Source organism: Halictus rubicundus, chromosome 15, assembly GCF_050948215.1.
Source record: "Halictus rubicundus isolate RS-2024b chromosome 15, iyHalRubi1_principal, whole genome shotgun sequence".
Lineage (NCBI taxonomy): Eukaryota > Metazoa > Arthropoda > Insecta > Hymenoptera > Halictidae > Halictus > Halictus rubicundus.
The window spans coordinates 3050299-3554605 of NC_135163.1; the positions used below are offsets into that span (position 1 = coordinate 3050299).

The 504307-nt window shown below is 38.4% G+C and overlaps 36 protein-coding genes and 3 long non-coding RNA genes across 81 annotated transcripts; 20 read left to right on the forward strand and 19 right to left on the reverse strand.

The window, feature by feature from the left end:
* Positions 1 to 21382: 21382 nt before the first annotated feature.
* On the forward strand, positions 21383 to 74179 carry So (SIX homeobox 1 protein sine oculis). Of its 2 annotated transcripts, none has more exons than XM_076800665.1 (5): positions 21383 to 21673; positions 27481 to 27763; positions 32556 to 32790; positions 73125 to 73602; positions 73707 to 74179. In XM_076800665.1, the coding sequence occupies exons 1-5, from the start codon at positions 21383 to 21385 to the stop codon at positions 73989 to 73991; spliced, it is 1572 nt and encodes a 523-aa protein (XP_076656780.1). In that variant the 3' UTR covers positions 73992 to 74179. The 2 variants fall into 2 exon arrangements, with proteins under 2 accessions (XP_076656780.1, XP_076656781.1); XM_076800666.1 differs by having other exon boundaries at positions 27502 to 27763; positions 73707 to 74177.
* A 46098-nt stretch (positions 74180 to 120277) lies between these two features.
* Positions 120278 to 136453, forward strand: LOC143361328 (putative Rho GTPase-activating protein CG5521). 16 transcript variants are annotated; one of them, XM_076800644.1, is made up of 30 exons: positions 120278 to 120464; positions 120542 to 120741; positions 122125 to 122235; positions 122461 to 122478; positions 122727 to 122898; positions 122994 to 123348; positions 123439 to 123722; positions 123808 to 124102; positions 124165 to 124556; positions 124627 to 124849; positions 125014 to 125221; positions 125424 to 125555; positions 125949 to 126185; positions 126639 to 126829; positions 127024 to 127122; positions 127196 to 127480; positions 127560 to 127685; positions 127771 to 127938; positions 128739 to 128849; positions 128921 to 129079; positions 129518 to 129697; positions 129761 to 130124; positions 130199 to 130347; positions 130447 to 130622; positions 130698 to 131157; positions 131216 to 131502; positions 131579 to 131715; positions 132007 to 132132; positions 132736 to 132756; positions 133421 to 136453. In XM_076800644.1, exons 2-30 carry the CDS (start codon positions 120636 to 120638, stop codon positions 133579 to 133581), a joined length of 5733 nt encoding a protein of 1910 aa, XP_076656759.1. In that variant the 5' UTR covers positions 120278 to 120464; positions 120542 to 120635; the 3' UTR covers positions 133582 to 136453. The 16 variants fall into 16 exon arrangements, 15 of the variants coding, with proteins under 15 accessions (XP_076656759.1, XP_076656758.1, XP_076656767.1 ...); XR_013083436.1 differs by having other exon boundaries at positions 120278 to 120741; positions 132007 to 132185; positions 133421 to 133528; XM_076800643.1 differs by having other exon boundaries at positions 120278 to 120741.
* Positions 136454 to 141564: 5111 nt separating this feature from the next.
* Positions 141565 to 149978, forward strand: Psn (presenilin). 3 transcript variants are annotated; one of them, XM_076800668.1, is made up of 8 exons: positions 141565 to 142036; positions 142695 to 142945; positions 143290 to 143499; positions 143570 to 143790; positions 143867 to 144154; positions 144208 to 144467; positions 144992 to 145153; positions 149911 to 149978. In XM_076800668.1, the coding sequence occupies exons 1-7, from the start codon at positions 141902 to 141904 to the stop codon at positions 145145 to 145147; spliced, it is 1521 nt and encodes a 506-aa protein (XP_076656783.1). In that variant the 5' UTR covers positions 141565 to 141901; the 3' UTR covers positions 145148 to 145153; positions 149911 to 149978. The 3 variants fall into 3 exon arrangements, with proteins under 3 accessions (XP_076656783.1, XP_076656782.1, XP_076656784.1); XM_076800667.1 differs by lacking the exon at positions 149911 to 149978 and having other exon boundaries at positions 144992 to 145367; XM_076800669.1 differs by lacking the exon at positions 149911 to 149978 and having other exon boundaries at positions 141566 to 142036; positions 144220 to 144467; positions 144992 to 145367.
* On the reverse strand, positions 145989 to 163777 carry Klp98a (kinesin-like protein 98A). 2 transcript variants are annotated; one of them, XM_076800659.1, is made up of 16 exons: positions 163496 to 163777; positions 162957 to 163026; positions 159778 to 159888; positions 158270 to 158386; positions 156018 to 156263; positions 155772 to 155944; positions 154491 to 154896; positions 153627 to 153911; positions 153108 to 153521; positions 152720 to 152917; positions 150369 to 150491; positions 150054 to 150155; positions 149503 to 149640; positions 148244 to 149287; positions 147477 to 147746; positions 145989 to 147398 (listed from the first exon to the last, which is right to left on the reverse strand). In XM_076800659.1, the coding sequence occupies exons 1-16, from the start codon at positions 163540 to 163542 to the stop codon at positions 147153 to 147155; spliced, it is 3990 nt and encodes a 1329-aa protein (XP_076656774.1). In that variant the 5' UTR covers positions 163543 to 163777; the 3' UTR covers positions 145989 to 147152. The 2 variants fall into 2 exon arrangements, with proteins under 2 accessions (XP_076656774.1, XP_076656776.1); XM_076800661.1 differs by lacking the exon at positions 150369 to 150491.
* Positions 163778 to 167636: 3859 nt separating this feature from the next.
* On the forward strand, positions 167637 to 225441 carry Myo81f (unconventional myosin 81F). Of its 2 annotated transcripts, XM_076800641.1 has the most exons (16): positions 167637 to 167913; positions 180990 to 181096; positions 196889 to 196951; positions 209554 to 209806; positions 213422 to 213756; positions 214358 to 214840; positions 215693 to 216593; positions 216692 to 216944; positions 217452 to 217487; positions 217727 to 218771; positions 218840 to 219429; positions 219532 to 219721; positions 219792 to 221238; positions 221326 to 221603; positions 221679 to 222128; positions 222207 to 225441. In XM_076800641.1, the coding sequence occupies exons 1-16, from the start codon at positions 167889 to 167891 to the stop codon at positions 222420 to 222422; spliced, it is 6672 nt and encodes a 2223-aa protein (XP_076656756.1). In that variant the 5' UTR covers positions 167637 to 167888; the 3' UTR covers positions 222423 to 225441. The 2 variants fall into 2 exon arrangements, with proteins under 2 accessions (XP_076656756.1, XP_076656757.1); XM_076800642.1 differs by lacking the exon at positions 217452 to 217487.
* Positions 225442 to 226505: 1064 nt separating this feature from the next.
* On the forward strand, positions 226506 to 236069 carry Beta-man (beta-mannosidase). Its single transcript, XM_076801262.1, has 16 exons — positions 226506 to 226766; positions 226853 to 227157; positions 227341 to 227456; positions 227570 to 228217; positions 228893 to 229801; positions 229898 to 230219; positions 231389 to 231418; positions 231494 to 231640; positions 231710 to 231858; positions 231923 to 232128; positions 232194 to 232455; positions 232915 to 233641; positions 233710 to 234138; positions 234713 to 234924; positions 234987 to 235208; positions 235279 to 236069. Exons 2-16 carry the CDS (start codon positions 227073 to 227075, stop codon positions 235561 to 235563), a joined length of 4749 nt encoding a protein of 1582 aa, XP_076657377.1. The 5' UTR covers positions 226506 to 226766; positions 226853 to 227072; the 3' UTR covers positions 235564 to 236069.
* Positions 236070 to 236120: 51 nt separating this feature from the next.
* Positions 236121 to 240551, reverse strand: LOC143361674 (transmembrane protein 245). 2 transcript variants are annotated; one of them, XM_076801260.1, is made up of 9 exons: positions 239829 to 240551; positions 238493 to 239464; positions 238158 to 238322; positions 237889 to 238087; positions 237483 to 237667; positions 237299 to 237399; positions 237194 to 237211; positions 236808 to 237110; positions 236121 to 236690 (listed from the first exon to the last, which is right to left on the reverse strand). In XM_076801260.1, exons 1-9 carry the CDS (start codon positions 240342 to 240344, stop codon positions 236507 to 236509), a joined length of 2643 nt encoding a protein of 880 aa, XP_076657375.1. In that variant the 5' UTR covers positions 240345 to 240551; the 3' UTR covers positions 236121 to 236506. The 2 variants fall into 2 exon arrangements, with proteins under 2 accessions (XP_076657375.1, XP_076657376.1); XM_076801261.1 differs by lacking the exon at positions 237194 to 237211 and having other exon boundaries at positions 236290 to 236690; positions 239829 to 240550.
* A 2994-nt stretch (positions 240552 to 243545) lies between these two features.
* Puf (ubiquitinyl hydrolase 1 puf) lies at positions 243546 to 260100 on the reverse strand. The gene is made up of 12 exons (XM_076801217.1): positions 259834 to 260100; positions 259220 to 259316; positions 258755 to 259106; positions 258369 to 258666; positions 257546 to 258286; positions 251339 to 257383; positions 250662 to 251146; positions 250412 to 250602; positions 250166 to 250343; positions 249702 to 249868; positions 248727 to 249397; positions 243546 to 248178 (listed from the first exon to the last, which is right to left on the reverse strand). Exons 1-12 carry the CDS (start codon positions 259874 to 259876, stop codon positions 247340 to 247342), a joined length of 10107 nt encoding a protein of 3368 aa, XP_076657332.1. The 5' UTR covers positions 259877 to 260100; the 3' UTR covers positions 243546 to 247339.
* A 1037-nt stretch (positions 260101 to 261137) lies between these two features.
* LOC143361653 (uncharacterized) lies at positions 261138 to 262784 on the forward strand. Its single transcript, XM_076801225.1, has 2 exons — positions 261138 to 261465; positions 261916 to 262784. Exons 1-2 carry the CDS (start codon positions 261322 to 261324, stop codon positions 262111 to 262113), a joined length of 342 nt encoding a protein of 113 aa, XP_076657340.1. The 5' UTR covers positions 261138 to 261321; the 3' UTR covers positions 262114 to 262784.
* Positions 262785 to 263930: 1146 nt separating this feature from the next.
* Positions 263931 to 273321, reverse strand: Htk (AT-rich interaction domain hat-trick). The gene is made up of 7 exons (XM_076801224.1): positions 272991 to 273321; positions 271752 to 272188; positions 271427 to 271672; positions 270656 to 270860; positions 266086 to 270568; positions 265860 to 266000; positions 263931 to 265760 (listed from the first exon to the last, which is right to left on the reverse strand). The coding sequence occupies exons 1-7, from the start codon at positions 272994 to 272996 to the stop codon at positions 265717 to 265719; spliced, it is 5562 nt and encodes a 1853-aa protein (XP_076657339.1). The 5' UTR covers positions 272997 to 273321; the 3' UTR covers positions 263931 to 265716.
* A 180-nt stretch (positions 273322 to 273501) lies between these two features.
* On the forward strand, positions 273502 to 277354 carry Art1 (arginine methyltransferase 1). Of its 4 annotated transcripts, none has more exons than XM_076801181.1 (3): positions 273502 to 273519; positions 274321 to 274458; positions 275268 to 277354. In XM_076801181.1, exons 2-3 carry the CDS (start codon positions 274393 to 274395, stop codon positions 276351 to 276353), a joined length of 1152 nt encoding a protein of 383 aa, XP_076657296.1. In that variant the 5' UTR covers positions 273502 to 273519; positions 274321 to 274392; the 3' UTR covers positions 276354 to 277354. The 4 variants fall into 4 exon arrangements, with proteins under 4 accessions (XP_076657296.1, XP_076657295.1, XP_076657294.1 ...); XM_076801180.1 differs by lacking the exon at positions 273502 to 273519 and adding an exon at positions 273565 to 273679; XM_076801179.1 differs by lacking the exon at positions 273502 to 273519 and adding an exon at positions 273602 to 273679 and having other exon boundaries at positions 274293 to 274458.
* Sec10 (Exocyst complex component Sec10) lies at positions 276934 to 281918 on the reverse strand. Its single transcript, XM_076801178.1, has 7 exons — positions 280999 to 281918; positions 280818 to 280906; positions 280286 to 280729; positions 279617 to 280194; positions 279064 to 279552; positions 278470 to 278977; positions 276934 to 278394 (listed from the first exon to the last, which is right to left on the reverse strand). The coding sequence occupies exons 2-7, from the start codon at positions 280848 to 280850 to the stop codon at positions 278296 to 278298; spliced, it is 2151 nt and encodes a 716-aa protein (XP_076657293.1). The 5' UTR covers positions 280851 to 280906; positions 280999 to 281918; the 3' UTR covers positions 276934 to 278295.
* Positions 281919 to 282172: 254 nt separating this feature from the next.
* Rab1 (RAS oncogene family member Rab1) lies at positions 282173 to 284719 on the reverse strand. Its single transcript, XM_076801184.1, has 4 exons — positions 284475 to 284719; positions 282987 to 283383; positions 282670 to 282900; positions 282173 to 282573 (listed from the first exon to the last, which is right to left on the reverse strand). The coding sequence occupies exons 1-3, from the start codon at positions 284495 to 284497 to the stop codon at positions 282700 to 282702; spliced, it is 621 nt and encodes a 206-aa protein (XP_076657299.1). The 5' UTR covers positions 284498 to 284719; the 3' UTR covers positions 282173 to 282573; positions 282670 to 282699.
* Positions 284720 to 286914: 2195 nt separating this feature from the next.
* On the forward strand, positions 286915 to 289839 carry LOC143361331 (uncharacterized). 3 transcript variants are annotated; one of them, XM_076800662.1, is made up of 4 exons: positions 286915 to 287029; positions 287096 to 287345; positions 287412 to 287527; positions 287643 to 289839. In XM_076800662.1, the coding sequence occupies exons 2-4, from the start codon at positions 287200 to 287202 to the stop codon at positions 289829 to 289831; spliced, it is 2451 nt and encodes an 816-aa protein (XP_076656777.1). In that variant the 5' UTR covers positions 286915 to 287029; positions 287096 to 287199; the 3' UTR covers positions 289832 to 289839. The 3 variants fall into 3 exon arrangements, with proteins under 3 accessions (XP_076656777.1, XP_076656778.1, XP_076656779.1); XM_076800663.1 differs by having other exon boundaries at positions 286934 to 287029; positions 287127 to 287345; XM_076800664.1 differs by lacking the exons at positions 286915 to 287029; positions 287096 to 287345 and having other exon boundaries at positions 287417 to 287527; positions 287626 to 289839.
* Positions 289840 to 290019: 180 nt separating this feature from the next.
* On the reverse strand, positions 290020 to 291237 carry LOC143361336 (uncharacterized). The gene is made up of 3 exons (XM_076800674.1): positions 290962 to 291237; positions 290775 to 290893; positions 290020 to 290232 (listed from the first exon to the last, which is right to left on the reverse strand). The coding sequence occupies exons 1-3, from the start codon at positions 290963 to 290965 to the stop codon at positions 290020 to 290022; spliced, it is 336 nt and encodes a 111-aa protein (XP_076656789.1). The 5' UTR covers positions 290966 to 291237.
* Positions 291238 to 294240: 3003 nt separating this feature from the next.
* LOC143361445 (adipocyte plasma membrane-associated protein Hemomucin) lies at positions 294241 to 297482 on the forward strand. The gene is made up of 4 exons (XM_076800830.1): positions 294241 to 294645; positions 294720 to 294925; positions 295012 to 295297; positions 295392 to 297482. Exons 1-4 carry the CDS (start codon positions 294536 to 294538, stop codon positions 296737 to 296739), a joined length of 1950 nt encoding a protein of 649 aa, XP_076656945.1. The 5' UTR covers positions 294241 to 294535; the 3' UTR covers positions 296740 to 297482.
* A 255-nt stretch (positions 297483 to 297737) lies between these two features.
* Positions 297738 to 299047, reverse strand: LOC143361450 (protein C3orf33 homolog). The gene is made up of 5 exons (XM_076800837.1): positions 298816 to 299047; positions 298686 to 298745; positions 298411 to 298612; positions 298239 to 298351; positions 297738 to 298172 (listed from the first exon to the last, which is right to left on the reverse strand). Exons 1-5 carry the CDS (start codon positions 298888 to 298890, stop codon positions 297912 to 297914), a joined length of 711 nt encoding a protein of 236 aa, XP_076656952.1. The 5' UTR covers positions 298891 to 299047; the 3' UTR covers positions 297738 to 297911.
* Positions 298678 to 301378, forward strand: LOC143361448 (uncharacterized). 2 transcript variants are annotated; one of them, XM_076800834.1, is made up of 4 exons: positions 298678 to 298799; positions 299591 to 299700; positions 299782 to 300005; positions 300427 to 301378. In XM_076800834.1, exons 2-4 carry the CDS (start codon positions 299665 to 299667, stop codon positions 301205 to 301207), a joined length of 1041 nt encoding a protein of 346 aa, XP_076656949.1. In that variant the 5' UTR covers positions 298678 to 298799; positions 299591 to 299664; the 3' UTR covers positions 301208 to 301378. The 2 variants fall into 2 exon arrangements, with proteins under 2 accessions (XP_076656949.1, XP_076656950.1); XM_076800835.1 differs by lacking the exon at positions 298678 to 298799 and having other exon boundaries at positions 299312 to 299700.
* Positions 301379 to 301423: 45 nt separating this feature from the next.
* Positions 301424 to 326802, reverse strand: LOC143361444 (RNA helicase aquarius). The gene is made up of 14 exons (XM_076800829.1): positions 326637 to 326802; positions 325918 to 326554; positions 325548 to 325726; positions 306060 to 306173; positions 305678 to 305781; positions 305491 to 305602; positions 304912 to 305125; positions 304785 to 304833; positions 304478 to 304713; positions 303957 to 304344; positions 303633 to 303881; positions 303193 to 303550; positions 302867 to 303123; positions 301424 to 302789 (listed from the first exon to the last, which is right to left on the reverse strand). The coding sequence occupies exons 1-14, from the start codon at positions 326718 to 326720 to the stop codon at positions 301427 to 301429; spliced, it is 4344 nt and encodes a 1447-aa protein (XP_076656944.1). The 5' UTR covers positions 326721 to 326802; the 3' UTR covers positions 301424 to 301426.
* Positions 307329 to 316928, forward strand: LOC143361447 (putative G-protein coupled receptor Mth-like 1). 2 transcript variants are annotated; one of them, XR_013083452.1, is made up of 8 exons: positions 307329 to 307964; positions 313713 to 313968; positions 314442 to 314737; positions 315169 to 315247; positions 315376 to 315536; positions 315771 to 316008; positions 316425 to 316715; positions 316809 to 316928. XR_013083452.1 is itself a non-coding variant. In XM_076800833.1 (7 exons), exons 1-7 carry the CDS (start codon positions 307913 to 307915, stop codon positions 316621 to 316623), a joined length of 1281 nt encoding a protein of 426 aa, XP_076656948.1. In that variant the 5' UTR covers positions 307329 to 307912; the 3' UTR covers positions 316624 to 316928. The 2 variants fall into 2 exon arrangements, 1 of the variants encoding a protein (XP_076656948.1); XM_076800833.1 differs by having other exon boundaries at positions 316425 to 316928.
* Positions 322482 to 325479, forward strand: Mthl5 (G-protein coupled receptor Mth-like 5). Of its 2 annotated transcripts, XM_076800832.1 has the most exons (3): positions 322482 to 323578; positions 323960 to 324621; positions 324657 to 325479. In XM_076800832.1, exons 1-2 carry the CDS (start codon positions 322774 to 322776, stop codon positions 324610 to 324612), a joined length of 1458 nt encoding a protein of 485 aa, XP_076656947.1. In that variant the 5' UTR covers positions 322482 to 322773; the 3' UTR covers positions 324613 to 324621; positions 324657 to 325479. The 2 variants fall into 2 exon arrangements, with proteins under 2 accessions (XP_076656947.1, XP_076656946.1); XM_076800831.1 differs by having other exon boundaries at positions 323960 to 325479.
* Positions 326803 to 327997: 1195 nt separating the features above from the next.
* Positions 327998 to 332097, forward strand: Rad60 (DNA repair protein Rad60). Of its 2 annotated transcripts, none has more exons than XM_076801342.1 (6): positions 327998 to 328086; positions 328403 to 328475; positions 328675 to 328771; positions 328860 to 329090; positions 329203 to 329347; positions 331448 to 332097. In XM_076801342.1, the coding sequence occupies exons 1-6, from the start codon at positions 328011 to 328013 to the stop codon at positions 331723 to 331725; spliced, it is 900 nt and encodes a 299-aa protein (XP_076657457.1). In that variant the 5' UTR covers positions 327998 to 328010; the 3' UTR covers positions 331726 to 332097. The 2 variants fall into 2 exon arrangements, with proteins under 2 accessions (XP_076657457.1, XP_076657458.1); XM_076801343.1 differs by having other exon boundaries at positions 328011 to 328086; positions 328403 to 328506.
* A 44-nt stretch (positions 332098 to 332141) lies between these two features.
* On the reverse strand, positions 332142 to 334311 carry Hinfp (Histone H4 transcription factor). Its single transcript, XM_076801332.1, has 5 exons — positions 333823 to 334311; positions 333392 to 333728; positions 332914 to 333229; positions 332525 to 332825; positions 332142 to 332440 (listed from the first exon to the last, which is right to left on the reverse strand). The coding sequence occupies exons 1-5, from the start codon at positions 334309 to 334311 to the stop codon at positions 332213 to 332215; spliced, it is 1671 nt and encodes a 556-aa protein (XP_076657447.1). The 3' UTR covers positions 332142 to 332212.
* A 174-nt stretch (positions 334312 to 334485) lies between these two features.
* On the forward strand, positions 334486 to 337232 carry LOC143361734 (5-taurinomethyluridine-[tRNA] synthase subunit GTPB3, mitochondrial). 4 transcript variants are annotated; one of them, XM_076801334.1, is made up of 5 exons: positions 334486 to 334800; positions 335377 to 335550; positions 335766 to 335986; positions 336110 to 336822; positions 336984 to 337232. In XM_076801334.1, the coding sequence occupies exons 1-5, from the start codon at positions 334662 to 334664 to the stop codon at positions 337222 to 337224; spliced, it is 1488 nt and encodes a 495-aa protein (XP_076657449.1). In that variant the 5' UTR covers positions 334486 to 334661; the 3' UTR covers positions 337225 to 337232. The 4 variants fall into 4 exon arrangements, with proteins under 4 accessions (XP_076657449.1, XP_076657448.1, XP_076657450.1 ...); XM_076801333.1 differs by having other exon boundaries at positions 334567 to 334910; XM_076801335.1 differs by having other exon boundaries at positions 334567 to 334811.
* A 58-nt stretch (positions 337233 to 337290) lies between these two features.
* LOC143361739 (TP53-regulated inhibitor of apoptosis 1-A) lies at positions 337291 to 339646 on the reverse strand. 2 transcript variants are annotated; one of them, XM_076801344.1, is made up of 3 exons: positions 339289 to 339646; positions 338751 to 338952; positions 337291 to 337476 (listed from the first exon to the last, which is right to left on the reverse strand). In XM_076801344.1, exons 2-3 carry the CDS (start codon positions 338895 to 338897, stop codon positions 337390 to 337392), a joined length of 234 nt encoding a protein of 77 aa, XP_076657459.1. In that variant the 5' UTR covers positions 338898 to 338952; positions 339289 to 339646; the 3' UTR covers positions 337291 to 337389. The 2 variants fall into 2 exon arrangements, with proteins under 2 accessions (XP_076657459.1, XP_076657460.1); XM_076801345.1 differs by lacking the exons at positions 338751 to 338952; positions 339289 to 339646 and adding an exon at positions 338103 to 338492.
* Positions 339647 to 339742: 96 nt separating this feature from the next.
* On the reverse strand, positions 339743 to 342253 carry Cn-iiib (cytosolic 5'-nucleotidase IIIB). Of its 3 annotated transcripts, none has more exons than XM_076801340.1 (6): positions 342128 to 342253; positions 341109 to 341207; positions 340958 to 341027; positions 340464 to 340816; positions 340112 to 340342; positions 339743 to 339952 (listed from the first exon to the last, which is right to left on the reverse strand). In XM_076801340.1, the coding sequence occupies exons 1-6, from the start codon at positions 342152 to 342154 to the stop codon at positions 339851 to 339853; spliced, it is 882 nt and encodes a 293-aa protein (XP_076657455.1). In that variant the 5' UTR covers positions 342155 to 342253; the 3' UTR covers positions 339743 to 339850. The 3 variants fall into 3 exon arrangements, with proteins under 3 accessions (XP_076657455.1, XP_076657453.1, XP_076657456.1); XM_076801338.1 differs by lacking the exon at positions 342128 to 342253 and adding an exon at positions 341603 to 342066; XM_076801341.1 differs by lacking the exon at positions 342128 to 342253 and adding an exon at positions 341731 to 342062.
* Positions 342254 to 343634: 1381 nt separating this feature from the next.
* On the reverse strand, positions 343635 to 349046 carry Nvd (cholesterol 7-desaturase nvd). Its single transcript, XM_076801337.1, has 6 exons — positions 348800 to 349046; positions 345939 to 346123; positions 345695 to 345861; positions 344998 to 345176; positions 344457 to 344831; positions 343635 to 343976 (listed from the first exon to the last, which is right to left on the reverse strand). Exons 1-6 carry the CDS (start codon positions 348887 to 348889, stop codon positions 343740 to 343742), a joined length of 1233 nt encoding a protein of 410 aa, XP_076657452.1. The 5' UTR covers positions 348890 to 349046; the 3' UTR covers positions 343635 to 343739.
* Positions 349047 to 356126: 7080 nt separating this feature from the next.
* Positions 356127 to 365755, reverse strand: LOC143361409 (uncharacterized). Its single transcript, XR_013083445.1, has 2 exons — positions 365525 to 365755; positions 356127 to 357973 (listed from the first exon to the last, which is right to left on the reverse strand). It is a non-coding gene; the product is annotated as an uncharacterized LOC143361409 (long non-coding RNA).
* A 4688-nt stretch (positions 365756 to 370443) lies between these two features.
* On the reverse strand, positions 370444 to 372130 carry Prosalpha3 (proteasome alpha3 subunit). Its single transcript, XM_076800581.1, has 3 exons — positions 371975 to 372130; positions 370895 to 371522; positions 370444 to 370814 (listed from the first exon to the last, which is right to left on the reverse strand). The coding sequence occupies exons 1-3, from the start codon at positions 371975 to 371977 to the stop codon at positions 370672 to 370674; spliced, it is 774 nt and encodes a 257-aa protein (XP_076656696.1). The 5' UTR covers positions 371978 to 372130; the 3' UTR covers positions 370444 to 370671.
* Positions 372131 to 374468: 2338 nt separating this feature from the next.
* Positions 374469 to 381328, forward strand: LOC143361751 (mitochondrial glutamate carrier 1). The gene is made up of 8 exons (XM_076801367.1): positions 374469 to 374736; positions 377825 to 377891; positions 378102 to 378236; positions 378360 to 378509; positions 379331 to 379467; positions 380534 to 380719; positions 380818 to 380968; positions 381122 to 381328. Exons 2-8 carry the CDS (start codon positions 377851 to 377853, stop codon positions 381258 to 381260), a joined length of 939 nt encoding a protein of 312 aa, XP_076657482.1. The 5' UTR covers positions 374469 to 374736; positions 377825 to 377850; the 3' UTR covers positions 381261 to 381328.
* Positions 381329 to 383170: 1842 nt separating this feature from the next.
* Pyd (zonula occludens-like protein polychaetoid) lies at positions 383171 to 398477 on the reverse strand. Of its 5 annotated transcripts, none has more exons than XM_076801362.1 (18): positions 398006 to 398475; positions 397385 to 397571; positions 391578 to 391747; positions 390808 to 391007; positions 390275 to 390706; positions 389870 to 389930; positions 389649 to 389799; positions 389423 to 389574; positions 389008 to 389302; positions 388755 to 388926; positions 388451 to 388676; positions 388197 to 388371; positions 386273 to 386482; positions 385702 to 386043; positions 385230 to 385465; positions 384310 to 384502; positions 383791 to 384203; positions 383171 to 383472 (listed from the first exon to the last, which is right to left on the reverse strand). In XM_076801362.1, exons 2-18 carry the CDS (start codon positions 397544 to 397546, stop codon positions 383469 to 383471), a joined length of 3594 nt encoding a protein of 1197 aa, XP_076657477.1. In that variant the 5' UTR covers positions 397547 to 397571; positions 398006 to 398475; the 3' UTR covers positions 383171 to 383468. The 5 variants fall into 5 exon arrangements, with proteins under 5 accessions (XP_076657477.1, XP_076657479.1, XP_076657478.1 ...); XM_076801364.1 differs by having other exon boundaries at positions 397385 to 397517; positions 398006 to 398474; XM_076801365.1 differs by lacking the exon at positions 383171 to 383472 and having other exon boundaries at positions 383830 to 383970; positions 384170 to 384203.
* LOC143361752 (uncharacterized) lies at positions 386457 to 389805 on the forward strand. Its single transcript, XR_013083514.1, has 3 exons — positions 386457 to 386917; positions 387270 to 387785; positions 389669 to 389805. It is a non-coding gene; the product is annotated as an uncharacterized LOC143361752 (long non-coding RNA).
* A 3617-nt stretch (positions 398478 to 402094) lies between the features above and the next one.
* Positions 402095 to 409220, reverse strand: Syngr (synaptogyrin). The gene is made up of 9 exons (XM_076801531.1): positions 409198 to 409220; positions 408780 to 408947; positions 408633 to 408720; positions 408312 to 408543; positions 406916 to 407029; positions 405254 to 405480; positions 404189 to 404336; positions 403789 to 404029; positions 402095 to 403482 (listed from the first exon to the last, which is right to left on the reverse strand). Exons 2-8 carry the CDS (start codon positions 408931 to 408933, stop codon positions 403817 to 403819), a joined length of 1176 nt encoding a protein of 391 aa, XP_076657646.1. The 5' UTR covers positions 408934 to 408947; positions 409198 to 409220; the 3' UTR covers positions 402095 to 403482; positions 403789 to 403816.
* Positions 409221 to 418328: 9108 nt separating this feature from the next.
* LOC143361743 (uncharacterized) lies at positions 418329 to 420458 on the reverse strand. Its single transcript, XM_076801348.1, has 4 exons — positions 419944 to 420458; positions 419196 to 419366; positions 418940 to 419019; positions 418329 to 418805 (listed from the first exon to the last, which is right to left on the reverse strand). Exons 1-4 carry the CDS (start codon positions 420021 to 420023, stop codon positions 418555 to 418557), a joined length of 582 nt encoding a protein of 193 aa, XP_076657463.1. The 5' UTR covers positions 420024 to 420458; the 3' UTR covers positions 418329 to 418554.
* Positions 420459 to 421299: 841 nt separating this feature from the next.
* On the forward strand, positions 421300 to 432251 carry LOC143361741 (mitogen-activated protein kinase kinase kinase 7). The gene is made up of 9 exons (XM_076801347.1): positions 421300 to 421529; positions 422182 to 422407; positions 422922 to 423039; positions 423350 to 423679; positions 426431 to 426543; positions 426748 to 427016; positions 427119 to 427191; positions 430183 to 430436; positions 430532 to 432251. Exons 1-9 carry the CDS (start codon positions 421452 to 421454, stop codon positions 430691 to 430693), a joined length of 1623 nt encoding a protein of 540 aa, XP_076657462.1. The 5' UTR covers positions 421300 to 421451; the 3' UTR covers positions 430694 to 432251.
* Positions 432252 to 433357: 1106 nt separating this feature from the next.
* Positions 433358 to 443217, forward strand: LOC143361775 (putative sodium-coupled neutral amino acid transporter 11). The gene is made up of 7 exons (XM_076801406.1): positions 433358 to 433811; positions 436320 to 436373; positions 437298 to 437385; positions 439117 to 439326; positions 440299 to 440551; positions 441188 to 441536; positions 442715 to 443217. The coding sequence occupies exons 1-7, from the start codon at positions 433752 to 433754 to the stop codon at positions 443144 to 443146; spliced, it is 1446 nt and encodes a 481-aa protein (XP_076657521.1). The 5' UTR covers positions 433358 to 433751; the 3' UTR covers positions 443147 to 443217.
* An 11128-nt stretch (positions 443218 to 454345) lies between these two features.
* On the forward strand, positions 454346 to 458125 carry LOC143361772 (uncharacterized). The gene is made up of 4 exons (XM_076801402.1): positions 454346 to 454570; positions 455196 to 456035; positions 456625 to 457158; positions 457270 to 458125. Exons 1-4 carry the CDS (start codon positions 454346 to 454348, stop codon positions 458077 to 458079), a joined length of 2409 nt encoding a protein of 802 aa, XP_076657517.1. The 3' UTR covers positions 458080 to 458125.
* A 328-nt stretch (positions 458126 to 458453) lies between these two features.
* On the reverse strand, positions 458454 to 464507 carry LOC143361773 (bestrophin-4). Of its 3 annotated transcripts, none has more exons than XM_076801404.1 (11): positions 464416 to 464507; positions 461919 to 462043; positions 461523 to 461825; positions 461315 to 461449; positions 461076 to 461242; positions 460315 to 460472; positions 459991 to 460221; positions 459831 to 459911; positions 459595 to 459746; positions 459349 to 459492; positions 458454 to 459264 (listed from the first exon to the last, which is right to left on the reverse strand). In XM_076801404.1, the coding sequence occupies exons 3-11, from the start codon at positions 461699 to 461701 to the stop codon at positions 458463 to 458465; spliced, it is 2049 nt and encodes a 682-aa protein (XP_076657519.1). In that variant the 5' UTR covers positions 461702 to 461825; positions 461919 to 462043; positions 464416 to 464507; the 3' UTR covers positions 458454 to 458462. The 3 variants fall into 3 exon arrangements, with proteins under 3 accessions (XP_076657519.1, XP_076657518.1, XP_076657520.1); XM_076801403.1 differs by lacking the exon at positions 464416 to 464507 and adding an exon at positions 463834 to 464231; XM_076801405.1 differs by lacking the exon at positions 464416 to 464507 and adding an exon at positions 463274 to 463292.
* Positions 458835 to 459519, forward strand: LOC143361777 (uncharacterized). Its single transcript, XR_013083520.1, has 3 exons — positions 458835 to 458971; positions 459215 to 459377; positions 459453 to 459519. It is a non-coding gene; the product is annotated as an uncharacterized LOC143361777 (long non-coding RNA).
* Positions 464508 to 504307: the final 39800 nt, after the last annotated feature.

Sequence of the window (504307 nt, forward strand, 5' to 3'; positions counted from 1 at the left end):
GAAACTTCATAAATAGCAATAATAAATAATTTTTTACAACATATTAAAAAGAAAGTCTCACTTAGAAAATATATCAAAGATTTACGAAACAGCGAGAAAGTGCTTTCCAAACAAAATAAATAATTAAATTACACATGGAAACGCTTTAAACAAATTTAATTTCTCATTTTAAACATGGAGAAATTTTCAAAGTGCACATAATTCAATACTACTCGTCGTAGTCCAAAACGCGCATCTTCTTGTGATGAGAACATTACGAGGGTGTTATAATGCCAACACATATCGCATAAAAAAAAATCGCACAAAGCAAATGGCACAAGAAAAAGAAATCGCATAGAAGCGGACCGCACAAAAACAGGTTTGACTGTGATTTCAATAATTGTGAAATGGAAAGCCGGTCGTTTGACCTTGGTATGTTTAGCGTAAAATAGCTAAGTGTTGAAACAATTTATAAAAATTGTCGGACCTCTCTGCTAAAAAGTTCCGTTCTGAAAATGCTTTTCGTGAAGGATCGAGTCCGCGACGAGATGCGAAGAGGTCGCCACGAGACACCAAGGTTTCCGTTTGAACTTGTAGCATGATTGGACGTAGTTAGTTCGGGACCGAGGCAACACGCATCCCAAACTTTGATTAAACGAGTCGCAGGGACCCGCGGCCCGACTCATTTGTCTGCCGTCTGCCTCTTTCCACCACCTTCTTCGCCTCTTGGTTCGCTCTCGTCCCCATCCCCCTCGCCTCCCTCTTTCTTTCCATCCCCTACGATTCTCCTCCACGCTACCAAGAATCGCAACGATTCCTTGAAACACGGCCGCGAGGGTGGTCAAAAAGTTTCGGCCGTTTAAAACAGGTGCTCGCGATGTCTATCTAGCTCGTTCCGGTATCGATCACTGGCGCCAGTTCCCAGAAAATCAGAACAGTTTTTTTTCCGATGAATCGCGCCCGTCGCGGGGCACCTCGCTGTGCGCTCCTTGTCATGATACGACAAACAGTGTTATTCCTGTAACCGTGGAATTGCATTGAAAAAGCCTAGTTTCAATTTCCCCTTGCAGTTGCCTTGAGTGACCTCGAATGACCTTCATAATAGATCGTTGTATTCGTCTCGAAAGATGATACCATTCCATTTAAAGAAAACATTACTGTTCGTAAGATCTCGGAAAATATGACCTTGAGATGACCTCTATCCAGACAGACGTCTGTCCCCCACCAAATACGATAACTTTCTCCTCAAACGTTTCTTTGTATCTGTATAAATAACAGAATTATTAGGGGTGGCAGCGTTAATTGAGGCACTATGCATTATCATTTATACAGGGTGGGACATTTTCAAAGATAGAAGACATCTGATGTTACAAATATTTTTATAGGTGGAGGCGTCAAGGGGATATGAAGGTCGACTCTGTTTCCATTTACATTCTGACAGTGTGTATCGAGACGAATACAATAACCTATGATGAAGGTCATCGGAGGTCACTGGAGATGAACCGACTACTCGAAAAAATTCCGGATTTATCTCGACGGCCCTGTGATTTCGTTGGGATCGATCCCGGAGTGGAAGATCGACGAGCAACGAACGGGACTGCCGAATCGGCGGCGCGACGCGACGGATGAAGGAAGTGGCCAGGGTGGGTTGTAACCGTGGAAAGCCGTCCGTGTGTGGTCCGGGTTCGACCGGGGTCCTTCTGTTTCGTCGCTCGAGAGTCCCTCTGTTCGGCTTGGATCGGCAACGATGACGTTAGTAACCCGATATCACCGGCATCCACGGCCCGCAGACGGCTTCCATACAGATGTTCCAAAGGGAATAGGGCCGTAGAGAGGTGGCGTGCCATTATCCGTTTACGGAATGCCGTTTCGCGATCCACCCCGCGGTCTACACCCATCGTCGTCGTGCCCATCGATAACGGTAATCGGTTTTGTTAGATGCGCGTCGAATCGTTGACGATAGAGCGAACCCCGTACAGCGGACTCTATAATGTAGGTGCTCGGGCCTCGGGCCATCGGGCTTTCGATGCTTGCCGTTCGACGTAACAGTATCACGTTATTTTTTTTTTCTCTTTCCACGGTTTTCTTTTTCATTTCTTTCCTTTCCTTTAGGTAATTTTATCGTATTATCACCGGGATAACCGGGTGGTGCTGGGAACGTACAGCAACGTATAGCCAACCTGGTCGAGCAGGCGGAAGAACGTCTTTGCACTGGAGGATATTGGTCGCACGGCGCTTGAACTTTAGAATGGTGTATTATATTCTAGACAACTTTCCTATTAGAGAGAACCCGACTCGGAATTATAGAGAAAATAGTATTCTCTTCCGCACAACATAACCCTACAGAAAATATAGTTGGTCGTTCCTATTCCGTGGAGACCCTCCGAGGAACCGCCAACACGCTTGCTATCGGTTACGATTTTGTGGCTTTTACTTAACAAATTGTGGACATAGTCATAGTCACCAGATTAAGACTCTAACTTCCCCTTCCACCGCACTATTCCCCCACGCTTCCGCTGCAGCCCGGTCACGTGACGCGTTCCGTCTCTGTCGTTTGTCGTTCCTATTTCGTGGAGACCCTCCGCGGAACCGGCAACACGCTTGCTATCGGTTACGATTTTGTGGCTTTTGCTTAACAAATTGTGGACACCAATCTAGGTTGTCTATTCATAGGCGCCAAATTAAGCCTCATGTCCCCACTCTAACTTCCCCTTCCACCGCGCTATTCCCCCACGCTTCCGCCGCGGCCCGGTCACGTGACGCGTTCCGTCTCTGTCGTGCATGTGCCATAGTATCACGTGACCAACCTGGTACTGGCAGAGAGGGGGTAACTGTATTCCCCTCAATTCGTGCTGACATATATACGTGAAAGAGACGGTACAAGCTAATGCAAATAAATCGAAATCTAAAAGCATTCTAAGTCCTATTTCACTTTGAGAATTATTGCAGCATCACGGCGGAGGGTGTTTTTGATGAAAACCCTGAGGTCCGCGTGCGACGGGGGTGAAAAAGCGCGGGAGAGTAATGGAAGGCGCCACCGGAACCGTTTCGAGAAAGAAGAAAGCGCGAGGAATCCGTCGTGCGAGAGAAAACACAGAGGAGGGATGTTGTATATACGATTCCCTACCGGCGATAAACGTCCCGACGCTGAGGAGGAGGTTTCGCGTGACGGAAACACGCGAGAACCGTGCATACATGCGTGTCTCTCGTGGAGCGACGCATCGCGTCGCATAAAGTAGGTGGATATGGCCGTCCCGGCGAGCAAGCGCCTCGTAGATAAGCAATTACGATGGAATCCGCAGATAACAGGGACAAATTCGAATTCCGAGATTCGGGGCTCCGATAGGATCGACACGAGACCTATCCTTCCTCCCTCTCTGTTTCTCTTTACTTCGTTCCCACGACGGGATTCTTTTCCTCTCTTTTTTTCGTGCCCCCTTACAACTCCTGCCGGCTCTTTCTCGGTGTCGTCCTTCCATTTTCCCCTGAAAAATATTTCGCTGCGTGCGCGCGAATAATTTACTGCAACCCGCGCTGGTTCGAGTACCCGCGGAACCCATTGCCCGCGCATAACTGTTTCACGGGGATATTCGCTTTTGCGCGAATTTTCACCAGAAAATATATTACACCGTTTGTATTCGAATTTCGCGTTTGTTGGTATTCGAAGCGCGTGCGTGAACGATTGAACAAGACTAAATTCGTCGCAGATACAACGTTCGCTCTATATACGTCCCAAATGCCGATAAAAATCCCAGAACTATCCCCACTGTAGTATACCCAGTGAGAGCTTCGCTATCCTTTTCTGCTTTCAGCGTGGATCAAGATATCCTGGCCGATATATGTCTCCGACTGGACCCAAGAGTTGGACATATATCGAGTAAACCCTGTACCTAGTAAGTCAATATTTAAACCCAAAATTCTGGTTCCGCGAATGCTTCTGTCGGCAAGGTTCAATGAAACAAACCAAAAACTGATGCGATTTGAAAACTTTCAAAATTCGTTCGTCGAAGAGAGACGAATTTCGTACGAAAAATCACGTTCCACCCTGTACATGCTGGCCACCGTATCTCGGCGAGTTTCACGGTGACACACGTGTGGGATAAGAACGATCTCCTGGAAGATAGTAAACCGTGATCGTTGGCGATCCCTCCGGGTTTTTTTCGCTCGTTAGGTGTCCAGGGTGATAGCTCGTTTACTATTCGAATATTATTTCTCGGCGTGTCGTTTGGGCGCGTAGGATTCGTGGCGGCGAGGCGAGGCGAGGCGAGGCGAGGCGCGCGCGTTTAGCCTTATCAACGCGAGACTCGTCTCGCACACGGGCAATCGTGCTTGCACACGCTCGCGCGTGGTGCAAGAGAGCACAAACGTATCGCGTTACGATGGAGCAACGCCCATCGGTTTCGGATAGCAGAGAACGCACGAAATCGCCTAGCCGGCTAGCGCAACACGCGAAACATGTCCACGTAGACGCGGCGGGCCGGGCCGGGCCACATCATGGCGGGCTTAACATCACCGCGATTGCCACTTTGATGCCACCACCGTTGTATCGTACTGTCACGGTAATAACGACAATTTTTCGCTTTACACAACGGACGCTGACTTGCTCGGCCTTTGTGCGACACCGTTGCTTTGCCATCGCGATTCGTGTCGCGTTGCAGACCTAGAGCGATCACGCTCGTTCACGCGGATCAGTTCACTGTACGTAATAGCGTTGCTACAGAGATCTTTCCGATTTTTTTAGTGGTTCCGACCGATTTCGGTTTTGCTAGCGTTTTGTGTAGTCGTTTAGTCGGGCGATATTATTTACCAAACAGGTTTTTAAATGAGACTACAGCGGCGGGAAAAAGAATTTAAATAGTACCGGAGATCGGGGCAAGCTGATACATTTTTCAGTTTCTTATTTCCACAATTTCTCGTAATTATTTACAATAGTCGAAGAATTTCCCAAAAAGGAAATGTATCAACGTGTGCCACCGGAGGTTATTATGTGTACAGTATACAGGGTGTCCCGAAAGCGTTGTTCGTCCTTGAGAGAGGCGATTCAATCAGAATAACTTTTTCATAAATGGTCCACACGACTTCAGTTTTTATGAAAAAGTTATTCTGATTTAGCGTCAAGAATTATGAGATTGGGTACAATTTAACGTGTTCGTGCGTTCATTTTCGTGAAGGTTTGGTGGTGTTCGCCGGTATTGCGATCGAGTCCCCCGGAAGAAAGCGGCCGGGCGAATCTTCTCTTTTTGGTGGCCGGGGTCGCCGCGAGACCGTGTCCCCCCGACACCTCAGGCTTAATTAATTTTAAACAAAGTTAAAGTCAGGTGACGTGCAGCCACCAACGCGAGCGAATGCACTCGAGCGAGCGTCGCGTCGTTGGTAACGTAATACGGAGTCGGACTACCTGACCGATCTGACAGTAAGCTCGAAACAAAATCGAATCGGTGCACGGGGAGCATCCGTACAGCTGAAACTCGTTTATAAACAAGTGTCCCCTTTTGGTTTCTCCTCCTCTCGAAGTCACGCTCGTAATCCAAAAAGAAATCATTTTCCCTCAATTTTTCTCTCAACTATTACTCTTGCCCCACCTTGTTTCAATTACCTTTAGCGGTAACGATTTCATTCGTGAACCAACAAGATATTTTATTTTTTAACAGAACATATGGATGACATTAATTTTTGACCAGGTTCAGAAATTAATTTTCACTCTGGTATATCGAAATAAATTTTATTAGGATTTGTGGAATATGTAAGGGTTAAAGGAGCTATGATAAATATTAACTTTCCAGTTTCGGTTTTATCAATTAGCAGTTAACTGTCAGTGGCAGCAGTTAACTATCAAAAACAAAATTAATCGTAATTTGCAATTTTTCATAAGAAAACCGGTCCGTATGTAATGGACGATGGATTTTTAAAGAAGAAGATGAACGTGGAAGCTATACGAACAAAACGTAAGAAGTGGGTTGCAATTGAATCCGAAGAGCGATTCGTTCTGCGGGTCTCATTTTGTATTTGTGTCGATCATTTTGCACACTTCCGCTATCGTCGTGGACGTATAGACACACAAGTAATACATATATAAAAACAAATGAGATACATGTACGCACCTTATGAAAGAGCATTAAGGGATGGGCCAAAAGTTTTATGATTATTCATTTGATCGCTTAACAATTTCTCTAAGAAGTTCCATAATTGCATTCTAGGAGAAATATATCGACGGTTGCTCATCGTAATAATTTTGTTACGACTCCGGGTATCGATTGACGTTCTTTCGCAATAAATCGAAACGGTGCAAACCTCCGCCGAGGTTAATAAGTTTTCTTTCTTGTGTTTCGTTCGAATCGTAAAACGCCGGAACGATGGACGGAGTACCATTGGAGCATGCTCCGTTCCGAAAACAAACGTCAACGGCGAACAGATCGATGATTCGCGTCCATGGAAACCGCGGCTGGACCAATGCGGGACGGCCGCAACCGTTCTGCGCATCCGCCTTTTTGCTCTCTCGGCCGAGAACTATGTACAACGAGCGAAAGAAAACCGAACTGAATCGTCCGCGACGCGAACCGAACAATATTTGCTCGAACGCCGACGCGACCGTGGCAAAATATTTCTTTCGATACGTGCGACCACCCGACGCTCCCATCTCGTCCCAGCCAAACAATTAAAGCTTTATTTAGACACATATCGATGGGGCTCGTTGAAGAATACGTTTTTACCGTGGCTCTTTGAAATTTGTTCGTATCCTCATACGCAGTTTTTATCGAATTTTTGGTCTACTCATGAATGAATTTAGAAGTTTAAATAAAATTCCGTTTTTCCCCCACTACAGTAATATATTATTATTAGTTTTTCCTCCTAGAGTAAGATATTTACTCTTAGAGCGGAGTCTTAGTGCGGCCGACCTGCCCTCTTCACGAGGGCAAGGTTTGGCTTGGATCTGGTATGGATTTGGCATGGATTTTGCATGGATTTGCCATGGATTTGGCATGGATTTAAAAATAATTCTAAATACCGAGCCATCTGTTTCCGCATTAGGCTCGGAATTTGTCGACAAGTTTTGGTGGCAAATTCGTAGCAAATAGGGAGCAAATTCTGCTCCAAGATTGCTCGAATGTTGCCGTGGTCTTGGCATCAAAACGACCGCATTTTGCTGGCAAAGTACGATTACAAATATTGATGAAGCTGGCTCGATGGGTTGTGTCAGGGTTGCAGGGTGCGATGAACTTGGTCGCAATCGTGAAACGAATTTTCTGAGAAGTTAGCAAGGGAGGCTGTTGTCGTGCGGGATTCAATTAAACGTGGCTGGCGAATCGATTAACGGCGAGTCAGGTACTTTTCGAATCTAGTGAAACGCGAACTCGCGCTCCGCCCTCTACCCCCCTTCCCCGTCGCACTATAAGTACTCTGACTCTCCGGTTCGAGAACTCGGCGAGTTCTAGTCATTAAGACATTATCCCCGGCCGCGTCTGATGCAGCGTTCCGCGATATGCAATCAAGGTGCACAGACGCGCACTTAAATTACTCCTCGAGGGTATCGAACGAACAGGACGAGAACTTGGATCGTTAACGCGACGCGAAATCGGCTGGGCCGAACTTTCCGAATTCTCCGGTTTTCCAGCCGACTAACAAACCTCGCGTTAAACTTCAGCGAATCTTTTGTAGTCCGTTTTAATTTGCGAAAAAAATGATATCCATTAACTTCACCAGGAAACTGCAATTTCTCTTCTTTTTCCTTTTCGTTACGTTCGAATTGAAGTTCGCGGTAGAAACTCGAATCGAGTTTCCGGTAAGTTTCATTTTGTTTCATCGATTTCGTTTTCGCCGGCATCGGTTCGTCGAAAGTCGTATTTATAAAATAATTTTTTCCGATGAGAATACAATTTCAGGCTTTAAGATCGGACGGAGTTCTCTGTGTTTCTATGAAACGGTAACTTCGCTTCGACGAATCGAATCGTTCGTCGTCTCTCGACGCTCAATTCGCAGGCCTCGCGTAAACATTTCTCGTTACTATCGGATCAAGACCATGTAATCGGGTACAAATATTCCTGTGTCGATTTCATTTCTCGCGATGTGAACAAGTTTTATTTACCTCGAGGAATCCGGAAGCTTGTCAAGAACACTGACATGAACGAAATCAGGAAGTTGACTTCTCGATCTCTGTTTCCAAAAGTCAGGAATTCCCATTTGGTACGATCCCAAATTATAACTCTGTCGCAATCCTTGACCGTTCGATTTATCTCGACGGTCCTGCATTTCATTTTGGGTGTAAGCGAATGAAAAATCTTTTGACCAGTGGGAACAGCGGAAGAAGTTCGGCTCGACCGAAACGGGAATATGGGAACCGATTCGATCGATCTACGAACACTGGACAGGGGCGAAAGGCGAGCCCGGCTGGGTGGAAGTTGTCATGCCGCGGGACCCTCACACGAGGACAATGACTCGGATGAGTCGACCGCAGGAAAACAGAAAGGTCATCTTTGGGGTGCGATGCAACAGGCCGCCGCCAAGGATCGTGCGAATAATGGCGGACGATTTCCGCCGGAGGATGATGAAAACGATTTCCAAGAGCTGAAGTTTATCTGCTCGAAAAAGAAACGAAACGGAAAGAAGAAGTCGAGGAACCGGAATCGCAGAGTCACTTTTGCCGTTTGAATTCGAATCGTTCATTGGCCGATCCGATTAACCATTCCACTAAATAAAACGGGATCAAATGCGTGAAAATATTTTTGTCCATCATTGCACCGTAATGCACAATCCTTTCGAAAAGTTATTTCAACTTTTGGCATTCGGTAGTACTAAAGGAAATTTATTTTAAATGGAAACTGTTAAGCATTAGTTAGTTATTTTGGGCGGAAAAATTCTGAAAGCTGGTTAATCCCTTTGGCTCGTGAACAGTTCAGTTATGAGATAATATACTTAAGTTTGATCGAAATTGTAGATATTAATAAGATTAACTGATAAGAATATGGCAATAAAGAACTTGTCGACGGTGTGGATTTTTTAAACTGAAAATGCTGTGAATAAATCATCCTACTCGCATTATTGAAATTGTTCGATTTAATTAATGGAAATGGTTTAAGATCTATGTTTCGAGTATCGTGCGTGTTTGCGAATGTCGAACAGCGAGTGCAAAAAGCAGCATATTTCAATCGAGGATGCCAACAATCGATTCGTCGCTGTTTCATTCGATCTTCCGTTGTTCCTAAAATTGTCTGTCATTCTCATTCAAAATGAGAGATTAGGTGTGATTCTGAAACACTCGCGTACACAACCTCTGTTTAAATTCCAATTAACCGTGTCAAAATTCCAAGTAACCGTGAAAAATTGTGTTATTACATTTTAATTCGGACAATGAACGGACTCAAGACTTTGGTGCTGCAGGATCTCACTCACGTTTTGCCAGCGAAGACTTTCCCACTACCACCGAAGGTAATTTTTCTATTATCATCGACGGTTCAATCAAATTAACCGTGTGTTTTAAAATATTATCTGTTATTTTTTCCCTTCGTTCTCGTTTATATACGCAATCATTTTCCAACATGATAAACCATTTTGACCATTCGTTACTGCAATGCAGAATTTCTAATTCACGCTTTTATAGGCTTCAAGGGCAGAAAAATTGGAGTCAAATTTAATTCAAATTAACGAATTAACGCGAATTTTATGCACCAGCATTGCATAAAGATCCTCAGTTTAACCTTTAAAGTGAACTATTGCATCGACCCCTCTGATGCTAATAATTATTTAATATGTAACTATTAATAGTATAATTATCTGTGGATTCAGATGAAATGTTTCCATCTCACTCTATTTATGGTTTCGATGGGAATGTAATTAGTAAACTTCGAAGGCCCACTTAAGGAATACATATTCGATACGGTTAAACTTTCCCTCAGGAAACCAGGAATTTTTAACTTTATTTTACGTAACCCGGTAAATTTTGGCGAGAAAATTCCGAAAATCCAAGTTTTGATCCTAGGAGATCAGTAATGATCTGTAAAAAAAACAATATAATTTCGAATTTACGCAGCTATCGTCCTGTAACCTGCACACAGCAGCTTCGGCGCGTCGATTCTGGAATTTCTTCGAGTTCTCGAACAAGGATGAGGTTCCCCGCGACTCCGAGCAATGTCAGGTGTCCAAGGACATCGTTCCGCCGGAGCAGATCGCGAGCGAGATGAGGGACATCGTGAAAGTGCCGAAGAGTGCTCCCGCGGTGTTCACCTCGATGTCGGTGAACCCGAGGATGCACCGGCACCAGCAGCTGCAAGATTCGCCGACGAATTGCTGGAACGCGTCGGAGCCTATTAAAGAGGACAGCTTGATGTCGTTGCTGGACGGCAATTCGGTTCCCAAGACGATGAAGTGGAAGCTGAAGGGGTACAAAACGCTCCGACGTCGTCAGACCGACGAATTCGCGTTCGTGCCGGGTGGCATGTACGACCTCGACGTGGACTTGGTGTCGGACGTTAAAAAGGCAGCGAAAAACGAATTCGCTGACGTGTCCCCGAGTGCGGGGAGAGGGGCACCAGCGAAGAATAGCGAAGCGCGCGAGAAAGACATAATATTGTCGACCAAAGCGATCGAAGCGAAGGATCATCCGCGGTTCGGATCGAAGAAGCATAATCTGCAAGATTCGAATAATGGGGATCAGCCGGCGCAGATCTCGGCGGAGCCAGCATCCGGCTCGAAGGTTCCAGTCGGGCAGAAGCGGGTCTCGCTTCCTAAGGCAGAGCAGATCAAGTTTCTGCCGATCTCGAAGCCAGAGGTGCCGAAGATCACGATGAAGTGTCAGTCGCAGCCGACGGCTCGGTACTCCTCGCAACCGTCCGACAACTCCCAGAAACCACCGCTGCATAGGCCGCGGTTGACGAAAACGACCGCTAATAGAAGGCCCTCGGATCGTCAGGAAACGAGTCAGCCACCGGATACGTACCCGGCCGATCCTCGACAATCTTCAGGATCCAAAGAGGCTTGGAGAACGGAGGCTGGATCCAATATTCGCGAAGACCCTGTGCAAATGGAACCAGCTAAGCCAACACGCCAGCCGGATCGACTAGAAGCGGAGACGGATGCGGTCGACGTTTATCAGGATCAACTGGCGAATAATAGGCGGGTTTTCGCTAAGGCAACCGAGGAAAGGACGCCCAAGGACAATGCTTCGAACGATTTTGCGCCGGGTCCGTGGAAGTACCAGCGCAACGACGACAGGCAGAGTCATTTCCAGGGGAGGTCCGATCAAAAGAGTCTGCACAGCGTCTACGAATCCATGGGGATCCCGCCCAGGGAAGCTCCACCGCTGAAGATCGCTAGTCCAGACCTGAAGCAGCTAGGAAAGACGTCGCCGTGCGCGGCAACTCAAGCCAAGCTGCAGCAAAGTAACGACAACGCTTCCCAGGGGCAGCAAGACTCCTTCAACTACGATGGCGGCTCTTCGATGGCGGGTAATGGCGGAGGATCGAGGAAACCACCACCTCCTTATCCTCCGTTCACCAGCCGACGATCGTCCTCGTCGAACAGCACCGCGCTGGTCAAGCCTCTTCGAGGCGCCTCGAAGACGATGATCAGCGGGTCGGCCAACTCGAAGATCGTTTCGTCGAACATTTCGACGACCAGCAGAAGACCAACGCCCAGGAAGTGCGACGACGACGACGAAGACCAGATGATCGAGGGGAAAACGATCTGCACGAAACCGCGGGTGAACAAGTGTTCGCGTCAGCGCGACGAATGCCAGAAGAAGCCGAAACCGTGCAAGCGCTACTGCTGTCCCGCGTTGCAGGTGGCTTCCGAATGCAACTGGTCCAAGTCCCAGTGTCCCAAGATGAAAAGCGAATGCGGCGGCGACAGAAAGGTCCCGACCCTGAAGACCGACCCAACATGCCTGCCGCCGGAAGATGAGGCCAAGAAGGACCGGGAAGTCTGCACTAGCCCCAGACGGTCTTGCGGGAGGAGGGAAAGGTAGTCAACATTCTTCAGATCAACGTTGATCCTTCTTAACAATTTCACTTTATTTTGACACGCCAATTCACTATTAAAAACGCAAAAGCCGTAGGAGATTTTGTACGATTTATAGAGATGTGCGAGAACCCGAAAAGTATTTCGGTCCCTAGGACTAGGTATTTAGCATCAACATAGACAACGTAAAAAATTCTCGCACACCTCTAACGATTGACAATACCGTGAATTCTCGATATATGTCACCAACACGGGTCATGTATCGTCCCGGAGACATACTCGAGCCGTGTTATGTTTACTCTCCTCGGCGTCCGAGGCCTCTCGAGCTTCGTGGCCACTCATGAAGTATACCCCGGGGTAATGGGAACAATTCCGCGACGTTTATCGTCCAGGCCTTGACGACATATATAGAGGAATCACTGTATTACTTTCGTAATAGAGCAATGTTCAGATTCGTTCTGGAGGAAAGTCAAGGCATTCGAAAACTTGCTACGTTCCAACGATGTTTTAGGAATTCCAACCAGTCCTGCAACAAACAGTCGAGCCCAAGGCAGCGTTGCAAGCGCGAGCGGCGCAGCTGCGAGCGAAGGGAAAGGTCCTGCGAGAAACAGGAGAGACGACAATGCGATCGCGACCAGGGTGGCCGGGAAATCTGCACGAAACCTCGCAGACGGGAATCCTGCGACCGCCGAAGAGACTGCTCCAATGATCGCGATTGCAACCGTAGAGCGACGAAATGCAACGGGAGGCGAAATTACACGCAATCGGCGTACACGGGGAGGCCGAATCCGCGCAGAAACATCAAACGATTCTTCTCGCTGACCACCCTTGGCTTCTCTTTGGTCGAGACGAAGCATTCCGATTCGAGGAACACTCTGTTCCGCGTACCGTCAGGAAGTAGATTCTACGGGAAGGAAAGCTCTTCGTGCGGTAAACCGACATCCTGCAAAACAGAACAGAAGAAATGCAAGAAACCTCCGGCTAAGTGTCTGGACAAGGCACCGTCTGAGAACAAATGCAAGCCCGAGCCCAAGTGCAAGATCGCCAGTCCCAAGTGCAAGATCGAGACCAAGGAGAAGGAGACCAAGTGTCCAACGAAGAAGAACTTGTGTCAGACGTCCTGCGGGAAACCACAGAAAAAGGAGAATCCTTGCAAAGTCAGTAGCGAGGGTGATCGTTGCGCCAAACGGAGACAACAGATTTGCAAAAGTAAGTTTGAATTACAATATTTTCGGCTTGACTGTTAACAGTCGACTCGAAACAATAGCCCCAAAAATATGTTTTTTTATACTTCCTCGTTAACTGCGCAAAATCAGCATCGCTTTTTACTGGATCGTTATCATAACAATTAACAGAAGAAAATTTTCTCGGCGGTTTACTGAGTTATTAAGAAAAAACACGGACCAATCGGAGCGCCGCTACAGCGGACAGATTCCGACTCGGCCAATGCCAACGCCGCGCTCATCGGAATCTGTCGCTTCGATTGGTCCGCTGTTTTCCCTTAATAACTTCTTAGAAAAACCGCGGAGAAGATTTTCAAAAGCACAACATTTTTGGGACACCCTGTAGATCCAGAACCGGATCTAGTAGCAACATCGTTTTGAATTCTATCGATTTTAGGCGCGAAAGCATCATCGGAGAAGCAGGAGCCCGAGAGCGTGAAGGATCGGGCGGAGAGAGAACGGAAGGAGATGCAGGACTGCAAGAAGATCATCAGTGGTAAGGATAAGAAAAAGGGCAAGGATGAAAAGAAAGCAGCGCCCGGTATGGAGCGTGTGATCAGCCCCTGTAAAAAGCAGAGCGGGAAAGGGTCAAGCGGTTGCGGAAAAGCCTCGTGCGTTGCAGCCCCGTTGAACAGTTTCTGCAACCCCAACGGGTCCTTGTTTCTCAACCCAGACAACGACCTCGCGGTCAACAGTGTGTCCGATCGGCTGTTCTCCACCACAAAGTTCGAACAGTACGATCACTTCGATCAGTATGACAGAGAAAGCATGTCGGATGCTCCACAGAATGATTATTCGCACTTCGACGACGAAGTTCTCGCCGATAGCGGAACTATTACGAACATCCATCAACAATCAGAGGATATGCCAAACGACAGCTCAACGGTCAACAACTGGTTCCTCTCGTGGTTCCACAGCTAAATCTTCTGAACGGAGACAAGTGATACATGGTATGTACGGTTTTGAGAAGCTTTAGGTGTGTACGTAGCAAATACAGTGAATTCTCGATATATGTCAACAACACGAGTCAGAAACGCGTCGGGTCGTGAGGGACCCCAAAATATTTCGGTCCCTAGGACTAGGTATTTAGTTTTGCATCAACATAGACAACGAAAAAAATTCTCGCACACCTCTAATGATTGACAATACCGTGAGTTCTCGATATATGTCAACAACGCGGGTCATGTATCGTCCAGGAGACATACCCGAGCCTATACGTCTACACCCCTCGGCGTCCGAGGCCTCTCTTCGTGGCCCCTCACGGTGTACACCCCGAAGTAGCGAGGATAATTCCGCGACATTTATCATCCAGACCTTGGCGACATATACAGAGAAATCACTGTGCAGTGTTTACTCGTTGTATTTCCAAAACACGGGTCTAGTCAGGAGATACTATTCTTTGATCCACGCGACCTTAAAACTCCTGGGCGTCCGAGACGATGTGTACACCGCGGTAGTGGGGATAATTCCGCGACACTTATCATCCATGTCTTGGCGACGTATACAGAGAATTCACTGTACCGGCTGCGTATATGTATGTATTATGTCCACGCTGAGTAGAACTGTATCCGCACGCTCTGTACCCCTTTCTCGCTCGTGTCATTAAAAGCGCGGTAGTGGGGGTAGCGGCTCGTGAGCAATCAGTTGTCCAGGTCTGGTTCAAGCGATAATCGCACGCTCGATGTTCGACATCTTGCTCAGGTCGTGATGAATATTATTCGAGATCGGTTAGGAAGCAAGAAGCAGCTTTAGACAATCCTAAACAAATTGGATCGGAGTTTATTGAACCGAGGGGGGGGGGCGGCCCCGGTAGCGGTAAACGGGGATGTCTTTGCACAATGAGCGAGGCAGGACAGGGGCGTGCACGTGAATGGAGGGGTAGCAGGAGGTGCAATTATGGGTTTATTCAGGTCTCGCTACGGGATACCCGGGGTGCCGTCACCATGGAATTTTTCGTGACGTGTATAGTATACCTGGCGCCTCTTCTCGGCCCCTTTTTACGTGGTTGCACACGGTGCGTGTGCGTGTGTTCGCGAGAGAGAGAGAGAGAGAGAGAGAGAGAGAGATGAACAACCGGGAAGGGAGACGCGAGCGAAAGAGAGAAAGAACAGCCCTAGGGGAAAGAACGATGGGTCGGGGGAAGGGGGACGGAAGCGTGAGGACGTCTCCGCGGGGATCCCCGCGCTCCGCCACTTATGGGAACGTGATACGGAGCTTTTCGTCGGATGCTCTCTTGCGTTTTCGCATTGTTGCGCAACCGTGTCGTCCTTCTTTCGCCGTCCCCGCGCTCTCCTTCCCGTTGTTCTTTTTTTTTCCCCCCGTTTTTTCTTTCTTTGCCTCATGTCTCCGTGCTCCTCGACAAAGGGAATCGATGTCAATGGCGACGCTTTGTGTTCCTCGCTCCTTTGCCTTCCGACTCGTCCCACGAGACATCGGAAATGCGCACGTAGAATCGTAGGGACCTCGACCGTGAACATCGATTGCGAATTGTTCTACGCTTCAACCGAGTTTCTTTCTAACTCGTCAGAATTTTCTTTGTTTTTTTTTTTTCACGGGGAGTTTCGAGTCGCATCTTGGGTTATTAGCACGCTTAGGTTGTGCAAAATAAAACATGCATCGATTGTAAGACGCAAGAGCCGGACAGAAATATTTGATATTGAATAGATATCAGTTCGACCAGAACTTTGGGGTATACCACGCGGCAGTGGGGATAGTTCTGGGACTTTTATCGGCTAGATATTTGAGACACATCTCGAGCAAAGACTGTACATATATGGTGTCCTGAAGGGAATTGATAAGATTCTTCTTCGGTCATATTTCCGGAATGTTTCGTTGGAACGCGACAGTGTTGATACAGGTAATCTTAATGAGGCGATGAGTTATGGTGTAAACACAGTCGGACGCTTTTCAGCGAGTTGTCATCGAGAAGATCGAACGGTTGATTTCACGGTTTCTCTAGGAGGGCGGGGTGTGGGTCTCTCTCTCTCTCTCTCTCTCTCTCTCTCTCTCTCTCTCTCTCTCTAAATCGAGACGTCACATTACGATGTCAACGACTTTTTCCTGGACCGCAAACCGTCTCGTTCGTGTGTTCGGGATGAATGGTGACGCCACGGGTGGCACCCCGTCGGCGAGCTCCGCACACAACCACTGGAAACGTGTCAATTTTGTCAGAATCGTTCAGACCTGAATGAAAAGTGTCACTCTCGGGGCTCCAGGCACGTTGGGAATTTCGTGTTATTCAATTCCGAACGAAATTCATTCACGGACTCGCACACATCTTCGTTGCCAGCATTCGGTTGTTCGGTTATCAACACGTCCACTGCCGCGGCGGTCACCAGATCACCGACGCTATTTACTTAAAAACAATTGTTATCGAATTGGCGGCACTGCATACAAATTTATTCGTTTCATTCGTTACAGCGTAAGATGCAAACTCTATTGTCGAGCAATTAATCATAATTAACTGATCGTTTGTACGAATGAAGCAGGTAAGAGTCCACTTGTTAGCATTTCAATCGCCATTTTGTTGAGATATACAGTGGATCCAAAAAGTATTTGAAGTCAAACTGAACTCATCATTTTCAACCGACTAACATTACATAGAAATTAAATAAATGTCTACGCAGCAACCGTAAGTTGGAACTAACTTACAATTTGTTTTTTTTTTTTTTTATAAAAATCCGCGGTCTGGTAGCGAGCGTAGTTTGTTTAGATGTTTGAGCAGCGGGTGAAACTTGAAAAGTAGAACCGGAAGGACGTGTGCAATATGGCGTCTGTCAGGGAAGTGACGTGTCCATGAATTTCATTTCCAGGAAGATCCGCCACAGTCTTTGCCGCCCGCTGTTATTATTTTTTAACTGTGAGAAGTGCCCTTGGAACCAACGAAACAAGAACAGAAGGGTTTCCCGCGTCACACGTGGACCGCCACGAGCGGATGGTCCCATGTCAATCGGAAAAGAAGAGAGGACAGTTTGTACAAAGAAAGCGGTGTCTCGGTATCGTTAAGGTCCTGGGCAAGGATGCGCCGAGCAATCTGGCGGACACTCATTATTTTAGGAGGCGGGGTCTTGTTTTTCCAAAAGTCCTTGCGGTCTGAGAAAACAAGGTGTTCCTCATCCACTGCTCCATACGATCGACTTCTCGGACCCGAGTGCTGAGAAAATACACGTGAGAAAATTCCGGTCTGAACGGGACAAACGATTCTGTCGCTTTTTTTTTTTTTGTAAATACAACTTTTTTTTCTTGTTTCGTCATTGACTTTACTTTTTGCACGTATATGATAGTGTGTATCGATAAACTTGAAACGCTAATAAAATTACACGGAACACGACGCATTCGTTGCTATAAACAATATCGTCTTGTTCATAGTAAATTACAATATAATTCTGGGTAGGTTAGACTCCCGTGTAACGCGATCAAAATTTGTTTAAAAAGAGACTTTCTCCATCTCTCGTGGTAGTAAGTGCACACAGTCTTTTTAAACAATTCTTTACACATTTACTGACACAAAGTACATATTTACAGTCTGATTAAATAATTCTTGAATCACTAACTACTGTGCCTAAATTAAGTATTCCCATTTTTAAAGCATAATGAATACTACAAAATAGATATTAAATCTTTTTCATTAAAATCAGTTAATATTATATGTTATATATCCCTGTTTTAATATTCATTATACTTTAAAAAGAAGTATAATTAATATAGGCGTAGTAATTGGTACCCCCACAGTAATTGGTTCTATTACCCTACGTTCAGAAAATAGAATAATTGCAGGTAGAAAAAATCTGTTTACCAACTGACTATAATCTGTAAGTGACGACCAAGCCGTCTGGTCTAAATTCAATTACGTTTACCTAATATTCCCTTCCATATGGCGAATGATAAAAATAACAATAAGTATTATAAACATGAATTTACAGCACTGGCCTACACGATGGCGAAACTCTTTGTTAAAGCGGATAATAGTTTTTTGGGGTTGTATAATTTCATACCGCTATGTTTTGCAGCAATGAATCGCAGTTACGGGCATTCTTAAAGAAAAATTTTAATTGATTTACGGGGTCGTTTGATTGACAGGAACGACTGCATCGTTTAGCAGTGAAAAGTCCGTAATCGTTTCTGGGATTTATTTATGGCTGCCCGGCCACACGCGCAGTAACATCGCGTTTCGATTTGCGTGTTGCGTAAATGGGAAACGGTTATTAACATCGACTTCTTCGCCGCGAACGGGTTCAGCTTAGACGCAGTGAAAAATCGATTTATGGCTGTAGCATGTTTATGAACGTCTCGGCTCGAGAAGAAAGATAGAAGGCGCTTAACAACAGAAGTGGGATAATGTTTCATGGTTGTACACTGCCACGCATAAATCCCATATGGAATCTGTGAACGCGAAACGAAGCGAGGCATTTCATTCGAAAACGAGAGAAAAAGTTTATTCACATTCACAGAGAACAACGAGCATCCGGAGCAGAAAATTGAACAAGACGATCGATAAAACCAAGCATCGCAAGTAGTCGCGATCGTTTCTCAAATCGTTTATAATATTGGACAAAATTTTTCGTAGAATAAAAAAGACGTTTCAAGTCGAATTTATTGCAACTTTTATTCTCTGCACCGGTAAAATATTTTATCGTCTAGGCACCCAATTACATTGGGGGTACCAACTACTTAATTATACTTATTTTTGAAGCATAGGTAATGAATATTATAAACGAGTACAACATATTATATTAACTGATTTTAATGAAAAAAAATTCAATATCTCTTCTTTAATATTCGTTATGTTTTGCAGAAGAGTGGTTCTTATTTTTTCTGGTTTTAGTCCCCTAAATTGTGAGACTTGGTGGGGAAATGTTAACGATTTAATGTCATTTTCGAACCTAACTATATTTCGTTATTTTGGAAATATCGACAACCGTTTTTACATATAGACAGCCTGCGGACAGTTTGCGGACAGTCTGCGGACAATCTGCGGACATTCTGCGGACAGTCTGCGCACAGCCTGCGGACAGTCTGCTGACAGTCCGGACAGGTCTTAACATATTCGTTGCTATCGAAAGGAGGAAAAAAGAGAAGAGAGGAGTACAGAAAACGCGCGGGAAATGATTGATGGAGCACAGTTAAATAGTTGGCCAATGCTGAAATTTAACGAGGAACAGGACGGATTTAACGCCCGTCTCGGGATGGATTTGTCGGATTCGGTTGCGCATCTCCGCAACTGTGCCCGCGATAGAGAAAGAAGCGAGTGCTAGTCGGGGGTGTAATGAGGCTTATTTATCGTCGCGCGTGGTTCAGCCAATGGTACGGCGGGATGGTGGTCGTGGCCATGCCCAGCGTCCAATGAGGTTGGGCGCGTAGTAGCTGTCAGGTGGGCCCCGCCCCGGCCAATCGGCGCTCAGCTGCGCATGACAGAGTGGCTCGGTCTCGAAGCACGCCGGAGCGGCAGTCCCTTCTGGTGCGTGCGTAGGAGAACGTCTCTTTTTCGCCCGGTCCCGAGAAAGACAGAGAGAGAAAGGGATTTTTAAATCTGACGTTTACGTTATCACACTCTCGGACTATTCCCGAGGCCGGCAGTACCGATACTCGATCGTCGGCTGGCATTCGACACGGTGCGTGGTCTCGGTCGGGGTCTCTCGCGCTGTCCGTCAACGGTAGTGTTTCGAGTGCGCGATCGACAACAGCAACAGTGCGCGGCACCCCTCGATTACTTGAAGAGAAGTGCGTGTGTTCGTCGCGTGCCGCTCGGCCCGAGAGTCAACGACAGTCGAAAATCATTTCCACGGAGAGAGACCTCCTCCGGGCCAGAGGAGCGGCGACGACGAATCGAGGGTGATAAAGCGGGAGAGGGACAGAGAAAATGGACTATTTAACACGCTCCTAAGAATAGCCGGTGCGCGTTCGTACGCGAGTATACTAAGCGCCTATAAATACACACCTACCACGGGCCGCGCGGAAACACGAGCTCGTAGATTTCACGGTGCAACCTGCCACGAGGAGATAGAAAAGACGCGAGTCGAAGGGAAAAGAGGGAGAATAATCTCGAAGGAGGGCGCACCTGGCGCTCCGAGAGAAACTTGCCATAATCGGATCTAGTCGGAGGCAGTAACGCAAGATAATCGCGGCACGCGGGGCGAGGGACAAAGATACAGTGCGTGCGGTGTATATTGTCTGTGCCCAGAGAGAGAGAGAGAGAGAGGGAGATCACACGCGCGCGCGCGCGTGTGTGTGTGTGTGTATGTGGCAATCGGTCCATTGCCGGTGGTACCAGTCTGAAAGCAGATTAGAGAATAACCGCACCTGAAGTGAGATTTTATTATTTCACTGGTATACCCTTTCTTTCCCTCTCGTAACACGAGAAACATCCAGGCGCGGAGTCGCTCGGCAGTCGAGCTTACGGCAACTCTCTACCAACCGCTCGCCTAAAAATATCTCCTTCCTGCATATTCCGGCGCGTTTACACCGCTGCTCGTTGTTTCTCTCTGACGTGCGTACACTTTTTACCCGCGAAGAGACTGGTTCTGCTCTTCTCTCTCTCTCTCTATCCTCCTTCGCTGGAAATCCGGATACGATAAAAAGTGTCTCTGGGGGTCACTCGCCGGTTTAACCACGAAATCGAGATTCGACTCGATCCCGACAAGAAGAACAGCAAAGGAAAATGCCTCGAAGAGAACCGTGCGCGATAGAGCACCGCGGATGACCGAGAGAGGTATGACGTAGGGATGTTCGATTCCGATTCGACCCACCGGAAGATCGATCGTTTCAATCGATTCCGCACACCTCGAACTTTCCAGAGAATCGATTCTCTGCCGAAGAATCGACCTTGTTTTCCAATAGTGGGGATGTTCGATCGTCCCGCGAAGAATCGTTTTTCGAGAACAGCTGGCTACTAGAAAAGAAAAGAAAAAAAGGGTGATTCCGGACCAATTTTCCAAGGAGTATGGAACATCCTTAGTATGAGGATCGTCGTCGCGTTACACCCTAGAAGTGGCTCGCGCGCAGCTAGGAACCCGCCGTCGGAACGATTCTCGATAGGACCAGGTCCCGTCCGTCGGCCGAGCGACCCTTGCGTGGACCCGCCGCGACCTGTCGTCGACGAGGAGGATCCGATCGCGTGGTAACGCGGGAACAGTGTGTGATACCGAGTGCGCGAAGAAGAAAAGTGGTTCACGGTGGAGGGTGTAGGGAACGGTGTGCAAGGGGTCACCGCGGTGGGCCCCGGAGATGACGCGATGATGGCCTACGGAGGAGCCACCGGGAACGGTGGCGCGATCGGACCCCCTTCCGGTCGCACGGAGGTTTTGAGATCCGCCGGTGATTATAGCCCCCAGGGGACACCCACGCCACTCACGGGTCACTCTGCCGGGCCCGTCGAGGCCAGCACCTACGGTCCCGCGACAGGACCCTCCAGCTACAGTCCGCAGGATAGCCCCGCGAGTTCCGCCGGCGGAGGCGGAAGCGGTACCAACGGCCAACTACCCAGCTTCGGCTTCACCCAGGATCAAGTTGCCTGCGTCTGCGAAGTAAGTACCCGCCGAGTGTGACGTTTTGCTTGGCCATTCTGCTTTTTGATTCCTCGGTTCCAAACGCGAACGAACGTGGTCGAAAATTCACCCTCGCCATACGCCATAGACCTACCGAAAATAGTCGAGAACGTTACATCGGAAAACTTGATTGAATGACAAACCTTTCTGTTTCTTCCTCCTTCGGATGTTCAATTCTTGCAATATTGTTCGATGAGAAACAGCATTGTTTTCTTGAACACTGTTTGTATTCGGGGAGCTGCGTAGTTCCATGCGTTTTGTTTATACGCACTGTCGAACGATCACTGGGCGACCACTAGGTACCGGGCAAGGTTAGAACTCGTTCGCACTTGGTCGCAGCAACCAACGAAATATGAGCGACGCACGAGTGAAGGTCGATTGACGCTGTCCGCAACAGATACGGAACGGAACGATCAAACATTCTTCATGCTGTGTTTATTCTATCCGATCGTATCGGCACGAACACGTAACGGGAACTACACTAAAGAAATATTATTAAGGGCCCGGTCTTCGTAGATTCGCGATAAGACAGAGTGACTACATTACCGTCAAAAAATGGTTTTACGTATTCCACGTTTTACCTGGAATCCAAGAATTCTTATGACATTAGATGAGCTCTCTAGATGAAATCGAGAGCAGCGCGCGCTAGAAAATATCTCCACCTACAAATTGAGCGAAATAAAACCAAAAACTTGAAGTACATTTCTGGCGTCAGAATTCATAACATCGATAATACAGAGCAAAAAATGTGAGAAGTTTAGTCACAGACTTAAGATCCGTCTTGGTCCGACGGGTCTGAAGGCTGTGAATGGAAATTATTATTTAAAAAGTCACGTGACCATCCCGGGCCCTTAAAGTATTATACTGAACGGCACCGTTCCGCGTGTCTGTGCGGATAGTATAAATCGAATAATTGAAATGCGTTGACTCCTGGTTTCGCGTAAAATTTATCCGATAATAATCACGCACATTAAAAAACAGAATGGGAGAACTCGATGCACTTGAACTGTCGTTGCGATCAACGAGTCACCTATACGTCGCTCGTGGCGACTAAGTGCGTACAACGCACTTAGTGTCGTATTTAGTGGTCTAACGCGGAGTGTGTAAAAACGACGTTAACACTGAGATTAGGCGTTCGATGCTTTTCGCTAGACATTTCATCACACTTAAACGGGAGCTCTGAGGCGTCACTAAAAATTGCTGTCCGATTATTCAAAATATTTACATTAATCCTTCGAATTGTTATTTCTATTGCTAACAGCTATAAACATCCAGCCACCTAAGGTGACAGTCGCACGTTAAATTAGAGGCTATAATAAGTACCTGAGAGTTGTTTCCGATTTAAAAAAATGTAATAACAATAAAAATCAAGTCCCATGTGCGGGTCGCGTTAATGAAAAGGAACACTACCTGCGGAGGGTTAAACACGAGATAAACAAGCCACAGTGGCATACCGTTCGAAAAGATACTATCTAGAGAAGCCACTAGAGTAGTGTTCCATGGCTAAGACTGCCCGACATGTTAATCATATCGTGTTGTTTTTGGAACACTTGGAATGAACATTCCGAAGGGGAAGCAAGATCAGAAAGTTTGTGATTAGAACATTGGTATCCGAAAATCTTCAATAGCAGAAGACTGTCGGCTCTCGAATGCGATCTCCGAATAAAAAATGAACGTGGAATAGTGATTCGATTTGAAATTTTCGACTACCTTCGAAGTGCGAGTCGCCGATTGGTCGACAAGAATCTCGCGCGCGGTGTTGGTTGGCACGATCCGACGGAAAGGCGTAATGCGACAGTTTTCCGAACAACTCGGGTATCTACATACGCGTGGTGTCCGTCGGTAGATACGTTGAGGCCGCCGAAAATCATTTTGCAATCCGTGCTTGTTTATAATTGCAGGCAGACGAGCCACGCTGGTAGCATTGATAAAATAACGTGCGAAGCAGCACTTAACCTGTTGGCCGCCGCGAACGACTGTTCGCGGGATACTTAACAGCACCCTTAACATAAATTTATGCACCTTGCAATGGGATGACGAAACCAGCCCTGAAATTCTGTGCGCCTCAAGGTGTATCGTGCGCAACAATGTACAGCACCGCGCCAAGATTCACTCGCGTGTCACGCGGCTAATGGAGTTCATGCGTTTTTACTGCGACCATAAATTGTTTTGTGTGCGACGTTTACGCTCCTCGGCGTCGGACATGCCCGCGCGTGCGCGCCAGTTTTGTTTCTCGCGTTCATGAATATTTCATTCCCGAATGCGGAGACTCGTTTGTCATTTTCTTCGAATTCGATCTTTCGTGGACAATTACCGAGCTGCGGAACGAGCCTGTCGTGTCAAATAGGCATCTTAGACTGTGCGTGACCTTAACTTGGGGAGAGGTACGTTTCAAAAGCAAATGCACGTGATATTTTTAATCATCAACATTCGAAATAGAAGCTATTAGTCCCTCCCTCCCCCCAGAGTCTTATGTCAATCCTGTTCAATTTAATTCTGTGAAAATTACTAAATATTTCAACGGTGTCGAAAATATCTCCAGCTAACGCTAGAACTGCATCTACATAGGATTCCATAAATGTCATATGTGCAGAGGTGTGAAATAACCCCGAAAATGTCGGGTCTGAACGAGTCGAGAATTTTGTTCAAAATGGATTCTCGAATGTATCGGGTCTTCCGAGAATTTTCGGGATTCAAATATTCAAAATATTCTCGAGAACGGGTTCTCGCGCACCTCTGCGTATATGAATCGATAAATTAAGACAAGAACCATGAAACGAAGCTATGTATAATTACCGCGCCGGTAATGGAATATCGGAAGTGGGTTTAATGTAAAAACAGAGTTAACCTAAAAACGATTCGCCGGAGGTTAAGTAGAGGTTAAGGAACGATCGGTTGAACGCAAAAATGTCTAAAATGTCTTACAAACGCCATGGTCCTGCCGCAGCTGATTGTACCGCGTTTTGAATTCATCGGTTCGCGTGTAAAAGAAGAAAAACGGACCCTCGGCTGTCCGCTATGCACAGGTTAGATGCGCGAGGAACGTTCACGTTCGCACACGTTTTCCCATAAGTGCGTTGCGCGCACGGCTAGGCGTTTAGCTCCTTGCCCACGTCACATGGATGCTTCTCTTCCTCGTAATTTACGGCAAAAGGTTTTGCGCTTTCGATAAACTACTGGGGCCCCGCCATCGGCTCGGAATGGAATCGTTTAACGCGTAATTATGTTCGGATGGCAATAAGAAAGGACGCTTACAGAGTGGTCTAAAGAGCGTTTACGATCCGCGCGCCTCTCAATAATTCAAGCGTTCGTTTAAAAGCATACCGCGCCGCTTGACGTTTACAGTTATTAAATAATCGCGCAACCACGAGATTCGTCGCGCGAGCAAAGCGAAAATTTTCGCGTGCATAGCGAAAAAAATTTACCGTCGATCCGCGAGATGTCGTTCGCCCAATTGCGTGGCGTTCGTTCGCGATTACACCGTGAGACGTGGGCGCTAGTTGTCTTGTATCATACGAAAAACAACCGCCGATTTCACGTTCGTAAAAGAAATGTTATTTATTCTCTTTCTCTCTCTCTCTTTTTCTCTTTCTATTTTTCTCTGGTTCTTCTCTTCCTCTCGTTCGCCGCCGGGTGCCGTCGCTCGTTCCTCCCCATCCCCCTTGAGCTACCTGTTTTCGAGAGTGAAGACAAATCGATTCCCCCCCGAGTAGTATTTCAAATAGCATACTGCGAACAGTCGATTTTATTTGAGCTACAGCTTCCAAAATAAAAGGCCGTGTCCAGTGCAATAAGATTTTAATCCTTGTGTAGCCGACCGGGTACTCGGGTATCTATCTACCAATTTTTTAGTCTTCCTCTAAAAATGTTACAAAACTACTGTGAATGTCCATTCTCTGTTCACTATTTCAGTCTCAGAACAAGAATTTGTGCGGAATGTTAAATACTAAAGTTTTGAAGTTATGTATTTTGGTTGGCTACTGAAATAATGCTAATGTTAAAATAGAATTCAATTAGAAGTATACTAAAAGTAGTGGGCCTGCCATTTCCAATTATTTCTGTTCGACTTTGCTGGACCGCTTAGCCCTACAATGCACGGGTGAATAGAACTTAAGATGGCTGACTACAATTACAGTAATATCACTTATTTTCCAAGATCACCTTTCTCGCTAAACATGTACAGTAGAATTTTGTTAGCTATTTCGAATACACTAGTTTTGTTTGAGCCATCATTTAACTCTCGAACGGTATGGGGTCTATCGTGACCCTAGCAGAATTTTCTACTGCTCTGTGCTGATATATTGCGAGACAATTGTGAATATGATAATTTCTGTAGCTTTTTTCAAATATTTGGATTTTGTAACCCTAGACTTGAAGTGTCTCGGTAATACTGGAATTTTTAGGGAGACTTTAGTATGGCAGATGGCAGTTGATATCATTCGAGGGTTAAAGTATTTTCGCTTGACATTCGAGCGAGTTGAACCGAGAGCGTTGGAAGGATAGGCAGGAAGGGGATCCCCATTTGTGCTCGCTCGTACCGGTTGATTTGTCGTCGGGCAATCGAAAGCTTCGTACATCGTCATTAGGGTCCGATCATGATCGGGCCGTCGTCCATTTCTCTCGGGCTTTCGACACGGCTCGTTTCTCATTATGCTCGGCATTTCTCGCGCATCGTGATTAATCGGTCGTCAGGGGGGACGGTCGAGCGCGAAAACTAGATGGCACCCGGCGACGCGAATGAAGAAGTAACCGTGGCAGGTGCTCACGAGCGTGCGCGAGCGCGAGCAAGACTCGTAACAGGCGACGCATCTTAACCGGGGACTCGTTTTCGGTAATTTCGACGATAATGAACGATCGTGTGTCGATCGTGTTGTCATTATGTTCCTCCGTCGTGTTAGGTGCTTACTTTTAATGGGAATTTAACTCGTTACCATCCATTTTTCCCCCCGGGTCCCTCGCGATCAGGTGTTACGAGTCTTGCATCGAAAGCAGCGCTGGAAAAATTCAAACGTTCGAGGCTGCTCGGACACGAGCTTATCGTTCGAGCTTCAAATTGTGCTGAATATTTTTCCACTTTTATCAAGAATTCTCGAGGAAGCATTTTTTTGTTAACCCTCCGCCGGGTAGTTAATTGAAATTTTTGTTTTACCAATGCCGGGATTTTTCTGGCGGTATTTCCGGTAATGCCGGCGAAGGGTTAAAATAGTATCGGCTCGATTTTTGAAAAATCTTCAAGGCTATAAATCAAGTCGCTTCGATACAAAAGATTAGAGCCTGATAAAGAACGACTTGCCGGCGACTGGGTCTCGCGTGACCCGTACCAGCGACCGTACAGTCAGAGTTAAAAATCCAAACGATCTGAACGCGAAAAGTGATTACCCGATAGTTCTTGGTAAATATTTGGTACGATTCGAGGTTCGATGTTCGAACGGCTCGAACATTGCAGCCCTAATTGAAGGTACTGAACTCGCGAAAAGGGCGTGCGTATCACGGGATCGATTAGATTGTTCGTCGATCAACGAGATCTCCTTTTTTTTAAATTGTTTTTTTTTCCCGTCGTGGTACACCTTCGCGAGCTCCTTTGTTTTTGTTTTTGTTTTTGTTTTTGTTTTTGTTTTTGTTTTTGTTTCTGTTTCGTTTCGAATGAGAAGCAGCCTTTTTCGCGCGGGATAGAGACACGAGACGATTTAATCTGACAAAACATATACAAGATACACTAGAATAAGAGGAGACCGGGATGAGTTCTGCCGACTAACAGTGTGCCCCCCCTGTCTATCGTCTTCAAGGCGATGGTGTCGTCTGTCCAGGTTCTCCAGCAGGCAGGATCCGTGGAGAGGCTCGGCAGGTTTCTGTGGTCCCTGCCGGCTTGCACCAGGCTGCACCGACACGAGAGCGTGCTGAAAGCGAAGGCGATCGTCGCCTTTCATCGGGGACATTTTAAGGATCTGTACAGGATCCTCGAGAGCCACACGTTCAGCCTGCACAATCATCAGAAACTGCAGAATCTCTGGCTCAAGGCTCATTATATCGAGACCGAGAGACTGAGAGGAAGGCCTCTCGGTGCAGTCGGTTAGTATTCTCTCTCAGACATTAGCGTTCATGTCAGTGGCGGGTTTAACGGTAAGCCGGCTAAGCGGCCGCGTGGGGCCCCCCCCCCGTCTTTGTTTGTTAATAACTTTATCAGAGTTTTCACGGAACTTGAGTTCGAGGGCCCCAAAGTTTTTACCGCTCGGGGCCTCCACTTGGCTTGAGCCGCCACTGGTTTTTCTACGATCGAGACACAGTATTTCCCCCGTAACGTACCGTGCGCGGACAGCGCGACGTTAAGGGGGCCGGCAGGCATTTGGCCTTGACTGTCACGCTATGTTATGCTATGCCTTTTTCTTCTAGACATTTTACGTCTTAAATAAGTAAGTAATCAATTAAAAATGCATACCACCGTGTTTGTACATGTCTTTGCTATGTCTGTATAGAGCCCTTTTTTCGATACGAACACTAAATCTCGCGAAATTAAGAGAATCTCTCAGCGGCAGCCGTCTTGTGACGTCATACTTGCTTCAGAATTCGAATTTTCTGCCGAATATTACAAATTACTCCACAATGAGGTAGAAATTCGCAATTTGGGCTCTATACAGACATAAATTGGACTTTTAGGAAACACAATTGACCACTTCTAAACTGCTCATTGAAATATTGAAGCGATAGTTTGAAAAGGTTTTGACCCATGCATACGTATATGGATTTCAAACCCTGCCGGCCCCCTTAAGAAGCAGAGGAAACGATCGGGTCTCTTCGGGCCTCGTCGCGACTCGACGAAACGGTTGCGCAACAAGATGCCGGATAGAGAAACGCGACGCTATGGAGGAAATACTGTAGCGTGTCAACCGTGCCGTGTGTACGATCCGACAGCAGTTGCGCTTACAGTGAACTTGTCAGAATATACTTGAATAACAAGGTGAAGTAATGGACACTCTTATTCGACGGTGTCAGTGTTTATTTAGTAGTCCAGTCTCTCATTTGAAACGAGAAAGCCAGTTATAGGATATAACATGAGTCATGCAACGGACTTTTACGTTCGCAAGCTGCACGTCGGATTCGCGATTTGCTCTTGCTGATAGAAAATGAAATATACAAAGTGTTCACGTTCAATTTTATCAGTCGAAATGTTCTCCTCGCGCTGAATATTTTACTATTATGCAAACAAACGCGCGGACGTTTATGTCCCTTCCATTGCCTTCTGCGAACTAACGAAAATATTTTAGGCGACAAAACGACTTGCTGACTCGTGATCGAAACATTTTACTATTCTCTTTTTAAACAAAGATGTCAGGTGGAGTAGTTAACAGTATGTTCACGGTAGGCCGGACAAATATTTTTACATCTGGTTTTTTTTATAACAACTTCGCGGAGAAGACGTGGTATTAGTAGTTAGTAGTAGCGATTCATCATTAAAAATTTCTAAGGTTGACGACCTAGTATGCAAACCATATCTTTATAAACATTGTAAAAGTCCTGCTGTCGTAGCTGAAAGTTTATTCGGATTACTCTAGAAGCAATATCAGCGGTTTTATAAATGGCTAATTAATGCTTTTAAATGAACGGTTCTACGTATAATATAAAATGCAGTAGACCCTCAATTATTTCAATTCCGATACATGTAAATAATTGTACAAATATTCGAAACTATCATCCGAACACTTTCAGTGCGGATAATCGAGGTTGTGGTGTGCCCAAAAATTTAGAATATCATACACAATGTGTGCAGAAACGGTACGTTGAAATCAATAGGTGTATAAATTCACATTTTGGGTCGCGTAATGAATAAGAAAAGCCCAGACTGTTTTGTCGTTGATTAATTAAACTGTCAATTTCGTCCATTTTCGTTCGAGCCGATATGAAATCATTTCGCACGATTTTTTCCGCCTCTCCGATCGCAGGATCTCGTTTGACGCTACTGACGCGATACGTTAAAAATACAGCAAGTCGCGTCCGCGCCGAGGTAGTAACAACGTTCCGGATCTACATAATTCACCGGCGATCATAATGGCCGCGGCAGAAACATATCGCGAAGGAATAAGCGTTGCGCGCGGCAATTCCGCGCGGACCATGCCAGTTTTATTTCCGTCCGGCGCGTTGCGAACAGGGAGGATCGCGAGTTTAACGAGCTGACATTCTAATTAGATCTTTCCATTTACTTTCGCGGACCAATTCGTGTCACCCGATCCGCCGAGAGTCCGCTAATCCCGGGAAGCGAATAGGGAAACGCTGCGTGCGACCTCTTCGGACGATTTCCGGTCGCGACGGAGTCCGAAATCTTCGGTAACGAGTCCCTTTGAAACTGAACGAAACACGTCGATCGACCGCGTATCGTTTGTTCGTAAATTATTTAACGTCCCTGGAAAAACTGCCGGCTAAAAGTAGAAAACCACTGCGAAATGGAGGTAATAGGGATTTATTTGTCACGTTAACGTAGCCATTTTAAATTTAGCATTGTATTTTGTAACGTCGAATGAATCCAGCGCAGACGAAAACGTCTCTTTGTATCAGACGACGAAATAAATGGATGTTGTTGTGTTTAATTTATTGATTTGTAGAATCGAGGATTCCGGAATTTTGTTTTAGTCTTTGCAGCTGTATTTTGTTAACAGTACTGTGAAATTATTGTTCATTCGTTTCTTTGCGAATAAAAGAAAATTCGTTTCGATAACTGTAGCGTAGAATATTAACCTCGGATCGAGGAACGCGTTAGTCATGCGACATAACTTCTGTCGAGAATTCCAAAACGTTGGCCGGCAGCGTGCATACCAAAGTTAGTTCATTGAGGAATTCACGATTATTCTGTCCGCGTCACGGCGCACTATTTCAACGTTGTTCGTCGCTCTAATCTTTATTTACGCGCCATATACCGAAAGGGAACCGATAAAATTCGGTTCTGCTCCGGAATACCGTGGAAATGTGAAACAATGCACACGGTATGTTATTTGTAGCGGGATCGAACGACAAAAATAAAATGGACTCCGTTGCGTGCACCGTTTCGAAAATACCGCGGCGTTATTTCGAACGTCTTTAACGTAAATCACGTAATCCACCCTTGACGCGGTTTTGTTTGTAATTAATGACGGCGACACGGCCGATTTCCCTGGCAAGGAAAAATACTGTCAAGCTGCGTCCACACTGTGGCAACGCCGAGCGACTTTCTGTCGCCTCTTGTTGTCTTCTTCTTCTTCTTCTTCTTCTTCTTCTATTCGGTAAAAGTTGCTCGTCGTTGCTTCAGCGTGGACATAAATTTTAATCGACCCTTTTATTGACCGCGGAACAATTTCTAAATTTTGTTTAAAGAAGCCTGGAACAGTAGATGTTTAAATTTTTAGGTTTTGATCCTTCTGCAAAATAGAAGAATTTTTATAAGAAATATAAAACGGAAAGATTTTTATCGCAGATGTATACAGTGTTTACTCGATATATGTCCATACCACGGGTCTAGCCAGGGACATATATCGGCCAGGAGATTTTTTGATTCATGCCGAACGTAGAAAAGGGGTTCTAGGACTTTTATCGGCTAGGCATTTGGGACATATATAAACACCGTGTACATAAGTACATTCTTGTTGTGTTGCAGCTCTAGACGATATGCATTAAATATTTATTTTTAACAAAGATAGTGTCGGAACAGTGTTCTTCTTGATCCTAGTTTTACATTATTACAAATTTGAAGAAAAAAGTACAAGATAAATTATCCTTTCTTTCCTAATGCTGTCAGCAAATTAAAAACAAAACTATAGTATGGTATTTTGTGTTTTGCGATAAAGATTACTTCTTGGACCAATAAACCGACTATTAACCTTTCGGGGATGACACCCAGCTGTCAGTTTCTGTTTGTATGGCCAACGTTGTGTCGTGTTGTGCAAAGGTTATTATAATTTGCTGGATATTTGGATCCCTTAATATGCTTCATAGCTACAGTAGAACCTCGATTATCCGAACCTCTGATATCTGAATTCTCTGGCACCAGAATGTGTTTTTCACAATTGAGCTGTTCGATGTTAGGTGATTTACATACTGCACAGTTCATTTATCGTAACTGTTCTCTTATCCGAACGTCCATGTTTCCCCAATATTCTGTACTTAGCCTATTTTTTGGACGGCGAAAATATACTTCATTGAAACGGAGCACCGATGACCTTGAAATCTCTCGAAAAACAAGACTGAGAGAAATATGCAATATTTCCATAAATTCAAAAATAAAGGAGATACAGTAGAACCTCGATTATCTGAACTGAACAGGAAAGCATAACTGTTCGGATACTAGGATGTTAGATTAAATTTTTATTAATTTGCACAACAAATAGTGTTGCATATGAATCTCCTTAGGTTGAACTGTTTACATCTGAATCATGTTGGGATATTAGAGGGTAGGAGGACATCAGAGGGTCGTATAATAGAGTTCCTACTGTAATAAATTCCTCAATTCAAGTATATCTCTGTTGTAATAAAAATGATCTATTTTTACAAAGCAACCAGTCACTTTCAGTGGTTTGAAAGATTTAGCATTAGACCTGGATCTCCAGTTATTTTCTCGCTCGTTTCACTATGCTACGTCATGCCTGAAGGGTTAAGAAGATCAAGCTTCAGTCTTAAAATTTCGAGTAGTAAATATGTTATTAATTTCTTCTAAATCGAAATGAAATTCAACTGTTCCGTTGCCGATATATCGGAGAGCAGATAGGACAAATACAAATTCGTTTCTTCTTCTAAGAAATCATGGACGAAATTACGAGCTGTAACTGTAAAATAAATAGCGGAAGGGTCTAACGGTTGCCATAAGGGATGTGGTAGCTGATCGAAGACGTTTGAATTACAGGGAAGTACCGCGTGCGACGTAAGTTCCCCCTGCCCAGAACGATCTGGGATGGCGAGGAGATGTCTTATTGCTTCAAGGAAAAGTCCAGGAGCGTCCTGAGGGACTGGTACGCTACCAATCCTTATCCCTCGCCCCGTGAGAAACGGGAATTGGCGGAAACTACGGGCCTCACCACCACGCAAGTCAGCAACTGGTTCAAGAACAGGAGACAACGGGATCGTGCGGCTGAGCACAGGTATTTATCCTTTCTTCATGGTCGATACAACTGTATTGGGATTTTTCTCCAGGGAGTATCTCGTCTTCGAGAAACGATCGATAGTCCTACCGGGGACGCCTATTAATTGTACCAAGAGGCAGCACCAAAATATCATTTCTCGTAATAACAAATGAAATTATTAGATTACATTACTGTGGACGACTTAGGATTTACTGAAAAATCATTGGTTATGGACCGTAAAATTCTGAAATAATCACCGGGTAAATTAATACAGCTTTATCTTCACGATTTGAAACAATAGATTAATAATTTGCTTCGCTACCCATCTTCCCCGTTAAAATGTTTTACTAAATCATAAAGATTGATTAAATTAACTCGTAAAATATTAAAACAATTCGATAAAGCCGTGGACTCTTTGAGTATCGTGTTAATGCTCTATGATTTTAATGTGTGCAAAATCAATTTGACTGGTGTTCACATAATGTACGTATGACGGGGGTAGGAAACGTGTTAAGGGAAGCAATTAAAATTAAACGGTGGGAGTACGTTGGCTATTTTCCCAAAGTCTCAGTGTTGTCTAGTCGAAGCTCCAGATTCATCAAAGAAACTCTATCCTTATCCCGGGCGAAAAAGTTTAGTTGACACAGCTGTTCGCCGGCGATGTACACCAAAATGGCGACCGGTTCTCGAATTCGCTCGAAAAGAAGCTCGCGCCGTTACGTAACGCGCTACAATAACTGAAAATCGCGACGCGCCAGACGCGTCTGTCTGCTTTTAGTAGCGCCGACAACCGGTACGTATAAGCGTCTTTGCAGTCGAATATTCTCGCGGTTCTTCGATACAATCGATCCCACGTTCATCCATTAATTGATGTACGATTGTGTCGCGGGCGGCCTTGTTCGAAGTTAATCGACACCGGCCGAGGTTGATATCCGTGGAATTCCGGCGGGCGCAGGCGTAGGAGTCTTCATGTTGTTTGGAAGGTCGTTGCTCTATATCCGATTTTAGAAACGACCGAGCAATCTCGAAGACGGCCTCATAACTGCGTAACGTAGCCGCTGCTTGTCCCTCGCGCGCTCGCGTCCCCTGTGATTCGACTTTTCCTCGGAATTTTAGCACTACGCGCTCGCACATTTATCAATTTCACGCGTTGACAAGGTTTGTCGCATTCTTTGGATATCTCTCCGACTCTATGAATCCTCCACGCGATCCCTGGTACGACCAATTATTTCACTCGCTCGTGCAAATCAACGGTACTTCTGGAAAGTACGATTTCTGCTCCGGTACTGTCCGCAGCACGTTCGCAATTCTTCCAACGGAAATTTTGCATTCGGAAGATACTTAATGCGACAGGTTGTAAGTAATATAATGCAATGTATCAACCCATTAACTGCCAAATTTTAGATTGAAAGAATGAAACTAAACGTACCAAATATATTTCTGGCGCCGAGTGGTGTACGCGAAATTCCAAAATCCCCAAATGGGGATCGTGGCAGCCAATGGGTTAATAATATACAATAGTAATATAATATATATTATTTATTTTTTTGAATAGATACACAGAAACTGATACACTCTATGCGCAATATAGAAGGGTAATTAAAGGATACTTGTCGAAAGATGTGACACAGTTCACGCGTCTTCTGACCACAAAAATTGATAGTTTATAATTTTTATGATTGATTCTTGTCAGCCGCAACTAATTGACCCTTAGCACTCGAATGTTGCCTGTAAGGCACCACTAAAATTTGCTGTATCATTATTCAAAATATTTTTTACATTATTACATTTGTTTGTATTTAATAAATTACTAAAGATTTCGGTATTGTACGAGTAAATTGCACCATTCTCGTACGTATAACATGACAAAATACATATATACAAGGGCAATATTCTAGGTGTGGGAAGAAATGTTTCGTTTAGCTTCGAGTGCAAAGGGCTAATATAGATATAGATTCAGCGATTAATATAAAATATTACGTAAAGATGGAATAGCTCGTGAATTTGTTTAGCTGAATATGTTCAAGCTACTAGAAACTGTGCTAATAACAGGCCCGTAGAAAATGATGTTAATATTTCGAAAGATCTTCATAACGTACAAATGGAAGGGACTCCGTCGAAAACGATCGGGACTTAAACGAATATTAATTTTCACTCCATTCGCGAGGCCGCAATTTTCGAGCCGAAACGAAATCGGCCGAGGCGTAACACGAGCCCGCCGATGCGCGCTTAATCGAAGCTTCATTACCCTCGGCCGGAAAGTGTTAAAATTCTCGACTGCTCCGAGTCGATTTAGGTTCCGTTATAATGTATACCCCCCTGAAATCATACCAGAAACTGCTGTTCGGGCTTTCTGCGTGCCTGCGCCTCGAGCTACTTCGCCATTTTCCTTTCCTTTTTGCGCTACACCAAGAACAAAAACCCAAAATTCTCGTTCAAAGGGTCCCTTCATCCTCTTTAACAGAGTAAAAAATCTTCGTCTTCGGCCCCGAGAAAAAACTTCAAATTAACTGCATTCCTTCCATCTTTAGCGGGGCTAAACGGTGTTTAAAACGCTATACTAAGATCTTTATCAAACACGTAATAATGCTTCCTTCGTGACTACGTTTATCATCGCGATAACAGAATCGGCGTGATGATCAAAATTTCGGTTAACTTTCGAACACATTTTTAGAAGAAATTAATTTTTATCGGCGTTGCTGTCGGGGTCCGAATGAAACAGAAATGCTTATTCAATATCTCCACGTTTTCACCTAAATTGTATTTCATGAAATCGCAGGTCCTAGAAAAATACAGGAAATCTTTAGACTAATTAATTGTCTTAAAAATCAGTGACCACGTTCTGATATTTTAATATTATATGTAGACCTCTTTTAAATTATTCTTTTTCAAGATATACTCTGTTTATCGCAAAATTGTGCATGAGTGGCCAGAGCGCATTAGAGTCATTGTTGCTATCATTATAGTGTGCGTTAATCCTTGTGTAGCCAGCCAAAATGTATAGATAATTTAGAAACTTTAGTATTCAACGTTTTCTGTACAAATTCTTAATTCTGAGACTATAAATCGATATAATACCTGGTGAACAAAAAATTCAGAGCAGTTGTGCAATATTTTTAGAGAAATGTTACAAAATTGTTGAAAGTAATGCAGTAAACCTGTTTGGCTACACAATAATATGTGCTTGAGCATAAAAAGTACACTATAAAATGAGAAAATAAGTCGAAAATACAGAATAAAATTTGTCCATTTGTTTTCGGGGAAAGTTACTTTCAAAATCCGTCAAGTTCGCGTGCCCAGCGTTTTCGAGAAGTAGAATTAGCAGGTTATGAACAGACGCATCGGACGACTCCTGTTCAATAGCGCGCGTGTTCGGCGAATTTTCAAACTCAAATTTTGCCGAAAAAGTCGTACGCTTCCGGTCAGGAGATTTTTGTTTAATGGCGTCCGACGCTCGACAACGGGGAATCGTTCGTTCCCGAAACGGTGGGTCTGCCATAAATATTCGAAAGACGAGCTGAAACGCAAAAAAAAAAAAAAAATAGGGGAAAGAAAGTGCAGTGATAAAAAGAGAAGGAAACCGGTCGATCCCTCGATTTCGGTGGTGAATCCATCGATGCGAATCGGTGGCCAGGACAGACAGACAGCGCGGCAACTCGCAGAGAATTTTGCGAGGGAGGAAGTGGGAAGCACCACCGTGGCGAGGCCCAGTCCAGTGCACAGCCGTGTCACGCCACGGGGAACGTATCGAATTTCTTATGGCTTCTGTGTATTCCCATGAACGGAGACGGAAGGTCAGAGAGAAACAAGGGAGGAGAGCGAGAGAGGGAACCGCGGTGGTGGTTCCTATAGTCCTATCCGATGGCTTTGGGGGTATCGTGGATACGCATGGCATCATTCGCGGCATATTAATTACAGGAAATCCCACAAAGCATTCATACCACCCTCTCCTGCACCCTCTCCTTCGGTGGGCAATTTGCCACGCGTGCGCGCAAGCACAACCCCTACGGCAGATATCGAACCGGCCGAAACTGTTTGATCGATCGATCGGACAACTCTTTCACGGTTTTTCGCAGCCTTCCACTTTTCATCTTTAGGCATTTCTATGCGTTTACAGTCACCCCCTCCCTTGATCCCCAGACTGTGGATTTTCAATTCAAATATTCAATTTCAGTAGACTCAGATGGGTGTACAAATAACTGCTCGGACGTCTGACCATTAGCAACCAATACTACTGACAGTGTAGATTCCATCTCTTCGTCAAATAAATTAAACTATATCTAATTGGGTCAACAGTACTGTGAGATGATTCGTTGCAACTGCGATTGCTCGTCAGATGACCAAATAACAGTTATTACAAACATGTTTTTGAAGAACATTTATCAATAAAGTTGAAAAACAGTAATTCTTAATATTTTGTTTACGGATAACTATTTCAAATGATTAATATTTTTTGTTTGACACCAACCGGTAAAAGTCATTGAAAATAAAAATTCCGCACATTTTTAACAGTAGCCGAAATAATTTTAGTCGTTCATGACAGCTATTCATTAACCAAAATTGAATGTATCAGCTCTAATACCATAACTTTTAAGTTTTCTCTTATAAGAATTACGATATCTGTTGCTGACGGATTTGACGATTGAAGAGGTTTCGAAAATGGTAGGGCGTGTTCAACAGACGTTCTTTCAGCCAGTTGGCCCGCAAGCTGATGTGAATTAAAGCTGGATCGCTCGCCAGGGGCGGAAACATGGTTGCGTACCGGGCCCCGTGGGACTGGGGCGTCTCGTGGGCGTTCGTATCGAGCAAAAAACCTCCGACACCGGGACGCATGGTGTAGGCTCCCTCGGGAGCTCTTATCGAACGATTAAACGGCCCCCGTTTAGACGCGATATACTATGCACGTAATACGCGGACGAAGAACAGACGATTTATTCAAAGGTTCGCGTGATTTGAACTTCTCCGCTTCGCGAGGCAACAACCTTCAATAATTTAACCCTCGCGCTGCGGCCTCGTGTAATCGGTTATATTTATAGCGATCCACTGGAACTGCAAGCCGCGTTTTTTTACGCAAGCTCCCTTCCGAAAAAGAAACTTTATTGCAGTTAACACTAACCGTACCGAGCACAAAATCGCACTAGTGTACGTGTACACTTTCCAATATAGATATCTTTGTTCTATGTAGACGCTTAGAGGTCATACGAAGGTCAACTTTCTGTTTTTTAATGGAAACGTATATTTTTAAATTCACTACTCGATGCTGCTCGAAATCATTAGTTTAGGAGATATTTCCATTTTGATATTGAGCACCGGAGTTAGTACCTGTACAGGTCTTAGCACTCACCTTAATTGATTTAAATGGGACAGCCTGCACTATTTAATTAGGGTGACTGCAAAAGTTCGTGCCCGATTTGAAAATAAATCCAAAGCGGTTACATTTTAAAATAACAATTATACTGGGTGGTCCACACGCAATAGTTTCAGGTTATAACGCCGTTAGCAATAGAGTTACAAAAAAAATTGTCAAAGGAGAAAGATGGTGCATTCGACAATCGCATTATATTATTTTTTTTTTTGAAGAAAATGCATATATTTTTACATAATTGGATTTCTCTCGTAATTATAAAAAAAACATTGTAGGCTATCGAGATTAGAAGCAATTCTCGCCCGCAGAGGGTTAATAAATGAAAAAGATAGCGAACGCATTATGTCAGGATCCAATATAAAGGTGCGCAGTTTATTATTCTAAGATACGGTAAGCAGAATGCAGCCTTGATCGAGGCACGATCAATTCACCGAAACGAAAATACCGCGAGAGTTAGATTCCGTTTCGTGGAATTAATGAGTCACATACGAGCCACGCCGAAACTATGAGCGAAGGGAAAAGGAACAATGGAACGGGTAGCAACAGGCGATAAAAATTGCTTACGGTTGTGTCTGAGCAGCGGCGATCTCCGCGTTTTGTTTACGTTTCGCGGTGCCTCCGAGTCTTTGAATCTTTATCTTCGTCAGATAAAGACTCGGCTATCCTCCCCGCACTCCTCGTCTTTCGTGTCGATTTTCTTAAAAACTGCATGCAATACGAAAAATATCATTGTCTTTTCTTGATCTATACACGTGGATCCAGATACTATTTGAGCACTAAACTTCCGATTCTGGGTTGGCTAAATAGGTGTTATCAAATTGATTTTCCTTGGTTTTAGGGAACATAGTTGCAGGGTGTACAGGGTGTCCCAAAATTGTTGTACTTCCTTAAACGAGACGATTCCCGGCGTCATTTGAAGTGACTTTTTCCTTTGCGAAAATCTTCTCCGTGGCTTTGTTAAAGAGTTATTAACGAAAAAGACGAACCAATCGGAGCGCGGCTTCCCGCCGAGTGTAGCGTTGGCATTGGTCGAGCTGGGGTCCGTCCGTTGTAGCCGCGCTCCGATTGGTCCGTGTTTTTCGTTAATAACTCTTCAACGAAGCCGCGGAGAACATTTTCGCAAAGGAAAAAGTTGCTCTAAATAACCTTTGGAATCGCCTTTCTTAAAAGTAACAAGAGGATATTTATCGAGACATTGCGCATCTTTTTTTACAAAATACGGCTGAATAAATAAATGTCTCCAGTGAGTGTGCACATCTTTGCAATCTCACTAAAATAATCTGAAATCCGTGGTTTCGGTGATTTTAGTGTCGCTAAAACATTTCCACAATGCGTAATATTGCATAATAATTAATATTGAAAAGTAACGGCGAGAAAGAGATGGATCTCCCTCTACACGGATACAGCAATCGTTCCTCGCCAGTCATCACCGTTTCTTTGGCATTGCTGTCGAAGGCAGAAAAACGTTTGCTTTGTTGTCTGGTAACCACCGGTGTCCGGTGACTGAACGTGCGCGCGAACCAAAAGAACGTTCAGCGAAAGATAACAGAAGAAAAGATGCTGATCCGCGAGATTTCTGGCGGCGCCGTCTGCCGGTTATCTTCGTCCCTTTTGTTCCGCGCAATTTTATTCATCCTGCAATGTCATCTGTCTCTCTGGGATATCGCGTACGAGCTCCGGAGACAAAAGTTTCTGAAACTTCGCCAACATCTAATCCTTCATACTCATTCCACACTTTGTACCACATTAAATACCAGTACAACTGGTACTGATACCGGGTGTCCCGAAAAGTATCGAGGAAGGACCGGTTCCGAGCACCATTTTCCGTTGCAATTTCGCGCTGGAGCGTTTCGTTTTCGAGTTACTAACGAAAAACACGATCCAATCGGAGCGCGGCTGACGCTCACTCGGCCACGCGGAGCGTAGTGTCAGCGTCGCGCTGTGGTTGAGTCGTGAACAAGAAACAGAAATTGATTTTAACTCTGCGATCGTTTGCAGCTCGAGAGGAATGCAATACTGCAGACCTGTATTATGTGATTTGGCTGTCAAAAAAATGTTAAATCCACAAGTTTGATTTCCTTAAATGAAAGCAGATCGAAAAATATTGTTTATTTTGATTGTGTATAATTTGTATTCGTGTTATTTAATTGTCTCTTGACTATTAACTCTTGGCACTCGAATGGTGTAAGGCACCACTAAAAATTGCTCTATCATTATTCAAAATATTTTTTACATTATTAAATTTGCTTGTATTTAATAAGTTACTAAACATTTCAGTGTTGTACGAGTGGAAGAAAGTATTGTTCAGTATTGTTCTAGGTCGGAAGAAATGTTTTGTTTTGGAGTTAAAATAGCTTCGAGTGCAAAGGGTTAAATCAAACCGAGTGCTAAACGCTTGTTCTATAATATGAAAAATTCTTTTGTACGAACAATTTTGTCTCCCAATTAATTCGTACCACTGTTTTATTGTACCATATTATGGTTCTCAAATTCTTTTAATCTCTGTACCATTTCAAATATCAGCTCGTTCTTGTCGTAAATGCAGAAAATCCGCATTAGAATCGAATTCTGCGACCTTAGGAACCTGTCAAAACCGTTTCTTCCTTAATGCGTAAATAACAATGACGATTTTGAGGTTTTCCTGCCTCGCGCTTGCCGACAAACGAAACGAATCAAGTTCGAATTAGACGGGATCCGATTTCCTGGAATAACGCGCGTGCACCCTAGAACACTCATCGCGGCTCGCCCACACGACTCTTCTCTGCTCCACTTAAATATACTTTTATTACCTTCATTAAGCCCCGTCGGGGATAGAATCGTCGAAAACTGGCTCGCTTCCGTATTCTCGCTTAGGAAAAACCTCCGTGATAAATAGCCGCGTCGCTAGCCCCGGGACACGTGCATTCATCTTTCGGAGCATAAACCCTCGGGGAAAGTGTATCGCCGTTGGCCCGTTTGGATGCATTGTCGCGCACTCGTCCGGCTCCACAGACAAAAATAAACCGTATCCACTGTCGTTCGCACGTGCCGCTGCCACGACAATGTTTTTTCTTCCCGTTGCAAACGCGACCCTTGTTATAAACGTCGGTTTGAACCGTCTTTATTGCGTACCGGGCTCTTCGGCGTCCGTCGCCTCGTCGACGAACCGACCCGGAGGATCTTCTTTGGACCACTTCTGGATCCCCGAAACAGCCGACGGGCCGCGTAAAAGGGTTCGGAACAACACCGAAAATAAACAATGCCGGAAGAGCGGACGTGTCGAACACCTACTTGCCAGACGCGGACTCGCTCCGTTCTTCCGTTTGCCGTCTTGCTCGGCTTCCGTTTGGCCCATCGATGAATAAACAATTGGGTCGTCGAGGTAAATCCGGGAATGTCATTGTTACGCTGCGGATTTGATGCGTTTGTGACAAAAGCGAGTCCTGTGCATTATCTCCTGTCTCTCGGACTCATTAACCCTCGGATTCTCACTACTCACTACAGCCCGCGGCAGTGGGGATAATTCCGCGACATTTATCTTCCAGACCTCGACGACATATATCGCGACGCATATGTGGCTCTCATCAATTGTGACTTTATCTTGAATGAAAATATTTTGCATATACTGACGATTCGTTGCACAGTTGAAAGATGGAGTAAATTTGAAAAAATGTTTGGAAAAATTGATAAATGAAGCAACGAATGATCGTAAATCGATTATACACTTGAGCATGAGGTCCGGATAAACGATCGCGAGTATTATTTCGATATTTTCAACCGAGGAGATAGGTCGCTATAATGATAGGTATTAGAGGAACAGGAAATAGAAACGCAGGGTTGGCTAATACACTCCGGCCAACCCCGTGCCAGGGTGGTTCCTCGGCTCGATGGATCGAAGCTGCATAGTTGTGGGGTCGGGAACTCCGTAATGGCTCTGTCGTTGTTCTCTAGTGTCAACAAAACATTGCTAATGTACCCACTCCAACGCAAACTCACCCTCGCCTCACCCTTCGTCACGCTACTGTCAGCGCACCCTTGTCTTCGCTCGAGGATAAATCGAGGGTCGTCGGCGGAGCAGCCAGGAAAATGGTGGACGAGCTGCTCGAGGCGGGACTTTTAATAATCTTCATCGGTATTCTCTGAAATTTCCAGAACTCCTTTTCATTTCGCCTCCCCGATGACCTCGATTTTCTTCTCGTTGTTCGATCAATAGATTATTGGAAAGTTCGTTTGCATAATCCACTTCAACGTTCCATTATCGACCAATTAACATCCGTTTTACGTGATTAACGTTTTAAACCGATCGCGAATCCCCTGATGGGTTAGTAATGTTTTCTGAGAACCGATTCCCCGTTTTATATTTAACGCCGAAGGACGATTCTGTCGCAGTGCTCGAGTCTGTTCGAGGTAGATCGAAACATATTGTAAAAATTATTGCGTTGCGACGGTGCTTTATTATTCAATATAAATTGTTGGCAGGATTGAGTTAGTCGGGCGTAGAGAAAATACAGTGTAAAACTAAAGAACCGCTAAACTTTCGTTGATAAACTGCCGACATTTACAACGTTATAAATTTTTATTTCGCACGACGATTCCGCAGTCCATAAATCACGGGCGAAGATCGTATTTAGGTCGTCAGGGCTGCGAGTGTCTTTCAGGCATCGAGCGTAATCGGTGACGGACCACGATAAAAATGCGGGGTCATCTGTTGGCCCGGGGGTCAGCCATTAATCACGGCCGGGGATCGTATTTAGATTGTGGCGGGTTAAAAGAGCCGAGAAAATTAGACGGTCCCAGTAATCGTTGCCAAAGGTGACGCTATTAAACGACAACCGTACATCAAGGGAGGCGGTGGCATTCGCCACGAAGAGAATCACTTCAAAGGGTGTTCCCTGAGATATTCGGGATTGTTTCCGCCATATACATTTCGCCGCCACCGGTGCTGCCGTCCGTTGCTCACCGCGACGCCACGGTTGTTAGGCGATAAACGTCGCACGATTTTATTATTGCTATCCATTAGATTATCTATTCGGAATTAGATTGGATGCGCTCCGTTATTCTTGGGCGAATAGGTGGACGCCGAGAGACGGTCCACCAACGATGGACGCGTTTGTTTGCGAGGAGCAACGTGTACGGTTCCATTATGTTTTCCGCGAATTGAATTTAACGATCCCGTATATCGCGACGGTGACATCGTCACGGGACAAAGGGAAGAGCCACGATCTATAGCGCGATCACGCGAACACGTTACACGTCTCGTGAAACGTGACTTTTGCGCCGACATCTTGAAATCCCGCGTTTTTACTGTTTGGTTTTTTAGTTGGGCGTCGACGACCACGACGAACGTAATTCCACCTATCTCGACGCGATCTATGATCAAGACAATTCAGATTCTTGTGTAGAGTGCGCGAAATACTGTTAACCCCTTGCCCTATAATATCGAGTTCGTTATTTATTATTACATCGAGACTGTTTTTCATCCAGAAATTCTCAATGTATGGCTGTGTTTCGACGGCGTATTGGTTCGGACATCGATGGTGTATTGGTTCGAACAGCACGTGAGAGTGCTATCGGAGAGTGCTATTCCTTTCGTGCAAAATGAAACACTGACGAATTTGACTCCGGAGAGTAACTCGCGGCAGTTTTACTGTCAAATGGACGCGCACCCTTAGTTATAATAATTTCTGAAGTCATCGGAGGAAAAGTCGGATGGTCGAGGCGCCATGGCAGCACGGGATCGAACAAAGGCCGAGGCGAAGTAGCGCCACCCTCTTTGTCACCGCGAGGCCCCCTCGGTTTTCAGGAAGAGTCAATATTGGCGCAGCCACCCCCGCGCGTCCAACCCTTACAAAAAGGCCGACAACCGTCAGTGTCCCCTCCGTAACGCCCTCTCGACACCGACTCCATTCTCTTTTCTCCCCCATCTGTCCTCCTCCACCACATCCGGGAAATGGCATCCATTCCCAAAAACCTTCTGACTCCGGGGGGAGAACACCCCACGTCCCCAATCCGCGTCCACTTCAATCTGATGTGCCTCCATCTTCCACTTACGCGGCGATACTCAACGGAACGATTTAATTAAGCCTGAACAATGGACATTTAATATTGGGGTTAGTGCTTGCCTGTTTATAGCGGTGGCTTCTACGTTTGCCCCTTCAGCCTGGGAATGCACGTCCGCAATTAACACTAACACTACGACCGGTTTCACGGTTTTTATGTAATTATTGAAACTACAAAGATGCTTCCATCGGAAATTAATACATTTTTAGACGCACACATATTGTTATCGAAATTGCGAGAAATCTGAATAAATTCGGTTCCGCAATTTTTATTAAACAACGTGTACCGGTCACGTTCTGTGACCGGTACGACTAGTGTTAATTGACTGCGGGTATTTATGCAAAATAACATCTTTCTGCATCCAGTTATAGAAGGCAGGAGTTGAGATATAGGTATTTCTCTTAACAGTTTTAATAAATTGATAGCAATAGTATTTTTAAATTCTTCTGATGCTTTCACTACTTTATTTACTATACAGGGTGTCCCCTTTGCTATGTCCCCCTACTATTTTTAAGCCCTCATTCTAGCAATTACATTTGGTAGAAGCATATGCTCGAACGTTAACGAAAAGAGGTAACGAGAAGTTCATCAATTTTAACCAAAAATCGACACAAGTTATCTTTTGTACTTAATAAAATTCGACTTGTGTCAATACCATAATTTAACAAACGGGTCAGCGAAAGAAAGTCAGAGCGAACCGAAAGACGGACCCCGAAGACGAGCGCCGATGAATCGACTCTCGCCTCTCATAATCCAGCGGTGTCGCGGCCGTCGGTAGCGTGGGTCGTCATCGTGACTCCCCGACACGTCGACGATCGCGATCGATTTCCATCAAAGTCGCTGCCGAGCCTCGATACCGATCGACTTCCATCAAAGTCGAAGACCTCGCCCTGTTCTCCGGTGCCGGCGGCGAGCAGGCGAACGGTCGAGCGAGAACGTTCGTCTCCCGCTGGGCGCGGATGAATCACTATGCTCGTACAAGCGTTTGTCATTCGACTGCGGTGTCTACCGCGATCTCTTCGAGGCTCGTAAAAGACGGCCGAAACGTGTGCCGCGCGTTGTTGATACTCGCGCCCGTGATACGAGCTCGATGACACGCCGAGCGAGAATCTAATTTCGGAAAATTAACTTCTTTCGCACGCGTGGCAACATCGATTTCGTCAACCGTTCGCATCACGGTGTATTGCACCGATTCCGAGGAAGATTTCAAAATTTACCAGACAACGAGGTCAATTGAGCGAGTTTTCTTCGCTTTGTAAATGTCAGAACCAAAGACCATAATTGTTACGACAAAAATTGTAAAAGTTGCGGCATGAGAGTTCAAATTATCGTCTAAATGATTTTGATTAAAATTACGACGGTGTCGTATGAATTATAGGATCTACATCTGTCAAGTACAAAAGTAATTTTTTAAAAATCGAATTGGCAGCCAAAAATTCAGATAAAATTCACAGTCGTGTGTGCTATTAGGTGGAATGTTCGCTAATTTTTTTGTAATTTTCCGTGAAGCAGAACAGGAGAAATAAACCATAATTGAGTAAACTGTCTCCACCCTGTAGCTACCCTTGTGATAGGGCTGCCGACTTGAAACTTGCCACAGAGGGTTTTCTGTGGGAACCCTATCGAAAGGTATGACGAGTGATCGATTTGAGTGCACGTCCCTAAAGGGATAATAAAATTACGACGGTGTCGTATGAATTATAGGATCTACATCTTTCAGGTACAAAAGTAATTTTTTAAAAATCGAATTGACAGCCAAAAATTCAGATAAAATTCACAGTCGTGTGTGCTATTAGGTGGAATGTTCGCTAATTTTTTTGTAATTTTCCGTGAAGCAGAACAGGAGAAACAAACCATAATTGAGTAAACCGTCTCCACCCTGTAGCTACCCTTGTGATAGGGCTGCCGACTTGAAACTTGCCACAGAGGGTTTTCTGTGGGAACCCTATCGAAAGGTATGACGAGTGATCGATTTGAGTGCACATCCCTAAAGGGATAATAAAATTACGACGGTGTCGTATAAATTATAGGATCTACATCTGTCAGGTAGAAAGTAATTTTTTAAAAATCGAATTTGCAGCCAAAAATTCAGATAAAATTCACAGTCGTGTATGCTATTAGGTGGAATGTTCGCTAATTTTTTTGTAATTTTCCGTGAAGCAGAACAGGAGAAACAAACCATAATTGAGTAAACCGTCTCCACCCTGTAGCTACCCTTGTGATAGGGCTGCCGACTTGAAACTTGCCACAGAGGGTTTTCTGTGGGAACCCTATCGAAAGGTATGACGAGTGATCGATTTGAGTGCACATCCCTAAAGGGATAATAAAATTACGACGGTGTCGTATAAATTATAGGATCTACATCTGTCAGGTAGAAAGTAATTTTTTAAAAATCGAATTTGCAGCCAAAAATTCAGATAAAATTCACAGTCGTGTATGCTATTAGGTGGAATGTTCGCTAATTTTTTAGTAATTTTCCGTGAAGCAGAACAGGAGAAACAAACCATAATTGAGTAAACCGTCTCCACCCTGTAGCTACCCTTGTGATAGGGCTGCCGACTTGAAACTTGCCACAGAGGGTTTTCTGTGGGAACCCTATCGAAAGGTATGACGGGAGATCGATTTGAGGGCACATCCCTAAAGGGTTAGTCAATGCTTGACGACACAATAGTATCGGCAAGGGCATTGGTACCCGATTCCGACGGAAGCCGCGAACATCGAAGACGCAAAGAGTTCATTCATCGGCGGCGCGGTGAGTCAGTTGAGTCCGGAAGAAAAACGAACGACAGAGGAGAATGGGAGATTGAGGAACGGGTGACCGGAAGCCGGCGGCGGTGAAGCTTCGCTGCACAAATAAAGATGCGTTCGGGTCAAGCGGGTAGACACTCGTTGAAATCGTTCTCGCGATGCCGACGTCCCCGAAATAGCTCTACGACTACTGCCCGCGTACCATTGCCTGGTTTACGGTTACAGCATGCACGGTGTCTGGGCAACGCGGTCTGCGTATCTGAAACCAGAGAACCCATCTCCTCGTCACCGTGGCTCCTCTTCGTACGGTCCGCCCAACATTCATGAACCGTTGCACGAAAAAGGTGACCCTATGTCCACCGTGATTCCCGTCCGGCTCCCGAATCCCCGTGCTTTCCATCCACTCTCAAAAATGTTTCATTTTGATCGCGACCCTTTCCAACCCTCACACGTCCCTCATGCTGAAACCACACCTATTCGCGGTTTCTTCATCTTCACTTAAAACGTGCAACAAATTAAACTGATATAACGGATAGAAACGTAGACGTAAAAAAGATCCGATGGGAAAATGGAAAGAATAATCCAGAATAGAAAAAGTGGGCAATTAACCCTTTGCACTGGGCGCTATTTTCTAAAACTAAATTTTTCTCTTCCGTCTTAGAATATTTTCATTTTATTCATACGAAACTGATCCGATTTCCACATATAATATTTAAATGTTTAATGATCTGTTAAATACAAATTTTGTAATGTAACAAATACATTGTAATATTTGTTGTAATTTCTTTGAAATAATGCCACAACAATTTCTAGTGGTGCTTCAAAGTCACCGCTCGAGTGCAAAGGGTCAAGTGTTTTAACGTTCCCTGGGATGCCGAAGATCTGGACAGTGAACGTGTTGATTTAAGGCAAAATAGATTTTTATTGTCGATATTGAAGACTACACACAATAAGTACAGTGTTTTCTCGATATATGCCCACAACACAGGTGTAGACAGGGACATGTATCGGCCAGGAGATACTGTGATCCACGCCGAACGTAGAAAAGGATGACGAGGCTTTAGAGATCTCGGTTCATGTCCCCTCACGGGGTATACTCCGCGGAAGTGGGGATAGTTCTGGGACCTTTATCGGATACATATTTGGGACATATATCGAGAAAATATTCGCCACATGATTTACAACCACCATGTTGAACCATCACCGTTGCGAACACACTAAGGTCTCTAATAACCTGAGAATGTGATCTAAATAATTCAATAAAAAAAAAAGGAAGAAAGATTCATTCTGATGGGTGATGATTTTGGACTTCTTTTCCCCGCTAGATTATTACATAGGGACCCCATTACTGTGGCGGTACCAATTACTGTGCCTATGTTAATTACACATATTTTAAAGCATAACGAATATTGAAAAAGAGATGTATAACATCTATATTAACTAATTTTAACCCATTTGCATCATTAGCGTATATATATACGCTCAATTTATTTTTTCTTATAATGCTGAAATATGAAGTTCTTTTACTTGTAGTCATTTTTGTACTTAAATATAATAATAAAAAAGTTTGGCGATAAAGGCCTTCTTTTCGTATTTACGATGCAAATTGGTTAACGAAAATATTTAATATATCTTTTTTAATATTCATTGTGCTTTGAAAAGAAGTGTGATTAATATACACACAGTAATTGGGTCCCTTAGCCTAGTAGATGGACCACCGTGCGGCGTGTTACCCCGGGGGTTTCTCCTCCATTCATTCGTTTCCCTGCGGCCAGCAATTTCGCGAATTCCGGCCGGCGAACGGGCGTATAATAATAGCCGGTTTTCGTCGGTTTCGCGGGCGTTCGTTCCCGGTGTTGACGAGAGTTGGTTCGCGGTTCCGCGATGCTGCTCGCCCCGACGATCACTCTCATTCAGATTTAGGATCTGGCGTGCCACGGTCGGTTGTTCCCGTTCGCCCGTTTCGCCCGTTTCGCAACGATCGGCCGCGATCGGCTCGTTTCTCATCGTTCGCGCGACTCCTCGAACGGATCCGGACGCAAAAACGACGAGACGACCTTAGCGTCAATCAGAGCCGCGCGGTATTTCTGCGTCGACGCGTTATGGGCGGACCCTTGCCGATTCCTTCGAAATCATTGAATAGAAATAGAGCGCCTTCGGTTCTGCTGCGGACGCGACGCCCGCTCCGTGACGCAACCGTTGCGTATTGGTCCGCGATGGTTATTCTTATTTTTCCTTTCTCTTTTTTCATACTGAGCATCTGGAACAACGGGTCAGATTTATTTCAGCTGTTACCTTACACCCCCCACCCACTCGAAGCTTATCATTTTTGTTATATTTTGCATCGATGGTTGCAACGGATGAAACACACGTCTATTCGAGGATCTGTTTACACGTTAACTGCACATATAATGTAGAGACACATATAGTGACATATAAGTCACTATAAGACCCACATACTGTTAGTCACATATAATTGACAGTGATTTTTGACTAGGTTTAGACATTCATTTTTATTGTGACATATCCAGATAAACCGAATTTTATTGAGATCTTTAGAATTCGGAAGGGTTAAAACAGCATCCCCTATAACACATTTGAAATGTCTAGTTTCGCTTTCATTAATTAAATTACTCTGATTTTGTAAGAATCTCTGGGAATGATATTTGGCACTTAACGTGTCAAATATTAATGACTCGCGCCAACGCAATTTAATAGAAAATTGTTGAGATCCTCTTTGACGTACTAGTTATTGAGAAGGCCACTGATAAATTCCCAGCAGGAAAAGTATTAAAAATGAGATTCCACTGATTTTTAGAAAACTTATTCAATTTTACATTCGATTAACCCTAAACCTACAAAAAATGACAGTTGTGCGCAGTCAAAATTTAGAAGACTGAACTTATTTGCACAGTTTTCATTACATAATGTGTGCTTGAATAATAAAGCCTATTCAATCATTTCCTACGAAAGCGTTAAAAAATAATTTATGAAAAATTATCAAATTTTTATTACTCCTAATTGCATGTAGAGTCTGCAACAATTTTCGCGACGATCGTGCCGCGGTAGAAACGAAAAGTCATGGTGCTGAAAGCGTGACACGAATGTATACTACGTCCTAATTGAAATGGAGCATGGAATGGGGTACGAGTAGGAGATCAAAGTGGCATACCATTGTGAAATTCAATATTTGCAAAGTGTACAATAAATCGTAAATAGTGCTCGGTGTTACAGGCAGCACAGGGTGCGACATCGTTTGAATGTTCTCTTCAAAGTTCCGTAACCGTTCCTGGAAAACTTATTGAACCGTAGAAAACTGCGCGACAAATTATTGCAATAAGACGGGATCGCCGGGGCATCTGCTTAAATTATTTATACGAACGGGCGAACATTTCTACGCCAAGATACGAGCTAGCGAACAAGGCAGCTTTAACGTTCTGTACGCCGGTGGTGAATAAAGCTCCAGCTCATATCCGTGAATTTATTGGTCGACCGAATACAAAGTAGCTTGTGCGTAACATGCGCGCACTGCGCACGATAAAGTTGCGTTTTACGAGTAGCACTGCAACGTTACCGCGGTCCAAACGATTTACGCTAGCCAATAATTTCACGAGAAACGAGAAATACTCGCGTATTGTACCCTTCTAATATTTAGCGATAAATTCCGTCATTTAGCGATCAAGTTAACCACGAAAAGAGAAAACTACGAAATTTTTAGCCGGTGGATTAAAACGTTTATGGGAATTCTTGGACTCATAAGACGAGCTCCCGCTGGTCGGATTAAAAGACAAATTCAATTTATCGCTTGAGAGGTTCGCTGAACCGAATGCAGAAGAGAAGTTTCATTAAGACTCCGTAGATTCCCGATAAGGTAGAGTGACCAGGTTACCGACAAAAATACGCGAAAAATGGTTTTACGTGTTTCAACGTTTCGTCCTTATATGAGAATATTTTTCGGTGGGAAAGGGCTCATTCGAAAGAGGAAGGTTCAATCTAGCTCGCGCTGGTCAGGAGCGGACGAGATTATGCAGACATTTGGTAATACAAGCGTTAGAAGTAGGCCAAACATTGACGATGCGTATGCCGTGGAATACAAGCATTTTTATGCCATTGGATGATCTCCAGCTACAAATTGAGGTATATTTTGTCTTGATTCTCTGCGAAATAAAGCGAAAAACTTGAAGCGCGTTTCTGGCGTCAGAATTCATAATATCGACAATACAGAGCAGAAAATGTGACAAGTATAGTCACAGACTTAGGACCCGTCGGATCAAGACCAAGACGGATTTTAAGAAAGAAGGCTGTGAATGGAAATTATACAGCAGTTGCCGATCTGCTGACTACCCTTGGTTCTTAATTTCGATGGAATTCCAAAGCAGTAATTTAACGCACCAATTCTACTTTCAAATCCCCGTTATAACTCTTTCAATACTGGACCATACGACTTGGATTCTTTTTTCGAGAAAGAAATTAGAACAATTGGTTAACCATACATGACGTGAAGAAGAAAATGTTGAGAACCATCGACTGAGGGGATTCTTCTCTCCGTTCAGCGACGGCAATTGCCGTTAAATTTCCTCGAAGAAAGGGACATCGGGGTCGAATAATGCTCGCCTAATTCGACCTACGACCCCGTGACAAAGGATTCGGAAGACGAGAAAGAGAGGAAAAGATAGAGGAGGTGACACCGGGGGTTGGATGTTCGGTGAACATTGAATCCGGGGACGGAAAAGGTTCGACCCAGAGAGAGAGAGAGAGAGAGAGAGAGAGAGAGAGAGAGAGAGAGAGAGGGAGAGAGAGAGAGAGAGAGAAAAGGAGACGCGTAGGGGCGGCCATGTTGGCCCGGTCTCAGCCATTTTCGGGTTGACGCGGACAAAAAAGGCGGGTAGGACCCTCGGTGAAAACCGCTTTTAAAGAAGACCACGTCAAATCTGACAGGACGAGGGACGGAAAGGGGGCCATATGTGGGCACGTAAGGGGCCAAAAAGGGCCCGCCTCGTCCTCGCGGCACGGCGTCGTTGCTCGTCCGGTGCTGCCGTTCGTTTCAAAAAGAACAATCCTCCCTTGCTCGCGTTCCTCGCTCCTCTTCTTACTCGTCTTCGTCTCCCTCTTCATGGTCCACGTTTCCCCTCTTCTTTCCTCCGAGCGAGCCTCCCTCGTTTTCTTCTGTTAACTGTCCACCGACAGAGGGGGCATTCATTCATGCACGCATTCCCAGAATGCACCACTCGCTCGAAGAACCGAGCCTGCCGCATGTGTACCAACGCGACCTTGAAGCTTCCGTTTCGAGGAACGGGACGATCGACTCGAAAACGGGAAACTTGCGCGACCATGTTAGGATTTGTCGTTCGCGAGATGCTTAACAGTTTGTCTATCGGTGATATCGGACATCTGCAGCAACCATGAGTTTTATTAACATCCCCGTGATTGTCGAGGCTAACTAATTACGCGTTTCGGATTCGGTAGAACCGGAAGACGCGTGTATCCTCGGATAAAAAGTTTCAGTAAGGTCCAGAAATTGGTCAGCTTCGTACTTTTGGATCGGAGTTCGAAAAACGGGAAACTCTTCAGTTAGGATTATCCGGGAACGCGCGAGTATTTGGAGCGAACTGTGGCCGCTTGCGAGACTAACTAATTACGCGTTTCGGATTCGGTAGAACCGGAAGACGCGTGTATCCTCGGATAAAAAGTTTCAGTAAGGTCCAGAAATTGGTCAGCTTCGTACTTTTGGATCGGAGTTCGAAAAACGGGAAACTCTTCAGTTAGGATTATCCGGGAACGCGCGAGTATTTGGAGCGAACTGTGGCCGCTTGCGAGAATCTTATTCGAACAATTCTCGCGTCTTCATGGTTTCGCGACGCGCGTTGCGCATGTATATCTTTATGCGAGCGAAACTTAAGCCCGAATAACACGGTCCGGACACGGGGGAGGGGGGTTGCGCGTACCACGAGGATCGAAGCTTCTTGGCGTACTTACATAAGCTTTGTGTCCGGAGCTGACGAGTAACTCGACACCGTTCAAGGGAACGTGTGCGTGTACCGTTGCATACGTAGGTACACGTCATACGAAAATGCTTCCGCTGGCGGGATGCTACCGCGAAAAAGAGGCGACGAGAAAAAGATCAAAAAGTCGCGCCGCGCCGCCCCGGTCGGATATAGACGTCGAACGCATTCGGCGTCAAAGCACAGCAGGCCATCGTCGTTTCTTCCGACCTACGCCAGCGTCCAACACAGTCGAAAAGGACAAAACCACTACTAACATGGCGTTAAAATTTAGGACAAGATGATAGACTCAGGTTCGCACGATTTCAAATCGTTGCAACTGTGATTTCTATTCACCATTTCACGTTTAACATGGATCTAGAAAATTATCTGAACACTTTTCGGATTGTCGAAAAATTGTTGAACTGTGATAATTTCGTGAAACAATAAAATGACACGATAAACGCGGACTCGTTTTTAAGCTTGGAGCATCTACTTTCACATACATACATCCATTTTTTGAAAAGACGTTTTTATTCGATATGCTTGATGCAAAACTCTTGGAACCACTGCCCAAGGTCACTTCAAAGGCTGAACTTGTTTTTCTCTGTACTGTCATAACATCAAGACAAAAATGTGTCATTCCATTCAAAAGGAACACGAAGTGACCTTGATATAACCTTGAAAAAATAAAAATTTTGTTTCCTCACAGTGACATTCTACATAGAAAATCTTTTTTACATTTTTTACCATAAAAAGGAAAATAGACGAATTCTGATCCAAAAGACGTAGGAGGGTTAACAATAACTACAACAATTTTTGGTACTCCCAATTTGTCATGGTTTATAATTGTAAAAGAACACGAAGTGACCTTGATATAACCTTGAAAAAATAGAGATAAAAATTGTGTTTCCTCACAGTGACATTTTACATAGAAATTCCTTTTATATTTTTTACTACGAAAAGGAAAATAGGCGAATTCTGATCCAAGATACGTAGGAGGGTTAACAATAAATAGTACAATTTTTGGTACTTCCAGTTTGTCATGGTTTATAATTGTAAAATATTTGATTCGAACAAATACAAAATTCACTCAAATTTAACCCTTTGCACTCGAATGTCCCCTCCGAGGGGACATTATGAGTCCTAGAATCGATGGCCCCGAGTGCAAATGGTTGCAAGTGGAGTGCAAGTTAATTTATATATGTATCATCGCATTACGATTTGCGATTCATTAGAGCACAGTTGCTACGAATACAATTAACGCCGAGCGAATTAGTTCAGACGAAAGCGCAACGGACGAATAGAGAGACCTATTGTATCCGGACCTAGCTCGGTGGACGAGATATTCTTGCCCGGTGAAGCACAAGTAAAACAATAGGAAGACGCTTTGACGAACAATAAAGTTCAAATGTTCCGTGCAGCCTCGGGGGACATCGAGAACGACTGATAGGATACTCGGTGCCAAATCCGCGTCTTCGTAAGCCGCGTTTTCGTTGTTCTTGACAGTTTATGACTCACTATCGCGGACAGTTTCCTACATCGTATTAAATCTGATGCATCAGGAGTCGCTGTGCAACCTAGCAGGTGCATCCTCGGCAAGTGTATACTCACTTCCGCATCCTTGCACGAATGCGAAATGCAGAAAAAATGGTAGGCGTGCGGGGGCAAGGTCGACACGGAAAATAATTCTATTAGGGGCCTGAAAAGAAGATTGATGCTTTTGCATACACCTAGTATATGGAAAACTAATGGTTGGGATTGTTTCAGTGTATTTGACTTTTCAGAAATATGAAACGAAATTGATTCGATATAACGATTGAATTGATTCTGACGATGGTTTTACTATTCAATTGACAATCAATACCGTATCTGTTACAATATCGATTCTGGAATCGGTTCTACAACTGTTACAATATTGGTTCGAATATTCGTTCTGATATCGCTTTCTCAATCGTTATAATATCGGCTCGGATATCGGCTCCATAATTGCTGTAACCTCGGATCTATTATAATGTTCATTATAATCAGACGGCGGATGTCTATGCAAAACAAAAATTATTCGTGTCGATTGTAAGAATAATTTTAACAAATCGAATATGTTAGAACAACATTACAGTTTTGTACATCCCTTATTCATTTTTAGGATGACTGTTTAAAATCTGCAGTTCAACGTACAATTAACTTGTACTTTTCTCAAGAATTGTTCACACCTCGTCTAAGAAACTAATCCTTCTAACTTCTCAAAAACACTCGAGTCGTTTGGTCTAATTTTAAAAAAGTTATGCTGTTTCAAATGTTGTTGATTTATGTTTGCCCTGCACTGTACATCTTTAAATTTTATATCGGATATATTTATATAATAAAAAATTGTGGAAGAGTTCAAAGACTCGTAGAATATGACACTACAGTTTTTACTCGATATATGTCCCAAACATCTAGCCGATAAAAATCCCAGAACTATCCCCACAGCCGCGGGGTATACCCTGTGACCCAAAAGCTTGAGTGGCCCGAGTGTTTTTTTTTTCTAAATAATGAAAGATACAGAAGTTTTGTTATTGTTTTGTAGGCCGTTTAACAGTTAATCGAAGTTATTCTCATAACAGTTGGAGCGGTCGGCTTATTTCGTCGGACGGATGCGCGCCGAACGCCAGCCGTGAACGTTTTCTTTTTTCCTCCCCGTCGAATTCGCTTCTCCGCGATACACGTTTCGCGCATGATCGGTTCCGAAGCTTCTTTCCTTTTGTTTCACATCGACGGAGCACACAGAGCATCATCCCTCCTTTGTGCGTTACCTTGGTACCAGTTTGACGCTGCTCCTCGCCTCTCCTGCCTTCCCGTCCTTCCGGGGGAACAATGGACGTCACGGTGGACGTAACCGAGCGAAAAAAATTCATTTTCTGGAGGAATTGTTCGTCCTGGAGCGACGTCGCATGAGACGCTCTTGATTCTTCGGCCCCGACGTGTCCAGGTTGAAAGAAGGAAAAATAATGATGCTGACGCGACCGGTTGCTCACCTGAATTTTTAAAGTCCTCTAGAAGCGTAAAGGTAATCGACACTAATCGAATATACGTATGCATATTTGGCAGATGGTGCTAAAAGATGTGCAGAATCAAGTGGGAGTCGTTATAGTGCTTCCCCCCCGAGTCTAAAATGCAGACAAAACACAAATCTCCTTTTCATTGGGAGACTTTTCGGTATACTTTTATCTATGCTTCAGAAAACAAAAAGATGATTTTTGAAAATTTCTAAGCTAAGATATCTCTCGTGAAAAGGTTAAGAAGTCGATCAGATGACTTCAAAATACAGAGAGTCTCTAAAATGCTGTACTTCCTTGAAAGAGATGATTCCTCTGATCATTTGAAATAACTTTTTCCTTTGCGAAAATATTCTCCGCAGCTTCGTTAAGTAGTTATTAGCGAAAAACGCAGACCAATCAGAGCGCGGCTACGGCGGACCGATTCCGGCCCGGCCAATGCCAACGCCACGCTCAACGAGACTCGCCGCCCAGGCGGAGTCTGTCCGGTGTATCCGCGCTCCGATTGGTCAGTATTTTTCGTGAATAACTCCTTACCAGAGCCACGGAGAACATTCTCGCAAAGGAAAAAGTTACTTGAAATCACCTGAGGAATCACCTCCTTCCAAGGAAGTACTTTTATAATAAAAAATATTAGCTTTGCACCTTCGAATAATGTACATATGTATGTATAATAAACCTGTAGACTGTCATAGTATTTCTTTCTAAGATTTGAATTCTAGAATCGGGCATTTCATAGGCAGCAATTTCTATTTTAAATTAACTGATATTCTCAAATTTGTATTAGGACCTTGAATAAGTTCTCGCTGTTTCTTAAAAAATGACAGTAGCAGTACCCCGTTCGTGGAATTTCGAATGGTAACACACATGCAAGGCAGTAGTGTATCTAACCTTAAATTTCAGTGTATGGTAGTTCACTTTAGTGTAAACAAAGTAATTTTTTCTTAGTTCTGAAAATGTCTACTTTTGTGCCAAATAAAGTGTATTTGCGGGGAATTTTATTGCACTACTTTATTCAAAAGAAATCTGCAGCTGAGGCACATAGAATTCTTGTTGAGACTTATGGGGACAATGCTTTGTCGGATACGACATGCAGAGACTGGTTTCGACGCTTCAAAAATAATGATTTTGAACTTGAGGATAAAGAACGTTCTGGCGCACCGAAAAAATTTGAAGACGAAAAGTTGGAGGAATTACTCGATCAAGACCGATGTCAGACGCTAGCAGAACTTGGAAAAACATTACAAGTAGATGAGTCAACTGTTTCAGAACGTTTAAAAGTTTTAGGAATGATCCAGAAGCAAGGACATTGGGTAAAAGCTTTTATTTTGTAAAAGAAACAGCGAGAACTTATTCAAGGTCCTAATATTTTAGGCAAATAGTCTTGACTCTGGAAAATTTGCACCGTGTAGTTTCGACCAGCTTCTAAAAATTGCTCGAAGATCCCCGGAATTCGTGGGAATTCCAAAGCTAAAGGATTACGGACACCTACGATACATCGTTGTAAATTGAAACTGGTAGAGGCGGAGAAGCCTCCAGAGATCGCTAAGTTATACAGTCGTGAAGGGAGTAAATACTGTCGCACCGGTTGCTTTTCGATCTAAACTCGGCTCTGTTTGCACCGTATTTCGTGCAGTCTATTAAACCGACCCAGGAACACTGGACCCGACCGTTCTCGCATGCCACTCGAATCATGTTTCTTGTTGCTTCTGTAAACCTCCGATCCTCGTGAAACGCCGTTAATACCGTGCAATAAAATTCGTGGTCAAGGACTGTTACGATGACTTACGCGTAAATAGAAATGGCGAAACGCGTGGCTACCAGTTTCGAGCGCGGAGTACATTTCGGCCGCCTTTTTGTCGAGACGTCTCGTTTCAAGCGATAAAGAGCACGCGTCGGTCCTTGAGAACCGTCAACAGAACTCGCATTACTAATTATGGCCAATTGATATTAAACACAATGTGTGCGCAACGAGATTTATGGGAGAAGATTCAATTCCTTGCCTTAGAACGAAACGCACAAAAGCTGGACAAAAGTCTCTGTCAATTACACATTGTCGATTACAGCGGATTTTATCCATTTATGACAAAAATGAGTGAGCTTCGTTTCAAACAGTACAAAAATTAGAAGTCTTTAATAATGCTGTTATATTATTATCAGCCTATTAAACATATTAAAATAGAAAATAACTTCCTACTTCGTTCCAGTTTGTTGCAATTCAGGTAGAACATTTTTATTTTGCATAAAGATCCGCAGTCTATTGATCACTAACAGAACGGTTTTGGGGATTTTTGAGGTCCTACAATCTAATTCTGGTACTACTTATTTGCTAGAACGAGGAGCTGACTGTAGAAAACATCGGTGGCCTTGAAATCACGAAAAGAATGACCTTGAAAAGTTGCTGGGAAATCGGGTGAGGACTCCCGTTTCTAGATTGTTATTACCCCACGGAGGGTTTAAACGAATGTGTTACGTCCGGGTTAGATTTCTTGAAGCCCTTCACCCCCTGAAGGACGAATTCAATCATTGGGAGGAAGCGGACTTTGCTATAGAAATCCTGGATTTTTCTGCGAAAATCTCAAAAACGAAGACCGAGCGGCGCCTATAGGGAAAAGTTGTTCAGAACGATGACATTGGTAACATATTTCGAGGTCATCGAAAACCGTGAGGCATCGCCGAAGTGAATAATCACCATTGGTTCGTAATTTACTAATCGCGTCTGCCGCAAATGCATAAACATTCCCTCGTGGATTACATACGGCAGATCCCCGGCATATTTCAATCGTCGTTGGATCGCCGCAGAGGTGACCGCGCACGCGCGGTCGATCCTCGCAGCATTCTTGGATCTCGCGACGGAAATTTACGATCGAACGTTTGTCGCCGTTCTTCCGCCGACGCAGCGGAGAGGTGAGCGTCTCGCCGCCCTGTTGGCCAGGATTTGGCATGAAAATCCGTACTTTCTGGCAGCGTTCGTCGCGGCAGAAGCATTCTTCCGCGCGATTATTCCCGTCGAAACAAGTCGATCCGTCGGGGATCAAGCGCCATTCATTTTCCGCGTGCGGCCGGCGCGCGGCGACCGACGACCGCCGGACTAAAAGGTCGATAACTCTTCCCCGCGAACTATCCGCTGTCCGGCTATTCGTCTTTCGTTTCGTTATCCATGTTACCCTCGTAATTATCGCGCCGTTAATCTTGCCGGTCGCGGGAGGGATTGCCGCCCGAAGCGAATTAGTTTGCTCCGTTCGGAAGACCGAGGCTGCGGGGATCCTACCGCTGCTTCCGATTAACGAATTAAAAGAAACATCGACGAACAATCGATTTCTTCTTTCATTAAACATCTGAAAACAATCGAGAACATTGCTTTCGACGCCACTGAATTTACACAAAACTGGTATCCCTAAACTTCTGCGAAAATATGCACTTTTTCCCGGAAATTTGAAGATCTTGAATTCTTTTAAACATATCAGGGGTACTCATAAGTAATCAATTATTTTGAAGTCTAAAGAAACTTTGTAGTAAATTCAAGTTTTTATTTCTTAATTTATTATATAATCTCCATCATTATCAAGGACAGTTTGTGCCGTCTTTCCTGCAAATTTTCAATCCCCCTCTTATAGAAATCCAGGGTGCGTAAAGCAAAATATGACTCGAGGTGTGCAATGATAAATATGATCCTAGGAAGGTACGGACGCCGCCATTTTATTACAGGGTTGTAAAGAAAATTATACTTTTTAGAATATTTTGAACACAGGCTGCTTTACCGAAAACTGTCAAAGAATGCGTGTTTCCTCTTCAACGATCGGTACAGAACTAAAGGCAAAACAAATTCTTTGCAAATAATTGATTACCTATGGGTACCCGTAATATTTCCCTAATCCGAAAAATCCTCCCAAAATACAAGTTAATAACCACTATACCATAATAATATAAATTTGGTGATCCGACAACTGGTTGCAGAAATCACTGTGGCTCGACTGCATGGACCACTAACGGGTTACAATATTCACCTGTTTGCGAAGGAAAAAATACACGAAACACGACTGGACGATTTCGATAATCTAGACCGAGAGATCTATCATCGATTTGCATACCGGCGTTCGCGGGAAGTGAAAGAGCGCGCGTTGGGTGGTTCCACCGCGAGAAACGATTTCGGTCCGTGTTCAAATCGGTTTCGCGCGGCGAGACCGATCAGGCGATCGTTGACATGATTATTAACGAACGTTCCCGTGTGCGGTAACGAAAGTTTCCCGGAGGCTGTGTCCCGTCGTCGGGGTGGCTGAGGAACAGGCGACAGACCGATTCCCGCTCGCTTGTGTAACACGGTCCCATGGAGACGAAGAAGACTACCGAGTGGCAGGTTCAACGTAATCCGGATTAAAGAATTCCGGAACACCGAAAGCGTTTTAACGCTGCGGTCCTGTTATTCGACGGAGGACTACTGAGTTTACCTGCTGCGATTTTATCGGTCTGTCACGTAGCTATTAGCGGGCAACTACCTAACGACCGGATCGATCGCTCCTATCAACCCCCGGAATCTGAATTCGGGCTTTATCAATCCTTCGATTTACCTTTCAAGAATTCCTCGACGGAATACCCGGCCGAGTCACAAGAGATCTGCATAATATCTCTTGGGACAGGAAGAAATGTTTCGGGAAAAAGTTGTTTGGTTTCGGGGGGCCCGTCGACTCCAGATTTGACCGAAATCTGATTTCATCGACAACTGTTTTCGCCGACGGCAGTATTAACCCTTTGCACTCGGCGCTATTTTCATTCTAAAACTAAATTTTTCTTCTGTCTTAGAATATGTTCATTTTATTCATACGAAACTGATCCGATTTCCACATATGCTATTTAAATGTTTAGCAATCTATTGAATACAAATTTTGTAATGTAACGAATGTTTTGTAATATTTTTTGTAATTTCTTTGAAATAATGCCACAACAATTTCTAGTGGTGCTTCAGAATCACCACTCGAGTGCAAAGGGTTAACATTAGCGAGTGAACAGCGGTGTTTATGGCAACAACGAGCAGGAGTAATCTGAAACAGTAAAAGACATTAGAAGAATTCTAAAATACTGTTATATTATGACAGCGGTGTTTATGGCAAAAACGAGTAGGTGTAATTTAAAACAGTAAAAGACATTAGAAGAATTTTAAAATACTGTTATATTAAGACAGCGGTGTTTATGGCAAAAACGAGTAGGTGTAATTTAAAACAGTAAAAGATATTAGAAGAATTTTAAAATACTGTTATATTATTTTCGACCCAGTAAAAATATTAATAAGTTTCCACTTCACTCCAGTTTGTTGCAGTTGAGGCAGAAAATATTTATTTAGCCTGAAGATCCGCTGTCTACATACGATACTCAGTAATACTGTATAGTATACTATCAAGTCTCGTTGATTTTACAGGTTTTCCTTGCTAGAACGTATGGTTGGGTAGATTTATGCTTTAGGATAGGTTTATCAGAAAAAACATGCAATTAAAAGCAATTGAGCAGAGATTATGTTGGCATCTTTATACATCGTTCATTGACACTGAAATGTTAGTAGGTACGAAAAGCTATGAGTTTTTAGAAGAAATGGAAACTAAAAATCGGGTAGCTTTGACTCGCGGACCGAAGTTTATAAATGAACAATATAAAGAAAGAAGATTCTTGGGACTTCTGGATCCTTCTGCCGTTTATCTAATAATTTATGCGGTAAACCGTCGAGTCACACTGGAATTGCAAAGTGTTAAAATATAACCTAAAAAACCTCCAAAAATGGAACATCAAATCCACAGTGGAATTGTCAAGAAAGTTTCATACATCGTTTTATGAAAAATGAGGGAAGAATTTTTTTGATCGATTGAAAGATTTACAAGTGATTGCACAGGTGAAATAAAAATATTCGTTTTTATGAATACACACGTTTTCTGCCTCCTCGGCGTATGCCATAAATGCATAAAGATCCGCAGTCTGCTGATTATTTTTATACGGTGGAAGCTCGAGAGAGAGAGAGGGAGAGAGAGAGAGAGAGAGAAAGAGAAAGGTACAATCAAGCAGGAAGATATTTTCCCGTGAAATTGCGCGACGGTGGGATTTAGCAGTCAGAGGGGTGGCCGGCCAAGAATACACACGCGCGGATAAAAGGAAAGAAAAGAAAAGAAAAGGCCGGGAGAGCCGGGGCTTGACCACGTGGAGAGCCACGGGAGAAAGAAGGAGAAAGAGCGGAGAGAGGGAGAGTCGAAGTTTGTAAACAGAGGCGGTGTGTACACGGTAGGCTGCATCCCCATTATTTTAGGCCGAAGAAATTCTTTCCTATCTGCTTATGGAATCAGCTGCCCCGGCAGAAGTCCCTACCTTCTGGTTCCTCGACGTGCTCACCTGCCGGCCGGGATGGATAGAAGAAGCGAGACTGTGCTCCCGAAGTGGCCGTCGAAGGGGACCACCGGGGGGTACACGTTGGGAAAATCCTTGCTCGCTCCCTTCTGCCCCCCTGACAAACTAGCCAAAACCGATTTTCAATTTGCTCTGCGTCCTTCGGCTCCTCGAGATCCGCGGCGGCGGCGGCGCAGTTTGCCTTCCTGCCTTTTCCCAGCATTCTCTCCTCCCTTCTACACCCCCTAACAAAACTGTGAGACTACTGTGCTCGAAAAGTGTCGGGACTGTCTTCAATTTTCTCAAAAATTCCTTTACATTAACCATCGAGTGGTAAATTGCTTCATCTTGAAGAATTTCAAATATTTTCTTAAAAGATTTTGTCAGAAATCTTGTTAACAATCAAAAATACCATAAACTTGAAGATCGAGACTCCCCCTTTACTACGACACCGCATAAGTTGACATCAGACACCGTGGACCGGTTCCATTAAACGTAAACTATGAGTTTATTCATGAATAATTGATTTCGTCTCTTTCAAAAAGCGACACCCCCCACTACTATACAATTGTGCCAAGGTTCTCGTCAATCCTCGAAACACCTATTCTTCTCGAGTATGACATGATGATTGTATTTGTTTGACCTTGAGAAGCTTTGCGAAGGTCACTCCTAAAATTCCCATACGCAAGTCTATGTTTTCGATTACTAGACTGCGGATCTTTATGCAAAATAAAAAATATTTGCATCGATTGCAAGACGCAGGAGTGATATAAAAATTTGTTTCGTCTTTTAATTATTTTATTCAGTTGAAACCAATTCGCTGGTATCCTTAAATCTTTTTAATATGCCCACTACTTTAAATTGTGGTTAACCATTTTTGTCGTAAACGCATAAAAGCCGCAGTCTATTGATTACGTATTCTTGCAGGTGATCAGTAGACAGTGGATTTTGTGCATTTACGACAATAATGAGTAGAAGTAATTTAAAACAGTAAAAACATTAGAAGAATTTAAAAATACTGCAATATTATTTTCAACCTACCAAGCATATTAACAAAGAAAATAAATTTCTATTTCACTCCAGTTTGTTGCAATTGAGATATTTACTTATCAGATCAGTCTAAATCTCATTGTCTAAACCATTTGTATCAATGCTCGTATCTGCAGATATCGTGATCATAAGCTTGCTCAATCAATTTCTTCAATCAATTGCTGTGGTTTTAATCAAATTGAAGGTCAGCAGAATGCAGTGCCGGACACGGTCCCTTTTCTCACAGTTACAAAACAATTTTCACCGAAATCTGAGAAACGCACTTATTTATTCCAGCCAGGTAATTATAGCTAGTAAATAGTGGGTAACTAAAAAGCAAAAGATGGCAGCCACGGAATACGAACGGACCATAGGCCAGAGCTCACTATGAACTACCCAAAGAATTTTCCGAACGTCCCGGCAGTTTTGTCGCGGTGTGTACCTTCCTGTTTTCCTCGGTCGAGTAATCCGGAGGCTTCCCTCTGTTCCAGGGAACCGGATAATACCCGATGCCCCTTTAATTCGCAGGTAATCTTACGAAAGTTCCGGCAGGAAGTCAAGTTTCGCGTGTTTCGGCCACGGCTCGCCGAGCAGATCCGCTTTGCGGTTATCTTCCCGTGCTGCCCGCCGCGACGCGCCGCGTCGGTTCCATTCCGACTCGCTTTTCGAAAGACGATCACGCGTTTGGCTAACTTTGAGCCCCGTTGATTTGTGGACGCTCGTTTCGCGGACACGCGTTCTTTGGCACTGACGGACTCCGCCTGCGGAACATGTCAGGAGGATGACACCAGAAATATTACGCAGTGTTACCCGCCTTGTTTATTGTTATTGTTTCTACAGAGTGGTAAATCACGTTCGTGACCGTTACGCGTTCAGGCCGCGCTTCAATAAAATGGCAAAGTATGAGTACCGTACCGTGCCAAACTTTTCCCAAAACAGTCCTGTAAGGTTCTACTTATTCTAGAAGGATTCGATAGATTATAATTATATTATTGGGAAATTATTGTATCTTTTTAGCTTATTCATAATGGCTAGACTTGGGTCCATTTTGACCCAGATTTAGAAGCGCTCCATTGGACTTCTAATCATTTTGAAGCAAGTTTAACCCTTTGCACTCGAAGCTATTTTAACACCAAAACGAAACATTTCTTCCGACCTAGAATATTGCCTTTCTATATATCTTTTTTCATGTTATACATACGAAAATGGTACAACTTACTCGTACAATACCGAAATGTTTAGTAATTTATTAAATACTAACAAATTTAATAATGTAAAAGATATTTTGAATAATGATACAGCAATTTCTAGTGGTGCCTTACAGTCACCATTTGAGTGCTAAGGGTTAAATCACAGTGATTTCTCTATATACGTCGCTGGATGATAAACGTCGCGGAATTATCCCCACTACCGCGGGGTCTGCCCCGTGAAGGGCAACTAGGCTCGGGAGGATCCAGAATGTCTCCTGAACAATACATGACGCCGACAAGACCCGTATTGCTGACAAATACCGAGAATTCACTGTATTTATATTGAATAATAAAATTCTAATGTATGTTCCATATTCGACCAATATGGAAGCAACTACACACGTTACTCAAATCATTCAACGTCCATGAAAAGTTGCATAAAATCTGCATAAATTCGTGAAAAAGTTACATAACTCTTCGATCTCTTTACTAATTGCAAAAGGCGATTTCCAGAAAGGGTATGTAGGCAATAGGCACATTTCACCGAGTTCTCCAATATGGCCGACATTCTTAGAGCGCACTGCGCGGCCGAAATTGTACAAGGTATGTTTACTGCCAGGTGATTCTCAGGTTAAGTTTCGTTCGGTTGGTGGGACATTCGGCAGCGATGTCTCGCGATTCGCTCGATTACGAGCCAGCCAGAAAGGAATTTGGAGGGCGTGAGAGACGCAGCATCGCGCAGAGAGAGAGCATGATCGTCAGCGTGGCGTCTCGCGCGAGACACGCGTACGACGCACACGCTCCTAGGTCCCGCTCGGTTTTCGAAGAACAGAGACGAGAGGCACGACCAACACCAACCGAAAGAGAGAGGAAGAGAGAGAGAGAGAGAAAGAGAGAAAGCGGGACAGAAAGAGGCGGAAAGCCGGCTAAAAGCCGAGCCAAGAGATCTGAGATTTCGGGCTTCTATTCTCGTCGGAGATGCGATCCGATTGCGCTCGTCGTCGCGTTAGAAACGCGAGACAATATTATTAGACTCGTTAGAAAAACGAGGAAATGGAAACTGACTGGCAGCCAGTGAGATCTTAATTGACTGGAGCTGAAAATTTGGCGAGTCCGCGGATTCCGTAAGAATTTTCGCTTAATTGCGAATTGATCGATCGGCCCGCAACCATGCGGGTCCCGTGTTGTCTCCGGGAACCCTGTTACACGGATTCTCACACTGTTTGATCCATGCTATTGATCAACGAGCAACGCGAGCAGCAGTGTTTCTAATTACCTTTCTATTCTTCTCTTGTCTTCGTCTGATACTGATTCGGATGCCATGAAGTATGAGTAACCATTGGACAGCGGATCTTAAAGCAAAATAAAAATTGTCTGAATTGCAACAGACTGGAGTAAAATAGAAAATTATTTTCTTTCTTAATATGTTCGATAGATTGAAAATAATATAACTGTATTTCCAAATTCTTCTAATGTTTTCACCGTTTTATATTACATCTACTCATTTTTAAACGTTTCAACCATTATATGTATTGCACAAAGACATCATTATAACTTATATATTGTATTATAATTAGACCGCGGATGTTTATGGAATTTTCAATTTTTGTAGGCAAGTTTTAGGAAAGCGGAAACAAATAAAATCTAATTTTCAGTGGTAGCTTTGTAGATCTGAAATAAATAAAAATCGTACTAAATTCTGTGGAATTTTATGTTATAGCATTTTCTCAAAATTTTCAGAAACGCATAAAGATCCGCAGTCTAATGATAATTAATACTATTTTGTCGGGGGATTCGTGTTATTGCGCGACACTCGCGCATCGTCTTTCACCCCAAATGGCCGGGGACCCTCGAGGTTGGTGGGTGGCGCGCAATTTGAAAGCGGCGCGCGCGCGAGGGATGCGTTACACCCTAACCTTCGTAGGAGCGCGTACAAAATATCAATTCCCCGACTGACCGTTTCTGTCAGAGGGGACACGTCGTACGAGGAGCCGCGTAGTTTCGCGGTGGAAGGGCAAGAAGGACTCGGGATTAGCATAATTCGTAATTTAATTTCCCGATAAATTTCCCGGCGCGTTATTCGCCGGGCCCGACCGACCCGAGATGAGATGCTATCGGGTCGCGCGATTCCACTAATTCGCGTCTAAGTTTATATCGGCCTGGAGAGAGCAGCACGGGGTCGAGATAGGATCTCCCTCCTGTTCCCCTTCTTTCTCCCCTTTCCCTTCTGGAATCCTTTTCTCCCGCGGGCCGCCTCGTAAAATCGGATTATATCGGCTCTGTCGCCCCTGCGTTGACGCACACTTTATTCGAGCCACCACACGATATCGCCTCCACGTTGTCCCTGTTTTATCAAACAACTGGGGTCAGGGTTCGCGATCCTAGTTCGCGCGGCGTTTTTCTGTTTCCTAGAACCGCCTCGAGTTTGAACCTCTCAGCCGCGGTAAGCCACTTTCCGGAGTCGCTTCAGAGATACGAAGGTCACCTTTGTTTTGTTTTAGACAGAATGCTATGTTTTGGTACTTTTTTCCGATAGCGGCTATCGAGACGAATCCAATGAGGTGCGACATTGAGGTTGATGTAAGTTTGTTTCGCGTTTGTTGTCATAGATGACCTTGGTTGACCTTCAAAGACCTGAATGTTGCACCTCATTGGATTCGTCTCAACAGCCGCTGTCAGAAAACAATAAATACCAAAATATAGCATTCTATCTGACAAAACTAAGGTGACCTTCGTATCTCTGAGGCGAATCCACCTAGCAACAGAAGATTAACCCCCTGTTGACCCGTGCAACATTTGTTTCGAAAACTTTTCTACTGGTATCATACTTCCGGAGTTATTCAAGGTTTATAAGTGCCTGTATAGTTGAAAGTAGACTGCGGATTTTACGCATTCACGACACAAATCAGTAGGTGTAATTCGAAACAGTAAAAAGAGTTTAACGATGTCGACATACTATTTTTGGCATATAAAAATTATTAATGAGCGAAATCAATTTTCACTTACAGTGACTCCCACTAATATTCGGACGCTCTTAAAAATCGCACACCTTTGTCAACATTGGACTACACTATTTGAATTTTTTGTCAGGGTATTTCGCCCTTATGTGATCATTTTGAAACGTCTATAGCTCATTGCAACGTTGGCCGATTTTGATGAAATTCTCAGAATATGTACAATTCATACAGATCTGCAAATCGTACTTTCTAAATTTTCAATGTAAGTCCACATAAAGTTACAAAATACAACTTTCACTATTTTCTCTGCAATTTCGACCAATTGCAATTTTTGTAAAAATTTTAGTTTCACTTTATGTAGCAAACCAATTGTGCTAACTTCTTAAAAAGAAAATCCAAGTCGTATGGTCCAATATTAACAAAGAGCAAGACTTTTAAAAGCGTCCAAATATTAGCAGGTCTCTATAGCTCCTATAGATTGCAATTGACGTACAAAAATTTTATTTTGTATAAAGATCTGCAGGCTAGTTACAAGAATGGTTCTCCGTCCAAACTTTGAAACGAATTTTCACAACCACCTAACAAACCTAAAAATCTGCAATGGGTCGGTTTGACTGGTCCTCCGATGGCTCCGGTGTTAATTGTTCGAGGTTGACGACGACACTTTCGTCATCGTTCCCGAATCCCGTTCTCGCCGAAAATGCCGATTAGCATTCATAATTCACTGTTCCGTACGTCGAAGGTTCGGCTGGTCCGGGATCCTGCGGCGAGGAAGGCGGTTTTAAAGATCGTTCGTCCGTTGTTTCTCGACTGTGGCGAGATAGAATCTGTCTCGGGCCCGGTCGGGTCCCGAGGTTGGAACCATTTTCTGGCTGTTTCTCCGTTTCGTTCCGAGGGCGAACGAATCGATCTTGCAACGCCAGCCATCGCGTCGAGCCTAGGTCGCCGACGGAATTTCGAAGCGGAGCTTATTTACGAACTGACCGATTAATAAAACGCGCCGCGCCTTCGATCATTATCTGCGCAACGCTGTGTAAAAGCGACGCCCGACGGTGATGCTATAAAATCGCGCGGAGCCTCGTTTTTCGGGTCGTTTCGGCATTACCGCCGCGGAGAACTGTCCCAACGCATCGGAAACAATTAAGAATAACGACGACTAAAATTATCCTATCAGGCATCTGGAAACATTTTTACGGCTCTTAGGTGGTCTACCTGTTTGTCCTTGATCGTCCAGAATCCCTTCATTGTCTTCAACTTGGCACCCGTGTACTCGGAATCGGGACAAACTTATCTATAAAAACTCAAAATTGATATGTCAACCCTTTGACAGTCGTCCAAGCAATATCAGTCTGTGTCCGCGAGCGATTTTTAAAGAAATTGTTACTCTCGGAACAGGTCGAAACAAATTTTTACCAAGCCAAAATAATAAATAAAGGTGTACTAATGGTATTTATTATTAAGTGGTATTAATTTTTACCACTTTTTCCTTCATATTACACGTTAACTGCTACGTCAGTCATCATTCACTCTCAAGACTGCGGATCTTCATGCAAGATAAAAATCGTTTTCATTAATTGTAGGACATAGGAACTAAATGGGAATTTATTCCCCTTCTCAGAGGAAACAATGTATTAATATTGTTATATTTTGTTAAACCGTTTGCAATTACATCCACCCATTTTTTAACGATTAACCCTTAGCACTCGAATGGCGACTGTAAGGCTTCACTAAAAATTGCTGTATCATTATTCAAAATATTGCTTACATTATTAAATGTGTTTGTATTTAATAAATTACTAAACACTTCAGTATTTTTGTACGTATAACACGAAAAGAAATATATATAGAAGGGAAATACTCTAGGTTGGGAGAAATGTTTCGGAGTTAAAATAGCAAATGGTTAATTGATGAACGACTTTACCGAAATAATCGACTAATTGTCGCGATCGAAAGAAAGCACGAAAGGGGGGTTGAAACGTCGGGTTAGACGGTGGAGGGGATGGGAGGTAGACATTGATCCCAGGTGAACGGAGTGGTAGGTGTCACGGCGAACGAGTCGGCCAAATAAATGTCTCCTACGCGCGATGAGTCACAAATCCTAATGAAAATAATAATGCCCGAAAGATTCCGTTCTTTCGTGGCCGCGCGGCGCAACGCGGATAAATTTACTGCGCGATCCTGCCTCGGATAAGGCATACCTGGGGACACCTCGTCGGGGTTATGGACCCTGGCATGCAACGGGTGGCGAGGAAAGTACCGGTGGAAACAAGCCGATCCTCTTGTCCAACGTCTCGGAAACTACGTCGTTCCACGTGTGGGATCTGTTGCATCGCGTCTCGCGGAGATAATTCTTGTTGTCCCCGGTTCTCGTTCCCGGGGACTACCCTGCCTGCCAACCGGGGGACCAGATTTTCACCTGCCGAACGGATTTATCGTCGCCTCCGCCGAGACACCGGGGTCGGATCCTGGGAAGGATCACCGGGTCGATTCCTTTTTAACACGGGATCGTTTTTTGGTGCCGGCTTCTGATCCTGGCGACGATAATTTCGCGATCGCCGCCGCCGCGCCGCTGAAAACAACTACGCTCCGACAGGATTCACTGGAAATAGGAGAACACGGCTGTTAGCATAACACTTTAAACGCGTAAACTCGCCTACATCCCCGGCGTTCCTTAGCCCTTAACACCCCCTCCCCCCCCCCCCCCCCGTTCCTATCAATTTGACACATTTTTCGCGCAAAGGATAATGTCAGTCTGGCATTTCTGGAACAATTGATCTGAAACTTTGGAACTTTTATTTTTCTCTTGAATAATGTATTTACATACATGTATAAAAATAATATTTAACCTTCTCTACTGCTATTATAACGTTAACCGTTTACAGGGGTCCACCCCATATATTATAGACGGTAAAACTAATTATTAGTTGGTCCCTCAGACCGCTCGGACAAATATCATATATATAAAAATAATATTTAACCTTCTCTACTGGTATTCTAATGTTAACTCTGTACAGGGGTCCACCTCACACATTATAGACGATAAAACTAATTATTGGGTGGTCTCTCAGAACGCTGGGACAAATTAAATAAATTTTAGTAATAACTGGATACATATGACACGTCAATAATTTCGCGAATTTAACATTGGACTTCAATTGAGAGGTATGGAGGAAGTGAAATAGGAATAAATGAAAATTGAAAGCGGTGCCGCAGACCTACTAATAACACCTGTCTAATGAAGCCATTGTTGTGTCAATTACAACGTAACATTTTCACCTAAATGTACTAGTAGAGGTTAGTTTTTGAATTTTAAACGAATCGGTCACGAAAAAACTAAGACACTGAATGCGATCCAGAACTCCCAGACAAGCGTGTTAGGAAGAGTATACAGTGTTTACTCTATATATGTCCCTAGCCGATAAAAGTCCCAGAACTATCCCGCGGGGTATACCTCGTGAGGGACCAAGAAGCTCGAGGATCAAAGAATAGTATCTCCTGTCCGATATATGTCCGTGGCTACACCCGTGTTTTGGACATATATCGAGTAAAACACTGTACTCTCCCAAGACTCGGTATAATAAATCGCTCAAAAAAGTTGAGGGTTTTTATTTTCCTTAGAACATAGCTCTCAACAGTGAAAACAAAATTTGTTAATATTTTATAGAGTGTTGGGACTCCCCTGTAACGATGATCAAACCAACGCTGTTAATTTTACGCGAATCCTAATGAAACAAACCAACCCTAATGACTAGACTGCGGAACTTTATGCATTTATGGCTTATAAAAATGTCCAAAAAATCCGAGAACAAAAAATACGATAGAATTTAGTACGATTTTTATGTATTTTGGATCTACAAAGGCTGTTCCCACTGAAAATACAATTTCATGTGACACCGCTTTCTTACGATTTGTCTACAAAAATCGAAAACTCCATAAACATCCGCATTCTACTAATGACTCTACCGTGAATTTTCACACGGGTCAGCGTGGGTATCTATCGAGAAGCCCGAGCGACCAATGGCGATAGAATGATCCCGGATAAGCTAGGAAGAGCAGTTCGGTTTGGGGTTCTGTTATCAGCTCGGTAGCCTAGCCGTGGCGGCCCCGGGGACCGGTTCTCGAAAAACAACACCCCGTAGACAAGTGTCGTGGCACTTGCGGCGGAGACAGTGCCGTATCGCGGCGGGCACGTCTAAACGACTTGTAAAACAAGCGCTTAACGATTGCTCGTACCTGAACGCAGAGAGAACGGAACGGTGGAAGACGACGCGTGATGTCCTGGTAGTGGGGGTGGAGTAGAAGGAACCGGGGGAACAAGAAGAAGAAGAAGAAGAGGAAGAAGAAGAAGAAGAAGAAGAAGAAGAGGGGGACAGTCACGGGGCCCTTCAGGTCCCACGTGTTTCGACTTCGAGGAGGTCCAGCCCGCTAAATTGAGTTTACGAGACGACCGAGATCGTCTCTTTGTCTCGCGCCGGATCTCGCTTTATATTCCTATTCTTCCATCGTTTTTACCCGTCCGCCCCCTCCCCATCCCCTTCCGCGTCCACCCTTAATTCACAAGTACCCTCTTCTCGGTAGTTTACGCATCGGCCGCGGTATTATCTTACCCGATATTATTCCGTGCCCCTATCCTCTTCCGCTTCGAGTCACTGCCGATCACCGCTCGAAACTGCTCCATCCCTTTCTCTCTCTCTCTCTCTCTTTTCCACTCTCTGTAGTCTCGGGTTCTTTCGTTCAGTAATTATATTAGACTCGTTCCGTATGCCCGGGCTAGAGGGAGACCGGTCGGGGCGAGATTATTCGATAGAGGGTATATTACGAAAGTGCGAATCGCGGCGAGGCCGATTCGCCGGGGAATATATTAATTGGGATGCGGGGATAGGCCACCATGTATTGTTAACCGTGTAACGAGGGGCTCGTGGAATCGATAAGATACGTAAAACGCGATCGCGCCGATCCAGAATCGTCGAGCGAGCCACCTCGTGCGAGATCGCCCGTTAGAGATCGGTTCACCGTTCGGAATGGCGACTTTTGAGGAAGGGATATGTGGGTTTATTACACTCCCAGTAAAATACTATGTAAAGCCATGCATATCTACGTTACAAAACGGAATTTATTTTCTGGCATTGTTACAGTTTTCTCGAGAAAACTCAACGCCACACTGTAATTCATAAGAATCACGAAGCTAGATAAGAATAGCTGATAACGCTTCCTGTTAACGACAAAACTATAAAACAACATGCAGTATTATAGACTGCGGATCTTTATGCAAAATAAAAAATGTTTGCATCGATTCCAAGACACAGGAGCCATGTAAAAAATCATTCCTTCTTTTAGTTAACTTACTAAAGCAAAACACATACACTGGTGGCCTTAAATCGTTTTAATATGGCCACCGCTTTAAATCGAGCGTGCCCATTTTTATCATAAATCCATAAAATCCGCAGTCTAATTATAAATAACAGTAAACTTATTGGAAGTTCTGTCGTATTTCTAATTTTGGCATCGGATGTCAAAGAATTGACTGTATGTCAGTTGAACTTGAATAGAGGCATCACTTTATAGCTCGTCCTCGTATCTCAGATTACAATCAATGGATAATTTCCATCGTTTCTGATCCGACCAATCGTTTTCTGTTGCAGTGGTCAAAGGGAGGACAAGACCCATGGCGGAGGACACGACTCGAGTAGCGAGAGCGGCGAAGACTCGAAGAGGCTAGCGATAGGGCCGCCGCAGTCTCAGCAGCCGTTGGCTTGCGCGTTGCAACAGCAACAGCAGCAACAACAGCAACAACAGCAACAGATAGTGGAGCACCAGCAGACGTCGAACATGTATCAGCTTCCGCCGCCCGTTTCCGTCTCGAGTCCTCACGCGTACCAAGGCCACGGCTCGACCTTGAGTCATCCTCATACGCCGACGCACCACATGCAGCACCACGACGCCAGCAGCGAGAGCGGCGACGACAAGCGGAATCTTCATCATCAGATACAGCAACATCTCCAGGTCGGTGCACAGGCTACACACGGTTTGGTGCATCCGACGGCGACCTTGCCGCCGCCACCGCCCAGCTGCGCCCAGCAGAAGAGTCAGCTGGACTATATGCAGTACTATAGCCCGCAGGTTAGCAATGGCGTTTCGGTAACCCGAGTTTATCGTCGGCCGATTTTCATCGTGTACGCTAACGTCTCTGTTATATCCGCGATATGGAATCACGCCTGTTACAGGATTACCTGATCAGCACGCCGACCTCCGCGGACCTTCAGAAGTCTCTTCCTCACACGGCGACGTCGATGCAGATGGGTGCTATAGCTCCTTCCATGGGTGGGCTGAGCCCGATGGGGCCGTCGACGATGCTGCCGAACACGATGCAGGGTGTGAACACGATGAACACGATGTCGATGAACGGCATGGGCATGGGGGCGTACCAGGGTATGGGTTCCATGGGCATGTCGACGTCCCACGGAGGTTATCACAGCGGCCTCGTGCTGGGTGATTATCATTCGTTGTGACCCTGGGCCCCGGCCAGCCAGAGCAAAGGAACAAAGAGGAAACTGAACGGAGAGCTGGTCTCATAAGGATCTGCCACGGCACGCGTCCTCCGAGAATGAATCCCGTTTGCCAACACGTCCGAGTAACCGAAAGACTCCTTCGGGATCACTCTGAATCCATCGGCCCGGGACTCTCTGTGATCCTCCCGGGGTCAGTCTACTCGGATCCCCTAAATCGGTCGGAGAACGTTTCCCTACCTCGGTGTCGAATCGAATTCGGAATTCGCGAATGTTCCCGATCGTGTCGGGGTTCTCGACGGATGATCGAACGGACCGAACACGAGATCCAGAAGCGAGATCGTATAGCTCGCGCACCGGTACGTTTTATTAACAAGAGTTCGATCGCAACCGTTTTCAAAATCGAAACAGACCACTCGCCGGACGTTTCGAGAACGAATGCCCGTGCAGTTGCTCGACACGATGCGGTCGTTTCGCCTCGCGACCTTGACTCGCAGAGCTTCGAGAAGTCGCAGATCGGTCGTAGAGACGGCTAGACCGGAGATCGAGATGGACAGTCGCTTCCTGGTGAAATAGCAAAAGACATGTTAGCATTTTTCTTTTCGCGTATCGCGTATCGCGTTACGCGCGACAAGGCAGAGCTCGTACACTTCCAGAAACGCGGTGTCGCACCGTCGCGCGCGCGCGCGCGCACCGTGTCTGTTTTTTCACGGATCCAGCAACCTGCGCACCCCCTCCCCATCTCCCATCGAAACCATCCCCTAATTCTCGTAGCGTTAACGCCCGTACCTAGCTCCTCAGAATAAGAGACAACGCATACGTTATTTACGGTTACCAGTAGTCGGGATCGGACCGTGCACGCTTCAGCTGGTATGAGCGATGAGAACACTCGTCCCGGATTAACGGACGCCATGCTACGATCTGCTCGAGCGATCCAGAGTTTGCTCGATCCAGAGCGATCGAAATTCCTTTTATGGCCTCAATTATTCGAACATCTTACGCCTGAAGTATCCTAATGAGCTTCGGACTCAAATAACTCGGTCTGAGGCGGTCCACTATTTATTCTTCGAATCGACAAACATTGATCTTAGCGTTGTAATTCAGTAACTATTCTATTTTACGAACTTTTATGTTTGACCCTTTAGTTCGGATAATCGAGGTTCTACTATACTTTGCTTCCTGCAGGGATTGCAATGCGCAGAATCAAATTTTTAGTCGAGCAATCACGCAATCATTACTATACAGATATCATGGAATTATAATCTAGAGTAATTTATATAAAGTGAACCAAATTTTCGAGTCATCGTGATCGTCGCGAGCATCTTGAGAAACGATTTTGACGAAAATCGTTTTCATCCGGGGCAGAAAGAAAATCAAAATGTTGCACAAATTCCTTTTTATCCTAGATTACCGACTAATTGATGGACCTAATCGTGGTACAATGGAATCTGTCGCGAGAAATCCATGTCGTTCGTTTGTTTCGCGACAGTATGGCTGACGGTAACCTTGAAAAGACGGCTCGGACGAAGAGTCGTGAAAAAGACAACGAAGATGCAAAGTCGAGAATGATCCCTGAGGCGTGTACGGCTCCCCAGCCAGCAGCTAATTAATTAACGTCGCTATAACGAACCACACATGCTCTTTATACACAATCTTCTTACACCGTACGCTTCTGTGTTTGTCCTGTGTACATATGTAGATAATACACATACACACACGCACACGTACACATACACGTACACGTACATACATACGAGACATGCACACATTATCACACACGTACACATTCACATTCGAGAGAAGATTAAGTTAATCTCGTTTGTATTAGGCGAGTGCCGGGTGCTCGCGATTCAATTTCACCTCGTGATACTTATAATTATTCTTGATGACGGCTCATTGCATGGAGTTTCTTTTCATTCGGTCCCTTATCGCTTTATCAAAACGCCATGTTTGTTCTCGTTGTACAGATTGTTCGTCAATTAATGGGAAACTTTGACGATTCAATCGAAGAATTGAAATATGATTGGTATAGAAATTTGTAATTTATTTTTCAATCAAATAGAAAGTAGACGTCAAATTATTATCGCGTCTCTTCGTTGGGAAAGTTCAAACTGAGAGAACCTTCCTTAAACGTACATCCATAATTTTCGTTTTTATTTGAAATCATTTCCGACGACGTTGTGTAATTTAAATTGTTTGCAACGCTCGGAATTATGAGCTGTGGCAAGCGACGTGATCCGATCGTCCTTGCAGTCTTGCCCCAAGATGTATAATTTGCCAGCAAAAATTAAACGTCGTCAAAATAAAAAGTCGCAGCTATTATGGTCGTCCATTTCAAAAAATTTATTTACAAAATGGCAGTCGTTCGGGATCGGGAACGCTTTTAATGTTTTCCACGAAGAAATAAATTGGATTCGCGGAGGGTTAATTAGCTGTTCTCGGTTGAAAAATGATTATAAACGTGCCAGTAAGTGGACAGAAACGTGTAGATTCGAATGGTATGCAAATTAGCTCGACCAAAGCGGCGCATAGTAGGCGGAGCAGCTGTTTCCTGCCAACCAATTGGCTAGTGTCAATCGTCCCTTCGCGGATTAAATCAGCAACACCTTTTATGAATGCCTCAGCCGCTACCGAGCCACGGGTTCACCTTGCTTGAAGCTGTTCGACGATTTAATCTCTGCGACAATGTCCCACAAACAAATTTTTCCACTCGGAGTATAGGAGGTGTCGTTTGCACACTCGGTATATCGCACTATTATACTCTGTGCTACTATTCAAAAGTTTCAGATTTTTTGAGATGCTCGTATAGGGCGTACAGTAAGTTTAGTGCACTCTTGATTCGTTAATATTGGGCTGTTGCACATGGAATGTCAGATTTTACAATGCAAACGTTATGGAGACCTAACCAAAATTCGTCGGTAAAGTAGAAACTGATACTAATATGTTAAAAAATTCTTTTAGGAAACGTGTTTTTAATGCAAGTTGATAAATCAGATTTGGCCGATTTTCAGAACTTCGGAAACTAAACGTAAAATGAAGACGACTACGTACAGTAAATAAATAATCCGAACGACCAAAAAATTCAATTTTTACTACAATACAATTGAGTTTCGATAAATAAATTTTATTCAGAAAAAAAGGTACGTTTGTTTAACGTTAACAATTTAAAAATCGGACATTTCGTATGCAACAATCTAATACTAGAACTACCGAGTAATAAATGCGACTGACGTATTCTTTTTTATATGTAACGCAATTTTTATTGTAACATGTGCTTCGATGAAGAAGTTTTATAATTTCAGTCATTGTGGTAAGAGAAAATTAGGAGCCGGTCATTTATCGACTGGTTCGGTAGTTCTAGTATGGACGAATATTTTTTGTGTATAGTATCTTACAGTAGAGACATTATCGACACTGCTAAGAACGAAGTATTGGGTAATAATATGTACATAAAGAAATACGTACTGTTTGATTGAAAAGATCACTTACAAAGAGTATGGCTGATGAATACGCCGATATACATTATTTATTGCAACACTAGGTCAAATCGACGGGTTCTAATATTTTCCATTTGCAATCATTGAGACGATGAAGATGCGTCCGCGAGAAACTATTCCGGAAATTTCTTTCGAAATGGCTAAAAATTCGGAGAAATTCGTGTTAAATTTTATAAAGCAATGTAAAATGGTCAGTTTTAGTGCTGCGCGAACCTAGTGTGAACACAGATACATCAACTTTTCGCTTTGAAAGGTCCAAAGTTTTCGAGAAGGTCTGCAGCAGCAGCTCAGATCGAAACTCTTCTTATTCTCGAACGTTCTGTACACAGGCAAAGAATCTCGCGATCCTATTTCATTTTGTAAATTACCGAGAGAGTATCCCCCAAACATTCGAAACTCGACGCGCACCTGGTATATGATAAACACCGTCATAGAATAAGTTAGCGCGTAAGTTATCATTTAATCGCAGTTCGCAGTCTGTACATAAAGAGGAAAAGGGGAGTGATAGAGGCGGAAAGAGAGATTGCGGGAGAAAGAGGAAGAATGCTAGTGAAAAGTGCGATCATGGGAAAGAGAGAGTGAGAGAGCAGAATATTTGAGAGAATGCGAGAGAGAGTGAGAGAGAATGAGAGAAAAAGGAGGGGGGACAAAAGTGGAGGAAAAGGCGAGACAGAGTCAGGGGATAGAGGCAAGAGTTATCAGTTCTCTATTTAAGAGACATCTCTCGCGCAGATGTCCCGGAATGTATTCCATTCGCTGCGACATTGCCTTGTAAGATTCTTATCTAGGATGTTGTGGAGGGAAAGGATTTCCCTTTAAACAGAGTCCTCGGGACGAAACAGGGTAAGAGAGGAGAGACAAAGGGGGAGAGACCGGCCGGATACTAACGAGCACAGAGACACAGCCGCTTTTCTATAGAACACGCGCCTTTGACTCTTGGCTGTACCAAACTCTCAGGCCACCTGGTACAACGCAAGGAAATCGCAACAGGTGGAGATCCAGCTTTTTGCAGATCATTTGTCCTCCCTTCATCCCACATTATGGTACACTTTTAGTTTTCTTCTGGCACAAATAACATCTTCACTCCAGTCTTCCTCATTCTAATTCAACCATACTATTTTTCCCTGCATTAACCCCACTTGCCTTGCAAGTAAATTCTAAGGTTTCAAATCAAAACTTACTTACTCACGTAAAAAATTTAAGAAATAAATATTTTTAAAAGAAGCTCGAGAGAGTCTCTATTTTTTTTTTATATAATTTAATTTTCTACTGTTTCAATTTTCTCGTAAAATTAATGTCAGCTTCAATAAACAGTTAGAAACATATCCACCTATTTTTCGTAACAAGGAAATGTGGTTAATGTTTGCAAATACAAAAGAATTTTTGTTCCATTTGAAGTCAAGGTCACTGTACTTGTCTAGTAAGATTTTTCAAATAGTTCATCAACCAGAATACTTTCAGTCAGAAGTAGTACATTCAATTATTTAATATTCCAAACAAATATTAAAATACAAGTGCTCCTAAAAAGTGTACCTAAACCGTTGTTTTTTGAAACATTTTACGCATCATGCAACACCGATGAGCCATTATGCTCGCATCTGCAAGAACCAAGATCTCGGCCCTCGTTGCGTTTCCACTTTCGAGATTTTTATCGACGAACACGAGCCAAAACATTTCGATTCACGCACAATCTATGCTTTGTACGCCACAGTATACACATACATCTCGACGACACCAGTTTGCGAAAAGTTTCTCTGCAGGAGAACCATAACAGCCACGAATTCAATCGATAGAAATCGATACAAATCTGTTTGTATCGTGTACTAAAAGAGTCATCATAATTTATAAAATTATACGTACTTCAATGACTATTCCTTTCAAAGGAAACTCACATCTCGAACTGTGCACACAGAAAAAGACATTTGTTACGCATTTTACTCGATCATGTTTTACGAAAGATCATTTTCTAGTTTTACCAAATGTTTCTCCGTGATTACAAGAACATTTGTTTGCGATTCGTATAATCGTCCACAAGCATTAATATCCAAATCGATTTGCGCGAATGATAACGATTTTTATATCCGCGAAGAATTAGACTGCGGATCTTTATGAGGAATCAAAATTTTTTGGATAAATTGTACAGAACAGTATTAAAATTTCTTTTTTCGCTGAGTGATCTTAACGAATTGAAAATAGCACATCGACGATGTTTACTCGATATGTGTCCAAAGCACGGGACATACATATATCGGCCAGGAGATACTACTCTTTGATACTACTCTTCTGAGGTCTCTCGAGATTCCTGGCCCCTCACGGGGTATACCCCGCGGCAGTGTTGATAGTTCTGGGACTTTTATCGGCTAGGTATTTGCGACATATATCGAGTAAACACTGTACTTAGTTTCTTTGAATTTCGTCATCGTCTCAAATTGCACCGGTTTTCCGCCGTAAACGCATAATGTTCCGCAGTCTGATCATTATAAAAATTTCATTCGACGTTCGGGATCAATCGACTCTAATCATTGTTAATCGACCAAAGTTTCGTTTTAATTGCGAACTACGTTTGCACAAATTGTCTAGCGACGAAAGACACAGAAGATTAAAGTGAGATCAGAGGATTAAATGGGAGGGAGAAAGTGAGAGAGAGAGAAAGAAAGAGAGAATTAGAGAAGAACCACGTAGAAACACATAGAGACACGATATCGCACGCGGGGAATACTTGACGACGCAAGGACGATTATTAATAACCGAGAGTTCTTCCCAAGTTCTTCTCGTTCGTGTATTTTAGCGGACAAGCCTAAACGTTGCACAACTAACTAAGACAAATCGCTCTAGAAGCAACCGTGAACGAAAGAACGAGTAAGAGAGAGAGACTGATATGCAAGTGTATGAATGAGCGAGAGAAAGAGAGAGAGAGAGAGAGAAAGAGAAAGAGAACGAAGAAGGCATGAAATAAATAAGTAAGGAGGTCACCGATGTACGATCGAACTGTAATCGAGTAAAGTTGATGTTATTTAAAGTAATAAAAGGAAACTATTATATACGTCGCGTAGCTCACTACATCTCTCAGTGTATCCTGCACGCAAAATCCCTGTTAATCCTCTACCCGCGATCAATGGATTCATTCCGATCGAGGAATCCGTTGGCAATGAACACACGATCTTCTTGGTAACATACAATTTCGATCTGACCCAGACGTTTCAATTAAATCAAAGTTGCAACAGTCGCCAGAAATTTGGACGAAAACCAGACCTATACCAAGTAGTGCCGTAACGAATTCTAACTAAATCAAGACACGGATCCAGACTTGAAAAAAAATTTGGATCGATCCCAATGTTGACTCAGTCCGACAAGAAATTTTGATTCGATCTAAACCCATCCTAGATTCGCGAGAAATGTTGACTGAATCAAGAACACTTGCTCCGTGCTGCAAATTTGGATTAAATCCAGATCTAAACTGATCTTTTAATAAAGAAGGTTGCTAGGAAGTTGTCAGTTCAGACCTACATAGCGTCAGAAAATTCATACAGAACGTTGACCAATGCAAATTGAAAAAATTTTACGAATTACACAAATTACACAAATTAACAAAAAAAAAAAAATTGTACAAAATATAAAAAATGAATAATCTACCACCTTGATTCACGTCAATATTATTATTCTCAGCGACAAATGTTTGGATGATTAGTTTTTCCAGTAGGTGGACGTGTCAAGGACGTATGAAGGTCAACTTTGATTTGTTTAGTGTGACCATATGCTTTTTATTCTCTACGAAAAGGTGTTAACCTATGTCTGTCGAAAAACGATTAGTTTAGAGTCATTTTAATTTAAATATCACAAAGGTGACACATATCTGGTGCCCCACCCTGTATGTAGCCAAAGTTGTGGGAAGTATTACGAAGTACAGTAATATTGCTAATGTTTTACGACAAAATATTTTGAGATTTCACATACTTCGAAAATCGGGAGATTTTCGTTTTTCCACGTGAACTGTGATTTACGTAGAAACGCCGAACAAGATGGTTCGAGGATTTAGCTGGATCAAACGCGAGAGGATCGTCCCGCCGTGAAAGTCGGCTCCGTTTAAAGGAAAACGGAGCGTTGTTTACGAAACTACCTGCAACAGCTCAGAAAGATCGTCGATACGATACGCGGTGGTAATTATTTCAAAACGAGCATCGGTCCAGTTCTATTAGCTCTATCAGCGATCGCCGATGACAGATAAGGTCAGGGGGGCCTCGGGTCTTTGTGCCGATATTTGCCGGTTCGAGCGTACGCAACGTTCCCTGCCTGGAACCATCCGCTTGTGCCACAAGGATCGATCCTGGAAAAGAGCATCTGGCCCTTCCACGTGACCCGATTTCTTTGTGCCGGCCAAACATCTTGTCTGTCCTATCGGCGATCATCGCGCTAGGCGAAAGCTCTTGAAATTATACGTACTATACAGCGTGTCCCAGAAACTCTGTCCAACTGAAATATCTCAAATATTTCAAATAAAAGCTACAAGGTTTAAAGTGATGAACAATACAGCCGTTTTTTCGCAAGTGCACGCGTAAAACAGGCGAAGGTCAAGTGAAGGTCACTTTTCCTTTTTTTAAATGAAATGTCTTACTTTTGGATTTCGAATTCTCTCACAGGCAATATGAAGGCCACTTTGAACAATTATGATTAAATACATTTTTCTACTCGAGCACGCGCTGTATAATAAAAATTGTAAAAAATCTCAATACATTTAGTCTTGTTAGTTTTATAAGGCAAGACGTATTAGGCAGTTTTAATGTTAATAATTAGTAGACTGCGGATCTTTATGGCTTATGAAAATGTTCAAAAAGTGCTATAATATAAATTTCTATAGAATTTAGTACGATTTTGATTTGTTTTGGATCTGCAGAGGCTGATCCCGTGAAAAATGGGATTTTATTTTAAATTGCATAAACATCCGCAGTATAATAATTCGACAGCGGGTCTTTACGCAAAATAGAAATTTTGTGAAAACTGAAAAATTTTTTTAATATTTTTCGGATCCACCGTGCATGCTGAAAATTTCGTCGAAATTGGTAACAAGCTACAAACGATCCGAACAATTGCCGTTGACTCGCTGTGACATCGCTCGTTTTTTATAGTTCGTTCCTAGAGCGAAGGCGGCTCTGAGGCCTCGAGGACGATCGACGACGATCCTAAAAAGTATCGAAAGATCCTTTAATCGGCTCCCTGGGCCTTCGACTCCGTCGTTCCCGATTTCGCCCCTTCCTTGTCCACGTCTTTTCCCCGATCCGTCAGCCGGGCGGAATAAGAGCAGTCGACGCATGCTCATCGGCCTGTTATAATTTCGGTTCTATTAGCCTCGTAGTGGGACCCGTAAGCCCTGAAGGGATTTCGAGAGATCGTAAAGTTAAGCCCGGACCCCACAGAGGCATCGCCGTGTGGATCCTTTCCCTTCTCTCTGTGTGTGTGTCGACAGTATGCTTCGAACGATTCATACGTTACACCAACGAGATGTATCAGTGTTCCAAAAATTCCCCCGTGACCCAAAAATTCGAATTATTCTCTCTCGAAATTTTTCAAATTCGTGGAACATCTCGACCTATCAAGCATTTCTTTTGTTTTAACCCTTGGACCATCAAAATGTACTTTAAAAATGCAATGATTCAATTGAAAAAAAACAAAGAAAAAATTGTATAGAATATTATATTTCTATTTAATAACTAGACTGCGGATTTTATGCATTTATGACAAAAATGGGTAACCACAATATGAAGCAGTGGACATATTAAAACGATTTAAGGACGTCAGCATGTTGGTTTCAACTTAATAAAACATTTAAAAGAAGAAATAAATTTTTATTTCGCTCCCGCGTCTTGCAATCGGTGCAAACATTTATTTTGAATAAAGATCCACAGTCTATTAATAACCATCTCTATGGAAATGCTAAATAGAAACGTAGTGAGTAGTAAAATTTCATCTAGATCCACAAATAGTTACGCGACAAAATCCTAGTTTAGGCTCGCTTCATGTTGAACCGTGACTGCCACCATTTTGCGCGCCCCTAATGTTACATGCTTTAACGTTAGGACTTCCGAGTAATAAATGTGACTGATGCTCGAATAAGGAAGTACATTCGAAAATTTCATCAGAAGGTTACTTGTACTATATATGTCCCAAACGCCTAGCCGATAAAAGTCCCAGAACTATCCCCCCTGAAAAGGAGTATACCCAGTGAGGGGCCAGGAAGCTCGAGACACCTCAAAAGAGTAGTATCAAAGAGTAGTATCTCCTGGCCGATATATGTCAGTGGGTGGACCCGTGTTTTGGACATATATCGAGTAAACACTGTACAAATATTCCTCGTCCACGAGAAGACGGCACAGAAGAACTTGTAGGTATCTACACCCGCTGATATCTCTACTTCGTGTTACAAGTACAGTCTTTTCTCGATATATGTCGCAAATATCTAGTCGATAAAAGTCCCAGAAGTATCCCCACTGCCACGGGGTATACCCCATGGGGAGCCAAGAACCGAGGCCTCTAGAGCTTCGCTGTCCTTATCAAAGAATAGTATCTCCTGGCCGATATATGTCCCTGGCTGGGGCAACGTTTTGGACATATATCAAGTAAACACTGTACAAATATTCCTCGTCCACGAGAAGACGGCACAGAAGAACTTGTAGGTATCTACACCCGCTGATATCTCTACTTCGTGTTACAAGTACAGTCTTTTCTCGATATGTGTCGCAAATATCTAGTCGATAAAAGTCCCAGAAGTATCCCCACTGCCACGGGGTATAACCCATGGGGGGGCCAAGAACCGAGGCCTCTAGAGCTTCGCTGTCCTTATCAAAGAATAGTATCTCCTGGCCGATATATGTCCCTGGCTGGGGCAACGTTTTGGACATATATCAAGTAAACACTATACCGACAGCTAAATCCTGACTCGTAACCACTGTAGTAGTCCGCTCGCAGTCCTAGATGGTTCGCGGGACCGCGCCCCGAAGAAGCGACATTAAGTGGTGATTGTGGGCAATTTCATAGAAAATCGAGTGTGCAACAGGGATCGAAGAGGGCGAAAAGTGTTTGATGCAGCGAGTATCACTGGCCCGCGTATCCCATTGAACGGCGCAAGCTGCATGAAAGAGCGAAACCGTCTGTGAAGAGGGTCCGGTTCGTTCAACGGGCACACCGTCAAGTAGCATCTTGACACGGGGGCTCACAATGGCTACTTGTTAGCTCGCTGCGTCAACAGAGAAAGGAAAACGACACCCCAACGGCTCCCGATTCTGGCTTTTTATCTTCTAAATACACTTGTCCCGAGCGGTCGGGCTTCTTCAACGTCCGCACGAATTTCGACTCGAACGTTTCTTCCTCCACTCTCATTCTATTTTCCATGGAAAAAGTATAAAGTAAAGTATTTACTAAGTCTAGTAAATAGACGTATTTCTATTTTGCATATTTTCACGTTCGCGAGGCTCGAAAATAATAATAAAGCTTCATCAATTTCATGAGGCAGAAGTCAGATAATAATTTCTGTCTTTCTTCAATCATTTTTACGAGTTGAAAGTAATCTATTCTTAAATTCTCTTAATTCCATTCAGTGCTAGGGGGTAGTTCTTTCAACCCTTGCGTCGATACCCAAAATTGTCGAATGTAAATTAGTTTTTAATTGTCGGAGAAAGTGGAGACAAGAATACGAGTAAAATCTCGAGAAATTAAAAGTCAAGGGTTCGCGTAAGGGTTAAACACTTCCTGCAACAATACGTTATCATGCTTGTCGAGGTTGCCTTCATGTCGGTTGGGTCCATAAAAGATTATCGTCTGCAGAAGATCGTGTTCGTAAAAATGATTCAATATAACGTGTATTTCGGAAGGATAAATTTTCAATCGGTCCGCTAACAACGATAATTTAAGGTGATCAGGTTAGACGTTTTGTGGATCAACTTTAAAGAATAATATGTCCAAAAATAAAAGCGAGTACATGTGCGTATAGTGCTTCGCATTGACCCATTTTGGTTGCATGTAGCTTTGTGTCCTCGAGCGCCGCTTGCATTAAAACCGTGGGCACGATTTCTCCATAAAAACGGTCGAATATGGGAGCAGGTGCCCGTTGAATGAACGGCATCCCCATTTCGAGGATCTTCGGATCGGAGGAAGAATTTTGGAAAATGTTTGAACGAGCGGCCCGAGGCGAGGGAGCGAGGGAGCGACGCTTTCCGTGCACGATGTAAAGCCGGTAATAAGTTTGACGGTGTTACAATGCAGTCATTACGCGCCGATAATGACGGCGCATTCAAGCGCGCACGGACCGAGTATACGGTGAATTGCGATGCACGGGCGAACGGAACGGCCCCCATCCGACGCATCTGTCCGCTAACAATAGCTTCACGTTCCACCACCCTGCGAATCGTTACGCGGAAATTAATGACGACCGTTCGTCGGGACCCGCCTCGTCGAAATTATATTCTTTCGGGGCCGGCTAAGGAGACCTCTATCCGCCCTTCCGATCGAGTACTTTGCGCAAAATCGTTCTCTTTCCGTTGTTTATTACATCGACACGCTTCACGCTTCGTCCCAGAAACATATTTTGGAAATTGTACAGTGAATCAACAATCGAACGCCTTTAGAAGCACAACTTTTTTAACACTGGACTGGGATTTTTTTGAGAAGTTGGAACAATAGTTTACTACATGACGTGGGAAAAATTGCAATTGATCGGAATTCAAAGGTGTTGTTTACAATTTTTCTATGTGGGCCTGAATTGAAAGTCTTGAAAATACGTTTTGTAGGTCAGTTATACGTGTTCTGGAAGTTTCATCGAAATCGGCCAACGTTGCAATCAGCTAAAAACATTTAACACTTTTACGGAGCTCTATTCTGCGTTACTCTATAAAAATGACGAGAATGTGTCGATCCAAATTTTCAACCGTTTTAAATAATATGTACCCAAAGAAATAAATTTATTGGATATTGAATTCCATCGATCGGTGTTTATGAATTTCTGTACTCAAGGTCACGCGAAGGCCATACTATTATGAATGGTAAGAAACATCTTGGTCTCAGCTATATCGTATCGCGATGGTGACAATATGTAGGTCCATTTAGAAAAATCCCGGTGACCTTGAAATCTCGGGAAATATGACCTTGAGACAAATTTTCATTCCACCACAGTGTTTACGCTTTCGAACAAAGAAGTTTTCCTCCGATATTTCTCCCTGACGTAAAAAGAAATCGAGATGGGTGCGACACCCTGTAGAATGGGCTGCATAAAATAATAAATTCGCTAATCGACGGAATCGGATCGTTGATCTTATTAATGTTGCATACCGCTCGCGTCTCCGATTCGTGAAATATTCGCAAAGAGCACGGACAAGACGATTTGAACGGAAGAATATTTCATGCTGGTCTCATTCGAATTGCGACGTCTAGAAAAATGTGGAGGAACCCCATTGACATGGTCCAATTTTAATACCATGAATGACTAGACTGCGGATCTTCATGCAAAAATTGTTTGCGTCAATTATAACTTATAATTAGACTGCTTAAAAATAAAATTTGTATACATCAATTGCAATCTATAGGAACTAAATAAAAATGTATTTTTATACTTAAAAATAGTATATCGACATTGTTAAATTCTTTTAATCTTTCTACTGTTTCGAATTACACCTCCTCATTTTTGTCATGAATGCATAAAATCCGCAGTCTAATCACAAGACACGGTAACCAAGTAAAAATTTATTTCCCCCATTGATAGCTTCAATGAGTTGAAAATTATAGATAAGTCGACGTTCTTAAATTCGTTTAATCCCTCCACTCCCCGAAATGTCCTCCGCTCCGAAAATTTGATTTACAACAGAATTGAGAACCATTTTAAATTTAAGTGTCGAAGCACTCGGTTCAGTCATACCTTTTTTTATTCATCGCATTTCTCCGCTTTCTGTTTTATCGAGTTAATCGATTTGGCAAGTGAGCGGCTGAAATCGCGATCGAGACGGATCGCGTGGAATCGTCCGTAATACGGGATCGATCGCAGCTCGATCGCCACCCTGCCGATCAGCAATACAGGATCGATCGACGCTGGTGGAAACGGGTATTTACAGGGCATCGACGTAAATTACGAGGCGACGCGACGCGACGCGGGGCAGCGTCGCGCTCTACACAACGCGCTTAGAGTTCGCACCGGAGGTGGGAGAATGATTTCGAAGGGGGGAATATTTATGGGCAGACCGGCTGAAATTAATTTATGCAGCCGCATAGGCTGCCACGTAATTTATTCGCGGTGCCCGCGACGATCAGTCACTCTCTTCACTGGCTTTTGTGTGTAAGGAAATCCTTGGCCATTAGAAACGGCCACGAAGAGCCTTCCTCTCCACCTATACGCGCGCGCCCGCCCCGACCGATCCCTCTTTCTCGCTTCTCTTCCTCGCCACGCTTCGATTGCGGGCCATCGTACGTAGAACACGATTCTAGATCTGCCCGTTCATTCGTGGAGCGTTGCTTTTCGGTCGTCGGATTCCAAAAGACAATAGACCGGTCGCGCTTGCACACCCAAGCTTTCGGTTCCGAAAATAACGGAGCTCGAAAACTGTTATCCGTCGACTGCGGATTTTAGGCATTTGTGACGAAAATGGGTACCCTTAATTCAAAGTAGTGGTCATATTAAACAGATTTAAGGACGTCGGTGTAGCAGCTTCAGTTAACACTAGAACTACCGAGCCCTAAACGTGACTTAGACTTATCCCTTTAGAATAACAGCAAGATTGAATTTGCTCAGGTTTCATACGATTTTTGTGGTAACATGTACTCGAAAGAAGAGATATATTAAACAATTTCTCGTGAAAACGTTTTCATAGTTTCAGTAATCGTGAAAGAAGAAATCATCCACCAGTCATTTTGACTGGTTCGGTAGTGCTAGTGTTAAATAGCATAATTCACAGAAGAAAAAATTTTTTATTTAGCTCCTGTGCGGTACCTTCAAAAAGTTCCAAAAAGTGAATTCTACTGTGTAAGAAGTTTTTATTGTTTAGTTTTCTACACGCATCCCTCCCCTAGCTGTGTAGCTAGAGATACCACTCAGTATCAACGGCAGACCCCTAATTTTGGGGCCCTGGCCTAGAACCGTTAGGGGGCTTACCTAAAACTATAACAAAGAATAATAAATAAGTAAAAATAAACCAATACAAAGATTAGAATAATTCAAGAATACATTGTTTCCAAAGTATTACAATTATTAATGAAACAAAGAAAAATTCTATTTAGCTCCTGTATCTTAATACAGTGGATTCTCGTTACGAGTCAGTTGCGCCGTTCTGGTGACTGACTCTTAGACGAAATCTGAGGTTGTCGCCGAGCGTTACATTTGAAATACACAGGGCACGATGGAAACCTAAGAGTCATATCCGTCTACAGGTCATAAAAGCCCATGACTACTAAGCGATAGTGACAAGAAGACAGAGAAAATGTCTTTCTCCGATACAACGTTCGGCCCCTCACCGCGGTGGTGTGGGTAGTTCCACCGACTCCAAATTGTGAGGTTGGCACTGACTCGTAATGAGAATTCGCTGTATTGACGCGCACAATTGTTATTTCGCATACAGTATACATCATCCACTAAATAAATTCTTCTAGCTTCGCAGCAAGAGTCGTTTGGCAGACCTGTAAAAAATTAATTCCAATCAGAATGGTGTTCGAAGAATTCGGCGAGTCAGCGTATAATTTCTTAAAGTACGAAAGGATAACCGATAACGGAGAGAAGAGTCAGTGGGCTCCTATCCATCGTAACGATCCAGTTATCCGAATCGTGTTGTCTTGGGGACGGTTTAGATTTAGATAGATGGAGGTCGCGCAGTAAAACCGCATGAAAAATCGCGAGGAAGAAACTTCATCCTGCGAACTTCGCTCGCAGTGTCCCCAGAATGCGCTCCGAGGAGTGTATCCCCGTGACTTCAGGATCGCGGAGCGAAAGTTGCCGTTTCGGGAGCACGGAGCGGCGCGGTGCGGCGACTCGAGGCAAGCGTGGAAGCGAGAAAGACGTACGAAAGGAGGAAGGAAAGGAGAAGGAGGAGGAAGATCTCTGTCCAGGATCTCCGGTGCACCCGCGTTATGATTTGTGGGGGCCCAGATCCTGATCCTGTCTGCCTGGAAGAGGCACCCACGCTTTCCAGGAACCGCGGTCCACCCCGCGCCGCTGGAGGAGGAAGCGAAGGAAAAGGCGGAGGTGGAGGTGGAAAGGCAGGGGACCGGGGGCCCCGGTCTGGTGGGGAACGTCTTCGAGATCAGCCGACCCGATTACACCGAGGGTGTAATGGACGGACTAATTTGTGAAATTTAAATTCCGTCCCCGACGTTTTACCGCGAGGCGAGGCGAGACGAGCCGAGCGGAACGGAGCCGGTGCCCGAAGCGTGGACCCCGGGCACGAGATAAATCGCGACCCCCTCCGGGAGGTTTCATAGAATCTGGGGGGACGATCCGGCGGATCTTTCTGGAAAATCGTAGGTGGGCAGGTTTCGCGATACGGATTAGGTGCGTTCTGTCGTGTAGCCGCGCGCAACAACGGCACGGTAGTATACAGGCGGTTTCATAACATTGTCGCTTACACCAATTCTTCGCAACCTTTCATCTTTCACGCGGCACCAACGTTTCTTCGACAATTCCGCGACACACCACAAGTAGAAGCTTGCAAACACAGTGATTTCTCTGTATATGACGTCAAGACATGGATGATAAATGTCGCGGAATTATCCCCACTACTGCGGCGTATACCCCGTGAAGCTGGAGAGACCGAGGAGTCCGAGGAGTCCGAGAAGTGTAAACATAACACCGCTCCCGTGTTGTTGACATATACCGAGAAATTACTGTACCTAAATTACAATAATACGTATATGTTTTTATTAGATAAAAAACACAATACCTCTATGTATGTAGGTCTGTATGGCTTACAGTACCGTCGCGATAAATCCGGAATTTTTCGTCCGACAAATAAGATGTAGGATATACGGAGTGGTCCTCTTAAGGGTAACCACCTAAATGTGTCCTTCAGTTGTCGTGGTATAGGAATCCCCGAACATTCATACGACTAACTTAGATTATCCTAAGTCTGTATGGCAATAGACTGATGATGGGGACATAAAGGGAGAAAGTTCGTTCACAAAAGAAAGAAGAGAAACCAGAGATAAAACAAAATTCTTACAAATTAAATAATAAAATTCTTGAAAATTGCACAGGGAGAGCAATTGATCGGTAGATAAGAAAAAGACGAAGGAGTTTAAGAATAGGATATTTCGCTATCTTTGCGTCATAATCTCGAGAAAATGCAGGCTTTCCCTACTCGAATGTATAACTTGCAAATTATCCTCGGCCAGATTTACACGCGATTCAGTTTCTGCGCCATATTTTGGTCGACCTGTCACAGTCCTCGAATCTGGAAGTCGCCTGTGGCGCACGCACATCTTATTAGCTCGACCGAAACGCTAGAAAACAAGACATAAAATAGCACTGTTCATAAAAGACAGTGAATGAAAGGTGTGTGTCCCCCACTGCTTGCCTATAATTCTTCCAACAAAATTACAACAAAAACCATCATCATTGTTATCCTCGGTGAGACAGACGTCCAACAAGGGGACTCTATCCAGCGGATAGGGAAATAAGAACGGTGAAACGGTACTACAAAAGGTAGCCAATAAAAGGTCCCCTCGGTAGAAAATGGAATAAGGGTAGAGAGATAACTAGGAGCAACGATGTGGGGGGAGCAGGGGGCAGTGGGCAAGGGGGACTGACGGGGGGGGGATGGAAGACCGTATAGAGAGGAGGGGGTACGAAGAAGAAGGGACACGCGTGATCGTGGCCCTCCGTACACGCAGTTATGGGCACGCTTAAAGGGCCCGACTGCGTGTGGGTCCACGGGATACGAGGACGTGTGGATGTCCAGGCGGGGCCCTGGCCCCGTTGTAACCCGACACCGGCAACCCTGCCCCCCCTCCCTCCCCCTTCGCAACCAGTACAGTCCGTCAGCCAAACCCTCCCTCCTCTCGCCCCGTTTGTTCTTCCATGGGGCCCCCCGGTTCCCGTTCGTTCATTCGTTCGCTCGGTCTCTCGCATCCTCACGACCCAAAACTAAATCATAACCGTATTATGCGGCCCGACAATAGGCCCCGCTCGCTATACAGCGAGAAGCCGCCTCTAATCCGCCACTCCGTCGACGTCTTGCTCCCGATGCGATGGTACCATCTCCCGGGGCTTTCTCTCTTTCTTCTCCTTTTTACCTTTTCTCGTCTTCTTTCTCTTTCTTTGCCCCCTTCTCTTTCTCTCTCTCTCTCTCTCTCTCTCTCTCTCTCTCTTCCTCTCTCTCTCTCTCCCTCGTCCAGCCACCCCCTTTCTCGCTGTTGCGCCACTTCCCTTCCTGGCGCGTTCCCTACCTTTGCGCAGTTCTTTCTTTTATTGTTCGCCGCGGGGACCATTGTTTTATCGGACGCGTCCCGTGCCTCGCGTCTCGATGCTCACTTCTTTTCTGACGGCCGTTCCCGGAAGCCTGGGAGACTCTGGCGGCGGTGTACAGCGAGCCGTTTCTGTAAAATAAGTGATTAAAACGTTTCCGTGGCTTAAACAAATAATAGTCAAGTTCCAGCAACGTGTCGATCAGTTTTCTTCGCGTCTCGAGTGTCAATTCAGAATGAATCTTTATAGTACAGTCACTTATTTGCCTCTACTAAAGAGATTTATATTTTCACCTACTATTAAAGTCGTAATTTGCTATCACACTGTCACGTAAAATAATAATTTGCTCATGAGCTCAAGTGATACTTTCTCGGCTCACTTTTTTGAATTTCATTGTAAAATATTTACTGCCTCAATCTGAACAATGTTCCTTGTACATACGGTACAATTATTTCATATTAAAATATATGGGATAAAAAACAGAATTATATTAACCAGTTAACTGTGTTTGACGAGTATACTCGTCATGAAGAAATAGCAATATTTTGTGTCATGACGAGTATACTCGTCAAAACAGCTATAATTCAAACAGCGGTTAATTTTTGCGACGCAACGTAGGTACACATTTTTCAAAGAGGTCGCAACAGCTAACTGGTTAAATTCAATATATGTCTCTATCTCAGAAACAATTAGCTTTCACATTAACACTAGAACTACCGAACCCTAAACGTGACTTAGACTTATCCCTTTATAATAGCAGCAAGATTGAATTAGCTCAGGTTTCATTTCTCGTGAAAACGTTTTCATAGTTTCAATAATCGGTGAAAGAAGAAATCATCCACCAGTGATTTCGACTGGTTCGGTAGTTCTAGTGTTAAATAACAATGAAATATCTCTCTTGGGCGGTGTTTTCTCGTACGGAATAAAATGTCACAAATTTTGAACAGCGATAAACACTATGAATACACCAAGTGAAACGATCTCTGCGCGCGCAAACATTGGGAAAACAGCGGATCGCATCGTTCGGAGCCGCAGCCGAGCCTGGCGAAGATAAAATCATCGCCGAAGGGTTCAACTACATTCTACGATTCGGATCAATGATTTATTTGAAACACAGTTCGCGCGGACACGTGCCATCTGTTCTGTGTCGGCGTCGGCGTCGGCGAGCAACAATCTCCTCGCGGAGACAGGCGAAAAGTGAAAGCGTTGGTGGTATTCCTGCAATTTTCTCTATTAGAGACAGATCGCGCCGACGATTGTCGGTTCCCCGCGAGCGTGTCAGCGTCAGCGGGAACAGGCGGCGCGCCAACCGCGCGATGGCTTTCCATTTTATTCCGTCTTTTTATTCGCCTCTCGGGCGAACGTAAAGAAAAAAAAAATTAAAATAAAAATAACCTTGTCACCTTTTGCCCACAATGTCCTTTCCTTGCACGACGCGGGTGCACGTTCCGCGAACTCGCGAATTATGAATATGATTATCTCGGACGGGCTCTTGACGGGAAGCCAGACCTGTCCCAGAGGTGTCACCTTACATCCTCCCTCTCCTTCGTGGTGTCGACGCTCCTAGGCCCCCCTCGTGTCCCTCGCCGTCGCTGATTCGACGCGTGACGTCGCTTCTCGTAACCGAATCTCGCAAATAATTGGACCTCGACGCTCCTCGCTTTTCCTCCGGTGGCCATTCCTAGACCCAAGAAAGTGCACACTCCCTTTCACCCCAATAACACAGGCTGTTGCAATGATATCCACCGCGCGGAGATCGCAAGTTGCCGAACACCTACCAACTGTATTAATTTAGCATTGTAAACGTCCTAGTAGACGACGATATTGTATTATCAAAAGCAAGTATCAAATCAAATAAATCAAATAAACAAGTCCAGTAGATAAAGCACCCTACAGGAGGTTAGCTGGACCCAAGAAGAGTGCAAACACCCTTTCATCCCAATAATATAGACTGTTGCAATGATGTCTACCGTGCAAAAAATCGTAAGCTGCACCTACAAATTGAATTAATGTATTATTGTAATTAACGTAGTAGTGTGATAATATTGTATATCGCAAATAGAAGCCAGGAAAGTACAAACTCCCTTTCGTCCCAAAGTGCAGGCTTTTGCAATGTCTAGCATCCCCCTTAACCGTGGCAACTACAGTAGTGCCTCGATAGTAGACATCCTTTTGTCTCGGTTCTACTAGATGTAGAATCGTCCCCGAAAAATTTGAACTCCCTTTTACCCTAAGATAGAGACTAATGCAATGATATCTAGCAACCACCACAACCTTGACAACTACAGTAGTGCCTCGATAGTACACGTCCTTTTGTCTCTATAATACTAGATGTAGAGTCACCCCGAAAAGTTTGAACTCCCTTTTACCCTAAGATGGAGACTAATGCAATGATATCTAGCAACCCCCACAACCTTGACAACTATAGTAGTGCCTCGATAGTACACGTCCTTTTGTCTCTATAATACTAGATGTAGCGTCGTCCCAAAAGTTTGAATTCCCTTTCACCCTAAGATAGAGATTGTTGCAATGATATCTAGCATCCTCTTCGACCGTACAAAACTACAGTAGTGCCTCGATAGTAGACGTCCTTTTGTCTCTATAATACTAGATGTAGAGTCATCCCCGAAAAGTTTGAACTCCCTCTTACCCTAAGATGGAGACTAATGCAATGATATCTAGCAACCCCCACAACCTTGACAACTACAGTAGTGCCTCGATAGTACACGTCCTTTTGTCTCTATAATACTAGATGTAGCGTCGTCCCAAAAGTTTGAATTCCCTTTCACCCTAAGATAGAGATTGTTGCAATGATATCTAGCATCCTCCTCGACCGTACAAAACTACAGTAGTGCCTCGATAGTAGACGTCCTTTTGTCTCTATAATACTAGATGTAGAGTCATTCCCGAAAAGTTTGAACTCCCTTTTACCCTAAGATGGAGACTAATGCAATGATATCTAGCAACCCCCACAACCTTGACAACTACAGTAGTGCCTCGATAGTACACGTCCTTTTGTCTCTATAATACTAGATGTAGCGTCGTCCCAAAAGTTTGAATTCCCTTTCACCCTAAGATAGAGATTGTTGCAATGATATCTAGCATCCTCCTCGACCGTACAAAACTACAGTAGTGCCTCGATAGTAGACGTCCTTTTGTCTCTATAATACTAGATGTAGAGTCATCCCCGAAAAGTTTGAACTCCCTCTTACCCTAAGATGGAGACTAATGCAATGATATCTAGCAACCCCCACAACCTTGACAACTACAGTAGTGCCTCGATAGTACACGTCCTTTTGTCTCTATAATACTAGATGTAGCGTCGTCCCAAAAGTTTGAATTCCCTTTCACCCTAAGATAGAGATTGTTGCAATGATATCTAGCATCCTCCTCGACCGTACAAAACTACAGTAGTGCCTCGATAGTAGACGTCCTTTTGTCTCTATAATACTAGATGTAGAGTCATTCCCGAAAAGTTTGAACTCCCTTTTACCCTAAGATGGAGACTAATGCAATGATATCTAGCAACCCCCACAACCTTGACAACTACAGTAGTGCCTCGATAGTACACGTCCTTTTGTCTCTATAATACTAGATGTAGCGTCGTCCCAAAAGTTTGAATTCCCTTTCACCCTAAGATAGAGATTGTTGCAATGATATCTAACATCCTCCTCGACCGTACAAAACTACAGTAGTGCCTCGATAGTAGACGTCCTTTTGTCTCTATAATACTAGATGTAGAGTCATTCCCGAAAAGTTTGAACTCCCTTTTACCCTAAGATGGAGACTAATGCAATGATATCTAGCAACCCCCACAACCTTGACAACTACAGTAGTGCCTCGATAGTACACGTCCTTTTGTCTCTATAATACTAGATGTAGCGTCGTCCCAAAAGTTTGAATTCCCTTTCACCCTAAGATAGAGATTGTTGCAATGATATCTAGCATCCTCCTCGACCGTACAAAACTGCAGTAGTGCCTCGATAGTAGACAGGTACAATACGAACTTGCAAACATTACACATTCCAAAACAAAACCTCAAGGTCCTTCGCATCTCGATGAAAAAGGGAATCGTTATAAATCCAGTCCTCACATTATCTGCCCGCCTCGAGCTCGAACAACTCTTCCACTGAAAACATATTTGTACACGACAAGTAGTTTACGAATAAATTTCGGTGGTACAGTTAAGTGGCACGGCCTGTATATTTCCACAATCAGCAGCGAAGTGCCCAACAATCGGCTTATACATACTTGTACACAAATGCCCTGGATAACAGCCACGCCCGACGATCTTTCTACCCGTCCATCCTCGACCAACTCGAAACTGTTGAAACAGTTTACGGGGTCCGTTGACGTATCGCGTCATCGGCTCGAACAGATCACTGTCCCGTGACGCGTCCACGAACTCGCGCGCGCCCATACTCGCGCACAAACAAGCACGCGTACCCATCGAGGGGTGCGTTACCCCGCTATCTGTCCCCCGGATCGTACCGACGAAATTCAATTCATAAGCGTCAAACACGAGCCGGCTGTTTAGCCCGTTCGGGGCCCATTGTTGTCGGTCAACTGGTATCGGTGACAGTTTTAGGTGACAGCATTAGGTGACGTCGATGGCACGAAGAAATTTCTATGATGCACCATAGGGCGCGCGACACGCACGCACACACTCGCTCGCAACAGTGTCGAGAAAGTGGAGGCTCGTAGCCGCGCGTTCTATCTTCGATACGATCGGTAGTTACTTAGCACTTCTCTGACGCTCGTTCGATCGTTATCGCCGCTCGCAAACCGGCCCTGCACCCTCTCCCTCCCCTCCCTCTCGTTGCCCCGTTTAAATTTATTGCGGACCCTTGCGGAAAAGAGGCTGACGGCCCATCTGCATCCCCTCCCCGTCCCACCGTTCCTCGCCTCTTCTTCTTATTCTTCTTATTCTTTCTGCCTTTCCCCTCTCCTCCCCCCGTCTCTCTCTCTCTCTCTCTCTCACTCTTTCGCGCATCCCTTTCGACAGATTTCAATTTAACCGTGCCCCCGTTTCCACGACGCGATTCGTAATTTCTTAATGGCGCAATTTCGCGCGATCGATGCCGGTTTTAAGGGTTGCTTGACCGGAGCTCGGTGATTGAGTTCCCCTGTTCCCGGAACATCGAGCTGCATTTTTAATTTCTTTTTTTTTTTAGGGAAGGGAGAAGGCGGTGGACAAGGTTCCGACGGCCGACCGTGATCCAGGACGATTTACATTTTTACATATTAACGCGCGGGACCGTGGATGTTCTGCGGTTAATGCGCGCCAGTGATCGCCGAGAGGACGCACTGTCCTACGCCCCGCGACAAAACCATATGCCATAAATTGATTAAAGAGTGTATTCCATTCTTCTCGCGAAGGCAATAATTTAGGCCGACCTTCTCCCATTTATTACGCAAATGTATGCGCTCTTCCGCGAACTCTCATCGAGCCTCCTTGTGACGACTTATAAATAAGCGAGTACTACAAAGTCTTATAATACTATTATAATACTATGTAGCCTTATGATATTTGTAATACTATATGGCCTTGTAGTACTATAAGCACCGGCCCTTTTTTATCTGTATAATTGGCACGGATCTACAAAACATATTTTAAAAATTTTCGACATAGGCCCGTATAGAAAAGTTGTAAATCACAACTTTTAGTATCTTCTCTGAAATTCCGACGAATTGCAATTTTTTCAAAATTATTTGTCCACGTCATGCAGTAAATTTTCCTAGCTTCTCAAAAATAAGTCCAAGTCATATAGCCTTATAATATTTGTAATACTATATGGCCTTATAATACTATAAGCACCGGCCCTTTTTTATCTGTATAATTGGCACGGATCTACAAAACATGTTTTAAAAATTGTCGACATAGGCCCGTATAGAAAAGTTGTAAATCACAACTTTTAGTATCTTCTCTGAAATCCCGACGAATTGCAATTTTTTCAAAATTATTTGTCCACGTCATGCAGTAAATTTTCCTAGCTTCTCAAAAATAAGTCCAAGTCATATAGCCTTATAATATTTGTAATACTATATGGCCTTATAATACTATAAGCACCGGCCCTTTTTTATCTGTATAATTGGCACGGATCTACAAAACATACTTTAACCCTTTGCACTCGGCGCTATTTTCATTCTAAAACTCAATTTTTCTTCCGTCTTAGAATATTTTTATTTTATTCATACGAAAGTGATCCGATTTCCACGTGTAATATTTAAATGTTTAGCAATCTATTAAACACAAATTTTGTAATGTAAGAAATATTTTGTAATATTTTTTGTAATTTCTTTGAAATAATACCACAACAATTTCTAGTGGTGCTTCAGAGTCACCACTCGAGTGCTAAGGGTTAAACATTTTCGACATAGGCCCGTATAGAAAAGTTGTAAATCACAACTTTTAGTATCTTCTCTGCAATTCCGTCGAATTTTTATTTCTTCAAAATTATTTGTCCACGTCATGCAGTAAATTGTCCTAGCTTCTCAAAAATAAGTTCAAGTCATATGGTTCCATATTGAAAAAATTGCCGAGTGTTAACAGGAGTGGTTGTACACGAGGCTCGCCATTCATTAGTTCGTAGAAACGAGGTTCCACCGTAATCGCGCAAAAACAACTACGGCTGGCGCAACCCTTCAAAGTACAATTCCCCAGCCACACCGTTGTGCCCCGTCCCTAATTCCGCCTCAACTGTCGCGAATCGTCCGCCATAGATACTTTTTCCGAGCCCGCCGAACATATGTCGAAGATCTGGTCCCCTTCGGCAACAATGACACCGTGGAATTTCGCGCAGACGATTGGCCGGTCGCTCGTCCAATGAAACACGGTGCCAGGACGTTATGGGGGTCGAGGCTCGCGGGTCATGGGGGGTTGACACGCGGCCGACGTTCCGAAGGGTGGAATTTATGGGATTACCAGGCCGGCAACCGGGAACGTAACGTCGTTATGATAACTCTCGTGTTCCCCTTCTCCCTCGAGTGATTACATTGGATTACAGGGGCGGCTTGCCACCTTTCGTGGAAGTCGCTGGACGAGTCTATTTTCAGACGCGCCGGGGTGGCGTTGCGTTTGAATGTTGGTGACGAGTGTTCGACAAGGGCTCAGCCCTGAAGCCTGTGCGTCCATCAGTGTCGGGGTCCGTGGATTCGAGTCGTCGGAAACGTCGAGAATTTCACCGAGTACGCTGTCTTTGATCCATCGAGTAGTTCTGCACGCTACAGTCAAGATAAAAAGTATTTGTACGCTGGATCGTCGATCATCTGATTGTGGGACACACTCATCCGGATAATCGGTCTGGAAGAATCTTTGTGAGCACCCGTTATAAGTAGACTGCGGATCTTGGAAAGAAAATGGAAAAGAAAATTTGTCTGCAGCGATTGCAAGAAGTAGGAACCAACTAGTATGTTAGTTCTTCACTTAATCATTTTAATAGATGGAAAATAGTACACTGACATCTTTATATTTGTTAAAGTTCTTACAATTTCAAATTTCGTCTACTCAATTTTACTGTAAATTGCATAAAGATCCGCAGATCTAGTCATAAATCAACTAGAAATTGAAAATTTTCCAAATACAGTGTTTACTCGATATATGTCCAAAACACGGGTCTAGTCACGGACACATATCGGCCAGGAGATACTATTCTCATACCCCGCGGCAGTGGGGATAGTTCTGGGACTTTTATCGGCTAGGCATTTGGGAGATACAGTGAATTCTCGTTACGAGTCAGTGGCAACCTTACGATTTAGAGTCGGTGGAACTACGCACACTACCGTCTCTCGAGCTACGTGCAACATTGTACCGGAGGAAGACATTTTCTCAGTGTTCTTGTCACTATCGGTTAGTAGTCACAGGCTTATGACTTATAGACGGATGTGACTCTTAGGTTTCCAGCGTAGCCTGTGTATTTCAAATACGACGCTCGGCGAGAACCTCAGATTTCGTCTAAGAGTCAGTCGCCAGAACCACGCAACTGACTCGTAACGAGAATTCACTGTATAGACCTTCTTGGGCAGCTTCTCTAACTATTGAAAAAACGATTTAAAGAGTGTCGAGCCGCAGGAGGTGGAAGTACTATAATTTGGTATGACATTGAATATCACGGAGTAACAGACATCTTGTTTATTGACAAAAATCATGTAAACAAATTCGAGTCTTTCTTACTGTATCCCATGAACGTTAACGAAATATGAAATCATAATTTATGTTAAAAAATACACATTTCAGAAAGGACAGAGAGGTGAATAGAGAAAAAATGCGGGTGGGAAGTGTGTTGAGAAGCTTGCCCTTGACGGAGTTAACGCGGTCACCAGTAATATTTCTCCTTGTAGGTTGTGTATAAATAAATCGTTTGATTGGCAGAACTGGAAGAACCAAACGGAGCAGCACGTAGAAAGGGAACATACAAGTCGCAGTGTCAGGTGATCGACTACAGAGTCGATCGTCGGCCGCTTGTATGTAATTCTAGACAGGAATTAAGCGGTGCAACGGTCAGCCACAGCTTCACCGTAACGAGCGGTATATCGTAGAAAGGACAACTTTGTGATATAACGACGGCGGTGATTGGGTATCAAAATTCACGAACTTAATATCCGACCAATTTATTCGTCGAAATCATTTCGTACAAATCCCCGGTACAAATTGCTGGGCGAACGCCGGAACCGGTCGGGAACGTCTTTCTTTTCTCCCGAAGAAAATGTCTTTCTGTATCAGTGTCTCGAACCACTCTAATAAACCCAGCAACGTTGTTGTGTCGTGACATGAGCATCGGGATACCGTTCAATGCAACATTATACCCGGAAGATGTAAACTGTGTCACTGCCATAAACCAGACACGTAGTACGGCGATGCTACAGTTCACACATTCTTTTGGTAATTTCTAAGACGATCACAGTGTCGCCAGATCAGGGGAGGGAACGCGAATTCAGGGGAAAAAGTTTCCCCCTCTCTGACGGGGACGAAACGCGTCACGTGACCGAACCGCGGCGGAAGCGCGGTAGAAGGGGAAGTTAGAGTGGGGGCACGAGTCTCGATCTAACGACACTGGGCAGTGGCGGACCGTTAATTTCGGGGCCCTGGGCTAACACTGTTTGGGTGCTTACCCAATCAAGTTTTTAATTTAAATTGTTTCTATTTTTTTACCGTGAAGGGGACCCTTTGACTGAACACAAAGCCCAAATTTTAGATAATTGAAATAGGTCAAAAAATAATAATCGAAAAATATTTATTTATGAATGCGCGACAGTCAATGTGTGGACCACCCCCTAAATCATTAGTTTTTGAAATATTTTGGGATGTTTGAATAGGGTAGCCACAGGAGTCCATGTCTAACTTGAAGCATGGAACGACGTTGCGTTAGTTGACCAGATGAATGTTCCCGTTCGCGCAGCATAGTCGCGTGCCATGAGCGGCAAGGATCATCTGAGAGCGTGTTGCGAAGGCAACGGCAAGCGCTAAAGTCATGAACAGCTGGATTCTCCGGTGACTGGGCAGTGGTCCATTCAGAATCCCGTCGCGACAGCTGAAGGACGTTGTTTTCCTACGACAAATTACGCGCGCGTTCGCCGCGTTTCGACGCGAGCCGAGGCAAGGCGAGGCAAGGCGAACGCGGACGCGTGTGTGCACGCGCGCACACGTGCTCGGTGCATGTACGCGGCGCTCGCACACCACGCACACCCGACCTACCCCACCGAGAATCGTGTTTCAATACGGAAACCGAAAACCATATCATTACGTTGAAGCTCCGTTTCGTCGCTCACGAAACACGTTCGTTCGCTCGCTCGCTCGCTCTCGGCCGCGAATAGAGAGCCGTTTTGTCGCTGTGTCTGTGCACGCTGTGCTGGCAGCGTTGTTCCTCGCAGGTGCGTATTAGCGCGAAAACCGACGCTGGGCGCCGGGTCGCGCGCGTGCCGCTCCCAACCACCGAGAAATGCTCTTGGATCGCTCACTGTCGCGACTTTTTGACCAACATCATCATCGCTTTCTGTCACGACTCTCCGGACCAACGCACCCCGCGGGGTGTCTTAGTCCGGACACCTAAACGCCCGGAGCACCGTGGGCCGAATGCCTAATCTCGGTGGAGAAAACTCGTGTCAGAAAATAGTTGCGAAACAGTTTGAAAAAATATTGTCTACTGACACCCATAGCAATTTATTTAGTAATACTAAGTTCTTCTCCTTATGAAGAAGAAACACACCCCGTGGGGTGTGTTGGTCCGGACTCCTACACGTCCGGTGCACCATGGATTGAATGCCTAATCTCGGTGGAGAAAACTCGTGTCAGAAAATAGTTGCGAAACAGTTTGAAAAAATATTGTCTACTGATACCCATAGCAATTTATTTAGTAATACTAAGTTCTTCTCCTTATGAAGAAGAAACACACCCCGTGGGGTGTGTTGTTCCGGACTCCTACACGTCCGGTGCACCGTGGGCCGAATGCCTAATCTCGGTGGAGAAAACTCGTGTCAGAAAATAGTTGCGAAACAGTTTGAAAGAATATTGTCTACTGATACCCATAGCAATTTATTTAGTAATACTAAGTTCTTCTCCTTATGAAGAAGAAACACACCCCGCGGGGTTTGTTGGTCCGGACTCCTACACGTCCGGTGCACCATGGATTGAATGCCTAATCTCGGTGGAGAAAACTCGTGTCAGAAAATAGTTGCGAAACAGTTTGAAAAAATATTGTCTACTGATACCCATAGCAATTTATTTAGTAATACTAAGTTCTTCTCCTTATGAAGAAGAAACACACCCCGCGGGGTGTGTTGGTCCGGACTCCTACACGTCCGGTGCACCGTGGGCCGAATGCCTAATCTCGGTGGCGAGAACTCGTGTCAGAAAATAGTTGCGAAATAGTTTGAAAAATATTGACTACTGATACCCATTACCATTTATTTAGTAATAGTAAATACTTCTCGTTATGAAGAAAATTGCGTCAGAACGATTAAGAAGATTCTTGGTAATTATTCGGAATAGGTGAGTTGATGACATGTGAATGGCGATCGATGAAAGAAAGCGGTTCCGACGTTCGAGTGTCCGAGGAACGAGAGGATCGGGACAATTGGCGAATGCGGGGCAGAATTGTCCACCACGTCGGTTACATAATGGGGCCTCCTCGGTTTGCGGTCTCGGCAAATGGTGGGCAGCGCGAGTATTTAGATGAGTTGACTCCAATTGGCGTACGTACCGTGAGAATCCAGTATCTAGCGCGTAGACCGTGTGTGAACCGGTCTCTCGGGGCAGCGATGAAAAATGGGTGAACTAATCATGCAAATTGGGCACGGTGTTACGTAATTCTGGTCTATCTTCAGCCGTACGCCTCTAGAGGCTCGACGGATAACGTGACAGCCGGATGACGAGCAGCGTTTGGCAAAATATTAATCTTTCCGCGGGAACTTCGTTAACCGGCCGGATAGCTCTTCTCGCTTGTCCTATTTCTGATCACAAATGCACTTCTTCTTCCAATAATTTTAACAACTTTATTTTCAACTACAATCTCTTGACCACCATATTGGATACTCATCGATCACTTGCAAGACGGACTAAATACACGGGCAGTGGTAGCCATTATTTTGTAGAGTAGTTTACTTGCTTGTGAATAATTAATAAGTTCGCGAAGAAAAGGCTACGAATTCATCGAGAAAGAATTAATTGAAAAAAATCAGAGATCGAGTTACACGAATCGAGTGATAATGAAACGCAAAGGATCGAATTCTAACGTTCGAGGATTAATTACGAACTCTAAGAGACCAAGTTTTTCTTCGACGCGAACTAAAAGCTTTTTAATTATAATTGATATCATTACTCGTTATTTTCTCTCGCGGAATGGAAGTTGTCTATTACAAATAATGAAAAAGTAGTAAAGGTTTGCGTAACGTGAAACTTTCTTCCTTTTCATTAAGCTTCAAACATTTCCTCATTAATTAATACAATATAAGGTTACTTACTTACTGCGTATGCCAGAAGGAAACATTCTCAGAGGGTAGTTTTTCTTAAGAGAAATATGGCATCCGATCACAGTTCCCTACACGTTTCTTCAGAGCGGATATTAATGTCGTAAAATTAAACGCGAACAACGTGGAACACTCTTCCTTCGATACGGTCTCAAAGTTAATTGTTAATTAATGAAATTACCTGTCTGAGAGTTCACTGCCGCATATAAAAAATCAATTTAAAAATCATTTTTGACTCCACCAACTTCGATTCGTGAGGGATGCGAGAGGGTTGAAGAGGGGTGAGAAACATAGTAAATCTGAACGTTTCAGTTTTCGATTCACTAAATGAACTGCTTCGATTTTGTAGAGTTTCAATGGTTCGGTAATTAAAAATTTACATTCTCTTTCATTTTTGCTAAAAATGCCTGATATTTGAATTGTTGTAATTCCGTGAAAAATAGTCGTGCAACAGTCTAATTGGGTTCGTTTTAAAGTATAATTAATATAGGCACAGTAATCGGTACCCCCACAGTAATTGGGTGCCTTGCACAAGCACTTTACTGTTCGATACGCTTCGATTTTTCTATAGACGATTTCCTGAAGATTTTTCCGAAGATCGTGAGAAAGAATTGGATCGGGCTCATCACTGATATTAGCATTCTTGGTCCTAGGGGCTTGTTGGCAAAGAGTGGAGCGGTTCACGGGCAGATTTGAGCGAGGAACGGAAGAGGTTCGGAACGATTATGCAGCACGACACGGTGTGCATCGAGGAGGAGTGCAGTGCACGCTGCGAGCAATGTGCGAGGCTTCGCGCGGCCGTCAATTACGATTAATTAGAGCGGAGACTGACAGCGGACGCAGCGACGGCTACTTAATACTTTAACTTGTCCCCAACCCTCCACCCGTTCACTTCCTCCGTCGTCGTCGACGGCGCGAATCGTGAGTGTCGCTCGTCGGTTCGACGCGTGCATCCCTTTCTCTCTTGCCCAGGGCCATCGGGACCATTTTATTCGCCCGCTAATTAGGCTCGTGCAAAAATAATTGCGGTTCATCTTCTCGAATTTTAGCTGAACGCCGAACCACTTCTACTTCTTCCGCAACCTCTCGAGACAGCTCATCATCGTCTATTGCAGAAGGATGTCCGCGATCCTCTTCGTCTCCGAAACTTTTAGCCACGGAATTTTTTAAACTTGAGTCCTATGCTTATTGTTAGTGACCAAACGCATTGTTAATATTGCGAGCAGTCCCTGCAGCTTTTGCATCCTAATCTGGACTCATTATTATCTTAATAAGATTATAATATCTTAATAAATTTTGGGTCATTCGTCCTCGTCGTTACAGTGCACAGAGGTCGTTCTGAAGGTTAATATGAAAATTATAGCAAAATTTGATCCTCTTTCGTTCGTCCCACTGTATGGAGGCTTATACCAGTGTTATTAATTACTATTTTTTTGCCCTCTATGGATTGTATATTCGCAGAATCAGAACATAAAAAAGTGGCTACAGTTACATAAAATGGCAAGAAAGAGTGAAAAGCATAAAGCGCGAGTGTAATAGAAAATTTTTCGGTATCGATGTCGAGGCAATATTGAAATTTTGATGTCCGTTGAAAGTACCGCTGTTACTGCGTTCAATCCGGACACTTTATTATTCATTGTTAATTTAATCAATGCGGAGCGATATTAGTTACATACCATTAACGTCGGGAAAAAAGTAATCGGTAGAGATATATTATTTCAGACGCGCAATTAATGGAGGAAATTAATTTAGGAAACGTCCGCATAAATCGCCTGTTTCTCCATCATCGTTTCACGGTTTCGAGCGTCCATTTTCGTCACGCATGACATCGGTTTTGTATTAATAACAGTGATTTTCTACTTGCTGCGAACACTCCGGGAGTGTAATTATACGAGTAATTACTAACGTCAGCCTGATCCCATAAACCGTTCCAGTTTCCTTGAATAATGTTCCGCTTTCGTTACAAGTATACTGATAAAACTGATGTAAATGAATATAATTCGGTGGCTCGGTGTTACTTACACGGTAATAAATCGATAAAGAATGTTGTATTTAACGAGAAAATATTGTAGGAACAATTCTCATTAGAAATGTGAGTATGATTCATTCGTTATACAACTTACGACATGAGATTTAGAGAGGAAATATTTTTTTAACATAAACATTTCACTTTATTATTACGTTAGTAGTTCATACTATCCCGAGCATTGCAGGAAAGCCAAACCTAGGCAAGGTTCTTTTCAAATAGCTATGGAAATACTCAAAATTAAAATACTTAACCTAACTAAAGCTTGTGTAGTCATTTTGAACGAATTTTGGTCATGTATTGGTTAGGTTTCGGGAGAGGGGGTTCAGGGTGAGGGGCTCTGACCTAAAGGGGACATTTAGTCATTGGAAAAAGGTACAGTCTTAATTATACTTATTTTTAAAGCATAGTAAAATTTAGAAAGAAATACGTAATCATATATATCAACTGATTTTAATAAAAAAATTTAATACCTCTTTTTTAATATCCATTATGCTTTAAAAACAAGTAATATAGGCACAGTAATTGGGTCCCTTACCCTAGTCGTCCCAACAGTTTTTCGCAAATATATCTCCTACCAAGGTCGTCCGGTGGTAACATGTATAGGAGAAAGTTGTTCAGAACCTTCATAACATATTTCAAGACCTTGAAATCAGTGAGGAATCCGCTATTATAAATAATTTCCCCTAATTCTGTTGTACGTTTTTGTTAAATTCTTATTTTCGTGGATTGGTTGAATTTTGCGGGTCAATTAGCGTGGCCTTGATCGAGCGGAAGCACCGATTAAAAGTTTTGGTGGCGCAGAGGTCGATGGAGGATAACGTGTTCGACCGATTGTGCTCGTCGTCAGTCTTCTTCGCTAATTGAGCCATTGTCTAGGTCCGGTTAGGCACGTCTAAAAGCCTAATGGCCGTTTCCTAGAGACGCGCCAGCCCGAATACAGAACGAATTAGAATAATTCGTTCCGTCTGGCTGCGTCACCGCGCCAGCAGATACGCATCGTCCTCCCATCGCGCATCGCCAAGAATCGGTGGTTTCACTTTAATTCCCGACGGTGGAGCACGTCCATTTTGCATCGCGCGGCGCACTACGATACGTTAATACCTACATCGTTATTTTTGTAAGTATCACTTTTATCCGGTGTTTTTCTGTTTTTTTTTTTTTTATTTCTTTCCTTTTTTCATTAAAACGCGATCGCGCCGACGAAAAACGTTGTTTCATCGTTCGCCGGGGCTCGCAGCTCCGAACGTAAATATTTTATATCCGGCAAAAAGTGGTTTCGTTCCGCCGGAGATTTATTCTATCAGATCGTATCGTCCGAATCTGCGTTCTGTTGTTTTTTTTTTGTTTTTTTTTCATTTTTTTATTCTACCTCGGGCAAATTTTATTCGCGAATAAATGTTCGGACAAAACCGGGAATATTCGAGCGAACACGCCCGGCGAATAAAACTTACAAACTAATCGTGAACTGCGAGTTTCATCTGTTTTTTTCTTCGGATTATCGAACGTAACGAAACAAAAACATTAAGTAATAGAGATCAACAAATTTTTTTGTTGCCGATATATAGGTTTATCGGCGAATTAATTCGTTGCAACTTTTTTAGGGCTGTAGGTTTTATTGAACAAAAAATTAGGTGTATTACATTCCGTGTAACTTTTCGTTTAAATTTCAATTCTGATTCTGATAATGACTCGTACGACGAAGAAAGAAAAGGGAATTGAATATCGTGGACGTTCCTGGAAAAGTCCAGGCCATTCCCGAAGACCTCGATGATCCTTTTAAAACGAGGTCTCCCTCTTAATTTCTAATTTCATTACGGCTACTCGAGCGGCTCCATAATGGCCCCTATAACCCATAGGCCATCTGGCACGATCTTCGAGGATCTGTATCTACATACCGATCGGATATAATCGATCAAGGATCGATCAGCGGAACGACGTCTAGCTGGCTGGTCACCGACGATCAGCCGGTTTAGCTTAAACCCCGTGTAATCATGCTTCGATCGAATTTACATGGGAAATTGCGCGAATCTTCCCTTTCCTGTGTTCGCTCGCCGAGGAACGGGACGGATTTAGGTTGCCGAACACCGAGAAACATGTTCGCGGAAACGTGGGGATATTTACGAGCCATTCGTGATCATTCGAATTTCCTCCTATCCGAATTTATTATTTTTGTTACCACTTCGAGTTTATTTAAACCTACAGGTCAAATGGAACTGAATTTTACAGAAAATCTATCCGGATTTGATTAAACATAGCCTTTTATAAAACCCTTGGATCTCTGAACAAATCTATTAAACACAAAACTTGTTCTATTATGTCGAGATCAAATTCTATTCTTTTGAAATCGATATGTAGTGTTGCGGACAAAAACACTTTTTGAAATTGGAAGTTCCATGTACAAATAATAACCTTAGCACCAGAGGGTTTTATAAATGTTGATGACATTCGCCTAAACTTTTTTTGGTTAGTCGTCTGTTTTAATGTCCTGCAGTCTTTCGAATTGTAGTGATATTAACAAATACGTGGTATATATTTTTCGATATTTGTAGTTATTGTAACCATGGAGATAAGCTAGCATTATTTTTGTGCTTTTTCACAAAACACTCTGTGCACTCTCTTAAATTTTATTTAATAGCAAAAACAATTTTTCTGTCCTACATGACGACTATACTCGACATAAATAATTAACAGGAGGAAAAATCTCAATTATTTTTACTCCAGCCTAATGCTTTTGTTTTATATGAAACAAAGAATAGTTACTGTGCTACTTATTGAAGCTTGACACAAACAGTTAACAGGAGGGAAAATCGCAATTATTTTTGCGCCAGCCTAATGCTTTTGTTTTATATGAAACAAAGAATAGTTACTGTGCTACTTATTGAAGCTTGACATAAACAGTTAACAGGAGGGAAAATCGCAATTATTTTTTCGCCAGCCTAATGCTTTTGTTTTATATGAAACAAAGAATAGTTACTGTGCTACTTATTGAAGCTTGATATAAACAATAAACAGGAGGAAGAATCGCAATTATTTTATCGCCAGCCTAATGCTTTTGTTTTATATGAAACAAAGAATAGTTACTGTGCTACTTATTGAAGCTTGACATAAACAGTTAACAGGAGGGAAAATCGCAATTATTTGTTCGCCAACCTAATGCTTTTGTCTTATATGAAAAAATAGTTACTTATTGAAGCTTATGAGAAATCGAATGTATTTTTAAGAGAAATTAGAGGACGGATGTTTTAATCGACGTTCGGTGACACGTGCAGCCTGAAGAGACAGTCGATCATCGTTTGATGAACAGACACGAACACGATCCGGAAAGCCGTGGGGGAGAAGTGTTGCGTTTCGTGGATGCGGAGCCGCTGAATAAGATTTTTTCCAGGGAGAGGCGACAGCAGGAATCTTACAGGCGTCGATAAGGCACACATTAATTGAAGAACAACATCCGGCAAAAAGAGCCGGTGGCCAGCCACGAGCGGCAACGTGACATCATTGTTTACGACAGAACGAAAATGGAGTTAAACGAAAGCCTCGGCTGGCCGAGTCACTCGGAGCAAGGGATAATTTTAGAGTGATAACGGTTGCGGGAACTCCGTCGACGTGTCTTGCAATTCGATTTCGTGGGAATCGAATCGACCCGGATCCCCGCTGACCCATCTTCGCTGATCCGATATCGGTAAACCGCGAATGTTTGCTTAAAACTCATCTTTTAACAAAGTGAAATCTAATATTTCCTTCGGCGAAGATTTTATCGGAATTCGGAACGGAAATACAGTCGGTCTCGTAATTGGACTGCAGATCTTTATGCAAAATAAAAATTTTTTACCTGAATTGCATCGAACTGAAGTGAAATAGACGTTTATTTTCTTTCTTACTGTGTTCAGCAGATTGAAAATAATACAGTAGTATGTTCTAATTTTTCTGATATTTTTGCCACTTAAAATTACGCCTACCAATTTTTGTCATAAATGCATAAAATCTGTAGTCTACTCATAATTAATGGCACACTAATGGACCAAACGATTTCAGCTTCTCTGCCAAGATAAGTGGATTAGTTTACCAGATGATATGTAACGAAAATTTTGGAAAAGTTGCGTTTAGTCTGAATCGCGCAGAAGAAATTGTAAAAGTTGCTTTTCACAATTATTTGGACTTATAACGAAAATTTGAAGAATGTGCTTTGTAGATTCACATAAATTATAATATATAATATATATCGGCGAATAATAGAATAATAGAATGTCACTAATATTTTACTTTGAGGGTAACGAACCACGTAACGGAATTTTTATTGTGTTTTTGATCACGAATTTCAATATGGCTGTCGTGGAGGTAGAATATTCGCGAGATGCAATTTTGTATCTGACAATGGCAATTGAAGAACCTCAATTGAACGGTCGTAACAATGTAATTACATTGTGAAATTGCAGTTTAGCGCAATGAGAAACTTTTCTAAGTGATAAATTTACATTTTAACAGGCTCGATCATCGCTTCGCCGATGGACGATCACGAGTTCGATCAGCTCGAAGCCTGTCCACCTGTCAGCTCCAATGGCGGAACTAATAGTTTCGCAAAGGAGTATAGCAAACGTCCATCTAGTTAATTACAAAACTGTTTTGCACGTGTACGCCTTTCCACCAAAAATCGACTCGACGTTTCTGCTTCTCGGAAAGTTGGGAGTCGTAACTTCGCTGATAGAACTCATTTATAATCAGTAGACTGCGTATTTTATGCATTTATGATCAAATTGAGTGGGTGCTATTTGAACGAGTAAAAGGATTAAAAGAATTTAAGAACATCCATAAATTATTTCCAGTTCTTTAAGACGATTAAGAGAAGAAATGAATTTCTACTTTCCTCCTGTCTCTTGCAACCGATCCGCAGTCTAATAATCAGTATAATCGCCAGTTTTATGCGTTTATGGCAAGAATAAATAGGATCAAAAAATGCAAACAGTAAAAATCTTTAAGGAATTTACAAATACTTATTTTATTCAACTCTAGTAGTTTCAACTCGATTCAAATTTTGAATTCAACTCAAATTTTGGGTAGAAAAGAAATAACTTTTATGTTTTAGGGATTTTTCACGAAACAGTAAGAAAAGTCACAAAATTTCAATTTTCAATATATACGACAATTCTGGTATATTCTGATATATTCTGGTATATTCAAGTGTATCCTGGTATATTCCGGTATATTCTGTTATATACTAGTATATTCTGTTATATTCTAGTATATTCTGGTATATTCTAGTATATTCTGGTATATTATAGTATATTCTGACATATTCTAGTATATTCTGGTATATTCTGGTATATTCTAGTATATTCTGGTATATTCTAGTATATTCTAGTATATTCTGGTATATTTTGGTATATTCTGTTATATACTAGTATATTCTGTTATATTCTAGTATATTCTGGTATATTCTAGTATATTCTGGTATATTCTGGTATATTCTGATATATTCTGGTATATTCTGATATATTTTGGTATATTCTGGTATATTCTAGTACATCCTGGTATATTCCGGTATATTCTTGTATATTCTGGTATATTCTAGTATATTATGGTATATTCTTTTATATTCTGTTATATTTTGGTATATTCTAGTATATTCTGGGTATATTCTGGTATATTCTGGTATATTCTAGCGTATTCTGGTATATTCTGGTATATTCTGGTATATTCTAGTATATTCTGGTATATTCTGGTATATTCCAGTATATTACAAATAATGGTGAGTTTACACTTGCTTAGAGTATAAAGCGTAACACGTTATGAATATTTTGGGTGTCTGAGCAGGTCCAAAATTTGATCACTTTTTGAACGTCGTTGTTCGCGATAGGTGAAGGGGGAGATAGAAACGCCGTGGAAAAGAATGGTTTTGCGAAGCCACGGCAGAACGAAGAAGGGCTCTGCATGTATGTGGAGCAACCGCGGTGGTTCAGGGTCGTCGGAGAGGGTTCCAGTTTTACGAGCTTCTTTCGACCGACAGAAGCCACACCGGCGAGAAGAGGAACACGATGGATGGGGAAAAGAGTTAGGAAGCCCGCTAGAACCGAATAGCTCTGCCAAATTAAGCATGATTTATGGGAACCGCCGGCCAATATTCCATTCTATTAACATCGCATTATCCGTCCCGTGAAATTACACGGCAACGACCCCCGGTATTCGGGAGTTGGTCCCGGGGCACAAAGTAATCTCTTTGCATTGATGCGGTCGTTCGCGTTCCTCTTTCGCTCCACGAAAGCACCGAGGAATATTACCTTTTTTCCCCTGAAATCATCATCTTAATTTGAATACGTCCCGATTCCTTTCTCCTTGTTTTTCTTTTCCACAAAACCGGACACTCATTTCCGACGTTTCGTTTACCTTCGTACACGCTAAATTATTTTCCCATCTTTTATTTCGCATTATTTCATATTTTTTATTTCTCACGATATACAGGGTGGTGCGCGCAATTGTTTCTGGCTATAACTCTGTTACCAGTGCAGTTAGAGAAAAATTTGGAGTACCACATTTGTAGCACCATGCTTTTTTCTAGAATTACAGCGGACTTAATATTTCTTTTACACAATTGGATTTCTCTCGTCATTCTACGTAAAAAAGTTTTCGAGTAAATACGTGAAAAATAGCTATCGAGATATTTGAAGCTTTAATTTAAATAAAATTTCTTATAGGAAGATAGATTTTTTTTAGTTTCTATGAAATTGTTAAAGACAAAATCAGAAACAAGTCATTCTATGCCGAGCAGTAGTGTTAACAAATAAATAAAATATATTAACTGGACGAAGATATATCAATTAACTTTTCTTTTTTAATTCTACTAAAACAGCTTCGATTACGCTAACTGTATCAAACAAGTTCAGGTAGGTATGTACATGTATACCGACTCGATGGGTTTCAAAAAAATGGCTGATTTCAATCGACATGATTTTTCAGCATTCCGTCATTGTATCGCGCAATTTGCAATGTCGATTGAAATAATAATGATTGAATTTGGTGTATTATTCCGCAAAATCCCTGCGGTATTGTTTATCAGGGAAGTGACAGGCGTATTCAATGTACAATTACCGATCACAGGATCGACACTTTATAGTCTTGAACGGCCCTGTTACAATGTGGCGTTCTATTGGTCGACTACATGTTGCAATATTATACGTTATACGCGGCCGAGCATCGAATTGCAAGCCGCAATGCGTGCTTGCGTTTAATTAATTCCCTCATATCCGGTCTGCAATCCATTCCGTTCGCCGAATTTCCCGACGAATAGTAAATATTGCTGTTATTCAAATTTTCGGGTGGTAATTGATTAAACTTGATACAGTATTATCGATTGACCGGATTACATGGCGGGCGTTGCTGAATTGTTCAAATAATCGAATTGTCATTATTGCAAAAACTACGGTTCTAACGCGTTCCCGTAACGATAACAATAATACTAATCGAACCGTGGATACATATACAGTCAATTCGCGTTCTCTAGACAACAGTCAAGTGGAAATATTCGGTGTACGAGGCGGAAGCGTAGGGTATACCCCGCGGTGGTGGGGATAATTCCGCGACGTTTATCGTCAAGGCCTTGGCGACATATACAGAGAAATCACTGTAGGAGACAGGCCTTAATCTGATGACGAAAATGTAGTGACAGCTAGTGTAGGCTACGTCGAGTAATTTCATTCTTTATACCACTGCTGTTCAGCAAGCTTTGTGACGGCAAGGGACAAAGTTACGGGCAAATGACGTCATTTGAATTAAATCGGGGTGGGGGAAAAAGTTTCACTCGATCTCGACATAGTCTGCCGTCGATCGCCGGCACCGTCTTCAGCCAATAACAATTTATACAGCGTCTTTTCCGGATTCATCTGGACGATCCTGCAGATCGAGTCCGATCGTTCTCGAAAAAGCCGGCGCACGCGTGAATACTGAAAAACCGTGGTCGTTCGAAAAGGAAAAAAGAGCAGAATAGGGGGTTTGGGTAGGGCCGGCGAGGAAAGAGGGACAGTCGAAAGGGGCGCTTGTAGTTTACATCGGATGCCCATCGATGCGGACGGTAGCCATTTTGAGCGAGAGGCCCGGTTTCGTGGCTTCTTCTCCTCTATGCGTTCTGAACAGCGCGGCTCGCCGAAAGGATGAAGGAGGAAGAGCCCGAAGAGTGCGGGAGAACGAGGATGAGGACGAGGACGAGGACGAGGATGAGGGCACCGAGGGTGGCTTCTGGCTCATTGGCTAGCCGTACAAATTCGTCGCGACGTATCCGTGGATTACGTGAGGGGGCCCGGTAACGTTGGTCCCCCCGATGTTTCGGTACCACTTCGGGGCCATGTGCCGCGGAGAAAGGGACACGTCCCCCCAGACCCCCTCCCCCTCCTCTACTCCCCCCGTCGTCGTCTTATCTTGGACATCGGGCCCGAGCTTCCTTCTTAACGGGTGATCGAACACGGGCTACACGGATACAAGAAAGTATTCGAACCGCGGTGCACACATATCTAGAATTGAAGTGCGTACGTGTACGACGAACAATAAACTCCCGTATAACGTTGGGGATACGGTCCTCCTTATGCGAGTCAATGTTGTACGAATCATACAGTTTGTATTGCAATAAACTTAGACAACTAAGCTTTTGTAAAAACAACAATTGGAACCCTCCAAATGTTCCAATTAACAATTAGGAAATTCAGTACCAAATACAGTAAGGGAGACCGGGGTCGAAACTTAATAAAACCACTGTGTCCTATTTGGTTCGTACGTTTTACAATTAATGCAAATAATTCCTGTTTTTCCACAAAGATCCAACGATGTAATTGTTACTTAACAGCTATGAAACTGGTGTTTCTCACTGACATTAATAATTGCTTAGACGTTAACGTCTAATATTTTGTGGAATACTAGGATCCATTTTTTATAGTATTAAGTTTGGCTCGTATATTTAACATTAGAATATCCTGTTCTGAATCCTGTTCAATGTTTTGCTGCCGCAGACAAATGGAGAATGCTTCGTCGCGACACATTTCTCTTATGCATGTTTCCACGAACAGAATGATACGAAATAAAAAATAATAAACAATGGTACGAACAAGAACGGAAAATTTCTGCTGTGTTGTACAAATCTGCGTCGTACAAGAGGCCTGTTAGCAATGATTCGCGTTTTCAAAAGAAATGGTAATTGTAGATGGAATATGTTTGAACGATGTTGCACATTCGGAGAAGTTTAATCTGGGCTTTTGACGAACGCACGCATTTTTCCAAGAATATTTACTGACGCCTCTTAATCTTGTTATTAGAAGATATTACTCTCTTTAATGTCTATAAATATCCACGGGAACTTCTGTCACGTATGCCACGTGCTACTTGTGCGCGAATACCAGAGTATATTCTTCAAACAAAATGAGGAGCAGAGAAAATCAATGAAATTGTATACATTCATCGTGAACAGTTGTTTGTAATTTTTGCCGTTCAATGGTATTGCGTTTAATTATTAAGGAGGTTCCGTACTAAATAGGAAAGGTCAAGCGTCGATCAAGCGTAATCGATTTAGCCTGTAAGCGGCTCATGTAGCCATCGGAGGAGCAACAGACATACCACATTTTTCTTCTTCTACGAAACCACGAACAACAAAGATCACAGTACCCGCAAAATAAATGGTGGGCCATGGATTTTCAAAAATTCTGAAATAATCACCGGTAGATGATGCGTTAACCCTTCAGGGACCTGACCGGTGTTTCAAAATTTGATTGCACCAGGCCAGACCGTGTTAGGTGCGATAGGTATTGTTCGGAGTTTGCTCCCTAAATTTCTGAAGCAATTGTGAAAAATATGAACAAGTCCAACCGCTGAACGTGTCATGATGGTAACGTCCCCACGGCATCGATTGTACAGGAAGAATCGGGCGTCGTTGCCCGACGAAGAGTTTCGAGGAAAGAGGAAGCCGTAAGATCGATCGGTGTTGAAAATCGCAGATATGATTGGTAGTGCGGTGGCTCGAAGATCAGCTCGGGTAGGGGGTACACGGTGGTCCAGTTGAAAACGAGCGGAAAGGGGGGCGGGTAGGAACGGAGAAAAAGAGTAGGGGGAGGGAGAGGGGGGCCGTCGATGGAGGGAGAGAGAAAGGAGAGCACGGAGCTCGTGTTTCCGGCCGGGTGAACAACAATGCCCGCAGACAAATGAGCATCCCGCCTCCATTGTTCGCTTCATCGGCACGGCGCAGCCTCTCCCCTGGTACCCACCCCGGTTCCGCTTACGCCCCCTTCCCTCCAGCCGTCATCATAGAGCCCGCAACTCTCTCCCGGTCCCTCTCGCTGGCTCTCTGTCACTCCCTGGTATCCTCGTCATCGTCATCGTCATCGTCGTCGTCCTCGTCCTCGTCGTCGTCGTCGTCGTCGTCGGCGGCGGCGTCGCCCTCGGAACGCCCGGCTGGGGGGCCCTCGATCAACCTGATGCGGGCCAACACCGATTAAACATCTCTGCTTCGTCGAATCTCCGTCAACGGGACCCCCCTTCCTCCGCCCGTGTCGAACGACCCCTCATCCCGGGCCGCTGTGCCGCGCTTTTGTCTCTCTTCCATCGTCTTTCTCCTCTATTTTTACCTCCCTCATTGTTTCCACACGCGCGCGCGCGCGCGCGCTTCGTGAAAATAACGCGACGCGCGTCGATAGCCGGATGGAATCCTGCCTCGGTTTTCATTTATTCTCCGCGCTCCGACTGTCTTTTGTTTGTATCCCTGCTACGCTCTTTCTTTTGTAAATTGTTGTTGGTGCCGCCGACTCTCTATCCGGTCGGCGGTTGTTTATTGATCTTCGCGCGAACGTTGCGACGATTAGCGCCTGGACACGGTCGGTTTCGTCTTTCCACGGTAGAACTTCGGTCATCTCTTTGCTTGTACAAAATGCAGTTTCTGTTCGCTAGACTGCGGATTTCATGCGTTTGTGGCGGAAATGAGTAGCTGTAATTCGAAACAGTAAAAAGATTGAAAGAGTTTAACAATGTTACTATTTTTAACGTGTAAAAATTATTAATGAGCGAAATCAATTTTTACTGAGCTCCTATAGATTGCAATTGGTGTACAACAATTTTATTTTGCGCACAGATCCGCAGTTCACCGTCAGTATAATCGAGCTTCTGCTATCCGAACTCGACGAACGATTTGGCCCCGCAATAAGTTCGCATAAACGAAGTCCTACTGTATTAAAATTAATGAGTACAGAATGAACGGGACATGCTCAGAGTAACTGTTACCGTACCGTGTTTTTATAAATATTTGTTCATAACTTTGATCAAATGATCCGGTAGATTGAAAATTTTCTATTTCGAAAAGAAGGATACGCAATATGCGTACATGACCAGAATAACCGCGAACAATCGGTATCAATAGCTTACATCAGGTTGCGTGCATAGTTCATCAGTTGCATCCTCCATTCGAGAGATATTATATTCAAATTTATCGAAATGATTATCTCTTCAGTTTTAATTGCATAGTATTACTCTGATTGCATTGAGATGGTCATTAAATGGTGTCAAAATTGATTAACGTTCCCGCATTCTGGTTCATCTCGTTTGTTAGACTTATTAAATTTTATTAGTCTTTCCAATTGGCGATTACACGGTGAAACTCGCAATTATCAATAAACTATTGGCGGGGAACAACTGATTTCGTCGACTAGGAATTATTTCATAATTTTGAGAAGCCCGTGGGTCCATGGCTGAAGACTTTTTAGGGGATTTTTCAACGACAACAGCAATTTCAATAGTGAACCAACAATTTACCTTCAGCAACAATTTATCTCAAGCTTCCTTTTTGGTACAGTACAACTACTGAAAATAGTATTAATAGTGTTAATACCCTTGAAGCCTTACTAAACTATACCGTAGATTTTTACTTTTATATATACATCACGTAATTATATCAAATTCCGAAATCTCACAATAGGACTGAGAAGTCCCGAAAGAGATTCTCACGTGTTGAAAAATCAGAATGCAACATCCTGTACGACACAGTTAACACGGGTCTCTGAAACCCAAATCCGACCATTGCAGACAATGCAATTCGAAAGACGTCGAGACTAAGGAGAGTTCAGCTTTATTACAGAGATCGGGCGGTAGAATGACGAATTACCTCCCAACACCCGCTAATTTGGCAAACATTTTTCACGATTCTGGACCCACGCCAGTGGCACAAATGTTCTCCGTTTCCTGTAAGATTTGTCAACCTAATCCGCCCTCTAAACACGAGCTTAAGTTTAAAGATGCGCGCTGAAGTGGCAGTAAAGAGGGTAACGCGAGAGACTCGAGGGGGGACCAGATGTCATGTAAGGATCCTCAGCATCCTCGGGTCCATTCATGGCTCCTGTGGCAGGGGGTACCTTGCTCGGACCGAACAACGTCGACCGCCTGCACCACAGAAATTCGATACTCCTCGGAACCACGGAACCGTGAGTTATATCCCGCTCATCTATATTCTAACTTGTTCCAATTTCCAATTCCACAGGCCAGAAGCAGCGACGGGGCCGAATACACCGTAAACGGTATCAGGAACATGATGGCGTGGACGCGAAATCCGTACAAAAACGCCGTGCATCCATCTTCCGCAAGCAAATCATATTTATTTACTGTCCGTTAACCCTCAGTCAGCGGACCATTCTCGTAACCGTACAGGGTGTTTCGCGTAAGTACGACCCCCAGAATATCTTCTTTAATTTTGACGAGGAAACCAAATTTCTTCAGAGATTGTTTCTTACAGTCGATGCAGGTAGCTTTCATTTTGCATAAAGGTCCGCCAGTCTAATAAAAGAAATTGTCTATATAATTGTTCAAATTTTCGCTATACCGATTTTCTAACGTTGTGTCAATTTATTTTAATTAAAAGAAGACAATTACCGTAATTTCAACTAAAACATTTCAATAAAATTGTACATGCCTGATCTTTGACAGAATGGTTAACAACCCTTAGGTGTACCACGTGTATCACGGGTATCACGGGTGCGTGGTTTGCGAGGCATTTTATGTTTTCTCGAAGGACTATTCTTGGTTTTGTCGTTCAGTTTGTCATCGAAGTGTTTCATATCTTGCAACAGCTGCTCGTATGGTTCTTTCTCCATGTCCGCTAATTCTGAACTGTTTAACATATATTGTACATAGAATGTGTACATGATATTTTATCCAAGATATTTGTTATTCACCTATCGGTAGTCTCAGTACTGCATAGTTTGCAAGTTTCGGTCGCTGCAAGTGCCGCTTTATCTAATCCGTGTTCCTGGAAGACTTTGAACTGATCCTGCCATACTGTTTTCGGTATTTTTGAAGATTGCTCATCACTGTTTTCTTCTCGTAACCGATCTTTACCTGTACGTTACAATAACTCTGAATTGATGTTAATCTGTTGCATTTAACCCCTTTCCGTACGATTTTCTTCGCGACTACAATGATTAGAATTTCTTTATCCTAAACACTAACCGTACCGTGCACAAAATGTCACTGGTATGTCGTTGGTTTATAAAAATTTACAAGACGCCAATTTATTTAAATGCCACACAATTTTTATAATAATATGTACTCGAATGAAGAAATTTACTTAATAATCTCTAATGGCAGCATCTAATGGCGTTACCTGATGATACCCTATATGGCTTTAATGGCGTCTCAGCATCAAAAAATGCCCAAAAGTCTTTCACTTTAAGTCGTTGACTGTAGCTAATCTTTTTATTGAAAGCCAGTTCCATGCAAATTTTATCGGTTTGTGACATAATGTACAATTATAATGCCGCCAAATCTTTTGAATGAACAATCGTCACTTCCGATTGAAATATTCCTAGATTAGAAGACACATGTGAATCGGTGTCTAGTGACTTTCAATACTACTCAGTGGATAACGTAGAATTCGAATGCAAACTATGTAGTTATCATATAAAACAACTGGTTTGGCAAATAACATTTGCAAAATGATATTCCATCTAATAAATTATAGTGTAAAGTTATTTTGCTGTCGTGTTTAATTGAGATAAAGTAAAATTAAATTTTTTATCAAGTTACCATTAGTCGGTAAAACAGTTTAAAGAATTTGTTTAGTGAACTCGAATCCGTTTTGAATTGTTACAGATTATTAGAATCTTTTTTAAGACCTATGAAGATTAAATTTTTTAAATTTGACAGCATCGTAATCCCTTTCTTTCTGTTAAAAATACCTACACGTGTGGCTGTCGGTAACATTAGATGCAGCATATACCAGAAAATCAACGATAACATGAAACTACATTACGCGATTGGTCTATTCCACATTTGGTCTGTGGCGGCAGCTTTCAAAAAAATTCAGTTTCGACATTCGCGAAGTAGCCTGAATTGCTCTTGTAAGTGGTTAATTGAGGTCGAATTGTCTCGACAAACGAGAAACGAAGTATCGTTTTGATAATCGACTCGCGTAGGTGTAATTTTCGAACAAATTTCAAATCGAAGAGGTAAAAGAAACGCATGAATTGTACGGACGATGATGTCATTGCCCCGACAGGTTATGAGCAGTGCGCGGCGAGGATGTCAAGATGGCTGCCACGTACATCTGATCGGAGGTGTGTGCACTCGCGAAATTTGACGCCAAACCGTGATAAAACGAGCTGTGCATTTCAAGTCCCTGACATGTTGACAGTGCGTAGTTAGTCGGCCCGTATCCATGAGGACCACATTGTACTCCATCGATGAAAGTTCTTGTCGTCGCGGCCGGCGGCGGCTCGCATTGAACCATGTTCAGCAAAAAACTACATGTAGACGTCAAAAAGTCAACACTGAAAATTCAGGATGTTAAAAAAGATAGCGCAACTAGGTTCAAGCATCTTAAGATCGTACTAGGTGAGTCAACTATATTCTGTCCACCTCGTCGCATCCTGTAATTAGATGTTTGAACGTTAATTCGGTTCATAGACATTAACCGCGAATAACCAGTTTCCAGCTAATGAACACGAACACGATTAAGGGGGGGCGACAATTTTGTTAGCATTTGCCGCCTACGCGTCAACGCACCGAGACGTTATTAATGTTATCGTAGAATTTCAAGAGTACGTTGAAAATTCGAGTCAACGAATTTTTCTCTTCATCGGAATATATACTCGGTCGTATTTCGTTGTCAGCTGTTATTACGAAGTTACAATACTTTTTTTTTCCTAATGTGTCGCGACACGGTTTAGCAGAATTATACACTATGTAAATTAGAAGTTAGAATCGAGTTAATGTATTTTTCAACGATAATGATCATTATTTGTTGTCTTTGCACTACCGAAGATTTTTTTGTAAAATAGTTTTTATTTTATGAAAACATTGTTAAATTTTTTTTTAAAGAATTACTACAGTCAGCTAGTATACAATTAGAATTACAATAGTCGTAATATTCATAGGTGGTTGGTATCTAATCACCAAACCGCATGACCACATTAACCAATCTACCATGGCCTCCAGTTCTGTCTAATGTTACATTATTATTACGTATAGATAGTAATGTGTGTGTAAATGTAGACACCATAGTTCAATATAATTTTTACACACTATAATATCATTTATGTAGGAATAGTTTAGGAAGGTAAATTAAAAATATTTTGTACAGGATAGCAAAAATAAATTTGAGTTTTGACCTTGAACTCAATATTTATAATATACTAAATATTTAATTAGAACTTATAGGATGATAAACATTGTTGTTATGGTTATACTTAATTACACGTAAATACAGTGTTCATAAAAATACATGAAAACATAGAAGGAAATGTGAACTTCTACCTACTGTATAATATTAGCATAAGACCAGTGATGTCATAGAGATTTCACAGCTCTTTCCATAAGCCAAACTGTTCGCAATAGTACAACTCTGACTTCTTATGTTGGATTGCTACATGTGAAACATTTATTTATAATATCTAAATTACAAATATTACAAAATAGTTGACCATATGATAAATAAATAATATATTGTTGAAATCCTGTAAAAGCAAAACAAATTACCTATCTGTTATCACTTTCTTATCAATTTACTATAAAAATATGCATTTGTATGAATATCTACAGTCTAGGAGCAACACAATAAAATAATTGCAAGAATATTCTATTGTAGATTCCCTAGTAATCAGGATGGAAATAAAAACCATTTAAAATTAACCCAACATAAGAAGAATTCCAGATTTAAATGAATCTTGTGTCTGATTTTCGTATATGTAATGAAAAATGAATGGCATTATGTTACAGAAAATGTGGACACTGATGAAGCAAAAGGATTTTTTGAAGGCAACTTCAGCCATGTCTATTTTATTCTCTACGATTGTTTTGTCTCGGCTGAAGCAAACCTGCGGCAGAGAGGTAAGACTATTTCTAGATATAAACAAATCTAGGTTTAACAATGTAAATTACAACTGCATTGCATATACATGTGGATATGATTGCGATATCTATTTCTATCAGTGCAACCAGATGCAGTTTTATTTATAGAAGTAATGAATGCGTGGAAATTAAATATCATTTTTGTATTACCCCAATATTATAATTATTTTACTATTTGCTTGTTTCTCTCTATTTTGCTGTCAGAACTTTCCTTCCACATTGGTGAGTAAAAGATGGATGAATATATACATACATGTCCCAAGCATGTTGCAGTTTCATTACTCTGATCAGTGTGTCCAGTCTTATAGATATATATCCTTTAGTATAACTAGCATGTGCTTAGGATACTTATGACCCGGTGCTATTTCTATTATTTTTAGTCTTTGTTAATAAAGAATAGGATGAAAATATCATGAAAAATATGATATGTATATATATATATTTAGTAAAAAAAAGTATTTTTCTTATAGTCCATAAAGCACATAGGGAGGAATTGGAGCAGGTGTTGCAGCTCTTAGAGAAAGTTCTGACGCTTCTCCCTGAGCTACTTAATAAGAGATGGCAGTGTCACAGTTTGGCAAGGATTTTGCAAAAACTTTTACACCCTGGTAATAGTTGGAAACTTCGTAGACAAGCTATAAGGTACACAGATAATTTTAATCAATTGTATGCGTTTGCAGAAGTTAGTAAATTTCAATTAAAGTAATGAATATCAAGTAATGGAAAATTTATTTTAGGTATTTCATTTTGTGGTACCAAGCACTCGGCGAAAATGCACCTGAACATATACATCAAATGTTTGCAAGCCTGGTACCAGGGTTTCCACCCCAACAACCATCCCCCTACAAGTCTGAACGTAAGGTGGATGGAAGGAATAAACATGCAAAAGTAATTAGTTCTGATGATAAAGATAAGAAGGAATTTTACGATACACAATTGTCGCAAAGTACTTTCCATGACAATGGTTCAAATCAGAGTCCGGTCACTCCGGTTGACAGCGGACCCATTTTACCGCCGCAAAGTGGGGAAAAGCCTCTTGACAATGAGACTGTTCGATTTTTAGAAGCGTTACTTGAATTTATGGTTACACAGGTACGGATATGTCCACAAAATTTGTTAAAGCATATGTCACATTATTTATTATTATTACACTATTAACGTTGTATTTTCTCTCTAATTGAGGTACAGGTTGTAAAAATAGAATGGCGAGATAAATCTACGCGACAGCACAAGACCTTCCAGTTTTTATTAGAACGTTTTAAAGCTACATACCTTCGTCACATTTGTCCTGAGTTCGACGATAATTTCTCTTTGTACAAACCTAATTTAGAATTGCCTACGATGCGCAAACCAACGAATCAAAGTCAGGATAATTATGTATTGTGTAAAGTTGCGTTGATTAAGTGGGTCGCTAGTTTTACGCATGTTGCTAGAAAAGATGGTCTCTTCGCACATCTTTCACATAGGTATTATAGTTCAATCTTAAAAAGCGAATACCGTACGCCTGTACAGGAGCTTCTTATCTTGTTACACGTCTTTCTTTTTTTTTAGCACAACTCCAAATGAAGAAAACGCGGAGTCGGAACTCCGTCGCGTCTCGGTTACACAAAATTCGGCCGATTCGACTCTGCTGTCTCCTGAATCAACTATATCTCAACAGGAGAATCAAAATCAAGAAGATAATACTGTCTCGGCTGTTACTCTTGTCAGAGAAGTTCTCTACGGTAACAGAGACAACGTGAATTTTGTACATGAATTATATAGACAAGCATTTCTTTTGGACTTCAATCATGCTGGTGCTATTAGAAAGGCTATAGCTGTTTACAAAGATTGGATTCAGATGAATGTAAGTAAACGAATTGAAGTGTTCGTAAAGTAGAACAGTAAAGCAGTTGAGGTTGTTAACAGATTCTTGAATTGTGTTACAAGGAGCTTCCTCCATTCATGCTAGAACCATTGGATACACATAAGGACAGGGACTTGGAAGACAATTTCAAAAAAGATGGGAACGATTTCGACAGAAGTCCATCTGAATCTTATCGTCAAACGCGATTGAGAAATGATTCGTACCTCGGTGCTATACACAGAGAAAATTTGTTTATTAGAGCGGGATTGCAAAATGTTCTACAAGTATTCATCACACAGGCTTCAAATGTATTTTTCTTAGAAAATTATGGACCGAACGCATCTCTGACGCTACTAGAAGAGCAAACAGATAGCTGTAAAAGAGTGTTAAATGTGTATCGTTATGTCGTTATGCATTCTAGACTAGAACCAGGCACTTGGGAACAACTGCTTAGGTATATACATATATATATAATATTTTTTTATACTGGCATTGCATGTTATTAATTTCATCGTTCTTTTTAGGGTATTGCTACAAATCACGTCGCTCGTTTTAAACGAGAAATCGTCTCGACGGAAGGTTCAGGACAGTATCGGTGGCAAACTTGCACCTGCCATATTTCAAACCTTAATTGTTACGTGGATTAAAGCCAACTTAAACGTTGTTATTTCTACCCAGTTGTGGGATCAGTTTCTGGAGGTGTTGACATCTTTGACCCAATGGGAAGAATTAATTCGAGAATGGGCCGTAAGTTAATTGATTATAATTTTAATATAAGTCCCGCAACGACAGTTTGTTTCAACTCATTTCTGAGAAGGAAATAAGTATTTGAAGAAAAAAATTAGTGAAATCAATAAACTTTTTTAAATCAAATGATCTTAAAGATAATCATTTTAATTTTTTTTTTATAGAAAACACTGGATACTTTGACAAGGGTACTTGCTAGGCACGTGTACAATCTGGATCTGAATGATCTACCATTGGATAGACTAAGCGAACAAAAGACTAAAAAGCGTCGCGGTGTCGGAAGTCGTGCTGCGTCTACCGGAAGTGTGCAACCACCGCGCAAAGGAAGTGTTGACCAAGAAAGTCATACAGTCTCGAAAGAAAATGTTATTGGTATAGAACAAAGATAATTTTTTCTTTGAATTGTATTAGATGTACCAATGGGACACCCACTATTTTTTTAGTTTTTTTAACAAAAAAGAAAACAGTAAAAATGAAAATATCCTTCCCGAATTTAACGGAAAATAGTGAACAAGTTGTTGGTACACCTAATAAACTATTTTTAACGACTCTAAATCTCTTTATTCCAAAATAGATCATCCAATGCGAGATTTGAGGAAGGTTCGACCTCTTCCACGTAGTGCAAGCGATAACACGATATACAATGCAAAAGCTCGTTCGAAGCTCCACAGAAACCGTACACACACTGTACACAGTGGTATTCCTGGTAAATATCATAGTTTACAACCGGTTGCTCTCATTCTATATCTCTACCCCTCTCTATTTCGGTTGAGTTCTGGTGACTTTTGCAATTCGGTAGTGCCATCTGTGTTGCTGATAGCGCGTGCAAATTTATTTATAACTGTGTCTCTTACTTTTTCGCTTGGACGCTGACACCGGTTTAAAAATAACCAGTCCAGTGTCAGCCAGACACTTATCTCGTCTCATTCTTTCTCTTCCCTTCATCCCCTTCATTCGCAATACCGTTTCCCCTGTGCTTGCTCTCCTAATTTCAGTCGACGAGCCGTCAAATGAGAACCGCCCTCTAAAGATATACATTTCTTCTCGCTCGTTTGTGGCTTATTTGTGTATTAAGTGTGAACAATTTCCACACGCGCAGTACTCCCCCTATCGATAGAGCAAGACATGGCTCGGTTGCTATCAGGCGGCTCCACATCATCGTCGGGATACACCAGGAAAATGTTGCCCAATAGACGTGCTAAATCCTTGGATAGCCTTGTCATTGTTGATAGTGAACCACCATCGCCGCGTTGCCCGTCTCCAACGCCCAGCAGCGGGGTTGACAGCAACAAAGACAGCCCCATTCAAATTGAAAACATTGATGGCAGTAGCATCGGTAAGTAGACTTGTGGAGCTCTACCCGCATACAATTATAAAAATCAGATATTTTTTTCAAGTGGTAACAGTGTGCGAGCATTTTCACAAACTCCCAACAAAATGTTCATGCTCTGATCTATAATTCATTGATGTAATACTAACAATAATATATTTAATTCGCTCGGAAAATAATTTATTTGTATCATACGCTTTGCTTATATTTCTGCGAATTAACTATGCCCGTGTGTACAGGAACCGTTTTCCCATTTACACGGACGGAATTTTGACGCATTTATTTCATTCACGTTTTACAAATGAATACATATGTGTATGAAATTATTTGTAGCTTTTTGCGTTTGAGATTTTGTTTTCTCGAATTCCTGACTGATTGCGAGCGTGTGAGATGAGAGTATCTTATATATTCATTTCGGTGGAAGAATTTGTACACCAAATGTTTATTATTACTTCACAGACACTAATGACGCATCAGAAAGGAGATCTGTTATGGCAGGTGGTGGAGTTCGGGGATGGCTGCCCGATGTGGCAGTGGTACTATGGAGACGTATGCTGTCAGCATTAGGGGATGTAAATAACATTCAAGATCCCATTCTTCATGGTCAAGTAATGGATTACCTTGTGCAGCTAACACAAACACTCGTAAAAGTTAGTATCTATTACATTATACGAGTTGACATAATTATTAATCCTCTTGGTTGACATGGACGTGATATTTCGCGTCGAAAATCGCGAAATATTATGTCCATAACATTACACGAACAACGAGATATCTTGTCCATGCCAACGAAGAGGTGAAGCTATTGTAACTTAAGTAAATGTTACTCTTTTGTGTCGAATAGATTCGTTTAAACCAAGGCGTGTCTGGAGACAATCAAGCGACCCCTCCAGCTCCAGAACTCATACCACCGTTAACAGTGATTGCCCCTTGGTGTTTCAAGGTTGTTAATAATTATGAAATATAACGTACTGAAAGAGGATGCAACGCTAATCGAGCAAATTATGTGCTTGCAGGCGATACAGCTACCTGACCAGTACGAAGTTGGCAAACTAGCAGCATACCGTTTGATCTGTCTTTTAACGATCCAGCCACAGGATATCAGTTTACCAAAACAACACTTGACTCTGTTTTATCGTGCAGTTCACAACGGTATCGTCAGCAACGATAGTAAAGTGTTGCACGTGCTTGTTAAGTATACGGGACCGAGATTATTCAGTTTGAATCTTCCCGGTTCCAGTCTATTGATTTTGGACTACATTCACGCTGCTAATGTGATACTAAGCAGTCAGGACATTGGGGTACTGTAAAAATTGCATATTTTAATTTTACGATAATATTATGCATAATTATAGAAATATAAATAATGAACGATTATAGGCGCCGAGGACAGAAGCTGTCTCAATAATTGGATCTTTATTGTCATTGCCTGCCACTACAATCAAATTACCTGTTCTGCAACCCACTGCAACAGATATTGTAACCATGACGTGTCCAGACGCAAAAGTAATTGGATATAGTGACCTGAATTTATACGCACATTGTATATATAAATATATATGTATGTATTACATGAATCGTTTTATTTTAGGAACATATAATCACGATACTCCTAAGAAGTTGTAGACGTGAACCGACCGGTATTGCAAGATGCGTAGCGCTCTCAAGTATCGCCATTTTCGTTTACAGAGAACTATGCCACAAAAATCAACACCCGAGAATTCCAGAATCCGTTACGGTCCTTCTTCTAGCGCTACGGGTGAGCCTCTTGAGTCTGTTACCGGTAGCAAAAACACATTTTGTTCGATCAGTTTTATTTTTTAATTTAGAAGAATCTGCATGTATATACATATATATTTATTTAAATTAGATAATATTAGTTTGCACTTGGGACATATCTTTTCAGTAAAATAGTGTGCGCTATGTAGTATATTAATAGAATTTTTAGTTGCAATCTCTTAGGTGGATTTACCTAACAATATTTCCGTTAAGTGTAGTAAATGTCATAGTAGTAGTGAAAAATTCAGTATCTCTTCCACTGAGTCTGATTGACAGCGGATACAAGGGGCAGAGCGTCGCAGAGCTGGTTTCTGTTTCCCCTTAATGGATCAGGTAGTTTTTCTTGGATTAACAAACTTTTGTCGAGTCCCTTATTATGTGTTGTTACAGTATTTACCTGTCGACTGATGTCTACGTGTCTTCTTTAAGGATGTTGTCAACATTGCATGGTTTTATTGCACGAACATGTGTCTGTATAATGTCCACCAATATTTTAGTGTTCGATCTTATTTATCCCCATATATTAGTGATTAACGTACTTTCTGTTTAATACTAATTAACGTAGTGCCAACAAAAACATGTTAATACTAGAAGTATCAGACAAAACAATTTAAAATGAATTTCTTTTTTTATCCTGCGGTTATTGAACATACAAAAAATTATTAAGTGTATTGTTTGTGTGTGTATTATAAAAAATGTACACGTGTCACTGGTTGGTACTTCTAGTGTTAGTTGTATATAAACGTATCGAACTCAAAAATTATGCTTTTCATTATTTAGGCCAGTCACGCCACTGTTGCCCAAGTGGCGTGTGATTCTCTTCTGCTATTATGTGATAAAGCTGATATCCTCTTGGAATTGTATCCGAATGTGCCATCGAAGATAATTCAGGTGCGTGTCGTCAGAGAATTTGATTAAAAATTAAATGTTGGTCTGTATATAATTGTGTATTTTCGTTTCAGATATTGTCAGAAACGCTTGGATATATGAGTACACGAGACAGACGCGGTCAATTGATAATATCAATGTTGTTCTGTTTGGGTGAATGGGCTATGCATCTAGGTCCAAGCGTCTTATTACGCGTGTTTCAGGGAAAACCATTGTTAATGACGTTATTCAATGTTAGTATCTTGCGTATGTGTAAGGCAATTGATAATTCTATGTTATCTTCAGGGGTGTGCAAGATCCTGAAAATATCGGGTCGAGAATTTTTTTGGGACGGGTCCTGAAGCCATTTCGGGGATTAAAAATACCGTGATTCCCGAGAATTTCGAAAAGTACGTTTCGAGACTATAATATAGTCTCTATACACATTATCTATAGTTTAGGTCGCGTATTCACCAACATTGTGATATCGGTTTTAAACTCCTTAAGCAAAATATCCGAAGCCATGGTTGCATCAAATAAAACTAGTCCGAAATGTCGTACAGGTTCTCGAAATTCTTGAAAAACTAGAGGTTTTCAATCTCCGACATACATACTTTCGGAACCCAACATTTTCAGGTTACCGCACACTCGTAATTATCTTATATAAATAATCTGGAATGCTATGCTCGCAGGTCTTGGACAATATAGTACAAGACAAAGGTGGTAAAGGTTTATCACAGTCAAGCAGAAATCACGAAGACGAAGACGATGATTTCGATCCTGACATTACTTTGGACAATCTGGCTGACGAAACGTCCATAAAATCACCTCGTAGAGGCAGTATTCAGTCTGTTCAGCTGGCAGCAAAAATGGTAAAACATTATAGACCGTTCTCTTTCCAGAGCATTAGTTTTATAGCATAATTAAAATTATAGGTAATGATGCATTTAATAAATCATTTGGGGCACTTCCCGATGGGCATTGGAGCAGCCCGATTGTCGTCACTGGTCGTCGAATTGGATGATGTGCCAGGAATCGACGGTGACGAGTTGTCATCCGCTATCTTTCACGCTCCAAACATGCAGTTATTAATGTTATCAAATTCCGTGATAATGTCGCTCGTTGAATTGGCAGCTCTGGATGCGCCCGGAGGTGGTGTCACGGCTGGGTTAACAACAGCACCATCGTTGGTCCGAGTTTTGTTAAGAGATTTGGCAGGGAAAGCTTCATGGGACAGTTCTATCTTATACAGTCAACCATCCGTTGACGATGATATTCCGATAGCATTTACAAAGCATGGTAATAGAGATATTTCGTATTAATTCGGTTGCTACAGCTTGATTTCAGTTTAATACAAATCCATTCTATTTTAGTTGAATGGAAAACAAAGCCACACAGCGAGGATTTGAGCAGCGTTATAACGTCTCAAACGTGTACTCCTCGACATACTGTGCGACATCGTGAACCTCATGTATTACCTACGTTCGCGAACGGTGCGAGTGATATGGATAACTTAGATGATGTAAGCTTTAATATTTTTAAATAACTCGTCGATCGAATTAAAATAATAATAACAATGTCTTATGATTATATACTTAATACTTAACGTTTCTATATTCAGCTCTTACAGTACATAGGACACACAAGTCCAGAAGTATTAACCAATCCAGAAATAGCACTTAATGAACCAGCAAATCCTCCCCAAGGCTACTACCTCGAAAGCGAAACTATTGCAACCATTCTCAGTCAGAGGAACGCAGAACAAGAGCATATCAACAATTGGAGTCAGCATATTAGGTATATTGTGTCTCGATAAAACTGGTCATTCTTGATTCTATTCGCTATTATCTAATATTATTATTATTATTTTAGCATGTGTGCCTCAGCAATAAGTCCGCCTTCATGTCGTCCACCTCCAGCACCGTTTCATCACTGCCGCCTTCTCTTTTCGCATTTGGGTCTATCCGGTTGGGAACAACGTAGAAAATTGCATTTACTCTCGAAAAATGAGAAGCTGTTACGAGAATTGCGGAATCTCGATAGTCAACGGTCCAGGGAAACGCATAAAATAGCAGTGATCTATGTCAGTCAAGGACAGGAGGATAAGAACTCTATATTGAGCAACGTCACTGCTAGCAAAGAATATGAGAGCTTCATCGCTAGATTGGCCTGGGAAGTCGAGCTTGAGTCCCATACGGGTTTTCTCGGTGGTCTTGTGCCTGGAAAAGCGTCTGGTGTCACAGCACCGTATTTTGCTACATCCTTTACTGAAATTCTTTTTCATGTAGCAACAAGGATGCCTTCAGACAGTCCTGAAAGTTTATTGCAGAAGGTAACTACTATTTAATGCAAATAAACCGAGGAAATACCTTACGGTGAAATTGTTTCAGACTCGTCACCTTGGTAACGATGAAATTCACATAGTCTGGTCCGAACACTGGAGAGATTATCGTAGGGATATCATACCAACTGAATTTTGTGATGTTTTAATAGTAATCTATCCGTTGCACAATAACTTGTACAGAATACAGATCTCTCGAAAACCCGAAATTCCATTTTTTGGGCCATTGTTTGACGAATGTATTGTGGAGGACAAAGTTTTGCCGGGGTTAGTGAGAACAACGGCTCTGGCAGCGAGTAGAGCAAAACGATCTACGCTCACGTTGTATCAGCATTAGTGAGTACACCATTTTTCGGTGTGACCATTATAATTAAACTACTTTTAATTACTTGGTAATATAAAAACATTACAGTTACGAGGAGAGAGCGAGGTCCATCGACACTGTCATGAGAAATCACAAAGAAGCTACAACGTTCGAGGAGTTCACAGCCAACGTGTACTCCCCGGTACAACCACCGAGTCCGTTCAGTGGGGCCTCCTCCGTATCTGGTTAGTTTATCTATTATATGTTAGTACGAAGACAATCCGTAGAACTCTTTATACATATACACATTTTATAGAAACATTCCAGTTCAATCTAGAGGCATAGCCACACGCGCAGATCGTGTTTATTTGCAGTTTAATTCAATGCACACAGTTCTCATTGTTCATAGCAGCCCCGAGACATAGATTTCTCTCTAGAATGTACGATAAATGCTCAACAGCGAACCCCCTTTTCAATAGTCTTCTGCATGATACACCGATTGTTTATTATTATTATTATCAATATCACACTGTCAGGATCTACAACAAGCGTGCAATCCACAGCATCGTCAAACCTCGCAGCAGCGCTTATAGATTCGCATCAGGGTCGATCCGGACTGCGAAGTTCATCAGCGGCAAGCAGTGATAATCGCGCGAATAGAGGTGACTAATTCAGTCCACTAACCCCCACCCACCTTGTAACACCATCCGACAAGGTAGTATTATAATTTATTTATTTTTTTTCCTTTGCTGTTTACGTTCTATCTATACGAAGTGTATCCTTTGTTTACTCTTTTTCCTATAGACTATATCTGGTAGTGGTTCTATATGTTATAATATGTTAGTACTTACTACAGACGTCTACATTGTCCTTGAGTCTAGTCAAACAGAAACTCTAAGCTATTTAATTCTATGATCATACAGTCACTCATAATGAAATTCGTGCATAATGTATCGACGGACGTTTTAGTTAAGTTTAGTAGGAGGATAACAATTTTTGTGAAAATCCTTAATCTATTACTAAATTAGTTAGCTTAAATATCCATTGATACACACTGCGATTTTCACTGTGAGTGACGGTGCCTCTATCTTTTTCCAAACATCACACGATTTACTCAAACTTTACTGAACTCTGAAATAATTACAATATGCTTAGCATACGGTCAGAAATATATCCCTTCAAAGACAAGATTGGATAAAAATATATTACAAACGCTCTTTGTTTAATATGTTTAACATGTTTCTTAATTATATTTTTGTTAACAGTCTTACACAATCTATTCAGAGGTAAAATTCCCTTTCTATGTGCATATTAGGCATAGACCTATACAGTTTCCTTCTACTCATATCTCATTACATACGCCAGTTTTGTTCATATTGCTTTATAGATAGAGAATACAATACTATGTTCATACATATAGCATTTTAGAAGTGTGTTAGTAGTTGACACTAAAAGTGTTGTTATAACTTTCACAAGTCAATGAATTTTTGAAACTGTACACAGCATTCTATGTTGTAACTAGCTTCTTGCAAAATGTGTGAATGTTTTTATTTAAAAATTCAACCATCTTATCCTCTTCACAGCCTGGAAAGTCAAATATGTAAATATTTTACACCAGATTTAATCGCAAAAATATCTACACGCTATCATGGTGTTTTGTGTCTAGAGTGCTTGTTTTATTTTTAAGAAAATGTCAAATAATTGCTACTGTTATTTAAAATTCATTTCACATAATACATTTTTTTAACGATTATACATATACATAGCATAAGAGTACTTTGTTATGATTAGATTTGGTTTAGCAAATTGCATGTTTACTTTTAGTACCATGTATCTACTTCCACGTGTTAATTGAATTGCATTTTTAGCTACACACGTAATCGTTTAGCTTGACTTAAATTTGGCAAATACAACGCCAACGAAAGTAAGTCTTCCTTGTCTTGTTTTTAGTGTCTGATGGAAGCAGAGTATGGTTCAGCAATGACACCCCAGATAGTACTGCACTTCATGGAATTTCACCTAGACCTGTAAAAAAGATGTCGTTCAAGACTGGACAGAAGCAGAGGGCAAGCACTCAACCCACGCCCCCCGATAGTCCAAGATATAAATAAGGAATTTTATATCAATACCGTAAACAAAAAGAACACTTTTTGCACAAGAGGTTGTTTCAAAAGAGTATCCCTGAAATTGTAATTTAAGAGAATTCTTTAAAATGCTAATTAACACAATGCGTTACGATACTACATTATACAGGAAGGTGACCCGCTGTTCTCTGCATTAAAGATGGTAAAGTTCGTTAGAATTGAATATGACGGGTTAAGTGTTGCCAGTCATTTTGAATGTTGTCTTTATAAGGGGTCATCGAATATATCTGATTAGTCTTAGCGTTTTCTGTTTTCCGTCCTTAGGTTTAATTTTTATATTAAATGTACAGATCGTTGTTTATTTGTTGCAACGTGAATAATTAATTTATTGGAGCATAAACATATACGAGAGGATTTAACGGACATAGGTAATACAATAGCGGAACTGTATTTGTTATATACACATTTATTAGTGTCGTCATGACAGCTACTTTTCATTGTACAGTACATTTTTAAGATCAGTTTATCCTCGTACTTGAAACTAAGTAAGCTTAAATAATTCTATCGATTAAAAAAGCTTCTATATCTTAATTTATATTACGAGCTCCTCGATGTTACACACATGCCTTCGTAAGGAATAATTTTTTAATTTCCTGTAATTGTAATGGATGATAAGAGAACATAATTATTACAATAATCACAGAATGCATCTATGAGAGTGTTGATAAGAATCAAATGTTATTTTTTAATGTCAACATGTTTTACATGTCAGCGTGTCACGTGTTTCTTAATACTATAATAAGTTGTACTTGAACGTTACGTATCACGTTGGCCGAATTTCTTTAAATTATTTTCAAACAACTACATTCCATGTCCGCCTATCTTTTCTACACTTCACATTCATTCTTTAATCATTTGCGAATAAATTTCCTTTTTCTTTTTTTTTGTTAACACATTTCGAAGAAGTCGAAGCATTCCATTGTACGTTTTCTATTTGATTTCGACGATTGGAAAGAAATCTTGTTAGAGTCTACGTGTTACCAGAACAGACAGTGTCTTAGTTACATGTACATTGTGTAGTGAAAGAGATAAAATTAGGGAACAGTTCTGTTGTCATACCAAAGTTACAGGTACTTGGTGCTTTATAATACTCGAGACATATAAGTATTTTAAATAATGTGTCAAAATGTGTTATTTCTGAGGAACAGTAAATCTAAAGAGAAAAGAATAACGAAATCAAGAGATGTTTCAAAAGCGAAAGAGAAATAAAGTTACGTGAGCATAAAACATTTTTGCTTTAGAGAAAGATTTGTCTTAATACACACAGTGATAATAATCAAAGTATTAAATATATTATTGGTCGCTGTCAATATGAACAGAGTGTTAGAGAAAATAATATACATATATTGTGGCGAATATATAAATATATATATATTCAAATTGAGATTGTAATAGATAACAAAAAAGAAAGAAAAAGATCACAAGATTCGAGTTTTTTTACCATTTTGAGGATTATCAAGAGACCGCATTAAAAAATGTAGGTGTTAGCAACGAAGATATAGGTGAATAATTACCGATGCGCAGACCATGGCCAAAGCAGCATTATTTTTTCACTAATTTATAACGAAGTAGTAATTGAGAAGAGCCGTGTATATGTATTGTACATAAATTGTTACGCTCGCGAATGACCTCGAGGTCACTGAGCGAAAAAATTATTCTCTGCGATATTATGTCGCTACACTAACTAAAACAAGAAAAAAGAAAAGATATTGGTCTATATATGTACGTATATTCGATATATACACATAAACGAAGGGAAAAAGAACTTATTACAGTCTTACATAAGGATGCTTCTACGAATCGTATCTAAACAGTGTACTTAATTAACTGTCTTCATTAGTACCATTAAAATAACTACTTGCTATTATTTATGTTATAAATATACAAATTGCTGTTAACATTATTAATATAGCTTTCAACTATTTTTCTTACTGAACTCGTGCAAACGAATGAATCCACAGTCAATAATGCCGCATAAAATTGCATTATCAATTTTGTTCCCATTTTTAAATATCAACAGCTTGAGATGATGAATAATGGCGGTGGTTCTTTATTTTCCACGACTCGAGGTAGAGAAATGTACAAATGACATGAGTTTATAATTCTCCTTCTTCTGTATAACTGAGTGTTAATGTATGAAGTGTAAAAGTTAATGGTGTTACTATCGTATATCTCTGTAATTAAGTGTAATACCAAAATTTCTTGATAGGTAACTGAGCCTCTTTTAAGGTAACTTTTAATAGTAAAACTGTTCTGTAGCATTTAATCACAGAGATTTGTAATTGTAACATATTTAATTTTGTACCATCCATGTATGTACAGCAGTCGTTTTATGCATAATATGAGAAAAACTATACATATTGATCATATCTGATCGTGCGGGTCTTATTGTATTAATCAGGCGTGTCTGATTATATATAATTTTCTGTTCGTAAATACTTAATGCGTTTCAATTGTTTCAATTATTTAGCCCAATGAGAACAGTGGAATTTAGAGTTTTGTAGTATTACAGATGGCTCTTGAACTAATCAATAGATATCCTAATATCTCTAACAAAAAATTTTTGCTGTAAAGTCTGTATCATTGAATCCGGAGTCTGTAAAGAAGTATTTGCAGAATTTACAGCATCATAGGGCAGAGTAGAAATCGGCTAGAAAATCGTATTGGACGCGTTAGTTAGTCCTCTGTAGAGAGTGATGTACGGAATTGATCCAAAAAACACGTTGCTCTTCTATAACTGGAATTCGTTGCCCAAAGATTTCTCTGATATTATATTAATTGTACACATTTCTTCGATGGAATGTACATTTTATTGCACAATAAAATTGTGATGAATTAATCGTAAGAAACTTCCATAGTTTTTCCACAGAGGAAATGAAGAGTGCTCACGTTAGGGTGTTGAGTACAGCTACCTTTTCAGATTCAACGTTTTAGAATGGAACAGAACCTACATAATTTTTTAGCGTGGAATAGAACTTTTACTAAGCCTGTGGCATAAATCGGAACCAGCTTCACTTTTGTCTCGCGTCCGCGAGAATCTAGAGCACCTATCATTTCTGTGTTACATCCTACATATCATATGCGGATACTTGTTACCAATTGCCTTCGATTCTACCACAAGGTAACGCTGACTTTAAATAACTGCACGTTATCATATGCGATAACATGGTTACCGACGCGCAATCCACATCAAATGTAAACATTTATATTTTATTTTAACACATCATTTCATGTAACTATTGACAATGAATAAATAAAGACAATGTAATAAAAAGACGTATCTGCATATTTAATTATTGAACCCTCAATTTTCCCGAACTCCCTACTTCAGTTGAGTTATACTACTGAATTTCCAAGATGTTTCGAGTTTTCGAGCCACCTCTTCCAATATCATATTCCCCTAATATAAAGTTCAATTACTCGAAAAATTTCAAACGTTTGGCTTGTCGTTGACTTGTACTACTGAAATGTCGAAAATTTTCGAGCGTTTGGCTTGACGTTGACTTGTACTACTGAAATTCGGATACCTCCTTCGATATCATGTTCTCCTAATACAAAAGTGAAATTTTCGAAAATTTTCGACATTTTTCGGAAAATTTCGTCCGTCTGACTTGTCGTTGACTCGTACTACTGAAATTCGAAAAATTTCGAGCGTCTGGCTTGACGTTGACTTGTACTACTGAAATTCGGATACCTCCTTCGATATCATGTTCTCCTAATACAAAAGTGAAATTTTCGAAAATTTTCGACATTTTTCGGAAAATTTCGTCCGTCTGACTTGTCGTTGACTCGTACTACTGAAATTCGAAAAATTTTCGAGCGTCTGGCTTGACGTTGACTTGTACTACTGAAATTCGGATACCTCCTTCGATATCATGTTCTCCTAATACAAAAGTTAAATTTTCGAAAATTTTCGGAAAAATATCGGCCGTCTGACTTGTCGTTGACTCGTACTACTGAAATTTCGAAAATTTTCGAGCGTCTGGCTTGACGTTGACTTGTACTACTGAAATTCGGATACCTCCTTCGATATCATGTTCTCCTAATACAAAAGTAAGGAGAACATGATAGCAAAGGAGGTGGCACGAAATTCAGTAGTATAAGTCAACGACAAGTCAGACAATCGGAAATTTTCAGAAAATTTTCGAAAAATTTGCACTTTTGTATTAGGAGAACATAACAGCAAAAGAAGTGGCACTAAATTTTCGCGCCAATTTCAAAAATTTTATTTTTCCCGAAGTTTTCGAAGACTCAATTTAATTGTAATATGGAATATTCATGTCCAAGGTGAAGAAAGAAGAACACATTGACCGTTGTAACTAATATTCTTTATTTTTCACTAAATAAACTACAATGTAAACGTGTACAATACAAAATAGAACAAAACCGAATTAAAATGTAGAATGGTATGGGCCGTCTCGTATGCAGGTCGAGTGGTAGCATACAGGTGATTGTGGCTGGTACCATGTGCAGTGTTGACGAGTATTTCTTCTCTTTCTGATGACTAATTTGATACTTTCTACCTGAAGATTACTGGCAGCCTTCTTTCCTGGCCTGAGAACTACTGAACGCGAAAGATGCCCGCAGGAACTTAAAGAGGCAGCCGCGCGAAGTAGCGTTGGGTAGATCTTGAATTGTAGCTCTGATAATTTTTTTGGTTACTCAACTCGTGAACTATGACACAAAAACAGTGAAAAAATCCAACTGAAGTAAATTCATGTAGAATTAAATTAAAATACACAAGTTTTGTAACTAGCAAGTCTTAAATTCTAATTTACAATGTTAATGCAAATTCTAAACGAGCAGCTATTAGCTCGATATTATTTTCTATTTGTAAGATACTAGAAGTTCTAACAAACAGAGAACAATACCGATTGCCCAGGTCTCACCACGAGGAGGTTGCTGCACAAGAGACCCGAAAGGAAGCCAGAAGGAATTCAATACGCTTCCTTCTGACTCCCTTTCTTACAACGACGATTTATAATCTTGCAAACTAAATTTCGCAGATCGCTAAATGGAAAAGATTACTTTTCCACAGAAAGAAAAGTTCACTTTTCCATTTAACGTATGTCGAGTAATTATTGCGGGAGAAAGGTGTAAATCGGAGAAGAAGTCTCCGATCCACGGGGGATCAAGAACGAATCAGGCAGAAGGCTCTGATTCTTTCAAAGCGAGAAACAAAACGGAACCAGAGCAGAAGGCTCTGGTTCAAGGGTTACGCGACGCGTACAATGCTTACAAGCTATCTGCCGACCAGTACGGTACCCGACGCTTCCTCACAGAGAACGATGGCCAGGGACGCCTCCACCTTTTGGTAGATCAACCTAACCCCAACTACCCGCCACGAGCAACGCTGACGCAACAAGGCGACGGAAAGACTTATGAGGAATGAAACCCCTGCTCCCGGCGCGAGTCACGCCAGCGTCGACATGACTTAGGCAGACAATTTTACGAAGGAAGGGTTCTACCTGGCGAGTACTGCTCCCTGACCATCAATTCTCAGTGCATCCACGTCGAATATCGCAACGTGGACCGGTTCAAAACTAGCAAGCAAGGTCCGACACAGCCTTCTGCTGTGTCAGAGTTAACAATCGGGTCGAGCAAAGTGAATTTAGGGCAATAATTACTCGACATAATTACAACGACGATCAACTATCTTAATAACTAATGTACGCACGCAAGTCGAGCAATTATTGTGGGCAAAAATCACTGGCACAGCAGAAGGCTGTGACCCAAATCAACAAGCGAATTTAACAAAATGAATCTATTACAATAATTACTCGACAACTAATACTAACTTACAAATAAAACGGCGTCTTCTTTCAATTCGGCGCCTTCGGTCGATGCGTTGTTTTCGGTGGATGATAAATAAGACCAGCTGTCCTACACCAGCTGAAGCAGACAAATCATAATTAGTCTCAATTCAATGCAGGAACAAAAATAGAAGAATACGATGAATAGGAGAAGAATGATGAGAAGAAACGATGAGAATAAAGAAACGACGAGATACAAACTCTAAACCCCGTACACGAGTACGGCCTACCTAATATGCACAAGAGTGCGAATCTACCAGCTCACGAGAGCCAACCTAATACCAGCTCACGAGAGCCAAGCTAACCCCGCACACGAGTGCGGTCTAACCGACAAGAGTTGAACAAGAGTAGTTGAAGTCAGAACTTCAAACTACTGAAATGGCGCTTCGGGTCGCCCCGGGTTCGCCAATACCCGTACTCACCCACGGCCCCATCCGTGAGTGAGTCCCTGAGGGACCTCCGTTCGGAGGAATACCAATTTTAAATCAGATATATAAATTTTAGAGTAGGAACTTTTGAAAGTTCAGAAGTAATTTTCAATTCGAAAGACGAATAATTTCAATCAAAAATAAATCGAACGAAATTGGGACCTACAAGCTAGGGTCGCCCCGGGTTCTATATAATTTCAGAATACCAATTTTATGTCAAAAGTATAATATAATATAATTTCAAGGAGAAAACTTTTGAAAAGTCTCGACACAAATTCGAATTAGAAACACAGAAATAATAATTGACGGCGTTCGTTGAATGAACGCGAATTCCAAAACAGAAAGTGTGTATTTGAATTGTTACTTACAAAGAGCTGTTGAAAGTTGACCAAGGTGAGCGGTGAAAGCTTCCAAAAACCTCGCTGTTTCTAAGAAGCCCACCCCGAGCTAGCTAAAGGTAGACCAAGGTCGGCCAGTGATGTCCAGTGCAGCTCTGGAGGATCCCTGGTCAACTGGAAGGTAAGAGTGGGCCGGGGTGGTCAGGGTGGGCCAGGGCAGCTTCAAGGTCCTTCGGCCTTCTGGTCCCGCAACACTTCCGCTCTCTTCTAAGTGCGCACCTCGACTGACTGACCGAGCGCGGCCGCCGAGTTCAGTTGCGCGGCGCGCGGTGCGCAACTCTCCCACCCCAATTAATTTCGGTAGATCTCGATCGCTGTGATAGTGATTATTGATAAATTTGTTGTTTCTGGTTGTTTAATGTTTATAACAATTTCTTTTGGTAATGTTATCAACAAGCACTCCCTTCACCATCTTGCCATCTAATTATTTAGTAAAAATAAATTATAGAACTCGAGATACAGAATAACTTTTAAGCCATGAACGTTCGCACGCTTTAATTTATTAAACACAAAACACTGATAAATTTACTATCTATGCTTGTTTAACGATTATAATAATTCGTCAATGATGCCGATGATGCTGTCAATTATCCCCTTGACTATCTTACCACCTAATGTTTTTAGTAAAAATGGCTAATGGTACTCGAGGTACGGAGTAACTTTTAAAACATGTCTTGAGCATGTCAAAGTAACCTTTATACATGATTACATGATATACATGATTGAGTATACAAAATACTCGATTCTCACTAATATTCCCGATTCATGAGTTATGTTGTGTGCTGTGATTTTGTTCACCAGTTGGTTGTTCTATTTGGGTAGAGTCGGTCATTCATATTGTGCCGACACGAAACAGGATAAGATGTCTGGACTGGTCTGCTCCTACATCTCGTCTGTGATATTAGTTCCACAATAATAGTTCCGATCGATACAGTAGGATGTGACATAGAAATGATAAGGGGCTCTAGGCTCTAGAGCCCCGCGGACATGAAACAAAAAAAAAATACATTGTGTGATTGGTCTACTCCTATACCTCGTATGTGGTGCTGCAGTAACGCAGATTCGCGGGCATAACTACCCTTACGTATATTAATTTTATTATTATGCGTAGAATTATTTTTATTATTTACAAAATTACAAAAAATTGATTTACAATAATTTCATTTTGTATGTATCTTACGCTTTAAAATGACGTTATAATTTTAATGTAATAATATCAGTGTAATATATTTATGCAGTTATTCAATGGGTACGTAATTATGTTTCTTGCATCGTTAGTTTTTTTAACAAGCTTTTACGCGTTCTTTTTAGTTTCCGTGACACAACTGTAGAGGACGGTGCAGTGAGTCATCTTCAAAATGGCCACCATTAGTTGTTGAGGGTTTTTGACAAATGTATATTATTTGGAAGTGTTATTTCACGTGAACTAGAGTTTTTCGTGTTACCTTCTTTCCAAATATATAGGCCTTTTAACACGCGAAAATCGATCAAATGTTTTTGTATCGTTTTGCTGGATGTGATCGTGACTGATCGCGTCTCTCAAGAATCGAAGCGCGGAAGTACAAAAAAACCATACAAGTAGCTGTCAAAAGGTTTTTATGTGGAGACTCGTTGAATTAATATAATTCGTTAGTATAAACTTTGATGAATGTCTGACACCGATACTTACGATTCGGCCGACGAATACACGAGTCTCATGGACGGTCACGTAGCAGAATCACGTTCAGATGACCTGGGGTTGGTCGCTGCTCGGAAAAGGCGTTCGCAACTTAGCAATGACGAGGTAAACCAACACCATCTAATAGTCTTTCATTTTTTCAGAAATCTGTAGATAATTTAATTATAGTCCCTTGACCAGTTGAACCTCGATAATTCGACAACCTCTACAAAACAACAATTTTCTTCATTATCTTGCGTCCGATATAGAAACCTATTAAAATCAAAACATAAACTTATTTTAACTCAAATAGTTTATCGAATGTTTAGCGTTCTTTTATCTTTGCAAACCCAAGTTCACTTTTACACGTTTTACTGTTATCTTGAAAAATAAAAAAAAACAATTTATGTCTTTTTCTATGCCTCCACAAGTAGAAAAATACGTATCTACGAAGTCGCACAAAACTTCTATAAGTTGAATTTTTATTTGTTGAATCACTTCTCTTCCCCTTGACATTCAAGTTATCAAGGTGTCACTATAAAACATCATAATATTTGTAAGCAAAACTAATTCGAGTTTTTACTACTTAACTGTTAAATGTCAGACAGCGCAATCGCACTTCTTCAAAAAACTTAGTTCTGAAAACTGCCGTCCTCCTATCAGTCTATAGAGTCGAATTGATTCCACATTTACATTTTTTTAATGCGTGTCCTCAAATGCTGTTAATATTTTGCTGTTTTATTTTGTATAAGTTTCATTTATTTTAAATGTGAATTATTTATAGGTTGAAAATGGTGTTCCTGATGTACATATTCAGTCACCAGGTACATCGAACAATGCAGCTTTAGGCAGGAGAAGTCAATTGGGTAGTAGTGGTCAAGATAGATCCAGGAGTTATACAGATGAAGAGGAGGAGGAATTAAAATATGGCGCAGCGCATGTCATTAAATTATTTGTGCCTGTATCACTTTGTATGTTAGTTGTAGTCGCCACCATTAGTTCTATACATTTCTACACAATCAAAGGAATGTATTTGTAAGTTCTGTTTACGTATAGCATTTCTGTATACTATACAAAGTGTCTGAGGTTTTTCTGGACAAACGTTGTCAGCACGTATTCTATGCATGGAAACAAGAGAAAAAATGTTATATGAAAGTCGACCAATAAGGCTTTATTACAAAGTTATAACAAATTGCAAAACTGCCTAATTTTCCTGCTCAAAGTATAGTAGGAACATTTAACATTTAAATAACTTTTCTATGACATTTTTTCCTTATTTTCATGAATAAAATACACTGACAACGTTTGTCCAGAAAAATCTCAGACACCCTGTACATAAACTTGTATGGAGAAAGATAACGGTATTCTTTTTATTTCAGATTATATACTCCGTTCCATGAAGATACTGCAGATGCAAGTACCAAAGCTTGGCAAGCAGTTGCCAATGCCTTAATATTGATAAGTGTCATTGCTTTCATGACTATGACACTTATAGTCTTATACAAATACAAATTTTATACAGTAATCCGTACATGGTTGATTATAAGTTCCTTATTATTGTTATTCATGTTTTCTATACTATATTGCGAGTAAGTGTGCTCATATATGCTCATACCAGCATTTACTTTTTATATTGTCTAAAACGAAAATTTATTTCAGGCAAATATTAAAAGCTTACAACATTCCCATAGATTTGTTCACGTTAGGTATAATCTCATGGAATTTTGGAATTGTTGGAATGATATGTATACATTGGCAGGGTCCTTTGCAGTTGCAGCAAGCATACCTTATTTTTATCTCTGCCCTTATGGCTCTTATTTTTATTAAGTATATGCCAGAGTGGACAGCGTGGGTGGTTTTAGGTGCTATTAGTATTTGGGGTAAGAGAATATTAACACAAGAGATATAATTAGCCCTGTAAGTACAATCAAATTTATTCGTCGTCGATGTTTATAGATTTGATAGCCGTATTGCCAACAAAAGGTCCTTTGAGGATACTGGTAGAAACTGCTCAAGAACGCAATGAATCCATATTCGCTGCTTTGCTTTATTCGTCAACTGTGATGTACACAACGTCAACGACTTATACGGGTTTTGTACAAACGGCAACAATAAACAGCAATGATCCTGTTGCTGGTGATGTCACAACAAATCCCATACATGGTCAAGTGGAAAATCAAAATAATCCTGCTTCAAGAGATGCAGAAGAAGGCGGGTTTACTCCTGAATGGATAGAAACTCACGGTATTAACTGAGTGAGTCCACTTTGCCGGTGATTAAAAATGACTAACATACAGTTTCACTTTTAGGTGATAGAAGTGCAAGAAGAGCACAAGAAGTACTTGAAAATTCCACGTCACAGCCAGAAGCTGCAAGGCAACAAGATAATCGAGTGGTACGAGAGACAATACAAGGATACATAGTTCCGCCTACAGAAGAAGAGCGGGGATTCAAGTTGGGTCTTGGAGATTTTATATTCTACAGTGTTTTGGTCGGGAAGGCTTCTAGTTATGGCGACTGGAATACTACCTTGGCTTGTTTCATTGCCATTCTAATTGTACGTATTCCTTCATTGCATCTTTATAAATTTTGTAGAGCAATGGCTGTACACAGCTTTAATTATTCGGTGAATATTACGTTTATGGGAGACAGCTCGGATGACCTTGACCTTGGTTGTCAAGGTAACGCTCCTGAATATCCTTCACTGAAAGTTGAATCCCACACACGAGCGACACTAGCAACAAAGGGGACTCGACTCTCGACAATAATAAATTTCTTTCGTTAATAGCTTTTGAATGAAAAACGAGCGACGACTAAAAACCTTTTGTTAGCTACCCAAGACTGGATAACATATGCCAATATCAAGGCCATTCGAGCATCCTATCCTGAACTTGACTTTTACTTTCTGGAGTAAACTTCTTTTAATAACTTTTTACTCAGAAGGGTGGCCTTGACAAGATATGTTAAGGTCATTCGAGTTGCCTCCTTCAAACGTAATATGTACCAATTATTCAAGTAAGAAAAGTTTTATTTGTTTTACTAATGGAAATAATATATATTTTTTAATATTTTCTATTTTAGGGATTGGGCTTGACAACTCTCTTGTTGGCTATATTCAGGAAAGCGTTGCCAGCTTTGCCGATCTCAATTACTTTTGGTTTAACCTTTTACTTCGCTACCAGGGTAATCGTTGCGCCATTTGCGGATAGCTTAGCAAGTGAGCAAGTGTTCATTTAACGATAGGTATGATGATCATAACATCTTATTTAGTATTATTTATTACAAAACGTAATGGCTATTTACATTTGATCGTGTCTAGGTCTCATATTTCGTTTAAATTTTTCGTCCGTGTTCCACGCTCTTCAAACTTGCATCTCGAACAATGCTCAAAACAAAAGACGGTTTACATTTGTAAAACAAACAAGATAAATAATAAATAACAATTGTATTTGTCTGGTATTTAGAGAACTTTTGATATCCTGGATAATGGTTTAGTTTTTACTGCGAACGTTAACCTCATAGTAACTTTTTATTTACTCTTTTAAATTTATTTCGTTTCTGATTACTTAATTTACTTTACGAGAATGTGAAAAGAAATACCTACTGTTAACTACGTCAATTTATTGTATTTCGTCGTTACATTTAGAGAACATAGATCGAGTATAAAAGAAAGAACAATTAATGACCGTCTTTTCGGAAACCGTATGAAACATGAGGTATAATGTTTGTCTAAACGATTCATTAAAATATACAGACCTCGCATTGGCGAGCTACTAGAAACACTAGCCATCCATCAGGATAATTCCTTGGGGTTTGAAGTCCGTTTATACACAGCCATGGAATAAGCAATCGTTCCCATAATCACAAGTTGGAAATTCCATTTGAATGACACACGATACGTATTGCTATGAATTTCATTCGCCTTTTAATAATAATTAAATAACAAGCGATAGTAATCGAATATACACTGGTTCCGTTAATAGGTTCGAATAATTTGAATTCAAGGCAAAATGACCATTGGCCGTGTATTGCAAAACAAGTAATTCTTCATATTGCACATTTTGATAAGCATATATAGTTTTTGTTTGTTTATAAAGTTTTGTTTTATCTTAATTCGTTTGTTGTGAAGCAATCTTTACAATATGATGGTTAAACATTTTGCCAAGAATGACTGATTAATATGAGTTTTATAGCGCATCGATTAACAAGAATTCGGTTTCATTGCCAAGCATGTTGCGTCACGTTAATACTTTAACACCGCTATTCAATTATCTTTTTTTTTTCTCTTATTGTTTACAAACTTCGCCGCGATACACGCAGTGTATGCATATACAATATATATTATATATAAATCCCCGGAACCGGAAGAACTTCAACAGCGATATGATATCCTTTGCACTTCGTAAAATTATTATAATTCAATAAGTTCACTATCAACTACGCACTAGGAGGAAGTTCATTTTTTTTCTCTCATTTTTAATAATAATATATATCCAGTCGATTCTCTCAATCACGACGACGGTGTGTAAAAGACGCGGTCCGACGGAAAAATAAACGCGATCATTTCTGGAAATCTAATTATTATCACGAGCACTGATCACGCCCGATTATAGAATATATTATGGTCACCGTGGTTGTGCGCACAACGAATTATGCGTTGCTTCGTGCATACTCTGGTATAACAATACTGGTCTAAGTGTTCACTAACGATAGAGGCGCGCGCGAATTTCAAATCAATCGAAATCAACAATTCGTGAAAATCGAAGCAGGAATTGTACACTTTAAAATGAATTTTCTCTCTCGTAACAAGAGAGGAGAACATTAGGAAAATATCCACAACCCGCCCACAATTAGTCCATACATTCGTAAAATTCTGTCGAAGTTATGTTACGATACGCTCATCAGGATCTATACCGAAAATATTCCTCGAGACTAGCCAGATCTTGCATTTCCCTTAAATATCAATTCTCTTCGTTTTCGCTAACGCTAAGTACAAACAGATATTTAAGTAAGTACGCGATATACACATCAGTCTTATAAACAATAAACTTTTGGAAACGTATTTTGGTAAATATAAAATGATAATCATCGCACAAGGTGGTAACTGTTCGCTAATATCTTTCCCACTTTAATATTTTACCTTCGCTTCGTCATTATAAAAAATACCAACGGATTCTAAATATCTTCTATATATGCACTGTTCAGGTTCGTTCATTTTTCGTATCTCGGGGAATTAAATCCTTTAGCTTGTACCGTACTTACTGCTTTCGAATGTTCCCCGTCTGAAGAATGAACTAAATTCTAACAATGATTGCTTATCTATGTTGCTCAAGTTGCCGTTATACTTATAGAGAGGTTCGCAATGTGGCAATTCTGAGCAGACCTGTATCAACCGTCGCAAATATTCTTCTAGTCGTTTCCTACGTTGTCGCGCCACTACCTCGGATCTTGGGAAAACTTGTCGAGGCGGAAAGCGTATTGCTGCTACCTGTGTGGACAATTCAAGTGTCGTTGTTACACGTTTATTCTTCAATTCTTAGACGAAGAATAGAAAAGACCGATTTACCTTGCTACCATACTTCTGTCTCATAGAAATGTACAATTCCCGGAATCTTCTGTAACGTCTCAGAAGAGTCCAGCTGTCATCCTGAGCCACAACACGTACCTCGTACTCATAGTGACTGGACGTGCCAGCTCCTCGTATTACATAGGAAGGAATGCTAACGATCATGTTGATTACATTGTCGCAGTCGGTATCATTGGCAATCAAAGACGGCAAAGACCTTGTGATTGTCAGGGAGTACGGACTACTCAATCGATCACCCCGGTTCTGACTCTAAACAAGCACACGATTAATAGAAATATTAGGGGGATCCGAAAGTAATGTCGTTTTTGCGCAAGTCAATATTTGACTGATATAAACAGCTAATTTCGTACATCTACGTTGTTCAGTACATGGCTGCGGGGTCAGGAGACTAGTTAGTACTGTTTTGTACAAAAATATTATTTTTTTAGAGATTATGCTTGAAATGACCGATTCAAATCCAGGAAAGTTACACTTTCGGCATTGTATGCTGTACGAATTTCGAAAGGGGAGCAATGTCACAATAGCTGCAAGAAACATTTGTGAGGTTTATCATTATTAAATGTCGTTTATGACATTTTGCCTCGACAGACGATTGAGGAACTCTCGGAGGAGCATTTATATATCACAGATTAAAAATAAAATGTCAATAAAGATTATTCTACTTTAATTCTACGCAAAATACGACATTATTTTCGGGACCCCTAATATGAGTAGAAATATTGTCTTCAATGCGCTATGAAAATTACCGTTAAATAAACTGTCGAGTATCCTCTTCCAGAAGATATCCTGGGTGCGACCGATTCTGATAGAACATGCTCCTCGTTCGTGTTAGGCCTGTTATACCTGAAGACCGGAGATCGCGTCGTAGACATTGTCAACAAGGTAGCCGTATTGTTCGTAGACTCTAAATCACCGCACATTTTCGATTCGACAGTTTGTACATGATCGTTCGCTTCGTCTGCTGCTAGTCTATCCTCGTTACACTGTAACTTGGTTTGCACGTGACACTTTTTTTCGTCCTCCATTAACGACACTTCGAGCTCGATCTGTTGCTTCTGAAGATCCTGTAGGATCGTTATCTGTCGGTTTAGATCTTCCTTGGATGGAGTATTGGCTTCGAGACATCTCATCACCATCATTCGTTGACGAGCAATTCTTTGGTTCAGTCGTTTCATTGCTGGATTCTGATGCACCGGCGACTCCAGCGAATCTTCGAGGACGTCCTCCTCCATCGTCGAGTTCGTTAAAGACTTCGACTCCGCTTTCTCGCCGTTCGTGCTGCCGTTACATTTCTCTGGTTCCGTGATACTTTCGCCGGAAGACTTCCTGCTTACATTCAAACTTTTACTATCTAACTCGAGCAATTTGGCTCTATCGTTTTCTAAATAAATTTCCTGAGGAGTACTCTGTTTTTTGTCTGGCTCTTTCTCCTCGTTATCCGGCAAGATCTGAGACTCCTTAGAGTCGGTGTCTTCGAAGGGAATTCGAGGTTCCGGAGAATCAGCCGCGGCCGTGTGAAAGGTATCCGCAGTCTCGACGGAACTGGGAATATTTTGTGGCAGTAGACTCAAAGCGGACGCTATTTGAAGTTTCCTATTGTACGCGTCCTGAAACGGGTCCCCGTTCGAAATGACCTCGTCACCGCACAAGGAATGATCGCCGGGGGACGCGGGTAAAGCACGTTTCAAGTTTAATGAAAGACTCTGTTTACGTCGCAGGATTTCCTGAAGCTGTTCCTGAGATCGTTTCGCAAGAAGCAACTTCTTCTCTGTGATTCCATCTCCTTCCAACTGGCAAAGGCAGGTTTATAATGAGTAATGGTACTATACAGAGAGAATAGTCGTCGGTACGGTAGAACACGAATTTGTTAACATACTAAATAATTTAAAAGATGTACACTCTAACTAAGATTTCAGCTCCTCAACCTACTAATTGAAATGTTTCATCATTTCTAACCGTCGACTGCATATATATACATACAATATCAATAAGCATTTGTATTTACTTCCAAATTAAACAGATGCTTTTGCTTCTTGGCGATCTCCATTAACTCCTCCTCCATTTTATCTACTTTGCTTTGGTGTTCGTTCAGTGACTTCACTTTGTTTTGTAGCTCGGTCTCCAAGGCTGCCAGTTCCTTTTTCTGCAAAAGTAAATGTTGCCAGTACTTTCTCTAAACGAGCCAATTCAATTGGCAACTTTAAATCATAATTCTATTCTCTTAGTCCTGGAAATAGTATGTAGGATTTTTATAATCAGTGAATTTTGTACGCAATGTTCTATTCAATTTTTGACGGTACAAGTAATTCCATGAATCTAATAAGGATCTTCTCTGTTTTACGTATAATACATGCAACGTAGACCCTTATTCAAGGTTCCGATAGAATTATATCTTAACAATAATGTTTTTCAGATTTTCAAGTTCTGTTAAAACATCAGAGCATTGTGTCACAAGAGAGATTGTATCCAGAAATGAATATTAAAATGTACAGGGGATGTCGTTGGAAAAATTTCAAGCAGAAGGACGAATGGCATCATGCTCTTAGGTTTACTTACATGATGATTAACAAGTTCTCGCACTGCGTCGACACATTTATCGTCGTTCAGACTTGACCAGGATTCTGGCAAGCTGCCGTCGCTGCCAGCACCGTCGTCCGTCTGAAATGGTACATTTTGCTCTCTGAACTAGGGAACCGTACGACGCGTTTGACACAGATAATCCCACAGAATTGAAATGAAAAGGAAAAAAAAAGTAAAAAATAAGACAAAACGGTCACAATGCAGATTCGTGTAGCGCGCGATAACATGATTCGTGCTTCCTTAAAGATTACACGTGCTGCATATATTAAATTTCCTTTCGCTAAATCTTACCTTCTCCCACCAATGATGAAATCTTTGAGCGCGTTCGTGATTGCTTATGAACTCTTGGAACTGATGATGCTTGGACTGCAATGTCGTGCGCAGAGAGGCAACTTCCCTACATAAACTTCCTACCTGGTACCACACATATACATATCGATGCATTAACAAAAAAATTAAAACGAAACAAAACATAATTAAGATGCGGTCTCATACTGTCGAGCAAACAACTAAATATATTAAGACGGACAAACTGTAAGAATCGTTAACCAAAGATCGTACTTGATCGAATGAATTAGATAATAAATTAAACATTTAGAATAATGCATTACTATAAAATACTCTCCAACTTGTATTTACAAACGTAAAACTGAATATTGTACTTATACGATAGTTATTAAAAGATAAACAGAAGGATTACTTTGTAAAAATCTTATTTTATTGAATTAGTGCTCAGGTATTCGAAAGGCTCGGGTCTAGGCATACAGAAATCAAATTCAACGGGTCTAAATAAAAATAAAAACATGCTATTTTTGTACTGTATCGATGGCACAAAGGGCTACGGTGATGTGAATCAAGATTTATTGGAGATCACTCAGCAATTCAATCTACCCGACATGATGTCTGCCAATAAAGATACGAATGAATATTGAATAATAATGAAAAAAAGAAAAAAAATAGTAATGACGCGATACGTTACCTTGAGATATCAGTTTGCTAGTTTCTCTAGTCCCCACGTTAGCACTCGAGACACAATGCACGCGCGGACACGTGCCCCAACGTATTTATCAACAAAGATACAATTGGGTTTGTTAATCGGGAGTCGTTAATTCGACAGTTTCGACATGTTACTTAACGAGTACGTGAGAAACAGAAAGTGTGCGTGCAAAACGTATCGTGGAAGATCGTAGGCCAATTTTCGTAAGAAAATTTTATTAATCAACAAGTATCAGTATAACAATAGTTTCGTTTTGTTTTGTCCTTTCTCGCATAACAAACCCATATAGACAATTTCTACAAAATGAACAAGCCCAAATATGTACATAACTTTATCTCTCTCGCTCTCTCTCCTTACGTATCACCTTAAAAACTACTTAAGGTACTTAATAGGTAATAACATTCCACGGAATGCCATTTGTCCGGCAATATCTCGTCAACACTGGCACAGTTTACATCCGGCGGTGCGTATATACGTATATATACATATATATACATATACACACAGGTTAAATTCTTTCTATCTAGAATCGCTAGATAAAATAGACGTATTAGATTCTAAGCGACTATATTGTCTCTGTAAAATTAGGCGCATTGGTGTTGAGAAAAAATCATGGACGTATCTACACGAATTTGGTCGATGCACATGAAATTACCGATCACGGATCACACAATAGTGTCTTCGCATGAAGCGAGCATATAATAAGAATTCATAACGATCGATTCATACAAACTACTGCTATAGCGATGCACGAAAATGAAAAGAAAAAAAAAACAATCTCAATCTTAGTGATCTCAATCTTATCAATCTTAGTGAGTTTTAAGTACAATCTTATCATACACGTGACAATGCTAAACCTTATTTTACGCAAATGCAGTACAAACACTGCAAGAACCAACATATAAATGATTTTATTCACTGGAATTATCTTCAACGAATTTTGATTCGTTCCAAAATTAAACGACCAAATCGGAATCTGTTCTTGAACGACTAAAAGTTTGAAAATAAACTTGAGTAACCAAGACTTTGAAAAGTGAATGCAAGTGTAAAGTTTATGTTGAACAAATAAAGCAGTTGGGGATAATGAAACAAGCTTTCATTGAAACTCCGAGCACGCGAAACGGTAATTCCATATGCACGAGCCTTATAGAAACGAAGATTGTAAATGATATACATATATATATATACATTATATATATACATATATCATAATATATACACAGTACCGGACAAATATTGTCTCATTAACGGTTATGCACGATACATATGATACGGTTCATATGTAAGTCTAATAGACGCCATGTTGAAAGCACCCTTAGTCTTTTAGTGAAATCTCTATTATCTAAGCCAGAAAGAGATTCATCGTTATTATCATTGTCAATGAGGATGAAACCGCTCGAGCGTTACCGTTCGAAGGCAGGTCATTTCGCGAACACGACACGATGTAGTTCGAGTTCGAATAGCACGAGGAACCGATCGGTTCCTGATACGACATAGGTCACATGTTCAATGGGCAAACGTGCGAGTAGATGATGATGTTGCCAGACAAGCAAATAAGGACACCGAGAGCAATAAGTACGAGGTAACATTGATACTTGATCGAGATTACGTTCAAGTCCGGGGACGGCGCGTCCGTGTCACTTACTTGCGTCATTTCGTCACGTCTCTCTTGTTCCAGGATGTGACGTCGGGTGCGTAACTCGCGTTGACGTGACTCAAGTGCCGAAATGGCGTCCGCCCACTCTTTCCATTGAGCTCCCCATTCCCGTTCCAATTCCCGCTGTGCTCCTTCCAGGGCTTCTCTTCTCGCTGTCCACCGTTCTTCCCGTTCCTCCTGTTCCCTCTGCATGCGTGAAACGAACAACCCCATTATAGAATACATCAAATTCTTTGGTATCGCGAATCGTGTCTTGACTACTTCTAACACACGACTTTTCTCGACATTGACCGACAGTTCTACTTGGGTAAGTATCCCTCTCTACCGTGTAACGCGCGGAACGAGTGTAACAATGCTGGCTCATCTGTTCACCAACCTTGAAATCCTCCTTTTCCTTGATAAGTGCAGCTTTCTGCTGCTCCAACTCTTCGAGCGCTCGAAGATCCTCGCTCGAGTTTAACAGGTTATCGCTAGAGGAGGAGGCATGCAAATCCGAGACACTCCAGCTCAAGAGCGACAATCTGGAGAGATTGACGACCGTGGACTGTAAGTTACCGTTACCCGTTCCACCTTCCTTTCTCAGCTTGGCCGCCTCCGCTGGATCATTGTACCGAAACATATTGTTCCTGCCCAGAAGAATGATACAACCCTGCGACAGCCGAGTTGGTTTATCCACTTGGGCGGTGTTGATCCAGCAGTGGGGAGAAAGGGGATGAAGGGTCGCTACGCCACTATCTAATTCCACTACACAGTGTTCTGGCTCGACGTCCGCACCGGTCAATACAATATCCTGTACACATCGAGTCGTGTGCGTTAAGTTTCCATAAACTCGAGTATTTTATACAAGGTGTCTCAAAGTTTCCTGATTATTGAAAAACTTCGGAAGAGGTATTACCTGTGCATTTGGCGCTTCCTCCGTTCCAACTAACGTTCTACCCTCTTTCAAGTGATAAAGCGTGACACCGGTGCTAAGGAGATCATCGTCGATTCCAACTAGATGTGGCATTTCAGAGTCTAGAACTACCCCTACGCCACTCTTGCGAAGACCCAACGCTTTCTGCTCCTGAAGAATTTGTTGCGTCTCTCGCCACTTTTCCGTCCACTCTTCCGTCAATACCTTCTCTTGCTCTTGCTTCTCGTGAATTTGTGCTAGCAACACTTGCGGTGGTCTTTCGATGCTCTGCAAGATTATAGATGGTCTAACAAACTTGTCATATGATTATATTGGTTTATACAGTGAAAACACGAACACATCCGTAAAGCGTCTACAATTGTGCATACAATTCATGATAATAGGTCTGCTATACGAATAAAAATTATACGACTGGGTAATCGTTAGTCGTAACACTACTAACTCCAAGAAGACATGTCTTACAAAACCTACAATGTCTTCTAATATATCATTTAAATGTGCCGTAACAATTTTTTAACTCTAGTTGAATTATTTTTTACCGAAATTGAAAGAAAGTTTTTTGAAATGTGAAAGAAACTCCAAATGTCTTCAATAAGAATTTAAAATGGGTTACGCTGACCTCACCGACACGATTTCACCGAATTTAGCCAACGGTATCTACTCGCCGACACCTTGAGATCACTGACAATGTTTTCATCGACAATGTAAATATTCACACTGGGTGGTCGACTCTTACTGCGCGTAATGAAAATATTGTGAAAAACAGTGAGTCGGTAAAATGATCGTCGTTGAGGTCAGGATAACCCATTTCGAACAATGTTTGTGTCTGTGTTCTGTTATACTTGCCATGTCTTTCCCAATAAGCGACTTCAGCTTTTGAATTTCTTCCCTGAGTTCCCTAATCAGTTTAACGTTCGGATCCTCGTTGATGGTCGGTTTGTTGATGATATTTTTCGCTCGGTTCGCGTACCTGAGCGTACTGAGCGTCTCACCATAGTTACAATCAGCCGGACTAATAGCTGCGATCATGATAGTCTTAGAGTTACCTCCAAGCGAGTCTTTTAGCAACCATGTAAGCACACTATCTCGATAAGGTATAAAGACGTTTCGCTTCGAGGTCGAAGACACATCGTTCGCGGAACTGACCTCAGCGAGCGCCGATATCACAGAACCTAAAGTCACCAGCGACTTATTAATATGGGCACCTTCTTTTAGTCGTTGACCGGTCGCTCCTGTTGCGTTTGCACGTTCGCTAAAAAAAAGAGTATAGCAAAATATATTTTAGAGATTAACTTATTAATTTCACTACTGCTCTTATTCTATACACTTAATAAGTTAACCATATCTATATCATAGCAATATTTCAAAGAAAGTATAGTACTTGTTGTCTAATGCTAACAGCCTCGCGTATTTTACAAATTCTTAAGTTTTAGAATATCGAAATATTATGACATTGGCTAGTAATCTTTGATCAGTGAAATCTTGCCTATAAACCAATGTTTATCAACACATGAACCTGCAAATATTCGTTGACTTACTTATCAATCTTTTTAAAGATATTTTTAAAAGTACGTCTCGTAGACACATTAATCTTTCTATTGTCTCTAATGTGGCAGCTGTTCATTTAATCAATTCACCAGGAACTGTTTAATTCAATGACGAGTTTCCTATTCCGGGCAAAAATAGACCCAGACTCCGCAATCGGAGAGTTAAAAAAGACTTCGAGTCTAAAATTACTCGACCTTTCCTATATTCTTTAAAATTCAATCTCGAATTTGTGTTTTTCAAGAATCTAATAATACAATAGTGTGACTTTTCGCACCAATTGAACATTGCTTGTCTAGACCCTAGTTTCCTAAGCTTTTTTTGCAGCCTATTTTTCCGAGTAAGTTATTTCGATTATAAAAGCTTCCAAGTGAAGTGGTCGTGTAAGTGTTGAATCTTAAATAGCTAGATTGAAAATAAAATGTCCAAAAATTGGCATTTTAACGCCACTAAATGTTCTTGGCATCGACCAGTCACTGATAGAGGCTTGTAAAAAAGCCTGCTCGAAGGAAAAATAGTGTTGAACTGTGTGTGCTTGGGCGTGCGTATGTGTGTACGTGTGTACGTGTGTGTGTCAACTACCTTCCGGCCAAGTCGACAAGATGCACCTTGGAAACGGTCTCTGACGGCATGTTGCCTTCAGAGAGTCCGGCTTGCACGAACGTTATTGTAAAAATTGCATGACTTCTGCTGCTCACGTCGTTCATGTTTGTGCTGGCTGTGGTTCTGTGCGTGTTACCTCTCACCATGCATTCCTGCGAAACCAAGGGAGGACTGTTACAAATGTCTCGCTGGAAACGGAAGGCGTGGGAGGGAAGGTCCGTTTACCTGAATGTCTGAATAATCGTACACGAGGTGGCTGGACAGGTCTTGGACATAAGGCCCCCTTTTAGGATGCTCCCGCACCCTGAGAGAATGAGACTGTGACTGGTCCAGTCGCAGCAAGTCTTTCACTCTCTCATTGTGTATTTCCAAGAATGACACCTCGGTTCTGTACGACGCTCCGCTCTCTTTACCCGCGGCCATTCTGGCGAAGAGTGTCTTGCAGATCCGCGGTATCAATCCCTGAGCCTCCTGCATACGTGAAACAAGAAACAATGAAATAAATACAAAATTCAACGGTTGAAAACGAACAATGCCGTTTCGTACGTGGAAAACTCATAGAAATCGCCAGAGTGAAAGTCGCGATCTAGTGTGTTTCACAATTGTACGATAAATCTATGTGGCTTGCTGTAAAGGCAGACGCGATCAATCATGAGGTGCGCGTCCAAGCATGATAATATGAAATCAGGTGTCAATGGACCTTGAATACTATCTTCGGCAAATAAGAAAGTCACGGTGAATTATAAAAATGGCAAGAATTGCCTTTCTTAACAGTATTGGTATTATGGTATTCTTAATTCACGATTATCGAAATTGTAAAGACGCACGAATGAGAAATTATTTAACAAGTTTATTTCTTTGGGTACATATTGTAAAAGAAATGGCTAAAAATTTGGATAGATGCAGTTTCGTTATTTTTATAAAGTAATGTAGAATAGGCATATTTAGTGTCCCGTAAACTTAGTGTTAATTTTCTTAGCATGGTAGACAGAAGATATACGCCAGTCAAAATAATTTCTGTTTTTACTTGTAGACAATTTGGCAAGACGAACCGTGAATTAAGTTTTACTATGCTGTATTTATACCGCTGAGAATAATTAAACCGAGTTTCTACGCAATTGTGGAAGTACACACTGAACATTCAAACATGAAAACTATATCACTTGCGCCACGTCTGGGCGATTAATTGTTCGCGAGCATCGCTCCCTAGAACCGCTATTCCTGCCGCCACGTCGAATCACTGTCGCCCTATACAGCTACCCAACGATAGTCTTACATCTTAAATAGTATGAAAATAACAAGACGGGAGCGTGGATAAACACGTACAGTACACAAATGTTTTACGAAAACTGCCTTATTCTATTGTTGTGCAAATTTTCTGAAATTCATTAATTATACCTGAATGAATTTCCAAGAATAATTAATTATGACTCGAGCTGAAAAACTATTCAGAAATTAGTAAAATGACATATTCCTCAATATGAAATGTTTACAGAGATATTTTCAAAATAACATATACAGCTAAGTCCGTTTACAATGACAATGAAGGGAGAAATTATGTCGTTGTTATAAACGAAATTAAAACATGCAGGTTTTGTAGTAATAGTCTAATTATAATTTCAAAAACAAGTATGGCACAGTTAAATAATAATAACGATTAGAAATAAACAAATGTTAAATAAATGAACACATAAACGGAGTCATTTTAAGTGAAATGAAGTCCATGATAATTTGTGTGGGAACCAAAGTTAAGAGAGCGAATTGTGAGCGATGGTTGTTATAAGCGGTATCCGCAATAACCGGACTCCACTGTATGTAGAACAATAAGATATCCGTTTAAATATTTCACGTTACAAAATTAATATTCGACCAATACAATTTGATGTATGTAAAACATTCCACAATTGCTTTCAAATAGCTTGCACTGCTTGTACGCAATGTTAAAGATACACAGGGTATTTCACAGGGTACAATAGTGATTCTACCTGCAGAAGCAAGTCGAAAAGGAGGAACATCAGTTTGTTTTTATTTGACGCTTCGTTTTTTATTGAAAATTCGTTTTCGAACTCGTTCGTTTCAGTTTGAAAATTCAGCGAATAGGCGTGCTGTTACGTAGGCATCGGCTGACGCGTCTGTTCATGACCTACCGGTTCTACTTCCTGCCGATACTAGGACGCGCGAATCCGACGGATCGTCAAACTCTGTTTTCCTCGAGAAGGAGGCGCCGAACGAAAAAATGTTATTCCTCTTTTCCGGCTTGTTTCAGCACGTAGAATCACCGGCCTACCGCTTGCGCTATGATTTCGGGGCGAGTGTTGTCTGTATAATCGGAATTGGAAGCAGTGAACTGCTGAAAACTAATTTCAGCGGATGACCTTCTAATTATTTCGAGCGCGACAATGATGAACGTTTCGGAAATGATGACCGATGAGACCGGTGTCTTGGTAAAACGAGAAACGGCTAGCCTAGAGTCTTACCGGTGTGCCCATCATGGTAAAGGTCTTTCCAGACCCTGTCTGGCCGTAGGCAAAGACGCAGGCATTGTAGCCCTCGAAGGCACTTTCTATTACGTCCGTACCGAGATCGTAGAAGACCTAAAACAAATAAAACAGACGCTGTAGCAACGTTTCTTTAGTTGGCTTAGTTCATTGACATAAAACAGTTTATTCGATCCAAGACGAAAAGGTATGTTTTATCGTTTCTATCTTCACGGATGAAACCGGACACGCCTTGTGCGTATACATACACGAAGTGCGTTCATTGGCGGAGTAATTTTAATAGCGGTACACCCCGTTCGAATGATTGTTGCCGCCTGCAACCGGTCAGCTTATCGCCAGACCGGCAACAATTATTTGTACGTTCGCGAGAGTTGCAACGGGTCGCTAAATGCTACGGTACGATTACAATACGATAGCGTGCACGGTCGACAAAAAGTGAACTATACGGCTATACGATTGATCTTTAGCATTATACTGGACCCGGTTTTTCAATTACACGCGAACAAGCGATGAAGACGAGGCCATGTTACATTTTTTCCGGCATTTAGACCGTGCTAAGGCGTTGCTTATGTTAATGCACATTGAAGAGATGTTTTGTAAATACTAGAAAATTCGTCCAATTGAAACTTGTTCTTACGACTATGGCCGCTGTACTCGGTACAAACGTGCCGGTCTTCTATTTTAATTCTGATTGTGGCTCATCGTCAAAGCGTTGCCGAATACGATCCTAGAAGTCGATCGTTTTGTCTGTCGCCATAATTAAAATTCATTTTTAGAAGATCAACGTTTTCGTATATAGGCTAAAGTATACGTTACATCTATAAAATGTTTACTCGCAGCAATTGTTTATTCCTAGAAATACTAATATATATTAACAATATGCAGTTATTTATACATCAATAAATGTAAATTATGGGTGGACCAAGAATTGGTCGTCACGATATTGGATTTCTAACAATTTATCAGAGATATGTTTCAAAGAAAAGTGTACTAGTATCGAATGAAGAATTTATGTAAAAAGATTTTTAAAATATTACTTTATTACAAGAGTAAAGATAGGAATTATTTTGTATTTTTCCTTCTGGAGAAGTTCTCAGACAAATACCTGAACTAATCAGTGTAAACATTGAATTTACATTCCTCCGTGTTTACACGGTTTTACTTGCTCGTATTATTTGTTCTTTGAACGTCTTCCAAGCTATTAGAGGAGAAACAGATTTATTCGGTTTAAAAACATCACTATACAGGAGACATGTATAGGAAAACATGTATAGCAATTTTATGAATTCTAGGAAACTTATTCGAATCTCTACCTCAATATTGTTATGAAGAGAAAATAAAAATTTTACGGGTTAAATTTTGAAAAATGTGAGTCCCCTCTCCTTTCCCGTCGAAAGGATTCAAAAGTGAAATTTTCACCTAGACACGAACCTGCCAGTGTGCTTACGGAGAGTTAATACAATTTAACAAAACGAAACATATTATACCTCTTCCTGTGACGCATAGTTGTCGTCGTTTGTGTCGTAGGACCAATAGGAATGATCGAATGTGAAGTCTTTGTACTTCTCCCTGTCGATTTCTCTGCAGCTACCCGGTGTCTGGAAAACAATTGGGTAAACTTTTATTCCAATATCTCGACGCGTTAACGTGCAATATTTCATCGGATTCAATTAATATATCGGTCGATAACGAGAATAAAGTATTCATACATTTGTTAAAGAAACAATTGCAGGCATCATACAATTGGCGATTTGAAAGGAGGATCGTGTTCTGATCATTCGCTCGCGCCGCAGACACGCTGCCGCGTCATCGACCGATAGATTTCTTTTTATCTCGTGCGCGTTTGATATAGCCGTTCTTGATGAAAGAAAAATCTTATTGTTAGTGTGGTTGACGGCGGTCTGCACGATGACAGAAGGAAGCTCGCACCGCTTGCAAGTGACCGGCGAATTACAGCCGTTATGTCACGTGCATTCGTTGGGCTGCATCCCACATAGTTAATCGCGCACTATCGAGAGCCAGACAGCGATATTACGCAACAAAGCGAACGGCCAATTAAAAAGTAAAACTCCTTATGTTTGCCCATCATGCAACCCACAATGCGCGAGAGCTAAGGTGAGGATCATTATCGTTCGAGAGCCACGCTCGGTGTGCTCAATGCAGCAAGACATTCGAGGTTCTCAATCGAACGTTGCTACGTGCTCGAGTCGCGGCCATCGTCGTCAGATCGAGACTCGTTCCCCCACTCTAATTTCCCCTTCCACCGCGCTATTCCCCCACTCCAATTTTCCCTTCTACCGCGCTATTCCCCCACTCCAATTTTTCCTTCGACCGCGCTATTCCCCCACTTTAATTTCCCCTTCTACCGCGCTATTCCCCCACTCTAATTTCCCCTTCTACCGCGCTATTCCCCCACTCTAATTTCCCCTTTGACGCGTTTCGTCTCTGCTGTACGTACTCCGAGAGAGAGAGGGTAACTTTTTCCCCTCGATTCGTGCTCCCTTCCCTCAACCGACGACTATGGTCGTGGCGCTTGATTCCGCGAAACCCTCGCGGTTCCTACGCTGCCTTCGTTTTCGCTCGCTTTCCTTAAACGTCAAACTGAACAACGCAATACCCAGTATTTGGAAACAAACAAAGTAGATTTCCATGCTGGCGTAAACTTCGAAAGTTAGCGTAAACCGATCAATGCGTCAATAAAGAAACTTTTTTCACTATCCTTCCTTGTGTGAGGCACAGGAACCAATTAGGAATTTCCTTCTTGCTTAAATAATTTTAATAGATTGAAAATAATCTATTGATACCTTTTTACCTTTTTACCTTTCTACTATTTCAAAACACATAGCGCGTTCCATAAATGCATGAAATCTAGAAGTCACAGAATGACGAATTTGACAAAAAAAAATAATGCTTGATCTTGAACTGTAAATAAAATTCGAAAGTTTGGACTTCTACGGCATTGTAACACTTTTTTACAGTATTTTCGACTATAAAAGCACACCAATTAATCTGATACGGTTCCGAATACTATAAATTAATTCACAATATACATCAATGCCACAATAAAATAAACGGTTACGGTATTAGTGAGCTGCGTATCTGTGCATACAGCTCGTACAAGTTTTCGAGTAAACAGTAAAATATGAAGATCACTTAACGCGATTGCATGTTAGTTTTTATGTGCCGACGGTATTGCTACAGAAAATAACATTCTATTTAGTTCCCTTATTCCGAGGCATGTTCATGGAGATGGGAATTAGCATAAATACACGCATCCCAGAAATTACCGCGGTAAAGGTTGTTCCACGAACGACGCAACATCTATTATCCACTCGATCGTGTATTTTCAACGACCGATTTCAAAGTGAATAATGAGAAATCGCGCGTAGAACAGTGATTTCTTATTTATATCGTTGAGTCATTCGAGAACGGGGGGAAAGGTGACTCAGTTGGTTGTAAACCAAATAGAACAGAATTTCTATCGGGGTTACGTTGCGAATAGATTGAACGGTGTTAAACAATTTTTCATCTCGGCTCCAGTGGACCATGCTTCGTGCTCCGTTGTTGTGCCCTCTGTGTTTCTATTCGAACGAAATGTGCGTCAGCGACGATACGATTGGTCAGTGCCGAGCAACGGAAAGCGACCAGTCCGGGATTGGTCCAGAAACGATTTTCGCACTTTCTCCGATCAGATGACGTGCCGTTCGCTATCTCGGTCAGAGATTTCTCGCTTGACAAGCATGGATATCAATGACGTAACGGGGAACAACAAATAAACTCAGCTGGATGAAGATACACTGTCAGTTCACGGACAACAATGTTGCTGTCCGGATAACGTTTAATCGGTCAATAGCCGACTTCGTGCCGTCCGAATTTATGACATAGTTTCGAGCGCCAAAGCGGTTCAGCATTGCAAAGCGGTAAAACATTGTTTCATGCGGTGCATAGGGTAAGGAACCCAATTACTCTAGGCGTACCAATTACTGTGCCTATATTAATTATACTTATTTCTAAAACACAATGAATATTAAAAAAGAGATATACAATATATACAGTAACTAATTTTAATTGAAAAAAAAATCAAATATCTCTTTTTTAATATTCATTATACCTTAAAAATAAGTATAATTAATATAGGCACCGTAATTGGGTCCCTTACCCTAATATACTTAAAGGCTTCTGAACATAACGGAGATTAATATTGAAATACATTTATCGTTGAAAACGACAATTATGCGAGCATAATTTCATTGTATGTCCTAAACGTACATACGTAGCCGAAGTTTACTCTCAAATATTTGAAAATATTAGCTTCTAGTGTTTTAAGAATATTTTGTGTTGGAATTTCACCCAGCTCGGAAGATAGATTGGCGGTCAACGGTAATTCGGCACAAATGAAACAATGAAAAGAGAAAAAAAAAGAAAACAAGAAAAAACCGGGGGAAAAAAATGGCAAAAAGGATAGTGCTGCGGTAGAAATCTTTTTAGAAAGTCCGTTCGTTCGTGATCGTTAAGGACGAAGCTCGGGGATTGGCAGGAGTCGCTTCGTCGCGGACAGTGCGCCAAGTATACATACACATACTACATTACAAAGGAAGCGTTTAACCTTAATAAGCAGCGGTTTCGTACAACGTCCGAGACGATCGGTTTTTGAACGGTACGGTACCTTGGTGTTGAAAATTCGTGTTTTCTTGCCGTCCATTTGCACGATCATCTTCGCGTTCATCGCCAGTTCCCTGCAATACAAATCGGAACAGGTTCACGCACGTACAGCTCGAGCACTTGGGACATTTTCGGTGACGATACGTCACGATCGCGATCCGTTAATCAAATAATATCGTAGGCTCGACAGAGAAAAGGGCGGAACAAGGAGAAACACGACAAATGCTGGGGTCGAATGACAGCAGGTGGCAGAATCTTGTCGCACGGTCGTGTCACGTCGCACCAGGGTCGATTGATAGCATACGATTGATCGTACGACCAAAATTCGAAATTGCCTCGACGATCCGGGACGATTGCCGAACAAAATCATTTTCTGTACACTGTCATAGGAATTTCGTCTTGCCTCGACGGGGCCGCCCAATCGACCAAGGATCGACCGAGTCGTTAACACGACCGGACGATTGTTGTACCGAATGAAACCGTCCGATTCGCCATACGTTGGTGGAACGTTCGAAATAATTCACTGGTTCTATTGACACGCACCTTTTGTTAAAGGGACGAACCCTCACGGCTACCTTCACCGAAGCCATGGCTATGTGGAGCGCATGGACTGCTCAGGGTACGGTACACCGTGTATCTTTTCTCACAAACTTCTCTCGGTTTTCGGCTCGCGTTACGCGAATACCAGACTCGTTGCGACGGTACGCAGACAAGTCATCGTCAACAGGCCCCGCCGTGCTACGATACGTCGTCGTCGTCGCGGTTCACACACGACGACCAACATCGTCCTTAACACGCTCTCGACAGACGGACGACTGCTGGCGAGCCGCCGTCCGAGACACAAAAAATTGCGTGTCCGCGCATGCGCGTACCCGCGCGGATCCCTAATTTCAAGTGATCAGCACATTTGCTCGTTGCTCGTGACGGCGCGCAGAGCGCCGCGGCGAGCAGAAAACGCGCGGACGCTGAGAAGAAAAAAAACGCTGATGGCGCGAGCGCGGAAAGAAGCTAGAGAAAGGGAGAGACTGAACCAAACTTGGCTAACATTTCCGCCACAAATGATCCAAATGTTATGGAAAATGTTAGACGCTATCCCCGTGGTAAATGACATTGCTGTTTTAACCCTTCTACTTGCTGTTTCAGGTCTATGCGAGCAAACTGAGTATCTAGGCTAATATAACTTTCTTGATCACCGTCTTATTGGAATCGATCTATTTACATTCCTTGTTTTCATGCACATTTTAATGTATTCAATGAGTAAAATTAATTTAAAATCTGCATAATATTTCGAATCGTTTCGGTCGACACAAACGATGAATGAGAATGTTAATCCTCGCTCAACGAATACCGGGTCATGTTGAGCCGACTGTTTTTGTGATCGCCCGACCGCAACAGATACTCCGATCTATGGAACATAATGTATGTGCATACACGTATGTTCTTATGTATTTCATACCTTCCATCATTATTCTTTACTACTATATGTATAAACTATGTGTATAATTTTGTATAAAAATAAAAAAACGTTATTGCATTGTTGTTGTAACTTTCAAAGTGTATCCGTAGAGCATCCGTAGTCCGAGGGTTAAACAAAGTAGCGAAAATGTCAGATTATTTCAGACATTGATAAATTAATAAATAATATAGAATATAATTCAGATAGATATTTCGAATAGAACGTGAATTTTAATAACCGTAAGGATTCTGATAAGAGAAAATATAAAGAGAAACGGTGCGATAAGTAGGATATTCTATTTTCAGAATTGTATACACGATTAACCTTAAAGTAGATGATTTACTGTTTGAAATATTATTCTATTCTGCTCGAGATGGAATAGACGAGATAGGATAGAAGGAATCGGACACGGAAACTGCGAAAAAAAGAAAAGGACGGTCGAACAGGTTTTATATTCCCCTTCTACGGAATGTGACGTCACCACAGGATCGGTTGGTGGTAAAGCAGTTGCGGAGAGTGAACGGAGAGATGGCGAGCCGCCCACACAGCAAACCGACGGAGCTAAATCAAACGCTTTGCGGTTTCTTTAGCGCGTAACGGCGGTTGTACGGGGAATTCGTGTCGTTTTGTTATCCAGCTGGAGATTACGCATCATCGGTGGGCACGGATCCAGGACAAGAGTGTAGAATCGTGGCCACCTGCCCTACCGTGTTTCGTAAATAGAAAATAATGTCATAGACGGCGCTAAACTCGTCACCGGCGCTGACGCGTACACACCGTGCAGGTCAATGGACCGTTTCAAAATTTTGGCATATAACCTCGTAAAGGAGCAGATTTTGCTGTATCTTGCGTACTCATTCTTGCTCGCCAGATCTCCTAAGATTTAACTATCTGCCAGGAACGGGTTCAGCAACTCTCCCGTGAGCCTGCGCGTAATTTGTCTCGAGCTGAACTGGCAAGGTCCGCGGCCAACGGCATAAACACCGTCTGGCTCCCCTTCTTGACGCAACTCTCTCGCCGTCTGTGCTAAATTCGGTGCCTGTTGCACTTCTATGCGAATTTACGTGGGTGACCATTGATACTTTTCGGTTGCTGCGCGTAAACAAACGTGACCCAATTAATATTAATGGAAAACCTCGAACATTCCTGAAAATAAATTCTGATTATAGCTACATACACGCTATTATGGGACACACGGTACAACTTGAACGTAGATCATTCATTTCAGGAAAGCACAATATGTATGTTCAGAAAGCCAGAATGATAATCGATAAATATTTGATCTAGGATTTCATTTTTAAAAATCATGATTTTGTTATGTTCATTAATTAACATAATTCATTCCTGCGTCAGCCACCTTAATTCTTCGTTCGTATGGCACCGGTCACCGACATGCGATATGCAATTTCTTATGCCTGCAGGATTATGCAATCTATTTTAATAGTAACGTACAAATGTAATAAACGTATTCCAATTCTAAAGGTTGTAAAAATGACTTTTATGAGTGGCACTCTGCAATTTGCTAGAACGTTCAAGAAACGTAAGCAGACAGTGGAAAACGTATTGAAGGAAGATTTTAATTCTTGTCAAAGAATATACAGTTAACTTCGCCAGGATGAAGAGCTGTTAATTGAATTCTATTGTAATAATTATAAAACTGGTGCTTGATATAGAGGAGGGCGGGCGGCCATAGAACGAGAGCCTTGAAAACCCGAGTTATACGATATACGATATTCTCGGTGCATAGTGATTCATAGCCGATTGGACTATGACGTAACGCAGCAGCTATAGCACAAGACTACTGTAACAGAAAAACGTGTCAAACTTTGATTCTCTTTAGGTAGGGACTTCCTGCGGGCCCAAATACGGTCGTGCAATCGTCACCTACCATATCTGTGTTCCTCTGTTAATTTTATTCAAGCGCGCGATCACGTTTACAAGAGACGGAAAACAGATGAATCGAGGATGATACGGAAATTTACGTATTTCATAATATCTGCGTAAAAACGATTATCATTGTCACAGGCTAGAGGTCATTCTAGAAATTGCGATAACTCTTAATTTGTATTACATATATTGTAATTAATTTTATGCTTAATTATAGTGAAGGTTTAATTTCTAGCTTTACTGCACGTCGCGTCATTTTATTTCTTCACCAAGTCTAATTACCATAAAACTGGTAAGAGAAAGTTTCTGTTTACATCTCTTCAAGTTACAATTAAAATACTTTAGCTGACGACAATGTTCGTAATTTTAAAGATCATGAACAAAACTAAGTGAGCATAATAATTCGTTCATCATTCGTACGTTTCTATTACATTCGTATTTTCACAATTCATCCGTCTTCAATACATATTTGTTGAAAGTGTTACGGTCATTACCAATCTGAAGGTGGTTGCCAGTATCGCTGTCAATTACAACTTCACAGTATTTCCTTAATCCACGTTCCCTACTTTATCAACCATGATCACTATGACTTTATTTTGCAAATAGAATAAAAATGATGGCACTTGTAGCTCACTTTCTCTTACCGAGAAAGTCCTTTTCATAAATAGGTAACGAATGTCAAGGTGGTGAGCGAGACGGCCAGCGAAATTTCCATAGTTCCACTAAATACTTCATGTGTTTTTCGATTAAATTTTCAGTTGTAACCGACTGGGGTAATTAGATGTACATATGTTTGTTTCCCTGATCACAATGGTCTTCCTCATTAGTATATACAATTATTGCATACAATTTTGATTATTATGATAATTACTAATATTGCATCGAAACCAGCGAAATTACCATTTCGTATAACCTATTGTATAACGTGTTCATATTTAATCTTTAGTTATATAAAATAGTATATACTTTTAAGTTATTACAATAATACCTGGTATACCTATACCTCGTCCGTGATAATACTTTAAGAAACTTATGTAACTGTAAAATGTTTTGATTAAACTCGCAAATTGTTCGAACGAAAATCATTCGAAGAAGGTGTTTAGGAAATGTTTAAAATTCGTTCATTAAATTTCCAAAATATTTAGTTAGTGCTGCCGCGTTGCGTCGGCATGAAACACTATCGCGACTGCTCGGTCGGTAAGGTAGTTCCGGTCTGGTCGATCGTTAAAACAGAACGCGGGGAGGGGAAGTAACAACATGGTGGCGCAGGTAGTCAGGGTTAGTTCATTTGAAAAGCCAAGCTGTAGTAGAGCATCAGTCGGGTGGCAACTGTCGAGCATGTGCGTCCTCCCTCGTGTTCCTTAGTCGTGTCTCGAGTCGCACATAGTACATAAATTGCATGTACACCCCGGTACGTGAACAAACGGTAGACAGTTCGCGAACATGTGATTTTAACAGCGAGTACAGTTCGTTAACGCCGAGAATCGCGTGCGTGAAAAGTGAAGGTTTCCTTGGCCGGATATATCGTTACCCTGCAGCAGCCTCGTTCGAGGGGGTGGAGAATAATGTTCTGAACCGTGAGCCACGCACATCATGGTTGCTAAGCACTTCACGCAGGGTAAGTTCCTAACCGTTCTCGAGGCTGATGCTTAAATCTCGCATGCATCGGCGTTTTGCCGTTTCTTCTTATTTTATCTGAACAAAGATAGTAACGCGTGCTGAGTTATTGTCGCTTATACCGACAGGGAAAAAACGAAAAGGGGGTACGTGCACGTAATGACCACGGTGCACCTATGGTGTACAATGGGTGGTGCGACTGGACATGTAATTGTGAGAATAACACGACTAACGGACGGGCTAGAGTCGCCTTGTGATTATTGTTATTGTACCCTTGGTTTAGGGCACGTTCTATACGCTTTCGTGCGAAAGAACAATAACTGCCATACATACTTCTTTTCGACCACTTGTTCCGTTCGCTTCGAACGAAAAGCATATAATAGAAAATTTGACCGATTTATTGCGGTAAATGTCGAACCGTTGTACGTTTCAGTCGTGGAACATATGAGAACGGCAGTATGCCCACAAAAAGTGGTTGTTCGTATTTTAGTCGTTTCGAAAGAAAGCTTGTCAGTCTGGGCGGAGTAGCATTGACCGATTGTTCCGGGATAAGAGAGCTTGCGTGAGGCCGATGTCAAGTTCGTGGTAGCTTTTAAAACGTTCGTTCGATGTTGCCGATCGATCGATTCTCGGTGTAATCTTGCTCTCGCGTGCAATATCGAACGTAAACGTTTCCCTACGCGAAGTCGACGTACAACAAAAATTTGTTGAACTTTCATGCGTGTACCTCGACTTCATTGACCATACATTTTTTTTTTTTCGTTCATTATAAATATTTGATCATTCTATCCAAGCAAATTATTTTTAAAAACACTTTCCATTGTAACCGCCCGTTTTGTCTGAAAATTAAGGGCGAAACTGTAGAATATTTTTATGTGATACAAGTCTTAATTTTTTTATGACAGCGTGCGTACATACAAATTTTTTGATAAATAAAGGAGCTGTGATAAACACAACTTGTCCGCATTTCTCGACCCCCTCCAATTTGCATTGCGACATCTGGTGGCACTTGAGCACGCGTGAACTTCGATGCGATTAGGGGTACTTTTAATGCCAGGCCAACACGCGTTAACGATGTAAATATCATTAATAATTTCTCAAAGAAGCTCGATTAACAGAGCGGGCGTCCGATGGTATGCGAGGATTCTTCCGCTCTGAATCCATCAACCCTTCCTTCTTCTATATATACCCGCAGTGCAGTGATACGTTCAGGGATTTTCATCTTCCACATCGTTTCTTTTGAATTCTTTTATCACGCCGGTCGATAAAGTGCGAACGCTCGTGTGCACGCTTCTCATTGAAGCTTCTTATCTATTTAATTGAGACCAACACTTCGATCTACACCGGCCGGCCTGTTTCCATTTGAAAGTTCCCTGCAAAAGGACTTTCTTCGGTTCTGAACCAATACAAAATAATTTCTTTTTTTTTTATAATGTAAAATACAAACTGCTTATACTGGGAACAAGACACAGAAACTATACAAACATTTGTTTCCTCTCTCAACGATTTTAATCAGTTGGTAATAATCCAATAGCATTCTTAAATTCTTTAAACAATTTTTCTATTTTGCAAATTCTATTTTTTTTTCTATTTCTTCTATTTTCCGATTTTTTTTTTATTCTTCATGTAACGTGCAAATTAGAATAAATTTAAATGAAAAAATTTCTTTTATTTCCATTTGAAAATTCAATGACAACTTTTTTATCGTGAAGAGCCTCTACTAAAAGATGTATATTTTTTAATAAAATTAAAAGTACAGTTACCGTGGAGATTTTACAGTGTCTGTGCGATTATTAATACAATGAAGAATTGCAATAATAATACTACGACGCAAAGAACTCGTAAATGCGTCCCCAGAAAAACACCCCTTTTTCGTAACACGCGATCCAGTTCTGCACCGGGTAAACAACACAGTCACTATAGCATAGTAGACGATGTGTGGTGAATACACGTGTACGTTAACGCAATGAACTTATCACATGCGTGTATGGTAAAACATAGATACGATACAAGCACACGAACGGTATGCACAAATATTTCAAACGAAGGAAAAGTGGGGGGAGTTGTAATTTTTAGAATTATGAATAATTACAATATTCAGAGACCCTGTTCTGGCGAAACGGAAATATTATGCAGAATTAATTGATTATTACAACTACAATTTGCTACATTAGAAATTTTGTTCAACCATGAACACTAGCGATTATCATAAAAAGTAGTAACAAGTTAAATATTCTTATTCCGTTTAGGTATTTTTAAATTGAAAACTTGAATTTTCTTCGCGAAATATTTATGGAAAAATTGCCAAGTATGTCGCTGGCCCGTATAGGGTCCCTATAGCATCCTAAAAATCCGTAAAAATAATAATTTCGACTTTTGGATAGCTTTTCGCATGTCCCACAGTTCGGTGTGGTTACGGTTGCCCATTTAGAGGAGAAAGCGAATTCGATCTTTTTTTGCAACTGTGCAACTGGTTGTACTACGACAAATCGGATGCCGTTTAAGAATCCTCTCCGCGAGATGAACGCGCTATGTATTTCTAGCGAATTTCTCAAGCGGTTTTCATGTTGTCCAGTAATGAGTTTGCGGACAAAGTTCCCTGAAATTCGATTTACGTTGACCTAGATCGTTGTCCCTTGAGAAACTTCTCTTCGACGTCACGCGTATGCGTACCGGTGCGATGGACATCTCAAGCGAGTGAGTCACAACAGCATTCTAGCTGGCAGGTTTCCCCGGAATTTTGAACTCGTCCGATGATTCACCGGATATAGACGTTAAAAACCCTACTTTTCTCCGTGGATCCTGAATCTATAACAGCACTCTTTCGTATCTCTTCCTGGTGGCTATGGGATTCCAACGCTATGAATCATGGACTCGCTACTGGACCAGTAGGTTTTTATACAAAATACAAGTTGCCTGTGTTGTTCTTTGATAATTTCGATAAGATGGTACCTAAATCTTTTCACCGTTTCTAATTTCACCTGGCCACTTTTGCCATGAATAGACTAGACTGCGGATCTTTACGCATTTATGGCTCCTGGAAATTTCCAAAAAATCCCACTTTCAAGTCTCTAGTAGATTCATTCGGAAAAAATGTTTTTGGTGCTTTTCGTGCACAAATGTGCCAGAAAAAAATTAATGATTGTCTGCGAAAGTAGAGTCCTCGAGTTTCCAAATGAGTCCAAATTTTTTAACGAAATTATCACAGTCGAAATATTGACAATTTCTCGAAAATCGGAAGTTTAGTGTTGAAATACTTTCTGGATCGACTGTATGTATTGGAGTTGTATGTATATTTTCGGGAGCGGTACAAAAAGAACTCAAGTATTACACGCGTAACGATTAGCCGAACAAAGGTACCGTCGTCTTTCTACTTTGTTTTGATTCGAGAGGATTATGTTTGACAATTTGAAGCGAGGGCGTCGAATTGCAAGCCATCTGCGCATGCCTTGAGAAGATAAAAGTTATCGTATCTACTGGCCATAGATGTCTTTCGGTTAGGATAATGCCGGCGGTGTTCTATGTATGATAATGCACCGAGTTAATTATTTCCTCCCGTTGTTACGTGTCGTCGACCTGCCTGAGAACTCTTCGGGGCTGCACTGTCGTTGGTTACTGGGTCGTTGCACGAAACCTAAGGCCTCGATCGACAACATGAATTCTCTCAGGAAGGCGGGGTACCCGTCAAAGATAGAAGGAAACGGAAAACAAAGGAGGAGAAAATCAAGCAAGTCCCCAGTGAGCGGGAAAAGGCATTCCAGAAAATATTCGAATGACAAATAACGTTATCAGCTTGTAATATTTTTTTCGAATGCGATATGTATTTAGATATCGTTTTTGATTTTTCTATCGAATACCTTGGCATTTTTTATTTAATCATGTTACGGAGCATGAAGTACTCTTGTATTTTATCCGATCAAATATATTAAATACTGTAAGCCTAATAAGCATTTTCTTTTTCGTATATAAAGATACTGTAAAAGAAGATTTTGCTTAGGGAACATTAAGCAACATTTCAGCTTTATTTTCATTTTTTTTTAATTACATAAAGTTAGATAATTATGGAGTTGTACAACATTATCTAACAGTATGTCCAGCAAAACCATTTCACATTCCACGACATGAATAAAAATGCCAAGCAATATTCGATAAAAGCATTCGGTATTTTACACTGTATTTCAATTACAAAAGCATTCGTAGTTGCCCGTCACTGGTATTGCCAGATCAAGACTTGTTCCCCCACTCTAACTTCCCCTTCTACCGATCTATTCCCCCACTCTTCCGCTGCGGCCTGGTCACGTGACGCGTTTCGTGTCTCTCGTGCATCCTCCGGTACAGGCAGAGAGAGGGTAACTTTTTCCCCTCGATTCGTGCTCCCTCCCCTCATCTGGCGAAGCTGCCCAGTTCTTATTATTATTCATTGTACCCCGTACCCAAAATGTTCGAATATGTAACCCGACTGTTCCTGAAGGGTCGCGTTTAATAATCTGAAGGTACCAGAGTTATTTCGTGATCAAAGGTAGAAGATGTATTCGCAGCCTCCATGTTCCGTTCGTTATTCAAGGCAGATAGGAGACGCGGATGAATAATTATACTGTGCTAATAAATATGCCACCCTGCGCCGTGTTCTTCCTCTTTACTTCGGAATATTCCACCCGCGTGTCGCTGGTCTCGCGCCATAAATTATACTTGTGTTCGGTTAACGCTATAACCTCGAAATTATACGGTATGGGAGTAAAATCTTGTAGAATGAGTGGAGGACGCGTAGGCAAAGAGAAATTGAAATTATCTCGGACTGCTTTGAAAGCTTGTCTCCGCCATATTGAATCGAAGTTCTCCTTCGAGTACTTACACGGAAACGAGTATGTTGGTGTCGTGTGTTCAAAGATAACACTTTATATTATCGAAGTAGAAATTATTTTTAATTTTTAGATCTATTTACTCGATAGATAAGCGAATTTACCGGAATAAGATAAAACACTTATGTTACAACACTTAGTTACTAACAACTAGAAAAATTGTATCATTATTCAAAATATTTTTTACATTGTTAAATTTGTATTTAATAAGTTACTAAACATTTCAGTATTCTCGTATGTATAACATGAAAAAACATATATATATATAGAAGGGAAATATTCTAGGTCGCAAGAAATGTTTTGGAGTTAAAATAGCTTCTAGTGCAAAGGGTTAAAAAATGGTTGATTACTTCGTTTCCTAAACAACTTCTGCAATATCTACTATGACACCTGACTTTCATTTGAATAAAAATTAACATTTTCTTAATGATCGTCTCCGTTATAAAGTAATTTCGGATGAAATTCCGGAGACGCTTCGCGAAAGAACAGAGTGGTTCAGAGAAATCTGCGGTAGTCGCATAATCGTGAATTCTGCATTCTTGCTAAATGCTGTCGGATCTTCGCGAGCTCGGGAAACGGATGGAGATCCGAGTCTAGCGATAAGGGGGGAAGCGGTTTTCAAAGAACGACAGAGAAAATAGGAAGCTCGAGGAGGATGCCCGCGGTCCGTTTCATGGCACCGGCGCGCGGCGAGAGACAAACATCGTGTTCGTTGGAGCTCTGTTCATGGAAATTTAATACAAGTCGCCCGTAATGATCTCCGAGTTCGCGCGACGCTCTCGTGCCACTGTGCGACGCGACGCTTCTTGTAATCGCGGCTTAATCTCGGAAACCGATTGCACTGGTGTCCCCGAGACCCCCTCGCAAATAAAGAAAGGAATTACACCCGTTGTCACAGCTCTGCTTCATGCGTTCCATCGTGGTTAAAACGATGCCCGAATTGCAATTTCATCAAATTTATTTATTATCTCCGCGCCCTGATACCTTCACACGCAGTGACTCCACTAATATTCGGACGCTTTTAAAAATCGTATATCTTTGTTAACCCTTGGCACTCAAATGGCGACTGTAAGGCGCCACTAAAAATTGCTGTATCCTTATTCAAAATATTTTTTACATTATTACATTTGTTTGTATTTAATAAATTACTAAACACTTCAGTATTGTACGAGTAAGTTGCACCATGTTAGTATGTATAATTCGAAAAAAAAATATATATAGAAGGGAAGTATTCTAGGTCGGAAGAAATGTTTCGTTTTAGTGTTAAAATAGCTTCGAGTGCAAAGGGTTAATATTGGACCATTGGATGTTTTTTTAAAAGAAGGTGGCACAATTGGTTGCTACATAAAGTGGAATAAAAACTTTTAGAAACATTGCAATTGGTCGAAATTGCAGAGAAAATACTAAAAGTTTTGCAACTTTTTTATGTGGAATTACATTGAAAATTTACGTAATACGATTTGTAGGTCTGTATGAATTATGCATATTCTGAGAATTTCATCAAAATCGGTCAACGTTCCAGTGAGCTACAGATGCTTCAAAATGATCACAAGGACGAAATTCCCTGACAAGGTCAAAATTCTGCGATTTTCACCCTTAATCGTTAAACGTTTGTAGCTCATTGCAACGTTGACCGATTTAGATGAAATATTCGGAATATGTATAATTGATACTGATGTACAAAACGTACTTTTTAAATTTTTAATATAAGCATAAAGAAGTTGCAAATTACAGCTTTTAGTACTTTCTTTCTAATTTCGACCAATTGCAATTTTAATCAAACATTTTTTTCGCGTTATGTAGCGATCCAATTGTTCCAACTTCCCAAAAAATGCAAGTAGTATAATCCAATATTGACAAAGTTATGCGATTTTTAAGAGCGTCCGAGTATTAGTGGGAGTCACCGTATACAATCAATTACAGTTTTCTTTCGATATAAGACGACGATGTTTTTCTCGCAATAAGAAAATTTCTATCCCCCCTTTTTTGAAGTTAATATTCTATCCTTTTTTAACGACAAGCTTTATGGTCTGCCGGACAATAAAATCTCTCTTTTAGAATTGCTCTTTAGTACGCGAAATAAATAAACTTTTGCATAATGAAATAATTTTTCAAAAATTATTTGGCCGTTGAAATCGACTTGATTATTTCGAATGGTATGTAGCCAAACAAGATAGTATAATTATCTTCACGATTATTTTTCAAATAAAGCATTTCGAGCCTGGCGGCAGCCCTTCATTGTGAAATTGAAATGCTACATGTACAAGGCGTATAAAAAGTAATGCTCATCCGTCCTAGGGGCGAATCTACACTTAATATAAATTACTAATATTAATGTAAAGTACACTTACAAATTTTTCTCCGTCGTATCCATACTGTTATTGACTCACGCGAATACGTCCAAATGATTGTGCCCGTCTTTCGGAGCATATTTTCGAAACACCACACTTCTACACAATCACTAAACGCTACGCAACACACACTTTACAAAATCGTGACAGCGAACGAGATGTTACTCCGACCACGATCAAAATAATACTGCGATTTTAACCGCTCCGCTCCCACGGACGTGTTAGGGTCAGATTATACGAGGCAGGTCAGACGCTGAGGGTGTGCAAACGCTATATTACAAAAACAGGGTAAACAAATTCTGTCGCCAGAATTAAAGAAAAAGGGCGGTACAGAACAATACCCACGCGGATCTGACATCTCTATCCCTTACTGGGTAAACGGACAGACGATGATTTATGACAGTTAGGGTCAGATTACAATAGGGAGGTCAGACGCTGAGGGTCTATACTTGCTAGATACAAAAACAGGGTAACCAAATGGGAGACGGGCACGCATTCTGTTCTGCCGACGGAATTTGTTTACCTTGTTTTTGTATCTCTGCGTCTGACCTGCGTAGTATGACCTGACCGTACACGTTCATGCGAGCGAAGCGATTAAAATCTCAGTATTATTTTGATCGTTGTCGGAGTAGCGTCTTTTCATTTGCTGTCACGATTTGGTTAAGTGCGTTGTGTAGTGTAGGCTGTAGTGTAGTGTATTCGCGTGTATTCGCATCAAGAATAGTATGCTGCGGATTCGACGGAGGAACAGATGACTGAAAAATTTGTAACTGTATTTTACATTAGTATTTTATAATTTAGGATTAGTTTAACAGCTTAGACAAAACATTAACAGTTTATTTCCCGAGAATTATTTGTTTGCGATAAACGAACTATTTGTTTGGTTCCTTTCAAACTTTTATCATCTTGATGAGTAGGTTTTGATGTAAAAAAAAATTTTAACAACAATTTTCTTTGTCATGAATAATTTTGCGGCAAGTTTCTTTTACAAATGTCCACCGACCCAGAGCCGCAGACTTGGAGAAAATTTCGAGAAAAAATATTTATGATACTACATATTTTAAATAGTATAATTTAATGTGGTTCAAATAAAATACTACTTCAAATAGAACGAAAAATTTCGGAAAATAAAACATTTTTATTTTGATAACCAGATGCATAACATGAAATATTTTAATGTTGTATTTCAAATATTTCCTTACAATGAAAATAAGTTGAGCAAATAGTTAACCCTTAGCACTGTAAGACGCCACCAAAAATTGCTGTATCATTATTCAAAATATTTTTTACATTTTTAAATTTACTTGTATTTAATAAATTACTAAACACTTCAGTATTGTACGAGTAAATTGCACCATTTTCGTACGTATAACATGAAAAACAAATATATAGAAGAAATATTCTAGGTCGGAAGAAATGTTTCGTTTTAGAGTTAAAATAGTTTCGAGTGCAAAGGGTTAATATTATAAATTATAACTTTTTAGAACAAGAAACTATAATAGTTAACAAAGTATTGTTTGCAGCTTAATTACGAATATTTGCATGTAACATGTTTATAGACGACAATGTCGTAATAACATTACACGCAACAAAATATCAGAAAAGTATAAGTTACTATCAACTATTTTAAATACCATTTTACACAGTCGTACAAAAGAAGTCTCACTATTTTCAAAATTTTCCAAATGAAATACTATTTTTAAATAGCATTTCAAAAACTTTTTCTTATAAATAAAATAATTTATTTGCATGATTATAGGTATGCTTTAAAAATAATATATTTACTATTTTCTATTTCGAATGCTATTTTGTTCAGCACTGGTGTAGATTCACCCCTAGGCCAGATGACCTTTTGGTACACCCTGTACAAAGTGCGAAATAATCTAGACCTCGAGAATTGAATTGGAAACGGGGCTCGAAGGAAATCCCGCCGCTTACAGATCGCGACAGTTTCATCGTAATCTGAACTTAATTAGTGGTTATGGGACCCTCGCAAACGATCCGGTGACGCGTAATGCGGGATTGTACACACTCCGTGTTCGCACCCACCCCGAACGTGCCGCGAGGTAGGCTAATTTAACACTTCCGCCACGGTTTGCCTTTTTCTACCGGTTCATTAAGCTCTCTCGCCTTTGTATCGCGCGTACCTGGCGCTCTCGCAGGTTTTTCATTGGCTTCGTGCGCATCGAAGGGAACGTGGAACAAACGACGAATTTAAAGTCAACCACCTTCCACTTTCGACGAACGCGCGCATGCCGTTCAAATTGCATTCGTCGCCGCCGTACGGTATTCCCTATTTATTACGTCTCGTTCGACGAAATTACTGGAAGAGCCCGTGTTCCTTAAATCATTCGCATTCCGTTTAAGAAATGTCTGTGACTAGTTGTACAATAATAGGTGAAAGAGGTGATCCGTGAATTTTCAGCACGAGCAAATTGTTGTTGGCGGAATTGATTTCGTAGCATTCACGAAATATCAAAGCTTCAGGAACGTTGCGAAAGAATACAGTGTTTACTCGATGTACAGTGACTCCCACTAATATTCGGACGCTTTTAAAAATCGTATAACTCTGTTAATATTGGACCATTCGCCTTGGATGTTTGCAAGAAGTTAGCACAATTGGTTTGCTACATAAAGTGAAAAAAAAAATTGTTAGGAAACATTGCAATTGGTCGAAATTGCTGAGAAAATACTAAAGGTTATATTTTACAACTTTTTTATGTGGACTTATATTGAAAATTTAGAAAGTACGATTTGTAGATCTGTATGAATTATACATATTCTGAGAATTTCATCAAAATCGATCAACGTTGCGATGAACTACAGATGTATCCAAATGATCACATAAGGGCGAAATTCCCTGACAAGGTCAAAATCCTTCAATTGTCGCCCTTACGTTTTCATCGTTAAATGTTTGTAGCTCTTTGCAACGTTGACCGATTTAGACGAAATATTCACAATATGTATAATTGTTACAGATGTACATAACGTACTTTTTAAATTTTTAATATAAGCCCGCATAAAAAAGTTGCAAAATACAACTTTCAGTACTTTCTCTGCAATTTCGACCAATTGCAATTTTAATCAAACATTTTTTTCAAGTTATGTAGCGAATCAATTGTTCTAACTTCTCAAAAAAATTCAAGTAGTATAGTCCAATATTGATAAAGTTATGCGACTTTTAAGAGCGTCCGAATATTAGTGGGAGACACTGTATGTCCAAAACACGGGTCTAGCCAGTGACATATATCGGCGCATAGTGGTATTATAGGCAATGAGAAAGTGGACATTTTAGCCAAAGAAGCTACTCTAATGGAGTGTGATAATAATTTTAAGATACCTTATACGGATTTTAAGGAAATCTTTAAAGAGGATATGTGGAAAGGAACGAATAGATTCCTAGAGAATATCTTTGTATCTAAGGGTAGAGTCTATTTCAATAACTTTTATGAACCAAGAAAGAAACCTTGGTTTTATAAGTTAAACTTACCAAGAGAAATTATAGTGAGAACAACAAGACTAAGGAGTTATCATTATAACTCTAAAGAAAATTTGACCAGAATTGGGTATATCAATGACCCAAGCTGTGAATGTTTAAACCCGATTCAGGATGCTAACCATTTATTGTGGAATTGCCCATTACACTATAAGCAGAGTGAGGAGATGATGAAGAAACTAGAGGTATTGAAGTGGGCTCCCCTTTATAATATTGATAATTTTCTTAAAAGCCTCAACATCAACGCGCTTAAAATAATCAATGACTTTTGTAAGAAATGCGATATTAATTTGTAAGGGGATATGTAAGGAGGAGATTATTGTATAAGCTGTTTATATTGTTTTGGTATCTTAACGTGTATCTATATTTGTTTATGTCAACAGGCGTCTATATTTTTGTAGCTCAATATGTATCTATGGGCCAATAATGGCCTAAGATGTTATTAATAAAAAAAAAAAAAAAAAAAAAAAAAACGTAGAATAGGACTAGGGCAGTGGGGATAGTTGTGGGACTTTTATCAGCTAGGCAATTGGGACATATATAGAATAAACACTGTATACAAAAACATTTAAAGAATTTAAACAGATTGTTATAAAGAGTCCCGATTACGGGTCACGAATGACTCCGGCACAGCATACAGAGGGTTAAGGGACGTTCGAATAATTTTCGTGTGATAATGTAGTACAACTTCGAAACAACAACAGTGAACGTGTTGAAAATATCTTGAAAAGTTCGATCGTGGCATTGAAAGACACTGGTTATTGGTTTTTTTGAGAAAGGTTTCCGCGGAAGTAGTATGGCAGTGTCCTTTGCTCGGCGGGCAACGAGATCGCCAGGAGTTATGCATCGAGCCGTCTCAAAATACGAGACCCCGAGATATATCAAATTTCGCGATAGTTTGCAAGGCGGACCATAGGGCGTGTCACGTGACACACGACCTTGGGGGAAATAGGACCACGGCAGCTGACGTATGCAGGTGCAACAAAGTGTGCTCTCGCAGGTGTTCGCGCACCGTTGCACCTGCGTGTATCGTGAGCACGTGGATCCTGGCGATGATTGGAGGAGATTCGGCGAAACCGGATGAAATCAAAATTTTTTTTCCCGGCATCTCAGCACCGTCAGCGATCGAGCTAACGACAGCAACTAATTCGTAGTTGCAAGATTGCCACAATTATATTCGAATCAAATAATCATGAATCAAAAACATTTTGAAGAGAGTGCTGCAGTTCACTGTGAACGTTAATTCGAAAGAGATGTTTCTAAATGGGATTCGGTAACGTTACGAACTCGTTTTTGTAATCGTTATGCAGCTGGAAAATTATGAATCGTTAATTAGAGTGCGGATTTTTACGAATTTGTACTATATTGTATATATATATAATTAGATTGTGGGTTTTTGTGCATTTGAAACTCGATCAAATTGTTCGTGTTTTTAAAGATTTATTAAGATTTTTATTATTTTTTTTTCGTTGAAACGACTGACTGCTGTTGAGCTACGAATCCTCGCGTTTGATCCACGCTTTTGCGTCGCGTCCTCGATTTCCTATTAAAGGTTCGATTGCATTGGAAATTGACCACTCGAGGTGACAAGGAATCGCCACGTACGGCATTGTCTGCGCGAACAACAGGTGGTCAAAGAATTTACCAGGTTTCCATATCGCGTTCCTCCAAACGTCGATCAATGCCGAATGAACATCTGAGCTCAGATGACCAACAGCGTGAGCCAATTATTAGATTGGCGCAGAAATAATTGCAGATTTTTCGTCTTGAATTTTAAATACTGTATTCTATATTTTTCAATTTTATTTTGTCGAAGAAATCTCGCGAGAGACTGGTCACAACACTATTCTACATTTTGTTTTATAAAAAAGAAAACAAAATATTCATTACACTAAAATTGGATAGAATTGAAAATTATTGACACGTTGACTGTCGCAACAGTGCCCAGAAAAATTTATTTTATAATACAAGAATAGAAAGATCAAGATTCAGTATAGCAAATGCTTTTGTAACTTTCTTGTCTCTTCAAGGTCCGAGCAAACTTTGATTTAGTTTTCGTCAAAAAATTTATTCCATTATATGAGAGTAAAAAGATCAATATTGCAGCAGAAACAAATTTTGATTCTGCTTCATAAGTTGCAACAAAAGTTGATTTTCAAGTTTGGTAAAAAATTGTCAACGTGGCAGTCAAAGTGTTAACTATGTATAGGCAATCTGTTTGAAAGTGTCTGTTAAAAAGATTTCACGCTTATTCGTGAGATCAGTCGAGACCTTTGTGAAGTTGATGCAAAGTTCTGCGACGTTAGGTGTGACGTCCGATAAAGTGTCTTGCAAGCGTCTCATTAACCATCTGTACGGTTCTTTGTTCCAGGCTCGAGCCCCGAGTTCGGTGTTCCGGACATGACGATCATCAGCGACATCGACGAGAGGGGAATCAATCGAAATCTCCAAGTCCGATATGGGAGGGACCAGATATACGTATCCTTTGATTACATTCGTGTAGACAGAATTAATATCTTTCCTGGAGAAAGAGAAAAATTCAGAACAATTCGATACTTTAATGTTACAGTAAGTCATTAATATTTAACACATGGTGTGGGGGATTGTAAAACGCTTTCGTTCTGTGATGTGCCATAGTATTTCCGAGGTAATGTCCGAGTAACTGATGAAACAATGCAGACACTGGTTTCAATCAGAACATCAAAGATTCCATACGCGTAGCGTGTCGGCCGACAAGCACACGCTCGATCACATGTGAACCGCGTTGTACTCCACGCGCGCAAGAGTTTCGCAAAAAGTGGGGAACGGATGTCCGTCCATTTCGTCATTCTTCGTCATTACGTACTAGACACAGAATTCCTCCCGTACTCTAACGAACAACTCGCTCGAGTTCAGTCTTCGCCGCGCGATGATGTAATCAAGACTAGGATTTATGCTCGCTTTTCCCGTGTGAGCGTGCAACTACGAATTACCAGGTGTACACGCGTTAATAGCACCGATAACTTTTGTGTCTCCATTAGCCTGGAATTGTTTATGCATACATACCGAATTTATCCTGAATAATGTACTGACGGAAAAATCAATTCGAGAAACTCACCGTAAAACAATTCCCACCGTTCTCACCACGTTTCTAGCAAACCTAAAAATGTGAGCAGTGGCAGTATTATTGATTACATTTAACAAATTGACAAAATCCAAAATCTCTATTCGGCGCTCTCGTATTTCTTGCTGAAGCAAAATGAAAAAAGGGACGATGCTGTGGCTGGGGGTGGGGGTATCTGGGATTTTAACCCTTTCGCGCAAGAAACTCGACGCTACCACGTTTCTAGCAAGCTTAACAACATCTAAAGAGCAGTGGCAGTATTATTGAGCACAGTTAGATTTAACAAATTGACAAAATCCCTCTATTCGACGCCCTCATATTTCTTGCTGAAGCAAAATGAAGAAGAAAGGGATGATGCCGCGGCTGGGGGCGGGGGTATCTATCTGGGATTTTAACTCTTTCGTGCAAGAAACTCGACGCTACCACGTTTCTAGCAAACCTAATAATGTCTAAAGAGCAGTGGCAGTATTATTGACCACAGTTACCTTTAACAAATTGATAAAATCCAGAATCTCTGTATTCGACGCCCTCGTATTTCTTGCTGAAGCAAAATGAAGAAGAAAGGGATGATGCTGCGGCTGGGGGCGGGGGTATCTATCTGGGATTTTAACCCTTTCGTGCAAGGGACTCGAGGTTCGACGTTAGCAAGAATGGAGGCCGGAAAGAGAATTAAAAATAGGGAATCCAAGAGGCGGAATAGAAAGCGAGAGGATGAGGAAGACGAGGCTGAATACGTTGAGAAAGAGAGAGAGAGAAAGAAAAGGAGGACAGGGGCTCGAGGGAGGGTGGGGTGGATGAGAACTATACGTATGAATTTTGTAGGGGTGGGGCGTTGCTCCCGGGTTGGTTCGTTGCCATGACGACAACCCCAGTCAGCTGGTGAACCACCCCAGGGCCAGACCCATTCATCCGACCGGGTTTGCCGACCCAACGACCGACACCAACGACCCACTGTCGTTTCTTGTCGAGCTTTAACCCTCGGACTACGAATCGTATACTGACGGCGTGGCGCACGGTAGCCGGGTCATTTTGACCCGGCACAAATGTTTCTCATTGTCACGCATTTTCCAAGTTTTGATCCTCTTGCTTACAATCGACTAATTTAAAAAATAAACGGACAGTCAAACGTACGCTCAAATCAAATTGACTTTTGGTCGTACCTTCGATAGAACTCCCAAGGAAATTTTGGCAAATCTGTGGCAAATTTCAAGTCGGGTTCCCCCACCGCAAGGGTAGTTATAGGGTGAGAACGGTTTAAAGAATTATGCTCCATTTCTTCTGTTCTGCTTGGCAAAAAATTACGGACACAATTCGTGAACATTCTATCTAATAGCGCGCACAACTGTGATTTTTTTCTTCTAAATTTTTGACGCAATATCGATTTTTAACATTAGAACTACCAAGTAATAAATACAACTGATGAATATTGCTTTGTAATAATGACAAGATTACATCTATTCAAACTTGATACCATTTTTATTCTAACATGTGCTTCAATGAAAAAGTTCATTCAAAAAATTCTGATGAAAACATTTTTATAATTTCGGTAATTGTGAAAGAAAAAATTAGGAGCCAGTCAGTTTGACTGGTTCGGTAGTTCTAGTGTTAAAAAATTCCGGAAACCTGAAATGGGCGATTTTATATTGAAGTTATGAGACGATTTATATTATTTAGACTGCGGATCTTTATGCAAAATAAAAACTATCTGCATTGATTGTAAGACACAGGAGCGAAATAAACATTTCTTCCTTTAATTATCGTATTAAGCTAAAACCAATACTCTGGTGCCTTTAAATCTTTTTAATATGTCCACTGCTTTAAATTGTGCTTACCCATTTTTGCCATAAAATCCGCAGTCTAATTATTATACAAAAATTGAAAAGAGCTGCAAGGCGATCAAACGATCATCCGCGAGCACTCTATTCACTCTATTCACTCTATTGTCACTGACTTTTAGCATCGAGGAACGGAAATATCGGATGGCCCGCGGCTGGAAATATCGAGGGGCCATCGGACGCGGCGGCTCCTTTATTTAAAAATTCAACTAAGTCCGATCGGTTCTGTAATTGGGTTTGAGAGAATAGAGCCTAATGGTTCGCGGGCCATCCGCCGGCGTCGGAAAACTGGAGACAACGATAGTGATCGATGCTGGGTTAACAACTTCTTGTGAATGGACGGGCGAATCTTTGTGTACTTATTATTAAAGGGAAGTCGCTTGGCAACGGACAACACTTGACGCTGGACGCCAGCTTTTTATGAAATAACCGAACCCTAACGAAAAGATTTAGTTGTATGAAAATCATGAGGAAACACTAATTAAAGCAGAGACTCCAATGAAACTAATTAGTCCCATAAAATAAACAGAATGGAAACAATAGAATGTAGACAGACCTTAAAAACTATTCGAAACATTTTCTATTAGATTTTCGTGTTAAAATAGTGAACTATGTTTCATGAAGTTAGAAATTATTTTTTGTGTATTTCTTTTTTAATTATTTCTTCTAATGTTTCTGGTCCAAAAGGCCCTGAGTAGAATGAACGAACGGTACAGTGGAATTGGATCTAGCGAGCCTGTTATATTAGAGGATGTCGTCCTCGTGCGAGGATGACGCTCACTAATGAGTTAAGCGTGTCTTGGCGTATAATTACGGGCCGAGTTTTTGCCGCGGTCGTTTCGTCCGCGATCAAACACCGGAATCCAAACGCGTGATGCGTTCGCCTCGGCGATTTAGGTCGTCGTCGTCGGTGCACTCGTTAGTGCGCACTTCCTCGTGCGCCACGACCTCCGTCGTCGCGTGTAGGACGTCACATAATGTCGCGCCCACAAGGAACTTCGTATCAAACGGGACTTCACTGGCCCACCGTTCTTTTTCCCGTGGTCCAGATCGGTATTTACTGCACCGTCATTCTGCTTCACAATAGTCTCCCCGTAACTGTCGCAATTTTTTCAACAATTTCTTCACGTAGTAAACTAATTGTTGACGCAAGGGTGTCATTGGGGTAAATAGTCCCCCCTGGAAGTTACAGCTCCATCACTTCAAATTAGGAAACAGTGTTTATATATGTCCCAATTGCCTAGCCGATAAAAGTCCCAGAACTAATAAAAGGACAAAAGGACTCTTTATAACAGTCTATTTAAATTCTTTAAATATTTTTGTATACAGTGTTCACTCTGTAGATGTCCCAATTGCCTAGCCGATAAAAGTCTTAAAGTATAGTTGAAGAATAGTATCTCCTGGCCGATTCATGTCCGTGACTAGACCGGTGATTTGGACATATATCGAGTAGACGCTGCAAATCAATTTTTGCCCGAAGAATAATCTTCTCCCACAATCGATCTGACGAATTTAAGAGAGAAAGTAGGGTCGCGTGTTAACAAATCCGGCCGATATAAAATTGCACAGTCCTGGTCGAGGGTATCGGGTCGATAGATCGTCGTTCGATTAAATAGCTGGCCAGTGAGTCCGTCCGCCTTTGCGGCTGCTTCCGATCGAAGATAGCCATTTCCCCGGGGCAGAAGGTGCGCGTGCAGAGTGTCCGTCCTCTGCATTAACAATTCCCCCGTTGTCTCCGGTTGGCAAACATTTATTTGCATCAACGGGCCGAGATTGCGGGTTATTACGCGAAATAATGCGACCTCTCTCGCGTCGCGGCACGCTACAGCGCTGCGGATCGTGGATCGCCTAACTGCGTTTGTTACGCGTTGAGCCTAGCATTCGTACTGAACCCGGATTTTTTAATAGTATCATCAGGTGTACAAATTAACTCGTGGCCCTCGCTATCAATCTTTTGCGCTCGAAGCTATTTTGCCTCCAGAATTTCATCTGACCTTGAACATTTTCAACCTAGTTTTTAATTAAACGTTGTTCGTACACATTGCGAAAGAAACTTTTGGGACAGCTTATCCTTTTGCACTAGGGTGCGGTTTTCATTCTAAAACTAAATTTTTCTTCCGTCTTAGAATATTTTCATTTTATTCATACGAAACTGGTCCGGTTTTCCACATATAACATTAAAATGTTCAGTGATCTATTAGATACAAATCTTGTAATGTAACAAATATTTTGTAATATTTTTTGTAATTTCGTCACCACTCGAGTGCAAAGGGCTAACCGTTATAGCCCTCGTTCATTATAACAGGGAGCCCTCGAAACTAACCGGAGCACCTAACAATTAAAACATTTCGAGAGTAATGTGTACAATCAATTTGGATAGGAGGAGAATGTTTAGCTAGCTGTTTCGTTAGGTCGGTGTCAAGTTTCAGCGCCGAGGATTTACCATGAGAAATCAGATCTGTGCGGAAGCGAGCCATAAGAAGTACGCGTACGGACTTTCACGGGGAAAGAATGAATAAAATCGTTTCTTTAATGTTACCCAATTTGTATGCTGTCGGTGCACGAGCGGCGATTGGCCGCGGACGCCGAACCACTACCACCACCACCACCACCACCACCACCGCAGCGGATCCTGTCGTCCATTCGGCTCGCCTCGTAACTTTCAATTTTCGTAACGAAATTAGCCGCGATAGAAAACCGTGGGGCCGATCGGCGAAGCTGCATTGGTTTCCAGTAATTAGTCTCGTTCGTCGCTTCTTAACGAGATTCGATCGACCGATACAAACGTTTCCATAATGTAGACGGGCAGGCTCGCCTAAATCGAATTTATTATATTCGATCGCGAAATTGCCGGATTGGATCGGGCTAATTGACGCGAATTACCGTTCGAACGGGAAGGAATCACGCTTTATTATCGTTTCTTTTTAGCTCCCCTTCGAAAATATTCATAAACGCGCGTACATAGGTACACAAATAACCGCAGTTCAACTGTTTACTGTTCATAAGATTTTTACGCAACACACTTATTATTTCATTTATTTTGTTACTTCGTCCGTCGACTTGCCGTTTCTTTATAATAAATGTGCCCTTTACAGTGAATTCTCGTTACTAGTCAGTTGCGCCGTTCTGGTGACTGACTCTTAGACGAAATCTGAGTCATTCAGTGGGGGATAAGCTCGAGCGTCCGTCGATATGTACAATTTTATTTCGATATAAGACGACGCTTTTTATTTCCAAATAAAAAAATCGCCTCTTCTTCTTTATCCGAAATACGACGAAAGCCGGTCCCAAGCCAACGCCTTATTGTAGCGGAAAATCTTCAATGCACCTTAAACTGCAGTGGAATATCGACGTGGGTCAGGAATGACCCCGGCTTCGGCCGGCTGAACTCGCAGGAGTCGGAGGGTTGGTAATTTTGTTATTTATACAGATACAAAAAATGTTTAGAGAGAAAGTTATCGCATTCAGAGGGTGGACACAAGTCTCTGGGGGCGAAGGTCATCTCAAGGTCATATTTTCCGAGATATTACGAACCAGTATTGTTCCTTAAAATGGAACGGCTTGCCTTCGGTATTGTGAATCGATAAAGTATAAGATTGTACGTAGTATTGACCTCCGTATGTCCATATGACCTCTCCATATGTGTACACTCCCGTCCATAAATCAGCGGACACTTATTTTTAACAAAGTAAGGTGAGGTAAGAAATTTCAAATCGGAGGATATTTGGCACCGGAAAATATTCGAGTTCGCTCGGATCTTATTCGTTCCTGCACGAGGCGAAAAAAACGCAAGAGTAAGCAACTCTGGACTCTCTGCTGTATACAGTATAAGTTTCGTCGCCCACCCATTATCCTCCGGTACCCGAGCTACTCAACGCTCTTTTTGCAAAGACTCGGTTCTCTTTCGGGATATCGGATTAACCCTGGCCTCGACGACATGGTCGAAACCGGAAGCTAGAGACCCGTCCCCACCTTCCTTCCACTACCCTGGTTACCCGATCAAGCAGCCGTCTTCCTTCTTGCTTCTTACGCCGTACAAATTCACCAAATACGTATTATGTCGTTCATCCGTGCGTTTTTAAACAAACTGGGCCAGATAACGTGTCGCCAATTGTTTTCTCCAAAAGAGACTGACTTTACAGACATTTTAGACAAAAGTTGTAGGGTATAGAGAACAGTTTACGATGATTTTATTTGTTTGACATTGTAGTGACCTTGAGAAGCCTCGTGAAGATTTTCAAATTTCATATGCTAATCTATATTTTCGATCATGCATTGTAAACGTGACGTCAAGATATTTTGAAAACACTACAAACACATTTTTGCATAAACTGTTATAAGCGTTCAATTCGTTTCAGTTACAAAAATATTACCTGTTACTTACTAAAAACTATGACCTGTAGATGACCTTCGCCCACGCAGACTTGTTTGGAGAGAAAATTATTGTATTTGGAGGGGGATATAATTTTTTGTATCTGTATAAATTATTATTGTATCTGCACTAATTACCAAGTAATTACGAGTGGCAGAGTTAAATGAGATACCCTGTGTATAGTGGCGGGTTTAACGGTAAGCGGATTTTCGGTAGCCCCCTTTCTGCTTTGTTAACACTAAACGTACCGAGCTATAAATGTAACAGGTACATGTTGCCTTTTAGAAATGACAAGATGCGTGCTTTTCTAAAGATATTTATTGAATCATTGCTCATGAAAGCATCTTTGTAATTTCAAAAATTGTCAAATTAAATATCTAGAACCAGTCATTTGGCCGGTGATGGTACGTTTAGTGTTAATAAGTATATGAGAGTTTTCTCGCAACTTCTATTTCTCACTTGAGTTTGAGAGTCCAAAATTTTTACCGCATGGCCCTCCACTTGACAAAATTATTTTTTCATTTTTGCCTTGGTCGAGGCACTGTTTAACACGTTGACTGCCATGTCACCCATACGCGGGTGACGGAATGATTTGTCCAGGATCTGTGAAATTCAAGAAAGTTGGAGGACTACTCAATATCACACATTTAATTTCTTTCAATTTTCATTTCATTAAAAAACCTACTTTGATTTTATGGAATTTTTTAGGTTTCTAGTTTGGCGGTCAAAGTGTTAACCCTTAGCACTCGAATGGCGACTGTAAGGCGCCACTAGAAATTACTGTATCATTATTGAAAATACTTTTTACATTATTAAATTTGTTTGTATTTAATAAATTACTGAACACTTCAGTATTGTATGAGCAAATTGCACCGCTTTCATATGTATAACACGAAAGAAAGGTATATGCAAGGAAAATATTCTAGGTTGGAAAAAATGTTTCGTTTTGCAGTTAAAATAGCTTCGAGTGCAAAGGGTTGAAGGACAGAACAGTGAAACGAAGGACTTGCCTTTCCAATAGAGGACGCGTACGGTCACTATAATTATAATCCACATAAAATTTGCAAATAGACGGGTCTCGTATTTCTCGCGTGGCCTAATTCGTCAGCGCGTCGAGCGGATTCTGCAAACAGTGGATAGGGTTCTCGAGAGCGACCGCATATCCGGCCCCTCTGGCCCTGTGTCCCTGGTCCGCTCTCGGCTCTCTCGCATCAGCCTCTCACTGCCGTGCGATCCCTCGACCCCGCGACACGCCGCTAAAAGGTGGCTCGTCCTCGACGAAAGCAATTGAAACCGGCTAAGAGCGCTTCGCCCAGCGAGAGGTTAACGAGAGCCACCCTCGCGCCGCGAAAGTATCCGTTGTATACGCGCACCGAATACCGGAAAAGAGGAGGAGAGGGTAAACGGACGGCGGAACGGACCGGCGACGTCAACACACTCGCAGCTTCGCGTATGTACGGTGTCGGCTGGCTTTGGTCTCGCGTCGGCCTCCGCGTGTGAGATTAGGGGATGCGGAATGCCGCTTCAGGAAAAAGGCCTCCTGCGGATTTCTAGACTACAAAACGGCGGGAAAGACGAACGTAGATGATCGAACTGGTTTATGCGAGGGTCGCTCCGATATCTCATTGTCTACTCGATATATGTCCAAATCACCGGTCTAATCAGGGACATACATCGGCCAGGAGATACTATTCCACGCGACCTTCCACTCCTCGGCGATCGAGGTCTCTCGAGCTTCTTGGCCCCTCGCGGGATATACCCCGCGGCAGTGGAGATAGTTCTGCGACTTTTATCTGCTAGACGTTCGCGACATATATAGAGAAAACTTTTTTTCTCTTTCTCTGAGTAAACTTTTTTCTCTAATTGTGCATTCGATAGGGGTACCCGAAATTCCAGGTCGGGCCGAGATCCCGAATATAAAAAGTTATATATGATTAGTAGTCCCGAATATATAAAGTTCGGGATACCCGGAGTCGGGTGGAGTCAAATTTGAGGATCCCGTAGATTTGCAATCGCACGATAACGCGTGACATTCCAATCTAATTCTGCATTTTCGGGATAGAATAGTAAGCTGTCGCTAAGGTGTCCAGATGGAACCGAGGCCGGCGCATCATCCGCTCGTGACCATCAGCGATTAAGCCCGAGTCGTTGCGATATTCTTTTTCTAGCCGCTCCTGTTTTGAGGTCAATCGCCTTTTAGGTCAACCGGTTGCCGGGTTGAATTTTATTGAAAATTTCATGCTCTGTTTGGGATCCGCTCGACGACTCCACCGAGAGAGCACCCTTTTTAGGTCAACTCTACCCTGATCGCCAGCTCTGCTGATCCGTGCGGACCCGTTCGCTGACCGTCATTAGTCGTCGCTAGACCAAGTTTACAGACGGAGCACCACGGAACCGGCAGAGCATGATTGATGATCGAGGAAACGGCTGGCTACGGGCATTAGAGAATGCGTGATTAGAATTCATTTGCGAAACAGCTGTTTACCGTCCGACGGAGCTTCTGTTCGATCGTTTTGTAGCCAACGTTGCTCGGTTCGGTCGGCCAGAGTTTCAAATCCGCAATAATGATCGTGTATTGTGCGCACGAGTCTGCCAGGTACGAGGTATTAAAATCCAATGATCGCAGTTTGTTATTGTAAGTGACTCGCGTTCGTTACGGACTGTTTATCTTGACCGCTTATAACGCAATAGATTCTTTGGTAAAATTCTTAACGGGTTCAGGGGAAAGGTGGGGGTAGCCCCGGACACTTAAACGAAGCACAAAGAAAATGTGTGTAATCGGTACATTTTAATTTGATCCTTTTCGGATTTAACGCAATAGATTCTTGGGTAAAATGCTTAACGGGTTCAGGGGAAAGGTGGGGTAGCCCCGGACACTTAAACGAAGCGCAAAGAAAATGTGTGTAATCGGTACATTTTAATTTGATCCTTTTCGGATTTAACGCAATAGATTCTTGGGTAAAATGCTTAACGGGTTCAGGAGAAAGGTGGGGGTAGCCCCGGACACTTAAACGAAGCACAAAGAAAATGTGTGTAATCGGTACATTTTAATTTGATCCTTTTCGGATTTAACGCAATAGATTCTTGGGTAAAATGCTTAACGGGTTCAGGAGAAAGGTGGGGGTAGCCCCGGACACTTAAACGAAGCACAAAGAAAATGTGTGTAATCGGTACATTTTAATTTGATCCTTTTCGGATTTAACGCAATAGATTCTTGGGTAAAATGCTTAACGGGTTCAGGGGAAAGGTGGGGTAGCCCCGGACACTTAAACGAAGCGCAAAGAAAATGTGTGTAATCGGTACATTTTAATTTGATCCTTTTCGGATTTAACGCAATAGATTCTTGGGTAAAATGCTTAACGGGTTCAGGGGAAAGGTGGGGGTAGCCCCGGACACTTAAACGAAGCACAAAGAAAATGTGTGTAATCGGTACATTTTAATTCGATCCTTTTCGAATTTAACGCAATAGATTCTTTGGTAAAATATTTAACGGGTTCAGGGGAAAGGTGGGGGTAGCCCCGGACACTTAAACGAAGCGCAAAGGAAATGTGTGTAATCGGTACATTTTAATTTAATCGTTTTCGGAACATAAACTTAAGAACTTCTGGTGCATAAGAATTAGAAATGAAACATGTTTTTCAAATAATTTTCCGAAAAACGTAACAAAAGCCCGTTTCACCAAAAAAGCTCAAAGCTTGTGTTTTACCTTCTCGAAAATTGGTGGTAGTCCCGGACACTTAAGCGAATTAGCTCTCCTGCGGAAGCAAGAGCCCCGTCAAAAGATCGACTGGAACATTTTCTTTCATCTGTTCTACCGTGTCGGAGTTGGTGACAATCTCAAAGTTCAAATTTAACGAAAATTCTTTTTCATCGCGGTAATCACTAAACGAACGCTTGGGGGGAAAAAGTTCTCTTTCATCGGGGACTTCGCTCGCGGCGACAGGAAACAGATCCGAGGTCGTTTCACCCCAAAAATTGTAAAATTTGTTGGTATGCACCCATTAGTACGACCGACAGGTCCTTTGAACGGAATTTCTTGGATTCTTGCATCATTCGGGAACATTTTCCGGCGGACGGAAAAGATTAATATCGCGGACGACAATGGAAGGAAATGCGGTTGCCCATAAGGAGTTTCCTCCGTGCTGCTGGCAGACGTCTACTTCCCCTTGGGAAAATGGGAAGTTGATGGGAATATGTACACTATGATCCGGGATCATTTTTTTTCCTCATAATTTCGTCTTCGTTTAATTCTATTCTGCTTTGCTCTGTCATGCGTATCCTAAATATATGAAGTTGTCATGCCGAATATTAACCCTTTGCACTCGGCACTATTTTCATTCTAAAACTAAACTTCTCTTCCGTCTTAGAATATTTTCATTTTATTCATACGAAACTGATCCGATTTCCACATATAATATTTATATGTTTAGTAATCTATTGAATACAAATTTTGTAATGTAACAAATATTTTGTAATATTTTTTGTAATTTCCTTGAAATAACGCCACAACAATTTCTAGTGGTGCTTCAGAGTCACCACTCGAGTGCTAAGGGTTAATCCTAATAACTAGACAGCCGATCTTATGCACTTACGACAAAAATTAGGACAATCTAAAAATACTGTTATATTATTTTCAACCTATTAAACATATTAGGAAAAAAATTTTTCACTCTGCTTTGACTGTTTCGCATTTTAAAAGTCTCAAGCCTATTCGAATGTGTCGCGTTGAAAATGAATTTCCAAACACAGTTAAAGATTACTGTCGTTGTTATTATTGAAAAATCATCGTCAAGTCGGATTGAACGCGTTCTCGTTCGTACGAGTTGATTTTACAACGGGAAATAGAAGTGTCGTGCAGGTAGACAGTACCGGCAGAGTTCAAATTTCCGAGCGTGCTATAATGTTCGACGTATGTGTGTAAGTTATTTGGGTGAAGCATTGTCGATAGTGGCCTCGTTGTCAACGATAGAAGAACAAGTTGCGACGGATCGTGTTCGCGAAATATCTTTGTCCTGGCGTTCCTTGTCCGACCGGTTCAATCAATGATGTTGTTTGCCGAGGGGTAACTCGAGGCCAGCTGATGACAGGTAGGAGACGGCTACCTTCACGTCCCGACAAAGGAGGAAAATTTGTTGGTGGGTGGAAAGGTCGCGGTCTGAAATAGACGCAACACGAAGGAGACCGCGAAAAGGTTAGCTGAAAAGGTTCCCTCGATCCACGAACGCGTTCAGGCGCAGGAAGAAGGAGCACAGACACCCTCCTTCAAGGTTTCTGTAGTGCTCATAAACAGGACGTTTCTTTCCTGCATCCCATTGTTACGACTAGACTGCGGGTTCTATGCATTGACGAGAAAAACGAGTGCACGAAATGCGAAACAGTGAAAACATCAGAATTTAGGGATACGGTTATTTTATACAGTGTTTACTCGATATGTCGCGAATGCCTAGCCGATAAAAGTCGCCGAACTATCCCCACTGCCGCGAGGTATACCCCGTGAGGTGCCATAATTCGTGGCCTCTAGAACTTCGCTGACCTTTTCTACGGAAAGAATAGTATCCTCCTATTCGATACATGTCCCTGGCTAGACCCGTGTTTTGGACATGGATCGAGTAGACATTGTATTTAAATAATTCCAGTTATTAAGAAGAGAAATAAATTTCTATGCGGTCCCCATAACTTGTAATTGATGGGAAATTTTTTATTTTGCACCCCCTTGCGCTGAAATGACGTGCCACGTCGAAAATTTGGAGAATTTTCAATTTTTGCATTCGTTCTGTCTTTTCTTAAAAAGAAATTTGTTTTTACCGTACACGGGTTTGGTCGTGCGTGAAACATTTGCTAGCTTGTAAAATTTACAAAGGCATTTACACGCGTTATCCGGTGGGAATGTATTAATTTCTTTGTTCGCACCCCGTATTCCGCTTTCTCCGGCTTGAAATCGGTGACTTTCCGCGTTTCACTTTCTCGCGGCAGCATCATGGCGATGCAAAACTACCAAAAGACCCGCGCGTGCGGAATTGTAGTGAAAGGAACGCAACCCTCGATGCACCAGAGGGTTGCGCACCCTTCCCTTCGAAATGTGACACAAGGTTATTGTTGCGGACGCATTCGGAACAATTCTGTCAGCAAAAAGGAGCCTTTAAAGCGTGGCCGAAATGAAGATTGTGCTCGCGAGGGGGATGAAGTTCTATTCTCTTAATCTTTAAACTCTCCTACACTATATCTTCCGTTCGAGCACATAAAACTTTCGGAGGAATTCAGACGTTTAGAGTAATTCTTCGTCCCATGGAAGCGCGTGCTACTTTCTTAAGGCAAGGGTAGTTTCCACGCAACCCCATTCTGTCTTTTCTTCATCCCTCTTCCTGTACTCTTTCGCCTGTTCGTTACTCTTATACCGACGCCGTGTCGAAACACGAAAAGACTAGTGAGGGGGTTGTTGTCTTGTTATGTGCATCTTCTGTGCTCTCAGCCCTTTGGTTCTTCTGTGTTTTCCTTAGTTTATTTCGTCTTGACGATATCACGATAATTAACCCTTAGCACTCGAATGGTGACTGTAAGGCACCACTAAAAATTGCTGTATCATTATTCAAAATATTTTTTACATTATTAAATTCGTTTGTATTTAATAAATTACTAAACATTTCGGTATTGTACAAGTAAATTGCACCATTTTCGTATGTATAACATGAAAAAATATATATACTAGGGCAATATTCTAGGTAGGAAGAAATGTTTCGTCTTGGAGTCAAAATAGCTTCGAGTGCAAAGGGTTAATCCCTGTGAAAGCCGTATGTGTATGTATACGCTCCAGAAAAATGAATTACAGTCTTTACTCGATATATGTCCCAGATATCTAGACGATAAATGTCCCGGAACTACCCCCACTGCCGCGGAGTATACCCCATGAGCGATTCAGTATACAGGGTGTCCCAAAAATGTTGTTTCATTTCTAAGGTCATTTGAAATAACTTTTTCCTTTACGAAATTGTTTTCCTTGCTAAGGAGTTATTAACTCCAGTTAATTATCCGATCGAGCTCAAATTTTGCAGAGATTGTATTTTTGATAATTGGAACTATTATTGAGTGGTTATGGGGGGGGGGCGAATAAAATTCAAAAGTCGAAAATAGGGGGCACCGTAATGCAGATTGTAGCAAAACGCGACCCCGGATGCGCGGTGGGGTTCCTTCTCCCTCCTGATCGAAATACAGCCGAAGTAAGAAGGGTACTACGGTTATAATAGGTGTATTATCCCCTTTCTCGCTGCCGGCATTCAGTTCGTGAGTCATCCCCTCGGGCTCACCCCCGAGTCTGACGTCAGTTGGCCAGTCCCCACCCGTGGCCATCGTCGAAACCATGTCATCGTTCGGTTATTATGCAAGGGGTGTGGGGAGGATGGGAGGGGGTTGGTTCGGTGTTCCACGACATTCTCCCGCCGGGGTTTCTTCAGCGTTGTCGTCGACGGAATCGGAGCTGGTCGATAATCTTCGACGAATTCAGCAGCCGGTTATCTGCCTATAACGAGAGAGGGAGTCTGCCGCATCACGTCGCGGAAAGGAAAATAGAGTCTGGAGAACACTCGGAGGTGGTTCCGTGGTCAATCGCCCGTCGGATCGTTAAAAAACCGTCTCGACTTCCGTTTCCTGTGCCGGTGTCTCTCTCCCGGCTGAATCGTTGAACGGCATCGCGCGCGCACCGGTTAGTTACCGAGCTCTCTCTCTCTCTCTCTCTCTTTTTTCTCTCTCTCTCTATCTCTATCTCTGTCTGTCACCCTCTCTGTCGACTGTCTCCTTGCGTTACATCGACAATCGACGATGGAATAGGGGATGAAGTCGAGGGAATTATTGGTGAACAGCCGTCTGAAATCGCGACCGGATAGACTCCAGTTTTCTGGGGATCGGAATTACATGAATCTCGGGTATCCTGAATGAAGCATATCTGATTGGCCACTTTTGCGCCGTCGTTCCTTTTTCCTCGGCTCTCATTCGCATCGTTAGCGTATTTATGGTGTATTTAGTAACCGAGCCGGGCTTAACTTCACTTTGATAACCCAGATATTTTTTACTTTTTTTTATATAATCCTGCAGATTTTAACGAGGAGGTACCTGAAACCCAAGTATTAGTGTTAGGAATTCACTGGTTCAAAAGTTATATGTGTATAAAGGTGAGAGAGATTTTGAGCAGGTTTCTGACGGGTAAGGGCGCCGCCATATTGGTATGTACTCGGACATCGTCCAATGAGCGGAGCCGCGAGGAGGTTGTTCAGAGTTATGATCGTGTGAGGGGATGGAGAGGGCCGACTACGTTTGAAAATCTAGCATTGTATTAAAATTTAAGGGATTAAAGTTCTGAGCACCAACGAGCGAACAACTTCAAGAGAAGAAGGGGGGGACAGCGATTTTCTTATTTCGAAATAAAAAGCGTCGTTTTATATCGGAATAAAATTGCACATATTGACGGTCGTTCGAGCTTACTCCCACCCCTACCGCGACGGGTCACGAATGCCTCGGGCATAGGATACGGGAGGGTTAATAGGTGTAGTGTTAATAATGTAGAATTCCGGGACTCCGTGCAAGGTGGAACACGTTAACAGGTGTGCCACGGCACAGAGAGCGGTTTTAAAAGTGCCGTGATGTGTTCGCGTGCGAGCTTTCGCATAATACACGCTCGTTGACGTCACACGAACGCAAGCCAGCCCCCATTGGGAATGCATGTGGTATTATCATTCAAGGCGGTTCACATGGTACCGAGGAATGAGAAATAATACCGTCGACACGGTTCTTTTCAGTCGTGGTAAACGCTCCTTCCTCTTTCTCCGTTTTTCTCCTACTTCCCCTCCACCCACCCCCCACCCCTATTGTTTATAACTTTCTTCTGTTCCGAGTAATAGGAGAACAACAACGTTCGGAACGGGCCTGCGTACTCGGTATTTCCTTAACACAGAATTATGCTCGATCCGCAGACGTACACGGGATCCATATTGGTGGCTGTGAACCCTTACAAAGAGGTGGACTTCTACACGAACGTAAGTACATTTGAGATTCTATTTAATGCTTAATTTAGTGCCAGGTTTAAAGGGCCCGCCAAAATGACTGGTTCTAATATTTTTAATTTACGATTATCGAAATATTTAACAAAATTTCTTATTTGGTTATTTTGATAAAGTAATGTAAAATGATTCGTGGGATACAGAGAGTCCTTGCCCAACCAACGTGGCGGCGGTCTTCCTTGTCAAAAATGCTTAAAATCGCTCAACTTTTGGACCCTTCTAGGTGAATTCCTAACATTGAAACTTGGATTTTAGGCATGTTCTCGACAAAATCTACAGGATTATATTTTAAAAAGTTGAAAATTTCTGGGTTGCCAAGGTGAAGTTTAACGCGAACGAGAAATTTTAAGAGTCAGATAATCCGCCACGTTGGTTCGAGTCATAGTCGATTCGAGGCATGTCAGGAACGTGTTCGATAGGTAGAAAAGTCATTTCACGGATCAGAAAAAAATAAATCGAGCATAGCTAGATTCGCGAGGTAGCACCGTGACCCAGAAAACCGTTGAAGAGTCGATCGTCGTTTCGCGATATCTCCGCGAAAGCGCGACGCGGTTTCCGTTTCCTGTTTTCAGTCGGAGGCCTAGCAACTGAAATACGATAAAGGCGTCCTGTCGCAGCACGATTCGCAACTTCGCAAAACCGGCCGTATGAAAAACTTATTATAACGCGCGGCAATATAGCGTTCAAATTCGCACAATGTGTTCGCAAAAATCGAGGACTTGCTTTTGGGACAAATCAAACCGAGCAGCGTGGAAGGGTCAATGTTCCAAATTTGGTTCGATTACCGATCGTTTCTCTTTTGATCGACGGCTCGAAATTCGTTTTGCAATCGTTTAAAGACGCAGAATTCTTTCGGTGTTCACTTCGATAACGGGACTTCGACTACACTTGGGGCGAAGTGTTTTAATTGTATACGGAAGGAGGGGCCAATTATTATTTATCTCGAGGAGGGGATCGGCACGTGCGGCCGACCTTCTCTGTTCTCCAAGCGAACGACGCAACGTCGCTTAATATTTACTATTCTTCGACGGTACTTCCAGTTTATGTTCGTCGCAGGAAGTGCGTAAGTGTTGCGCGTCGCAGCGCCGGTGGCGCGAGTCATTATTTTAATTTCGTTATGAATTACGGGTTCTGGCATACATACCAAACCCTAATCCGCCGAGGCGCATTCCAAAGGTACCCCAACCCTCCTTTTGTCTCAGCAAACTATTGTTACACGATTCGTGACATTACTAAGCAATTAAACCAATTAAATTGTTGCTAACCCTTTCCACTCGACGCTATCTTGACTCCAAAATCTGATTTCATTCATTAATTTCATTTCAATTTATTAAACGGAAAAATATTTACTATAATAATTTAGGTTTTGGATTATATCTACCGTGTAATGTTTAATGATGGTACAGAGGGGACTGTTATAAAATTCTATTTGTAATAAATATTAATGCTACAACTACAAGAAAGAGGCAGTATTTCTGTAACCGTGACAGTGTGAAAGGTAAGGTGTGATTTCTGAGGTCATTTGCAATAACTTTTTCCTTTACGAAAATCTTCCCCGCGGCTTCGTTACATAGTTATTAAGGAAAAACACGGACCAATCAGAGCGCGGCTACAGCAGACCTGCTGAGCGTGGCGTTGGCATTGGCTGAGCCGGAATCCGTCCGCAGTAGCCGCGCTCCGATTGGTCCGTGTTTTTCGTTAATAACTCGTTAACGAAGCTGCGAAGAAGATTTTCGTAAAGGAAAAAGTTACTTGAAATGACCTTAGGAATCAGTCTTTTCAAGGAAATACGGCAATTGTACACCCTGTAGACTCGATAAATGATAAAATGTGTAAAAAACGAAGTGCCTACTTGGCAATGCGTCGAACTGTGCAGCGGATCTCGATCCTGAAACACGCCCTTGAAGGAGCCGAGGGTCTCGATTCCGGAGCTTATCGCCAGAGACACGTTCCCGGGTCTCGATAATCGGGCGATGCACATTTTTCGTTTTTTTGTTCCTCCTGGTGTCTCTAATCTCTATTTTCGGGCGCGTGCTGCGGCCATCGGCCACTTAAATCCGGGCGGCGATGGTTTGACGCTTGCGGACCTCGGGGTGCTGCCTGGATCAGAGGAAGGGTGCACCGGCGACGACTTATTTCGGGATCGAGTGGCAGCCACTTCGAACGTAAATATACGGGTCGTCGACAATCTCGTCGCAAAACGGTCCTCGAAGGCTGCGTCGGACCCTTCGGCCACTCCGAGAAGTGCCTATCCGGCGAAACAAAAAGGGGCGGACGCCATGAGTCGCGTCGCGTCGCCACGATCGAATCGAATTAAAACAGGAGTCACAATAGAATCCGCACGGGTTTTCAGTTTCAACCCTTACCCGTCGCAACGAGTCATGTGGTCTCTCATTGCTTTTATCGTCATTGCCACTTATTGTAGCGAATGTGCCGTGCGCTTGAATATGCGACCGAGGACATTCACCTAATGAAATTAGTTATTTCAATAATTGAGACAGCAGTGACTCGATATATAGACAGTTACAGCAGCCATCTTAGCGTTGCTATTAATATTTATTTAATTTCAACCTTACGGCCAAGAAATGGTCTTTGCGTACCATTTGTTAAATCACAGAAATTTTCGTTGCAGACGCAGAGAAAAAAACTTAAAAATCGCGACCTCTGCTTTTTCTTCACAATCACGATCAATAGGAATTTTTAAAAAGATTTATTTATGCATTACTTAGTGAATTAGTCCTTCTAACATCTCCAAAGAATTCAAGCCGTTTGGGGCAATTATGAAAAAGTTAATGTTTTTAGACGGTGTACGAATACTTTGTACACCGACTGTATATGTGCATATGTATATACAGTGGAACGGTGAAAAGTAACGTGGAATGGCTAAGCATAGTTCGAGGTTCTTCCCCGAGTTGCGGTGACGTAATTTCGTTCCTGTTTCCACGACTTTCTTTCTGTCATTCAGATTCGATAGTCCCGTTGACATCATTACCAGCGAGCAGTTTTGTTTGTGTTTCTACTCCCGAACACTCGCGTCGACGATTTTCAGCTTGTCGTTTAGATTTTCCGAGGGCTTTATGAATATTCAACTAATAGTTCCGAACAGAGTTCCCTTTGATACTGCCTCGTGTCTTTCCGCGTACACGTTGTTCCCTTTCACTTTGCAATTTCATGCCCTCGCGCGCAGGATGTTCGGTTAAACTACAACTTCATTAAAAAAAAAAAAAAAACTTGATAGAGAGACTCGCGACGCTGATAACGGTACACAACGGTCCCTCATCCGCGAATAAATTCTGTTATCATTTTTTAACTCGCGTACCAGCCAACTGCGAGTCAACTCGTCGTACAAATTGCCTTCAATTCTTTCAAAAAAACTCTTAAACGTTTCGTTCCGGATAATCAAACATTTTATCTTAAGAAAATAAAAAAAAATAACTTGTAATAAAAACAATAATAATTAGATTGTGGATTTTATGCGTTCACGACAAAAATGACTCAATGAAATACTAAACGGTGAGAAAATTTGAAGATTTGTAAAGGTACATTACTTTCAATTTATCAAAATTGGTAAAAGTAGAAATGAATTTCTGTGTAACACTTGTTTCTTGTATTCGTGCAGACCATTTTTCTTTTGCATAAAAGTCCGGAGTTTAATGACAATTCTTTATTTCGGCCCCTTAGAAACGAATTAGCTTATAATTCCTTAATCCATACTTTCGATACCAGCGTACATTAATTAATTTTGGTATTTCTTATTGCCTCTTTTTCCATGTCACAGAAGAGAAATATAATATAACGAATCAACGAACGGTCCTGGTCCAACGAAATGTTGATAAAGAAGATATAAATATCGGAATAAAAATACTATAAAATTCCACAACATTCCCTAACATTCCTACAGTCCAGTCTTCCAACAAGAATGCACATATAATGCCGATTGGTGGCCCATCAAAATTCTTACGACTCTCCAACGCCGGCTATATCTTCTGTTTGGCCTTCTGCTTGGGCCCTAAAACTTTCGTGGGCCCTAGGCTCCACGCCTATGGTCGTCAAGATGGCCCGATGAAATGTTACTTCTGAAACCTCCGATAGGGGCGTTGGCACGACCAGTCAAGAAAAATCGCGGTTGATCGCGCGATGGGGAAGAAGGGTGGAAGAAAGTGGGTCGTTGAAACGGGGAAAAATGGAAATTCGGGGAACACTATGAATAAGAAAGATGGTGGATTTCGCTGAAGGTCAGCAGGGGTACCAAACCCGAGGAGGACCCCTGACTGGCAAGAAGGAAAAGGGTGGCTCTCGGTGTGGTGCACGCCCCGTGTTATTGATCGGGCTGGAGCGCACATCGGATTCGGAGACTCGTCGTGGTTGCCCTGGAGCCTTCGGGAGCCTCGTCCTTTTCCTCTCGGCAGCGACGGTACCCACCGGATCCCCGTCTGTTTCTATGCCCGTTCGAGTACCTGGAAAAGTCAGAAATTGGCACTCGAGCTGCGTCTCGAAAGATGAGGGGCCCAGCCTCGATGCGACCCATCGACCTCTCCCACTTTGAATTTTGAACGCCCCGGAGGACGCGCGCGTTCCTCGCCGAACCCTCGCTGACCCCTCGCTGACACCTTGCGATTCCATTTTGCGTTGTGCGGCGAGCAGCGAAATTGCCATAACAATTCTCGTCGGCCCTAACAGTTGCTCGTAACTAGCCTACGGATTTATATTTGCGAATACATATTTTTATAGAAAAAAAGATGAAGATGTTGTATCGAAATTTATAACGTCGTTTCTATATTCTGAAAATGTATTTCACGTGGCATATTTATTTGGTCAATTTGAATCGGTTTAATTGAATTGAAGTAAGTTTTGCAGAGTCTAGAATGGTACAGTGTGTTACATAAAAATAGGAGTCTCACAAGTCAAATGGCCAAATTCATTAGTGGATGTATCTTCAATCTTTTGGAATCATTTCACGGCTACCATACATTTGTTCTTGTCTTCTGCCACCTAGCCTTGACCAAATTTTAGTATCTTGAAAAATTCCAGACACACTTACACCAGCCGCCCTTTGAAACGCTTCGCCACCTATCATGGTTTCACTTTGATCTCCGCCAGCTTAGAAGTATTATAAACCTCTCTGTCGGCCGTGACACGGAAAAAAAGTAAATGACTGTGCCATCCACTCTCCCGCCTATTCAAAAACTCCATTCAATCCGAAACTGTGGCGTAAACAGTGCCGTGTAATATTCCCCGAGCTGAAAACACGTTTCAATTAACTCGATCGCAACTCTCACAACTGTAATTCCCCTAATTGTAGAAAAATCGGTTTCCCGTTTGCGCCATTGTCTCCCGATTTATCCGACTTTATCGTAAAGGTGTCATCTAAACTAATTAAAATGACAAAAATAACCTTTCTCTCTAGTGATTCTTGATTTATTGGTAAACGATATTGCTAAACGTTTCTATTTTTAATAAAAATATGGTAGTATAAATATCTAAATATTTATTACGCTTCGCGTGGTTAAGCGATATAAATAATTACGCTCGTTCTCATCACACCGTCCGAGGAGTGGGAAGTGATATATGTCGCTGGCAAGACCCGTGTTGTTGACAAACATCGAGAAGACACGGTGGACATTTTCGTGTTGCGGAAGAAACTTCTTAAAACGATCGCAGAGAAAAAGGAATGTTGCCGCCGTTTCTTGCAACTGATGGGAAAACAATTTCTGTTTCGCATCCGGTCGTGACGCACGTGCGAGACACGGGACAGCGTGACGTGTTAAAATATCGGTAGCGTCGCAGAGAAGTATCGATGGAGATCCGAAAATAATTCGGCGTTCGGTCCTCGTCGACCGGAATTAGAACGAGTCGACGAGTACCGGGGTGCTTTGTGACTAGCAACACAAGACTCCGGGACAAAAAAGTGTGGGCGTTCCCGCCGACGGAAACAAAACGAACGTAAAAGTGGAGCTACGGGCAAAAATGGAACGATCAAGCCGATCGAACAACCGATCCCGTCGATGACGACACCGGTGGCTGCTGGTCCAGTTGCTCGAACGATCCTCGACGAGGACGACTTTCGCGCGGTTCATTACTTCGAAACGCACTCACGGGATCGATCGAGAATGCCAGGAAACGAACAACGCCGTAATAAAAATGCCCCGAGTCATCGGACAAGTTTCTCCCGTCGCGGCGACGAGGAGAAGCGTCGATGACAGACAGGAGAGCCTCCCTTTTTTTTTTAACCCGAGGGGCGACGCCGCGCTGCGCTGCTCGCTCGCTTGGCATCGAGATGAAGTGGCATCTCTTGGCAGAGCTGAAATGCGCACATATTTACAGAGATTTCTCTATACATGTCGCCGAGACCTGGACGATAAACGTCGCGGAATTATCCCCACGACCGCGGGGTATTCCCCGTGAGGGGTTGCGAAACTCGAATGGCCTCGGAAGCCGAGGAGTGTAAGGTCGCGTTGCTTCCAACGGGATACAGTGATTTCTCTGTATATGGCGCCAAGGCCTGGACGATAAATGTCGCGGAATTATCCCCACTACCGCGGGGTATGCCCCGTGAGGGGCCGCGAAGCTCGAGAGGCCTCGACATACATGACGAATGTGTTTCGAATACACCACGCAACAAAGCTGTGTATCGGACATACAGGGTGTTTCATTTATCGGGAAATCTAGAATATGTCCGAAACTGTTGATGACACTAAAAAATGTTTCACAGACAAAACGGTATCGGGGGACACACTTTCCGATGTAGATACAGTGTTTACTCGATATATGTCCAAAACAGGAGTCTGGCCACGGACATATATCGGCCAGGAGTTACCATTCTTTGATCCACGCGACCTTACATTCTTCAGGTCTCTCGAACTTCGTGGCCCATCACAGGATGTATACCCCGCGGTAGTGGTGATAATTCCGCGACGTTTATCATCCAGGCGTTGGCGACATATATAGAGAAATTACTATATTCAAGTCGGGACTTCTTCCCCGGCGGATTTTTAGCCTCATTCCAGCCTACATCACATTTGTGGGTTTTCCTGAACAAAATTCCGGATTTATCTCGACGGACCTGTAGGTATATTTGCGCGCAGGCGAACATCATCGTTCGCTGCCTTTCAAGATGAAGCATTTAGTCCGGTGGGTCAAACGTGCAGTCGTAACTCCGGAAGAATTCATTTTCCCGGAGCGTATTTTCCAAGTTCCCCGAGGAAGTGTTCCACGAGGACCATTTCCTTTACGCGGAAGGAATCGCTCCGCGGTAATCCCCTTAAACCGTGGAGGTAAAGGGTTGAAGCTGGCGGAACAGCAGGAATGTGTTTTGATTCCAGAGGGTCCGTGTTCCCGTTTATTCCCCGCAGCTGCGACTGCGACTGCGAAATCAGCGCACGGCTCGGCGACTAGAGGCCACGCGGCTCGTATCAGGATACTTTTACGACCCCTCTTCCCCGGTGTCGTTGGCCGACGACGACGTGCAAAAGATGAACGGAAAAAGCTGCGGAACGAGGTTGCGCTTCGCGAAGGGTGGCAACGGGATCGTTTCACCACGGCCCGTTCCTTTAGTGGGTCGTTCGCCGTTGATTAAGGTCGCCGGTGAAGGTTCGATCGGATCGATGAAACCCTTGTCGATCATCGCGAAGGGAGACTCGTTCTTTCGCACCCCTCGATTAAACGTTCGCAAATACGTAGACCCGTCGCGTCTATACAAAGCTTCGTCCCTATAACAGAGTAAATGGATAATAATCGATGGAGATTAGTTTGGAAAGTATATTGCGTTTTAGTTGTTTGTAAATAATCATTAAATTCAAGGAGAAAGGTTACGAATTAATTTGTACACGGGGCATCCCTTTTTTGATGAAGAATTATACTAATTCTTAATATTACAAAAATCGTGCTTGTTAACACTAGGTTTACGGAGCACTAAAAGTGACTATTTTACATTGCGTTGTAAAAATAACGAAAATGTAGTTAGTTAGATTTTCAGACATTTTTATTGTAATATGTGCTCAAAGAAACGAATCTATCGAACAATTCGTGACAAGTCCGTCCTTAGACTCTTAATAATTGTAAATTTAAAAATATCGAGTCCGTCATTTTGACGGGTCCTGTAAATCCAGTGGTAGCAATGCTTTAGGGTCGTTTCGGTTCAAGACGTAAGCCGTCTCGCGCGTGCATTATTTTTTTAATTTGGTCAGAATAAAATAAAAATAATATTTTCAAGTCTGTGGGAGGAAACTAAAGAAAATTAAACATTCCTTAACGTTGCTTACCGAGCCGGCTATGGGGAAGAACCGCTTTTAACACACGCTCCGCAAATATGGCCGCATAAACACGGCAGCGAGCGACCTTATCGGCTATTTTCGAAGAGAATTATCTCGAGGCCTGTTTACGCTGCCGATAAACCTAACCGGGCCGTTGGATGCGTTGAGAAAATAAAGACACGGTTAAGAATAGCAGAGTGCAACGTATTCCAGGTGCCCGTCACAGGGAAATCCCTCCGATGTATCTTATCTACCCCGAGAGGGCTACATCCGGTCCGCTGAGGAACCGATTTCCTCTCCTCTCCTCTCCTCTCCTCTCCACGGTGATTGTTTTGCTTTTTAGGCGAGCTCCGTTTTTAACGCCATACGTTACCGTGCCGTTGTTTGAAATGCTCTTACCACGCTATCTAACTTTTATTGCGAAACACGGCGGCCATTTCGGAAGCGCGCAGCTGCCGCTGAAAACGGATTCTTTGACATATGAGCGTTATCCGTCAGTCAACGATTTCGAGAGCTATTGGAGGATTCGCGCATGCACTATGGGAAACGAGATGTATCTCGAAACGATGACGAACGTTTCGATGATGGTTCCGATTCCCCCGTGTCATTTCAAATTTCCCGCCTTTTTTCCCGGTCTCCAGCTGAGATCGTTCACAAATCTCTGGAATTACGCTGCCGTTCAAAAATTTGTAGGATAATCGCTTAGTACACGTGAAATTTTTATATTGTTATTGCCTGTCAAATATTTCACAAGTACTTTCGCATATTTTTCGACAGGTTTACTTCGTTTCTTTGGAGAAACTAGCGTAAAATTAGAGAAAGGAAGAAAGGAAGAGAAAGGAAGTGCCACTGATCAAATTGTATCTATTATTCTTCAAACGAATATATTCGATAAAACAATTACAAAATTTTCCCAGTCTTTTTCAAAATTAAAATTGCTCAATTAAAGCTGAAAAATTCAATTGTATATTCCTTTTTCCTAAAGATCATAGCAAATATTTCAGAAAAACAAAATGAAGACAAAGAAACATTATTATAACTGGACTGCGGATCTTTACACGAAATGAAAAACTTCGAATTTCCAAGTCAATTGCAGGGGAGCAGAAGCGAAATAAAAATGTTTGAATAATTCGAATAAGTCGAAGATAATGAAATAACAAAACACCTTCAATATCTTCAGAGATTTCGATCTGACCTATTAATTGACTAATGCATAATAGTTGCAGTCTGGCAGCAGATCGGACGAGTTCAAAAATCTTTCGAGATGGAAACTCGGACCTCTCGATTCGCATTTGTGTTCGCGAGTTAGCGTCTCGCGGTTGTCGCCGGAAACCGTGAACTGCACTTCCGGCGCGGCGCGCCGGGTCAAAGCGGATCGACCCGGTGACATCGAAACGGAACCGTAGAAAACATAAACGCCACGCGTTTTCGTTAAGGCTTGTGCTGGTAATGGGTTCGTGGAAATGGATCGAGTGTGTCGATGAATTTTCACGAGCCTCGACGCGACGGGGGCTCGCCGGGATTAACGTTCCCTGCGCTCCCGGTTGCGCGCAGAGAGCTGGTCCGACGCGAAACTGGGTTGCACTACTTCTACTCGGCTCCGGCCGCGGAGACCGGGCTCCCGGTGCAACCTGCATAATGTACGAGCGCATCGGGCCGGGCCGGGCCGGGCCGCGCCGCACAGTGGTCGATTTTTCGAAAAAAGTCCGACTGAAATCAGTCCGACTTGAAAATTTAATTTACACGCGTACAACGGAATCGAATACACCTGTAGACGGATGTATCACACTCTTCAAGTAATGACTTAACCCCTTGCCTCACAATATCGAGTCAGACTCGTGATGAAGATTCCGAACATAGTCTAATAAATGTGTATGTTATTAATTTCCTTTAAACCGAAATAAAATTCTATTTTGTTGTAGTCGATATATATCCTTTGGAGAAAACATGGACATACAATAAATATAAACTATCTTTTTTTCCCTATGAAATTCTGAACGATGACAAATTTCTACTCATTATAATCACAAAATAAATGGTAGTGCAAGGGGTTAACATCACCGTCGATCATGACGAGTTTTCCCTGAATAAATAAAGTTTCCGTTCGCTAAACAATTGTGTATTAAGCAAACACACTGTATGGCATAATAAACGATTTGACTGTTTTCGTAGATCTACAAAAAAGATACGGGTATTATAATTGTGACATTTGTTAAAAATTACCGACACGCCTGTTTATCGATCAGAAAAGGGTCGTTTAAGCGATCCAAGAGATTTCCTTTGCCGCACGTAATCCGATGAATATGAAAGCCGACCAGCGCTGTATCTTTTTTCTTTTTACCGGATTCTCTTTTTTATGCCGACACAGGGCGTACAAAATAAAAAAAGAAAAGTCGTCCCGCTTTTTCAGTCGGGAGAATATTCGCTCTGTAGCTGCCATTAGCTTTAATTACTGTTTCAAACGCGCAGGCCGCGACAAACAGATTCCAATGATCCAATAGAAGGTTTGAATTAAGGGCGGAGGGTGGGCACATCGACCCTGGTAACCCGATTAATTGCGAGCGTCATTCGATAGGACGTTCGTGTTTCATCGTCCCCTTTCATTTACCGATTCCCTTGGGAGATTGTATCGCGGCTCCGAAAAGGCGTGTATCTCGGATACACCTACACATCGATTTCGAATGAGACGCAGCATTTATAGCGACCATAAACTGACCTGTCGCGGACGAATCAATCTTATCGGCCCCTTCGTGTCCATCATTTCAAATCTAGCAGCAGATCGTTTCACGGGAAATGGAAATTTTCTTTCGTACCTCTAAACATTGCAATGCAATAACGCTTGTACGTTATTATTTGACAGAATTCGAAATTGTTATACACTCTGCGACGATATTATAAAACACTATACGAAACACTTTCTTTTTACGAAAAAGAATTTGTTTCTCCCATATGTACAGTGTCATTGTTTGCTCCGTGAGAAATATTCTTCGCTAAACTATAATTTATAACTATAAAACTAAAAACCCCTATTTTTAGCCGCAACAAAAATATAAGGCGTGTTTTTAGTAAAAAACTGAGCGCAAATACACGTTATTTTTGTTGTTCATTGACACCTCCATTTTTTATAACCACCAACAATATATTATAAACACTTCTAATTTTCTTCGACGCAAATTTTTCATTTGCCTACGTTAAGACTTCTTTTCGCCTAATATCTTCCGAATGTTAATTGTACTGGAAATTTCTTACCGATTTATTAACCCCTTGAAGCACAAAGACGTCTCAGATACGTCACCTGTTTCTCTTGATATTCTACACGTCGAGGTAAAATATTGTTAACTATTAACAACAAATGTTTGCCAGCAACATGTCCACTGTTATCCCAGGAAGACAAAAATGTCTAGTTTCGCAAATTCGCTGGGTGTACCTCCGAAGAGTGCGATTAATTAGCACAGACAGCACATTAACATTTCGCGCTTGGCGCTATTTTAATTCTAAAACTAAATTTTTCTTCCGTCTTAGAATATTTACATTTTATTCATACGAAACTGATCCGATTTCCACATATAATATTTAAAGGTTTAGTCATCTATTAAATACAAATGTAACAAATATTTTCTGATATTTCTTGTAATTTCTTTGAAACAATGCCACAACCATTATTAGCGGCGCACAGTGGGCAATTTGAACGAAATCGGATTCAAAATCAAAGAACTTTCGATAGAAATGAGGTAGAGCGATGAAACTTTTTTTAAATTAAAGCTGAAACTTTGTAGAATATGGGAAAAATAGGGAGATTATGGTACGAACGTTTTTTAACCTCGACAAAATTCGTTAAACTTGCACAATTTCAAGAAAATTATGGTTTTTCCAATACCACGCGCGGAAAAAATTTTTTTGTAACATGCTATACATCATTTCCCATAGATTTTTTCACGCTGATTTCAAATCTGTTCTCAAAATTTGTCTTCGATCTCAGGATTTTGTAAAAAATAGATTTTTGTGACAAAAACTAATAAAGTCATTTTTTCGTTGAAATGATTGGATGGTAATAATCTCCCTATTTTTCCCATATTCTACAAAGTTTCAGCTTTCATTTAAAAAAAATTTTATCGCTCTACCTCATTTCTATCGAAAGTTCCTTGATTTTGAATGCGATTTCGTCCAAATTGCCCACTGTGCGGCGCTTCAGAGTCACAAGTGTGACTCAGAGTGCAAAGTGTTACCATTTTGGAGTTCCGTGCGTCTCGTCGGCAGCCTGCGCGAGATTTCGTAGTTCCGCTAGACAAAAATCAACTGTTGTTTTTTTCTTCTTTGTTTGCCCAGGAGTACGTGAATCGATACCATGGACAAAAGATGGGCTCCCTGGAGCCGCACGTGTTCGCTCTGGCCGAGGCAGCGTACAGGTCGCTGCAGGACACCGAGAGCAATCAATCCTGCGTGATATCGGGCGAGAGCGGCGCTGGGAAGACCGAGACCACAAAATTTATCCTGCAGTACCTCTGCTCGGTGACCAGCAACGTGGACACGTGGGTCGAGCAGCAGATTCTCGAGGCGAACACCATTCTCGAGGCATTCGGTAATTAGCCCCGCTAATGACCAATCACCGCTTAACTGTATTTTCACCGCAGTTTGCCATCGTTTCGTGGCCCGAGATTTTCGGGCTTGTTGTTGCACGGCCGATGCGCGCACAAACTTTCCGCAGGTCCCTCTCGAGCCTCGACGCCGCACAGTGGTCTAAAACGCGAAATTTAATCTGAATTGTCTCATATTGACTTATGTTGAATGCTCATTGTTTTCTAAATATCCATCAACCTTGAAAATGAAAGTTAATAAAATTTAATAAATACTATTACTGTAATAAACGATTAAAGTTGGAAGTTCTGAAGATAGCCTTTCTCATGGATAAAATGGCTTCTCTTCTTTGAGATGCCCTGAGGATCCTTTTTAATATTTTCCTTTCAATTTTTTTTTTTAATGAAAGGTTTATCTTTAAGCTGTAAATTACCAATGTCGATTAAAAATTAGTATTCATAATGTATCAAACATGTTATGCCAAATGCAATGTAGAAAATTTTCAAAATTCTTGAGACTTCGCAAGAAATATCTTCTGTGTCATACGAGATCATAGAATTTTACAAAATGGAGTGTTTTCAGCATACTTTCTTCTACATAATCATGTAAGAATTATTTCCCATCTCGTCCAACATCACGCGTTATTATTGTTTAAAGTCGCCCGCGTCCGTGCGGCTATGCGCATAGGTTCTCGGGTTCTTCGTCGGGACTCTTTGACGACTAAAAAACACTTTAAAAACACTAAACCAAATTTCATTTAAAGAGCGATTTTTCAAAAATTTAGCGGAATAATATATTTACTAAGCAGAATGTGTTTCTAAAAGTTGTTAAAGTAAATATATTTCAAAAATAGTACAAAAAGTATGGTACATTATTAAAAAAGATTACTTGTTAATACTCTACACCCTAAATATCACTTCGATATCTTTAATAGTTTAGAAGTTGTACCAAAATGTCACTAAATGTCGCGCTTTAGACCACCGTGCGCCGGTATTCCCCGTAAATTCGCTGAGAAAACAGGCTCTCCGTTTTCCGCGTACAACGACCAAACGAATGGGGGTTGCGGCGGGTTAATAGTTTTCTCCGAGTATGTTCTCTTTTTTTTTCCTCTGCCCCGGTGCTGATCGTAATCGGGATTTCATTTGTACGGAATTTCACGTCGACGAGCGGACCACTCGCTCGCGTAGAACCGGCCGGGATTGGGAAACTGGAAGGGCGAAACGAGACGAAATTTATTTTTGGAACCGAGATTTCTTGTCTCGGGAAAGCTTCGAGTTCGGCACGAGTTCGGCTATGTATACGTTTATTGGATTTCGCAATTATTTCGCTGGAACTGCTGAAAGATTAATCGTTTGCTTATTTTAGGACGGTGTAGAATGTTCAGATTTCCCGGAAACGAGGCGTCGAATGAAAAGTTTTGTTATTTTTCTCGTGTAGAATCCGTCCTCTCCTCCATTTTGGAACAGCCCGACGTATGGAATTAAATAGTTTAGTGAACTACAAAGTCATTTTTTTAAGAGAACGGTTGACTCGAGGCCCTGTACTTCCTGTGAGACCTTTTATCCTCTCGACGAGTAGATTACGGTGCAACGATAGAACAATTTGACCTTGAAAAAACCTGTCAAGGTCAACTTTGCGCGTTATTTTTCCCAGCCGCTCTTTACATTTGGTACACCCTGTACAGAGACACTGGCAATTTTTCGTCGCTGCTTTTCGGGCCGTCCTTTAAGAGAGTTCGGTTGGCTTGGGAATACTTTTTCAGGTGTATCCGGCCTGCTCGTTTTGAAACGCAACCCTCGAAATAGGCGGACGTAAACGGGCGACTTTCATGGCACGGGTCGATGAACGCTATTCTTAATGGCATTTAAAAATAAAGGGGATTCATTACTCGGAGTCAAGAGGCCGAGAACGAGTCAGGTGTTAAACGCAGAAACGAGGGGTGAAAACTGGGTCGCCGGCAGAAGAAAGATTCGAGGGGTTATCATAAAAATTGTACCGTTTGCATTTCCCTCGCGACACGACGACGACGTGACGTGACGCGAGGCGACGCGAAACGAAACGAAACACGAGAAACGTCGTCTTCGTTCTAGAAAAATGGTTCCCGTTATTAATAATAATGTTCGTGCGCGCTGCTCGAGCGATAACGACCTTAAACGCTTTGCAATTTAAATTACCTTAGGCAAACGTTGACATCGAATTACGAATTCATTTTGGAGATTATCGAAATCTCTCGACGATCGGTTTACGGCTGCTCTCTTTGCAACAGGAAATGTTAAATACAGTGTTCACTCGATATATGTCCAAAACACGGCCTAATTCCACTTATACTTAAATTGAGGTATTTAAGGGTTTGTGTTTCAATAAAATTGAAAATATAGGAATAGGATACCAATGTGTCATATACTGCTTAAGTGTATCTAAAAGAGTTAAGTTTACAGTTCCGATTAAAATAATAGCAATTATTAAGTGAATAGTATGTGTTTTCTTACCAAAAATGGAGTTAAGCCACTTTCAAAGTTAACAACCAGATTCGTTATAAAATTTGGAAGAGCCAAGTACATTCGACATAATTTAAAATGCTTCAAATTGAAGAAACCATACTCAATTTACTTTATATATCTTTACAACACTTCAAAAACACAATTTATGCTATTCAGGACATTTTCCAACTACATAAATTACATAACAATTTACTGCTCATCATGTCCTTGTGTTTCGCTGTTGTAATTCGTTTTATATTTTTATAAAGTGGCGTCAATACAATATTTTCGATACAATACAATACTTTCTTGGTCTACCCCGACGTGGTATTAAATCCAGGACTTTAAACTTTGCATTCTCATCCGTTGATATCTTATAGAAAATTTTATACGGTTCATCTCTCAAAAAACGCATCCAGCATATTTTTAACCAATTTATTGTTTCTCCGTTAGAATTCTTCACCCTTTTCAAAATTGCGTCCTCCAAAAATTTTGCTGATATGAAATCCTCTCGTTTCATTTCATTTAGAATACAGTTATTACCTTTCCGGCACTTTTTGATAACGTCCCTCGGACAGTATCAATAATGGATTGGACTTAGACCACTTTCAAAGTGATGGGTTTAATTATTGAACTAACTGCGAAATCTTATGTGTCCAAAATTATCGTACATACTCTGAATATACTGAACTGCAAATGTTGTTTATGACAGCTAACTTGAAGTTGTACACGTAATAATTACGGACAACAAAAAATAATTGCCAAATAGACTTAGGTCACTTTCAAAATAAACGTCTCATATATCGGTCAGGAGATACTTCTATCCACGCTATTCTATCCTATTCTTTGGTCCACGCCTGCGAGGGCGTCCTTGGTGATATTATCACGGAGAATACCCCGCGGCAGTGGGGATAGTTCCAGGACTTTTACCGGCTAGGCATTTGGGACATATATCGAGTAAAGACTGTAAAATGCGAAATTCCTTTCTGTGGTGAAGTGATTGAACGATATTTCGTCGCAATTCCTACGAATAACGGAAATGTTCAAGGTGGTTATTGATTCGGTATGACTATTACGATAAAATAAAGTAAATGAAACAAAATGAAACGAAAGTAACAGGTTCGTGTTTTCGGAACCAGGTAACGCGAAGACGGTGAGAAACGACAACAGCTCCCGGTTCGGCAAGTTCATGCAAGTCTGCTTCGACAGCAAGTGGATGATCAAAGGGTGCATCATCCAGGATTACCTGCTCGAGCAGAGCCGTATAACTTTCCAGAGCGCAGGGGAGAGGAATTACCACGTGTTCTATCAGCTGGTCGAGGCAGGCACGAGGGACAAGGAATTCGCGGAACAGTACAAATTGATGCCAGCCGCCCACTACAAGTATCTCAATCAGTCCGGTTGCGTGAAGATCGATGGGATCTCCGACTCGAAGAAACTGGACGCACTTAGGCTCGCGTTCAACGTGCTCCAGGTAATTAAGCTCGCCAGACTGATACGCCCATGAATGTCGATTCCTGTTAATTACCGGCTCTCGATAGACTCGACGAGTTCTCCTCGCTGGATGAAATATCATTGATTTGTTAATTTCCCTCATTGATAATCTCGCTAGATGTTCCAGCCCGTAATTGGACAATTAAACATTCCTTTCAATAATTGAGTCCTTACAATTGTAAACGATTTTGTAAATTATATATTGTAATAATTGGGATAAGGAATTAGTAAGTTTGCGTATTACATGGGGACAATTATAGAGTGGTTAATTACCGGCTCTCGATAGACTCGACGAGTTCTCCTCGCTGGATGAAATATCATTGATTTGTTAATTTCCCTCATTGATAATCTCGCTAGATGTTCCAGCCCGTAATTGGACAATTAAACATTCCTTTCAATAATTGAGTCCTTACAATTGTAAACGATTTTGTAAATTATATATTGTAATAATTGGGATAAGGAATTAGTAAGTTTGCGTATTACACGGAGACAATTATAGAGTGGTAGAAATGAAAGTGTGTATCTTTGGATTGCAAGTCACGCGGTTGTTTTCATCCGAACAAACTCTTTGTTATGTGTAGGTCGCGCCGGAAATGTGCGAAGGAATCTTTCGAGTTCTGTCCGCCATTCTCTGGCTGGGGAATTTGAGCTTCGAGGACGTCGACGGCGAGCGGTGCGAGCTGACCAAAGAGGACGTTGAAATCGTCGGGACGGTAGCCCCGTTGCTCGGCCTCCAGGTCGAGGATCTGACGAAGGTGGTGCTGATAAGACAGATAAACGTGCGCGGGAACATCACGGAGATACCTTTGAAAGTGCAGGAAGCCCGTGAAAACAGGCACGCGATGGCGAAGGCATTGTACTCGCGAACGTTCGCCTGGTTGATCAACCACATCAACAACTGCACGAATCCTGGCCAGGACAGTTCCAGGTTTCTCGGTGTTCTCGATATATTCGGCTTCGAGAACTTCGCCGTGAACAGCTTCGAGCAACTGTGTATCAATTACACGAACGAGAAGCTCCACAAGTTTTTCAATCACTATGTATTCGCGTTGGAGCAAGAACTCGTAAGTGGTCAAACGGGTGTCCGACTCCCTTCCCATTCGATTAGTTCGTTTGCTTAGGGCGCAACTGATAATGCGGAGTGCTCGTGTTGCGTAACTCGTAGAAAACAAATCGACCGGTCAGGAGATTATCACGCTACTTAATGACTTCGCCAGCTGCCACCCCTTGTAAGCCCTTCTGATCCAACATACTGTCCCAAGAATCGTTTTTTCTTTTTTCTAAGACAAGCCTGTTCACAATCGTGCTCAACACTCCAGTGTGTACTTCACTTTTCTCCTTCCCGTACAATCTCTTAAAACCATTTTTCCCACGCGCCACTCTTACTGCTGAGGACTTAAACGGGACGGAAGTTTCTGATTTTTAGCTAATTTTGATAGTTACATGAGTCCGAATAGGGTGAGGGACCCAATTAATGTGCCTATATTAATTATACTTATTTTTAAAGCGTAATGAATATTATAAAAGAGATATTAAAATCGGTTAAGGTACCCCCACAATAATTGGCTCCCTTACCCTAGATCCTGTATACGCGCCAAGAACAAATTAAAACCAAATTACTTTCAAAAAATAATTTACATAAGAAAGAACAATCGCGTTGCACATTGATAAAAATGATTAATAGAATCTCCATATTATATTCCTGAAAAAAAACCTACGAAAACAGGAATTTGCATAAAGTTTCCCAATCTGATAATCACTGTGAACCTTCAACGAAACTAATAGATGTGTTCGAATCCATTCAGACCGAATTATGTTAACGACTGAATTACTATAAAATACCGAAAAGCCCGAAACAACGTTTGCCCTGCGGTGTCCAAGCCAATTACCCTAACTCTTGCCGTTTCAAATTTCAGTACCGACAGGAAGAGATCCAATACTCCCATATCACTTTCACGGACAACACCATGTGCCTGGAATTAATCGAGAAACCTCCACGATGTGTTCTTAAGTTACTGACCGAGCAGTGCCATATGCCGAAAGGCTCGGACCTAGCTTACCTGACCAATTTGCACGCCGAATTCGAGAGCCATCCGTGCTACGTGAAGGGCGACGATCGCCGCAAATGGGAGAAGGAGTTTGGCGTGAAGCATTACGCCGGTTGCGTGACCTACACGGTGGAGGGTTTCGTCGACAAGAACCGGGACGTGCAGCAGGACGTCTTCTTCGACCTGATGTCGCGAAGCACCAACGAGTTCGTGCAGGAGATCACGGTCTATCAAGATCTGTTAGGGTGTACCGTGGCCAGGGCGAGTGGAAGCTCGACAACGATGTCCCGTGGGACGTCCAAAGGCAAGCCAACCCTTTGCGACTCCTTCAGGCATCAGTTGCAAGCACTGGTCGACGTTCTCCAAGCCACCACCCCTTGGTACGCGAGATGCATCAAGCCCAACATGCAGAAGATAGCGAATAATTATGACGAGAAGCTGGTTCTTGATCAGCTGAAATATCTAGGCATGTTGGACATCATTAGGATTAGGAAAGAAGGTTTTCCGATACACATGGCCTTCCACGACTTTGTTGCTAGATACAGGTGCCTCGACAAGGGGCGCATGCCGCGGTCTGACAGCGAGACAGAGACTGTCAGATGTTTGATCAGTAGTCAAGGTATCCCGGAGACCGAGTGGCAGATTGGAAAGACCAAAGTGTTCTTGAGGAGCTACGTGCACGAGCCTCTGGAGGACTGTAGAAACCAAATGGTTACTAGCAATGCGATAATGATACAGAAGATTTGGAGGGGCTATGTTGTACGGAAAGGTGCTTGTCTTTTTATTTTTTTTTTTCGTCGCATAAGTTATTGTACTCTTTATTCTCTATCCGAGATCAACGAATATGTACTTGTTCGTTGTTTGCAGAGTATAAGCGTATCAGAGAGGCTGCGCTCAAAGTACAGCATGCATATCGGGGTTGGAAGCTGAGAATAATGTTCATCAGGAAGCGGAGGGCAGCGATTGTCATTCAGAGTCACTTACGCGGTGTATTCGCTAGAGAAGTGGCAGCGGCGCTGAGGGAAATGAGGCGAGTGGATGAAGAAATGAGGAAGAGGGAAAGATTGGAAGAGGAGAGAAGACTCATGGAGGACAAGAAAGCGTTGGAAGAAAGCCAGAGGTATAAAAGTTGTCCAGATCTCATGGTACATGGAATACCGGGAAAGTTTTCTCGTATACTAACATCAGAGAACAGTCTACTAGCATTGTACGTGCTAGAAAGAGGATAAATGGAATGTGTCGGTAAAATGTAGGCAGTGTCACCTAACTCTGTCAGCTTAAATACTTGCAAAATATTAATGAAACAAGAGTCTGTGCAATATAACTGATTTATTAGTTTCCAAATGTAAATGTAATGTGAAAACATTAAGATAAATTGGTCACAATTATTATATTGAAAGCCGTCCTTAGCATCATAGGACTTTATAATTTAATTTAATTTTTAGGACTTTGTAATTTAAGGTAATAGAATCAGGTGATTTAACTTTTCCAATGAGTGTTATAATGACAAAACTTTCCCAATATCCTCCACTCTGTCCAAAAATTGTAGTATGCTAAAGTATACAGTGACGTTCACGTGGGATAATGGTTCTTTGGTGGGTTAATTCTCCATTTGTGTCCCTTGTAGCGCACAGTACAATGGTATTGTTGGAATGGAGCCCGGGTAAGTTCGTCAGTAGTTCGAAGGACGAATTCGAAAGCCCTTGCCGCATGATAAGCTCTGCAATAAACAATTGCTCTTAACATAGATAGCGGAGCTTTTATAATCACTGTATTCACACCAGCACGCGTCTCTTGTTTTTCTACCTAATCTGTGCGCTTGAACACTAAAAAAAAAAAAAAAACACTCGCAGCGACGCTTAAATTCAATATGACTGGGAGAATTATTGTTTAACTTTGCAGGAAAGCACAGGAAGAGATCGCCGCGTTGTCGCAGATGGCGGAGCAAATGAACTCGAAGATGGCTGCCTCGGATTTGCAGTCGGTCGACTTGGACAATCTGTTCTCCTTCCTCTCTGACGTACAATCGACGAAAGGCAATCAGATTATCGCGGAAATCGGGGAACAAATGGACGAGCTGGTGGAAGATCTCGACGTGGAGCTGGAAACAGTGATACAGCTAGAGATGGAGATGAACTCCAAGGCGGAATCGAAGGCGAACACTCCGAACGGCCAAGAAGCTTCTTCGCCTCTTCAGTCGCAGCCTCAGCAACAGAGGATAACCAGCGGGACCACTAGCAAACTTGGTCAACCAAGTCTTCCAGAACCTACCGAACCGCCTCCGCCACCACCGCCTCCTGCTCCACCTTTGGTTCTAAACGGAGACTCCTCCACTGATAACGGGGAACCAATTTACGAATCCGTTTTGCCACGCGAGGATAATAGTCCCGATAGTCCTATCGTGGTGAATGGAAATTCTGGTCCACTGGTGAACGGCGACACTTGTGGATCTCCTCCTCCTCTACCAAATAATAAGACCATGAAGGAACAAATTGCCAGTAGTCCACCTTCTCGACCAGAATCCAGAAACTCGAATAGTCACCACTTGCATCACAATCACCATCAACCAGTGCCACAGCAACAACAAAATGGTCACGATCAACAGCAACCGCAGACGCAACCGTCCCAACAGCCGCCTGTCGAGCGAGAACAGAGACGGAAATGTCGGGTGGAGCGCAAGCTTCAAGAACTCGAAGACAAGAAAGAGCCCGACAACGAAGTCACTTATCATGATATTGTAGAGTTTGCACAGAATTACTTCAACAGCCACGAAAGGTCTCCCGAAGGGACAATTATTGCTACTCTTACCAGGAAATCGCGTGGTAAAAGCGTCGAGTACATACCGAAATATGAAATGGTCACATACTATAAGGGATCTACAATACCGAATTCCCACATTCATATGTACGACCCGGATAACGTCAACGTAGCCTGTTCAGTGTTTAGGGTAAGCGGTTGACACTCATTTAATTTGTGTTTGCGAACAACTTTTACATCTGTTTTCTTAATCTTCAGGATCTTTGCAAGTACATCAGAGGAGAAATGAAATTGGATCAAGAAATTGCAACCATTCAAAGCATAATTGGTTACGGCATAGAACGCGAAGAACTGCGGGATGAGATTTTTGTTCAGTGCATGCGTCAGGCAACGAACAATCCTAATCCAGAATGGGCGGAACGAGTCTGGTTACTACTGTGTCTAGCAATCGTTGCTTTCCAACCCAGCAAACTGCTGTACAAGTATTTTGTGTCCTTCCTGAAGAAGAATCTGGCCCTCGAAGGGAAATTGAGGCAGTACGTTCAATGGTGTGTCGATAATTGTAAGAACATGAAGGTCTCGTGTAGACAGCACCCACCGTCAACAGTCGAAATTGCTGCGATGAGACGATTAGGTACCATAGTGTGTCGGTTCTTCTTCTTGGACGGAAGAACTAAAGCGATTGACGTTCATCCAACCGATACCGCTGCAGATGCAGTGGCAAAATTAGGTGAAAAGTTAGGTCTGCGGTCTCTGGAGGGGTGGGCAATTTATCAGAGTAGACCCGATGGAGAGGAACACGTGCGAGCTCACGACTATTTGTATGATGTCATTGCTGCATGGGAAATGTATGTATAGTTGCTATACAATTATTATATCGATATGAAATTCCTTTTTACCAACTGTAGCACGTTTCTGGGTTACTAACAGTCTCTGTTCGGTGCTTTTAGGAAGCAGTGTAAATTAAATACAGCGCAATCAACATTCTCAACTCTACGGCGTAGCAATAATGCTACATTGGGCAGCGGTGATAATCGATTCGTTTTCAAACGTAGGCTGTTCCGTAACACTCGAGAAATTTCTCAAGATCCTGTTGAAGTGAACATGTTGTATGCTCAGGCGGTTTACAATGTCGTCAAGGTATGCTTTACAAAAGAATCGCATATCTAATTGTCTCTGAATCTATTCCTAACTGATTCTGAATTTTCAGTGTGACGACTTTCCTGTGTCCGAGAAAGTCGCGCTCCAGTTGGCAGGCCTGCAGGCGCAGGTTTCTCTGGGTGATCCGAAAGATAACGATCGGTTGGACTACTACAGCGAAGTCGACAGTTTTTTGCCTTATCGAATAAGTCGTGCCCGCGGCGACGACGTTTGGGTGCCGATAATAGCTCAAGCTCACAGACAGTATGGTGCTGGCCGGAAAGAACTCGCAGCCAAAGTGTTGTATCTGTCCTGCGTGATGCAGTATCCTTTGTACGGCACAACGATGTTCAATGTCACCTATCGGGGATACTGGTCCTACGGTAATCAATTGATCCTGGGCATTAATTGCGATGGTTTGATGCTGATCAAGCCGGATGACAAGTTCGTCTTATCTGAATATCGCTACCAAGACGTGGAGAGTATCATGCTGGATCCTAGCGATTCTTTCATCACTCTGTCTCTTCTTCGACACAACCCGGACAGCTCGCACAAATGTTTTGTGTTCGAGACAACGCAAAAGAACGAGATAGGTAGCCTGATTGTTAGTTATTGCCCATCGCTGGCGGGTTGGATCACGGAAAACGAGGTTCCTACTAAGAAACTCAAGTGTATTACTAACGAGGATCGCATTAGGCTCTATCATAATTTAGTGAATTGTCGGAGGACATTGGTTGATGCGGAAATATTGAGGAAACCGCAGGATTCGGGTGGCGGTTTCTTGAGGAACACTCTTAGGAGGCTGTCCAAGCACAGAATAGAGAAGCTGCGACAGGAACATGGTAGCGCCACTGATCATGGAGAGACTTACAAAGGTTTCCCCTATGCCTATTGGGCATTTAGCAGACAAGCGATACCACAGAGTCTCTCGAAGCTGCCCGACCCTGACGAGCAGATCTCTCTGAGCGTATTCCAGTTGATATTGACGTACGCGGGTCTAGGGCAGAATGGCGACACCGTTAGAAGAGTGGAAGACGAGCACGTGAATCTGATACAGACCGTTATGGAACGTTGTATAAGGAAAGAGAATTTGTTAGGCGAACTGTATTTACAATTAATTAAGCAGACCACTGATCATCCGGACCCCAATAGCCGGGTAAACCTGAGGCATTGGGCATTGCTATCCTTAGCCTGTTCCGTCATTCTGCCGCCTCAGAAAGTTATTCGAAAGTATCTAATTGCGCACTTGAAACGATGTGCCAGCGATTATGTCACCGAAGAGGGCAAGTACGCTCGATTTGCTGAAAAGTGCCTTTACAAAACGCAGGGCACGAGGAGGAGACAATGGCCGCCTAGCAGGGAAGAAATAATGTGCACCATTAATCGCAGGCCTATTTATGCGAGATTCCATTTCATGGATGGACAGTATCACGCCGTTGAATTCCATCCATCGGCAACAGCCAGGGACGTGATGGAGATCATTAAGACGAAGATTGGTCTTGAAGAATCAGCGATGGGTAATTCTCAATTAACATTATAAAATTGTTACATTCTATCTCTAACGGACCACTTTATTGTAATTCTGTTTTAATCATAATTTCTAGGTTATGCCATATACGAAGTCTTAGGAGTTACAGAAAGGGCGCTGATACCAGAAGAGAAGATCGCCGACGTAATGTCCAAATGGGAACGTTACAGAACTGCGAATGCACAGCAGAGCCAGTCGCAAAGAAAACACGCACACCACTTCTTCCTATTTAAGAAACATTTGTTCCTCGACCAGTACATGAATCTAGATGATCCGGTGGAGAAAGAGCTGCTGTATCATCAAGTGTTGCACGACTTGCGGGCCGATCGGTTCCCCATCACCGAGAAAGAAGCTGTAAGAAAATTACGTTTACAATCGTTCGCATACGTATATGAACGTAACTTTATTAAATCACTGATATATTTTCAGATGATGCTGACAGCTTTGCAAGCTCAGCTGGAACTTGGCGATTGTCAAGATCCTGTATTCGACCATGATTACCGCAATATATCGAGTCACTGCCTACCCGCAAGAGTAGTACCAAATTTATGTGTAGAAGGTGTTCTTCAACACCACCAATCTTTAAGGGGGATGACGCCCCCAGAAGCGAAGAAAGCGTTCTTAAATTTAATTCAGTCGTGGCCGCTGCATAGGGCTACGATATTTGACGTGATGCAATCCTTTACTTCGAACTGGCCGCGCGTCCTTTGGCTGGCCGTCGATCAGCTAGGTCTTCATCTTCTCGAACACCGTTCCAGAAATGCTCTTTGTACCTACGAATATAGCAGTATTCTCAGCTACAGTCCAGCTGTTAATTATTTGATGATCATCACCGGTACTGATAAGAAACAAAGCAAGGTCATTCTTACCACATCCCAGGTAAATTGAACACGATATTTTCTTATCGACTATCGTTGCGTGCATCAGATTCTCGTTCACTGTGTTATATCATTTTAGGCTCATCAGATAGCGAATCTGATTCGCGAGTATATGGACGTGCTCCAGTCGCCACCGGAAGTACCTAAGAGAGAGTCCGCAATAGTACAACAGATAGCTCAGCAACAGTTACAACCACCACCAGCGAATCTGCAAACTACTACCGGTGGCCGAAAATCTCGACCTGCTTCGGTATTACATAGAGGTGCTCCAGTGATACAATCGCAAGCTAGTTAAAGAGTAGGCGATCGATCCGTTAGGTGTAACACTTCTGCCTGGCCTGATACGTGAATCGTTACCTCATATGGAACATTTCTACCTTTGACTCGTGTATTCATTTTAGTTGTATGTATTACGTATAGATTTCATTTTACTCGTTCGTCACTAGTCCTCTGTATTACTTTAACGTAATATTTTCTCTATGATCTGTGTTTCATATGTTTTGTAGTTATACGTTTTATGAATAACTTCAGCATCAGGCTGCGGCATGTAGGTGTCTAGTTATTAATGCTTTACTGGCAAGGCCTATCAAGTGTCGGCGAGGCAGTCATCGTCGCAACGAGACGGCGTTAGCCTAGGAATACTTCTTTCTTCCAGTATTTATTCGATTAGCTTAGACTCGAGGAAACGTCGGAATGGGGAAAAAAAATAGATAGCTGCTGCCGTGGAATAGTAGATCAGCGAATCGGACCGACCGTTAAATAAATAACTGCCATTTTACAATTTTAAAACCGTTGATAAGCCGTTGAAGACTTCTAATTCGATTTTTCTCCGTCAACGTACCGTTGTCATTTTTACGAGCGATTGTCTCGATGTTTTTTATACGATTTTTGCAGCGTATACGACTACCGTGAAATGCAATAACTATTGAATTTTAATCAATGAGTATTCTCAACACCGACATAATGATGTCACAACACTTCGGCATATCATTTCGTATCGTTCGATGGGAGGGTGATTATCAAAATTTTCTTTAAACGATATATATGCAGGATTCTGCTGAAATCATTCTGTATACCAAGAACGACCAATTTATTCATTCTATTCGTTATTCGATTCCGCTTCTTTCCCTACAATCACTCTGTTCGGCGATACTACGATATATAACAATATAAAACGGGAAATTCGGTGTACTTCGAAGTCACCATTTTGAAATCGACGTTAATGTTTTACATATTAAACTCGTGCAAAATTCGCATGCGTATGATGATTGTACACGCTATCGTTATATTTAGACACAGTTATTCCAACGTATAGCAAGAGATAATGTAATCACTTATTAGTATATCGAGGAGAAAATTCTTCGATCGCATTTCAAATGAAAGTCGAATGTAATCCGGTCTTCGTTTTTCCAGACAATCCTTGACGTCGTTTTTTCTCGTAAGACTTGTCGTAGTAGAATGATCGTTTAAGGCAAAAAGTAAATGTGTCCGTGATTCAGACGCGATCGAATCGATCGAAAATGCCACGAAATTGCGTCCAAAGAAATTCCTTCTTCTACTTCTTCGTTTTCGTTATGTAATTCGAGAGCCCGAAAATCGCTCGATGTCTTGGTGTGTACATATTTAAACGAACGTTTAAACCGATAGCAAATAGATTTTCAGGAGCAGAACCCTCCAGTGTTCAATTCGATTCTACTTCCGCAGAAATTAGATGTGAACTTCACACAACTACAGGAACAAAATACTATACACACATATTTTAATCCATTTCAATGCAATCTTTCATATTTGTTGAGCGAGTCTAGTATAATAGAAGCAAGCTCACTCAGAACCTATTTACAGTTCACCAGTTAGAAATACCGTTAGTTTTTACTAATATATTAATATTACCGTTTTCGACGACGAGCAATATGGCGTCTGCTCAGAAATATATTAAGACATTCAATAGTTGAAACGCTCAGTAAATGAGAACTGTACGATACAAATTTTTGGGGCAGTATACCATTACTGGTATACATTTAATTTTAATGACTTTTCACGGGACACAGTCGAGAAAGGATTAACGTGAAGTTGAATAAGCAAGTCCCTCTAAGAATCTTTTGTCGAACACTGGAGCTCATCGAATTCTAAGTTCATTAGGACCAAAATTTCGTCTCGATAATTCTCGAACCATTGTTGAATTTTTGAGAAGATCGAAACGTACCCATTATGAGAATCACCATTGCGACATCATTGCCATTTACGCGTAATGAATAATGTACTGCGATTTCCACTTTTTTATAATGTTGTGGCTCGCGTAATTGATACTTTACGAGCTGATTTTATTTGACTGCAGGATGAACAAACCAACAAAACATTTTTTTACGAGAATTTTTATTGATATAATGTTCGGACTGACACGCAAACGATAATAGACGTAAATATTATTATTATTAATGTACACGTAATTGACTTTAAAAATGCAATGCGTCATAAGCGGTTGATGATCAGTTAGATTGGTTTATAGCCTGACCGAGCAGGGATCGGGGATTCATCGTGACGAAGTGGAGATGTTTGTGTACCCTCTGTAATTCTTATTTTGATTTCGATTGCCTTACCGGGAGTTTGGCTAAGATTCGACGAGTGCAGAGACAGACTGTGATCCGCTTTGGGTGTTCTTAGTCTTCGAGAGCTGTTTAACGAGTGAGACTTCGTGTTAACTAATTAAAGAAAAAAAAGCAGAACGTGTGTGTATGAGAGTGGAATAGAGAGAGAGAGAGAGAGAGAGAGAGAGAGAGAGAGAGAGAAAGAGAAAATGTGTAACTGTATGAGAAAATTAACTACGAATCGAGAATGCAATTTGCAATGCGTGCATAATACAGAAAATGTGGGAGGAAGGGGCACAGCGAACCCCCGTATGTGTAGCTTAAGCGAAATAAATTATTGGTTGATGATGTTATATTGAAATATTTAAAAGCGACGAATTCTGTATATACGTATATATATAAATAGATATGCATAGACAAATACGCGCACACTGTGAGTCAGACATATATTACATCTCCCACTACAGAAACACATACGTACAACAGCTGTTGTAAACTCAATAGAAGTCAACATGAGAAACACGCCTACATGCGACAAAGATATACATACTATTATATAAATATGGATATAAATATATGAATATATATATATATTATATATATATATATATACATATAGATTATTAATATACTCGGGCTATGTATAAGGATACAATAAAAGAAAGCGAAGCTTTAATATTGCAATTAATGAAAAGTTAATTTTTTAAAATAAAACGTTCATTTCCCCGATGCAATGATTTCAGTTAATTATCAACACATTTTTACTTTTATCGATCTGCTTCGGTTTTCTCCGACATTCGATTATATCGGAAGTTTACTATGGCATTCGCACAGCATGACAAATCATGAAAGAACGTATGAAAAATCAGCATGTGCTAAGATCAGTGAACAAGTCCCCAGTCAGCCAAACCTGCTCCAAGCAAATTTTGATAAATGTTTAGTGATCGTACTTTGCGAGCAACGGCGGTCATTTTGGTGCCAAGACTATGTTTGGATCAGAAGTTGGTCCCTATTTGCTACGGATTTGCCACCAAAACTTGTCGACAAATTGCGAGCCCGATGCGGAAACAGATGGGTCCGTATTTTATTGCAAAGTTTGTAGGCGCAATTTTATGCCAAACCGAGGCCCTTGCCCTAGTGAAAAGGGCTGATCGGCAGAGTTTCCAGATCAGGGAAATTGACTCGAATTGAGGGTAGAGACAGTTACCCTCTCTCTGCCAGTACCGGAGATTAGGGAAATAGAGCGGTAGAAGGGGAAGTTAGAGCGAGGACACATGTATCACAATGTCACGTGACTAATCCGGTACTGGCAGAGAGAGGGTAACTGATGTATTCCCCTCGATACGAGTCAATTCCCCTGATCTGGCGACACTACATGAGACACGGACAGCAAGTGTATATACATAGTTCACTAGCTGATCATGTTCTCTCTACCCATAAGGTGATTGGTTTACTCCTATACATCATCTGTGATTATATCTTCTAAATCGAGGATTCGCAATTTGACATCTCGCAACCAGAGTCGCCAAATTAAGTCTTGTCTCCCCACTCTACCTTCCCCTTCCACGACGCTATTCCCCATGCTTCCGCCACGGCCCGATCACGTGACTAATACTGACAGAGAGAGAGAGAGAGAGAGAGAGAGAGAGAGAGAGAGAGAGAGAGAGAGAATAAGTTTTTCCCCTCAATTCGAGCCAATTCCCCTAATCTGACGGCTCTGCTCACAAACTGCGATAACAGGTTGCTTCATATCTCTCTTGTTCATCGTTTCTTTTTATTAAAGGTCTGCGCACTGACGGATGCGCAACGGAATGGAAGGGATAGAAAACATGACGGCGGAGAGGTCGCCAAACGCGACGTCGTGAAGATAATACTGTATGTTCTTTTTATGTACGAAAACTTAGATATTAATTAAAAATGTCGCAATTAATCATTATTGGTGCACAGTAACGTATTACAGTATTTAAATACATTACTTGAAATAATGTAAATCAGTATTTAACCATAATTTGTATGGTTTTCCAATAACTTTCGTTAAACGTAAATACATATATGTATTTACATTAAGCTTTCTTTCCGGACGAAAGGACTGAAACGCAGATGCAATAATGTAGATATGTATGTATAATGCTGATTTCAGATTCAGGTCGTGATTTTGTGTGTGATACACGCCTCTCGGTAAATTTTTCTTTTGATCATTTATCAATGCGTATCTATGTCTCCTAAGACTACAATTAAGCAGTGATGTGGAAAAACTTAAATCAGCAAATATATATGAACTTTAGACTTAAAATACGCTTGATTGCGTACAAAACGATTTATTGACAGTTGCTGTTTCGAATTAAAATTGAAAAGGAAATATGTCAAACAATATGGACCGAGATAAACCTGAGTTGTTGACAACTAAAGAAAAAGAAGAGGAGGAAATGAAAAGAGAGCTTCTTGGTAATTAAATGTTATTTTAAAACAATTAACCTTGGAATGTTTTTTAATGGTACATTTAAAAAAATTTTCAAAATTACATTAGTAAGAGACCTCAGGTCTCAAAATGAATCTGAAGTGTATTTTATGTATATGATTATTTCTTCATAAAAATCTAATTATGTTAAAGAATGGTTTCTTTTATAGACATGAAAATGTATGAATCAGGGTATACATACAAGGAAATGAAAGAAATCTTGGGTTTTATTAATGAATCCAAGGATATGGCAAATGTGGGCAAAGATGAGAAAAATGCACAAAAGGTTAATAAACTTTATATTAGTTAATATACTAATAATTAACAATTAATTTATTTACATATTTAAGTAGTAAGTGTATTTTATTGTAAGTTTTAGATAACAAATATCATTTTTAGGAATTATTACATACCTCTAACGAGCGTTCTGCAGAACTGGTGTCCAAGTCAAATTTAGCACAAGAATTGGAAATCGAAGAAGACAATGAGATATCTAGGTTGATACAATCACATAAATCTAATCACACCATACCAATACCAGATCAAATATTGTCTCGTAATCATGACAGTCTTGAACTTGCACCTGCGATTGCTGATTCCCAAAATTGTCTCTGTAGGAACAAAACCTTAGACAATGATGATATATTTGACAAATTACATGATAATCTAAATATGAGAGACAATTATTCCCGCAATTTGATCAAATATATTCCTCTTAAAGAAAAGAACACTTTGCAAGATTCTCATAGTACAAATGATGTAGAAATAAAGGTAGACACACATTTGAACAATAGCCAAAAATTGGAACGATGGCAGATTAACCCACTTGATTCGTGTGTCAGTGAAAATGATGTGCCTTTACAAGAGCCTGAACGACCTTTAGTGCAGGATCGAATACTATTCAAATTGTGCAAAGATGCGGAAACATCTGAGTCATTCGAGAAACCGCTGACCGCATTAAACATGCATCTGAAACAGATAGCAGAATTCTGGTATAGTCGGCATCATACCGCTGATTCAAAGTTTCAATGGGGGTCACCCATTCAGGTGGGTACCTCCAGTTCTTACAGATCATACCATTAACAAATTTCAGGAAATATTTTATTCTTTGAATAACATGTTGACCTATTCTCAGTACAACATTGTGCCATGGAAAAATATTTGTTACGTTGTATTTACATGCATCAATCAAGATTGTGTTTAATGTGCTGAAACTAAACTTGAAATATTGGTATTCCTAACATAATTAATATGATATAGATCATTGATTATTTTCTTTCAATTAGAAATGTGCAAGCTATCGATTCTTGTATATGATTTCTTTGAGAAGAGTAGTATTTAATGTAATCTTTTACAATTACCTTTCGATCAAATTTTACTTGTTTTGGTATTATATGCACTTAAAAATAGTTTCGTCTATAATTTGAGTTTTCTTTTATGCAATAATAGTAATTGATTTATATTACTAGTTTCAGAAAAATAACAGTAATACTTTATATAAACAATAATTGAAATTTGTGATCAGTGTTTTTTATAAAATGTTGTGAAGATTGCATTTATATAAACATATGTATACATAAGTATTTATAAAAAAAAAACAGTAATTAAAACTGTAAGCTACAAACCCATTTTTGAATAAACAATATTTCTGTAAAAAAAGTGAATAGTTGTCCACTTTATTCTGTCTAATGCAATTCTAATCCTTCTTCAACGTTTCTGTAGGTGGAAGTTGCTAAAAGTAGTTTGGATAGAAAATCATTAACGAACAGTAAGACTGAAGAAAATCCAATGGAGTGTACAGACATACATAATATTGAACGACCTAATAAACGTAAATCAACTTTGGTTGTTTCTTCTTCTAACACATCACATTCTGGCAGCGACGAAGATGATATAGTAATTAAAAAAAAGAAAACAGAACCTTACGAACTATCAAACAGAGTATTACGTTCTCACAAAGAAGTGTGTATTACTGTGGGTGAAAAAGATCAATATCTTGACAATGACGATATTAGAAAAAACGCTGTTATGGAAACTAAAAATTTGGACATAGAACAAAAGAAATGTGAATATCTATCATCTGAACTACTTCCTTCCTATTCAAGAAATATTACTCCTCCAAGTACTAGGAAATCGTTTAATAAGAAGAAAAAACATAATATTAATATTCTTGCTAACACTTCGTCACTATATGATAGTGACATCCTAACAGATGAAGAACTCCTTTTAGAATTAGAAAAAGACAATGCCGCAGATGAAACGAAAATGTCATCAGAAAATACAGAAATTAAACTACTACCAATAAAAAGTCTTTCGCATAGAATAAAAAGCGAGTGTATGATTTTAGAGAAAATTCAGATGGAGAAAAAAAAGAAGATAGAAACTATGAAAGAGCAAGATCAAAGAAAGGAAGAGGAAGAGAAACGAAAAAGAGAAGAATTTTATAAAAAACAAGTAGAAGAGAGGCAACAAAGACAGAAGCAAAGAGAAGAGAGAGAGAAATCTAGAGAGGAAAAGAGTAAGAAGTGGAAAAGTATAGTGAATATGAAGTCTGAAAAACAAGTTAGTGAAGAAAATAAAAAGAAAATATATGACTTGTACAAACAAAATGAAAACGAAACGTTGTTCCAGGTAAAAATTTGTGTATATTTCTTCTTCGTAAAACATACAATATTTCCAAGTTGTGTATCTACAAAATATGTTTTATATACCATGTTTTCTTTATAGGACAACAGTGCTTCGGTAGCTAGAAAAATGGATGTTGCGGTAGATGATGTATCAAATAATGTAAATTGTCCTATTTGCAATCAGTGTTTCCCAAGTGATAAAATAGAAACACACGCTGCCGGATGCGAGCAATACGTAACTGACAATGAAGATGAGAATATGGCTAATTTTACTCGAAGTGGGATTGCGCCGATAAATACTAGCAACAAAGAAATTCTTGAATGTGGTGTTTGTCTAAAATACACGACGACTAATTGTACAAACTATGAGCAACATGTGAACAATTGTTTGCAGAAACAACGTCAAGAAGAATTGTCACCTGGTAAACATTTTTATGAAACTGTAAATTATGATTTTTTAAAATTCATTAATTCGTATGATTCTTTTCAGAATGTACAAGTACTGAAACTGATAACATCCTTAATTCGCCGATTCGTTGTTACAGACCAATTAGTGAACAAACAGATTCTGAAATAGATTATAGAAGACAATTTCCATCAAATAGCAGAACACAAATACATTCCAGTAAAAAAAGGAAACTTTAAAAAAATATTATTTCTGTCTTAAAATGACAAATAGAATGGTTGACTATATGCAATGTACTGTTACATTATTCTGTTATATTGAAAAAGTGAAAGCGTATATTCTAAGCTCTTTTATACTACATGGATGTATAGGAAAAGCAGACAACAAATGCAAATCAATACGTTATATATTTGTTTAACATTCCGTACATTATATGCTTATGTGTAGTTTTGCTAAAAGAATATTTATTACTTTAGATTAAGATTAAAATACTATTCGTCTTATTTAAAAAAATTTAGTGAAAGTAAAATAAAAATTGTTCAATATATGTATAATGAAAATTGATTATAGTACGCGCACAGTAAATTCAATTAATTTTATGAATCAGTACTTTTTATTAAGAAAATTGCAGTATATGTTTAGAAAAAGAAACGTAAAACTGTACGAAGCATTTAACTGAAATTTTTGCGAGATTAAAATTTGTATTATACGATACAATGTATTTTTATACAAATAAGCGTTCTTGTTTATGAATAAAATGCTATATTTACACGTGTTATTTCATTAACTCTAACTGCTGATATTAATCTCAAGACTCTCGAGTCGAGAGGATGAAGAAGATAATTAACAAGAGGAAATTTACACTCTGATATTAAATTTCTTAGATGAAAAACGAACTTATTCATTCTCTTATTCACTGGTGTAGTAACGCTTTATAAATTATAACGTGCGAGAACGTATAAAATCGAACTGTGATATAGAAAAAATAACTACATTATGGCGAATATGAACATTATAAAAATTTTTCATTTTTTCATAATTACATTTTTAATTGCTAGAACTGTTTTAACCATAGCGTTAGATGGTTCATGGTCAGGTATTATTAAACAATTTGAATTAAGGATTTTTATAACCTATTAACTTAAGCGTATATATAAATAATTCATACATATATTTCCTATTTAGGTAAAATTACTATGGAGAAGTATGGACATGGTAAGATTTTCTCTATACATATATAATTCTACTATGAAAAATAAATAGTTTTTTAATGAGATAATAATTTTACAGAAATTATGTTTCTTGCAACTGTACCAGGAGGAATTTATACAGATTTGTATAAAGCAAACATTATATCAGAGAATTTTATGGGAAGTAACGATATAAACAACCGATGGATTGGTAATCAATCAGTTACCTATAGTAAAAGGTTTTATGGTAATTAAGTATTATAATGTTTTGTGTGTACTATGTTTATAAGAATTGTCTAACTTAAGTATTTTGTAGTAAATAAGACTTTACAAAGTGCTCCCAAAGTGATATTAATATTTCATGGCTTGGATACATTTGCCACAATCTCGATAAATGGGCAAGAAATTGGAAAAACATCAAATATGTTTGTACAATATATATTTGACGTGACACAACATTTAAAGGTAAGAAACTTCTTTCACTGCAAGTTACAAATATAAATTAGTAATGTGTACATTTGTTTTTTAGAAAGGGGAAAACTTGCTATCAGTTTTCTTCGATTCTGCTGTCAAAAAGGCTAAAGCTTTATATGAAACACAAGCATTGAAGTACATTATTCCACCAGTATGTGTACCAACAACTTATAATGGAGAATGTCACGTTAATCATATAAGAAAAATGCAAGCAAGTTTTTCATGGGATTGGGGTCCAGCTTTTCCCTCTATGGGTATTTGGTACTATATTCTTTTTATGACATCTATCTAATAATCTAGCATACACTAATAAACGAATATTGCAGGAAAAGTGTAGAAGTCGTTCCTGTGAATGACATCTTTATCACAAACATTGCGACTGATGTACTTAAAGAAGGAAAATTTTGGAATATTATTGCAACAATATATCTTGAAGTTACACAGCAGAAAAATATTCAACTTTTACCTTGCCAAATTTCATCTATCCTCAATATTAATGAACAAACAAATATTTCTAATTCTAATACTATTATTTTAAGCACAAGTAATGCATCTACGGAAACAAATATTTCCCTCAAAATACCTTTGGTATGTTTAAGGATGTGTCATAATATAAAGTAATTAATGTACAATTTGGAACAAAATTAAGTGGACATCCTTTAAACTCTAATAACTTGAATTTTTTCGACATGTTAGACGGATTAGTTTACTAGGTAATGTATAAAAAAAATTAATTAGAAATTAGTATTGGTCGAAGTTGTAATGTAGCTTACTTAAATCTACAAAAGGCATCTTTTTAAATTTTCGTTACAGGCACAGATAAAAAAGTTAACAATCATGACCTTCTCTTTTGTCTTCGAAATTTTGAGCTATAGCAATTTCAAAAATTTTGTTTACACAATACCTATTAAACTAGTCCTTTTAACGTCTAAAAAAATTCAAGTCGTTAGGCCCAATTTTAAAAACGTTATTAGTTGTTAAAAAGTGGCCACTTAATTTTGTCCCCGACTGTATACGTTATTTATGCAAGAAAATTTTTTGTGACAGGAACTGGTAGATAAATGGTGGCCGAATGGTTATGGCAATCAAACACTCTATTCATTGACTATAATTGCAACAACAAATAATATTACGAAACGAAAATCCGTGCGTATTGGTTTTAGAACAGTGGAACTTGTACAAAAACCCCTTAAGAAAGGATTGAGTTTCTACTTTCAAATAAATGGCATTCCAATATTTGCAAAGGGCAGTAACTACATTCCAGCTAGTGTATTTCCAGAACAAAGTGCTAAACCAGATACAATTAAACATTTATTGGAATCCGTCAAAGCAGCAAATATGAACATGCTCAGGGTTTGGGGTGGTGGACTTTATGAATCTGAATTATTTTATAATTTAGCTGATGAATATGGAATCATGATTTGGCAAGATTTCATGTTTGCATGTGGAATGTATCCAACCACAGAAAAATTTCTCGAGTCTGTCAAAGAAGAAGTTGTGCAAAATGTACGAAGATTGAAGAACCATCCTAGCATTGTTCTCTGGGCTGGTAACAATGAAAATGAAGCAGCTTTGTATGGGAATTGGTATGGAACGGGTACTTCTCGAATATATAAAACTGATTATATTAAGCTTTATGTAGATTTGATAAAAAAAGAAGTAGAACAATTAGATTCTACCCGACCCTTTGTGGTATCTAGTCCTAGCAATGGATTATACACAGAACAATATAATTATACTGAAGAGGATCCATATTCAAAGTTCTATGGAGATGGTAAAGTACATTTCTCTCTACTTGAAATATTAAAAAGATGACATAATTTGATCAAATATTTTTTTCAGTTCATTACTATAACTACATTAATAACGGATGGGATATGCACCAATATCCTCTTACTAGATTTTCATCTGAATATGGATTCCAATCACTGCCATCGATTTATACCATATTACCAGTCATTGAAACAATTCAGGATTTGAATGTGGACAGTGACTTTATGATGCATCGTCAACATTTACCATTAGGAACATTATATATGAGGGGTCTTATCTCAAAAAATTTTAAAATACCTGAAGTTCAAAATAGAGTAACAGACTTCGTAAATTTCATATATTTAAGTCAAATTAATCAAGCTGTTTCTGTGAAGGTGCAAACAGAATTCTATCGGCAATCAATGTCTGAATTAAACGAAATAGGTGAAGGGATGACAATGGGGGCATTATACTGGCAATTGAACGATGTTTGGCAAGCTCCGTCGTGGTCTTCTATAGGTAATTAAACAAATGAAGACAAGTACCATAAAATTTTGATTATCCGGCAGTAGTTCTACTAGTCTCTCTATCTAGAAACTGGCCTTTTAAGATGAGGTTTGTCAAATTCAACATTGGCGAAGAACAATCCATAAAACGTCTCAAGTTAAAACTATTTGTTATTAAAAAATATAAGAAGTTCAGACCTTTTAAGAATCTTGTGTATTTGCCTGTTATCTACGAACGTCAACCGAATGCTTAGATAACTGATGTAATATTTAAAAATTGATTTCTTAGCCTAGGTATATCAAGTGTTAGAAATAATGTTGAAAAACTTAGTCTTCCGAAGGATACACAGGTCCTTCTGCCTTTGAATAATTGTAGAGTTCATGGTACTATCGTTCAATTAAATTCAGACAATATTTGTGTAACATACCTTGTTTCAATTCAAAAGGTTTCTTTACGCAATCCATTAAACAAACTTTCTAAAGAAAAAATTATCGAATGGATTGAAATCAATCAGATTATGCCAGATAATCAGAATTCTACTGTACTAAAGTTTATTTTATTATCATTCATTACATTATATTTTTAGACTTTAACGGGAAATGGAAAATGCTTCACTATTATGCTGTAGACTTTTTTGCCCCTATTATAGTCACATATTATATTCAAAAAACTGATTTTTCAATTTATATCGTTTCTGAGAAATTACATCCAATAACCAACACTACATTAGAGGTCAATCTTTATACAAGCGACAGTATGAAACCTGTTCAATCATACAGTTTTCACAATATAACTATAGTAAGTATATATATATATTACGTAAGAAAGAATGCAATATACATTTATAAATATTTTCCTAGAAAGCAAATGCAGCAACTAAAATTCACAGTAATGCATTCGAACATTCAAAGCACTTGAATTCTACAATAATTCCTGAATGTCAGACTAATATCACTGAAAAATCGAAATGTATTACCACACTTACTTTAAAAGATGAAACTGGATCTCAAATAGCACCTAGAAATTATATATATCCAAGCGATGGATTTAAAACGATTATCCTTCCAGCTGTAAATATTTCGGTAAGTATATACACGAATCTATAAATATAAGTAAACGTTAGACACTGTTAATCAATTACATTTCTGTTAGGTCAAAGTAAATGATTACCGCATACCTGGAACACATTCCAACTATCCAGATATGGTATGCGAATTAACAACAGACAATGTGGCATTTTTTGTGATGTTGGAAGCAGGCAATATTTGTGGCCGTTTCTCAGAAAACGGTTTCCACATGTTCGAAAGAAGAAAAACTGTTGTTTTCCATGCGTGTGAATCGGTTACACCCCAAGTGTTTGAACATTTTCTAAGAATTACTACACTCTCCGACATTTATAATCCGATGAGAGAAGATACATATACGATTTTTTATTAAATTCATCAACTGTTTAATATCCAACAGTGGTTAATCAAATTTTATTGGCTCAATTATAGAAAATATTGTTCTCGATGTAAATAAAGTTCAAACCCAATAAGAATTATAAGTACAATTACAATTGTGCTAATTATCAAGTACCATATATTCAAGTTAATCATGTTGTGCGTATATACAAATTTGTTTTTCAGTATTGAGAATAATTCCTTGCTTAAAAATTTTCCTTGAATAAAGTTATAACATAACATTAATAATATTGAAGTTAGTATATTACACAAAACATGAAACTGAAGATAAATTCATACACTTTTAAACTAACCGAGTCAAAAAATATATTATATGTATGTACATCTTTGTAAAGTTATATACATAGCAAAATATTTTATGTTACATATACACATTTTTTTAGCAATAAATAATAAAGTGTTCAACTGTAATCTTAAAAACGTAAAGACGTCTAATATTAATAAGCGTAAAATGAATTTCCTTATTATATCATCTTTTGAATCACATTGTTAACAAGATACAACAAAATAAACTATAAAAACGATATTATTATACAAATAATAATATCATCTAATAGTAACGTATAGATGTTACTATAATCACTATACTACACATATAAGATCATTTCTCTGACAATTTGTTTAGAGTAGTTCAAAATATAATTCTTGTCAACTTTCTTTACTTTCTTTATGGCGATCTCTTTATAGGAAGCTTATTATTTGTTCAATATACTATATAAATACTATGTAAAAAGTTGTTTAATGCTTTTCTCGCATTTGTAAACTATAAGCTTTGTTCGAAGCGTTTGTAAAGCTTTATCATTTGGCATAAACCATATTTTTAATATTTTGCTTAGCAAAGTTGAGATTCTCTTTGTTATAAAGCATTTTGGATTATTTTTCCAAAAGATTATTTATAATTACACATTTCGCCTAAGTTAACGGTTCGTTTCAGAATGTTCTGGTGTAACTTCTTCCGGAGACGAGTGAAGATAGCGACGACTCAAATTAATTGCTACCATAATGCAACATAGCAATAATGGGCCAAAAATCGCACCTTCTACTCCTAGGCAAAAGATACCACCTGCTATTGAAAGGCCTGTGAGGTATGGATGTCCGCCACTAGAATAAAGATGTATTTCATTATATTAGGTAGAAATTATAAAAAGAAATTGTATTGAAAAGTAATAATGTTTAGAAACAAAAATATGTTCATATAAACTTATAGAGTTATCATACCCTTTGATTTCTTTGTAAAATTCTGTTACCACTATATTGCAAGCAATAAAATGGAACATGAAAAATAAGATAGCAACCATGGATCCTCGAGTAAACCAGAGTTCTAGAGTAGCCGGGATGCAAGCAAAATATGCATCTAAGAATGGCACAGCTCCAAGTATTGTTGCGAAAGTAGCTGGCAGGTAAACAATTTTTACTTGAAACAAGTTATGTATAAACCACGTCCACATGCCAAAAAAGGAAGCGAGTTTAAACGTCGCAGCAAATACTCCAATTACTGCTTCTTGTAAGGCCACAGCATATCTAAAAAATATATAAGGGATCACATTCCTCTGTCATATTTATTATCATTTCATTTACTGTTGCACTGTTACAATTCAACATACCCCTCGACATGAAGAGAGCTTGTTAATGAAAAATAAATTTCACACAGTGATCATTTTAGAACGTGATTTCATAAAACACATTAATAAATGATTTATAATAGTTACCTGTGACAACTAATAGGACTAAATAATGTAGTCAATTCAATGGGTTTATAACTCTTGTTACTAGAGCTGAGGAGATAAAAAAGTGTTGTGAAGAAGACTACCTGAAAATATTGAAAATTTCACCAGTGAAAGAAAACTTCGATCAGTTAAAAAAATAAAAATGTTTTTTCGATTAATTATTTACCATGCTAAGAACAAAATTAAGAACAGCTGATCCACTCATGAGTACTATATAAAATAATTCTGTACAAATAGTCAATATCACAGACATGTTGCCCTTAACTATACTCCAAATAGAATTGAGAACTGACATGAAAATTCCAATGTTTTCTTTTATAAAATTTTTTATGCTATCCATATTAAATAGTTCTGTAAAAATGAAATATGTCAAGTGGACAAATTACAATATATTCTATTCACATTTGTAGAGGTGTGAGAAAACCCGAAAATGTCGAGTAGGGACTGGAGGAGAATTTTATTTGGAATCGGGACGGATTCTCGACGAGGCCTTTCCTTTTCAGCCCGTCCCGACCATCGGGTTTCTGCACACACCTCTACACATGTAGTATATTTTGTGTGAAAAGGCTCACGTAAAGGTGTTTTTTCAAAGCCTTCCGTAATGCTTTCCCAAACTGAATAAGGTCCTGCAACATCCACACTAGATTCAACGAAGTCTGAACTCTCATTGGACATCATCCATGCTTGGTACAGTTTATCCCAGAGTTCTAAAACCTTCTTCTCCATTTGCTCTGCCTTCATAGGGTCTAAATCTTTCATCATACCTTTTACCTAAATCATATATTGTGAATATTATAAATATTGTATAATATTAGAAAAAAGTTACAGTTGCATATCTTACTCCATCAGAAATGGCACTTCGCCCATATGTGTATGCATTGTCTAGTACACTATTAACTGAATCTTCCCATTGTTCAGGTAGCCAATCTATGTCTGGATTACTCATCAAAGATGAATTAAGAATTTCTCCAGTCATTTGAATGAGGTGTATCCCTTCCGTATAAACCTACAATAAGCAATCATATTTTATTAAAAAGTTCTGGACACCACTCGATGATTAAACCAGGGATTGAAAAAAGTTATATCGGTTTCGGTTCTCCCCTTGCCCGGTTGAAACAGTTATGTTCAGAACCTTTTCAATCCCTGCTTTAAATTTAATAATTATATTTCTTGTACCTGTATTGTGATAAAAATAGATGCACAAATAGTAAATATAAGTAGCCCAAGGATCACAGCAATTGTAGCCACTGTATCGACTGATGCTTTTAAAGCTTCTGTTAATTTTTTGTCAATTATAATTATAACTTTGTATAAACCTCTAACATTAGCTGGCAAAAGAGCCTGGTGTCTTTCCATAAACCAACCCAATGTAACTTGTAAAATAGCATTGCATTGTTTTGTTACCATTTTCCATAATCCAAAGTAATTAGCAAGTTGCTTAACAATGTAAAAAACTGTTGGAATCATAAGAATATATATCATCCACTTGTGTTTCCACAAAACCATACCAATGCAGGCATACAGAGCACCATACATGTATATATCGGTATCAACCTTGTTGTCCTCCACATCTATAGATATTTTTAATTCAGTTTTTAATCGTCTTAAAAGATAGCGCTTACGCTTTGGAACTTTTGATTTGCTGCTTAGTAAAGCTGCATTAACATCTGTATCCAATGACATTGATTTTCTGTATAATTTTGTATTAAATCCACTATCTGTTGTTACTGGGGCTGATAGTGTTCTTGCCATTTCTTGGTTATTGCCTTCTGAGTAAGTGTCTGCAGTTTTCGTTTCAGTTTCAATATTTTCTACAGCTTTGTCACTTTTTAGTGTTGTTAATATATCCTTCTGAATATTTGTAATAAAGTTATTTGTAAGTGCAAAGCGTGCTGCTTCTACGAATGTCATATGTTTGCCTTCTAACTCTTGATTTTCCATTACGAGTATTACTTCATATATAAATCCTACTAAGCACAGTACTTGTAACGATATAAACACAAATACTTGGTAAGCTCCCAGTATATTAGAAACATACAGACTGATGTAGAACCACATAACGAAAGAAGTATAACCAAATTGAAGTGAGTTATGTGGTGTCCAATAAATATACAATGTATATAAATATCCAATGAGTAAAACAGAAATCTGTAAAGACAAATATAGATATATTAAAAGCTATGAAATAACAGTAATCTTTTTACTATTATCTTTCCTGCTCTGAGAGAACAGTTATAAAATGAAGTGTAGTAACTGAAACTTTTATTCCATACGTTTTTGTGTAAATAAGAAACTTTTATTATTTTGAAAATAGAAAAAAGTTTTTATTAAACAGGAATATGTATTCTGCTCTGAAAAAGTTAAAGTTGTTGCAAGCAGGCAGGGTAGATAAATCTGAAGTTGAAACCTTGAAACGTTCAATGAGGTTTTATTTGCACACAACCATTCGTAAGTTGACAAAAAGTACACATATATTCATAGCATAAATTAAAGAATTAAATCTAAGACTCACCGTATAAATATTACACGTTGTTATGAAAAATCCAACAATGGAATTGAAGCTGATACATATTCTCCATAAAAGACAACTTAGTATATTTGGCGTATAATGATATAAACCAAGACTCAAGGTACCCAATAAAAACATAGCACTAATAAATTTAATGTGACCCCGTAGGAATGATCCCAAGTTGTCAGAGATTTTGTCCACTATTTGTAAGGGTAATAGAGTTAAGTTTATAATCATTGGTGTATTAGATCTTTCTGTTTTCTCAAACCATGACTGTACAGTAGTAGTTAATGAATATTTGAATGGAAATAGAACAGACCCACATAACAAAGCCCATATCAGGGGTTTTACGAAAGGACTCAATATAATATACAGTCCATAACCGGCCACTGAAATCAGGCACACAAGAAATAGTGCCACGGCATTGTAAATGCCTTGCTTTAAAGCGTTTTCGTGATCCGCACTGAAGCCTGACAGCATGTTAAAGAGGTTATCTATTGGCGGTCGTGGGCTGTCCATTGTGAATACGTAATCAAAGTCTCTTTCGTGCGCTTAGTATTCAATTTTGAATATTTTCACTACCACATTTTAACAAAAAAGTTGAAAAATATTAAGGCGAGCGTCTTTTTTTAAGAAAGTTGAAAAAGGAATGTAAATATGTACTGGTCAGTCGTACATGGATAACGCATTGCGGCTCTGTACAATATGTATACGATGTATACTAGTGTATGTATACCCCATGCATGTGGCCCCATGTGCATATACACATGCCAACCACAGATGAGGTATAGAAGCAGACCGATCACCCAATATATTTTTCTGTCTCACGTTCGAGGGGCTCTATCTAAAGCCCCCTTGCCATTCCGTGTCACATCCTATCGTATCGGCCAAATCTAATAACGTAGAACTAATATTCTTCAACGGCACTGTTGCTGATAGAATTTGAAATCTCATATCAGGGATACTATAAATAATGTAGCAAACAAAAGAATATTGTGTCCCTTTAATTGTTGCTATGCGCAATTGTCGACGACAATTACTGGACGTTACCATGTGCGATAACACGGTTACCGACGCGCAATCCACATCACATTTAAACATTTTTATTGTATTTTAACATAATCATTTGATGTAAAATCGACGATGAATAAATAAAGACAATGTAATGAAAAGACATAGCTGCGTATTTAATTATTGAATCCTCAATTTTTCCCGCACGTCCTACTAGTCGTAGAGTTATACTACTGAATTTTGAAATTTTTTCGATTTCCCGTGCCACCTCTTTTAATATCATATTCTCCTAATACAAAGTACGATCTTCCGAAAAATTTTCGCCTGTCTGCCTTGTCATTGACTTATAACTACTAAATTTCCAAAAACTTCTGCCGTCTGACTTGACATTGACTTGTACTACTGAAATCCGGATACCTCCTTTGACATCATGTTCTCCTAATACACAGTTAAATTTTCGAAAATTTTCGGAAAAATTTCGACCGTCTGGCTTGTCGTTGACTCGCACTACTGAAATTTAGAAAATTTCGAGCGCCTGGCTTGACGTTGACTTGTACTACTGAAATTTGGATACCTCCTTCGATATCATGTTCTCCTAATACAAAGTTCGATTTTTCGAAAATTTTCGCGAAAATTTCGACCGTCTGGCTTGTCGTTGATTCGCACTACTGAAATTCAGAAAATTTCGAGCGTCTGACTTGACGTTGACTTGTACTACTGAAATCTGGATACCTCCTTCGATATCATGTTCTCCTAATACAAAGTTCGATTTTTCGAAAATTTTCGCGAAAATTTCGACCGTCTGGCTTGTCGTTGATTCGCACTACTGAAATTCAGAAAATTTCGAGCATCTGGCTTGACGTTGACTTGTACTACTGAAATTCGGATACCTCCTTCGATATCATGTTCTCCTAATACAAAAGTTCAAATTTTCGAAAAATTTCGGAAAATTTTCGATACCGTCTGGCTTGTCGTTGACTTGTACTACTGAAATTTCCACATTTTTCGAGCGTCTGACTTGACGTTGACCTGTACTACTGAAATTCGGATACCTCCTTCGATATTATGTTCTCCTAATACAACGTTCGATTTTTCGGAATTTTCGAAAATTTTTCGCAATTTTCAGATTTCTACTAGGAAAACATGATAGCAAAAGAGGTGGCACGAAATTTTCGCGCCAATTTCAAAAATTTTGCTTTTCCCGAAGTTTTCGAAAACTTAATTTAATTCTAATGTGGAATATTCATGTCCAAGGTGGAGAAAGAAGAACACATTGACTGTTGTAACTAATATTCTTTATTTTTCACTAAATAAACTACAATGTAAACGTGTACAATACAAAATAGAACAAAACCGAATTAAAATGTAGAATGGTATGGGCCGTCTCGTATGCAGTTCAAGTGGTAGCGTACAGGTGATTGTAGCTGGTACCATGTGCAGTGTTGACGAGTATTTCTTCTCTTTCTGAAGATTGATTTGATACTTTCTACCCGAAGATTACTGGCAGCCTTCTTTCCTGGCCTGAAAACTACTGAACGCGAAAGATGCCCGCAGGAACTTAAGGTAGCTAAAGGTAGACCAAGGACGGCCAGTGATATGTCCAGTGCAACTTTGGAGGATCCCTGGTCAACTGGAAGGTAGGCAAGAGTGGACCGGGGTGGTCAGGGTGGGCCAGGGCAGCTCCAAAGTCCTTCGGCCTTCTGGTCCCGCAGCACTTCCGCTCCCTTCTGAGTGCGCACCTCGACTGACTGACTGAGCGCGACCGTCGAGATCAGTTTCGCGGTGCGCAACTCTCCCACCCCAATTAATTTCGGTAGATCTCGATCGCCATGATAGTAATTGTTGATAAATTTGTTATTTCTGGCTGTTTAATGTTTATAACAATTTCTTTTGGTAATGATATCAACAAGCATTCCCTTGACCATCTTGCCATCTAATTATTTAGTAAAAATAAATTATAGAACTCGAAATACAGAACAACTTTTAATCCATGAATATTCGCACGCTTTAATTTATTCAACACTGATACATTTATTATCTCTGTTTGTTTAACGATTATAAGAATTCCTCTTGCCAATGATGCTGTCGAGTACCCCCCTGGGCTATCTTACCACCTAATGTTTTTAATAAATAATGTCTAATAGTATTCGAGATGCAGAGTAACTCTTAAAACATGTCTTGAGCATGTCAAAGTAACCTTTATACATGATTATTGGGAGTATACAAAATACTCGATTCTCACTAATATTCCCGATTCATGAGTTATGTTGTGTGCTGTGATCTAGTTCACCAGTTGGTTGTTTTATTTGGGTAGAGTCGGTAATTCACATCGTGCGACACGAAACAGTATAAGGTTGTTGGACTGGCCTGCTCCTACATCTCGTCTGTGATATTAGTTCCACAATAATAGTTCCGACCGATACAGTAGGATGTGACACAGAAATGGTAAGGGGGCTCTAGAGCCCCGCGGACGTGACACAAAAAAATACATAGGGTGATTGGTTTACTTCTATACTTCGTCTGTGGCGTGATTAATTTGAATCTGTTTCCAATTTCATCATGTAGATATAGTATTTTCATTGATCAAACTGTTCAAAATTGTATACTTTAAATATACTACCTATACTTTTAAAAATCATTAATCCCTTTGTTTATAAACTGATCAGATCAGAGTATCCGGAATTTAAAAAAGAAAGTATTACGATGACGTATGGAATTTTAAAATGAAAAGAGTTTATTTATCATCGATCAAAAACTATACACCTTAAGTATATAAACGAATACATAAATGTAAACACATACTGGAGATACAAATCTGGCGAAGTAGATTCCGATATTTTCGGAAGGCTGATAAAATGACAAAAGTATTATAGTACGCCCATAATGTTTTTATACAGTCTTAACCACCTCCGAATTTCATTATTTCGAAAGCACAAGCGTCCTATCACGTGTATTATTTCGTTTTTTTTTTATTTATAAATATGGAGATTATCGAAACGTGTTGTATGAGACAAAGACATTTTGTTCATTTTCAATAATTAAAAGTAAAATGTAAATGCTCATCTCGCATGTATGTATGTATCTTTATTATGATCATATTACGTCTCCTCGCACACTCTCCCTTCCATTTTTCCCTTGTTTATTAAAACTTATTTTTGAACTTTCGATCACTATTACATATATACTTCTGATTTTATTGAACTCAATAGATCGTCATTGACACGTAACGGTTAAAAATACTTGATTCCGTGAAAAATTCATTGTAATTGTATGTGCGTGTACGGATACATTCGTCATGTCCGTATATTTAGTTTTGCAAATTAGCAGAAATAGACCTAAGATTGCTAATCACAGTATTTCCATCACAATTATATATATATTACGTCGAATGTTAGAAATACAGTTTTGAAATATGTCGCGATATCGATCAAGCATGTTACGTAATATTTAACTTTGTTCACTGTAGAATCTTGTTCACTGTAGAACATGTTTCGTTTCGCTTTCATAATATTCACTAATGAATGATGTTAAGACACCGAGAGAACGAGCTTCATAATGAATACACTATTTAACGCACTCGAACGAATTGTCTACGCGAGAAAACTTAAAGTCAATGTTCTTGTCAACATTTTTCCTTTCATTTCGTACTTGCCATATTTACGTTATGATAGTTATCGTAACAGCAGTCGTTAGAAGCCGTTCGCAGAATTCGTAGTTATTAGACCGTGTAATATGAAACGTTAAATTTCTATTAATTCTCAACTTTATCGCTCAAATGATCGTTTGTCGTTTCTATCTTTATATCGTACTACCCTAAACTTTATATAATTCTTCATCAATTATCATTAATGTTTTTCGCAGTTTTTAGATATCTATACTTTTTGAAAAAATTTTATATAATGGTGTCAATCAATGACGTAAGATCGATTTTTTTCTGTAAATTCAAACTTCGACATAAGGTACGGCCCAATTAATGCACTGTTGGTATTGATGAGAACGACATGGGTCACATTATGTCTGAGTTGTAACTTTGCATAAAAAAAAACTCAGATAAAAATTTCTTCAGAGAATGCCATTGTATACAATTTTTACAAAATTATAAACTTTCAGAAGCTGACAAAGCCAATAATAGTAACTGATGAAAAATTGTATAAACTTCAAGGTAATACGAAAAAACCTATACTGCAAATGATTACAAATTTGACATTTCATATTATACGACATAATATTGTTAAAGTCAAACCACTCAAAATATTGCTTGAGACATGGTTATCTTGCAAGGGGAGGCAACAGTCTTTTATTGTACGTTTTCTCAATGTCCTTGACTATGTTCTTTAGAACAAAGAACCGCGAATAAAATTTGTGACATTTGAAAACACGCTGTTACAAAGTTATTTTTCTAATTTTTAAATAACTTTAAACGAGTAAAATGTTTTGACTGTGTTCTGTAGTTTTTTAATACTTTTAAGTATTCATTCCAACTTGTGTCCTCCCCTTCTCAGGTAATTAAGTAACGTTAACATGTCGAAGAAACAAATATCTCGCACAGGTGTAACCGTACAATCTTAGTTCACAATATTCGCTAATCTCGCGTTGCACACATTCGTCGTTCCACTATTGTATCGAAACTGCAAACACACATAGTAATTTATGAATCTCAATGTGGACGAGATATCATACTTTAGTGCCATTATCTGACAATAAGCTCAACTCTGACGAGAACGTGCGTCTGGGCTAGTACATTCGCGTTATGTGCATACATTCACGTATACAAGCGTATACAATAAATTATATATCTTTCCTTGAACAACGTACTAGGTCGTAGAACTGGGTGAAACAGTTTTTCGACTACTATTACAGAGTTTAACATTTCGAGAAACTTATTCAGTTAGGTCAGAATGTGCTCGAATGAATTCATTTGACGGGATGCATCAAACCAATGCACCTAGAGAAATACAAAGTAGTATATAATTGATTTTCATTTTTTAATTAGGGCAATAAATTCCTCGAAATATGAATTCATTACGAAACACTGTATCACCGAGCAGCTAGGCTGACTCAGATTCTAGCACGTATCTGTATTATGAATAAAGTGTTATTAAACGGGTCAGCATTTAAAGCTTAATTATATCGACGTCTCCTCAAACATAGTGTCAAAAATAGCGGCGAAGTTATTCGTTTATAAAATGAAGTTAGTAAAAAAACAAAGAACAAAATACAACAAGTATAAATTTTTCTGCTACTAGTAAAACTGTCTGGATCTGAATGGATATGTTTTCAGTTTCGTATCGTTTTTGTTGTTCTATGAATATATTTTTCTGTTTTCATATGATTCCCAGATTGTTCGATGAACTCTTAAAAAATTTCACAACTGTTCATTTGTGATGTGAGATGTCTTTATTTTTAATTGTTGTACAAAAAAGAGCGAGGGAGTAGTATGCTAATGCTATGAACACTAATTTCTTTCTTGTAATCGTTGTAATTAAAAATTGCAGTTCGTTAACTACGACGTAAAGAATATTCGGATCATTTTAATGAAAACGAAAGTTGAAATGTTGTTTTTACGAAAAAAAATAATTTGTAATACAAAATAGATTCTTTGATTCACAATACTGTATGCGGGACATAATTTCAACGATCGCGATTGTTATACAAACCATAGACAGTCTGTTCGAAAATATACACAACGAGATATACTTACATATTCGTTGTACCAAAAGTAAATTTATTAGGATCTTTTGGGCGACTTATTTAGAAGAAAAATAAATAAAGACATAAAGGTATAACACGTAAATCAATTGGAAAGGCGTTTGCTATGATTTAAGCGATAAAAAACTCGTTTAGAAAATATATTTAAAAGAATTATTGAAAGTATGATACAACGACAAGTCAATGTAGTGTTTGTAATTGGCTGCGATAATATCGAGAAAATATTAAGACTTATACTTTACTGTGGAAATTTTAAAGAACCCTGTGATACCCTTCGCTAATCGAGACAAGCATATATGAAACGATTACAGTTTTATCAAAGCTAATTGTATCTCCTAAAAACTATCTCAAAGCTTCTGCAATTCCTGTTAACGAATACTGTGCGGCTTATGTTACCGTACACTTGAATAGCATACGTCAAATATTGCCAAGAGATAGGTGATCTCACAGCACTAACGAACATTTACTACATAAACTGAGAAATCTTCAGTCCTGATTTATGATCTGCTTTTACCTCCATTTTTTTCATGGCTGATATAATTTATGTCCATAAAGGTATCTTAAACACCTACATTTGGAAAATAAATCGCATTCAATCCATACGTAGAAACATATTTATCTCATTTTTATAGAACACAAACACACTAAAAATTTGTTCTTCTAAATCCAGAAGACGTAGAACTCAGTTTTCGTTCGATAATTTTTGAAGAACGGTAATGGTTATACGTGAACTTATTGTTAGTCCTGTATTGTATGCTTCTATGTTAAAGCACCATTCAGAAACGTTTACAGAATTAGTTGCTCTTTGTTTGCAATTGCACAATCATCTGTAGATCGACAATGGTCTTCTCCAGCATTTCAAGCCAAGAGACGTTGGTCAACGAACATCTCAATTGACTCGCGCAATTATTGGCTGTCACTGTGTCAAATAAACTCGGAGATGTGGTACTGACGCTTGTTGGAATATTTTCTACTTGACTGTTGCTCTTGTGTTTCGATATAGTCTTGTCATCTCCTGATTCAGACGAAGTCACATCGTTCCCTTCTGTTTTGTCCTTTTCTTCAGTATCTATGTTAGAAACATTTTTCTGTTCGTTAAGTTCTTTAATTGGTAGATGCAATTCCTTATCCGTGGTCTCACCGTCTTCGTTAACAGTGAACTTCCGTTTCTTTGAGGGCGCTTCTATTTCCTGCTGGTTCGATTCTTTCACTTTAATGGCTCTGGTTCGAGTTAACAGAGTCTCTACAGCTGGCAATAAGGTAGCCGGTGGTTTCAATCTCGAACTGCTACTGTAGACTAAAGCCAGTGCTCTTAAGTCCCCGGTTAATCTATGAGCAGATGCTTGAATGTCTACTGCTTCAACCATTGCCACCATAGAACTAACTAAGTTGTCAATAAGTAGACAAGTTTGTTCGGTTAACACATGGTTAGCAAGTTTAGGAAAGAAGGTTTTCAAAAAGGCATGTATTGCCGGTACACCTAACGATGATCTCTCATCCAGTAATACAGCATCCACATAGTCTACTGTGTAAGAAGAGCAGAGAAGAGACGCAATATGCTTTCTGTCTATGTGTGTAGCAGCATGGACGTCTAACCACAGTCGAGGAAACAACGCTAAGTGTAATGGAACACCTGTAATTCAATCATTTCATTAGAACGTGATTAAGTTATTGGACCGAATCGAGCACTCTTTACGATCAGTAATTAAATAGAATGAACTACTCTTGACTAATGATTCTAATAGAATCTTCAAATAGACCACTTTTTAAATCGAAAAAATAATCGAAACCAACATATTGAATAAAATTCGACTCCGACCGCAAACGTGACCGATTCGACATGCGATGACTCATTCTTAGAGGTGTGGAACAACCCGAAAATGTCGAGACGAATCGATCCGTCCTGACTATCGGGTACCCGACATTTTGGGGTTTTTGCACACCTTACTCATTCTACGAAGGGTGTAGCCAGATAGGATAGACACATTCGATAGAACCACCAAAGAAAACCCTGTGTGGCAAGTTTCAAGTCGGTACCCCTACCACAAGGACAGTTATGGGGTGAACAAGGTTAAATAAAAAATAAAAAATCGATTTTTCTTTACTTTTCTGTAGGTATATTATGTGATATTGAACCCTTGTATCCAGCTATACCCTTTCTCAAGAACTGGTAATACCCACCTTCGAATCCTAACATAGCACTTAAGTTAACTAACGTGTCCGTCATACAATCATTATTGATTGCCAATCTACACATCACATCAATAAGTTCGTGATATGGTAAATAAAACTCTAGCAACGCGCTGTCGTATTCCGGGTCCACTCCTTTCGACGCTTCCAGTTGAGAATGCGGCACTGCCATTTGAACCATTGGCCTGGCAGGTCGAGTAGGCATTTTGCCTGGAGGAGTAGATCTTCTTGGAAGATATGGACCAGGTGGAACAGCGGCGTGGGACTCTTGAAGAGCTGCGTGGCAATGTGAAAGCAACGGTGCTAAAATTAATATAGCCTCCGCAGGCACAAGCATGACAAGCTCCTTCAAAAGATCTATAGCAAGGTTTCTCATGTCCGGAGGATTGTACGTGTTCAACAATGTTGCCAATTTGCGAAGAATATCTGGCCATTCTTTACAATTAGCTAATATATTTCTTGCGTCGGGTCCTTCTCTAGCAGTTCTGATGCATCGTACCAGTTCAACGATAATTGCTATTAATTCAGCTAGATCTCCAGCTACATGACACGCTGTTGCTTCATGATACATAATATGCAACATGTGAAAAGCTTCCAGAGCCATACTTAATCCTCCATTGTACACAACGTATAAGCGGTCGTCATCTGTTTCGATTAGAATACTGTAAAACATAAATATGAATGTATTAATACAAAGTGGGTCTCGAATAATTTAATAATTCGTCTTGACATCAAGTACAACATAAAGATAAAAGTGCATGATACTGTACTAAAAAAAAGCCAATGACCTTCAAATAATATTAATAATAACATGAAACGATTACAGTAGAAATATGTAAATGTCATGTATATGTATAGATTAATGTTATTGAATTATGTTATGCTATGTTATATATAATATAGAACTATGTTATATGATTAATATTATTGAACTATGTTAATAAAAGAATTGATTAAATACGATACCGGAATGCAGAAATGAGTGTGGCCCAACACGATCGTCCGTCTAGTCCTTGTAAGTACGAAGATAATGTTCCTCTCCTGAATGATGCGATTTCAGATTCTTCTTGCTCTGTTTGATCCGGATGTCTGGCTACTAATAACTGCATCAATTTGAACAGTTCGTCTACAGCCTATAACGAAAAACAAAATGATATTCCTATTATAAATTATAACTAGCACTTTAATCCCTTGCCATACGATTTCTTCCAATCTATCCTTATTAAACTTACTTTTCATTTTAATAATTTTCTGGAGGACAAAAAATTATACCTTCGTTACACAATTGCACATTATACCTTCATTATACAAAAAGATGGTATTCGTATTTACTAAAATTCGATTTGAAATATTCATTACAAGTCTGACTGAATATTATTGTGTAACAGATTAATCAGCAGATGTAAATATCATTAGTAACACAATCTTACGGTTGAGTATTGAGTAGGGTGTGGTGTAATATTCTTGAACGCCCATTGAATATTCTGATGTGCAGCTAATTGTCTTGTAAAGGTGCGTGATTGTTGGCAGCAAAGTCGTAACAAACCATAATAAGCAGGCAGCATTACTCTGTTAAATAATACTACATCTTGATCCTCATGATCGGCCCTACAATATGTATGTGTGTTAGAAAATTACATAAGTATCATTTACATGTGAAAGAAACTTGAACTTACAAGATATAATTAAATGCAATATTTTTAGTTATATGTGGATTATGAAGTATAAGAGCAACATTTTCTGGACAGTCCGAACAGACATGATACCAAAATAATAATACAGCTTGCTTATTGTGATGCACTGGAATGCTAGGCTCAGAAAGTTTCGGGTGAAACAGTGTCCATAAGTCATTCAAATATTGTCCAAACTAGAAGTAAATAATTTATAGTGATATAAGTCTGTTGTAATACATTCTGCTACACTTACCATCAATTTTTCCGTCTTGGAAACAACGCAATAGGTGAGCAATGCAAAGTAGGCAGTGAGTTTCATTGTACCATGGGTCTGTATATCGATATAATGTCTTGCTGGTTGTAGCAATCTCAAAAGTGCTGTATATATTTGATGCAATATTAGAGTAGCTTCCGGTGATAGTTGCAGTTCTCTAGACGTATTGCAACCTAAACCTAGTCGATGAGCACTGCGATAGCCTTGCCTAAAGTGGGTCGAGGGAACTAAAGATACAAGGAGAAAAGCAGCCGCTGAACGAACTCTTTGATTCGAATGTTCCAATAAGAAATGTTGCAACCATGTATCCAATCCTTGTAGCACCCAGGCATGCGCAAGTTTGCTTCTTGTGACAGCCAAAGCTAACCACTCCAATGCTCCGTGCGGTGCAACCCTGGCTGCTTCCCATACTCTACCCAAAATCAGTTGAGTCATACAAGGTAAACCGCTAGGTCCTGAACTCTCTGTCAATAGCGTTAGAAGTTTAAAGAATGGTTGGCACACATCTGTATGTTTAGTTATAGCTTGAAATATCATTGTTACAATGTGTATAGCTAATCTGTCATTCCAACGACACAAAGACTGAATTAAGTTTCTTGTCTGATTCAGATTAATGACGTCTCGCGTTTGTTGGTACAGAAATGGAAATCCTTTACCTCCAGCAACAGCACTGAGGTCTGCCGGAGACAAAGCTAGCCTGTGATCAGGTCCTCTACTACGTTCAACCAATGTTGCTATCAATGTGATCATTTTATCTAAGGAAGCAGGTCTCAACTTTTCTGTTGGCATAGCAACAATCTCTTCTTCTTCTTCTTCTTCGCTAACCGCATCCACAAATTCATGTGTCTTGTGACCAAGATAAAAATTTACCATAGTTGAAATGGCTTGCACTCTGATTAGAAAGAGCGTTTCTTCTTCGCCCATTTTGCTGAATTCATATAAAAAACTAAAGTACTCCGTAAGGTGTTTCAAATGTTGTTTCGCGTGTTCCATGAGAGACAGAAGCATTCTGACGAATCTTGTTACGCATGATCGAGTACCGACAGTATTAACGTCATTTTCCTCGTCGCAGAGAAGATACAAAGGTGCTTGAGTAGCGCGCAATCGTTGTATCACATGGATGCATAGCCTTTGGAACATTTGTCTTACCATTTGATTTGGGCATTTGACTAGAATTTGAATTGGCCACCACGAGTCGTTAGCCATTCTTTCGAGAAATCTAGCGCATGCACCAGCAGAACTGTTAAATTGTTTAGTCAACAGCTCTACCCATTGTACCATAGTCGGTTTTTCCTTAGCGTGAATAAAGGTTTCCATGAAGAATGATGTTGATAAATCGGCTGACATTTCTGTTATATCAGGTTGAACGGAGAGCAACGTTTGTGGTATGTATCCACATATTTGCCACATGAATGTGAAGTAAGTATGCTCGAATATATTTTTATCTTGTAAAAAGTGCATATTATCCTGCCATATCCAATCTTCAAGTTCTTTATTTAACTCTAGCGGTGGTAATTTATTAGTGTTCTTTTGAACCAATGATGAGGGTTGTCGTCCATTTGGACTAGAAACGGTAGCTTCTTCTTCTTTCACTTGATCACCAGGATCAGCACACCATTCGTAAAAAAGCATATAGGCAGAGTTTGTTTTCTCGAAACTGAAATCCATGAACTTATCTGTAACTGAATCATACGTTTTACTTGTCATCTCACCACCAAAACATTCTGCTGCTATTTGATTTGGATCAAACGGTTTAACTTCGGCATCATTAAATAAAAACCATTTATCTTTGTTAGGACACGTGCGGTCTCTAATGAAACTGTAATAATGTCCGCCATCGGCAGTACCCGTATGGACAGTTACACCGATTAAATCATACTGATAGTATTCTTTTTCGTCTTCGTCGTCGTTATTATCCAGCTTCGTTTGATCGCCTTCGGATTTTTTCTTTTCCGAGGCTTTCTTTTCCTCCTGATAATGTTGGGGCATCAGTTTCTTCTCAACATACCCGGACATGTCTAGCCTCAATGGAAAACTAAAGTGCGTATTTACTTTCTCCTTCAACATGGTTCCCATATTAAAAGTATATCTCATAGTATTAAAGCATAATATGTGTGGTAATTTTTTAAAACATGCTCGCTTTTCTGCTCTAGCTTTTTTACCGCATTGAGAGCATGTATACATATTGTCTCCTTCCAAAGTATCTTTAACTGTGACTTCATCTAAGCTTTCATAAAGATTTCTCATGTCGGCTACTTGGCAGCGAACAGTGTAAAACTCTTCCAGAGTTCTGCTTACATGTTCACAGTCTAATGATACAACGTTATTAGATATTACACCGCAAAATAATGTTTTAACCAAATTTTTTAGATCCGCTGTCATCTCTTCTAACTTAGATACAAGGTCTATAAAGAATTCAGCCATATCCTTTTGTTCGCCAGTGTTAAGGGGCTCGTGATTCATGGTGTATACTCTACAGAAACTTCGAGGGTTGTATGCTTTTCGTTCAGACTCTAAAAGATAAGCAAACATTCTTTGTAATTCCCTTAACGTGAGTTGATGCTTATTTGCTCTATTACAATCAGCGCCTAATATGGAGACGCGTGCTTGCGGCATCATATACAAATGCTGCATGCAGCTAGCCATGTAGCAAGTTGCACCTAAGTTTGTTAGACCCACGTATCCACAATCTGAACGTCCATCTTCGTGTGGCCAATAGTCCCATGGGTATGGAGAATGAGGACCAGGTTTATGCTGAGCCAATAGTTTTTCATGAAGGATTCTATAATTGTCGGGTGCCGATTTTACAAGCTCGACTAATAGGTCAAATGCTGCTGACCTAGAAACTTGACTTTTACACTTCGGTACATGTTTTAATCGCGGATTTGGCAATGCGAATAGAAAGTCGAACACTTCGTGCAATAAATTTTGTCCAATTTTTCCTTGTTTACAAGATGGGTTGTGCGTCATTATATTACAAGTAAGATTTAATAATCCTACTAAACCATCATCTTCTATAGTGTTGTGGCGAGTTTCAAGATGTTCTCTATTTAAGACAGAGTCAATTACCCGTATTGCCAGTGCCTCAAGATCTATCGTAGTATTCGAATCATCTGTTCCTTCTTTGATTGCTTCTTCTGGTAAAGAATCGACTAATCGACAAACTAGCCAGAAGTAGTCTCTGCAAGCAGGTCCATACGGTTCTTTTCCATCATCCAACACTGGATGCAAGTGTAATGGTAGGTCTGGTTTCCTATGTGAAGGCTGCATTGCTTCCGCTATCACAAGATGTTCTAATAATGTATTCAACATTGGTACAATTAAACTAGCGATATCGGAATTGTCGTCCTCAGAACCTGTAGTACCCAAGCACAGTCTATATAAAGCCGTACAGACTTCCCTTCTCACTGCTGGTTCAGGATCTTCCAAAACTAATCTTCGTAACCATGTTTTCCCAAAAGGATCTCCCGATGAAAAAAGATATTGTCTAACTGTGTCGTCACTATGTACCCAACAAACTAATAGAGCCATAGTATAATGTATAACTTGTGATCTACCGAAGAGACCTGTCTTATAGTGATTTGGATCTCGAGGCAAAGATGCTTCGTTTAATATACTCGTTATTCGAGCCATAACAGCATCCACGTTCATCATCGATAGCATTGCTTCGCTTAGTTTAGGTACAAGCAATTTATCAGCTTTACTCCGTTTCTTTTCTTCCTTAATAACACCCAAGTGACATAACTGTTTTAGTAAACTAGCGAGACAATCCTGCTGCCACTCGCTACCATCTCCCTGTTCCAAACACCCTGACATGAAAATATCGAACAAATGTCTCAAACCACCGTGTTGAACAAACAGTGTAGACCAAATAACATCTTTTTCTTTGTCTTCGTGATTATCATCTGCATCACCTCCTCCCTCATGGGTAGCTGCAGAAGAAGAAGACGAAGAATTCACAGTGGAAGGTTGACTTGTCGTACTACGCCTACTTAAAGACTCTACTATATATAAAGAGTACATCAACTTTTGGGGGCTAGCAGGATCGAGCAATTCCGGTAGAGTAGTTTCTCCCAACTTTTGGAAACCTCTCAATAAGGTAGGACTTGTTGGTAGTAAAGTCAATGTGTCCCAAACTCTTCTTGAAAGTACTTGGGCTTTTGTATGAGGAATTTCCTGCCCACCTTTTACCACTGTTTTCATAGCGCTCAAAGTCCTCATCAATGTGAACAATTGTTCAAAATATTGTGGTCGTAGTAGCAATAATGTTGGCAAAGACTCTCGAGGAGGAGGTGGTAAAAGAGATGGTGAATCCATGTCTCGTTTGTTACATCTGCCTGTACCGTTACCACGACCAGCACCGGGAGAAATGAACACTAGTTGACCATCTTTAAAACCCATTTCCTGTAATGTCTTTTCGTCAAAATCAATTGTTAATTCCTGACCCTGTGTGATCATTCTAATCGGCCCATCGGTAAGCAAAGATCCTAATACTGATCCATTACTCTGATTTGTATTCGTAGAAGACGAAGACCTTTCTTGAGTATTTTGCGTATCATCCCACCATTTAGCAACTTCTGCTCTTAAATCAGCAACATAATCAGTACTGAAAAGTGTGAAGCTCGTTTTCTCCGGAATTCCAGCTGGTTGTACGAATATCCTTAGCTGTTGGCCCTTTTCGGAAGTGTTCATGGCTACGTGACTACCTGCACCTCTACCTTCTAATACCCAGCGTCGTAAATGGTATGCGTACCGTTTTCGGAAAGCTTCTAAATGTGTTCTCAGCAATAACAAAGCTCGCTGTATGCAACGTAAACTAGCTTCTTCATTTGTTTCCAAATCAGCGCTAGCTGCAGCAAGATGGGTCATACATTGCGAGACGAACTCTGCTTCTTGCGTTAATTGTCTGGACATATAGTAACCGTTTAAATATTGTATAGCTGCCATACTAACGTCTGTACTTTTAGCTTTCAATGCTATTCTCCACAAGAAATCCATGCCAACCGAATCTACGTCCCTTAAAGGTCTGTCTAAGTGTGCAGCAGCCAAGCGAGCTAGATTGCACAATTGCTGAAAAAGGCTGAGACCCATCATGCTAATAGTTTCAGGTGGTAAACTTGGTAGTTTACGCATGCATAGATGTTTAAGTGTGTCCATTCCAAGGGCATGTTGTTCTGTTGACTTTGCTTGACTGAGTAACCAACTGAAGAGTTCATCTGCACACGTTGGATCTTGTGACAAACATTGCCACAGAATGTCAACTTGCTCAAGATTTAGGCGAAAACAGTCAGGTGAACCCAAAGGCGAGAAAATTGAGGATAGAAATTGTAGTCTCACTTGTATTTCTGTTTGATGAGAATACAGACTGTTTTTTGGACCCGTGCTGGTGTAAGTTTTTAGGTTGTTGAAAAAGTATTTCATCATTCCACGTTCACGATCCGCCCATGTCGTTATCGTGTGTGCGTCCATTGCGCCAAATTGTTGGAAACTGGCAAGTAATTTCGGTAACAACCTTAGAGACACAACTACTGAACGGTTAGTTGATAGATTTTCTAAACAACCTTCTATAAATTTCATAGGTATAAGTCGGTCGACGTTAAAACAAAGAAGATTGCATAATGCTTTCTCAGCTTCTAAAGCTAAACCTTCCCCTAACTGACCAATTTTTTCATCTTGTAAAAGATCCCATAACAATGTATTTCCAGATTTGCATACGTTATCCAAGTTGAATTGAGAACTAACGCGTGTAACAGTCTGACGAACACTTCTTACTTGTGGAGGACGACAAACAGATCGTCTAATCGTCATTGTTGGATGAGAATGGTGTGGATGGTAAGCTTGCATTTGTATAGCCGTTAGATGACGCGCCGCCAGTTGTGCTAATTCTTCTTCGCAACCGCTTTCTTCTCCGTCGAAGTCTGCCATATTTTTCTCACTTTTATTTGATATTCTACTGCTATAAGATCCTTCTTCGTCTGATAACATTTCATCTAAACCGGAAGGCAAAAACGTTGGTCCTGTCGCATGTACCAAACCTGCAAGTTCAGATATAACAGCGCTAGGACCATCTGCCGCAGCAAGTACTCCGGCTACGTCACTATCATCTTCATCATGCGAAGTATCTGCAGAGTCTGGGGCCCGGTCTACGTTATGACCTACTAGCGACATATATTTATTTTTATTTGCTCTTCTTAATAATGCTGCTGTAGTTGGAACTTGTTGATCGCTGGGATCTAATCCCATTGCTTGTTGTTTCACGCGATCCAATGCGTCAACGCTTTTTGGATCATGATCATCAAAAGAAACTAATCCACTTGTGTCTAAAGAACTATTTAAGCTGTCCTCAGTTCTACTTTTTATATCGATCATTAAATCTTTAGTTTTCATGCCATTTTCTTGACTAACAATATCTTCAAACGTTTTATCCACGGCAACTAAAGAACGTTTCTGTGGTTTCTTCCTTTTTCTCAACACTTTTCTCTTTTTCTTTTCAATTGCAATTGTTTCTTCTGCGTTCGACTTTTCTGTGTCTGCTTCTGCATCCGAGCCGCTCTGTTTTTCTTTTATGTCATCCTGTATAGCACATACAGAATCTTTCATTGACTCCGCATTACACTCAGACTTTTCTAATGCTGAACCTTCTGCTTCATTTAAGCTGGCCTGTACAACTGTTGTGCCCATACTTTTTGCTTTGAAAGGACCTACAAATATGTATATTTAACTTTAGATTTATTTACTACAGTTGTGCGAGAATCCGAAGATTTCGAAATTCTCGAATACATCGAGATTCCCGAGAATTTTCGGGTTCTCGCACACTTTTTCTATTTACAGAAAAAGAAGTGCACTTTTTGTACGAGGCATACCTTCTCCATCGCTGCTATCACCTCTTGCTTGTTTCCTTGGCGAAGGCCCTTCAGATGGAGCAGGACTTGGTTCTTCATCCTCATCTGGACTGCTTCCATCCATACCACTGGCATCGCTGGTACTACTACCACCGACACCACTAGTTCCTCTTAAAATTTCTCTATTTTTGATAGTTAAACCCCTTGGATAACCTGAACCACCTGCTGTCCAAATAAATTTAATCAAAGCAGATGCCAGGAATAAGCTTTGTTCTGTGTGGTCCTTTGGTTCTAGTTTTCCTAACAAAGAATACAAATGTAGAACTGGAGTCGGAGCCAAGTGTTTCACTAAGGGTGCCAACAAATCATATACTGGACGTCCGCAGTGTTTTAATTGTGCAGCTTGCCACATGGTATCCATATCTGATGATGCTATTCTACCCTCCATAGCCAAAAAACTTAGTACAATGTGACTCTGTTTAATAACTTCTACGTGCAAATTTGGTCCAAATATGTGAACTATTATGTTGTTTTCTGTCAACCAAGCTGCCAATGCGTGACCCACTTGCTCCACTTCAGCGATAGTTTCGCTGTTACAAAGTTCATTGAATGCTGTGATATGAGCATTTATCTGAGCTATTCCCGCTAGTCTCATGGTTAAAGTTGTACTAGTAAAGTATTTAAACGCTAGATCCAATCCATCCCGATCAAAACTTGGTAAAACAGCATCAATGGGATCTTTCACGGCACTCCACATGAAATCTACATTCGCAAAAATTATAAATTTATCATTAAAAAGCATGGGGCACGCATTAAAATACCTATAGTAAATTTGAAGATTTACCAGCCATTGTTCTAACTGCAGGTGTGCGTAATTCTTTGTCTCCTAAACGACACATATATTTCATAACACGGCTGCGTAACGGTATAAAGAGCTGAATGACGCTACCATAGTTCAACCAAAGTTTCAAATTACAAATTACTGCAACCATAGAATGTGCAAGACTAACTGGTAATGTAGTTTCCATATCGAAACAAGCTGACATTAGATTAAAGCCACCTTGATGGCAAAATATAGAAACTGCTCGTATTAAAGGAGCTGGTACTTCTGGATCATGAGGCTCACAATATCCACCTTCATCCTTTAAAAAGAATAAAAGAATATTATGCAACTTTCTAATAGAAACAATCTTCAGGTATCTGAATAAATGATGAATACATAATAGTTACTTTTATTGGAGCTAAAGGATTAATTGCACCACCATGTTTCATTGCAATATAAAGAGGAAAATTTAATAAAAATATCTTTGAAAGCAGATGGAACAATTTTTCTCTATCCTGTTGAGACCAATTTTGTTTTATTTCTGTTTGTGCAAAATCTGAGTCTTCCGCCTTTCCCTCGTCAGTTTTTTCTTCTTCTTCTTCCTCTTTTTCATGTTTAGGTGATGCTCTTTCAGCATCTGTTTCCTGCCCATTATGTTGTATAATTTGCAATTGTTGTAATGTGCACAACACAACACTTTGTGTTAATCGTATAAAACGATCAAAATTTTTTATTTCTCGATAACAGCACATACATTGCCTAAAACATTTAAGACTAAAAAAATCTTTCAAGTTCATGCACCGTATGAAATATTGCAAATAAATGTTTATAGAAATTCATAATTCGTTTAAACAATGGGAATGGAACCAGACCTTTGTACCCATTGATTAACATAATGCAATGTTGTGTCCACATCCGAGATACATAGAGTAGCCAATCCATCTTGTTCTTTTGTTGATCTTTCATCATCTAAATGTAAATTATTTATAAAAACGAAAATATATTTATAAACAAGCAATATAAATAATGGCTAAATAATTGTTCAACTTTTATTATCATTTTAACTAATAAAAGATTTAAGTATTATTTCTTTTGCACTATTCTCTACATATAATATTCCAATGTATGTAACTGATTGTTTTAGCATGTCGTACAATTTTAATATTATTTACGACGTTTTCGGTAAAAACAAAATGAACGAGATAATGCTGAATCTTGAATAATTAGACCCTCAAATACATTTTCGTGTATCAATTAATCCAACAAGCCATAAGACTATCCATAAGCAGTAAGGTTATACATTCTAATGTTACGAACGAAACTTTATTGAGAAATGTATGAAATAGATTAAATGTTCCTTTATAGAATGTGTTGTCCTTAGATTGTTTATACTAAAGAACTAATTGACGACGTGAATGTATAAGTCCGCAACATGCAGCAGAGTATAATAGGTTAACATGAAAGATATTGTATACATTTTGCTTACAGGAGAGCAGAAGGTCGTGAAAGTCAACACACACATCGCACATGTTTCCTTTCTTTAGCCTTCAAAAGGCTTTTAATCACGTCAAGTTCATCACTCAACTTCACCACCATCCATCCCAAAAGTTGGTAATATTATTAAACATTTGTATTCTTGATTATCCTCAACAGTTGATTAATTCGTTAGTCACCATATTGCTTTTTTACGCAGCTGCGTTCACTTGCTGCTTACTTCAGATGAGCAACAGCGAATACCTATTCATCGCGAAAAATTCTTTTACATCCATATAAAAAAAAGTAGGATAGTAAAGAAAATTTTAATCAAGTTATCTCAAAGCACAATCATACTTATTCAAATAATGTTACGAAAATCCATAATCTCCTGTTTATCAATATGAATGTCATTATGACAGGAGACAGCTGATCGTCGCCATATTTTATCGAAATAATATGGAATTTTAAATATTTGTGGGAGCTCTTTAAAAAATAATAAGATACAGGCAATAAGACTTTGTATGTAATATAAACAAATAATTATTTCCTGTTTTTGTAATTTAAAAAGTATACAAAAACGCTAATTTTTATACTGATACAAAAACAATATTCATTTTTTATAAACGTAATAAAATAATGTACAGTCTCATATGTATATATATATATATATGTATATGTAATAGAAATATAGAAAACATAAGAGGTGTCCTATTTAAAAACAGATATATATATAATTTCAATTTGAAATGTTAGAAATGATTCGTGAAAATTCAAAATCATATTATAAATTATCACGATATGTATATATGCATATATACATGTATATTATTTATTGTAGTTAATGAAATAACCATATTATTATAAGTACAATATTAAATGAAAGCAAAGATCAACCAAATATTTATTAGTAATCATTTTTTATTTTAATTGTTTTAATAATAGCTTTAACAGCGTAGGTATGTATTTAATTATAAAATAAAATGTTATATTTTGTTTATCCAAGTTATATATATTCAGTAAATTAGATATATGTTACTTAAAAAGGGCATCAGACTCTTTATTAAATTTAAAAAATATATTGATACCAAACTTTCTAAAACTTCAACTATATATATATATATTGCCTTGTACATTATCATTACAATTTTTTATCTAAAAAATTTCAAGGAGTGGTAATTGCTAACTTTCAATTGTAAATGTAATAATTTGAACATATTGTAAATGCGATAGAACAATACTATTTGTATAATACATATATGTACTATACTATCGGGAAAATATATATGTATGTACGGTCCTGACGAGAGTAGTGAAACCCAGTGCTAGTAGCGCCAGTTGTACAGACTATGATAAACAAACTTAATCTTGAAGGAAGCATAACATCTTGCGAGATTTCATAGAGCAGTAACTTACGGTAGAAGTTATTGACGTGTGTGTTAGATCACAGGGTGTCGATTAGTGCCATACTAAAAACAATAACCTTAAGGAAATAATCAAAATGGGTAGCACAGATAAAGCTGTGATCACGGGATTTATATGCAGACTTTGTAGTAAGATGAACCGTTTCGTGATCCACATATACGGTGAAGAGGGTGAAAGAATGAAGCTCGCTGAGAAAATAAATGCTTATCTTCCAATTACGGTAAACTTATTGTTTGCATTTATGTATATCAGTATCGCTCTTGTCAATATTATTTTTAATTAACTGTTCATTCTCAAACTATTCATGACTGGTTAAAAATTTCATCATGTTCAAGTTGCATTTGCTGCTCTTTTAATTTATATCTTGTGTAATGACTGTAAATAATGATTTACCACTTGACAGTGGTGTTTGGTAGTAATAAACTCTATTACAATGATAATATTTTTTACATCGTACTAGCAAACCATAATATTAACACTAAATTAATTTATTAAAACAAAATTTGTCCATACTACTGTAATCTTGACATTGTAAATTGCTTTTCTACATTTAAACAAAAGCATTATTTCTTGAAAGAAAAATGTTGTGTTATATATTACATTACAATGATATTAATAATTTCACTTATATTTCGTTAAAAAACATAAAATTTTGCCCTTTGTCATACAGGTAAACATGAATGACCCATTACCAAAAACAGCATGTCTACATTGTATTGAACGGCTAGAAGCTCATCATGAATTAATGGAGCAATTTATGTTTGCTAAACGAAGAAGGTTAACTACTGAGAATAAGTCACCGTCAGTAGCATCATCATCTGCACAAACTGTTGATACTGCACCAACATCTAGCCCACCCCCGTGTTGACATATAGAATTGAAGACAAATTTTTTCGCTCAATATTATTAAATACTTTTTGTATTTTATTTGGCTCATTACTTTAGTAATTTATTGATAGGAGAACATAATATTATCAAACGAAACTCAATTTATTTGATGATTTATAAAATTATCAGGTTAGTTTATTTGTCTTTAATCTTAATATTTCTTTTGACTTTTTTATTTCATATTAGAGCCAATTATTAACATTATAATCTTGTATAATACTTAGATTTTTCGTATACCATAATGAATTATTTGCAAGAAAAATGAAACATCACATTTATTTTTTGCCTGAGTGGTAATGAGCGATCATGAAATTAATCTTTACAATGCTTCAGACATATATTTGAGCATGCGCAATAATATTACGATAATTGGATCTGTATTTTATTGTATGTATTCTATATTATTTTCATTGGAAAATATTTTCAGACATTTTTTAATGATCCACAATACTATTGTACCTTTAATAGGTCTATATTACTGGTGTACAAAGATAAATGAAGTAGATAGGTGTAATCAAGTAATTTTCTTAGAGTATTAGCTAACACCATTTGAAATAATTGAATACAAAAACAAGAAATCAAGGTTTTAGTTAACAATATTTTTACTAGCACTATGTATTAAATACACAAGATTGTCAATATACTGTACATTATATTGTTCGTGTTCTATTTCATAATTCGGTATCAATAGTTAAAATTTCATAATTCTACATATACATATATATATATATATGTATGTTATATATAACATACATATAATATAATATATAATATATTTATAAAATATATTATACATATATGTATATATAATATTATATATCGGCGCAGTGCTAGTGGCGCTATATATTATATATATGTATATATACATATATTTATGTAACATATAAAATATGATAGCAAGATGATTGTATTAACATATATTATTGTGCAGAGTTTAACAAAATTTTAATGTTCACTTTTAAGTTGCAATATAATAAATAATTTATAAAAATTTTTAAACATAGAATTTTAATTCATTGCAATGCTTTACACATTATTGTTATGTTTAGAAAATAAAGACCTCTGTTATGACATGAGGGTAAATAATATTACTATTATTTGTTAAGATAAGATTTATTTCTTAACAATATTCGCTAACACAATTAAATGTTATGTGGAACAATATTACTTGTTGGCGACACAATCCACATTGTGCTTACTATATGTATTATCTCACATGTAATTCATGATTTACAGGGAGAAAATTTGTTTTATGAAGACAAGGATGTGTTCATCACTCAAATATTAGTAATACATATTTTCAAAAATTTTGGTATTATCCATGATAAATTTTTTTCATTGACTCAAATATGTTATGAAATATTAAGTATTTAAGTCAAAGCAATAAAGTTTGCGATATCACTAATTAAATTATATATATATTTATTTATTTATTTATATATATATATGCATATTTATATTTATATATATATGCATATATATAATAATTTTACACACTGCCAACATATAGAACATAAAATAATAATCTTATGATAGATTTATATATGTTCAATATATGTCTAAGCAAATAACATCTATTTATTACTCTGTTTATCCAAACTAATAAAAATCTCTGTAATCAATATTATTTACTCAAGTACGGTATATTATAAATATTTGGTAAAATATAACTAAATCATTGTAAAATAACAGTTATTGTGACAGTCTGATAATAATCAAAGTACTTTTACAAACTCTTATTGCAGATTCACCACACTACATTGAAAGAAGATAAAATATAAACAAAACCACAGTAAATCATTTATAATTTAATTATATTTGATTTCATGGTGTCTAATAGATTCATTTTTTAATTTATTGTTTCATCGAATACCCATTTACAATGAGTGTCACACACATCCTTTGAACTTCTTAAGACAAATGTATAGCATGTGCTACTGCAAGACCTCTGAAACCATTATACAATAATATGCGTACCTACATTCGTGTGCGATAAACAACTACTAAAACCTGATTTATAAGTGTCCTCAACACACACACAGTGTAAAATATGTACAAAGATTCGTGGAGTCCAACTCCTAAGTTTTTCCTTCCTTTTTCACGCAATCAGTGTGTAACCATGGTATCTGATATCATAAAGCACGTACACAACTGATTTTTTATAAAAAATATATATAATATATATCTATATAAAATTTCATTCTCTTGTCAGCCAACATATCTTCGTACAAATTTAGTTCCATACTGGGTATTTGATTTCGATTTTTTTGCGACTTGTTTCTTAAGTTTAACTCTTTTTGTTTGCTTTCTTTCGTTATTTTTTCTTCTTTATTAATACCTGGGGTACATTGACTCCCAAATACAAATATAAATGCATCTTTGACCAATTATGATATACGACGGCGAAGTCTAGTACCTATTTGATGATTAAAGCACAATGGCAGCAATTTTTCAGATATAATGCAAAAGGCTTTAAATTGATGAATCCCGTTGAGCTGCATTCATGACAATTGCATAATCAATTAACTCGATTCTATGCAGTTTGTCAAGGAAGTTGTTTTTTCTTTCAAGTACGAGTGTGTAATTATTTAATTACAATAGACTTTAATGTTTCGTATTTTAGAACAGCTATAATATGATATATATTTTATTCATGTAAATTATGTACATAAATTAAAGTAATTCTGTTTCCTCTTTTAAAAGTTAAAAATTGTGCTATATCTCACATGCATGTCAATATACAATCATTCGTTTGTTTCACATATTTGTTATATTGTACAAATAAACATTGCTTTCAATATGATTGTTTTGCTACGGTACTTTTCAAAACCACATCGAATAGCAATGTTTTATTTAAATTTAAGAAGAAAAAAAAAACATTCGGATCGTAAGGATGCTACGATTCTACGTACGTACACGCGTTATATTGCAGACCACTATGTCATTACTATCTTAATATATACAAAATCTTTCTACCCTAAGAAATACGTAATGGTTGTCGCACTCGCATACTCATATGATGTCTTCATCTGATCGTCCTGAAAACAGCTCAACCGCCAATAGTGCTACAAGCTATATGCTCGAAACGAAAATGACAGACGGCTTAGACAATTATTTGTTCCCAAGATGTCTTTATAATAACATACTATCGGTAACGTTTTTCTCAGCCTTTTCCTTAAAAAACAAGAATGAACGATGAAAATGATCATCAAGTTCGATAATTTGTACTTTGCATCTGAGCAGGTTAAATGACAAATCGAGGATAAAGATTTCCTTTTTTTTTTAACAGTCACATTACGTTCTTTGACAAAAACAATGTACAACACAAAGCACATACGAATATATATTTTCATTCTGATAAATGTTCCTCCTTTATACTAAATCTTATCGTCTATATCTACAATTTATATTAGTTGGGGGAAAAGTTACCTAAACGATGTTAGGTAGGTAAAAATTGTCATGAAATCTGCTTTGACTGCACAGGGTGGTATCCACTCAATGATACTATTCTATTATCCCTTGGTGTTGTATAAAAGTTTGTTTAGCGCAGATTAAGTGACATAGGATGTCTCAAGGCAGCTCATCACGAACAGGCTTGTTGCATTTCAGCTTTAGCTGCCTTTATGGCTGAAAACAAATTCGTTATTGTAAATTTTCAAACTTCCCTATATTATGTATAATAATACAAATATCATGATAATATTCTATACTATAAATAATAATTACCTTCCCGTTCTCTTCTCCTTAATTTTTTTCTGCGTCTTTCTATAGCAGCCAATTCAACCTTCACAGCATTATATGTTTTACGCAATTCGGCTAATTTTTGTTGTAATACAGCTATCCTTTGACTCCCATCCAATTCGGGATCTGTTGATATAATAGAAAATAATTACATCTGTGATATGAGAAGAAGATATAATGAAATACATAAGAAGATAGGCAGACGCCTTACCTAATTCCACATAGAAATTGTATTTTGTCGGTCGTGGTGATCTCGATGAATAGTTACTAAGATCGGTCACAGTGGTGGTGATATTAGTATGATTGTTGTTAGTTGACGTTGAGTTAGCTCCACACAGGTTGGAGCCTTCACTTGTGTCGTCGCTGTCACTTCCAGCACCGTGTCTACCGTGCCTGCTACTATGCCTTCCACTTTTTTTTGAAGTATTCTTATCGCATTCTGAATGTTTTCGACTCCTCTTACGCTTCTTAGGGGACTGAGATTCCTCCACAGAACGTTTCGCCGGTGGCTTCAATATTCTGTCGGTAGAATTGCCTTCAGCATTTGGTAGTGTATCATCTTCACTGAATGCAGGACCTTTACCACCGCTATCGTTGTCTGCTTCAGAACTATCACGATTTAGTTTCAAGTTATCTTCAGACGTTGGCGATGAACCACCTGTTCTTTCTTCCCTTGGAGAACCAGAGATATTGGAAATACTAGAGTCTGGTGTAGTTGGTGGAGTATTGTCCATTACAGGTGCTGCTTCATTGCTTTCCCGTCTTTGGGCAGGCATCAGTGCAGGCAAATGTTGATGATGCGATTGCTGTCTCACACCTAGAGTAGGATTTGGTTGCATCGGTAAAGAAACTGGAACAGATGTTTCGACCGTTTTTGGTAGCGCCATACTCAAAGTGACAACGGTACTGCTGGTTGTACTTTGACCTGACGTAGGAGCACTCGCGAAAGGCATTTCCATGAGTACTATACTGGTCTCGGATGTTTCGACTTTTGGTGGAGAACATGACGGACCAGCATTTATTTGTTCAATGTTTTCAGATACAGGTGCTGGCGAACCTGGTATTTCTTCTTCGCATAGTAAAGAACTAATTGCCTCACCCTCTTCGTCAGCTTTTGTAATTGTAACAGACATGCTGCTCTCCGGTTTGCATTCCATAATACACTCCTGTTGTTGATGTTTCAATTGTTGTGTGGATTTTTGTATTTGTAATTTTGAATACCTTTCCTGTGTATCTTGAAGTCTATCTAACTCTGCTCGTAATTTCACATCGAAGTTCGAGGGTGTTTTTGCATCTTGAGGTTCTTCATTATCTATCACTAGCCTCTGCTCGGAGTCACTACTGTCCGCAGAATCCGTAATCTCTTGAGTAACTATTTTTTTACGCTTCTCTTTCTCTTTCTCCTTAAAATCGTGTTCCTTAAATTCATCTTCCACTTTTTTCGATTCTTCATTTTCAACGTGTTTCCATACTACTTCACTGGTACCTTGCTCTTGCACCTTTTTGTGTTCCGTTTTTGTTTCCACAAACTTCTTTAATTCCACCTCTTTCTTCAACTTCAATTGAAGTTCCTCATCTTTTTGCTTGATGACTACTCGCATTATCTCTCTACACGGTTCTTCGTTACTTGGTGCAACATCTTCTTCTTCTTCGCGCTTTTTACTCTCGATATCTACCTTAGGCCCGCTTTGCTCTTCCTTATTCTTTTGTACAATTATAGTATCTACTTTTTTGGGAATTTCTTTTGAAGGTTTCCATATAACTTCAGGAACCTCGTCTTCTTTTTTAATTTCTTTGATTTTATTACGAAAAGCCATTGCGGCTGAGAGCTTCTCCTCTATTGTAGACGTGGCTGGTAATCTTGCACTAATTGGTGCTGGAACTGCTACAATCGGAGACGAGACAGGAGTAATATCCAATAATTTCGTATCGAGAGATTTTAATTCTGGAGATTGTCTGTGTTGTAATGGGGACATCTTAATAGTTGGCTTTTGTTCCAGGGGTACCTCAGGTTTGTTCAAACTTGGCGATGGCAATTCTTCTCTTACAGTTTCAACCTGTGGACTTGTATCTTCTTTAGACGATTCTAACGAGTCGTTCATATCATTGACAGAAAACATTTCTTGCTGATAAGTAAATAAGTTTTCTTGTTCTGCTTCTGAAACCTCTGCCTCTGATATTATCAGTCGATCCTCCGAATCATCATGAGTACCATCATCGTCGCCAGGTAAATCACTGAATAATAAATCTATACCATTCGTTATTTTACCTGTTTCTTCAACAATAGGCGCAGCTTTCACTTGATTAAACGTTGGTGATTCGCAAAGTTTATCAAATGCTTCTTCACACGTACTCGATGATGATGCCGCAGGCTGCGACGGTTTGTGAGTAGGTTGATTCTCTATAATTTCATCGATCCGTTTACTAAACAATTTTTTCGGTTTCTTTCTTGAATCGTCGATGTCCGGTTTGGTTTCTTTTACAATTGGTGATACAATCATTTTTTGCTTCTTTTTCGGACTTTTCGGTTCTTCCTCGAATACCCTCTTCTTCACTTTATCTTTTTCTCCGCTGGTGTCTCGTTTATTACGTACTTCAAATTCAAATGGCTCTGGTTCTTTAAATTCATATATGTCTTCCGTACTCTCTGTCACTTTCGGCTCAGGAGTAGTTTCTACTTTAGGTTCCAAATTTTTGTCTAATTTCGGCGAAGCTAGAACCGCGTTTTCCTTTTCTTCTATTTTGATTTCATCCTCTGGATCAGGCTCAACTCTAACAAGCTCTAATTTCACCGCCTTGTCAAAACCTTTTAGTTCCGATCGTATCTGATTCAAGTCGAAATCTCGACCTTTAGGCTGTTCCTCATCGCTATCAGGTTCCGACTTGATACCCTGTGATTTACCGATTGTTCTCCTCAAACGTTTACCTCTGCGTGGCTCTTCCAAGTTATCTTTATCTTCCTCGCCGTCACTGGTCTCGTCTGGTTTTATTCTATCCTCGGCTCGACATTTCGCCTCTCTACGTTTCCTGTCGTCTGCACCTTTAGATTTGGTCCTTGTTTGCTCCGGTTCTGTGGCATCGGAATCACACGTCTCGCTGTCTTCTGTTTCCGAAGCGATTGATATGTCTGTATGTCCAGACGTCCTTCTCGTGCGTCGTCTGTGTTCTATACCAGGCGCATCATTGTTTCTCGTTGTTCTTGTCTGACGATTAGTCGCTGGGGTCGCTGGACTCTTAGTTCTGGAGCTAGAACTTGTAGCAGACAGTGGAGTCGTAGATCTAACCGGCTGTGATGTGTCCTTATCTTTCTCCTTCTCTTCTTTCTTGACTTCCTTCATCGCAATCGATGAGCTAACTGTCGTTGTAGGGGCCACACTTTGTGCTCGGCGACGACTTTGGGACGCGTTTGAACTTGTGTTCGAGACAATTTTCGACGATTTGTTTACATTATTGGATAAATTCGTACTGGGAGTTTGTGGTCGTGAATTAGCTTTAACACGTTTAACTCTACCCTGAGCTTGCGTAAAGTTTTGCGCTATTCTCGACGCTTTGATCCATTCGTCGTATCGTGTGTTCCATCCGGTGTAATGAACCAGATACATTGGTTCTGTGCCATCCCTCTCTATATCGATAACCTTGGCTTCATACGTGACTTTCGATTCATGTGTAGGTCCGTAATACACTTTCAATCTGTCTCCTAGTTCTAAAGGACCCTTGTAGCAAGGAGCAGATTCTGCTAATTGTTCATCGGAACGTGACTTCTCGGCCTCGTACTCTTTACGCTTTCTTCCTCGTCTTTTCAATTCCTCGTCGGTTAAACGCCTCTGTTTGGTCAGCGTTTTCTTGTCCGATTCTCTAGATGGAGTCCGTGTTTCCCTAGTTTCAGAAGAGGTTTTCTTAACAGTATCGTCTTTGGATTTAGATCTCGTTTTAGTGGCATCCTCTTCCTTCGCTTTATCATCTTTTTTCTCTTGCTTTTTAGGCTCGTTTTTCTTCTTTTCTATTACCTTTTTCTTCGACTCCTCTTTAGTTTTAGACTTACCTCTGTTTTGTAACGCCAACGATGTTGAAATTTTTTGAGACTTTTCACTGCTGGATGATTCTGCTTCACCTTCCACGTTCACATCGCTTTCCTGACCACTGCCACTTTCCTCGAACTCATCCTTCTTCTTTATTTTGATCTCTTCCTCTTTCGCCGGTTCCTTTTTTATCTCTTTCTTCTCCTTTTTCTCATCCTCTATCACTTTTTTGTCCTCCTCTTCTTTTTCATTTTTAGCGACAGTGACTTGCGGCGGTACAGGCGTGTTTCTGTCTTTATCTCTAATCAGACTTCTACCGGGACGTTGTTTGCGTATACTACCTCTTGGATGATTGACCATAGTACAACCTAGTTTTCTGTAAAAATCTTCAAACGAATGTAGGAATTTTTTGTAGGCCTGTTTAACCAAATTGTGCGTAGACGGAGAATTTTGCATTGTAAAGCTTAAACGACGCGTTATCAGTTTCCATTGGTTTTGATTCGTTACGCGATTATAACCACCCAATTTATAAACAGCTCGAAATAACCTGTACAAGTCTATGTCTTCGGATCCGATCATTGGGCAATTATTGATAGGTGTTCCACGATCATCCATAAATTTATATAGTTGCGCCACAAAGTGATCTTTTTCTTCACGTGGCTCATCATCTGAACTCTGGAAAAAACAATATCGTTGCAGATAACAAATATAATAAATCGAATTTATTTACAATCAAACACATAAAGTATATTTAAATATTACATCCGAATCAAGTTCTCCATCAGAGTCACTATTTCCACTTGATACAGAATGTCCAAAAAGAGAATCCCTATCCCAATGGGGAGGTAACTCATTCTTCTCTAAAAATAGCAGTGCCTTTTCTACTGCAACCTTCAATGTACTATTCTCAACTTTGTTGACAAGCTCTTTTGTGAATTCAGTGGCCTCTTTCTTCGGAACCGTATAGCTGAGTACATAAATATACGTATGGCAGTGAATAAGTGAATATTAATATATAATGATGTCTTAAGGGCTATCTGTTTAATCATTTTCATTAAACTAAAATCATAAGGACCGTTACGCATTGTCGACCAGTTGTCGACGACTTGATCACCTGAAGATCAAAAATTAGGCGACCAAATGCAGCCAGTCTTCGAAAGCTATCAGAATCGTGTAGATCATCAAACAGACTCCCTTTTTTCACGTTCTGATGCACCTTCTGGTGCAAAAATATTAACAATTTTCTCCCATTCTGCTTTTTTAATGTCCCGTAATTATTATCCTATAAATCTCGAATCACACTTCGGGATTCAATTTCTAAAATAAACTTTTCTGTATTGAAACTGATTTTATGCACGTAGTCGTCTGGTCACCAAGAAAGTTGTTTATCGTGAGAAACCGTCAATTGAATTGAATGCATTTCAAATGTCGTCACGATCAACGAGTCTCCAGTGCATCGCCCGCGTTTTCGTTGGTTGCGGCGACTGGTCGACAGTGCGTAACGGCTCTAATCTAAATGATATTGTAACTTACTATCGTGCATCTTTGAATGATCGAACAAGATAGTCGTCTCTCACTCGAATCCTCACTGTGTCTTGTGCAGTTGGGGCGACCACTAACCCAGGGAACCAGTTATCCTTTTTCTTTTTATCTCCAAGTTCCACGCATACGACTCGTCCAATCTCTGGTTCTGTCTCCATACCTTCTTTCCCTGTTCCACTAGAACCCGAGTCACGAGTTCCTCGTGGAGGACTGTCTTCATCATCGCTACTTTCATCTCTACGATAACAGTTGAAATTTTAAATAGTAATCTATTTTATGGACCAATACCGCAAATATATAACTTCACAATACTCACTGTGCTTGTCTAGACCTTCGTCCTCTTCTACCCCCAATTACAGGATTTCCAAAATGCTCTGGATGCGTTAAAGGGAGTTGGTCCAAGGTTTCACTCTCTGCAAAATGCCTTCCACTCTTCAAACATAGTGCAGTCCTCCTTAATGTTGTAATATCCCCATCGTCGAAAACCACAGTATATTGACTGCAATCTTGGATTTTGGTGATTGTGGCTTCCACAAATTCTTTCTTATCACCATGTCTAGCTTCAACGGATGCACCTACTCTTAAAGTTCCTTTTATCTGGTCATCAGCTACAGTTGCAGTACCTAAACCTTGTTTATAAGATACTCTGCATTTAACTGATCGCACCACTTTTCTTATCTTTGCTTCACAGAAGGCACCCTTGTACTTAGCACTAACCTCCGTACCCACTGATAGGTACGGCGGATCGTCTCCCTGTAACAGAAAAAATATGTAATCTGCATTAAATAACGTTCCTTTTAGATACACGTCCACAGAAGAATTATAAGACTTCTGTCTTGAGTAAAAATAAATTACACAAATACATGAAATTTTATCATACTGTTACATGTGTGTCAAAAAGTGTAAAAAATATTATAAAAGCAAGAAGAGTGCGATATCAAATTTAGAATATATCTTTTATTATTCTTTCTTTCTATGTTTTATCTGAACCTGTCAAATTATTGTTCACCATCATAAAAGTATATTAGAGATCCGTTCAACTGACATTAACAAAAAAATCTGCTGATAATATAGCGACACATAAAAACGCCAGCTGCCTTGCTATGACGAGCTATTGTTTATGTAGGCGGTCATGCCTCGCAGGTACAAGACATTATTCCCGGATCGAACATGACCAAGGTAAAATAAGAACGTTCTCGCGGGGATGTTCCGATTATGGTAAAACTCATACTTTGACATCTTAACCACGTTTTCAAAACGGAGTCCGCTACGTTCATGACAGCCTGCCGATTTCTGAGACATCGGGTAATAGTTGTAACCTCGAAGGTTCTTTAGGCGAGACATTCGTTCGAAGGTAATAACCTGCGAAAGCGTTGTAACTACATAACAAAGGCATGGATTTTGATTTTTTTTTTAATATACACGACAGAAAGGAAGGAAAAAGGGTGAGTATGAGAGCGCGCGAGGGAGAGAGAAAGAGACAGAGAGAGAACTCAAGTATACAATCTTTGCGCACTTGTTTCTACGTCAACTTTTCTCCCGCCTGTTTCCTTACCAGCATCTTCTAGCGCTCCACGATCCTCATATAAATAATCTTAAGACACTGGCACGCGCGATACATCAAAATTGAGTTTCTATTATTTCGCTGGAAGCAATAACACGAGAAAGAGCACGTAGACACTGAGGTTGACCCCCTTCGCGAAACCAACACTTCACGGACCGAATGCGTACAAGCTCCTGTTCCCTGCCCATTTCCACCCCGACGCAACTTGTCAGCTAGCCACTCGACTCCTATTGGACGATGTCTTTGCACTCTCTGAAAACAACCGAACGAAGATACGAAATTAAAGATATCGTATTGTCGTTGAATTACCAATCATTTTCGCCGATATAGAATCGCATAAATGAAACACGATTTTTCACTGGGAATTTGAAACAAATGAATATCTATTTCGTCTAGAAATGTAAAGTGTAAAAGAACCGCACTGCGCATACCACAGGAACGTATCAACGTCGTTCTTAATATGACAATTCAGGTGGTTCTTCTAGGACATTCATGGGGAAGAAGTGAACTTACAGTCTTCGTAAGAACAACAAACATTCGTGCACTATCATTGTTAAATACCATGTGTATGTTTCACGTGGCTATTTCGCAAAAATAAAAGAAAAAGGGCAAAGGTTCACGTGAGCAATCGTTTACGAAACAAAACGTTGCTTGGAAATCGATAGTTTTGTCAAATTATTGTACGTCGTATTGTATGTCCAGAACGTTATATAATTTCTTTACTATATGTATAAAGAGATTGGTTACTAGTTTCGTATATAAGCTATATCACTAAGTAGTAACAATTGTATGGAACATTTATAAATGTGTTTTTTTTTATATACGTAAAGAAGTATGAAAATTGTTTTTAAATTTGAAAAATAATAGTGAGCATCACTTTACGTTTGGGTTATCTTTAAATAGAAATAAGATATTATATACTGTTTTATAGAATAAATAACACTTGTTAAATCAACTCATACTCTATACATATATATATATATATATATATATATATATATATGATGTGTGTATGTATTATAGCAATAGTATTTAAAAACTATATCAAGTAACTTAATATAAGAAGAAGACTGTTAGAGAGTATTACAAGACTCGTCTACATATAAGAAATTTTGTATGTACAGCTCATTAATTCCAATGATGTAAAAATAGTATTATTTACATTCACTAAACTAGTATTTTTGATTTCTGGAAAATGATAATCCCGATCACAAATGAGCAGGAATAGTAAAAAGAATTCTATGGAAATGCTAACAGGGTACATTGATCTGATCAACAAAAGAATTTGTTTAGATCCTGAAAGGAGCATATTTGTTGATAGAATCGTATTTGCAATTTGCCATGTGTCTTTGTACGCTCCTGTCTATGGTCGTCTGCTGTGACGCGGATCAAAATGGCGTCGAGTAATGAAGTGCCGGTAGAAATCAACCAGAGTGGCATGTGCACAAACGAAAATTCGGTAAGTTTTAGTGAAATATCTTGAAATATAGGGAGGAATGATATCTGAGTATAATTGACAATGTATTGATATTAATGTAAATAATAGATGATACCACGTGAACTCGCGAGAAACAGAAATGTTAGAATGTCGTTTGTCATAATAGTTTTCACTATGCTTTAGAGTATCTTGGGAAATAGATTGATCAGTTCAGTCACATTTTCTTTAGTTTTCTGTGGTGTGTTTTTTGAAGATAGGGTTTAAACATAACAAATTATTTGTTGACATTATCACGAAAAAATATAGTTATATCGAATACCATGGGTACAGACTAATCACACGGTAATAGAGGAATGTGTGTGAGTGTGAGAAATCTCAACTGGTCATTCGATCTTAAACAGACGCCATTCGTTTTGGCGGGCACGTGTACACCGGTGTCGGAGTAAAAGACCGTCTTTCTACAAATACTCCAATATTTAGTATTTTCCGTAACCGATGAATAACATTGTAAATAATGTTTTGTAATAATTCTTCTTACATTTAGATGCAGAAAGAATTATATCTCTTAGTTCGAGATATTAATTATACGTCACGTGTTTGTAGCTAACTGTAGGTTTTTTTCACGAGTATATAAAACAGTTAGTCTCTGTATTTCATTACATAAACGTTTTTTTTTAAATTATTATTAATAATAAAAATTTTTGAATAAATAATTTAAATATATAGTTAGATCTGATTGAAATTTATCAAACATAGCGTAGGTAGATCCTTTTATATAACGTACATATAAACGTGTTATTAATATATTTCTGTTAAATACACTGTTGCAGACATCAAAAATGGAATCCATGGAAGTATCAGAGACCATTACTTCTGCATCGAACAAGGATGCTATTCCATCCTCCTGTAAAGAATCTGTTTCTGTGGAGGACATGACGTCTAGAGATTATTATTTCGATTCGTACGCCCATTATGGAATACATGAAGAAATGCTAAAGGATGAAGTGCGCACAGTGACTTATCGAAATTCCATGTACCATAATAAACATCTTTTTAAGGGAAAAACCGTTCTTGATATTGGTTGCGGAACTGGTATTCTTTCGATGTTTGCTGCTAAAGCTGGGGCAGCAAGAGTTATTGGTATCGAGTGTTCTAATATTGTTGAATATGCAGAGAAGATTGTAGAAGCGAATCAATTGTCGAACGTAATAACAATACTTAAAGGAAAAGTTGAAGAGGTTTCACTGCCTGATGGTATAGAAAAAGTTGACATAATTATCTCTGAATGGATGGGCTATTGCCTGTTTTATGAATCAATGTTAGACACGGTGCTCTTCGCCAGAGACAAATGGCTTCGCGAAGATGGAATGTTATTCCCTGACAAAGCAACACTATTTATTTGTGGCATCGAAGACAGACAATACAAGGATGAAAAGATAAACTGGTGGGACGATGTATATGGATTTGATATGAGTAGTATAAGAAAAGTAGCAATTAGCGAACCTTTAGTGGATGTTGTGGATCCGAAACAAGTTGTTACAAATGCATGTCTAATTAAGGAAGTCGACCTGTACACAGTAACAAAGGCTGATTTGGAGTTCTCTTCCCCGTTCACTCTACAAGTTCGTAGAAACGATTATGTACAAGCACTAGTTACATTCTTCAACATCGAATTCACCAAGTGCCACAAACGTATTGGATTCAGTACAGCGCCGGAAGTACAGTACACGCATTGGAAGCAAACTGTGTTCTACTTTGACGAATATATGACAGTCAAAAAGGGGGAGGAAATATATGGTGTCTTTTCGATGAAGCCTAACGCAAGGAACTACAGAGATCTGGATTTCAGCATTGAACTAGACTTTAAAGGGGAATTGTGCCAAGTACATGAAACTAATACCTACCGTATGCGCTGATACCTATAAGATGATTCATCTTCCTTTTATTTTCATGGATCATAAAACTGTGTAATCAAATAGAAGATCAGGACGTTCATTATTATTGACTTAGATGATTTAATAATGTTTAATAGTACGGTACAATGAATGGTGTGAATTATTTAAATAATTTTAACCCATAATCCTAAGGAAATTTAGAAACTTCCTTCTTAAGAATCTTTGTTAATCCAGTTAAAACTTAACAATAACATTTATGGCAAAATACGTATACAAATACGTATCTTCAGAGTACATAAAAAAGTATGAATGGTACGAGAATTTCATACTTTTACTTTCCTTTGTGACCATTTTCTATCACATATTTTAACATTTTCTTTACTTATTTTGCATGTAAATTGCGCCCTTCAACTATTAAACCACTATTCATTTAAAGTTAGACATAATGTATTTATCAGCCTATTCAACAAAAAATACATTTATTATTTACTACATTTTTGTACCGTATTCTTAAAGAAAAATTTTGATTCCAATTTATAGCATATGAAATACATGTATCACCGTATTCCTGGAAATAATTTGAAACTGCTCATTCATGCGATATATGACAAATGGAAAAGTTCAATATTATTATATTTTGGTAATTCCATAGTAAATTAAACATTATTTTTAGTATTATTCTTTTTATCAGCACCTTTCTATGAATGTGCTCGATGTCAGTGATATTTATATCAAATAATATTTCTCCATTAATAACAATACTGATATTAACTTAATTTTTATATACAATAATGATTATGTTACTAATGTTGTTAAAATAAAAAATATGCAACACTTTTGTAACCTTTCCATAAAGCATGAGTTTGTAACATGTGCTTAATGTAATTATCAGTAAATTCGTTTGACTGTTATAATGTAAAAAATTATAAACAATAATTACTAAAATTTTATTAATTTTAAACATATAAGTGCTCTGTATTTGCATAGATAAAGTTCGGTTTGTCAAGCCATTAAAATTTCAATTTGTATCATATTTAATGAAACAATCCTGTTTGATTCAAGCATGCATCACTTGACTGTAAACAAATACATAGGTAATTAGTATCTTCGGTTAATACTAAATTTTATTCATTAATTTGGATTTAGTATTAAATTTACTCTGTTAAATGTTGCATTTATAAGATTTATTTTCCAAAGAGTATCTTAAAATATTATAAGATTTCCCTTTTCTTTTATTTAACATTTTGAATGCAATACAATTTATGTAATGGGAATAATTGTTGAGTTGAAAAAGGAAAATATAAACTTATATGCAAGTGAATTACGTTTGAGAAGAACGTACCCCCCAAGATCAAGAAATTCATCACAAAACGTAGTAACACGAGGTGCAATGTATTATACTTTAATAATAATTTAATATTACCACATATTTTGGCAAACAATAGGCAAACTTCAAATTATAGTAGGAAGAGTTAAACAGAATTAATAACATGAATAATATTTGATATAATAAATTTTATACTTAATTACTGTCTGTATATGTAATAATTTCATCTAAAATGATAAAACGTTCACACAAAAAGAAACACAATCTTTTATGATCATTTTATATATATATAAAAAAATTAAAACATTTGCTATAAATATATTTTATATTTATTGAATAACTATGAAATGAGATGATATTTATTGATTTGTTTTTATACATAGTTCGTCCCTACAAATTAAAAGAATTTTTATTCTATAAATATTCATCATTAATTACAAAGCATTTTTTATATAGTTCTGTACAACTGAATATATAATGCAGCATCATTATTGAACTTAAAATGTTTTCATTCATTCTGTTTTATTTTGCATAATAGTAATGCAAAGTACTGCTTTCAATTTTTAATATCCTGTATAATATACTTCAACTAAGAATTAGTAGCACACAACTATCTTTATAGACAATAAAAAGGGATCATGTAGCTAACCCTTTCAAACAGTTTGCTAACTTTTGTGTTTTGTAGTCAGTCCTTAATTGTATGAAATTCAGCAAAACATTACGATCTAATGTTGCCTGCAATAATAGAAATCATTTCAATAAGTTTATTTGGTTATATTATAATTATAATATTTCAAACATATAACATACCAGTTGATCGCCTGTACAAACTTGTTTCAAGTTTTCTGGTTTGACTAATAATAAATTACATAAAGCATGTAATGTATCAAACAGGCTAATAACTATATCAACTTCAAGTTCTTTGACACATTTTCGATACTCATTCATGTCGCATATCGCACACATTGCACCAGCTGAATTAAATTGAAATTGTTGTAGGTGATCATAAATAACTTTATGAAATCTAACTCCAAGTTCAGTCAGTACATTATTTAAATTTTTTCCATCCAAAGTATTCCGAATATGTCGAATCATTCCAGTAACATATTGCACTACCGTTAAACAAGCGGGAGTACTCAGAGTATCAACATCAGTTTCAGGCTTAAAATCAGTCTTACGTTGCTCGTTTTGTAAGTACACTTTCACCCAGCCAACAATTACATTTATACTTCTATCTAATCCTGTTTCAAGTTTCATGTCGACTTGATCTAATACAAGTTTTTTCTTTAACATACAATCTCCGTGTTTTGGTGTTGATCTGAAGAAAAAAAATTGTATTCTTTAGTACATATCCTTGTATTAGTACTATCTTGTAAAATGGAAAAATGAGAAAAGAAATTTTACGTGACAAGAGGTATAAGGCTGTCATTAAACTGTTCTTCTAAAAGGCGCACAATTGCGTTGCATTGACGTACGACATTGAAGAAGTGAATCTCAGGTTGAGTTCTACTTTCAGGAATTGGTACACTTTGTAAGCCTAATTCTAATGCATAATCAACATGTTCACTTATTAAATATTGTAACAATATTTCCAGAATCTGGAGCGCATTCGGTGGTATTTCCTCAGATTTTGATAACAATTGACATCTTTGAAATGCTGTTTTACTTCTCTGTAATAAAGCGATTGCAAGTTCTTCCGATAAGAATGTTTCTCCACCATAATTTTCTATTTGTGCGATATTTATATTAGTTCTTGCACCTAGAACCGCTTGCAAATCTCTCCTTAATTCTTGAAAACCACCAGTTTGTAGTTGTTTTTTCTGATGATTTTTAGATTCATAATACTCAATAAGAAGTGCTGCTGACTTTTCCTTTAATGATTTCGTTTCAACACTAAAATAATGTGTAAATTAATTCCATATATACCATATATATGTTAACTACCATATAAACTTACATTATGTATGTCTCCAAATATTTCTGAAATATATTTCTGGTAAGTTTTGATAGGTAAGTATCGTCGGTACCCATGTTAAACATTTTTAATTCTACAGATAGTTTTACAGTTCTTGTATACAAATCATATAGGTTTCTGAGATACTTCTCAGGATCGCTTTTGTCAGCTAACTTAGCGACCGCATACTTTTGAAGTCTTAAATGATAAATGTTTAACACAAACTTTGCCATCACTTGTTCAGGATTTGTAAATACTTGTTGCATTAATTTATGATATTTTGTACACATTGGAATCACATCTTGAAAAACATCTTTCCCACCAAATGAACCCATTTGACTTTGTTCTATAAATGCATCAATACATTGGGAATATCCTTTAAAATGTGCTAAAACCGATGCTAATTCTCTCATACGATTAGCATCTTCTCTGTTGTGTGCTCTGACAAACTCTTCTATAAGATTTCTCTCGATTTCATCATATTTAACAGCAATTTTTTTCTTCGCATGTTCAAATTTTTCAGAAGGCAATTCTTGCGAGATAAGATGGAGTTTCTGTATCACATCTGCTGCTTCGTCTAGCTATAGCAGAATAAAAATTTTTAATTATTATGATAATGTACAGGCATTAGTAACTATGTAAGCATTAGATACATAAAACAAGCATTTGTACCAATGACTTATCAGTAAAGATTGGATCCGTCAAAGGGCCAGGACTTAAAAAATCTGAAAAGTGTCGCATTAACTTTTGAGCTTCGACAGCTCTAGCTCGAGGCGTGTTAACACTCTCTAATTGGTCTCCTAAATGCAAGACCTTAGTAGCCACAAGATTTATTCTTTCATCTAATTGATGAAATAAATCTATAGACTGTTTATTTCTTTCTTGTAACTCAAGTATTTCAAGCATGTGTCTTGCTTCTTCGTCCTTCAATGCTATTTCAAGTTTATCGCACTTTTTCTGCTGGCGTTCCTGCAAAATCTGCAAATCCTTTATTGCTTGCAAAAATGTTTCGTGTACTATCATAGGATCGAAAAATGTTTTCCCACTGTCTTTTGTGGTGTCATTAACTGTTCTCCAAGCAAGTCTTTCAACAAACTCTTCAGGATCAAATGGATCCTTAAAACAAGAACATTATAGCACTCAACATTGTCATTAATATTGTACGAATAATTTTCATTGTTTTAATGATTTTGCAATAATTTACCTGCTCTAATTCCTTCATATATTGTTGCATCATTTTGACGAAATTTTAATGACAGTCGCGAGGTTATGATAAATACATTTACAATCACACTGTAAAATAAGTAAATATTGAATGGATTGGTAAAGAATTACGTAAAATAAAAGTAAATTTAAGCGAAAAATAATTATCAATCTTTTATTACTAGTTATATGTTCTATAAAATGTGATTCATCCTGCGAATGTTTGACAGATACTCTGTTTCACGATATCATATTGAAAGAGAATGTTTCGTACGAAACTTTAATATCAATTGTCATCATATATTGTCGTTACCTTACACTGTAAGGGCAACAATACTACTAAAAATAATTGTTAACTATGTCTCATAAATTTTGGCAAATGATTTATAACATACACATGATTTTTATTTTTATAATCATACATCTAAGTATTACATAGTACGTCCTCATTACGAAGATTTCTATACATTCCTATTTGTTAATTGATATAATTAACTAATATATTATTATGGTAGAAACGCGTAATTATTTCGAAATATACTTATTTCGTCTTCATAAAAACGTTTTCTAATAACAATACAAAAGCGAGATTAATCGTAATATCGGTCTTTTGTACAAAATATCTTTTCCTCCTTTTCAATAAAAATTAGAATAATATATAGTGTACAAAATCTGTTTTGGTATTATTATTGCGTGTTATAAAGTTCCATTAATGTGTTCTAATTTATTATTACTCCACAATTAATTCAGCGGCTATATTAACGTAAAAATATTGAAGTATAATAAATATGCAGTATAGAATAACATTAGTTACTTTAGAATAATAAAGAATCGGTACAAAAGAGAAACGGTATTTTGGCTAAATTTTTAATCTTACAAATTCTTCTTTATGAAACAAACAGCTTTATCAATATGCACTTATTTTGTAGAAACGAGACGAAAGATATCGAATATTCATTAAGCGTTCAAAAATTCCTCAAACGACAAGATTGTATTTATAATAGGCAAATGATGTCGCGAATATCGCAAGTAACATAAGTTAATAAAAACTTATGTAACTCGTATGAAGTTACTAGTTGGAACATGTGTAACGCTTTTTTTTCTTTTTTGCATTACCATATGAATAGGTATGCTATTTGTGATTTGTATATTATTGTTGACATATTTATTAATATAATGTTATTAAATTACACTAATGAGCACTGAAAAAAAGAGGGAGGCAGCAATGACGGCATGTTTCAGTATATTAGTAATCTAATCCTTGTTTACTTCAAAAAATGTTTGGAATAAAAGATGGAAAAATGTTTGGGTAGTACAAAGGGGTAAGAATGACTCCCTTTTCTAGACAAAGAAACATACAATTATATATGTTATAATTACGCTAAAAAAAAAAGTGCTTATCTTTATAACCACGATACACAATATTATTTAATTTACTTTTATAAACTCGAATTGCCATTAAACGTATCATTGCGTAAAATCAATGATCATTCATGCTAATTCGATGAATTTTCCTATGGTTGACTTTTTGCACTAGGTATGTTAGCGAGTGATCATGTTCTCCTCTTATTGAAAAAAAGATAGAACAAAAGTTATTTTTATTCAACTCTATAATAGAGTTAGTGGTCCATAATTGATAATGCTTCACACCTCTTTTCTTTTTATTAATATAAACTGAAACTTCCATCATGTTTCACATTTCTTCTGGTAATATTCTTTTTTCAAGCAGTACAAAACTGCTACCATAAGATGTCCTTCTGTAATTCAAAGATTTACCATCAATGTTTGCATGAAGATTCCTTGTCCTATTTTTCAGTTAACAATCATTTTTGTAGATAAGTAAAATTACTTACTTTGGTTACACAGATGTAGAATTACATTTCTCAGCAGCACCCAGATTTGGAATTCTCGATTGGACGTCCATGTTCTATTTTCACTTTATTTGCTGGATCGCTGTTACCACTAGATGGGGGACCCACTCTAAGTTTTATTTCTGCAGCCATTGTCATGAAAGCCTGTTCCACATTCATTGCATTTTTTGCTGATGTTTCCAAGAATGGAATACCAAGTTGGTCCGCATATTCCTATTGGTAAAACGATATCCAAATAGTTATAACTTTTAATCAACTCTTGTTTTAGTAACTAAAATTTTACAATCTAAATAACTCACCTTTGCTGTTGTATAATCAACTACTTTTTTAGTATGGACATCGCACTTATTACCAACAAGCAGCTTGTTTACATTGTCGCACGCATATCTGTCTATTTCTTCCAACCATTGTTTAACATTGTTAAATGTTTCTTGATCTGTGCAGTCGTAAACAACAATAATACCGTGTGCTCCTCTGTAGTAAGAGCTTGTAATTGTTCTGAATCGTTCTTGACCCGCTGTGTCCCAAATTTGCAATTTTATTGTTTTTCCATCTAGATCAATCGTTCTTATCTTGAAGTCTACACCAATAGTACTGATATAACTTTCTGTATATGTGTCATCAGCAAAGCGAAGTAACAAACAAGATTTTCCAACTCCAGAGTCTCCAATTAAGAGCAATTTAAACAAATAATCACTGAAAAATATTTTTTGTATTAGATTTCATGCGACTATACATTATAATTGTTAAGATACCACTATTTTAGTTGCTAGGAACTTATGCTATAATCAATGTAATTACTAATATTATTTTATTAGTTTCAATATTTGTTCTAAAGAATGAGTTGAATAAGTATTAGTAAAAACGAATCTACTTATTCCTCCTTATTTATTTATATATTTTATTCATCAATGGATAGCAAGTTATGTGTAATTTAAAAGAGAAACAATTCAATTATAAAAATAATAATTTGAACTTCTAGAAATATTGTTCACTTATATAACACAAAATAAATTGTATGAAACAGATTAGCAATAAGTTATAAACGTAACTGATGATTAATGTGATACGACACTACACAATAGATCAAGTACGACACATAACAAATTATAAACACAAAACATCAATGGTAATGTAAAAATGTGAATTTTTAGATATACATTTTAAAAAATTACAATTTATTAGTCGGTGATATCACAATTGATTTTCATTTATAAAAAACAAATACTAATTGTTCTAGAGCCGTTGATACAACATATGTACTATGTGCATCCACGATAATTGAACAAAATACGATTCGTAAAGATAGATAGACAATTCGATGCAATAACAAAAGTTAGTGGTATTTATCTGAAATGAATGAACTTTGTCTCATTCTTACTACACAACTGTCTAAAGATCAATCCCTGAAAAATAATTTTACTAAACCTTTCTGATAACTGTTTAAATTGCACGACAATGTTTAAATATTAGATTTCTACTAGTCGATTGAGAGATCGCGTGAGATATGTTTTGACAATTCTAAAGTAGAGAAAGCACAACAGAGGATGAATTTCTGAAATATGGCTAGCTGGAATAAGAAGACAGAAGGGGAGGGGGGAGTGAATCTGTCAGACAGTGGATGTTAAACACAATTTCCTTGCGTTTACGCGTCAAAATACGCAAATGGAAATGGTTCAACCGGTTCAGGTGTAGTCTTTGTCGGAGTTGGGGCTAAATCGATTACACGTTTCACGAATCGAATGTTTCTCGGTACATTTATGTCTGCGCAAAAAAATGTTACTCACTACTCGGGATTCATTGTGGACATGCTACGCTCAGAACACGTTCACGAATACTGTATACCGTCGTCGTTGAAATCTATGTCAGAGACACAAATACGTTAAAAACAGTAATATGACGATACGATATTCACAGATCACGTTCTGCAATACGAAGGACCTGTAACAATGGCGGTCACGGTAACTCCTCCCAATCCAGCGAATGAGACATCCACCATTGACGTAATGCCAGAATGGCAGCAGGTGCTGTTTCACTCACTCTATTGGACGGTGTATTAGCGATTTGAAACGAATACTACGTCTGCGCACTTCTTATATAGGGTGCGACCAAATACTTGGTATGATGACTTGAGAAAACAATTGATTCGTACTTGTTTAACAATCTAAAAACAAATATTTAATGCCGATGCTTATAAGACACACTTTAGATGTTCCTATCTGAGTTCACGTCCCAGGGATATATTTTGAAATTAGTACATATACATATTTATGTTTGATTGACCACCTAGTATTCATATTTAGTATATAGGAAATGCTAATTATATGAATGTTAAGAATTGTAGCAATTGGTTTATTGATAACGGAATAGATGATGTATGCGTACCTATACCTACTTTCATATAGAAAAGTAATTTTAATTATTTTATACGGTACACGCCAAAAAATGTTGTTTGTATACAGTTTGTAGACAAAAATTATGTAAATTAAATATGTTAAATTTTAAATTTAACACATTAGTACAAAGTATCTACCGTGCGCGCACCAGATGATGGCTAGTAAAGTGTATTCGTTCTAACTCTAAGACGATTCATCGTCCAATAGCGATCACCTACTATTGCACGCATTGTCACTATTGGTCGAGGAATCATCTTAGAGTTAAAACGAGAATAGACTTTGCTAGCCATCATCTGGCGCGCGTACGGAATACCAAAGATAAAACTTCAGCGTTTTTTAGAATTAATGTATGGTGCGCATGCGCTCGTAAGTAGGTTTATTATGAACCTCAAAACTTCGTATTCAAGCGCGTATGCAGTACGAATCGCGGAGAATTCTTACAGAAACGAAAATCCTATCGAACACAGAAGATTCTTAAAATACTCTACGTTCGATGTAGTAAGAACCTTAAAAACAATCATAATGATGTTTCTAATAGAACACCGACCAGCGACTAACCGATCAGCGTTTTTTTTTGTCATCAGATTGCGCTGCGATGCATTATGGAAGGTCCTTCAAAGATGTAATGAGTACTGTACTATGTAAATAGTAATTAAAAACGTAGCTATCGATACTGCTTGTATGGATAATATTTATCTAGAAAAATACACAAAAAAATAATTGAACCCAGTTTAGTATATACTGTTTAATAAAATGACACAAAACATAGCCACATAGCTATCATTTTGACTGGCAACTATCGAGTTGTTGAAGCCAGGTGAACAACTACATACATATTTTGACCGCCGATGCAGAATTGCATGTAACATATACTGTAGTAAGAATTCGATTTTTTTTTAACTAATAATGTGTATGATTGTGTCTTAATCAAAAGAAATAGAATTCTATATTGTATGGTTATTATATTTTAGTACTGTTAATATACATCCATTCGATTATGTGCAATAAATGCATTTTTTAAATCTAAGTCATCAATGTCACTATGCGTAGTGTTCCATTTTCAACTGAAACATGTACTTTGTTGACTGTCAACTTTGACAGTATTGTAAATTGTCAGATTTAATGCAGTCAAATTTTCGTTACTAAATAATAATCCGTGTACATGGAGTATATAGACAGAAGAATATATACTTCTAACTATATTATTTGTTAAGTGTACTTAATGCTTACCAATCATTTTGTTATTGCAAGTGAAAGTCTACATTTTTGTTGTCAGTGTATCATGCATATTCTGTACTTCGGTTTAAATTTTAATACTTGAAAATATTAATACACATTTTTTCCTATGATGTATAAAACCAGGTCTTATATTGAAGTCTATTGAATACTCTATCATATTTTTTTTTTAGCAAATATTATTGAACCTTCTGTTGATGATAAAAACCAAAACAATTTTCATTAATGTCATCTATAGTTCTCAAAGATGGACCCCCATCTGAATTGTTTTTTCAAAATGTGAATGGATGTAAGTTAAAGCTTATAGATGAAAGTGCAAAAACTAAAAATGTTATGAAATTTGTTTTGTATAAGGACATTCGCTTTAATGTTAATGTCACGTTCCTTTTATTACTTGTAACATTGGCACTTTGGAGAACATTTAATATAATAATACCGTTTGCTGGTTCCATACTAATTTTAATACTACAGTGTATTTGCTTTATTACTTCTGTGAAAAAAGGTTTGTTTCTCATTATAACAATTATATTATTAATAAACATATATTAATTGTATTAACTTTTCTTTTAATTTTTATAGACACCTTAACAGTTGTAGAATCTGTTGGTATATATACAGAAGGAAAACGAATATTCTGCGGTATAAGCTCTTGTAAATTTGTTCCTTGGGATACAGTGGTAGATGTAATTATTAATGAAGTTATAACAGGCGTAAGTACTAGTTATTATCGCATAATTGTCAAATTTATTACCAATGCATCGCATTTGTATTTACAGCAAAGGGTATTATACTACCTTACAATTATAGTAAAAGAATCAGTAGGTGGGAAAGATTCAATAACACTAATTCCTTTATTCCAAGAGTTAATACCTGAGAGAAAATGTCTGGAATATATGTACGAGAAACTAGCTGGATTAATTGGATGCAACAGAGGGAGAATCTAGTTTTAACTGTGCCTGGTTCATACTGGTTGTGTCACAAACATAATATATATAAATTTATATTTAGGTATCACCGTACAATTAGGTAGATATTATTAACAATAATATCGTTATTAAGATACTAGCGGTTTTAGTATATGCATACTTCCAGGAATCTAAAGCATTTTAACTATGGACGAGAATTAATGAAAATAACTAGGAGGATTATAAAAAATCTACCACGCCAAGGACAACAATTTAGTACCAATAACCTTTTAGTTACCTATAGTATCCTTTTTTTTTAAATTTAAAATTAATTTTATCTACTACAATAAATCAAACAATTAAATACTACATTTTTTATAAATTCTAAATTTCTTAACTAGCATGTACATTGGCATAGATCATGCATCTTGGACTCGACAGGATAAAATATTTGCAATGACACAATTTAAGGAACGATCTGCTGCAGCTTTTTCTCATGCATTTGTGCTTACTATCAAAATAGTATCTTTTTTAGAAAGCTCAGATCAGGCTAGCAAGTATGCTGTAACAACTTGTTCTGATCAATCCTTACATTGGAATAATAAAGGATTAGTGCACTCTTTTAACAACGAGCTTCCAGAACATAGCAATCAGTGTGACAGTTCACAAGAGAAAGTATGTGAACAGAAAAATGATAAACAATTAGATGATAATTTCACACTAAATAAAATGTCAAAAAATTCCATGAATGAGGAGTTAGTTAACGATAAACAAAAATTAAATAAGGATTTAAAAGCTATTAATGGAAAATCTATAAGGCACAACAATTGTGCTATAAGTGATAAATATTCTACATTATCAACCGTTGAAGAGAATAGATTAATTCCCAATCGATTGGAAGATGCAAATATCCTAAATATAGAAACCACTGAAAACAAAGATTATGATAACAAAGTAGATGAAGATATTATTCAAAATGATACCTCTGAATTCGATAACAATGAAGTTGATGTTACTAATACAGATTCTGCTAATTTACCTTATCAATACCTAATTGAAAAAGAAATCGAAGATTCAAAAAATGGTACAACTAATCCCAAAATTTCATTGCTTGGTTCTAAAAAACGTAAAAGAAAAGTAAGTGAAAAGTGTTTCACAGCTTCTGTAGACTTACTTACAGATCTTTCAAAAACTGAAGAGTCAGATTCTTCTACGAAAAGAAAACGGGAATCCGATAATATAATCCCAAGATCTTCAGATATTACAGATTTGGTAATGGAAGGGTTAATGTTTACTATTCGACAAGGGCAAGGTACTGTAGCAGTTATAGAACAGAAAACGAAATTAGAGTTAGACGAAGTACTAGAAAATTCAGAGAAACTTGAAACCGTAAATGGAGAAAAGTGTCTACGAAATTCTAGTTTGCTTGGATTAGAGAATTTAATAACTATGATCGAATCACCTGAGAAAACTGAGGCTAAACAAAAGCCTCAAAATATAGTTATGCAAGAGAACACTAGACAATATCAAAATAAGAGGAAGTGTATGTTTAATAATGCGAATTATTTTTTCGAAAACACTTATTTTAATAATATATGCTCAAATAAAAATAATACGAATAAGAAGCATAACACTGAAATATATGAAGAAGGTATAAAGTTAACTGAAAATGAAAGTTTGCAATATGAAGAAGAGAATGAAGAGAAAGAAGAAGAAGATATTATACCTGAAGCATTACAAGATTCTCTTTTTGAACCTTCATGTCTTTCTTTTGAGGAAGTAGATCAATTTGAAGAAGCTGTAGTAAATAAAGATTTGTTAATGGACGATATAAATACTGAAATATCAACCAAATTTGGAGTAACATTTTCACAGGATCCTCTTCTTGGTAAAAAACACAAATTACAGCATGAAGGAGTGATCGATGAAACTAAGAAATCAAATGTTCCGATAATAATTTCGAATGAAATTATTACTAAAAATCAAATACCTCTTCCAATACAAAAATTACTCCAAAATAAATCGTCATCAAAGCTTGCTTCTGTAAATGGTACAAATGAAACAGAGGAAAAAAAAATTGATAGGCCGCAATTGTTTGAATATAGAAATCTTAGTAATAACATACATGCAGAAAGGCAAAGTTCGGATTGTAATATATTGGAAAGTTCTCAATCTTTAGCAAACCCTCAAACTTCTGTATCAAATAATAATGAAACTAGAAATGAAGGAGCGTCATTTTTAATATTAGAAGACGAGGATAAAAATAGCGAGGTTACAAAAAACAGGTTCGAAAAAAGAGAGGATGAACTGCAACAGCAGCCTGTTAGTATTAATAAAGAAGAACAGTTATCATCATGTAAACTACAAGATGTTACACAGGATTTTTATCAAGACATTTTATATTTACAAACGAAAAAGAACTTAACTACTCAACATTTGAAATTAAGATCAAGAAAAAAACCTGTAAATACGCTTCAAGATGCAAATACTCGCCATGCTCATATAGAAATGATAAAATTCTTTCATGACATTACAAAAGGTGCCAAAGTTGTCATAAAAAGAATGAGTACAAAAAGCATTCACAGTATAATAGCAAAAAATTCTTAGTTACCAATAAACAAGCACTGAAAACGAATTTTGAACAGGAGAGTGAACAAGAGTTTTATGTAAATGTCATATAATTTATTTAAACATACGCTTAGTACATTTTATACTCACAATTGATTCATTGAAAGTGAATAACAAATAAAAATTTAATCATAATTTAGGTGTGTTATTCCTTATAAATCAGGGATTCAACTTTTTAATAATTTGTTAATCTCACATGTTTTTTCACGCTCAATTTGATCCATAACAGCTTTCAAATTATTTAACTCACTTGTAATAGATTTTAATTTAAAATCTAAGTGCTCAAAACATACTTCTTCTTTATTAAAATTGTCATCAAAATGTATCTTTTGCTCCACGACATTATCTATTACATTTGATTTTTGAGCCACATTTATCATCTGAAAAATCATGTATGATTTATAAGAAATAGGTTCATATGTACAAAATATGTTGATACGATTTAATAAAAAAGTTAAGAAACCCTTGTAATATTTAAGATGATATATTAAGAAGATGAAAAGTCATTTGTAACATACTAGGTGTTAAAAATATTAACTTAAGGACCTCATGAAGGAGGCTGTTAAAATGTGACTAAATTTTGGGTAGCTCAGACACCTAAAATATTTTTATCAGTTTGTTTTCACATACAACATAAATATCGATTTTTGGTTGAAAAATAGAGTTTGAATTTTTACATTTCATGCATTTTTTACAAAGCAATAACTATTTGAAGATAACGATTTTCAATTTTTCAGTCTGTGTTTTCTACATCATCTAGATACTTTTTTCTACAACTTTCCCACCATTTTGCCAGCAAATAATGATGGAATTACACTTTCTTAGAACCTAAAGAATAACACGTTATGAATGTTTCACGTGTCTGAGCTATCCAAAATTTGGCCAATGTTTAACATCCTCCTTTATTAGAAGTAATCATTACTTGTATTTCATTTTTAAGTTGGATACATTTTCGAAGCTCAGCAGCGCATTTAAATGGGCATTGCTCTCGAGCATCACACAATTCAAACAAAGCGTCTTCGCATTGTTGTTCAAGATTATCTGAAATAAAGAAATTCAAATGAATTTGTATGGCTGTTTCTTTATATATTTCATTTTTTTCCACTTACCCATTTTTCATAATATATGATGTAGTAATTACTGTATAATTCATAAATAACCTAATCTAAAAGTATGTACACAAAATATTCCCTTTGAGGCGGTGTGTTCGATGACCTCTTCGGTGTCATATTTTCCATACCCGCAATTCCGTTGCGCATCCAGTAGTGCGCAGATTTTCGAAGAAACCGAAAATGATGCCAACAGACTTGTACAGACTGTGCATACCATGCACAGAGAGTTTTACCATGCATTTTTCTGTGTAAGGTTCTGAATTACCGACTCTGTAGAAGACTCTACTCCTATACCTCATCTGTGCTAAAAATGATTATTTTTCATTACTTTATAGAAAAAAAAAAAACAGAAATGTATTCATTCAGATTTTTAGCGATTTTTATTACAATATATGCCCAACGAAATAAATTTATTGTTATGGTAGCAAGTTACCAAAACCGTGGCTAGATCTCATAACAGATTTGATGGCAGATTTTGGTCAATGTCTGCTGCAAATTTGTTGCCCGATTCTGTTAGCAAGATCTGGTTTTACAGTGATGGAATATTGGACGGGTTTTTTTCGCGTATGCGCAACGATTTTGGCATTGGCAAAGTAAAAGTTTGGCTAAAATGGGGTGCCTTGGTCGCCACCGCATAATTTCGCAAAATTTGTTATTATTTGATTTCGAAAAATGAATGTATAACATGTGCATGTCAATATTCATAAAAATTTACCAAAAATTCCTCACAAGTAGTACTACGATTTCAACAATTGTTTGAAAAACGATTTATTCTCTAACCCCTCTTAGACAAAAAATAAAAATATTTTTCAATCACTGTATTTGGTGCGAATATCTGATGAAAAATACATGGTTATCAATGATAATAAAAAGAACCAATACGTAATGTATAACGCCTTTAAAAAACGGGAAGCAATGCTAGTTATTCAAAAACTATCGTTTTGGTTTAATAACCTTTTTCTCATTGTTACTTATTAGTACAGAAAACACAAGTATGAATGTGTTAAATGTCTATATTTTAGTAGATATACAGAAGTTGGCCATCCTTGCAACGTCTCATGCAGTGATGTAACATATATATGTAGTGACATTGCAGATTTGCCTACCAGTGTAGGTATACCTTTAGTCGTCGCTTTAGGACGCAAACAGAACGTTTACAACATTTTTTTTAAATATGCAAAACCAGAAGGTAACTGAATCCAATTCCGCTGGAGCACCCGCGATGAATCGAAATGCACGAAGGATGTACGCATACAATATGCGTAAATATAATGAAGCGTCATTGACCAAGAATGGGGCCGATGAGCCAGAACCTCCTTCGCAACTATGGGAGGTGGGCCCCTTTTTTTTTGTAACAATGTGTTTATTGTGCCAATAAATACAATATATACAGCGGGTACAATAAACTTAAACACAAAAAAAAGTATAACAAATATAAATGTTTGATGTATAAACTAAAGGCTCGGAGTTCCGGGCACGCACGGTTTAATACTATGATTATATCTATATGTACACTGCACTTATTGCAACTATTAACACTTAGACTAAGTATGGCTTAACTTAATTAGGGATACGTATATGTATATGTACAGAAAGGCACGGGTTGGGAAAAACTGTACAATCTTTGGTTGCAGGTGGGCCCCTATACTACCGGTACGCTACCCGTCAAAATGCTAGAAGAGGTAATACTGTAAAAACAAACGCTCAATTAAATGTGTTATCTCTCCCTGTGTTTGTATAATGAATTCCTACTCCGTTATCCCTGAAAAGATATTAGTATTGTCGTCACAGCGAGTCGTCAGCCAATTAGCATGAAGAGAAATTTTTTGTTCTTTTCGGCATTACATGGTGTTACACGAGTACATATAGTGCGATGCCGTGTAGGAAATGCTGTGTCACTCTTATCATCTGCTGTTATGAAGAAGGCACACGCGACGGAAGACGGAACAGGGACAAGAGGAGACCCTGCCTGTTTATAATCGAATTCGTTTACATTGTCCTATCGACCAATAGTGAAGTTATGCGTGCCTAATAACCAACCCAATCCGCGTTTGTTTTCAGATGACTCTTTTTCAGCAGCGGAGCACTGTTTACACAGCATCAAATTTGGACAAAAGTTAATTCGAATAACGAATAAACCAATTTAAACCGATTAAATTCGGCAATATCGGTTGGACAACAAAGTATCATGATAATCATAATCTATAGATAAAAGACGAGTCGTATACGCTCGAGAAACCGTGCTTTACAATTTTGGTTGACAAGTTTCGATTTCCTAATTGGCAGATTACATTGTAACGAATGAAGGAATAACGATTGAGAGTAATGCGATCGAATAACGTTTCATTCGTTACTCGTTATTCGTTATTCGAATAATGCACAACTCTGCACAGCAGTACAATTATTACACATATTCTTCAAATAAAGGATATGCATTCTATGCGCATGTGTAATGATTATGGAGACATCTATCGAATTCATTTCTAAATCTCACCAAACAAATGCATGTAAACACGCTATCAACACGGATTCCTAAAAAATTTAAATTACTTTGCATATACAATATAAAGAATAGTGTTACAGGTAAAGATGATTAGTGGCAAAAGTATAATTTCAACATTTAAATAAATGTGATATTACAATAAAATACTATGAAAAAAAGAAACAAATTATTTTCATTAAAAGGAAACGCATTACAAAAATGTTATAAAATAAAAGACAGTTATAATTGAAATAAGAGTAAAAAAGTCTCCGAATTTTGAACCAATATGATTCTTACGTAATGTCATACATTATTCATATACTTGCTATGTATGCGTATACATGTTATATATTCTCGTGAATTTTTAACTTAAAAATAAAGTATATTTTACCATGTAATTTGTGGAATTATACATACGAAGATATCGTGAATATTATCTATATACATGTAAGAATAATCATTTTTTTATCTTGTTGACTGTAGAAATAGTAAATGACCAAATCAAAACATAAGGAGATGTATATATTATCTACATTTACACGCGTTAAAGTGGTTATATTTTTTATCTATTATGAGATAATAAAAAAGTATGTTACATATACTTACGTCTTTATCAGCGTAATTAATCTGTTTTTAAATTTATAATGCGATAAGCTTAACGTTCAAGGGCGTAAACATAGAATACTGATATGAGTCTTCCATGAAATTAACGTTGACACTGATGAACGTTTAAAATCTTAAGGCCAAAATTAGAGTGATAACGGAAATTTTGCTGCTGAGTTGGCGATAATTAAAAGTTATATGGCTAACGGAAATCGATCATATCAACATCTTCCGTCCGCGTGGCAGTTATTATTCAGTTTTACATTTGGTGGTTCGGTAAAGAGTGTATTTTGCCGCATACGATTCACCGCCATTAAAGTGGTGAATGCCGTTATTTGCACCGGCAAGAAACAGTTACGTAAAAGTGGCTTTTTTCTGAATATCATCCGCATTGATATGACGAGGCTTTAGCAGAGTTCTTCATCTTGACAGTTTTCGCCCGGAGTAACGTTTAAACAAATCTATTGTAAAGTAACGAGTCAAGCAATGGGATATTTAAAATCTATTGGTACATCGATAATATATATCGGGGCTTTCTTTGCTCTTATCACCTTTTTACCAGGATTACCTCCGCAAGTCGAATTTTCTGAATACAGGTATAATATTTATCCTACTTCTTAATATAACGGAAAGATATAAAACAACTACATTCTTGCAATTACTGTTTCAGAATAAAAAATCCTTCTGAAACGAAATTACAATTTGAAATAAAAAACCGGTTAGAAGGAGCTGAAGTGTTATATGCTGGAGAACTGAAAGGAGCGGAGAGTTTTGCTTCATATAATGGGGAATTATATACTGGTATACGTGGAGGTTATGTTGTAAAAATTGACGGGAATAATATTGCACCAGTCGTTAAATTTGGTCAAAAGTGCGGTGTGTACAAGTTACTTTGTCAACTGTGCATTACTTCCTACTTATCCTTGGAAATTAATTTGAGGCTGTTGAATACATAATTGTAGATGGATTATGGCAAGATGAAAAATGTGGCAGACCATTGGGTTTACAATTTAATGATAAAGGAGAGCTGTTTGTTGCTGATGCGTATTATGGTATTTTCAAAGTTAATGTGAATACCCGAAAATTCGTAAATATAGTTAATAGCTCTAAACCTATTGATGGAAAAACTCCAAAAATTGTTAATTCTATTGATATTGCTAAAAATGGAGATATTTACTGGACGGATTCGAGTACAGACTTTCCTCTTCACGATGGAAGTTACACATTACTCGCTAATCCATCAGGAAGGTAAGAATTTCAAACTTGACTATATTGAAGACATTATGAAGTAGATGGTATTGGTCGTATAAAGGATGTGTATAAACTTTTCGATTACTTACAGATTGATTCGATACAATGCTGCAACAAAGAAGAATGAAGTGTTAGTAAAGAATTTAGGATTTGCAAATGGACTTTTATTGGCTGACGATGAAAGCTTTGTAATTGTGTTGGAATGTTCACATTCACGTATTATAAAATATCACTTGAAAGGTCCTAAAACTGGGCAATCAGAAATTTTTGCGGAAGCTTTACCTGGGATACTGGATAATGTACATACCGATGGACAAGGAGGTTTTATGGTATCTATAATCACATATGTTGATTCTGAATATCCTATGTTATCTCAGTCTCTTATACCACATCCATATTTAAGAAAAATGATTACCAGACTTTTGTACCTAATAGAAGCTCCATTTAAACTACTACAAGATGTTTATCCAAATTATTATGCAGAAAGAGTTATATCTTCAGTAGGTTCATTCGAGTCTTTGAAAGTTATAGTAGATGCAAAGAGTATGTCAGTAGTATTGAGAATGGATAAAGCAGGGAATGTTCTTGATGCTATTGCTTCTGATGATGGAACAGTTCACGACATAAGCTCCGCATACGTACACAACGGGTATTTGTGGTTTGGTTCTCCTTTTAATGAGTATATAATGAGAGTTCCATTTAAACAAGCATTTCCACATTTGAAAGAAAGTAAACAACCAGCAAGAGAAAAGCGACATAAAGAACAAGAACCACTTTTGACTGTTTCAAACACACCAAATATTAAAGTAGATGTAAAGCCTTCAAAAGCAAAAGTAACTGCTAAGGAAACTACTCCAAAGCCTACAGTTACAACACCAAAAGCTACAGCCACAACACAGACACCTACAACCACAACACAGAAACCTACAACCACAACACAGAAACCTACAACCACAACACAGAAACCTACAACCACAACACAGAAACCTACAACCACAACACCCAAACCTACAACTACAACCACGACACCAAAACCTACAACTACAACCACGACATCAAAACCTACAACCACGACACCAAAACCTACACCTACAACACCAAAACCAACTACACAAAAGATAGCAACAGAACAAAAACGCCCTACTACTACAGCAAATCCACCCTCATCAACACCACCTCCTTCAAAAGCACCAATGAATGAGGTCAAAAAAGAAAACTCCAAAGAAATGAAAAACGAAAACTTAAAAGAGGTGAAAAAAGAACCTTCTACTTCTAATGTTAATACGAAAACGACAAGTGCAAAAACTGATTCAACAGAAAAAAATCAAGAAGATAAAGTGAAATCGAAATCTGATGAATCTGCAAAAAAAAATACTCGTGAATCTCAACCAGGACAATCCAAGCCAGTTGAGAAAAAAAGTGATTCTACGAAAAAATAAATATTAATGTGTTGACTATCGCGTCAAGTTTGGATTAAAACTTGATTCTATTCCATTCCATGTTAAAGGTTCCATATATTCCAGACATATCGACGTAATTGTTTTAATTTTACATGTTTTTTATCATTCCTACATTCTGCTATTATAAGGATATAGAATCTGCTTTCATTTATATTATTCTAACATAGTTCCATGAAATAATATAAGATTGTTTTATTTTATTCTATACGTAATACATGCGATAGAAAAGTCAGAAAACGCATTAGGGACTGTGATTTAGATTTGTATATAAAGTTGAAAATAATGTTGGTTTTGCAAATTTTTTTCACAACACGGTACGTTACACAACATACTAGTATTGTGTTTAGTGTGTACGTATACATATATATACACCTGTATGTATATATATATGCATATATACATATATATATGATAAAAAAATATGTATTTTATGAATCTTGATTTTATTTAGTTATAGAACAAAGATGAGACCCAAGTGGAACATGGAAAAGAGTATTTTTGTTATAGCTATTCTTGTTATTTTGATATTAACTGATTAACATTCCAAAAAAATGATATTTTATAATAGGGTAAGATTAGATGTTGAACTGATTGTATAAACAATGGTAACTAATATTAGATCAAATCTATTTGTGAGATTTAAATCATACTCTTATAATTAAAATTGTTTAATGTATCTGAAAGAATGTATCTTCCATTAAAATTTTCATTTTCTATTTTTATATATGATGTATTTTTCTACTCAAGGTGTGTTAAATATATGTATATACATATAAGCGTACGTATTATTTATGCAAAAAAGGATTCACAATAATTTCTGATTAATGGAAAACTAAATTTGTACTAGTTAATATTTGTTTCTTGAAGTACATGGTACATATAAAAATTCATTTTGTTGCATGATGGTGTAAAACAATGTTCTTACTTTTATACGAGAGTTAGTAAAAGATTGTATAAATGGTATGATACGAATAAAGTTCGGTTTTTAAAATAATAATTCTTTATTTTGTATAAATATTCGAAATTTTAGAAGCTTTAAGTACACATTCAACAGCGTTGATTTGTAGTACTAAAAACAGGTGTCCATTTGCATTACAAAAATATATACTAAATTTTCTGTACCCACCTAAAGTAATATCATTTCTGAAAGTTCAAATACGAAATCGTGCTGTAAACTTTGACAATATTCTTTCCACTTTTTCATTTAAACTTTGTTGGATTTTCCATAAAAGTGTAGGTTGTTTAGTGAACTGCCAATACCCGTTTCTTTCACGTTTCGCCCGTTTTTGTGCATTTAGCAAGCGTTTCTGATAATAGAGGACATCTTTGTTATCTAGCATTGACTTTAACGAATCTTGTTCTACTACAGCGAAACCAAGTCTTACTAAGTCTTCTCCGATCCTTATTTGCTCCTGTACCAAAATAATGTACACTTTAAATAAAAAATATATGATTTTGACACCTACTAAATCCTTTACCTTATTCTGTTGCAATGTAGTAGCAACTATACAATTTAAGTATTCTTTTGTAGAAAACAAAGGTATGAAATTTATGTTTTGCCCATTAATAATTGTTTGTAACCAGTTAATACCTAAAAGCATAAATCAATTAATGGAATATATTTGTGGAAATTTCACTTTTATCACTTACCATTAGATGTTACATTAAGTCCAGCAATTTTAATGGGTAAGAACTTCTTATTATTTAATCGAGGCAGGGCTATTAATGGCTTGTGATCAACCATTAGAAGTGTACCATGACTAGGTTCTATACGTTTTACGGTACCTTGAAGTGGAACTTTTTTATGCATAAAGTGACACGGTATACTGGATGGACTTCTAAATTTAGAAAACTAAAGAAACAGTAACAAAAAACATAAGACGTACAGTTAAATTAGATGTATTGTCAATACATGTGATACATACGGGCCTAACTCGGTGAAGTGCAATCACTAAAGCGATACCAGAAATCCCATAAGTGATGACCTATAATTTTGAAATACATGCATGTATAAGTAAAATTCGGTTTTAACGAAAAATGTAGGTTAGGACGTACCTTTATAGTTTCAGTATGAATTTCACTGTATGCTAAATATCTCTCCAAACTACTCAGTTTTTCCTCTGATCCCATTGTTGATCAATTTTCGAATTTTTTACTGAAAATTACAAGACGTGTTTCTACCTGTTATTAGTATGGACAAAAATATCTTACTGAATACATGTATACATATGAATATAGAATTTGATCATCAATATTTTGATACGGATTCATAGCATTATAGAGATGAATTTCCAAAAATTAAGTTTTTTCACGTTCAAGTCGGTGTTAGATTAGACACTAATCTATGAGAACCGCGTGATAATCTGTGATAACTATTTTTTTTTAAACTTTTCTTCTTTTAAATGGGTTATTTAGTTATTAATTATTATTTACATATATATATATTTACATATATACATTGCAATTAATATAAAATTACGGACAAGTATTACAATAAATAGTGCATATATTTAAGTACATATATATACGCAGGCACTCATAAATCAAATTCGTAAAATACAATAAGAAATCATAAAATTTAGTAAACAAAATTATGTGACAATATAAAATTATATTACAATATTATGTTATAGTGATATTCAATATATTTTAAATAAGCGATTTCAATATAACGTTTTGACTTTTCACACGAATCGAATATATTCATTTCCATCCTTCACTTTCTTTCATCCATGTCCCATGTGTAATATGCGTGTGTCAGTGCACGCACTGATATCACAACTGAGAGCTAAAGTGACAAGTGAAGGAATTAAAAGGATACTTTGAATAGGGCCAACATCGAATGAGTGAACTATAAAAAACGAGAAACCATTCCAAAGGTTGATTGACGGGCATATTGTGAAAATGTTTCGTGATGGTCAATACTTGGAAGTAATAAAGGTATCATGATCAACAGCTGTCAACAGCTGTTTACAGGCAATCCTGCAACCTGCACAAGTAAAATAGAAGCTGTATTCGTAGGCTTCGGACAATTGTTTAGCGACCGCTGTTGTTACTGTTCAAGAAAGGATCATAAAACTTAAAAGGAAAAGAATTTCAACCAATAAATGGCTTGATCTTGAGGATTGGGTAGCGGTATACAAAATTTTGGAGAGGGCAATTCTACGGAACGTTCGTAAGGAAGGATTGTTTCAAAATTCCGATAAATGTAGAGGCAAAAAGTCGACCCGACAACTAGATATCACGTAAGTCTAACAATTTTCAATTTAACAAGATTGTATAACTTTAAACGATGATATACTTAAAATTACATTACCTGAAACAGATTGTATATATATTCAAGGACCGAATATAAAATATGACACAAATTTCTATGATTTAAACCTTCAGAACTCGAAAACATCAAAAACTACAATTTGTTGTCGTTATAAATCATAATATAATCGGGGGGAAATTGCTCACTAACAAATGGACCTTTGTATAAAGCCTCTCTGTATAAGACAAATTTTCGTTTGACTTATTCCCCCAGATTCATGGTATCGACGTTCAACTGTATTAGATAAAATATGAGCTACTATTTTCTTTTTATAAGCCTGAGAATATGAATACTGCATAGCGTTGCAAATCGTTATTATTTACCTACACGAATGTTTTTATAAATTGTAGATACACTTTCGAACAGTCAGAAATCACAAAAGATGTCTCATCATTGCCTACGATCAGAGTGAATGTATCCCCTGCGAAGAAAAAATCAGGGAAATTGGAAATATCAGGAGCATCGGCAGAAAAGGAAGAAAATGGTGATCGAGCATTGGAAAAATCACGAAGTTGTGCTCGCAACGATACTAACGAGAAAAATAACGTTAACACTTTACCAAAGAAAGCAAAGAATTATGACGTTGTTACAAAGTTAACGAATGACAGAACAAAGAGTATTAAAACCAAACGATATTTACAATTGGAAGGCTCGAAAAGCAACTCGTTGGAAGAGTACGTGCCAGACGCACCAGCGACTAAAAAATTGTGCACGAATTTGAAGTATATACCAAGTAGGAAGAGTACTTTGGAACGGATCCAAATATCATCGAACGAATACTCTCCTACGATATTAGATAATAAGAGCACGGTAGAAGACGTTCGATATATCCCGAATTCTATCGATACGTCGAAAGTGTTCTACGAAACGTACGAGCCTAGCGCGGCGAGAATCGTTGATCTTCCTGAAGAGTATGTTCCTACTTCGAAGGGAACCAAGGCATCTGTTGAAGAATACCAACCTGACTTTACTAGCAAGTCTATGAAATTTGATAACAGTTACGTGCCATCAAGCGTTCGACAGATTAACGAAAATGTGGGGAAAACGGACAGGCCAAAAAAGCACCAGTTAGAGAAACATTTATCACGCCAAAAAGAAATTTCAAAGAAAAATATGGATCTCTTTACTTGAAACATATTTTGATAGCTTTTAGTCAAATCAAACGCATAAATCAGAAGATACTATTATTTTTAACAAATATATGAAATATAAATATCTTTTAATTTTACTATATCACGGTGGAGAATACCATGAAACTGTACAATAAATATAATTTGAATAAAAAAAGTTGTATTTTTAGTACAGTGTTTCTTACTGCTATTTAAACTTTTTTTTATCCGTTATCAGTCCTTAACTATCATTATCTTCACTCTCAGCAGCTGGTTCTTCAACTAAATTTTGTATCAGTTCAAATTTAGGTTCTACATTTTCTTCCTTAGTGTTTTGTTCTTCATTTTCTATTTGATTGAGCTCTTCGTCATCCGTATCATCATCGGCTCCAGGATGAGCAGGAACTTTGTGCGTTGGACTATTAGATGTTTGCATTGTACCTGGTTTCTGCCACATTTTTTGTGACTCTTTCATACCACTAACTTTCTCCATGTAATAATCATAGACAAATTTGGCCATGTGAGGCATATCTTCGATTTCCATTGGCGAAGTAGATGGAACAGCATCGTTAAGCCTATCAGTTGGATAATGTTCTTGCGGCAATAGTTGCAGCTTCAATGGTCTCTGCATGAGCTGATCAAACGCGGGAGTTAATTCGAAACAATTTTTGAAAAGCGAGACTCTAGCAAATACGTAAAGGCCGAGTCGTGCTCTTGACATAGCTACCACCAGACGTCGTGCATCTCGCAAGTGGCCTACGGCACGAGTCTTTACAAGAGATAGTAATATGTAATCATTCTGTTGACCTTGGTATTTGTCAACCGTCGTCACTTTATTTGGCCGTCCTATTAAAGGATTACTAGCGCATCTTATATTTATCACATCTCTTATTAAGTGTTTTTGCCCATTATATGTAGTCAGTATACTGATTTTATCGGCCGGGTAACCAAGCAGTCGCATATACATAAACACGGCCACGCAGTATTCAGCCTCGGCAAGGTTTTGATAAAAGTAAGCACTCGGCTCGCTTTCTCCCACTCCGTTAAAGTCTTCAACATTAATGAGTTGGAAGTCGTATAAAAATCCAGCGTTTGCCACCAAATACTCTGGGCTGCGTTCCACGTGGAAAAGATTTCCCAACTTTTTATACCGCCAATTGTAAAGATTGCAGATACTGGGCCTAGCACGACCTTGGCCATCAAGGTCAACTGTAGGTACACCTAGCCTAACAAATCTTGCGAAAAGAGATTGTTCCATATTTGAATATTTCTGGAAAGCCATATTTTTGATAACTGGCGGCAATTGGTGGTGATCTCCTATCATTATCCAACGTTTTAATCGATTGTATCCGTCTTGCGGATTTTGCAGTAACAATGGTATGAAAGTTTCTATTTCTAAAATTTGCGCAGACTCTTCCATGAGAATGTTGTCGTATTTAAAGCCCATATCTACGAGCTCTCGTCGTTTCAGTGCAGCATGTGTACAGGTCATGGCGATAACTTTTGCTTCCTTGACCAATAAATATTTCGATCTGTCTAAACCAGATCGCAACAACTCAAAAGCTCTGAATTCTTCTAACTGTGCGAAAATTCGTTCTATATACCTACAGAATCAGAATACAGTTATCATTTTATGGAAAATAAGAGTTTTGAAATAAATTATTCGTTGTTAAAAAATTACCTAAAACAACTGCATGCTATTTCCATATCCTCCTCGAATGTATTACGTTTAAATAAGGGTTGCGGAGCGTTATCAAAGAATTTATGGAATGGAAATTCTTCATCGACAATAAAAGCAGGAGGTGAACTGTTTCCTACTCCTTGCCTTTGCTTGATTCTAGACTCAAAGCGTTCCCATCTTGCCAATATTTGATACATGAAAAAATGTCCAGCTGTTTCGCACGTGTACGCCACGTCGCCTTTCACGTTTAAGGATTCCTAATAAACAAAATTAGTAGTAATGCGGCGAGCAAAGACAACTAACTAATTTATTAGTAGAATACAAACCTGTAATCTTTGAACTTCCATTAAAAGATCCAAGCGTTTAGCCAGAACATAGTTAACTCTACCGTATCTGCTGAAGTCTTTTTCCGTTTCTAGTGCTTCCTCTCCATGACCAAGACGGAGCAGATGCCTCTCGTCGATATCTAATGCCATGATCTTCTCAAAAAGCTGATTCAACGCTTGATTGGAATGTGTAACTATTAGCGTTCTTTGATTGGGAAAATTATGATAGAGGTTTGAAATGATTTGCACAGCGACATCCGTTTTACCGGTACCAGGAGGACCTACGACGAGTGTCAATCCTGGCTGCATACCGGCCCTAATAGCTTCAACTTGCGTTGGTGTAAAGGGGATCTGATTTCTGTAACAAAATCATATAAAATATAATAACGATGTACAGTGTACAATTAATGAACACAAATGAACAGCAGGTCGTTGTATACTTTTTAGGTTCATTGGCCTTGTAGGGGCCACGACTAGGAGGAACGTGTGGTTCAACTTGAATTATTTTGTTTACAGATTCATTGCTCTGTTTGGCAAGAACATCCTCAAATATTACACGGAAAGGTCGCACAAGTTTCTTTTCGTCGTTTGTAGAAACTTCAATTTCATATTGAGGAAAACTGGAACGCAAATGGTCTATATCGAGGAACGTGTCATTAAAATCCATTGTTGCGATTTCATTCGGCATTCTACAAGCAGATATAGAAATATTAATATTACAATGATAAAATGTGTATTAATGATACACTAATGATTAGAAGTACCTCGAGTAACGAGCCGCGCCTGGATCGCCGTAGCCAAGAATTATGTCATGCAACCAATCAGGGACAACACACTCTGTATTCATAAGCTCTCTTATGGTCTCCAGGACCGCTTTAAAGTTATTCTCTTTTGGTTTTCGTCTCATTATAATATTGAACCCTTCGTAAACGTCCTCGCCACCGTGACTGGCGTTGTCCATGTCGATTCGATACTGATTGGAATCGAGCCAGACTCTGTACGTTCTAGTGTCACCGGGTAGAATCGGTCGTGGTTCAGGGCCATCTTCTATCACTCTGCCATTGGAATCCAACATACCTTCAACTTCGCATCCTCTAACTGTTGTTAAGCCAACTTGCGGGACAAATGGTAATTTATGACTGTACTTAGTGCCTACGGATAAAACAAATATCAAATCAGTTCATTGTACCGTATTACAATTAATCCCTATTTTATATCGAAATGTTAAACAAGTAGCTTAGACGTATTTCTAACCGCACGGATATATTTTTTTTTTGTATCTTACCAATTGGATTCTCAGGTTTGACAGTAATTAGAAAACATACGTCGTGTTTTCGGAGATTCTCCCATTCGGATTTGATTTCTTTTCGGACACTCAGGTTTATTGTGACGTCAGCTCGCACTCTGGATGGTCTCTTTTCACCAATATTAGGCTTCGCTACTTCAACCACAGCGAATTGAGTGATCGGCTGAGCCATTCTGGCCCAGCCACCAAAGTAAACACCGCCATCTTCAGCTCGCCTAAACGGAAAAAGTAAAATACCGGTTGATACATGCTTAACCATATTCTTTTGTTTTCAAAAGAAACTTACCAGGGACTTAATCTGCTCACGGCATCTTCAATATCTTGACGTATCTCGTCTGAAACGAATTAATTAATCTAAGCAATCCTATTAATCTAAGCAATCCTATTAATAAATATACGTTTGTTCAACATACAGGTCGACTCTAAACGGAAGAGATTAAAATTCCTCAGCAAGTAATCGTGTAGAGTGAGGAACTGTAAATTTAATTTTGGTAGAGCTAAACACCCTTCGCCAGAGAAATATTCTGTTGGGACGATACTTTCATTCCAGATTATCTCTTCTGTGGGATACAGAGGCATTTCATTCAGCTCCTCCAATTGAGACGCTCTGCGTTCATGGCGGGAGATCTAGAATTGAAGTTTTAATATTATTAAATAATAAGAATAAACGACGTGAAAATTTGAAGAAGATTTAATCCCCAGAAAAAAACGTTTGATCAAAACGATGGCATAGTTTATTTGTAAAACTGGGTGAAATGTTATTTCAAATAATCTATTTCATTTAGGTTCTCTCTTTATTTTTATTGTCAAAAAATATTTTAAACACTATTTATAGTAGAACGTTAAAGTATTTTATCTTATCCTTTCTATTTAAAATACTATTTTATTTAAACTATGAAAAACGATTACCTGAAATATCATTTGAAATATTGTACCTACAAATTTTATCCAACATCAATTATTTATTATAAATTCTTGTCCCTTTTACGTACCAAAAGTTCGCGAAGGAAGTCCATGTCGTATCGGTACCAATTTTCTTCTTTTTCTCGCTCCTCTGATGGCACTAAGCTCAGATAACTCGCGATCGATCTCAATTTTTCCTGACTGAAAAAGTATGGCGGATAGTATGTGAACTTTTAATACTTGAGTAATAATTGTTGACTTATTAAAGAGTGGTACCTGAGTGAGCCAAAGTGCTTGTAAAGGGCGTCCCTCGTGTCGACGCTCGCCACGTTCGTCAAGGCGAAATTCCTCAGGTCTTGGAACTTCGCGAAAACCGCTTTCTGCGCAGAGTTTAAGTATTCAGTTTGGTAAATATCTAGAAAAGGGGACTCCTAATTAATTTTGATGGACTTGAAATATGTTATCCGGGTCGCAACTCCGAGAAACTTTTCCCTATACACGTCACCGTTGCTCGGCCTTAGTTTCGGAGGTATTTCTCACCTCCCCTCCCCCAACTAAGAGTTCTTGGATTAATAGGATGCTACGAAAGTTATTGTGTCTTCTCAAAATGCGATTGCAATATTATTGACAACAGTATTAAATATTATTATTGTCATACCTGAAGAGAAGTGATTTTGGTGTAATGCAATTGTGTCATATCATGATCGGTGAGAGGATCACCGGTTTCCTCGTTGATCTCGAACCTCGCATAGAACTTCAGCATCTCCAGCAACTGTAAATTAAAAAGTAAATAAAACGGTGACCAACAATCCGCAAAGTGGGCATTACATTGCCGAGTATAATTTCTTTAACGAGCAAATATGCGAATCACTCCAAGCTCGGTACAAGAAAATCGCATTATCTTAGATCGTCATTAAGCAAAACTAATTTTCGTCATCGACGCCCGGGACTCCGTTCGTTTCGTCTGGTTTCTACGATGATCCCTTCTTATCGATCCATTTCCGTGCGACTTATTGTTAGCACCGATTTCTTAACGATTTTGACGCAAGCAGGCACTTGATCGATCAGTTTATTCGTTTCGGCCAGATATAGCAAATGCGTTCTTGCAATCTTCATCAGATATCTAACGAAGACGTCACGCAAAAATCGTCAGAAATTATAATAACTAAGTAGACTGCGGATTTTATGGGTTTATGACAGAAATTAGGAATTTAAGAAACTGGTACTCTCACAGTAATTCGGCACCTTAACATAATGTTTTTACAGATTGATTAAACATTGCCACCTTATTTGCGAACTACATGCTAATAAAATTTATTCACACTTGGTTCTCAGTGTGAAATTAATTTGTAATGAATTAATCTATACTAAATGTTAAGCAAGATAAAATTTTATACAAATATCAACAAACGATATTACTTCTGGATACCCCTAATAATAATAACACACCGGACTTCTGGTTAATTAGTTAATCCTCGATACTTCAGAATTCTGAAATTAGATCGGAGATGTTGTCAGTCAAGGTTGTCGCAATCGAGTACGATTCAGACTGGCGGATCAATTACGATAACACAACATCAGCTGATTGCTGGTTGCATTTTGCTGTGGAGGGAAACTTGTATTTGGAAGAGTATACATCGGTCGTTTTCGGTTGCTAAAAATAATTATACGTCGATAAATCGCAATAAAAAGATGATCAAGAAGCTTTCTCATTCAACAAAGAAAATAAAAATCTCTTCGATTTTCTAAATAAAATTGTACATTTCGTTTCCATTAATCGATGCGCCCTCTTGTCCTCTTCAAAAAAGTATTAGGGCTCTTGGGTCGTAAACGGATTAGTTCGGGAGCTATTAATTTTCTGCCGAGTCCCATACTCGTCCGAGCGTCTCCGCGTGGAGGCCCTTGAGCAGTGGGTAGCAGCGTGGTAGCCAGAAATGCGACAGTGGGAGAGGACTGTGTGTAGTGCTATCTCCGTGCGAGCAGTTCCTCGAAGCTTCATCCAGGTTTGTTTCAGTTCGACGCGCGGTTCAACAGTGTCGACTTCTGCCAACACGTTCCTCGCCGTCGCTCGCGCCGTCGTTGAAGTCTCCGCAAGCCCGCGTCCTGTTCGTTTACAATTAGCTGCATCGGTCTCCGGCGACCGACTCCGCCGTCTTGCGTCCATCATCGACGACGAGTTTCGACCAGTTTCAATTTCTGCTACTGTAACCCTCGAAATTGGAAATCGAACGCTCTCAAAGTTGATAAAACGAGTCCGGTCTCTGCAGGGGATATTAAATGCGAGAAGTGATCCGTACCGGACGGTATTCTCACGGAGTTGTTTGGAACCGAGTGTAAACAGAGATTCGTTTCGCGGAGATTCTGAAGGTTGATCGAAATCTCGCTTGGAGCGAATCGGTGTTTTGATCGAGAAAGGCGGGCCGCGAAGGGTGAGCCGATCCTCCGCGGTTATATTCGTGGTAGAACCAGTTCCGAAGGAGAAAGAGATGCGGTAACAAGAAACAGGGGATAATGTTGCTGGTCACGAGCTACAATAAGTACCTGGGCACATTGCCAGTCAAAGGTGCGTAAACCTCTGTCGGCGTGTTTGTATATATTGTCCCGGGCCAGTGATTTTTATCGGGCTGCTGTTTTTCCCAATGCGAATCGCCGAGTCAACAATCGGCCCGAACGCTGCAAGTCCATTGTTAACTTAGCGCATTATTTTTGTACACTCACTGTATCCCAACGCAGCAATTTTTTGGTTGTCATAGCGACTCGCTCGCTACTGTAATAATTTATAGTCGAACAATTCTCAGCTGTGTTAAATTGTATTCATTTTCATGTTTCACTGGTTTTAAACAGTTCGAGCTGTAAATACATGTAAATCTATAATTACATGTAAATCTGTAATTACATGAATCTGTAATTACTATAAACGCATGTAAATCTATGAAATCAATCCTTGGACGGCGGACCACTTATGTTTATTTATCAATTTTTTTAAACATTTTTTTAGAGCTACTTCTTGCAGATACGTTAGCGTTTCTATCGTACCTAATGTAACACTCGTTCATTTACTTTAATCGCCAGAAACGGAGTAATTAAATAACGATTTTGATACTCTGGGTCAGAATAGACCCGGGCTAGAAATATGGCATTCGATTGAAGAGAAAAATTCATCTTCAACTGGATTGTTCAGTAACAATATGCAAATAACCTCGAACAGTGCATTAAGATTCATGGTTCAAAAATATAGTGACGTCTTTATGATTAAGAGTTTAGAGAAAGAGAAAAAGTTTATCGTAAGAATTCTCTTAACTCACCAAAATGACACGGTCGACGTTCTGTAACAATCGCAGGAGTTTTAAAACTTTTCTCAAAAAAGCTCCTCACAATTTTTGCCATTTTTATGAAATTTTGATGAAACTCTGTGCATGCATACAACATATTTAGATCTATAAAAGTATTTTTTAAATTTTGATTATAGGGACCCATAAAAAAGTTAAAAATCATAACCGTTACTTTTATCTTTGCAATTTCGACCAATGTTAATTCTTAATCAATTATTTTAATAAATTATCTACTATATCAATTCTTCTAATCAATTTTGTAAATGTTATTCGTTCTTAAAAGGTAGGTGAACATTTTACACCAACTCATTTTCATTAGCTTGCAATGTCAAAATGATCTGCAACGAGAGGTCTGGAATAGCCGAGTATTTTACGGTTCTTGTTAAGAATGCAAAAAGTATAGAGATGGCTCGTGTCGAAATACGAGTTGCGTCATGGGAGCTTTGAGAGAGAAAGAGAGAAATAAAAAACAGACGTTGTTTTTCACTTGACATTAACACGATTGATAGTCGGAGGAGCACGCAAAATAGACCATCACGGACGTTAGATAAAACGATATGGAAAATAACATTATCACGGTTGATTGCGTATGAGGCGAGGAGAATTTCTCGAATCGTTACGTTTTTTTTCCTTGTGTTTTCTTGAACCACAGGAAGCGAAAGTCGTAAACTAACCAGATTATAATCCATTCAAAAGTTAGAGTGATAAGAGACGATGTTTTGACTATGTGGAATTCCCAAACGTATTTACTCTGCGTACGAAACGAAAATTAGTGAGCGTTGTTGACAGTCTGTCGGCGAAGACTTTTTAAACGTTATCTTAGTTAACAATAGGTTTACGCACCGCTAAGAGTGACTATTTTACATTACTTTATAAAAATTACAAGAATTTGTCTATCTAAATTTTTGGCCATTTTTATCATAATGTATACACCCAAAGAAATGAATTTGCTTAATAATTTTTAAGAATTAAAAATATTAGAACCTGTCGTTTTGACGGATCCCGTATTGTTAATGCTTCATTCACCAAAATCTAATTTATTACCGTTTGTATCGTTACCGCTCCGACTCTTGCGCTTACTACTTTCAATACATTGCTCGTTTCATGAACAATAGTTTCTTTCAACTTGTTCAAATGGACGAAGCAAGAGAGAAATTTCTATTGGCTCTTGTTTTTTTTTTTTTAGCAATCTAATTGCGGTTCGTGTTTCCGTTTAATAGCTTCGTAAACAATGCTCCATTAGAATGCGTCTAATTAAATGAATAGAATCGTTCATGTGGGGGAAACAAAAGGAATTGAATAAAAGAGCGGGCAAGTGCACGTGGCTCAATCGAATAAAGCGACCGGTGCATGTGCGGCCATTGGAGCGCATAGAAGTGCACAAAGAGCAGCCACGATGACAGAAGGCATCTCTTTCTTCTTTTGATCCAGGCCGCGATCGTACCGCGCGAGAACACGGCCGGCTTTAAACTGGGTTACGAACGCAGAAAAATGCGTTTCTTCGACGGGGAATCTCGCGCGTCGACTGAACTGGCTGATTCAGTAAAGGCCGCCGAGTCTCGATAATAAAGACAATTTTTGTTTGCAATAATCGTTATCTTATCGCGCAAAGTGTTGATCTTTCCGCACTTCTTCTTTTTCACAGATTGTATTATGTGTATACTGATTTTCATTTTAGTTCAATTGGTCCCGGAATTGCCACTTCATTTCAACCGCTACACCGAATCGGGAGACACGAAAGTATGAGTCTGCTTAAATGGAATTATTTATCATCCTACTCGTCGATTATTCTGCAATGTTACGTTGCTATTTTTATCCGGTTGATTACGCTCGAACGTGAAACGTCCTTTTAGTCAGAGCTGTTCGGCGTCTGCCCGTACGGGCAGCGATTTTCTTGCCCTGGGTGTACACAGAATTCACGCCCCTGCGGGCAAAGGTTGCGTGTATTTGTCACACGCAATGTCACGGCTGTGCTCAGAGTCGTCAGATCAAGACTTGGTCCCCCACTCTAATTTCCCCTTCCACCGCGCCTTTCGCCATGACACGGTCACGTGACGCTTTGCGTCCCTGTCGTGCATGCTCCGGTACTGGCAGAGAGGGGGTAACTATTTCCCCTCGACTCGTGCTCCCTCCCCTCATCTGGCGACACTGCGGCCTGCCCCCATCCTGCTAAGGGCCCTTTTGCTCGTTAATAATCATGTTGAGCAGCTCTTAGTGTATCCTAAAAATTCTGTAGCATATTCTGTAGCATATTCTGGAATATTCCAGTGTATTATCTTACATCCTTCGTGTACTCCAGTACATTCTAATACACAGTGGCCGAAATTTCTAAGAAGTCATAGATATTATGAAAATATCACCATTTTTATTGCTTTATCGTATCTGGTCTTGCACTTTGCTGACACTCAGATAGTGGGAACGTGCACTCTGCACCGCTATGCTTGCAATGCTCGTTTGTTTCGATTTTTTTTTCTGCGTGGTGCAAAACACAAGTGTGAAGTTTCTACAAAGTCAATAATATTTTTGTTTTTGTAAGTAAATGTTGTATGTATCCTGAAGTGCCCAGTAATCCCAGAATGCTACCAAATTTTTCATTGGTACGGTATAATTATAAGAATTCGGCTGTTCCTAATTAATTACGTTCAATTTCTATTCTTCGATGGTGTTCGAACGACAGGTCTCGTTCCGCTTCGAACGAATTCGAAATCGTTCGTTCCATTGACTTTCGACGCTTAGTATAAACACAAGACTCGTTCCCTCGAGCTCCGTCTATGGAGAATCGGGACGTGGATGTCTGGTGTTGTCGTTAGAATAATGAAAGTGTTTTAACACTTGCTGTTACTATTCATGCGGCTTCCGGTGACTTTCGTGTACAAGCGAGCCTTGCATAATTCTCTGTGCAGTGAATCAGAGAAGTACCAATTCCGCACTTGATCGAAATGAAAATTCGTGGTGATTCATTGGCATTCCTTCTCGATGCCTGACATACTTTGTCTGTATCGGAGAATAATTCTGAACGGTTTTTACTATCCCCATTTGTTACAAAAAAAAAAAAAAAAAAATATTGGGATTGTTGCTGGTAGGAACAGGACTATCAACAACAACCATTGTACATTATTTCTTTAAGGTGAATCGCTTTGCTCTTAATATTCTTAACGTTTATGTCGCCTTCATAACCATTCGGTTCTTAATTTAGAATATTTTCCACTGAAATGCTAATTCCGTACGCAGTAATCGATGTGATTTGATCGAAGCTATTTCCGATGACATTGAATCACTAGAAAAGATGAAGCAAATGTTAATCATACGTCACGACGGAATTTATTGCAAAGCGTATGTGTATTCATTATCTAAAAATCAACGGATTAAATTGCTAGTCATTAAGCCCACGATATCCACGTGCATTGCACCACGGAATGCACCCATTTATCGTCCTCGACGTTGAAAAATGAAAAGAGGGCTTATCGTAAACTTACTCAACGATTTGCTCGGTACCACCGGTACTGAGTATTTCAATATCACCTGGGTTCGATAAAAGACTGGAAATCGTGTACTCTTACGAGATCAGGTGATTCTCACGACACCTGCGTGAACCGGACACTATTTACCGTTCTCGGAAGATATCGAATCCTAATCCGATACCGAGATACCCTAAACTCAGATGTACACTCACCCCGCACACGCACGAAAGTCTGTTCACGTCGAATCTGTGGCAACACGTCGATTGAATATTGGCGTCGGTGGATTAATTCGTCGATATGAGTCACACACGTAGGCCTACAATAAGATCTTAATCGGGTCATCGATCGGATGATATTAATGCCGTTGTTAGATTGCGGTACTTCATTTGTTTATTGCGTGCTAGCTACCGGAGCCGAGTCAGATTAAAATCTTAATGGGACGGGCAACGAGAACTTCCAAGAAAATGACACTTCAGTGAAAGCGACCTCGAAGGTTGTTATTCGGAGACGTTAATAACCATTTCTAGCGAAACTCCATCGTGTTCGCTAATATCTTTCCTCGTTCGATATTTGTTACAATACAATTATCATGCTCTTTGGAAAAAAAATTCAACACTGTTATCTAATCGAAAATCCATTAACCGTTTGAGCGCGGAGATGCGCGATCGCCGCGCTTCGAAACGCACACGTAAAGTACCCGTCCGCTCTCGTGTCGAATGCCATTTTTAGGAATTTTTTGCTGAAAAACTATTACACTTTTCGCATCAGAATTTTGCACCAGCATTTGCGAGTGTTTGAAGAATATCAATTATCTTTCTGAAAACAATCAAAATTACATGACTCATAGTATTTTTTATCTTCACGCTCCACGGCGCACAGTGGGCAATTTGGACAAAATCGGATTCAAAATCAAGGAACTTTCGATAAAAATGAGGTAGAGCGATGAAATTTTTTTTAAATTAAAGCTGAACCTTTTTAGAATATGGGAAAAATAGGGAGATTATTACCATCCAATCATTTCAACGAAAAAATGACTTCATTAGTTTTTGTCACAAAAATCTATTTTTTGCAAAATCCTGAGGTCGTAGACAAATTTTGAGACCAGATTTGAAATCAGCGTGAAAAAATCTATGGGAAATGATGTATAACATGTTAAACAAAATTTTTTCCGCGTGTGGTATTGGAAAAACTAAAATTTTCTTGAATTTGTGCGCGTTTAACGAATTTTCTCGAGATTAACAAACGTTCGTACCACAATCTCTCTATTTTTCCCATACTCTACAAAGTTGCAGCTTTCATTTCCAAAAAATTTCATCGCTCTACCTCATTCCTATCGAAAGTTCCTTGATTTTGAATCCGATTTTGTCCAAATTGCCCACTGTGCGGCGTCTGAGTCCTCTCGAGCTTCGTGGCTCCTCACGGGGTATGTCTCGCGGTAGTGGGGATAATTCCGCGACGTTTATCGTCCAGGCCTCGGCGACATATATAGAGAAATCGATTGAAAAAATATTCTTTCAGGTCTGGTATGGATATGTCTGCTAACACGGATGGTCTCGTCGAGCCACGGCGTAGACGTGAGCTGTTGTCCAAGAGGTTCGATATGGATGAAAGAATCGCTGAATTGTTCCCGGGGCATGAAGGTTCAGCTCTCCTGCCCGTACGGTAGCTACTTGCTCGACCCGAGCATATCCAGCGACGACAAGTTCACTGTCACCCAGGAAAACGGCAAAGCCTGGCTAAACTACATGGGCTCCTACAGGATCCCGTCAAAAGAGTAAATGATCGATTTTATTCTATCACGTTACGATTTGCTATACGACCTTCGACCTGCCAAGGACAGGCTACCAAAGAGAGCATTCTACGTTCTCTTATCGGCCGCTCATATCGAAAGCAAATGTCCAAAATATCATTTACATTAACAACGAACTCGAATTAATCGGTGCTACGTTCTTGGGGAAAACCTCTCGCGTCACTAGACTCTTTCATGGTACTCGTTAGCGGTGAAAGGTGGGGAACACCGTTGTTACTTCGTTTTTGATTTTTGTCAGGACGTTCATTATACAAATTTATTCCTGGACAAAATATTAACCGTGCAAACATTTCACAATTTTAATTCATTACTTTGAATAACCGACCGTTTTCCTGTTTCCTGTTAGTTTGTTTAGAATTCATCAAATTGGTCGGGATCGACGACTAAGAGTAAAAGAATTTTGTGCATCGATTACCATAATCCTGTTCCATATTCAGGTTTTGCGTGGGGTATCACGTCAATGGTTCCCAGGCTTTAGTGTGCTTCCAAAGCGAAGACGCCAGCGAACACGCGACGGTATGGCGAGAGACATTATTTTGCGTTCTGGGTGTTACATCGGCGGTGTTCCTGATCGCCACATTGGCCGTGTACATTCTTCTACCGGAATTGAGAGAGATCCAAGACAAAGTCATGATGGCCGCTGTTACATCCTTGGCAGTTAGCTATATCGTGTTATCGATTCAAAATCTGAGGCCGATGGAGAACAACGATCAAGGAATCTGCGTCTCTTTGGGTACGCACTGTGAAACCAAGACGCCATTCTGTTTGGTCGGTTCGACAATTCGTGTGCGTTCTTGCCAATATAAGCAAATATGGAGAAAATTAACATAGTTCGTACATCACCATTACACTGAAAGCTTTGTCTTTGCTCGACATATGTCCAAAACACGAGTCTAACCAGGGACATATATCGGCTAGGAGACACTATTCTTTGAGGCCTCGGTTCATGGCTCCCCACGGCAGTGGGGATAGTTCTGGGACTTTTATCGGCTAGGCATTTGGGACATATATAGAGTAAACATTGTATTATTGGCAAAAACTCCTGCCTTATCCCGTACTCTAACTAGGAAAACGATCCGCTAAATATTGAAAGATCGCACACGAGTTTGTGAACTGATCATCTACAGCGACGAATTTAGTTAAACAATTTTTTCTCCTTCTCAGGATTCCTTTTATATTTCTCCTTTATGTCCGTTTTCTTTTGGCTGAATATTGTGGCGTTCAACATATGGCGAACCGTTTGGTAAGTTAAACCATAGAGCGAAGGCTCCGATTAGCGAAACATTATAAATCCATCGAGTAAACCTAGAACTACCAACATCGGGTTGCTGAATTTTTATAACGAAACTCTATGCAATACGATTTCTACAGGTTCGTTAATTTCTCGATTAAAGAGAAACCGTTGTTCGCGATCTACTGCATCTACGGATGGGGCGGGCCACTCTGTTGTCTGGTGGTGGCACTGTTCACCCATCACCTGGAGGGAGAACACCTGAGACCCGGTTTCGGCGAACGAAACTGCTGGTTCAGCGGTGAGATAAATTATTCTGGTTTAATTACCGCGCTGTTGATTCTGTTGCAATATGCACGGGCTAATTTATGATCCAGATAGGTAGTTTGATGAATAAAAGATTGGCACATTGAGAATAATAATATGGACAGCGGTGTCTACCTCCTTATCTGTTATACGCGTGAACGGTGATTGAACATGTGGATTGAAATACAACGAATCGCGATTAAAATATATCGACGGGCTGTTCTTCCAGGCAGCGATCAAATGTGGGCGTACTTTTACGGGCCCATCGGGATCCTGCTGACGCTGAATATGATTTATCTGGGATTGGCCGGTTGGCGATTATGGCATCAATATTGCGATCTCAATGGGAACAAGCTGCGAGTGCTCCGTTTCAAATGCATGCTCTACATCAAGCTGATCCTTGTGATGGGCCTCACGTGGATCTTCGAGGTGGTGTCCTACGCCGAGGGATCCAAAGACAGCGCCTGGTATTTACTTTTCCCCTCCGACTTAATCCTCGGACCGGCAGACCGTTCTTTTAAATACATGATGTTTAGGACAACTTTCTGTTTTATCAATTTTCTCAGAACACATATTTTTGACCGTTTTTCTATTCGTTCCTATTGCAGCAGTTGTACAGATGGCAAACTTTCGTTCTATTTAGTCAGTTGTTCGTAAATTTTCTTAAACATATTTTCAATGGAATTTTATGTAGATCCATTGATTCTCTTATTGCATCCAACTGCACAGCTTTCAATCGATCATCTGGAAGTGATGACCAGGAACGTTTCAATCGTCTCCAGCTTCTCCGAGATCGTAAAAATATCTCGGACCACTCAAACCATAGTTGGTCGGAACACATCGACAAATTGTTGACCTTGTGTCTTTTCGTTTTTCCATCCAGGATCATCACGGACATTCTGAACGCGTTACAAGGTCTGATAATATTCCTGTTGCTGGTGGCGACACGGAAACGAGTCAGGAAGCTGTTGGCGAGAAGGAGACCTTGCGGGATCGCCTTTCCAAAATCCTGGGCCGCCTACGAGGATGAAGAATGCGAGGATGTGCTGCCCGAGGAGATCGAATTATCTCAGCAGGGCTAACACGCCGTGCGTGTCACACAGAAGAGCAGAATTCACCGGTAAACGAAACCCACCAAAACTGGTCTCCTCAACTGTCGCTTCTATTCTCGCGGGTACAGTAAAACCTCGGTATTTGTGCACGAATTACGCATTAAATTGTTCGGCCGTTTTCATTGAATTTACTATCTTCCATTTCCGTATTGTAGTGAGGAAGTATCTATCTGCTTGCAGAATACCGATAAAATGCCATGGCTAGTGGAAACATCTGTTTTCAACATTGAAATGATTTCTTTTTCAACTTCTGATTGAATTAATCAAATGGTAATTTCTATGCGTGCCACTTATAGATAGAAGGACTTTATACAGAGTAAGATTTATATACAATTCTCTCTCGAGTTCGTTCTGTTCTTTTTTTTTTAAATGACCACCATTCTAAATCAGTGCTGGCCACTGTTTGGGGCCCCTCAATCGCTTGCTTCCCCCACCAAGCTTTCTTCCGTGCAGCGCGCACCCAGTGTCGCCAGATCAAGACTTGCATCCCCACTCTAACTTCCCCCTCTACCGCGCTATTCCCCCACGCTTTCTCCGCGGTGTCGGTCACGTGACGCGTTTCGTCTCCGTCATGCATACTCCGGTACTGGCAGAGAGAGGGTAAGCTTTTCCCCTCGATTCGTGCTCCCTCCCCTCATCTGGCGACACTCCCGTGCATCTTCGCCGCGTTCGCTGGTGTCTTCGTTGCCCCACCGAACATACTTTCGTAGCAATACTCACTGTAAGGGGACAGTGAGTTTTACCGCGACACGTCAAAATGAAGTTATCTCGCAATGATTCGTCTGGAAGGATGATTCATCTGGGCATTAAATATAGACCAAAACATTAGTACGTTGCACTTGAACTTTGTATTTTGTATGTCCTTTGAAATCATTTATAATCCTCGGTGCAGTTGCACGTTCTGCAGTTCTGCCGCTTTGAACGTCCACAGTTCGGATCATATCGGAGTAGCTTATCTAGTAGGTAGGAACAATGAACGTGAGCGTGACGTGTAGCTACTGATATCCGGCGCAAGAGAAACACAAGCTCGAGTACGTGAGTTTCGAAAACAGGCATGTTTACATATCGCGAGCACAGTTCTTTGGAAATCAATACCTAGAATTGATAGGGGCAGCAACAAACAGTCGAATAAACAGAAACGCGAAAGCTCCAGCGAGCATCGCCGTATCTCAACTTGAAACCTTAACGAGGAAAAATCCCTCCCTTAACGGGAAATCTCATTACAATCGACACTGCATCGTAACTTTCCTTTGACTAGTTATAAAACTATGCAATATTTTTTCTAAACACGTTATAGTTCTCCAAAACCTGAAAATGATCGCGATAGTTGTCCAATCTTGTCCTATTGCTACCACGTCATAAGCATGCAGTGATTGGACAGTTTTTCTGACTGTCGTCAGAGATTTCCCAATCAATAAAAACGATGAAGAAGCAAAAATGATTACGGAAAAGGAAGCGCAATTTAATGCAGCGTCTGCCTCGATAATTGCCATGCACTCCAACTTTTTCTAATAATCGAGGTTCTACTGTACGGCTCGTAGGAGTTCGCAAGTGTGATAATAATAGCTACACTCCAGAGTTTAGGTTCCCCAGCTCGGGGACAAGTCGAGGAGAGACCATTTTCCGAAACCAATTGCAATCATAAAATAGAATTTCTGTTTAAGTGACGCGCGCGTCGAAGCGGCATTTTTCTTAGAATCACGCGATAATTGAATACTCTTACAATTCGCCTAGTCTCTAACGTAAGTCGAATCCGGCGAACGAGGTGCCGTGAGTCGAATGGTTGCTCATTGATTGTACCTAACGAGTAACAAATTGTTAGACAGCGGATTGTTATCCAAAATCAGTTGCCATTCTCTATAAATAATTGCGAGAGCGTCATCTTTTGTTTTTTATTGAAACGAGAAATCTGAGGTCAGTCACTTCAGTCGAGTTGCGAATGAGAAAAATGACTTTGTTAAAACGTAGAATTCGTTGCATTGTACCCACGGTCAGATGCGCCTACGATTAACGTATAAAATCTGCTGTCTACTGACTGCGTATCATTCAACTTTAAGAATCTCTATGTATAAGTGTGTGTGTGCGTGCGTGTGCGTGTGTGTGCATTATCGATTAACAACGAGCAGCAACAAAATTATAGTAAGCGTCGTCGCGTCAATTGCCAATGATCGATGTAGTGATCGATTCTACCGATTAGCGTACTAGCCGGAAAGCAATCTGTCGTCCGAATCGTCCTCGTGTACCGCTACGTCCGTGTATTCCGACGACTCATCGTAATGAATCCGTACGAATCGTTTAGTTTTTTTCCCCAGGAAGACACGTACGTGAACTTTCATTCTAGTCGACTGACGCGACGTCAAGTTGTCGCGGCCGCTGACGTCTTTTCGCCATAAAAATGCGACCGACGACGAAACTGCGGTTTCTGAACACGCACCGGTCACAGTGATGGGCAAAACACATATCAACAAATCATCGGATGACTAATACGTGATCAACTTCTGCTTTATCTTCGTCGAGTGAGAAATGTACTTAGGTATTTTTCATTCATAGACTGCGGATTTCATGCATTTACGGCAAAAGCGAGTAAGCGGAAAAGAAAAGAATAAACATACATTACTGTTACGTTATTTCCAACGTATCGAGACTATTAAAAATGTAAATACAACTCTGCTTAACTCCTGTTTGCTGCAAATGAGATGGAAAGTGTATTTATTTCGCACAGAGATCCACAGTTTAGTCATTACAAAATTACTTCTGTCGAATGTATTCTATTAAATATAATAGAAATAGTAACTTCTGTAATTTGTATTTAAGAGCTCATCGAATACCGAAGTTTCCAGTATTCTGCATGTATTTCAAATACAAAAGCATTCGACGCTTGCTCATCACTGGCACCGGGAACCAATTAGAAATGTACACTAGGATAACTAAGCTTTCGTAAAAATGGCGATCGGTACGTTCAGACATGGTAACATCAGATGATCCACCAAGTGCACTAATTAATAAATTCAATGCCAAATATAACTCTTACTGCGATGCGAAACTATCCAGAAAATAAAAATCCGACGTGGTTTTGCGAGAAATCGTTTAAAACAAGTCCCGTTCCGCAATTTTGCCCGTGCGGGCAGAGAATTTCCATAGTCGCCAGATGAGGGGAGGGAGCACGAATTGAGGGGAAAAGTTGTTGTGCAACACGTGGCATTATGTGTTGCGTCGCGTGATCAGGCCGTGGCGGGAGCGTAAGGGTATAGCGTGGTAGAAAAGGAAATTAGAGTGGGGAAACAAGTCTTGATTTGGCGACTATGCCCCGGTCATAAGCGATTTGGCGGGCAAACGAACCACGCCTCCTTTCGATGGTTCAGCCAATGGCAATACTTTCCCCGACGACGTCGCATTGCCCTCAGCTATGCTCGCGGGCATCGGCGGGCGCCCTTGCCCGCCGCAAGGCTTGCTGAACGGGACTGGATTTAGACGCAACGTAGCAGCAAATAGTGTAGATATAATACTTAGTTACCGACGCAAGCCAAAGTTTAGGGTTGGATGCGCCGAGCTGAATCAAACAACTCGGATATCCCCGAGTCTTTGAACATTTCGAGCGTGAATGCGCGGAGTTCACAGTCCGCTAATGAGAAGCGTAGCTCTGTTTCGCGTAGTCAGCGTCACGGTGATTAAGCTGAGCAATGCGCGCAAGTAATCAAATAGCTTAACGGAGGCGTGACATTAACGAGACTGCTGCGAGGGAAGAGCGTGGTCTAGTGGCCATGTCATGTCCACATCCACTCGTCTCTGTGAGCAATGCTCAGACAGGAGACGGGAGAACTTGCTACAGTCATACAACGATGAGACATGCTCATTGTTGTAGGCCGACGCGCGAACGCTTTGTGCATTAGCAACCCGTCGCTGATCGATATTCCTGTAACGCGAGCATGTTGCCGCCGCGAAACCTTCTGCGTATCGACGACTCGATTGCGAAACTGGGTGCAAAGATGGACTACAATTTTCTCAGACAATACAGTAGAATCTCGATCATCCGAACCTCAGTCATCCGACCATCTTCATCATCCAAATACGTTCCACTTATCAATCATACTTACAATCTAAATTAGTTTATCACTTAAGCTGAACATAACTGTTCTATTATCGGATAATAACTATTATTAATTCGGATAATCGAGGTTCTACAGTACAATAAAACCGGAGACCGTAATTGTTAACCAAACAAAGGTCTAACGTGTACAATCACAATCAAAATTAAGTTTAACAAATAGTAATTTGTGTAAGTCGATATACTAATACTAATTCTTAGTAATACTATTATTTACAATTGTTCATCTGGGTAGAAATTTTGCCCATCCCATAAAAGATTTCTATTCTTTTGTTAGATTGTAAGGAATTTTTTACTTAGGATTATTAAACGTTCGGTTTAATGTTATTCTACTCGTTTATGAAGTAGTTAAATTCTAAGAAAATAGTACTAAATAAATCAATTTGTAAATAATGTACGTAACGATAAAATGGAAATAAAGGTCTTCATAACAATCACTAGTGCATAATATGCTTACTATGAGCAAAACTGCTGATCAAGCGATGACTACGTTAATAATTTACTTTTTAAGTAGAGTCCAATATTTGCTAGCGCTATATTTCTCTGATTTAATTGAATTTGCCAATGTATCCGAATGGCCCAGGCGAGACGACGAAAAAATGAAGAAATACAAAAAAAACTGTCAGTCCAAGGACAAACTGTTTACGTAATATGTGTGCGAAGGAATAGCGATATAATCGTACATAAATGATAAATCAGTAGTGAATCAGTCGCAGTATATGTATATGTATACAACACTCATTCAATTCTTGCCAATATGTGTACATAGTTCGAGCGGTAAAAATCATTAAGTGTATGATACACTGTGGCCAATTTAAGAGCGAATAACGACGAAAACTGTACGTGAATGCCAAAAAAAAAGGATTAAAATTCGTAAAGGAGTATATTCACAAAGATTATAACTTTTGGAAGAATGTTATTTTCACGTATGAAAGCAAAATGAATATGTTTAGGTCAGATGGGACAACTAAAATTTGGCGGAAGTTAACTGAAGAGTGGCGACTAAAAAATTTGAAATTAGTGTTTCGGCACTTGGAGTCGAAAATTTCGAATTTATAGATGAAGTTACGGGCAAACGGGTTCATTTAAGCATTTAAAAGAAAATTCACATTGACATTGAATTTGCGTATGTTTTATGGAGATAACAATCCTAAGCCTAGAGTGGCACAAGAATGGCTACCGTATAATTGTCCCAAAGCGATTCAAACACCGCCGCAATCGCCGGATTTAAATAGAATATAGAACGTTTGGCAGAAATTAAGGATCAAATTAGAAGACCAAAAATATTAAAATTTGTGTGTTTACAGCGTTATTTCATATCTTGCACGAGTTCGGATGCGAGGTCAACTACATTTTTAGAATACAAAAATAATATCCATTCCTTCCGTTTCTGTACAAATTCTGGAAATATATTAAATTAGAAGTTGGTAATACAATTTTTCTGAAAATCATTATCCTGGTAGTAAACTTGGTTAGAGTATCCGTGAATGAAATGTGAGCGACTGCAGCTCGAGGAGAAACGAGACCCGACAATAACCAATAGAAAAGCAACAAAGATTTGCGCGAAGTAAACGAAAAAGGTGAGGATGGGCAATGGGGAGGGGGGTTAGGAAGTAGGGGAAACGATGAGACTGACTATGGAGGGAGCAGCAGGTAGAGGGAGAGAGATGGACCACGTCAGCGAGAATGCATGAACGAGAAACGGAGAAAGAGAGAAAGACAAAAAAACAATGTAACAGGGAATGGGAATGGGATGCGATGGCGGCCGGGTATAGGCAGGGGTAGGTCTTTAATAAACGAGCAACCCGCTGGCAGCAGTAGCAGGTATGGCGATGAACACACACGGGGAGTCGATCGTCGCGTCGCAATGAACGAGTGAATCTAACGCCCTCGAGGTAGCCGCGTCCGTCACGGAATCGATCAGGACAACGCTAAAAAGACACGGTCGCAAAGGAAAACGTGTGACCAATGCGCGCAACGTGTGATCGGAACGGGAAAGGTGCTGATTCGATGACATGCATTGTCTCGTGAGCGTGGTACTCGTGATCGTGATCGGTTCGCTCGGGACGAATGATCCGCGTGCAGTGCTCGCCAGCGCCGACATCAAACCGAATTTAATCAGCATCGCAAAATGTTGCGGGGCCCAAGAACTCCTTGTCGACGACACGTGCACGCCATTGTCCGAGACAAACGAGACGCAGTGGCGGCCGGAATTCGTCGAGGAAAAAGTGAACGGTATTTCGCGGAGCAGACCGGTTGAGCCTAATTATGAATTAAAAATTGGTCGGCCGAAGTGCCAATCGAACGAGCGCCAATGGTACGTGTACGATTATATATCAGGCGATGATCGATTGGCTATATTGACTACCGGTGTGTTACGGCACTACACTACCGATCTGGCCAAAAAATCGTACGAGAACGGTGGTGTTTACGGGTTTAGATCCCTTGGAGTAACAGACGAGGATGACTTCGACGCTTCCATTCATTATGATTATCCGTTCGGACACTATTGCTCCGACAAGGCAATATTGAACAGAGATCGACTGGTCGCTACGTACGCAATGATTTGCGTACCTGACGTAGTCGTTGGATGGACCGACACGAATTACTTGATGAGGCATGCTATCGATCCCGCCTTCCACGCGATATCGATCGCAAGCTACCTGGTCGTCGCGATCGTTTACTTTGTTTTGCCGCAGTTGCGAGATCTCGTGGGAAATATGATAACCAGCATGACTCTATGCCTTATAGCTGGCCAATGTGCTTCCACCGTACGAATATTTACGGAGTACGGGAATCACGTTAGCTTTATGGTCGCCGGTACGAGTCATAAGATTACGTTAAAAATATTTACATACTAAGTGTTTCTCTTCGTATAGTAGATATTTTCAATCATGTTTCTACAAGCCAAGCTTTGGCATTATTTTTATATTATCAGTAATTAAACTCAAGTAATAGCAGTATGTCTGTGCTTGTATTAACTCGATACAAACGTAGTATTGAGTAGTAATGAATGTGTTAATCGTTAGCAATTGGAAATCAAGAACTAACAGTAATTTAAACAACCTTCATTTTCATCCTACTTTGACCTGTAGAACCTATTTTCAAAACATTTGCTACATGCAGTTAAACACTTCGTATCTGTAACTGAATACATATCATGAATGAATCCATTGTTTATGATTTTTTTTTAAATTCCAGATACTGTAATGTACGTCTCTCTCCTAGCTGCATTTTTCTGGCTCAACGCCTTGGGATATTACGTGTGGAGTACTTTCCGATCACGAAATGTATTTTTGCGAGTGACCGATGGCAGAAAATATTGTTACTATTCATCATACGTATGGGGATCGACAGTTTGCATTGCGAGTACTGCAATCTTTGCGCACTTTGCCCTAGAAACCAGCAAACCTGTCATTGGTGGGAATGTTTATCCACCTCAAGAAACAATCGGTTGGCTCGGTATTTCTGTATTATTTACATCTATTGCCCTTACGATACTGGTCGATCTAAGCTTTGTCTTAAGCACCGCGAACAGAATCAAACGAATGATTACGTATGGCCGGATTCATCATAAAATGAAATACAGTTTCAGAATGTTCGTTTTTTTATTTGCCTTGATGAGCACCGGATGGCTCTCATTGTTATTGTCGCGACTCAATTACGATGTTCTTGTATATTGTCATATCATTATCAATTTGCTACAGGCAATTTTAATATTATACGTTTGTGTCTTTGGACAAAAAAGAGTTACATTTTTACTAGGTAAAACCTGTAACTGTTGTAACTCTGTAGAAAATATTGATGGTCTTGATTGGGGGGAAGAAATGACTGCCATTAACGCGGGATATTGAGAATTGTTTAATCTCATTTCGTACTTTATATATTTGAAACGAGAAAAAAGTTATTTGATACTAGAGTTGGGCTACATTTGATATAATTAATGATTGCAATTGAAATGTTGTATCATCAACTGCAATTATTGATTAACTTTTTTAATTTAGCTGATATAAAAGTATAATTGACTATAAAAACATGAATTAAGTGATTAACTTAAATCAAATAAATATTTTAATCAATTAATGCCCAACTCTAATTAAGACCAAGCATATCCATCTTTTAAAGTACACAGGGTAAATTACAACTAACCGAATACCACAATGTATTTTCAAATCTACAAAACATATCTGATATTCTACTTCTCTCTAAGTCACACTATATAAATCTGAACTCTTTTCACTTGGTAAGATCATGTGAGAATAAAGCAAAGCATATAAAGAGTCATATTAACAGTATCGTGTATACAATGATCTTAATGACCAAATCATCTGGTAAAATAGACAATACTGATTTAATGTAAATGACAAAAGAGAAAATTAAGATATTGTATATAATATTTATCTGCAGTGTCAACAAAATGTCATAAAAATAATTTTATCTTCAATAATTTGAAAAAATTTATGTTTATGGAGGTATGTGCCTTAAAAAACATTGCTTCTGCCTTATGGAATTGTGCACTTATTACGAAACTTCTCAATAAATTCACAACACAAAATGTAAATGCCTAACATATTATAAATACTGTCATTACATCTATTATCTTGTAGTAATTGTATCATTAAAGTAATTTTTTAATCTTAAGATATTCATGTAGTATTTATATTTGTATAGATATCAAACTTTTGTACAAAAGATGTATCATCTGAATATACTCTTATAAAATACATCTTTCTGTCATTTACATTTTTTTCTGACTCTTTTTGTATTAAAAGAAGTTTATGTAACTTACCTGTCCAAATAATCCTCCTTCAGGACGATCCAATAATTTAGATAACTGACATCTCACTACCAAATGACAATCATCCATTACAGTATTGAAGAAACGCCTGGTTGGTAACAGAGCTTCCAAATCTATTACTAGTTCCAGAAATCTTTCACAGTACCGTACTTTATCTGGTAAAAGTGGTCCTGTTAAAAATAAATATAATGTTAGAGCAGTTAAATAGATAAGTATATGTGTGACCTCAATTATACAATAAAACATAATAGATATTTACTTTAGTATAGTTATTAGACTCCGGATTTTATGCATTTATGACAAAAATGAATAGAAGAAATATATAACTATGAAAACATTACATAAACTTTTGTTATTTTACCTTCTTCGGAAATTGTTTCCAAAATTTTCATAAATTTAATCATTAATCTATGTAAGAACTTTCTTTCCCATTCCAGTTTCTTTTTCAATTCTGGATTATCTTTCTTCCTTAAAATTTTCCAATATTTTCGCCACATTGGATATTTTCTAAATTCTAATTCTCTGCGGCCTTGTTGCAATGAAATCCACATAGATAATGAAACCAACCTTTTCACTTCTTCTCGAACTAATGATATTTCCATAGAATTAAAACAATGATTCAAAAATACAATCAGTGCTGTTTGCTCTTTCAAATCAAAATCCATTATACTATCTTCAAGACAAGCTTCCAAAACGTTTTGGAAGAACTCTGGAAAATGTTCTGGATTCTTCTCAAATGCTTCCCAAACTTGAACACGTTCACGAAATTTCTCGTTGACCATAACAACAATGGACATAGTATGGGCACGAGTTGCATTACTTGCATTGTAATTCGGCCATAAGAAATTCTCCAGATATTGACTAAATTCTAACATCATGATTCTTCGAATAGAAAACTTGGATGCACATATTTCTTGAACATAAATGTCTTCTACGATTTGAGGATTAAAAGGTAAATGTGAATCTGTTGTGTGAGGTGCCCAATATTTATTTGCAAGCTGTAATAAAGATAGAATGAGAAACTACATTTTTACAATAGTGTACAATGAATAAATATATTTACATAGCATCAGTAAATACCTGAGTTATTCTATCAGCATTAATTTGCTCGACTGTAGGAGCAGGATTATTACTTTTCACGGATGTGCCGTTTTGATTTTCCATGTTAACGTTTATTAAATGCTCTATGTTCACAACATAACCTAACTTGATTCAAATGCCGTATACGGTCATGGTATCACGGTGTAAGAAGAATAGGTGGTTCTAGAGAGAAACAGAGAGTGCTCACGCTCGGAGTTTCGCTGTCCCCGATATAGTGCCGCCCCCTGGTCTAATCTTTAGCCTGCATCAGAATCTGCATCATCTTTTAGAAAAGACATCCTTTTCAAAGAAAAGACAAGAATAGTAAATATATGTGTACGCATTCAATAATTGCAAATAAAGTAGAGCATTGGTTTAATATTTGATATTTCGTATTTTCTTAGTACATTAATACTAAATACTGTTTCCACCGTTCAAATACACGCGCCATATACAAGTGTAGTAACCAGATACGCCCCTGATAGCGAAGCCCATAAAATGCAATGTCAATGTTTGTGTATGTCGTCCAATGTCGTCACATACGTTAGACTAACTGCTGCCGATTCAAAATCGGTTGACCATTACTCTTTCGTAATGTCGTGAAATTTCGTAATTTTGTGTCGTGGGTTGTTGCGTGATGGCATTGTCACTATCGCTTTTGTTTTTCGGTTTCACGCGAGCACATACGCACTCAACGCAGCTCATCCTACAAATCAGTGATGAGATATGGGCCGCTTTTTCTTGCTCATGCGCGCCCAAAACAGTAACGTATCTATAATCTATATTATGAGAAAAAGATAGTGTGGGGCAGTGATATTGGCAACAACTCTTCCGAGACGAGATTTTATTACATAATGGCAGCTAATATTGGAGAAGGAGCTACAAAGAGGCATAAAGTTCGCCATTTTCAAAATCAAATCATAACAATTTTTAAAAATTTTGCAGGGTGATCAAGCTACCCTATTTTATGTAGAATGTTACTTCACTGATACTAAAATCGCCGCGCATGCGTGAGAAAATGCGGCCTATGTTTCATCACTGCTACAAATGTATATATATATATACACATATATGTGATAAACTGTATGGAGTCCGGTGGTTCCTGATTTCAAATACCGGCAAAGTACATCTTAGATTTTGATTTATGTTCCTAAGTATTTATTGTCAAAAGATTTGTTTTTTAAAAATCTTCTTATTAAATCTTCGTATATTATTTCGTGTATAAAGCAATGTAAGTGTGCTAACTTACGTATGCAAAAATAAAAAATACGCCAAATTAACCTCACTTTTATTTTACGTGTAGAATACGATTATTAATTTAGAAAACACTTTATGTTATTTTTTATTTCACACAGTTAAACAAGCTTTTGTGTGATGGAAACGGTGCAATTAGATACTTCATCCGAGGATGATGATGATATATATCTTAATTCTGTTGCAAAACTGAGAGGTATGGAAATTAGTATTACAGTGAATAGTTTTTCAGTTTTATTATCAAGTTATTGTCTTTTTATTTTTAAATTCAACGTTTGACATCACTTCATCTTCACATAATAAATTATTAGTCATATGTATACATCATTATGATACATATAAATTCTATTAAACAATTATGTTGCATGGATCAGAAATTTTTTATTTCTTCTCTAAATAGTTTTGAAACAGACAAAACTATTTAGTTGACTTAATATTTTTAAATGCACATATTTACTTTCTGAATACATACTGCGTATTTTTTTTTAAAGTTATAAAAAATTTGTTTACAGCTTTAAAAAAGCAAGCAGGGTCACTTCCTAATAAACAGGCTGTCAAGGAGAGCGAAGAAATAAATATAGAAGGGTTGGAGCATGATATCTGATATATATTATATGTATATGCATATATGTAGAATAAACTTTATAAGTTATTTTTTTTTAAGTTCTCCTAATTAAAATTATTTTATGATTAAGATAATGTTTTATAACAAAGAAATTTAAAGTAATCAGAATATATTAACGCATTATTTAGATTATTCCATAAAATTTCATTAATTTTTCAGAATTATTTCTGAGAAGACTGTGTTAACAGAAAAGCCACTTCCAAAAACAAGATCTAGAACTAATGCATTAGGTGTCGGAACAAGAAGACGCAGACAGGTAGAAGAATCTATACTGAATATAATTAATAAAGCTTTATTTGATTAAATTTGTCATTAATTACAGCCTACAATTAATCTTCTTTTAGAGAAGAAATTCACCAGATTCTGATCCAGACTTGGAAATTGTTTCGGTGGAAAATCAAGCTATTCCTGTAGAGGAAAATTCAAATTCTGTTAAGGAGATATCAAATTCAATATCAGGAAATGATTCCTCCATAGTAGAAGAGATTTTAGATTCTAGTGAAGATGAAAATTATGAAGTAACTGTCAAGATTCATTGGCGATCGAAAGATATACATCGTTTGAATATTTGCAGAGTGAGCATTATTTCATGTAATTTACATGGAAAAATTTCATTAAACACATTGAAGTTTATTAATTCAATTATATTTTTTCATCTTTTAAGTGGAATTAATTACATTGTTTCAGAATGAAAATTTCCGAAAAATTTTTGATTATTTTGCAAATTTGGAAAAAGTTTCCATAGATGATATTTTGATAACTAACAAGGGTACAGCCATTAAAAAAACTGATACGCCAGCTTCCATAAATTTATGCGTAATCGACATCCTTGGTAAATTAATTATTATTCTTTAAACAGGAGTGAAATTTTCGTTTTCATTTTCGTTACATATACAAGTAATGCCATACATAGTGTCATATACAGGGTGTCCTAAAATTCAATCAACTCTGTGAAATGGGTGGTGCCAGAGGACATTTGAACCGACATTTTCCTTTGCAAAAATGTCTGTCTGGGCTTTGTTAGCGAGTTATTAACGAAAAACACAGACTTATTAGAGCAGAAATTGATTTATAATAATTAGAACTCACTTTTCAGCCGTAAGTGCACTTGCTGCTTCGAAATGTGTATCACTGGGCCACTGGGGGACGAACTGCACAGCTGACTTCAGGTATACGGCAATGCCGAAAACACAGGGTTGTGCGGTCTAGTCAACGATCCTGACTTTCACTTTCACTTTCACTTTCACTTTCTTATCGATAAACTAATTGTATGTTTATTTCACACAGATGCCGTGAAATTTTTCCACACTCACGATCACCGATCACATTTGCCAACACATAGGTATGTACTAATAACAATGGCAATATCACTTGCACTGGAGCACAAATCACAACAATCAGTTAATGTGATCACTAGACAGCAAATTTCATGCATTTGTAGCAAAAGTGAGTAGGTGCACTTTAAAATGGTAGATAGATTAAAATAATTTAAAAACACCAACTTATTATTTTCAACTTGTTAAAATGATTAACTTTAACTAATGATAACTATAATGACTATGACTATAATGAACTATAACTGTAATGATAACTTTTATTCTGCATAATAATCCGCAGTCTAGTGATTAGTTTAAACATGATTATTAAAAACACACACATTAGCCACTGCGAGCTTTGAATTGATAAGTCCTTAAAGATGTTCTCTTTACCGCGATTCGAACAACACTGATCATTGAGAAGAATGGGAGAAGGATGGACGCGGTTTTCGAACACTGACCTTTCGCAAATTTTTTCTGGAATGTTTTGGAAGGGCATTACGCATGTCGAAACTACACTGTATATGGTATGAACGCTAGATACAAAAACAGTAATCAGGGTAAACAAATTCAGGGAGATATAGGACAATAGCCACGCAGACCTAACATTTCTACCTCTTGCTGGGTAAACGGACAGACGATGATTTATGACAGTTACCTATGCGTATCAATCTGTAGGAAAACCGAAACATGTGGTTGCCATAAATTCTAGTCTCACAGCGGTCCCTTTTTTTCGTCTCACCATCCCGTCGTTTTTGTAAGCGTGTTACGGCCGTGTATTTTCGACATGCGTAATGCCCTTCCGAAACTTTTCAGAAAAATTTTGCGTAAGATCAGTGTTGTTCGAATCGCGGTAGAGAGAACAATTCTAAGGACTTATCAATTCAAAGCTCACGGTTGCTAATGTGTGTGTTTTTAATAATCATATTTAAACTAATCACTAGACTGCGGATTATTAAGCAAAATAAAAGTTGGCTGCTGCTATTGCAATGGACAAGAGCCAGACAAATATTGGATACTTACTTTAATCATTTTAACAAGTTGAAAATGACAAGTTGGTGTTTTTCAATTATTTTAATCTCTCTACTATTTTAAAGTGCTCCTACTCACTTTTGCTACAAATACATGAAATTCGCTGTCTAGTGATCACATTAACTGATTGTTGTGATTTGTGCTCCAGTGCAAGTGATATTGCCATTGTTATTAGTACATAGCTATGTGTTGGCAAATGTGATCAGTGATCGTGAGTGTGGAAAAATTTCACGGCATCTGTGTGAAATAAACATACAATTAGTTTATCGATAAGAAAGTGAAAGTGAAAGTCAGGATCGTTGACTTGACCGCACATCCCTGTGTTTTCGGCATTGCCGTATACCTGAAGTCAGCTGTGTAGTTCACTGTATCACCGCGACGTAATACCATAATACTCTCCGTCATCGCGCTCCCAGGCCGCGTTCTAATTGGTCTGTGTTTTTCGTTAATAACTCCTTAACAAAGCCGAGGCAGACATTTTTGCGAAGAAAAATGTCGCTTCGAATGGCCTCGGGAATCACCCATTTCACTGAGTTGATAGAATTTTGGGTCACCCTGTATATAAAGTAAACCTATTTTTGTAGAAGGAGGTGTGGTAAAGAGAGACAATACTAAAGAAGAGAAACTCGGTGAAAATGTCTGTAGCATAAAAGTACAAACCACGAACAAGAAGAGTCTAACAATATTGGTGAAACGTGATGACACTTTTGAAAATCTCTGGAAAAAATGTGCAGAAGAATTTAATGTTGAAGAATCAAAAATGAAATTGTATTTTGATGGGGAATTGATTGCAGCTGTAGATACTCCTGATTCATTAGATATAGATGATGAAGCATGTTTCGATCTTCGTTTGTGTTCTTAGTGAAATATTTATTTCTATTTATTCAAATGCATATAATAAAAGTATTTTAAATATTCTATAAAGATTCCAAAATAGTCTTCAGAACAATAACATCAGTGGGGAAACTCTACATAAAAACGCAGGAATAAAATACGTAATAGAACAAATTAAAAAATTTGAAAAAACTACACAACCTTCAACACTCAGAAGATTGAAGCGAACGAAAGCCCACGATTTATTGAAATAGTAAATAAGTGTTACTCGTACTCATGCGATACCTGTTTGGCCCAGTAGAGCCAGTTGTAAATTTAACAACATTAAAAAGAAAAGAAAAATATAAACCAATTAATGTGTATAAAATATCAAATAATTTAATAAATCTATTATGAGTATTTAATAAATCTATTATGAGAAATGATTGTATAAAAGTTTCAGTCTTTTATAGTAAATTTATATTTGATTTCTGTTACATTATTTTAAAACTTTTTATTAATAGCCTAAAATTAATTTATGTTAAAATTAATGGTGATCCTTCAGAAGGTGGTAACTCTCTAGTTTCTTGAGCTTCCACAATTCTACTTCTTATTATATTTCCCTCCGCGTCCGTTTCATCAATTGATATTAAAATATTTGAAATGACTGGCATTGATTTTCCTTCATAATTCTTTGTTTCTAATTTTGTTTCAACTACGTTTTCTTCACAGTCATCTCCTCTATCATCCATATCTTCATATACCTTTAATATAAATAATTAGATTTATTTATTTGCTATTGTATTTTCTTTTGCAGATATTTGTTTAAATTCGGTAAGACATATTACCTCCACTTGTGGAACATCTGAAGTTTTGTTCAATCTAATATTGTATTTTTTATCTTGAACTTTGCACTGTGTAGTTGAAGGATTATTGGTATCCTCATCAACAGCTTCGTATCTGACCATTTGTAATCTGTAGCATCCATCTTCGTCATGAGTATACTGAAATCTTGTATGCCCACTGGGTAATTGAAATCTATGTGCTTCAATCAAATGCTTAGTTAGTCTATAGCTCTTCCTGTATTTTATTGGGCATTCATGACAGCAATACCACCGTATTTGCATGCTGTGCACTCGTTCTATATGCCTTAAAATACCAAACATGTTATTTTTAATACACTTAACAGTTAAATATACAATCATTTGTATTGTCATGAAAGAAAAAGCTTTATTACCTATCAAGAGTATATGCACCCTTACATGTATACGGACACCCATCGTAATGACATGAAAAGTTGGGTCCAGTTGTATGAACTGACATATGTGTATCCAGATCTTGTTGAGATTTTGCAGCATGACTACAAAGTTGGCAGGGAAAGCTTCTAGTAGGAACATGTCGGTATCGTACATGTTTGGCTAAACTAGCTGGTGATTCACAGCTCATATCGCAAAGACTGCATTTGTAATTAAAAACATGCATTCTCATATGATCTTTTAAGATTCCTTCAGTTGGATAAAATTTATTGCAGTGTGAACACTGGAATCCCTGCACTGTTAATTAATTTTAATGTAGAAGTTAACAAATGTTTATAAATATCATCTATTAAGAGCATTAGTTTTTAAAAAAGAAAATTAGTTATTACATTACTATATAAACATGCAGAACTTTGAACGTATAATAGAAAGTGCGGGAAATTTGAAATTACACCTTACCATCGATTGGAATTTGCCGTTTACAATGCACATGAAATTTCGTATTAGAAGCAAATGTAGCCCCACAATCAGGACAGGCAACCAATTTCTCCTTTGTATGACGTCTCATATGATCCCGTAATTTATATAAACTAGGATAGAAGCTTCCACAACCTGTCCATTTGCATTCTAAACCACCTTCAATCTTATTACCCCTTGGGTTTTCTTCGATATGAGCAGCTACATGATATAAATATAACTGATAATTCCTATAACATTTTAAACATTCTTCCCAGCGACAAAGCAGAGGTGCTGGAAGATCCACAACGTTCTTCCACTCCGAATCTCTGCGACATTTCTACGATAAAAGTTTAGGCATTTGAATCTCCTTTCGAGATATTAAATTATATGATTAAGACGATTAAATGATAGTTATTGTTATAATTTCTTACAGGCAGTTTAATTCTGACGCGGACATTTGATCCGATACACTTCAACTTTGTGTGATACGCATGGTAATTGACGTGTCTTGAAATCTCATCGGGATCATCATTTTCGTAAAAACATCCATTCCAATTACACACATAAGCTTCACTACCTTTTTCATTAGTCCGTACTCCTAAATCAGACACATGTCCAGCCACGTGTTTTATAAATCTTTCGATATGATTATTTTCGTATTCACAATCGGTCCATTCGCAGGAAAGATGTAAAACTTCGCGTTTCAATGGCAAACCAACTCTTTTTCTTTTCGTACCGCATTCCGATACGGAATCAAACACGGAATCAGTATTACAACTGTTATCATCGTCAGTTTGTTTTCTTTTGTCTTGTATTTCATCGGTATACGTGAAATTTTGTTGAGATTCTACCCATTCGTTGCACCGTTCTTGCACGTCTTTACTAGTTATTAAATTGTTCACAAATTCAGCCATGTTCATCGAACTCAATATTTATCGTAGATTCATATGTAGTTTTCAATTTATAGACACATATGTATGTATTTTAATTTAGGAATTAAGTTATATAAATATATATGACTATTCCATTGCATTATTACATATTCTTTCTTATTGGAACAGTAACAAAAACTTCGAATTGAAGTTATAATTTAATCTCGACGCCGAATCTCAAACTGTTATCTTCCACCTTAGATCACTTTTATCAATGCTTATGCTTAATACTTGGGTTTAAACACATAACCTGCTTGTAATTTAACACGTTTTAGATATATTAATATAAAGTATTGTATTTACAAAAGGTTCATGATATTTTACTACCGAATGTTAGAATGTTTGTGCTGAAGCAAGGATTGAAATTATCGGCAGCCTCAGCGGGAACAAAACGCACAGTTCTTCCTTCACGAACATCACTACAGAAACACTTCAGTGAACAGAATAGATGTTCTACAATTTATGCACTTTCTTCTGGTTGTTTCACGGTTTCTATATTTTTCAATTAGTACATGTTTTTCTCGTGGAACTACACGAAACGGATACTTTTAACGTGCATGTTATTTCATTACTCTTCTGTACAACAAGTAATTTAGCATTCCGCCAATTCTGTTTGCGCATGCGCTCCGCGAGTTTAAAAATTTTTAAATATGTTTATCGTACATTAGAAAAATATCAGAAGTCATATTTCTAACACTGATTTTACAGACAATTATTTTTTAAATAACTTGTAAAAGAAATATAATTATATTGAAATAGGTATTCTTCGAAAATACATACAATATTAAACAATTGCAGTGGATGTGAGAGAGAGAGAGTCTGGAGTCTGAAAAATTAATTATTTCGATTGATTTCTTGAAATAACTATAATATTAAAACAGAATCGTAGAACATAAAGTAATTACAAGCCAATGATAGATACTTTTATTTCTTCACCAAACTTTCTGTCTTTATTAATATTTTAATGTACATATGAATTTGCGAAAATGTGTATCATCAAAGTTTAAAGATTTGTAAACCGGTTTAAATGAGTTAAATTTTTTTATTTAATAGGATATGGGAAATGTGGAGTAGCGGTAATTCGGATATCTGGTCCAGATGCATCATTTGCTTTACAAAAGATGACTAAAATGTTAAATTTGCAACCAAGGAAAGCTCTTCTGAGAAAGATTCACGATCCAGAAACAAAGGAATGTTTAGACAAAGGACTATGTCTTTGGTTTCCAGGTATTCGAATTATTAACAATAAAGAAAGACCAGTCTAATTTAAGGTCAACTTTATTTTTTTTTAAAGGAGTCATATAATCTTTAATACATTAATCGATTCATCTCGGCAGTAGCTATAAAAAAGTATTAATGTTTTCAATAGCATATGGTTTTTATTGGCGTTTCGAAGTCGCCACTCGGAGTGCCAAGGGTTAATGAATAATAGTAAATTTCAGAACCCAATTCATTCACTGGAGAGGATTCAGTAGAATTTCATGTTCATGGAGGTCCTGCAGTAGTAACATCAGTACTTGAAGCTCTCTCAAAATTACATTTTCAACTTGCATCTCCTGGAGAATTTACAAAAAGAGCTTTCCTAAATGGGAAGATAGACTTAACTGAAGCAGAGGGTATAGGAGATCTAATTGATGCAGTAACTGAAAAACAACGCAAACAGGTACTAAATATGTTACATATGTATATAAAAATTACTAATAATTTGCTACATCGTAATTCAACGTAATAATTATACCAGACTCTTGTTTATGTTAGTACAACATGTTTATTATTTGTGTAACAGGCTTCTAGCCAGGCTAGTGGTTCCCTTCGTCATCTCTATGACTCCTGGAGGATGATTCTTTTAAGTTCACTTGCTAGCTTAGAGGGTTATATTGACTTTTCTGAAGAGCATAGCTTCGAGAATAATATCTTAGAAAATACAAAAGCAACATTGGAAAATTTATACACAGAGATTGAACAACATTTATCTGATGGAAGAAAAGGAGAAATTCTAAGAACTGGTGTACGTGTTGTAATTTTGGGAGAACCGAATGTAGGGAAGAGCAGTCTTTTGAATCTCCTTTCTAGAAAAAATGCAGCCATTGTAACATCTTCTCCAGGAACAACAAGAGATGTTATAGAATTAACAACAAATGTCTGCGGTTATTCAATGATTCTTACAGATACTGCAGGAATTAGGAACAACCCGGAGAATGAAATAGAAGAGGAAGGTATTAGAAGAGCAAAAGAATGCACAAAAATGGCAGATCTTATTATATGTTTAATAAGTGCAGATATAGAGTTTAAATGTTCTTACGAAAAGTTCATAGAACATTATAAGAATCTTTTAGAAATAAAAACAGACAATGTTCTTATAGTAATTAATAAAGCGGATCTGCTGGAAGAAAAGGAAAGACAGGAATGGGAAAAACACAATGTTGTTACAATTTCATGTAAAACACAGGAGGGTTTACAACAACTGACAAATGCATTAGGGGAATGTTTCAAAGAAATGTAAATATTTGTTTATTGAATATAAACTCATAGTACTACTACCTATAGCAGATATACTAATTGGATAGATAAGGCATAATAATAACCCAAGATAAGATATAATAATTTAAAAATGTTTATTAAAGAGTTCCATACAGATTATTTAAATTTTTTAATTTCAGATGCGGTGATCCATCCGAAGAAAATCCTGTGATTAGTCATACAAGATACAGGAACCACTTAACTAATGTTAGAAAATACATTGGGGCTTATTTAAAAAAGACAGAAAAGCAAAACTATGACATCGCTATATCTTTAGAGGACATTAGGTATGCAGCGAGGGAACTAGGAAAAATAACAGGTTCCATTAACAATGAGGAAGTTCTTGATATTATTTTTAAAAAATTTTGTGTCGGGAAATAAGAATAACTTTAAATATGAAATAATTTATAAATGTCTAAATAGAGAGGGAAATTTAAATACAAACAGTACCTTAACAGTAATAATAATTTATTTGACAATACACCTTAGCATTCTTCTCTTATGACACAAAAATATATGAAAAAAATCTTACTAAAAATTTAGCTATCAACTTTCTTTGGTTTTATTTTTATCTGTTTCCAAATGCGTTACATCAACTTCATCCAAGTTTATATTCTGATCCTTCATAGCTTGCTAGAATACAAAATAATTTTATTAAATCACTTGTATGTTTTTTCGAATTCAAGATTAAAATAATTCAATTTAAAGGCATATATATCACACGAAAAAGAATTTTGAGACAAAGTGATTTATTTCCGTGTCGTAGAATATTAAAATGTTTTACGGTTGTACTGTTTCAGGTTATACCGCTAAAATGTAAAAAAGTGACTTTAATGACTAAAAGTATATTCTTTATGATTTCTGAGTATTTAAATTATTCATACAATTTCAATTAATACTCACTATTGAAACTTATTAATAGATTCAAAGTAGTTTTATTTTAAAAAATTTAACACGTGATTTGGTAATGTTATTTTCGAGGTTAACGAACTGTCAAACATTATAACTTTCTTAGACTTCAGCAACGTTTACTTCTTTATTTTACGTATTTTAAAATTATAAAGGATCATTATTATCGTTCCTTTGTTTGTAAAGAGATTGATAGCATAAAACTTACATTATTTCAGAAATAATACAATCTTGCAAGTCACGTAACTATTACTTTTTCTCATATATAATGAAAAGTTATTTAAGTAGAGTTTTCAATATTTCAAAATGTTAGGAAATTATTAGTATGAGCTTTGCTATATCAGACTTACCGCGACACACGCAGTATAAACTTTAAGTAAAGATGAACACTCGCTATCGTCATAAATCCCATGCAAAAACTTTTCAGAGAACCAAACGTTAAAGCAGTGATCGTATTTCGCTTTTAAATCTTTGCAAGCTTCCATCATTTATAATTGCGTTTATTTCTACCGAGATTTATTAACTCTTTTCACCGTGTCATTCACATGTGCTCTTGTTAGCTCGAACATCAGTGAAACCAACACTTTATTTTCGAGTATTTTTACAAATTCTATATACTTGATCATAAACCATGCAGAAAAATAAATTTTTCAATCTGTTTACTTCGTAAATCAATAATAGTATTTGAATTGCTTCGAGTGAATTCAATATATATAGTAAGTACAAATCAATAATTTAGATGTAAGAAATGAGTCAAAATAATGATCATTTAAATGGATAATTGTAGTAAGAATATTCGTAAATAGAAAATGTAAGTAACAATTTAACTTAAAAGACCGTTTAAAAGTTTGAAATAGAACATTTTGATTAATTAAATTTTTTATGTCATTCTAAAAATTTTTCATTTCCTTTCGGAGAATATAGTATTTCGAATTGCAAAATTAAATTATATATGAATTTAAAGCAGTGAGTAATAAGAGTAAAAAGAATTTAATTACCTGTAAACATTGCTTGTATTCATTGAAATAATTAGAACACATTGAATCGTCGGAAACTCCTTTTAGAAATTTTTGAGAAAACCAAAGCTTAAAACAGTTGTCGTACTCCCTCTTCAGGTGAGTACAAGCTCCTGCGATGCTATTCATTTATCTTTCGAGGGTACCACTAATTTAATAAGAACAATTATATTGGAACGATTTCCTGTTATTTAAAAAGAAATTGTACTTGTAATATTATTGCTCGTACTTAATGAATTATGTGTACAAAAACATATTTTTTAAACATGTAAATTATAAACTACGATTTCATGTTAATTTGAACATTATTTAAATCGATTATTTGAATTGATTTTGAGTTTTGTTATACATTATATGTATGAAATTGCATACAATATTTCTGTCGATTACAATCGATTAATCGAACTGTGTTCTTCGTCAAGTGTTCACGAGATAGTATGACATTAATTTGATTAAATTTCTTTATATCGAAGGAGTTATAAGTTAATAACTAAATATTAACTGAAAAAATAGATATTACTTACGTTCAAGTGTTCTTTCAAAAAATGAAATAAAAAATGTGTTATTGTAGTTATGGCAATAAAAGTTATTTTGTGGTTATGGTAACGAATGCTTTGCACCAGTTAGTCAGTGGGTGATGGTTCTCAACTTTGTTTTTCCGAAAATATTCTAGAATATTATGAACAGTTGAAACATATAGGGAATTTCATGAATCACGATAATTTAACCAGAATTTATGGTGTTCGTGCTAAAATAATTTAAGGAAATAAAATCTTTATATATTATAAAATCTTAAGAAAAATATTTTATATTATTCACTTATTTATAATATTGTAGAAAATATATTTTCTTATTTTAACAATGTCAACTTGGTTTCAACAAATTCTGTTAAAATATCTCTTGTTTACAAAGGCGTCACTTTGCATCATAAAATTGAATATTAGTAGAAATAAATCTTTTGTGAAATGACAGAATTGTGTTAGCCATACTGTAATTATATCAATGTAACAATCTTAGGACCATAAGCATGTTACATAGGTCACAAGTGAATAACAAAATTGCAAACTATATTTAATTATGAATTATAATAATCTTTGTAGAATATCAAGTGGAACTTGCATTGATTGATCATCTACTAAAACAATATCAAATACTTCCATATATGATGCCAGGCTACTGTCAACCTAAAAAAAATAAAAAAATTTTTAAGTCACTCTTTAATTACTCCTACATAGTATTTTATTGTTACAAAACAATTATCAGTTAATCTTCATAAGTAGTATGTTTTGAAAGAAAAATACTGTATCTATCAATTATTTCTTATAATGTTTGATGATACTTACATGATCATATAGAAAACCAATTTTTAATACTGCACATGTGTCCGTCATACCGTCTACCATAGCTGCATCGCCTATACTATCACCCATGAGGAGAATATTTTTTCTCCTTTCGAGAACTTTAAAATATTCTTGTTCTACTGCATATTCATTTTTGTTGAAAACATGAATCAGTCTTTCATTTTTGAATCCTGCTATCTTCCCATCCTTATATTCAAGGAAATTCGAAATTACCTTAACATCAAAATAATTATTATTGTGTGCACTCAGAGGTTTAACATTACCTTAATAACATAACATTATTTTTTTTTGTTATTATTATTATACAATCATAGGCTTTTATTAAAAGTATCACCTTTACATTATCGAAGAGAACTCCTTCATTTCTTAAAACAGCTTCCACAATATCCCCTAAGCCAGCACTAAACACAAGCACAGGGATTTGAGCAGAATGCAATTGTTTAAAAATTTCTTGGGTACCATCCCGTAACCCTGTACCATAAATCCTTGTTACTTCTTCTATTTCGCTCGGATCAAAAGGTATTCCTTTCAATATTTTTTCTGTTTTGATCATCCAGTTTGTCATTTCTTCTGCTTTTACTTCAATTGGTAAATGTGGATCTATTTCAATTGGTCTATATTTATTATAAAGACGACCTGATTCTTTCGAATATGTCTCTGAAAGTTGTTTGCATTTGCTGAAGATCCCTGTAGTATCAAAATTGAAAAGGGATTCTTTACAAGGTTACTATTTATCATCTTGTAATCTTACATGTTTGAATTAATCTTATATTATTGAAAATTTTCATGCATTCGTTGAAAGAAGGTATAGCTACATGATGTACATACCAAAACTACTAAGGACTTTTTTACCATTAACATGTTGCTTTGTTAGCGTTAAATCAAAATCGGTCACAATCTGAAGAAAAAGCTTCAAATTAATTCTCTCTTAGCCGTGTATGCTAGCAACGTAATAAGCTAAATGAAATAAGAAACATACCTGTAAAGAGTTATTTCCATCCTTTAAAATTGTGCTTATTATCTTCAACAGACGTTTTCTATCTTTAATGTAGACATGCTTTAATTTCAGTGTTGGAAACTGCATCAGGAAAGAAGATTTTTTAAATTATTTCAAATTTCCAGAGTTAAAATTCTAATTAATTTTCTAATGTTTTATTTGTAATTGTGTATGAATTTAAATATAAATGTCACATAGTAAATGGTATTTTCGTAAAAAATACATTTCCTAAAATTGTTTAATAACCAAAGTGCATATTGAGTACTTTGCACAATGCATTGTATTTGCTCGAGGTTAAACCTATTTCTAAATGTTTGTTCTCAATTTTTTTTTACTATCTCTGTACCGTGACCATAACAATTGTTTTAAAATATTTAAAAATTACAGTCAAATTCATGGTAAAATTGTTATAATAATTTCGTTAGACAATTTATTAGATTTACCTTCACCAATTTTATTTGTTAAAATTTTGTTACGACATTGCTTCCATGACAGAACGTAATTTGTGTTCTATTTAAATATAATGTAATCAATTTTTTTGTCAGTCGTCGTGTCTCCATTGTTCAAATCAAGAATAATATGCCAATCATAGCGCGTTACTTACTACCACCATTAGGGTACACTGTTATTTCTTGTTCTTTATTTTCAAAGATGTTCAAAGATGTTTAAAGATACCATGAAAAATACTTTTTAAAATCGGCGATAATATGTCACACGAATCAGTATTGCTTTATGTAGTTACAGAATTTTCTACTACTATTTCATTGCGTTATCTAACTATCAATATGTTCTTAAAATTATTTTGCTATTAATATATGTATGTCATATCTGGATTTTGTTGAAGACATAGGTGTCATGAAAAACAGTATAACTATATGTACAGTAAAATATTTAATCATGCGAAGGTTATGTGACGTTACATTGACCGTCAAACATTGAAATACAATAAAGCCAAACATGATTGGTTAAGGGAGAACCCGCGAGAAATTTGAAATGCTTACGTCGTCCAAATTTAACTCGAGAGTCATGGTCCTTCCTTGCGCGACGGGAACACAGTTCTGCTATTTCGCAGTTCAGCTGTTTTGTGAGACATTGAAGAGCCGCCTCGGATTGGAATAGCCAATCAGCTTCGCTGCGGGTCACCTGACTTTATCGACCAATCATGCGACTTGTTCTATTATTCGTTTCTTGGGGGCGCGAGTCCTTCGAATCAGTTCAATTCTCATACGAAATTGTAAAACATTGATTACTTTTATGACAACAAATTTTTATCACAAAAATGGATAGCGAGTAATAAAACAATACAGCAACATTATATTTTTTCATAGATTATTTAATAATACTTTAGAATAATAATATAATCAGTTCTATAATAATTGAACTCTTTTTTTATTAGCATTACATAAATTCAATTAAAACTTATATTATATATATTTCTTTTTTTTTTTTTATTAAAGTATGAAATATTTATACAGGGCGAGTCGAAAGAAACAGAATATTATATATTTTTCTTAGATTCAATAATAATAGATTAAAACTTGAATATATTGTACTAATCGAGGGAACGTTAGTACAAGATGTCTTTTATGGGACAATATATACTTTTTATCGTACAACATTAAATAGCGTTATTTGCAGTAGAATCTCAATTAACCGAACTAATCAGGAGAACATGAATGTTCGGATAACAGAACAGTCACTTTGTTACAGTGCTAGAATACATCTCTACCGATTTATACAATAAATCGCGTTTCATGTGGATCGGTTTAAATTGAATTATTCATATGTACAACGTGTTCGTATAATAACGAATTCTGACATCGGAGGTTCGGATAATCGACGTTCTACTGTATATACATGAGTTTCATTATGAACTTACTGTTAGTTGAGAAAATCGAATAAGATCGTATATCTCTTATTTATTGACATTTTTATTTTCTATTTTGTGATTTATTTTTTTAATAATATATTGGTACCCCTTTTGAAGTTCAAAATTATTTAACAGCCGCGATATTCTATGCGTATTTACGTCACTGAACTTGTTTCAATGCCGGGTACAAGGACAACAAAAAATATTTGTCTTCTGTTTTTTTGTGACTCATCCAAATATATACAGGATTTTTCTAAAATAAATCACGTAAATATCTTTCCTACAGTTAAACGTGAAATTTCCTCCCACCGGTTGCAAAATTTAACGACTTATGATATTACACTAGTTATTAATATATAGTAAAATAATATCAAATTGTATATAAAATATCTTTTATATTATCATAACCGAAGAAGACATTTGTATGATTTGTTTTAAGTAATACAACCTGTATATGGAGGATGTACCATATCATGTGGACTTGACTTGAGTAGCGGAAAAGACAATGGAAACGTATTAAGAAATGTTTGATAAATCTGCGTTCGTTATTCTTGCGTTTAATCCACTTCGGAAATTATGGTCACGTGTTATGGTACACTCTGTATTTATAGATAAAAAAAATATATATGTATTTCCATATATTTATATAATCATTTAGACTATTAATATTACGATTGTTATTAATATCATAGAATGTTATCGAAGATAGCATGATCTTCCATTTTAACGAAGAAAATACTTTACTACCATTGTAAAGATTTCATGGCGGAATGATAACTCGGACTACGCTGTGAATAGAACTGTGAGTACCATCTGCGGTAGGAGTGGATGCTTCTGTCTTCTTTTACGAGGAGAGGCTGTTTTTCGAATTTCTTTCGGTTCCAGATGGCCACGTCCCTTTCGAACATCAAACTCTCCCCTAAGAATATGATTAGGGCATAAGGGGAGAGCAACGGCGGCGCGTAAATTACATGAACCACCTAGCAACAACACAAAGACGATAACAATGCTAGTAATACTATAAAAAAACGCATTACAATACACAGAGTGGCCCAATAACTTTGACCACCTTGAATATTTCCTATATTTGTACCACCTTGATCTCTGTACATGGAATGACCTACCCTTTATATCGTGAATTGATGGAGTATCAAATTCCCCTTCGGTATTGACCTTCGTTAAGTATTAGATTTAGGACATATGAAGGTCAATACATTCCATTTAAAGAAATCAAGGTGACCTTCAAAAAATTAATTATTCTCGCACGCCTGGGCAATTGGTGCTCCGAGAGTCGACTCGCACCAGCGTGAGAGGGGAATAGCATAGTAGGGGGAATAGCAAAGTAAGGGCAGAGCGCGATGGTGGGAGTGCGCCGATTCTACGTCATCGACTCTTGGAGCACCAATTGCCCAGGCAATACATTAAGAAAAGTGGTTTCTTTATAAAAAGAAAAGAATTACCTTTTGCAGAAGAGGTTCCATCGGTGTCACCGTCTGGAATATACATATCCGTCCAAAAAATGTGTCCATCATCATTTCCACATATCCTGGCCCGATTTGCTGGACGTAAACGTCCAGGTGCCAGAGCTTGTACTTCTCAAAGATTATCAGACTGTGCCTCAAGGTTGTATAAGCTCTGTGATTCATATCCTCTCCATCATTCTTTTCGTCCACATTGGAGGTCTTATTCTCCGTCAGAGCACTGTGAGGTGTCCAACCAACGTTCGTCCAAGAATGTCTGGCGATCCATGAAAGTGGATGGATGAAGTTCGAAAGTACAGCTGGACCGTGAACAGCGCTTAAATGCGCCGTGTCTGCGCCATTTTCAGCTACTTCCTGCAATAGAAAGAACACCCATCTTCGTTCCAGCTCATTGTACAAAAGATTTTAGAATTTTTCAATGATTAACAGAATATTTAAAAATCTTCGTTGTCCAACTATTGAACATTGGTGGTGTATAACGCGCGTATTCACGCAATGTCAAAAAGTTCGCAAAACTGACCTGTATGTGGCAGTTGATAAGATACTCGTTTCGGCCCTGATAACGCCATGTTCGATTCGAAACATCGCTGACCGTCTGTGGTTGCCAGGTGGGTTCTAATCCTTCCGCGTGATACCAGACAAAAATGATTCCATTCGCCTCGCGACACTTCCATGTTTTCGTTCTTGCGATATGTGGCACTGTACAATGGGAAACGGCAAACAAACGTTACTAGCCATTTCGCAAAATCAGGGAGCGCGAACGAACAGAAAAGATTCGTCAGATGAAATTAGGGTGAAGCAAAGAACGACGAATCGTGCATTTTAGTCATGGTCCGAGCCAATCGAAATAAAAAATCTGAATTATTTACACAGTGGCGGTAAAATATTTTTAAAAATGGGTAAAAAAATCAGGAAAAATTGCCCGTTTCATGCATACAATATTTATTTGTTTATAACTCTGTAACAAAGCGTCTCCTGACAGACTTTATATAACATTTTTGTCCTTCTTTTTATGTGCAGATTAAACCCCAGCAGATTGGCCGTTTAAGTTCCGGTCGCCCCGTTTACAGCAAGGAGTTAAACCAGATTTCTCTCGCACGATTCTCGTAAATGTAAAGAGTGACTAACAAATACCTAGGTAACTATAATAATAGATTCCTAGATTTCTTTCGAAAATTCTACCTCGATTATTTTCCGAATTTCCAGATGAAAATTACCTTTCTCCGCGTACGGGATGTAATCGCAGTGGCCATCGGAACCGCGAAATTGCCATCCATGGAAGGGACATTCTAAGCAATCTCCTTTGACCCGACCACCCTCGGCCATATTGGCGCCGAGGTGAGGACAGTAAGCGTCTAAAATCCTCACCGTCCCGTTATCTGTTCTTTAAACGAACAGGCTGCTGTTAATTCGACTCGCTCGGTCGCACGGAACCGAATCGCGGCGTAAATGTCGAAATACCTGAACACCGCGAAATTTTCACCGAGCGCTGCCACGTGTTTCACCTGGCCGCTGTGCAGCTGAAAGCTCTCCAACAGGGCGAACCAACCGTTCGGATAGACTGGAGGTAGTTTTCCCAATTTTCGTTTCTTCGACTCCAAGTGATTCGCGAGAATCTTCTTGCTGTTGCCCTGTATCCTCAGATCCTGTAAAAGGTGCAACCCCTAATATTATTATTATTACTAGTAGTGCTAACAGTCTTTATTATGTATTAACAATCGGTTGACATAATACTGGATGCTTTGTTACAAACGGGTTACCTTTAACCCTCAACCGCACCTGTCAAAAGCATCCATTTTTTAACATTTATTATAGAAACTCAGAGCTTCTCTTACATCATGCTATTGTTGCTACCGTGCGCAAAACAACAGTTTTCTTTCGACATAAGACAATCCTTTTTTTCTCGCAACAAGAAAATCTTCCTTTGAAGTTGTCCGCTCGACACCGCTTACTATTGGTGCCATAACGAGAGGGTATGTCGTATTCCATCCTTTCCCAAGGAAAGATCTCGTTGCCGGTCAACTTTATGGGACCTATAAGCTTTGGGCCCACTCAAGAACAATGTCAAGCCGAATAGCGTACCCTCATCCGCAATACGACGAAAACCGTCCCGAGCCATCGTCTTATATCGAAAGAAAACTGTGCTTCTAGTAAAACAAGAATTCATTGTGGAATTCTAAGATAATTTACTCCTTAAGTGGACTATTATGTTTGAAGTATCAATGAAATATGGCAATTTAAATATAGTAAATTGCAAGCAATATGTCGTCTAAAATATGACACATTCTCCGATGTACTTATTCATTATTTATAATGTACTCAAACGATATTGTACGGTTAAAAGAGCGTGCTATTATAACGTTCGAACTCGATACGAGAAATGTGTTTTCAAATATTGAAGATTCGACGTTTTTCGTTCGAAGAGTGTCACGAGTCGCTGATGCGAAGAAAAAGGATTCTTCTGGTACTACTGTGTCACGCGTTAACGAAATCTGCTCCCACATCTGCAAGTATAATGTCGTCTTATCGGCTCTGCTAAGCTATGTGCACACCAGGATTGTTGCAATTAATTGAAACAAAAATCTGTGCAAAGTTTGAGCTCGATCGGATAGTTAATTAAATGTTCATAAAATCGTTTCTCTCAAATATCTTCTAAATTATTGACTGTATCGAAAAATATGCTAGACAAAACCCGTAGACCCGGACAGACTGCGTCCTTCGTGTCCTATTACTTGTTTTCATAGAACAAAATGTCGGAACAAAATCGAAAAATTTCTTCTGAAATTTGAAAACTGACGTGTGCTTTTGTTGTCTTTCATCAACAAACATTAACGTAAAAATTTGTTAACGAATAAAAAATTAACGTTGTTTACAGCTAGACGGCGGATTTTTATGCAAAATAAAAAATGTTCTACCTTATTTGACAACGACTCATTTATATCTCAAACGCGTAAAATCCGCCGTCAATTTATAGCGTTTCTATTTAAAAAAATAATAATAATTGTTGTCTTGAGAAACGATTATCGCGACCAGTGGCGGATGTGGCAATGAAAAATGGTGTGTAACATTTACGCAGACTTGCCTGATTTCTATTGAAATTTAATGTTAATTCTATGGAAACCTAACGCAATCCTCATGTTATATCAACTATTGCAGTATAACACTCGGTGGCAACAATAGAAGAAACGTCTCTGAAAACTCCATAATACATACGGTGGACGTGTAATATATGGGACGATTCTACGTGCAAAAATAAGTGGAAAAGAAAACTAATAATGCTCGTTCGGTCGAGGCTTCATTCTCGAGAAATCCGGATATGGAATTTCGCCAAGTGCGCATTGACTTGACTAACTCCTGCGCGAACGTGTAATCAATCTTTTTAAACAGTTGAAGCTTCACCTTACGTTGGCAGCTGCACACACTTTGATTCATTGTGCAACACATACTGATAATACATTAATAATATTCTAACACTGTTGCGAATATTCAAAATACACTTCAATGGAAGAAACTCTTTCCTCGCGACCTCTACTAATTTAACCATTAATTTTCAGGTCGGTCAAATGTCACGGGTATAAAAAATAGGAGTTGTGCCGACGTCCTTATCTAACGACATCCACATTGCAAGAGTCCGGAAAAGGTAGTAAAATATAACATTCATCCGTAAGTCACTTGAAAATGATTTATTTACGGATTTATTTATGATTTTTCAAGTTGCTTTCCTAGGCTCCTATTTTCACCAGAATTATTTATGAATCTTAATTCGTATTACATATCTACAATTAACAAATTAAGTCTATATACACGTGATGGAATGCTTAGAGTATCAGCTACGATGAAACTCTCACTAAACACTATTAATTTCTGAATTCTATTAGACTCAAAAATCGCGCACAATCTAAACTGCCATTAATTTCGAACAAATTATTACGGATCTTATCGAATCGAGATAAAATTCTAGTATAAAAGCCTGTTGCCCGATCAATTTCGAAAAATATATAGAGTGACCCAGATTCGCGTGGCTGTCAAACACATCGTCGTTAGATACTGACAATTAACCCTTTCATATTTATAAAGAAAAAGCAAGTGTCGCAAAGTGTGTCGAATTAAAATTTTTAACATTACGTTATTCGTTTTGTCAGCTCTTTTGTTTTTTTTTAAGTGACACATCTGTCCCTGTGGGTCCAAAGGGTTCAGAGAAAACAGCTAAAGACACGTTACGATAGTTCGGTAAGTTTTCAGAGGGCCGAGGACGCCAGTAAAACGCGCTGCGTGTATAAGTAGGTAAGCCGGGCAGATGGTACATATTGAGGAGGACTCACCTTGATCAAGTTCATCTTGAACAAATAGGGAGCGAGGAGTATACCAAAAAGCAGAAGAAAAGCACCACCGAGGTACCACCATCCAGCCATCGCTGTCTTCTTTACCCTCTGCCCCCGAACGAAGAGGAGCAAGTGCACTCGAAAAACTTGTCCCTCTGGAACACCTTCGGTAGCCACCTCTCTTACTCCTCGCGCACACCGTCTTTCTCTCTTCTTTTCCCTCTTTCCTTTTTGCCCTCCGCCATCCACCTCTTCCTTTTTTTTCTGTCCCTGCCTTCCCTCTTCGGCCAGCTCGCAACTTCGACGTTCTCGCTTCTTCCTTTCCTTCCTTCCTCCTTCACTCTCCCTTTTCCTTCTCTCCTCTATTCCCTTCCCTCCGTTATCATTCTCTCCCCTCGTCCCTCCACCGTTCACCTTTGCTATCCGTCTTCTTCTAGCCTCTTCCTCTTCTCCCTTTCCTCTTCCCGGCCCGATACTTCCCTCTTTTTCTACGCTTCCCTCCTCTTCGTTCTCTTCCTCTCCTCTCTTTGCACCTGTCCACGGTCCCTCCCTTCTATTCAATAGTTCTCCCTGCACGTGAGATTGACGCGTTTTCGATACCTCGCCGCCGGAACACGACTTCCCGAATTTCACTGCCGACGAATATCCTAGATCCGACGATTCCCGCCGGTTCCTTCGCTCCTCCGCGCCGTTCTTACAACGAGAAAACCGGGCACGTCGCCGCGGCACGGTCGAGATTCACCGATCACGAAACGTTGAAACCCGTTGGGTCATCGATCATCGGGCCCTCTCAGTTTTCAGCAAAATCTTTCCGCTTCCGACGAATATCACGTATCCGACATCACGGTAAAAACGGAGAAATCGTAAACTTACAATTCGATATTACAGATCCGTGATCCCCCCTTCATCCTCGATCCTTCTAACGTGCCCAAGGTGCTCTTACTCTCGACGAAAAGTCTGACCTTCCACGCGAAATTGCAAGTGTTGCCAGCATTCAGCTGTTAGGTCTCCTCGCTGATTCTTTGCAGGTAATTCTTCGTTAGATCGATACCTCTTCTGTCCGTTAGATCGATACCTCTTCTGTCCCTTGTCTCGGACGAAGAATTCGTAATGTCGTCTCTGCGATCTGTTTTTCCGTGTTTTTCACTTTCTTTCGAGGTGTTACCAATGATTTCACTTAGACGCAAGAACGACGGGACCAAAGTAGAACACGACAGGACGAAGGAAATGCCTGGAACGAAGATGATCGAGAGGCGCACGGAAGGTCCTTACAGACTGATTCTGAACCCTCGATCGTTTTTCGAACGACTGAGCCACTTCATTCCTTAGACACAGCCTTTTATACCTTCCTGAGGTAGACCACCTTCGTCGATGTTCACAAGTCAGTTGCCAAACTCTTACCAATTATTTGCGAAGTTTGCTACTGTCACGTGTGAACTCCGGATGTTTATGCGAATGCATATTTTTGTAGAAAACGTTTCGAGCAATGGGACCGGATCGGAAATTAATTTTGCGACCAGTAGGTTCGAAAAATATATTGTTTACTTTCCATATTTTGCGTAAGGCATATCCTTTGCATGTGTACGTTTAAAAGCATATATTAATGTTATTTGTCCCATTTATGCATATTCGTTTGGTAAAAAGAACTCTTTTGAACGAACGCACCCATTTTATTTTTGATGTTAATGTGTGTACAAATCAAAATTAACACCAGATTTACGGAGCACTAAAAGTGACTATTTTAAATTACTTTTCAAAAATAACAGGAACATGTCTATCCATATTTTTAGCCATTTTTTAAATAATGTATACCCCTCAAAAAAAGTTTGTTGAATAGTTCCTCATGGATACATCTTCACAATGTTAATAATTGTAAATTATAAATATTAGATCCCGCCATTTTGACGGTTCCCGTAAACCTAGTGTTAGTAATGCTTTTATTCGTATCAAAATTGAATATAAAAATGTGAATTTGCATGAACATCCGTATTCTAATTATGAGCAGAGCCGCATAACAACGTTGCCTCATCATCGGCTTGAACATTCAGGAATATTTGTTGGTTTCGAGTCCCGTCTACCTGGTTGTTTTCGAGCGTCCGGACGATCTTACGCGATCCACATCGATCACCAGAATTTTCTGCTCCGAGTAGTGCGTAGGCCACGATTTCCAAGTCCTTGTTGCATATCTCCCGTACCATCACGAATCGTTCTGCTTCTGCTTACCCTCCTTGCCTTTTCCCTTCCAGTTTCCGATTTTATCGGCTCTAGTTATCGGTCCCCAAGAGACCGTTTCCATTCACGCTACCCGGTTTTTCCACATTTATTTCCCTGTCGTTTTTCTTTGATGTGCATATCTATCGCCGACGATCAGCCGCGCCGGAACGGACAACGATTTTCACTAATTTTCCGTAGATCTTAAAAGACGCCGCCTCTCGTTTCCAAAAATGCCCGTTCCCCAACCACCGATGGTCAAAAACCATTTAAAAACCAAATTCGAATGACAAACACGTTATCAACTTGTAATTTCTTTTTTTTTTCGAATGCGATATGTATTTAGATTTTGCATTTTGCACTAATATTTATTTTGTGGTTATAGCGATTAGAAATTCTTAATCGTTCATGATTTTCATAGGAAAAGAAAAGAAAGTTTATATTTATTCTATATTTTCTCCAAAGCCTATACATCGACTACAACAAAATAGAATTATAAGAAATAATTTTCGTTTCAAGGTCACTGTTGAATTCGTCCCCACGTCAGCAACGATCCTACGATGTTCAAAGCATATGGTGGCATTTAAAAAAGTCAAGGTGACCTTTACTTTTTTACGTAAAAACGTTTCAATCTTTTGATCGTGAATCACAATTTAACATGTTGCATAATTGAAAAATATGAATATAAACGAGGGATGCCGATTAAACGAGATACATTTAATATATTAATGTTTTTTATTTTCTATTTTATACACGTTACACAAGTCGTAGAGTTATCTAAGTGACGACTGGTCATCGACGCACGCACATTAGAATATAATTCTTCTCTCGTTGCTCATTATGGTTCACAACGTTCGTAGCATACTGTTGAAAGATCGATACAATATCAAAGATTAATAGTTACAATTCACTCGTACACACGCAGCAATAGATAGTACAAAAGCAGGTTGCGGATGTTTATGCAAAAACAGACACTTATAAATTACCATGAAAAAGCCGAATTTACAAAAAAATATTTCTTCAAGATTCTACCGAAGCCTAATGAAGTAAAAGTCTTCTTTTTGTTTTGTGATCGCTAATGACCTAGATCAAAAAAGTCTTTTTTGAATGTTACGTTCCGAACAAATTATTTATTTCTTTTTTTTTCTTTCCGTCGACGAAATTTGCCATTACATCGAATTTTGAAGAACCAAGTATTCCGTGAATGCATAAAATCAGCTGTTTATGAGTAAGCAAACTAATTATAATTACGCGCGGTCGTATTAACACACGTGGACCCATTAATTACGCAATCGCTTTGTCCGGAGGAACAGTTTAATCTACACTGTTTACTTTTTCATCGCGTGCACGCTTCAAAAAAGGAAATAATGTAACTGTCGAAGAGCAAAAGCGAAAGATCAATAACACGATAAACGAAATCGGTTTTTCTCGTTTGTTTATCTTGTAACCATTGGCAGTGTTCGCATAGTAATCGGGCGGCAACGTGATTCACCGACCTTAAAACGAATTCATTAATTATTAGTCAACGAATAGATAAACAAATCGAGCCGATGGTCGATTCGTTTATATATTGTTGTCCGGAATACAAATTCGTATACAAAAATGCGTTCAAGTTCAAGTAAGGGACCCAAACACTGTGGGGGTGTTAATTACTGTGCCTATATAAATTATACTTATTTTTAAAGCCTATTGAATATCAAGAAAGAGGTATTAAATTTTTTTCATTAAAATCAGTTAATATAATGTCTCTTTTTTAATATTCGTTATGCTTTGAAAATAAGTACAATTAATATAAGTAATTGGCACCCCCACAGTAATTGATTAGGGTAAGCCCTACATGAAATTTATCCAGTAACAAACCGAAGGCACTGCGGTGAAAACCAAAGAGAAAACGTAATAAACTGAAAAACCAAAAACAGAGAACAATGGTTTTTTCGTGTAACTAGTAACGCCATTTACAACAAAATTTCAACAGTAACACAGATTCGTTTTCAGTGGAAACAATGAACAACGGTATAAACAACGTTTTCTCCGATCAAACATTAACAGAAACAAAGCTTTCGAATGAAACCTCATTTTTTTTAAAGTGCGTATATTTTACGTGAAAAGTGTATCGATCAAATTTTGACGCACAATGCATTATTCGTTTAACATTTTATGCGTAAAGATTGTGGCATTTCCGACGTAAAATATCGTCCTTTTTTTCTTTTTGCATTTTTCGAAACGTGCAAACAAAAACGTAACTATCAACGTTAACTTCGGTTTTATGTTTTGTTCCAATTTAACAGTAAAATGTCGTTCTTTTTTCTCTGTTTTTCTTTTCCTTTTGCAAACGTGCAAACAAAAACGTAACAATTAACGTTAACTACGGTTTTCTGTTTTGTTCTGATTTAACAGTAAAATGTCGTTCTTTTTTCTCTGTTTTTCTTTTTTTACAAACGGTCAAACAAAAACGTAACAATTAACGTTAACTTCGGGTTTTCTGTTTTGTTCTGATTTAACAGTAAAATGTTGTTCTTTTTTCTCTGTTTTTCATTCTCATTTTTTACAAGTGGTCAAACAAAAACGTAACAATTAACGTTAACTTCGGGTTTTCTGTTTTGTTCCAATTTAACAGTCAAAATGTTGTTCTTTTTTCTCTGTTTTTCTTTTTCTTTTTTTACAAGTGGTCAAACAAAAACGTAACAATTAACGTTAACTTCGGGTTTTCTGTTTTGTTTCTAATTTAACAGTCAAAATGTTGTTCTTTTTTCTCTGTTTTTCTTTTTCTTTTTTTACAAGTGGTCAAACAAAAACGTAACAATTAACGTTAACTTCGGGTTTCTGTTTTGTTCCGATTTCGTCAGCGAGATGCAGTGTCGCCAGACGAGGGGAGGGAGCACGAATCGAGGGGAAAAGTTACCCTCTCTCTCTTGCAGTATCGGAGTATGCACTACAGAGACGAAACACGTCACGTGACCGGGTCGTGGTAGAAGGGGAAATTAGAGTGGGAACAAAGTCTTGATCTGGCGACTCTGGTGAGATGTCGTTCTTTTTCCTCTGTACATATCTTTGCAAACGTAACGTATTTTTGCAAACAAAAACGTAACTATCAACGTAACTTCGAATTTCTATCTTACTTTAGCTCAACAGTAACTTAACGAAGCGATAACATTAACGAAAACGACAGAGAGAGAACGAACGCGCGGCAAACTTAACAATAACTACAATAACATCATTTTAACAAGGAAAACTCGGATTTTTAGTAACAACGTTTGAAAATCGAGAAACATGATTTAACAAATGAGAGGTAAACTTAACAAGTCAAACGTAACAAAAATTTCGCTTCAATCCACCGGAAACTTAATCGAAACACTGTAAATTTGCTTTAACTTTTCTTGTCTTAGAACGTGAGTTGCATGTAAACTATGTATTTATAAACGGAAAGGAATTTCGAATTTGACAATAGTTCAAAATAAATTCCGCATATTTGTTTGTAATCAATTCATTTATGGTATTTTATTTCTTATAAAAAATGTAGTCAATTTTAATCATTACCGAGAAGAATTTAGAGTCCAAAGAGTAATTTAGAATTGTTATCAAAAGCAAATTTTGAACATTTTCATAATCTCATTATATATCTCCGAATTATGTAATTTTTAATACACAAATATTACATTTTAATACTTTGAAATCCGTAAGACGAAACTCACATTATTTGGAAACGTTTACCGAAACGAATTTTTAATTTTTCAAATCTTTATCATTATATTTTCTTCTTACTATTTTTCTTAAGAAAATTAATTTACTTTTAATTCTTGAGTTAGTTTTCTCGTTTCTAATGAATTCACTTTTTAAATGTAGATCAGAAAATATTTTGGACAAACTTATTGAAACAGAATTTTGAGCGCATCAAATTTTTTTTCTTCTAATATGTATAGTTCCTAAATCATGTTTTATTTGTGTTGAAATTATTAACGATAATAAATTTTGATAATTCACATTATCCTAAAAACCACTTTCAAAAGCTGGTGCATAAATTTGGTTTTTATGGTTGCCAAATGTGAGAAGCAATTTTTATGTCAATGATAAAAGCACAACGGAGTCCGAACATTGTTTTTTGAAAATAATTGTTGGCGATTTAGCATTTTCCTAGAAAAATATTTTAACTCTAAAAAATGAACAATTTTTAAAATTTATTTTTTAATCTTGCCAAATGTGAGATGCAATTTTGTCAATGATAAAACCTTAGCAGAGTTCCGAATATTGTTTTCTCAAAGTAACTGTTAATAATTTATTGTATCCTTCTGGAAAAATGGTCCAATATTATCAAACAATGAAAAATGAATTTCAATTTGACTATTGAATTTCGATAATTTTTTTTTCTTTTTTGTGTTGCGTAATATTGAAACGGCGTTTCAAGTAAAGAATGACAATGTTCAACTATGAAACTTTAACCAATTTAACACGAAACTTTAACAATAACTGAACAAATATTTTTTTGTGATCGTATTTCATATGACATTGTATGTATGTATTCATTTATTGTTCCCCTCGGGGTTACAATTCCTATTACAACGTATCTCCTTTACCTCGCACAATCGCTTACCACTACTTCATATGACATTGTAACGTTGCCAATATTTTCAAAACAATTTAACCAGTATTTTTGAGTCGAACAATTTTGTCTTAATCTTTCTATTTTTTGTACCAATTTTCGATTTTCACGTATTTTTGTTTAATTGAAGGAATTAAAATACTAAATTCAAGTCCAAACCAAAATACCGTACCAAAAAAAGTATTTGTTTTCCTTTTCAATTTAGATCGAAACAACGATTGTCTTTTCTTCAATGTGTGTCACGTTGAACAGTTTTGATATCATACAAAAAATGTTTTTGATTTCCTTTGTAATTTAGGTTCAAACAATGGTTGTCTCCCTGAACGTGTGTTGCCTTAAACAATTTTGATACTGTCCCAAAAAATATTTTTGCTTTTCTTTCTAATTTAGATCCAACCGATCGTTGCCTTTTTCCAAATACGTCTTAGTTTGAACAATTTTGAAATAGTATCAAAAAATATTTTTGCTCTTCTTTCGAGTTTAGATCCAAACAACGATTGTTTTCTTCAATGTGTGTTGCGTTGAACAATTTTGATACCGTTCAAAGAAATGTTTTTGGTTTTCTTTCCAATTTAGATTCAAACAATGGTTATTTTCCTGAACGTATGGTGTTGTCTTGAGCAATTTTGATACTGGTCAAAAAAATGTTTTTGCTTTTCTTTCCAATTTAGATTCAAACAATGGTTGTCTTCCTGAACGTATGGTGTCTTGAGCAATTTTGACACCGGTCAAAAAAATGTTTTTGTTTTTCTTTCCAATTTAGATTCAAACAATGGTTGTCTTCCTGAACGTGTGTTGCCGTGAACAATTTTGATACCGTCTCAAAAATTGTTTGCAATTTTCTTTCTAATTTAGATTCAAATAATAATTGTCTTCCTGAATGGGTGTTGCCTTGAACAATTTTGATACAGCTTAAAAAAATGTTTTTAATTTTCTTTCTACTTTAGATTCAAACAGTGGTTGTCTTCCTGGACGTGTGTTGGCTTGAACAATTTTGAAACCGTTGGAAAAAATGTTTCTGGTTTTCTTTCCAATTTAGATCCAAACAACGATTGTCTTCTTGATAGTGTGTTGCCTTGAACAATTGTGATACCGTTCCAAAAATTCTTTTTGATTTTCTTCTCAATTTGGATGGAACCGATCGTTGGCTTCTTCTAAATACGTGAAGCTTTGAACAATTTTGATGTTGTACCAAAAATATTTTTGCTTTCCTTTCCAATTTAGATCCAAACAACGGTTGTTTCCCTGATAGTGTGTTGCCTTGAACAATTGTGATACCGTACCAAAAATTCTTTTTGATTTTCTCCTCAATTTGGATTCAACCGATTGTTGGCTTCTTCTAAATACGTGAAGCTTTGAACAATTTTGATGTTACACCAAAAATATTTTTCCTTTCCTTTCCAATTTAGATCCAAACAACGATTGTTTTCTTGATAGTGTGTTGCCTTGAACAATTGTGATACCGTTCCAAAAATTCTTTTTGATTTTCTTCTCAATTTGGATGGAACCGATTGTTGGCTTCTTCTAAATACGTGAAGCTTTGAACAATTTTGATGTCGTACCAAAAATATTTGCGCTTTCCTTTCCAATTTAGATCCAAACAACGTCTTCTTAAACGTGTGTCGCGTTGAACAGTTTTGATAGCGTCCCAAAAAATGTTTTTCCTTTCGTTTCCAATTTTCTAATTGTTTTGGCGTGTGTTTCACTGCAGCTGAAAGGGTCCGATTTGAATTCCAATAAGAATTGATGCTTTCCAATATTATCGCCGTCAAAACATAAATTCAATTCTACTTTTTTTATTGACGTCCAGTTTCATATGCAAATTTTTGTATTATCTAGTTATCGTCCTAGAAATTTTTTCCATTTATTTCTTTAATTTTTATATGGATTAATTTTTGTATATATTACAGTTATTTTGTTTTCATCATCTTCTATCTTCGTTTACTTTTACAGTCTGCTTCTTTTTTTCTGAATTTTCTTCTCCATTTTCTTCTTCTCTTGTGATGTCGTCTTAAGCGGCCATATTCTTCCGTTTTTTAGGATTGTTTTTTGTTGTTATTTGAAATTCGCCAGATATATTCAATGAATTGTTAAATCTTCGAATGATCATGGGCCTTGAAACGTCTTTGGTCCATCATTTGTTAGTCCTGACGTCACTGATTCTTGTCTCAACTAGAAAACATTTCCTTATGTTTCGTTAATATCAATTTAGGCTAGATCTTCGTTCATTCTGGAACAATTCCTTTTTTTCAGTTTGATCCTTAATTGACTCCTTGGACTATTCTGTCGTCTTCTGGACTTCCATTTCTTCTTCGGCATTGAAGGTCCTCCATGGCAAGGATTGTCGATCACTTCGTCCTGGAGACCTGGAAGGTTGTGAGTGTTAGAAAAAAACGCCAAAGAAAGTGTAAAGAAAAGAATTTTGATAGTGTTGAACAACAAACGAACACAAAGAATTGCAAACAAAAGTAGGAAAACATGAAAAGGTTATCGTAGAAGATGACGGAGTATAAGAAATGAAGGTGATGAAAAAAAAAGTAGTAGTGTTTTTATTTATTCATTTTCGTCCAGTTTCGACTCTTTTTTGGTTAGCTCTCTTTTTTCATTCAGAAGGATGGTTTTTGATGTTTCGTTTGTAATCGGAATTCAACGATATTGTTTGAAGCCAAATCTGATTTCAATTCAGATCAATTGCGCTGTGAATTTTTTTCAATTAAGTGGACCTTCAAAATGCACTTTATAAATGCAATTGTTCAATTAAATTATATTCAATATTACGTTTATATTTACTATTCATCTGTATCAAAATGGTAGACAGAAGCGTAGAGTGAGATAGTATAATTTCATCTAAATCCACAAATAGTTATATTATTATAATAGTTATGAATTAAATAATTATTAGCATAAATTTGAGCTGTTTTACACATTAGATCTTTTCTGTGCTTTTTTAAATCCATTACGATGTGAAATATGTCTAGTAAACGTATATTGGAATATTTATAACAATTTATTTATTAATATATGTTGTATTTAAGTTTTCTATTTTTTATTCTTTTTCTTGATTCATTCAAATGCGTCTTATGTTAGTGTCCGAGTTATTAAGCTTTATGCTATCAGTTTGTACTTTCAGGCATATGCATGGTTTCTCCGCAATACTGTGTTGCAACTGCAATAACTTTACGTAGAAAAATGGAATGGTTTTGTTGACTTTATTGCTTTAGAATTTTTTGCTATTCTCAAGATATTTCTTTGAAAAATAATTTGCTTTCTGTAAGTACAATTTGTATTTTTTTTAGAGATGTAGCAAATTGAACATTTCTATCGAAATGTATATAATATATAATAATGTTATTGTTATGTAAAATGTTTATTTCATTTGTTGGTTATGTCCATGCAACTATGGAAATATATTTTGTCGTACAAACAGCCATTGAAATTTTTTCTCATAGCCAAAATCATTTTGGACAACTGTAGTCGAACTTATCTTTTCTTCTGTAAAATATCATAGTTCATACGAAATCATAGTACATTTGTTTATGCTGGGTGATGTCTCTTTAATTGCTTCTTCTTTTTAATTGTTTGATATTTCAAATTATGGTATGCCGTGGTTAATCTACTATGTCTCCTAAATATAAATGTTTCAGAAAATGTTTGACAGAAAATATTTTCCCACAGTTCAGTAAAAATGGCCAAAGATGTTCAACACAATATTCAGTAGTTTTTAATTTTTGTGTACTTTGTATTTCTAGAAATTCGATTTGGTAATTGGCACGCGTAGCAATAACAAATCCAAATTATATTTCGTCAAATTTGAAAACAGTTTTTTAAGCGAAATATGTATAAATTAACAATTTCTAGGAATTTAAATAATGTAGATCAATGCCCACGAAACGTTGGTAAATTTGAAAACAAGGCCTTGACCGGTCGAAGCAAGCATTTCGTAAATTTAAAATGAGACCTCGGCGGATCTAGATCAGATTTCTCATCGTTCTAAAAAAATTTGAAATTGAAATAGAAGTTTTATCAGGATACGGTTTTGATATATTTGAAATAGAGTACTTTTTATTTGAAGCATGTGTCGATTTAGATCGATTCATATAGGATCAGTTTACAAATGAGAACTAATAAATTCCTTTTTACAAAAAAATTGTCTATTGTCAACTTATTAATTAGAATATTGCACTTCTTAAAATAACCAAAGATTTTAGAAGAGTGGAGTGCATAGCAGTTTCGAAACGTAGTTGTTAAATGACAATAAATAATTTCAATTATGAAAATTCCTCCGGATAATAATGAATTATATTCAACAATAATGGCAAATGTGCAATGAATCATCGTTAATTTAAAATTTATGGCTCTATGTAGACAAATAACTTGAGATTACTTCAGTATGTAGTAAATAATTTTAAGTGCATGGTGACGTATCGAAGTCAACAAATAAAATATTACGTTGTGTACTATTGTATTAAAAAGAAACAAAAAATTGTTGTTGTTAAAATTACATATGACGTGATTTCGTATGCTATTATGACTTTATTAAATTAACTAAACTAACGATTCAACAATAAGATCAAATTTCTTTGCGTATGTACCACTGAATGAGTATTTATTTTTGTTATAAAATGCGGAATTTAATTTACACTTCTTATTTCGTTCATTTTATCTTCTATTTTGTTTCAGTAGTATTTCCCTTTTCAGTTATCGACATCCTCTCCCATTTTCAAAGAAGAAAATGGTGGATGGGTGTTCTGAATTAGAACTATATTGCCATATAGTTTATTCAAAAGTTTAGTTGCTCTCTGAATAGATGCTTTCTTTACAAATCGAGTATAGTTCAGTTATCAATTTTTTGTTGCACATTTTTACTGAAAATGTAGAAAATTGGTTGACTGAGTAACATGTGTTCACTGTTTACTGTCCATTTTAGATCGATGTCAAGTATGCCATCAGTTCGGTAATCATCAGAAACGGTAAACAATATCTAATTTAAAAATTGTAAAGTTTGGCTTCCTTCATTCATTCAACATTTCAATTTAGACTTATTTTTCACATAAAACGGATCACAATGCTGTAATAATTCATGATCAATTCCCGATACTGTATCTCACCGATGATCGTTAAATCGTCCATTTTTATTTATCGATTCTATTTATCTGTCATTTCTTAAAATTATTTTAGGTCCAGTTCGATAAAATTTCATGTTTTCTATTTCAGAAAAAGTATTATCAAAGTAGATTTTTTGAACTTCGTAAAAAAGAAATTATTTCAAGGAATTTCGAGGGAGCGCAATTGACCATTGAATTTTATATTATTTCTGTGAATTTCGTTGAGTAATGAAATGAAATATAAAACTAGGATACAACATTATGAAAAACGAGAAAGTAAACATTTGTTAATTTGTATGAGGATTTTATGATAACTCTGGAAACTGAAACGAGATAAAAATTTATCAATTTTTTCGTGTATCTATGTGGATTTGTTTATAATAGACAAAAAGAAAAAAAGTACAAGTTTGTCATTGAAGGCACCGGAGAATTTTGCATTCTATTTCGTAAAAAATTTGGACATTCCGAAAACGGTGAACGACAAGTGGAGCATAGAAAATTTTGAATACAAATTTTCGTATTGGATCTTAGTGCCTGGATAGAGTAGGGCCGAGTGAGATTACTTTTTGGAAATTAAAACGAAAAAAAAAAATAAAAGGACATCGGCATCGATCGACATCTCTCGCGACGATGAAACGAATGATGGAACTTGAAGAAACGCAGGAAAAGTTTTCCGTAACACAGGAAAACATTATAGTAACGGAAAAATGATCAATGATAAATGAACAAAAACAAAATTAGAGACCAATGTATCGGTTAATGAACAATTCTCTCCATTTTTTGTATCAACATCATCACTTGCTTAAAACAATTATTTTGTTCGTTGTAATAGTTTCGATAAATTGTCTACCTTGTGGTTTATTCATAAAAAATACTAAGCACAGTTTCTCCATTTATTTATTTCTAAATACCATAGGAACTGTTCCGCAATAATGATTCTCCATTTTTCATGTCTTCAGTGTTATCGACTACAACAATTTATTATATATTATCAGTTGCAATATTTTGAAAAAGTTTTAGGAAAGAGATAACGAGATAAGAGATAAGTACTTTTACATTTGTTTGGCATTGTATCTATTTGCAATATGTCGCATAGAGAATTAATGACAGAAATATATAAATACTTTATTTAGAAAAGAAGCAAACAAAAATGTTTTAAATACTAAGTGATTAAAGTAATCTATTTCTGTAGTGAAATCAAGCATTGATAATTGGGCCGATGTATGTCACAGATTTGAGAAAAAATGCTATTATACACTTATATGAAATAGTAATAATATCATTGCAGTATATTGTTCAGAAAGTAATTTCGGTGTAATCTCCGCGTTATTAATATTTACTATTCTTGTTATTGATTAATCTATAAACTTCTTTTGTGTGGAATGTTTTAAACCTTTTATTGTATTTATCAAAGCCTTATCAATTTTGTTTTTAGTACTATACTTATCAAAGCCTTATCGATTGTACATTTAATTCTATATTTATCAAATCCTTATCGATTTTGCATTTGCTGCTCGTATTTATCAATGTAACGTAAAAATGAAGTACTTTTAAGAACAGCTTCGTCACAGACACCAGAAAATGGCCAAATAATAATTTCATTGTAATGGTGACAGGGCTATTTGATACTATTTGATAGTGTCACTTTTAACAACGGTTGTCATTGTGTAATCAAGTATTATTGATAATTATATCTTTCTTCTGATAATAATACAAAAACTTTCTTTCCCAATTTCTTTTATGATCTCTCGAAAATAATTACTTATGATGTATAAATATACAAGGTCCACAGACTAGTCAAGGAGTGTAACTTTCAACTGTGTAATAATAGCAATAGCATTACAGTGAAATCGTGAACGAGATAAACGTAAACACGAGCAATATTTTGCATACTGTTTCTTCATGCTCGAAACATTTGTCTTTGTTGTTATATAAGAAAAGAAGTATACTTCAAGACATTTCGAGAAGCTTTATGGCAATAGAGAAGGTAATGGAGAAAATTTGTCAATTATGTCACATACTTTTCCTATTACGTAAGACAATGATCGAAGTTCAAACTTATTGCCAAATAGAATTTAAATCTTCGACTCTTTTTCTGGAATGTCGTAAAAGTATCTTAAAATTTTGCAACAGAGAACAATAATCAATTCTGTTTTGTATGGGATTATCCGTGAAATGCTTGTATTATGGAATTGTTGAATTTTGAATATGCTTTTTAACAATTATTCAGGGAGTCCCAAGAATGTCGTACTTCCTTGAAAGGGGTGATTCTTGAGGTGATTTGAAGTAACTGTTTCCTTTGCGAAAATGTTCTCCGCGGCTTTGTTAACGAGTTATTAACGCAAAACACGGACCAATCAGGGCGCTCAGCGACAAGTCCCGATGAGCGTGGCGTTGTCATTGGCCGAGCCGCAATCGGTCCCTTACCGCCGCGCGCCCTGATTGGTCCGAGTTTTTCGTTAATAGCTCGTTAACGAAGCCACGGAGAACATTTCCGCAAAGGAAAAAGTTACTTCAAATGTCCTCAGGAATCATCCCTTTCAAGAAAGTACAACATTCTTGGAACACTCTCTGTAGAACACATATGGTAAGTTAATTTGTTGTGTAAAGATTTTTTCTTGCTCACTATTTCAAAATATTCACTTAGAAGGAGACCACAAATGTCGGTGCAAATTTGGAAAACTTTTGAAAATCTGTGTTTTATTGTATTTTCGGCTGTCACGTATGCTATAGATGCGTTAGCTTTTATCAATTAAACAGGAATCATGTGCAGTCTTATATATTACAAGAGCTTGTCGCATGTATCAGATGAAATCAACAAATAAAAACGAAAACTTTTCGTATCGAGCTGATCAGCAATAAACTGCAATTCAATTAAAATGTTAATCAACGAATGATGTGCAATCTTGAACGGTCTAAGAAATTTTAATTTCAATGAATAATTTTCTAAAAACGAGTAGTAATAAATCGTATACCAGCTATGGGTTTGATTAAGTTCAGTTATTTCTGTTTCATTATGTTTCATTTATGTTTGTGTACTCTATAAGGGTATCAAATTCGTAGTGTACAAAATTTTACTGATATCGAATATTTTAATTCTACATTAGAATGAAGGGAAATCTAGTGGCAATATGATTGTTGCATTTCAAATAAATTTCCAAGCAATTTTTATTGCGGCAATTTTCTGTGCTAGAATTTAATAAAATCTACCGTGTATTAATTATTGTGTAAAAAATTCACGAGCCTGGATGCATGTAAAATTGTCGATCAGTTATATGTAATATTTTTCTCGGTTACACCAGGAATGTATTAATAATGGTTGTAAATAACGAGTAACAGTAACTGACACATTTATTTATAGTATTTCAAAATGACAAGAAAATGTAAAATTTTTTAATGTAACTTTAGTAGAGTGTCAAATTTGTTATGTAAGTTCGTATCTCTGATCAGTGCGTTAATCATTCTTTTGTAACAAATTGTTCACACGTTTTCCACGTGTAACAGCCCAAGAATTTTGAATACCAAAATTAAATTTGTATCTCTTTCCTACAGTTTTTAAGGTTCGTTCAGACAAGTATTAACTTTATTCAGGCAAGATTAATAGAATCGTTTCTTACGCTTGATCGAAAAATGAGAAACAAAATTGGAAAAACAGATGCAGTTAATGTCGATAAGAGAATCAGTTTGTATTGAAGAATATAGTATTGATGAACTACCATGTGATTATTGAATTATAAACAAAATTTGCATCATTTCAGAACCAGTTTGGTTTTAAAAATCCATAGTGTAATATTCGTGTTACAATTTCTTAAATTTAAAACCACAGTTTCACGTGTACGGGCCCAATTATTTTTAATCGACTCTACTTGAAAAAAGATTTGCTTTGCAATATTGCGAACTGGATTCATAAGATGTTCATAATCCTGAAATTACGTAGATATTCGAATCTGCAACTGATAAAATTGATACAATTAATAGAGACAATTTTCTCATCAGAAATAGTAATTTTATGTGCGCACACTAACCCAATCACTATCCCGACACTGAAGATAACGCGAATAATGATTCTATTTTAAAATATAAAACTAAAAATTCCCAGAATTTTGAAATGTAAATGGTTTCTTTATTCGTAAGAAAAATTTCGGTAAACGTGCTACTAATTATAAAATTGATTGAAAACTGATCCATGTCATTTATTTTGTGTTGCTCGAGAAAAGGTCAAGAACCGAAATAGTGTCATGGTCACTTAAATTTATCCTTGTTCAAAATTTCTTAATTGGTGCAACTCGAAATGAAAAATGAAGCAAGAATACGAAATATTTATGCGTTATACGTTCTCGGTATAATCAACAAATGTTCGCGCAACAAAAACTATGAATTTCATGTGCTCAGAGATCATCTGGGTCAACAGTGTGCAAGAATATGGAAACTACCATCGAAATTTAACAACGTTTAAAGTTGTAAAAATTATTGAGTCATTCTAAAATGTCCAGGTGAATTTCCGTTTAATTGAATAGATATAAAAATTCAAATTTGCAATAAAAATTCATAGTCCATGTGCGATTTAGCCCACTTTTATAATAAGTAGCACAAATTTTAGTCGAAATGGTCCAGTTCAATTTGCAGTGCGCGAGAAAAACGATCACAGCTCGAACAAAATGAAACCAAAAGAGAAATAAAAGAAAAGGACGAGAGTAGAGTGACATAAAATAAAATAAAATAAAGTAAAATGAAATAAAACGGCCGAGATAGTAATATTTTTGCGTAGTCTATCGAAGCACCAAGACCTAAGTTGCCGGAAACGGGACTCACCCTCCACGAAGAGGTCCTTGACGAGATGATCCAGAGGAGGATCGTCCGCGTTGCTATCCGCCACGAGTTGCAAAACACTTCTGACTGTTCCGGTGGCCATACGGGCCCTTAAATAGTCGTTTTGACGGGTGCAGACGTTACGATGGCTCGTGAGAACATTTCTGAGCACAATGCACCCTCTTTCCTTTGATCCAGTAGGGTCGAGGGGTCGAAGGTCGCGCGAACGGAGATCTTTACCTGTTTCCGGAGCCAGCGAAGGGGATGTACGTTTATTCGGGCACACAGAACACGGCCGGAGGGATGATTAAGAGGGGAGAAAGGTGGTAACGGTCGTTTCTTTTTGCTGACCCCTTAGGGGAAGGGTGCAGGTTCGGATTCGTGAGAAATTGGACCGCGTGTGGGGAGAAAGTTCGGGACCATCTTTGTAATTTGAAACACCTTGCCACCGACTGGGAAATGTGAAATGATTCGCATAATGCCCCATGCCGATTTTTCAGGGGGCCCATTCCGAAGCTTAGTAGCGTAGAATCGATAATGTTGGATGATTGCAAAGGTACGTGTTCGATTTGAAAATGAAACACAAACAGTTAAATTTTCAAGTAAACGATTTTATTAATCGATTATTTATAGGTGTATAGTCACCACTATAGTTTACAATTATCTCCCACCCTGACACAGTTGTTGGACTCCTCTTTCATAGGAAAAGATGAAACAAATGGATGCTTATGCTCAATAAGCATGTAAGAAGCATATGACATTTGTGCACGAAAAAATATGCGAATATGCAAGCACGTACGAAAAATATGTAAGTATACACAAAATATTTGGGGATCTCAGGTATTAAAAATATATTTTGCAACTATTGTCATTATAATTCGAATTGCAATATATTACAAGCGTTTTCCCATATTTAATGCTGTTATTTGGCGACGCTTACATGTAAAAATTAATTTGTACGCGGAGAATGACCGCTCTACGCCACAGGAAGTAATGGGTACATACTTATATTTACTCTAGCAGCATTATACATATAGAATGCATTAGCCAAAATTTTTAAACTTTCTCTAATACAGATAATCCACTATTTTTTTTTAATAGTACCCGTTAGTTTCTTAATCATTATTTCTATCCACAATCGCCAAGTATACCGCTTAAATGATTAATGCAATTTAAATATATTTCTATTGAATTGTTTAGCGGTAAATCTGTTGCTTCTAATGTCTTCATTGTGGTCGGTAGAAAACTAAAATAAGTTTTAATAAACATTGAATCCTGTGCAAGTTTTTCTTGTCGGAGCACATTTTCTGCAATTTTAATTGCAGCTGCATCATTTTCGTTAAAATTATCAAGTATCTGTTGACATAAATAAAATGGGTGCGTTCATTCAAGAGTTCTTTTTACTAAACGATTCTACTTACTTTTTTAATTTTATCGCAATGTTCGGCATAAAATAACGCAGCTTCAATCCATGTACCATATCTAGTTAAAAATAGGTTCCGGTGGCAAAGGAATATTTTGTAATATTTTCTTATATGCTTCAATACGAAGTGGCGTTTTTTAAAATATTTTCTTCACACACGATATTAATGTATTAACTACTGGAAGATATAGTCGTAGTTCCTCAGCTATCATGTGTACACCATACACAGTACACATGTAACATGTATCACGTCAGCATAAAATAATTTGAATTTCTTCCCTGTTTTCACCATGTATGGTGCTACATCTGTTGCAAGTAGCAGAATTTTCCACATTTTTCATTATTTTCATGAATAACGATCAATGTTCAGCTGTGCCATCACTAGCACACACTTCCATCTTCATGAATAACGAAATTAGGATCGCGATCAATTCAACTTTTCATTAACGACATTCTGCTCCTTCGAATTTTTGGCATTTTTAAATGTTCAGAAACACTACAATACATTCACACGCATTTCGATAACTGTAAGCTAATCTGACTTTACTTCGACGCTCGATGAGTGATTCCAAGTTATGAAAACATACTTTATTGAGGTCTATAATTAGTATACATTACATGTTATCACTATCGGAAGTGTTATTATGCCAGTTATATGAAATGAATTTAACGATAGAAGATACATTAAATTAGATACTTCAACAGAGATATTCAACATGAGAATGAAGTACGCATGAATAGGACAAATAACATATGCACTAATACATTGCATATTAATATAATATTTTTAAATATATTAATATATAAAAGTATGAAGTGTATATTTCGTTACACGTATCACGTGACTTTCAATAAACGTTTACACGTACATTACGATCCGTGTATTTTGAGACACGTGTGTCTCAATAATTTTAGAACTTCGAAGTAAAATCAGGCGTCAATCGAATCGTTATTAGAACTCTTATTTTGTTGCATTTTGTATACTTAAATACGTTATAAATGTACAAGTTCTGCAATCTAATTATAAAGTATTTGCGAACGTTTAATTACGTAAACTTTTAATATTTCTGAAATATTTATTTCATATGCAGTGCACAAACGTAAAAATATAAATTTGCACGTCTTACGCAACAGGAATACATAATTATAAATCTTCTGCGTTTCAACTGGTTCATGCTACGAATACTCAAACCCGTCATCTTGTTTTTCTGTCTCCTTCGTCTATTATTCGAGTCGTTGAAAGCGGTTCTTCGGGGAGAAGATCCAGTTTAACTCGCAACCGTTGATCTTTTCTTCTTCTTACCTTAACCTGTTTCTCGTCCGTAATATTTCTACAAAGTATGTTGTTATTGTGATATCGATTAATTTAAATAAAACTTGCGTGAGAACGCCGTTGTGTCCTCGTGCGAATACCTAATCTTCTTCTTCGCGTATTATACCTTGAAAGACATTTAGCAATTATAGTTTATCTAGAATATATGCATAACTGTTATTATATTTAACATTTGTTGGTAAACTTTATCAACTTAATATCTGTGGAACTATCAATTTCCAAGGCACCGTTGTTTTTTATTCAAAAATACTTGACATTGATGAAATTATGTTTTCAACACATTCAATGAGATAAACATCGTACTTTTTTCACAACAAAAGCAGACTAAATTGAATGCCCTTCAATCTGCTAACTTTGCAAACACGTATTAAATAATTGCAGGTGATAGAGTCTTTCCATTAGAAACAAATTAAGTACTTTAACTGAAAAGTTTCAAATTAGAGACACCATGTTCCTTTCCTTTCAAGTAATATATACGAAATACATTATTACAAAAAAAAAAACGATTTTTCATATTCCCTTAGGCAGCTCGAATCTAAAAATGTTCATAAATTGGTTAAATTTGAAACATAGAAACGACGTTTTATTCCAATTTTAGGACAAATCATGCAAGATTATGAAAAAAATAGTTTTCCAATCAAATATTTCAATTTACATGTTTCTATGAACCAAAATCTCGTCGGTACCAAAGTAACAAATATCAATAAAACAGATGACGTTAGCTCTCTTGATAACATCGTTTAGATGTCTACCTTATCGACAGAAGATACAGCCGAAAATATCGATCTACTTACCGACAGATGTCCTACATGATCGACGTAACAATGCGCGCATTGGGGAGCATCCGCCATATTTGTACCGTTCTCCATGTCTACATTCGAGTAGCAATAATCTGCTACTGAACAATTATAATTCGTAACCAGAGCTTCCAACGTTGTTGGAGCTTCAAACCGAGCGTTCTCAGCGTTATTAGTGGAGTGTTCCGTCTCGTAAGTTGCGAGTTAAATAGACAAATAGTAGCTATGACTGTCAGCTGGGAGTGTGGCGGCTCCTGTAATCCGGCTACTCGGAGGCTAGTTGTGTTGGAGGGTCTGAGGTTGGGGGTCCCTGTTGGTACGGGATTCACGTTGACAGGGCGTCCGCACTAAGCTCGCCATCAATATGGGCACCCTTGGGGAAGCGAGGGTGTCCAGGTTGGCTAAGGAGAGGCGAACCGGGCCAGAGGGGGAACCCAGCAGCCAAAAGTCTCCGTGGCGGGCAGTAGTGGGATCGCGCCCCGGAGTGGGACCGCATCGACAGCCTAGTCAATATGACTCGACACATGACTTTTTTGGTCTTTTTTTTCAACATTTTAACGTTTATCCTTATACATACAATATCATACGATCACCTTTGTATTTTATTTTTAAGTTTAAATAATTTAAAATCCTTATGAAGTCACTTGCACTTCTCTCAGTCATTACTGTCTTTAATAGCACGAGTCTTCTTGAGAAAATTTAATCTTCTGGATGAAATAACATTTTACACGATTTTATATGATGGATTTATTATCTTTTCCATTCTATATACATTTATAAAGAATTTTGATTGCACTCAGTTAAATGAAGAATTACATGTTGCGCGCATAGGTGAAGAATATTCAGTAATAAGGGGTTTTTGTATTGTTTTAAGTCTACGCATTTGCATGAAAAAAAGTAATTAATTGTCTTAAATTATTGATCTAAGCTAAATAAAATAATTATGAAACTATTTCCTCAGTTGACATAGAAGAATACAAATACGACAATGTTCTACGCGGCTTTTCGAGTTTCAATGAAACACACGATCCAATCAGAGTGCAACTGCAGCTGACGGATCCCGGCACGGCCAATCGCAAAGCCAGGCTCAGTGCGAGCTGCTACAGCCGCGTTCTGATTGGTCTGTTTTTCGTTAATATTATTAACCTCTTAACAAAGCCATGAATAATTTCGGAAAGGAAAAAGGTACCTCAAATGACCTCAGGAATCACCTCTTTCAAGGAAATACAACATTTTTGGGACATCCTGTATATTCTTTTTATTTTTTATGTAAAAAATTAAAAAATAATCGATTGCTATTTTGTTAGTATCATAATTTGAGAAGTAATATTTAAATTCAACTCTGCAAATGCGTATGAAGAAGACGTAGTCAGTGGAACATAAAAAATGTTTATTTTTGTATTATTACTAGTTAAATATATCCTTTCATTTGTTTCTTATTGTGTTCCCCTTTCAGTACTGAATGTGATACACAAAAAAGCACCAAATTGGTAGCATGTATAAAGATCAATTGCTAAACAATAAAGTTCACGATATCTCAGGATAATATTTTTAAACAGAAACGCATACAAAAAGAATACAAGGTATATATTTCGTTTTATAATTTCTGCTTGTCTTTCTTGGCTTGTTCAGCAAGTGCTTCTAAACGATCATACTCTGCAATTAAAGCATCAATTTCACTTGCAGAAAGAATCCTTATTTTGGTTTTGCCATTTTCTCTGGTTAATGTGGCCATTTCAACTGCAATAAAACAAGTAAACAGTTAAGACCTTATAGGCTACACAGATTACAAAAAAAAAACATGCAAAAATTAGATTCACCTTTATCTGAAGACAATTTATTCATATCTAAAGTTTTTGAAAGTACTTTTATAGCTAATGCCATAGCATCCTTTAATGTTTTTTCTCCATCTTTATACTCTTGTTTTAATGATGACACCGCTGCAGCTGCATTGTTTCCAATACAAGTTGCCTTCCATCCTCCATAATTTCCACTTGGATCTGACTGGTATAATTGGTACCCATAATGTTTATCCCATCCCATATACAAAATTGAAACTCCAAATGGTCTTTTTCCACCATACTGTGTATATGCTTGTTTTACATCGCAAAGCCAAGACACAAGTTGTTCGCATGGAATTGGTTCTCCATACTGCAGAAGATAACGTTGCGCGATAAGGCGCAATTCATTTGTTAATACATTTGCATCTGAGGTAATACCAGCAACAGAGCAAACAACATCATCATTTAGCTTATAAATCTTTTCAGAGAAAAAAACTTCATCTAAAAGTTTGTTCGTGTTACGCCTTTCTGCTGCTAATAGAATTCCATCATTTGCTAAGATACCAAGGCAAGTACCAGCATGACTGATAGCTTCCATTGCATATTCTACTTGGTATAAACGACCTTCTGGTGAAAAGATCGTTGTACGTGTATCATATCTCCGTGCCTACAAATAAAATGATATGATGTAAACATATATAATTACAAGTAATTCCCAAAAGATAATTTTAACATTCTTTATTAGTTTTCAGTCATAAACATTAAATATATTAATAAAAATTGATATATAAACTACAGAATTATTCAGATCTACGTATAATAGATCATGTAGCTTTAACCTACATGTACCGTTAACGAAAGTAATCAAAATTATTGTAAAATATTTGAGTAAAAGCTTTTACTTAGGACAAGACTAATTCCATATGATCACAATGTAATTCAATATTAACAAAATTAATTATTCTGTCATTGTTATATAGAAAACTTCATTATTGTCCGATGACAGTGCAATTTATATAACCTAGTCGGCATAGTTTCACTCAGAAATTCATGAAAATAAAACAATATCAAGAATAATAATTAAAATATAAATATTAAATAAATTTATCCGATATTTACCATTATGCGTAACTTTTATTATTACAATTGCTACACTTGAAAATGTAAACTTGAAAAGTTGACACTGTAGGCATAGAGGACTTTTACGAAGATGAAACCACTGTTTTTCGAGAACCAATTTGCAGTGTCACAGACGCAGAATATCCTTATAGACGTGAAACTCTGACGTCCAAAATCAATTTCCAATACGCATGCGTAGAATAAGTTGTATTTCTTGTCCTAAACATTTTATAGTTTCATTTTCATTGCCTACGTGTCATTGTATTCGAATACTTCAACACTTTTACACTTTGTGTAAAAACTTCAAATAGCGAGATAGACGTAAAATCAGATTTGTTTTCTTTTACAGGTTCTTATTTATGTACATCAGTTGGTCGGCAGAGAGAATACGAGAGTGCACACGCCTGAGATTTTTGTGCCTCTGGTATGTGCTGCCCCAAGACCCAATTTTAACCTGGATCAGATCTCAATACCGACTCGCCGCCCGATAGTTACCAATTGGTTCTCGAGTCTACCGCTAGGTAGAATTAAATTACTGGACTTTACCATGTGCGATAACGCGGTTAACGACGCGTAATTCACATTATGTATATGTAAACATTTATATTGTATTTTAAAACAATCATTTTATGTAAAAATCGACAATGAATGAATAAAGACAATGCATTGAAAAGACGTATCTGCGTATTTAATTATTGAAACCTCAATTTTCCCGAACTCCCTACTTGTCGTTGAGTTACTCTGAACTGAATTTCGTGCCACCTCCTTCGATATCACGTTCTCCTAATACAAAAGTTAAATTGTTCGAAATTTTCCGAAAATTTCGACCGTCTGGCTTGTCGTTGACTCGTACTACTGAAATTTAGAAATTTTCGAGCGTCTGGCTTGACGTTGACTTGTACTACTGAATTTCGGATACCTCCTTCGATATCATGTTCTCCTATTACAAAAGTTCAATTTTTCGAAAATTTTCGGAAAGGTTTCGACCGTCTGGCTTGTCGTTGACTCGTACTACTGAAATTTCGAAAATTTCGAGCCTCTGGCTTGACGTTGACTTGTACTACTGAAATTCGGATACCTCCTTCGATATCATGTTCTCCTAATACAAAAGTTCAATTTTTCGAAAATTTTCGGAAAAGTTTCGACCGTCTGGCTTGTCGTTGACTCGTACTACTGAAATCTCGAAATTTTCGAACGTCTGGCTTGACGTTGACTTGTACTACTGAATTTCGGATACCTCCTTGGATATCATATTCTCCTAATACAAAGTTCGATTTTCGGAATTTTTCGCAATTTTCAGATTTCTACTAGGAGAACATGATAGCATAAGAGGTGGCACGAAGTTCTCGCGCCAATTTCAATTTCGCTTTTCCCGAAGTTGTCGAAGACTTAATTTAATTTTAATATGGAATATTCATGTCCAAGATGGAGAAAGAAGAACACATTGACTGTTGTAACTAATATTCTTTATTTTTCACCAAATAAATTACAATATAAACGTGTACATTACAAAATAGAACAAAACAGAATTAAAATGTAGAATGGTATGGGCTGTCTCGTATGCAGGTCGAGTGGTAGCGTAGAGGTGATTGTAGCTGGTACCATGTGCAGTGTTGACGAGTATTCTGATGATTGATTTGATACTTTCTACCCGAAGACTACTGGCACATCCTTCTCGAATGTATTAAAAAATCTAGAAATTAAAAATTTCAAAACTTAATTTAATTTATTATTTTAAACGTTAAAAAGATTTTGAACAAGTCAAAGAATATTGTGATCGTTTAATAAAAATTGTTGCGATTGAAAATTCTATACTTTAAATTAAGAAGCAATATGCCTCTAACTTTCTACAGCTCCTGAATGCAGGAAAGGAACCTGTCGTACTAGTGCATTTTTTACAGAGTCGGTCATTCAGAACCGGGATAGAGGGCGCAAGAAAACCACCGATTTTGAACGATGTCGGTATGTCAGATCATGTGACATAAAACCTCACAAGGTGATTGATCTATGTACGTACTTATCTGTGCTCAAATCTTTAGAACAATGTAAATGTTTTTTATAATAATAATTTCGTAGCTTTCGTTTCAAATTTGAAAAATTTGGAACATTAAGGATTGATCATAAATATTTCTACAAAATTGGAAAAATAAATGATCTGTTTTCGAATTATGTTAAATTTTTATGTATATTGTTTTCCTTACTTTATATTATTTTTATACTGTTTAATGGCTGATTGTCCATTTGGAAATTACGTGAAAATGTCGGCAAAGTTTTATATCTTCACTTTCAAATATATATATTTTATTTGACCATTAATTGAAATTATGAGTGTTTCAGTCGTATTTTAATAAGTTCTCTGATAGATAACTGATAAATGCAGTTATGTTGTATGTACTCTCAATAATATTAATTCATACCACTTAAAATATGTAGAGAAAAAAAGTGGGAGCACCGGTGGGAGCATCATCCCTCGAAACATTTATCTTTCTCGCTCTTGCAGTTCTTTACTCTTTCGCGCTTTGTGACACCCGGATTGGCGCATAGTCTGTGACGTAAGTGAACAACGATTCCACCCGTGGACCGTACCAAGTTCTCTTTTATCATTTAAGATCCGCGGTGAACACGAAATCTGCTGAGTATCATGCTAGTCGTTCTGTTCGCGAGAGAGTGAGTCTGCTTTGCCATTCTTATCACCGTTTTCGATGATAAAAAGTATTTTACAGAAACGAGACCCTTAAGTGACCACTCTCCACTTTCGATCGGTGAGTATGTCTTCTGCTAAATTTCCGGTTGCCTGTCATTCTAAACCACCGTACTGACTTACGAATAATTTCATTGTTTGCCAACAATCACATCTACCCGAAACGTTTCGTGCTATCAACTTTTCGCTTGGAAAGCAATCAATTCGACCAGGAAACTACCTTTTTCATTATTCATTTGAAAATTTTAGTAATTCTGTTTTTTTAGACAGTTTTCTGTAATCAAAGGATTCCTCTTTATGGTTCGTTGTTGATTACAAACAATCGTGAGTTGTCAAAATGCATAAGTTTATCAGAATTTTAAACATAACCTTTCAAGTGCATAGGTTTGCGTGTTGTTGGATCGTTACTCAATCGATATATTGCTATCGAGAAAGTATATTTCCTTGCATATTCAGTAATTAACGGACGTGCACGGTTTCGTTCAATTAACTTTATGTTTTTTAATTTGTCTATTTACATTTGATCATTCAGTCATCAAACTACTGTTTTCTGAATTATACTACCTATTTACAGTTGCGCTTAAGTTCTTCACTTATGACTATTTCATTACTATTTGTTTATCATATTTGCGTACACATGGTAGTACTTTGTTAATACATTTTTTAGACGTATTGAAATTTTCTTTGACAGTCTATACATTTCAGTAACTTTAAAAATAATCAGTTTTTTTGCGGCTCTATACAAAATGTTTCACCAAGATTAACATTCGTAATATGCCAAATTAATTTCGTTATATATTCGCACTATTTGTTACATAATATTCACAATTATAGCATAAAGTTGTGGGACAATTTCAGTCAACGATAATTTACGATCGTCCATAAAACGGCAACTTACAAGGGAGAGGTTTTTAAGTAAATTTCAAATAGGTAACACTCAAATCATTTCAACATCAAAAATTACGAAAGAATATGATCTTTCGAATCGAGTGCAATCTCGATGGAATAACGTGTTATCATTTCCTATTAGCAAAGTAGTTGCGACAGATAGTGCGTTAACAGCTCCGAGGTTTTCTCGCAACCAACGCAAAACAAGAAAAAAATCCAAAAAATTCCATAGAATCTTACGCGAAGCGTAATTCTTTCGAAATTTCGCAAGGTTTCAAATTCCGTTCCATCACGATCCTAGTGACTCCGTTTCGCAGTAAAAGTAGGTCACACGTGACTAACAAAAACGATTTTGGTGAAATATAGTCAAGCTACACATGCCACAGTCGTATTGTTTTCCGGCGTTGATCTTAATTTATTTATTTATTCTAAATTTTTTCTTAATTTATTTTATTTATTCTGCTACTTAAAAAAGATATACAATTGCGTACGTAGTTTTCCCTGCGGTGGTGCACGTCGCAATGAAACATTTACGAACGTAGGATGCATTCGTAGAAACTTTCGTTGCTCCGCGTAAAATAAAAAACGAAAAAAAAGAATTTTTAATTTTCATAAAACTCACCAAGCATAAATTCTCGAATGACGTTTTTCGCTGAGTATAAAACTAGCTTCTAATCGAACTCAAGACGAGGGCATATCCTCTCAGAAAAAGATCGATCAGCACTTGCACGCGGAAACCTCTCATGTCCTGATTGAACCCGAAAACCTTCAATGAGGAACAGCTAGTACATTATGAAACCATGAGTAGGGTACATCTGCGCGACCTACCGGTTAACGTAATTATGTATGTTGCCGTAATTGCAATATAATCTGCTATATCCTTGTTAATTTTTAATCAGATATAAACATATATCGATATCTAAACTTTTTCATATATAAGATATGTTATATTAGCCAGATATATGATCCAGTTAAGTCTGTTAGGGTAATTGATTATTTGGATTACACTTTATCTGGCTGACAGCTGCAGATTAAAATAATAACGCTGCCATTCATAAATTAAAGAATATTTTTACGAATTTTTCGAAGACAATTTTCTTCTATTTATTGGGTTGTTGGTATAAATATATTTATTGTGCTGAAAGCTCGGGCTTTCGTAAGAAATCGATGATGTGTCTCTCTAGGTCATATTCCTCTAGAGAGGGAATCGTAATAGCAACCGCTAAGCACTGCCAGAACGACGGGGTCCATTTAGATTATTGTACGTATATAGGGTACATATGTACAAGATACACAGTGTTTACATGTTGTCCCCTCCAGGGCATAAGTAATTGGCATTGTAGTACTGTGTAATCTTGCGCGTGTTTTCACGATAACAGATAATTTCCGTATACATTCGTGTTTACATTTAGCGCGTGCTTACGCACGTGATCTGCACGCTAAAAACTATGGACACACTTTTGCGTAATTTTCTTTTCTTTTCCTGTCCGCAACTTTATTTTTATCTTCACGCCGACGCTTGCTTGTGATATACGCAGAAAAATAACTGCAATCCTACGATCATTTAATCTGTGTCGCGTTGATACCTATCGTAAAATTGATAAAAGGTCGGTAAAGATTTTCATTGACAAATACAAGTCTGCCTATTAGGCAACACTCTCAATATTTATTCCATTTTATTTCATTTAATCTCGGTTTGAATTTAATCGACAAAAGTATAAATACTAGGGAATAGCATTTAAAAAGTGTATAGTTATCATTCTATTTTTAATCTTGAGTGTTAAAATATTTTAATATACAGGGTGTCCCACCGAAATCTGCCATCCCTAATAACTGTGTTATTTATACAGCTACAAACAAAATTTTTCTGAGAGGAGTTTTAGTATTTGGAGGTGGACGTATGGCAATGTGGATGAAGGTCATCTCAAGGTCATATTTTCCGGTATCTTACGAAAAGTATTCTTTTTTTTTCAATCGAATTACCCACCTTTTGCATCATGAATCGATAGGGTATCAAATTCAGTGTATCGACCTTCATACAGACTCATGTCCCCCTCCAAATACGATAACTTTCTCTGCAAAGATTTCTGTTGTATCTATATAAATAACAAAGTTATTAGGTATGGTAGAGTTAGGTGGGACACCCTGTACATGATCAATGGTGTGTAGACATTTATCGATATACATTATAAGGGATACGTAATTATTTATAATATTACAATACACATACAAATATAATGATGAAAGGAATTGTATTACAGGGAGGAAAGTTTGAACTGTAGTTCAAATGGAAAAGAAGGACAGCGTAGAAGCTCCGAAACAATTTAAGTAAGTAGATATTTTGCAAATGAACATTATACCATGGGATAAAATTAAATGTTCATCTAATGAAAAAATTTTAATTGAATAAAAAGTCGAATAAAAATCGAAATTAATCGAATAGAAAGATACTAAAATTCTTTTTATAGATAACAATTATTTAAAAAACTGAAATTTCTAAAACGAATGAATCTTTATTGTGTATCACTTTAATTGCAGACTCTTACCAAAAATTATAAATGGCGGAATCGCAGGTATTATCGGTGTCTCTGTGGTGTTCCCATTGGATCTGGTTAAAACACGATTACAGAATCAAGTAATCGGGCCTAGTGGGGAACGAATGTACAAATCGATGTAAGTAATTTCTAATATGTAATATATTAAATTATACTTTCACACCCATTTCTTTTTATAGTTCTGTACTAATCGTTCGTATTTAAATTGCGACAAGTAATTGCGTGTACGGTATACTTTTAGGCTCGACTGTTTCAAGAAAACTTATAGGGAAGAAGGCTATTTTGGCATGTACAAAGGATCTGCTGTAAATATTCTTCTAATCACGCCTGAAAAAGCCATCAAGCTCACTGCCAATGATACTTTCCGTCATTATCTGTCCACTGGTCCTGGGTAAGAAAGTTTGTCATATAAATCATGCTATTCCCCTTTTATAATCGTGTCTTGTGTATGTCCGTATACACAAAATTCCATTAGACACTTTCCTCTAAAATTATTAACAGTTACAAATCTTTTTAAACAGCGTACGATTTTTCCTCCGTAACGTCACGCAAGAATTATTCACCGACGATTAGACGCTAACTGGCTGCTATTTTGCGGAATATGTACCACAAGATGATGGGGACACAAATGGAGTGCTAAACGGATTAGTACCACGACGTTATGGAGGAAAAACTGTATATCGGTATAGTAAAAATTAGTGCTAGCGCGGTCAGTATCACCCCATATGGAGAACCAAAAAAACAGAGATCCAATTGATGTCTCACATTACCGTACCGGTATAATTTTCCCACGTTAGCAGCGTCTGATTTGAAGGACAAAGTGGGACAGTATCAAGGAGTAAATACTATTTTAGTTTACAAGTTGAATACAGAAAAAAATAACGTGCGACGTTAACAAGGATTATTTATACTTAATACTGATTAAGCATTTATGATGCAATCTTTCCGAATGACCCAATGATCCAGTTTATGATTTTACGAATTAATATTATCAGCAATATCCATAACTGAGCCAATAAATTGTTTCTGCAAGCGATAGGATGGTAATAGTGGAGTTGAACATTTATTCTGTGCATGCAGTACTAATTCAAATGAAAATTGAGATAATTATACTCAGATTATAAATAGCTATACAATTTTAGCGATCACTGACTGATTAATGACTATAATTGTTACAACAGGAATATAAAAATCTACTGATTTACTGCACAGACAGAAGCTGCCGCTAGAACGAGAGATGCTTGCTGGTGGTCTAGCAGGAGCATGTCAAATAATTATTACAACCCCGATGGAGCTCCTAAAAATTCAAATGCAAGATGCAGGACGTGTGGCAGCGGCGGCTAAGAAAGGTGCTAGATCTTTTTTCAAATCTTAATATTTCAATTACGAAAAAGGGCAAATAATTTCCAATAAATATTTCTACAAGTTTTAAATAGTTGAAATACGCGAATATAAAAATAACGATATTGGCAATTGATAGTACTGCCTTTGAGAATACAGTGCTTTCGAAAAATCATTTGGCTGTGTATGATTTCCAAATATTAGCGTCAATTGATTGCGTTCGATTCGTATTGTTTTACAGTTACGTGATACAACCGCGATACCTAACATAATTAGGAAAAGGAAGATTTAGTTGAAGATGGACGACAACGTATCGAATATAGATTGGTAAACAGTTTGAGAGTACTGCATCTGCTTCGAATCCAGAGTAGACATTTGAATTGTTGATGTATGTTACGATGACAAACTTTTACTTCTGAAATTTGACCTTTACTCTCGACAAGATTTTCCATATTTTTTCATGACTGCAACTATGGTTTTACACTTTCCTCTTTCCTAATTAGGAGAAAGTATTTAGTTTCCCGTTCTTTTATTTTAAGAGAAGCTAATAACTTTGTCCATTGTAATTTTGTGATTCTCCTAATTCATCCTTTGTCCTAAAACATGCACCCATCTGTCGTTAATTTATAAGAATTCATTTCTTTTTCTTTTTAAAGAATTACGATTGTATATTTTCCCTTGTATGGATATTCTACATGACCTGTTTTATATTTACCTTTTTTGTGTGTGCTCCTTTTTTTACGTTAAAGATCCTTCTTGTGTGTTACCATGCTGATCGTTCACTTGTTATTTGAAAAAGTATTTCACTAACTGGCATTTTTGACAATGGAAATGAAAATGAAATAACGGTACTATCCTTTAGTGGTAAATTAAACTTTATAAAAATGGAGTATGAAAAAATAGATCAATGTGTATCTTTAAAGAAATTCATTTGAAGCTTCACTGAAGACAAGTTGTCTTGTTAAATCGTATGGAATTTTTTAATCTATAACTATTAAAAATTCAAACACATTTGTGCTATGGCAAGTAAAATGTTGAACAATCAATTGAGAGGAGCAAAATATTCTATTACAGCTGGGACAACAGTGCCGAAGGTGTCAGCCCTGTCCTTAACAAAAGATCTTCTTAAGAAGAAAGGTATTTTAGGACTGTATCAAGGTACTGGCGCAACGGCTCTCAGAGACGTGACGTTCTCAGTTATCTACTTCCCACTGTTCGCTAGATTGAATGATATTGGGCCTAAAAGGGAGGACGGTTCTTGTAAGTGTGCTTAAGTTAAATAGCCCATTCAGAAATACATTCACCGTTTCAAATTTGTGGAATACTTTGATGACTACATTTTTCTTTTCTTTTATCAGCCGTATTTTGGTGTTCATTCTTGGCTGGTTGTGCTGCTGGCTCTACAGCTGCTCTAATGGTGAATCCATTTGATGTAATCAAAACTAGGTTACAAATAATCAAGAAAGCTCCTGGTGAACCAACGTATGATGGTGTGTTCGACTGCATAAGGTAAGTGCGAGTATGTTAGAAATGGAGCTGGGTCTCTCTTATTGAGTCATCATGAAGTCTGCAATTTGCTTTTCCAGTCTTGAAATTTGCCATTATCAGTAGTTGTTAAAAATGATACGCGATGCCATGAAATTACTATCTATGATCTTACAGTAAAACACTGCGAAACGAAGGACCGACAGCATTCTTTAAAGGCGGAGCCTGCAGAATGATCGTGATAGCGCCTCTTTTCGGAATTGCACAAACAGTATACTACCTCGGCGTTGCAGAGTCGCTCTTGGGCCTTAAATGAATTTCTTGCCCTGTACACCTTCCTGCCGTCTTAAATACTCTGGGAATAAACTGACAATAACAGACGTATTATAGATGTATTTTCGCTTCCAACAGAACTGTGACGGGTTGTGTACAGATTTCGATGAACCTTTGTGAAAAAGTAGTGGACACTTGATCACTAAGTAATTGGGATATTTAATAATGAATTTCGAATTTAATAAGCTAATTAAAATACGAACTTCATTCGTACGTACAATTTTATGCGTTTTGAAGTCTGGGTGTGTACTGACTTTTCACAAAAATTTCATGAAAATCTGACATCATATAGTGCGGTCCCTTTGTTAGTACAGTTTACTAGTTGTCCCGTAAGTGAATTGTTCTTTTTGAAGTACTATTGAACCTTGATCATCAGAATTGAAAGTCTATTTAGAGACTAACAATTTCTTTGATACATATATTAACAATAGACTGATTTATATAATTAAGGGTCAAGCAACAAATTTAATCTGAAAGTATAACTTCAATTTTCGTAACTTTTGTAAGCTTGTTTACATATGTAGTATCACTTTTTCATTACAATTTATAGACACTAAAAATATTTCATGCTTTATTCTTGCCATTATTGCAACACTTCGGGTAATCAAGGTTCTTCTGTTGCATAGCAGGGCCAAATCAACGCTGATAATAGTAATGTTGATTCCGACCCAGTATTATAATTGATTGAAAATGAAGATCAGGATTTACGATCGTGTTCATTTATTTTGATCGCCGATACTACCATCGTAAGTCGTGAACTTTATTTTTTGCGGCTTATTGCCTTTTACACGAATATTAGTTCTTCGAAAACCAGTGTTCCCTCTTCCATTATTTAATTTGTTACGTTATATTAAATTTATATCGGTTGATTTAAATAATCTTTAAACAATATAGAAAAAGTATAAGTTCCTCATTGAATTATTAAGATTTCAGTACAGAAAGTTTAAGTGGACTAAAGTACGAGCATTCTAAATTTGTCTATTGTGACAAAGCGAATATGCATGGAAGAATTACATATAAATTATTACATATCTACATATACATGGTTGAAGATAAATTATTAAAAATTCGTAGAACTTTGCTATATTTAATTTTTTTATATTTGTACATTTTTTGGCCCTATTTATTACACTATAAATACTTTTGGAAACACTGGTATTGTATATCGTGATAACAGGAGCTTACGTTTTGTAAGCTTAGATGTTCCGAATTTTAATTAATTTCGTTATTAGAAATCATCACTACTATAAGCTGACACTGTTCAGATTAACTCTTAGTTGGTATGATTAGTAACAAGTTCCAATAAAATAGGCTTATCTTTTGTTACTTTAAAATCTTGTATCTAAAAAACCAATTACTTTACTATAATTTTAGTACAATGCGTTTTATGAATCTAGAATAGCGTTTTATATATTCGAAAAAAGTCTTTAAAGAACACATTTAAATTTTTAAATTTAACTCTTTTAAATTTTTTACACAAGTAAAAATTGACAGAAATATTGTAAAATATGTTGCATTCTATTTAAATTGTAATTAATTTTACACTAGAGTATCTGAATTTCTGAACAAGATCATAACAATTATGAGTTAAACTGTTTATCTGCCTTTATCCATCCCGAGATATTTTGGGGAAATTTTAGAAAATTTTCTCAAACGAAGATTCATCACTGTCAATTGTAGTAGAGACTCTACAAATAAGTAATAGAAATAGTAAAAATGTTATCAATGTATATTGACGTTGTACAAAATTAAACCTGCCTCATGAAGACTTTGACTTATTCTTCAAAAATATACCTATTGAATCCTATTACCTTGTGTAATTATAATGAAATATTACACGCAATCAAAGTCCTGTTTAAAAATATTACCATTGAAATGACTGACACGCAAAACTTCAAGTAAAAAATTTTATTTAACAATTGTTATTGCAAAACTTTGTTATATGTTTTTGTTAAAGTCGTATGTACAAAATCAGGTTGGAAAAAACGAAACATATTTAATTCTCTACTTATCTGATCTCTCCTAAACTAGGAGATCCGTGTTCTGAGATTCGTCTTCGTCACCGTTCTTAAGCTTTATTGCGATTTGTTCATTCAGATCTCTATATTTTTCAACTGCTACTTCCAGTTGATAAGATAATTCCTCCTTTTATTTCCTTGTTTAACAATAAACTATGAAATTGTTGTGCACGTTAACTGTAGACCAAAATACATTGGTTACTAGAACTTTGTAGATGATCATCTGGTTTTAAACGGTGTCATTTCTGTATGAGAAAATAATAGAGGTGTGGGAGAACATGAGGATGATCGGAACGGGTCGAGAAAAGTCAGGCTCCCGAAAATTTTGGGATTCCCGAGAATATTCGAGAACCCTAGTATGCTCGGGAATATTAAGCATTCGAAAACCCGAATGCCCTCGGGAATATTAAGCATTCGAAAACCCGAATGCCCTCGGGAATCTCCTGACCCGCCATCTTCGGGTTCTCGCACACCTCTAAAAAATAATGATCTTACCTCGCGTTATAATGGTGCATAGGTTTGCGATAAAGTTCGAAGGCACTTCCTCTTTGTTCCCTACTTCCGGCGAGATCTAAAGCACTAGGTTCTCTGTTATGTCCTGGACTCGTTGGAAAATTTTGCGCGGATGCATTGTGACCATTGTTCACAACGTACCCGTTGTGATTCACGTTGTTTCTGTTATGGGAGAGACCGAGACTCAACTGACTGGCACTATTACTGTGACTATGAGTTGACATTGGCGGGTTACAATGTGGATGCGTGTGACTCAAACTATGATTGTGTGCAGGCGTAGACAGATGGCTCAAGTTGTGATGGGAATTTGTGAGATTTGAATCGTGACGATTTGGAGGTGGAATATTGTAATAGTACTGACCACTGTTACGCTGAACGTTGTTATTACCTTCTACCTACAAAACATAAAAAAAGCTGTTGCTGAAATGTTCTACTTTCAACTTTACGTCAGATACAATGAATACATCCGTAGAATATTTATCGTACTAGATGATTACTTACGTGAGAGGTAGCAATGGAGTAGCTTTTTGAATGTTGATGAGTTGTGTTGTTTCCTTCGTTCCCGTTGCTTTCTGTTTGCGTTATGTTCGTCTGCGGTGGTCTATAGTTTTTTGGTTTTGGAGGTGGTATTGGCTTGTACGATCCTCCAGGTTTGTTTTGGGGTAGTGTTATCGACTTGTAATCAGTTGTGCGGCTACAATATATAAAGCAGAATATTCTAGCTTACAGGGATATAATGGTGGAATATGCATTAATCACAATGAAATAAATATACTAAAATGTAAAATAATCAAGCTATTCAACAGAAACAGATATTAAAGGCACAAACTTTTAATGGATATAAATTATTCTGATGGCACTAATCTGTACGCTCAAACACTTTAATAAAGTCCATATAGTTAACTAAGTTCTATTACATAGGTAAACTGCAATTGACAAATGTGTACATCTACCTATAGTTTATATACATACACATTACATCGCCCAGTTTTTATAATCAATGAAATTTTCAAGATTAATACAAATAAGAAAAAATATTTTTTCATATGCAAAAGTCTACATATATTTAAATATTAGTGTCAAATTAAATAAACAAATTCTTCAAATGAAACATTCAGACTAATGTATCTTGACTAGAAATATATATTCTATAAGCTCTTCTTAATTGCCGAGGTTTCCGTGATATCGCACTAGGCAGGGGAAAAGAAAGAAAGAAAAAGCAATTAGAAAAGCAAATTTAAACAGTCCTGAAATTTTTCTTTTTCTTTTTAAGTATGATATAAAATATAAACACGAAGACATTTCCTGTATATATTAAGAGTTTTTAAAATCAGAAAATTGAATTTGCTTTTCATAAAAGTAGTTATTTTGATAAAAATATGTTAGTGAATTAAATTTTGTTTTTATAAGTGAAAATATACCTGTATTTAGCGTAATCAGTTCGTGTTTGTGAGTCGTGACTGGGAATCGGTTGTGCTGTTGATCTGGTAAATCTATAAGGGTCGTGTGATCTTGCTGGTGCGCCACCACCTTTCATGTCGTCTGGTACATTAGGGCCCAATCGACCGGTTGACGTATTCAAACCTGGTGTTCCATAACTTGCGTTTCCGTTCGTATTATTATACGAATCATAAGAAGACACACTGTCGTAACTTCCCTAATGTAAACGACGTAATAAGAAGAAAATAAGTGACACGTCTTTAGGTAGTTTTATATTATCCGCACATTTGGATATAGTAGTAGTATCGTATTGTATCAGCATAGATATTTATATATCATTGCATACTCGTTAGGATATTTGTCTGATTGCTGGTGAACAGATACATTTCGTCTCTGTGCGGATAATATAAAACTACTTTACGCTTCTGAGTCTAATATTTATAAAGAATTTACTGCTTTTGGTTGAGCTCTTTCCAGCGATGACGTAGCATTTGCTTTATGAGGCGTGGCATTTATATAATTGGCTACATCCAACACTGAATCTGTTTTATTAAGTAATCTTTCTTGCGCAGATCTACCGATAGTATTTCTTCCTGACTGACTACTAGGTTTAGCATTCCGATCAACCCTTGGAGGCAAATCAGGAGGACTATGATGAGACGACCTTGGTTCGAATGAACCGCTGAAATATTCAGGAGAACCGGACTGATTACTGACTTGCCCCGACAACGAAAATCCATATTTTCCATCTCCCATTCCTCCCTGTGATCTTCTTTTTGGTTGCTCGAACGATTGCTGGAATAAATCATACTTTACAGTGGACTTTGTAGTACCCTATCGCAGGAGATTTTAGTAAATATATAGTAAATGAAATGCATTGTAGTTAATAAGATACAAAAACGTTTTTCCCAATGTTTCTTTAATTTTTTGTAGGTGTATTATGCAATATCAAATACTTCCATATTCAAAGAAACAATGTACATAATGCAGATGTTTATATACAATATAAGAATGATGTATTTACCTGATAAGTGGTCGAGTACGGTGGTGGGGCAGCAATATCATCTTGCGTAGCAATACTTGGATCAGAGCTGCTCTTCAATCTAGAGGGTGCACCCAATGCACCCGACAAAGCTGGTGCCGGACTAAGTTCCAAGTCACTCTCCGGGGAGGAAGCATAGGAGAGGCGAGAAGTCATCGGGAATAGGAAGTCATCCGAGAGTGCTTCTTCTGGCTATCATCGTGGGACACAGAGGACAATACGTTACAGTGGCTTATGCTTTTTATCCCCTCCAGACCATTCTTTTAATTTATAACATTCTTAAAGCCCTATTCATTCTTATAAAATGATGATTAATTGTTTCTTATAAATGTTAGGATTGCTATACTAGATAAAACGATTTGATTAAATGAACAGTGTCTGAAAGGGTTAAAATTGAAATGAAAAACAAATGTTTGCCATTAAATGAAGCAAAATCATGTAGCAGATTAAGTAGTTTAGTGGAAATTATGAAATAAATTATAAATTAGATGGCAGAAAAACCTTTGTGGTCAAATATATTTTTACATTCTGCAATCTTTCTCTCAACTTTAGTTTCAGATAATAATGTTTGAGAATTAGCACTGATGATCCAATACGTAAAAATCCGTACGTGTGACTTAATATTGGGTTAGTACTTTCAAGAAGATGTAGGATGAATGATTGAAAGAATTCCTAAAAAATTAATATGATTAAAACGCTTCACTGATTTCATGCCTAGTATCTATTAAGTTCTGTACTCAATGTTTGCGCCTGTCGTTCATGTAGTTTTCACTTCATTCAAAATGTGTAGAGTACATATTTTCTACAATATATTATATCAGAAAGTCGGAGTTTATAATCCAGTATTATGATTGTATATGTTTTCCTTAACAAATGTAATTGTTTATATGCGATTACTTGTATAAAGAAAAAAATAAGTTTATTAAATCCTGTCAATGTCAAAGTTAAGAGATTGTTAACGTCATATTATATTTATTAGTGAAGTGGAGTTGTTCAAACCTCGTGATTCTCCCTTTTAATATGTCTACAATACCAAATTTTTACAAATGTATTTCATATTGGCTGTTTACGCTACATTAAACATCTTCCGTGACAACATTGGCCTAACTTATGATTTATGATGATGCACAATGAGTTATTTAATGCAGCCATGCAAATTGAGCTTGACAATGGAATGCAAGGTGCCTCGAATATCGTTAAAATATCGTACTAATAATAACGTAACAATTTTAACAGTAAACTTGAAAATCTTTAATAGATATATCTCTAAATGGAACCTGCCATTATGTATTGCAACTAAAATAAACTTATAAAAAAGAAATCATACAAAACAAAAAGCAAAATCTACCTGAGGCGTTAAAGCAACAAAAAAATAACATAAAAATTCATGGACTAAAAATTGATAATCAAGACACCCAAAATAGGATAAGCGGGATTCAAATGTAGCCGAAAAATTGCTCACGGACAACATCAGAAGTTAGAGACGGATAAGAGGGTAATGAAAATAGTTTGTCCGTGTGATAAGTGTCATTTTCGTTCACGTCATGAAATGCCGTCTCCTTCGAGAATGGGGGTACGGGAGGGGGAGGTAAATCACGAGGGTCGCCGGACGTATGACATAGCTCCCACGTCATTTGTCGACCATATGATGGCTACAATAAATTATCATAAAATAATCTCATCAACGTATAATCCCATTAGTTCCCAGCCGAATAGGATTTTCATCATTCAAGCGACAATCCAGTTCACACAACCTCCATATTTATATACACGAGCGCAAATTTCATTTAATATTATAAACACCCATCGTCACACTATTGACTTCGAGAATTATGATCAGGTTTAATGGTAAATTACTAGAAGCATCTAGCATTAAAAGTATTTCAAAAGATTTGGAAAATATTACCTTGGTCTGACTCATCCATAGTAATCCTTGTTGTTGTCGGTCAATCAATTCCCTCAGCTTCCGGTACCAGGCTTCAGGCGTTGTTAACGTGATCACGGCGCTGAAAGTGTGGCCCCAAATTTTATCCAGTTTCTGGCATTGTTCCAAAAGCTTCTTACTACTCTTGTGTGCTGATCTGTAAAGCACAAGCAATTCAATTTAAATCAAATTTTTGAAGTACATTGACGTTGTGCATAAGCCTAATAAAAACTCACTTGGGAATTCCAGCTCGCATTTCCTTGATAATCTGCTTCGTTTCTGCTTTCAGAAAAATAACTATGGGATAGAATTGCGCGTAATTCAGTCGGTCCACTGCGTTTGGAGTGATATCAAGCAGAGCATGTTTTCCACGATCCATCACTTCTCTAATGGCACTCAATCGAATGATGCCTGATGACTTAGTATTCTTACCAACGCTATCCTCCAATTGGTTCTCCATTTCTATAAATGAATGCAAGGTTTCTCAAGATTTCCCAAAGTAATTTCAACAAATCAATTTGGAAGTAATTATTTACTTACGTGGCGATGTAAACTTGTCGGGGAAATCTTTTAAAAGTTTTTCTCTAGCTAGGTCTGCAACTGGTCCGAAAAGGACGACGGGTCTGACGAAACCCGGATGCCTTAGAATAACTCTTTCGTAGGCAGGAAATTTGCTAACACTATCTGAGAACACAACATCGTCCCAGTGATCCTAAAAAAAAAAAAACAATCATTGTAACACAATTAGTCGTATTATCAGCACTTATGCCGGCAAAGTGTACAAGAAATTTACCCTTCCCAGCGATTTTGAGCGTCTATGGCTGCTTCTTCTTCTCCTAAAGAAGCTACCTCTGCTTTCACTTGCACTCATTTCCTTCTTCGTCGCATTGAACTGCGCGGTTGCCAGTTCTTCGGCTCGTGCTTTATTCGGGATAATGCCTTTTTGTACTTCCTGATTATTTCTACCGATGCGGAATACTTGCCAAGAGCCAACAACCCCATTGTGTAACGTATCCACCACGTGAAACACATCTCCACTTCGGAAACTCATTTCACCCTTTTGAGGTTGTTCATAATGGAAGTGAGTCCTGTAATGTTTTTGTTTTTTTTTTTTAGTCATTGTCGTAGAATTGTTTAAAATGCTGTACATAATACTCGTATTGGCAAGAAACGTTTCAGCCTTATAAAAATCTTAAACTAATGTTTACTTTATGTGAAAAGAATCGCCTTTTCCTGAAGCTACTACTTGATCGTATTCTTGCCGTCGATGCTGAACAATCAAGTCAATCTGTTCTTGCAGACTGAGCAAAAAAAGGACAGCTTCTTCTCTCGTTACTCCTTTCATGTCCATATCGTTTATCTAGAAAATGTTAATATGTGTGATTACACTTTATCCCATATTGTTGCCGTATCTAAAAAGGAAAATGAATTTACCTTTAGAATTTTATCGCCAGGCTGCAAACCCTGAAGAGATGCTGGACTCCCTGTTTGAACGGCAGTGACAAAAACGCCAGTTTCGTTTCCACCGCTTAGGCGAACACCCACTGATCCTTCTTTTTGGAACGTGATGAATCGGGGATCGGGCCTAATAAAATATTAAGTGAGAAACCATTTCATGGAAACACAAACCAGTGTAAGATGATGTAAATACTTACATTGGAAGCTTGTTCCGAGATAAATCCTCATCATAGAGTTGCCTCCTTGTCCCATAATAATCTAAAACAAATAGTAAAAACTATGTACCCAATATTGGAGCTGTTAATTTATCAAGTATCTGATTTTTAGAAAGTTACACTGTTTTAAAGGGTGTTCGAACACTTTCGTGAGCCACTGTATGTAAACGACTTGAAAAGCAACATAACGCAAGCATGTGCATTAATATCTCGAATAACCTTAGAAGAAGCTACCAAGAATATGATTAATAGAGCCGAATCATGCATTAATGTAAAAGGGGAAGTCATATTGAACATCTCTACTCGCAAGCCAGATATTCACTCTGATCGTGTATATGTCTACGAGTTGCAGTACATTGTTGCAACTATAAAAAAATGTTATTATACCTTCTGGTCTAGGAGGCGGTGGTCTAGGAGGATCAACGGTAGGCGTTGCAGGGAGATCCAACTGACTAAGAGAGACGTCCATGAGAGGTCCTCTCGTCCGACCTCTAGGAACAAGGTTGCTTTTATCTTCTATTGGTTGTCGTGTTGGTGGTGGAACATACAAGTTCTGACTACTGTAGCTCGTTGTTCCCGAGAGATACTCTCCGGTCTCAGTCTTTGCTTGCTGTTGGGCGTGACAGCAAGAATTCTCTCGGGTCACTACGATTGACAATCTGTCTTTGCATTGGTCCATCAATTTTTTGGCTTCCTTGAGGCTCATGTTATCCGTAGCCACGCTACCGATACGAGTTAATACATCCCCTAGTTTCACTCCCGAGTTTTCTCGCGTTACTTCCTTTACGTAGAGCCGGCATCCGAGGACAATTCCGAAATCTGAAATAAAGGGAATACGCATCGAGAAATTGTCATGTCGATTAAAGAACCGCTGAATTTGATCGTGATTGCAGAAGAAAGGTGTGAGCTTCTCTACTAACCGTCTTTTTTATTATTTCTCGTAAGAGTTAGTCTATGGCTCTGAAGAGTGGAGTTTCCTGTGCCCGATGAATTCGATGCAGCTCGACGCTTGACAACCAACAGAACCGTTGATCCAGAATCCCTGAGGACGCGGATCGCGGCTCCATAATCGGCGCCCTCCAACGATATTCCATTCGCGGATATTATCCGATCGTTTACTCTAAACAGTAGAATACGATTTAGAAAATTGTTAGCCAAGAAAGGCGATGCTATTCAACCGCGAATTGCCGAAGCACCGTTCGCGTTCTTGCGTAATTACATTCCCTGAAACGTTCTCGTATGTCTCAATTCATCAATGCTGAAGTAATCTAACTACAATGATTAATAGACAGCGGATCTTCATGCAAAATAAAAATTGTCTACCTGAATTGCAACGAATTGAAGTGGAATAAAAATTTATTTTATCTCTTAATGTATGTATCAGGCTGGAAATAGTATAATAGTATTTTTAAATTTCTCTAATGTTTTTACTGTTTCAAATTGCATCTACTCATTTTTGTCATAAATTCATAAAATCCGCTGTCTACGTGATTAACAGAACCATATTATATATATATAATTATAACTATACACCCTAATATGGTGGCTATATGGTATATATATATATATATATATATATATATATATATATATATATATATATATAATATAAGTATAATGTACAATATATGTAATTAACAATATGATATAATTGCAAATGTTACGCATATTTATAGACGAGTTTTCTTACTGTAATTTCCCTTCGGCGGGCCCAGCTTTTAAAACGTCGGAGATCGCTATGGCCGGATCGCCATTGGTAAAATGGGGATTGTCCCGTCCACCGGAAACTGCGATTCCGAACCCATAACCGGGAACTCTGGTAACTGTGACATGATGGACCTCCCACCCCCTGTCTCCGTTCTGAAAAATTATCCACACGAATCAGAACACTGTATATTAGACAATAAATTGTATATCAGACAATAAATAATCCTTCGGAAGCTCTGGATGCATAAAAGTCTCTAAGAATGTATACTTCTCGCCAATTAGATACAAAGAATTCGGAGAAACAAGCTGGACAAGTAATTGGATGAAAATTCTAGGGATTCTCGTTAAGAGGATTCTTTTTTTACTTAACACGCATTTAAATCGAACCCAATCCGGGACGATCTTTTAATTTATAATATTTAAGTTTACGCCAAGTTCAACCCGCTTGTCCCATACGCTTTAAACAACAAAATGCTCAAAACGCTTTTTAAAACACCGTTTGTCTAAAAGATAAAAAATATTCATTTTTCCAGTGTTCGAATTAATTTTTGCTACTTCGAAGTTCCCATTTTCGATTTATATATATGGAATTGTTACTATCGAATGATAACCACGATAACAAGTAGAGATTACGCAAAACATTTCGGAAAAAAAATGAAAAATAATATAAAAGTTTTACATTGATTCGAATTTGTTTATATTTACAAGATTCGTTGTTATGCTTTGTGCACAGTATCATTTATTTACACAAAATTTGATTGACTCGCACCTGTGCATCGGTTCCACCGGAAGTGTTATGAAGAATACCACTGTGTGTCGTTGAAGGTGAATTCGGGGGATTTCCCGAATTTCCAACGCCCACATTGTTATCACTTCTCTCCATCCTCGCTGATTGGGAAAGATCGTCTTCGAAATCGGACGTTTTTCCCGTTTCAACGTCTCCGAAGAAACATATTCGCTAAATGTGCATTCCTTTCTTCGTGAATTTTCTATGCAATCACAATTGCATCTTCGCTTCTTCGATTGTCGTATCTTACACAATCTAAAAAAATTCTTTTCGCGTTAACAACGTCTATCCGACGATTACTAATTCGTCCTTAATATTGCACTTCTATAAAAAGAGTGAGATCAAAAATAAAAGAAGAAAATCTCTTTATTCAAATTTGATCCTTAATTATTAATAGATTTATGTATTTAGTATTTGCCTTGTTTTCTCTCTATTGAAAAATATCCGTTGATGTCTCTCGAGAAAAATATGCGTTTGCTTTCAACATTTTCCTCTTTAGTAAACTCGATTTTACTTTTTGTGTATTTCTTTCGAATACTTTGTAAACAATGTGTCCGTTTTCTCGGTATTTGTTCGATGTGAAATTGATTTTTCGTTGTGTAGCGAAAAAAGCATTGGCAGAATAGTAAGTATTTATCACAGTTCTATGGCTTCTAGAAAAATAAAGCCGTTGAGCATTCTCTCGGCAAAGTTTTCCGGCGCATAGGCGTCGCTGGCAGTGGCGTAGGAGCGACCAATCCCACGTGCATCCCAGATTCCTTCGATGCTTTTTCCCCCCGCTTTTACTCCATTACACATCTATCGCGCACGCAATTCTATTGGGTCGCACGACCTCGTTTTCCAACGAGAGAGTTTTCCTAATCGCGTTTTTCCACGATGAGCTGCGCGCGCCGCGCGGAGAATTCAAAGTGACCCACAGTTATGGAATTCCATTTTCCTCTCGAGTGGTCGGACCTTCACTTTCCTCCTCGTTCTAATTCCATGTTTCACGCTTGCCGTTTTTCTCGATGCCGATCTTGAATATTTCGTTTCATTCGCACCGTTTTCGATTTCCGTCTGCTTTCTCCTATTTCTCTACCGTACGCTCGACAATCCTTTCAATGTTGCTTCGAAATATCTTGCGAGTCACGTTCGCTTCAAATTCCATTCATAACTATTTCTTTCTTTTTTTTGTTACTTAATAACAATTTATGACAGCTTCGTAAAATTTTGATTACATAAAGCTCGCAATCTAGTTCTTTCGGAATATGTCTACCGAGATCTTGACAATTTTGAAATTAGGGTGTTCGGCTTTGTTTAAGTTTCTTGTACACTCGTTGACTGCGGCCACGCGTCTTTTCACCAGAGTCCATTATGCATTCTTCTAATACGCGGTACTGGAAATTTACAAAAGTACGTGTCAAGGGAACCCATATTTTTACTAAAAAATTCGTTTATTACATATTTACGTATCCACGGAAACTAACAAAGGAAAGAACATATTTTTTTTCGTTTCATTCGATTTTCAAGTCGTTTCACTAATTTTTGGAATGAAAAATATTTTCGAAATGACTTCCGGGCGATTTCGGCTTCTACAATAGAACGTTGTAAAATTAACCGATAACCAGTATTAAATTGGGGGATCAACAATCGGTACACACGATTTGAGAAATTGCTGAAAGAATGAAAGAGTTCGAAAGTTCAAAATGGACTCCCTGAAACCACTTGTTTGCATGGGAATGCAAACGATGGGATCGGAAGTTTTTCTTGTCCGCGGCGGTTCGCAGTTTCTATCACACGAACTTCCATTTTCCAAACTTGATCTGGATTTACAAGGACAAGTTCGAACCGCTGTAAACACGCCGGTGTGTGCTCAGCTAGTGGGGAAACTTCGAGTGAAAAGGGATCTCACACCGTCTTGAAAAATCACTGTACATACAACGATGTCAGCAGGAAACGAATTCCAATGATCCGAGTCACCCTCGGCCAACGTCAAGAACAACTGTGAGAAAATGCATTCAGAAACTAAGGGAGCACTACAATTTCCGGATCGTTCAACAGGTAGACTCGACTTATTCACCGCAGGTACGAAACGGCTAGAAATACATATTCAACTGAAAGGTATATCTTTCTCGTTCTTGAATATTACTCGTTTTGGAAAATCAAATGAAACCGCTAAACAATACTAGACAACTATTCTACGGCAGAGATGCTCCACTTCAATTTATATAAAACGAATGAACTGTACCAAGAAAAATTACCAGTTCATTTATGAAATTTATCCATTCTACGGCCGGGATTTATTCATATGTATATGTATATATAAAGAAAAGCTATCGAGCATCTCATCTCCGGATCGAGTTGCAAAGAAAAGAAAGCATTGAAATCTTCCTTCGAACGGAAGAGAAATCACGGTAACGCTTGACAATGAAAAACCATAATTTAAGAAAGAGAAGAAATATCTCACGGTTCTATGTGCAAGTAAATTCTTGTCCGATAGGAGAGGCCCTTGAGATTCCCAGAGCGTTTAGAATAGAAAATCCATGGTCCACGTATCGGAATTCCAAACGGCAGCACACCAACAGCACAACGTTTCACACATGCACTTAAAATGCACACTGAAAAACTTCACCGAATTCCTCGATCTCTCGGCGCGGTGCACGCGCTCGAGACGAGCCGCTCAAAACGCACAGTAAAAATTGACGAAAATGCTGGATTACGCGCATCGGGAAATCGAGAAATTTTCTCGTCCCGAGGATCGGTTCGTAGCTCCTAGCGTGGCTTGGCTACGGCAAGCGGCAGGTCGACGCAAATCGGATGAGAAACGGGCTTGGCGGCTGCTGGGAAGAGTACGGGAGCTTGCTTGAGTGAACGTGTCGCAAAGAGTGGGGGGAGTGGTGGGGACCAGAGACCTGCGCAAGGGGACCGGGGAATGGTGGGGGGAATACACTGCATGCGCGTGCCTGCGCACCGGTTTTCGGCTTCGATAGTGATGGGCCCGATCTCGACCCGTAAAGTTCATTCGGTTGTAGTATACCGGATCTCAGACTTGGCCATTATCCAAATCAATTATTATTTTTCAAATAATTGACACAGTCGGTCTTACAATCAATGACACACGCTTTAAATCGGAATAACATTTTTATAAATGGGCGATACGACTTCTGTTCTTCTGCCAAGGTAGACGGATTGGTTTACCACACGATGTGTGATGAAAATTGTGGAACAATTACGTTTAATCTGAATTACGAAGAAGATTCTATTAATTATATATATATATATATATGCTGAAAATTTCATCGAAACTGATCTCAATTCGTTTATGAGTTATAAGCAATGGAAATGATGGAAATCTCTGGATAATAGAATAATAAAAATAGTCTGAAAATAGTAAAAAACTGCAATTTTGACCATTTTTAATCGTCTATAACTCATAAACCAATTGACCAATTTCGATGAAATTTTCAGCACGTATATAATTTATATGAATCTACAAAACACCTTTTTAAAACTTTCGTTACGGACTCAAATAAAACAGTTGTACAAAGCAACTTTTACTATTTTCTTCGTAATTCGGACTAAACTCAATTTTCCCAAAATTTTCATCACCTATTGTCTAGCAAACTAATCCATCGAGCTAATCCATTCAGATTGGCTGAAGTCGTTTGGTCTATATGTTTTGAATAAATAAGTTAATTTATATAAATACATATTTGTAGATCTTACTCTATCGTTGATTAAGTTTATATGTATTTATATATATATGTTTATATAGCAATCTTATCCTTAAAATTACAATACAACGGCAATGGTTTAATAGTTATATATAGTAAATAAAATAAACAAATAACATTTTGAATAAAGATGGTTGTGAATACGGACAAGGAATTAAATATTGATGTTATCAATACGTGAAGCATAGCATCATATCGATTAGGACACCTGTTATATGAAAGTTACAGCTGTACCTGATGCACGTGCGAATACATGAGTGTACATGCGTACAAGTAACAGGTAAGGCCCAACATGTTTTAACACATCATATCGCCAGGAATTTGTAGTACCCATAAAGAGTCACTGATTTTAAGAACACCTATTTGGTGATTCCTATGAACTTCCCAATTACATTCAACTAAATTCGAAGTCCAAAATAAAAAACAACTTCAAAATAGATCGTATTTGTTAACTCGATTGTAATTTGATAAATTATTATGTACTAACAAAAAATCATGTTTCAAAAAAATTTGATTTCATCATTTAAACGTAATCGAAGTATGTATATTTATTACCGCCGAATTGTGCGATGCATTCGTAATATGAACAAAGTATACGGAATAGTTTATCCGTACTAACAAGCATAAAATTCGTAATTGTCGGTAATGTCGGATGTGACAAAAAATGTACATCGTTTTTTCAATCTACTCTGTAACTCGTTTGTGGCAGTACGGTGATAATATGAATGATCCTGCACGAGATACTCATAGAAGTCTAATTAGACATCGTTAGAATTCGTATGAAATAAATGATAATTTTGTTGGAGATATATACATTTTGCGTAAATAGTATAAGAATGATTTGTAATCACGTTTGAAAATCGCGATTAATCGCAACCTGTTCTGCATTTATTTCGCACTGCTTCAAATGTGAATTAGAAAAATTAGAATAAAGGACACAAAAGACTGGTATCTGAGCCACGCCGACACATTCCAGCTGCCCGAGAGGTGTGTCATATTCCAGTCAAAGTGGCGTTTTTCTTTGTGTGCGTTCTCAGTGATGGCTTTGAGTTACGAATAGTATATTGGACAGGGAAGTTTCGGAAATTTGAAAATTTGTTTCTAATTATCTCCAGACACTTAAAATAGATTCCGTTTAAGCGTGACGCGATGCTTATTGCCGTCCGTTATTTCAAAATAGTATAAAAATATAGCTTTTCGTTTTACTTATGAAAAACTTCAATATTGCCTGCTAGATGTTACAAAATTTGAAAACAAGTATTATTTCGAGAAAACGAACAATTTACTTACTCTGTGTCTTCGTTTGTGTTTTCTTGGTTGGTTTCCGGCCAAAAGAAAATTGTCATGAGGTACACTGGGCACGGTGCTTCGTTTTTTCATTGATGTCCTCTTCGAGTCGCGTCTCTTCCTTTTTCTTTTTCCACTATGAAATAATTCACCGAATATTCTCATTCTTCTGTTTCAATCCCTTCCTTACCTGCAGATCGATAAAAAACACTGTCGATAACGTAACAGGAAACTGTCGGCAAGGTTTCACAGCAAATTTGGTCGGTAACTGCAGAAATTTATTCATCGCAAGCCGCAAATAACCGATACACATTCTATCCGAATAAACTAAACAATTAACCAAACATCAAATAAACTAAACAACCAAATGTATCGCCGTGAAAAAGATGAGTCACTGTTACCAAAAATGAGAGATATTTTTAAATAAAAATTCATTCCACAACGTACAAATTGCAAAGATCGAAACATTCAGTAGAATATTCTGGCGTATATTTTTACAAATAACGACAAGAATTTGATGATCATTTTTAAAGGAGAAATTCGTCAGAGTATATTGAAGTAAACGGATCCTTTATGAAACTATGAATTATGAAATTTGCCAAAGAGTCGAGAAATATACATTACCAGGTTTGAAAGCGAAGAGTCTCTTCGAGTAGTTTTCAAAAATTCACTGTTCACTGTTAACACGCGTTTCCGACAGAAGCGACGATAGTAAACGACGTCCCGAGACAAGCACAACTTTATTTTGAACGATTTAACAAGAGGAACGACGACGCTGCGGGACTGATTGAACTTCGATTCATGAAGAAAGACTGAAAAATATTCGGAGGTGCAATTTGAAATGTGGGCGGCTTCGTAGCGCAGCTTATCACGGCGGGTGTTGCTGATATGGGATGAGCCGCTGGAATCTCTATGTCGTTCCTTGTCGACTCCGGAAGAACGACCAATCTATCGACCGCACGAAGCCCCAGAATCACAAACTGGCTTCATATTCTCGACACATTGACGTATATTTCCCTTTGCTTACAACCACCTTGTTAAAAACAGTCACAACATAAAAATTTCCCTAGAAAACTGATTTCATTAGCACATTCGCACTGGATGATGCATATAGGGTAAGAGACCCAATTACTGTGCCTTTAAAAAAGAGATATATAAAATATATATTAATTGATTTTAATGAACAAATTTAATATCTCTTTCTTAATATTCATTATGCTTTAAAAATAAGTACAATTGATATAGGCTCAGTAATTAGCACCTCCACAGTACTTGGGTCACTTATCTTATGTGCGTTTTCAAATTCTTCAAATTTCTCCCTTAAGATAAATTTGAAGAGTATTACATATCAATTGATTAACTCTCCGACGGCGGAACCTGGGTCTATTTTGACCCAGTGTGTAAAAATCGCCATTTAATTGCTCAGTTTCTGGCGAATTAATTGAATGAACAATACAAGCGAAGTACCTACAAAAATGTGTTTTTAAATATTGGTAAATCAAGCACTGAATGGTTCTAAACTTTTGCAAACAGTCTTCTGCAATAGTTTATTGGAAGGTGCTATCCGTTCAAGATGTTATTTAAGAGATATTGAGCATTTGGTCATGTCCGGTCAATGAAATTTTACAAGTATTCTCACGCGTTTGATTTCTACACGCCAATTTTAGACTTTCATTTGATTTAGAGTTAACAACGGGTTGGCTAAAAATGTTACTGACGGTCAACCAACCCTCTCGGATAAACGCGTTCGCGAGCACGGTAAGCGCAGCAAGCGAAACTCATGCGTTAGTACATTATTTAGTAGTTGAACAGAAATTATGGGCGAATCTTGTATGTACCGTTCAATTTTTAATTAGATATACAACGATATACAGTAACAAAAGCAATGAGTTTAAAGAGAATTGCAAAGCTTTTAAGACGGTTTCTTAAGTTAAGGATAAAGACGCAAATATATGTACATGAAAACAAAATTCTTTGAAAGTATATAGGGTGGACCATGTAAAAGGGAACACCTAAATACCTTCCGTATTTACGGTCCTATGGAAAAACTCCTCAGGACGAAGTTACACTTATTTCAAGGGACAAAGATAATGATAGAGAATAAAAAACTAAATTCGGTGGATACCATCTTTTCGACCTTGACATGACCTTGAGCAAAAATAATTATGTCACACAATTAGGCACTCAAAATTTATTAAACAACAAAATTCTTACTGTGTATAATGATACAAACCCTAATAATATGTTCAACAAATATAGAGAATGCAACAAAACCGCGAAAAGAAAACTTATGTTTTAAATATGAGGAACGCTATTGGACGATGGACGTTTCTTCCCCATCATCGAAGCTAAAATATCGTGAGTATTTGAGCTACGAATCGGAACGTTATGAAAATAACGAGAAGAATTTATCAAGATCTACATATTTTGATACACTTCGATAACACAGTTCCAGTCAAATTCTCGATGTTCAGCAAATAATTAAGCTATCAGTTGTCATGTCATAGAACATTTATAATATATATATATATATATTCTTCGTAATTGTTATTTAGATCTAAATTTCATCTACTTGTTCCTTTTCGAATGATAGACTTCTCGTTGATTTTCATATATGGTTCCTCCGCGGATCCATGCCGAACAATTTTGTTGTACATATGTGGCAGACCACGGAGTTCTACACTTATAGCAAAATAAAAAGAAATTTTACTCTGTTTGAACTCAAGGCATATGTCTCCTTGTAGTGCCTTTTCAATTTAACGCCACCAGAATGGCCTCTCTGCCTAATCTATCGACAAGGTACTGCCCCTCAGCTACTATACTAACAGAAACCAGCGAAATGAAACTCGTTAAAAATTAAACGATATTTATGCTTCTTTCGTGGAAATTTTCTAGGCGAAACACAGTTTTAATTGGTTCGCACACGCCCCAATACAACCGCGTCAAAGTGAATATGGATCGAAGCTACTGATTTTTGGCTATCATTCGATCGTTCAACTCGCATAAAAATAATTACTTGTATGTATTCTCATCTATAGTTATAGTTACATGATTATACTTCTTTCTAAACACTCAGATCTTTACTGTTTCGAATGCAAATACAGCTACGCTATATACGAGGTGTCCCAACGGATCGGCCGAGACTAAATTCAGAGCTCGATGAAGAAAAAGAAATCGTTTTTCCTTCATTTGCGTTATAATAAACAATACGAAATCGCAGAAGAATCCAATGAAAAAATTAAATTGTACAAAATTAAACCTATAAACATATTCGCAAAAATGGATATATCAGTTTTCTGTCCATGTTAAATTGTTTGATATTTATTTCAATGAGACACCTAGTATAATCACAATGATACAACAACTATTTAATTATCGATACCACTTTTAATAAATACTCTCACCTTCTCAGCAAGAACAGTGTTCACGTTGTGTGAAGTAGTAAATAGTCATTATTAAAAGAACTGAAGTTCAGGCGGAAGTTAAATATGTACTACGAAGATCTGTACTGTTATTGGCCCAAGAACGTTTACCTTACTCGTAAATAGTTGTTTACAATAACGACAGCAATACACGATTGTTGAAAAACGAATAGCAATCGAACGCATGAACAGTATTAGCAAAAATAATAGTAGACCTAAATATTATGTTTTACATTGTACTATTGTCGTTACGATAGACACGAAAATTATGATACTATCAATTCGATTTGTTCTCCGAAAGAACGCAATATTGACAGCGCTCCGAAAGAAGTAATAGTACAGCTTGTCATAGAAACAGATTTTTATTTGTTGTTTCCTTAAACACGGCATTGCCATGCAAGCTGCTACTTAATTTTTACCGCCGAAACAGGGCAGTGAGGACAACACGAAGAAATTGAGACAGTCATGCCATTAGTCGCAAGATTTGTAGCAGTTTTCTTTTGTAACGTCGCTCCAATATTGCTGAAATGTTCACTTACACATTTAAAACCGAGTGTTTCGAACGCAACAGAAAGAGACGTAAAAATCATTCGTTAACGTTCAATGTTATATCGAAGTAAAAAATATTGTCTAACTATATAGGTACTTCCCAAATAACTGAAGTACTTTGGCTTGGATTGAATCCGTACGGCAACGTAATTATATTAATAATTACAAATAATAATGTATACTACGAGTGAGGACACAACAGGTACGAAACAGAGAAGTAAAGCAAAATGAAAAAAGAAAATTCAAATAAGAAACTAATATGAAATAGTTTCGAAATTGAAAACAGAAGAAGTAGGAATTAAATAACGAGAAAATAGAAGAAGAAAAACAAGACGCAAATAAAAAGCTCAAAACATCAACAAACAAGGAACAAACGATCTAGAAATTAAAAAACGCATAGTCACAATAAGTTTGGAAAACAACTAGATAAAAACAATCAAAACGAGAAAAAAAGAAAACCTCATTAAACTTTACAAATCTCTAACAAACTCGAATGTTACATTGAATAAATATAGATAAAGGCTTGAAACGCCATTTCTTAAACGGCATACATTACAAATAATGGAGAAACCGGGAGAAGAATTATTAATTATTATCAAAGAAAAAAGATATTTGGCGTAAAGAATTGCTTAAAGTAGTAAAGATCGATAATTGATACAATATGTACATTTCACAAACTTTTTACGTCTCGTTGAGCGATTAAATACAGTGATAGTAATTCTTGATAAAATTGCTTTAAACATTGCTTTCCCAAATTTCTCAATTATTTATATCATATTTATACACAGAATTAAACAGTCTTATTCCGAATAAGTAATAAATACCAATGTTAACAAAACATAACGAAACAACCTCAGTTTTATATTCAACTTTTAATATATGTATATTAGAATCCAATTATCTTAGTTAGAATACACGACACACCACATCGAGTCGATAATAAAATTCTGGTGTTAGTATACATTTACAAAAAAAAAAATTACTTGCAATTCGCTGACACACAGAAGTGGCACGTAGCGAATCACTAGTAAAAGATCCTCTAGTAAGATCGTGTCGTGTAATGATAAATGGATCAAGAAATAAGATGCTTAACTGACTCTTAATTTCTGATAGGTCCTGCGTATCGAAAAGGTACAATCGTATCCGCGATTCCTTATGAACACGATATAACACAGTAAAATATATGTGCATGTAACTACTTAATAATTATTACGGAGCCGCTATCCTGTATCCGTTTACATTACATGTATGTATATATGTTGTATGTATACATATATACGTGTACATATACATGGCGTTCTGAAAACGGTAATACAAATGAAAAACATAGAAATTTTCTTTAAGAGCGAAAACTTTTATTGCCACCCGCTGGCTACGATTAAATACAGTGCAGCTGTGCGTTCATTTTAAACATTCTTGATTAGATAACGAAGCTGCGTGCGAATTAAACACCTTAATTATACAAATAAAGAAGAAACCCAAAACTCAAAAATCATATTTTTTTTTAGGAATACAGAATTCTTACATTTTTCACTTGTACAGCTCTATTTTCGGTACACCTTATACGTTATATTCATATATATATATATGTATGCATTTATATATATATATATAATTTTGTGGATGGTGAGTGCCCATCTATCTTTCACTCTTCCTATCTCCTTCTTCTGTACTTTTACAGTTCTCCCCTTTTATATCAATCTCAAATGTGTACTCAAGGGCATCAAGTCAATTATTTCTTCTGTTTTGTTTGTTCTTCGTTTATGCTTACGCCATATTGATCTTAGGTGTAAGACTTAGTAAGTGGTCAACAATAAGAAGCACAGTTTCAACAAGTAACGTTTCTTGTCTTCCACTCATAGATTCATGCATACTATGTATACTTTTACACATACATACACACTTATTCACACAGGCATACATTCTCTGTTTTGTTCTCTCCTTCCTACTTCCTGCTAGTCTGCTTTCATATCCAACCTCCTTTGCCTTGTCCTCCCTCTCTTTCATTCGCTATAATTGTCTTACTATGAAAACTTACTCTATTGACATTGCTCAATGATCTATCGAGTAATCGAAGAGTTTCATATGGAGCTTTTGTCTTCATCTCGTCTATTGATTCTTGCGTTACATCTGAAATAGAAGAAAAAACAACTATTATAAACATTTTTTATTACTTTATAATAGTATGACTATAATGTTTTATAACCAAGTAATAATTTAGTTTCAATAATTTGCATCTGCTTTTTCAGAAAGGTAAATTTATATATTAGTTATGAACTTGAGCATAACTGGAGAGATAGAGCCATTAATTGTATTAGGTAAACAAAATCTAATTCTCTTGGATAAATTTACAGAAGTTACATATTCATCATAAGTTGTAGCACAAAGTTATACAATACACAAAATGTATGTAAAATAGAACACATTTAACTTTACCAATAGTCTCAGATTATGTCTGAAGGGGTTAGTAAGCTGGTGCTTGGAACTCAGGCATCCGTTGTTGCTGCTGTTGCGGCTGTTGTTGTTGGCCAAAAGGAGGGTCTTGATACCCAGCATCGGTTGCATCAGGATAACTTGTGTAGCCTGTTCCTCCAACAGGATCTGCTTCATAACTAGGTGCAAAAGCAGCGTCAGTTCCTTGCTTGAATCTTTGGAAGGCAAGCCAGGCACAGAGAGCCTATTAATATCAAACGAAATATATTAAATTTGGTATTGGAAGTATAGTTAATATAAGATTCATCACTTATAAGAATCATCACTCAATATAAGAATCATCACTTTTAGATTGTTTATGTAGTCTTAGAGGCTACGCAAAAGAAATGTTTGGCCTATGTACCCAGGTGAAAATGGAGAAGAAAGAAAAGGCGATAGCACTCTCGACATTGGTCACTCCATAGTTATCTTCCGGTGCAGTTGATTTGTTCCAAGCATTGGTTAAATAACAAAATCCAACGAAGTAGAGGAATGCCCAAAGACCTGAAAATCTAAACGCCAAAATCGAATATTTTATACTTTGCATATATATAAAATATACTTACAGTGGGGGGGGGGGGGTCAAAAACATTCGTACACTACCGTTAATTGCTATTGATCTTTTCATTAAAACTTCATAACATTGCCATTTGCATGAATAATAGTTTGAATATATAGTTGAATGGTTTCTGTTTACAATTGCTACGATATATGTTTTTCCTCGTTAAATAAATTTATATTAATATTTCTTCCTTCTAACGTTGTTTTGTTGCCTTTTCGGCCCACACTTTTTATTATTGGCGATAACTGGAGATTAATGTATTATTATGTCCCCGAATTTCAAGTGACCGTTACTGTCATTCGAACATAATACTTGAGTCACTTTCATAACTATCATGTTTACCAGCAAAACAAGTGCTCACCGAATACTTTTGTCCCGACGAAATATTAGCATTATACAAATATTCTATTGTTTTGTTTTATTATATTTGTTACTATTGATGTTATTGTACAGTGTACAATCAAACATATGTTAATTTAATTAATAATATAGAGAATACAACTCTTTTTATTATCACGAATACTTTTGTCCCCCACTGTATATATTAATCCAGAAGTTATTATTTTTTCTAAAAATTAATAAATAACAGACTATTTAATAAATGTATTTTAAACATTGAATTCTAAATGGCAAAATTTTATTCTTATTTTTTTCATTGTGAACTACAATTGCGACTCTGTAAATTATTCATTATGAATTCCGGAAAATACCGGATAAATAATTCATTCTCTTATTGTTACGAAATCGAGAAAAGAATTCATGTTAAAATTAAAGTAAAACCGATAAAATTTATTTCTACTTTATCATTTATCAATTAAATGCAATCCTGTTTGTGACCGAAGGTAGAAAAGAAGTTGATAACAGTACCCTAGGTCAAGCAGGACGAAGTGCTTTCTGGTTTTAACGGAGGACATCTGCTCGAAGAGGTATTCCCCGATAAGAAATCCGATGCTGGCAAGGAAGGCAAGGACTCCGATTCCGATTCCATAATTACATGCGTTGTGGTCCTCATTGTAGAGGCACACTTCTTTTCCGTTTGATCTTGTAACGTAACCCTTGCTGCTTATGCATCCGAACACAATTATCGCAAAGAGCTGCAAAATTTAACGATAGCATTGCGAATTTCTTAATTTACTTAAAAGGTAATACGAATCAATGTTTCATCAACATTCAAATTTTCGCGCCATTTCCTCTATAATATTCGATCGACAAGAAAAAGAATTAATGTGAATGTTGAAATAATATACACATGTAATATATTCTATCCCGTAAAAAAGACTTCGAATTAATTCGTTTGACATAGTTGTTTCTCCAACATATTTGTTCATATTAAATCGAATCTAGGACTTTAACTAGGTCCATATCCGCCTCGACGTGGGAACGGATCGAAGATGAGAACTCTGAGAAATATGTATATGATCAAAAGCACAAAGAAAATTCAATTACAAATCCGGGAGAGATATGATAAATATAATTTATTTATTTGCTCATGTAATCTACAGAAACAAAAAGCGACTTATCGGATCCACTGCTACAGCTAACGTAGAAAAAATAAAATACATCATTCTTAAAGGAACGAAAAAAAGTAATAATAATGTATCTACAAATTGAGAACAATTGCTCAAAAACTGCAAAAATTAATTTTAATAAATCTTGAATCATTTTTAAGAATTTTCGTTAAATTTCGCACTTCCAAAATAATTATGACCATTGGCTGAATCTTTTTAATTCAGGTCATATGGAAATATGTACAATTCTTGATATTTTAAAAAGAATATTGAAACACAATAATTAAAAATTTAGGCTCAGAGATTTAATAATGTTTTGACGTTTGATTCTTCTCTGCATTGAATAACAAAGACGGAAAAGACATACCATAATTTATGAAGAGAAACATTTTTACGAAAAACACTACCCTACACATGATTTTGATCGTCAAGTTGTCGAATGTTGCAAAATTCATGCGGTTTTCGCTCCTTCGTAGCATGACAAATTAATTAATGGATATCCTCTCTTTTGAAACGACTTTCTGCGTTCTGAGCTAGAATTAGAATGTCGTTAAAACCGTATGGAGTTTCCAACAAGAACGACGCCCGGAATCGATCCCGGTATCTTATTGATATCTCATTTGCTTTGACGTCGAAATTGACTCATTTTAAAAACCATGAACGATCATCGCGATCTAAATCCCTCCAGATTAGCCTGCAAGGATCGTACAGATAACATCGAAAACACTTGGAATACGTATAATTGACGTTTCGACTCGTTCGAGTCGATTGAATGTCACAATGGGGATAAACTTGAACGAAACGATTATTAATCGACAATTGTACGGGATTTGCTGTTATGGGGTGTAATACGAGAATTTGCGAAAAATCAATAGAACCCCATCGTGTCGCGTTAGTGGAGGGGGTAGTGGTTCACCGTTTAAAATCAATGCTCGTCGCATAAAATCGACATTTCCTTAGATTTAGACAGACGTCGCTTACGGACACGGTTAGGTGTTCGATTTTCGATGATATAACTTACCAGGCATACTGCTCTTAGGATGACTTGAGTCCTTTGGACGAAGGCAATGGGGTCGAAAGGGGCTCCTGCCTTTCCTCCACCGTACGCTCCACCGTCCATCTTAGTACGACTGAACTGAAATTTGAAAGCTCGAAGTTGATGGAAGCGCGCATGCGCCAGGAAAGGTTACCCTTTTTCTTCTCCCACCGTCGAGCTCTTTTGGGGTGGATCCTCTTACAGGGGCGCTTCGCGCGGATGGAACGTCAATTAATCGAGAACTCGATCGCTTTCGATCGATTTGTCGAATTTCATCGTCGCACATACTATTTGTTTGTTTTATCTAACACGTGTTTGCGTTCTCGCGCAAACACGTTAAATCATTTTCCTTTACTTGTTCAATTTTATCCAAATAACATACACAACTTAGAACATAACCAAATTAATAATAATATTGTTCGAAAGATACTGTCAGTCTCGTAATTGATGGCGCACACTTTAAATCAGAATAACTTTTTCACGAATAGACCATCCGACTTCAGTTTTCCTGCCAAGCTAGGTCGATTAGTTTACCAGATGACGTGCAATGAAAATTTTAGGAAAGTTGCGTTTAGTTGGAATTACGAAAAAAATAGTAGAGAAGTTGTCTTTAACAACTTTTTTATTTGAGTCCGTAACGAAAATTTAAAAAATGTATTTTGTAGATATATATATATAAGTTATAGAATACATGCTGAGAATTACATATCGTCTAATAAACTAATCCATTTAAAATTGAACTAATAAAGGATTAGAGTATAACTTTCTGAACCTACCACAGCCGGTTAAATGACCGGTCTCACATTTTTTATTTTACAATTATTGAAATTATAAAGATGTCTTCGTAGGAATTGATTCAACAGATTTGTTAAAAATCGCGACAAAGAACGCACAAAATCAAATCTTATTAATTTTACAAGACAATGCATACTAGCCAATTTCAATGCTCGGTAGCTTCAGTGTTACGTGTTAGTATTTTAGTAATATAAATATTATTAACAGGATTATTATTTGTACGATCGGAACACGGTCATCGATTGGGGGGGGGGGGGTGCGAGGCGGGTGTACTAATGGAGATATTGGTGGATCGAATTTTCTTCATTTAAATCAATTTTGTTTAATTATTTATTCCGAATAAAATTATACATCGATAGAAAAATAATTCCACAACATTTAGATTGTTGGAATGCATAATATTATCAAATATTTTGTCAATTAAGTTAAGTATGTCTTTAATGCTAATGTGACTATGCCCATTCCGCTTATTAAAATACAAAGCCTTAGAATCTTATTGCGTTTGGGTATTATTTTTGCCTGTAAAAGATTATATTCATTCAATAACAATTTATTAGAATTCTGAAATCAAAACCATGAAACATACCCTTAGAACTAATTCTTCTAACTCGGAAAGATTTTTCTGCGCTTCCTCTAATTCTGCTAACGTTGTAACAACAGAAATAGGTAATATTTCAGAAGCACTTAAGGCTTTGTTGGGGTCAACAAATGTATTAAGTCTTTGATCTGCAAGTCTCAATCGCCAATATGCCATAAATGCTAATGTTAGGGATAATTGTTTCTCACCAGATACAATTATTTCGTGAAAATCTTCAAGTCTGAAAATTTGAATCATACCCAAGGATTTCAAAATACTCGTTAAATACTTTTCACGCTGCATTACTTCAGTTGAATAAAAATAATATACCTATCTTGAATACTTGTTACTACAAAACCAGGTTTTCTTTTCACATTTAAACTATTTGTTATTTCTTCAGCTTTCTGGGAATCAGCACCTATGTTCATATTGTTTAGATTAAAGATACACCTAACTATAAATACTTTTCTCAATTACCTAATATCATAAACTCCTGTGCACTGAGCTGATGCAAAACATCAGTCGATATATTTCTTTTCTTGCATTCAGGTATTAATTCAGGTGCACCCAAGCCACGTAACAAAGAAGCTGTTTGTTTAGTAAAAGCCAAAGGATCATAGCAATTATCCATGACTTTAAATAATACTGTAAATAGAAAAGTATCCAGCACAATAAAGATAAGCATCTAAGTAATTTATTTTAGAAACAATTAAAAAAGGAGGGACTACATACATACACTTTAGTCAACACATTTTTTCTACTGCGCTTACATAAAGGAAAAAGTAAAGATTTAAAATAGGAGTTATTTACATAGAACTTTATAGCTGTTAAGCATCGACTTTAATATTTGGTATTAATATTCATAATCAAAATTAAAATTCTAGTCCATTCTTACCTATTTTGTGAAATTGGAATATGTTTGTTCTGCAAAAAAAGTCTTATTTATACAAATATTAATACTTGGAATCTTTATTAGTCTATATTTAGCATTCTAACGATTTTAAAATAGTGTCGTTACACAATATTTTTATTTTTAAATATTAACCGGTTTATTTACATGTACTCAAATCATTGTTGTTTGAGATTGGTTAGAATGAATACAACTTACGCCTACTAACGTCGCACGTTTTATCCCCACCACTTCATAACGCATTTAGCAGTGACTTAGACTACGCAGATGAATTAGAAAGAGAAACAACGACTAGCAGAGAGAAACAGAGTGGTCACACCCGGGATTTCGGTATCACCGGTATAGTGCGCCCCCTAGTCTAATTTATTAGCCTGGATCAGAACCTGCATCATCTTTTAGCACAGACGAGGTATAGAATACGGAAGAAAGAAATACGGAACATTAAACTACGGAAAAAACGTCAGTGACATCGTTAATAAATAAACGTAGAATGCTCACACAATGCATTCTGTAATTGCTTGGAAAATAAATATTTTTTATTGTATAATTTCATTACACTCTTATTGCCTTCTTATTTTCCTTATTGTTCACCATTGTAATTATTGTTTTATAATCGATAGTTTATAGGTGTAGGAAATATGAAAGTAACATTACAAAAAAATCAGAATTTTAAATTAATTTGGAAATTATTGCGACATAAAATAAGGATTATTCAACAAAAAATATTCATGGAAGAAATCATGTCGCAGAATTATTTCATTGTCACAGATATTAGCTCGATGTGATCGTCGACTTTTAATATTTTATAGAACAATTGGTATAATCTTTGCGCAAGAAAATATTCTAAATCGAGAATCACACCGATTGTCCAGGTCTCACCACGTGGAGGTTGTTGTGAGGGAGACCCGCCCACCCACTTAGTATTTCTTTATCGTCCTACCAGACGGAAAGATAACAAAATTACAAAATATAAAAAAAATCCGTAATTTTGTATGTACTCTTCCTAATACATATTTGACAGTGCTCTACTTTCGATCACAGTACAAACGAATACCAGAAAGAGCTATAGCTATAATTGCAAAGCCTACCCGCCGAATTACTACCTGCCTATTATAAAAATTAATTTTTTCCCCTTGCCTCCATCTTTTATAATTGTGTCTTTTTCTGTGTAATCGCCATATATTTCCTACCTAACAAGTGTTTTATATTTTAACTGTGTGTGTACCTAAGTGTGTAGTGGGTAGCTAACCCGCTCGAAAGTGAAAAAGAAAACGTTCAATAACAAAGTTTAATTGCAAAGATGTAGTAGTACTCACATATCCTCTCCTGCTCGAAGAAATCACATTATATCTCGAACTTGGCTGTCGACATATCGCATTTGTATCGAAGAATATTTTTTCGCTCAGGCTCTATAACATAAAGAACAAATTCATTTAATTTCAATCGACCAGCCGTCAAAGAATAAATCCGAATTAATAGGAGATAAATATTTCAAGTTGAATATAAAATTAAAATTAATTTGAACCAAAATTAAATAAAATTAATTTCTATCGCACGACACGAATTTAAATACAACGCAACAGTAAATTATCGCGAGAAGACAACACACGAATGGAGAATAAATTGAAATTTGAAGTCAATGTGCACAGTATTAATTTTAATAAAAACTACGATAAATAATCTCGACTTCTATCGAATGATAAAACAGAGAAATGGTACTCACCACGTAAAGGTCCTTGGTATTGCGTCGTATAATTTTCCGGCGTCTCGAAACAACGCGGTTGCCAAGGACAAAGGGTAGTTCGCCGAGATACTTAAAAATACGTCCGACCAGTTTAACTTTCGATATGAAAATGAAGTCGCGGTCGGATCATCGCGGCCGCGAAGGTCCGAGTGGTGGGGGAGGGGGGGGGCAGGAGGCCCAAATGGTGGGCACTTATACATACATAGGACATCGCGGACGATTGTCTCCGACGATCGGCGATTGCCTCCGAATTGGAATTGTCGCAAAGGGGTGGCTCGACGATTGTTACGTCACAAACGCAGGTTCGTGTAACCACACATACAGAAAAAACCCATATATACAGGCTCACCAAATATTCAATCACCCTTCAAAACATTATAACTTTCTTTAAATTCGACCAAATGACCAGACTTTTATTGAGCAATTAGAAGAATTGGTTTACCGAATGACGTGCAGAAAAAAGATTTTGAAAAAGTTACAATTGCTTGCAATTATAAGAGTGAAGGCGGGCCCAGGGTAAACAAGGAAAGCATTGAAGGCCTCTTGGCCCGTCCCGAGCTAATCTAAAGGAAATTCAGACACAATTAAATTAAATGAAGAAGGTGTTTTATTTTTATTTAAGCTATTATTTTATGTGCTGCTATTAGCTCGATATTATTCTCTATTTGTAAGATACTAGAAGTTCTTACAAATAGAGAATAATACCGATTGCTCAGGTCTCACCACGAGGAGGTTGCTGCACAAGAGACCCGAAAGGAAGCCAGAAGGGATTCAATACGCTTCCTTCTGACTCCCTTTCTTACAACGACGATTTATAATTTTGCAAACTAAATTTCGCAGATCGCTAAATGGAAAAGATTACTTTTCCACAGAAAGAAAAGTTCACTTTTCCATTTAACGTATGTCGAGTAATTATTGCGGGGGAAAGGTGTAAATCGGAGAAGAAGTCTCCGATCCACGGGGGATCAAGAACGGATCAGGCAGAAGGCTCTGATTCTTTCTAAGCGAGAAACAAAACCGAACCAGAGCAGAAGGCTCTGGTTCAAGGGTTACGCGACGCGTACAATGCTTACAAGCTATCTGCCGACCAGTACGGTACCCGACGCTTCCTCACAGAGAACGATGGCCAGGGACGCCTCCACCTTTTGGTAGATCAACCTAACCCCAACTACCCGCCACGAGCAACGCTGACGCAACAAGGCGACGGAAAGACTTATGAGGAATGAAACCCCTGCTCCCGGCGCGAGTCACGCCAGCGTCGACATGACTTAAGCAGACAATTTTACGAAGGAAGGGTTCTACCTGGCGAGTACTGCTCCCTGACCATCAATTCTCAGTGCATCCACGTCGAATATCGCAACGTGGACCGGTTCAAGACTTGCAAGCAAGGTCCGACACAGCATTCTGCTGTGTCAGAGTTAACAATCGGGTCGAGCAAAGTGAATTTAGGGCAATAATTACTCGACATAATTACAACGACGATCAACTATCTTAATAACTAATTTACGCACGCAAGTCGAGCAATTATTGTGGGCAAAAATGACTGGTCACAGCAGAAGGCTGTGACCCAAATCAACAAGCGAATTTAACAAAATGAATCTAACACAATAATTGCTCGACAACTAATACTAACTTACAAATAAATCGGCGTCTTCTTTCGAATCGACGGCGTCTTCTTCCGATTCGGCGTCTTTTTCCGATTCGGCGTCTTCTTCCGATTCGGCGTCTTCTTTCGATTCGGCTTCTTCTTTCCATTCGGCGTCTTCGGTCGAAGCGTTGTCTTCGGTGGATGATAAATAAGACCAGCTGTCCTACACCAACTGAAGCAGACAAACCATAATTAGTCTCAATTCAATGCAGGAACAAAAATAGAAGAACACGATAAATAGGAGAAGAAACGATGAGAAGAAACGATGAGAATAAAGAAACGACGAGATGCAAACTCTAAACCCCGTACACGAGTACGGCCTATCTAACTTGCACAAGAGTGCGAATCTAACCAGCTCACGAGAGCCAACCTAAGACCAGCTCACGAGAGCCAAGCTAACCCCGCACACGAGTGCGGCCTAACCGACAAGAATTGAACAAGAGCAGTTGAAGTCAGAACTTCAAACTACTGAAATGGCGCTTCGGGTCGCCCCGGGTTCGCCAATACCCGTACTCACCCACGGCCCCATCCGTGAGTGAGTCCCTGAGGGACCTCCGTTCGGAGGAAAACCAATTTTAAATCAGATATTTTTGGAATAGGAACTTTTGAAAGTGCAGAAGTAATTTTCGATTGGAAAGATGAACAATTCCAATCAAAAATAAATCGAACGAAATTGGGACGCAACGACCTACAGGTTCGGGGCACCCGGGTTCGCCAATACCCGTACTCACCCACGGGACGCACCCGTGAGTGAGCCCATGGGGGACCTCCGATCGGAGGAATACCAATTTTATGTCAAAAATATAATATAATACAATTTCAAGGAGAGAAACTTTTGAAAAGTCCCGACGCAAATTCGAATTAGAAACACAGAAATAATAATTGACGGCGTTCGTTGAATGAACATGGATTCCAAAACAGAAAGTGTATATTTGAATTATTACTTACAAAGAGTTGCTGAAAGTTGACCAAGGTGAGCGAAGACAGCTTCCAAGAACCTCGCCGTTTTCAAGAAGCCCACCCCGAGCTAGCTTAAGGTGGACCAGGGAAATTTCAAATGACCGTTGGTCCACCTTAAGCCAGCTAAAGGTAGACCAAGGCTGGCCAGTGATGTCCAGTGCAGCTCTGGAGGAACCCTGGTCAACTGGAAGGTAAGAGTGGGCCGGGGTGGTCAGGGTGGGCCAGGGCAGCTCCAAGGTCCTTCGGCCTTCTGGTCCCGCAACACTTCCGCTCCCTTCTAAGTGCGCACCTCGACTGACTGACCGAGCGCGGCCGCCGAGTTCAGTTGCGCGGTGCGCGGTGCGCAACTCTCCCACCCCAATTAATTTCGGTAGATCTTGATCGCCGTAATAGTGATTATTGATAAATTTGTTATTTCTGGCTGTTTAATGTTTATAACAATTTCTTTTGGTAATATGAACAAGCATTCCCTTGATCATTTTGCCATCTAATTATTTAGTAAAAATAAATTATAGAACTCGAAATACAGAATAACTTTTAATCCATGAATATTCGCACGCATTAATTTATCCAACAGAATTCACTGATAAATTGATTATTTCTAGTGTTGGTCAATGTTTATAACCATTCTTTTTGCCAACTATGTCGGCAAGCACTACCTTGACCATCTCGCCATCTAATTTTTTAGTAAAAATAGATACTAGATCTCGAGATACAGAATAACTTTTATACCATATGAACATTCACACGCTTTAATTTACTCAACACAATACACTGATAAATTTATTATCTCTGTATGTTTAACGATTATAAGAATTCCTCTTTCCAATGATGCTGTCGAATACCCTCTCGGCTATGTCATCACCTAATTTTTTTAATAAAAATAGCTAATAGTAACTTTCAAAGCATGTCTTGAGCATGCCTTAAAGCATGTCAAAGTAACTTTTATGCATGATTATTGGGAATATACATGAGTTATGTTGTGTGTGTTGAGATCTAGTTCACCAGTAGATTGTCTATTCTACCAGTAGATTTATATATATTATCTATTCGGGTAGAATCGGTAATTCATATCGTGCGACACGAAACAGGATAACAGGATACGATGGGATGTAACACAGAAATGGTAAGGGAGCTCTAGAGCCCCATGGATGTGAGACAAAAAAATACATTAGGTGATTGGTCTTCTTCTATATCTCGTCTGTGGGCTTAGTAAAGCTTCTGTTTCATGCTAAAAGATGATATGGGTTCTGTTTCATGCTAAACGTAGATGTGAGATCTGATCCAGACTAAATGTGGATCCTCTCTACCATCAGTGTGGGATCTGATGCAGGCTAAAATTGGGTCTTGAGGCAGCACTATACCAGGGGCACAAAAACCCCGAGCGTGGGCACTCTCGTACCCTTTCTGTTCACACAAAAGCTCGCAATGAAATGGTGGAGATAGAAAACATGACATTAGAGAGGTCATCAAACACGACGTCTGGGAGGGAACACTATACAAAAACGTACGACACTTCTATGAGGAAGTGTTCGTGTCCATATACGTATATCGCACTAGAAGTTCAAACCAATTCAACTAAAATAACTCCTATTTTAGTTCGCGACATGTAGTAAATAAAAATCTTTCAAATCTAAATAAAAGGAATCTATTTAAATCGTAAGGGAGATTTTCAAAAAGAGGGTGAAGGATTACTAAATTTGTATAAAACTGCATGGTAATTTTTGTTATATTTTTCATTGAACACGTTGCACAAATTGCAGTCATTAAATTTCAAAATTAAAATATAAGACAATTATATATATGACCATCCCTCATTAATTATATATATCTACTACAGTTTACTCTACTCTATGTTACCTTATTCTAAGTTTAAAGCCACAGATTTGAGTATTCTAACTATAATAATGTAAGCAGAAATGCTTGTATGTATAATGAAACAATAAAATAAATATATAGTTAACATATTATAATGAGGTGTTGATATGCACTATCGTGGAAATGAAATCATACGCATATACGTTTATTACATTACATATTAGTTAAGTTACTAAAATAATAAAATATTATACACATAGACTAAACAATTAGTAATTAAAATTATTCTTTAGTAGTCAACTATTGTAAGCTTATACTTTTTTTTAAATTACTTTAAAAGAAAAATGGCCTATGTTCTACAACATATTTATTTGTTTTTATTGCTAAACTTTATTGCTAAAGTAAACTTTGAAATTTAACAAGTGATTAGATTGTTATTTAACTTGTAACATCTGGTTGATCGTACTGTAATGATCATTACTAGAGTATAAGGTTCATTGATCTTCTATTATACATATTTGTCTGCATATAAAAATGTTATCAATGAACAGCCCGAAAAAATATTAAAAACACTGAATCATTCAGTTTGGCGTTTGATTCGCAGTACTACTTCTGTTTATATATAATATACTAACACATTTATTCGTTGTTATTACACATATTTACAATACAATATATAATCTGGGACAACACACTATACTTTAGACGGTATCTAATCGTCTATAGCTAATTCGGACGAGCAATTCTCTGTGCCTACAAAAATATGTTTCATGCTATGGGAACTACTTTTGAAATAAAAAAATTAAATTCGATTGTCTAAACGATGATCCCTGTCGCCGCAATACAAAAAATATTCGCAGTTTTTACGTCTGTGAATATTTGAATAACAATTCATATTGTCCGTATAATAAAGAAATATAGTAAGAGTAGTATAGAATATTAAATAACACGCAGAATTAGTATCAAAGAAATTATAATTATAACTTTTAATGGAACAGTTTATAGATGAGGTTCAAGACTTATTTGATATGAAGATCATTACAGTGTAACTGAAATATTGAATAGAACATGTCATTTTGATAAACAAACGATTTAAAGTTCTAAATATAAATGAGCATTGAGGTAAAATTTTAGAATTTAATTATTTTTCAATGATAAAAACCTAAGAGGAAATTTTTATGAAAAAACTTATCAGGATATAAGAATTTTTATACATTTTATAAGCTTGAGATATTTCATAAAAATGAATACAATGGCATAGTAAACTTTATGAAATACATTATGACTTTGATTTCGAATAATATTTTTAACTTAATAAAATAACTGATATTAATAATTCGAACCAGTGTGAAGACATTTAAATAATTTACGGATTGCAGTATACAATAGAAAATCTCTTCGAGACGTATAACAGCCACAAACTATAGAAATCAAAGTTATTGTACATTCATTTAATAGTTTATACTAATTATTTGGGTTTATATTACTCAGCTTAATACTCTAAATCTTTTTTCATTCATTACACAGTTTTCATGTTTAACGACTCAAAAATATTAGAAGCATTTTATTTTCATGTAGGAATCACTCGTTTCTAATTACACTGTTATAAAACATCTATTAACAAGATCAGTTGTAATTTTACACATTCTTCGGTACTAAATTAAATGATTTTTCAGTTCATAACATATACAAAAAGATAAAAAAATTGTCGTAAACAAATAACCCGTAAATCAATTAATTAAAGTAGTAGTTACTTAATTTGAAGTATAGCGTTATAAAATTAGCGATTTCTTAAAAAATAAATAATTAAAATAATATAAAGTAAATGACACAAAAAGAATACATAGTATAATTTCAGTAATGAGTTGAATACTCATAGTAGAGCCTCCCGTGTTCGAACCCCCATTATCCGAACATTCTGTTATAAGAACAGTGTTTCGCAGCGATATTTTTTGCACAATGTATTGTATATATATAGTTTCCAGTATTCGGTCGAACGAATCTTAATAGTAACAATTTAGTACGACGCTAACTGTGTACTGTGTAACAATGACAACGAAAGTAACAAAATAAAAAGATGTGGTTCTAACTATTAGAATAAAATATGAAATAATTGAAGAGCTCGAAAGTGGTAAAAGTATAACAAAGTTGGCGCAAGAATACATGGTGTTAGAAACTCTACAATCACAGACATTAAAAAACAAAACCTTAATATTGAAATTAGATTCAGTGTGTGTAGATTTCTCAGGTGCTAGTACATCACACACAGAAATTGTATTTCACAAGCTGAAATTGTAACTGAAGGTAATGATGAGGACATACCTTTTCATGTCGAAGCACTTGAAGTAGAACTTCAATGGTTTGTGGCACAAAAAGAATTTAATTCTAGACAGTTATTTACATTGAAAAACATATGTGATTTAGCAGTCAAAAAGATTTGGGATCCTTAGTTACTATATAAATTGTAAAATCTCTTAATTTTGATTTAAATAAATGAAATTAAATATCAGAAAAGTGATTGCTCTCTTATCCGAACGATTTTGTCTCCCTATTAGTTCGAATATGGGAGGCTCTACTGTACCAGATAACTGATATTAAAATAAATAATAACAAATTATTGTTTGAATATTATTAACTGATAACTAACTGACATATTGATTAAATAATTAATAATCATGTTAGTCTTCATATTGCATACTACAGCACCGATGTATATCCGTAAAGTACTGTAAATTTGTCATGATGTATAAAGAAATCTATACTTTTATTTTTTAAATTATTATCGTTTTTTGTACACTTGTCAAAACGAAATGAGTAGTTACCATTTTAAATTTTGAAATAATTGCCAATTATTACATACATGAGTATATAAAAACGGATTAAATACTCTTTAATTATTAATTAGTTATTTGTGTATACCTGTAATTAATTAGTTATTTGTGTATACCTGTAATTAATTACGCAATTAATTACCTATATATTGACACTAACTTCGTTGTGTAATTAATTACAATTTTTGAGAAAACGATAATTCAGTCAGTTACGAAAATTAAAAAGAAAAGTTAATCGATTATTGGAAGAAAATAAATTTTTTCGTAAACAGAAAATGTGAGACAAATTAGATCAATATTTTAGTCATTTATAATATTGTTTTTTGTAGTCCTCAACCGTATCATTTCTGTTCTGTTTTATCACAGGACGGCATGCACTTGTATCTAACATCAAAATTAATCTGTTCAGAGAGGTAAGACATGCTGTCGTCATCCTTTTGTGTATCCTGTTGTTCTTCTTCTTTCTTCATTTCCTCTTCATCATCTTCATCGTCTTCATCCTCATCTTCAAGTAATTGTTTTTGAACCATCTGGACTACTTGCCACTCTCGATAATGATGTTTTCTTTTTGCTTCAAATGCTTTCCTTTTTTCTAAAATGGTAACAGATAAATTGATATGTTCCTGTTATTACAACTAACTTTCTACTTTCTGACTACATTTCAGATTCTGAAAACTGTACATTATACAATATTTATGAATTCGTAATATATAATTAATTATTTACCCCTTTCTTCAGGTGTTTCTTGTTCATCTTCATCTTCACTCGATTCTTCGAATATTTTTGGCTTACTGCTACCTGCCAACCTATAAAAATTAATTAAAACATCTACTATTGTTTCCAAATCAGAAAATAAAAATTAAATTATCAAGACAATAACAATTGAAACTAAAAGTTAATGTGTTCAGTAATATATTTGAATATTGTGCACTTATATACAAAATTTATACATAAAAATATAATTTATCATCAGTAGACTTACTTGGCTGCAACTGCGTTAGAATCTAATTGATCGTATTCAAAATCACCTTGCAGGCCTTCATAGTTGTATGGGGTTTTTGGTTCATCGATTTTCATGTGACCATACTCTTTTCCTGCTGGATGCAATGTTGCTATGATATTCATTTCGTCCCATTTTGTTTCTTTAGGTGGTCTTCAACGACAATTATAATAGAATATTATAGATTTTGTTCAGAGCGATACAATGCAACGAATTGATATATTATTCATACATTTTTTTTAATCATGATAAAATCTTGCAAACTATAAAAAATGGTACAAATACTATACATGTATAAGTACTCAAAAATATTCTGATATTATGTAACTAAATGGAATTAAAAATTTGAATTGTTTGATCATGCTTTAACACATCGTTACAAAATCCTGTTCCTTCAACATATTTTGAATGACAGTTATAGCTTTTGTTAGTTATTTAATGCTTAAGAGAAAAATTGTAACAAACGGATAATAATTTACGATTATAAAATGACATTGATTAAACAAATGTGTATGAAGTTAAGTTAACTTATCGTTGACATAATTTACAATTTACCTAACCTTAAAAAAACAATTCCAAACTCAACTTTAACTAATTAATTATTAATTATTAAATAAAAGAAGAATAGCTTTTGTTGTACATTTCTTTATAACAATGAAGATCAAATTACTATTTCTACGTGGCAACATAAATTAAAAACAAATAATTGAAATACAATAAATGTTCTTACCTAGATATATCTGGATTATCGAAGCTGCTGGATGATTTTAAAATTCCTTTTGTCGGTCGTTTCGAAAGATTTTCTGCCATTTTGAGATGAATTGATGAAAAGTTGATTGAAATGTTAATTTTTCGCTCCAACGTTTTCGCTCAAATTAGAAGGCAATCAGGCTGACAATTGTTTACAAGTGATGACAATTAGTCACGTTGAAAATTTTCAGTTTAGATCATGAAATTGCGTGCTGTGATTGGTGCCATGTTGCACAACACGTTGCACACCGGAGAGTGTTTCGAATATATGTATTATTTTATAACAAATTGAGAAATTTGAGATGATTAACTGGAACATTTGAATCAATTCTTTGATTAGTATTGCAGTTTCACTATGGAGGTATAATATAATTACACGTATATTCGTTCATTTTGATTATATGATTAGTAAATAATGAAATTAAGAACTTCTATAATACTGCGAATCTTTGGATACGTGTGTATCATTAGATGTCTAGAATCATCTGACTAACTAAATATAAGTCGTAAAATACACGTAAAAGGATTATTTTATTGCCAACACAAATTTTCAAGAAACTTTTTCTTTACCAAATTGCTAGTAAATTTCCAAGAAATTTTGTCACTCATATTTATCTACTTAATTGCATTTTGTATATTTTTTAAATAAAATGTTTTTTGTATGAATGGTGTTTTTAATGAAAATTAATTATTAAAAGATAATATCAGGTTGATATACACGTCTGTATATATTATATATATAACAAACATACTATAGAGAGCAAAATAAATGTGTCAAACGTATGTTTACATACACAAAAGATATCATATAAAATGTACATAATAAATTTTTGCTTGCTGCATAAAATTGCTTCACCAAAAATCTAATATATTGAATGGTTACTATAAAAAAATATAAATATATATGCATTGAGAAGTATAAAAGTATATAAGCTGTTACAAACGCACATTAACATTTAATATATCGATTTTGTTTCGATAATCACAAGTTGAAAGCTGATTATAATAAAAAAACGTCAGGAATGTTGTGGTTTCGAAATCGATTTAAAATTTTGTTTATCTACCCTTTTAAAACGTAAAACATGAAATATGTTATATCTTTAAAGTCAATAAATAAACTTATAAATTATATATTGATTGAGAAAGTGTATATAAATATACACTTCATGTTTATGTATTTATGATTTACTTATATAATTTGAATTTGATTGTGTAATTATGTTGGATAAATAATATTATGTTTCTTTCAACTATTGTGAATTTGATTATGCCCTCCATATGCACGATGGATCGTATTTCAACCTATCGATGTATCGAATGAGAAAAATTGATCGATGTATCTCCTTCACTACACATGCCACCTAAATGTTAATGAAATGGAAAATATTGAGAGAGCTTGAGCTCGAAGTTTGAATAAACACTTGAACGTGAGAAATACGCCCGGTAATTAAATGTGCCCTGAAACTAATGTGATGTCGTCTATGTGTGATGGCGGGTAAAGAGTTAGTAGGCCATCAGCAGCAGTTTGTTGAAGAAATTAACTACGATGAAATTGAAACAGAAGAGGTACTTTAATTTACACTGACTTTCCTGATATATCGAAAAACTTGAATCTTAATCTTTCTTATTATTCGTTGTAATGTCCACAAAATATTAAGCTATTTGTATATTTGAAATTTTTACAATTTATCTTTATCAATAAAAATGTTCACGTTTGAAACATAACCTAAACAATTTTTAAAGACTTCTCAAGTAAATTGTTGTTACTGATAAAGACTGCTTGACCTTCTACATTGATACTTTGATAATAATATACGAAAAATATCATTTGTTGAAGAATGAAAAAACTAAAAAGGTTATAATTTATATTTTGATTTATAAATAGTTAGTAGATTTCTGAGTTTTTCAAATTTAACAAATTTTATTAATCAGTATATTCTATGTAAAGTCAGAATATATAAAAATCTGTATTATTACATAGATTTAAAGTTCTATTTCATTTTATCCTTTCTTATTATTTATAGATTTACCTTTCTGGTAATTTCATTTTACTAATATTCTTTATTTTCATAATTCTTTATTCAAGGAAGTAATACTTAATTCTTGATTTCACAAATGTCAAATTCAATTTGGAGGATAATTCGCTTTTATTAGAATTAAGTAATATTAAAGTATGTGACATTTATATCTATTATTATTATGACATTTATTTATGCAGATAGTTGGAAAAGGTTCTTTTGGAGTAGTATGGAAAGGAAAATGGAAGGGGCAATATGTTGCTGTGAAGTACATCAATTCAGAAGGTGAAAGAAAGGCCTTTACAGTGGAAGTTAGACAACTGTCAAGGGTTGTGCATCCTAATATTGTTAAACTATATGGTGCCTGCACTAAAAATCCAGTCTGTTTGGTGATGGAATATGCGGAAGGAGGATCCTTGTACAATGGTATTTTTCTTTATTTGGTATTTTACAATATTTAACACATTAAGAGCTGTTACGCATTGTTGACTAGTCACCAGCGACTAAGACGCCGAAATGGAAGGAAATTGTTAATATATTTGTACTGGAGGGTGCTTCGGAATATGAAAAAAGGGAGTCTGTTTGATGATCTGCGCGACTCTAACAACTTTCAAAGACTCACTGCATTGCTCACTGGTTGCTGAGCTTGGTCCCCTAATTTTTGGTCTCTCTACGACCAGGTCATTGGCGACTGGTCGATAGTACGTAATGGTCCTAAACGGCAAGCCTACTTTGCTTGACTTTCCGTTTACGCTACACTGTATCGCCAAGTAAGGAGAGCCACACACATTAACAAAAGCTGGCGCAGCAGTGTGGCATGAACATAAAGTCTACAGCCGGTCTAAGGAAGTCTAAATCACCTCTAGGGACCGGCGTGGCGTTTATTGTGTTAATAGCACCATGTTTCTATTACTACTTATACTTTATTTATATCTTACAGTATTACATTGTAATCCTCAGCCACAATATACTGCAGGGCATGCAATGAGCTGGGCTTTGCAGTGTGCGCGTGGTGTTGCATATCTTCACAGTATGAAACCAAAGCCTTTAATTCATAGGTAAATTAAATTAAAATCTTGGAATAGAGAATATTGTCTGTAAACTGATGGTACAACCTGAAAAAAGATGAATCTACGTGAACAAATAAGTGAAAAATTTAGAATAAAGTTTGTCATAAATTAGACAGATTTTGGCAGAATAGCTTGTTCATTCTTCAATATTCGTACTTATTATACGTACACAAAAATATGGATTCATGTAAAATCTCTCCTTCAGAGTGTACTACTATGTACTTAGAGACACATGTTTAGTTTAAGATTTGAATTTTTAATTGTATCAATAATTAAATGTTAGTTATATTGTTTTTAGGGACTTAAAACCACCAAATCTATTACTGGTAATGGGCGGACAGACCCTTAAAATTTGTGACTTTGGCACAGCTTGTGATTTAAACACATACATGACAAACAACAAAGGCTCTGCTGCTTGGATGGCTCCAGAAGTATTCGAAGGTTATAAATATACAGAAAAGTGTGATGTATTTAGTTGGGGTGTTATCCTGTGGGAAATATTGTCAAGGAAGAAACCATTTGATCAAATTGGTGGCTCAGCTTACAGAATAATGTGGGCAGTGCATATGGGACAAAGACCTCCTTTGATCGAAGGCTGTCCAAAACCAATTGAAGATCTCATGATCAGGTAATTATTACAATCGATGAAAATCTATTTACGGTTCCATAAAGTGATATTTCAAATCATTTATAAAAACGAAATTAATTTCTTTTTATCTACTTTACGTTTTGTTAATTGGATATCATGAATGCTGGATTAAATATGTTATTTGCTTTTCAATATGATAGATTGATGAAAGTATTTCGTAATTAGTAACTATATTTTTATAATATGGAACTGTTGGATTATTGATATACAGTAGAATCTCGGCTCGAACGGAACCGGACCCGATCCGGATAATCCGAAAAATGGGTTAACAACCTAAATAACACAAATACATTATGTATTTTATTTATTGCACATTTTATATATATGTACTTTTACAACAATATTGTTAGTATGAAGCAAAAGACATATATGTACATATAAAGAAGTCTGTTCCTTTTGGGTCAGATTGAAATGATGTTTGAATGAGTTTAGTCAGTTCCTAGTCGTAGACTCAGGATATCAATTAATTAGCGGTTAAAAAAAGAGGGACTAAATTTGACAATACTGATTAACGGGATCCGGATAAACGGGATTCTACTGTAGACAATTTTATATTCAATCGTTTTGTTAATTAAATTTTTTTGATACTTGAACATGGTAGTATTAATATAATAGATTTAAATAGAAAACAATATATTTATGTTTACTTAGGCAAACAAACAACACTGTATGCTCATACATTAATGGACATTACATTTCAGAATGAATATGTGTGAATGAGATTTGATCTTCTTATTTGACTCTGTGTTCAAAGACTGTTTATATTATATTTGCTTACATTGTGGTGGTATAGTTCATCTATCAGTAGTGTCAAATTAATAAGTTTGACACTTAGTTTATCTTCCAAAGATCAACAATATATTTGTATATATATATGTATGTTTGTATATATATTTGTTGTACTTCTTATTTCGATTTGTCATTGATAGGCATACAACTACAGAAGTTTGGGACAGGAATAGGAAAATACATGTAGAAACAGACAATAAGTTGAATTATTTAAGAAGTATGCGCAGATACAAACAGATAGGTATTAAACAACATTCCTTGAATGATATGTTACTGTAATGCTATATATAAAATTCTATAATACATTATAAGTTTCCTCCAAATTTCGCAAAGAAAGTTGTTGCCATTTAAAAGTATAGTAGTTGCCTGGTATACAGTTTCTTCTGCACCTCTGCATCTTCTTTACACAGTTCGCTACTTCGCTTATCATTGGTAATGATCAAACCACTGTGTAGTGTCATTACAATTTTCACGTATATTGTGCCCATGTTGCTATTAACAAAGTATTTGATCATATTCCGAAGGGATGAATGTTTTTCTTCACGACTATAACCAATCCAAAATTGAAATCAATCTTCACAACAAAATAGATATTGGAAATGGAAAATCTTTGTGGCAGGTTTTAACACATTTTCTGTTTGTCCAGAAAATATGATTGTGGAAACTCCATTCGCTCCGAGATTGTTCCACATCTTTATTTAGGGTTTTTCTAAATTTCTTCTTATGAATTTTAGGTTTTGTCCTAGGTGAGGGTGAAGATTGGGGCTCATAGTTCATCATAAAATATTCATTAAAGAAATTGGGGTCTTTGTAGCAACTATGGATTCTCCTTTGGAACAGCGATCTACTCTTTCATCCTCTTCCATGTTTAGGCACTGGGAGTAAAGTTTAGTGGTAAGTGAAATTGTCTTCAATGATACTTCTCCATTATGGATTTCATCAAGTCTAATGACTACTTTCCCTTTCGTTTTTCTCTTGACGATCGAATGTTAGATGGAATAACATTCTTTCTTAAATAGTTATCCACGTTAGTGCAAATGGATTTATTGTGTGAAATTTTATGATTGCTCCCAGTTATTTTTCTGATGAATTTTTCCAACAGTAAAATATGGAAGGGAAAGTGTTGCATTTAGGATGTCAGAGGAAAATATTTAAAAGATAAATTAGGAAAATATTTTAGGGGATATATCACTCGGCTACAATGATAGACGATCATTTAGGAAGGTATTAGTTATTAATTACTAGTTATTTAGTTACCAGAAGATATTAGTGTAGTTACTACTATTTTATATTGGTTTCATTGTTGATGTATTAATATAACATACTTTTTAATGAACTGCATGTTATTCATCTGGTTTTGTTCCCAAAAGCAATTATGAATGAATTGCAACATATAGTGAATATTTTAAGGGCTGGTTGTACAAAGTAAAATAAAATGGAAATTCGAAATAACGATATTGTGCTTTCTGCTTTGTTTTTAAATGGTTAACGATTAAACGTTACTTTAAAATGGTTTACATGCTGCTGTTGGTGATTTTAACCTTTAGTAGTTTGGAAACAAAGCCGAATTCAATATTGTCGTTTTGGTTTTCATTTTATTGTAGAAGCATTTCTTAAAGTATTTATTACACATATTGGAACATTGTGTATATTCCATTGCCTCTTGTATTATATACAGGTTGCAATACTATTCAATTTTATAAATTTTATACAGACAACTTCCTAAGTTATTCTCACATAAAGTTGATATATTTTTTTATATTTCAGGTTCATCTATGTATAACCAATTACAATAATTTTTGAACTATACTAGCACAATGTAAACTATTATTTAATGTATGATACGTTGATACGTTATATTTGTAGTTTAAATAACAAAACATGTTAACACAGTATAAATTGTCTTTTATTCAATCAAAAAGAAAGATTTTGTCTTTTCAGGTGTTGGCACAAGTCTCCCGAAGAAAGACCATCAATGGATGTTGTTGTAGAAATAATGACAAAATTATCACAATTTTTCAATGGTCCTTTAGAACCTGTCGAATATTCTGCCAGTACGTATATTTTAAGTATGAAATCTTTAAGAACAATTAAGACACAACTTTAGTTGAAACATAGCAACAAGAATAATTTTACTCAATATATAGGATGAGCCACTTAATATTGTAGGTTCCGGTCTTAAGTGACTCGCCCTTTATAAACGTAATTGAATAATATATACGTGTATATTTTAATGCGAGTGTTTTATTATTATTTAGGTATTGAATCAGAGGAAGCTAATGATAACCATGTCCCTAAAGATGATACTTTAGATGTGACTGGCACCCTGGATTCTCAAATAAATGGATACACTCCTAATGGTACAATCAGAGCTAATGCTCCCAAAGAAACATCGAAACTTCCAAATGGAAAAGATAATTTATCGAATCCCTTCCGTGATAGCCGTAAAAATAATACGTTAGACAATACATGCAGTAAAAAGCTTCAAAACAAACATTTTCCACCGCTTCATATTGAATGCGATCAGGTTAGCATCTATGTGTAACTGTTTAGAGTAATATATTTACAAAACTAATATATTGTACACTTACAAATTTATATTTAAACATTTTTACACTTGTAATTACAGAATGCTTGGGAATTAGCATGTCCTGATCCACCATTAGACTCTCCGGTCCTGAGAACAAAAAACACTGTTCGAAGTGAGTACATTGTTTTATACTATTTATGGTAGTATTTAGATTTGTTATAATTCCTTATCGTTTACGTTAGCAAATATTTAAGCTGAAGTTTTTACTGTTAAGAACACTACAACCCGGTATTGCTCATCTTACATAATAGATCATTATCAATGAACATTACTTTCAATATCTTTCTGTGTTATCAATAAGTTCTTACACCATTATAGTAGTATCTTGAAATTGGTTCATTGTTTTTGTGTGTAAGATTACTTCAAGGTTATAACCCAGGCATGCATACAAGAATTTGAACACCTGTTACAATACGCAATGGAAACAATTCCATAGAAAAAATATAGGTTTTCAGAAATTCGAAAAAACCTTTTAACAAATGCATCTGTTTTAATTGTTTTTCAAATATTTTCTTATATCAATAAAAACAAAGAAAATAGTTACTTATACAGGTTTCAGTGGGGTGGCTTGTATCCATTCCATGAACGACTTTTCTTTATATATTGTATAGATGCCGCATGGTATAAATAATGTGATTGTTATTTATTAATCTATTCGTGGTTGCCGTATAGCCACCAAGGAAAGAGAACTTGTTTGAAGCGAGAGCTCCGAATTTGTGACTCACCGCGATAGTACTCTAATCCCAAAATAACATTCTCCGTATGATCCACAAAACTTTGCTTTCAGCGGGGAATGTGTATGCTCAGACCTATTGTCGCCATTTAAAAACAGCATTCAAATACTTAACACAAGCGATCATAGTTATATTTTTATGTAAACTGTACCATAAAAAATATGTAAAAGATATTTCCTGTAAGAAAACTTTAATACATAAAAGTATAAAAATTAATCAAACATAATTCTATTGTTATTTTAAAAATATTTTAGATACGTAAAGAGAATTTTTATTATCTAGATGCCTTATTCATTATTTATAATAAATGCCACGAAATATTAATAAATAGTTCATAAACGAATAAATCAGATTTCAGGAATTGTATATTTTTCTAATTGCATTTAAATGAATTTTCGAACGAGTGAATTAATTTCTAGTACGTATTAAGGATCGAAACTATTTTGTTAAAAATTTCATTGTTCAATAATTTATTACCAATGCGAATATAGGTGTACTATAATCAAACTATTTATTAATTAATATTATTCATATTTTAGTACAATTTTACGTTGGTATTATCGAATTAATTCGAATCTTGGAAATGCTTACGCCGATTTCTTCATAGGAGGTGTTTATATAAACATATTATTATAAAAAATTTAAACGTGCTACCTGGCGATTTTCCCGTGACGAATTCCTTTCGAGTTCGTCGATCGGCGAAGTCTACCCTGGCAAAGGGCCCGCGAAAACAGCCACATTGTGCGACTTCACTAAATTTAACTGCCAACTAATCGCCAGAACTTGTTCCTGATTGACACCTATTGACAGCTATAAAGGTCACACTTTAAAAAGCTCCAAGTACGAAAACGAAAACAAAGTAGTAAATAAAAACAAATGGGTGATTGTACACATTGTGGGTAAAGTTGCTGTCGCTTTTACACCTATTTATTGAGAAATTCTCTTTGCCACTTTCATAAATTGGTAGTGTTCGTGCCACTCGTATTAACACATTACCTACCGGCAACTTTCTAATGGTCTTTTTCAAATCGATGATTAAGAGTTGAGAATTGAAATAAGAAGTAAGAAAAGAATAATTGAGAAAAGAAATAAGGTATACGAAATCTAAGCAATGGATTTACTGGGCTGGTCGGATGACGAGGAGGAGAATATTTTTGAGTTTAATGGGCTTTCTTAACGTTGAACATTATTTTTCCATGTACTGTCCTGGATTATCTTTCTTAAAATCTAGTAACTGAATGTAGGGTGCACGTGGCGGACGTTCAGCCATCAACGAGTTCTTCTTCAATTGTTCGCCAGGAGAATCGAAATTTTGACCTAATCCAACCCTGAAGATGAATTAAGAGCCGAAGAACCGTATTTTCTTCTTGGCTCGTGATTGCACGTCTTGTCTGGTGGGGGATACCTCGAAGCAGGTGTGGCTGACTCACCAGGCCCAATATAGATGCACGTTTGTTTAGTGCTCTCCCGACCCACCACCAAGAACGACGGTCTTTCCTTCTCTTTCTTCTTTTTTTTTCCCCTATAATTCCGAGTTATCGAAAATTACGGCTTCTATCTAAAAAATCTTATTTCGTATTCCGTATTCTCGTCTTGTTTCGATCATCGATCATCTTCTTGCTACAATTTCGTGTGACTCGTGGATGTTGATCAGTGTGACATCTTTCATGTGCGAACCTTGCTTGATTTTATTATGAACGAAGCCTCGATAGGCTTCAACATTTGGAAATGTGCGAGGAATATCCGAACATCGTCACCACGGACACCCTAAAGCGGTGCTGGGTTTTATTGCGTTAGTACTTTCGCCTATCTTCTTTTTCACTGTCAGGGTAAATAGGGTGTTTTGTGGCAGGATGAATGGGGTCCAACTGGATGAAATGAAATTTTCAGTGAACCGTTTTATATATAATCCACATACGAATGTAGTCATATTTTCCCCATTAAGTACATTAATATCACAAGTGCTTATATTTCTTAATTTGAAAGTAGTCAATGAGTGAATAAAGATTAGCCAGATCTATGAGAATTTGAAGAAAAATAGTCTTGGAGGGATTTATATAAACGGTATTTGTTCATTAAAGTTCTGTAATTTGATTATAACAACTAAAAAAGTGAGAAATGATAGAGCAATTCTTAAATTAATTATTCTGTCTTCTTGGAACCACTGGGAATATAATAAAGGAATTGAGATTTAACAGGAATTGTATAATTATATATCTATTACCACTTATAATAGATTTATTTGACAATTTCTTGTTTAATAAATTAGAACTTCGAGTCTTGACAAATTTTGAAAGAGTTTTATAAAATTGAAAAACATTCGAAGTTCTTGACACGTGAGTTTAAAATCAATTATTATTGATTGTTAGGTAACAGCACGACCAATGAAGATTTGGACAATGTTTATCGCCTATTGGACGCTGATTTGAGGCCGCTCACACCAGATCAAACTTGCGAGAGATCAAAAGAAATTTTTGAAGAACATAAGCAGCTTGCACAAGAGTATTTAAAAGTTCAAACAGAAATAGCTCTCTTGGGGCAACACAAAAACGAAATGCTTAAAAATTTAACTTTAGACAGCCTAAGGCAACAGGAGGAACTTAGGAAACTTGAAGATGAGAAGGTTTGGTAATAGAATCTGTAACTGAGACGATCGTGGTGAACTTATTTGCATAAATTAAAAATGAAGAATGCTAAATAAGTTTTTTTGAATTTCAGGAGTCTTTAATAAAGTTGTACCGAAATTTGAAACGACAACTAGAAATAATGAAGAATCAAAGAATGAATAATGCTTTGAATGCACAAATGGTGGCTCCTGCAGTTTCAGGGAATAACGGATGGTTTGTGATACCTCGTCAAGATCCTTCAAGACAATCCTGAACAGCCGTATTATGCACTCTATATAAAAGCAGTAAGATCTTGATCAACATATTCTCGATCAATAATAAAAAAAAAAGTAGAAATGATCATTTGTAAATGTAACAAGAGTGATTGCAAAAGAGTGCAAGAATAATCAACTGCAGAGAAAGGAGTTACTAGTTTGCAGTATAAGATGTCCAAACAGTTTCACTTAAATACGAAATTACTGTTCTTTTGCATTTGATTGAAACTACCGTTAAGATTTCAAAAATATTTATAGGAAGCTCTAACATTTTTCATAAAAGCATTACGGAAGATAATTATATATAAAATATTATATATAATAGTATTCATTGTAATTATTCCAATTTTTTTAATCAATTTGTGTCAGGCTAGCGACACATAAGCGTTTCATTGAAACAGGTTTTACAAAATTTGCAAAAAATTTTATGAAGAATTTTATTCGAAATAAAAACTAATAATATGACAAATTCCCATATTATATCGGGTAATGAACAATTGAAGTTGTCGTAAAGTGCTGTGTACATTAAATAAATAATAAAGTGGCGCTTGCGTGTCTTGTGCCTGACTTTGCACAATGTAGGTCAAATATGTGACAATAATTGATTTTGTGCAACACCTGACAAATTAGTACCTTAATGCATAATTGGTAATTCATAATAGTAATTAACAGTAATTAGTTAACAGCCTTGCGACATAGTGAATAATACAGGTTATTTATATAAGATTTAACTGTGGTAAAACTAAGAATGTATTTTATCGTTATTTTACTATTTGATTGCTACTGGCCGGCAATACAATCTCGTCATTACAAGTAACTTATACAGTCATTTACGCATTGAATAACTGATACAATTATAAAGTATTAATAATTATACTTAATTACATAATTATATCTCAGCTACTCATAATAAAATTTGTCATTTGTATAATATATTTTCAATTGTTTCTCTACTTTAAAGAACGCATGTAATCTATTAACTAAATGTGAGTATAATTGAAGACTTGAATTTTTGTCCGCCGTACCAAATAAATGAATCTTTTTTTTATTTTACAATTATTCTCAATGTGAACTCCTATTATCTCGAATCTAATTAACAACGGTAGGTAAAATAATGGTTAAAAACTCAAACAATTCACTATAAAGCTTGCAAGCAAGAGTGTTGACTGTTTCAACCTTCTGAAATAAGTTTTGCTTTTCATTGTTACGTAAAAGAAAACGTATTTCTGATTCATCATTGCTCGATCGTAAAGAAGTTCTCACTAATGATTTTATCTTTCGTCCATGTCTGGTTACATATGTCTTTTTCTACTTTCCAATGAGCCAGATCGAGGTTCGTAAAGAAAACTTTATTCGAAATGTCGTAATTACTTTTTCTATTTTTTATACGTTTATGCATCTCTAAGTTATTTTTAAACAATTTGTAAACCATAATTTAAGAATTTAACGGTTTAATTGTAGCATGTATAAAATTCCAGTTTCTTTACTTGTACTACGTATATTAAGCTTTCTGTAAAAACTGGCTCTATTAATAAACAGTGTAACTTGTTTAGGAAATTCATCAACCAGTTGCAAATTATCAATGAACTAATTATTAATCGTAGAGATTGACAAACGACTCACACTATTAAAAGAAACTATTGTAATTAATATACAATAATTACTTTTTTTACAATCACTTTTCCTTAAAAATAATAGATTCTTAATGAATAATCATTAAATTGTGTATATATGTGTATGCATATTAAATAACATGAAAAACTGTTTCAAACGAAAAATGCATTTGAAACTGCGAATAAAATTAAAATAAAATTAAACAAGGAAATACAATAAAATAAAGTAGAAAATAAGGTAACAATAACTCGCGCAAATATATACGATACCTGATTCCGGGAGAAGCCGATTACAAGTTTAACACTGAAACTGTTAACAAGTCAAAATAATTGGTGTGTAATTCCACGAAAATCTGATAAGACCTCTTTCGCCAAACTTGTAATCACCAACAGAGGTACCAGGGTAAGGGGCCCAATCACTGCGCCTGTAATAATTATACTTATTTTCAAAGCATAGCGAATAATAAACTCCCCCCACCCCCCGATGGGGTAACAGTATTTTTAACCCCTTGCCTTACAATATCGAGTCAGACTCGTCATGAAGATTCTGAACAGAGTCTAATAAATATGTATGTTATTAATTTCCTTTAAACCGAAATAAAATTCTATTTTGTTGTAGTCGATATATATATATATATATATATCCTTTGGAGAAAACATATACATACAATAAATATAAACTATCTTTTTCTTCTATGAAATTCTGTCAAATTTCTACTCATTATAATCACAAAATAAATGGCAGTGCAAGGGGTTAAATGCGTTAAAAATGTTCGCTGTTTGGTATTTCGATCTGCCTATATTTCTGTCGTAAACGCATCAAATCCGCAGTCTATTCGCAACAAGTGTACCGAACTCCGACGATAAGATCGGATATCAAGGCATCTGAAACAGGTGATACCGATCTGTCAGACGGTTCCAGTACGAAGAAAAGAAACCGATTACGCCGGGCAGATATAATGAATCGGTGACGAATCGGATGACTTGGACAGGTGAAAGCCCCTGGTGCTCGACTAAACGACTACAGAGGGTCAATCTGGTGATCTCCGGTGGGGAGAACGGTAACCGGTAGTTCCAGCGTGAAAGGAATAATTAAGAAATGTCGGAAGTGGTAAGGGTGAAGGAGACGGGATCAGAGATAAGCGTCGGCAAAAGCAAAAAAAAAAAAAAAAAGAAAAGAAAACAGCACAGCCCCCTCCCCTGATGATAACGTGGAGAAACGTGAACGTACGATGCGCACGCACCCGTCGCAGCCAAACTGTACGTGCATGGACTCCCGGAGGGGCAAAGAGGGTGGAAAGCGGAAGCTCGCGTAGATAGGGAGGGTGCAGTCGCCTCAGACGTCTGCTAGGTCCTAACACTTTGCGTCAGACCTTCCCTTTAAGCTTTCCGTTCTCGTTCGGTTGCACCTTCCGATTATTCTTCCCTTCGGCGACCGTCCACGATGGCTCTCGACGCCACCGAGAAAAGTTACATCCTGGACGCGAGGAACACCTACGAGGATGTGAGTAAGCAAACTAATTCTCTCTGTCTAATCGTGCACCGACAACACACCGTCCCGCTGAAACACCGATCGGCAAATTCGAAATTTTCCCCTGCCTCTCCGATCAACCGACCGGAATCGCCGAATCGATCGATCATTTCGCGACCTCGCGTCTCGAAGACGAGCCTAATTCGATTACCGAAGATTGTCGGGTGTCGGGTTAGAGCGGATCTCTGCAATCGGATGATCCATTGTTACATCTCTGAATGGTTGATAAGGTTGCGTACGCTGCTGATTGAACGGCGATAATCAGGCCTTGCATGTGTGCTAGGCACCGTTGGAATTCATTGGCTGCCGCTGGGAGAAATCGGTATTCGAAGAACTTCTGGCTCTCAACCCTTTCGCGAATATCTCCGACACAAATTAAAACGGCGGAAGTAATCGAGAGTTACCTATATACATGTACGTTTATTCTTTGGGTTTGTCGTGCTTCTTCGCCGGAAGATTTCTTGAGGAAGTTCGGTGTACAGTTTTCGGAGAATGCGTATTATGTAATGTAAAACTAGCAGAGGAGCTCGGTAATTTTTGACCATGTAGTTTGAAAAGTTTTTAGGACGAGGACACTCGGAGCAAGATGAGAATTTCTTCCGTTTCGAAGTGTCTCTGACGATACTATCGCGACAATGGAGAAAAATCTATAACTCATCGTACGCGTATATACAGGGTGGTCCTGTGAAAGTTAGCACTTGCGGATATCTTTGTTATTTTTGAAAATACGAAAAGTATTAATCGCAGTTATCTTTCAGTGTAAATAGGTCTACAATGTGGCTGTAACAGTTTTTTTTTTGCAGATAAAAGAGTTTCGAAGATGTCAGTATCACCTTCATTTTAAAAAAATAGAAATATATATATTATTCGATGCTGCTCGTAACCTATGCACGTCGAAAAGTTATTAATTTCAGAGATATTTCAACTTCAATGTTGTCGAGTTCTGTGTATCTTATTTCGCGTTGAGATAAACACGAAACGATGATAAATAAAATCTGCAGAATTCAACAAAATGAAAAATATCGAAATTTGAAATATCTCTTACATTAATCATTTTTCGACATACGTAGGTTACTAATATTTCATACAGAATGACGAGCTCCATAAACAGCGTATAAAAAAGTATACGTTTGTATCTACAAAACTGAAGGTGACTGAAATCTTCGAAACTCTTCCGTCCACAAAAAAAAAAAAACTGTTACAACCATATTGTAGTGCTCGTTGTATTGAGAAATTTTGGTTAATAAAGTTTGTTCATACTTCCAAAAATAACAGAGATATTAATTTTGACCAGTAAACATTATTTTAAAGGAAATTTTTAATAAATTCTAATGGGATGATTAAAATTAGGAATATTTCCTTTAGATAGGTGAATAAATTTTATAATAAAAAGGCTTAGTTACTATTTCTTAAATAAATACTAAAAATAAGAATTTTTGAATAGTATTTTTATAACATATATTCAAGTGCTAAGTTTTACAGGACCACCCCCGTATATGTAGATGTTATCCGGTGTATGCGTTTCTAGCTTTCAACGATAAGTAAAAGTTTTCATAACACGCGAACATGAAAGTAAACAGTCTTTTTATCCATTAACAAGCAAGCAGTTTAATGCATTAGTGACCCATAGAATTGTTTCAATGTCGTTAAACCGAATCTTTGATCGTGGCGAAGGTTTGAACGAAGCAGGCAAATATTTGTCTCATTCAAGTTTCCGCGTATCGACCGCGCGAGCAACCCGTGTTTTTGTTTGAATACCTGCAATCTGATTATCGCTTGGAACGTTTAATTGCACGACTGTTTTTATACGCACCAATTACGAAATGGTCACTTTTATTCCCGCGTTGTGTTTATCTTCCTTTGTTCGCCTCTAATTGTTGGGCAATAGAATTCGACGATGGGTAAAATATGGGTAAAAGTGAATAAAATACGGACTTGGTATTCACAAGACGAACAGAAAAACTCGTGCGAATTATTTGTCTCGACAATGGAATCATCGGTTAACCTTTGGTAATAATGTTCGAATTAAATCGATACCTTTAGTGACAAAGCGCAATTAAGAGTAAACGGTAATCTTCCGTTTAATGGGATGCTTGACCTTTTTCTTTCGTGTGGGCGAGCCGGATTTGTATGAAAAATTCAAAATAACTGAATTAGTTTATAAAGTCATTTTCAATTAAATAACGTTCGCAAATTGAGCGGTTTAATGACTTTCACAGGTTTATTCGAATAATTTATCTGTTTATTTGTCGAAATACAATATCTACGGTAGTATGGGGACAATGTACAATAGGATAATATAAATATTTGTTATACAAAAGAATATATATTTCTAAAATAATTCTTTCTAAAAAGGGTAGAGATTATTATCAATTTTTCGCCTAGTTTATTTACGACTTTTATATTATTATCGTAAATTTCGTTGTCGTAATTGAGATGATATTGCAGAAGGTAAACACAGTTAATTTTGATTCTAAATAGGGCGGCAGTCTTGGCTCAGAGGAATCTTATGATGATATGAGACAATTAGTCGGGGTAAGAGACAATTAATTATATACCTAGGAACCAGGAGTTGCTGGCATGAATCTGTTATTCTGGCACGTCTAAGAAAAATACGATTGCATGATTTTATAAAATATTATAATTTAGGATAAGGTACCCAGTTACTGTGGGAGTAGCAATTACTGTGCCTATATTAATTATATTTATTTTTAAAGCATAATGAATATCAAGAAAGAGATATTAAATTTTTCCATTAAAATCAGTTAGTATATACACTACATATCTCTTTTTTAAATATTATATCTTCTTATTATATCTTTTCTATTATATCTTCTTCTTATATCTTCTATCTTTCTTTTTTTTATTATATCTCTTTTTTGCTTTTAAAATAAATATAATTAATATAGACACAGTAATTTGGTCCCTTACCCTATCCTATCTCTCTTTTAATTATTTCATATAATTTATATTCGTTCGCTGTTTTCATATACGTATCAAACAATTACATAAAATAGTAGACACATCATAAGCAAAAGTGACTTTACAAATATTCTTTTTATCTTCGAGTGCAATGAGAGCTTTGATGAACATAAATCAGCGCACGTAAATCAGCGAAATATTAACGCATTATAATCTGCGATCTCACACTTTGTTTTACGCAATTCATTACAAAATCCTCTTGCACGAACGCTTTTCTTTTCGTATAATTTGAGTTTCATTGCTCGTTCATTGTGCTCAGAGTTTACGAGAGTTTCAAATTGTTTAAGCAGCTCGACATTTGCCCGATTCTGCGGAATGCTTTTTTTAGGAGTAATAACGAACCGTGATGCGTTAAGGGTGAGCGTTTTCCAGCAACGCATAATCGATCGTTTCACGCTGTTGTCAGTTTCCCAATACCGTTTCCGTTTCCTCGAGTCCTTTATTATTTCTGGATACATGTGAAATCTAATTCCGTAGGACAAGAAAGAAGAGTCCGGAAAATTTAATAGTCTACCTCTGGCCAGTTTTAATTTTATCAACTCCATTATCGGCAGCGGTGTCATTGGTAATCTCGCCGCTTGTTTCAACAATAATTCTTAAACGTCGAAATTACGTCGAACGTGAAACAAACACATCGGGTTATTAAAAACTTGTATATCGTATCTAATGTTTACCCCGCGCAATCGAATGTTACGCAATACAACATATGCATGTGTGCATATATGAACCGACGAATACACAATAAACGAGAATAAATTGAATTAAAACGAGGTACGATGTGCATACTGGGTTGAGTCATAAGCAGGCTATGGGTATTTCTGGTGAATCACTATTCACGGAAACTATTTTTTTTTTTTAAGCAGAAAGAGGGAATCAATATTTTCCTACTGAATGTCCTGCTATATTGAAAACAAAGCATTAATTTATGTGGAACAACATAAATGTATAGAATTCTAATAACAAGCACCGATTTTAGCTTTCTTTTTATCAGAGATATAGGGACCCAATTACTGTGGGGATACTAATTACTATGGCTATATTAATTATACTTCATTTTAAAGCATAATGAATATTAAAAAAGAGATGTATACAGTGTTTACATACAGTGTGATTTTATACTGATTTTAACTGATTTCAACGAAGAAAATTTAATATCTTTTTTTTAATGTTCATTACGCTTTAAAAATGAATGTAGTTAATATAGGCACAGTACCTGCACAGTAATTGGGTCACTTACTATAATTACGGACATTGTACGTTCGTCGCTGTTAATAAATTTCGAATTTTTCATTACGTGCAGCGGAAACAGTCTCCGCCTTTTAGTCCAGCGGGAAGATAAATAGAAAATGGCTACGGAATAAAGTTTGTCTTCACTGCTGTGGTGGAAACGGCGTCTCCTGGTTTCTTGCAAACTTAGAGATTTCTTTTTGGTTCGATTTTATTTAATTAAAAGTTTTAGCTTCAAGTAATAGGTCGGTTCGAAGACTCCGCGCGAGGAACGATCCATCAGAAATTATTTATCGAAAATGATAATCTTATCCGCTACAAGTTGGATGACATAAATCGAATCACGATTGTTGACCGTGAACAAATTGTATCATTATCATGATACTATTAAGAAGAGAAAATAGTTCCTTGTAACATACATTTTGTTCGTTGTATATAATCACGGTATCGATAAAAAATTTGTTCATATTTGTATGGAATAGTACAAGATTATCGATAGACTTATATATAAATAAATAGACATTAGAAAAATTTTAAAAAATACTGTTATATTATTTTCTACCTATTAAATGTATTAGGAAAGAAAATTCTATTTCGTTCCAGTTGATTACAATTTAGGTAGAAAATTTTTCTTTTGTATAAAGTTAAAATGTTTTGTATAAAATTACATAATGTTAAAGTGATAAATGGTAATAACGAAACATTAAATATTTTTAAGTTCAACTTCGACTGTCGACGTCAATAATAATAATACCAAGAATATTATAAATAAAAGATGATACAGTTGGCGCATGGAAGACCAACAATTTTTCGTGATGAAAAACTAAAAAAGTAACACGCAGGTTGCTTCCGACTCAATCTACTATTTTCGTACTCTTTTCATTTGCGCAACTTTAATGATCCTCTGCACGCAGGTGGTTTAAATAAAAGTTTAATTGAAAGAACGAAGCAAACATTTTTTTAGAATACAAGACAATAATTACATTGTGATGAACAACATTAATTTCGACGTTTAAAGAGTAACTGTAAATAGAAAAGAACAATGGATTGTATAACAAACATTTTTTAGGCATACCCTACGCCCTCCATCAAGCTGGATTCGGTCTTGGTATTGCATTACTGATAGTAGTAGCTGGCCTGACCGATTACTCTTTAATTCTGATGGTCAGAAGTGGTCACATCTGCGGCGAGATGAGCTACCAAGGTTTAATGAGGGCCAGCTTCGGTCGTACCGGATTTTATATTCTCACAACTTTACAGTTTTTTTACCCGTTCATAGGTAAATACAAATTTTATCGCCATTTATTCGCGACTTTAAAATTACAAGTTTATCAGATTGCTGCGTATGAAATGTCAGATTTTTCAATGCAAATGTTATGAAGCTTTTTGATCAAGAAATACTATTAAAGTTTACAGGCTTATTACTTATTATTACTATTTCTTTTATACATTATTTTAAGGTACGAAGCTTATATATCTCTTTTTTAATACTCATTATGCTTTAAAAATAATTATTCTAGTAGGTACAATATAATTTGGGAATAATAAAACACGATAAATAAAATTATTTCTCCTTTAAAGATGACGATAGTATTCGGTGGATTTGGGTATTTGTAATTTTATACAGCACTCATTAAAAGGCTTTTACCCGCTCTTCTGAATCCACCGACCGCATTCCGGTAAAAAGTAACAAATTTTCAGTTTCGTAAAATGTTTATTACAGTCTTAAATCACAGGGACGATCTAGGGAAGCGTGTGGTAATATTTCAATTCGGAAAATTTTCGCTATCTCATAAAATGCTAACCTCGTAGTGAATATTAATGTTCCAAGTGAAGAAAGTATAGTTAATATAAAAAAAAGGAGATTCAATTAATATACGAGACAAGGTCGTTGATAAAAGTAATATCTAGACCGCGGGTCTTTGCGCGAAATAAAAACTCTCCTCGTCAATTTCACAGTGCCGGAGCCAAATAAAAACATGTTTTTTTCCTTTAGTAATTCAAATAGATTGAACATAATACATATGTCGATGCTTCGAAAATAAGTAGGATTAATACAGGCACAACAATTGGTACCCTCGCAGTGAATGGGTCCCTTACCCTATAATAGCTTTGTTTTTCCGCGAAAGGTAGGGCAAGAAGGTCTGATTATGAGATCGGCAGATAAGGTTGGAAAAAAAAGGGGGGTGCGCGCATTCACGTAGGATAAGAACCGTTAACGGCCTGAATGAAGCCTTTTGTTCGTTTCCAGCGATGGTCTCTTACAATGTTGTTGTCGGCGACACGGTCACGAAGGTTCTAATAAGGGTGACGGGGATGAGCGAGACGAACATCTTCGCCCACAGACAAGTGGTCATCCTCCTCGCGACGCTGTTCGTTACTATACCGCTGTGTCTTTACCGAAACGTTGCTCGTTTGGCCAAGATCTCCTTCCTTTCGCTCGTCTACGTTGCTTTCATTCTGTTGGCGATTCTCATCCGGATGGGTACGATGTCCTCAATTGTGTGAGTATCCCCCGAGTACGATTGGCATACTGCAGATAGGTTCTCGAATTTATTGATCTATCAAATATACAGGAGACGCGGCGAAAGTATTCGTACGGAGAGAATCTGAAAATAAAAATATCTATTACTTTCGCGTTATTCACTTACATCGAAATTAATATACACGTGCATCCGCTGTCGATTTATTTCTAAATAACTAATCATCAACTACTTTCACTATATTCTGACACGCGATGTACGCATGTTTAGTACTGTCAATGTTTCTGTGTACAGTATGTTATTTTGTAATAACTTCGGAATATTATTTTGTAATGTGGAGAACTCGGTTATTTTTATTCTTGCAATTTTACTGTAATGTCTTCAACGTATGAATTTCACTCTAATATTTTAAACAAAGACATCGAGCAAGTTTAGCTATGTTTTATTATTTTTTCAAATAAAATTATTACGGTTTACCGACTTTTCAGACCGACTGTGTCAGCTTCTCTTTAAAGTATTATCAAATTTTTGACAAATGACATGTTGTAAGGTTCGAAGCAATTTGTAATAGTTTATGAAATACGGAAGTCTCGGCGCATGACTCGGTTAATTGTAACTTCCGGTATGAAAACGTGCGTTTTATCGATGGTTTTCCAGGCCAAGCCAAGAAGATAGCTGGCGATTTGCAAACTTCCCCGGAATAGTGCCGTCCGTCGGGATTATGGCGTTCGCCTTCATGTGCCACCATAATACGTTCCTCATCTACGAGTCTATAGAGAGAGCTACTCAACAGAAGTGGGACGTCGTCACTCATTGGTCTCTTTTCACCTCGTTCTTGATTGCGGCAGCGTTCGGAATCATCGGGTACGCCACGTTCACTTCATACGTGCAGGGTGATCTTATGGAGAACTATTGCTGGGACGACGATCTAATGAACTTCGCGAGGGTGATGTTCAGTGGAACCATTCTGCTGACATTCCCTATCGAGTGTTTCGTCACGAGGGAGGTAAGTCACTCAATTCTGTCTCTACGTCTCTACAATATCATTTTAAATGGTAGATTCAACTCTACCCTTGATTTAACCCCGCAAATCTCAGGTGTTTGCAACACACGCATGCTGTTCAAAATTTAATAAAAAACAAACAGTCGATTTTGGCTCTTCTGTGGGTAAATGGGTGTCCAAGTAATTCATTATACTTTGACGATATTGTACTATATTCTTTATATTTTATATTATTTTCAGAATTAAAATTAATGGAATAATATCATAGGTGCTAAATTTTTTTAATTATTTATACGTTTTCAGGTCGTCATTAGACATATGAGCCGATAAAAATTACATAATTTCGATCGTTTTAATTGCCAATTTATGTCTCTGTTATATTTCGCAAATGAGTTCTCATCGTTTTCTCTACGTGGCCGACATATTCACTTTGTACTACTTGAAAACCATTGCTCTAAGACTCACTCTGAGAAATGTTTTGAATGATAACAGTATGCATATAGTTACTTAAACGGTTTATACATTCATATAAGTAGTGAGTTCATGGTGAGTTGATGGTGGGTTCTGGACGACAAGTGGTGGCAAGGGGTGTGAGGGGTAGTGCGAGGGTAAAGGTGGGCGTGACTTTAGTGACGCATCGTCCACACCTCATAATGAAATCCCGCCTCCAAAACTTCAAAACTGGTGGGGGTAAATGTTGCTAAATTTGTAGACGGGGGTGCTGGCAGGTGTAAGAGTTTTATCGGTTATTTTCCCCCTATTCTACCCCCCTTAAGGTGGATTCGTTCCGAGGTGGGGACCATGCGTCACTGAAGTCACGCCCACTTTAACACCCCACTCCTTTACCCCCCGCACTGCCCCTCACAGCCCGTTGCCCTAACTTGTGATCGAGAACCCACCACCCCATGTAGCGTTGGCATTGGCCGGGCCCAAAATCAAAACCGTTCTCCGATTGGTCCGCGTTTTTCACTCATAACTCCTTAACAAAGCCGCGGAGAGAGCATTTTCGCAAAGGAAATAGTTACTTGGAGTGACCTCAGGAATCACTCGTTTCAAGGAAGTACAACATTCATGGGACACCCTGTACAAGTCCCTGCCTGCAATAGACCATACCCAAAATTCGTAATCAGATCTTCCTCGATACGAGAGACCTGAGGACACTTCGTACCGTTGTTTCGCAGGTGATCCTAACAGCGATCAAGGGTACGGACGAGCTCGAAGATCACACAGCGTACATTCCGAACTCGGACCGGAAGTACCTGATCATCACCCTGACGATCGTCGTGGTGGCTTACCTGATCTCAATGTCGACCGATTGCCTGGGTCTAGTCCTCGAATTGAACGGTATCTTGGCGGCGGTACCCTTAGCGTACGTCCTTCCCGGCCTCTGCTACCTCAAACTCGAAGAGGGACCAGTTCTGTCCCCGAAGAAACTTCCTGCTCTCGGTCTGATGACTGCCGGCGTGTTCGCCGCGGTTTCCGGTCTGCTGCTGTTGATCTTGAACAACACCTCTGGCTCCTGCGTGCACGGAAAGGTAATGCCATATTGTATCGAGAGTTCGAACACCACGAGCTCGAGCACGACCGTCAGGAGCACCACCGATTCGATCTAAGTTTCTCGGACGCTGCGCTCGGAGGGGCTGCTGTGTTTGGCGCTCCTGGAGCAGGTGCGTTTGTTCTTTTTTTTTTTTTTTGTACGGGAGAAATCGGGTCCCGTCACCGGGAATGGGATTTCCGCGAGTTTGCGAAGCTGCGTCGAGGCTCGGGACTCGGTTTCTTCCACTCGCGACTCTTCGCGAACCGAGAGGGGAGACACGTTCTTCACGCGAAGCATTCAGAGAAGCACAGACTTGGGGAGCTAGAATCAAAATGAACAAAATCAAACTTTTCTTTTTCTTCTCTCACTTCCGACTACGATCGCGTTTACCACACACTGGCAGATAGTATCCGGTGGAACGGAGCGGCGAAATCAAAATATAATTAGTCAGCCTTTATTCTGGAAGAATATTCCTGCGAGAATACATGCACGTCTTTGTTCGCGCGGAAAATTCAGTATCGGAGGACGGAGCTGTGATCGGGTGTTCAGTAATTTTTAAATGATAAAGAAAGTGGTCCGAAGTTCCCCGCCTCCTCAGTTTTTTGAACGGATTAGAGTTTAATTAGCTGGTGATATTGCTTGCACTCGTCATCGTTAGACTGCGGATTTTATGCATTTACTGCAGTGAAACCTCGATCTAAGCGCAACCGGGCTACGCGATCTTAGTCGCTTCCCCTCCACTGGGGGGCGTACCCCTCGGGGGGGGGGGCAAGTAATCCAGTACCGGGTATGTCGGTGTGTACCACTACTAATCCAATTACAAAACTTCTTTATTCTTCATTATTTTTCTATGGGACTTTCGCTAACTTATTTGTGGCATTTTACTGATTAAAATGACACTAAACACGATGTAATTTGCGATCACAAGAAAACAGTAGCCCTACACGATCCATGTCACAGCACGGACCCGAGGATTGCGCTTAGATCGAGACTGTACTGTACGACAAAAATGTCTAGCTACGGTTTGGGACGAGAGAAAGATTAGAGGAATTTAACTAATTTCGACGTACCTGTGATTATTAAAGAGAGAAAGAAAATTGTGACGGGCTGCTGTTCGTTGCAATTCGAGTAGACAATTTTTATTTCGCACGAAGATCCGCAGTCTGATTATCCTGTCGTGTTCTCATTTCAGAAGAGCATAAGAACATTTGTAATAACGTTTCTTTCGAGTATCTGCTGACAATTAGTGTCCCGCTTCACATCTCTTCAATACAGACGCAATATTTTGCCATTGTATATGTCTCGCGACGACCGCGTGAATTGCTCGAGTACTTTCTGCCAAGGATAGTATTGTATATCAAGTCCACCGCATCGAGAATTGAGGAAATGGAAAAATAGAGTTGTATGTTGACTAAAAAGGTAAAGTTTATGGCAGAAGTTTAGACACGATGTACCTTAAAGATTTATAGGCATTTATCTGTTGAATTTGCCAGCGTTTATCTTGTTGGACGTGTGAAATTGAATATTTTTTTAACGAAGATTGTAGACAATATCGTATCATATAACGCTTCCGTTAAACCGATTGCTTTCCGATGAAACCGGTGATTAGTTCCGACGGAGCAGTTCTTACAACTGAGTTTCGCGATTATGCTAATTCTTTCTACAGGCCGAGACGATTATATCCTCCAATTAAAGCTTCCTTCTAAATGCACACCGTCTCGTATAAATGTTTAAGAGCGATTCGTTCGATTCTGAAAAGAAAAAAAGGAAAACAATAGACACTTCACAGAATCTGCAAACGTTTATAAATTGCTTACTCGACTGTTGTTAACTGGAACTTACGCGTACCTGGAATGGAATGTTGTATAGAAGAATACGTACAATTAACCGAATAGAGAGATAATACGATATTTGACAGGGGCTGCAATAAACGCATGATCCGGAATTGAGCGACGACGAGTTCTCTTTCGTGGGATTATAATAATCGACGCGATTCGAGAAGAAGTCATTCGAGAGGGCTTACTCGCGATTCGAGCGGGCTCGGTGCTTCATTAGGAAATCATTAGACCTGTCATCGTTCCATATTGGCAGTACCACGTTAAACTGTGTTTCATTGTACGATGAAAGTTAAATTCGAGAAATTACATCCGCTTTCTTTCCTAACGCATGAACAAACGAAAGTTCGACGAATTTAAAGAGAAAAGAAAGTATTTGTTTCTGTGATCGACTACGGATTCAACGGGATATAAACTTAACGAATACGGAACTTAGAACTCTGCTCTTCGGTTTCGAGGATGCTTACTTTGCGTTGATGTAGAAGAACAACGCGGGGCTGATAAAGCGTAAAATCAACCTTAATGTAACCGAAAATATTATTTGTCGATAAGAATACTCATTACGACTAAATAACAAATAATATTAAGCTGTTACTGACACTATTTTTCGAATCTTTATCGTAGGGGCATATTGTATAATGTGTGAAAAAAAGGTTAGTGTACCGCGATTTTGTATTAAAAAAGAAAAAAACCAAATAAGAACGATTATTTCGTGTTATACTGAATACAGATTATACGTCTAGTCCTCGATTTCCTCGGTTCCTGTTTAACACGGTCGGAAGGACGTGAACACATTGATGAAAATTAGCTTTACGTCGTAAAAAGATATACAGTGAATTCTCGATATATGTCACGGGTCTTGCCAGCGACATATATCGTCCAGGAGACATACCCGAGCCGTGTTATGTTCACACTCCTCGGCGTCTGTGGCCCTTCACGGGGTATACCTCGCGGTAGTGGGGATAATTCCGCGACATTTATCATCCAGGTCTTGGCGACATATACAGAGAAATGACTGTAACTCTGAATTAGGTGTACCAAGAAGAAATCTATAATTTTTTAATTCGATACTTGATTTCACAAAAGGCTCGAAGATATTCTGAAATGAAGTAATCTCGTCATTGTATCGCGAAAATGGTGGTCTGGTACACCTAATTGATGAAAACATTCGCATATGTTCTTTCAGTCTACAATTTGGTTGAAGAACGGCTAAGTATATTCCGAAAGTTGATTGTTCGTTGCATTTACTTGTTATTTAGTTAGGTAATTATAATTGTAATATTTATGTTAATAAATGTGTACTTCTTTTTTTAATACAAAATCAAGTTATTTGCTTTCTGAAAAGGTTTAGGTGTAACAGAATACGTGTAGGATAAGAAACGTTTCGTACGATGGTGCAATTTCGAAACGAGGCATTCGAGAATCTAGAATAAGGTTGTGCTTTTTCCGTTCGAACGAGTGACGGACGGGCATCGAACATTTTTTTTTTTTTTTTTGGCAGTGTAATATTTAAATCGATGAAACAGAAATTATCTCACACCGGATTCAAGAATGCCGTATGTTTCTGTGCCATCGACACTTGAGAAACACGATGTATTAGGCCTAATAAGTATTAATTGATACAAACGATCGCTAATAATCATTAGAAGAGGAAATGAACAACAACAATCCGAGACCACGATAACGAAAGTATTTGACTAAAGTTTAATATGGGAACGATCTATTTATTTAACGTTCCAGTCGATGTGTTTATGATAAAAGGTTCGCAGAAAATCCTACCGGGTGTCCGTACATTTGTATATAGTATGTTTATGAGTGTGTCTATATGTGTATTTAACTCTTTGCCTATCTACGTAGATTATAAATATATGAAATACTCCATCATGACGTGAATGAAGGCATCGCATTTTAGAAAGTGTTCTAGCATCCGCTGATTAAAAGAACAAACAAGCGACTGGTAATTTCATTGAGCGAACACACGAGACAATTCAAAATCACGAGAAATCTCGAACAACAACGGTATCATTGATTTCAGTGATTAAATTTCTGTTTATATTCTTACAGATACGCTAAACATAATATTGTTGGGTGTTCAGAGGAAACGCTTCCATAAGCCGCTATAAGAAAAGCGTTGTGCGCTAGGCTAAGGGACCCAATTACTGTGCTTATATTAATTATACTTACTTTCTAAAGCACAATGAATATTAAAAAAGAGATATTAAATTTTTTTTCATTAAAATCAGTTAACATGTATCTCTTTTTTAATATTCCTTGTGCTGTGAAAATAAGTATAATTAATATAGTCACAGTAATTGGGTCCCTTACCCTACGCCATTCAGCATGGATTAATTTTCTATATAATATTATTAATTTTGATAGCTTCCAGCCACAATGAAAGAGAGCAACATAATACTTTTATTCGCGTTACCATACACTAGACTGTGAACATTGAGAAAGAGCCGACACTGCAACCAATTTTCTCGATAATAAGCCCGCACGGAATTTTTATATCGATCCGATGGAAACACGTTCTTAATATGTATGTATAAGGTTTCGATTTTCTTCTCCCCTCGCGTGTGTGCGAGCACTTACGTGTAACACGCGTGATCGCGTTCCAATCGTAGAAACAACAACCACCGAAACCGAGAAGTTACAGAGATTACCGATTTTTCGAAGTAGCACTCTTTCTACAATAAACATTGACTAACTTTTAAGTAGCGGACGTCTCGATACCATGACGAGAATTTCATGACACATCGCTGCTTCTTGCGCGTTTTCTTCCGAGCATAACAAAAGTCTGCTACCCAGTTAGCCAAACTTGCTTCGAGCAAATTTTGTTTAATGTTTGTAATCGTACTTCGCGGACAAAAGGCTGTCATTTCGGTGCCAAGACCATGCTTGGAGCAGAATTTGGTCCCCGTTTGCTACGAATTTGCCACCAACACTTGACGACAAATTCCCAGCCTAATGCGGAAACAGATGGCTCGGTTTTTGAGTGCTAAGTTCGCGGGCGCAATTCCATGCCAAATCCATGCCAAGCGTTGCCCTCGTCAAGAGGGCAGATCGGTCGCACTAACAACTTGCTCTAAGTGTAAATATCGGGCAAAATCGGTCAAGACCTTGCTGTTGGAGGAAAATCAGAATTTCATATAAACTTCTAAATTATATAATTTTGTATCTTCAATAATTTCGTTCCGTTTTCCCTTCTACAGCAACGTTTATTCCGATTTTTCTCGACATTTGGTCTTAGAGCAAGGTTAGGTCCGCTCTTAGTACGACCGACCTGCCCTCTTCAGTACGACAAGGTTTGCCATGGATTTGGCGTGGAGTTGGCATGGAATTGCGCCTGCAAACTCAACTACCGAGCCTAATGCGGACACAGATGGGTCGCGGAGTTTATCGACAAGTTTTGGTGGCAAATTCGTAGCAGATTGCTTACTGGGTAAGTAAACAGAAATAATCTTTAGATAATTTTACAAAATTCCCGAAAGCTCTTGAAACTTTCGCGATAGTAAAACCCGCGTGACGAGGAATAACTCTTAGATATTGCACTCACAAACGCAATGAAAATTACTGCTCGAGGGTCGATAATACAGGGTGATTCTCAGCTAAGTATGTCACCTAAATTACGTGTAAACTACTTCGTATATGAAGGAATGGCTGAAAGTTGTATGGTTTCAAGAGCATGCAATGAAAAAAAAACAAATAGAGAAAACTAATTATCACATTGTATGCTATTCTTGAAATCGAAGAATATTCGTTTGAATCATTTTTTTTTCATATGTCAAATAGTTTACAATTTATGTGACACACTTAGCTGAATCGCCCTGTACATCTTGCGGGCACTCGGTGATCTTTAAATTGGACTGAAAATAAAATTGAAAGTCGAGGACAAATAAAAAGAACTACATGAAAACAAACCGTCACTGTTGACAATCGTGAATTGCTGACCAAGAAATAAAAATGAAAACTGCGGAATAAACAAATGAAATTCCGGACGTTCCAGGAGGAAATTTAAGTGATCGAAGAAACGAAACAGGTTCCTAAACTCTATCGATACTCGTGTCTTTCATTTACAACCGCGACTATATTTATCTACGATTGATTTTCTATTAATTTTTATAATTAACCGTTTACGCATATATTACACAACTGATTCGCTCCTTTCGGATCCTTTTAACTGTCAAATGGCGGATGTCTGACAATTAAATAGGGGACAGAACTGAATGATTTTCGATCCATAATGGACTTTACCAACCACAGAGAAAAAATCAGATTAACAAACTGCGGGTTTTATGCAATACAAAAATTCAGCTTCTGTTCCTTGCAATCAAGTTAGACAATTATTATTTTGCACACAGATCCGCTGTCTACATGTTACATTTTGATATCATAGTCTTCGTTTCTATTTTTGTTTTTTTAATAAAACAAAGAATATATTTATTTGTTACGAATGTATTTATGAATCTTTTGATTGTAGCATAAGGTCTAGTTCAAAATTGACTCAGCTCCGCCGTTGGACGATAAAACGTGAATTCTTTTTTGAATCGATATATTTACCAATAAATAATTTTCTCCACATTTTTGTATTTTGTGCATCTTCTTCGAATTCAAATATTCTTTTAATGCATACACGGACTAACACGCACGCATACACGGAATATGCACAAAAAAAGAATGCCACAAGATATACCTTGTACATATAGTCGGTCATTTTCCGAATTATTCACGCAGCATAGTAATTGATTGTGATGTAACCCGATAGGTGTAAAGGATTCCTTGTGACACGTATTTTTCTTCCAGAGAATAAGAACAGAGTGCGGATGCTTTATTTTTTACTGAGACGAAGACACAGAGATTCATTATTTTTCGCAAGACTGTAATATACAGGGTGAGTCAGAAATGATTAGCACTTAATTATTTTTGAAACCAGACGAGGTAGAAATAGACAAGAACTATCATCTTAGAAAGCTACGATCAATGTATCAATGAAACTTCATATCTGTTGTGTGTTCGACATACTACAACACTTTTCACAGTGTGTCGTTATAATGTATTGTACTACAGTTTTCTGTTTTTGTAATTTGAAAAATTACAAACTACAAAGCAACGTGAGTACTAATTTACGCAGTCAACTTTTCTATTCTACTATGCAGATAAAAACTTAAAAAATTAAAATTGTTTTCTAACGCGAGTATTTGTGTTAAAAAAAGAGAAAAACAAAAATAGGAAAGACCTCCGTGTCCATTAGAGCTATCTCTCAGAAAGACAGTACTAAGTACTTGTATTCGAAAGATCTTTCTAGATCACTGCGATTCGAGCGATCGATAAGTGGTAATTGTTTCTGATTTACCTTATCCATAGATACGATCTAATAGATTAATAGTGTATCTAAGACTCTTCCGACTATTCGTTGTACAGGGTGTAAAGAAATGTTCAGTCTTGGCTGCCGTAGGCGTACATCCTCGGATGGATAAAGATCCGCAAAAAAAAGTTGCCGCAAAATTGTCCTTGACCTTGAATTTCAAGGTCAAATCTTTTTCTTTATCCCCATGACACGCAGAATACGATACGATGAAAAACGGCCTTGGAATTCAAGGTCAGGGACAATTCTGCGACAACATTGTTTTGCGGATCTTCATCGATCCGAGGATGTAGAATACGCCTATGGCAACCCAGATCAAATGTTTGTTGGAACCCCGTGCATCCGCGGTACACTGTTTAACGTCGACGAGACTCACGGAAGCTCTATTTCACCACGATAATGAATAATCGCTCGGAGACGCAATACTACACTACCAAATAGCCAATTAGCTGACGACTTTCCGATTTTTCGAACGCTATCGCTTCGATGGGGAAAGAAAAATCAAACACAAGATTGTACAAAATCGAAAGCATTAGCAGAAAAAAAAAGAACAGAGTATAGCATTTAGTAGCGTTTTTGCGAGAGACTTCGTACAATTCTCATTCGAGTATATCGGGCGAAACGCGCAGCATTAATTATTCTAATTGTAAGAGCGAGTACGTCGAACGGAGAATGTAATTGAGACCAGAATTTCATCAGTGATATAAATGTATAGATACGAACTATTAACGTTTACTGTTAACGATTACCAACGTTGGACGACGCGGTTCTTTGAGATTCACTGATATCCGTATCATCGTGATTAGCCTGCGGTCATTTACGCGAATTCACGTTCTATGATAATCAGAATCAGATTAAAATTGATTTTGTAGAAAACAAAGGCCTTTTGCTTACGTGTCAATATCTGCTGTGAATGCATAAAAACCGCAGTCTAATTATAAATCGATTAAATATTCTTGTTTCTTTGAAAATATTGAATTGTGTTTAAATAGCCACGCAATATATGTACGTACAGGGAAGAAATATTATAAATAGTAGGTAAAGACGTCAAGGACATTTAAAGGTCATCCTTCGTTCTGTTTCTGAGGCTAATCTAAGAACAGCGTTTCCTAAGTGAGTAAGAAAATGTTTATACAAATTGTCAAATGGTGTTCAGACTATAGACGGGTTATTATTTTCCTGTTCAAATCACTTAATAAAGTAAGACAATATGAAAGGATTTACTACGTGTAGTTTAACCTTTATGAACTATTTGAATCAATCTGACAATGAGCCGAAATAACTTTTACAAATTTATAAATGAAATTTATATATATATATCTTATATTATTATACATTATACGATCCATTTACAAACAAAAACTTTTCTCATTTGACTCTATTTCGAATGCGATTTAGTTTTGAAATACACCGTCATGATTGAACTGTATAAAAATTGTAATAAACCTTATCATTATGATGAAACTAAGAATTTATGTTTGAAATCGTTCCTTTCAATCGAAACAGTTATTTGAATAGAACATCAGGGTTGAACAAATTGCAATGACCTTAAAATATCCTTGATTATTGGATTTAGAATTTTCGTGCACACTCAACTTCCTTTGAAATATAATTTTTTAAGTAACGTTCACTCGAGTTTAATGGATGTTTAACTTAAGTGCGTTTGTATGCACACATATATATTTTACGATCACAATTGCAGACACCTTAAAGTAGCGCAACAGAAAAGTGATTACAGATGATTACGTCGAAACGTGCAAAACAAATTTTACCTTGATCGGTAAATTCATCCAGCATTCCGTAAATATTTTTTCGAACATTGCGCGAAATTTTGATGCTAATGCCATTGTGATACTTGATCCGTTTCGTGAACGACTTATACACGCGGCAAGTATATCGATCTTTACACATATATATTTTTATATTAGAATCTTTGTAATCGAACTTAATTAGAATTATTTGCAATCGATTCTATATTGCAATAACACTGTACAAAGTGACCTCTGAACTTCGATTTATTTACAGGTGCTCGAACAGTGGTGTGCAAATTATTACACACGAACTGTAAAATAAACACGAAACGCAGGAACTTTTTTATGGACAATAATGTTTTATTTGAAATGTTTGCACGGTTTGCCTGTTAATTTAATGTTCAATATTGAATTCATCAGTTTCGTTTTTAGTCAACAAAAAAGATGTTTGGCAGGCTTTCGAATAAAACTTAAACAAAGTGCAACAGGACAACTGACTTGAAAACAAAGAACAAGGACATTTAGATATAGGTAATTGAATTAATTTAATTAAAAATGTTTATAATGACTAGGCAGCGGATCGTTATGCAAAATAAGGTGGAAAATAATATAACAATATTTTTCAATTCGTCTAGTGTTTTCGCTGTTTTAAATTACACCTACTCATTGTTGTCATGAATACATAAAATCCGCTATCCAATAATGACAAATACTGGAAAGATTACATACATTAAGTTTAATAATTTGCACACTCTGTAGATAAGTATGCTAATCTTAATTTATGGAAAATACTAATACGCAGATCACATTATTGCCTGATGCAAAGACACCGCAAGTATCGGTACTTGTTTGTATAAGTTTAACATGTTATAATTAGATTTTTATAGACTGCGGATCTTTGTGTATACATATAGTCGTTAGTAATAATTTCGATTAAAATATTGACTTAACGAAAAGTTACAATTACGCAACACATTCAGATAATTATTACAACTTCGAACGTCCACATTACATGTGTATGCAGTCAAATATGTGCACATTATACTTTAGAAATTTAATTTCAGGTTGAATTTTTATTTAATGATTTTAAGAGAGCGTTATATTTTTTATTAAATACATTTTACGATTAAAAACAAAAAAATAAAAAACCGTGTGTATAGTCGGTGAAGAACATTTAAGTTTACATTATGCGCGCATGCGCGTTAGATATGACTGTCCAACGTGATAGCATTGTCATTATTTAAAAGTATATGCGGCGCACATCGACGCGCATTAGTTTAATGTGATGCAAATTAATGCAACTATTTTTTCCGAAAGTCATTCCATGTTTGGTAGACAAAGCTATTTATCATCGTTATTATACATTTACGTTCTTTGTCAATGTTAGCGATGATACAATTTTCTAGGTTAATCGATTTTTTATTGTTTAATCATGCATATTCTGTGTAGAGACATACTAAGTGTACATACATACAATTCCTTTGTTGAGTGTTCAATTGTTGATATTGTACAAGTATGTGTTAATTAAAAGTTGAAATTATGGTTTTAATTTGAATTTCGCCCGTATTACAGGAGCATTAAAATTGTAATCGAAAAATTCTTAAATAAATGCAACTGTATTTACTCTGTGATACGTGTACAGCCTATACTTGTATGCATATGTTTTGTTGAAACATGTCTATATTCAAAATCTACTGTAACATTAACTGCACTTGAGTAATAAATTCGAACAATAAAAAATGAGAAGTATTTGAAGGTATAATGTGACATTTGTTTACCTTAATTTCCTTACGGTCACATCTGATATCTTTCCATAGTGCTTACTAATTTTTATGTTACTTTTCAAAATGAAAAAGTACATTAATTATTTCTTGCAGGCTATACACAGAGGTTAGAAAGAAAATTATTATTTAAAAAAGCATGAAGAATTATAATTATTGCACAAAAAATTGTATCTGAAACGTATTAGTTGATAACAAAAAAAAAAAACGTTTCTCTACTTGCATCTTTCGCTGTTCTTCAAAATATTTAAATTAAAAGCAATTCATTGTAACATGAATATATGATATTATGTCGCATAACACTAATTTATTGTTAAGCATTATTTTGAAATGACTCGGACTTTACTAACTATTCAAACCCACGAGCATAACATAGCGTCTATTATACTCACTTTATTTTCTACCGAATAAATTAGTCCTTATATTCTACTATAAAAATATTATTCGTTCTATTGAATCGATTTTTAGATATTAAAGATCAATAAATTATCAAAGGTCTTTATAACAGAATTTTACATAAAATTCATTCATTCAACATAAAAAATGTCAAAAACATCCTCGGTTTCCGAGGAGGGGAGTTCGAGTCTTAGCTTGACTTCCAAATGCATTAAAATGGAAATTTCGAAAAAGGATCAGCTAGTTGATACGTATGGGAAGGTCTACGAAGATAAGTGTCGAATTTGTTTAAAACAGGCTGTTGAAATTTGTGAACTATTTCGAAATGGAGACGCTATTCCTCGTAAACTTATGGCTGTTGCTTCCGTACAGGTTAGTTCGCCACTCTTTTTATCATAATAACAATACGAAAACAAGTTACTTTAAACTTCGATCTCTTTGTTTATACATTTTATAATGATTCTGATATTATAGATTCTATATGATTATTGAATAAGTTTCTAGGATTGATGTAAGTTGCGCTATTCACTCCAAATGACTGAAGCTATATAACAACAATGGATAGCAACTAATTTGAAATTTTGAACAGATGCAATTTAAAAACCACTGTGTTTTCGAATTAGAATTCACTGTATTCCTTCAACTGTTTTAATATGAAATAATAATTATTCTTATCATATGCTGTAAGCAAACTTCTGTTTTAAAACTTTGTACTGTTTATTGTATGTTATAAATATTAATTTATAGTAACAACCTTAAGAATTTGTATACTATTCATATTTATAAGTCCAAGTGTAATATATTAAGCTTTTTAGATAACAATTTACTCATAGTTACTATTTATATTGTCACAATATCCATCAGATATTTTTAGGTAAACATTTAATTATTTTCACTCAAGTAGTTAACTTTGATAATTGTGATAAAGTATATAATAACAAATTTCGAATTTTCAATTTTTATTATTACTATAATAAAAAGTATCTTCTTTTTTTAGGTAGAAGAAGGAGATGGTTTGCCACCAGTGATTTGTTTGCCTTGTAATCAACGTTTGGATGAATCTTATGATTTTAAGTGTCAAATACAAAGTACAGATGAGAAACTCCGTCAAATTCTGAAATTGAAAACTTCTTCCAATAACTCAGGTAGCAGTGCCAGTATAGTTACAGCAATAATCGCTGATGTGATATCTAGTGTAATATCTTCTGAAAAGGAGAATACGGAAAAGCAGGAAGAGTGTCCAACAAACTTTTGTCCTGACAACTTTGGTTTCACGAAAGACGATACTTCTTTTTGCGTGAACACAGAATTCAGTCAATTATGTGACGCAAGAGAGAAAAAAAGCACTGAAGATGTAAATGATTATAAAGTTCTTTTAGAGGATCCTTTAGAACAAAACAATTCAGTGAAACAAGAAGAATTACACTTGTTTCATGAACAAGTGGAACAAGGTAAAGATAATTTTTTTAAAGTTGATGTAAATACTGTGAAACTATCAGAAGATCAACGAACGTTGGATGAAGCACTCAAAACAGATAGTATACAAGATGATGAAGAAAAGCCTCTTATATCACGCACAACTAGAATACGATGTACGCAATGTATTAAATCCTTCCACACAAATGTGGCCTTACAGAGGCATGTCATGGTACATAACAAAAAGACTAAATTACGATATGTATGTTACATATGCGATAAACAGTATTCCACTCTTGCAAGAGTGAAGAATCATGTTGCTGTTTGTCATAAAAAGGAAGATATTGATGAAACAAGAGTTAATTGTGAACAAGAGAAGGATGAAGCAAATACACAAGACAAAAGAATTAATAATATTCAAGTAAGTGTATGAAAGTTTTATTAGATGTTACTGTAGAAATTTATACAGTACTCTCTTCCAATAGTTTGGTATACAGGGCTGTAGAGGAATATTTTTCCACGAATTGTAGTACCCCTACCAATTCCTCTTGATATGTGGAAAACAAAACAAATGGCATACAGTTGTCTCCTTAACTATTAGTTGTCTCTCCCAACAGTTCGCGAAGCTTCCTTGTGCATAAACGTGGTCGTTTGCATTAATCGTTTGATATTTGTTTGTGAATATGTATTAAAGAAAATGACGAAATCAATTTTATATTCAACATCTTATCGTATTTAAAATATGTAATTAATTAATAATTTGAATTAAATACGTATGTACCATAATAAAAGACGTGTATCATTTTTGGTATATATTGAGCGAATTATTAGGACAGTCGCTTTTGAAATACGAACGCGAACATGCTTGCTCAGTAGCGGGGGAACCGTTCGAACGCGATGAAGAAGAAGGCGCACTATTGGGCCGAGAGTATTGTATTTTATTGTTCTGTTTTATCTTTACTACATTTATTTTAATACTAACTTAGCAGTACTAATTTCTTGTATTTTAGGATAAGAGAATAAAAGTGCAAAAGAATGATGATTCCTTAAAAGAACAACGAAAGAACTTAAAATTTACTTGTAATGTGTGTTCAAAACAATTTACTTATCAAAAATCTTTTATGACTCATGTTACAAATCACGAAAAATATAAATCCGAAGAAGTAGATGAGACCGACCAGTGTTCAGAAAAGGAAAAATCAGTAGAGAACATTGAGGAAGAGGAAGATAATGAAGAGGAAGATAATGAAGAGGAAGAAGATGAAGAAGATGAGGAGGATGAAAACATTCCTGCTGAAAGTCTACAATGTACTCAGTGTGGAAAGTTATTTGCAACAAAGAGAAATCTGAAGAGGCACCTTTCTATACATAGTGGATTGACGTACACTTGTGGAACTTGTGGTAAAGGATTTTCAAGGGTGGACAACTTAAAAGATCATGAACAATCAAAACATAAGGCTGAAATATTCGATAGTTCCGATTTAGATGATAAAGATGATTCAGACAGTACAAATAAGGGAAACTGTTTAGAAGGTAGAAAGAAAGTAAGTAACTTCTTTTTAAGATATACAATTTTTATAATATATAAAGTTTAAAATAGAGAACTCTTATAATTTATATAAAAATAAATAATCTACAGAATAAAAATATTTCAGGACCGGCACAATCGACCACATAAATGTGCAATGTGTCCTAAATCTTTTGCACAGGCTCGATCTTTAACAAATCATATGGAACGTCATACGCGTGTTAAAGAAACTCAAAAAAGGTTCCTCTGTGAGGTTTGCAGCAAATGTTTCGCACAAAGTGGTTCACTCGTCGCACATATGCGTACACATACGGGGGTCAAACCGTATGTTTGTAATGAGTGCAGCAGGGCGTTCACAAAAAGCACTTACTTACAATTACATCTGCGTACCCACAGCGGAGAGAAACCTTACATTTGTCAGTATTGTAGTAGAGCCTTCGCACGTGCTAACACGTTGGCACGACACATAACAGTGCACACGGGAGAAGCAAAATATCATTGTCAAATTTGTACAAAATCATTTAGAAGACTGACTTCATTGAACGAACACACGTATACGCACACTGGTCAAAGACCTTACGCATGCAAAATTTGTACGAAGAGATATAATAATGCTGGATCACTTTATGCGCATAGAAAAAAGTGTAAGGCGCAGCAGCCAGCCAATACCGGATTTGCGGTTTCTGTGGAAAATTCTGTGCCTCAACAGGATGTAAATGTGTCACAAGTTTTGATCTACTCACAGAGAAAGCTGATGGAAGACGCTACTGTTGGACAAGTTACTCCTACTCCACAGTACATGATTGCAAATGTACACAGTCAGAAAAATTTGGGAGCGAATATTGTACAACCGTTTCCAATGGAAGATCCAAATGTCTATGCAATTAATTCGAAGCAATTTAAGAATCCCTATTACACAATCTATCCAAATATGTAAGATAATAACGTGTGCGGAAAATTGATTAAAGAATGTCTTTTTTAGAGATATTAGTCTGTTTTATACCTTACTTTTAAGGAGAGATAAAACAAATATGCAAGTGAAAGTCGAGGTAACTATTGAAATAGGTAAGTAAACAAATGAATCGCATCATTATGAATACAATATGGTTTTTTAAATTTGTGTTTGTACATATCTAATCTAATTTTCTAATTGCGCAATTACTTACTTTTAGTAATATGAAAATGTGTAACTTAATCAATGTTGAAAGCATTCATGAATTTACACCTTTACTAGATAAAAAGTAGTATACATTTTTTTTTTCGTTACATGAATTTGACTTTGAAAATAGTATCACATTTACGCATTTCAAATTGCTAGACTCACTCTTCTTTATCGGAAAAAGTTGTTGGATGATCACGAGTGTCTTTCGGTAGTTCCATTGAATTGTCATCTAAATGTTTTAAATTCGGAGAGCTCTTTGTTTCAAGTATTATCGTTTCGACAGGTAGTATATCATCAGCTGTTTCTTTTGGTTGCGTTCTCATCATTTGTTTCCAATAAATACCTTGTTTTCTGGGGGATTCCATAGATCTATGTCTTCTCATAACATGTTTTGGACTTTTAGTCTTCAACATTGATTTACCTAATGTAGATAAGTCTGTTTCTGGCAGTTGTAAATGGTGTTCAGAATGGCACTGACTTTGACTTATAGGTGGGTGGGGAATATCTTCTGTACTGACTATAGAATTGTCAAAAAATGTTAGACGGTCGTCATGTTGTTGCTCCACTTCTGGAGATTGATCCGGAGTTGCTGCTTCGAACATAGGCTGATCAAACCCTTTTGGAGTATATTCTCTCCATGGATTAGTACCGCCAGTGTATGGTGTAGGTGTATCTATGATTTGTCTTGTAGACTCTGATAAGTTGGATGTACTTGGTGATGACTGTAGAATGATTTTCGGACTTTTTACCATCGAAAAAAATGATTTTCGATTTGGATCGACTCGCAATGATGAATGTTTCGCCAATTTCGAGAATTTTTTTACAGCTTCTGATACTGCTCTTGATTGACGCTCTGTTTGGTCGATATGTGTCAACGATTCTTGAATATCGAATTGTAAAACTGTTTCAGGACAACTTTGATCAGTCCTCGTAGGTGATTCAGGGTCCAAGTTGATCTGGCTGAATCAAACGAATCTAACTTAGTGAGGCTTCATTGCACACTTTACTTCCATATCATTTCAAAGTTATTTTATTTAAACTTACCGTCTTTGGCACGTTGGACTATCATTAATGTGAGTAGCTAGACTCATATTTGACGTGTATACTGATTGTTTCAATGATTTCGTTTCTTCTTCGTCTTCTTCTAGAACATCTGGTAAAAACATTGTTTGCTTTTCTTCTGGAACTCTGTAAATATAAGTTACACATATAAAAAAATACGTGACAAATGTTTTTACGAGTTGTATAGTCTACTAAAATGTTCCTTGTAAAATGATTACAAATACTAACGTCATGTTTGCAACACTGCCACGATACGTTTTCTTTTTGTAAGCGGCCGCTGCTTCGGTATATGGTAGTGTTAGATTTTCAGCATCAAAGTAAATATCTTTGACTAACGGTGGACATCGATTCATGAGAGTATCTACTCCAAGATACGACACCTATAACAGATGCAAATACAAAATACATTAGAAAGTATGAATAATTTTAGAATGATTTAAAACAAGCGAAGAAAAACTTATTACTTTCGTGTGACGATCAATAATCCAATTCAACTCAAAGTCTTCATCATCATCTCCAAATGGATTAATTAATTGTTCAGCTACCTGAAAACAGTTCAATCTTGTAAGTGGTATGCATGTACAAATTTGTTTTCTCTGAGCATTTCTCTGAAGAAAGAGATACCTTCAATAATCCCATGAAGAAGAAGAACTGTAGAATCGTGAAAACTGGTACGTAAATGTCGATTTCTAGTTGAAATTGTTTGTCTTTACCTTCTATGTATTGCCGAGCTAACAATGCAACACCAAAGAAACTATACGTTGCCAACGTCACTACTTGTGTATAAACTAATGGAATAGATATCCAATCGTAACTCCATAGGAGTCCACATTTTGTACGAAATTCATTAAATTCCTACAATCATTCAATGCTAATTTAATAAGTTACATTGTTTATCATACAGCATCAGACAATGCTGTTTCCATGTGTTATCAAACGATGTGGTACCTCCATAATTAATTTTAATCCTTGAGCATCAGGAATTCTTCGATTCGCACGTGCTTCTTTTAGAAGATTAATGAACCACGTGCAAGGAATCCAGTAAGTATTGAACTCCAGACTTGGTACTGCAAGAAACAATTCCAATTCTAATGTTGTCATAAATCCTGCAATACACAAACTAATATTAGCGATTACACGATTGATTTTGAATCTACATGCAATGAGGATAAATTTCATACCAGTTGTATTTCGTGACTAGTTGTTAATTCAATAGTATTAGAAGATTATTAATCAACTATTTCGTCTGTTAATGAAGTTATTTCTATCGAAAAACTTAAATTCTGATTATTTTAACGTTTGCAAATTCATAGAGCATTGTATTCTATCTGTAAATTTTCCAACATATTTTTATGTATTTTTCAAAGCATATAAAACTCATAAAAAATGCTAAAAAAAGATTGAAGTATACCCAATATGCAGAGTTTCTAAAGATGTGATTATTATATATCCCAATAACTTTTTTATTGGGATTTGATGACAATGATCATCTTTATTGTTGAGATTTTTCTTATCATGGATTCCATCAATCTATCATAGGTTTTGTCACATCACTCTAATTTTCTTGAATTCAAAACAAATCTAAATGCATTGTTGCTTCAATACGTGCTATGGGTTAAAAAATTAGTATGCTCATGTTAGAAAAAAACTTGTTTTACAATATGTATGTATATATGTAAGTTTTTACTTCATTAGCTTAAAAATTTTACCGGAATCAACAACGTGTTCAAGTGTTGGAAATCGCTTTTTCACTGCGGAACTAATTGATCTTAAAACGAGTATTAAGGAAAGATTTAAATATCGCATTAGCGATCTTCGAAGCATACGAGCATACTCGTCGTTTCCCGTAACATATAACGCGATTGAATGCATCGACCTGAAAGAACACATTAGTATGAAATACATGTAAGTAATTCAACATATATTTATATTTATCATTGCAACTCACTTGTCCGGCCAAGGTATAGCCTGGTACTGTTCCCACCACCTCTGAGCAACATAAGATACATAGAACCCGAGAACGAAACTTAATGGAATTAAATTAATAAATTTGTCACAATAAATAACAATTTGCTCAAAGTCTCTGAAAGAAAATTTTATCAGTTTACTCTTTTATCTCTTGATTTGTCTGTCGACAATTGTTCAAATATACAAACCTCTTTTGTGAGGCAGTAAGTAGATGTCGATAAATGGCAGAAATTGTAGCAAAAATAAGCAGAAACAGCAGAAGTTCCCTATAGATAAGTTTATAAAGGGAACCTCTCCACATAAAAAGGAGCCTGGTGAATCCGCCCCTCGTGGAATTGGCAACTTGATATTGGTACGTCACTGTCATTCTTTCTTCATTTAGTACTTACACATTTTTTAATGAATGTTTAATCCAAAACAAAATAACTTTGTCGTAAGAATAACAATTTCCTTCTTTTCATTGTTATAATGTAAACTTTTCTCTTGGGACCCTAATAATACAGTTGAAAAATTCTTATAAAAAAGTAGTTGTGTAATTACATATATGTAATACATGCAGATGTCGTTATATAATACGATAATACCTCAAGCACAGTGAAAGCAAAATGCAATAAAATATTTTATTGAACTAATACCAACAATTTAAACAGTTCATCCAGACTGTGTTGGTCAAGAAAGAGCGCACTAGTTTGAAATCCATTGTATGCCTCTGTAAATAAATATAAGTAAACTCAATTTCTTTAACAGGTAAACATTTTGTTCAAAGTTTCGAAAATGCTAAGAAATATTGGGTTTTTGTATATAAATGAAACCTTGACATCTACCGGAGTAAAAACCAGAAAAAATAAAACGATTTCGATACCGTAAAAAAAATGTTATCGTCACGACGGTGGTTATCGTTGGGAAGTGTCGGCTTCATAGTTTTTTCGGTCTATGCACCATAAATAATGCCGAATAGTCTTGGGAGTTACGCCAAAATGCACCGGCCGTTAAATATAACTTTAGACATTGAAATAACTGCTGTCTGAGTAAACATACAATTTATTGGAAGTTTCTAACACTCAACTGAAGTGTTGTGTTATATATATATAGTTGTTAATTAACACTTTGATATCGACTATGTAAGTAAATTTAACTATGTGACCAATAAACAACTTTATAAAAAAATAATATTCCATTGAATTAATTTACGATTTACGAAAAAAAATTATTTCGTCTAGAATTATTTGTATTTGTGCAGTCTAAAAATCCTAAACAAGTATTCAAAATAACAAAAGTAACTATAAAAAAATATATACGTGCTTAGAAGATTTTATATTTTTGTATAGCGAATTTTACAAGTAGAAATATTATAGAAGTAGTAAAAACGGTATTATAGACAGTAGTAGTATTGTAGAAATATTATTAGTATATTTTGTTCACAGGAGTACCTATTCGTTTTATAAGTATTTAATTAATAAATAATTGTGACTATAAATAGCCACGAAAACGCCTGCAAACATAAACTGCAGCAAGCGTGCATGCGTTGACTGAACGTTGGCGCGAATGTTGCACAGTTACTATTTCTATAAAATTTCTAATTATATATAGAATTTCTAGGTTTCGAAAATTATATAGATGTTGTAAGAAATTTCTCGAATCGAGTCAATTTTTCAAATCTTATTATAACTTTTAATATGCCTATGCACGAAATAAGTGCATATCACTGTGTCTGCAATCGTCGCGCCTACGCTGTTAATGACACGTGCGCGAAGCGTCATCATTGTCTAACAGATTGTCTGACGGCCACGGGATGCTCCCCGAGGGAGCAGTCTAAAAATATGTGTTGGAAACAAACATGCGACATTGGCCGAGCTACGAAATACTTCCGTTCAAGTTTTAATCTAATGTTATACATAGTTTAAGTCAGCACAAACTAACTAAAAGCGGTTCGTTCTACCTTGTGACCTATTTAAACATCCGTTCAAAATAAAATCTCTATTTAATTGTATACAGTGAAATAACACTTTCAGATCTGTATCACTAGAAAACTTTAACAAGAAGAATTCTAAAGTCATTTAGTTAATATCATGAAGACTCTATAATGAATTCTAATGGTGAAATAAAAAAATAGTTCAAATTTCACGTTTGATAATTTTACTGAAGAAGAATAAAATTAAAATTATATTATTGGGACCACAGTATATATATCTACGTATTATAAATTTAGATACTGTTACAGTGATCTATAATACAATTACAATGTTCATAGTAACATACAAACACAGATTATTAATATTTTATTAAATAATATAGTGCATAAGTTTATTTGCATATTTTCGAATTGATGAAGTATACATTTACCCGTTGGTGGAATGAAATTTTATAAAATGCACTTGATACAATTGCTTGACCTAGATTAAATTGACCTACCTCAACTAATTTTAATACGTAAGTTTCGAAGTATAAAACAATGTTATTGATAGAAAATGAAAATAAAAAATTTAAACGTAGTCTTACAAAATTTTCATTAAGCTGTAGACATGTAGTATGTGTTGCATGTGGAATATCGGTGGCAGTATTTGGCAAGCATGCTCGCTAAATATTTAAAAGAGTAATATTTTATACGACTGTATTGTTTTACTTATTGTTCACGTATTCACAATTTTCAAAATGTATTGTATAACCAATTACATTAACACATGACACTCATAAACAATATTTCTCTCGACACGAGCGTAGATGTGTACCCGAAGCTTAAGAGCGACAAACTGCACCGCTAAGGCATCTGCGTCGTCATTGTGGATGCATGTTAGCAGCGAAGCTGTTCAATTTTGATTTGATGGCAGATGCCCAAATCTAAAAGAATTTGAATGTCAAGCTCGTATCGATTGAGATTCATACGTTCTACTGAAAAATATGTTCTCTTTTGTAAAATATGAAAGAAGGTCACTTAATTATTAAAAAATTTTTCATTCTCGACGATGTTCTCGTTATAAAACTATTTAAATTATGCTTTGAGCAATTTTCTTAGAATTATATTTAAAGGAAATAATTGGGTGTACATACACTTTTAAAAATAGTAATACAAAAAGTAATTACCCAGTCAGCCATTTCTGTTTTTTCTATAAAGTAATGAAAAATAGTCGCTTTTTGTGTTCTTTAAACATTTAAATGTATAATTGCATGTGCGCTCCCTCTATCGTTGTAACTGAAATGGCAGAAGGTGCAGTTACCACAGACGAGGTACAGCAGTAGACCAATCACTCAACGTATTTTTTTGACTCACGTCCGTGGGGCTCTAGAGACATCTAGAGACCACTTACCATTTTTGTGTCACATCCTACCGTATCGGTCGGAACTAATATCGTGGAACTAATATCACAGACGAGATGTAGGAATAGGCCAGTCATCTTATACTATTTCGTGTCGCACAACATGAAATACCGACATTATTTAAACATTATTTAAAGACATTATTTAAAAGTTACTTTGTCTCTCGAGTACTATTAGCCATTTTTACTAGAAAAATTAGGTGGTAAGATAGCCAAGGGGGTACCCGGCAGTATCATTGGCAAAAGGAATTCATTCATTCATTTTTTTAACAATCGTTAAACAAGCAGAGATAGATAAATTTATCAATGTATTGTGTTTAATAAATTAATGCGTGCGAATGTTCATGGTTCAAAAGTTATATTCTGTACCTTGAATTCTATTACTTACCTTTTCTGAGAAATTAGGTGGCAACATGGTCAAAGGAGTGCTTGTCGACATCCTTGGAAAAAGATGTTGTTGTAAACATTACACAGTCAGAAATAAGAAATTTGTCAGTCTATTGTGTTCGATAATTTAATGCTTGCGAATATTCATGGTTCAAAAGTTATTCTGTATCTCGAGTTCTATAATTTATTTTTACTAAATAATTAGATGACAAGATGGTCAAGGGAGTGCTTGTCGACATAGTTGGCAAAAAGAATTGTTATAAACATTGACCAGCTAGAAATAATCAATTTACCAGTGACTTGTGTTCGATAAAATAATGCGTGCGAATATTCATGGATTAAAAGTTATTCTGTATCTCGAGTTCTATAATTTATTTTTACTAAATAATTAGATGGCAAGATTGTCAAGGGAGTGCTTCTTGATAACATTACCAAAAGAAATTGTTATAAACATTAAACAGCCAGAAATAACAAATTTATCAATAATCACTATCACGGCGATCGAGATCTACCGAAATTAATTGGGGTGGGAGAGTTGCGCACCGCGCACCGCGCAACTGAACTCGGCGGCCGCGCTCGGTCAGTCAGTCGAGGTGCGCACTTAGAAGGGAGCGGAAGTGTTGCGGGACCAGAAGGCCGAAGGACCTTGGAGCTGCCCTGGCCCACCCTGACCACCCCGGCCCACTCTTACCTTCCAGTGGACCAGGGTTCCTCCAGAGCTGCACTGGACGTCACTGGCCAGCCTTGGTCTACCTTTAGCTGACTTAAGGTGGACCAACGGTCATTTGAAATTTCCCTGGTCCACCTTAAGCTAGCTCGGGGTGGGCTTCTTGAAAACGGCGAGGTTCTTGGAAGCTGTCTTCGCTCACCTTGGTCAACTTTCAGCAGCTCTTTATAAGTAACAATACAAATATACACTTTCTGTTTTGGAATCCATGTTCATTCAACGAACGCCGTCAATTATTATTTCTGTATTTCTAATTCGAATTTGCGTCGGGACTTTTCAAAAGTTTCTCTCCTTGAAATTATATTATATTATATTTTTGACATAAAATTGGTATTCCTCCGATCGGAGGTCCCCCAGGGGCTCACTCACGGGTGCGTCCTGTGGGTGAGTACAGGTATTGGCGAACCCGGGGCGCCCCGAACCTGTAGGTCGTTGCGTCCCAATTTCGTTCGATTTATTTTTGATTGGAATTGTTCATCTTTCCAATCGAAAATTACTTCTGAACTTTCAAAAGTTCCTATTCCAAAATTTATATATCTGGTTTAAAATTGGTAATCCTCCGATCGGAGGTCCCTCAGGGACTCACTCACGGATGGGGCCGTGGGTGAGTACGGGTATTGGCGAACCCGGGGCGACCCGAAGCGCCATTTCAGTAGTTTGAAGTTCTGACTTCAACTACTCTTGTTCAATTCATGTTGGTTAGGCCGCACTCGTGTGCGGGGTTAGCTTGGCTCTCGTGAGCTGGTGTTAGGTTGGCTCTCGAGAGCTGGTTAGATTCGCACTCTTGTGCGTGTTAGGTAGGCCGTACTCGTGTACGGGGTTTAGAGTTGTATTTCGTCGTTTCTTTACTCTCGTCGTCTCTTCTCATCGATTCTTCTCATCATATCTTCTCATCGTTTTTCTCATCGTTTGTTCTCATCGTTTCTTCTCACCGTTTCTTCTCATCGTTTGTTCTCCTATTCATCCTGTTCTTCTATTTTTGTTCCTGCATTGAATTGAGATTAATTATGATTTGTTTGCTTCAGCTGGTGTAGGACGGGTGGTCTTATTTATCATCCACCGAAGACAACGCATCGACCGAAGACGCCGAATTGAAAGAAGTCGCCGAATCGAAAGAAGACGCCGAATCGAAAGAAGACGCCGAATCGAAAGAAGACGCCGATTTATTTGTAAGTTAGCATTAGTTGTCGAGCAATTATTGTCTTAGATTCATTTAGTTAAATTCGCTTGTTGATTTGGGTCACAGCCTTCTGCTGTGACCAGTCATTTTTGCCCACAATAATTGCTCGTCTTGCGTGCGTACATTAGTTATTAAGATACTTGATCGTCGTTGTAATTATGTCGAGTAATTATTGTCCTAAATTCACTTTGCTCGACCCGATTGTTAACTCTGACACAGCAGAAGGCTGTGTCGGACCTTGCTTGCTAGTTTTGAATCGGTCCACGTTGCGGTATTCGACGTGGATGCACTGAGAATTGATGGTCAGGGAGCAGTACTCGCCAGGTAGAACCCTTCCTTCGTAAAATTATCTGCCTAAGTCATGTCGACGCTGGCGTGGCTCGCGCCGGGAGCAGGGGTTTCATTCCCCATAAGTCTTTCCGTCGCCATGTTGCGTCAGCGTTGCTCGTGGCGGGTAGTTGGGGTTAGGTTAATCTACCAAAAGGTGGAGGCGTCCCTGACCATCGTTCTCTGTGAGGAAGCGTCGGGTACCGTACTGGTCGGCAGATAGCTTGTAAGCATTGTACGCGTCGCGTAACCCTTGAACCAGAGCCTTCTGCTCTGGTTCGGTTTTGTTTTTCGCTTAGAAAGAATCAGAGCCTTCTGCCTGATTCGTTCTTTATCCCCCGTGGATCGGAGACTTCTTCTCCGATTTACACCTTTCCCCGCAATAATTACTCGACATACGTTAAATGGAAAAGTGAACTTTTCTTTCTGTGGAAAAGTAATCTTTTCCATTTAGCGATCTGCGAAATTTAGTTTGCAAGATTATAAATCGTCGTTGTAAGAAAGGGAGTCAGAAGGAAGCGTATTGAATTCCTTCTGGCTTCCTTTCGGGTCTCTTGTGCAGCAACCTCCTCGTGGTGAGACCTGGGCAATCGGTATTATTCTCTATTTGTAAGAACTTCTAGTATCTTACAAATAGAGAATAATATCGAGCTAATAGCTGCTCATTTACAATTTGCGATCACTTTGTAAAATAGAATTTATGATTTACTAATTATAAGAACTTGTGTATTTAATTTAATTGTGTCTGAATGTACTTTAGGCTAGTTCGGGACGGGCCAAGGGGCCTTCAATGGTTTCATGTTTAGCATGGTCCCACCTTCATCTTCTTGGTAAGCTCCTTCCAATTATTAACCAAAACACACAGTGTTTGTTTCGGAGTACCTTTTTATTCAATGAACATTACTTTAGGAACATGAACATTATTATAGGTATATGGTCTAAGGTTCACGTGTATCTAGTTGCAACATTTATGATTCGTCAGAACAGCGGGCGTAAGAAATCTAGTTGTTAACGATATCGGTATTTCAGATCGTGCGACACGAAACCCCATATGGTGATTGAATCTACTCCTGTACCTCGCTTGTGGCGCATTTTGCAGCTAAATCCGAATACTTGTTACCAATTCGTTCTCGCGTCCACCATTGGGTAACGCTGACCTTAAATTACTGGACATTTCCATGTGCGAGGACGCGGTTACCGATGCGGAATCTATGTTACATATGAACATTTATATTGTATTTTAGCATAATCATTTTATGTAAGAGTCGAAAATGGATAAATAAAGACAATGTAATGAAAAGACATATCTGCGTAATTTAATTATAGAACCCTCAATATTTCCCGAATACTTCCCGAAAAATTTCGCGAAAATTTCGACCGTCTGGCTTGACGTTGACTTCTACTACTGAAATTTCGAAATTTTCGAGCGTCTGACTTGACGCTGACTTGTACCACTGAAATTCGGATACCTCCTTCGATATCATGTTCTCCTAATACAAAAGTTAAATTTTTCGAAAATTTTCCGAAAATTGCGACCGTCTGGCTTGTCGTTGACTCGTACTACTGAATTTTCGAAATTTTCGAGCGTCTGGCTTGACGTTGACTTGTACTACTGAAATTCGGATACCTCCTTCGATATCATGTTCTCCTAATACAAAAGTTAAATTTTTCGAGATTTTCCGAAAATTGCGACCGTCTGGATTGTCGTTGACTCGTACTACTGAATTTTCGAAATTTTCGAGCGTCTGGCTTGACGTTGACTTGTACTACTGAAATTCGGATACCTCCTTCGATATCATGTTCTCCTAATACAAAAGTTAAATTTTTCGAGATTTTCCGAAAATTGCGACCGTCTGGCTTGTCGTTGACTCGTACTACTGAATTTTCGAAATTTTCGAGCGTCTGGCTTGACGTTGACTTGTACTACTGAATTCGGATACCTCCTTAGATATCATGTTCTCCTAATACAAAAGTTAAATTTTTCGAGATTTTCCGGAAATTGCGACCGTCTGGCTTGTCGTTGACTCGTACTACTGAATTTTCGAAATTTTCGAGCGTCTGGCTTGACGTTGACTTGTACTACTGAAATTCGGATACCTCCTTAGATATCATGTTCTCCTAATACAAAAGTTAAAATTTTCGAGATTTTCCGAAAACTGCGACCGTCTGGCTTGTCGTTGACCTGTACTACTGAAATCTCGAAATTTTCGAGCGTCTGACTTGACGCTGACTTGTACTACTGAAATTCGGATACCTCCTTCGATATTATGTTCTCCTAATACAAAAGTTAAATTTTTCGAAATTTTTCTGAAAAATTGGACTGTGTAGTAGGAAAATATGATACCCAAAGAGGTGGCACGAAATTCAGTAGTATAACTCAACGACAAGGAAGGACGTTGGGGAAAAATTGAGGGTTAAATAATTAAATACGCAGATACATCTTTTCATCACATTGTCTTTATTTACTTATCGTCAATTTTTACATAAAATGATTGTGTTACAATAAAATATGAATGTTTACATATAATGTGAATTGCGCGTTGGTAACCACGTTATCGTGCATGGTAACGTCCAGTAATTTGGTCTCGAGAATGAATTGGTATCAAGTATCCGGGTTTACCAACAACAGGCGAAACTGTCGTACGGTGAGTCTTTTCTGTACAAGCACAGACGAGGTATAGGAGTAGACCAAGATTTGAAATTACTTGACCCAGCCGCGCATCTCGCTCCTCGTGACGATCTAAGGATTTCTGCCGAAAGGAATTAAAACATTAGAAACATTAAACAGCATTAAATAACACATATACGGGTCGTGTGACCAGAGAGGAAATGAGAGTGTTCACGCCCGGGATTTTAATGTCCCCGGTATAGTGCTGCCTTCTAGTCTAATTGTTAGCATGGACCAAAACCTGCATCATTTTACCTGCATCATTAGCAACGGATCCCAAATAATGCCAGAGTGGATGCTACTTCTATGTTAAAAGAGGCTCTTCTATGTAGGCTCTGATCCAGCCTAAAAGATGATGCAGATTCTGGTCCAGGCTAAAAAGCCGATGCAGGTTCTGTTCCAGGCTAAAAAGATGATGCAGATTGTGTTCCTGGCTAAAAAGATGATGCTGGAAAAGGGGGGGGGGGGGGGGCACTAAAACCCCGAGCGTGAACACTCATTTCCTATCTGCTGTGACATTCCTCCTTATCATAGGTATAGGATCTGATCCAGGCTAAACCTGGGTGTAGGATTTGATCCAGGCTAGAATTCAGTGTGGGGGCAGCACTATACCGGAGGCAGAAAATCCCCGGGTGTGAGCACTCTCGTATCCTCTCTGGTAGTGAGTTTTCCGATAGGAAATAGTTATAACTTATAATCCAATCGAATGTTATAACATGAAGAAGGTAGAAATGCAGATGACGCATAAAAGTACATTTGACATTCAATATTCCTTTTATTCCTCTTATTCCTTGCCAAGGAAGTTTACTGTAACATGTCACCTTATTCCTAATTTGCTAATGACAGTAAAAAAAAAAAAACAAACAGAAAGTACACAATTATCAGTGTAGATATATTTGCGGTAGGTACTTTCAAAATGTTAATACAGGAGAATCGAACAGGATTACTCAAAACCAATATAAGGATTTATTTAAAGTCCCAGCAAGAATTTAAATTTCTCAAGTCTTATCCCATTCATGTTCTTAAAATATTCTAACTACGTTTGACCTAGTAACATGAAAGTGGATTGGGCTTGGAATATGTAGAAGACATAACAAAAGTAGCAGACCTTATAAATTTTAGTTAATTGATACAATATTCTACTAAGATAATTATCAAAGTTTCAACAGTGTGAAAGTTTTCGAAGTTTCGCCATTTCTCATTTTCTACGTAAAAGACGTGACCTGACTCATCACCAAAACTGTGTCAAATTCTAATTATAATGTCGACTACACTCATAAAATAATAAATATGATTAAGAACATGTCGGAAAGCCGACGAAATAGATCAAACTCGAATACTGCCGTATTTCGCATTATCTCCGTTCATTTCGTTCAAAACTAATTTAGTAGGTTGACTTATACTTAATTCTAATATTAATTTTAAGCTGTAGATCAAACGGCAATGTGCATTCCAATTTATTAGTACACAAGGTAGAATATATACTCACTTAGAGAACTCAGTGTTGCCTAACAGTTTCCAGGCAGATTGCAAACACCATGTGAAATTGTGAAAACGAATGATGTTATTTAGAATTTCCGTTCCGATGTTGGAACTTCTGTTGCGTCACATTTTGATAGCGTATTGGTGACGCTGCGGGTGACACGGGAATGGTAATAGGCCGTTAGCGTTCCAGAATATCGGGTCACGAAAATGCTTTCTATGTCGAGCCAATTCTTACATCTCTCGCCAATGCCTGTGAAATAATTGAATTTCGAACGTAACTGCGTTTCCGTGGAATTTCAGGTGGATCGAGCATTCGTCGGGGCACGTACCAAGGATATACGGCTAAACCTAACACATTCTGTTCGTCGATCTGGCAGAAACTAGTGCCGATATTCTATTCGATAAGCTCCGAAAACTTGTCGAGAAAGCTCCCGGGTAGGCTGAAAGTATTAGCAACCGGCTGGGCCGCTGGCACACGCAGCCACGAAAACGTAAACCTGCGGAATTAAGGATTCCATCGAGTTGCAAATGTTGGCTCCGTAGTTTCGAAGTTAGTTACGTCTTGCTTTAGCCAGGATGCCTCTCAGCCACTTGCTCGCGTTGAATGTTCCGTCGGCTCTGGCACGGACGTCTGCAGAATCCTGTCGAGATTCAGTTCAAGGACCTCATTCCAGCCATATGAAACGCCAGGAGTCATAACACCGGCTCTGCTCGCGTATGCGAAGTTTTAGAACCGTGTCGGACCTCTATTGTTTCCTGTAAATAGTTCCAGAGCAAGCTTCTCTACTCGATCATCGAATCCGTCTGTGTTAGGTATCGGCACTGTCACGTTCTGCCTAAACATTTCACCGTGAAGTCTTCCTCAAGACTCCGCTCTCCTCAGGGCGAAGTAGGTTGTTGAATCTACGGAGATCGATTTCACAGTCACAAAAGGTCAATTAGAACAGTCTCTGTACATACTTTCCTCGAAACAGCTTCGGGTCTTTTCAAGAATTTTCGGCTTTTCGACATGTTATTGCTGTTACACCCTCCACCTTCAATTTGAGACCTCGAACGTTCAAAAATTCCTACTCGCTACGGTGATTTCTGTATATATGTCGCCAAGGCTTGGATGATAAACGTCACGGTATTATCCCCACCACCGCGGGTCACAAAGCTCGAGAGGCCTCGGACGCCGAGGAGTGTAAACATAACACGGTTCGTGTATGTCTCCTGGATGATATATGTCGTTGACATATACCGAGAATTCACTGTATACTGTAATTCATATTTTCAATATCTCAAAATTCAATAGACTGAATCAGTTTGTGATATTTTGATTAAAATATTTCCTACATCAGTTCGACATAAATAACTTAATGCTACAGAAAATAAAGGCAGCTCTGTTGATTAAAATCGAAAAATAAATGGACCGTTCTAAACGTGCTTACAACTTTCAAGAATTGTTCCTCTTTCGCCACGGGACCATTGCTTGTTCCAAAACGTGTAAATAATCTTCGCGATTCCGTAAACATGGAGCCTGTACGGTCGAAGAAATACATTTGCGTTTGTCCGTGGAAGTTTCAGTGGCAGTTCCATGGACGAATCGAGCAATAGCGGAGCGTTTCACTCGCCCGGCGTGGCGTTTGGTTTTCCGGTTGTACACGGCTTGTTGAAGGCAGCGCTCGTAATCGGGAGACAATTACCAGCGGCGAAGCAAAGTCGGGTCACGTTGCGCATTCCCTGCGACATTGTAGATTTTCTGGCAAACGAAGCGAGAGGAACAATGCGATTCGATTCAATTTCGCTTCGAAGTGCCCGGTGCGTTGGCCTGCGATGCTCGTTCGTTCGCGAGCAGTGATCCCGATCAGGCTTGGCGGACGGAGCCAGTAACGAAATGCCTCGGTTGTAACAGCCTATCGGTTGAAAACCGACCGTACTACCATTAACCTCTGTCAATAAAAGCACCGATAGTTGAAGCGACTCGTTTTCGATCTATTGTCAAAATGCGAGAGTTTTGTCAAAAATGCAAATTCCAGTAAGCAATTTGCCGTGAATTTGCCGTCAAAACTGGTCTAGAAATTGCGACCCTTCTGTTTCGGCATGTGGCTCGAATTTCAGTGCAAAGTTTCCAAGTGGAATTCGTAGGCAAAACGAGGGCACACCCTGCCCTTGTGTGGAGAGTCGGTCGGTCGCCTGAAGAGGGTAGGTCGGTCGCACGCAAGAGTGAATATCGGACAAAATCCGGGAGTAAACTTGATGTTTTACGTGAAACTTGAAATTATATAATTTAGAAGTTTGAACAGAATTCCGTTTTCCCTCCTACAGTTAAGGTTTACTCCGATTTCGTTCGATATTTACTCGTACAGCAAGGTTAGGTCCGCCTTTGGTGCGACCGACCTGCCCTCTACACGAGGGCAGTGTGTGCCCTTGTTTTGCTTTCAATTTGCCTTCGAATTTCGCCGGCAAACTTTGCACTCAAATTACGCCCCATCTGTTTCGGCATAGGCTTCCCACCTGTCGACATGTTTTGGTCGGAAAATTCACAGCAAATGAGGACCAAATCCTGCTTCAACCATGCTCCTGGCACAAAAATGACCGGCTTTTGCTCGAAAAGTACGATTACGAACATTTATCAAAATTTGCTCGAAGCGGGGGTTTGGTCGATTGGGGATATCCATAATATTTCGAGGATGTTAAGGAGCCTCTCTAATTTGAAACTGTGAGTGTAAGACAATTTAAAAAATTTTTTGAACACAACAGAAGTGAGAATTCTAATTTCAAGCTTGGCATGATTATGAACTAACATTCGAGGAACACGGACAAAAGTTTTTAAGCAGTAGTAATAATTTTCTTTACAATTACAGTTACGAGAGCACTGTTAAGTTTCTTGAAAATTTCAGCGGTGATAGCAAGAGCGTTTGAAAAAGTAGTTTATCGTTGCAATTGTGACAATTGCAGTCAACTGAAGCAAAAACCGTAGCCACTTTTTTAACCCCCATACGTGGCACGAGAAAATTCATCCGTTTTTTTCCGTTTCATATGCTGTACCATTTGTTGTTTCCCTATTGTTGTCCTTCAATCCGACGTATTTGTTTAAAATATGAGATTCCAAGTGAATCACAATTGATGAAACGAATCGTATAAAAGCAATGTAAAACCGAAATGGAGAAATATTAACCGAAAATGTTTGGCGCACAATTGTTTATTTGTATGAGTGCTGAATAAAAACTATAAAAATCGAGAAGATATTTGTCCGAAGCAAAAAAGAGGTTAATTGAAAAATATTTGTTCGGTGTAGAAGACGTTACTCATATTCAGAGAGAAAAATAGTTTTCTATTGTGAAACCACGTACAATATATTCGTTTATAGACTTTATGTATTTATGAGAAAAATGATCGCGATTTGAAACAGTAGAGTGATTAAAAGAATTGAACCCCTTGTCTTAAATGCTTCAAACGAAATCTACTAAATATAAATGTTTAGGCAGGAAATAAAATTCGATTCTTTCACAGCCAACATACAGTTCGACTACAGGTGGGAGAAAATTTAAGGGGTGGTTCTCCATGACGATATAAGACGAAAATGGAGGCTTCATTATTTAGTTATTATCTGTTAAAAATCCGCCTAAAATGCGGCAACCCGGCCAACAGGGGTGCACGTTGCGTAAGTCATAGAGGCGCGCGACATTCACCTCTGTTCGTCGGGTTGCCGCATTTTAGGCGGATTTTTAATCGATAATAACTCAAAAACGAAGTCGAAATCGCAATTCTGTTACTCTTCATTTTCGTCTTATATTGTATTGGAGAACCACCCCTCAAATTTTCTCCCACCTGAACACTCTGTATAAGCTAACACTCTGCATCAAACTAAAAGTATGCATACGATAATTTTCTCTTTTCTTCTGCGAAATTTAATCAAGGATAGAAAAGTTGTAATCGTTGTGGCCGGGAAGAAAATCGCGAAGGGTTAAAAATCCCAATACATTATTTTCAATTTACCGAAATGATTGAAGACAATTTTGCTTGGCTCCCATCTCGCGCAATTGATCCAAGAATATTTTATCCTCGCGAACAGACTTCCTTCAAGTAAGACCGATTTTGTTTCCGCAGAATTCGAGCATCCGACGGGATCCGTAAAGTTGTAATATACTCCGACAACTCGGTTGTATCGAAGCCTGGGCGTTGGAACAAACTGTATCATTAGACCGTAACAGCAGCGGAGGGAACTTAATCGAAAATTACAGTAATTAATCAGCCGTTGAGCCTGCAACTGCTCGACTTCGCGTCGACTTCGGAACGACTGGATTGGTTACAAAGTGGATGTAGATCGGCCCGCAGGAAATGAACGAGAGCCGGGGCGCGGTTCGGGATCGAGGGAACCCAGTAATTTTCCTAAGAAGTATCGTCTGGGTTCGTCGGGAGCGAGCTGCGCGGCTACGATTTCAATCCGAGTTTCAGCTTCCCGGATTTCCATTTACGTCGATTGCCGTTGGAAAGACACCGGCGCGGCGTCGGGACGACGACCCAGAAATACGTTAAAAATTGCCTGTACCAGCCAGCAGGTTCGCGGATTACGTCAGACGGCGAACGAGCTCGAGGTTAATGGAAGGGTTTAGCCCTTCGGCCGACGATACAACGAGCGGAATACGTTTCGCGACGGGTCGCGCTGCTGCTGTCTCGCTGTATTTACAGACGGGAGGATCGATCGGTCGCGTTTATCGGCGCGATTCATAGGCCGAGCGACGCAGACAGAGTGATCCGGCTTTCAACTTTCGCCGATCGTTCTCCCTCCGACCCGGCAAATTGATTTAGGATCGTACAGCTCGTTCCGATGCCGGAAACGAAGTCGCGGAACCGACAAATCGTCCTTAAGACCCAATGTAGATTCGCGATAAGGTAGAGCGACTAGGTTACCGACAAAAAATGGTTTCACGTGCCTCAACTTTTCGTCCTTATATGAGAATATTTTTCGCTGGGAAAGGTTCAATCCAGCGCGCGCTGGTCAGGAGCTTACGAGATTATGCGGATATTTGGTAATATAAGCGTCAGAATTAGGCCACAAATTGGATGAGTTTTCTGGACGAAATCGAGAGTAGCGCGAGCTAGAAAATATCTCCACAGCTACAAATTGACCTATATTTTGTCTCGACTCTCTGCGAAATGAAGCGAAAAACTTGAAGCACGTTTCTGCCGTCAGAATTCGTAATATCGATAATACAGAGCAAAAAATGTGACAAGTTTAGTCGCAGACTTAAGACCCGTCGGATCAATACCAAAACGGATCTTAAGTCAGTGTCTGAAGCCTGTGAACGGAAATTATACAGCAGGTACCGACCTGTTGACTCTGCAAAAGTCACGTGACTACCCTTGGCCCTTAAGCTGTGACATGGGACTAGGTTTATTGTCGTACTATCGTTTTTAACGGATTTCTCCAACATTCAGAATTCAAGTACTTTCTGGGCCCACTGTATATGTTTTTCGACGGTTCCGCGATGTTTCTATGCGTCTTTCGGCGCTCGTTCTGTTTTTCGTTCCACGAGGATTGATTGAAACGGAACATACTATGAAACGCAAATACAGAATACAAATAGAGAATATGTGGGTGAAAGAGAATCTCGGAATTTTAAGAATCACCAATAGGCTTTCAAGTGTCGTATTACCTGCAATCTTGTGTTACCGCCTTTCAGGGAGCAGCGTCTGCTCTTCGGACAGTGGGTATCTTGTGCGGTTCCGCAAGGTTGCGAAGATGTTTCTTCTGTTTTCGGCGAGGTATCCCATTGTGGAGCGTCTCAAGGTGCATAATGAAGCGGCCGTTAGTAAACTATTGCTTAGGAAACCATTACCGTGGACGCCCGCCGTCCGGATGCATGCAAACGGATGGACGGAAGCGTCGCGTCGCTAGTACGTAATTTGAGGATTACGCCTGCTCGTATATTATCGCTGAACAATGGCCGAGAGACGTCGTCGTTGTCGTCGTACAATCACGCACGTAATCCGCAAGGATCTTCTGAAATTCTGTGCGCCCCGCACAGGTCTCTCGACTTGTACCCCGAACGCCATCGGGGACCGACAAGCCGCTTCCTTAGAGCTTCCGATGTGATATGCTATGATCCGGAAGGATTAACTTCGTCGAAAGTGGGCCAAATTGTTTTCCACCTTGGGGGGACCACCTTGTCCTGCCAAGGACAGAGACATTATTAATCCTACTTGCCGAAGATTGCTCGAATAACTATAGGTTGACTGTCCACTCAATGACAAATATTAGATGAAATCAAAGCTTAACTCATTTGACAAAACCAAAATTGAACAGTCGAGGGTTAATTGTCACGCGACACAGTGCGAATTTGACTCGAAAATACGGAAAAAAGTGAATTTTTAAAGTTTCCTTAATTTTGTTAAATGTCTGATGAACTACGTACTACACTTTCCATGGTCATTTGTAAATTTAGGAATCGCTGTGTTTAATTGTAAGTCAAGAGTTTTTGATAGCACATGTGGCCATTTCAACCATGCTATGACGGATCATAGTAATTTGTATACGTTTCAAAAAAAGTTGTACAGTTTCTTGTAATATTTTATAAAGTATGTTACACTATAGTTTTGAATAATTTTCATTTTGTTATCCCACTTATTTGCATGGTCATCGATATTTGTGAATAATCAAGAATCAGTAATTTTTTTACATTTTTACGATTTCATTAACGATATTTTGTTAATTTTATTGGTCACAAGTAACTAAGTGTCTGAATAACTAGCTGTAACAAGTAGTACGAGCTCGTTTCTGACCGGACAGGCGATATAGACTCGCGCATGGTCAGACAAGTAGCACAGGCTCGTTTCGGTTCAGACCAGTGATATAGGATCGCGTTGGCTGACTAAGACGAGTAGTGTAGCAGCCCGTTCAATCAGACAATCGATCGCTACAGCTATCAGAAGGAATGCTGTTTGCAATACACACATATACACAATTAGAAAATAATAAAACACATATTTAAATTGTATACCGTTAAAAAAAACATACTTGTTCGAACATACCAACCGAAGGGAAGTTTTACAACAATTGCAACTTCGTTTCGAAGCTCTCGCAGTAAGTATAGTAAAATCGCCAATGTCCCGACCTTGTCGGGAACAAGATGGTCGATGAAAAATTGCGAACATCACAACGAAGGCGGCGCATTAACGTTCGTTTATTTCACTGTTCGCTTTACGACGGCACATAAACGTTCAGCGGCGAAGTTTCGGGCTGGAGAGGGGCGGGGGTCAAGAGGGGGTGGCGGGACCGTTCCGTAAAAAGAGAGAGGGGAATAAGCATCGCGAAACTGCTGTTACAACGTTCCAATTACGGTCAGATAAGTTCTTTGCGCAGGACCGCGAAAAACTTGCGGTCGGAAACTTCACGGTTACGTCGCCGGGTTGCAGTTTTTCACTCGGAGCGAGCGTCTCTCGAAATTTTCGCGGAGAAATTATGCGGCCCTGAGGCTGACAGCCGACGTTGGCTGCGAATCAAACTTTCCCGGTAACTTCTGGTCGCTGGCTGACGACTGTTAATGCGACCGGCCGAGAACAATGCCGTGTAATTATCATTTATATTAGTACGGAATGTACTCACTTTGCCGGGGAATACCATGAATACTACCACCCACGGCGCGGAAAATATTCCGCGGCGCAATATCAGTGTCGCTCGCAAAAATTACTCATACGCTGCATGTGAAAAATCTTTCCGCTAAGTGAATAAAACAAAATGGTATTACAGTGTTTTCTCGATATATGTCCAAATATCCAGTCGGTAAAAATCCCAGAAAAATTCTAGAAAGAATAGCATCTTCTATACGATATATGTCCCTGGATAGGCCCGTGCTGTGGACATATATCAAACAAACACTGTGTATTTGCTCGCAAAATTATAAGTTACTTCGTCATAATCCTTGCCTTTACTCGAGCGAGCCACCGTTCGGAAGTTTGCCAAAGTTCAAATATTTCATTATTAAAAATTAATTAGTTTTTGGACGTGTCGCTGCTGGTTGAGTTTATTTATGACAAAAATGAGTAGTAGGCGTGCAGAAGTTTGCAGGGATTACGCGGACGCAAGCATGTTATTACATTATTTTCGAATTATTAACAGGAGGAATACAGTTTCATTTAACTTTCTGTCCCCTATAATTGAGTTGGAAAGTTTTTCTTTTGCATAAACGTCCGCAGGCTATGAATAATAGAATCATTGATTTTTTCGAGCCATCTACATTATTCAACGATTTTATATTGAAACAACATGTTAATCGAAAAGTCAATTGTTAAATGAAAGCTACACTGAATTTTTAATATCCTGATATGGAATATCGATGCTTGTAAATTGAACATATAATAATAATAATCTTTATTTATTCAGCCACACGACCAGGTACTGGATTTGACCTAAACGTAGACCTGACATTCTACACATTCACACGTTTCCATCCAGCTCTTTTTCCTCCCCATTTCTTCTGTTCCTAGTTAGTGGACTGCGGACTTATGAACAAAAAGAATGCGGGAAGAAAAAAACAAGAGCGATTTCCCTCGCGAATCAAGATGGGGTTATCGGGAGATCTGAGTTCCAGGTGATGGTGGCACGGGGTAACCACCGGATCTTTTCGAATCGGTTTCGGTTCGACTACCTAATCCAACTCCCGCGGATCACGGGATAGATAGCGCGGATGGAGATTCCGTCTGATTGACGGAAATAAATTTTTCTCGAAATCGTGCCGGCCCCCTTTCTCCCCCGTGCACCCCCGGCATTAGACGTTGATTCGCCCCGGGAAAGGATTTACGTTCCCAATTACGATAAAACCGTTTATTTAAGAATTTCACGGCAGCTCGTGAGCCTTTTGCTAAAATGAGACTTTTCCGCTCGATGTTGTCCAGAATTAAAATACGACCGGCACGAACGGACGGAGGGAGGGAGGGGGGCGGAAAAATCTCATTCTTCGGCAGGCCCTTTTATCTTCGCTGCAGAGTCTGGAATTACTGCAGCCAACCGGGAACGACGAGACATCCGGACTCGCGCCGGCATTAAGACGAGCAAGGAAATGGCTTTCTTTTTTCCGGCCTGGCAGCCCTGCTTGCTAATTAAATAAAAGGGTTCCCCGGGAAACGCCGCCCTTTTATCTACCTATTCCTCCCTCCAGGAAATTCGCACGACGACACCAGTTGCAGGGAACCAGTCTACCAGTCGTCGTCGCTGATAGAGCCCTCTCTCCCTTTTTCTCTTCCCCCTGTCGGCTACAGTGGCTCCAAAAAGTATCGGCACGCTAAGTTTCCAATTTTCCAAAATGTGACAGTATTGATTCAGAAACTCGTTTAGAGACACAATAAAACAGCTATTTACCTTTTAAAAGTGAACGACATATTTTTGAAAACGCAAACAGCATCGACATATTTCAAAATAGCAGTTTAAAAACACTGGGGTTAATTTAACCCCGCCTGGTTCGCAGAGGGATAAATTGTTCTAATATCAAATTACTTTTGAAGAGTGCTTTGAGACAATTTGTCTATAGCAGTTGGCCTTGAGTGACCTTGAATGACCTTCATAATAGGTCATTGAATTCGTCTTGAAACGCACACTATCAGAATGTAAATGAAAAATCATACTGATCCATTTACAATAATAAATAAACAGAATTGTCCTTCATACCACCTTGACGCCTCCACCTATTAACAAAGTTAGTAAACGAATGCCCCACCCTGTATAAGGGTGATGGACAGGGGTGTCGAGCTGTCTCTCGAGTTTCTTAAGCTGAATAATTAGTATTATTTGAGTCTCGGTTTATGTCAAATAGTAAATGGAATTTCATATTATGCGGAACACCAATAAGCGGAAATATGAATTATAGCATACACAGCGTTTGAATTGAAAGTCCATTATTAACGAAAGCGCACATGAAATCCCGATACCGGAAAACGTCATCGTATTTTTCTACCTCTCGATAAAGGCAACTCTATAGTGTGTCAATACTTTTTGCAGCCACTGTATCTTTCGAGCACGTCCTCTCAGACGGTCAACTTTCGCCGTTTTTCAAGCACGTTTGATCCTCTCATTTGATCTCGACGAAACGCCGACCACTTCCGCTTTACCTTTCTCGCTTCCACACCTATTTTTTCCCTCGCTCGAGTATCTTCCGTGCTGATAACTATTTGAAATTGAAGGATTTCTGCCCGGACGTATTTCATCGTTTCGGGTCACGATTCTGTAGCTTATTTCTATGCAAATGCGTTTAGAATGGAAACAGAACGATAGAGGATGTATAATAACGCAAAAATAGATTATGGAATCGATAATGGACTTAGCTTGCACGGAATCCTAGGGATTCTGTTTATTTTGTACAGCGTGTATTTCGATAGAAAGGTTATGTAAGGTTAGATTAGCCCACAACGCGACAAATGGGCTTCAGATTATTATGCGAGATCAAAATTTTTCAAAACTAGATAAAAAGTTCTTTCCTTGTTTCATCACGTTGATGCACTAAAGATAATATACTGACATACCTCAATTAATCGTCTTCATTACCTCTTTTAATATTCCCCCTATTTTATATTTCACCTATCAATAAAATCTACAGATAAAAAAATAAATGACTAAACAATACAGATTCAATTATTAAACAGTTTTGATACTTGCTAAATTGCCATCATACTTTTTGTAATAGTTTCTATAATTTTACACGAGTAAAATAAATGTGTAAAATGTTTTCACAGGTTAAACTTCACCTTGGCAACCCAGAGATTTTTAACTTTTTTGAATACAATCCTGAAGATTGTCACGAGAAAATGCCAAAAATCCGAGTTTCAATCCTAGAAGATCGCTAGTTCAAAAGTTATGGTGTTTAAAGTTGATCGATTGTAAGCGTTCTTGGCAGGCAAGGCCGCAGCCATGTTCATATTTTACATACCCGATTTAACACATGTACGACGGTGTTATATCCGTGGTAATGACTACACGGTGGTGCACGCCCTGTCGTGAACGTGTTAAATACTTGGCGTCAGTGCCATCTATGCAAGTAGCAAGAGTCCACGTACGATCAAACAAATGGGATGTGAGCTGGTCCGGTCAACCAAGTAGTATGAGATCGTAATTTCGGAGAGTGTACACTGTGGATCAGATCGAACAAGCAATCATACAAGTAACAAGAGTTCGTGTATGATCAGACACACGATGCACGAATTCCTACCGTCGTATACGCAGTATAGGATCGTCATCTCTAAAGGCAATTGCTAGCGATCAGTTACAGTGTATGTTATGGCTACGCATGTTCTACATCTGTACTGTTCAATAAAATTACGCATGCCATGACCAGGGCTTGGAAAATTTGAAATAGTTTGAGATAAAATACTGAAAACTAAAATATTTCCATAAGCAAATACTAAAATTTGAAAATACGATACGCTTGAATCGAATACTATTTGAAAATACTATTTCATTCAATGCTTTAATCTAGAGCAAGTACTATTTATACTGGACTATAACATAACGCTACTTAATATTTACTATAACACTATTACTGTTTGCTAATAACCGGCCAGTTTTACACGCGTATAACTTTTGAATCAGTGAACTCCGGCCATTAAAACTAACATTTTTGGCACTTGCTCGTCAAAATCTATAGGATCGTGTCAATAAAAGGTGCAAGCTTTTGGTCCCCCAAAGTAAAGTTTAACCACAATATTTACAAATTTGTATAACTTTTGAATCAGAGAACTCCGGTCATTAAAACTCACATTTTTGGCATTTGCTCGTCAAAATCTATAGGATTGTGTCAATAAAAGGTGAAAGCTTTTGAACCCCCAAAGTGAAGTTTAACCACGATATTTACAAATTTATTTACACAAATTTACACGCGTATAACTTTTGAATCAGAGAACTCCGGCCATTAAAACTCACATTTTTGGCATTTGCTCGTCAAAATCTATAGGATTGTGTCAATAAAAGGTACAAGCTTTTGATTCCCCAAAGTAAAGCTAACCACGATATTTACAAATTTGTATAACTTTTGAATTAGAGACCTCCGGTCATTAAAACTCACATTTTTGGCATTTGCTCGTCAAAATCTATAGGATCGTGTCAATAAAAGGTACAAGCTTTTGATTCCCCAAAGTAAAGTTTAACCACAATATTTACAAATTTGTATAACTTTTGAATCAGAGAACTCCGGTCATTGAAACTCACATTTTTGGCATTTGCTCGTCAAAATCTATAGGATCGTGTCAATAAAAGGTGAAAGTTTTGGGTCCCCCAAAGTGAAGTTTAACCACGATATCATTTACTTTGTTTTAGAAGTATCCGATCGTCCCATAACTGTTGTCAATACTTACTCTGACTCGTTCCAGCAATTCGCTTTGTTCCGGACAGCAAGGGTTTTGACCCGTGACCTTTCACAGCGAAGAAGCACGTCAGCTCGGAGCTGGTTTAGCTTTGCGGCCGTTTCTGCAAGGCGACTTACCTTCGACTTGGCTCTAAATGGAGCCCTCCAGACCCAACGCGACGGACGCGACGCCTACCGAAAAAGGTGTTCGTCCGAGCGAAGAAAGCGCGACCGGAGTGCACTCGGCCTACCTGAATGTTGAACAAAGCCGGATAAAAGGTTCCGTGCGCATCGGCTGAATTGAATAAGCTCTTTTCTTTCAGTGCCGGAGGTCGTGTAAAAGTTTTTCCGAACTGGCGACTTCAAACGACACCAGGCAAAAACTCGCACCGACAAAGACGCAGGGGTCGAAACCAGCGATGGACGACACGCGGTCGTTTGTTACTTATGAAAACAAGCGGAGCCGGCTACCCAACTAAATTTCCGATCCTATCAAGAATACTGTACCTCCGGCATAAAAGGTTCGATCAAAGAAATCAACCGTCTACCATTGTATTCTTGTTTTTTTATTTTTTTTTATATTCATATGTTTGATCTGAAAAATTGCTCCCCGGATAGACTGCCGATTTTTATGCGATAAAAATCTTTTATACATATTAATAGACGTATTTTCATTTAACTAGTTCCCAAGCATTATTTAGTCCATGTAGAAATTCCGCAATATTCATATTCATTTAAATTTTCAGAGAAGTTTCACAAGAGATTTTATATGGTGTACCATATAATATTGTGTACAAAAGTTTTTTGAAATTCTTCTGGAAGTTTAAATTAATATGAATTGTACATTTGTACATGGAATTTGTACATAGACTAAATAATGCTTAGGAACTAATTAATAAATATATATATCAATGTATATATAATGATTAGATTGCAAAATAAAAATTTTCTACCTGAATTGGAACAAACTGGAGTAAAATTGAAATTTATTTTTTTCTTCTTAACACTAATGTATGTTTAATAGGTTGAAAATAATGCAAAGGCATTTAAAAATTTGTCTAATGTTTTTACTGTTTTAAAAAACGCTTACCCATTTTTGTCATAAATGCATAAAATCCGCAGTCTAATACTTCGTCTGGTACTTTTTTAAAAACTCGAATCAGACTTGACAAAAAACTTTGAACCAATAGTTAATATTTCCTATTTACGTTACTACCAAATAATTGCCTCGAACAAGAAAATAATATCTTGTTGGATCTCGGTCAAAATAAAGTTACTTTCCCACCATTGTTCCCACAATAAAAATGACAAAACAATCGAAATAGATACTTCAATAGTTTCGAATCACTATTGTTGATTTTACTCCGGAGAAAACGTGCTCAATCCTTGCTGGCCGCACAGGAAGCAATCGTTCGAACGACTATAGTAAGTAGGAGGGTTATCGAGCATGGTAGCGATTTCCTAAGCATCGAAACAACGATTCTAATAAAACCGTGGTTTTCGCAGGCAATTCTGCGGCGGTATAAAGAGGTTGGCTTCGAGTCGAGCAAGTTAATTCTCGACGAATGGCAATGCTTGTTTGCGAGAGCGTCGATATCATGTTATTCGAAATACGTACGCTATTCGGGCGAACGGCGCGCCGTGCCAGCGTGATTCCGTCTCGAATGCCTTTGCCAGTCGCCGGGCGGTAAGTTTATTAAGTTCGTTCGATAAATCGTTATTGCCGCTATAAACGTGACTACCGTGACCGCGGTTACGCTTCGATCTGACGGATACAATAGTTTCGGCGTTCTTTCGGCCCCGATATTGACTATCCGAAATTCCGATAAACATGCCCGGGCAACGTGGGAGCCGCTGTAAATATTCTTGGAAACTGGGATGCTCGTCTGCGAGTATTTGGCCGGAGAAGCGCGTAAAAGAAGGATTATAAATATTTTGCGTGAGTCAAAAAGAATTCTTGTTATCCGAGATAGTCGAAGACATATGGAATTACGGAGCAGTCTTTTTTCTCATTTACAAACTCATAAAGCTCGAGTCAATACGTCTTTTTTTTTAAGTTAACAGATTTGATGACACGCGTTTCGTTCTTAACCACTTCCCGGAAGCGGTGGCTTATTAATTATATTCAAACGTTTCAAGGGAATTGTGCCGTTGCAAACTGCGGGTTTGTCAGGCATTAATTGTACAAAAAAAAATGTTTCGAACAAAAGGTAATCGGTATTCTCGAGTCTGAAAATGTCAATATAAAAAATTAAAAAAAAAATTATTTTTCTCCGACTGCAAACGACGACCATCTGGATTTATTTGAATATTAAAATGTACGGTTTTATTTCATAACGTTGTGGCCGAGGTTAAGACGAATTCAGCGATAGATAATACAAAGTGTCCCCAAAAAAATGTATACACAGTTTGAATCTTGATCCACTCATTTCTAATTAACACTAAACCTAGCACGATCAAAATGACCGGTTTTCTATTTCACAGTTATTGAAATTATACAAACATTTTCATAGAAAATTACTGAGTTGACTTTGTTATTTAAGTACATATTATAATGTAGATCGTACAAAGTTTAAGTAAATTCAATCTTTTCCCTCCTATAAGACGTTTCACTCTTATATGGTTTATGCCTGGCAGGTTTAGTGTTAACTCTTAGCACTCGAATGGTGCCTGTAAGACACCACTAAAAATTGCTGTATCATTATTCAAAATATTTTTTACATTATTAAATTTGTTTGTATTTAATAAATTACTAAACATTTCGGTATTGTACGAGTAGGTTGCACCATTTTCGTCTGTGTAACATGAATAAAAAATATATAGAAGGGCAATATTCTAGGACGGAAGAAATGTTTCATTTTGGTGTTAAAATAGCTTCGAGTGTAAAGGGTTAATTCCACCCTGAAAAGAAAGAAAAATCAGAAAGTTATGACCCGTTGAGCAGTGTATACATACTTTTTGGACACCGTGTATTATAACCGTGAACTGCTATAGTTTTTGAGCGCTCTGCCGGTCAAATATCCGCGTCGCGCGACGGTTGTCGTGGCGTCGAATGTTCTTCGGTGAACGCATCGCGATCCTCAATAATCAGAAGCATGTTCCTGCAGGGAGAATACAAAGGGTTAAGGCCGGTTTGCTCGCCGGTGAATTGCTTAGTTTCACAAAGCGCTGGAAATTAGTGACTGCGACAGCAACAATAGACACGCAAATGAGAAGAATGCTATATCCGCGTGCATGCCGCCGACGATCCTCGTCATACAACCGTTCCAATCACAAAGCAATAATTGTTATACGCGTATCTCGAGTAATTCGAGCGTGCCGAGATCCCGAACGCTCGTCTCGCTTTAGAGTCTAATTGGCTGTAACAATACGGCAGGGAGACCGTCCCTTCTTATCGCAAAACGGTACACCAGTTCCGGCGAGAAAACCAGCAGAAACCAGAATCTAGTAGATAATAGGCGAGGGAGTACGTACGTCTTCAGGGGAGACAAGTGGTGAAGCGTAATTTTGAGCAGCTGTTCATAAGCGACGGGTGATGACTAGACCGCTGAGTTTTGTGCAAAATACAAAATTGGCTGCGCACATTTTAGACAAAAATGATACGAGTAACTTAATTTTTGTATACCTTTGTACACCGCTACACAGTTTTTAGGAATATCTAGTGATATAGGTCGGTGTATAATCAGCCCGATATTGTCAATTCAATTTTTCAAGTTTAATATTTTCATTAAATTTTTTTCTATTACCTATTTATCCCTTTCCCCTTTTTTCCTTACCCCTCAAATCTACGAAATTCAAAATATTAGTCGTATTAATATTTCCTCATGTAGAATCACCCCTCCACGTTCATACCACTTTGGAACACCCCTGTGCAATAGTTCACGACACTTTAAAATCGTTCGTTGAGAGAACCGTCGATTTGAGATCGCTATACGATAGAACAAACAAATTCGACCTTGAAGAAAGAGTCAAGGTCGATTTTGCGGTCCACTGTTTTGACAGATTTCTTACCGACCCAGAGACATAGAATGCCGCTATGTGTGTCGCGACATATAATTTTTATGCACCCTGTGCAGTAGATCAGGACAGTCTATAGCCAGGCCGAGTAGTCGAGTCTCCGTACGAATCAGACAACGAGGGATATTTCTATTAGTCATGCAAATACCACAGCACAGTCCTAAAAAATACCAGTAGTATCAGCCAGCCTCTAATCAGACAAGCGCCGTAGACCAATCTTTAACCGTTCCAGCAGTTACAAGGTCTCTAATTATCCGAATCTTATGGGTCAACGTAGAACGAACCTAGTAGTATAGATCAATCTCCGATCGTCCCAGTAGCACAGAAGAAATAGATTACAATCGAAACAAAAATAGAAGAATAAAATTGAGCAAAAGTAGCGATCGGCTACTCAGCCGTGTGCTCATTGTCGGTCGATGATTGGCACGTGTACGCGAGAGTCCTCGTTCGTTCGATTCTATTGTCGCGGGAAACGGAAAGCGAATCCAAGGGTTCTCGAGGATCGGCCATGAAAAGCGAAGAAAGGTGCTTTCGATTGCATCATGTCGGCCGGTCTTAACGATACCGGCGGACCTCTTAAGACGCTCTGCTATCGGTACCCCCCGTTGTACTCCGCCAGGTCCGTAGTATTTCCAGGGAAAACCGACTTGGCAGCCGGGTAATGCGAAGCATCTTTCACGGTAAAGTGGTGCCCGCGTTGCGTGCTGCTCGCCCGGGACAAATATGTCTGCGAAATAGGGCTGAGCTCCAATTCCACGTGGAGTGCCCGCTATTTACGTTCCCTTGCTCACGATCGTTCCGTTTGTTCATATCTCCGCGGTTCCCTGCGCCACCCTTCAGACCGTTCCCTTTGTACCGAGGCCGTTTAGGCGATACCCGAACCGCCATTGAGATAGTTTTCAGAAGAACGTTGACGTCGGCTTCCAAACCGAGCATTACACCGCGTATCTGGCCGCGGTAACGTCGTTAAGTTACGCCGTTCCCGCACGTAACCTTAACACGTTCGCTCTCACGTGAATCTCCGCACGTTGCGCATAAGTATCACTTACTCCGTGGCACAGGCATGCTCTCTGTTTCGCGAAAACGTGGACACGCGCGGCACGCAGTGCTGCTAATAGAAGCGTCTTCTCTACGAAAGATAGGAGAAAGTGACTGTACTGCTGAACTTCAACTCGGGAAACCAGAAATTTGTCACTCTATCAAACGTGATCCTGTAGATTTTGGCGAGACAACTCCGAAAATCCAAGTTTCAATCCTAGGGGATCACTAGTTCAAAAGTTATAATATCTTTAAATTCTTCTAGTATTTAATCTATTCATTTCTGTCGCGAACGGACAGTTTTATTTCGCTCAAAGACCCGCGGTCGTATAACAATCACCGTAGCAATCGTGTCAGCCCGCGAATCGGTGCTACGTAGTCGACGCCTGTTGAATAATCAGAACGAAGCCCGCGAGCGGTGAAACAGAACGACGCTATACTTCTACGCTAAGGGAACACATTTGCGTCGGCTAACTGCCCCGACTTTGTAATTGTTTTCCGCGCCCGCCTCGTTATTTTCGGCGAGCGATAAACGTGCTTTTATCGAAATTGAACGCGAGGAGATTCAGGGCTCCGGTCGAAGACGTTCTAAAGGGTTTCCATGTGGGTATCGATTTACAAGCGGCAGGAGGAACGAGATTACTTATGGAGCGCTCATCTTCGTAGATTAGTAATCCTGCGTCGTGGAACGGTTCGATGGGATTGCGGAAACGTGACACAGTTCCGCCCGGTCTGGAACTTCAATTACGCCCGAAGAGAATATATACGTCGAGACGACGACGGTCCCCCCCCCCACCCCCGAACATTATTATCTTTCAGGAAAAATGCACGGCTCTGAGAGAAAGAGAGGAAATAATACCGATGTAAATCCCGGCCATAATTTTCAGTTTCGTATTCAGTTTAGGAGAGAGGAACGACGAATTTCTTCGAGGACGAGGTAGGCGAATGCTTAAGGTGATCTTTAAATGATGTATGAATTTAATTGAATCACAGAACGAACACGAAACTACTATGTCATGATAATTCTACGCCAAGTGCATGTATGTACGTCTCGGCGATTCTAAGTTATTCCCTTTGTGACGACGCAGCCTGCTCTTATGTGACGGCCAAGGCTCAATAAATAATATCCCGGCTGACTGTCTCACGGTCGATACTCGCGTTTCGATGCGATAACAGCGATAAAGTGATTAGAAGTCTGCGGTTTTTCATGCGTTTAGCGAAAAAAGGTGAAGTAGAGTAAGTCGTAAAAACAGATACATCAATAATTGTTCTCAATAATATGCATGTCTTAAGCGACTTCGAATCGATTTTTCTCGAGAACGATACGAAATGAATTTTATGCCATAATTTATGCATAACCGTTCTATAAATAATGGGACACTTTGTATGTAGCCGGTACTATACAATAATCACAAGATGCCAATCCAGTTCCACGTTTTCATCGAGGAATAATCGAAATCGTGCTCCCATAATAATGGTGAAGTATTATTAGATGCTCCTGTGGCATCGTCGAACTAGAATCGCATGATTTTGATGAGAACATGTGTTTATTCCAATAAAATCTAATCAAGAAAATGCAAAGTTACTATGTTAAGGCTAAACCTACCACCGCAGGTCAAAATGACCGGTTCCAAATTTTTGATTTTACAATTACTGAAATTATAAAGATGCTTTCGTGAGAAATGATTAAACAAACATATTCAGTGGAGCATGTATTATAATACCGCACATAAATCCATATAAATTTAATCTCGTCAATTTTTATAAGACAATATGTATCGGTTGCTTTCAAGGCTCGGTAGGTTTAGTGTTAATTAAAGATTACGTTGTGCAAAATTTGCCATACGTTTCGCAAACAAAGAATGCTTTGAAAGTACCATTTTTAGCATATAAAGATGATTAATGAGCAAAATAAATTTTTACTATAGATTGCAATCGATGTGTAAAAATATGATTTTGCATAAAGATCCGCAGTCTACTGATAACCAAGTTGCAAGTTGGGTCTATTTTCTCTGATTCGATACCGAAATCCGAGGTCACCTTCAGGAGGCTATCTCAGCGAGCATGAGAATGAGCCAAGCGGCCGGCCGAGCGTTTAGGATCACGGAATCCTCGTGTGTACTATAAACCGCATTATAATGTGGCGTGGGAGCTCGTAAAACTAACTCGACGGCTGGCTAGAGCCGGTCCAAAAGTGAAAGCTCAGCGAAAGCGCGCTTCGCCGTCGAGGAACCGTGACGTAGTCAGCATCCGGTATTCCGTTCGGGATGTTCCGTCGCATATCGAAGTCATGCGCCGATATTATCGACTGGATGTACCGGGTAGCCGGGCCAGATTGGCCAGGAGCTGCGGCGACGATGACGAATGACGTCCCGGGGAAATTTAATTGGCCCGGCGTTGCAATCGTGTCTCCGGTAACTCAAAAATCGGTGCAATCGAGCGGTCCATTCTTCTCGTGTCCCGACAGCTCGACGTTCGCGAATGACTAGTTTGTCCGTGCGGCAAATACCCTCCGGGATACGGAACGGCGAAATGTTATTGCCGTGGAATTCGCGTTCCCTTTGCCGAGCCCTTCGCAGTGTTCCACTGCGGGCCAACAGCACCCAACGAGTGGCTCGCAATTAATACGTTTCCAGACATTTCTGAAACTATTATTGAGGTTTTCGAGGTCGATGGAAACTGATCTAACGATAAAGATTCAAAATCCCTTATTCCATATTGCTATGCAATCGAAAATATTAAACTTTCTTCTAGAGACGCCTGTAGCGTGCTTATGGTACCTGTACGAGGCCTGATGAAAAAGAAACCGAACGTTGAATCTCGAAGTTGAAATTTCAGAATTTGAGTACATTTTCATTTCCACCCTAACCTTCCTCGATTATGTTCTACAGTATCTTTACATTTTGCAGCACTATTTACTCCAAGGAATTCAGTATTAAACACCTTGGTGATTTTTAATTGAATTAGTTAGGTCACATGCTCCTTTTCAGGTTATTAGTGACCACAGTGTATTTGCAATTACCTAAAATTGCCAATTGTTTTTATTGTATAAAACCAGTTTAGAAATGTAAAATAATTTGTTGTTATTTAGGTACTGGGTTAATCGTCATGTACATTAGTTATAAATAGACTGCGGATTTTATGCATTTATGACAAAAATGGGTGGGCGTATTTTAGAACAGTAGAAACATTAGAAAAATTTAAAAATGCTGTTACATTATTTTCAACCTATTAAACATTTTAAGAAAGAGAATAAATTTCTATTTCGCTCCAGTTTGTTGCAATTCAGGTGGAAAAATGTTATTTTGCATAAAGATCCGCAGTCTAGCTATAAAGTACACCACAATTTATATATTTATTATTATAATTTTTTTCATAAATATATTCTCAGTTACGTCGTTTTCCTTGTGAATAATTGTTGAAAGGTTGAATTAGAGATGTAACGTTTTCACTGTGAAAAGTTAGAGTGACTTCAAAAGCTAAGTGTACCAACAAAAATTATTTAAAAAATGTTTCAGTTCTGTCACTTTTCTTACGAATGAACGAAATGCTACGATCAATAGTCACGATAATAATTTCATTGAATTTCTCAACGCTAGACCGATCCGTATTCTATTTTTACGTTAATTTATTGTCGTCCTTACGTTAACACTAAACCTACCGAGCACAAAACATATAAAAGCGAAACGTCTTATAAAAGGAAGAAGATTGAATTTAGTTAAACTTTGTACGATTTTCGTTATAATACGTACATAAATAAAAAATTCGATTCATCCATTCGATTTAATTTCCTATGAAACGTACTTATAATTTCAATAATCGTGAAACATTTTGACCGTGGTAGGCTTAGTGTTAATTATCCACGTAATTTTTGGCCAGCTCTCGGAGACTTCTGGCCTGCTGCGCATTCGCGTATTACGTGGACCGAAGAATAAGCGACGAGAAAGGAACGGAAAAAAACGTTTCATAAAGTGAATCGTTCCCATTGCTGAGCGTCTTAGTTTCTCCCTTGTCCTTTCATTTCCTTGATAAACGGTCCCGCTCCAGGAAAAAAAAAGAGAAAGAGAAAGCGAAAAAGAGGAAAACGGATCGCGTCGAGGTCGGTCCAAAGGAACGCGGCTTTCATCTTTTATGCTCGGAGTTGCGAGAACTCGAGCCGCTTCTGAAGTTTACGAGCAAGAAGCACGTCGAAGAAAGAACGCCCGTTATATGCATTAACATCGACGCGCGCGTAACGACGCGACGGAAGGGGGGGGGGATGGAGACTTCTGTTTGTCCTGAACTCCGGGCTCGTAATAAAGTACGCATACCGGGGTAGAAACGACGAGTCCTGCACTGTTTACGGACCAATCTGCCAAAGCACTTTCGCTTCCGGAGTCCGCCGCGAGCCGGTCATGTTGAAACACTGTCCAACATCGATCCAATTCAAACATAGACAGGAACAAAGAATCAGGGACAGAGCTTGACATTTTTCTCTCCATAGAATATTCATCGAAGAGCTCATCACTTGGGGGTCAATAAAATAATGAAAACGCTATAGTGGCCGAAAGGTTAACAGTTTGTCTTGTAAAATGGAATTAAACCGCCTCAGAATGTCCAACAATATGCAAAGACAATTTGGCAGCATCATGGAGCATCTTGCATTTAAGTCTACCAGTAATGCGAACTGAAACTTGTCAGACAAGTAGAATGAGTCGACACTGGCCAGACAAAGAATGTCGGTTAAGCATATAAGTAAGTTAAGATGGTCATCATCTAATCATATCTAATCGATTTAGTTTTGTACACGTGTCTAATTGATCCAGTAGTACAAGTTTGTTATCTGTCAGACCAGTACGATGAAACTGTGTATGCCCACAATTGACAGATAAGTAGTATAAGGTGGTCACTGTCCAGGCACATGGTATGAGAATGTCTCTAATGCGTGCGCGTCTAACTGGTCATGTAAGTAGTGTAAGCCTGATATTAATCAGGCCAGTACAATAATACTGTATAAATCTAAAACTGACCAACAAGTAGTATACGACAGTCATTGGTCAGGCAAATAATACGAGAATGTCTCTAATCCGGTTAGTTATATGTGTACTTAACTGGTCCGGTAAGTAGAGTAGGTCGGTTACTAGTCAGACGAGTAGAATCGAATGGTGTAGGCCTATACCCCGCCGGTAAGTAGTATAAGGCAGTGATTGGTCAGTCAAATAGAATGAGAATGCCTCTAGTCCAGTCAGTCTCGTGCGTAACAGATCGAATAATTAGTATAATCTTGCTACTAATCAGACAATTGTATTAAAACCATACATTGAAATTTCCTCGTCGCACTTACGTGCAATAATTGAACTGCTGATCTCCATATAGTTCGAGCTCGTAAAAAATGATTATACTAGTGATTATAATGATTATACTAATTATTATAGTCGTTTAACAAATTCAATATCCTGTTTAATTACAATTTCTGTTAATTAAAGCTCTCGCGACACCACGTTGCTAGATTTTTTTAAAATAGAAATACGCCATGAATGGGGAATATGAATCTTCTCGATAGAAGAAAGACGGGCGACCGAGGTCCATTATTTTCCCAAAATGGACGACATCGCTCCGAAGATTGAAAATCGAATCGTTGCGAGAGGTTCCATATATAGTGCGTGAATCGCCTCTCGATAATTTTCCAATTTCGCCCCTGAATGGAAGCGAAACGTTAAAGGTTTCAATTCTCTTAGCTATCAGGGACGGAAATGAAATCACTAGTAAACTCCCTTCTTTTACAGACTGAAAGGTTTTGCTATAATGGAGCCGTTATGTCATACGGCACACTTTTTCCCGGGTATATCGGCCGGGGATCTCGAGCTAATATTTTTTACAATTTTTTTGCAGCGTGCATCGCGTCGGAGCTTTTTCCCAGCCGTTGCGAATTGTACAATTTATTTTCGTTCGCGTCGCATAAAGTAAATATCGTAGCGTTCGACGGGCGTCGTATATTTTTTCGAAGAAACACGGTGAACACGATTCCGTTGGTATAAACGACGGAACGATTGCTTTGACGATGAAATGATTCCCCTGTATTACACGGGAGAGCTCCCCCCGTTCCCCCCGTCGCGCCGTTTCCGCGACACGGAAACGATCCAACTGCGTCAGCGTTGCGAGTTTTCATTACGGCAGCGCTGAAATTTCGATCTAATTAATAAAGTTATGCGACATTAATCTCCGCGACCCAGAATCTTTCGCGTCGAACAGCAATTTTGCGCTCGCGGCGTTATTGTCGAACCCTAAGCCCGTACCGCGTTGTTCTCAAAGAAACGTGTGCAGCACTACCGCCACGCATATGACAACCAGTACTTACCTCATAATTAGTAATTTCCCTCGAAGCACGGGGACCTTGTGCAGCATCGCGGCTTTGACTATTTATGCAATAAACTTTGCTCGTAGCGCGCCGTGTCGAGGAGAGGCGTACGTACATCACATAAAGTCATTACCATGCAATTACAGCAATTGTTCCATTTGGACAGAGAGCAGTAACATAACGTGTTTACCTAACAAAGTGAAGTTTTCATACCGTTGGTTGACACGCAACTGCACGGGCCATGTAATTACGCGAATCATAGCCGAGTGCGTGTACTATTCCGTGAAACGTTATTTCCCAACGAGCCACGCTCTCGCTCGGGAGTCGACACCTACGTTCGAAAAAAAAGCTTTCACAGTATTACAATAATTATTAAAGCAAACGGTACACACGGCTCGAGTACGATAATTGCCCGTGTTCCCTCTGTCACTGTCAGCGGCAAACATCACCATTCAGATGCAAATAATCTAAATTTCATTTTTCTTGTCGTCCGATCCGGTCACGCAAACACTGCCGGCGGCGTTATCGCGATTCCCAGTGTTGGCGGACACGAGGAGCTCGAACTGTCGCACAGTCGTTCGATAACACTTGGCGCTGGCTGGACAAAATTAGTTTTTTACGGACCTGAGCATATTCCAGGTTTTAATTGTTAATTACACGTCAGCTTTGTATCGCTGTTTCTATTTTCGTTAAAAATATTATCAAGAAATAGTAATATTTGAAATCTGTCTTCGCAGATCTATTCCTTATGAAACATCACACAACTTTGCCCCTTAAACTATTCCTCGAGCAGTAACAGTTTCCAAGATACAGTCATTTCTCTATATACAGTCAGACCAATAAGTATTCGTACGCTCTTAAAAATCGCATAACTTTGTCAATATTGGACTATACTACTTGAATTTTTTTGAGAAGTTAGAACAATTGGATCACTACATAACGTAAGAAAAATGTTTGATTAAAATTTCAATTGGTCGAAATTAGTCGCAGAATTTTGACCTTCTCAGGGAATTTCGACCTTATGTGATCATTTTGGAACATCCGCAGCTCATTGCAACGTTGACAGATTTTGATGAAATTCTCAGAACATGTATAATTGATACAGATCTACAAATCGTACATTCTAAATTCTCAATGTAAGTCCACATAAAAAAGTTGCAAAATACAACTTTTAGTATTTTCTCTGCACTTTCGACCAATTGCAATTTTTGTAAAAAAATTTGTCACTTTATGTAGTGATCCAATTGTTCTAACTTCTCAAAAAAATTCAAGTAGTATAGTCCAATATTGACAAAGTTATGCGATTTTTAAGAGCGTACGAATACTTATGGGACTGACTGTATGTTATCAACAAATAGAGATATTTGAAATCTGTATTCGCAGATCTGTTCCTTACGAAACATCACTCAACTTTGCCCCTTAAACTATTCCTCAAGCAGTAACAGTTTCCAAGACACAGTGATTTCTCTATATATGTCGCCAGGGCCTGGATGATAAACGTCGCGAAATTATCCCCACTATCGCGGGGTATACCCCGCGAGGGACCGCGAAGCTCGAGAGGCCTCGGATGCCGGGGAGTGTAAACATAACACACATGTGTCGTTGACATATATCGAGAATTCACTGTAAGTCTTTCAAATATGTTTTTCTAAAGATTAATTTCGACCTGATTTGCAACGTTTTGCAAGCTTGGACTGCGATTAAACGAAAGTTAAAAGTCTCAACTTTTCGTATACAGGGTGAGGTTAAATGTCTCTGAAGGTCATACGGTTAAATGTCCACGATCCATCCCCACTCTTCCCTTACCACTTAGTACCTCGAGCTTAGCGGAGCAGAGTCGCCAGATTAAGACTTGTCTCCCCTCTCTACCTTGCCCTTCTACCGCGCTATTCCCCCACGCGTTTCATAATGTCACGTGACTAATCCGGTGCTAGCAGAGAGAGGGTAACTTTTTCCCCTCAATTCGAGTCAGTTCCCCTGATCGGGCGACTCTGCAGCGAATCCTTATCTCAGGACATGAAGAAGCAGAATAAACACGGTAGAAATGTAGAAATGTAGAAATGTAGCATACGGAATACGAGGATGCTTAGCCCAGTAAGCCAATCATGATTTGTGATGATGCTAACGTATGAAAATGTTTATATACTTTCTTCCTTTAAATATACCAGATACGTAAATACGCAAAGTGTCTTACCATATTGTCGAGCACTGTATGCACCAGGGACCGTTTATCGACCGGATTTATTATGGCGAAACTTAACCGTCGTTTCCGCGAGCGTTTACAGTATAATTCAAAGGCGGCAGTGACGTCTGGCCGATGAACGTTCCCCGGTGAATGAAAGCCCGATCATTTTCATTTGCCTGACAGATTGCTCACGGTGTCCGTAACGAAAGTCGTAAACGGCGCGCGGAAAATTTACAGCCGGGACCGTTCATTAGTCATTTATGGGAGGGGCTAGATCGTCCCCCGCAGCGCAGAAGGGAAACCTGCTAATTGAGCGGAAGCGTCGCCGATGAATTTTTATGATGCAATAACAATGCGATGGAACCAGGCCAAGTCGCGGCGTCCCGTCGTTCCGCGACGAACACTCGTCGGATAAGACATCTCGCCGCTCCCCTGAATTACCCTGTTATGCGTGCCCGCCGTCTCCGAGACAGGAGCACTCGTTCTCCTTCGAAGAAATGGCGAACTTTCCGGGAATGCCACCGACTCGCGACGCGCCCTTCTCTTCCACCTTTCCTCTTGGTCGTTGGTGTCAGTGCCGCGTGTCTCGCTCCGGAGAGAGCTATCTTCGCAGAAAGTTGCGACAAGTTGAGGCTTTACTGTCGCCGAGCATCCTCCCGTAGTCTGTTCCATCTCTCTTCTTACCCGATTGTTCGTACAGGATATAAGCTGTCTTTACAAAGAGCTTACCTGTGATACGCACCGGGTCTCCCCGTGGATTAAGACCCTCCGATTCCGGAGCGTTCAAGGTGTGCGGCTCCGGAGAAATCGGGTCACCAAGTCAACCTGGTCCCACTGTGCAACGCGATTAAACGATCTGCGAAACTGTCTTCCTTCAGTCAGCTGTGTCGAAGCGAAATCTTGTATCTTTGCTCTACAGTCTGTGTCGAAAGTATTCTTCCTCCACGAGAACATGGTACAGTGTTGACTCTATACAGTGATTTCTCGATATATGTCGCCAAGACCTGGATGATAAACGTCAGGGAATTATCCTAACTACCGCGGGGTATACCCCTTGAGGGGCCACGAAGCTCGAGAGAAGAATCAACGACAGAGCTTGATATTTTTCTGTCTATAGAATATTCATCGAAGTGTTCATGATTTGGGGGCCAATGAAATAATGAAGACGCTATAGTGGCCGAAAGGTTAATAGTTTGTCTTGTACAATGGAATTAAACCGCCTCAGCATGTCCAACTATATGCCAAGACAATTTGGCAGCATCATGGAGCATCTTGCATTTAAGTCTACCAGTAATGCGAACTGAAACTTGTCAGACAAGTAGAATGAGTCGACACTGGCCAGACAAAGAATGTCGGTTAAGCATATAAGTTAAGATGGTCATCATCTAATCATATCTAATCGATTTAGTTGTATACACGTGTCTAACTGATCCAGTAGTATAAGTTTGTTATCACTCAGACCAGTACGATGAAAATGTGTATGCCCACAATTGACAGATAAGTAGAATAAGGTGGTCACTGTCCAGGCACATGGTATGAGAATGTCGTTAAAGCGTGCGCGTCTAACTGGTCATGTAAGTGGTGTAAGCCTGATATTAACCAGGCCAGTATAGGAATACTGTATAAATCTAAAACTGACCAACAAGTAGTATATGACAGTCATTGGTCAGGCAAATACTACGACAATGTCTCTAATGCGTGCGCGTCTAACTGGTCATGAAAGTGGTGTAAGCCTGATATTAATCAGGCCAGTACAATAATACTGTATACATCTAAAACTAACCAACAAGTAGTATACGACAGTCATTGGTCAGGCAAATACTACGAGAATGTCTCTAATCCTGTTAGCTATTTGTATACTTAATTGGTCCGGTAAGTAGAGTAAGTCGGTCACTGGTCAGAAGAGTAGAATGAAATGGTAAGTAGAATATGGCAGTCATTTGTCCGGCAAATAGTATGAGAATGCCTCTAGTCCAGTCAGTCTCGTGCGTAACAGATCGAATAATTAGTGTAATCTTGTTACTAATCAGACAATTGTATTAAAACCATTCATGGAATTTTCCTCGTTGCACTTACGTGTAATAATTGCTGATCTTCATATATTTCGAGCTCGTAAAAAATGATTGTACCTCCTCATTCTGTTGCCTGCAACTTCACATTTGTCTTTTAACAGATTCAATATCTTGTTTCACTACAATTTCTATAATTATAGTGGTAGAGGGGATAATTCCGCGACGTTTATCATCCAGGCCTCGGCGACATATATAGAGAAGTTACTGTATATGTATACCTGGATTACCTTTTGTCGGTGCATAGTCGTTTCTGAATTACTGATCGGCGTCATTCATGTCTAGTTTCCGGAATAAGGGCACGGCGTTCATATTTTAGGTACATCGAAATGAAAACGCATTCGCCGCAGCTGATACGCAGCAGAGCTGAAACAAATTGTGGGACCGCAGCGGCATCGGAGTAGTATCGACACGTACTCTCGTTATTTGTTGTTGCGGCGTGTATCCATCGCGCGCCAACCATACGTACGCTCGTGCTATCGTAACGCAACGATATCACCGACAAGAGAACCACGCGAAACACGTCCCGTTCATCTTTCCCGCCGGAATGAAAAGATTTCCAGTGCGAGCGAACTTCATAACGAAAACTGACCGTGCGAAACGATGCGCGCACACACACGATGGCGCCGATTTCAACTCGACGAGAAAGAAGCACATTTCTTTGTTGTAAATTTGGGACGATCTTGTCGCGACCGGGCAGGAGTGGGCGAGCGAACGGGTCTTTGTGGAGAAAGTCACGGGACCGTGCCGCTATATTGCAAGTAGTGTTTCAATTTAGCACCCGTTAAAAGAGTTTCGGTGCTTTTATCGCGAAAGTTCGGTGCGGCCAGGTGGAAAATAAGACAAGAAAGTACGGCCGGGTTCAACAGAACGAGGTTAAAGGACAGACAGTGGGAGAGGTCGAACTCGGAGGCGGGAGACTGGGATACGCCGTACCGTGGCGTGTCGGGGCACCGAAAGCTAACCCGTGCCGCGCCGATTAACACCTGCCTGCTAAATTAACTTTCTATTGTACTAACTACACACGGTATCTTCGTCCTCCACGGGAACTTTGCGAATAACGAGCGATACTACGATCTCCAGGCTGTGCGAATTATTCGGCCGCCTTTCAACGGCTAATCAGACCGGCAATGCCAGACACCTCGTGCGCGTTAGACCGTGGGGGCATGTGCCGTTCAAGCATAGCAGCTGAAATATTTATTCGTGAAATAATTATTCTACTTTAGGTCACACTCGACCCTAAAACCTCCGGGCGCTGAGAACGACTTTTAACATTGAACTTTGGCTTCGATTTCTATGGGATGCTAGAACGATTAGTTTACTAGTTACAGTGTTTACGCGATATATGTCCAAAACACGGGTCTAGCCACGGACATATATCGGCCAGGAGATACTATTCTTTGACCCCCGCGACCTTACACTCCTCGGCGACCGAGGTCCCTCGAACTTCTTGGGCCCTCACAGGGTATACTCTGCGACAGTAGGAATAGTTCTGGGACTCTTATCGACCAGCAATTTCGGACATATATAGAGTAAACACTGTAACGTGTAAATAATTTCTTTCTTTAAAATTGCGAAGGACACAGGATTTTTGAGTCTCTGATCTGTGCCTGATTTGGATCTCGGTCTGGTGTATTGGTCCGAATGTGGACTGTGCCGCGAGTAGTATAGGTCTGTCATTGAGCAGACGAGCGTAGGTTAAAATTGTTACTCGATAAGTAATATCAGCGACTGAGGTCTTTCGAGCTTCTTGACCCCTCACGGGGTATACATCGCGGCAGTGGGGATAGTTCTGGGACTTTTATCGACTAGCAATTTCGGACATATATAGAGTAAACACTGTAATGTGTAAATAATTTATTTCATTAAAATTGCGAAGGCCACAGGATTTTTAAGTCTCTGAACTGTATCTGAATAGTCTTTGGATCTCGTTCTGGCGTATTGGTTCGAACGTGGACTGTGCCGCGAGTAGTATAGGTCCGTCGTTGAGCAGACGAGCGTAGCTTAAACTTGTTACTTACTCGATAAATAATATCGGCGACCGAGGTCTCTCGAGCTACTTGACTCCTCACGGGGTATACCCTGCGACAGTGGGAATAGTTCTGGGACTCTTATCGACCAGCAATTTCGGACATATATAGAGTAAACACTGTAACGTGTAAATAATTTCTTTCTTTAAAATTGCGAAGGACACAGGATTTTTGAGTCTCTGATCTGTGCCTGATTTGGATCTCGGTCTGGTGTATTGGTCCGAATGTGGACTGTGCCGCGAGTAGTATAGGTCTGTCATTGAGCAGACGAGCGTAGGTTAAAATTGTTACTCGATAAGTAATATCAGCGACTGAGGTCTTTCGAGCTTCTTGACCCCTCACGGGGTATACATCGCGGCAGTGGGGATAGTTCTGGGACTTTTATCGACTAGCAATTTCGGACATATATAGAGTAAACACTGTAATGTGTAAATAATTTATTTCATTAAAATTGCGAAGGCCACAGGATTTTTAAGTCTCTGAACTGTATCTGAATAGTCTTTGGATCTCGTTCTGGCGTATTGGTTCGAACGTGGACTGTGCCGCGAGTAGTATAGGTCCGTCGTTGAGCAGACGAGCGTAGCTTAAACTTGTTACTTACTCGATAAATAATATCGGCGACCGAGGTCTCTCGAGCTACTTGACTCCTCACGGGGTATACCCTGCGACAGTGGGAATAGTTCTGGGACTCTTATCGACCAGCAATTTCGGACATAGATAGAGTAAACACTGTAACGTGTAAATAATTTCTTTCTTTAAAATTGCGAAGGACACAGGATTTTTGAGTCTCTGATCTGTGCCTGATTTGGATCTCGGTCTGGTGTATTGGTCCGAATGTGGACTGTGCCGCGAGTAGTATAGGTCTGTCATTGAGCAGACGAGCGTAGGTTAAAATTGTTACTCGATAAGTAATATCAGCGACTGAGGTCTTTCGAGCTTCTTGACCCCTCACGGGGTATACATCGCGGCAGTGGGGATAGTTCTGGGACTTTTATCGACTAGCAATTTCGGACATATATAGAGTAAACACTGTAATGTGTAAATAATTTATTTCATTAAAATTGCGAAGGCCACAGGATTTTTAAGTCTCTGAACTGTATCTGAATAGTCTTTGGATCTCGTTCTGGCGTATTGGTTCGAACGTGGACTGTGCCGCGAGTAGTATAGGTCCGTCGTTGAGCAGACAAGCGTAGCTTAAACTTGTTACTTACTCGATAAATAATATCGGCGACCGAGGTCTCTCGAGCTACTTGACTCCTCACGGGGTATACCCTGCGACAGTGGGAATAGTTCTGGGACTCTTATCGACCAGCAATTTCGGACATAGATAGAGTAAACACTGTAACGTGTAAATAATTTCTTTCTTTAAAATTGCGAAGGACACAGGATTTTTGAGTCTCTGATCTGTGCCCGATTTGGATCTAGTTCTGGCGTATTGGTCCGAACGTGGACTGTTCTGCGAGTAGTATAGGTCCGTCGTTGAGCAGACGAGCGTAGGTTAAAATTGTTACTTGCTCGACAAGTAATATCGGCGAGCCTCGACGAGTCTTATCGATTAACCGAGGCCTCAGGTTGTTCCGAGAAGCTCTTACCGTCGTCGGTGCCAGTGGTAAGGAGAGCACATAGTTCAAGCCTCTTGGCGGATCGCGATATTTCTCCGGTCGAATTCGCGGTCGAATTAGTCCGTTTTAACACGATTCCGGCGGGAGATAACGGGGCCGGGCTCTTGTAATAATGTTTGCCACGGGCGTGTTAAAGCTCGTGGAAAGTTCGGGGACTTCGTCGTAGATAGGTAACGGGGCGCGTTTATCGGCCGAAGCTATTCCGGAGCAACTTTCGTGCGGAGTTTCGTCGGAATAACTTTTCTCCAGCGACGCGGGGACCGTTCGTTTCGCCGGCGAGCGTGCTACTTTGCGTTCCATTTCTTGCCTCATCGTTTGCCTATCGAATGACGAGAACAAATGACGAAGTTTACTCGAATTCGTTCGCGCTTCATCGATGAACGGGGGACGCCTTCGCTTAGGCGAGAGGCAACATCTGTACGGGGACGTCGACTGAAGTATGCGATTCGTTACTCGCAACGTTTATCGAGTTGGGAATTCTTTCCGTTATTCGCCTATTGTCTTGCTACCTCTCGAAGAAAACGTGGCTCAAAATAATTAAATCTTGATAATGATTAACGAGACTAGTTGGACTGTAGAATTTCGTCCTAATAACTTGTTTTCTTCAAATCCAAAATTGAGACAATTCTGTAAATTAAAGAAAGGAGGGAGGTTAGTAATCCTGTTGCAATTATCTTACCTTAAGGAAAACGTAGCACAAAGTAATTCGTTAGGATATGCTTTTCTCCCGATTGTGCTATAGCACTTTATATAAATGCTTGTTTTCAAAAGCCAGGAAGCTGTTCAACTTATCAAAGGAGGAATGTTACAAATTATGTTGTTCACCTTCGCTATCTTACATATTTCTGAGTTACAACAATTCGATTCTGTTAAGGACAGATATGTCTTTAGTTTTCAATTTTTATTTCATTCGACAGATTATAGTGGAACTCCGTTTATATTATAGTGGAAATACTCGCAGCATGCGGCTGATCTAAACTCATGAAATTCGTAGAAACAATCGCGACGTGTCCCAAAAATGTACAACCTTGAAAGAGGCGATTCCCAAGGTCATTTGAAGTAACTTTTCCCTTTGCGAAAATGTCTTTCGCAGCTTCGTTCAGGAGTAATTAACGAAAAACCACGGACCAATCATAGCGCGGCTACAGCGGCCGATTCCGGCTCGGCCAATACCAACGCCCCGTTCAGCGGGACCGAGTCTCTGATTGGTCCGTATTTGATCGTGAATAACTCCTGACCGAAGCCGTGGCGAAAATTTTCGCAAAGAGAAAAT

Coding starts and splice junctions, on each gene's coding strand:
- LOC143361743 (XM_076801348.1), bottom strand. CDS start 420,023: ATGGCAGAAAATCTTTCGAAACGACCGACAAAAGGAATTTTAAAATCA. Junction 419,367..419,943: donor GATAATCCAGATATATCTAG/GTAAGAACATTT, acceptor TTGTCGTTGAAG/ACCACCTAAAGAAACAAAAT. Junction 418,806..418,939: donor AGAAACACCTGAAGAAAGGG/GTAAATAATTAA, acceptor TTACCATTTTAG/AAAAAAGGAAAGCATTTGAA.
- LOC143361739 (XM_076801344.1), bottom strand. CDS start 338,897: ATGAATAGCATCGCAGGAGCTTGTACTCACCTGAAGAGGGAGTACGAC. Junction 337,477..338,750: donor AATACAAGCAATGTTTACAG/GTAATTAAATTC, acceptor TTTGTATTCTAG/CAAGCTATGAAGGATCAGAA.
- Myo81f (XM_076800641.1), top strand. CDS start 167,889: ATGGTTGCTAAGCACTTCACGCAGG. Junction 167,914..180,989: donor TGCTAAGCACTTCACGCAGG/GTAAGTTCCTAA, acceptor TCTTTGTTCCAG/GCTCGAGCCCCGAGTTCGGT. Junction 218,772..218,839: donor TAGCCTGTTCAGTGTTTAGG/GTAAGCGGTTGA, acceptor CTTAATCTTCAG/GATCTTTGCAAGTACATCAG.
- LOC143361734 (XM_076801334.1), top strand. CDS start 334,662: ATGTTTGTGCTGAAGCAAGGATTGAAATTATCGGCAGCCTCAGCGGGA. Junction 335,551..335,765: donor ACTATGTCTTTGGTTTCCAG/GTATTCGAATTA, acceptor AGTAAATTTCAG/AACCCAATTCATTCACTGGA. Junction 335,987..336,109: donor CTGAAAAACAACGCAAACAG/GTACTAAATATG, acceptor TTTGTGTAACAG/GCTTCTAGCCAGGCTAGTGG.
- Art1 (XM_076801181.1), top strand. CDS start 274,393: ATGGCGTCGAGTAATGAAGTGCCGGTAGAAATCAACCAGAGTGGCATG. Junction 274,459..275,267: donor TGTGCACAAACGAAAATTCG/GTAAGTTTTAGT, acceptor ACACTGTTGCAG/ACATCAAAAATGGAATCCAT.
- Prosalpha3 (XM_076800581.1), bottom strand. Junction 370,815..370,894: donor TAAATTGTCTTCAGATAAAG/GTGAATCTAATT, acceptor GTTTTATTGCAG/TTGAAATGGCCACATTAACC.
- Hinfp (XM_076801332.1), bottom strand. CDS start 334,311: ATGAACATGGCTGAATTTGTGAACAATTTAATAACTAGTAAAGACGTG. Junction 333,230..333,391: donor ACGGCAAATTCCAATCGATG/GTAAGGTGTAAT, acceptor ATTAATTAACAG/TGCAGGGATTCCAGTGTTCA. Junction 332,441..332,524: donor CAGATGTTCCACAAGTGGAG/GTAATATGTCTT, acceptor TTTATATTAAAG/GTATATGAAGATATGGATGA.
- LOC143361331 (XM_076800662.1), top strand. CDS start 287,200: ATGTCTGGAATATATGTACGAGAAACTAGCTGGATTAATTGGATGCAA. Junction 287,346..287,411: donor AGGTATCACCGTACAATTAG/GTAGATATTATT, acceptor GCATACTTCCAG/GAATCTAAAGCATTTTAACT. Junction 287,528..287,642: donor TAACCTTTTAGTTACCTATA/GTATCCTTTTTT, acceptor ACATTGGCATAG/ATCATGCATCTTGGACTCGA.
- LOC143361751 (XM_076801367.1), top strand. CDS start 377,851: ATGGAAAAGAAGGACAGCGTAGAAGCTCCGAAACAATTTAA. Junction 377,892..378,101: donor GAAGCTCCGAAACAATTTAA/GTAAGTAGATAT, acceptor CTTTAATTGCAG/ACTCTTACCAAAAATTATAA. Junction 378,237..378,359: donor GAACGAATGTACAAATCGAT/GTAAGTAATTTC, acceptor GTATACTTTTAG/GCTCGACTGTTTCAAGAAAA.
- LOC143361775 (XM_076801406.1), top strand. CDS start 433,752: ATGGCTCTCGACGCCACCGAGAAAAGTTACATCCTGGACGCGAGGAAC. Junction 433,812..436,319: donor CGAGGAACACCTACGAGGAT/GTGAGTAAGCAA, acceptor GATTCTAAATAG/GGCGGCAGTCTTGGCTCAGA. Junction 440,552..441,187: donor GGTACGATGTCCTCAATTGT/GTGAGTATCCCC, acceptor ATGGTTTTCCAG/GCCAAGCCAAGAAGATAGCT.
- Klp98a (XM_076800659.1), bottom strand. CDS start 163,542: ATGGCTTCGGTGAAGGTAGCCGTGAGGGTTCGTCCCTTTAACAAAAG. Junction 163,027..163,495: donor GTTCGTCCCTTTAACAAAAG/GTGCGTGTCAAT, acceptor TTTGTATTGCAG/GGAACTGGCGATGAACGCGA. Junction 147,747..148,243: donor ACTCGACAGTTTATTTAACG/GTAATTTTCATA, acceptor GTGCTTGTTTAG/AGTCAGAACCGGGGTGATCG.
- Sec10 (XM_076801178.1), bottom strand. CDS start 280,850: ATGATGCAACAATATATGAAGGAATTAGAGCAG. Junction 280,195..280,285: donor TCTTTACTGATAAGTCATTG/GTACAAATGCTT, acceptor ATTCTGCTATAG/CTAGACGAAGCAGCAGATGT. Junction 279,553..279,616: donor TATTTGGAGACATACATAAT/GTAAGTTTATAT, acceptor ACATTATTTTAG/TGTTGAAACGAAATCATTAA.
- Rab1 (XM_076801184.1), bottom strand. CDS start 284,497: ATGTCCACAATGAATCCCGAGTA. Junction 283,384..284,474: donor TCCACAATGAATCCCGAGTA/GTGAGTAACATT, acceptor AATATTTTTCAG/TGATTATTTGTTTAAATTGC. Junction 282,901..282,986: donor TTGATTATACAACAGCAAAG/GTGAGTTATTTA, acceptor TTTTACCAATAG/GAATATGCGGACCAACTTGG.
- Syngr (XM_076801531.1), bottom strand. CDS start 408,933: ATGGATAATTGCTATGATCCTTTGGCTTTTACTAAACAAACAGCTTCT. Junction 408,544..408,632: donor GTAACAAGTATTCAAGATAG/GTATATTATTTT, acceptor TCAAATTTTCAG/ACTTGAAGATTTTCACGAAA. Junction 404,337..405,253: donor TTCGTCCTGCTTGACCTAGG/GTACTGTTATCA, acceptor TTTGGCGTTTAG/ATTTTCAGGTCTTTGGGCAT.
- LOC143361741 (XM_076801347.1), top strand. CDS start 421,452: ATGGCGGGTAAAGAGTTAGTAGGCCATCAGCAGCAGTTTGTTGAAGAA. Junction 422,408..422,921: donor AGGAGGATCCTTGTACAATG/GTATTTTTCTTT, acceptor TATATCTTACAG/TATTACATTGTAATCCTCAG. Junction 426,544..426,747: donor ACCTGTCGAATATTCTGCCA/GTACGTATATTT, acceptor ATTATTATTTAG/GTATTGAATCAGAGGAAGCT.
- Cn-iiib (XM_076801338.1), bottom strand. CDS start 341,686: ATGGAGACACGACGACTGACAAAAAAATTGATTACATTATATTTAAAT. Junction 340,343..340,463: donor TTCTCTTCGATAATGTAAAG/GTGATACTTTTA, acceptor TTTGATGTTAAG/GTAATTTCGAATTTCCTTGA. Junction 339,953..340,111: donor TTGGTTTTCTATATGATCAT/GTAAGTATCATC, acceptor TATTTTTTTTAG/GTTGACAGTAGCCTGGCATC.
- Htk (XM_076801224.1), bottom strand. Junction 271,673..271,751: donor CGAAGGTCTAGACAAGCACA/GTGAGTATTGTG, acceptor CTGTTATCGTAG/AGATGAAAGTAGCGATGATG. Junction 265,761..265,859: donor AAGGAGAAGAGAACGGGAAG/GTAATTATTATT, acceptor ATTTGTTTTCAG/CCATAAAGGCAGCTAAAGCT.
- Pyd (XM_076801362.1), bottom strand. CDS start 397,546: ATGAGAATATTCGGTGAATTATTTCATAGTGGAAAAAGAAAAAGGAAG. Junction 389,800..389,869: donor TCTCGGAACAAGCTTCCAAT/GTAAGTATTTAC, acceptor ATATTTTATTAG/GCCCGATCCCCGATTCATCA. Junction 386,044..386,272: donor CGTACTCGACCACTTATCAG/GTAAATACATCA, acceptor GATTTATTCCAG/CAATCGTTCGAGCAACCAAA.
- Psn (XM_076800668.1), top strand. CDS start 141,902: ATGTCTGACACCGATACTTACGATTCGGCCGACGAATACACGAGTCTC. Junction 142,037..142,694: donor CGCAACTTAGCAATGACGAG/GTAAACCAACAC, acceptor AATTATTTATAG/GTTGAAAATGGTGTTCCTGA. Junction 144,155..144,207: donor TGAATGGATAGAAACTCACG/GTATTAACTGAG, acceptor ACTAACATACAG/TTTCACTTTTAGGTGATAGA.
- Nvd (XM_076801337.1), bottom strand. CDS start 348,889: ATGGCTGGATGGTGGTACCTCGGTGGTGCTTTTCTTCTGCTTTTTGGT. Junction 345,862..345,938: donor GAAAATTTCGCGGTGTTCAG/GTATTTCGACAT, acceptor GTTCGTTTAAAG/AACAGATAACGGGACGGTGA. Junction 345,177..345,694: donor CATCCCGTACGCGGAGAAAG/GTAATTTTCATC, acceptor CCCATTGTACAG/TGCCACATATCGCAAGAACG.
- LOC143361444 (XM_076800829.1), bottom strand. CDS start 326,720: ATGGAAAATCAAAACGGCACATCCGTGAAAAGTAATAATCCTGCTCCT. Junction 303,882..303,956: donor GGCGCGGCTCGTTACTCGAG/GTACTTCTAATC, acceptor ATCTGCTTGTAG/AATGCCGAATGAAATCGCAA. Junction 302,790..302,866: donor ATAGCATGCAGTTGTTTTAG/GTAATTTTTTAA, acceptor CTGATTCTGTAG/GTATATAGAACGAATTTTCG.
- Puf (XM_076801217.1), bottom strand. CDS start 259,876: ATGTGCGATGTGTGTGTTGACTTTCACGACCTTCTGCTCTCCT. Junction 258,287..258,368: donor TGCAGTTAGAACAATGGCTG/GTAAATCTTCAA, acceptor TTGCGAATGTAG/ATTTCATGTGGAGTGCCGTG. Junction 249,869..250,165: donor ACCCTACTCAATACTCAACC/GTAAGATTGTGT, acceptor TTTTCGTTATAG/GCTGTAGACGAACTGTTCAA.
- LOC143361445 (XM_076800830.1), top strand. CDS start 294,536: ATGGGATATTTAAAATCTATTGGTACATCGATAATATATATCGGGGCT. Junction 294,646..294,719: donor GTCGAATTTTCTGAATACAG/GTATAATATTTA, acceptor TTACTGTTTCAG/AATAAAAAATCCTTCTGAAA. Junction 294,926..295,011: donor TAAATTTGGTCAAAAGTGCG/GTGTGTACAAGT, acceptor ACATAATTGTAG/ATGGATTATGGCAAGATGAA.
- LOC143361448 (XM_076800834.1), top strand. CDS start 299,665: ATGTTTCGTGATGGTCAATACTTGGAAGTAATAAAG. Junction 299,701..299,781: donor AATACTTGGAAGTAATAAAG/GTATCATGATCA, acceptor CTGTATTCGTAG/GCTTCGGACAATTGTTTAGC. Junction 300,006..300,426: donor ACCCGACAACTAGATATCAC/GTAAGTCTAACA, acceptor TATAAATTGTAG/ATACACTTTCGAACAGTCAG.
- LOC143361772 (XM_076801402.1), top strand. CDS start 454,346: ATGTCAAAAACATCCTCGGTTTCCGAGGAGGGGAGTTCGAGTCTTAGC. Junction 456,036..456,624: donor AAAGAATTAATAATATTCAA/GTAAGTGTATGA, acceptor CTTGTATTTTAG/GATAAGAGAATAAAAGTGCA. Junction 457,159..457,269: donor GTTTAGAAGGTAGAAAGAAA/GTAAGTAACTTC, acceptor AAAATATTTCAG/GACCGGCACAATCGACCACA.
- LOC143361773 (XM_076801404.1), bottom strand. CDS start 461,701: ATGACAGTGACGTACCAATATCAAGTTGCCAATTCCACGAGGGGCGGA. Junction 461,450..461,522: donor CTTACTGCCTCACAAAAGAG/GTTTGTATATTT, acceptor ATTTTCTTTCAG/AGACTTTGAGCAAATTGTTA. Junction 459,265..459,348: donor AGTCCAACGTGCCAAAGACG/GTAAGTTTAAAT, acceptor CGTTTGATTCAG/CCAGATCAACTTGGACCCTG.
- LOC143361328 (XM_076800643.1), top strand. CDS start 120,636: ATGTTCAGCAAAAAACTACATGTAGACGTCAAAAAGTCAACACTGAAA. Junction 122,899..122,993: donor CTTCGTAGACAAGCTATAAG/GTACACAGATAA, acceptor AATTTATTTTAG/GTATTTCATTTTGTGGTACC. Junction 125,222..125,423: donor CTCGAAAGAAAATGTTATTG/GTATAGAACAAA, acceptor ATTCCAAAATAG/ATCATCCAATGCGAGATTTG.
- Mthl5 (XM_076800831.1), top strand. CDS start 322,774: ATGCATTGTCTCGTGAGCGTGGTACTCGTGATCGTGATCGGTTCGCTC. Junction 323,579..323,959: donor CGTTAGCTTTATGGTCGCCG/GTACGAGTCATA, acceptor TTTAAATTCCAG/ATACTGTAATGTACGTCTCT.
- LOC143361450 (XM_076800837.1), bottom strand. CDS start 298,890: ATGGGATCAGAGGAAAAACTGAGTAGTTTGGAGAGATATTTAGCATAC. Junction 298,746..298,815: donor TTCATACTGAAACTATAAAG/GTACGTCCTAAC, acceptor TCAAAATTATAG/GTCATCACTTATGGGATTTC. Junction 298,613..298,685: donor CACTTCACCGAGTTAGGCCC/GTATGTATCACA, acceptor CTGTTTCTTTAG/TTTTCTAAATTTAGAAGTCC.
- LOC143361336 (XM_076800674.1), bottom strand. Junction 290,233..290,774: donor AACTTAAAAATGAAATACAA/GTAATGATTACT, acceptor ATGATTTTTCAG/ATGATAAATGTGGCTCAAAA.
- LOC143361447 (XM_076800833.1), top strand. CDS start 307,913: ATGTTGCTGGTCACGAGCTACAATAAGTACCTGGGCACATTGCCAGTC. Junction 313,969..314,441: donor TACAGGATCCCGTCAAAAGA/GTAAATGATCGA, acceptor TTCCATATTCAG/GTTTTGCGTGGGGTATCACG. Junction 316,009..316,424: donor GGATCCAAAGACAGCGCCTG/GTATTTACTTTT, acceptor TTTTCCATCCAG/GATCATCACGGACATTCTGA.
- LOC143361653 (XM_076801225.1), top strand. CDS start 261,322: ATGGGTAGCACAGATAAAGCTGTGATCACGGGATTTATATGCAGACTT. Junction 261,466..261,915: donor ATGCTTATCTTCCAATTACG/GTAAACTTATTG, acceptor TTTGTCATACAG/GTAAACATGAATGACCCATT.
- Beta-man (XM_076801262.1), top strand. CDS start 227,073: ATGTCAAACAATATGGACCGAGATAAACCTGAGTTGTTGACAACTAAA. Junction 233,642..233,709: donor TTCAAAGTTCTATGGAGATG/GTAAAGTACATT, acceptor TATTTTTTTCAG/TTCATTACTATAACTACATT. Junction 234,925..234,986: donor GTTTTCACAATATAACTATA/GTAAGTATATAT, acceptor ATATTTTCCTAG/AAAGCAAATGCAGCAACTAA.
- LOC143361674 (XM_076801260.1), bottom strand. CDS start 240,344: ATGGACAGCCCACGACCGCCAATAGATAACCTCTTTAACATGCTGTCA. Junction 238,088..238,157: donor GAAGTGCCATTTCTGATGGA/GTAAGATATGCA, acceptor TATATGATTTAG/GTAAAAGGTATGATGAAAGA. Junction 237,668..237,888: donor CTTTGAAAAAACACCTTTAC/GTGAGCCTTTTC, acceptor TCATTTTTACAG/AACTATTTAATATGGATAGC.
- So (XM_076800665.1), top strand. CDS start 21,383: ATGATGGCCTACGGAGGAGCCACCGGGAACGGTGGCGCGATCGGACCC. Junction 21,674..27,480: donor AAGTTGCCTGCGTCTGCGAA/GTAAGTACCCGC, acceptor ATCGTCTTCAAG/GCGATGGTGTCGTCTGTCCA. Junction 32,791..73,124: donor GATCGTGCGGCTGAGCACAG/GTATTTATCCTT, acceptor TTTCTGTTGCAG/TGGTCAAAGGGAGGACAAGA.
- Rad60 (XM_076801342.1), top strand. CDS start 328,011: ATGGAAACGGTGCAATTAGATACTTCATCCGAGGATGATGATGATATA. Junction 329,091..329,202: donor ATCGTTTGAATATTTGCAGA/GTGAGCATTATT, acceptor ACATTGTTTCAG/AATGAAAATTTCCGAAAAAT. Junction 329,348..331,447: donor ATGCGTAATCGACATCCTTG/GTAAATTAATTA, acceptor CTATTTTTGTAG/AAGGAGGTGTGGTAAAGAGA.